At 42.5% G+C, this 576,716-nt stretch overlaps 4 protein-coding genes across 7 annotated transcripts; 1 reads left to right on the top strand and 3 right to left on the bottom strand.

Moving 5' to 3' along the window:
• Nucleotides 1-9,572: 9,572 nt before the first annotated feature.
• NKX2-1 (NK2 homeobox 1) lies at nt 9,573-11,820 on the bottom strand. The gene is made up of 2 exons (XM_006117698.4): nt 11,383-11,820; nt 9,573-10,303 (listed from the first exon to the last, which is right to left on the bottom strand). Exons 1-2 carry the CDS (start codon nt 11,747-11,749, stop codon nt 9,633-9,635), a joined length of 1,038 nt encoding a protein of 345 aa, XP_006117760.1. The 5' UTR covers nt 11,750-11,820; the 3' UTR covers nt 9,573-9,632.
• Nucleotides 11,821-78,146: 66,326 nt separating this feature from the next.
• On the bottom strand, nt 78,147-80,521 carry NKX2-8 (NK2 homeobox 8). The gene is made up of 2 exons (XM_075926922.1): nt 79,981-80,521; nt 78,147-79,070 (listed from the first exon to the last, which is right to left on the bottom strand). Exons 1-2 carry the CDS (start codon nt 80,141-80,143, stop codon nt 78,538-78,540), a joined length of 696 nt encoding a protein of 231 aa, XP_075783037.1. The 5' UTR covers nt 80,144-80,521; the 3' UTR covers nt 78,147-78,537.
• Nucleotides 80,522-158,180: 77,659 nt separating this feature from the next.
• On the top strand, nt 158,181-182,363 carry PAX9 (paired box 9). The gene is made up of 4 exons (XM_006117700.4): nt 158,181-158,425; nt 159,210-159,836; nt 162,567-162,706; nt 182,070-182,363. Exons 1-4 carry the CDS (start codon nt 158,422-158,424, stop codon nt 182,322-182,324), a joined length of 1,026 nt encoding a protein of 341 aa, XP_006117762.1. The 5' UTR covers nt 158,181-158,421; the 3' UTR covers nt 182,325-182,363.
• Nucleotides 182,364-186,949: 4,586 nt separating this feature from the next.
• SLC25A21 (solute carrier family 25 member 21) lies at nt 186,950-569,536 on the bottom strand. Of its 4 annotated transcripts, XM_006117703.4 has the most exons (11): nt 568,568-569,536; nt 420,661-420,827; nt 351,400-351,448; nt 281,729-281,812; nt 225,106-225,172; nt 214,173-214,232; nt 210,949-211,056; nt 204,788-204,952; nt 192,997-193,178; nt 192,104-192,156; nt 186,950-189,034 (listed from the first exon to the last, which is right to left on the bottom strand). In XM_006117703.4, the coding sequence occupies exons 2-11, from the start codon at nt 420,686-420,688 to the stop codon at nt 188,973-188,975; spliced, it is 858 nt and encodes a 285-aa protein (XP_006117765.2). In that variant the 5' UTR covers nt 420,689-420,827; nt 568,568-569,536; the 3' UTR covers nt 186,950-188,972. The 4 variants fall into 4 exon arrangements, with proteins under 4 accessions (XP_006117765.2, XP_006117764.2, XP_075783034.1 ...); XM_006117702.4 differs by lacking the exon at nt 420,661-420,827 and having other exon boundaries at nt 568,568-569,535; XM_075926919.1 differs by lacking the exons at nt 420,661-420,827; nt 568,568-569,536 and adding an exon at nt 526,078-526,451.
• Nucleotides 569,537-576,716: the final 7,180 nt, after the last annotated feature.

The following is a 576,716-nucleotide window of genomic DNA, read 5'->3' as shown; positions in this document are numbered from 1 at the left end:
ATAAAAACAATAATTGATGAAAATGACTCTTGAGCAAGTTTGTAAACCCGTCCATCATCAAGTGAAATGAGTGTGTAATGTTTCCAAAGTAGGTAGTAACACTATTTACTTTTTCCACACTAACCCCAGCTTTTTAGAACGTTACTTTTTCTCGGCTAATTTTTCACTTCGCAATGGTGGAAAATAAAATTGTGTGTATGCCGAAGACAGTGGGAATTTGAAGAACGCATGGGTGCTGAGTCCAGACAGTAGTACAGTATTTTTAGCTGCAATTAGCAAGTGTCTGCCATATAACTAATCGCAGGAATAGTTAAGGGTATTATCAACTCATTTCAGAGTCAAGATAGCTGACTCCGGTAGACTTTATTCAGTGCCCCTTGCCAAAAAAAAGGGTGTTACATCTGTTCAATTATGAAAGTTTAATTATCGGTTGGTTGGTTACATGGAGAAAATCCTCAACTCCCATCACCATTCCCGCCATAAATGATGATGATTATCGAAGTCCTGTATGCCTCTTATCTTCTGGCACTTGAGTAGTAGCAAAAGAAAAAAAAATCTTTACAGAATGCAGAACTGAAAATATCAGGTTTGTAAGATGGCTCTCTTAAGAAGGTTTGACGGTGGGAGGCGTATGTTCGTAGGGGCTGGAATTAATGATACCTCGAGACTTGTGTGTGGTAGGCTTTTACTTTCCGGTCGAAAGTTTTTTTGTTTGTTTGTTTTATGGAACAAAATGTATTTATTTAAACTGAGATTTTTTTTTTATTTTATAGCAAACAACTATAAGGTGTATGAGTTTGTTTTCAGAGATTTGGCATAAATGAAAAATGACTTATCTCTCGGAACACATCTCAGCTATTTCCAACGGTTGGACCTTAAAATTCACTGCAAGAACACTTAGCTATTGGCACTGTTTCGGGTGATTTTGTTACTGAAGAGAACTTCCTGTCTGTATCAATATACTTTCAGCACTATGTGTCCTTTCTACTTTTACATTTGTGTATAGTAGTTTCTATTTATAGCCCTGTGCAAATGTTCTTCATCCAGTCCTTACTTTAAAAACAAGTTAGCATTTTCCACAAAATCATTTACCCAGTGTACTCTTGATTAAATGACTGTTAACCCTAAGAGACTAGTATGACAATCAACATGCTTTTTCAATCACCATTCTTTCTTGTTTCTCTCTCTCTCTCTCCACCAGGGAGTCTCACTGTGGGTCAGAGCTTTGCTTTCTAAAGCAATTAAGTCATATTTTCAAAAGGAATATTAGATTAAAAATACATCATGATTAAAGTCTAATGTAAAAGGTCTGAAACTGGAAGAAAATATTTAGTGCTCGTCTACAGATTCTATCACCTACCATCTACTCTGAATGCATTCTGTATCTTTCAGCATGTCCGGCTCTCATGATTGCAAATAGGCCTGTTTTCAAATGGAAATAGGACTTCCAAACTGATTATGTGTATTGAATCGGAATCACTCACTAGATCCTCTTGTTTAAAATGTATTGAAAAAGGATGATGGCTGCAGCCCTCTGTAACCAGCTCCTTCTCATCTCAGGGAGGTCGATCTATTTTGCAACTTTTTGCCATTTGAGACTGTTTCAGCTAGATAATTGCGTTATTATTGTATAAAGGCGGTACGCTGACACACAAATACCCCAGCCCTCCTCCCCCACTGCCAACTCACACACCCCTTCAACTCCCCTCCTCCACCTTAACCCACACAACATCCCCACCAATCCAGCACCTCCTCTAAACTCCCCAACACTGATGCAGACTCATCACCACCCCAACACCTCCCCCCTTCAGCTACTACCCCATCTGGTACACCACACCACCGCCACTCCTAACACAAACACAAGCTGCACCCCGACGACGCGACGGCCACACAAATACGGTTTCCACCACAATAGCTCTAGAGTCCTAGTCCTCCTCCCTCCAACAAACTCGCAAAGCGCACGCGAATCTGTCATCACTTCCCCTACACTCCCCGCAAGCAGTTCGGTGTCTGGGGTTTGCTTCTCGACCTTGGCTACTCTACTTTAACGTGTGTGTGTGTGTGTGTGTGTGTGTGTGTGTGTGAGAGAGAGAGAGAGAGAGAAAGAGAGACAGACAGACAGACGTTGCTCACACACAGAATATTGACGATGGTTTCCATTCGAAGGATCTTTTCAGTGATACGCGATGGAAGCTTTCAAACAACTTTTATTTCCCCCCAAAATAACCAATTAAAACACGGACTGATTAAAAGACTGAACGTAGCTGAAATTGGCAGAAAACATTCAATTCCCATTCATCTAAATGCCTTATGCATGTGATGGACATTTTAATCTCCACACACACACACACACACACACACACACACACACACACACACACACACACACACACACACACACACACACACACACACACACACACACACGAATTCAGAGACACGATGGTTTGTATCACACACAGAAGTAACTAAACTACAAATATAAATGTATTCACATTCTGATATGAAGCGATTGAAGCCAAGCCTAGGTCCTAATTAAAAAAACAAAAACAAAAACAAACAACCTCCTTCCCCTCCGCCCCCTCCCCCCAAGCACAGTCGTTTTAAAACGTGATTTTCTTTAAAGGACAGAAATGCGCTGCAGGGCGTAAATAAGCAGTTACACTATGAGGAGGACGTTGCAAAATGCTGTTAGCAGCTTTGCGTCTCGTTAGCTGTCTGGATAGAATTAAAAATAGCTAGAAACGGGCCAGGTAGTGCTGGTTTTACTCACGCGCCTAATCCCACTGCGTTAACTTGGATTATTTCCATGAGGCAAATCAGCGGGAGTTAGGCAGCACTGCATTGTTATCAATGTACCTGAGCCCATTGTAGTCCCACGACAAAGTATTTAGTTCGAACCATTTGTCAGTGTTCAGGTTTAAGAGACAACAGTGCCGGGGTGGTTGTAACCTGCTTACATTGCTTCTTCATCAGAATTCGCGCGCGCGCGCATACATTTTGTGAGGAAACACAACTGGTGTGTTTATTCGGGTGTGCCACTGCCTTCTCTTTTTAGCACACTAGCTAGGAAAGGGAAAGTCTGTTCAGTTAATGAGCACTGGTCGTCATAAACCCTTCTCTCTGTAACTTGAGAACTATACAATTGTTAGATATGTTGGTACATGTACTTTTGATTACATTAGTTATAAGCATATTTAAATAGGACCCCATGTTTTTAACCGTAAATAATAGAAACCATCACAGGCAGAGGAATTATTAAGTAGTCTTGGAGTCTGCACTGACATTATTAGCATTTGAGTAAAACAAATTAACTGCTTGGTGTTTTTAATATTCTCTCTCTCTCTCTTTCTCTCTATCTCTTTCTCCCACGCGGGCGTGCTGCACACACACAAACACACACCCTTATAGCCATATATAAGTAAAAGAAGCTCTCCATTTATACTTTTGGATTTTCCATTGTAGTATTTACAAAAGTCCAGTCTAGAATGATTGGGCTTTTCCTTACTCCAGTTATGTTGTTTAATATTGAAATTAAACAAATAAATGAAATTAATGCGGAAAGAAATACACAAAACTCCTTTGTTATTGCCTGTAGATCACAATAAATTGAACTTCATTTAAAATTGTTACCACTCACTACTCCGGAAATTTGCCTGACCACTACATTGAATGAGCAGAGACTCTTTCATAAGTTATTTCTCACTTTAGTGAAATTAGAAATGATGATCATTTTAAACTGGTTCTGACTTCCACTGAAGTCAGTGACAAAACTCCCATGGGTTTACAAGGGACCAAAATAAGGCCCTCTATTCCATATTGAGGGGTATCTTTTAAAAACATTTAGAAAACTTTGGAAGACTATGTTTTAGCTGATCTTGAAGGCCTTTCATTTTATGTTTCTGTTGATTTTTATTTGGTAGATAAAAAGTTTACCTGTCAGGAGAAATCTAGTCACATTTTTCTATGGGCACTCTGATCAGTGTTGAGATATTTTAAGGACAAATCTTTGAAAATATAAAAATAGTATAGAAGAAGTATTTCAACAGATAGTTTTAAATAAATGGGATGTTGGGAGGAAAAGAAGAAAAGGAGGGGGTACACCTCCACATAACAATTCGGTTTTGTTTCAATGTAATTTCTTCAACTGAGCCCTATAGGTTTCTAAGTGCTCAAAATTACCTTGTCAGAGCTGTATTTGCACAGTCTGTGCCTACCATTTATATATTGTAAAATATCCGAGCTAATTACTTCTTTCTTTCTTTCTTTCTTTCTTTCTTTCTTTCTTTCTTTCTTTCTTTCTTTCTTTCTTTCTTTCTTTCTTTCTTTCTTTCTTTCTTTCTTTCTTTCTTTCTTTCTTTCTTTCTTTCTTTCTTTCTGGCTGATGAGGAAAGAGGAGAGAGCTAAGATGGGTGGCTACATTTTATTACTATCAGAATTGATAGTTTTAATAACAATAACTATCTTAAGAAGTCTGCTTGTTTGGAGTAAATGACCAAAACGAAACTGGATACAAAAGTATACTATCTATAAGTACTTCGGAGAACCAAAAAAACAAAACAAAACAAAAAGTTTGCCAAACAAAAGCACTGAGAGAAACTCCAAAAGAGCGGTGTCCTGGAGTTACATTATTAGGTCACTAACAAACTGAAATGAACTCAGCCACTTCAGATGCACCTTTAATATGAAACAGAAAAGTTTGTTCCTGCAAAGTTGCCAGGTGTGCGTACATTTCGGATGCTTTTAGTCCAGCATTATTCGAGAAAATTCACTTTCTCAATGAAAAAGATCCCTAGTAAAAGCCACCAGAACATGTGGATGTGGAGATCTTAAGCTTTGTTTCGGGTTCTGTATTGAAACTATATCGTCTTGATCTCTTATATACACATTTTCTGGATATCTAATCAATGAAGTGCTTTCCCAAGAAACACTTTAAAGAACCACTGCAATGATAAAGCAATGTATGGAAAGACATCAGCAGTTCTGATCACTATAATACAAGACAACTTTTAAATGTAGCGATAATATTCTGTAAACTAGTTTGATATGGAGATTAAAAACAACACGAATAGCCTGTGTATTTGTAAAATAAAAATATATTTAAGAAAAGTATATTAGTCAGTTTCACATCGTTACTAATGTTAGATATGGCCCTAAGTATTAAACACGGCTTAAATATTACTCATTGCATTGTAAATATTTTTTTTAAATTAAACATGCTACTTTAGAAAAGTTTATATATGGCAACTGTGGTCAAAGAAGTCACCGTTTCTCTCGTAAAGCTGCTGGTTTTCATATCTTTGCTGTTATTATAAAAATGATCGAGTTTTTTTTTTTAAACCGAACATTTAAATCTAAGTTTGAATCTCATAGCTAACTTTTTTCCATTGCAGGTTTTCGAAGCAGTTAGCAATTAAAAACGATTTTTAATTTAATTGTATGACAACACATCTTACTCATTTTTTTATTTATCCGAAATTTACCAGAAGCTTTACAGAAAAAGACATAATATATAAAGCTTTGACCTTACCTGATCCCTAATGTGCTTGCAGCCAGAGACAACCAGATCTCATTTCGTGTTAATCACCAATTTGCCATAGAAGATAATATTTCTATCTTTGCACCCATTTGATACATAAACACAATATTGCCATGCACTTGTTGGGGGGAGGGGGCAGTTTCGATGGGAGTCATAAGAGGAACAGCTGGTCAGATAGAAAGATAGTGTCAACTTTGCGCCAAACATTGCCATGAAAGGATTGAAATTCTTCAGGAGCCATTCAGTGTTTACCTCCAAAGTTCCCTTTGTAAAAGCAGTCGCCATGAGTAGTTAGAATAGAGCTCGCTCCCCAGCGAGGCCCTTTTACCTGCAGTCTGCAATAAACCGGCTAATACCCCCCCCCCCTCCCGTGGCAACTTCCCTTGGTGTCATTTTAGAACTGCCTCGGATTACATTGCTTGGGACCTGCACTTTCTGCAACCAAACTGTATTAGGACAGTGAACTGCCTTGTGAATTAAAATGCAGCATTACACATCTAGATTCGCATCCCGATTGGTTTTCTCGTGTGTCTAACAAGAATTCCTGCACTGCTTCTTATTCTGACTGCAGGGAACAGAAATATCATTTTGGCTCAGACCTCAAGACTGGAGAGCCTTCTGACTGTATTTCTTTCCGAGACTCCTAGTAGTCAAAGGACGTTCGTTTGAAACAAAAATGCGTCGATACCGAACAGCAAATATGGCGAAGCTCTGATCTTTTTCCAGCCTGCTGTGCCACTGCATCCACACTTCGTAGCACTCAAGCATGAACTCCTATTTACAGCAAGGGGAAAAATACCCTCCGCAAATCTCGTACATCTATAGGCAATGCCAGGGGGGGGAGAAGGAAGTGGAAGGAGGGAATAGCCATTCTTTATTAGATCCCTTTAACTGCAAAATGCATATATGGTGCCCGTGGTCTGGTTTCTATATGCGATCAGAGACATTTGGCAATGTATTTCTGTGCCATGATTTCAAAGATTTTGATCCCGGCTCTGGTTTCTCCCCCACCCCCGCCTTTTTAACTTCCCATTATTCCAGTTCTGCATTGATTAACAAGCGACTGAAAATCGGTGCATGAGAAGAGGCAAGGGTTTGCATAGTAGCCTATATTTTAATTTAGGAAAGCTATACGGTGGGTAAATTCCCGTGAGTCTGCTCAAGAGACATTTTCGATTAAATGTTTTCTAAGTCATTGGAATATCTTGATCTTAATGAAGGCATAACTGGCTGTACAAAGGAGTCTATGATAAAAGGCAATAATACGGTGTCATAAAAAAACGCTATAAATTTGTTAAAGAGGCAGTTTGTTTGCATTTCTCCTGATTGATATGTAAATATAGTTTGAATTGTGTTTGCCTGGTCCCTAGTGCTTTATAAAGAGATGAATTCACTTTTCTGTGGAACAAGCAAACAGACTTTAAACTAAGCCGACATCAGACAAAGTGGAAACGAGTTTATTTAATCGAAACTAAATTTAGTTTAAGAAAGATAAGCCAGTGTACATAATAATCCATTACAGTAATTACACCCACCATCAAATGTGTTTATGAGGTTGTCTGGATACAATAAAATTCATTTATTGCCCAAAGTCTATTATGTTAAGTCTCTAGCTAGTTCCACACTAAACATGCCAGTTTGATTTCTCCATTCCATGAAAATAGTTCTAGGATTTCACAGTTATTCCTAGATCTGCTGGAGTTTTAAAAATTACCTATTTTTGAAGGATTTTAAAATACATTTCAAGAGGGGAGACATGTTGATTTAAACACCGCATTTTCACACTTTAAGCGTGTATTTTAAAATTTGGAGAGAGAATGGAACAAGACCTGCTCATAAATGTATGGCATTAATCATGCACAGATCTCACGCCGATTCTCCTTGGACCAGGACGTAAGCACAGAAGTTTTACACTTAAAAGAAATTCCAGTTTCCCGATGTATTTCTATTCTAATCGACAGCACCGAGCACTCCGTTTTGGGCTCTCTGAATGCTAGTTATAAACTTTAAATTAATGTTCCTAGTAGAGGAAAAGTGACGCGAAAATAGTAACGTTAAAATATGTTCGAGCCCATTTGGTAATCTTCCTCTATCCACTTACGGAATACTATAAAAATGGACAGACTTCAAATTCTCTCTGACACGTGATGTCCTCCAGTTTAAAAGAAGGATCCGATAATCTTTTTAGTCTCTTTCCTTTTTCTTATCCGAGCTCTGAGTAATAGCTTGTCTAAATAGTATGACAGAGCTCTCCGGTGCTGCTACAAAAACTGCAGAGGTGTTTGTTTCCACTCTTGGCTACCTCCTTTCTCGCTCCGTCTCAGATAACAGGAACTGGTTCAGGATTCCTCGGCGTTTCAGAGATCTTTCCATTATGAGATTTATGCCCGCATTTTAATTAAAAAATCGGAGGGAAAATTACTACTAAAAAGGCGATTTGGAGAAAATGACCGTATGAGGTCCTTATGTTGATGGGAAAGACTAACTTTGGATTTCCAGTTTCCAAAAGGAATAATATTGGCCCAAAATCTTGCGAATGAAACTTATTTGTTGATTATTCAGTGGAATATCTACTTTGTCTATTTACCCCGAAGTTAACACTAGCTCTCTTGAACTCCCTATAATGTTTACCTCACTAATAAATGCAGCTATGTTTCTCACCTACACACATACACGCACACACACACACACTTTCTCTTGCCTATTTCTTTACAGCCTAGTCCAGCCACCGGAGCAAAGCACCCGCAGCAAAGTAGCAAGCTAGTTCCTCTGCCTGTTTTGTCAGGATGAAAGGTGCAGGACAAAAGTGATGCAAGTGCGCCTGTGTGTGCACAGATACATTGTATGAAAAAAGTTAATTCAAACTATACGCCGTACACAATAATCTATCATTTTATTTTGATTATAAATAAGGTGACTGTACTTTCCTTAAAATACAAAGTACATAAGAAAACCTGGTAGAAATTATTTTTGCACAAGTTATTAAAACTGGACACGCTTTTTAAAAGGGTTGCATTTTCTAGCCTGTCAGTGCGTTACTCCTTAGTTTGTTTCTAATAACCATACACATTTAACTTCTCTGCTTCTGGACTACTTTCCTTTCTCTGTCAATAGCCATGTGCTCCCTAGCTTGATGTCGGGCTAATGAATTCCGGGGGTCGATTCCTCCATTTGGACTAGAGTAATCTTATCTCTCTCCAAAACATGGGCCTAATCCTGCTTCCCAGTGAAACCAGTGGCCCGAACTCCTGCAAGATTTGAGCCTTTTTGCTTTTGGTGTCAATATTTATTAGCATCCCTATTTGTTTTCTGGGGTGGGGGAGAGGGAGAGATATAAGGGGAAAGCAAAGGAAAATAATAATAATAAGAATATTTGCAATGTGTATAATTTATTAGAAGCTTCTTAGGAACTATATTTAAGCCAAATATCTACATAAGTTTACAACAGAAAGAGGAGACGTGCGGAAATAACAAACTGCCAAAGGATTTACACGGATCGTTCAATGTCCATAAAAAAGGTCGGGTGTGTTTTGGTTTGATTTGGTTGATTGTATTATTTTTCTTTACAACAAAATATACAGGTTACTAAAAACTATGGGTTTAGTCCAACTTTTGACAGCATTATACAGCTACAGGTTCACATCAAAAGTAAGGGGTGGGGGAGAAATGCCAAGCTGTGACGAATCAATATCTCCATCGGCGGGCCCTGGTTGCTGGGATGGGGGGGGGGCTTTCCTTTTGTCTGGGCGACACTAATGGTGTTTTGGGGGAACGCCCACCCCTCCCTCCCGAAAATCTCTATATTTACATGCAAGTTCTATTCGCTGGCAAACTGTACATTTGAAATCCAAGCCTCCGAACCATGGTCATTCATGGTCTCCATTCTGCAACTGCGTCGTGATCTATTTTTTTTAAAAAATACCCATTTCCCAACCTACAAAGTCATTTTCTCTCTCTGCTAGGGGTTCCTCGGAGAACCGCTCGTGAAAAAGTAAAAATAAAAAATAAAATCAAACAAGCGTTTGAACAGGGTAGAGATCTGTGAGACTCGGAGCATCTGAGCTTTTTTCCAAAAAAAAAAAAAAAAATCCTTTCACCAGGTCCTACCGTAGAGCAAGGTAGAGCAGGACATGGCCGTGCCATAGTCAGAACTAGAAGAGTTTAAGTGAGACAAACTGGAGACCTGGCTCTGGAGGGAGGAAGGGCTGGCTGAGTGCTGTCCCAGGTCTGGAGACTGCCCCGCACTGTTTGTCTGGTGGCTCTGATGCTGTCCAAGGCTGTTGCCATTGGTAGCCACCGTGATGGCTGTCGCTGCCTGCTGCTGATGGCTCTGGATCGCTGCCGTTGGCGTGTTGGAGCCCGCTTGACACGGCTTGCCATCCTTTACAAGCACGGGCACCGCCACTCGCCTGGGGGACTGCTGCTGTTGGCAGGCGCTGTTGTCCTGCTGCATCTGCTGCTGCGCGGCTTTGTCTTTGGCCTGGCGTTTCATCTTGTAGCGGTGGTTCTGGAACCAGATCTTGACCTGAGTCGGCGTGAGATGGATCATGCTGGCCAAATGCTCTCGCTCCGGAGCTGAGAGGTATTTCTGCTGCTTGAAGCGTCTCTCCAGCTCGTAAACCTGGGCCTGGGAGAAAAGGACCCTGCGTTTCCTCCGTGGCGTGCTCTGGAGAGGGGCCATGCTCTTGCTAACGTCTCCAAGTGAGCTCAGGCTCCCCATGCCGCCCATGTTCATTCCAGAAGACGGCCCCATAAAGCGGGATACTAAAACCAAGAAAATCACACATTTTAAGCTACACGGTTAGAGGCCCGGCGCTGCCTGGACGAGAAACGCGTGTAGATTGTCGGCTCCCCAGCCAAGATCCTCTCCCCGATCAAACACCTGCCCATTACCAAGCTCTTTGAAACCCACCTAGCCCTCCACCGAGCCAGGCAGGGCTGTATAGACTGTGTTACTAGCATGAGGCTATTGTGATAACGATTTGCGGGGAGCAAAATCTTTGCAAATAACTGAACCCCACCGCCCATACACACACACGGGCTCTGTGGGTAGCCAAGAGCCGGACCAGGGGAACGAAACAAAAGCAGCGCCTAGGCACACACACTAGCTAGGGCAAGTTTCCATCTCCAAACCGGTATTACGCCCCTTCCGAGCCACGCTAGGTCAGGAGGAAACATCGGAAACCCCCTGGCTCCGCAGAGTTGGAGTAAGCGAATACATGTCAGTTCCCGCTTCCAGCATGCGGCGTGCCCCCCGCGTTAAGCAAGCTTGTTGGGGGAGCTGAGGCACAATTCGATGCGTCGGTTTCACTGCGAATTATTCGGGGCTTAGGGTGGAAGGGCTTGGAATGTATTGAAAGCGCCTCTTGCGCGTATGGCAATGTTTCCCGTTCGCTGTCGCGCTGTACAGCAGCAGGTTTGGGAAGAGACATCCCCCCCTCCCCAGGATACAGCCGCCCAAAGCTCGCCTCGCCTGCAGTAAAATCGCTCCGATCGCGGGGCATTTCTCCCGTCGGTTCTCCTGCGGCAAGGCAAGTGGCTCGCTAGGCTCCTACAGCGAGCCGGGGCAGATTTGGGAAGCGGGAGACAGGCGAAGAGCGGACAGAACCGGGGCTTTGGGAGCAAAACCACAAAAAATACCGATCGTGCGGCTCCTCGCTAGCCCTGCCGCTCCCACCCTTTGGGCTGACCCCATTCCGACTTCAAGCCACTCTCCCCCCTTGCCTTCCGCCCCCCCTCCCAACCCCGCACCCGACACGGCTTCTCCAAGTGGCTACACTGGGGCAGGCTTGCTCCCGGAGGTGCGCGGAAAGTTTCCCCCGCGGGTACCGGGGCTCACTTACTTGTAGAGAAGCGGGGATCAGGGTTGGCCCCATACCATCCCGTGGCTGAAGCGCTGTTCCTCATGGTCTCCTGGTAGGGTGGCAGTTCCCCCATGTTGCCTAGGTTGCCGTTGCAGTAGCCCCCCATCGTGGTATGGGAGAGTTGGGGGACGCCTGCCGCTGTCATATGGTAGGCAGCAGTCACTGTCCCGTTGTGGCCCATGGGGTGCTGCTGCATCGTTGGCTGAGAAACCTGAGTCTGCCTGTAGGCTGCCAAGGGAGCCCCCAAGTTGCTACCCTCCATGCCCACTTTCTTGTAGCTTTCCTCCAAGGGACTCAAGATGTCAGACACTGAGAAAGGAGTCGTATGCTTTGGGCTCATCGACATGATTCGGCGGCTGAAAAAAAAGGGGGAAGGGGAGGCAAATCTTTTTTGCCAAATATTCTGGTGTTGCCTTAACGCCGATCTTGTTGGATGTACACGTAACCGAGTGGACGAAGTCCGCCTTAATTGGATTGAGTGGAGGCTCAGGGCTGCCTTTCGTTTGTTTTAGCCAGACGCCAGGTTTTAGGCTGCCACCAGAGGCGGGGCATAGGCACTAAAGCAACAAGACAATAGAAGCCTACATCTTGCCCAAGATAATTAGCTTACATGCTGATGACAAGGTAAACACCTTTAAGTTTTACTTGTCAGGGTTTTAATGTCTTCTTTAAGCCGCCGTGAGCACAAGTAATTTTATTTTATTCTTCTGGGGGTTGATGGGTGGGGAATTGAATGTAATTTTACAACGCAAATTTGCTGCGTTAAAGAGAAATGATTTATAATTCTAGCCCCACTCCTAACACTATAGTCGCAGCCTTTGTGAGAGCTGGATCTATAGAGTTTAACATTATGGAACAAAGGGATTTAGTTCCCCTCTCTCCCCACTAAGTTAGATGTTAAAGAAACATTGAAGAGACAAATATCTCCTCGAATAGTTTGAGGATCCAGCTTTCGTATTTGAGCACCGTTTCCAACATGGGGCATTACACAAGGCGAAAGGGTCCTAGAGATGTCCAGCACATTGTCAGGTATGAAAGCTGGCTAGTGAACAGCACCTGCCTTGTAACCACGCTGCAAAGGAGGTTTCTCTATAGCATACATGAGAGTAACTCCTAAACTGCAACACTACAACCAGCGTCTCGTTTCTGCACATGAAACCGTAAAGATCGTGTTGCCTACTTTGCAGAGGGAAGCTTGCGAGGGTGACAGGCAGTTGAAAAATACCCTAAACCAAAGTGTCATTCTTTATTTTCTAAGAGGAGCCGTGTCAGAAGCCCCTGATAGACCCCTTAATCTGAAGATTTTTTTAAAGCTTTATTTAGGACTCAAGGAAGTTAGGGATGGAAAAGACCCATTAACTCATCTAGCCCCTCACCCTGCCAACTAAGATTTGGTTCCTTGAATTTTCTAGTATTTTGCCCAGTGTAGTTTTAAATGAATGCAGACTTCATTAATAGTTATACATGTCTATGTGGCGAATAGTTAACGTGACTCAGGTTATTATATCAGATTATTATAATGTGACTCAGGCTAAGACTTTGAAGGAATTTTCCAAATTGTACAGCAACTACAAACTACACATTTCAGTGTCTCTCCTGAACTCAACGAAAACCCTTCCATGAATTTTAACACAATGGCCCACAGGGTTGGGAGCTAATTTAATAAAGGGATTATCTGAATAGTAAGAAAATTGCAGCAATGGTGCAGTTAACCTAGTGACTTTGAAGCATCAAATCACTATTTTATAATTGCACTTGTAAATATGTTTGCACTCCGCTTGTTCCTGCTTAAAAATGCAAAAGTGCACTTGCTACCCGGGAATAACAAAATATCTTTGTCTAAAGTGGCAGCATAAATGGCCAGTCGCTTTGTGACTGTGCTTGATATTAGTACATAAGGATCATTTTACTTCAATTGGGAGACTCATTCAGTAGGCAAGAAACCGTTTAGGAGAAAGTAGGTCCCCGTATGAGAATTAACATCCTTCAAGTGTAAGCCGGAGCCTTGATTATACTGTAGAGCTCTGCAAGAGGTGAGCTTTTCTGCACAAATATAATCGGTGGAACTTTTCTGCAGTCAGCTCCTCAGTTCCTCTGCCTCAGTAGGCATCAGGTTATCTCCAGCCTTGATACCGAAATGGGTGTGTGTTGAGAATCCGTTGTGTCGCCCATCACAAATCGGAATCAAGGCAGGACAACTTTTGATTAGAAATGCATCTGGTTTGGAGACGTCCTGTTTTCGTCGCCACGTCTTTAGCTCTTTTCTAATTACGTGGAAGATTTCCTTTCATGGCTTTGCCAGAGGATAACTGAATTGATCTGTCTTTTTTATTTCACATGTATGTCAATACTTTCGTGGAGGAAGATGTTCAGTTACAAATTCGAAGCTTTTCCCCCGGGTTATCCACAAACATTTCGTGCCTATTTTATTACCTTAGAAAAGGATCAAAACATAAAAAAAAGTAGATGGACAAATGCTAGTTCTGCAAGTAAGCAGGCACTAATCATATCTTTTGAAAGGAATTTACACTAAATTATACCCGATTTCCCAAACAGCTCAGCGATGAATCTCAATGTACTCATTGCAAAAAGTTATGGTCGGTGGTAGGGGAAAGCGATGTTTTCTATTCAGAATATTACCTATACATACGGCACGTCTAAAAATCCCCTGTATTGTGCCTTTCCTACGAAATATCACTGTATCTTCTCGAGTAGTGCCTAATGGCCCGCGGGCGCCCTATCCCATGATCATTCTGCACATACACCAGACTACTGGCTTTGGGGGCATATGCGCTTTTTGAATGTGTTGAAATGATTCCCGTTTCAGAACTTTTTGTGGTTAATCATTCTTATTTGTCCCTCCCCCCCACTGAATGCACCTCGAATGGCCTCCAAATATCCCTCAGTTGGATTAAGCTGATCACTCCAGAGCTGCGCTGGATCATAGAAGGGGAAGTCAATGTGATTGCTACACCTGTCCCGAGTCCCTGATACGGACGGAGGTCAAAGGTGTTGTCACTTAGCATACACTCCTCGCCATTGATTATTTCACAGGATCATAAGACTTGCATACACTTTTCAGCAAAAAGAAGTTATCCTAGTGGAATGCTAACACAGACGCCGCTTTCCCCACGTTAATTACAGCAAGGTAGTTCATCCTCCTCTCTAACTACCGGGAAAGTTTTGTGTTTGTTTTTAAACCGCCTTTCCGACCTCCTTTTGAGAGCGCTGCCTTCAGAGCAATTGAAGTCCAGCCTGTCTGAGCTCTCAGGTCTGAGCCTACCTAACTGCCTGGCCGCAGTGTGTTCTTTTACCTGGTGCTGCTGTTTGCTAAAGCGCTTGAGTTAAAAGGAAATGCTCAGGGGGAGGAGGAGGCAGAAGAAAGCTGAAATGCATTTCGCCTGTTGGAAGCATATGCATGAGAATGCCACCGTCTTCACCCCGTGTTTGCAGAATGCTTTATTCTCCTCTCGGCGGCTACACGGACGGTTCTTCAATAGCTTCTGACCCTACACAATCCGTTTGATAACACTCGAGATGCGGAAGAATGGGGGACTTTGTCAATCAAACGGTGCCAATCCCAATGCAAACGGTGCCACCGAAACCACAGAGCCTTTCCTCATCAACTGGATTGCGGGGGTTGGGAACTCAAGGAGCAGCTTTTTAAAGTGTGCCCGGGGCTCTCCACATTTCACAATGTCTTTTTAAAATACGTGCTAGCGCGCCTCCCAAATGGGAATAAGATGAACTAGTCTAGGCAGACTCAACCTGGGGGGAGAGGGGAAGGGACAGAATTGCCCCTACATTTATTTCTCTGGATGTGGGAAGGGGAACAATTAATTTCTGTGCTTTTCGGCGTCTCGTTTAACAGATAAAGTGTCTCTCACTCTTTTGAACATTTAAGACGAAAATGGATCGCTTTGCAGTTGGTTTTCCTGCTCAAGCGGCGTCCGCGTAGAAACAGAGAAAAAACTAAGGAGCCGATTCAGCAAAGTATTCAAGTTTCAAGGGCAATCCTCGCGTGCTTAACATTAAGCATGTGCTCAAATACTTTGGTGGATCCGTCTCAAACTAGTACCACTCTTCCAACAGAAAGGGTGCACAACAATTTCCAGACAGGGTGCTTGTTTCTTCACCACGGGTTTTGAAATCAGAACTTGAGAAAGTCAGAGCTTAAGTCCAAGCTGCTGGTCCCAGCAGAGTATATTGCTGTCGGTGTGAAGGCAATCCAATTTACCCTTTGGTTTACCCCTAATCCAATTTCCCCACCTGTTAGTGAATGAGAGATGGCAGCGTTGTACCTGCCCGCCTTCTGTGAAGTTGCGTTTGCCTTTGGAAGGCGCTTTACGTTTTTCATCAAGAGCTACATTCATTGCTTAGACGTGATTAACTTTGGTAGGAGAGTCCAGAGCCAATGCATGAGCAAGTAGAACAATTTTGCTCTCATAGGTAACATTCTCTGCAGACGAATAAAAATAATTACTCCTAGAACATACATAGTAGATGGACATTTGAAACCACTGCCGATATAGCGCGGGGCGGTGTAATGGAATGTTAGCTATCTAAAGACAATTCAGCTGCAGTGTTACCTTTCACGCTAATAATTTGGTGCCATTAACAAGCCTGGTTTAGCTTCAGAGAGTTAATAAGAAAGGGAAGATCCAGAACTAGTCTTTGGGGGCAGCTTCCTGTTAATATATTGTCTATTCATTGAATTCTCCTCCCCAGCCCAAATATCTGAGCAACTTAAATATTCAGAGGGGTAGCCCCGTTAGTCTGTAACAGGAAAACTTAAAACAAAAAAACCAAAATAGTATTTGTTGTTTTTCAACTTAAATATGTACAGCAGGAAATAGAAGCAGGAATAGTTTAAACAGCATAGTTGAATCATGCTAGGATACTTCCACAGACGTATTCTTAGGTTTCAGTCAGCTACTGTTGAAAGGTAAGAGGAATGGGTGTCCCTGCAAGCAAAGGCTATTTTCCACACATACGCCTTGTAAATGCCCTCTTAAAATCTATTGCCCTGATGGGAGGAACTGTCGTTAGGGGGGGGAAAAATCTATATTCCTTCCGTAGACAGCTCCCACTCCATGGCGTACTTCAGTGAGGCAGGAGCAGGGTGGAAGTGAAGGGTTTTGAGGACTAAGGAAATGAAAAGGAAAGCCCCCCACACTTCTCCCTCTCAGGACTGGAGGCTGCTTTCTGAGCCTGGACCCTATGATGACTCTTGGGGGCAGGTTCCGGATTTCCAAAGCTACTCTGACCATGTGGAGAGTCCCCTTTGGCCCCATCCCACAGGCTGATCTTGCGCCGCGCTCCTTAGAGCGCAGTGTTGGTACAGAATTGCCTTAGCCTCCACCTCGGCTTCAGAACGCTTCTCTCGTCACCCCCGCCCAGAGCCCTGACTCTGCTCCTGCCAGGCCCACAGCCCGCTGTGAGGTGCCATTAGCTATTGCAGAGGGCAGCCTCCTCTGCTCTGGGATGGATTTGGCCTGGGTGCCGCATTGCCCCTTGGGTAGGAAATGCACCCAGGAGACATGGACAGCCCCTTGGCTGAGGGGAGATTAACCTCTGGCGAAGGGCAGATGGGGGTGGAGAGAGGGAGACATGCCAGCCCAGAATCAGGGGCTGAATGGGAGCCCTTTGCAGGCTGGCAGATCAGCCCTTCGTGCCCCAGGAAGGAAAGCTTTGGCAAGTTAGGGAGGGTGGGGAGCTAGCGTCCGTGGAGGATTTTATTACAAACAATTGTATTTGGGAACTCAGCTCAGAAAAACAAAACTATTTCCCCATACCCGATAACTGCCACTCCTACCCATTTCCACCCGCCTCATTTCAAATGCCAGCACTGGTGGGAGCCACCCAGCAGCCCTGCATCTGGAAAGCAATAGATCTGGAGCAGCGGCCCCCTCCTCCCAACACCTGACCAGTAGTGTTAATTCGATTTGTTAGCCCACTAAAGATTTTAGAGCCGCTGAGGCTTAACATTCTGGAGTACAAAACTTCCCAGACCCGCAGAGCAAAAGCTCCCAAATGGATTCTGTCTGGGCAGCTAGGTATAGGATGAAGCCGAGGGAGAAAGTTGCCAGTAGGTATATATTTGCTTTAAGATAATGGTGAATGAAAGAGAGTCGGCGTCGCATCTCGGTGTACTTGTGTAGCTGCGTGTCTGTGTTTTGGTGCCAGCTCTCCACTGCTTGTAATTAAACTTGTGGCTTTGGAGGGAAATGGGGAAGGGGAAGAGAGCTTGTCTGGTTGACTGCTTAAAACATTTTTTCAGGACTCAGTGGCTAAACTTCTTCGTCCTGCTCGGGCAAATAGTTGCATCGGGAATAATGTGAGCAGGTTTCGAGTTTGTAATTCAAAAAAGCTATTTTCTTTGCTTCACTTACCGAAAATATTTACCTTCAAATACGGAGAAGGTTTAAAGCTAGCCAATACGTTCTGCGTTTGCTGTACGGATGCTGATGTGTAAAAGCCTGCATGGAAAGTCTATTTTTTTATGAGTCTCAGACTATTTCAAACAATCCGACGACTCTTGCCACTGAGCGCTGCAGTTTCTGCTTCGCACCTTCCTCCGCTGGGACCACGCAAACGCCTTTTTATTTGCATCGCTTTTCTGTAGTGTTTGTGGCTTCCCTTCCTTTCTCCTCCCGGCTGGCGTGCGCTACAGTTACACTCTTGATCATTACAAAAACTCTGTCACTGACATTTTGTAATCCCGTAACAGGAATATTTCTATTGGTCCTGTGCTTGCAGGACTTGATTGTTTTTTTTACGCAAACTAAAGCTGAGGCCAAATTAGACCTGCCAATGATCTACCTTCAGAGCGGTTACCCGCGGATTTCTCGCACTGCGCTCATCGCTTGGTGCCAAAGAGCATTGCTGGCTAATGCAGGGATTGCATTGATCAGATCAACAATGCTACAGGTACACCTCCCCCCCCCCCCCCGGTGAAACGTGGCAACTCCGACGAAAAGAATCCTGAAGCTGATCCGCCCTCCTCCGTGTTGTCATTTCCTTCTGAACAACCTCAAGCAATAGCTCTCCAGTAATTGCCCTGAATTATTCCCTTCCATTCCTCACCCCTCCAAAAACATCTTTGGGCTGTGGTCCTCCGGGAAAGCTGAGAGGACTCCCAGTGCGCCCTTGTAGCTGAAAGAAGTTCTGCGGTAAGTACAATCGTGTTAAGGAAAGATGGGCGCTGCGTTTGTGTTCCAGAGGAGTCAATGCGATTGGAAGGACGCCGGGATTTTCCGACCTGTCCAAAGGACACGATGTAGCAGGACTATCTGCTGCCCTAGGGCGTTTCCAGTTGATGCGATCTGCGACAGCCTCTACTGGCCACCGTGAGAACCGCAGCACTCCGGAGAGGCCTTGCTTGGCCATTCCCCAAATACATTTCCTTGCATAGGTGTTGGAGCTATATGGGGTGTTGGGTTTCCATTCCCTACAAAGATTTGCGGTTTGGTTCCAGGACTCTCAACGCTCCCATTCTTCACTTTGTGCCCATGTCCCTGTTTCCTTGTAGATGATTTTTTATTTAAATCCTTCCTAAGCAAATTGTGACTGGAGATAAAAACCATGAAGCAGCTGTGACCAGCTCCAAGTCTGATTACAATAGTGGGCTCACTGGGTATTGCTCCAGATGGGTATTTCTCCTGCTCTCTAGTAAAGGGCTAGATCCTTTTACTTTGTTTCTCCTTAATTCTGCAGCTGTTTGCAGCTCTCTTTCATACATATAGCCCAATCTCCATAACAGGAGGATGTCTTTTTCCTTCCCTGAAAAGAATCTGGTCCAGACTGGCTCATGGATCAAGAGAAGGAGGAGGCTGTTAATCTATGCCCAGATTGGTAAACTCTGGTAACTGGTAAGCTTTGCTCCCAGTTTCTGCAAACCAGTAAAATATTCTCAGCACATGCTCTTGGTAAATTCAGGCAGCAAAAATATCCTGCTTAAAACCCCTCCTGCTTAGGAGAGGATTTCCTTGCATGTCCCTTTGCTCGCTGCACATGCACTGCTGTTCCCATCACACACCATGATGGAATGCATTTCCCTCTCTCTAGAGGAACCAGTAAGAGTTGAGACATGCCTGAGTCACTGTCCACTCTCACTGAGCTGGCAATGTTGGCCATTATGCAGGGGCTTATTATTACACAAGTGAGAATTAATTTTTGAAAAGGATTTTTTGTTTAGTTTTCCTCTCTAAAAATACCATGTTTGAATGCACACAATCGGAGGCAACCCTGTGTTAGGATTTGTTTCTGTCCAGCTAACAGGGAAGTAGGAGATGGTGACCCCATGGGCAAACAGGCTCCTTTCAGAGGTTGAGAATATCTTCTGGGGAGGTTTCATAGGGGTTCTTACACTTGAAGATGTCTTCTCTCCTGGAAAGATTATGCCCTTGCTCTGGCTAGAAGAACTGATGGGTACTGTTCAAAGTGAATGCAAAGTGTTTCCACAAAGGGAAGTCTTCTGCAGTGTCCAGCAAGAATGAACTTTTTTTTGGCCCTACTAGGGCCATAACCAATGCTATATATTCCTAAGAGCCATCTCTTGGCACATTTTCTGTCAGGTGACTGTTGATATAGAGAGAGACACACACAGGACACTCTGGTAACAAACAAATGCCTTTTTCCAGTAGTTCAATTGTTTGTATACATAAATGGCCCTGTTTTTAAGTCTAGTGGTCCAAGAAGCTTATATCATACAATAGATTTTCAAGGTTATTCTTCTATTGATGTGATGAGATCATATGACTAAGGGTACGTCTACACTACAGCGCTAGTTCGAACTAACTTAGTTCGAATTAGTTAATTCGAACTAAGCTAGTTCGAACTAACGCGTCTAGAACTAAAAACTAGTTCGAACTAGCGTTTTGCTAGTTCGAACTAGTAAGTCCACATTGAGTGGACTCTGAACAGGGCTTAAGGATGGCCGGAAGCAGTGCCGGCAGGGCATAAAAGGAGGACTTAGAGCATGGAGATGCTGTCTCAGGCTAGCCGAGGGCTGCGCTTAAAGGGTCCCGACCCCCACCCCGGACACACAGTTCTAAGGGGTGCCCCGCTTCCAAAGAAGTTCTGGCTTGGAGTGCCCTGAGTGCCCACACTGGGCACATCACACCACTCGGCCATCAGCCCGGCTGCACTTGCCGCAGGCTGCCATCTGGGGAGAGGGAGTAATTGGGGGGCTGCAGGAGAGCTTCCACCCCCAGAAGCCCGCAGAGCCAGCCCAGTCCTCCCCATCGGGGGCTCGTACCCCATTCCTCCCTCACCTCCTTCCACTTACCCTTCCCTAGCCCCTCTTCTTATTGATGTACAAAATAAAGATAACGTTTCTTCCAACATTGACTCTGTCTTTATTGAAAAAAACTGGGGGACACTGGGAAAAGGAGGTGGGAGAGCGGAAGAGAAAGGCTGGGAGAGGGGAGGGCAACTAACATGATCAGGGGTTGGGAACAGGTCCCAGATGAAGAAAGGCTACAGAGACTGGGACTGTTCAGCTTAGAAAAGAGGAGACGGAGCGGGGACAGGATAGAGGTCTCTAAAAGCAGGGGTTGGGTGGAGAGGGTGCATTCAGAAAAGTTCTTCCTGAGTTCCCATAAAGAAGGACTAGAGGACACCAAAGGAAAGGAATGGGTAGCAGGCTTGAAACTAGTAAGAGACAGTTGTTCTTCTTGACAAAGCAAATAGTTAACCTGTGGAACTCCTTGCTGCAGGAGGCTGTGAAGGCTACAACTAGAACAGAGTTTAAAGGGAAGTGAGATCAAGTCATGGAGGTTGGGTCCATGGAGTCCTATTAGCCAGAGGGTAGGAGTGGTGTCCCTGCCCAAAGTTTGTGGAAGGCTGGAGAGGGATGGCACGAGACAAATGGCTTGGTCATTATCTTCGGTCCATCCCCTCCAGGGTCCCTAGGGTTGGCCGCTGTTGGCAGACAGGCTACTGGGCTAGATGGACCTTTGGTCTGACCCAGTACGGCCATTGTAAGCTCAGGGCTCAGTGTCGGGGGTCTCAGTGGACCCCCTTGATTTTCATGCACACCTGGTCCTGGGTGGCCAGGCTGGCAGCTCTCCTGCCCTAGACGGCCACTTTCCTGTGCCTAGTGCGGAGATCGTGGACGAGGTCCACGATGTCCGCACTAGCCCATGAAGGTGCCCGCCTCTTGCGGTCCAGGGCAAGCTCCCGGGAGCCGCCAGCCTGGTCCCGGCAAGAGGGGGTGGGCTGGGGGGCATCGGGTGGGTGGCTCTGTGCCGTGCCAGGTGCAGGGTCTGCTAGCTGGGTGCTGGCAGGCTTGCACCTGGCACGGGCACCGTAGCCAGCCCGTGCCCCTTTAAGGGGTCCGGGGCCGGGAGGGGGGCATAGAGTTTCCCTGGTGTTGGCCAGAGTGGCCACCAGGGAAACCTGGGGAGGGCTAGCCTCCCACTAGTTCGAACTAAAGGGCTACACAGCCCTTAGTTCGAACTAGCTAGTTCGAACTAGGCGTTAGTCCTCGTAAAATGAGGTTTTCCTAGTTCGAACTAAGCGCTCCGCTAGTTCGATTCAAATTCGAACTAGCGGAGCGCTAGTGTAGCGCATAGGAAAGTTAGTTCGAACTAACGTCCGTTAGTTCGAACTAACTTTCTAGTGTAGACATACCCTCAGTGACATAATTCCTGTTCTGAAATGTGATTTGTCCTTTTCATATGTGTTCATTTTTTTAAATTGTATCCTTTGGTATATATGGTTGTGACTATTTTCTTCCACTGTTTGATCTGAGGAAGTGGGTCTGGCCCACGAAAGCTCATCATCTAATAAACCATCTTGTTAGTCTTTAAAGTGCTACATTGTCCTGCATTTTGCTTGACATAATCTAGTGAGGCCTACATGTGGTCGTCTCTGCAGGCTTATATGAGACCAGACTTTCTTAGGGTATGTCTACACAGCAAAGTTATTTCGAAATAACAGTTGTTATTTCAAAATAACTTTACTAGTGTCTACACAGCCAAACTGCTATTTCAAAATTAATTGGAAATAGCGGAGGGCTTATTTCAAAATTGGCAAGCCTCATTCTACAAGGAATAGCGCCAATTTTGAAATTGCTATTTCAAAATAAGTGCTGTGTACACACTTATTTTGAAACAGGGGGCCTCCAGCCCTTCCCAGGGTGCCCTGTTGGCCACTCTGGGCCCAACCAGGAAAACTCCTCTCCTCCCCCCACTCCCCAGAGCCCTTAAAGGGGCAGACTCCAGCCACAGTGCCTGTGCCAGCTCCAAGTCTGCCAGCCCAGAGCCAGCAGTCACTGCCCTTGACCCAGTGGCCCCAGCATGAGCCAGGCAGCCAGTGCCAGCCAGCCCTCCATCGCTCCACAGGACCAGTCTGCCAGCTCCCAGGAGCCTGACAGGGGCCAGAAAAGGCAGGTGCCTGCCTGGTCCAGTGCGGAGATCATGGACCTAATTCATTTTTAGGAGGATGCCTCCAACGTCCATGATCTCCGCACTAAATGGAGGAATGCAATCGTCTACAAGTGGATGGCTGCCAGCCTAGCCACCAAAGGCCACATGTGAACGTAGGAGCAGGTTCGCATGAAAATAAAGGAGCTGCGGCAGGCCTATGCTAGGACCACAGGGGGCAGCTCCCAAACAGGGGCAGACCCAGACCCCTACCCCTATTTTGATGCCCTGGACCACATCCTGGGGTGTGGGATGGTCTGTGCCCCTCAAGTGGTCAACAACCCTGGGGCAGAGGGCCTCGACCAGGAAACAGAGGAGGAGGAAAAGGGCCTGGAGCTGCAGGAGCCTGGAGGGAGCGTGCCACACACCCAAGACCCCTGAGCCGTCCCAGCTGGCCTGTTGCTGGTGTCGTCTGAGGCCAGGGAGGCTACAACATGTGAGTGCCATCAATGTCCCCTTATGTGGGGAGGGGACAGAGAGGGAGACCAGGGACCGCGTGTGTGGCCCTTGCTGACCAAGGATCATGCAGCAACCTGTGCATGTGTCATGCGACCCCTGTGCATGTGTCATGCCATGTGGTCTCAACTGGCTGCAACACAGGGGCCTTGGCCTGTTAGCCATACACATGTATGTATGAAGGCACATGATGTGCTCCTGACCCCAGGGTGGGACACTGCACAATGCTCTCCCTTCAGAAGCCCCCTCTACACAGAGGCAGGACACATCTCCCCCCTTCTCACTCCCACACTATATACAGCACAGGGGTATGGGTGCAGTCCTGGGCCAGCTCCCACTCCCCGGGATAGCAGGACATGCTGAACATGGTGTCTGTGCTAGCACATTGGCTCCGATGGTACAGAGATCTGCTGTCCTTGCCTTGCAGAGGGGGACTGGGCTTCACCCACTGTGTCCCCAGGGACAACTGACTACTTCACAGCCGCGGTAGTTGCGAGTGCAGGGCGCACCACACCATCCAAGACATCCTCCCACACCAGGGCCAACAGGTTGACCCGTAACCAAGAGAAGTACCAGTGGCAGTACCTGGGGATACTGCGAGGTTAGCACCACAGCCTGGACTGCTGGGTGCATGAAGACCTGAAGCTCCGGCGGGAGAGCTGGTGGGAGCTGCTTGCCCAGGGTCGTGCCGTCTACGATCACCTGCAGACCCTGGTGCAGAGATTGCTGCCTCCTGCCTCTCCAGCCCCTGCTGCCTCCCCAGCTACTGCTCCTCCTCCTCCTCCCACTCCTGCTCCCCCTTCCGCTTCTTCTTTCCCACCCTTTATCCCTGCCCCCTCGGGGACACCGAGAACCCTGCACCCACAGTGCTGGGAGACAGGTGGGCTGGCAAGACACCCAACACTGAACGTCTCCTCCCCCTTTGTCCCCTGTGCCTCCCTCTTCCAGCTCCCTCCTCCCAGGTTTACCCCTCTCCTTCCCACCCTCTCACCTCCTCTCTCCCGCCTTCCTTTCCCCCACCCCAGTTTTGTTCAATAAAGAGAGTTTGTTTTCTTCAATACACGTGTCTTTATTTTACATGGGGAAATAAATAAATATGGCTGGAGACTGCCATACCTGCATGAGCACTGGTCCAACGGTGGATCTCCTCATGTTGATCTGGTTCCCCATGGATTGGTAGCTATCCGGCATGGAGAGCTTCCAGAGGGCAATGGCTACATGCTTCTGGAGCGGAATGGCGGGTCTCATATGCGTGTCCTGTCGCTGCAAAGCAGGGGCGAGCCACTCACAGAGCTCCATGAAAGTGTCCTCCTTCATCCTAAAGTTCTAGATACATTGCTGGTCTCCCCAGCACTCCAGGATGATGTGTTCCCACCAGTAGCTGCTGGTGTCTAGATACCAGATGCGGCGGGGCATGCTGGCATCCAGGAGCTGCAGCTGGTCCTCCATGTACCCCAGGGGGCTCTGGATGATGGCCTAGGTGTTGGGCTGCAGCAGATGCTGTGAGGCAGCCTGCAGAAACTGCTTCCAGGCTTGCAGCAACACATCCAAAAGAAGCACGAGAGTGCTATGGGGCAGCTCCGGCTCCATGGTGCAGAGTGCTGTGGTGTCCCGAGTGAGGGCAACCAGAGCACGCAGAGAAAAAAATGCTTTGCTGTCCCTCAGCGAGGTAGGCAAGCAAGCAGGGAAACATGAGAACCAGCTGTCCAAGGGGGTCTCTTTAAGCACAAGCCTCAGATAGCCTCAGGCAGCAGCCACACAAAGTAACTCCTGACCTGATGTCCTGTCAGAAGTGGTTTCAGTTGCCCTTAAATGCGATTCAGCATCCAATCAGTGTGGACGTGCTATTTTGAAATAGCAAAACGCTATTTTGAAATGCATTTTGGGTGTAGACGCGTTATTTTGAAATAACTTATTTCGAATTAACTATTTTGAAATTAGATATTTTGAAATAACGCTGTAGTGTATATGTACCCAGAGGCTATACTATAAATAGCAGTGGATGAATTGTAAATATGACTCCCCAGTTCCTCTCATGGGCACATTATAATAGGGACCTACTCTATGGGCAACAGAGTGGCCACGTTTCCCTGGTATCCTGTGTATCCCAAGCACAAGCATTGATATTTATCAGCTGGCTGACATTTAGTTACCAGAGCAAATTTGTAAAGTGGTTGCACAATCCAAAGACACTGGATGTAGGGTTGCCAGGTATCCAGTATTTACCAAGACAGTCCGGTATTTTCACCTCCTGTCCAGTAAAAAAAATTCAGAGAATACCGGACACCTAAAATGTCCGGTATTTTCTGATTTTTTCCCCAGCCAGGAGGTGACAATGCCAGGCACCTGGCAACCCTACAAATACTCAGTGCCCAGCCTCCCAACATCCCCAACCCCCTGACCCCAGCCCCCATGCTTACCTGGTTCTGCAAGACTGCTGGCACAAAATGGCTGTTGCTATCCCTGCACTCACTCTTAAAGAGGACATGCTGTTTTAATGCTGTTTTATTTTATTTTATTTTTTGCTTAATAAGTCTTGGAGTCCTTTCCCCCCCCCCCCCTCAGCAACTTTGGTCTCCCCCACCCTTTTTTTCCCTTCAACAGAATTTTTCCTGGTGTTTTTTTTTGGGGGGGGATAGGGGGTGTTCAGTATTTTTGTTCAACCATCTGGCAACCCTAACTGGATGTGCCAGATTGTTATTCCTGTTTGCAAGGGGAGAAGAACATAGCCCACTGAACTGAAATGTCTCCTTTTCTCTCACTCTCCTCAATAATCTGACAAGGGATAGTCCCGGAGAGCCATAGGCTCCTTCAACCACTACTTTACTCTAGCAATTGAAGGAAGGACAAGTCTGCTCCCAGATTAGGTTATTTGTAGTATTTTTTCTTGTCATCTGTTAATCTCTCCCTTAGCAGTAACCTTTTAGCATTGCATAATCTTGGTATGGGCTCATTTCCAGGAGTTCTTCTTCACAACACCCAGTATAGGGGCATTTTATTATTAGTTTTGGATAATAGACGACTGTCCAGAAGGTCGATTTTCTGCAAAGCCACTATGTATATTTGCTGCTTGAATATCTCAAAAGTTTACCAGTACATTGAGACTATTAAGTCTATATTCTATATTGCAGAGTTTTTAGAAAGGTCGCACCTCTCTCTCCAAACACCACCTCATTTTGTTTTTTCTTTTTAAAAGAGAAAATTCATTGGAAAAAATAATATTTGCATGATTCATGCTGAATACAAATAATTGTTAAATACTGATTTAGGAATCTAGTAGGATTGAGTGTTTAAGATGAGTGTGACGCAGAAGGATGGAGTCAGGGATTCTAGAATAATGATGTTTTATTTAAAAATGTCCATGACTTTTGACATTTTTAGAGTTTCATTGTGCTATTGAGTGTGGGAACAGATAACATAGTGGAATGGATGCCAGTCTAATGAACTCTGATTAGAAATCGTGGGTAGAGTTTAAAAGATACTGTCTGCAAAGAAAACAACTCCTTCTGAGGGTTTTAGTCAAGTAAAGATGTAGAGCTACATTCACTAGTACACTCAGGTTACTCTGCGCATATCCAAAGACAGAAAACAGCCATGAACCCGACTTAACTTGCAGATAAACCTGGACGTACTGCTGCTTTGCATTGTCACAGTAATGCAAAGCAGCCAGAGTGTTTTGGAGAATCTATAGCTTCATATCTTATCTCCTGTTGTCGTTTCTATCTCAGACCACAGGGTCATCACTTCTCAGGGATGGAAAATCTGGAGAGGAAGGAGTGGAAGATGTGATCAAACTCAAGATTTGGTAGGTGGAGTCAGACTGGAGCCCAACACAATAGACCTCCAAGTTAGTATGGAGCAACTAGCTGAAAGAAAAGAAGAGGGCAATGAATGTTCATAGTTTTTGCCATACTTTCAATGACTTGTTACACTGTTACCCTGGCTCCTCTACATTATCATCATTTACCATGAAAATAGGGAGGGAGAGAGCAAAGACAATATAGGAGGAAGCGAAAACAGAAAATCCAGGCAGTAGGGACACACCAACAGAATGACAAAGAAAGTTTATTCCATGAGACACAGTGCCCCTCTTAATGGCCTCTGACAAGAAACACTGCCTCCAGGAATGAAGGCATTGGAGAATGAGAAGAGTGGTGGGAAAAGACCTAAGGTAAGGAGCAAAAATGGAATGCTGTTCTGCTCCAATGTATTTCTGAAATGAACTGTGTTCTCTTTTTCCTGTTTCTATACATGGACTGAATTAGCTAGCATCTCCTTTCCTCTTGATCTTTGGTGTCACACTAGCATTCACCCTTGTTCCTCTTTTTAGTCCCTTGTATCTGCTCACTTTGTTCATCTTTCTGTCCATTTCCCCATCGTTTATATCTCCATGTTCTTTTTTTCTTTCACCCCTCTTTTCTGTTGTCTTCTGACCTTTTTTCCCTTCCTCTTTGTCCCTTTGTGTTATTTGTGTTGTTAGTTCTATTTTGCTCCATTTTCAGTTGTTTTTCTCTCCCACAGCTTTTCTGCCTCTTCATGCCTTCTCACCTGCTCCTGCTGAATCTTCTTCCTTTCACTCTTTCTGATCACTCTCTCAGTTAGCTGGTTGCAGGCCAACAGAGTGAGAATCCAGCACGTGCAGCATTATGAAACTGGCATATATATATATTAGATTAGAGTGTTGGTGTAACATTGCACTTGGAGCCTTCATGTTTGAATGAATCAGAAACTTGGGGGTTGCAAATCCAGTGAGTTGAACTAACTAGTTCTGATTTCCTAAAACTGTGCTAGTAGGTCTAGCTACATTCCCCTCATATAGATAGGTAGGGATTAGTCATAAACAAAAATACACATGCCATTTAACTAGCTGTTGCCTTTAGTTTTTTACCAGTATCTTGTAATACTATTATATACATTATAGTCATCCACCTGGGGGCCCATCCTACAATAGCACATAATCCATAATTCATGAGCCAGTTGTGGTTATTTTGCACATCAAATCAATTTCTGCATATACAGTGTTTGTTTTTATTTCTTGGCAGTTTTTACTCTCTTGCTGTTTTAAATAAATTGACAGAAAAACAAATGAATCTATTTCCAACAAAGAAGGAAATAGAATTAGGGGAAATATGGAAATCTCATCTGCTAAATACTACTTGTTGCAATCTATAACTTTGTAAAAGAAGAAATTTGTGCTCAGGATATCCATTTGGGCTATACCAGCTGTCTTCCTAAGTTATAAATCTGCACTCATCATGGAGGTTGGAAGACCAAAAAAGTATTTTATACCTAGAGCTTACAGGTTTTCCATTAGTTAAAAATTAAAGGCCAGTGTTTTCAAATGTGGATACCTAAGGTAAATATCTACATCTGTCTTTTGGCACCTGAATTAATGTTGCCTAACTTTAAGAGGCATGAGCCACAGCTGTGCTAGAGAGAGAGAGAGAGAGAGAAAGAAAGAAAAGACCAGAAGGTAAAAGAAAGCTGTCTGTCTGTCCATCTTTGTCAGCACTTTTGCTATGCTTATCACTGTTTGAAATATAAGAAGAATGGACAGAGAAAAAAAATGAAATGGACATTTTAAAAACTATTTGACTGAAAAATATAGACTAAAGGAAAGCAGGCACTTAGAAGATGAAGAAAACATTTCAAAATATAGAGTACTATGAAGTGAAATTCCAGTGTGAACCCCATATAAATAGAAACTGGAGCAAATATTCAGGCAAATTACTCCCTAGGGAGAGAAATCATCTCATACTTTAGAAACAATGAATAGCCCTGTGGCACCTTAAGAGACTAACGGAAATATATATACAGTACCATGAACTTTCATGGGCAAAACCCACTTCCTCAGATGGGCTTGCTCATGGAACTATATATATATATATATATATATGTTTTTAAAGTTACAGACTAACATGGCTAACCCTCTGAGACTTTCTAATACTTTAGAACTCTGTTGTAAAGCCTTTTTCCTTACAGGGCCCCAAGATAAGGAGTTAGTTTATTTTTCTTAGTCAAAGTTAATTTCTATTCTGAAAAATGATTTTGTAATCTAGCATCATCATCTTACTCCATAAATCTGCTCCCCATTCAGAGACCTAGCTGCTTATTTTAATCACAAAAAATAAGGTTTAACCCTGCTATCAGTATAAAACACGGATATCATATGAAAATAGTGAGATGGGTTCTTTTCCAGTTTGAACATTACTACAGAATTATTAACCGAGTTTTAACTGTAGCTCCAATCTCTTCCAAATGATTGTCAACAAAGGTGTTCCTTAGATGTAATTGAACATAGATTAGGGCTTCCAGAATCTTTAAGGGTCTGTCTACACAAATCGTGTAGCTTATTTCGAGAGTATTTCAAAATAGCTTATTTCTTAATTTGGTGCTGTCTACACAACGCCAAATTTCAAAATAAACAGATATTCCAAAATATCCCTTAATCCTTGTGGAACGAGGTTTACAGGAATGTTGCAATAGCACACCTGTTATTTCGAAAGTTATTTCAAAATAACAAGCATCCTGTCAAGACGGGGAATAGCTATTTTGGGATACCAGAAATATCCCAAAATAATGCTGCAGTGTAGATATACCCTTATACTGGTAGTGATGAGCAAGAAAGAAAGAATATAGCTTGGATTGAGTCTGAAGGATTGGCAGTTAGAAAAAAAGCATATTTTTACTGAAAACTGAACAAATGCAAACTAGAAGTCACGGAGGGGAAATAAATATCATTCTTCCAAGTTGAATAGCACTTTATAGGAAAGTTGAAAGGAAAGTCCATTAGAATTACAACATGCCTTCATTGACAGGAATATTTTTCATACTTCCAGATCATAGTCATTATTAGCATTCCAGTCCAAAAAGCTCCATGTTGCAGGACTACCTTTTTAAATGCTTTAGATGTTGGACATAATGACATGAAAAATTTCACTCAGCTATGCCCTATAATAAATGAAAGCATGTTATACTTATTAAAAAAAAAGATAATTGTACAGTTGAGTTAATTCAGGTTACAAGTTCAGTGTAGAAATTCTTATCCTGGTGAAGGTTAGCTATCTTTATGGAATTAATTTACCACTGTAATGCTCATTAATGATTTTTTTTTACTATTGTATAATTTTTAAGATTATTTATCCTGTAATTACTGGCTTCACTACTATTTTGTGTGCCTGACTTGTTTCAAATTCCAGGAAAAGAAAGCTGCTGATGTAATACAATGAGATCATGTCCTGCACTGGAGTATGGAAGGACAAGATTGACTACCACCTACATCAGTAATTATATGTACATTGGTTTCCACAACTGGATCCAGAATAAATCATGGACAACCTTACCTTAGAATAACATTGTCTGCAGAAACAAGCACATAACTTAGGTGAACTTGTTTATGTATCATCACTGGATAAATAAAAACCTGAGCTAGCAGTGCTTATGTCTGTTGAGCCAGACTTGATCATTGTACCAGATCCCTGTGTCAAGCCAAATTATACTGGGCACAGGGCCTAAGGAGAGGAAAAGGTTTCCCTAAGTCCCTTACCTGATCTTGCAGCTGGTTCAGCCTCTGGCATAAGTTTGGGAGGGAAAAGTTGTCTGTGCCTGCTTTATGGCACCCAGTGATTTCCCTGCATGAGATGAATCCCTAGAAGTTCTTTTGGAGATTTTCAGGGGCTTTGTAAAGTAGCCAGAAGGAGGTCTCAGGATCTGGCCTGTTATGAGTTTTTACAATATATAACAATAGTACTTTGCACTCACACCTCACCTTTCATTCAAGAATCCGAAAGCACTTTACAAGTGTTAATGGACTTAGCTTCACGAGTTCCCTGTGAAGTGGGGAATTATTATTATTATCCCTATTTCAGTGCTGAGGGAGCAGGCACAGAGTAGATATATGTGACTTGCCCAAGGTTAAGTGGGAAATATTTGGACAAGGAATAGAGTAAATCCTGGTCTCCCAAATATTGCGCCTGTCTCTTAACCATGAGATCTTCTCTCCCCCCAAGCTTAGTTTGGTGAACCCCCTTTAAATGTTTGTATTAAAACCTAAGTGGGTCAGGTCTCATTTTCCTGGAGCTCCCCTCTGAGAAAAGATATTTTGGTGAAAGGATGAAGAAGTTTACATCTTTTAAAGCAAGACGTTCCCCTGCCTATGTGGTTGCATGCACTCCCTTGGTAGCAGAACCAGTGCAGTTTTGCTGCCTAAGTAAGGAAACAGGATATGACAGAGTGTATAGGGAGTGCAACTCCATGCTATATATCACATCAGGTCTCTGAGAGCCGCTTGCATGCAGTGCATAGGGGGAGATGGAAAAGGGAGAAGAGGGGGTAGGGGGAATCAAGAGATCCACATCTTTATGAATCGTTCCATCCACCTCTCCAAAGAGGCTGTTTATAGGTCTGTGAAACCTTCTTCGGTATAAGCATAATCTTCATAGAATTACTATGAAGCCACGTTTTGGCCTGCAAAGAATATTTGCCTTCCCCTGCAATCTGTTAGAACATGCACATGACAGGGCATGTGATTTTTAAAGGAAAGAGAATTTGTCACTCAGCTTCTGGTGCTTGCCCTGGAAAGAAAACACAATGTAGCAAAATTTTATGTTTTTTTAGTGCATTTTGTTTCTGTTATAATAAAATGCATATTTGTGAAATACAGTATGAATGTTCCATTCTGTTATGGACCACCACAAATGCCGCACAGAAACATCACATTGAGAAAGGTTGACAAATATTACATACACCACTCCCAAGGCTGCTTCAAAAAACCTATCCCGTAGACAACCATGAATTAGAATAGCCAGCCATTTCAGATAAGTGCAATCCAGACAAGACAAACTGGGCAAGAAAGAGCATTTGGAAGGATTTACAAGTTGGTTGCTTGAGAACTCTGACTTCTGAAGATACTGTTTAATGAACTGTGGATATAATGTGTTCTGTGATTTGTTCCTTACAAAAGTCTACACCCAGCTGACTATGCAGTCCTTTGAATTGATTTGCCTCATTTTTCCTTGTCTGAATTATTCATAGAAAACCCCATATTTATTGCAAATGGTCATAAACAATGGAATTTCCCTTTGCCTCTCTTTACTCGTGATTTCTGTATGCAGGTTGCTAATATTTCCCTATGATGTTGATTTATTTTGCTTTGCTTTATATCCAATTAGACTGTTTTCATGATGGCTCAAAGATGAAAATGGTCCTGCCTGTCTTGAATACAGTTCTGTTTCTGTTCCATTTCATTTCCCTCAGGGTCACTGATGAGTTATGATATGCAGTAATGTCCCCGATGAGGTGTTGTTTCCATTAGCTTTCCCCTTCAGAGGTGGCCAGAGGTCTGGATTCTTATATAGGATTTGTTTTCTTGGCTACATAGGAAATTATGTTCAGTTTTCAGCCCACTTCTGCACAGATAGTGAACTCACTATTTGCAAGAATTGCTTCTTTCCCTTTTAAAAAGGCTGCTGTTACTCCTGTTTTTAAAAAAGCAGTGTGATTTGGTGGATGGTTTTTTGACTTAGATGCCCATGCAATTTATCCTCCAGAGCACAAGGCATTTATAAGTATTTATACAGTAACCAAGGAAATAAGAAAAAAATCATAGGAAACTAAGAATGACTATATTCAGTGAGACCAATGGACCAATGGCTATATTCAGTGAGACCAATAGCCCGGTATCCTGTTTTCTATCAGTGGCTGATGCTGGATGCTTCAGAGGGTATGCACAGAACAGGGCAATTTATTGAGGGATTCATATCCCCTGTTACCAGTCAGAGGTTTAGGGATATCCAGAACATGGGTAAGATTCCAGGCCATCTTGGTGAATAGTCCATGATGGACCTATCCTTCTAATCGTTGGGGGACCCTTTCTTTACCTTTCTCCACTGTGAAAACTTACCAATTATTTCTACTTTTCCACCTATCTTTTAATCACTTAGGCTATGTCTACACTGCAGGCTTCTTGCACAAGAACAATTGTTCTTGCACAAAAACTTGCGACGCGTCAACACGACAAGCCCGTTCATGCGCAAGAAAGTTTATAGTAGATTGTCAGAAGAGAGGGCTTTTTGTGCAAGAGTTATTCCTCTCCCCACGAGGAATAAGCCTTTTTGCTCAAGAGCTCTTGTGCAAAAAGGCTAGTGTGGACGGGAACAGGCTAAAATGGCCATCAGAGCTTTCTTGCACAAGAGACAGTCCACACTGCCATGGACATTCTTGTGCAAAAGAACATCTCTTGCACAAAAGCACATGGCAGTGTGGATGTGCTCTTGCACAAGAACTTTTGCGCAAGAACTCTTGAGCAAAAAGTTCTTGCACAAGAAGCCTGCAGTGTAGACGTAGAGGGATGCAAAGCTCCGTGCCGAAAAAAAGCGGCAGCCATTTTTATGCTAATGAAGCAGGGGAGATCTAAATCCCCGCTTCATTAGCAATTGCAATACGTCTAATTTACATCCCTTTTACGAAAAAGGGATGTAGTCTAGACGTAGCCCAGGTCTTTACATTTCCTGGCAATGAGTTCCATAGTTCCTTTCTCCAAGCCCTGCTCCACCCTTATTCTGCCCCCAGTTATATCCTTCCCCAAGACTATGTCCTACCCCACCTCTGCCTGCTCCCCCAGCTCCTTTCCTAAGCACACCCCATCTCTGCTCCTTTCCCACCCTTTTGGAGCTTCCTGAATGCTACAAATCAGATTTTCACTCTGGAAGTGCTCTTCTATTGATACTTCAGTCTGGGACAATTGCTCAGATTTGTCACCTAAAAAGAATGGCTCAGATGTGGGAATCTCCCTCACATCCTTTGTAGTAAAGACCAATGCAAACTCATTCTGTCCTGCCTAAATATATATTTACACCTGACTTGCCAGATTTTATATTGCTTTCTAGATTCCTCACTGGGACTTGACTTCCAATTTAAAAAAAAAAAAGAATGTGTCTGTACCTACTCTGCTGTTTAGCCCAATGCATTTTTGGTTTGGTTTTGGGGGTAAATAAATAGGAGTATGTCTACACTACCCCCTAGTTCGAACTAGGGGGGGGTAATGTAGTCATACGGAGTTGCAAATGAAGCCCGGGAATTGAATTTCCCGGGCTTCATTTGCATGAAGCCGGCCGGCGCCATTTTTAAATGCCGGCTAGTTCGAACTGAGTGCCGAGCGGCTACACGCGGCACGAACTAGCTAGTTCGGATTAGGCTTCCTAATCTGAACTAGCTGTATACCTCATTTCACGAGGCGTACAGATAGTTCGGATAGGAAGCCTAATCCGAACTAGCTAGTTCATGCCGCGTGTAGCCGCGCGGCACTCAGTCCGAACTAGCCGACATTTAAAAATGGCGCCGGCCAGCTTCATGCAAATGAAGCCCAGGAAATTCAATTCCCGGGCTTCATTTGCAACTCCATATGACTACATTATCCCCCCTAGTTCGAACTGGGGGGGTAGTGTAGACATACCCTAACTTATATATGGTGTTCTAAAATGGTTCCCTGCAGCTTGCAGACATATCACACTTATAATTTCTGTTTAATGGTCCTCTTTATTTTTGGGTAGTTCCCCTTTTTGAAGTTAACTGTTTCTTTGGAGCCCCTATGTTAAATTTAATTTCATTGGGGTTGCTATTACCCAGTGTTTCAGCTCTGTTTACTTCATAGATAAGATCATGCACACCACTTAGAACTTCATCATTTACTCTCTGTGGGTTCCAGGACTAGCTGCTCCAAGAAGCAATAATTAATGGTGTCTAAAAATGTTATCTTTGCACCGTGACCTAAGGTGATCTGTGCCCCATCAAAATGGAAATAATTGAAATCCCCCATTGTTACTGAGTTTTCTATTTTTGTAGCCTCTCTACTACTCTGGAGCATTTCACATTCTCCGTCGCCATTCTGATCAGGTGATATACTTTTCACACATATACTAATATACTAATACAACTAATTAGCATTTTTCATCCATGCAACTCAAAGTACTTTCTAAAGCTTAATAAATATTATTAGCTGGACTTTACTAGAACCAAACAGGCCCAGAATAGATTATTAATGCTCAATTAATCATATCTTAAAATTAAGAATGGGTTTAATTATATATTTTCCAGTCCCATTTCAGTTTTGATAATGGTTAACAGGAGCATTTAACTAGGTGCTACAGGTTCATCTTGTTAATTTTTCTCCTTTGGCAAAATATCATATAAATGTTTTGCTTAGGCTGCTCTTTTCCTGGTATGGAGCTATTTATTTTAAATTAGCGCTTAGGTACATTCACCGAGTAAATAGTCCCTTATTTCAGGAACTGTGTGAAGTGAAGTTGCTGCCTCTCCCAGAAGGTCACTAAGTGTGTATTTGTGCTTCTAACACTTCAGGTTAATGCACTTTTTCCCTTGCAGTTTTTTCATATTGGACTAACCACTGGTTGTGTAAAACATTTCCAAATGAATACTAACACTGCCTACATTGTTTTCTTATGTTCACTCAGATGCTTGCATTGTGTTCCAGTTCCATTTTGGATAGACTTTACAATCTGACCTGCAGTGCACTTTGTAGTCGTATTGCACCTTAACTTACAGAAGTGGTTAGTGGCTAGAGTTAATGCACCTCTGATTTCTTCTGTAGGCTCTTCATACCACCTGAAGCCCATGGTGGGGCTGTGCAGTGGAAAATGCAGACGAATGCTTTGTCCACTGTAGCCATGGATCCTGAACAGGTTGTTATGTAAATGGGCTAGAGACAAGCCAGAGGTAGTGTGACAGGAGCCAGGGTCTTTAGGATGCTGCGGCCCAGAAACAATATGGAACTGGAAGGAATATGGAGAGGCTATGACTGCTATTGCAGTGCATAGAAAAGTGTCTATAAAGGGCTTAAAATTCATGCCCTCCAACCTGTGAACAGGCCAGTGTGCTGAGGTGAACTTCATTCTGAGTATATTTCTTTAAGGACATTGTTCTGTTGCTATGAGTTATGTAGCCTTTCCATAGTTTCAGTGTAGGAAAATGGGTCCTTGGCCTCCTAACTAAAGAATTGTTTGGATGTTAGAGCTGGGTGGGAATTTTCCACAAACCTTTTTGATGAGAAAAATATAGTTTTGCTGATTTTTTAAATTTTCTATGAAGAAAATCACAACTAAATATTTTGTTTTGAGTTGGTTTGGCTTGAATAATACGTTTTGGTTTGTAGAACTCAGCTGAAATGTTTTGACTCATGTCTCTTTGACATTAATCTCTGTCTGCTTGAGCTGCAGCAAAACCTCAAGGGAGTTGTGATTCAGATGTTTTATGCCTCGATCCTACTCTTTGGGCCAGGCCAAACTGCATCTCCCATGACATAATGTGGTCTCATCTCTGGTTGAACTGGCTTGGTACATCATGGGAGTCAAATGACCATAGTGCATCATTGGAGATAGAGTCCAGCGAGCTAGGGATCCCTTCTCTTAGAGGAGGCTGGGGGCATGAGGTGCTGTGTGGTTTCTCACCACATCTCTTTGAGATGGAGCAGATGGTGTAGATTTGGGAAAGGAGATGGCTGGAGAAACACCTGGAATCAGATTTTTTGTATACAGGTTCTGCGTGGGTGTGCAAAATAGCTATGAGTGAGACCATACTAGTTTTCTGACATAGATACCACAAACAGTAGTCCAGATGAAAACTTTTGGGGATAGCAGATTCTGATTAATTGCTATTGTTGCATTATATTAGAAATTCGTTCAGATCACTTATGGTGAGTTTGTTATGCTCTTTATGGATATACAGGCAGTCCCCGAGTTATGCGGATCCGACTTACATTGGATCCGCAGTTACGAATGGGGCTTTTCTCGCCCCGGAGGACGGGAGCGGCGGGATGCCCTGATGAGCCACGGTCCCACCGCCCGCGTTCCCCGGGGCGAGAAAAGCTGCTCCCCGTCTCCTTGGTCTGCTGGTCAGACCAGGGAGACGGGGAGCAAAGCCTCGGAGGACGCCCGCAGCGGGACAGCCCAGGCGCGCCGCGGCTGTCCCGCTGCAGGCGTCCTCCGCGGCTTTGCTCCCCGTCTACCTGGTCTGCTGGGGGGGGGGGGCACAGCTAGTGTCCCCTCCCCCCCAGCAGACCAGGCTTTTCTGCCCACGATGCCTGGGGTAGAGCAGCTGGGGCGCTGCTGGGTTGGTCCTGCAGCGCCGCTCCTCGGCGCTACTGGACCAACCCGGCAGCACCTCAGCTGCTCTGCCCCAGGCATCCTGATTCAGCTGCTGCTGGTCAGTTTCAGCAGCGGCTGAATCAGGACGCCTGGGGCAGAGCAGCTGGGGTGCTGCTGGGTTGCTCCAGTAGCGCCGAGGAGCGGCGCTACTGGAGCAACCCAGCAGCACCCCAGCTGCTCTGCCCCAGGTGTCCCCAAGTCAGCCGCTGCTGAAACTGACCAGCGGCTGACTACAGGAAGCCCGAGGCAGAGTTGCTCTGCCCCCGGCTTCCTGGAATCAGCTGCTGATCAGTTTCAGCAGCAGCTGACTTGGGGACGCCTGGGGTTCTTAAGTTGATTCTGTTTGCAAGTCAGAACTGGCATCCAGATTCAGCCGCTGTTGAAACTGATCAGTTTCAGCAGCGGCTGAATCTGGACGCCAGTTCCGACTTACATACAGATTCAACTTAAGAACAAACCTACAGTCCCTATCCTGTACGTAACCAGGGGACTGCCTGTAGTAGAACTGCTATAGTGAGTTGTTCTCATCAGGCTTGGTGTTTCACAGAGCCCAGGACTTCTTGGGGGATTGTGTGCCAATATCTGGGGCTGTCTTGGTTTCTGAGGAGGATGTCCATTGTCTTCTGGGTTCCCTGAAGTCCTTCATTCATGGTCATGTCCCTTCTCCATCTTGGTTACATAAAGCAATTAATGTGGCTGTTGTGTCATTCTGACAAGCTATGTCAAAAGGACAAATTCTGTTTCTTTTACATGGACACTTTGGTTCCCTTAGGGAGCTTTTCCTTGGAACCTTATCCTGATGGGTACTGGGGCCACACACTGCACAGTATTTAGAGATTATATCATGGCATTTCAGGGCCAGGCTGGAAAGTTATCATGACTTTGCAGTGTTGCACATATGGTGTGGAACTTGCTTTACTTTGACATATGCTGCATTATTCCTGCTCTTCCTGCTTGAATATAATCAAATCCATACATTTTGTTTCCCCTTCAAAGAGGTTTTTTAACCACTGCCAGCTCCATATTATTATTGCTCTCTCCCATCATTTTTTTCTACTTTTGCTGCTTGTTTTCTTTTTATTACATTTTAAAATATGCTGTTCAACACACTTAGCCCTTCAATAAGGAAAGTGGCTGCTTTAATTGTTATGGATTCTCACAGGAAACCATCATCCTGCATCTCCAAAAGAGACACAATCGGTATCTTTTTATTTTACAAACTGTGGCCCATATTGTACCATCACTTTTTAAGCAGAACTCTCCATTGGAACCTTGCATGATATAGCCTCTCATTCTCACAATGTACTGCCATACATTAAAATAAGTTTTACAGTGGCATTATAAAGCCCCTTTGCTTCTTGTTCTTAGGTCAAAAGATCCAGTGGAGTATAGGTAAGGTGTTTTTTAGCCTTGTTTTCCAACACAGTTTATGTTTTTCATCAAATTTCACAATTGACTTTATTCCTTTAGAATACTATAAAAGTCATTCTTCTTATTCTACCAACTCTGCTTTAAATCTCTCTCTGAAATAATCTTCCAAAAGAATAGGAGATAAACCTCTTCACTTGCAAATTCTACTCTCTTTGTGTGCATGCATCATTTCCACGGATATCCCTGAGAGTTGTGTACACATGAGGAGACTACAGCACCAGTGATTGTTACCATTGCAATTGGCAACAAACCCACACTTCCTTGCTTCTTTCTTTAAATTTGAATGTGTCTTGTTAAGATTTAGATGTTAAGATTTTTATATACACTGTTGACTCCTTTTGTTGTATTCATTATTTTCTGAAGCTATTTAATTGCAGCCAAGCTTACAGAATCCCCTGTTGATGCTGCAGAGGAGAGCAAAATCCATGAAAAGCAGTAGAACACTTGTGGGGAAGGGGGGAAACACAGCTAAATGGCATGGTCCTAGCTCTGCCACCTCTCTACCACTCCTCATTCTACATAGCTGTTGGCCCATATAAGAAAGAGAGTCAGGGAGCAGGGGATGAAGGTGGAGAACAGACATTTTAATAGGCTAGAATCTCCAGTTTCATAAGCAGTGCAAAGTGGCCTTAAAATAACCAGAGGGGCCAGAAGAGGTTTACCCTGTTCAGGAGAACTTTTCTGGAGAAAGAAGTGCTGCTCGAGAGACCCCTCCCCCCACAATAAGGAGAGGCGCGGGGGCATTCTATAAGCAGAAGCAGGGTGGAGAATGGAGAGGGCATGGTACAGCAAGGTTCCACCACATCCAATCCTCCACTGATGTAAGGTTCCTGTATCATAAATCTGAGTTGCTCTTTTACAACTCTATCTTTAGGCCTGGAGGCAGCTGACTCTAGATGATGGAGGTACTCTCTGTGACTCTATATCTATTCTTCATTTGAGCTCCACTAGGACACAATGGAGAATCGAGCCCTAAATGTGATGTTCTCCATCATACACATTAGTTAGTGCAGAATATAGCAACATTAACTACTCCTCTGTACTCTACTATTCCCATGAATGGAGTGCAGTCTATAGTCTAGTAGACAGATCTACAGACCAGACTACCTGGGGAAGGGAGAGACCTAGAAAACTTGTGGAAGGAAAATGCCTCTCTATGCTTGGCCAGGAACCCAGGAGTCTGGTACCAGAGGGTTTTGTAATAGAACCTTTGGATGCTGGACCCATGGAAGGCAATGGGAGATTTTCCATTGACTTCAGTGGAGCCAGGATTTCTCCTCATGTCTCTAGTGCCTTCTCTAACCCTACTTTGTTATCTGCCTGGGTTCCAAGGAATAAGAAGGAAAATGTGTCCCAACAGCAGTCCCAAAATTTCCATGTGAATTGATTAATTTGTTTCTTTCTACTCCTTTTCATGTGAGAGGGGCACACTGAGGCTTTATACAACACACACTTGGATGTATTTATATTAGGGTTGTCAGGTGTCCGGTTTTGAACCGGACAGTCCAGTATTTGAGAATTCTGTTCAGGAAACAAATTGAGAAAATATAAATGAGAAAATATGGATGTCCGATATTTTCTAAATAAGATGAAATGTAGATTGTGATGTAATGTCAAGTGTGTCTGGTATTTTTGTTGAAACCATCTGGCAGCCTTAATTTAAATAGTTACCTGTTCTTAAAATTACTTTTTTCTCTAGTTATTTCAGATTCCTTTCTTTTATTTTTAAATCACACTCTTCACATTTTTCTTCAGTAAGCTACATGTTTCCCTCACAGCTTCATCTAAGCATAGATTAGAGTTGGAGGGCTTGACTTTGAGCTCCTACAAGTATTTCACTTGTCTGTAACTCCATTGGCTTCAATAGTTATTCCTGATTTTCACTAGTGTGCCCTAGAACTGGATGAGGGCCAGAATATTTCTAAGTACTGTACAATTTAATTCTATTGTTGTTTATAAGCTTTTGGGCACAGTTTGGAAAATGTACAGAAAACTAACAATTTGAACTAGATTTTTTCCTTTTCCTTGCATTCTTCTGCCAGTTTGGTGTTCTACTAACTCTTTGGATTTCTCCTCTTCCATTGGCTATCTGGTCCTTTCCATTTCTATCTCCATCAGTTCTGGCAAAGAAGCACCTCTTTGTTTCCATTGCATTTAGTATGGTCCAGTTCTTTCAAACCCCTGGATTGGTAGCCCTACTGGTTCCCCTAGCCCTGCCTAAATTATTGAGGTATTTATAGCACAGGCACTGATATTTTTCCTCGATGGGTGCTCCTCTCCCACTTTGCTTCAGGGCCCTGCTCCTGCTCCTTCTCTTCCCCCAATGCCCTGCTCTCACTCTGCCCTCATCCTGCTCCACACCCAGATTTCACCTTCATTCCCCCTCTTCCTGCCCCAATGCTCCACCCTGCACCCATCGCTTGCTCCTCTCCATCTCTCCCAAGTACCTTCTGCCAACCACTTGACAAATTTCCTAACGATATTACATAAAACTAGAGCCAACACTGATCCACAAGGTACCTTTCTCTATTTATTATGGCTGATTATCATTACCCCTTGCAGTCCATTAGCCAATTTACAATCCATATGATAGTGCTCATATCCAAACCAATTTGAATTAGTATTGCAAGTAAGCTTCATGTAATACCATATCTTGTCTATACTTGAAAGTTAATTTGGATTAATGGAGATGCAATGGCTAGTCCTGAATAAGGATATGTTATTATTGAATTGCAGGGTTGGACCATTAGAGAGGACGTATCACTTCCCTACCCTGTGACATGACATCAGTATGTGTTCAGACCAAAATCAGATTGACCTTACTTGCTGCAATGTCATATTGAAGATATATTTCTAAACTAAACAGGAATAAGGGATTTTAATTCCAGCATAAGCATGTCCACTAATGGAGTTATTCAGGAACAGCTCTATGTAGAATCCACTTGTATTACACCTATGGCATTCCTTTCAGCCATTAATTTTGGCACGATTGATCTTTACAAATACATGCTGTTTTTCACTCAGGTTCTGTTATGCTCCCTGAACCAAATCCAAGAGTGTTTAAATATATTCAATTTTATTAGGTTTGTATGAAGCCTACATACTAGTGATGAATTTGGCTTTATATAATGGTATGTTATTTCATTCTACATTTGATATTGTTACAGACCGAGGTTTAACTTATCTAACAGTGTGTGATAAGATAAGTATGTGCTCCCCATTTCCCCTTTAAAGCACTCTGATAAATATAACCATTTAGGTGGGATTATCAAAGCTGCCTACAAGATCTAGACATCGAATTTCCATTCATTTTAATGAGCTGATTTCATTTAATGTGTTATCAGTCCCCTTTTCGTGAGCATACAAACAGTGTTAAACAAGAACTAATTCCCTCAGGCAACTTCAAAAAGCTGAGCCTTAATACCCAGCCACCTCAAGCTCTTTGTTCATTTGGTTCTCCATGGAATGACAGAAGCCAGACCCCGGAGCAGGACCAGATCACAAAAAGTTCCACGTCTCATCCCATTGTAAAATCCCCATCTGTTGAGTCAGTTACAAATGTGTAGTCATTCAGGGATGGTGCTAAACATTTAAGCTCTGATGTCTCATTTTTTGTAACAATGACTCCAATAGCACTGAATAAGCCCATTCTTGCAAGTTTTTGTTTGTTATCTGTGGTACCTAGCTCTAGTGGTGTTAGTAATGAGCATGATATGTATTTATTCTATTTCAAGGTCAAGATTTACTGAGAGAACAGAGAGGCACAAATAACCTCCATTTGATATGGTTAGGTATTCAAGAAGCTATTTATAATCACTATTATAAACAGTCTCAAAAGGCAACTTAAGGTTGATGCTTAAGGCCAGAGCAATTTGTTTCTGAACTCCTCGGTGAGAACATAAATATAAATTTTAGCTTCTTTAGCAGGAAGAAGCTTGTTTTCATCTTAGTCTGTTTTATAGGTCGTCTGCAGAAGTGGGCTGTGCTCACGAAAGCTCATGATATCATCTGCATGTTTTGTTAGTCTATAAAGTGCTACCAGACTATTTTTTTTTCTGCAACAGACTAACTTGGCTACCCCGGAAGTACCATCATGTAGGCAGCCTTGAAACCAAAAATATGTAACCATAGGGTTTTACATTTCGTTGCTTCTGTAGGCCAACCTCGTTCCACACAGATCTCCACTTCTCCCTACAAAGTCCACTCCCCTATATTTCAGGGACTCTCTGCAATGCCTCTTCCCTCATGCCAAGGGCTCTGTGTAGTCCCCGTGCCACCTGTCCAATATCAGAACCCCCCCTTTACCAAGCCATGCCAGGGGGTCTGTGTGATTCCCATTCTCTGCTCCCCCAATAACAACCTATCCCATTCTACCCCCATGAGAACATTTCTGTGCGCGCACCATTATCACTCCCCCTATACAACAGTCTTCCATTCTCTTCCTTAATGGCAGAGACTCTGGCTACCCTCTCGCCATCTCTCCCTTCTCTCCATGCCAAGGGTAGTGTGAGACCTGAATACCTTCTTCACAAGATGCAAAGGGCTGTATCCCCTTTTCCCCCTTCCCACCATACTATTATGTCCAGTTCTCTCCCCATGCCAGGAGCAGTTTTGTGTGCTCCCATTTCCCCCCACCCTCCATGCCGGAGTCCTCCTATCTCTCCCTCTGCCACCAGTGGCTCTGTGCATCTTCATTTCCCTTTTCACCTCATGCCTACCAATTTCTTCCTTCCCCTGCACATTAATTATTTTTTTTTGTTTCTGTTTGGAAGAAAAATCATTCAGGAGGTCAACAAATTACACTCAGCTGGAAGGACAGAGTAGGGTAGGGGGAATTGCTAAATAGGAATGGCTGTTATCAAGTAGATCTTTCATCTATAGATAACTGTGGCCTTGAATAAAGCTGAGGGGTCTGCTAATCAAGGAAGGAAGAATATGTGTCCCCCTTTTCTCCTTTAAAGCATTCTGATATCTCCCAGAATCAAGAGGGCTCTGCCCACTGATGCCTCGAATATTCTATGACATTTTGGAAATGATCGGATGCGACAGTCAAAAGATACCATTGTAGCATCCAAACAGAGAAGTGCCATTAAGCTGAAGGTAGGCCTTCCATTTGCTCAGCCAATTAATTCTCCTATGAAAGAAAATATTGAATTAAATATTACTTCTTGAAAGACAATGCCCAGAAATCATTTACACTTACCTCTAGCTGAAATCTGAAGCACTTTTGTTTGTGGTAACTGACTATGCCAGGGAATTAAACATAGATCCAGCCAAAAAGAGTCTACACATTGAAGAGTACTTACAATGAATTACATCAAAACTGAAAGATATTCTCCTTTTTTTCCTGAAAGATGGAGCCAAGGATTAGGTACAGATGCTGTTTCCCAGAGGTGGCCAGTAGGCATTCTGTATACCTTACCTCCTGCTACCCAGAACTATCCAGAAGATTAGTAGGAAGAAGCCTTGGTAATATTAGTGGCCCTGTTTAAGCTGAGGAGGTCCTGGTTCTCTACTCTCCACAACTTGGCTCAGTTGACCCCATTTCAAATTGGATCTGCTCTCTCAGGCACCAATTTATAACCCAGAGCCAGAGAATCTAAGATGAACTGCCTGGTCTTTGAACAGTCTTGCATAAAAAAGAAAATATTCAGGAAGCATAATCCCTGCTGTTGGCATGTATATAAGCTTCCAAAATGTTCCCTATTCTAGAACATGGTGTAAGTTCAGAGAGTGGTTCAAGAAATGTAGCTTTTCTCCTTTATTCACTCTATTGCAGATCTTGGAATTCTTACAAGAGGGTCTGATCAAGGGCTTCACAAATGAAAATATCAAGTGGCTGAACTACCAATGTATTTTCCTCCACAGGCAGGAAGTGGATCTCTTTAAACTGGAATCTCAAGCATCTCCTCACAGTCACATCTTTATTTCATCTGCCTGAGATCAATGAAGAGCTGTCATGGTTCCTCAGTTTGGGTATTCAGGCCCTGATTCACCCTTTCTTTGTGTCCCTCAGAAAGGTATCCATGTATTTCCTCTTCATCAAGGTAGCTTCTTGGTAGCTGTCACTTCTGCCCAACACTTGCTTGTATTTAAGCTCAGCCATTGCTGGATGATTGGTCACCTCTCTCGATTTCCCCCACTTCTATTTACCTTCCCCCAGCACAATTTTTTGGACCCTGATATTTTTGTCACTCCATGTCACACCTAACTTAGTCCATCCCTGCTTCTCAGCTTGTCCTAATGATTTGTAACTTTTCAGTGTTATTAATAAAAATGACTACAAGAAATAACATTTTTTCAATGAAAAATAAAAGTTAAAAAGCATCACAGCTGTTGCTGAGGATTCACCAAAAGCCGTATCAGCAGTTTCTGTTTTAAAAACATTTTTGTTCCTTTCCTTGCATTGATGCAGCTGCAGCTTTCGACATTGCTTCATCTATGGCTGATCTGCCTATTAGCGTTCATTTCTCATTTCAAAAAAAGAGAGGGGGATTTTAACACCTCCAGATTGATGTCTTTTAAACTCTGAAAGTGAAGGTTAAATGCAGCATTACATCTGATAAAGCTGTGTTAAAACCAAGGTCAATTATTTTACATTTTACGTGTGGGAAGATCTGTTTGTTCTCCTATTGAATTCCAAATGTCAGATTAAATAGTCAAAAATCACTCCGAAAACTTGAAGTAGTAACAAAATGCTTTAGCTATTTGAAGACTAATAGAATCTAATTTCATTATTTCTGGGGGCTAACCAAAGATGAGAAAAGGAATTCCAAGCAGAAGCAGCAATGGATTCCATAAAACTCTATGACAGCATTCTCTTTTGATCATTGGAAGGCAGATGACCTCAAGAGATATTCTGATCAACCGTAAGTTTTGCCATTTTCTATAAGTGCTTTCTTCTTCCTATTAAATTTACCGCAATCTGCTCTGGGCATAGCTTAAGACAACTTTCTGTCAGCAACTCCAGGTCTCATCCCATCCAGATCCCAGTTTCCTTCAAACCCTGAGGCAGTTGGACAATAGCATTATCTCCATTAGGTCTGAAAAAAATGTGGAGCTGGATGTTATCAGTATATTGATGACACTGTAATCATGGTGACACACAACCTCCGTAACTTTTGCAGGTAGGGAAGTTTGGACTCTCTTGGATTTCACATGAGAAGGCCTAAGGGGATAGGTCTCAGAGGGTGACATAGGATATCAGCAGAATGAGCCTAATGATATTGCAACATAATGACATGCTTGCATAACTGATGTAAAATTAGTGTAAATGTGAAAAACAATCAGCTCCTTGGAATCTCTAATATTGTAATCTTGGGTAGAGATGGTCCTTATTTTTTTTTTCTTTCATCCTCTTTTGTGTCTTTTTCTTGGTCATGATCATTCAAGCCTCTGAACAAACTATACAAGTCATGTGGCTAGTCATGCCAGTAGCTGTTATACTGATATATAAACAAAGAAGTAGTACATCATTGACACAAAATATATGAACTATGGGTTGATTATTTAACAGTTCTGACTCTGACATGTAACATATATATATGTAGAAATATGGCATACTGTTTACAAATACAGAAAGCTTCACTGATAATTAATGGAATGGCATATAGAGCATGTGTTTTGTACAAGTCTTATTTTAAAACATTAAAGTTATAACATTTTAAATCATCTCTATTAGAAACCAATTATTCACATTAAAAGACATAATATGATCATTGTTACATTATGCACAAAGGGATCCAATACAAAATGGCTCTTGAACTCTAAGAACATCCACAATTGAATTTTTGCTCTATTGCAGGGACGTGATTTCTCCACATGGTGGCTACATGTCATTTACATCGTCATTCCTTATGAATCTCAGAGGGTGATAGCACACAACTCTACCTCACAATCATCTTTCCAGTTCAGTCCTGTCATTCCCTCTTTTTATGTAATTGCAAGAAAGCCAGGCTGTTAGGAGCTGTCAGGAGTAATCCTCCCTCAGTGAAGCCAAAAGGTGAATCAGCATCTCTTCTTTTTTATTCACCTTTTAGAGCTTTAGAGTTTCCTTCTGAAAGTGCCTGGTACCTGTGAAAGTTCTAAAGAAACTCTGGAACATTGATATTCCATCCGGCATCTGTTAGCACTTATATGAGCAGCACACAGAATAGTATTGTTTCAATGCTACTTAAGTTTAACTTTTAAAATATGGAAATTAAAACATAATAGGGGATCTTAATTACTCAGTCCAATTTGCATATTTAATGTCTGGCGTCAAACATAAAGGTTTGATGCCTATAGCTCCCAAGATGTCTGCATTAAAATTAATCTACTTCCATTGGCTATAAGTAGCTGCTGTAGCTGCAAATATGCATGACACTTATTGGACAGTACAGATGTATGGTCTGGAATGCCATAGTGAACATAACTGACCTCTGAGGTCCTGCAAAATCTAGACCCACAGGCCACCCTTCAGAAGGGGGAGTAAAAACAATACAGGGGAAGCTCAGTTTTCCTATTAAAAAATAGCTTTCTTGTCTTTTCCTTGCAAAAGATAACTATGTATATATATATAACTGAAGCAAACCCACTACTAGGGCTGGAAACTTGTCACTGATTTTAAGGTCACAGGTTAGTCAGTACCTTATGGGCTGAATCTGGAGCCCAGAAAAAAAACAGCATAATAGGACTCTTGATTTTTTTGGGGAAGAAAATTAAGCCCACAGTGGTAGAGGTCAGTGCTGGGGTTAATGAGGATGGTATGGGGCAATCTCCCTTACCAGTCAGCTAACAGCAGCTAAGTCAGATCCTTTGCTGAGCAACTAACATGATTTTAAGATGGCCAGGAGGAGAGGCAGCTCAATATGTGAGAAACAGCATGGTCTAATAGTTGACTCAGCAAAGAATAGCGAACACCTCCTCTCCCTCTCCAACTGGATTGGCTTCTTGGCAAGTCAGTTTTCCTTTTCTACTGCATGTATAATCCCAGATTCTGAATTCAAGGGTGGGAACAGAGATGTCACAGAGTGTATGATGAAAACATTTCCAAACTGGCTTTCCATGGGCTTTGCACTGGAGTGGGGTGGAGTGGGGTGGGGGGACGAAGGTGGATCAGAATCCAACCCATAGTCCTTCTGCTGAACACTGAAGTTCAAAGCTTGTCCAGTCTCCACCACAGAAGAGTTGTTGAGCCTGCTCAGTGGACTGCATTGCAGAACAAGTCCGGGAAGGTTAAAAAATGAAAACTGCTTATAAATGCTGAGCTGTGAATCCAGGCCTCATACGGGTCCTCTACAGAGAAAAATATGAACTTTCACATCAGTCCTCACTGGATAATTTTAACTACAAGGCTGCAAAGAAAACAAAAGATAATTATAAAAGGAACATTGTCTTAATATCTAAATGAAGCGGCTTTGCTAACAGTGAGAGTCCTGAATTTTAATGACTTTTAAGAGCTCTTTGATTACATGTTTGTTAGTTGATATGATCATTTTAAATTATCTCTATGTAGTTTTACTGGTAGGAATAAATGGTAAATTTTCAGATTGGAGAGGGGTAACTAGTGGTGTCCCCCAAGGGTCAGTCCTGGGACCAATCCTTTTCAACTTATTCATAAATGATCTGGAGAAAGGGGTAAGCAGTGAGATAGTAAAGTTTGCAGATGATACAAAACTGTTTAGGATAGTCAAGACAGAAGCAGACTGTGAGGGTCTCCAAGATGATCTCACCAAACTCAGTGATTGGGCAGCAAAATGGCAAATGAAATTTAATGTGGATAAGTGTAAAGTAATGCACATCGGGAAAAATAACCCCAACTATACGTACAGTATGATGGGGGCTAATTTGGCTACGACAAATCAGGAAAGGGATCTTGGAGTTATCGTGGACAGTTCTCTGAAAACTTCCACGCAGTGTGCAGCGGCGGTCAAAAAGGCAAATAGGATGCTAGGAATTAGGAAAGGGATAGAAAATAAGACACAGAATATCTTACTGCCCCTGTATAAAACTATGGTACACCCACATCTGGAATACTGTGTACAGATGTGGTCTCCTCACCTCAAAAAAGATATTTTGGCCTTGGAAAGGGTTCAGAAAAGGGCAACTAAAATGATTAGGGGTTTGGAACGGGTCCCATATGAGGAGAGGTTAAAGCGACTGAGACTTTTCAGTTTAGAAAAAAGGAGACTGAGGGGGGATATGATAGAGGTATGTAAAATCATGAGTTGTGTGGAGAGGGTGGATAAAGAAAAGTTATTTATTAGTTCCCTAAATAGAAGAACTAGAGGTCACCAAATGAAATTAATGGGTAGCAGGTTTAAAACGAATAAAAGAAAGTTCTTCTTCACACAGCGTGTAGTCAACCTGTGGAACTCCTTGCCAGAGGAGGCTGTGAAGGCTAGGACTATAATAGAGTTTAAAAAGAAGCTAGATAATTTCATGGAGGTTAGGTCCATAAAAGGCTATTAGCTAGGGGATAAAATGGTGTCCTTGGCCTCTGTTTGTCAGAGGCTGGAGAGAGATGGCAGGAGACAAATTGCTTGATCGTTGTCTTTGGTCCACCCTCTCTGGGGCACCTGGTGCCGGTGACTGTCGGTAGACAGGATACTGGGCTAGAAGGGCCTTTGGTCTGACCCAGTACAGCCGTTCTTATGTTCTTATGTTCTTATGTACTCTAGGCTACAACCTGCATTAAGCACCGTACTCCAAACAGGCATTAATGAAGCAAGTGAGTAACACAAACATTGTTGTTAAGAAATTCACTTACAAATAAATCTAAACTAGGTCATGTAAAACCAGTCATCATATCTGACAGTTACATTGAGCGATGTAATCAATTGTGTATACACTTTTCAGATAATTCTACAAATAGTATTCCATTAAATTTATAGCTACTGTATCATTCCCACTAGTTCCTGTTTAATTTTGCAGTATATTGTGCACACAGGTTTTCTGAAAAAACAAGAAAACTTGCATCAAATCATTATATGCCGAAGAAGTTGAAAATAGAGATGAACATAATAGTTTGGAAAAATCCCCTTCCATGTCTCATCATTAGAACCAATCCTTTTTGTTTTTGTGTTTGTTTTTGTTCTGAACTATGTAGGTAAATGGTTTTTTGCTCTTCTGATTCTAATTTGGATTGGGGCAAAGAACCTGCAAAATGACTAATTATGACTGTATCCTGTGGGAGATTTCTATCTATTATTGCCTTTAACCAAGATTAGTGTTAAAGCTTGGAAGGTTATCAGTGATCCCAAGATGATTCATAATCATTAGTATTAGTTTAAAAAGCTTGCTCATGAGTTCTTACAGATAGTAAATTTGATTGTGTTTATAAATAGGGCATACTTTTGGTTTTGCTTGAGTAAGTTATAAATAGGTTTATTTTGTTATGAATGAAACTACCATTTTTGTTGCAATCACTGGAGATTAAAAATATACCAAAATAATTTGTATCTTCTTGAGCATTTGTAAGGGCAAGCAACAAACAGAATCTTATTAATAGCAACTACTATTGAAAAAATAGTAATTGCATGGTTCAGTTTAATTTATTTTAGGTCATACTGCCCTCTAGAGGATTAAGCATATAACTAGGGATTTTTTTTTGCATATGCAACTTCTCAAATTCAAGAAAAAAGGGGATACTTCCTTTGTACTGCAATAGAAATATTAACCTAATATTAATTTATAGAATTTCAGAAATAATAATTTAAAGTATTATCTACATTATTTTCCTAGAAACTATCATTTCAATTACCACGAAAATACAACTGTGCATATATATACTTCAAATGAGTAGAATGTTCACAGTTCCATATTCAAATGTTTGTCTATTCCAATGTCTTCTGATATAAACAGGAATTTTTCCATTCTATTGAGTGGGTGTTGGATCAGACTCATAAGATCATTTACATATTTAAATGTCTGAGCATCAAAATATGGAATTTAGATGATCAAGTTTTTAAAAAGTAGTTCTTATACTATGTATGCAGTCAAAAGCAAATGCAAATCACCAATGCTAATGTATTTATCTCATTTTTAAAACCATGGTAAAATAGATATAATGTGTATTTTATTGCCTTTTCAGATGTACAGTGATTCTCAGTCTACATTATAGATCTTTTATCATGTCAAAGTGTTTAAAATAGAATCAAATGTAGATTAGTCAAAATATTTACAATTTTAAATACTTTTAAAGTTGTAATAAAAAAGGTAGAATAAGAAAAGGAAGAAGAAAATTAAAAGAGAGGGAAGAAGGAAAGGGTAAGATTCATAACCACTAAATGGGCTCGTCGATGCAAATGATTTTTCTTAGAAAACTTTTGTTAAGGAGATATGTTAACATTTTCAAAATCACCTAAGTGAATTAGGAGCCTATGTCTTGTTTTCAGAAGTGATTTATGGTCAGATTGTCAATAGGCATATAAGGATTTTGATAATCCTATTTAACACTTGCCTACATCTTTATGTGCCTAAATAGCTTTTAAAAACCTGATACTTAGCTAGCTCTTCCCTCTTTTAAAAAAATACATCACAACCATCTGCCCCAGGGTCATCCTTACCCATATGCAGAATACACAGCTGCAAAGGGCACTCAAAAATCTGGGGCATCACTGGGTCTTAATGTCCACCCACCTGCCGCTTTCTATCCCTGTTCTGTGTCTATCTGCCTCTGGAGAGGATCTAGTTAACACAAAAGTGAAAAAGCCTGCCAGAGCTATTAGCAGAACATTGAACCTGTGAAAGCCATTCAAGTGATAATGAAGCCATTTAACAGGCATCTGCCAACTCCAGGTATACACTGTCAGTGTCTGAATTCACTGTTGAAGCAAAATGCAGGACAATGTAGCACTTTAAAGACTAACAAGATGGTTTATTAGATGATGAGCTTTCGTGGGCCAGACCCACTTCCTCAGATCAAATAGTGGAAGAAAGTAGTCACAACCATATATACCAAAGGATACAATTAAAAAAATGAACAAATATGAAAAGGACAAATCACATTGCAGAACAGAAGGGGGATGCGAGGGGGGGGGGGAAGGAGGAGGAAGGAAGGTAAGTGTCTGTGAATTGCTGATATTAAAGGTAGGGAGAGTGGGATGTTTGTGAGTTAATGGTATTACAGGTGATAATTGGGGAAACTGTCTTGGTAATGGGTGAGAAAGTTCAAAGTCTTGTTAAGTCCTTGTTGGCAAGTGTCGAATTTTAACATAAATGACAGTTCAGAGGATTCCCTTTCAAGTGCAGATGTAAAAGGTCTTTGTAGCAGAATGCAGGTGGCTAAGTCATTTAGAGAGTGTCCTTTCTGGTTAAAGTGGCAAGAAACTGTTTTCTCTTTGTGATCTTGTCTGATATCTGTTTTGTGGGCATTAATCCTTTGGCGAAGTGTCTGAGATGTTTGTCCAATGTACATAGCAGACGGACACTTTCGGCACATGATAGCATAGATTATATTTCTGGATGCGCAGGAATATGTGTTCTTACCTTCCTTCCTCCCCCTTCCCACCCCCCCGCATCTCCCTTCTGTTCTGCAATGTGATTTGTCCTTTTCATATTTGTTCATTTTTTTAATTGTATCCTTTGGTATATATGGTTGTGACTACTTTCTTCCACTATTTGATCTGAGGAAGTGGGTCTGGCCCACGAAAGCTCATCATCTAATAAACCATCTTGTTAGTCTTTAAAGTGCTACATTGTCCTGCATTTTGCTTCAACTACCCCAGACTAACACGGCTACATTTCTATCTGAATTCACTGTGTTAGTCAATAGGGCTTTAAATTAAAATTTGCTTTAAAAATATTGCAACAGTCTGTTGCTGAAGATTATAAAATCACATCTCTAAAAAATCATTCTCCCCCCAACTGCCATCGAGCAGAAGGACATAAGTTTAATAGAACTGTGTAGGACCCCTAAGAACTAAGAATGGCCCTCCTCTGCCTCAACTCATATCTTATATCCTAAATAAAAATAAACCAGCTAAACAATGAGAGACATGCATTTTAGTGTTTAAGTCTCATAGAAGATCAATGGGTGTTGGACTTCTCAGGGATCGTCTACTTGCCCAGAAGTTCAGACTACGGGAGTGTGAATAGCAGTGCACAACTAAGTGCTTCACTGTAACTCCCTTGTGTGGATGCTGTGTGCACAAAACAAATGAGGAACCTTGTTGTTTGTGCCCATAGTATCCACAAGGTGGGGTTACAATGCTGCTATTCATACCCCCAGAACCTGAACTGTGGGGCAAGGTAGAGGCAATCTTGGAATTCCTGGATTCTCCATTTCTGACTTGCAGAAAGAGCTTTAGCAGCACAGGCCTCATGCAAATGACATAAACGGCTGAATTGACTAAAGTTTTATTTTGAACCTCTCATGGCTTTTTGAAAGTATTTCCCCAGGGAAAATTCATTTCAGTGCAAAGGACCTACTTCACATCATGTGTGCCCTGGGGATCTCCTGTGAGTTTGGAACGAGGAATGCAGGGATAGTGGGGTGGCCTCCACATCCACTGGGAGAGTGTCACACAGCTCCAAATAATTTGGGGTAGAGTGCGCCTGTTGGGGAGTAGTCTCTAGATCAGTTTTAGCTATCATATTACGGTTATTGCCTCTTAGGGGTCCCTATGGTACATGTTAAGCTATATCTGGCCCCGCCTCCTTATGAATTATAAGATGTGCTAGTTACAAGATTTTTGCTAAATGTTTTGATCTTACTCTAAATTAAGTCAGTCAGTAGATGGAGGCGCTAGCAGCATCTTGCCCCTTCAATATGCCATCATCATCCACCACAGTCAGCAGAGGGAGAGGTAAGTAAAGTTAGCAAGGGTCTAGCCCCAGGTTTGTCAACAGAGCTAGCAGCAGCCTTCAGCAGGCAGCCTCCAAGCCTTGGTCAACAGATTTGGGCTTGGGGAACTCAAGATGCCACACTAAAAATAGCTGTGTAGATGTTGCAGCTTGGGCTAGAGCTGGGATGTGTAGATATAAGAAGGTTCCTCTCTCCACTCTGATTTTTAAGCCCTGAGATCAGAGCATGCTCGCATGCTGCCTTTTCAGAGAAGCCAGTGAGATAAATTCTGACTAAAGAAATTCTTTTGTTGGACCTTAAAGAGTCACTGAAAATGAAATCTCCTGAGGAGATGGTTCAATTTTCACAGCGTTCCAATGGAATCCCCCCAAATCCTGCCTCGTTTCCAGGTTCTTGGCAGGCTCACTCTATGGACTGCTTCAGAGTCAGGGCTTCCAGGCCCCACAACCCTGGGGCAACCCACCAGGCAGACCCCTCTAAAGCCAGAAAGTTTTTTGTTTCCTATCGGGATGAAATTCTCCACAGAATGGAATTAGAGGTACTTGTGAGTCCTGTTTGGAATACAGAATCAGGTTAGTCCCAGAATTTAGGACCAAAGCAACCCCTCTGCAAACTCCAGCCCCACCACTGAAACCGCACAAGGGGCACAACTGGTGGAAAGCTAACTAGGCTCTGATTTGACAGAGGCAGCTGGTAAAGAGGAGCCTATTACTAAGGACAGAAGTTCTGTGAGTGGGAGAGGGATGTGCTGGGGGATTTGTCAGAAAATGATACTGGCCCTTTACAAGGCATTAGGCTAGTGAACCCCGGCTGGTCAGCTGATCCCAAATAGGTTTAAAGGGGGCATGTAGACCCTAGAGAAGGGATAGAGTTGGTGACTTAAAAAGCTGCATGAAGCAGGAGTAGCTGGAAGTTCCTGAGATGTAAAGAGGGGGAAGAAATCCTGGGACCTGTAGCCTAGGGCGATGCAAGGAACTGTGTGATTTGCTTACATTTAGGAGAACAGAATTACCTGGAAAGAGCTTCTGGATATGGCAGAGAGCCTATAATCTGGTGGGTAGTGGGGAGGCAAAGGGCAGAACAGAGCTATCTAGTTTTTTTCTCTTTTTTGGAGTTGAGGCGGTGGGAATTACAATAGAGGAGCTACAGGAGAGAAGGGTGTCCAAATGTATTTACTGGGTGAAGAGTGAACACAGAAAAATATTTATTTTGGGCGGTCTGTTTAAATCTGGAAATTCTGAAATAATTTGTGAGATAGACTGAGGGTAGGTAGGAAGTAAGGTGAGGGAAAGGCAGTCTTGTATTTTGGAAACTGATCCAACTCTTTGCTTTAATGATGCCAAAGAGAGTTTAATAACTGATTTCAGTGGCTGCAGTTAGGCCAATGCTGAGTGTTTTGGAAAATCCTTCTCAAAATGCATAAGTTCAGTGGGGAGGAGGGAAATCAGCAAGAATCCCATTGGCAAATAATGGTCACTTAAATTTACAGGTTATAACCTCAGGTTTCCTCGTGCATTAGTGTGCTGCAAGCAGCATTGTGGTATCATGAGGTAGATGGCAGCACTTTCATTAGGTACATGTACAATGATAATTAATGCTCCCTTGTCCTCTCCCTCCGCCCCAACCCCATATGGGGTTGGCTTTACCTGCTAGAGATCCCTGAAGGCAAAGACTCAGGTAGTAGCAGCCACTAATCAATACAATTATATTCTTGCTGTTCTGAAATAATGTTTTTCTGTCAGGAAATGCTGATTTTGTGAAGGTCTTGAAAAGGTACAAACAAAATATTTCAGACTGTTTTGTTTTGAAAAAAAAATGAGATTCCAATTTTTTGTTCCAATGTGTTCCTATTTTTTAATTAAATCTAATTCTAATTCATCTAATTCAAGCCAGCAATAAACTCTGATACAGCAGCCACTGAAAGACTTGGGTGAATGGCAAAAATAACTGAAAAATTCAAATTTTTAAGACTATCTAGTCTGACCTCCTATATATCACTGGCCACAGAAATTCGCCCTGTAATCTTCCCAACAACTTGTTTTTCTAAATCATAAGAGGTCAGAGCAAATGTATAATTATGTACAAAAATAACTGCATTAAATAATTAAAACAATGTAAAACTTTAGAGCCTACCAGTCCTCTCTGTCCTACTTCTTTTTCAGCCAATTACTCAAACACGTTTGTCTATATTTGCAGGAGATAATGCTGCTTGCTTCTTGCATGCAGCGTCACCTGAAAGTGAGACTAAGCACTTACATGGCACTGCTGTAGCTGGTGTTGCAAGATATTTACATGCCAGATGCATTAAAGATTCATATGTCCCTTCATGTTTCAACCCACCATTCCAGAGGACATGTGTCCATGCTAATGACAGGTTCTACTCAATAATGATCCAAAGCAGTGCTGACCAACGCATATTCATTTTTATCATCTGAGTCAGATGCCACCACCAGAAGGTTGGTTTTCTTTTTAAGTGGTTTGAGTTCCATAGTTTCCTCACTGGAGTTTGCTCTGAAAGTATTCTCCACACCCCATCCCTTTCAGATTTTGTGAAGCACTTCCGATTTTTAAATCTTGGCTCAAGTGCAGTAACTATCATCAGAAAGCTCACATTGGCACCTCCTTTGTGTTTTGTCAGATCTGCAGTAAAAATGTTCTCAAAATGAACAACATGCTGGGTCATTCTTCAAGACCACTATAACATGAAATATATGGCAGAATGCAAGTAAAATACAGATCTGGAGACATACAATTCTCCCCAAAGGTGTTCAATCATAAATTTAATTAACACATTTTTATGCATGTCATCAGCATGGAAGCATGTCACCTGGAACAATGGCCAAAGAATGAATGGGCATCTGAATGTTTAGCATATCTGGCACATAAATATCTTGTAATGCCAGTTACAAAAGTAATATCTGTTTCATGAAAATATCTGTTTAATAAATTTCAGTTGGTATTCTGTTGTTTAAGAATGCAATTAAAACAGATTAATTGCAATTAATTTTTAAATCATGATTAATTTTTTTAGCTAATCATGTGGGTTAACTGCAATTAATTGACAGTCCTGCATAATAACAAATAAACTGTTTTCATGTCCATGTGGTATGATACATCATGTATCCCATTGTGGGTGAGTAGCTGTGTCTATATGTCTGTGTATAATTAGCTAATTACACTTGTGTAATTTTATTAGTGTAATTTAAAAAGATACAGACCCTAGTCCTGTAGTATTTGCTCAGGCAAAACTCCTATTTAAGTAATTACAGTTTTGGAATTTAAAAATAATTATGGAATTTATCAACATTTTCCAGAGACAGTAATGTGCATAATCACAAGATTCCTCAACAAACATAGGGCTTAATGATAGCTTTGATATGATCCCAGAGCAAAGGCTATCCATTTTGCATTGCCCCAGAAGGGAAATTGTGATTTTCGTCCATTAATGTCTCCCGCATGGTTCTCCCCCAGCTCTGGTAAATGTGCCAGCTCTATACCAGGCATAACATATACTAGCAAGTCCAGTTTTAAATGTAACCCAGGCATCTCTTTTTTACAAGAGAAAATGGTCTTATTCTGTGTAATATTCTGAGTGATTCCACTAAAACAAAGGGTGTGGCTTGTGTATAAGGTACCACTTAATATGGGCAGGGTGCTACAGTCAGATTCTGATAGTACTACTCAGCCTCCTCACTGGGGACATTGGATGCTACAGTGATATAAACAAATAATAGTGGAATATCCACACAGCAAACAAATGTAATTAGATTTTCAGTCCCCATGTGATAGTTTCACAGAACTTGGTAAAACAGGACTAATTTCTTCCCATCATTAGCCAGCGTGTCTCATTCATTGGTTTTGATAGGAAAAGATACTTTATTTAAAGGCAAGGTTTGCAATTCTTTAACCCCCAGTGGAATGATTACTATAATTTAAGAAAATGATATTCATTCCAATTAAGCTGTTTTCAGACAATTAAATTGCTTCCTGATTTTCATAATTGTCTCATTGCTAAGATCTACCTCTTTCTTGATTAGTGAGGTGGAAAAAATCCCAACCCTTTTAGGGTTGTACAATATTTAGAGGTTACAAATAAATCCCCAGCAGATATGCTGGGACAGATTCCTCCACTCCTATCCCTTCCCTGTTCTGTTGTGCTGTTTTGCCTCTGCAGAACCAGCAGAAAGTCTGCTTAACAGGAGAATTAAAGGAGAAAGAAGGATATTGTCCTCTGCTGTTCCTGGCTTGTGGATTTGGTTAGTGCACTCTATGTTGCTCTAGTTTTTACCAGGAAATAGTCCAGTTCCAAGATAGTCCAGTATCTTTAGGCCACATCAGTGGTGCAAATACTTCTCTCTTTCTCCCACCACCCTATTTATCTACTCTAGTTTTCTGAGGCTGTTCCCTCAGACTTCTGAAGAGAACATTTCAAAAACCAAAGAGACTGTCCACCAGGGATATCTCTACACATGAGTTGGAGATGTAATTTCCGGTTCAGATAGACTTGTTGTAGGGGTCAATTGCGGACATACTGGAGGAGGAGATCACCAAGTTTGAAGAACTCTGTACATGTGAAGTATAGGGGTGGTGAGGCCTGCATTCTCCCCACTTTCCCATTCCTCCCCTTTCCCTACTACTGATGAGCCAGAAGCAAGCCTCTAGGAACATACGCCATTGTAGCAAGAATGAATTGTAGATAAGGGCAGGAACATAACAATCTTGTTTACCTAAATGTACTGATCATGTAAACAAAGTCAAAGGACAAGCAGTACAGCTGAGCCATACTATAACAAGCAATGAGTAACCCCCGGATATTTCCAAATGGCCACAAACAAGTTAGAGACACAGTATTTAAAGCTGCGCCCAGAGCACAACAATTTGGACTTCACCGATGGGCTTTGGGTACCAGCGCCTTGGAAGTTGAGACAGTCTCCCACTTCATCCGCAGCCGAAATAGGTTCCCAGCTAGCCGAAGGGATGTAAGAAATGCTGCTTTTCCTATCATGTTGTTCTTTTAATTAAGGGGCACAGCTGATAGTTGTCAGGAAATAAACTGCTTGTGTTTGCCAGATACCTGTGTAGCGTTTTTTGTACTTTGAGAACCCAGTGTCGGACCTGAGACTCACTCTTGCCTGCAACATTTGGCAAGAGAACCCTGCAAGCACACTCTGACAGATTTGCAACCCCCCATCCACCACACACACTGTGGCACTCCCTTCCCCCCCTTGGTAGTGACAGAGACCAGGACCAGAGAGTCCGGGTATGTCTACACTACAAAGTTAATTCGAATGTTAGTTCGAATTAACTTTCATAGGCGCTACACTAGCGCTCAGCTAATTCGAACTAGCGGAGCGCTTAGTTCGAACTAGGTAAACCTCATTGCACGAGGATTAAGCCTAGTTCGAACTTACTAGTTCGAATTAAGGGCTATGTAGCCCCTTAATTCGAACTAGTGGGAGGCTAGCCCTCCCCAGCTTTCCCTGGTGGCCACTCTGGCCAACACCAGGGAAACTCTATTGCCCCCCTCCCGGCCCTGGAGCCCTTAAAGGGGCACGGGCTGGCTACGGTGCCCGTGCCAGGTGCAAGCCTGCCAGCACCCAGCCAGAAGACCCTGCACTTGGCATGCCATGAGCCAGCCACCCGATGCCCCGCAGCCCTCCGCCTCTTCCCAGGACCAGGCTGGCGGCTCTCGGGAGCCTGGCCAGGACCGCAAGAGACGGGCACCTGCCTGGGCTAGTGCAGACATCCTGGACCTCGTCCACGAACTCCGCATTAGGCACAGGAAAGTGACCGTCTAGGGCAGAATAGCTGCCAGCCTGACCACCCAGGAGCAGGTGTGCATGAAAATCAAGGTGGTCCACTGAGACCCCCGACCCTGAGCCCTGAGCTTAGAATGGCCATTCTGGGTCAGACCAAAGGTCCATCTAGTCCAGTAGCCTGTCTGCTGACAGCAGCCAACCCTAGGTACCCTGGAGGGGATGGACCAAAGACAGTGACCAAGCCATTTGTCTTGTGACATCCATCTCCAGCCTTCCACAAACTTTGGGCAGGGACACCATTTCTACCCCCTGGCTAATAGCACTCCATGGACCCAACCTCCATGACTTGATCTAACTTCTCTTTAAACTCTGTTCTAGTTCTAGCCTTCACAGCCTCCTGCAGCAAGGAGTTCCACAGGTTGACTCTTTGCTTTGTGAAGAAGAACTTTCTGTTACTAGTTTGAAGCCTGCTACCCATTCCTTTCCTTTGGTGTCCTCTAGTCCTTCTATTATGGGAACTAATGGAGAACTTTTCTTTATGCACCCTCTCCACACCACTCTTGCTTTTATAGAGCTCTATCATATCCCCCCTCCGTCTCCTCTTCTCTAAGCTGAAAAGTCCCAGTCTCTTTAGCCTCTCTTCATATGGGACCTGTTCCAAACCCCTGATCATTTTAGTTGCCCTCCCCTCTCCCAGCCTCTCTCTTCCCCTCTCCCACCTCTTTTTCCCAGTCTCTCCCAGTTTTGTTCAATAAAGAGAGATTCTATTTTTGAACACACGTTTTCTTTATTTTGTACATCAGGAAGGGGGGCTAGGGAAGGGTAAGTGGAAGGAGGTGAGGGAGGAATGGGGTACGCGCCCCCGATGGGGAGGACTGGGTTGGCTCTGCGGGCTTCTCGGGGTGGAAGCTCTGCTGCAGCCCCCCGATTATCCCCTCCCCCAGATGGCAGCCTGTGGCAAGTGCAGCCAGGCTGATGGCCAAGTGCTGTGATGTGCCGAGTGTGGGCACTCAGGGAACTCCAAGCTAGGACTGCTTTGCAAGCGGGGAACCCTGAGAACTGTCGGTCCGGGGTGGGGGTCGGATCCCTTTAAGCACAGCCCTCGGCTAGCCTGAGACAGTAGCTCCACGCTCTAAGTCCTCATCTGATGCCCTGCCGGCACTGCTTCTGGCCATCCTTAACCTCTGTTCAGGGTCCACTCTGTGTGGACATGCTAGTTCGAATTAGCAAAACGCTAATTCGAACTAGTTTTTAAGTCTAGCTGCGCTAATTCGAATTAGCTTAGTTCGAATTAACGCCGTAGTGTAGACATACCCTTAGGAACTGTAGCCAAGGAGCCCCTTCTCTCCCCTCAGAAAAGACGGCAGGGTCCCTCTGTCCTACAGGAGCAACCACCAACACTCCTTTCTACCACTCAGACTGGCAAAGGTGTTAGCAGGGAGCCCACCAGTATTTATTTTCAGCTACCAGGATGTTTCTCCTTGAATAGACCAAGCCTGGCTCTCTGCCCTTTCCCCCCGTTGCCACACATAGTCCTGTTGTGGCATGCGGACCAACAGACTCGCTGGGCCCCTGGGCAAGGTGAGGGTAGGACGGGCTCTTCCCTCCTTGAAGGGGTGGGGCCTTGGGTGGAAGGCACAGGGCTGGAGCAGTCAGCCCTCTGTGTTGCATCCCCCTCCCCCGTCAGCCCTCAGAGCTGCCCAGAGTGTGCCGCACTGGGCTCTGGTGGCTATTTAAGGGGCCTGGGGCTTCCACAGCCACTGCTTCAGCAGCAGCAGCAGTCAAGAGCCCTAGGCCCTTTTTAATTGCTGGACCCCAGGATAGTTGCATCCGTTACTTCCCCTCTCTGCCCCTATTGAGCCTGTCTCTTGGGTTGGTGTTGCCAGGAAGCCCCCACAGAGCAGTGTGTTTTAGTGTTAGCACCCTACTGAATACATAGTAGAAATTGAATACAATAACTAAATACAATAACAGGAAAGTGGAAATGGCAGAAGTGCGAAAAGCCTTTTCTGTTTTGTTGTCACCAAAACTATTAGAAGTCTGACATAGTAAATGACAGGGAAAATGAAGTAGAAGCAGAGGTTAAAATAGGGAAAGAACAAGTTAAAAATTAGACAAGTCAGATGTTTTCAAGTCACCAGGGTCTGACGAAATACATCCAGAATACTCACTCTCCGAAGTCATCTAAGGCCATGTCTTCACTACATGGAAGATGGATGCTGCCGCGATTAATCTTCCGGGGTTCGATTTAGCAGGTCTAGTAAAGACCCGCTAAATAAAACTCAGAGGGCACCCAATTGGTGCTGGTACTCCTGCTCTTTGAGAGGAGTAAGTGAAGCCAACAAGAGTGTTTGCTCCCATCAACCTCCCACTGTGAAGACCGCATGGAAATTCAAATTAAGGTATGTCAGATCCAGCTAAGTAATTAATGTAGCTGGAGTTGCATATCTTAATTCAACCTTCCCCTGTAGTGTAGACTTGGTCTGACTGAGGAGATATCTGAACCATTGGCAATTATCTTTAAAAACATCATGGGATACAGGAGAGATTCCAGAGGACTGGAAAAGAGCAAATGCAATGCCCATCTATGAAAAAGGAAATAAGGACAACCCAGGGAATTACAGACTAGTCAGCTTAACTTCTGTATCTGGAAAGATAATGGAGCAAATCATTAAGCAATCAGTTTATGACCACCTAGAAAATAATAAGGGGATAAGTAACGGTCAGCATGGATTTTTCAAGAACAAATCATGACAAACCAACCCAATAGCTTTCTTTGACAGGTTAGCAACCCTTTTGGATGGATGGGGGGAAGTAGCAGATGTGGTATATCTTAACTTTAGTGAGGCTTTTGATACTGTCTCATGTGACTTCTCATTAATGAACTAGGGAAACACAGCCTAGATGGAGCTATAACAGGGCGGCTGAACTGTGGCTTATGAGCCATGTGTGGCTCTTTTACTACTAAAGTGTAGCTTGTGGAGTTCCCAATCCCCACATCACCCATTCTCTACCGTCTAGACTAGGAGGCAGCCTGGGAATTTTGCAGCTGGGTAGTGCGCTAGGGGTTTCTGCCCAGCAGGGAGGTCGGTCCTGGGACAGTTATCTCCCAAGGCTCGGAGCTTCAGCAGGAGCAGGGCTGAAGCCTCAAGCCTCAGCTCCTAGCAGGTGTGCCCTGGCTCTCAAACTTCTGAAGGTTGCCTTGTCTTTGACTGTTAGATGGCTGTTACAAGGGGAAAAGAGATGGACTCTCTCAAAAGGCAACACACGGCAGAGCTGTCTAAAGGAGGAGGGAAAGGAGATGCATTGCCTGAATGGCAGGAGCTGGATATATTGACCCCATCCTCAGTAGGGATATGCTAACATTAATGGAGCTACACCAAATTGGGGCTCTGACCCATTATGCCTATGGAGGCCAGAAGGCAAGCTAATACCTCCCCAGGCATTTGAGGGGGGAACTGGCCCCAACAGTCCTTTCTACACCAGTATAATAAGTGTATTCTATGCCCGAGCACAGCCTTCTAGCTGCTTACTGTTAAAGGGTTGAGGGAAGAGGAAATAACTCCGCTCCTGCCCAGCTCAGCATTCCTCTCTCTATGATTGAATACAAATGGTCCTCTTTGTATTTGGGAAGCACTAGGTGCCAATTATGTCGTCTCTTCCCCCATACTTCACGCCCCATCCACACAGGGCACAAACACCCATCCAGCTATAATTTGGTCTGTGGAACAGAGAGCATTTTCAACACCCTAGAAATGAAAAGGTTGACAAAGTTGCCCTGTCTGAAGCCAGTCTTTGTGTCTCTACTGAGCTAACACACTTTGACTCTCTTAAATGAACTCTGCCTTAGCACAGATTCCTCATTGGTGGGACAATACTTCCCCTCCTGCACTGCTGAGCAAACATTCTTCAGGCAAGTCATTTACTATAATCAGTTCTCAAATGCATGTATTATATAAACGTTGGGTATGGAATCCATAGTTCCCTTTGAAGTGCATTCTCAATAATTGTGCTTACCAGATGCAGTGTTTCCTTTGGAACTTCAAAAAGTTTCCTGAGCCCTTTGATTATGACTTTATGGGCTAACATTCTAAAGTGTTCTCAAACAGCCTCAAACTTTGCACCCACAAGGTGTGGATTTTCTAATACAGTGTATTAATGCTGTACAGAAATAAAGCACAAAATCTGTAACACAGAGAATGTAAATGGAGTGGTTTGTGGCTGCTTCACCAATTGGAATAGAAACAAATCAGAATATAAATTAAGATTCAATTAAGAATTTCCAGAAGGTGTTGCTTTGTTATCAGTTAGCATTTCTCTTTAATTTACACACTCTTCCTCCCTCCCCCAATAATAAAGAGCTGTATCTGCCTGGGTCATACAGGGAGGCTTATCTTGTGAGGGCAGGAAGTAATGAGCCTTCTCCATGCTTGTATGACCTACATAAAGGCAGGGTGAATTCTAATCCCTCTACCCAAAGGAGTTCAGGGCTGTGCTTTTCATGCTCTCCCAGGAGAATGGGCCATACCAATGGGTGAGAGATGAGTAGTTAGGGTCCTGCTTCCACATACCCTATGTTCATGCCAGCAAAATTTGCTGCCTGTACTTTGGGAAGTATGCTGCACCCCAGGAAGGAGGGGAATAGTGTTCATGCTCCCCTTATATACTGTCCTCTACCACAAACCACATATTGGTTGGCTTGAACAAAATACTGACTAGTGTCCATTCAGGTCTAGGTTTGTATATGCTGAAGCTGGATGTACAATTTCCTGTTCAGGGAAACATATCTGCACTAGCTCTGGTTGAGCTAGCATGCCAAAAATAACAGGTATGCTGTAGCATGATGAGTAGCTGGATGGACTCGCTACTTGACTACAATCCCACATGAGAAGGGTTGCCAAGTGTTTTCGGCCAAACACCTAGTCACAGAAGGTGAAAGTGAGCCCAGTGAAAATGAGTGAGTGAGAGTGTGGGAGAGCAACAGACTGAGGGAGGGGGAATGGAATGAACAGGACAAAGGGTGTTTGGTTTTGTTTGGTCAGAAAGTTGGCTACTCTATGGGAAATCCTATGCTTAGGGTGGTTGGCTAGCCTGTCCCAGTCTCAGGCTGCCTCAGCTACACTGCTCAATCACAGTGTAGTCCAAGGTCCACTGTACTCCATCAGCAGCCCTGGAAACTACAAGTTGTGGACTACAAACTGCAGCATGTTGGGAGAACTTCCTGCTTCCTGCCAGAATGAACCCTCTGCCCCCAGCAGGGTCTCATCAGGGACTGAGCTGGAAGCAGGTAGGCTGCATGCAGAGAGGAGGCTGCTGAACGATAATCCCATTCTGTGATCTTTACAGAATAAAGCCAGTTCCTGGTGGTTTGTCTGAGTGGGTCTGGTCTGAGATGCACACACACACACACGCGCGCGCACACACACACACACACACACACACACACACACAATGCAGAGCACACAAAGGAGCCTCAGGCCTAGTCTCCCAGAATTGTGTAAAAAAGGTCACAAGACTTCCCTTATGTTGAATAACCTCATACCGGGCTAGAGATCAGGAGGGGCTACAACAACAATCATGGGTGTGTCCGCTTGAGCTGGAATCATCATGCTTCCATCTCCAGTGTAGATGTACCCTCTGCCTCCAGTCACTCCATTGCTTCCTCTATTAAATTTCTAAGTAACTTTACTTTTTTTCCCCTCTTGTCTAACTGCATTTAAATTATGTTGTGCAAAACTGGTTTGGGCATGCTCACACTGCCCTGTGCACACTAGCTAGGTAGTCACAATTCTGCTTGGCGTGTTTACTTGTCCCCTGGCATTCACAAGTGTGGTTTTGAACACACATGGGACAAATTTTGCAGGCAATAGTGCTGGGCCTCATTTTGAAATTGTGGTGTTGCCAATCCTCATGATTTTATCATTCTCGCAATATTTGGTGTTTTTTTCTGAGTGCTCCAGCTTCAGGAAGCATGTAAACACAATAGATTCTCAGCTTGCATTTTTAAAAAGGTCTCTCTCCCTTGTGGTCATGGACAATAGTGAGCTGAGTGTATCCTAATGGCTCAAGAAGCAAAGAAAAAGACCCCAGTTTAAAAAAACTAGGGGGCACAGCCCCCTACTCACTATGCTCACCAACCCCCCACACTCACTTGCCTCAGGTCGGGGACTCTGCAGTGGCCACAGAGGAGGCAGGATGGGTGCAGGGCTTGCCAGGGCCCACAGGCAGCATTGACCAGTGAGGCCGCTGGCCCAGAGCAGGCAGCTCAGCTGCTCCCCCACCCCACCGCTTCCCATCCAGCCACCTCTGGCCCCCTTCTGCTTCCAGGTTCCGGGCTCTACTGCTCCGGGCCAGAGGTGGCTGGATAGGAAGCAGCGGGGATGGGAAGCAGCAGAACATGCTGAGTGCCCTGTGGCCAACCCCCTCCAAGGCACCTCTGCTCACCGGTGGGACATAGGAGCCAGGGCAGGAGGTGGTCAGGCCATGGGAGCTGGAGCTCAGCAGCAGGTGGTGGAGTGGGGAGCTGGAGCCACTTCCCATTGGGGCCCCAGGAACCCCAGTGTGGAGAAAGAAAGCCTTTTTCGACAGATCCTGTAAACCTCCTTGCAGGAGGCATAAGAGATCTGTCAAAAAAGGCTTTCTTTCTCAACAGATCCCCCTCTAGACTGCCACGCTTTGCCGACAAAGTGCTGAGTCGGCAAAACTTGGTGGCCATTTTTATGCAAAGTAGGCACGGGATATTTAAATCCTTGTGTCATTTGCAAGGTCGACCTGCCTAATCTGCATCCCTCTGCTGACAAAGGGATGCAGTCTAGACATACCCTTTTAGTGTCAAGATTCTGCTGTTAGCTAGTTTAGTTTTTCTTGTGTCTGGAACCAGTGATACTTTCTCATACAGTGCTTTTCCAATGTTCATTTGCCACTTCATCAGCAGGGTTCATCACAGGGAAGTAATGAAGCAAATAATATTTTAGCTGTTGAAAACAAAACTGTTAAATCTGGAAAGAGAAAATTCCAAATTCCTGAATGTGTCTTTCATATTGGAAATTTATACATTCACTCTCAGACTTTTAACACTGTTTCCTATGGAATAGTGGCATAAAAACCTGAAAGAAAATAATACTGCTACTCCTCTAAATCCCTCCTTAAATTTCACTTCCTTTTGCGATGCCTACAGAACACTGCCAACTAACAGGCATGGACAAATGTGTATGCACACGTGCTGGTAGCTAGAATGGGTAGGCATGGTGTGCCTAGCCAGGGCTGGATTATCCAACAGGCAGACTAAGCACGTGCGTAGAGCACCAGCAAAGCAGGGGCACCAAAAAAAAAAAAAAAAAAAAAAGAGAGAGAGAGATTGTACATTATAGTATTGTTTTTATTTTGAATTACATATGGGGGGACACCACAATCTTTTCAGTGCTTAGGTCCTCTAAAGGCCTTAATCTGGCCCTGGCCCTAGCCTCTGCTTGTCTGGAGCTGAAAATGGATGACAGGAGAGAGATCATGTGATGATTAACTTTCTGTCTACTCCCTCTGGGACATCGGGCATTGGCCACTGTCAGAAGGCAGGATACAGGGCTAGATAGACCTTTGGTCTGACCCAGTATGGCCATTCTTATGTGCTTATTTTCACACACACACATGCACGCACACATAGCTCCACTCTCCCATCTATTTGCTTCATCCACTGATCAGTTCTTGTTACTAGTTCTTCAGGGCAAGGACTGTTTCTTTACTTCTCATGTACAGCATCTAGTACAAGGGGGCCCCTTGGCCTGACAGAACCCAGTAGTCCAGGAGTTCCCAAACTATATTTGAGCCTCTTTTGGGGTGGGAGAAACTGTGTAATGATTTTATTATTTTAGATACTGCATTTTTATAATAGGCTACTCAGATGAAGCTTTGGAAACTCTGTGGAAATCTGTTATATAAAACACTGTAATTAATTTACTTCAGGGTGTAGCCACAAGAACAAAGATACACAGAGAAGATACAGATACACATAGCCCTCACCTCCAATCATCATATAACATAAGTTTAGCTGCTGTCAGATTCTTTTTTTGGTCGCTGACATCACACTATAGCAATATCAGTATGTAACAGTGAAATATGGGCAGACAATTAAAGACAGGTGGTGTTAAAATGAAAGTGATGAGAAAGATAGACATGCACAGGCAGCTGGTAGATCTGAAAGGGGTTCATAATAAGAAAAGTTTGGGAACCTCTGCTCTAGGCACTACTATATTATAGACTCCAACCCATCTGATGAAGTGGATTTTACCTATGAAAACTCATGATATAACATATTTGTTAATCTCTAGGGTGCCTCAGGACTGCTCGTTGTTTTTATGTTATAGATAGAATTGGCTGAAAATGTTCCAATTGAGTGGTTTTCCGTTGAACAATGTTGATTCGACAGAGTTGACACATTCCATGGGAGCTTGTTGATTCAGTCTGAAGCTTTTAATGGAAACAAGACAGGCTGTCTGGCAACCTAACTTGCCTACTACCTAGCTGAGGATGAAGTCGGGCACAGTGGAGATAAAGAAGGGTACCAAAATAGACTCTTTTGTTTCACCAGAAATTCCAGTAAGGGATTAAATAAAATAAAAATAATGCAGAATTTTCCGCAAAACAGATATTCCCATTTCTGGCAAGCTATGATTATAAATAACAAAACATTTAGAAAATCAGTTACAAATTATATCCAAGAAGCTTTTCTTTTCATCTCCAAGATTCCCACAGCCTCTGAAGCATCAAGATTGAATCAATGTGTAGCTTAACTCCCAAGAGCTCTCCCCTGCTGTTGTTATCACTGACAAGGAAGGCAGTGTTGTGAGTGCAGTGCATGATGGGCAATTTGCTGTGTCTTGCACTCTAGCTGCAGGCGCGTGATTTTTCTGAAGAAATGATGACTGGATCAAATGCATTCTATCAGATGCTCTCAAAATCAGAACCCCTTTCACTCAATACATGACCATAAAAAGGCTTTGCAGACTACAATAAAAACTTATTTAATCCATGTTCAAACAGAAGCACTTGCCAATTCAATGTAACATTTTACATGATTGGCTTGTACAGTGACTATAGTGAAAAATGCAAAGTGTTGCTGTTATGAGAAGCTATTGGTATAATGCTATAGCAAGTGTAGTTTGGGAAGGCTTGGAAGGGAAATAGGGAAGGCAGCGAGAGTTAGAACCACAAATACATTCCCTCGGCCTCCTGATCATTCAGTTATTTCTACCCATTGCTGTCAGATCCTTTATCTAGATATGTATTTAGCACCCACAGCTCCTAAAAAAGTCAGTGGGCCATATCTTTGCCCTGTTTTATGAAGGAGTAGAAGGGCCTTACTAAGAAAAAAACCTACATTATCTAAGCTGTCCTGGCTATTGCACAGCAGTAGCTCTGAGGTAGGATCTCCCACAGCTTCCCCATGAATGTTGATTCTCTGTCTCTCTTGTGGAGATCTCCCCCTCTACACACACACACACACACACACACACACACACAAAGTTAGAGGGTGGCTTTAGGGATGGAGGGGACTCTGAAGCTCTCCCTTTCATGTGAGCTGCAATTGAAGAGGAGTTTCCTTTAGCCCTCAAAGGCCTCACCCTCAGGCCCCTCCACATGTGTATGTTAGAGGATACACCATTTCCACTACTCTCCTGACCTCATGTTGCCATATGACAATAGGGGCTGGTGATAGTCAGTGACGTCTCCTCTAGGGAAAAGATGGGGATAAGTAGCCAGAGAGCAGCAGCTCAGTGGCCAGTGGTGATTGGTGGCTCCACTCTCCCAGTGCTAAAAGGTTACAATGTAGCCAGCTGCATGTTGTGATTGCCCAACAATTCTCATGAAGAAGCCATTAAACTGTGGCTTGATGCCAGGCTGCTTCCAATCTGCCCTCAGTGGAGCCCAGAAGGAGTGGACGGAAGACAAACATGGCTTTCTTACCTGCGTGGCTCCCTGATTCCAGCCAGGGAGTGGCCAGATTGAATCCCGGCATAAATTAGAGCAGCCTTGGGACTGCCACAATTAGTAATGGATGATAACAGGCACTAGGAGACAGTGAGAGTATATGAACATAAACTGGTAGGTTCCCAGGCCAGAAGGGACCATTGTGATCATCCAGTTAATCTCCTGCATAATACAAGCCATGGACTGTCCTGACTTAATTCCCACTTCAAGTCCAACAACTGTGACTGAACTAGAGCATGTCTCTTAGCAAAATATCCAATCTTGATATAAAGATGTCCAGTGATGGAGCATCCAACACGTCCCCTGGTAAATGGTTAACTACCTCAAAGTTTTAAAAATTATACTGTGCTTTTAGTGCGAGTGTATCCAACTTCAACTCCCAACCCCTGGATTTGGTTATAACGTTATCTGCTAGACTGAAGAGTCCTTTATTACAATTGGTCCTTTTTATAGGTATTTAAAGGGTGTCTTGATCACAATCTATAACCTTCTCTTTGACAAGCTAAGCAAGCTGTGCTCCTCCAGTCTTTAGCCACAAAAGATGCTTTCCAATCTTTTAATCATTCTCATGGTGTTTCTCAGAACCCACTCCAATTTATCAACATCTTTCTTGAAGTGCCGACACAACAATTGGAGTCAGTATTCCAGTAAGGGCAATATACAGAAACCTAGATGGGCTATTAAATTACCAAAGGGGGAACAATGTCACTGTTAATACAGAATGTTAATGCCAACACATTTTTTTAAAATCAAGCTGTTACATTACCTTGGAACAGGAAAAAAATAAAATGTCTTCAATAGCTAAATGCTAAATAATTGTAAACGTACCAACAATTATTGTGAGAGCTATTTGTAGAAGTGCTTCTGCAGATTATTCAATAGTGAAATGAATTCCTCTTGACTGTCACCTCAGACAATAGCATAGACATTAGAGTGTTAAATCTGTTGGATTGAGATATAGAAAGGTGTAAGATCCTGCTTCAAATTAATGGGAAGAATGTAATTACTTTAATTCTCTACCTCCAACAGAAGAAAAACAGATGCCATGAAAATGTCTACAGTGAAGTAAGAGGTAGAAGAAAGTATGATATTAAAAATATTTAAATAGTAAAGTTAGCAAAAAGACCTGATGTTGTCAGAAGAGAAGTTTAAGAGACAGAAAGGGATAGCAATAGCACCAATATAATTGTATATAGTGTTGTGCCAAAGGCAGAGTATGCAGGGACACCAGAAAGGATAATATGAATGTGATCTGTGAGAAACTGATGGGAAACAGAAGAAACAAGGAAAAGATGGCAACTTATGCCAAGACAGCAGCCGCTGCAGCAAGAAATGTGATTTGGAAGAGTAACAGTAGACCACCTGTCATAGAAGGTCACTATATCCTGAAGACAGAAAAAGTGTTCAATTGACAACTCTATATGAATGTCTTTAAATAAACGCAAGAGAAAAAGACACACCTTCCAGAAGGACATATCATTAGCTGTGGACATCTTTCCGAACCAAGTAGCAACATGTTTGGGAAATTTTACTTTTGCCGGGAATGTTTGGAAAGTTAGGAGCGTGTGATGTTTCACGGGACACATGTTTGGAAGGATACATATGAAAGTCTGTCAGTAGTAGAAGTGTTTATGGTGGGGGATAATCCATGAAAGGACAAAAAGATACAGTAGATATGTTTAATAACAAAGCAATCAAAATGTATTGACTGCAATTTGGAAAGAGACAAGAAAAGTGGGGAATCTGGTCTCTACCATAATGTAAAAGTAAATAAAATAAATAAATAAATAAATAAATAAATAAGGTAATGATAAATTTCTTTTCTTCAAATATTCTATTAGTGTAAGAAAGATTTAGTCAATCTGCTATATGCAGCATGTTATGTACCAAAATAAATGTCCAAAATAGCAAAATTAAATAATGTAATCACATACATTAATATAGTTTACAGAAAGATGAATTTCTTCTCTTTGAGTTTGTATTCAAATCATGGACAGATTATTTTCTGTATTAAAAACTTGTATTGCTTATATTGATAATATTTCATTTTAATTATTTCTAGGGCTGGCATCATAAAAGTAGATACTATGCAGTATTCGGTAATCCTAATTAGGTCCAGTCTAATAATGGTTTTCTAGGGTAGTAGTGTATTTGTTTTCCCTAAATTAGCAAATTAGTGGATCCTATGCATCCATTCTAACCCTTTGTACCATATTCCCGGGTCATCTTAGTTAACAGGTTACCTGCAACAGAAGAAAAATTAAATGAGAAGAAAAGAGGAGGACTCACATATGGATAAGGCTATGATTTAGTCATGGGTATTTGTAGTAAAAATCATGGACAGATTACAAGCAATAAACAAACATGTCACAGCCCATGACCTGTCCATGACTTGTGCTAAATATACCTGTGATTAAATCTTGGGGGAAAAAGGGTGCGGGATATTGCTGCTGGGAGATATATAACGGGGGACCACTGCTGGGAGTGGGTGGGAGGAGTTGCTTTTGTGGGACTCCCCCAGCCATTGGCATCAGCTGCTCAGTTCTGCGGATCATGGCTGCTGACTGGCTGGCTGTGTACTACAGTTCAGGGCTACAAACCACAGCTGTTCTGGCTAGCCACCCTGGGACCACTGCCACAGGTGCAGGTACTGAAGTGGCTGCCCAGGTACCAAGTAGCTGGCCCCAGAACCAGCTGCTCGGTGACTGTGGGGTCAGCCACACTGGACCCTACAGAAGTCATGGAGGTTTCAGAAATTCACATAATCTGTTACTTCTGTGACAGACACAGAGCCCTATATATGGAGTCTTACATCTAGTATCACGGAATATATTTGGGATCCTATGCTAAGGCAATTGAGAAGGCCAAGAAATATTTCTTATCCTCCACTATACTGTCTGTGAAGTCCCAGTTAGTGGATATGTTCTGAATAGGGGACAGTTTGTGTATTCTGGGTCCCCTGCAGTCAAATGCAGAGTCAATATTTTCTCACTGTGAGGCACACCAGAGATAAGGACATCCCAGGACCTCCTGTTTCCATCCCCACCTATATTAGTGAGAATGATACTATTTTACTTACCTATTGCTTCCTTTCTTCTCTTTATTTTTGTTATGTTTTCTTCTAATGATTTGTCCAGTAACTGCTTGATCTTATCTGGACACACAATAGTATCTGGACAGACAATAGTACCAATGAGAAAATCATCTGACTCCTGTGAGGAGAAACCTTTCTGGTGAAATATCTAACTCAGGTTTGCTCATTGAAGCTTGTCTGTTTTATATCTTCAAACTATAGTCTGTGAGATGGATTCATTCTCCATGTTGCTAGTAAAAGAAAATAGAGGCATGGAGACTCTTGTTGGATGATATCATTATTGCCAGGTTCTGACTTCACTCAGCTGCATGCTTCCCCAACTCTTGCTCAAGAAACCATCTCTGGATACTGACAGTTTTGCCAGCTACTGTTACATATAGTGTCATACATGCAGTATATATTTTCCCCTATTTTAAAAAAGGGTTATTAAGGCTGTGGAAAAGTAATACTGGTGTCCTCTGTCTACAGTCCTCTGATTTTCTTGTCCCCTGTCAATTGAGGCATAGGTCTACATATGATAAGAAAGTTACACTGCTCCCATACACCAGAAAAACCCCTCCGTTTTTTTAATATACTTTCAGAAGGACATGATTGCAGTGTGGACGTAATTCAGGTTTTGTCGGGAAAACGGCCATTTTTCTGACAAAACTCTGTAGTGTCGCCATAACCTAACAGAGGCTCCATACATATCAGATGGAGCTAATGTTGGTGAGTCAGGAGAATCATTTAGAAGAGAAAGAAAACAGAGTATCTGGCCTCTAAGTTAAGGAATATGTCCGAGTACTGTTGAATAAAGTTCCCAGTCTGGAATTCATGAGATACTCAGCTATTCCTGGATTTTCAAGCAGCAGCAGTAGGTAGAAGTGCTTTTTCCAATGTGAGTCTGGTTATGAATTTTTACCTTACCTCTTGCATGTAGATCTCACCACTGCTATCCAAATTTCGTTACCTCCTAACCAGATTAGAGGAATGGGGTTACTCTGTAGACCACACAGGAATTTAAGATATTGCAAAATATCTTAACTTGGAGTAGTTAAGACTTGAGTTCCTCTATAGACTACAATAGTTGCCAGTTTGGTTTTGTGCACGATACAAAGCACTGCTGTCTCCCTGAGCACCATTTTAGTAATTGTGATCAGCTGGGACTCTCTAAGAGCACGTCTTCACTCCCTGGCCAGAAATTGATGCTCTGGTGTTTAATTTAGCCAGTCTAGTTTAGACTTGTAAATTGAATGCTGTGGGCAGCTCCAGCAAGTGCCTGTACACAGTTGCCACCAACCTCAGCTTACAGAAAGTGAACTCCAGCTACATATTCTGTATAACTGGAATTGCGTGCCTTAAGCTAACCTTCCAAGTCTAGTCTAGACGTGGCATAACAGTCCTCAGTTTGCAACTCTAGGGAGCAGGAGGCAGGTAAGTTAGTGAAGACCCCTCAGCTTTAGAATTTGCTTAATTCATAACAAGGCATCTTGGGAGACTAACCTAGTCATTGGAGCTTCTCTTGAATAGTGAGCTTCCTTTGTCGATTCGGAAATTCATTTTTTGAGGTGACCACTGTCATTTTTTCTCTTCTGTATTATTTTAAATATATAGTGAATGAAGACAGAGACTATTAATAGATGTACAGCTAATCAGACACATATATTATGCTATAACAAACCATCAATAAATAGGCACTAAATAATATATGTGCTCATGTACAACTATTCTACATTCTCTGAAGGTTAATTCTAATACATTGTTATTGTAATATCTCAGATACTAGTCCAGAGTCAGTAAGTTTTGCTAGTGGTTTCAATAGGAACAGGATTAGGCCCCAAGATACTTAAATAAGAATATTCAAATAAGATTTTAGCAATACCAATTATTATTTTGGTATAATAATTTAATTCCAAATGCTGTCACCTTTACTGGTTCATTTCAGTGGAATTGCAGGCTAGTATGAAAGGTCAAGCCATTTGCAGGCCCAATTTTTTAAAAGCAGAAAGCTATTAAAAGACGCAGCTAAGCGACTAGTTTTTTTCTAGATGCAAAAGTGGAATTTTAATTTTACCTGTCAGCAGAAGCTAAGTTTGGTGCAGAATAAAACTGAATTCATCATCAATTTTCTTATTAGAAAACACTGTAAAAAGGAGAAAGATTCAAATCAGATCTACCTCTATCCATCTAATTACAACTATGTAGATAAAAGATGGGCCAACCTTTGGTTAAGTTAACCATTAACACAATATAGACTTTCCTTACAGTGACTGAAATTTCTGATTTTGATTTTTTTCTGGGAAAACCCATTTGTTTTCAGTCTCCATGATGGCTTCATAGATGCCTTTAAATATGTGATAGAAATGTGGCCGTGTTAGTCTCGTGTAGCTGAAACAAAAAACAGGACTATGTAGCACTTTAAAGACTAACAAGATGGTTTATTAGGTGATGAGCTTTCGTGGGCCAGACCCACTTCCTCAGATAAAAAAAAAAATCTTGATTACATTTAAGATGTCTATTTTGTACTGCGTAATTTGTAGTGCTTTTAAATAACTGCAATAATTAAGTGCTGTTTTTATTAAAGTGTATTTTACCTTTAAAGTTCTCCCTATGCCACCATCAGCATCATGCATCCTGTTCCATCCCCTCTTAGTAATCTGGAAATTATGTTTATCCTACTAATCTGAGACTTTTAGGGATTTTAATGTTGTACGAGACCTATATGTTTTGTTATATGCAACCAGTGACTATGTAAGGCAACACATTAATTAAATAACTCCACTGCAGCCTATGTCTGGGCTGTGACACAAAGAGAGATAGAGAAATAAAGCAATCCTTCCACTTTGCCAAAAGAATTTGGTCTTAAAATAACCAATTTAGGTCTTCTAATGAATAGTGGTATCATAAAGGTCAGCAAACTTACCGGAGCTACTTTAATGTATGTGTGATGCCCATCTCAGAAGAGCATTGAACTTCACAATAAGTAAGAGGAAGGCCCTAGGCCAGAAGGGAATGGGTTCTGGGCTAGATTATTTCAGTGATGCCCTCTCTGGGTTTTTTCATGTCAAATAATTAAATAGTTTCATTTTCCCATTTGATGGTTCTGGAGACTCATGTATTTAAGAGTTAAAATGCAAAGCACCATGTGCAGTTTCAAATATACCTTTGACAAAGTCTATTGCATGAAGCCTCTGCCCCCTGTCCTCCCCCAGCAATCATTTATTATAAAGGGGTTTTATGATACAAATTTGATAATCTCCCATGCACATTGGCACGGTTCTAATTGGAGTTGTAAGCCCATAAAATTCGAGCCCTTTGTTTTCATGAAGGCCACAAGGTTTTAAAAGATACCATTGTGCAGCCTAAAACCCATAAAATTGTCACTAGGGACTGATTAAACAGTCCTGAATCGAAACAGTGCGGATTTTGTCTAGGTCCTTTTCAAGCATAACAATGCTCTTTTCAACTCCCAAGACAAAAGGAGGTTTAAGGAGCCATTCTCTGGGAGATTCTTCTAAGATAACCGCATCCATATGGAAGACAAGGTGGCCAGCAGCTGAGACAAAAAAGGGGGGGGGGAGAAGAGAAGGGGGAAAACAGGTGACGAGACAGGGCCATCCTCTTCTGCACAGCACCTCACTAGGACACGTGCTGAAATCACCACCGGCGCCTATTTCCTCCCTCCGGGCTGGGCTAGAGCTGTATCTATGAGCTTTTCTTGGGCATCTTGTCCAGCTCTGGAGATGATCAAACCGCTGACCAGCTGATTGAACTGGAGGCGTTAACGGCCCATTTCACAAAGTTGGACTCGACTGAGGTCTCTTCCAGCCCTATGATTGTATAACTGTGGTGGCTGGAGAGAATGTGTCGGGTACGGCTTGGAAATCAGAAAATAAATCTCCTGGGAGGATAATTTCTTCATCCAAAGCCTGCTACGGCTAGAAACGCATCTGGTCTGAACTCGCTCAGTCCAAGTCAATGGTCTAGCATCCCCTCCCCCCAGCCTGTAGTTGAATGAGGGCCCTATACGGTGCATCACCTGGCGCTTCTTATATATAAATGGCAGAAACACAGGCTCCGAATTTAATCCTATTTCCTAGGCGCTTTTGTTGGGAATGAACCGCTGTCCAGCGGTTCGTGCGGACAGCTGCGCTCGCCGAGCTCTCAGAGGGTATTTCGCAGGGCTCCAGGCTAGAAGTGAAATCAACAGCATTTGGGGGCATCTTGCGTTTTTAAATCAGTCAAATGAATTTCAGTGGGTTGGTTTGTTATTTCAGCGGGTATTTAGCCAAAGCGATCCTGCTCCTGTCTTCTAGTGCTCGAGGAAAAATAGAAACGGGGGAGGGGGAATGGAACGAGGGAAATAATACTGCTAGATCCCCTCCGCATGCCACTGCTTGAATAGTATTAACTGAGAAGCATCACCGATGTAAATGATGAAGCGCCCCAATAAATAGGATTTAACACAATTTGGAATCATTGGAAGAGAGATCCACGTAGGAGAAAACTGACCAATTGTGTGTGTGTGTGTGTGTGTGTGTGTGTGTGTGTGTGTGTGTGTGTGTGTGTGTGTGTTGGAGAGGGAGTTCCACATACCAATCTTCCTCTACTTGGACAAATTACATGTCACTTTCCCCCGAAACTTGTCAGTGCAGATTCTAAATTAAGATTTACCTGTTACAACTACCCGTCGGCAGAGCAACGAGGGAAGATTTTAGGGGTGAAGGGTTAGTGGAGACAAGCCGGCATTTTAACTTCTCTTTGAAGCTGCCCTCTGGCGATATTTATTCTGCAACTATCCTCAGACAACTTGGGTAGATGTGGTGTATCTTGCTCGGTCGCATATGTCTCTGTTTTCTGTGCAAGATGTAGGAGTCCCATCTTGGGCTAATTACTCAGACAAGCTCCGGATGAAGGAAAAGGGAGTTTTATCTGACTGGGGACATCAGGGCTGGGCTAATATTTCAGAAATCTTCCCCAAAATTCTTTGGGGGGCAATTGCTTGTGTTTGAAATGAATAACTCCAATGGCATTATGCCATCTGTATGCTACAATGAGATGTATTATTTCGCCTTTAAAAAGACTTTTTCAAGTCTGTGGTTAGCAAAGTAACATGAATCCCCTAGAACGCGCACTTATTTTTGCTAATTCTTTCTACTAAAAATATTACAAATACACGGTAGATATAATTCTGAAGATTTGGTTGAAATCCTGAGATGCTACAGCCTGGATCCTGTTTTGAAAAAAATTATTAACATTAGTGAAAATATGTCTGTGCAAATGAGACTGGAATGCGGTAGGTAACATATTCTGTAGCTGAAAACAGAGATTATGTAGGTAAAACCTAGTCGGGAAATAATAAAAACATGATTAGAGCAAGGTGAGACCTCATTAGGCTCAAAAAATCATAGCCCGGAGTGAATGTAAAATAGACTAATTTAAAGGGGATTTTTCGTCTGGTATAACTTCACCGGGTTTAAAGCTAGGTATTTGTAGCAAACTTTGTGTTTTACTGGAAAGTGAGGCTCAAATATAAACATGACATTCATTTAGTACATTTCAGAGACTCTTATTCTTCATCACACACAAATTAAGCTAAGGATGAGATCGAATTTTCAAAAAACCGCTTGTTCTGGAGGGTTTTATTTGCCAAAAAATCGGTTTATTAGTCACTGGAAGAATAAGCTATTTTAAAATAAACTATTTTGGGTACAAACCACTAGTTTTCTGAATGTATTTTACAAATAGCCTTTCGAACTGAAACAGGAGTCGCTTCGGATTTAAAAATATAAGTTGTTTCTCGTCCACCCTCTAAACCCGGTGCCCCCAAAGGAAAACAAAACCCATCCCTGGCTAGTCGTGCTCACAACGTGCTTTAATACAACAAAACAGCCCTAGGCTGCGTCCCAAATACCAGTCTGCATTGGCATGGATTCGCCTCCCTTGTGGATCCACGGGCAGTGGCGTCCGGGATTCTTGATGGGGCAGAGAATTCACTTGACTCTTGGTCCTTTGGGGATTTTTCCTCAGTTCAGCTCGGGAAGGTTGGACAGCATCACCAGTTCCAGGAGAGGATCGCGGGGTGTGCTAAGTGCTGGTAGGCAGGGAAGAGGCTCAGGGAGGCGGCGGAGCTGGGCTGGAAGGGTTGGTACCCTTGAATTGTGAACGCAGTTTGTGTGCTGCAGCCCAGCTTGTCCTGCACCGCTGCGGCTCCCGGGTTGGGGGTGCAGCTTTGGCACGGCTTGCCATCCCTCACCAGCACTGGCACCACCACTCTCCGGAGCAGGGGGGGCTGGCTCAGTTCCGTGCCGCAGGCCCCCTCCGTTTTAGCCCTTTTCATTTTGTACCGGTGGTTCTGGAACCAGATCTTCACTTGAGTGGGGGTGAGGCTGAGCAGATGGGCCAGCTGCTCCCGCTCCGGGGCCGAGAGGTACCTCTGCTGCCGGAACCGCCGCTCCAGCTCCAGAGTCTGGGCTTTGGAGAAGAGCACGCGTCTCTTTTTCTTCTTCTCGGCTTCCGAGCCGTGGGGCGGGTGCGCTCTTTGGGTGGAATCGGGCAAACTGGTCTCGGGACCGCTCTCATCGGAAGCTGGGGACAGCAAGAACAGTGGCAGGGTTAGAGGGGGAGCAACTAGCCGCCCCCACCAGGATCAAGTTCCTACAGCCACACAAATGGGGGAGGAGGAATGCGGGTGTGAGCCAGGTGGTCATGGACCATTCTGCCTGGAATCACTGCGGACAGTAAAAAGCCAGCGCTGCTTAAAAGCCCGAAAGAAAACAAGAGATTCTGTCTAAAAACCGGATTAGGGGACAAATTAAATCTCAACTACAAGCTTGCTTAGAGTTTCCACGTGCATTAGGTGAAAGATCGAATCTCTATCTGTGCAACATGCAAGCCCTGCAGAGGGTAATATAATATGCGTGCCGGTGTGCCCTAAGCTTATACCATCTCTCATGTGTCTTTTAATATTTTTTTGTCCCCGTATCTCTTTCCTTTTGCAGCCCCGTTACTTTACGGGGAAGCAAGTTTCGAGGTGATGCCTTAATATTTATGGAGCATGCATACACAGTGCACAGGCTATCAACGTTACCCACTACAGACATTCTTGTGAATATGCCTATTTCTATTCCCTTACGGAGCGTTTATATTGTGTACGGGGGTCTAGTCCGAATCTTAGAGCACGTGTGTTCGCTTTGGAACCCCACTCCTATTTGGTAGCTAGAATTGCTACAATAAAAGAGAAGCACAAATCTGGTCAACTTTAAAGCCCATCGAGTGTAGGGATGTGCGCGTTTACACGCAGAAAGAGGTGCACCTGTTGTCTGTAGATATCATTATCTCTATCCACCTGCATGCCCGGAAGCGCCTTGTCAGTGTCTGCCTGCTGTTTTATTGCTGCAATTCAATCAGTGGTCTCCAAGAAGCCCAGTCGGACTCCTGCGGGGTGTGGGATTGGCCGGGTTATAAAGGTGCCCTGAGCTGCTTGTTCCATACTCACACAGATAGTGGCTTCTGTCGGTCTCGAGCCACTCCCCGTACGGTGAGCTGGGGAATTTCCCCGGCGGGTGGCGAGCCGAGTCCTGCTTGATGGTGCTAGCCTCCTGCTCCGGTAAATCCAAAATGCTCCGCACGGTGAAACTGAGCCGGCCCGCGGCGGCCATGGTGGGGTCGGCGCCGTGGCAGGGACCTCTGGCAGAGCCGCACAACCGCTGCGGGCTCACGGAGATGCTCCTTCCATCCCCCCGTCGCCCAAGTACTAGTGTCGTTTACAGCGGGGCCCTGTTTATATAAACAGCCCTCCCCGCGACACACACCGCCTGCTCCAGACCGTCCCTGTCTCTGGCTGCCAAGCACCTGATTTAGTCAAGTGCTCACGCTCGAATGGGGGTAGGTGTCGCCCCGCCGAGAGAATAACCCGTCACCGCCCAGGGACAGCAGGAAACGGGCTTCATCATTGCAGATGCTGTCTGATTAGCCCCGAGTGGGGACAGATAATGGGAATTGTGAGCAGTGAATAACATCTTGGGTGGCATGTGGTGACCAACAGCCGCCCCCCTCCACCCACCACCAAAGCCACCACCGTCCCCGCGCGGCGCAAAGTGAATCCGCGCTGTAGCATCCCCAGAGCCTGGCCAGCCTCCCCCACCAGGGATTTAGCCATTTGTGTTTTATCCCTGGCCTTTCTTTGCCGCTTTCCTACCGCAGCGCAGGCATCCCCCCCCCCCCCCCCCCCGTCATTGCTGAGCTAGCGGGGGATGTTTCGCACCTCCAGCCCGCCTGTTTCCACCAGCCCAATGTGCTCTTCGTATTAGGCCCTCCCTGGAAGGGTGAGCTCTAGGAAACACCTTCCCTCGTGTAAAGGGTCCACTGGGATGTCAGCTCGTCTAAACATGGAGGGGGGGGGGGCAAACCATTTCCTGGGAAATAGCCATTTCAGAAACATTTGCGCTACTGTTAGCGGCGCGGTAGAGCGCAGTACCCCCGAGTCCCCTTCTCTCAGGCCACGCGCGCCGCCGGCCAGTGAGAGACACATGCGGGAATTACACAGCGGCTCGCTCTCTGGCGACTTGCCCCGGATGAACGCGCTGAAGCGTCCACCCCGAGTCGCGGGAGTCAATTCGAAGGCCGCGGCAGGGCGAGGCACTGCTAGGACGTCGCGGCCTCATGTGCCACATCAGCTTGAGCCTGTGCGACGTTTGGTACGCGAGGAATTTGCTTTGGCCTCCTTCCTGTAACGCTGAATTCAATGGGGGTGTTTTCAGGCGACTTCAAGGTACCGGCTTTGAAAAGGCTTCAGTGCAGCTGATGGGTGCCAGGGAGCAAATGTAACGCCAATGGGCGGTGTCTTACTTTAATAGCGACTATCTTTAAAAAAAGCCTAGTTAGCTTTTCATACATTGAATACCGGTATGATAGGCCTCAGCCTGTAGGTCCTACACTGCATGATCGAGCCATAAATCATCGACGATCACCAGTTGGGACCTATTTGTATGGTCCCCTTCTCCTCCTCCCCCCCCCCCCGCTTCTGTTTTGAATCGGATCATTTCAATGCAAACAGCCCAAACGCTGTGGGCTCCCCCCCTCCCCGTTGGAGCAGTGCCGCGGGACTGTGTCACAATCCTGCACAAGGAGAGTGTGGCTTTGCTGAAAGCAACCCCCTCAGTTGTAGCTGGTGTCGCACGAGGGACCCGCTCCCCCCCCAGAAGTAAACGTGCAAGTCTGGTAAACAGAGGCAAGCAGGCGCCCGCTATAAAAGGCGGCCCCTCCCTTCCCCAAGCAGAACTTTTCACGTGGACCGCACCAAAAGCACAAACAAAATGGGTTAAAACGTGTGTGTGTGTGGCGTGTCCTGCCGGAGGGATACACGCTGTCTTATTTACATGCTGTTTTAATCTCCCGCTTGGTCTGTTTCAAATGGGCCGGGATACACACCCCAAACAAATGCTCCAGGAGCCATTGTGCGTAGGTTATATTAACCCCCACCCCAGCCCCCTGCTCTGTGTATCGCTTCTGGGGCCAGTTACACTTGATAGGGAAAATGTAAATAGAGCAATAATGGCAATGGAACAGGCCGATTTATATCTTGACAGATTTGTGGGCTAGATGAACAGGGCCCGAGGCTCCCTTTGGCCAACTTCCTGCATATTTCTTGGCGACTGGACAGGCTCCATATAAAAGATTCCCAGGCCATGAGTATTGGAGCCACCTATCAAGCGTGCCTGGTGACAGTAGTTATCTTCCCTGTGCCGAGACCAGCCTCCCAAACGTCCTGGGTGGTCGGACTGAGGGGAACACAAATACATGCCAACTGCTAGCCTGTGAACAAAGGGGAAATGTAGCCCTATGTCCTGGACCTGTTGGAAGCATTTGTTCCAGTCAAGATTTTGCATTTGTTCAGATCTGGAATAATAGGTGATTGACGCCTCCTCACAATGTTCTTTAACTCTCCGGGATAAATCGGAGCTTGTTTCTTGTTGTCATGGTTTTCAATGGGGTTCAATGGGATTTGAACCACTATCGACTCTGCTTTACGTCTACTGCAGCCTAGTCCATACAAATTTATTAGTTATGTCTTTTTAAATGAGATTAAATGGAAATGCCTCGCTTTCCTTCATGGAACCAGTCATTCATAGTTAGGTGGCCCTGTATCGCCTCATCATTTTAATCCCAGCACCGAGCCATACACTGCACTCGGCAAGGTATGTCTCTAGTATAATGCCTATTGTGTTGTGGCGCTCCTGAGCGGTGACTGGTAGTTTGTAATGGAATCAGATCCTTCTGCAAACAAAACAACGAAAGTCTAATCAAAGCATGTTTAATATGTCGTGCCCTGGGTCATACAGAGGCAACCAATATTGCCAGGACCAATGAAGTGAGGCAATATATTGAATTGGTGTTGTAAAGGGCCCCCAAAAGAAAAGACACCGAAAAGCATTTATTAATACTTTGACCCCGAATGCAAACATATTCCTACTGCGCTGGGGGCGAAGGGGGTGGATGGGTTTCGGAGTTCACAGAGGCACAAATTCATACTGTAGTCAAGGCGCCTCTTAACTGGAGTTTGCCAAGCACCCTCTAAAGAAAGTGTAAAAAACTTCGTAAGGGAAAAAAAGTCAGGGGGAGAAAAAGAAAGTCTCTACTTCAGTGACCTCTCTTAGCCTTTTAATCTATTTAACATCCTAAGCCCACACTGGTGTGTAGAAATAAGTAAATGGTACTCTTCAAGCCTTAAGAGCTCTTCAGCATCAAATATTTACTCTTACTCTTAGAGTTTCTCTCAAATAGCACAAGAAACGGTCTCCTTATGACTTGAACTCTCTAAATATACCTACGTATTGTTATCTCTTCGGAATATCTGGTTCCAAAGGAAAATGTAATAACCTCAAGTGTATTACGGTTTGTTTTGATTGGGATCTACTGGGATACATTTTAAATGTTGCGGCTCTTTCTCTCAGCTTTAGCGTCTCCGGTCTCAGATGTTCATCTTTGAACGATCATTTAAACGAGCGAGACATATTTTATTTCGAAAGTGTTAGTATCTGCAGGTATCGGGTCCCTTAAGGGACACTCCTCATCAGTGGCAATTTGGCAAGTGGCAAGATGAAAATGTAACAGAGTTGTATCGAAGAAGCACTTTCAGAATCAGGCAGGACGTTGTTCAATAAGGAACTCGGGTTGAACAGCGCTAGTAACTCCATCATTGAGTTTAAAGCGCAAGTGACTTTTGTTTGTAGTTACTGTGAATAAAGGCAGTTCTCTTTAAGGGTACAACGACCTATTCTCGAGTCTCTGTAACTTCAACTTGCCAAAGGCTATGAAGAAAATACTGTCACATTATAATACGAAAATAGGATTTATATTTATATAGATATTTATATAGGTACGTACACACACAGTATCGTGCCTGTGCATGTATGCACCCGCCCTGTGTACGTGTACACAAACCCACATCTATTTCTTGCGGAACCGATATCTTATTCATTTCGTGGTGTCCAGGTAAAGAGCTCGATCCTGCTCTCATTAAAATCCATGGCAAATTTTACATGGACTCCAATCGGCGGAGTATCACTCCCAGAATGTAGTTTACAGTTTGAATGAATTCTTCAGCTCTTCTCCCAGGCTTCACGAAAAAGCTGTTTGCATGTTGACTTGAAGGAGAAATCATTTCACTTCAAAGCACTTGGCATCGTAAATGTTCGTGCAAATAATTCAGCGACAATGGTGTTCCCTGAGGTTATTTTTATTTGGGTGTTTTTCCTTATGATTTCCATTGTTCATTTGTTCTCATGAGTGTCTTCCTTTTCTTAAGCATGGAGCTCTTTTAAAATAATTACCGCTGGATGCAGGCTGCGCAGATTTAGGAACATGCACAGAAAAATCCATTACCAATGAGTCACAGCTAAGTGAAACTTGTGCATCTTTGTAAAGCGATTGGGATCTGTAGGAAGTTGAAGGGAATTTCCTTTAAAATGTTTGAGGGTAAACCAACGTCTTACAACTATGTTACACTCTTCCTACAGAAACAACGAGGAGTCCTGCGGCACCTTAAAATTGTTAGCCCACGGGACTCCTCGTTGATTTTACTAAAACGGACTAACACGGCTACCCCTCTCCCTACATAGGGGTTGCAAAGAGGCAACGTTTTCTGTTCCTTCTACTGAATTCGATCCAGTGCTGACAAACTGTTCAATTTTGTTTACTCAGGTTCACCGTGAAATGTCTTACGAAAAATCGATCCGAAAAATGGAAAAGATGCTTTTGTCCAGTTTTGGGAGGCGAACGATACTGATTTTGTTTTCCAAAAACGAAGCCATGTTGGCAAAGGGAAACGCCCTTTGTACTGTAAAGATTTTGTTGCGAAGAAATCGCTCCCCTCCAAGGAGTTTATGCTGCTTTCAATCAATCCCCACCGACTTTCCTAGGCGTTTGGTGTGCAAGGTGCCTCATCAATTGCTTGGGAGTGAGAAAACGTGATATTTATATACTTCTGTCTCACGCACACTTTTCTTCTCTGTTTTAGTGGCAAGTAAGTAGCCCTGGGCGTGAGCACGCAACCAACTTACAACCTTCCAAGGCCATGTTAAAAATTATTCATACCACCTGAGAAAATATGGGGAGCTTTGCTTTTTTGAATGAAGCCTTTTATTTTGCTCAGCGGAGTATTGCAAAGCAGGCTGAGTAAATCAATGCATCTGGGATGTTGAAATGACCATTTGTCTCAAGTAGTTACTTGTGTCTCCACCTCGGATCAAAAAAAACCAACAACCCCCACATGTTATTTTGGTTCTGGCTGAAATAGTCACGTTGTGAATTCGGAGTTTCTGGCGCAGACAGAAATGGGCAGGACTGGGAAAGACAAGAGACACTCTATTGGGAGATTTCCAGGCAGTTTTGCAGACCGCTGAATCTGGCACACTTTAGAGAAAGCTCGATTCTGCAGCTAGACAGAGAGAAACTGGCTTTCTGAAGTCCCTTCCCGATGGGTCACTCCCATTTTGGGGAGAGGGGGTCCCTTCTGGCTTTGGAATCGCTGAATGCAGAGCAGCATTTGGGAGCGCTACACTGGCAGACAAGGTGCCCTTACTGAGCTCAGATGATAATCCAAGCTTGCTGCCCACTTCTGATTGCTCTCCAGGAGCAGTTAAAGGGCCCGTGGCTGGTATGTTCAATGCCAGAAACTAGTACGTGGACCCCGCAGTGTCTTTATTACTACTACTACATTCATTTGTTGCCTTTATTTGTGTCATGGCAGTGTCTGTCAACACCCCTGAGGTCAGGGGCCCGTTGTTCTAGCTGTTGTGCAGATACATGTCAAGGGACAGGCTCGATCTCAAAGAACTGAACAACTAAATGGGTAAGAAAAAAGTAGGAGAAAGTATTATTGCCACAGTTGGCAGCTGGGGCATACAGAAGTTATGACTTGTTGAATATCAGGAAGAAATTCTGTAGCAGAATCAGATAATGAATCCAGATCTTTGACTCCCCTAATTGTAAACTAGCCTTAATTATAAACTGCCCTTTCTCATGCTGCAACTATTTAATGTTTAAAGCTGCACAGAAGACAGGATTGAGTGTACATTGACCACTCCCTTTGTGCACACAGTCCACTTATTACCACTGTTCTGCTCTTTCCTAAGGTGCTTTAGGAAACCTTGGGTGAAATCCTGGCCTCACTGAAGTCATTGGGAAATTTGCCATTGACCCTAATGGGGTGAGATTTCACCCCCTCAGCATGAAATGTGCTGTGTGAAACCAAATGTTATTGCACTGGATTGCCCTCATTCTGTTTCTCTCCCTCATTTCATGTAGCTTTCCCATGTCTATTATTTCTTTCTCTTAGCACCTAATTTGCTTCCTATCTTTAAATCTTACCTTAAACTCATCTGTGTCTCTGTGTCTTATGATTGACACTCTCTGTGGATGTGTTGTGATAAAGATGCCATTTTGTAGTGTGCATCATACTATGTAAGGAGAACACTTATAACCAGTGTGTATTGTGTTTGTCTCTTTTTTCCACAGAGCAATAATGGTGTTTCTTGGTAGTTTCCACCAGTTCCTAGAATCATAGAATGTTAGAAGTGGAAGGGACCTCAAGAAGTCAGGGTATGTCTACACTACCCCCCTAGTTCGAACTAGGGGGGTAGTGTAGACATACCCTCATGGAGTCCAGTCCCCTGCCCTGGAGGTTTGTCACTTTCCTTCATATATTCCTTCTTTATATTTGTTTTGCAATTTTAAAAAGATTTACACACACACACATACACAAACACACACATACCTGTTGAACTTAACACAATTTAAAAAAATCAAAACCCTAAACCTGAACACAAAGGTTTCTTTCTATAATGGTGATTTATAAAGCCTCTATATTTCTTTTACTTTTCCCTTCAGCATCTATGCCATATCCACACATTTAAGGGCCTTCTCTTGGAGCTGCTGATCACATGGGGAACACATCAGATGAAGACTATACACAGAAAGCTGGCTTGTCGCTGGGTTCTGTAACCCACAAGTTTCTCTTTTAGACCCTGATTCTGCACTGAAATCAATAGGTTTTCTCTTTCATGAGTGAAGACTGAAGAATTGGGGTTTTCATTTGTTTTCTGTTGAATCGGTGTAATTGACTAGGAGGAATGATTTTGCAAACTGAATTCAAGAAAGCAAGGAATGTAGGAAGGAACAAATCCTCCCTAGCTACCTCCCTCTGTGGGCATGAGAGTTCCTGAGCAGAACAGAACTGCGGAGTTTGTCTGCATGAGGAGAGGGAGATTGAGAAGTCTTGAGCAGGGGATGCAAAACCCCCTGTCCACTGCTCCACTGGGACCCTTTGCATCAGCATCTAGGTTGGGGTGGCTGAATCTTACACCATGTAGTCAACAGTACTCCATTGGTGAGTGGGGTGCAGGAACCATGGGGACTGTTTTAGTCCCCAGGCTGCAGTAGCAACTACAGAATAGCTCCACTACCATGGCCTGGAATAAATATTCTATCAGCATCCCCAAATCCTTTCACACACCCCTAAACTTAATCCCTTTAGTCTGTGCTCAGAGCCCGTTTGTGTGGCTGTACACACAGCTCCAGATCTCATTCTAAATGAAAAGCAAAGGCTATCAAGGGCAAGATGAGATATAAACCCCAAGCTGTTGCAACATGAGTATGCAGGAATCTCCTTCTCCCTCACAATGTTCCCAAACAAGCAGCAGCTTAATGCTTCATTAGCAATCCCTGAGTGTAAAAGTTAATGACTAGCTCTGCTGGCAGCAATGAACCCACCAAAAGGGGCATGTCATGGAAGAGGTTGGGGACATTTTTGTGGGTTCACTTCCTCCAGCAAGGGAGCGCTCAAAAGCTAAGGAATTTGAAAGAAGAAACTGGCTGACTATACCTGCTTCTGCCCCAATGACTTTAGCATCTGGCGTACAAGGGCAAAACCCAGTGCTTTCCTACTCCAACTTGAAAAGTGTTCAGAAGGTAGAGCTCTTATTTTCTGTCTGAGAAAGGACTGAGTTAAATCTGAGTGAAGACTTTAGGATTTGGCTTCTGTTGGGACAGTTTCATTAAGAGTGACTCTGTGAAAATGTAGTATTGTGTCCTGGAAAAAAGCAGTAAACCCCCAACTTTCATGAGTCATTTTGGGGTCTTTTGATGTGGAGCATTCTAAGCTTGTAGGGTTTTTCTGAGCTTTTGGGGTATACATTTTAAAGTTTTCCTTTGCAACTGTAAGTGTTGAAAATTGGGTTATGTATAAAATGAAACAAGATTCTCATGCAATCAATGCCCCAGGAGCTGGGACAATGGGAAAAACGTCAAGAAATGAAAGACTTCGTAAAATTACAGGTATTTAACGAAATCAACAAAGACTGCACAATTCAAGTAAGGCAAAAACAAACTAACCCTCTTTCTTAATTTTGTTGTGAAGGTTTTAGAAGCCAATTATTTGCTAGTGAACTGACGTTTACTCTTTTTCCTATTGCACTACAAATTATTGGAGGCCACTTACAGTGAATTTAGAAGGGACGCTCCATTTTATGCTGAAGAAAAATGACTCTCTTCTCATCATCCCTGTGACTGTTTAGCACATGCAAATTTCAGGTCATTTCTGTGATTCATTTCTGACAGGCAACCTCTGTTTGGGGTGAAGTTGTTCAAGAAAAGTAGAACTTCACTATAAAAGACCCCCTTGTGTATTTATATTTTCTTGGCTTGACACATGTTAGATTTTTTTTCTCTTCTACTTTTTATTTCACAGATTTTTTTTAACCAACACAGAATCCTGCTCTTTAGGTCTGATAATATTTTGCACATGCTGCACGCACAATGCCTGCTGCTGTGTTCTAAAGGATAAGCCAGGCTTTGATCTCAAGGTTCTCAAATTACTCAGAATTCATTTCCAGCAGGACATTCAGCCATAAGACAGGCTAAACATTCAAGAACCTTTCTATATTATAGTATAAGATCCTAGGTGCTATATGGTACTAATTGCCACTAGGATAAAAACTAAGGGAGAAGGAGTTTGGTGAGCCTAGAAAAAATTACCCCATTTGGAAGATTTAATTCTGAGATGGTAGCTGAAAAGATGTTTTCACAAACAGAGAATTTTAGAATTATGATCAGTGGCCTGCTGCAATCACCGGGCCTGATTCTGCTGTGATTTAATTAGAAGTAACACCACTGACATCAGCAAGATTCTACCAGTGCCAGTCAGCTCAAGTTGTTCTCTGAAGCTTCCAAAATAAACAACAGCATCCTTAACTGTGTAAAGGAATACCACCCAAGCTATTAATGTTTGTAGGGAGGTTAGAGGAAAACACACAGCTAAACCACAAAGCTCCCCTTTTTACTTTTGAATATAGCTGGGAGAAAGCAAAGCCCCTGCCCAAATGATCATCTACAGCTGTAGAGTTCAAAAACAGGTCTTGCCGTTTTTGTGGCTTGGACCCAACTCTATTTTGACATTCGTGTTTTGTGCTTATAAATTCAAGTGGCTGAAATGGCTGTGGAGTATTTACTTTGCTGTATTTTTATATTTAATTTTATTCTAAAACTAAGAAGTAACAAATGGCAACAACCAAATGTCAGCCTTAAATTATATATATCTGTTTGCAGTATTTTATTTAACATACTGCATAGTTTAAACGATTTTATTTTACAATAAGTGCTTTGTCTTCCTTTCCTCTTTCTGTATCTCAGGTCTCCCCACAGACACCCAGAGCTTTTGTTTTCTCTTCTTTTACCTCTACACATTTTTACTTCCATCCTCCTTCCACTCTAAAACTTATAAAATGTAAATCTTTATTTTGGCCACTTTCTTGTGGAAACATCCAGTGTTAAATACATTTTACAGCTACTAATCATGGGCCCACTGAAGTCAATCCAAAGTTGCATGGATGTAAGGAACAATCTTACAGTCCTAGTGTAAGTTTATATGTGTGTGTGTGTGTGTGTGTGTGTTATAAGTAGATCGAACAAAATTAGAGAAGATATCTTCTTTAGTGGTGTTATAATCAGAGGCTGGGTAGTCTGTCTACTATATATTTTATGAGCTAAAGCGTTACACATGTAGTTTGAGTAAGGAGAGAATATTTAGATGTGTTTATCTTAGCCATTTCAAAGCCAGTCTATTCAGCTGCTTTCTTAAATGGCAAGAATGCAAACTGTCTGAAGTTTTCATTGCTTGAATATTGAAACACAGCCTCACTGCCAAAAGGAAAACCTGCAGGATCCAGAGGTGCAGGATTGAAATGCACAGCAGACCTAAGTCACTAATTCACTGTGTAGCCTTGAACAACTCATGCTACTTCCCTGGCTCTGTTTCCCTGCCTATGAAATAGAAATAAACTAACCTTCCTACCTCCCATGGGTGCTGTGAGGACTCATTAGTTAATGTTTGTACAGTGTTCTCTATAAAATGCTGCAAAAATGCTAAATAAATATTAAAATAACATTTGAATGACAGGTGGTCCATAATGGACTCAAGGCCTGATCCTGCACCACTGGAGTCAATTTTACATTTGCCTTTGACTTGGTTGGCAGAAGGATTTGAACCTAACACCTTGGTGCATTTTTAAAGATAATTTAAATGGTCATGATTCCTAATGAAAAAAAAAAAAAAAGCTATGACTCGTGTAGTCAAAAGTTCCATATGCACTTTTAAAATTAAAGGCTTATCAGTGGTGTTAGATACCTGGGGACCCATGGATATAATGTTATGTAGCAACTTACACGTGTCCTTGCAGGAGATCATATCACTGATCCAAGAATGACTGAAGTTTCTCATACAGCTTTCTGTCAAAAACTAAAACAATTAAAAAAGGAAATAAAATGCAAAAAGTGTGTGATTTTTAGATAATGGTTTTATTAGAATTTGTGCTAGCATACAGGACATGCAAAGTCAATTTCTCTCCTATAGGCCTGACAGTTGCACTTCACTACAAGGATGTCCCCAATTGTAGAGCCCTACAGTTGCTCAGAAGTCAGATGATTAACACGTGTGAACTAATTAGTGCTTGGTTAACATTCATGCATGTACTCACTACTCAATATCTTCTGAAACATTCTCTTCATTTTTGGACTTTGGAGCACATGCTGTATTGACTCACAGCCAGGGCCGCATTATGACTTTTGTGGGCCCTAGGCACTTTTGCCTTCATGGGACCCTTTCTCCATAAAAAAAATATTAAAAATTAGTTTTGATATAACTTTAAATACTTCAACATTTTATTTTTTTTTTGTTTTAGGCAACATTTAATAGATTTTCGTGGGCCCTAAAAGTTTCATTTTTTTCTGATGTGAGAAAAAAATTAAAACATTTTCTTCGACCCTAAAAGTTCATTTTTTTCTTCTGATTTTAAAAGAAATTAAAACATTTTCGTGGGCCTCTAAAAGTATCGTGGGCCCTAGGCACTATGCCTACTGTGCCTAATGGATACGTCGGCCAGCTCACAGTTATACCATCACTTGGGCTTTGCTGGGGAGGAGCAAGTGGGCAATGCAGGCTAAAGTTTGATCTTTGGAGGTATAAAACTATCCTAGAATATAGACCTGACTCTTCTCATGCAGACACGAACATCTATTGACTTCATGATCAGTGCCAGACAAATAAACTGATTGGACAGAAAGAGGTGGGAGAAGAAAACACATGTAACAATTAAAAACAAATAAATGGATATTTATCTTCCTCCCCTCTCCACACTTTCTCTTCCTTTGCCATGCTGTGTACTTTGAACTCAGTAAATTAATGCCTTAGCACATCAGCTCTGTTCTTTAGGAATTTAGTAAGCTCTTGCCATATAGCTCTAAACTCAGCCGAGCTGTTTTTGCAGTGGCTACCTACTTAAAAAAACTTTATAATTTCATCTCCTAGTATCAATTTAACATACTTACTACTGTAATAATGCAATGTGAGAAGGTTCTCACTTATAATCCAAAAGCCAGGAAAGCCAGTTAGGCTCATTCATCCTGTCTTATTTACTGGATTAATATGAGAGCAGTTCCACAATCTTATGTATCAAAAAGCAATGGCTATACACAATGACATGAATGGGGAACATCCTGGGGTGGGGAGGGGGGCAGGGTTGGATTTCTGGTGCTAAATTAAATCTGAGGTGAAGGAGGCATTTTTTGAGAATATTTCCCAGTGAGAAAGAGAGTGTTTCCCTGTGGCAATATTATCTTATTATGACTTCTCTTTAACTTTGCATGCTTTTAATGGTGACTAACCTTTCTGCAATCATTTTTGTCCAATGGAACTTGTTTTAGCAGGAGATACTGAACCACTGTCCTGTTGTTCAATTGGATACATTACAGTAGTCTTTCTAAAAGGGAATTTTTCTGTTCTTCAGCCAGTCACTAACCAATGTGTGGCTAAACAGCTCAGGTAAGCTCCTGCAGGAAGGGAATGTGTCCTCTTCAGTACAACACCAGCACTTAATAACTAATAATAAAATAGCAACATTAGTTATTTAAAATCCTCTTTCCTCTTCTATGAATAGGCTGTTTTCTGATAGACTAAAGTTCCCCTGTATAGGGCAGACTGACAGCTATTTCAGCTGATTAAATATTGTATGTTTGATTTAAAATACAGGACAATGTAGCACTTTAAAGACTAATGGTTTTGTTTTATTGACTATACTTCTCAAAAGGCTTGCCTTATAGAGCCATCCTGGGTTCAGGTCTACAGCATTCTTACATTAGAGGAATATAGTCTATCTGCACTTGAACAATTCCAGTGTATATTCTGTGTTGCTGTATCTTTGGCTGATTGTATCTATAAACGGAAACAAAAATAAAATGACAGGCGGAAGGCTGAAACTATACTTTTTAATGCTTCACCATGTAAATGCGTTTCAAAACACTTCACAGCAATGTTTAAAATAAAAAACAAAATTCATAATTATTCAACCAACTAATGGTCAAGGAAAGCAAATGAATCTTCAGTGCAGACTTTAAACATAGGGAAGGTAGTGATGCTGCTAATGTCAATAGGAAACAAGCCCCACGTGCACAATAGCTGAAAGAGCGACCACCCAAAGTGACACATTTCGGTATTGAAGATGCACAGAAACCTGTATCAGTTGACCTCAATTGACCAGAAGAGGATAGAGAAACTCAGAAAGGTAGCTTGGGCCCGCCTGTGAATGGTTTTGTAAATCAGCATAAGCAACTCATGCAAACTTGCAACAGGGGCAGGCTGGGTGCCGGAGTTTCACATGATCAACGCTTCTTGTAGCAAATCCTAGCTGCTCTATTAATACAAGTTACTTTGCAAACCAAGTTGTCATGTCACTACATAGTGCAATAGTCACTTTACAACAATTTCCATGTGTGTGATCAGAAGCCTTGAAATACGGATACAAATAGAAGGAAAACAACATATTTATACACTGTCATCAGGAGAGTGAGCATATGCTATTTTAACAGCCAAAACTGGCTCTTAAGCTTCTTTGGAGTGTACAGGCCCTGTGTGCAGCTGGGCAATGCTCGGATGCTTTCAAAACCCCTAAACAAGTGTTCTTGGACTATGGAGAAAAAATGTTTATTCACTTAATTTATGTCACAGTTTATTGTGTTTTTTGGCCCTCAGAGGATTTTAATTTGTTTGTGTGTGGCAGCTGTATTGCAGCTGCAACCACAATATCCTCTGTCTTTCCTTTGTGCCAACAGCAGCTTTTGCTAACATGGTCTGTGCAAGGATTTGGCACTGCACTAATCTTTATGTTCTCCAAGCATTCAGGAAAAGCTTTTATTTCACTTAATTAATGTACATGCTGGAGCAGGTCAGTTCTAGTTCCAGGTGCCTGTTTTTGACCCTAGCAGTCATTTCTTACATTTTCACTTGTATGATACCATTATAGCCCATCACTTCACTTGTTCTTCTAATCTCAGTAGCCATCAAGAATTCACCTAGAATTAGCCTGTGAATTGCAGTTACATTTTAGGTGCCTCACCTAAAAAAAGGGGGGGGGCTATTTCATCACTGCTTTGGCTTTAAACTTTGTACAACATTAGTGTAAAATCATAATAACACAGCAGTGAATCAGGCCTAGGGTTTTTAGTGAATGTTATCCAATATAAGCATATACAATCATATGCCAGTAAGATCACCAATAGATCAGTAATCTATTTTCCTATAATAAGCTATTCCCATTCACAGAAGAGACATACACTGACTGAAGCAAACCCAACATTCAATATTGCCAAATAGCTGTCATTATCTCATATTCTTTTAAATAAGCTTATTGACTTCTTTTTAAAAGGACAAAGGAGTAGTAGCAGAAAATAAGAGTGATGAAAGACTTAGATAATCCTGTGAAAGAAAATGAATATTGAATGATAGGGGAGTTTTAAAGTTAAGGACAGACCCTCAACTATTGTAAGTTGGCATATATCCATTGACTTCAATGAAATACGCTGATTTACACTAGCTAAGAATTTGGCTCTACATTTTTATTCCCTTCTTTACTGCCTTCCCATGTCAAGTTTACAGAACATCCATAGAGAAAGAAGGCTTGAAGCACTTGGCAAAGATCTGAAACTTTGCAGTGCTGTGTAAGTGTTTAACTGCTTGATGAGGTTAACAATGTGTTCAGAGAGCACACATGGGGGAAACCTTAAACAAATGGATTTACAAAAATGGTCTATTGCTAACCCTTGGGCATTATGGTTCTTAACTGCATCCAATTTGGAAGATAATTGCTTCAACAATATTGCTATGAAAATAAATGTTGTATTAAACTTCTATGACCATACTCAGGCAATGTAATAAGACTGGATCACATGCTAAGAAAGTAAAGAGTTAAAGCAGAATTTCACTCCATTGTGCCTTCGTATTAGAATTCGGGCCCATAAGAAACTGTTGTAACTGAATGGAAAACCAGTTGATGTCAATGAACTAGTGGACTCGTACTAGCATAAAACTGGGATAATGCTGTGGAGAATGAGGTTTAGTAATGTGGCATGGAAAAGTGCTTGAGAAATCTGACAGTACCTTAGTAGAAGAGCTGAATTAAAATGTGTCTTCAGCCAGAACTCTGAATTTCCTTTATTTCTCTTCATAAATTAGGCTTTAACATTATCTGAAAATACTGTATGAGAATTGGCATCACAGATAGGAGTCTGTTTAGAGCTTCTATAGTCTAGTGCATAAATATGTAAGATCTGCCAATATGCATTTAGGTAAAAAAATTGCATATTATTTACCCATTCATAACCATAGCACAGAAAGAGCTAGTTTATCATGTAAATTCATCAACAAGGAATACTCTTTATCTGGTAGCGATAGTGCTAGATTGTGATTTCTGGCAATAACTCAGGAATAGCAAATTGGAGGCACTGAGCCTCATTGATGCACCTGAATCACAATTTCTTCTCTGCTCCCACCTTGCTGGTAATGATTTACTTCTAAATTAGTCATTTTCAAACTTTTTTTCCTTTACAACCCATACATTTCAAATGGCGGTGCAGATCCCTTTGGAAATCTTAGACATAGAATGTGGACACCCAGGATCCATTGAAAACCACTGCTCTAATCTAAACTATACCAGGAGCAGGTAACAAGCCCCACATCAGGAAGCAGATAGATGGACCCGGGATGCCAGTTATTCCTCATTTTATTCTTTCTCCTTCCCCCACCCCAGGAAGGCAGTAAGTGGGCAAATAGACCCATTTATGTCTATACTGGACCTCATCAAGGCCTATAGGATTTACGGGATAAGGGCTTCTACATAAGCAATGCACTGTGTGGTTTATGGATGTGGCTAGTCCTGGGAAGGTGGAACAAGGAAAGGAGGGAAGTTTCTTGAACCCCTACACAGCTACACAGGGGCTAACTACCGTCTGGTTCTTGGAAAACTATTATGGAGTCTCAGAAGATATATAGAGCTGTTCATGGAATACAGAGCTTTTTAAATGCTAGTTTACCGGTAAAAATCCAGCCCCAGATTAGCAATGACTCAAAGTCATTGCACCTAATGGCTTCTGTGGGCATCTATATGAAATGAGATGATGGTAACAGTCCATTTCCTCCTAAGTTGAAGATGACATCACAAGAGCCACCAGTATATTTGCCACTGATCTTTTACTGGAAGCCTCAGCAGAGAACTAAAAAAATCGGGCCATATAATAGTTCAGCCTCTCACTTACAGGACAAACACTTCATGTCAAGTGTGGGCACATTCCCAAGCAGTGTAGGAAAGATTGCATGGTCACTGAATTATAGTATATTTCTTTTGAGGATAAGGAGAATGCTGTATTTTCCAGGGCTCTCTAGCTGTCTTGAGCACTAAAATTAAATTCTGTACAAAATGGGAAGAAGGCAAGCAGGTGGACCTAGATAGTCCAAGACCCAGAACATATTTTTCCACCTTAATTGCATTTCTTTTTTTAATGGCTTGTGTACTGATCTTAACATTAGTTACATTGATTTTTTTGTATAAAAATCTACTGAAGTGTTTAACAGCTGTGTAAATAAAGATAATTATAAAGAAATATTATTCCAGAAAAATGTTTTATGTTTAAAGTATCTTTTTTTGTCACCATGCAGAGTCCAGCTCCAGTTTTCAGAGCTGGAAAGATCTCCTCAGTTTTCGATTTATTTTCCTTTTAAAGCCTTACAACAGTGTAACTCACTGTACAACAAAGAACTCGGCTCCTCCTAGAGTCCAATACTGTTCCTAGCCATGGTCTATAGTAGGGCTTTATTTAGAAATAACCCCCCTTACGTTGAATGAATAAGTGCAGCATCCATATGACAACGCCCATTATTTCAAAATAATGGGCTGCTTATTTCAAAATCTGTACTCCTGCTTTCCTCAGGAAATAATGCTAATTTCAAAATAGTTATTTCAGAATAGCATTAGTCTGGATGCTCTAGTGCTGCTATTTGAAAATAACGACTCCCCAGAGTAATTCAAACTAATTACTCCCCAGTGCGTCCTAGGGCTCTAAGTCGCAGTAGCGCTTCTGCATTAACACAGTGTTCTTATGACTAATTTTGAGGCTTCCTCATAGTGGGGACACACTATTTTGATTTTGTTATTTCAGGAGTTATTAAATTGATTTTAGTTATTTTGAAGTAGTTTCCTAGTGTAGGCATGCCCTGCGATGGGGTGGGCTAGGCTCTGATATCCCTGCTGGAGGCTGGAGGCCTTACTGAACCCGGCCCAGCAACAGGAGCAGAAGAGAGGTCCTCCAAGCAGAACAGAGTGGCAGCCTCTGCGGCAGCCAGTCAGGGTGCAGGGCCAGGGCCTGCCAGTTCTTTCCTGGAGCTTGACCAAGGTGAACCTCAGAGCTCACTGGGAGAACAGCAGCACTCTGGACAGCTCCAAGTGGGAACTGGACTTCAGACATGGTCAGAACCAGATCCAGTGGCTGAAGACTAGATGGTAAGTCCACAGCAACCCTTTGCAGAACCCTGGACAGGGAGGACTTGCCCACAAGGCCCAAGACAAAAGGCTGGACAGAGCAGCTTCCTGGGGAAGTGGCCCAGGGAATGTCACAGCAACTGACCTCTTTGAGACTTAGCAGGTAACTGATACTTATAGGGTCCTTGGGCCGGGACCTAGAGGGGTGGGCAGGCCTCGGTCCCCCACAACTGCCAGCAGCCACAACGGGGCAAGAAGAAGCCTGGTCCCAGGCCACATATTGGACACTTCCTCTCCTGCAGACAGCCAGGAGAGAGACTAAAAGACTCCCCTTGGCCCCTGAGGGGCCCTCTCAAAAAGGGCAGGGCCCTCTCAAAAAGGGCAGAGCCCTTTACATTGATACCAGGAGTGGGATCCCAAATCACCCCTGTATACAAGGGGTAATGAAGGAGTTGGTGAGGCTGCTGGCCCAGCAGCAGCATAGCGCTGCTGATGCACAGAAGCACTGCTGGAAGCACAGCAAGAGGCATGGGAAGCTGCCCTGCAACAGCAGAGCATACTCCTGGGGTACTTCAGCTCCAGCAGCAGAGGCTGCCACTCTATTCTGCTTGGAGGACCTCTCTTCTGCTCCTGTTGCTGGGTAGGGTGCAGAAAGCCCTCCAGCAGGGATATCAGAGCCTAGTACATCGCATCACATGCCTGTAAGGTCAGCTGGAGGAACCTCTAGGCCATGTCATGATTCCAAAGTACAGGTCTACAAATCCATCCTCTAGTTAGATTATTTCTAGTAATGGTTAAATATTGCTGCTAGTACAGGATGATTTTTTTCTCACGTTATTTTAAAAGCTCTAAATAGTGCTTAGGCTCTGTAAACTGTACTGTCTGAAAACATTGCAGGTAAACAGAGTCACTGATCACAATTTAGGAGCAGTTTTGTGAAAAGCAACTCTCTTCTGGGAGTGCAAATGTCAGCGTAACAAGCAGATTTAGGACGCAAATGGCCATAATTGGTGAACAGCAATTTATCTCATTCACTTCTGGAGTGAGGACCGCAGCATACATTAGTGAACTATCCTGACTGTTCACACTGGTGGTATTGGGCACTGAGATTAACAGGGCTACCAGGATGTAAGAACTATACCCCATCTTGTCTGCCACAAACAGAAGTGCTGAGCTGGAGCGTGCACTGCTAATGAATGAACTGTTGGACCGGATCTCTGCGCCCCTGAACCAGAGCAGCATAATTCTGACCAGCTCTGGCTATTTCTTTCTGTAAATATTAGAGCTGATTGGACCATTTCCAGTGGAACTATTTTCTGTTGGAAAAAGCTGTTTTGTCAATATAGAAAGTAAACAGGAACATTTTAATTCTGCTGAAATTGCCGGTGAAAAATTATTGAAACATTTCATTACTACAAGGTCAAAAGGCTTCTTTACTCTTTTAACATTTCAACTTGAACAGACCAGAATAGTTGAAGTGATAAAGTCAAAATGAAGGACTTTACTAAGGTTGCTTCAGTATTACTGAAATTTTTTTTTCCAGAAATTTTGTTTTAAAGGGAAATTCTGATTGTTTGGGACTGATTTAAGACACAGGGGAATTTTAAAATGTCAGAGTTTCTCATAGGATAGAAATTCCTAGTTTTTACCAGCTCTAGCAAACATACTTCTGGCCCATGAACAAATTGCTCAAACATGCACAATATGGCTTTTTCTGCCACAAACTGGTCTTGAATTTTATTACTGGATATCTCCATATAATGACATGTAAAGACAAATTCCTATAATACAGCAAAGCACCCATTCATAGGGTTCATCTCCATCTGTGAGAACATGGATGAAATGTGTATCTTTGCCTAGTCACACATGCTTGGGAAATGAAAATTTCTTTAACAGCACATTAGTATGAAGTGAAACAGCACAAGTAATATGAAGTATAAATTTGGCCCTTTTCATGGCTGTGAAAAACAAGACACGGGCCATGAAAATTAAGCCCTTCTCTGTGAAATCCAATTTCCCCATGTTTCTGAGAGCACAGAAACAGAGCCTTCTACTAGCTAGTAGTCAGGGCTGAGCTGTGGAGGGACAAGACTTGTTCTTCCCCAGCACAGCCACCCTGGATAGGGAGATCAGACCTACCTCCACAGGCAGTGCAGTGTACCACCCTCACTTCCCCATTGCAGCAGCTTCTGAGCTGGGCTTGGGGCTTCTGCCCCACATGGATCTGACTGCAGTTTGGGACACCTAGGTGCTGTGCTTCCACCTCCCGCAGCTCTTAGAGCACCCTTGCATTAATCCACCACTGGCTGAGGATGCCTGGTTGGGATGCCTACTACTACTTGAAGAAGCTCAAGGACTGCTGTCCAGCTTTGTCAGCAACTCTACAACAGCTTTGCAACCCTCCCATTATCACCTTTTGGGCTTTGAGACCCTTAGGGTTACAATATCCTGAAATTTCCACTCTACACAGCTGAAATAGTGAAACTGACCAATTAAAAAACCCTCTGGCTGTAAAATTGACCAAAATGGGCAGTGAATCGGGTAGGGCCCTAGGGCTATGTCTAGACTGCAGGCTTCTTTCGAAAGAGGCTCTTTCGAAAGCATCTTTCGAAAGAGCCTCTTTCGAAAGATCGCGTCTAGACTGCAGGCGGATCTTTCGAAAGAGCAATCCGCTTTTTCGAAAGAGAGCACCCAGCAAGTCTGGATGCTCTCTTTCGAGGAAGCCCTATTTACATTGAAGAACGCCTTCTTTCGAAAGAGGAACTTTTGAAAGAAGGCGTTCTTCCTCGTGAAACGAGGTTTACTGCCATCGAAAGAAAAGCCGCGTTCTTTCGAAATAATTTCGAAAGAACGCGGCTTGAGTCTGGACGCAGGGGAAGTTTTTTCGGGAAAACCCCTGAGTCTGGGCACAGCCTAAGTGTACACTATAAATTGATGCACAGAGCCCAGACAGTCAATACAGCATCAGAAATTGATACCAGGCACCTGAAAACTCATGCCTATTAATGGGAAGAACACAGGCAGAAAGGCAAAGGATGTTAAATGGGACAGTCACAGTAACCCTTATCAAACTACTTTACACTGCAATCAAGTCAGGAAAAACTGCCTTGCTCAGCAAAATAGTGTTTTAACCTAGGAAGTTCTCAATAACGATAAACATTATAGTCTAGTCACATGAGCGCGCTCTACCAACTTCTAGCTAAATGAAACAGGTAACTCATATCATAACAATAGGCCATAAATTATTTCAGAACCTTGGCAACAATTTGGTCTAGGCTCATTTGTTGAAAGAGGTGACAAGTTGTGCACAGCTAAGGCATGTTTACATAGCACACTTACTTCAGAATAAGCTATTTCAGAGGAAATACTCCCAAATAGCTTATTTCAAAATAGCACATCTACACAGCAAATGCCCATCAAAATAGCACTGGGGGTATGTCTACACTACCCCCCTAGTTCGAACTAGGGGGGTAATGTATGCATACCGAACTTGCTAATGAAGCCCGGGATTTGAATTTCCTGGGCTTCATTAGCATAAAGCCGGCTCCGCCATTTTTAAAAGCCGGCTAGTGCGAACCCCGTGCCGCGCGGCTACACGCGGCACGGGCTAGATAGTTCGAACTACGTAGTTATTCCGAACTATCTGTACGCCTCGTGGAACGAGGCGTACAGATAGATCGGAATAACTACGTAGTTCGAACTATCTAGCCCGTGCCGCGCGGTTCGCACTAGCCAGCTTTTAAAAATGGCGGAGCCAGCTTTATGCTAATGAAGCCCGGGAAATTCAAATCCCGGGCTTCATTAGCAAGTTCGGTATGCATACATTACCCCCCTAGTTCGAACTAGGGAGGTAGTGTAGACATACCCTGAGCTATTTCAAAATAGAGCATCCACACCCATTGGACACTGAATCGCGTGTAAGACCACCCGGAAACACTTCAGGCAGGGCATCAGGACAGCACTCACTTCCTGGAGCTGCTGCCTAAGGTTATCTGAGGCTCGAGCTTAAAGGGATCCCTGTGTACAGCCATGTCTCAGGCTTTTCTCCTTTGCCTACCTCCTTGAGGGACAGCAAAGCCTTTTCTTTGCCTGCTGTAGTTGCCCTTGCAGATACCTCAGCACTCCTGCCATAGAGGCAGACCTACCCCTGAGCAGTTAATAGATCTTATATGTCTTAGTGCACCTCCTGCTGCAGTTTCTGGGGGCTGCCTTATGGGCCCTGCAGGAATAGGCCCCCCCAGCTCTTTGTGGGGCCCCTCCTCACCTCTCTCTGGGCACTGCTCATGCAGCTTGACCCCACCTGCACTCCCCTGCACACCGTGCACTGCCACTTCTAGCCACTGGACACCAGCTTTGACTGGTGGGACTGGATCGTCCTGGAGCAGTGGGATGACCAGCGGTGGTTCCAGAATTTCTGTATGTGGAAGGACACTTTTCTGGAGCTGTGTGGGTGTCTCGCCCCTGCCCTCCAGTGATGAGACACCAATGAGACCCACCAACCCCCTCCAGAAACGGGTAGCCATTGCCACCTGGAAGCTTGCCACACCAGACAGCTACTGATCCATCGGGAACCAGTTCAGCATGGAGAGATAGATCATTGGGGCTGTGCTCATGCAGGTATGGTGCTCTTGTGCTATCGTCCGAGGAGGTTGGTGAACTGAACTGCTGGAGTGGGATTCCCTAAGAAAGAGTGGTGGTGGTGGTGGCCATGAGATTTTTCAGACCTACCTTCACAAAACCCTGAGGGCAGCTGGGGCAAGTCAGGGTTGCTTCTGGTGTCTGTGGGGTAGAGGGGGTTGGGGTTGGGGGTCTCCCAAGGACTGTGGCAACCTTGTGATTCTCTGTTTGTCTCCTTTTACAGGCGGTGAGGGCCATCAACACCATCCTGTTGCACAGAGTCATGAACCTGGGCAATGTGGACTCCATCGTCACTGGCTTAGCTGCCATGGGTTTCCCCAACAGCAGTGGCGGGGGCTATTGATGGCACCCACATCCCCGTTTGGTATCCAAATACATCAACCAGAAGGGGTACTTTTTGATGGTCCTACAGGCCTTCCTCAACCACCATGGCCAGTTCACAGACATCTACATGTCGGCTGGTCAGGGAAAGCACACAGTGTATGCGTCTGAAACTCCAGCCTCTTCAGAAGCTGCACGACGTCACTTTTTTCCTCAACCGTACCTTTCGGGTTGTGGATGTGGACATGCTGATCTGTATTGTTGGGGACACCGCCTACCCTCTGCTCTCCTGGATAATGAAACCCTACAGTGGACAGCTGGACCAAAGCAAGGGACACTTCAATGCCAGGCTCAGCAGGGCCCGTATTGTTGTTGAGGTTCCTGTCAGGCATCTCAAGGGGAGGTTCTGTTACTTCCTCACTTGGCTGGACCTCAGCAAGTAGAATGTCGTGGTGGCAGTGTGTTGTGTCCTTCACAATATTTGTAAAAGCAAGGGGGAGATATTCCTGCCAGGATGGGGGCAGAGGCCAACCAGATCAGAGGGCCTTTGAGCAGCCACGCACGGCTGCTATCCAGCAAAACCAACAGGGGGTTGTGCATATCTGTGAGGCCCGGAGGGAGTGATTCTAGTGACACTAACCCTCGAGCCTCCTCGCAAGGGACCTGTTCATTGCCCCTCTGTGCCTTTCCTTCCACACCCCTCCCTTTACCTGGCCTCCCTTCTCCCCCCCTGCAGAAACAATAAACTATACTTTTTGTTTTGAAACAAGAAACTCTGTTTTTTTTATTGGGGTGAATGTAACTGGGGAGGGACAGGGAAAAGAACCTGGGTTGGGGGAGGAGAGGCTCAGGATTGGGAGTGGCATCAGGTGGTCCCACCGCCTCTTGTTCAGGGTCCTCGGCAACTACGGAGGAGGCTAGGGGGAGAAGCCGGAGAGGCGGGAGCTGGCGCAGGAGCAGCCACCAGGTGGAAGGCTGCGCAGATGCCTCAGCCCTGCTACAGCAGCTCCCGCCAGGTGTCGCAGAACAGCTAAAAGTCCTCCTCGAGTCTCTGGACCTTCCAGTCCATGAAGCACTGCAGGGCTTGCAGGGCAGTGATATGCTTGCTGTGGAGGTCTTTGTGGACTCTCCTGCACCAGCGGGTCACAAAGGGTTGAGAGTATGGCATAGGAGGTTTTGACCGCTCCCCACTTGCAGCTGGTCCAACTGTGGAGAACAAAGAGAAGGGCAATCATCCCGGGAGACACTGTGCACGAGGCCTAACCCTCATCTCTGAGCCCAGACTGAAAGGCCACGGGTCAGATTAAGACAATATGCTTCAAGCAAAGCCATCTGTGGCCTAGAGAGCAGGCCCTTTCTTGTCCTGGGGGGAATCTCACTACCCTATGTCCTGGGGACAAGCAGACATGGGAAGGTATGGGCAAGAGAGGGGCATGGCTGGCCTTCCTTCCATGCCATGCACACACTAGGTCCAGCAGTGGCGGCATCCCACAGGGAGAGGACTTGTATCACTGGCCGCCGGAGGAGAAGAGGACAGGGTGTCTCACCACACTGCCCTCAGGAGTGGATGCTGCCTCAAGAGTGTGGGTACGCCTGTGTGCCATGTGCTGCACGCCTGAGTGTCCATGTGTATGTGTCTCCAGCCTCCTTCTTGTGGTTGGAGGGTGTCCCACCCTGGTGTCAGGAGGTGTCGGGAGTGAGGCAGGCCTCTCCAGACACCATGTGAGCCAGAGCACAAGGATCCTTTGTTGCTGCCTCCTGGGATGTGTGCCCAGGACTGGCGCTCTGCATGAACCCAGGTGCACAGGCTGCAGTCCCCAGGCCGAGAAGGCCGAGCAAGGAGGGCGCAGCTGTCCCTCACTGCCCACCACCTCCATCTGTGTGTGTCTAGGGACGGTAATGGCACGCACCTGAGGGGCCTTCCTTGGCCTCAGAAGATGCCCGAGAGGAGGGTGCTGGCTCCAGGGCAAGCTTGACCTCCTGGCTGGCAGGCATCGAGCTGGTTCTGGCCTTGTCCGGCTCCTCCTCCTCCTCATCAGCTGTGCCCTTTGGGAGGGTGACAATGGATGTCTTCAGTCCTGAGCCCACAACAAGGGGGGGGGGGGAGGAGAGACTGGCCCCCCCCCCTAGGATATGGTGGAGCTGGGTGTGGTATGGATAGGCCTGAGGTGCCACCCCGGAGCAGGAGCTGCACTCCCTGGCTTTGGCATAGGCCTGCCTTAGCTCCTTGACCTTCATGCACACCTGGGTGCACATGTGGCCCTTGGTGGCCAAGCTTTCAGCTATCCAGACATAGATGTCTGCATTCCTGGGCCTGGTGCAGAGATCCTGGAGTTCTGCCTCTTCTCTCTAGACCTCAGTGAGGTCCAGGATTTCCACACCAGACCAGGAAAGCACATGCCTCATCCATCCCCAGGCAAGGTCCTGGGAGCTGATTTCTGGCTCCCTTGTAGCCATGGAGGGCTCAGTGGGAGCAGCAGGGTCACTCATGGTGGCCAAAAACACTGGTCTGGCAGCTGCTATGTGGCTCAGGGCTGTCAGGGGCTGCCATGAACCACAAACCCTTTCCCCTGTGGCTGCAGGGTGATGAGTGTGCCCAGAGTAGCCAGCAGGGCACCTGTGGGAAGGGCTGGAGGCTTCTTATTTTGAAATAACTCCATCTGCCTGGTCTACACACACCCTATTTCAAAACAGCCTTTTCAGAATAGGCATTATTCCTTGTACAATGAGGGCTACAGATTTCAGAATAAGACACCCATTATTTCAAAATAACAGGCTAGGTGTGTGGACGCTCACAGTTATTTCATAATAATTTCCATTATTCTGAAATAACATTGCTGTGTAGACATAGGCATAGGTGGGAGAAAAAGATGGTGTCTGTTTTCTAAAGCTGGTGTCACCATTTCTAATTTCCTAGTAACTTGGTTCAACAGGTTGCAGGAAAAATGTTTTGCAGTCTTAACTGTAACTCCTAAAAGAGCCGTCACTGCTTTGAAATGAATTATCTTGTATTCACCTTTGATAGCTTGCTATTCATTTGGAAAGACTTTCCATTTTAAAGACATTTAACTGAAGGGCAAATCATTCAAAGGTGAATCTGGAAATATACAGAAGGTATTTCTATCCATTTTTTATTTTTTACTAATAATTTCCACCTTTTCTGGCAAACTTGTGCAAGTGCTTACGGCAGTCTGTCCTTATGGCCTTGTAAAGGTCACAAAAGTACGTTTAACAAAGATATTGTGAAGAATTTTGGCAACTCAGCAGCCAAAGCATTCTTTATGACCAAGACACATGTCAAAGCAAAATGAGATCCAAGGTAGCCAAGGACCTGACTTGACATCCCTAGAGGCAGTTCATGACCTTTGTCAAATGAATCAGTCCAGATGCCTGCCACAAAATGATGAATCCTTTGTGTTGCTGCTAGAAACCATTGTTACCAAATCTTACTTCTGTGTCAAAAACAACAAAATATGCTTCTCAGGCAATATAATTGTTCAGTGTGAAAGCCTGCATTAATAGAAGAGACATCCTTGTACGTTCTGTTCATGTCTCAATAACAATATTTGGAGGCCATTGGCCAGCCTTATAGTCCCAGCAGTTATTGTTCCAGTTAAGGACAGAAGGTCGCACCCTACTAGTAGAAAAAACTCAGTGAGAAGGAAAAAAGTGAATGAAGTTAGTTAACCCAGGCACCTGAAAAAAAGGACTTAAAAAAGTCCCCATCAGCTAAAGCAAAATTTGTGCCCGCTATCATAACTTGCTCTATTTAGTTTCCCCAATTAAGGGAAAGTCTCTGGTACCGCCAGGCATGTGCAGTGATCCACACAGACATAGGTGACTCATGGTAGCACTCCCTCCTCTACCTGCAGGTACCAATTGCTCCTGCACACAAAGAAAACATCACAAAGACGTGATTAGAAAACATATACAATATATTGTAAATGTGGAATGCATATTACATATCACCTGCACTGGATAGAGTCAGAGAATGAAAAGCCAGAAGGGACCACCAGATCTTCTAGTATGACCTGCTGTATATCGCAGGCCACCAGAATAGCCCAGCATCCACATACCTAAGCCGATGGCATAGGGGAGGCACCTAGCAAAAACTGGCTCAGCTGGAAATCCCAGGTGACTGAAGGTTAAGAATTGCTTTACAAGAACCTGAGCCATCACTAGCAAGATCTGCTAGCTCCTGCCTTCTCCCACCCCTGCATAGCAGCCTGGACTTCCATGCTGCTCATTCATCTCCTACGGATAGAAAGCAGAAGTGGAGAAGGCAAGGCAAACCGGTAGACACCAATGCAATCAGCATCATTTAGACACAGAATCTCTCTGTGACTGAGGGATACCATTTTCTATGGAGACTAGGTATCGCTTCAGCACTCCTCTGCCTGTTAAGACATGCCCCCCTTATTCCTTTAGATCCCAGGTCCTATAGACCACCTGTGGCAGGGTTCTGTGGAGTTGTAAACAGTCTACAGAGATCAAATGCCCTCTTCTTCACCTTTGTTACTGGTGCCATGAAATAGGAGGCAAGCATTAGACTATTTGAACCACACCTCCTGCAAAAGGAAACAAAACTTTTCCCAATTAAGTAATTGTTTACAGATCTCATACACATGTGACATCTCAGGCATGGAATGTGGTTTACTAGTTCACTGTATAAAATGAGTATCAAATCAATTCCAGGATTTGGCAGCTAGAAAAGTATTTCCCCTGCTATAGATATTGAGAGAAATGAAACAAACATAAGGAGAATTTTGTAAAAGAAGATTCAGAGGGGTAGCTGTGTTAGTCTGTAACTTTAAAACAACAAGGAGTCCTGTAGGGTATGTCTACACAGCAACATTATTTTGAAATAACTAGCATTATTTCATAATAACTTAGCCCACGTCTACACAGCAGGCAGTTATTTCGAAATAATGTTGAAATGTTGTCAAGCTGGAGGACTTCTTACTCTGACTCCTGTAACCCTGTTTGTACAAGGAGTAAGGCAAGTCAGAGAAAGAGTGTTCTATTTCGAAATAAGTGCTGTGTAGACAATCCCAATTTGGAAATAAGCTAATTTGGAAATAAGCTACACAATTGAAGTAGCTCAATTTGCATAGCTTATTTCAAGTTAAGTCCTGCTGTGTAGACGCACCCTAAGGGAAGTCAGAGAAATAATGCTCTACCTCAGACTTCCTGCTGTGTAGAAGTGCCAAAAGCCGAAATAAGCTACTTTGACTTATAAGCTATGCAACTTCAGCTATGTCAATTGCGTAGCTTTTCGGCTTTGGCCCTGCTGTGTAGACATGTCCTTAGAGACTAATAAATATATATTGTGGGTTGTGCCAACAAAAGCTCATGATACTATATATACTTGTGTTAGTCTCTAAAGTGCCACAGGACTATTCGTTTTTTAAAAAGATATTCATTTTACTTCCATAGGCAATCATTGTAGGACTAAGCAATAACTTGTCATATATACTTCAGCTTTTTTGGCTTCCATTAGTTTTGCATTGGTTCATTGTTAACAGTAATGTACCTACCTATCAGCTAATTGCACCATTGTAATAAGATAACATAAGAACATAAGAACATAAGAACGGCCGTACTGGGTCAGACCAAAGGTCCATCTAGCCCAGTATCCTGTCTGCTGACAGTGGCCAGTGCCAGGTGCCCCAGAGGGGGTGGACCGAAGACAATGATCAAGCAGTTTGTCTTCTGCCATCCTTCTCCAGCCTCTGACAAACAGAGGCCAGGGGCACCATTCCTTACCCCGTGGCTAATATTTTTTTGTCGACCTAACCTCCATGAATTTATCTAGATCTTGTTTAAACTCTGTTATAGTTCTAGACTTCACAGCCTCCTCTGGCAAAGAGTTCGACAGGTTGACTGTGCGCTCTGTGAAGAAGAACTTTCTTGTATTAGTTTTAACCCTGCTACCCATTAATTTCATTTGGTGTCCTCTAGTTTTTATGTTATGGGAACAAGTAAATAACTTTTCTTCAATCACTCTCTCCACACCACTTGTGATTTTATATACAGTACCTCTCTCATATCCCCCCTCAGTCTCCTCTTTTCTAAATTGAAAAGTCCCAGTCTTTTTAGCCTCTCCTCATATGGGACTTGTTCCAAACCCCTAATCATTTTAGTTGCCCTTTGCTGAATCTTTTCTAATGCCAAAATATATTTTTTGAAGTAAGGAGACCACATCTGTACGCAGTATTCAAGATGTGGGCGTACTATAGTTTTATATTGGGCCAGTAAGATATTCTTCGCCTTATTTTCTATCCTTTTTTAAATAATTCCTAGCATCCTATTTGCTTTTTTGACTGCCGCTGCACACTGAGTGGACATTTTCAGAGAACTATCTATGATAACTCCAGGATCTCTTTCCTGATTAGTTGTAGTTAAATTTGCCCCCATCATATTGTATTTATAGTTGGGGTTATTTTTTCCAATGTGCATTACTTTACACTTATCGACATTAAATTTCATTTGCCATTTTGTCGCCCAATCACTCAGTTTGGTGAGATCTTTTTTAAGTTCTTCACAGTCTGCTTTGGTCTTGACTAGCTTGAACAGTTTAGTATCGTCTGCAAATTTTGACTACTCACTGCTAACCCTTTTCTCCAGATCATTTATGAATAAGTTGAATAGGATTGGTCCCAGGACTGACCCTTGGGGAGCACCACTACTTACACCTCTTCATTCTGAAAATTTACCATTTATTCTTTCTTACCTTTTCTTTCCTGTCTTTTAACCAGTTCTCAGTCCATGAAAGGATCTTCCCTCTTATCCTATGACAACCTAATTTACACAAGAGCCTTTGACGAGGGACCTTATCAAAGGCTTTCTGGAAATCTAAGTATACTATATTTACTGGATCCCCCTTGTCCACGTGCTTGTTAATCCCCTCAAATAATAGATTCATAAGACATGATTTCCCTTTACAGAAACCATTTTGACTTTTGCCCAACAAATTATGTTCTTCTACGTGTCTGACAATTTCATCCTTTACTATTGTTTCAACTAGTTTGCTCAGTACTGACATTAGACTTACTGGTCAGTAATTGTCAGGGTCGCCTCTAGAGCCCTTTTTAAATATTGGCATTATGTTAGCTGTCCTCCAGTCCTTGGTTACAGAAGCTGATTTAAAGGATAGGTTACAAACTACAGTTAATAGTTCCATAATTTCATATTTGAGTTCTTTAAAAACCGTTGGGTGAATGCCATCTGGTCCCGGTGATTTGTTACTGTTAAGTTTTTCAATTTGTTCCAAAACCTCCTCTAATGACACTTCAATCTGGGATAGTTCCTCAGATTCATCACCCACAAAGGACGGTGCAGGTTTGAGAATCGCCCTAACATCCTCAGCCATGAAGACTGAAGCAAAGAAATCATTTAGTCTCTCCACAATGGCTTTATCATCCTTGATTGCTCCTTTTGTATCTTGATCATCCAGGAGTCCCACTGGTTTTTTAGGAGTCTTCCTGCTTCTAATGTACTTAAAAAATATTTTGCTATTACTTTTTGAGTTTTTGGCTAGCTGTTCCTCAAAATCTTTTTTGGCTTTTCTTATTACATTTTTACACTTAATTTGGCAGTGTTTATGTTCCTTTCTATTTACCTCTCTAGGATTGGACTTCCACTTTTTAAAAGATGCCATTTTATCTCTCACTGCTTCTTTTACATGGTGGTTAAGCCACGGTGGCTCTTTTTTTAGGTTTCTTACTATGTTTTTTAATTTGGGGTATACATTTAAGTTGGGCCTCTATTGTGGTATCTTTAAAAAGTTTCCATGCAGCTTGCAGGGATTTTACTCTAGTCACTTGTACCTTTTAATTTCTGTTTAACTAACCTCCTCATTTTTGCGTAATTCCCCTTTTTGAAATTAAATGACACAGTGTTGGACTGCTGAGGTGTTCTTCCCACCACAGGAATGTTAAATGTTATTATATTATGGTCACTATTCCCAAGCGGTCCTGTAATAGTTACCTCCTGGACCTGATCCTGCGCTCCACTCAGGACTAAATCGAGAATTGCCTCTTCCCTTGTGGGTTCCTGTACCAGCTGCTCCAAGAAGCAGTCATTTAAGGCATCAAGAAATCGTATCTCTGCATCTCGTCTTGAGGTGACATGTACCCAATCAACATGGGGATAATTGAAACCCCCATTATTATTGAGTTTTTTATTTTGATAGCCTCTTTAATCTCCCTTAGCATTTCAGTGTCACTATCACTGTTCTGATCAGGTGGTAGATAAAATATCCCTACTGCTATATTCTTATTAGAGCATGGAATTACTATCCATAGTGATTCTATGGAACATGTTGATTCATTTATGATTATTACTTCATTGGATTCTATATTATCTTTTACATATAGTGCGACTCCGCCACCCACACGACCTATTCTGTCCTTCTGATATATTTTATATCCTGGTATGATTGTGTCCCACTGATGGTCCTCATTCCACCAGGTTTCTGTGATGCCTATTATGTCAATCTCCTCCTTTAATATGAGGTACTCTAGTTCACCCATCTTATTATTTAGACTTCTAGCATTTGTGTAGAAGCACTTTAAAAAATTGTCACTGTTTATTTCTCTGCCCTTCCCTGATGTGTTAGATTCTTGTATATGTGATTGTTTCTTCTCTGATCTGGCCCATATTTTATCATCTCCCCTCCTCTCTTTCTGATTAAAACCTAGAGAATCTCCATCAATAGGCTCTCCTCTAAGAGAAGTCTCCGTCCGATCTACGTGCTTTTCCGCACCAACTGGCATTCCCCCATCTCTTAGTTTAAAAACTGCTCTATGACCTTTTTAATGTTTAGTGCCAGCAGTCTGGATCCACCTTTGTTTAGGTGGAGCCCATCCTTCCTGTATAGGTTCTCCCTCTCCCCAAAGTGTCCCCAGTTCCTAATAAATCTAAACCCCTCCTCCCTACACTATCATCTCATCCACACATTGAGACTCTGAAGTTCTGCCTGCCTACCTGGCCCTGCACGTGGAACAGGAAGCATTTCTGAGAATGCCACCATAGAGGTCTTGGATTTCAGTCTCTTGCCTAGCAGCCTAAATTTGGCCTCCAGGACATCTCTCCTACCCTTCACTACGTCATTGGTACCTACATGTACCACAACCACTGGCTCCTCCCTAGCACTACACATAAGTCTATCTAGATGCCTCAAGAGATCCGCAACCTTTGCACCAAGCAGGCAAGTTCTCCCATACAGTTTTCCCGGTCATCACAAAGCCAACTATCTATGTTTCTGACAATCGAATCACTCACTACTAACACCTGCCTCTTCCTAACAACTGACGTTCCCTCCCCTGGAGAGGTATCCTCAGTGGGAGAGGATACTATAACATCCTTTGGATGTAATGCAAGCCATAGGCCCTGCAAAGACTTAGGCACATGATTAATTTTAAACACCACATAGAGTCCCACATGAATAAGTCTTTGCAAGGTCAAGACCCAATGCTTTAGCATGAGTAACTTATTTTAAAATCAATAATATGCTATTAGATAGTATTAGCCTTTAGCTAATGACATGAAATGCATGTAAATATTACTTCTAAATAAAATAATATTTCCCAACATTTGTTAGTAGCATTTTTGCCACAAATAATTTTTCACTCCCATTAATTACAAAACAGTTTTCACAAGTTCCAGTGTTTCAAACTCTCTGTAAATTACAAGACAAAGAGCATGACGGCACGTTTCTGCTGTGAAGGAGAAGTCCTTTTCTTCATTAGTTGATAAGACTCACAAATTTAAAGAACCACAGAAAAATAAAATGCAGGCATCTTAATCTATACACTCATTTTTTATTTAAAGAAGCTGATGGTAAGTTTCTTTGTAATTTTTAAAACACTCCTACACATAACAAAAAGCTTCTTCCAAAATGACTCAGTCTGAGGGCCAAATTCATCCCTGAATTAAAATCCACTGACTTCATTAGAGATATACTAGTAGAGAATTTGGTATATCTTAGCTACCTATTTAGGAAATAAGTTGGTATTTAAACCAAATGTGGTATTCATACCAAATTTGATGACCATGCTACTTAATTCCACTACTGAAATACATTGTGGAATATGACAGCTACCTTTTCAATTTTTGTACCTATTTGAAGGCAGGGCCATGCTTTAATAATAGCTAGAGGAATGCAAAAGGGTTCTCAATTAATTTCAAAACACAGAAAATGCTATTTTTCTTAAATGCATAGCCTGTAAAGGATCACTATAATGTATTGTCATAATAAATTGTTTCTAGCTAAGCCAAATATCCTATTTATAGTGACAGCGTCAATAATTAGAATTTAAAGGAAACATGAATAATAGTAGAACAAAGGTCATCTATCCCCCTCTAGAGGTAAAAGTCTGAAGCATCCATCTCATGAACACACTTTTTTCCTCCATTTATGCTAAACAATCTGTTCCATCTTGTATGTAGCTGTGACACTGTGAGCATGTTTCCCCGACCTGAAGAAGAGCTCTGGGTAAGGCTGAAGGCTCATCTCTTGCACCAACAGAAGTTGGTTCAATGCAAGATATTATCTCACCACCTTGCCTCTCTAATATGCTGGGACCTGCACAGCTACAACAACACAGCATGAAACAACTATGATGGTTCAGTCCTTTATAGCAGCTTCAACACTAATATGAGAGCAGCATCTGTCCATATTTATTCAGTGCAGAAATAACAAGACTGATTCTCCAGTGCTTTGCCTCTTATAGAGTCATTTACACAGTGGGTATAAACTCCTATCATTCTGATCTGGTAGCATTTAATATACATGAGTGTAAAAAGCTACACAGGATGCAAAACAGTAGTGAATCAGGCCCAATCAGGAGCAATGTACATTAACTAGAAAAACATCAGGTTGTATATAAACAGTAATTGTTCATATTTCATAATAATCTTCTTTCTTTGAGTTAATCTAATATATCACTATCAGTCCCTTACAAGGAGTCATTACAAGGCTTGCTTCTTTCATTCATTAATCATATACATAGAAAATATATAGGCAGTCACTTAATGCTATGTGATAGACTTGGGTATCCCCTCAGACAGAAACCAATAAGGTGACATAGGACCATAAAACAAAACAGTGTATCTGGTGCCCCCTAGAGTTAAATCAAACAGTCTGCAGTTGTCTGGATTTCCCCATGAAACCCCGAGAGATTTGGGAATGTGTTGTGTGAGACCAAATTGCAAACCCAACTGACCTTTATAGGCTTGGAATTTTTAATGATATAAACAAATGTAAAACACTGTATTCTATAAATGTCTTCTTTAATGGCGTCAGTGAGGATGCTTGGCTTTTTTTTACAAGTACCGAAGGCTCCAAAAATTTTAGAGCAGTGAGTTAAGTGCACTGAAGCCAATGGGAATTTTGCCTTTGCAGTCTGTTGGGAATAGGCTCAGGCCTTAGGCACGTGAAAATAAATAAATAAATACATAAACTCAAATCAGAGGAGGGTCCAGGCCTGGTATTAGTTTCATGAAGACATGTAGCAAACAGCAACAGCTAGGAAGGACTGAAGGGCCTCTGAGGAAAGTGCTTTGAATGCAGAGCACCTGACTTCCTAAACTGCAAACATGGAACTGCATATGCAACAAATGTGTGCAGAGCTGCATACCTACTTTGGACAACTAAATCTGTAAGTGGTCAAGTATGGCCTCTGGATGTTCACTCGTGTTCTGAACACAGGCTCACATTTGTTTGTTTGTGTGCACAATGGACATGAGTTGGATCTTCCCTAAAGTGACCTCATGAGGAGCTCCACCTAGGGCAATGGAGTTAAGTTGGGATAAATTGGTCATCAAGATCAGAATCGGGCTAGAAAATCAGGCCTGGAAACTTTATAAAGTGCTCCCATTTTAAGGATCTGATTTGTCACAAGATGGCAGCACATAAATCCTAATCTAAAACCCACTGAAATAAATTATAAACTTTCAAGTGACTTCAGTGGACTTTAGATCAAGCCCATAATATTCCTTCATATTAAAGGAGTATGAAAAATCTGGGACCTCAAAAAACCCTTTAGAGTTTACAAAAGGCTTTATACTTTTCCCCAGTGTGCAGTGCAAAGAGGAGAAAACGCTCAGGAAAAATAAACCATAGGAGGCCTGTGATGCTACATGAACTTTGGGGGACCGGTTAGAATATTATGAATTCTTTGGAGGACCAGCTCTGTTCAATATCTTCATCAACGATTTAGATATTGGCATAGAAAAAGCGCCCTTATTAAGTTTGCAGATGATACCAAGCTGGGAGGGGTTGCGACTAATCTGGAGGATAGGGTCATAATTCAAAATGATCTGGACAAATTGGAAAAATGGTCTGAGCTAAACAGGATGAAGTTTAATAAAGACAAATGCAAAGTGCTCCACTTAGGAAGGAACAATCAGTTTCACACATAGGATATGTCTACACTAGTCCCCTAGTTCAAACTAGGGAGGCTAATGTAGGCATTCGAAGTTGCAAATGAAGCCCAGGATTTAAATATCCCAGGCTTTATTTGCATCTTCCCATCCGGGCGCCCTTTTTAAATCCCCTTAGTCTGAACTAACTGCCAGCAGCTACACGCAGCAGTCAAACGTTAACTTGAACTAAGTCTTTAGTTCGAGTTAACTGTTACACCTCATTCCACGCAACCACAGGTCTCCCAGCACCAATCGCGGCCCTGCCTCCCAGTCGCTCTCCCACCCCTGCCAGGCTTCCGTCCAGCACCCAGCCGGAAATTCAGAAAATACTGGACATTGCACATGTCCGGTATTTTCTGAATTTTTCTACCGGACAGAGGGCACAAATACCGGACTGTCCAGTAGAAAACTGGAGACCTGGCAACCTAATTACAAGGAGGGAGACAAACTGTTTTCCTTGGCCTCTGATGGCAGGAAAAGCAGCAATGGGCATAAATTGCAGCAAGGGAGGATTAGGTTAGATATTAGGAAAAGCTTCCTAACTGTCAGAGTGGTTAAACACTGGAATAAATTGCCTGGGGTGGTTGTGGAATCTCCATCACTGGAGATATTTAAGAGCAGATTGGTTAGCCATTTATTAGGGATGATCTAGACAGTGCTTGGTCCTGCCATGAGGGCAGGGGACTGGACTATGATTCTATTATTCTATTTTAAAGGAAATTAAATTAATGTTGTCAACAAAATGGAACTTGATCATGATTGTTTAGAAAGCAGTTATATTATGTACTATTTTAGCAGTGTGAAAAATAGTCTGGTTTAGTTTGATAATGTACAGAACAGTTTTGTAGTACAAAAGATCAGTATCGCATGTTCCTGTCTACAGTATGCCTGCAATATACCAGAAGTATCTGGGTCGGTTCATACATTCTTTATACACCTTCTATTGTACATCTCTTATTGAAGTCAGCGGGCCAAATTCAGCCCTAATTTATAGGAAATGTAAACATATTGGGCTAGATTCTCATCTCACACCACTTTTAAACTGCTCTAACTCCACTGACTTGAACGGAATTACTACTGGAGCTTTGCAACTGTATAAGAAGAATCACAGGCTCATTGACATCAGTGGAGGTACTGTAAGCATGCACTTCATCTATTAACTATGGCCACTCTGATTCTCCCATTGGTACAAATTCAGACATGACTTACATATAGTAAGCTGGCATAAATCCTTAGCTGGTATAGATCCGTTGGCTTTGTGGACAGATTGGACCTGCGCTGGAGGACCCCTACAACTATAGCTTGAAAATCTGCAAATGGAACACAAATTAGACATGGCATCAGCTGTTTCTAACTCACAACCCTGCCTTTTTACTTTGAAAAATAAAATGCTTGAAGTTATGAGAGGCCAAGCAGGAAGCCCCAGCTTGGTTGTGTGCGATACATTCCTAAGATACATAATGGCAAGATCTGTGCAGAAAGACACAAGTTTAATGAGTTTCAGAAGGAAGGTGGATTTATTTTAGGTGCATTAAACACTTTTATGAATAAAATACTTAGAAAACCCAAAGCAAACAATGTGTAATGCTTTTATAAATCTAGCCCATAATTGTTAACATATGAAGCACACTTATTTTACTGCTACTTGAATTGCACTCTAAGATCTTGATTCATGAAGGCATTATACAATAATTATGTGGGCTTTCTGTGAACTCAACCAATAAAAAAGTGTGGAACGGACAAGTGTGGAAATTCCACTTGTTGTTAAAAGTGCAGAACTTTGCAACACACAAGTAGTCAGAAAACATGGGGAATTGGCTACTGTCCAACTTACTTCTTTCCAGGTTTGAATAAATATTTTAAATATATATTTTCACATTATTGCATGTCACCTTGTTGCATCAGGCAATGTGGGGGAAGAGACAGAGATCATACAGCAGATTCTGTTCTGTATAACATTAAAGTCTCAAAGGGTATGTCTACACTGCCACCCTAGTTCGAACTAGGGTGGCTAATGTAGGCATTTGAACTTGCAAATGAAGCCCGGGATTTAAATATCCAGGGCTTTATTTGCATGTTCCCAGGCGCCGCCATTTTTAAATGCCCCGTAGTTTGAACTACCTGCCGCGGCTACACATGGCACAGACTAGGTAGTTTGAATTAAAGCTCCTAATTAAACCTCCTTGCAGGAGGAATAACGGTAGTTCGAATTAGGAGCTTTAATTTGAACTACCTAGTGCGTGCCGCATGTAGCTGTGGGCAGGTAGTTTGAACTACGGGACATTTAAAAATGGCGGCTCTTGGGAACATGCAAATAAAGCCCGGGATATTTAAATCCCGAGTTTCATTTGCAAGTTCAAATGCCTACATTAGCCACCCTAGTTCAAACAAGGGTGGCAGTGTAGACATACCCAAAGGCAAGACCAGTGGACTCAAATATCAGCATGTCCCCTCTTTGCCCACCTCCAAAAAGTAGGAATAGTGTATACATTTCTTTTAATACATTTGTTATTTATCTTCATGTCACATTCCTCCTTGCTATGTGGGCATGCAACACTCCTCCAGCAGTGCTAGGCTTAGGTGTGAGGCTTTTAAAAGTAACTTCAAACATTTTTCCTGAGAAATAACAAAGTCCAGATATTAGTGGAGCTACAGACCTACTAGCCAACTGGCTCTTGTGCCAAAGATCTGGTGCAATCTGACTGAGCCACACTTACAGCCTTTGCAGCTGAAGAGATAGAGAGATGACAAATGATTTTTCCATTCTCCTGAGCTGGGAGGTTTTGGGGGCTAAAAAGGCTTCAAGCATAATTTGGAGCCGTACAAAAGTACCTGTTTCCTCATGCCCCTCACAAGCCCCTTCCTGGCCCCTGGCCTGAAGATGGGGAAGCAGATGAGGAGAATTTGTGCTCCTGAAGCTACACAAAAGAGTTTTAGGCCAGGACATGAAGCTGACCCAAGTTCTCCACTGCCAAATCTAGAGCTAACTCTAGGACACTGATAAAATCAATGACAAGTAGTTACCTCTGCCCTGGTATTGAACTCTTCCATACCTATCCCAGTACTATCTCTGAAGCAAGAGACAGAAAATCTGCAACATGCTTTTACCAACAAACAGAAAAAAACCTGTCACCCTTACAGGTTTCAAGCTGCTAAATCTTGACCCAGCTTCTGATAGTTGCAAATGTGTGCGTATCTATCTATCTATCTATCTATCTATCTATCTGACAGTGGCAAATATTTAACCATAGGTAGATATAAATACTGAAATTTCTGAAATACTGAATGAGGAGCAAGGCATGTGGTACATGGTTACTTCCCAGAAGTCATGCCTTCAAAATATGAATGAAAAATGTCCTGTGGGAAGGAGAGGTAGATAGAGGGCTGAATAAGTGTGGGGCGGGAGATGGAGGGTTGTAATCAGGTGGTGTTCCCACTCTGCTCTGAGAGGAGTCTGCTCTCAGTACATTAAATAACCAGGACCAGCCACTTTGTACTCAGCACAGGACCCAGTGAACTGGAAAAGGTGTCATGAAGTATGGAGTGCAGGCTTTTTTCTCAACAGCAGATGAAATGGAGTGTACACAATTCACTTTCCTAATCATTTTGCAAATGATTAATTATTGTTGTTGGTATGTTACGTAATACAGGATCTAGTCTTCCTCTCACACACAGAGAGGTACCAGAACTATTCCCATTAACAGTAAAAAGGATTCTGTGTACCCATCTCCCATGCCTGGTTCTTCTGTTGAAAACTTGATGGATGCTCTGAATCAGTTGTTCTCAACCAAGAGTACGCAGAGGTCATCAACTCATCCACATATTTGCCTTGTTTTACAACAGACTTCATAAAAAGTACTAGCAAAATGAGAACAAACAAAAATTTCATACTGATAATGTCTGGTTTATCCTGCTGCTTATACTATATACTGAAATGTAAGTACCATAGTTATATTCCAGTTGATTTATTTTATAATTACATGAGAAAGTAAGTATGCTATGACACATCTGTATTTTGATATCTGATTTTGTAAGCAAGTAATATTTAAATAGGCAAAACTGCGGGGTATGTAGGACAAATCAGACTCCTGAATGGGGTATGGCAGTCTGTAAAAGATTGAGAACTCCTGCTCTGAGTTATTATTGTAAATATTGTTTAATTGTTAGGTACGTTATTAAAAACAATAACCCTTTCAATTTCCAAATACCTGACAATCATGAACAGCTCAATCAGTTCCAACTAGATAATTGTTGAGAGAACCTATCTGCACATATCACACCCATTAATCTTAATAGGAGTTATGAAGATACTCTGAGAAGAGAATATATACCATGATGTATGAGACTCAAGGCCAAATTTTAAGATATATTTAGGTACCTAAAAATACAGATAGGTGCCAAAGGGGATTTTTAAAAATGCCATCACCTGTTAAAAAGGGAGGTATCATTTATGGACAATTATCCCACAAGGATTTGTACAAAAATTAGTTATATAATTATTTGGCCAAACCCCAAAGGTTCCAAAATCATGAGTCATGAGACTGGCTTTAAAATTGTGAGATTGTGTAATGATGTTCTTTTTTGAATTGCCTTCTGCTTTTTGAGCCTGTAGGGTCTCTGTGTGTGGGGGGGGGGGGGGGAGTTCACATTTTGAAGCTTTTTCCAGAGCCACAAGGGTTTGAAACTTACATTTTTTCTTTAAGAATGAAGGCAGAAATCATCACATATCTACTTGACTTTGGGAGTTGGAGCTTTACAGAACACAATAATTATCATGAGACTCGTGACAAAATCATGGCAACATTATACTGCATACTATATACTGTACAACATTATATACATGTATTTTCTAGTAGACATATGGGAATGAGATCCTATAGACATAGTCTTTATTTTTAATATTACTAAAACTATAATGATGTTGACACCATGTTTATAATCTCCACTGACTTGTTCTCACCTACCTCATAGACCTTTAGCTTCACTTGTTCCTTCCCTTCCACTTTTGGGCCATCTGCTGATTTATCATTGGACTCTTCTTTGTCCCTGCACACAATTTTCCCATTATTGGTGCTAGAGTCTCCTCTCCTGAAGCTCCTGTAATCTGGAACAGCCTTTCTGTACCTCTCTGCCTCACTGACACTGTCTAGCTGCCCACAGTGAGTCAGGAGCATGAGCTCCAACCCTAGAACGGGCTTCTCAGACCCAGGGCACAAACTCCAAAGTGGTGGTGAGTTCTAGATTTACCTTTTATCAACCAATTAACAAGTGTAAACTCCCTGAGCACTATAACAGCCTAACCATGGCATCACAGACAGTCTTTTGGGTATTCCTTGTCAGGCAGGACATAATACCGTCTATCGGAGACCAGAGTGTCACACTAGCTAATGTTTCTCTCCTGTCTCATGATTACAAAGGTTTATACTGCAAGTGCCCAACTATTACCTTGTAACACAGGGTACAGATGTTATAAGTGAAATCAATGTGTGCCGTAACCCTAACCCTAAGTATTCCATAAAGTCTGAACACCAAACACATTCTTATCATTCTAACACCTATTTTAACAATATGAATGCAAGTGAGCCAGACTGATTTCAGCTGTGCCAATATTCAGTTCATGCATAGAGATGCTGCCCTGAGAAACAGATACACCATCTATAAGCTCAGCAAGCATGTTTTTCTCCTTTGTCTTCACCTCTTAATTTTGCTCTTCCTCTGTTTTTATTTATTGCTGAATGAAATGTGGCATATAACTCTGCAAAGCATTTTGGGATACCCTCCAAAGACAGTTGGGCTACCAGATAATGCTGTATTTAGGGCTTGCTGTGCTCTTGAAACTTATTTTAACCATTCAGAAATGTCAAGCACATAACACACAAATACTCTGTTAATACTGGGGCTCTGCTTATTATATTCATCTGGATTTGGAAAACTTATCTAAGGCACTTTTAATAGCCTTTTTAGTCAGACAAATGTAATGTGAACCATTTTAGAGATTCTCTTGTGTGACATACACAATGTGGCACACATTTCTACCTCATTACGTGCAAATAGCTCTTATTGATGCTGATGGAAATTACATGTGCGCACTGGTGGAGAATATTTTGTTAACTGCCTCAGAAAAACTTGCTTTATGGACCTGGATTGGAGAGATTTGAGCAGCCACATATATCAAGCAGTGTTCTTTGTTTACCACATAGTAAAGGGGAGACAGAAAGGGAGATTTGGATTTTATAACCACTCGTAAAAACAACCAGAGAGGATAAAACCAGTAGAATATTGACTAGCTTCAAAACCACTGCTCACCTCTGGTTTTGAAATCTTCAGTCCAATTACTTGCTTACTTGATAAAGTCTGATTTTAGATCGTTCTTTGCTTGTTAGTAAAGAACCAACAAGAACTACACACCAAATGTAACCATGCAGTTAGATCACTTCCAGATGATAAGTCACATTCTGATGGTGAAAACAGACTGTACCAAATGCTTTTAACGGAAAAGTTTTTAGTTAAAAGCATTTGCAGAAAAGAGCGTCTAGATTGGCACAGATGCTTTTCCGCAAAAAGTGCTTTTGCGGAAAAGCGTCCTGCCAATCTAGACGCGCTTTTCCGAAAATGCTTTTAACGGAAAACTTTTCCGTTAAAAGCATTTTCAGAAATTCATGCCAGTGTAGACGTAGCCCCTCAGTTTGGCTCCCTGGAATGTATTTGATGCAGTCTTTAATGATATATCTCATATTATTTTTACCACAGGACCTCTCCCCCTTATTTAGGTAGCAGGATGGATCCTGCTCTGAGGATAAATCAGGGCTGTGTAAAGAAGGAGATTGCTGTTCATAGGACCTCTTCATCATTTGTCATAAAAGTTGGAAGGTATTTTAATGAATGAGGCAAGTGATTGTAGGATGAGAAAGGATGGTCTCATAGATAAGGCAGTTCAATAATGCCATGGATAACTGGATTCTATGCTTGCCTCTCCAATAGTGTTTCTATATGATCAACCACTTAAACCAAACTTTTTGCAAGTGGTCACTTTCACAAGTGGTCACTAACTGTGAGTTCCTCAATTTCTGGATATTTGACTTTAGAGTATGGGATCAGATCTGCAGATATATATCAGATCTGCAGATAAAATGCTAAGTACTCTGAAATATCAGGACTCTGAGGGATCTCGAGCTGTACATACAAAATTAATGGATATTTTTGAAAAATTAATCTCTTTGTGCCTCCATGCCTACCTGTAAAATGGGGATAACAGTAAGTCCGCATTTCATAACAGTATTTTGAAAATGCTTTATGTCATATTTGTGAAGCACTTGGAAACTAGAGTGATGAGGGTCACAGAAGAGCCCATGAGGAAATAAATAATGCTGCAGTCAGAGCAGGGTTTAGGTCCATACACTGAACAATGACAAGAAAACAAAATATTGACTAGCTCTTCTATCCCCAGCTCCCCATCCCAATCTCCTTACCCAGCCCATTCCAGTCTCCTCTCCCACCCCCAACTCCTAGTCCCCACTGCCTCCAGGGTCCTTGTTCAAGTCTCTCCCCTCACACCAATTCCTGCTCTTCTCCCCTCTTCATTCAAATCAGGCTGATTCCACTTCCACACTGTCTGAGCACAACTGGGGTCAGAATGGAGGAGCATTTATATTTAGATGTGATACAAATGTGCTTCTTCTTGACTGCAGTGGGAGAAATGAAAGTGTATGTATGTATATGTACATAGGTGTATATATGACATATCTGTAGGTGTCATGAGATGGAGCCCAGACCGATGTGTGCCACTGAGGAGACGGAGGAAGCAGAAACAATGGTGTTGTGTTCAAACATAAAGAACAGATCTTGTATATGTTTTTAGCTTGAAGCCTCAGAGATGTTGAAGCTTACCCCACAGCTAAGGACCACACAAGATACAATGCCTCACTTAGACCCCATTTATGTCCATAATCAGAGCCCAACACTCAGAGTGAAGGCCTGGCCAGGTTCTGCATGAGGTATGGGACTATGTCCACTGTAAAGCAATACTGTGGCCTTCACAGAAGCAAAATGATGCTCAAGATACCAGAAGCTGTCCAGCAGAAAAGATCTTCCATTCTCCCCTGGATGCAACACCTAGTCCTACCATCTTTCTGTCTCAACTGGTCCACCCATAAAATCACAGAATCATAGAATACTAGAACTGGAAGGGACCTCAAGAGGTCATCAAGTCCAGTTTCCTGCCTTCATGGCAGGACCAAATACTGACTAGACCATCCGTGCTAGACATTTATCTAACCTGCTCTTAAATACCTCCAGAGATGGAGAGTCCACAACCTCCCTGAGCAATTTATTCCAGTGTTTGACTACCCTGACAGTTAGGAACTTTTTCCTAATGTCCGACCTAAACCTCCCTTGCTGCAGTTTAAGCCCATTGCTTCTTGTTCTATCCTCAGAGGCCAAGATGAACAAGTTTTCTCCCTTCTTATGACACCCTTTTAGATACCTGAAAACTGCTATCATGTTCCCCCTCAATCTTCTCTTTTCTAAACTAAACAAACCCAATTCTTTCAGTCTTCCCTCATAGGTCATGTTTTCTAGATATTTAATCATTTTTGTTGCTCTTCTCTAGACCTTTTCCAATTTCTCCACCTCTTTCCTGAAATGTGGTGCCCAGAACTGGACACAATATTCCAACTGAGGTCTAATCAGCGCAGAGTAAGGCAGAAGAATGACTTCTCATGTCTTGCTCGCAACACTCCTGTTAATGCCTCCCAGCATCATGTCTGCCTTTTTTGGCAACAGTGTCACATTGTTGGCTCATATTTAGCTTGTAGTCCACTATGACTCCTAGATCTCTTTCTGCAGTACTCCTTCCTAGACAGTCTCTCCCGACTTCCATGATTTTTCAAAGTTGATAACTAAAGGCTCAGATACCTCCACTATCAAGTTCTTGAGTATTCTATGATGCAGTTTTATTGGAGATAACAAAGCACAACTTTGACATATGCTAAGTTCTTACTAGGTTATCAAATGAGCTAAGTCTCACAGGCTGTTGCTGTACCTCTATGGGGCTTACTGCTCTCCATATAAGAGCAAGTAACAAAACAACAACACACCCATCATTGCCAGATGAACGCCAATTGTATAATGGAATCCTATATCCTGGAACAAGGGCTAAGCAGAAGCTAAGGCTTATGCTCGGTACAGACTTTGATGAATGCTTCAGCTTGGATCAGATCTCCTCCTTGGATGTTGCTTACAACACTAAAGCCCCCAAGAGGTGCTGAAGATGCCCCTCCATCTAGGAGGGAAATTATATCTTTCCTTGTAAACCTCCATGACTGCCTTCTATTAGCTATTGCTCCTACTCCCTCTGTTCCTCTGTACACTTTGCTAGTGACATCTCATTGTGTGAGTCTACTGACACACTTGCCCTCGAGAATGAGAAGTCTGTCACCCTTAGCTGTACGTTTCTCTTCCTGGAGGCAGTATGTCAGGCAGCCCTAACCCAACCCAGTTTGGATAATAATCTTGGCAGACCAGTTCAGATTGCTGTGTTAGAAATATTTTTCTCTGGCTGGAGAAGTGGTTTGGTCTATAGCTGCCTTAATGATGCCTGTGTTCTTGTGATTTATAGCTTTCACATGGGCTTTCAGTGGGTAAGTTCATATAGGACCAGGAAGACTCCTGCTGGGTTTATTTCTGAGCTGCTGCTGAAGAATGCAGGAAGGGGACTTACCCATTGTAAGAGCTTATTACACCTGAAATGTACAGGTAAAGGAGACAAATCGTTTTGCTATTTTTCTGGACATGTGTCTTTAATTTTACTGTTAAAATATTTCTTCATTGTGAATAACCCTTTTCATTTTTATGTAAAAATATACAAACTGGAATATAAGAAACACACACACTATCATTCAGACTTCAGATATGGACTCTTCACTGAGATCAAACTGATAGGTTATGTCTACACTGCGCCTCTTTTGCGCAAGAAATATGCAAATGAGGCTAAACATGGAATATCGCCGAGCTTCATTTGCATATTTCTTATGCAAAATGGGCGCAGTGTAGACATAGCCTTATTGATTTAAATTGGCAAGAAATTAGTGCAAGACTGGGCTCTGAAGCATTTAAGAGTAAGACCAACTCCATTTAAGTCAATGAGAATCTTTTCAATAGGAGCACAATTGCATCCTTAGTCCCACATGTTACATGTAACGGATTCTAGGAGCTCAAGAAACTATCAACACCACATACAGGACCCAGAGGTGTTTCCTCTGAGAGATGGGTTACCCTCTGAGTGTTGCTGTTACTCATAAAACCATGTGATCTCATAAATAAAAGTCAAGTATCAAGAAACACATTGACTAAGAACTACCTAATTCATCTTCCCAGCGTTCCAAACATTATCAAAAGAAGGAAAAAAATAGTGATCTCAAGTTACTTTAACCCAAGTTCAAGATCAGCCTGGCTATCTATTACAAAGTTACAATATTTCATTTTTTAAAAAAGGAGATGGAAAGTGATGAGATGTGTTGTACCTCTTTCAAAATATATTCAGAGAATAACTTAGTAGACTAAACAGGTCCTAAAGTTTTCTGCCGATTAAATATTATTGCTTTGGTTTTCCCTTTATATTTTCTATTACACCAAACACTATGAAATCTTTCCTTTAGCAAGGGAAGGGAATGAAAAGACATACTGAATAATTTATAACATCTTCAGTAGATAACATTCCCTGTAATTAAGTCTAAAATTATTAAAAAGATGCATTTAAATATTGGCATGTTTAAAATTAAAGGGTCACATTGTGCTTAGATCTTTAAGCAGAACTCCTATTGATTTCAAGGGGTATTCCACTTAAAAACTGATGGGACATTGTGGCAGTAGACGCTACATAATTAACTTCTGGGACTAATTTCAGTGGCAATTTGCCATGTGGCTCCCTAAGGTTCCTTTGAAACCCCAGCTGCAATTGATCATTGTTATCTTTGGTCAACTGTATGATTAGATCCAAAGCTGTGTTTTCTCTCTTTACACTTGCTCTTCCTCCTCCTCTTCCTCTTCTTCATTGCTAGTTTCTACAACTTTTCCTCCTTGGATTAAACATTCCCTGTCAAAATGGCAATCCATTAGTTCCAGGTGCTTAGACCCCTTCCTTCAAAGTTTGTAAATACTTCTAGTCAACATTTTCAAAAGGGATTACTTTTGGGGTGCCTCCAGATTTGGAACTTGACCTCATAATCCTCTACAGACAGAAGTAATGTGGGACCACCAACCTGCATAGTTACTGAAAGTTTGTTATTTACAACCAAAGATCAAATTGTCTGGAACATTTTTCCTTCTGCCATCAGACTGGATTTCCATGGGAAAAGTGATTTTTAAAAATACCACTGCTTAGATTATTTTTATATATTTTATATATTTGTAGCACTACATTTTCTCCTTATTGGAGAGTTTTCTCCATTAAACCTTATGTTCTGGGAAAATATTATTTAATTTGATGAAAATATTCATTTTTATTTCAGTTATTACTAAATATAAAAAATACATTGTAAGCACATGATCAGCTGGTTTGGCAGGAAAGTGCTTTAACTTCCCTGCGCCTACCTCAGAGTTAATTCAGATCATAAAAGAGCCATATAAGCATTTTAATTAAGATTTATACAGTAGTTATATTAGATGTATTGGAAGGTTTCTGCATCGAATATAGAATATACTCTAATGCAGCGATACTCAGAGCTCAGTGGTTCAGGAGTCAAATTAGCTGATCAACAGTACCCAAAAAAGCCACAATAGTGTGAATTTATTGTATCATTTACTATACGACTAGATTCATATTTAAACATCATGACAACCCCTATACTCCTACAGGCTCAAAAAGCAGAAGGCAAATAAAAAGAACATCATTACACACTAGGTATTGAGTGTGTGTGTGTATTTCACACTGCTAAGTGACTGACCAAGTATTTTATCAACCGCAATCAGTTAATACCATAGTAAAAGCATCCTGGATGATTAATAACTTAGATTGGTTAATAATTAAATCACAGTGTTTTAATGTCATGTGCTGCAAAGAGCAGAAGACACATTAAAGGGACCCTTGAGGCTCAGTCTGAGTATCACTGGGCACCATCTCTGCTAACTGGGCACCTCCCAGGCTCTCTACCATGGACGGGCAATAATTTTAAATGGAGGCAACTTCAGAAATGTTTTAAGTGGCCCCATGCCACCCCAGAAGAGGTAGGGCCTAGGGTGGAAGGAAGGGCCAGGACACTTCCGTGCTTCCCTGCCCACAGACCCTGATTGGCCTGGGAGATGGGGGAAATGTGTGAAGTCTTTGCCCCCACTCCCTGAGGATATGTCTACACTAACCCCCTAGTTCGAACTAGGGTGGCTAATGTAGTCATTCGAAGTTGCAAATGAAGCCTGGGATTTAAATATCCCAGGCTTCATTTGCATCTTCCCGGGCACCGCCATTTTTAAATCCCCCTTAGTCTGAACTCCGTGCCCATGGCTACACGCGGCACAGAGTAGGTAGTTCGAATTAGGATCTCTAATTCAAACTATCGGTACACCTCGTTCCACGAGGAGTACACCGTGGGCTCCTGGTGGGGGAGGAGACTTTGCATGCTCCCTCGTCTCCTGACCCTGACTGGCCTAGGAGCAGGGGAGCAGCAGGGTTTCCATGGGCTGGATCAACTCGCCAGCAGACTGGATCCAGCCCCTGGAGGCCCTTTTGCCCACCCCTGCCCTATAAATAATTTTGTAGTTTTTGTTCTGATCATTTTCAATGGGTATGTCTACACTGTGATGCAATGCCACCCAGAGGATTCAGGGGTCCTGGGTCAAAGCAATTTCGGGGGCCCCTTCCATAAGGGGAGCGCAAAGCCCAAACAGACTTCAGACATTCTTGTGGGAGCCCCTGCAGGGCCTGGGGCAAATTGCCCCACTTGCCCCCTCCTCTGGGAGGCCCTGCTGTGATATAAACCCAAGGTTAGTGGGACTCAAGTCAGCTGACCTGTGCTAGGGAATCCTGGGCTTGGGCATCTACATTGCATTTTAACCCTACGTTAAGAATTTTCTGACCTGTGCTCAAACTTCAGGCTCTGGAGTCCACACTTCAGAGAACTGACCCCCAGTCAAAATAACATATTTCAGAGTCACTAGCCCCGTCGTCCTGTCCCGCCTCCCCCCGCCCCCCCGCACCGCCTCTCCCGCCCTCCCCCCTGCATCTGAAATGTGGCCACTCTAGCTGTAGGAATATGATGCATGGTGGGGAAATATTACTGCTTGTCCTGAACATTTCCAGGAAGCAGTTGGCCTTGCAAGGAGGAATAACAGGTAGTTCGATTTAGGGGCTTTAATTCGAAATACCAGGTCCCTGCTGTGTGTAGATGCGCGCAGTTAGTCCGGATTTGTAAATTTCAAAAAATGGTGACCGGCCGGGAAGATGCAAATGAAGTGCGGGATATTTAAATCCCGGGCTTGATTTGCAACTTCGAATGCCTACATTAGCCTCCCTATTTCGAACTAGGGGGCTAGTGTAGACATACTCATAGAGACAAGGAAGACTAGGGAGAGAAGGGTGACTGGAACTTGTAAGAAGTGGATTACACTACATCCTGGGATGCATGTATATGTGAGTAGTAGCCATTGTTTATAGCAAAATCTCAAGTAGAATCAAAGGCTATGTCTTCACTATGGGACAAAGTCAAATTAAGCAATGAAACTTCAGCTACGTTAATTGCATAGCTGAAGTCAAAGTAGCTTATCTCGGCTTTTGGCGCTGTCCACACAGCAGAAAATTGAAGGCAGCACACTCTCCCTTCGACTCCTCATGGCAGCAGGACTACCAGCATTGACTGGAGTGCCCTCTCAGTTCGAATTAGCTGTATTAACTAGATTGCTAATTCAAACCCTGGAAGATCGACAGTGGCAGCTTCGATCTTCCTCTGTAGTGTAAATGTACCCATAGTCTCTACTGAGACCAGGGCTGGACAAGATGTGGCCTGGGGGCCAGATCCGACCTACCTAACACTTTGTTCTGGCCCACCGACTGCATCTGGCTGCTTTCTATTTATATCATGCTTCCTGTTCTGCCGAATTTCCAGGCAGTGGCTCAGGCAGCAGGATCTTATTTAAATGGCTCCTGGCTCCTGGTCACAGCACTACCCCAGCAAGGGCCAGAGCCATGAGTCTTTCAAATAGCTGCAGAAACCTCAGGCGGTTGCCAGGCAACATGGTAGCGGTGGGGCCGAGAGTTGTGAGCCCTTTAAATTGCAGCTATTTCAAGGGCTTGCAGCTGCCAGCCCCACCACTACTGTGTTACCTGGGAGTCACCCCAGGTTGCTGTGGCTATTTAAAGGACTCCCAGTCACAGTTGGAGCTGTGAGCCCTTTAAATAGCTCCAGCAATCCCAGACAGCTGCCAGGCAACACAGTAGCAGTGGGGCCAGGACTCTTGAGCCCTTTGCTCAGTTTTTACTTCAAAGCCTCTTGGCCAAAGACAACTCTGGGGGGAGGCTAGTCCCCAGACCTCACCCCTTCCACTCCAGAGCCTGCCCTTTCCAGGGATGGGGGGGGGAGAGGGAGGGCAGTGGAGCCAACCGGTGACCAGTACCAAAATTCATCAAGTGGTCCCCCTGACTTAGACCATAGTACTTCAGGTTAGGGCCATAAAATGGATGGGACATGCGAAAGGACACCATACATAGAGATATATGCCCCACATTTCTGACCGCTTTGTTGGTTTTGTGGGATTTATGAACCCATATTAGGGCTATTAATCAATTAATACAATACAGGGCACAATACAGAAAGCCAGCATATACTCATATAATCAATAAACTAGGGCTATGTCTACACTGCACGATTATTTCGGAACAAGCTATTCCAAAAGAAATACTCAGAAATAGCTTATTTTGAAAGAGCGTGTCTACACTACAGGGAAGCCTGGAAATTAGCCTGAGGCAGGCTCACCTAATGTGGATGTGCTACCTCAATTTAGAGCCCCAGGAAGCACTGGGGAATAATTACTTTGAAAGGGCTGGGGGAGAAGCTATTTCGAAATAGCAGCAGTGGAGTGTCCACACTACCGCTATTCTGAAATAGCTATTTCAAAAGAGGTGTTATTCCTCATGGAATGAGATTTACAAATACTAAAATAAACCACCCATTATTTTGAAATTATTTTGAAATAACAGGCTAGCCGTGTAGACGCTTGCATAGTTATTTCAGAATAATGGATGTTATTCCAAAATAACACGGCTGTGTAGATGGACCCTAGATGACAGAGGCAAATCTGAGGCTGCTGATTGGTGCAAAACATACCACAGGCACAACTCTCCCAGAGCCAGCTATCACATGAGTTACAGGCTATAGAGAAGGCTATTCATTGTTCCCATTGGCTTCAATGAGATCAGGATCAGGCCCAGTGATCTCTTTTTCAAAGTGCAGGATCAGGCTCTGATTTATAATGGCAAGTGGTTAAAATATGAGTTTATAGCCATCACATTGAGTGACATTACATATCATTAAGTTCCCAGTCGCATTGTTTGAGACTGTTGCTAAGGTACGGAATTGTTACTCACATTTAATTTCAGTGCCTATTATGAATGTAATCTTCAGTTGGTGAGTGGTAGCTCTGTCCCAGTTAAGGGAACCTAACCGGTTATTTTCTAGACATAAGCTGGATGGAATGTCTAAACACAGCTGCCTTGCAGTCACTGTAAACATTCTACACAAAGGGTAGTTTGCAGTGGAGGCCCCATGGAATGTGAGTTTGATACCAGGATAAACCTGGGCTGAAATGCCATTTCTACAGCAAAGGTACAGTCACCTGCAGATGTAAGCGTGGAAACCCGGGACTCGTGTCATTCAGTGCTGACTACCAGCAGCATTCAGTACCTTGCCATATGGGGGCCCCATGTGCCTGAAATGGGACAATGAGAAAACAGAAATCTGCATCCATTGCCTTCAGAACTAAGATGAATTGTGTGCAGTGTTCTTCCTTCAATTTTCTGCTGTGTAGACAAAAGCTGAGTTATTTTGATTTCAGCACACAATTGCCATCGCTGAAGTAATGTATCTTAATTCAACTTTTGCCCTGCAGTGTAGACATACGCGAGGGGCTACATCTACACTGCAGGCTTCTTGCGCAAGAAGCTTTTTGCACAAGAGTTTTCACGTAAAAACTTCTTGCACAAGAGCACATCCACAACTCAAAGCACATCTCAAAAGCAATGTGCTTTTGCACAAGACAGCGTCCACACTGCATGGATACTCTTGCACAAGAAAGCTCTGATGGCCATTCACAGACTGGCCATTAGAGCACCTCTGATTTTTTCCCATAAGGGTTTCTTGCAGAAGAAACCCCTCTGGAGGGTCCACACTTGCCTTTTTGCACAATAGTTGTAGCGCAAAAAGGAGTTATGCCTCCAAAAAGGAGGTTTACCTGCGCCAGAAAAAGCCCTCTCTTCTGCCTTCTTTACTGTTGATTTACTTGCTCAAAAGTGCATTTGAGGTGTGGAAGCTCCACAGGTTTTTGCTCAAAAACCTTGCAGTGTAGTCATAACCTGAGCCTAGCCATAACTTTAAACGTGTGCGGCTCTTGTCTCCTGTGGTCTTGCTTTAAAGTCAATAGGCCAGGCAATCGTGGCCCGCACATGGATCACACTCGCACAGATAGCCCTGTGCGGAAACAGCAGGAATTACAACCCTGGGGCCCGACCTCGCTGTAGGATCTGCCACTGGGATCTGTGACTGGAATTCACATGCAGAGGAACGCTGTCCAGAGCCCACAAGGTTTTCTGGGGCTAGAGAGCGCAGCTCTGGGATATTCGCTTCGCGAGAATTAAGCTGCTCGCTGCGTTACAATCCCGTCTCGGGCCGGATCCCGGGATGCCGCCGCTAGCTGAGTTTAATAACTAAAGACACGCACCTGCACCCGCAGATCCACTGAGCATCCCGCTCCCGTCGATGCCTGATCGAAACCCACCTGATTCCATGCCGGCTCTCGGGCGGGGGACACTTTCGGAGTAATTACACTCCATTGCCCTGTCTCTGGCCTGCGCTGCTTGGCAGGCCGCGTGGCTTTTGCCCAAAAACTGAGAGTCTGCTCGAAAGTGATCCGGGCTGAAAAGCGGCCGCGGACCTGCTTGTAGCCAGCTGCCCAGGCCGTGAGTTGCAGCCTGGCCTGGGATCGGTTGCAGATCGCAAGGCAGCGAAAGGGCCCGCGAGTCTGGAACCTTTAGGAGCGAGTCTTGTGTGCGGGGCGCTCCAGGAGCCGGTGTATAGGCAAAAAGTGAAACCGCTCCGTTTTTGTGACGGTCACAGTTTCTGTCAAACAAACATGACATTCGGTATAACTGCTCAGGAATTGCTACCTTTGCTGGCTGGTTGCAAATTCAGAGGGACTGTGTTTTTTGGTAGAAAAATCTCTCAATTTGCTACCTCCTTGCTAACGGACTCAGGGGATGCTGGTGTTTTGCCTTGGGCGGGGGCCTTTTGCTCCTGGTCCATGGGTCACAAATTCAGAGGAACTGTGTTTTTTGGCAGAAAAATCTCTCAATTTGCTACCTCCTGTCTAACGGACTCAGGGGTCACAAATTCAGAGGAACTGTGTTTTTTGGTAGAAAAATCTCTCAATTTGCTACCTCCTGTCTAACGGACTCAGGGGTCACAAATTCAGAGGAACTGTGTTTTTTGGTAGAAAAATCTCTCAATTTGCTACCTCCTGTCTAACGGACTCAGGGGTCACAAATTCAGAGGGACTGTGTTTTTTGGTAGAAAAATCTCTCAATTTGCTACCTCCTGTCTAACGGACTCAGGGGTCACAAATTCAGAGGAACTGTGTTTTTTGGCAGAAAAATCTCACAATTTGCTACCTCCTGTCTAACGGACTCAGGGGTCACAAATTCAGAGGAACTGTGTTTTTTGGTAGAAAAATCTCTCAATTTGCTACCTCCTTGCTAACGGACTCAGGGGATGCTGGTGTTTTGCCTTGGGCGGGGGCCTTTTGCTCCTGGTCCATGGGTCACAAATTCAGAGGAACTGTGTTTTTTGGCAGAAAAATCTCTCAATTTGCTACCTCCTGTCTAACGGACTCAGGGGTCACAAATTCAGAGGGACTGTGTTTTTTGGTAGAAAAATCTCTCAATTTGCTACCTCCTGTCTAATGGACTCAGGGGTCACAAATTCAGAGGAACTGTGTTTTTTGGCAGAAAAATCTCTCAATTTGCTACCTCCTGTCTAACGGACTCAGGGGTCACAAATTCAGAGGGACTGTGTTTTTTGGTAGAAAAATCTCTCAATTTGCTACCTCCTGTCTAACGGACTCAGGGGTCACAAATTCAGAGGAACTGTGTTTTTTGGTAGAAAAATCTCTCAATTTGCTACCTCCTGTCTAACGGACTCAGGGGTCACAAATTCAGAGGAACTGTGTTTTTTGGCAGAAAAATCTCACAATTTGCTACCTCCTGTCTAACGGACTCAGGGGTCACAAATTCAGAGGAACTGTGTTTTTTGGTAGAAAAATCTCTCAATTTGCTACCTCCTTGCTAACGGACTCAGGGGATGCTGGTGTTTTGCCTTGGGCGGGGGCCTTTTGCTCCTGGTCCATGGGTCACAAATTCAGAGGAACTGTGTTTTTTGGCAGAAAAATCTCTCAATTTGCTACCTCCTTGCTAACGGACTCAGGGGATGCTGGTGTTTTGCCTTGGGCGGGGGCCTTTTGCTCCTGGTCCATGGGTCACAAATTCAGAGGAACTGGGGTTTTTGGTCCTCAAAACATTTCCCTCAAAACATTTCCCTGAGAATTGTTCAAAACAGGAAATAGTTAGTGAATTTGAAAATAGGAAAATCAATCCATATAACAGTCAGTTCAATTAGAAAATATGAGATGAATATTGCATACGTATAAGCAAGGTCAAACAATATTAACATGGCCTGATTGTCAAGCCACTGACAATACAGACATACATTAAGTTAAGGACCATGCACAATTCTCCAGAATTGATGTGTGACCAAAAAAGGATGTATCCCATCAATGATGATCTAATGTTTTTTGAGAGTGCTATTACCTAGAACCTTGGTTATAGTCATTGCTTGACAAATAAGAGAAAACATGACTTGACAGACAGAAAAGGGACTGGCCACCACAAGAAAAAAATGTACTTAAAGCTAATAAATTCCGAGTAATAATAAGAACAGTATTTGCAAATACATTAGTAATAAAATATGCTCCCTGTTATCAATGCATGCATTATAATCTTCAACTTTCTGCCCTATTTTTCCATGTCTCCTCCCATTTGCTCCAGAAGCTACCCTATAAAATGCTGCCTCCTAACCCCTAAAACTCATAGTTCATAAAGCAGATGAATGAACAATAAAACAGTTCTGTATGAATATTGGACAAGTAAACGTACCTTCCATAATGATGTGTGTAGTACAGGAAAGTTTTTGCGTGTTGAAAATATATGTGGAACAGATACTGTAGAAAAAGTATTATGGATGTGAATTAAAAGAAATAAGTAGAACACTTGGGGTGTGTCTAGACTACAGGGTTTTGTCAACAAAAGTGGACTTTTGTCAACAAAACTATACCTGCGTCCACACTGCCTTTGAGTTATGTCAACATATGTAAACACCATTCTATGAGGAATAATGTCTTTTATCGACAGAGTTCTGTCGACAGAAGGCATTATTACATCTACACTGTCCTTTGCGTCCACACTGTTATGTCGACAAAGCGTCTTGCTTTGTTGACAGAACTGGATGTAGTCTAGACGCTCTTTGTCGACAGAAGCTTTGTCGACAGTATCTGTCGACAAAAATTCTGTTGACAAAACCCTGTAGTCTAGTCATACCCATACATATGACTATGACTTGATACTCAATACTGCATTTAAAGAATCAGTTAACAAAAATGTTAATTGTCAAAAATAATATATTGTAACTAGATTATAGAGAAAATTGTATATCACTGTAATGGATGTGAGGTTCTGCACAAAATTGGTCCCTGTTACAGATATAGTACTGGGGTGAGCTTAGCAATTCTATCAATTCTACACAGCCATTAATTCGAACTAATTAATTCGAACTAGGCGTTAGTCCTTGTAGAATGAGGTTTATCTAGTTCGAATAAGCGCTCCGCTAGTTCTAATTAAGTTCGACCTAGCGGATCGCGTGTGTAGCGCCTCTCTGAGTTAATTCGAATTAACGTCTCTTAGTTAGGGTACGTCTACACTACAAAGTTATTTCTAAGTCCTTCTTCACACTTAATTTTCCCAGAGAGAAGGTCAGTGTTCTTGTGCAAATACTCAAGGCCGGATAAGAAAAGGGGCAAGATTTTCTGAAAGGGGGGATGATTTGGAGCAAAATATTGCCAATCTAGACACTGCTACATTTTTTTATATTTTTATTAGAACCGTGAAAAGCTCAAAGGAAAATAAAAATGCACTAGAAGGCACACGGTGGGATATCACAGTGTATGAGGAATGCAAGGGAAGTTATTTCTGTTCATCACAAGTCACAGGCCCCATCTCAGGACCTGGCTGTAGTGCGGACATGATGTGGCTCAGACACGTGCTCTGTCACTGGAAAAATCCTCTCATGTTGCAGCTGTACTCTTGACTGGGGGAATCTCAATACACTAGGACTACTGCCCAGTGTCCCCCTGAATGAAACTGGCTCCAGATGGTTCCAGCTCCACCCCATGACTCATCTCCAGTTTCACTGTTCCTTAGAAATGATTCTAATCTGCGTCTAGTTCACATGGATGATTGTCTGGCCACCCTGGCTCTGGTTGTTGCAGCTTTGAATACAGCACAAGTCTGCTCTGTGGCCTGCTTCTGTGACTCTGCTACGAACACTGACATGCTTCCTGTGCTGATTTTGTGGCACCTGTGTCTCTGGCCCTGCTCAGATCCACAGCTCAGCTCTGAGAAATGCTCTATGTAGGGTTCCCAGGTGTACAGTTTTGAACACACAGGCAGTCAGTCCATTATTTTAACTTTCTATTTTCAAAAAAAATTTATAAAGTATTATTGATTCAATAGCACTGTCTTCAGCATGTGATCAGGACGATGGAATGTCCAGTGTGACATAATGGGAAGTGTGCACAGTATTGGTGAAAACATCTGGCAAGACTAGCTCTATGCTAAGCTGGGGCCAAATGTGTCTGAACAAGGGTAATTAAGCACACACAGAGCACAGGAAACTAAGAGCATCCTTGCTCCCTGATTAGCCTGACCACCCTGTTAATGTGGATAGCCTAGACGATTGGACTCTAACCGTTTTTCAAGGGGACTGTCAGTATCAAGGCAATGATTTCAGATTCAACCCTCTACTTTCTGTTGGTGTTGTGAAATAGCCAAGCCAAACACCACAACGGAGTTTTATTAAGGGAAATACAATGGCACTGTGGCAGCAGGCACAGTAACACAGATGGGTCTGGACCCTCGCCTGTTATCAAGGCTTGGTATTGTGGACAGTGGACTGGTGAGGTGGTGGGAAGTGAAGGGGGGATGTGCAGTGGGGGAGATAGATCTATGGGTGTCAGTGCACTGTGAAGCGTGTGGGGTCTGAGGAGCACTGCAGTTGTGCTGGTGGGAATATGGGGGGAACTGAACAGTTAATGAATATGGGCGGGGGATTATGGGAGGGCACAGGGCATAGCGATCTGTGGGAGGGCAATAGGCATAGTAATTTGTGGGGGTCTCTGGGTGCTGTGGCATTGGGTCTAGGGGGTTAGAGGGGTGCTAGGCAGGGTAGCACAGTGCGGCATGGGCCTGCCCACAATAAGAAGAAGCATGATGGCATCAGCTCAGTGCCAGGAGGGCTACTGTATGTCAGTTTGTAAGCAGTGCCCTTGTACGAGGCTGGGTGGAGCAGGGCTGGACCTGCGGTGATATAATAATAAAAATTAGCAGTAGGGGTATATTACCGACCACCTGACCAGGACAGCGATACTGACATTGAAATGCTGAGGGAGATTAGAGAGGCTACCAAAATAAAGAACTCTATAATAATGGGTGATTCTAATTACCCCCATATTGACTGGATACATGTCACCTCAGGAAGAGAAGTGGAGATCAAATTTCTCAATGGCATGAATGACTGCTTCTTGGAGCAGGTGGTGCAGGAACCCACAAGGGGAGAGGCAATTCTCGATTTAGTCCTGCGTGGTGTGCAGGATCAGGTCCAGGATATAACCGTTACAGGACCGCTTGGGAATAGTGACCATAATATAATAACATTCAACATTCCTGTGGTGGGAAGAACACCTCAGCAGTCCAGCACCCTGGCATTTAATTTCAAAAAGGGGAATTATGCAAAAATGAGGAGGTTAGTTAAACAGAAATTAAAAGGCACAGTGACTAGAGCCAAATCCCTGAAAGCTGCATGGAAACTTTTTAAAGACACCATAATAGAGGCTCAACTTAAATGTCTACCCCAAATTAAAAAACATAGTAAGAGACCTAAAAAAGAGTCACCGTGGCTTAACCACCATGTAAAAGAAGCAGTGAGGGACAAAAAGGTATCTTTTAAAAAGTGGCAGTCCAATCCCAGTGAGATAAATAGAAAGGAACAGAAACACTGTCAAATCAAGTGTAAACATGTAATAAGAAAAGCAAAAAAAGATTTTGAGGAACAGCTAGCCAAAAACTCAAAAAGAAATAACAAAATGTTTTTTAAGTACATTAGAAGCAGGAAGCCTGCTAAAAAGCCTGTGGGTCCCCTAGATGATCAAGCTATAAAAGGAGCAATCAAGGATGATAAAGCCATTGCGGAGAAACTAAATGATTTCTTTGCTTCAGTCTTCACGGCTGAGGACATTGGGGAGATTCCTGAATCTGCACCGTCCTTTGTGGGTGATGAATCTAAGGAACTGTCCCGGATTGAAGTGTTATTAGAGGAGGTTTTGGAACAAATAGAAAAACTTAATGTTAACAAATCTCCGGGACCGGATGGCATTCATCCAAGGGTTCTAAAAGAACTTAAATGGGAAATTGCTGAGCTATGATCTGTGGTTTGTAACCTATCCTTTAAATTGGCTTCCATACCTAATGACTGGAAGGTAGCCAACGTGACACCAATATTTAAAAAGGGCTCTAGAGGCAATCCTGGCAATTACAGACCGGTAAGTCTAACTTCAGTACCAGGCAAACTAGTCGAAACAATAGTAAAGAATAAAATTGTGAAGCATGCAGAAGAACATAATTTGTTGGACAAAAGTCAACATGGTTTCTGTAAAGGGAAATCCTGTCTTACTAATCTATCAGAGTTCTTTGAAGGGGTTAACAAACATGCGGACAAGGGGATCCAGTAGATATAGTATACTTGGATTATAGTATACTTGTGTAAATTACATGGCCATGGGATAAGAGGGAAGGTCCTTTCTTGGATTGAGAACTGGTTAAAAGACAGGAAACAAAGACAGGTAGGAATAAATGGTAAATTTTCAGATTGGAGAGGGGTAACTAATGGTGTATCCCAAGGGTCAGTCCTGGGACCAATCCTTTTCAATTTATTCATAAATGATCTGGAGAAAGGGGTAAGCAGTGAGGTAGTAAAGTTTGCAGATGATACCAAACTGTTTAGGATAGTCAAGTCAGAAGCAGACTGTGAGGGACTCCAAGAAGATCTCACCAAACTGAGTGACTGGGCAACAAAATGGCAAATGAAATTTAATGTGGATAAGTGTAAAGTAATGCACATCGGGAAAAATAACCCCAACTATACGTACAGTATGACGGGGGCTAATTTGGCTACGACAAATCAGGAAAGAGATCTTGGAGTTATCGTGGACAGTTCTATGACAACTTCCACAGATAGTGCAGCGGCAGTCAAAAAGGCAAATAGGCTGCTAGAAATTATTAGGAAAGGGATAGAAAATAAGACCCAGAATATCTTACTGCCCCTGTATAAAACTATGGTACGCCCACATCTTGAATACTGTGTACAGATGTGGTGGTCTCACCTAAAAAAAGATATTTTGGCCTTGGAAAGGGTTCAGAAAAGGGCAACTAAAATGATTAGGGGTTTGGAACGAGTCCCATATGAGGGGAGGCTAAAGAGACTGGGACTTTTCAGTTTAGAAAAAGAGGAGACTGAGGGGGGATATGATAGAGGTCTATAAAATCATGAGTGGTGTGGAGAGGGCCGATAAAGAAAAGTTATTTATTAGTTCCCATAATAGAAGAACTAGAGGACACCAAATGAAATTAATGGGTAGCAGGTTTAAAACTAATAAAAGGAAGTTCTTCTTCACACAGCGTGTTGTCAACCTGTGGAACTCCTTGCCAGAGGAGGCTGTGAAGGCTAGGACTATAATAGAGTTTAAAGAGAAGCTGGATAAATTCATGGAGGTTAGGTCCATAAAAGGCTATTAGCCAGGGGATAAAATGGTGTCCTTGGCCTCTGGTTGTCAGAGGCTGGAGAGGGATGGCAGGAGACAAATCGCTTGATCATTGTCTTCGGTCCACCCTCTCTGGGGCACCTGGTGCTGGCCAGTCGGTAGACAGGATACTGGGCTAGATGGACCTTTGGTCTGACCCAGTACGTCCGTTCTTATGTTCTTATGATATGACACATTGACCCTGGACAGACAGTCGCTATGAGGCAGTGGTCACCAACCAGTAGATAGGGATATACTGGTAGATCTTGTATCCTCTGTCAGGTGATCATGACTGGTGTGGGCAAGAGGATATCAAGTGCCAGCACTTAAATGCCCCTCCCCCCACTGCTGTGGATGTCCTGCACTTTGCCTTGCAGCTGATACCACGCCTGGGAGTCTGCTGCTTTGTGTGCACGGCAGGGGAGGAAAAAGAGGGGTGCTGATGTCAGGGTTCAACATATACCATTCTGTATCCTTTCAACACAGGACCAGGGATGGAGTTTTCTTGCTGCTTTAGGTAGTGTTACAGGGCAAGGCCATGGGTGAGCCTGCCTTAGGCACACTCCACCACCATCTAGGAGTCACCAGCAGTGACAAAATGGAGCATACATCACTAACTCCTACCCCTGGCATGAACCCAGTCCTGTATCCAAGCCCTTATCATTGCTCTGAGCACCCATGCATCCAAATACCCTGCCAAAGCCTGCACCTAGAACACCACAGTAAATGCATGCTCCAAGAGCTGATCAGAGCCCTTCTCACACTCCAGATCCCTTAAGCAAAGACCAGAGCATGTGCACCCAACCGTCTGTCCCAGGCTGATGAAAGAGACTGAGTATGGGCAAGAGAGGGAGGATAGAGGGTGCAGGATCTGGGACTTGGAGAAGGGGTAAGAAGGAAGCGGGAAAAGGGTATTTATATATAAGGTACATATTGGATTGCACTTTCAAAATGTTGGAGCCCCCTGCTCTGAGTTCTCTGACCCATGTCCCCATTGACTACGGGAGGAATCACTAAAATTTCACTTGGCCATGTTGGCGAGGAGTCCTGTGGCACCTTATAGACGAACTGAAGATAGTGCCACAGGACTCCTCAACGATTCTTCATATTCAGACTAACACAGCTACCCCTCCGATACTTGCCCATGTTTGGTGATGAGGATCTGGGACGGAGTTTGGGTGCATGAGGGGGTGCTTGCTAGGGGGAGTTTGGGGGACAGGTGTGGGATCTGCCATGGGTCAGGGGATTGCAGTACAGGAGAGGGTGTGGATGGGAGGGACTTTATCATATCAGCATAGTACACAAGAGAAAGGAGATGCAGTGACTTCTGATAGAGAAACAAAGAGAAAACTATTAAATACTAAAAAAGTGAGAGGCAGAGTTTGAGACAGGAACTGTATGTAGAATATTTCACACTTGTACACATACAGAGGAACGGTGGTGTCTAAGCATTGACCGTCTAGGAATTGGGAGGCCTGTGCCTTTAAGAACTCAAGCCCAGGAGCCCGCCCCCTGCTCGGGGGCTGACAGGCAGAGTCCAGGGAAAATAAAGAAAAAAAAGACTTTGCCACTGGAAAACTGATATTTACAAGGACATCAGGTGGCTTGTCCTGCTGGGTGACTGTTCCCACCTCTCCCCCTCCCTAAAAGGGGGTTTTGTTCGTGCACAGGGTCTGGCAGTGTCCCCCAGCCCGGGGTTAACCAAGGCTACCACCCCCCACCCCCCCGATTTTTCAAATTTTGCCCCTCTTCTGCAGCTAAAAAAAGAAGATTGATGCCTCCAGCCGGTAAATTTCTGCCCCATGCTCAGAACCAGACACTACCCCCCCTGCAATTTGCCCCCCTTCATCATTTTAAACCCCTCCGAAGAGGAGGAAGCAAATCTGAGGAGGCAGTGAGGGCAGAGAGAGGGCAGCGGCTACAGCGAGGGACACTGAGTTTGCTCAGTTCGGGTGCGCATGCTCAGTGCACCCAAAGTAGCAAATTCTGAGAAGTTAGTGTTTTGCTCGCTACACCGGCCAGCGAAGTGCGAGCAAGTAGTCAGGGCTCTTTCTGACCCCGGGGGATAACGGGGCAGCTCAGACCCGCCCTTTGTGTGTTTTGCCGAGAGAGGGCGCCCCAGCCCGCTGATCTGTCCTCGGGAACTCTGCAGGGAACACCAAGTGGGAATGCAGCGGCGCTTCGCTCCTTCTCCTTGCCCACCCTGGGGCCCGGATCGAAATTCCCCTTCGCGGCAGCCCAGTGCGGCTGCTGTCCGCTGTAATGCGCCCCAGGTGACCGCCGCACGCTCGGGCTGGCGGGCTGGCGAAGTCCCTGGCGCTGCCTCTCCCGACAGCTTCCTCCCTCTTATCCCCCGGCCCACGGCAAGCCCGTGTCTAGCAAAGACGGGCACCCACCGTCTCCGCTGCTTTCTGCCACCGGGTGGAGGAAGACGGAGCAGGAAAGCAAAGCCGCTACCCAAATGGGTCTGATTCTTTCCTGTCTGGAATCCCCGGGATTGCCACGACCGGGACCCCTTCCTGAGCTGCTTGTGTGTTTAGTTTCTATGCTGGGTGACCTTTTACCACCTGTGGTCATTTGTGGTCCCATAAATCTGCCTCCCCAGGCAGGGTGGACATACATCTTCCCGAGCTGGACACGCTGCGGTTTTCTCCTGGGGGCAATCCATTGTTAGGGCGACTTCTAACCAGTTAGTGCGGACAGCCGTGGAAAATGGTAATTTCTAACGCATGTCCCTCATTCTCGAGCACAGATGGCTGTGTTAGAGCCAGAGCCAACTCAGGGGGAACCTGGGTTGTTTGGTTTTGTTTTGCATAAAATTGCTAGATCGTCCTTTAGGTGAAGCCGTATTCTAAAGGGGGCGAAGGGAAGAAAGACCCTTTTCCCGAAGAAACAAAGATCAAACGCGGGAATCTAAAACCTGGGACGTTCCCGCATCCCTTTCGGGCTGGAGCCGATAGGAAGTATGAGCGGTTAATAAAGCAAACGAAAGCTGGCTCGAAGTCAGTGCATTGTCTCTACGGATACGTGGCTGAATTAATTGTAAGAAATTGCACTCGCCAGGTATTTCAGGGGGTCTAAATCTTGAGGCAAGTGAATTAAGAGCTCTCAGATTCGGGCTCCGCTCTGCAGGAGCAATAATACACCTTCTGGATGAAACGGTGTGACTCCGAATAAGCCCGTAGAGGGAATGCTGGTGTAGCCCTTAAATGGACCGGCCTTTCCCTGAACTGACAGGGAGTTTTCCTTGATTGAGGGCGGCACGATGGGTCCTTTAGCAAAACCACATTCAGCCACCGTGGGTTTCACCCTGCTTCCTCGCCTCTTGCGCCGGAGTTTCCGGGCTGCTGCAGCTGATTTCTGTCTTCCCCGTGGCGGGTGCCCTTTCTCTGGAGCACAGATTCACACGGAAAACCAGAACGTGAGCTGGCTGCGCGGGTTCGTGTACTGCCGGGCTCCAATGCTACAAAGAGCGCGGTTGTGGTTCCAAAAACACCCTAAGCGGAACCTTGCCCGGAAAACAAGGAAATGAAAACCACTGAATCCCCCTTTCAGCAGGCACCGCTGGAAAGCTTCCTGGGGGCCGCCGCTCCCCTAATTACTTCGACCCAACTCCGCTTGAAGTCGCCGCATCGCTTACTGCGCGAAGTTCTGCCAGGAGCCTTCCGCTGACCAGCGGCTGGTGGCCGGGCTGCCCGGCGCGCACCGAACGGCGGGCGCGGAGTCTTCCAGGAGACAAACGCTTCCCAAGTCCTCTTGTCACCGGCGACTGCTTTAGTCCTGGCCCGGAGGCAATGGCGATGCCTACTCGAATTAAGCACCGCAATGGCCAGTCGTTTAACTCGAGTAAGTGGGACAGGTTTGTCTGGCTATCGCTGGATGCGCGCCCTTGGTTCGAACACCCCTAGGTACAGGACTGTGCCTGCGCTCCAGGCTATGTACAAACATACAGTGTAGGATCACACAAACCCCCTGTCTTCATGGGTAACATCGCCGGGGCAGGAGCTCCCTTCTGTGGGCATTTTGGTTGTATATCAGAGAGGAGAGGAAGCAGAAATGGGGAGGGGGGGGGGAAGTTGTTCTGTGGTAACTATCCAACACTGCATTGATCAGTTTTGGGCCGCTTCTTAAGGACACCTCCTCTCTAATGTAATGTCCCTCTTCTGCCCAGGAAAGGCGGCTGCTACTACATAACATACCGCTCCTGGGATCAAACACACGGCAGTAGCACGTGGGGTTTCCTCTCCTTGGGGACTCATTGACCTCCCCTGGCTCCCAGTCACTCCAGAGGCAGGCCTCTGGGGTATCTAAGGGATACCGAGTCCCATCCTGCCCCCGCTCAACTCAATGGCGGGTTTTCCTTTTGCCTTAGCAGTACGTCGCGACAGATGCGCTCTGCAGGCTCTCTCGGGCCATGCTGACGTCGAGGTGGGGTGGGACAGCATCCGAGGTACTGCTGCGGGGCTTCTCTGCGGCTTAAAAACAAAAGCTTCTCCTCCTCCCCCACCCCCGGGCGCTGACACCTAGCGATGGGCATTTTTTAAACTGAAAGTCCCCACAAGGGGCCCGATGCTGAGCTAGCAGTGGCGAGAATTCAGCACCATTCCGGACTCCGCGGGGCAACGCCAGTGTGTGTGTTTCGGGGGGGGAGGGAGATTCGAACCCTTCGGTAATAGAATAGAAGTGACTGCCCGTCCACACGCCCAAAGGGAGAGCGGTTCATACACCGGGGCTCTCAGGCTACTATTACAGGGCCTGGGAGCTCTGAGACAAAGCAACAAGCAGGAAAATGAAGCCTTCGCTCTGTGGGAGAGTATCAGACACCCGGCCTCTCTGGGTTACCACCTGCGACTCCAAACCTGGAGACCAAATCCTACCCGGTCTAGAACTGACCCCTTCGTTTTTCAGTTCCAGTGTCCCCAGAAAACGCCCTTGCAAGCAACCCCGGCAGCAAAGCACGCTAGAGGATGGATATGCCAGGCAGCGAGGTTCTTCCCGCAAGTCACTGGGCCACCTTTGGCATCCTGTGTATTGTATAGTCCGGCCCACCAACATAATCCTGTCACCTTTTGCATTTAACGCGAACGTGGGTAATCTAGCCAACTAACCTCCCTGCTCCTTGTTTTTTGAACGTTAGCTTTTGCAACCTGAATTTCGCATGGCTGCTTGATTTTGTGTGCATGTACGGCTGGGCTTGCTGGAAATGTACAGGAAAGAAGACAAAAGGAAGCGCAATTTATTAGAGGAGAGCTTGAAAGGCCCTTTCTCTTCAGATATCTTGTTTGCCTACCTTGCAAACTATGTAGGCTGCGCCAACGACCTTGTTATTCTCTTTCACCAAAACAATTTGCTGATACAGTCAACTTCACTTGGAAATTCCCGTCTCTATCGCCTTATTTACCTTGCACATCTTAAAACTCCAATGATTTTATCAGCACAATTTGCCATCTCTTTGAGCCAAGAGAACCCGTAGCTAATTCATCTGTTTTAATGATTTACAGAAATATGGACTGCACATCTTGAGCGTAAAACTGTAATTTTCTGGTAAATCAAAACATTCTTTCTAGCCAAACAGACACGTCCTTTTAATGAGGAGTTCAGAGTCTGAATCTTCAACCTTTTAACTGAACCGCGTTCTTAGATATTTGTTTTTAAATGGGAAACTGTCCTTTTCCCACCAGTATCAAATCCAAAAACTTCTTGAAGGGACTTAGGAAAAAAAATCTCGTTTGCAATTGAAAACGCGTGGAAAAAAATCAGCCCCAAAAGTCAAAGGCTTTTAGAAAAGTTGCCAACATGTAAAAATAGGAAGATATTCCTGAAAGTGTTTTGCATACTCCACTAGAGTGGTCATTAGCAGGTGCCTAACTAAAACGTGATCAGATACTATTGACAGCACATTAATCATTGAAGGTGATGAATGCTGTTTCTGGACTGTATTGGTTTGATTCTGTTTCTTCTGAATCTTCACACACATAACCTTACAGTTGTATTGCTTCTGTATCTACACCATAAAAGGAGTAGAATTTATACTAGATTATATTTTTGACTTCAGAATTTACTTGCGAAGTCTGCCACAGGATTTTAAGCAGACAAAAATATGTCCTATTAAAATCATGTGCGAATTGACCCGGTGTATTATCCAGTGTGCATACTTTTTGGAAAATACAGTTTGTTAGATACCACACGGAAATAGCAGGATATTGTTTCGATTTTTTTAAAATAACGCCCATATATTACCTTTGATCTGTGCACACCATGTTTGCACTTGATGACAGAAGATGCTACGTGTGTCGTGGTATGATACCCAGAGAATTGTGAGCAATTTCGAGAGGATGGTGGGATTTTTGACACGATAGAAAATCAACTAATCACTATGTAGTTTATTGAAATGAATTGTACTTTAAAGCAATTGCTTGCAGGGCTGGGAAAGCTGATATGGCAGGTAGCACATGTATGGACTCGCGACACAGAGCGTTGGGTCATATCATAGCGTTACAGTCACTTCCTAGCAGCAATGAACTGTTCCTTACAGCTTGCGAGTTACTCGCCTGGCTTAGGGGTTGTGTCTTGGATCTGAAACGTTCTGAGGTTCAATGACCTTTTTGGCTACTCCTTAACCCAGAAACCAGGTTGCCTGATTTGGGGTATTATTGGCATCGAACTGCGCAGGGACCCCCCACTCCCAAAAGCCCTCCTTCCCAGCAGCCTTTGAGTAAAGTGTAGCCTTAGCTCCTGAGCCCCACAGGAGAAGTTAAAAATTGTGTCTGGAGGACTTTTATTGAACCCTCTACACCCCCTTTCGAGGAAGCTGCTGATCTAGTCCTCCACCCCTCCTCTCTGCAGGGTCAGCGAGCCCTTATGCCACTTGTGACCACGCGTGACAAAAAATGTCCACCTGCTCCCTCATCAACTCCCCCACCATCTACAGTCAATACTACAAGAATGTTTCTCCGGGGCGCAGTTCAGGATATATTCCTCCGTCCCCAGTGATGGGCCCCTAGCTGCCCTATGTCTCGGTTTGGGGCTGAGATGTTCTCCATTACACCAGGCTTTGGGGTCAGGGCATTTTTCAGCCTCTAGAGTGAAGGCAAGTTCCATGGGCAGTAGCCAGAAGGCGGCAGCACTGCAATGTCAGAGCTACTGTTAGGACCATGGTGAAGAGGGGCCTGCTCTCAATGGAAGGTTCATTGGAGGGGCCTGATCATTAGTAGTGTGGTGGCACTGAAAATCCTGCAACAGTAGGTGTCAGGCATTAGTCTCCAAGGAGGCCTTCTCCCTTGGACTGGGGTTGGGAAGTAGCCCTGTCACTGGGCGTGTTATTCGTGCTACACCCGCCAGGGATAGAATCATAGAATACTAGGACTGGAAGGGACCTCCAGAGGTCATCGAGTCCAGTCCTCATACTCCACTGGGATGAGCTGTACCCAGTGCCAGGAGCCTTAAACTGCCTTGCAGACTAAACAGAGCCCTTCCTCTCCCAGCTGAGTTGTGCTGGGACGCAGAGATAGGAGGCAGGAGGAGGAGAAGCCCCAAGAGCAGCCTGCGGGCCCTGGCTTGGGGAGTGAAAGGGGAAATGGGCGTGTACCTGTCCAAGGCCCTAGTCAAATGACAAGGCTCTTTCCTTTCTGTTAGTGCAGGGAGAATCCATCAGCTGCTGATGTAGGAGGCCTTGCAGATTGGTTCGCCCAGCATACCTACAGCTCACAAGCAGCCTATATCTGGCTTAAATGGGCTGTAACACGTGACCCACCAAAGGAAGAGCTGCGGTGATCTCGGGTTAAGGCCCCGATCCTGCCTCCCTCGAACCCCGCGTGCTTCCTTTGGCGGCTGGTGGTAGTTTTGAGTGGGCCAGGATGGCTCACCTGGCTAGGCACAGAAGGGCCCGCAAACCCTGGAAGGCAGGGGAGGGAAGATGGCGAAGCGGTGGGACAACGGTACTGCGCATCCACTGTCTACAGCTCCGGATCGGCGCTGTCTGTGGAAACCTCCAGCGGTGTGCGTGGAGATGGATGGACCGAGGCAGGGGCGGATGAGAGTTTTGGGGGGCCCACGGCGCGGGCCTATTGAAGCACGGGGCCCGGGGCAGCTGCCCCGCTCGCCTGGCCCTATATCCGCCGCTGGACCGAGGGACACCAATCCCACAACGGAGCGACCCCTTGTGTGGGGACCATTGACTTGGGGCCAGAATGGAGCGCGCCCCTTACTTTCTGCTTGAGGCTGGAGCGGAAGATTTGTGTTGACATTGCACCGAGCCGGGGAACCTTCTGGCCACCTGGAACTAGAGCTACGGGCTGTTTTAGCCTGACCCAGCTCCTCAGTTAGAAAACATCGCACCCGGCCTCACTGCTACTGTATCTCTCGGGGATCTGAGATGTTTGACGTCAAGATCTCTGGTGCTGTTTTCTACACGCAGCCCTGGCCTGGAGGAGGAGGAGGGAGGGGAAGAGAGACTGTCTCAGAGGCCGAACGTACCAAAGGACAAGGACAAAATCCCGCTTAGCGCGGCCTTTAGATCCAATCAGTTGAATCAAAGCGGCCGGACGACAACGCACCTTTTCATTGGTGTTAGTGGGGCCAAACGTCACAGAAACCCGCACACGTGATCACACCGACTTCCCAACGCTATTCACACCCCGCTGCGTGTCCCTGGCCCTAGACAGGCAAAGTGACAGGCAAAGCGCAGGGGTCATTCCGGCCCCGGATTCTTTCATTCCATCAACCCCTCCCGCGCTTGTGTACAAAGCACGTATAAAAGAGCAGCCACTAATAAAAGTCGCTGCAAATCCCAACAGCAAATAATCTCCACAGTGAACCAAAGGCGGACTGGTCCTCGCAAGGACGGAGTATTGTGCTGCCCCCCGGAGTTATATACAGCTGATGAAAAATCACTTGCTGTCATTAAAAACACGCCCGCTGTAATACACGTTTTATCGGTAAGTTTGTTGATGCGGCTAGACGGAGAGAGCTCGAAAGCCTTAGTGGACACGACGTTTCCTTCGTTTGTTAGCGAAGTAGATTGGCTCTCACACACAATACAGTTGGTTTAACTTGCTGCCCGTCTAAACTATTTTTTCTCTTCATAACGGTAACGGGACAAATGTAAGCTTAATGCAAAGATACACATTGCCCCATCACTCTAAAAGGGCTAGTTTCTTTTATCCTTCCCGAAACAGCCAATCTTCTGCAATGGAACGAACCCTGAATTCAATATTAATTATGCTGAGGAATTATATTATTATTTATTATAAAGATTCGTGCATCTGATACAGTTTAACTGGAGAAGAACGGTATTCTGTAAATGAGAATCCGGTGTGAGAATCCGCACTAAAATCTGTGTTCCCTCGTTTTGGGGCCAAATGTGTTGTTTTACACGAGGTAATTGTTTAATCGATTTCCTCTCAACTCCCTCCTCCCCATTATTTGTAATTACAAGCCATATACGCAATTAGACCCCTCATGTCTAGGCCTGAAGGCATATCTAAGCAAATTCGACATCGCTTTTTCTCAAAAATCAACCAAGCAGGTTGCAAGTTTAAATTAAACAGAATATCTGTCTGCAATGCCCTAAATAAGCGCTTCTTTCCGTCTTCCTCGCCCAAATGAAATCGGAGTACTAATATACTTTGCACTATAACTTTGGAAAACACTGTGAACCTAACTTCGGAATTGTTCAAAATACGGATCCAGGTACTTGCACTGAAAGCCATATCCAGTGATGCCTTTCCTCTTTTATCCGACAAATGAGTAAATATAGGATTAAAAAAGCAAAGGCACCCATGGAGTTCAGGTGAGTGCATTGGTGTTATGGAGCCCTCTTCCTACCACGTAAACCATGAAAGGCAAGTATGATCCCGCATAGACAGAGACAGAGGATCTTTATTTTTTTCTCAAAAGGACTTTTTTTTCTCAGAAAGAAAAAAGAATCAACACATCCCTCGAATCCGGAAAAATTGTATTCCCCCTAGTTTAAAACGCTACATTGTAGTAGTCCTATACACTGTAACATGGTTAAAAGTTCGGGACTGCCAAATTTTGCTTTTAAAATTTGCTTGCAATTCACCTTTACGTCATATGTCGTTAACATCATTTCATACAGAATAATTTTACAGTCACTACCCTGGACATAGAATAGGGGGAAGACAAAAGTAGGACAGCTTTTTGCCTTTCCTTCTACTGCAAATCTCTTATCTATTGAAGTACTCACGCCTTCTCGGACTCCTGCTTTTCTCTACAATGCCCTTCTGTACTGTATATGCTGCAGCATTATTCAGATCCACGTGTCCCCTAGTTCCCCTGTGTGTTTACATACCTCGTGCTAGCTCACTTCACACTACCCGATGTAGAGCAAAACCAGAAATGCTGAATTAAAAGATTGTCTATGATACTAATAATTGTGTTTTGAAAACGCCTCTGATCCAGAGGGACTGTACAATAAAAATCTAAATGCAATAATATATCTATAAAAACTATTACTATAAAAGATAAAGAGTTACAGGGGCTATAAAGAAAAGAAAAGAAAAGAAAAGAAAAGAAAAGAAAAGAAAAGAAAATATTGACCAACCGCGGTCACAATAAACAAACATCTCATCGGAAAATAGTTTTAAGGTGCAAAGTTCAATAGTTGGAAAGGATGAACTGAGATAAAAAAAAGTCCAGAGAGAGAAATTCTACAACATGGAAACTCATTGGGGAAAACACTGTCACTTGCTCCTGTAAAATCCCTAATTTTAGTGGTCTCAGCATACAGAGATTTTGTATATCTGGCTAAAATTCAGCTAATTCTTAGCAAATATATTGGGGTCAATGGGATCACATGGGTAAGCTAGGGCATAATTGTGTACAGTCAAGGCCTTGAAGACTTGAAAAGAACACTAGGCTTTTTCTGGATTTTTTCTGGATTCTATATATCTATAAAATAGAGAAGCCGTAAAGACCCAAAACTTCTCGCCTTCAAGTTCCCCTTTAAAGAAAAATACAGAAAAAGAGACATAGACAAATGTACACGTCTGCATCAAGGCCATTTCCCGATTTTGTTAGTCTTTGTCACAGGTGTTTAAAAGCCTGTTCTACTCCTTTAGGATTTAGAAGAGTCAGAGGTGATTGTGTATTCTTATTACTCCCCTCCCCAAACCGAGTCGCCGCATAGTTGTGCCTTCCCTTTTTGGACTACCTCGTGCACGGGACACAAATGAGGTATGGCAGACAGGCAAAGTAATTTCTTTTTGCCTTTGCCTTTAGTCAAAGGGGCAAGCGTCCCACTTGTCATGTGAGGTAGAATCGCAGAAGAAATGCTACAGAGATCAATAGCAGGCACTGCAGCAGCTGTGTTCTGAATCAGCATTGTCTGTGTGTTTGGGTGTAGAACTGAAAGATAGTCGTGTATAGGATCTTGCGCTCGTTTGAAATGTTTCCTTTTTATTTGAAAAGAAGATTGAGGAAATATGTATTCCTGCAGATGGCGCTCTTACTAGGTGTTCTGGAAGAAAATGTAGAGAGGGGAGAAAATTACCTAGACATTCCCGACTGATTTACTGTAATCTAGTACAGAACGATAGAAGGGGTTTTTTTTAAATTTAAACTAAATTAATCTAAAGTGACATATGCAAAACTGGAGTCTTTATTAGAGAAGAATATGCTTTTAATATGTCTTTTCGCAGCCTTAAAGCCGTTCGAATCGCCTATTTCCCTTTGGGGTCTTTAACAAAGACAAATTAACTCAGCCCTGAGCATTGAAGTCAAATGCGTTTCGCAAGGAAAGCCCTAATGAGGCACTGTCTGGTTTCCACGGGCCTTGCTAAGAACAAGTGGCGGCAAAGGGAATAAAAGGGCCAAAGAAAGTAACACATAATAAAGACAAAGCAGCACATCCAAATAGCCTGCGACGCCTCAGCTAGTCAGATCACCGCCGTGAGCTGGGTCAGATCCCGGATCACAGCAAGTAACCCATTAGCTCAGCCAGTAGCCTCGCCTTAAGGACCGACAGCATGATCCAAAGCGCACAGAAATCAATGGAAAAACGACCAGTGACTCCCACGGCCTTGTCTGAGATGTAGGTTACCCGCACACTTTGATTAACTACATCAAGACATTTGACAATAGACATTTGACCCCCGGTTGGGTCGCTATTGAAATCGCAGGGAGATTGTCAGTGGGTCCAGTGGAGGTAAGATTAGGGGCTCCCCCCACTTTGTTTTCCCATCTCTGTGCTCCTGGGACCCCAATCACCTTCTTCTAACGCTACCTGCTTGCGTGGAGCCGTTCACCACAAGGAGCCTTCACTTCCTTCCCCGTGTGTATAGTAGCTACAAACGCTGTCCCCGGTGAGTGATCGCACCAGAACACGGCGGGAATGAACGAGCCTCTGTCGAATCCATATGGACTGGCCATCCCGAAGGGTTTTAAAGCCTGACAGCGCCGATTCTATTCAGAGCGAAAGGACCCGGATTTCGGGCTGAGTGAGGAGCCAGGCGCTGTTCCTAAGCAAACTGTGACACGGGAATGTCGGCCTTTGCACTGGGATGGGAGGGAATTCACGTTCGGCAGCAAATCCTGCAGCCCTTTCCGCAGGCAAGCGTCCCACTCAAGTCACTGGGAGCTTTGCCTGAGCAAAAACCGTGCGATTTGGCCCCGACAGGTGACCTTCGGGAAAGCGCAGGGTTGCCCACCAACCCTAAGAAAAGCATGTAAAACAAATGTACTCTTAAAAAGGGCAACAAACACTCGGTTTTCTGTTTATAGAACAACCTCTCGAGAGTTTGCAAAGTGCGCTTCTTAGCCAAAGATCATTACACCCAGAAACTCTTCCACAAAAGGGGGAGAGACTCTTAATTTATTGGCAGTTTCTTTGCTCTCCATTGTTATCTTTAGGAGCCCCAACTCGATTTTGAACATGCTCCTCGTGCAAACCGCGTGGTAGCAGGAGGGTAGAAAGGGCAAAGGTTTTGCTCAGATCTGATCTGGTTTGTGCCTCTGGAGATTTCACTCAACAAAAGCTAACCGTGTTTCGCACTAGCCCCGAAAACAAAGCGGAGAGAGGAAGTCCTTTTTCTTCAAAAAGGATGCTTACGGGACCTGTTCAACCAAAGCCCTTTAATGGTTACTGCCCAGTGTTTGGAAATATTTGCTTACACATTTAAATTGTGTTCAGTGAGAGTATGATTCACACACACTACTTTTCTCTATGCACGTGGATAGATGGAGTGCCCATGGATTCGTTTTCAAACAAAGAAACCACGCGTGTACATATGTGTATGCCTCCGTGATACATATGCGGGGGCTCCAAAAAGAAAATGCAAAGCTTACTGCAGGATAGAGTAGAATCAAGCAGAGCGCAAGGAAAGAATGAGCTGAAACGTGCCACCGGGATCAGTTACTTTTTCCCCAGCATGAAGGAGAGAAGAATGAGAACCGATCCCAGCGCCCTATTAACCAGAGCAGCTGAACCTCGGGCTTGTCGGAATTGTGATCATCGCAATAGACGCCTAGTTTGACCGATAGACGAGCCAGGCCTGATGCGATTCCAGAGCAAACTCGAGACTGTGAAGCACCTTGTATCTGGCCGTGCGGGTTGGCAAGGCGGCATGGACTCGGCAGGTGCGCCCTCAGAATCCAGGCCCCCCCTCTAGAAACAGAGATCTCGGTATCTCCAGCGAGGTCTGGTGCCCGAGATCCTGTTACTAATTTGTGAGATATCTGATTATAACCCCCCACCCACATAGTAGCCAGTGACATTTGAAGGCCTCTTCTACACTAGTCCCTGGCGACGCAAATCTTCACAGGCGGTGAGGAGAATGGGAGGTTCTGTGACGACACTATTTAATTTAAAAGGCAAATCTTATAGTCAATATGTTTTTAATTCTCCCTACGCCCTAATCCATCACACCGTCCCATTCATTCCGGGCTCGGTTGCTTTTCTAAGAAACACTCTAAAGACAGGATGGTAACAGCTGTGTTCCTGTGTCTACCCCTGGACACTGTGGGCGTGCGTACAACACTACCCCACTGAGAAGGACAAATCGCAAAGTCGTGGCTTCCCCCCTCTGACCTGGACACAGGTTTGCCTTTCCTGTTCCCCGGCAGCACCAAACGTGTCGACAGACTCCACCACCGCTCCTCCGGGCCTTTCCCCCCGTGGCTTGTTTTCTCTCGGCTTCGCGGGGTTTGTAATAACATTGCTCCTAGGGCAGCTCTAGAAAAAATGTCGGTTTCCTGGTTTCCAAAAGGCAGGGCTGTCGGTCAGGCGATCCCAAATACACACGCACCCTTGTTAGGTTCAGCGAGCAGTGGCTGGGGGAAGTGTGCTCTTTTGATTGTGTAAATCAATCGACCTGAGTGGCATTGCACTGCAATAACCTCACTCCCGGGCATGAATATAATATCTGTGTGTGTCTATCTGCGCTCCAGGAGTCTCGGTATTAGCGGAATGACACTATATGCCACACTTTCTCTGCGGCCCCATGACACCCAGCCGTTAACACGTTCATACTGGGGGCTTTGTCCTTCCTGAAGGGCCCGGTTTAAGCATTTTATGGACAAAAGAGTACTCAGCATCCAACTACCTTTATTTCGAAGCCACCGCTATGGTTATGGAGGGTACGTTTCCTTCAAAAGTCGACCAATATATAATTAACCATTAAAAGCCACTTGAAATGGGTTGCTGGGGGAAGGGGCTAGTTGCTTTCTTTTACTTCATTTGGATTATGGGTAACAAAGTTAGAATTTACTCTGCACTTGAAATGTCCTGGTGGAGAAAAATCGCCTTTATAAAGCAACGCACGAAGATTCAGGTTGAGATCTCGACAGAATATGATAAACTGAGCGTGTGTGGAGATGTGTCTGTCACCTGCGTCCTGTTTGCCATTCAAAGCCCGGCAAGCCCTGGCCACTTAACATTAGGGATTGGGGTCATTTGGCCGGTGGTAGCCACAGGGAATTCTTCGTGCAATTCAGATGGGGGAAGAATCTCGAGTGAAAATAGAGGGGAAGTGCATTCACTCTGGGAGAGTTGCCATTGACATCATTGATTGGATCCACTCAATATAGGTGAGTGCAGGGATTGTTTCTCTGTACCAGAGACCCCGGTGAGGGGCTTTCCCAAAGGCTCTGGCCTGCATTGTCCGTCTCTCTTACAGAAAGATTAATCCAATCATGGGGACAGATCCTGCATTCCCTGCTGTCCCCGCCAAAGGCCCAATGACTCTTTTGTGCGAGGTCGGAAAGCAGAAGTTAAGGGTTTGGGGTTTGGTTTCTTTTTTGAACGGAGAGAGATCAGCCTTAAAGAGAAAAGAATCATGTTGGTAAAGTGGGCAAAATCAGATCTCTGGCTACCCTGGACCATCTCCGTACAATCGATTTCCTATCGGAAACACATTACACGAGATAGTGGGGAGGACCCCAGAGTCACTCAGTAGAGCCTCACGCAGCTGGACCAGACCCGAGCCAGCCGGGCTTCATGGTAGCGCAAGTGCTCCCAGAGCAGACCACGGAAGCCTTTGTATCTGGTGGATCTAGATGCACAGACGCTGGCCTTCCGGGGAAAACCAGCCATTTAAGCACAGGGATCCTGTCAAAAACCTGCGGGCGGGACGCAAGGAAAGTCAGTGGTCACTCCACAGTCTTCTGCACCTCGGGCCTGACCTACAGCCAGACTCCCCTGGGCTGGAAACGGGGGCTAGATCAGGCCCGGCGCAGTTAAAAAGAAACGCGTTTATTATTGCATTAACCTGCAGGCCTTTGGCCAGCCACCCCGGCCCATTTCTCCACTGGGAGGTTCCGTTGTTATTGATGCGTTTGCCAGCTGCTTTTCTCCCCCACCACCGCAATCCCTGTCCCTGTCCCCAATCAAATCCCCGGGCTCAGCTCCGCTCTGAAATCGATGCAGAGGGGGTGTCGAACAGACGCGGGTTTGCCCACCAGCTGAGCTGGGACTCTCGGACTGTACGGCCCGCTGGGAACAATTGGCTTGATCAGAGTTTTTGGCCCTAACAGCCTCCTCCCCAGTTCACACTTATCCCGCCTGGAAGCCGCCTGCGCTCTCCCTCTCCGCCTCCCCCAAGACGGATCTGATACTAGCAAGAGCCACTTGTCCTGTTTTCTTTCCCGTGTGGATCTCTTCAGGGGAACACGCTCCTCTTCTTAGCCCCATCGCCCAAATTCAGCTCGCTCTGCCGGGAAACTGCCCAAGCGAGCGCCCGGCCTGCTCGGAAGGAAGCCCCCGTCCTTTAATTATTTAATTATTCCGTACCTGAAATTAATCTTTTTGCCAGGCAGGGCGGGAGCGATCAACAGGCTGTTGTATATTATCGTGTTTCCCTGTTCCTCTCGGCTCCCCCTGCCCTCTCCCGGCTCACTGCGGCGGTGACCTTTGTTATTTCAGCCCACACTCAGCAGTGAAATGGAAACAAGTTGAGCACGTTCACTTCTGATAAACATTATCCTTAAACCACTGGAGACCCCGGCAGAGTAAACGAGCTTTTCCGACAGGACCACATCAGGAACACACATTGAGAAAGGAAAAGAAACCGAATATCCAAGGGATCAGAGGCGGGGTCAGAGGGGAGGCGGGGTGTGTGTGTGTGTATGTGTGTGTGGAGGTAGGGGGTGGACAGGTTGGAAGATACTGAGAGAAAAAGGCACAATGCGAATAAAATAATCCACACACTGGCACAGATTGATAGACACAGGCAGAGGGAGAACAATGTACGGACGCAGATCCTAAGCACGCTAATAAAAACAATGGGAGTTTTGGGGGCCCAAATGAAGGCAGGATCGGGCCCCCAATCGCAAAACTAACTGCTAGGTAAAGAAATAGTAATTCTGTGCCTGGCAAACTTAGTCTGACACTCTTCATTGTCTTTACTATTAGATTAAGAAAAGACCCCAAGAATCAATGGGTAATAATACTGTATAGAAAAAAGATCATAGATGCGAGAAAATTTTGGTACATTTAGACGTACATTGAGTAAGGCCCTAGTTCGGCCATTACTTACAGTATATTTAAAATATATTCCGTTGGTTACAATGAAAATTGTATTTGAAGAAAATTAAAGGCCAGTCTTGTAATGGATTTCCTATGTATTACATTTGGGAAGGGATTGTGTAATTAATTGAGATCGGACGTTTTCTACACGCACTCTAGTGTATTGTTAAACTACATACTTAGTTTTGATTGACACTAAGTGTACCACACATCTTTTAGGAACATAAACACAACACATCAACATACAATGGCAAAAGGATTTTCTGATTCACACCAAAGCCTCTAGAAAGATTAATTTAACATCACGCAGTAGTAACCAGAGCGATGGAAAAATGTGGGAGATATTGGTGAACTCTTACAGATTGAGGAAATGCCACAATTTACAACTACGATATTTTGAACATGCAAATCAAGCTGCTGACACAGCAATACAATGCAAAATAGGTATTATAGATGAACTGCAGAACTCAAATGTATTAATATTCGAATCTTTTCAAAAAGTCCACAAAAGGACCCTGATCGCCTTCCCTCCAGCAAGAAATAGTTTCAACATACAGTTGATTTCTGTCTTGTTTCCGGTAGTATTCTGCTCATTCCTGGGCTTAAAATAATACTTTAAAGGAAAGACCAAATATCCATGGAAAATCGATTCAGTCTTCTAACAAACCTTTCTCCTTAAAGAATTCTGGCCGTTTAGTTTTTCATTTGAAAGTGATATTTGGAAACAGTTTCAACACACTCCCTTTTTGGGTAGATCAGCTTTTTTATTTTCCGAGTTTATATTTCATTTTAATTAATTGATCTGTTTTTTTTTCTGGATTATGTAGCATTTGCATAGCCTATTCCTGGTAGATACTATTTTAAACACAAATTTGGAAACTATTAGAAAATCTTGGTTGAAATTGGAGAGTGCTTAATCAATGCATACATATGTGCGGAGTGTTTGTAGGTATGTTTACAAACATATCTAGTGATTCATACAGGCAACGATGCCAAACAAAACACGTTGGCACACATAGAAAAACATGTAAGCATGAAACGTAAGCACTCTGGCATATCTACAAACGTAAGAACTCAAACGACCATCCACTTTCTCTGGTGGTTTTCTTCTAGCTATTGATACTAGTATTAGTGTTTTTGTGAAAGTCAAAATCGGGCATTCACATCCTACAATTGAACATAGTGTAACAGAATGAAAATATAAATTGTCTTCATTTGATCGTGCTGCATGAGTTTATGCAGTTCACACACAATGATGCCCCCACCTAAACACAGTCAGTTGCATGTACTTTTCATCCACACAGCTCACAGATTAAGTTGGCTTTTGTACATACCTTTAGTTCATAACAAAAATAACTTACCTTAGCAGTCACAACAGTATAGGTCGCATGCTAAATGCTATATTCATTTGTTAAAACGCTTTTATTTTAAAATGACAGCAGGATCATGTAAAGACCCACACATCTCCATTATCTGCAGAATAAATGTTAAAGAGCTCTGCATTATTCCAGACGTCGCTATAGTCCTCTGTGAAACTCTGACTCGAGTTATTGGGTATTCATATACATCAACATACTTTTTTTTTGGATGGCCATTTAGTGTGCAGATAGCCATGGCCAGAGAAAACGCGAATGAAATAAAAGGCAGGCATATCTACAAACTTTGAACAGATTGTTTTCTCCAAAAAAGATATGATCAAAATATATTGGCACCGTTGACAGTCGCATATTAAAGACATTACCAACCCTGGAAGCATGTAAACTGGAACTAACAGATCTCATACACGCACAGAGACAGGACCAGTTGACTTTTCTACAAAACAATGCCTTATTACAGAGCTATCATTAAACTATCCCGCATATTTCCTATATTCATTTCACGCCCTGTGCAACTTACCACTACGTAGGCATTTAGTATTCGTCTCTATTGTATTAGTAATCCAGGTGCTGAGCATGCCTGCAAAAGAAAGCGGAAGAGCCATCCAGGATGATGCTGTCTGTCATCACCGAACACCAATCGGGAGGCCATTTTTCCCTGGGTCAGCCTTTCGGGGGGCGTGCCTCTGGTGACTGATAGACTGAGACGCCCGGCCCAGCTCAGCCCAGCCCACGTTGCTGTGAGATTGAAATGCAGAACTCAAGTCTCTTTCATCGGGAAACAGACTTCCTTTTAGCTTTTTTCCTTACATTCTTGCCCTCTCCTAGAGTGGGAATCAGAGGGACCCGTGGACTTTTCCAGCCGGGATTGCAGGAGGCCGGGAGACTGAAGCTGGTTGTTAAGTTCCCCTTTGGAAGCTTAGAGTAGCAGTCTCACTGGTGTCCTGCTCAGAGCAATGGGTAAGTGGTTGGAAGCTGTAGGAGGGCTGTCAAAAGCGAGAGCACCCGTGTGAGATCATGTCCCGCCACAATTTGCTTATTGACTTTGTTCGTGTTCCTACAACGTGTAGGGACCTGTTAAGGGTCAGCAGCATGGAACGGAGCAAGCTAGTGACTGGCTGGTTGATTATTAATGTTATTAGGAGAGTACTAGAGGAGAGCAGCCTAAGGGATGATTTGCGCCTGTGTGGAGTATTGTGTGTTATTGCTGACACCGAGAGCAGCAGTTAAAAATTCAACACATTTGCTTGGCAGTGAGGGTCTAGTGGTGCTGCTTGCAAAGCAGCATGACCAGGAACAAACAGCACTAGAGTTGGTCTTTTTCTTTAATTATTATTTTCAGTTTCCCTCTCTTCTCAGCTCTGGCAGAATTCAGTCAACCACTTTCTCTGGCTTCGCCCTCTCTCTCTTTCTTTTTCTTTTTTTTTTTTGCGGGGGGCGAGGCGGGGGGAGGAAGGGGAGAAGCAGACTTGTCTGCTCTCGTGATCTCTTTCTCGCCTCTGGAATGCACAATGCTGAAATACTTCTGATGGCGCAAACCAATGGGCTCTGAAAATGTGGCCACGGATTTTTAAAAGTTCGCTCGCATGAGAGTCAAACCATTAAATGAAGTGGCTGTGATGCGTTCCCTCTAAGCGGTGACATCTGCGTTTTTGATGATGAATAGTTGGGTGGGTTCAAGCGCCCCCCCCGTGAACCGTTTGCCTTGTCAAATATGTTTGTGTGTGTGTGTGTTTGCTTGCAGAACCTGCCTTTGGGGAAGTGAACCAGCTCGGAGGGGTGTTTGTGAACGGGAGACCCTTGCCCAATGCCATCAGGCTCCGGATTGTGGAATTGGCCCAACTGGGCATCAGACCCTGTGACATCAGCCGACAACTGCGGGTTTCCCATGGCTGTGTCAGCAAAATCCTGGCTCGCTACAATGAGACTGGCTCCATCTTGCCCGGGGCGATCGGAGGCAGCAAGCCTAGGGTCACCACCCCCACGGTGGTGAAACATATCCGGACCTACAAACAAAGAGACCCGGGCATTTTTGCCTGGGAGATCCGAGACCGACTGCTGGCGGACGGCGTGTGTGACAAGTACAATGTGCCTTCGGTCAGCTCCATCAGCCGGATCCTCCGGAACAAAATCGGAAACCTCTCGCAGCAGAGTCATTACGAATCTTACAAACAGCACCAACCCCCTCCCCAGCCGGCTCTGCCTTACAACCACATATACTCCTATCCCAGCCCCATCGCTGCCGCAGGAGCCAAAGTGCCGACCCCGCCAGGAGTGCCCGCAATCCCCAGCACCATGGCAATGCCTAGGACCTGGCCCTCTTCCCATTCGGTCACGGATATCCTGGGCATCAGGTCCATAACAGACCAAGGTAAGACACGTATTGGTCCCCTAGGCACACTACGTTGATAGCAAAAGAGGGGGGCTCTTAACGCCTAATGTATTTATCTCTATAGTTTGTAAACCATAGATCTATTTTCTGCAGCACACACTAAAATCGGGAACATATTTAATAATGTTTTCTATAGGCGTATGCTTTTTGGACGTGTAATATACACAATACTTGTGCAATGGTAAAGATAGAATTTAGCGATGACAATTTAGCTGAAAATGTGGTACGTCCACATTAATACTCTTTCTCTGTATTATGACTCCTTTATCTGTGTATGGCTTCCTTATTAGTCATTAATTATATAACGATCTTGCATGCTTTGTGTGTATTACATATATTTGTTACCAAATCCAGCATTCATGAGTAAAAACATCTCGAAATTACAAGGAAATTTAGTTTCTCTTGTTTTTGCAATTAGGCCAAATTTGCTCAGACAGGAAGTTCAAATGTCACCTAATTGCTTTCATTCTTATGTTTTACTTTGTTTTCCTCCGAACTGGTGGTCCAGAAAAACGAAACCTCTGATACTTAAGTTGTATCTATCCCTTTCCAAGTAACTGATTTTCTTCTACGGTCTTTCTCTTCTTTAGGCTAGAAACATTAGCTTCTCGCTGAACAAAGTCTCTGTCATTTGTAGCAAAAAAGAACATTTTAAGTGTAGTTTTTTTGTTTAGTAACAAACATTACATATCATCAAAGGAGCATATTTTAAAAAATAACCCTGGGCTGTCGCTGTCACTGTTTCCTACTCTTGGATCTGGAGTTTGGCTTTCTGTTTTCCTTGCATGCCTTCAACTACACAAGTTGTCTACACATAATATCTATATAACACACACTCCAGATCTATTGGTGGTGGAAGGGTTTTACAAGCAAAGGCAACCCTCCTCCCCTTTCCCCGCAGGTTGGACACCGATTCACAGTATAACTTCCACAAACAAAAACAAACAACCTCTCCCCAACCAAACGTATGTGCGTGTGGATCCAGATGTAGAAAATATACAGGACAGAGTGTGTTCCTTCGGCGGGGGATGGAATGTCTGAAATGAGCATTACAGGGAAAATTGAATTAGAAATCGAGAGGGTTTTAATGATTTCCTCCTTTATTAACACCACATTGGCCACAGGGCCCTGGTGCCATTGAGTGTTTAGAATTATCTCCCCCTCTATCTCAGGCTTGGGGACTTACACAAGTTACTACAATATAAATTCGCGTCTCCCCCAAGCCACGGCTGGGACTGCGGAGCCGCAGAAGCTGCACATGCGGGTTGTTGGCTCTTGATTTGTAGGATAGGTTGACCTTGCTGACATTTAAAGGAAGCCCCTATTCCTGGGAAAGTGTGAGCTCAGCAGAAAAGGGGGCTTGCAGAGAAAGCTCGGTTTCTTCACGCGAGGGCTCGATCCTCGAGGCAATGGGAAGGTTTGCTATTGATTCCCGCGGGAAGAGGCGTGGGAGCCTAGCAAGCGCACTGAGCAGCTCGGGGGCAGGTGGGTTAGGAGAACCCCTTCTCCGCTCAGTGTGCCGGCTCGCTCTCCAGCGGGAGGCCAACCCGTTTTCGTTGCCTGTAAAAGTTTCCGCGCCGCGAATCCCCAGCAGAGTCCGATGCGTGATTCCAGAGCCCTATCCGTGATTTTCAAACGGGTTCCCTCCCGGGCTGGGGCGCTTGTAATTGTGCTGCCGTGCCAGAGGTGTGCACAACACGGTTGGGGTTGCCCTCGGGACAAAGAAGGGACACTTTTCCGTTAAATCTACCTGGCAAATAATTCTGTCAAGCGCCGAGTTATTATTGAGCAATTTTCTCCTCTAAATTACCTGCTGTCAAGAAAAGCTGATGACGAATGTTTCGAAACAGCCCTGAGGCTTGTGCTAATCGGTTTATACTACCTGGGCTTTTATTATTATGTTTGTGTTTTAATTAAATACGGGAAAGAAACATTGAAAGTTTTAGTCCCTCGAATACAAGCGTGAACAATTGATCTTTTCTCCCATTGTCCGCTCTCTCTCTCTCTTTTATTTATCTGTCTTCAAGCCCTACCTCCAAAGACAAACCCAATATGTTTTCTATACAGAGAGGGTGGCAGGATGGGGGTGTGCACACAGAGAGGTGCCCCTCCACACCCAATTTCTACGTATACCGATTACATGTACGTAAAAAGATATGCAAAGAACACGCATATATGTCAATATGATCCGTAATTTACACATCGAGTATTTTTAAAAGAAAATGTTATAAGCACTTCCTGAGTTTTCTAAACAAGCACTAGAAGTCTCCTTCAAATTACCAAAACCTTTAACTCAGTTTCTGGCCGGTTGGAGAAGATGGGTCCAGACAGTCTATATTGTACAGAAATTGAACTGCTTTTCAAACGTCTTTCACTTCATGCAGCAGGAGACATGCTTACAGCATCTCAGGAACCCAAGCTGCTGTCAATATTGCAAAGGTGTCCAGGTGGTGCCAGTCAGACCTAATCGGCTATTTTTCTTGATTGCGTGGCTGGGACCAGGGAGGTTTTGTCACTCCGCTGAGACAGGAGTCCTGGCCTCCGTTTTCCTAGGGGCCTGGGTTTCAGCTAAAGTCTTGGGGAGAGGTGTGTGGTGGGAGGGGGGCAGCCTGCGAGCGCACACAGCAATTCCTGCCCCAAGTACACTGCCTTGGCTCTTCGCAGCTCATTTTCGGACTCTAACGAGCTGTGCCGCGTGTCTCCCCGCAGTGAGTGACAGCTCGGCCTATCACAGCCCCAAAGTGGAAGACTGGAGCAGCCTGAGCAGAAACAGCTTCCCCCCTTCCGCCCAGCACGCTGTGAACGGGCTCGAGAAGAGCTCCCTGGAGCAGGAGGCCAAGTACAGCCAGGTAAAGAGCCGGCGCTTGCTAACCTCGGGCGGGGGGGGGGAGGGCGGCTCGGTGGGGGGCGCTTTCCTCCTGTCGGTCTGCACTGAACTTGCCCGGCTCAGACGGGCCCGGCTCTCCACAGGCCTCTGGGCTCAGCCCGGCCACGGGGTCCAGTCCCAGCTCGCAGCACAGCGCTGCTTCTCCACTGCTGCGCTCCGCACGGGGTCGCTCCTAGGCTTGGGGCGAGCCGGGCCCCCTCGGGGCTACGCTGCATCGGTGGCTTTGGTGAAAGGGGCACCCGGCAAAGAATAAGGCTTCGGCCCTTGCGAGGCGCGAGGACCCTCCTCTTCCCTGTCAAGCCTCACCCCGCCACGGGCAGATCCCGGCCTGGAGTCCCGCTACCTCCCCGCAGCCGCTTTCCCCCGGCCGGGGTCCCAGCGCAGACGGCGCGGGCTGGCCGTGGCACAGCGCTGTCGGGGCTAGCGGCTCGCTGCAGTGCCCAGGCCCCTGCGCCCGCTCATCTTTACCCCGCTCACATGAAGCGGGAGGGGACGACGCCGGCGATGCGGGAGCCCCGGACGCGGTCCCGCTGCGGGCAGGTCTCCTGTTCCACTCCACCTGCCCTGGCTCGATCCTGGCTCCTCTGGAGCTGTCAGGAAAGCGCCGCTGCGACCAGGATCGGGCCCGAACGCGCGGAAATCCCAGGAGCCTTCCTGGGCGCTACTGACCCGACACGTCTCGGAGCAGCGGGCCAGAGAGCCTGTCCGCCCGGGCACTCGCAGGGACTGGCCGTGCAAGGAATCAATACGAAAGAGCCTTTCCGAAGCCTGCTGGGAACTTGGCAGGGCCACCTAAGGGCCCAGCCCCAGGAAAGCTGCTGGGAATGGCCAGAGGAGCCTGTGGGCATTTGTGTCTGGGCCATTGGATTCGCCAGCTGGTGGCCTGGGTGAGCTGCTGTGCGGCTGGTCAGTTACCCGAACTTCTATGCTGTCACTGCAGCGGTGCCTATAGATGACGACCCGCGACAGAGGCCGATTTCCCAGTGTCTGTCTATAAATAGATCTCGCATTTGGTTTTAACTAGAGACCTGAGCTAGATTTCTGCCCCCTGGTATTTTAAGGGTAGTTGGGTTAAAATTCGGACTCACTCCTTCCAAAAGAGAATCATTCACAAGATGCTTTTAAACATGTTGAACGTCCACACCATATTCAGCAGGTGATGGAATAGTTTGGAGTATATATTGCTTCCTTACATTGTTAAGCATTTTTTACACCTAAATATGCTATTTAATGTCTATGATTTTTCCTCACTGGACTATTTTAGAACTGCTGTCTTTTAAATTTGCTAAGGGATCAAATTGTGTCCTCAGAAATAAGCTGTAACAGATTGAAATATGACTGAGGTGTGTAGCGCATTTTTAACAACATTTTTTACAAATAGCAAAACTACAGTTCAAAACCATGTTGCCCAAACCATATTAATTCTGCTCTCTGTGCTGAGTCAGAAATTCATTTAGGGGGTAGTTCAGTTTGGGGGCAATTCATGTCCCATATTCAGATTTTGTTACTGCTTGAGGGCAGTGTTTTCAGAAATGTTGGGAAAATCTGTATGGCTTCATTTTTGGATGGCCAACTTCCAGTCACCCTTTGCCTGATTTTTGGAGCAGAGAGTCCTCCTACCTGTTGAAAATCAAACCCAAGGTGTCTAGAGTTGGGCACCACAAATCTGATGCTCACAAAAGGAACAAACACTTCTGAAAATAGATACAGAGATTTAATAGTAAATGTGGTAGGCCCCCAAATATGAGCAAACCTCTTATTTATATTTGCAAACAGTATGTACAATAGTGCTGGAACATAGGTGCTGCCTTCCCCTGGCTTGACATTGTAATAATAAACATAATTATACATGGTTTCAATCATCAGCACCCCCACTATAAAAATTGCTCCAGCACCCCTGACTCTGTAATGCTTTTCTTAAAACTGTCCTATTTTTCTATTGCAAATAGTGCTAGCAGCCCAATTAAAAGTTTCAATTAATAAAACATATATCAATGAATTCAATTTGCAAACTTCTAGTTTAAAAAAAATAAATAGTGCAGATGTAAACCAGTTATGAAAAATATCTTGTCATTATACATTTAAGAACAGGTGAGCTCTGTATACAATGTCCTAGGGTCCAATCCTTCAAACACGTATGCACATGTGATTAAATCCATTGAAGTATTTGCAGGATCAGACCTTTGCCTTGTAAACAACTGTCTCTATAATTTTTCAGTCACTTTAACAGATAAACTAAATAAACTAAAATAAAACACCACCCTATAATTGTTTTCCACCCAGAGTAGAAAATGGTATTTTACGTCTCATCCTTTTCAAAATATATGTATTTATACATGCATATAAATGTTCTTGTGGCAACACCAACCTTATTTAAAAGTTACATACAACCTAGAAAGTTGTCTACAAAAATTAGTTTTAAAATGTATCCTGTTTTAAAAAAGAGGGCAAATTCTTGTGTTCACTTAACACAAATGTATTGTCCACAAAATACGAAAGGTAGCAAAGGCAAAAATAAATAAATAAATAAATAAATAAAACAAAATAAAATTAGAAGTTGTGAAAAATGTAGTTTTCAGAGCTATGCATATTAAATAAAAAGTAGTGCTGAGTATTTGTAAAAAAAAAATCTTTTCCCCAGAATAGCTTGTGTAGATTAAATTTGTCTTTGGGAAACTGTGATTTATATTCTGGACTACTTACAAGATAGTGGCTTTGCTTGTTTACTACAATATTAATTAAAATGTATATAACTGCCTTAACTCATATGCTGGCTACTTCTCTGACCCAGAATTTCCTCGGAAGGAAATAAATGCCCCAGAAGAATGTGAAAATATGACTTTTTTTTGCAGTTTTGACAAGATTTGTGGTTTGAATAGAGGTGTTTCAATAGGATACAAAATGGAATTCACATTAAAAGCTCCATGCACATGCAATTTTCTTATCAGGTTATTCATTTGGGTTGAAATTCACCCAAGAATGTTGAGTCTGTGGTAAACATTTGGTGGTGGTTAAATATGTCAGCAAGACTGCGTGGTATCTGTATACCTCCTGGATGTTGCAAAGGGGGTACTCCCTGGGTAGACTGGCATGGGCAGAAAGAGAGATCTCTTGGGTCTGCACTTAGTGGATCCAGGGGATGGGTATTTAGAATCAATGGAGGAAGAAGTTTCAGCCAGCATTCACGCTGAACAGAGACTACAGTAAAATTTGTGCACTATCTGTGGACTGAGTGATGCCATTCCAAGGGGTTCCCTGCATGAATCCTGCTTACTGAAACTCTACGTATAGAAGGATGAATGTGGAATTTGACCCATAGAACAGAAGTGATTGGTCTAAAGTAACAGGCCGGATTCAACCCAATTCTACTCCAGTTGCATGCCAACGTATTTAAAGTCAATAAAGCTTTGCTGGCCTAGGAATCAGGCTTTTTGCCTCTTAACGAACGTTCTAATTGCAGAACAGGGGCAGATAGAATGTGTCAGTGCGTTTTGATAAAGGGTTTAGTGGGAGATGAGAATATAGTTATTGATGATGATGATGTTGATTGATTGATTTATAATTAGTTAAGCACCAAGAATGTACAAGACATAGGCTGTGGTTCCCTTTCAACCACTTGCCCCAGGGGGAATGCTGCAAACAGCTGGCCAAGTCTGATTTGGCTACCCTTACTCACTCATATGGAGTGACATTTCAGTCCACAAATAGTCCAGTGGAGACTCACTCCTCATGAGAGAGGATGGCAGAATGGAGCCCTACATAAGGTTTTCTTAATACAGTTCATCTGTGTTTACTTGTTCCATCTTTGTATAAGGAACACAGTCATGTTAAAGGGTCAGATCTTGAGGCCTTTATTCAGGCATCAGTTTTATTGACTCCTTTATCAGTTCTGGATGCAGAGGCAGTGCTCTCTTTGCAACATGTAGACTCTTTTACTGCCCTTGACTCTCTAGATGCCGCACATCAATGGGAATTTTGTCTGAGTAAGGACTAATGAATCAGGCCAAAAAATCTCATTTTTTTTTTGTTTGCTTTTAGCCTTATGCCATCACATGACACAAACTCTGCCTTTCAAACGTACACCATTTTAAGCTCCCCACATTAATAATTTTTTTGTCTTTGGAGCCCCAATCTTTCTCCTGTGTTTGAGCTTCGACAGATTGAAAGCTTTGGCTGGCACACTCTGATCATGCATCAAAAGTTGGGTAGGAAATCAGAGAGATGTCTTGTAAAGCTCATTTTTGGTTAATTGATGCCTCCAGTTTTAGACTGTATGCAAACGATTGCTTTGTATTTTCCCTGTCCATCATTTTGCATACTTCTGTAGCCAAGACAGCTTTGCAGACAGCCCAGTCTGAGTAAAGAGGAACCTGAAGAGGAAAATAGATTTTTCTGGGAACGGGATAGATTTGGTTCACAAATGCTTCACATCTTTGAATGCAGCAACCCAACCACATACATGCAGGCAAACACACTTTATCATATGTTGTGGGGGAGGGACTTGAGAGGGTAATTGCTGTGGCTATTGATATGAAAAAGATGACTATGTCGTATTTAAAGACAGTGATTTCTGTGTTAAGCAGCTTGTAAACACAGTTGTTGATAGGGAAACTAACTGAAATCCTTGGAGAGCTAAAAGAAATAGAATTCAATTTGTACATTGCATTTGAAATGAAGACATTTTATAAGGAGGAACAGTTTGTAAATTGCAATGTTCAAAGAACGATGCCTTGTGACTGGATAGACTAATTTTATGGAAGCACAAATTGAATAGTATTGAAGTTTGTGTTTGTATGTCTATAATAAAATTAATGCAAGGATCTGGGTTATGGTCATATAATTAGTGGAATGTTAGTCAGCACATGTTATCACAATACTTTTCTTAGAATTTATTGCAGTGGATGCTGCGGGAAGAAGAGGTTTTGACTAGAATGGCTGCTCTTAAGAGATCAATATTAAGAACTTGGGCATAAGGGCAGGTATCCTGCAAGCTAATTCTTGGGGATGAGGATCTGTTCTAAGACCTGATTCAAAACTCACAGGAGTTAGTGGAAAGTCTAACTTAAATGGGCTTAGGATCAGGCCCTGACTGAGGCCCCACTGTGGCAGATCAGAGACACTAATAATGTCGAACGCTGAGGATTTCACTCATCTAGAGCCAAACCTTTATCAGCTATCAAACATTCATTTTTGGATTTTTCACAAATTACTGTCCCCTCATCCCACAGACTCCAGACTCTTTTATCATTGGGGAAAGACTTTCATATCCACGCCTCCATTTATGGCAAGCAAGGGTAAAGAACTGCAGGTGCAGTTCTGTACACGCAATTATTTGCACCAACAGTTTAGGTCATATAAGATAGTTAAGATCCTGCTCTTCAGTTACAGTGGACAAGGAAATGTGGGTGCAATGGGCAAAGCAACCTCTAATTATTTTCATTCATAATTATTTGCACCCACAAAAAATGGTGACCCTAGTAAGAGTGAACTGAATATTTAGCTCTAAAAGTTTTGGCCTATTATCTAAACCTCTTACAAGGGTTACTTGCCACAAATGCCAGTAGCAAATTAGTTAGCTGGCATCTTCTACTCCTAATCAGATCCTGAACAGGTGAATTCATAAATGTAGGCCCATGATAAATAAGTTCCAGCTAATATCCTAAAAATGCATTTTCTCCAAAACATGTCCCCACTGGCTTCCCTGCCAAGGTGTCAAGTAAAATTCTTAATTGGCCAGTTAGCTGAAGGGATTATGCTGCCTGCTACACCTGATGAGGAGTAGCAGTTTAGACCAGAACAGTCTAGTTTGGGCAATGTCCAGTCCTGCTGTATTCTGTGTGGTTACTTTACACTGGTTCCCACCATGAAGACATTGTCACCAAGATGGATGATGATGAGGGTCTAGGCATCCATGTCATTGATGTTGTGGATGAGTATCCCACTGCATACACCTGATTCCTTCCCAGGTGATCTGGATCGTACCCAATTCGAATCCTATTTGTGAGACCTGCCTCTTACTGGCCACCTGCTTCTGCACCCAAAACACAATGCCCTGCCAAACAACCCACATGGCTTCAGGGCACTCCACCGGATGAAACTAATAAAGAAAGTCAGAGAGGTGAGTGAATGGTTGGTGCTCAGGTTGGCATCTGAGCACCAGCTGCTTATTGCCTAGACATCACTGTCTGGGAACTCAGGCACAGCAGGCAAGATCGCGGCACCTCTTCTGAAGGAAAGAGGAGCTTAAGTGTTAAGGGATCCCGATCAGGACCTGATCCTCAGAAACTCGGGACTTTGTTAGAAACCCATCCTACAAGCCTTCCTGCATTTGGAGTGCAGAGACAGGAATCGATACCTTGTGCTATATGGCTACTACAGCAGTTGGGTACCAGTGGGGATAGCCTGTGTTCAGTCACAATGTTAAAGACCAGTCAGTAGGCAGCAGAGTATGATGTTACACTCACCAGTGTGTCAGCACTGATTATTGCCCCATGCAGCTTGGAGCCTTGTGGACAGTGGGAGTGCTGGGTTTGGGTCTCCCCTGGGCAAGCTATTAGTAACTCTCCCACTACTGCTATGAGCCAGCAAGTCTTGAGGGATCCTCAACTCCCTTATTTTCTCCGTCCTACTGACCCCAGCTTTTTGGGTAAATATTTTCTTTAAAAATTGTGAGAACAATACACTTTTATCTATCCATGTAGAAAACCCCCTTTTGTTTCTATGTGTTAGTCTCTAATGTGCCACAGGACTACTCACTGTTCCTATATTATATAGATTGCCAGTTGCAAATCCATAGCTAAGGTTGAGTTTTTAAACTTAAAACATACAGACTTCCTTTCTACAATTGTATATAATCTTACATCACTGGGGGCCTGTAGGTTTACTAGATCCATCTTAAGCATTTGTAGAGCACTTGCCATAGATTCATAGTTTCACCATAATAACCTTGACTTATATTGTATCATGTTCTATACATTAAATTTTGAACTGAAAATGCACAGTGGAGCGAATGTACAATGCATATCACCTTGCCTTGTAAGAATGCCACTATCACGTCTTACGTTAGCAAATAATTGAGGACAGAGAATTAAAATTCAAAATGATCTTGACAAACTGGAGAAATGGTGTGAAATAAATACAATGAAATTCAATAAGGACAAATGCAAGGAAATCAAATGCACAAATACAAAATGAAAAATGACTACCCTGGATGAAGTACTTCAGAAAAAAAGCTGAGGGCTATAGGGGATCACAAACTAAATATGAGTCAACAATGTAATACTGTTGAAAAAAACAAACAAACCTAATTTGGGGATGTATTAACAGGAATGTTAGAGGAAAAACATGAGAAGTAATTCTTCCACTCTACTGAGCACTGATAATTCCTTGGTTGAAGTACTTGTCCAGTTCTGGGCACTTCAGGAAAGGTGTGGAAAGATTCAAGAAAGTCCAGAGGAGAGTAATGGAAAGATTTAAAGGTCTGAAAAACATGGCTTACAATGAAAGGTTCAACAAAAATGGGTTTGATTAGTCCAGAAAAAAGACAATAGAGGGGGAGGGAAGACATGATAAAAAGTATGGAAAAAGTTGTTAGAAAGATGAGGATGATAAATTGTTCTCCTTAACCACAGAGAACAGGACAAGAAGTAATGGGCTTAGATTGCAGCAAGGGAGGTTGAGGTTAGACATTAGGAAAAAACTTCCTAACTGTACAGAGCTAAGCACTGGAACAAATTAGCTAGGGAGGTTATGGAATCTCTGTCTCTGGAAGTTTCTCCCCCCCTCCCCCCCAAAAAAAACAGATTAGACACACATTGCTTAGGGATGGTCTAAATAATATTTGGTTCTGCCTCAGTGCACAGGACTGGACTTGATGAGCTATCAAGGTCCCTTCAGTCGTACACTTCTATGGTTCTATGATTGACATTAACTGTGGTGGATTATAGTATAGAACCTGCTCCACCATGAAACCTACATTTCTCTTCTAGAAAAAACCCAAAACATTTTGATGATACTCAATACCCTTTCTCTCCTCTCCAAAAAAAGTTTTGTTTTATTTATATGACCATTATTGGGTCTCGTATGTGTTACTCCTTTCTCCTTTCTTTCCCCGTTACTACACTGTTGTCATGGACTACTTAGGTCTGTTTTTTATGTCTTTGGCTTTCTAAGGTGTTTTTTGCTTTAATTTCTGTTGTATTTTGTTTTGATGATGTTGTGCAGTGCTCCCAGAACTCTGGGGAGCAACCTACTATAGGTTTGCAAATCAAATTTATTATTACTTTTTCTGAGAGCAGTTTTTTGCTCCCCTAAAGAGACTCAGACTTGGAATCTGATAGCCAAATATAAATATGTCTTGTTGAATATTACATCAGTAGTTACAAAATGCAATTAATTTGGTCTGACTTTGTGTTATTTGGTGCCTCTGGAACTGTCTATGAAAATAGAGAAAGAGCTTTAATGAAAAGTGCATTGAATATAGAGAGTGAAACTTGCTCATTATTTAAAGGGTGGACCACATTTTATAATGAAGTGGCATGAATGTCTGTGGCAGTTTCATTGCAACACACTGCATATTGAATTCTAGTTACCATGAGCCTATGCCGACAGTAAAGTTTGGTTAAAAAATGGTTTCACTTCAGAGAGATCCACTGTGTCTGGACAGCTAGTCAAGTAAATATTTGAACCCTAATCCTGCAAACATTTAAGTATGTGCATGATTTTATTCATCTGAATAATCCTGTTGACTTTAAACATAGAATTGTTAACCCTGCTCCTTGTCATTTATGTATAAATAGTAAGTGCATTCCAGCTCCTGAAAAGCCGTCTTCAATTTTCACAAACAGATGATTTGAAAATCAATGCAATTACATTTCCCCTGAACAATAAGTATATACCTACCATACTGTTAGAATTTTTAAATAATCTAATATATTTACTATGCTGATATTGAAGTAATATATTTGATATAATATATATATTGAGTAATATATACAGTGTTCTACCTACCACTAGATAATCCACATTCTATTCAGGCTGAAATTTTCTTTTGGATTGATTTTTTAAAAATCAATCTTATCCTGCTCCCAGTGAAATTAATGAGCATTTGTCTTTGACTTCAGTTGGAAACAGGAGCATGTCCAGTAAAGGTAACTCTTTTCTGTATGTGTATACACATAAAATATGCATAAATTTTTGGATCAAGCATAGTAATGAAAACTCAGCAAATGGTTAGGAGGTATTTCTACTCATGTATATCTGGCTACACAGGGGACTCAACTTACTGTGGCCAAAATTATTTTTCAGAAACATTCTTTTATGAAAAGTGTTAGTGTAAAAAAACCTGAGTACCACAGTTCTTACTTAGAGCTCTATAAATTCTTACTTATGCAAATAATTCTGACTCACATGAGCATCACCATTAACATCTATTTAACGGTCATGAGCATTTGTAGGATCTTGTAATTTCTCCCACTGATGCCAAGGGGCTTAGTGATGACTACAGACTTTAGCCCTAATTCTATTAACCACAATCATAACAAAAATATTATTTTATGTTATTTATTTTAAAAGGTTAGAAGAAATGTACATGTATTAATTGCATCTTTAGGTAATCCACTTTCCCAAAAGAGATTTCCATTACATACCTGCTGATGTTTTACTTGGAAAATTTGTTTACTCGTCCCTTGGGATCACATATGTTGGCTTGATTTATAAATCATATTTACCATCCAATTAAAGGGAATGATTTAGCATGTTTGCTTCCTTTATATTTACAGATTTCTTCTAGTCATATTGCTGTTACCTCTCTGACTAGTTAAATGCACATTTCTAAATAGGCTAAACATATCTGGGGCATTTACAATGATTTACTCTTACTGTCGGAAGACTAGATATATAGCCGGTCTTTCTTCTGTAGCTTTCTTTTGCTATGGAAAAATTTACTACTTCAGCAGCTACTCCGCAAATGTGTTTTCAGCACAGTGGATGTACATGTCCAGTACGCAGAAATTGCTTCAGCTTTTCATTTTGAAAAATGAGCAGTGAGAAAATGTCTTATTTGTGGAGTTACGGTAGCGTGTGTGTAATTAAGGCTGCTGGCAGCACTCCATTCTAAAGGCTAACCACTGCTTGCACTAATGCTAGTGTGATATTTTGATAGTTTGTTTAGTTTGCTTTTGGGTGATGGCTCTGCACTGGAGGATAAAGTGAATATGTGAAGTTTGCTGCTCCAAAGAGAGGTGTTACATCCACACTCATAGTACAGTTGAGAAACAGCAACACTGTTTACCAGAGGTCCATTCCTATTGATCTGACAGGCAAAACTCCAACTGATTCCAGCGAGGAAATTTGGTTTGAGGCAAGACGGCAAGCTCATTAGTGTTGATAAACTTGGTAGCTTAGGAAAGCTCTGTTTGCCCATGAAAAATGTTGTTTCTCAAGCAAGCTACAGTTTGTTTTTCACAGGTCTTTATAACACCTCTTTAGAGTGACTATTCCAATAACACTTTTGCTTAATGGAATATCATAGCAAGCACTAGAACAATGGGTTGATGAGACAGAATAATGGAGGCTATTCTGTCAAAATAATAACTACTTTCATTATCCATCCAGAACATTATGATTTACAGTAAGATTTAGTGCCATAACTTTGCACAATATTTTGCATACATTTTAAATAGACACAGTTCCTGCTCTAATAAGCTTGCAAACAAAATTCAGTGAGGAAGGCTTTGTGGAATCAAGCAATAAAGCAGACATCATAGAATATACATGTAACAGACATACAAGGGGGCAGGGGCAGAAGGGAGGATTACAGCTAGTAAAAGTAATAAGAATCATTCACTGATGGAACTCTGGATTTACACTGGAGTACCTCAGAGCAGAATTTGGCCCATGTGGTTTCTATAAGCCACGACTAGAAAAAAATGAAAACCATCCAATGGTGATGGTGGAGACTGTGAGGTAAATAGGAGGAACTGTCTGAGGAATTTTTTGTCTCCTCAGAAAACAAAAGCTAGAGGCTGAGTCTGCCTCATAGAAGTTAAAGGAGTTTTGCCATTGGCTTCAGTAGGAATAAGGTTGGTTCTTAAAGATATGTCTACACTCCTATTAGTCACCTGCAGCTGGCCCAGGCCAGCCAACTCTGGTTCTTAGAGCTTGGGCTATGGGGTTATTTAATTGCAGTGTAGATGTTTTACTCCAGCTGGAGCCTGAGGTCTGAGACCCTCCCACTTTGTTAACTAAACAGCCCTCCAGTCTGAACCCTTTGAGCCCAAGTCAGCTGACATGGGTCAGCCACAAGTTTTTTAGTTGCAATGTGGACATACCCTAAGTAGCCAATGTAAGCTACTTGAGAGTTAAGTGCCAGTCAATGGCCCACTGACATTTCCACTTCAGAGTCTTTCTCCCAGACTCCTTTTACTTAGTATATATGGAAATAAAATGATAGGGCAAATCCTCTGCGGGTAAAAATAAGTGCAGCTCCATTGATTTCAATGGAGAAATTCTGAATTGCAACAGCTGAAGAGCTATGTGACCAGCTATGTTTTTAAAATTATATAGACCTGATTCTCCTTTCACTTACAATGGTGTAAATCGGGTGTAACTCAATGGAGCTGTACCTATGTTAATTTGGTGTAAGGCTGAACAGAATTAGGGCTTGAACGTACAAGCACAGTTGAGAGAATTTGCTTTGCTAACTTTATGAGCTACTAGAAAATTATGGGTTCCATATTTTGAACATAATTCAGAACTGCTGAGGTTCTACTTCAATTTCACCCTTGCAAAACATGAGTTCTGGGCCGATGCAACATTAGAAAGCAAATGTTTTCCCTGAGTCTTCCCAGAAACAGAGCAGTAATTACCTTCCAATGAGATTCTTTATCATTTATATTGCACAGGTTTCCATTCAGTTAGAAATACATTTGTTTGTTTTTAAAATTAAATTTCCCTTGAAAAATAATGGCTTGAATTAAGAGAAAAATATTTTTGAAACCTATAAAAGTTTCACAAAACTAGGTCCTTAAAGTTCTAAAAGTCTTACAAATCCATACAAACCACAGAGTTCTTCTAGTTCTAATTATATATGTTTGGATTTTGGTATTCATTTCCTCCCATTGAAACACACAGGGTCATGGAATGTAATCCCTTCCATTTAGCTGTAAGTGAATACAGTGCTTTTAAGAAGAGTGGGATTGACAGAGAGTCAAGCGGCACTCTGGTAATCCATAAAATGCAGCATCAATGAAAGCTTCCTTTCACTGCCCCATCTATGTACCTTAAACCTAATCTGTGAGGTGATGCCTATTTCCATTATAGTTTGGACCTTTGTCTTTTTTATTGTAATTTTGGATTAGAGTACCAATTAGTGCCTACGGTTATTATGGTTTTGTGAGAGAGACTGGGTAGTTAGGAATTAAAATGATGAGTACAACTTCATTTTAAATCCCAAAACAATGTATCTGGGTAATATTAAAATTTATCAAATCATCAGAGGTGGGGTTTAAGAAAAGGGAGGGACAGATAGTTAATTTAACATTTACACAATCAAGGTGTATTTTTGTTATCTTTTATAAAAAGGAATGAATCGCAGTCAAATTTTGTTAACAAACCACCTATATAAAATATATAGTTTAATTCAATAAAGGACTGGATCCCTTCCAATAATTTAAATCCACGGCTGTCTGTTTTATTCACTGGCATGCCAGGGAAGGCCAATGCACAGATATGTAAGAGGATGAAATAAGTGTGCATTTTGGCCTAAGCATTTATCAAAAAACATGAAGTCATCTATCTTGACTAATTCCTGACAAACTTATTGTAACAACATAAGGTTATTTTAAATAGTTCCAATTCTACTTACAGTGCCAGATTTGCCTCACACAATACATAGTATTGCGTTCTGGAATGCCAGTCTAGACAAGATTCTGACTGACTTTAATCATAGTTTTGCCTAGGCAAAGCCTGTAGTACTGCACCCAGAACACCCTGGTTCTTGAAGACCAAAAGTTACATTGCTACCAAACATAATTATTTTATTGTTTAATCACTGTCATTGTAAATAAACCCATTCATTAATATGGAAATGACAAAATACTGAAGTACATCCTTGAATGACCGCTTTGCATTCTGTCCTTCTGATATATTTTGTAATCAGGTATGACTGTGTCCCATTGATTGTTCTCATTCCACCAAGTTTCTGTGATGCCTATTATATCAATATCCTCTGTTAGTAGGAGGCATTCCAATTCATCCATCTTATTTAGACTTCTAGCGTTTGTGTATAAACACTTCAAAAATTTGTGTCTGTTTATCCGTCTGCCTTTTCCTGACGTAAACTTAAAAAACAATAGATAGTCTGGTAGCACTTTAAAGACTAATAAAACATGTAGATGGTATCATGAGCTTTCGTGGGCGCAGCCCGCATCTGAAGAAGGGGGCTGTGCCTGTGCCCATGAAAGCACATGTTACCATCTACATGTTTTGTTAGTCTTTAAGAGTATGTCTACACTGCATTTCTCTTTCAAGAGAGGAATGCAAATGCAGCCGAACGAAATAGCAAATGAAGTGCAGATTTGAATTTCCCATGCTTCATTTGCATAATCATGTCCGGGCGCTATTTCAAAATATCCTATTTCGAAAAAAGAAACGCTGTCTAGACGCGGTTATTCAGAAAGAAAACCCTTCCTTCGAAATTACCCTTTCTCCTCATAAAATGAGGTTTAATGGTAATTTCAAAAGAAGGATTTTCTTTCGAAATAACCACATCTAGACAGTCTTTCTCTTTTTGAAATAGGGTATTTCGAAATAGCGCCCGGATGCAATTATGCAAATGAAGCATGGGAAATTCAAATCCGCGCTTTATTTGCAATTTTGTTCCTCTGCATTTGCATTCCTCTCTCAAAAGAGGAATGCAGTGTAGACATACCCTAAAGTGCTACCAGACTTTTTGTTGTTTTTTAAATTTATCCTGTACAGACAAACTCGGCTATCCCCTGAAGCTTTTGAACATGCAATTTCCTGATGTTTATACTCTTTTTCATTTGATTGTATCATCTGATTTGATCCATACTTTATCATCTACCATCCTCTCCTCCTAGAGAATACTAGAACATAGAGAATCTAGAGATACTAGAACATAGAGAATCTCTGTTAATAGAGCCTCCTCCTTTAAGAGATGTCTCTGTCCAATCCATGTGCTCCTCCACACCCGTCGGCTTTCCCCTAGCCCTTAGTTTTAAAACTGCTGTACAACCCTCTTAATGTTAAGTGCCAGCAGTCTGGTTCCATTTTGGTTTAGGTGGAACCCATCCTTCCTGTATAGGCTCCCCCATCTCAAAAGGTTTCTCTAGTTCCTAATAAATCTAACCTCCTCCTCTCTACACCATCATCTCATCCACACATTGAGACTCTGAAGCTCTGCCTGTCTACCTGGACCTGCATGTAGAACAGGAAGCATTTCAGAGAACACTTCCATAGAGGTTCTGGATTTCAATCTCTTTCCTGGCAGCTTAAATTTGGCCCCCAGAACCTCTCTCCTACTCTTCCCTATCTTGTTGGTACCTACATGTATCATGACCACAGGTTCCACCCCAGCACTACACATAAGTCTATTTAGATGTCTCAAGAGATCCACAACCTTTGCACTAGGTAGACAAGTCACCATACAGTTCTCCCACAGTCAACCTATGGAACTCCTTGCCAGAGGATGTTGTGAAGACTAGAACATTAACAGGGTTTTAAAAAAAAAAGAGCTAGATAAATTCATAGAGGTTAGGTTCATCAATGACTATTAGCTAGGATGGGTAGGAATGGTGTCCCTACCCTCTGTTTGTCTGGAAATGGATGACAGGAAAGGGATCATGTGGTGACTACCTGTTGTATTCACTCCTTCTGGGGCATCTGGCATTGGCCACTGTCCACAGACAGGGTACTGGACAAGATGGACCTTTGGTCTGATCCAGTGTGGCCATTCTTATGCATTGTAATCACCTCGCCCCACTTCCCTCCCATCAAAAGAATTCATAGGAAACTCCATGAAGGCCAATTCCCAGAGCTCTTCTTCCCCCTAGGTTCCTGTCAGACACGATTTCCTTCCCCCCCATTTTATACTCCCATCATGTACCTTTGTGTTTCAGACCTTTATAGAATGCATCTAATGCAGGGCGGGGCAATACTTTTTGACTGGGTGCCACTTCTGAAATTTTTAAAGTGGCCACGGACCACCCTGGAAGTGGAAGGGTCTCAGGTGGAAGGGGCGGGACTAGGACACTTCTGTCCTTCCCTGCCCACAGACCCTGATTAGTCTGGGGGCAGGGAGCGTGTGAAGGCTTTGCCCCTGCCCTTCCCCCAAAAAAGAACCACCAGCTGCTCTGAACAGCTGGCGATTCCCTCTAGGCGTCCGCGCCCCTGGTGGTAGGAGGAGACTTTCCGTGCTCCTCCTCCTGCCCCAAGTCAATCAGAGCCTGGGGGCAGGGGGAACACATGAAGTCTGCCCCCACCCTGCAAGGGAGTGCTGCACTTACAGTCACCCACCTGCTGAGCAGCAACTGGCAGTTGACTCTAAGTGCTGAGCCCCTTGCAGAATGGGAGGAGACTTTGCACACTCTCCCCAGCCCTAGGCCTATCAGGGCTTGGGGGGAGGGGACTGTGTGAAGTCTCCTCTGGCCCTGCCCCTGTCCTGCAAGGAGCAGGGTGAGAGGAGACTTTGTGCAGCTGGGGGTCGGGTTAGTGCCAAGTATCTTGCTCCCTGCCCTCTTGCACACAGCACTTAACCACCAGGGTTGACTCATAGCATTTCACGCTCCCCCGTCGCTAGGCCCTGATTGGCCAGGAGGTGGTAGAATGGCAGGACCTCTGCAGGCCAGATCAACCTGCTTGGCAGGCTGGATCCGGCCAGCAGAGGCCCTTTTGCCCACCCCTGATCTAACAGCTCCCCTGAATGTGTCATTCTGGCATTGTAAAGTGCTGTTACTTTTACAAAAAGCTCAGGAACTTCCCATGATGAAGAGCACTTTATAATATCAGAGCAGCCATGGGAGCCCTCACATAACAGCATTTTACTAAGATTTTTAACACCTTGTGATTGTACCTACAAGTAGAGTCAGTGAAATCAGCTTTCTTGTGATTTAAGAAATACTCCAACGTACAGTGCATTCATTATTTGTTATTGATGAAAATACTGAAATTCAAAGTTCAGGTTAGACTATAAGTCTGAGACCCACCAGAGAACATGTAATTGGGGCTGAATTTCAAGATCAAAATATGGATTTGGGGGAAAATGGCAATTTCCATTTCCATTAAACATTTATAAATTTGAAAAACTGTAAGTTATTCCTACAGCTGTATAATTTGGGTGGGTCTAGACTACATCCCTCTTTCGACAGTGGGATGTAAATTAGACAATTTGAAATTGCAAATGAAGCTGGGCTTTGAATTTCTTGCACTTCATTAGCATAATCATGTCATGGTGCTCTTTCGAAAAAGCTCTATTTCGAAATTGAAACTGCAGTCTAGATGTGGTTCTTTCAAAAATAGAAGCCTTTTTCGAAAGATCCTGTAAACCTGAAGATCTAATTTCAAAAGGCTTCTATTTTTGAAAGAACCACATCTAGACTACGGTTTCAATTTCAAAATAGCGCTTTTTCGAAAGAGCGCCATGACGTGATTATGCAAATGAAGCGTGGGAAATTCAAATCCTGGCTTCATTTGCAATTTCAAAATGTCTAATTTACATCCTTCTGTCGAAGAGGGATATAGTCTGGACACACCCTTTGTGTTGATATGTGTTATAAGACAAAAGACTGAATTCTTCCCTCTCATGTGCTAGTTTCACTGCTGTGAAACTGTGACTTGACTTCAGTGGATTAACTCCTGAATCTGATTAGTGTAAATTATAGAAATATCAGTCCTAATGGAATGCCCTGATGCAAAATATATATGTGGGAGATAAGAACGGCCATACGGGGTCAGACCAAAGGTCCATCCAGCCCAGTAGCCTGTCTGCCAACAGTGGCCAATGCCAGGTACCCCAGAGGGAATGATCCGAACAGTTAATGATGAAGCCATCGCTGTCCTGCCATCCATCTCCACCCTCTAACAAACAGAGGCTAGGGATACCATTACTACCCATCCTGGCTAATAGCCATTGATGGACTTAACCTGTACAATTTAGAAATATCTAAAATGTGGATATAAATCTGAAATTTAGCCAGATGAATCCAGGTAAGCAGGGCCAGATTAATGCAGCTCAGGGCCTCAGGCAAATCTCTGCACTGTGGGCCAGACATAGGTCCCTGAGGCTTGGCTTCCCTCCCTTCCATGGAGCTGGAGCTACAAGCACCAACTCACTAGTATGTGCCTGCAGCCCCTAGGTAAAAGGCATTCAGGGAATCTGTGTGTTGCATCTTCCCCCAGAACCAGTTCCACAACTCCCATTGGCCAGGAGCTGCAGCCAATGAGAGCTGTAGGGGTGGTGCTTGTGGGCATGGGCAGTATAGCACTGCATAGAACAGCCTGGCCCCTCCACTTAGGGGTGAGCCATGTTGGCTACCTCAGGAAGCAGAGCAGTGCAGAGCCAGGGCAGGCAGGGAACCTGCCTTAGTCCTGCTGTACCACTGACCAGCAGTGGAACAGCATTGAGGTACCAAGGTAAGTGCCTCCCAGCTGGAGCCTGCACCCACACTCCCTCCCAAACCATACACCCTCACCTGCTTCCTAATCCCCTGTCCCAGCCCTGAGCCCCCTCCCACATCCAAACTCTCTCCCAGAGCCTGCACTCTGAACCGCCTGCTGCACCCAATATCAGAGCCCACCCCTCCAGCTGGAGCTGCACCCCTTCCCAAACCCCAGCCTTGAGCCCCTAGGGTTTCCAAAAAAAAAAAAAAAAAAAAAAAATCTAATAGCCTCAAGCCCAAAGGAGAGTTAATCTAGCCCCACAGACCAGAATACAATTGGCAAAGTAAAACATTTTAAAAGTCTGTCCTCTTTCTTACATCTCTATATCACACAGTTTGGCCATAGTTCTACAAAGCACTGAAGCACTTGTTTAACTTTCTTTAAGGATATGCTTAAATCTAATTGCAGTGAATGGAAAAACAACACATGCTAATGTGCATTGAGGAATAAGGACCCCAAACTGCAGTGCCATTATTTGAATAGAAAACTTCCTTCCATGTAAAAGAAAACTACATGAATCAAAACCTGAGCAAGATAAATGACCTTGCTTTGCATGTACTCTGATGAAGAGGCACCTGCTTTACTTTTTACCACAGTAAAGCAGTGACTTTTTTTTAAATTAAAAAAGGTTGGCAATCCTCATGACTGAATGTTTCTCCTTTTTATTTTAAATAGAAATTCTTACCATCAGCCCTAAGTATTGGAACAAAGGGGGTAGGTGGAGCTACTCCATCATATACAGAGTTTATGGCAGGGGGCTCAAATTTGGGCCCATGGGTCATTCCTGGCTGGAGCGATTGTGCAGTCTGACCCAGGACTTCTGGTGGACAGGGATGGACCTGTTTGTTACCGTCCCCCAAGCTCCACTCCTTTCTGCCATCTCCCAACCTTCTCCCTCCCATAGCATCCCATGCCTGAGGGCTCAGCTTCGGGGATCACCTGAGGGGCCTGCTGCCCATCCCCCGGCATGCTGGTAATCCTGCTCCAGATTGCAAAATCACTCCAGTAGGTGATGGCCCCCCAGGCCATGAGTTATGAGATCCCTGGTTTACAGTTTGGTTCAATGGCTTTCAGCACTTCCACTATAAAAATTGTTCTGCACCCCTGCCATTAGCCTACATAAACCCCAGGAAAAAATAATAAGGTTCTTGCAGTTGATTCTCCTCACAAACGTCTCATTGAAATTAATGGGAGTTGTGAGTAAAGATGGCTTGCAAGAGCAGATCCCAAAGATGAAGAAACAGGTTTAAAATGGATAATACTATTGGGCATGCAGATAATCACTTTTCAGCTGTACACACAAACATGCTATGCAAAAGCAGGTAAGTGTAATTATTCCCCATGTTCCAGATGGGGAAACCAAAGCACAAAGGGTGAAATTCTGGCACTGGTGAATTCAATGGGAGCTTTGCTATTGACTTGAATGGGACTAGGAGTTCTCCCAAAGCAAGCTGAATTGTCTAAGGTCACACTGCAAGTCAGTTGTAGAACCAAGTAGGTATAAAACCCAAATCTTATTCTCAGTCCAGTGCCCTGCCCACTGGTGAGATAGATATGTGACACATTCATGATTATTAGGAGTTGATTCTTTTTGAAGCAGAAAAAAATCTTTATTTTACAAACTTTTTTTCCTCTTTTATTTTCAGGCGCCAAATGGTCTTCCAGCGGTCAGTGGTTTTGTCTCAGCACCAACGATGGCCCCTTACCCTACAGCAGCTCAGGTGTCACCTTATATGACATACAGTGCAGCCCCTTCTGGTTATGTAACAGGCCATGGTTGGCAGCATGCTGGAGGGACTCCGCTCTCCCCTCACAACTGTGATATTCCTGCATCGCTGGCATTCAAGGGCATGCAGACAGCCCGAGAAGGTAGTCACTCTGTCACAGCCTCTGCTCTCTGATATAAAAATCATCCTAGAAAAAAACTCAACCTTTTTCATCCCCTCCTTGGCTCAGAGACTGAACTTTTGTGTTGGTGACATTTACAGATTTCTCCCCCTGACCTTTCTCCCACAAAATCTTTGGACTGAACTAGTGAAAACAACAAAAGAAGTTGATCCATGGGTTTTTGCCCATGCACTGTTTGAACTAAAGAAGATGATGCATCCCTCAAAGGGCTGATGGAACTGTAGTCTGACTATTCATTGGTAAAACCACCCGTATTTATTCTTAATCAACAAGAACTCTTTAAACGTGCAATTGTCATTGAGATTGTATAAAATCAATAAAGAACAATCAATAGGGAAAGTTATGCTATGCTTCTAATCAACAAAAGTGGCCAAACAGAGGTTATTTGCTAATGATCTGTCTCTAGAGAACAAATCCTTTATCGACAAGGTTAAGTGATCCACTGTTATTGCTAAGATATTGCTTTTTTTGCTTGTTTATGAAATATAGAGCCAAGACAATATGCGGCTCTCACACTCTTCCTGTATTTCATCCTGTTACAAAACCAGTAACATGTTTGTATTTTCTATCTGTTTGTAAATATAAGCTTTAGACAGCATTTGTGTTTCCATGCCACAGTACATTTCTGCGTCTTTTTGGACGTTAAAAGTGACTTTGTAGGTCATTTCTGTTTTTTGGTTAGTGGTGGCAAAAGTCTCAGGTGACTGAGGATTAGGCAGTTCTTTTGTCATGTTTTGTGCATACAGTGGAGGCTTCTACATCTTAAAGATATTTTGTTTCTTCAGTTGAGGACTCAAAGGCAAATGACCAAATAAATTCTCCCAGGTCAAACCCATCTCCCAGAGTCATGACACAACCACACATATGCCCAGGGTACAAAAGAGATGTAGGTGGAAAATAGCTGAACAAATATAAGAACTGTAGAGGAAAGTGATTTAGAAGCCTAAGTGTAATGTGAAACTTGTGCAGAGACACTTAAAAAGTCAAATTAAGTTAACAAAACCACTGTGAAACCAAACTGTACTGTCATTGTTGGCTTACCTGTGTTCAGCAATTTCAGCTCCAGGATTATGTTGTAATTTTTTGAAAAGAAAAATTGGTCTTAAAATGTCTGGTTTAATGAATGTAAAAATGGCTCCCGTTAAAGTTTACATTGTTGTGTATAAACATGCTTCACTCATAGGTTTGCTGGTGGCGGGGTGACAAATACATGTTTATTTAATGTTAAACTCCCTTTTGGCATTTTTGTAGCTACTGGCAAGCATTCTGTCCCAGTCATTTTGCTTTAAACTTTTCAACTTGACATTAATTCCCCCAAAGTTAATTGTTTTGGCCTTTTCAAACTTACCTGCTTTCCAAGGGCAATAATAAAGTTCTGAATATTACTCCAAAAACGTCTTCCACATGCTTCCAGACATGTGTGGAACACATGCATGAAAGATTTGAAAATTGGTGTGACATTCCATATCATTAATATAATATTAATATATTGTGTACATTTATAATTCTTGTGCAATACCTTAAAAGAACATCATTAGATATACTTTAAAAGACTGCATGAATTACATCATCTTGATTTCTTCTTAGCTATATTAGACGTTGCTTCAATGGCGTGATAAAATCCAGTACCTACTATGGGAATTTCATGCTTTTATTTATAACTCAGATGGCCATAGGCAGATTTCCATGGCACTGTAAAGGAAATAATGAGTAAACAGCTACATATGTCTTATGATCTGCAGTTCTACACAGAGGTACATAATATGACGAGTTCATTAACTTCAGTGGGATTGTTCATGGTCTGTCAGTCTTTGCAGGATTGGCACTTAACCAGCAGCTTGCAACTTAATGGGAAGCTTTTAAAAAAATGTATTTCTATGGTAACCATTTGTAATTTCATAAACAGAATAAAGACTCCAGATCAGGAATAATCAGCCAGTCAGATGGACTCTAAGGACTGTATTTACCTTTGATCTTTTTATAAAATATCAACTGAATCATCAGGACTTGTACACAGAGAACAGAGTTATAGCTTAGTGTGAACGAAACAAAGATTCTAGAATTCAGCAAAATGCCCACTGACCTAGGCCTCAATTCAGCAAAGGATTTCCATAGTTGTTTAACAATGTGCATCAATCCATCTCTATTCAGTAAAGCATTTGACCTCACATTTCATTTTAAGTACATAATTAAGGCCCACTAAAGGCAATGGGATTTAAGCATGTTCTTAAGTACTTTGTTGAGTTGAAGGACTTGATTCTGCTCTTTTACGTTAGTAAAAGTCTAGTGGCTTCAATGGAGTCAGTCCATATTTATGCCATTGTAGCTCAGATCAGAATGTGGTTCAGAGATCCTTAATTCCATGCTAAAGATAATGATGAACTAATTCCAGGCAAACTCCCTATTAAAAACTACAAGGGAGAAGGAAAAAATAGGGGGAAATGATGAATAAATGATTCTGTTGGCAACATGTGATATTTTCCAAGTTTATTTTTAACTTTTAAACTAATTCTTAGACAAGATACTATAAACTTTGGATTTTAAGAAGCCCATCTCTAATCCGCAACATACGATCACAAATCTAAGCCTTCCAGAACTACAGCTTTTCTATCGCAAAGCACTAACCTGTCTATGATAAAAATGCCCATTTCAAAAGGTTGGTTCTCTTCCTTTTCCAGTCCACAGATGCTGGCACAATTGAAATAAGAGTCTGCTTTCCTGTGGCTCCCATGAGGCATGAATGTGTCTTTAAATTATATTTAAAGGGTCAGATGTTCAACTGCTTGAGGATATGGCCTAAAATAATTAATCTGTGTATAGAAATGTAACTTAATGCCAAACTTTGTTTCCTTTATCTGCATGCCTTTGTTTAGGGCCAACTCTCAGTACATTTACTCACAGTGACTAATACCTTCCTCCATGAGTGGTAAGTCAGTAGGATAGGTGTGGAGTGAGACGAAACTCACTAAGATGAGCAAAGGTATCTCACGTTGATTCTTACTGAGCTATTTATAACTGCTTCTTGGGAGGGGCTGGAGGTTAACATTGGTTTTTAGTGTAAAATTACCATGCAGAATTTTCTGTCGTCCAAAGACTTTTCTAACAGAATATACATTTGGGTTAAACTGAAAGACTGTATATGTTAGCTTAATGACCTAACACATTTAAATTACTTTATTTTAAGGGTAAATGTGTCAGCGTCTGTTCTCAGTTGCATAGATGTAAATCTAGAGTAATCCCAGTGAAATCAGTGGAGATAATTTGGATTTACATCAGCATAAATGACTATCTCTAATAGTCAACAATGTTTTTTCACACTGTGCAAATGGGCTCAATCCTGCATTCTAAAAGTACCCAAAGCTTTAAAAGTCAATGAGATTTGATACTCATTTATATTATGCTTCCAGAGTGAGGATGTAAAATGTCCTTAGTGTAAATAAGAATTAAGCTTGGACCACCAAGAATAGTGAGGGCTTGAAGAAGTAAAAAGACACATTTAAAAAAAAAAGATTCCACATTTTCTGCTAATGGTCCTCATTTTATCTAAAGATCAGGCTAAACTATAATTAAAACTAATAAATCATATTGGAAAGGATATACAACAGAAGGCTGTTTATGTATATACTGAATGTTAAAAGCCTTTTATTTTTATATTTTGAATGCTCTTAAGTTAATAAAAGAATAATTATAAGGTATTTTGTTTTTCTTTTTTCAAAATGTTTCAAACACTTATCTCTTACACTTCATAAGGGTTGATAGTAAAATGATCAATTGAGGAATGCTTGCCCGGGAGTTATGTTCCATTTTGTAATTTTAATAGATCTAATTTTGTGGGGTTTAGCTCCTGAAAAGACACAGCTTTGATATATCAGTGTAGTCAAACCAAGACAAAGAGACATTTTCTGTGTGTATGTCAGTACAAGAATGCTTTAAATCAGAGCTACTCAACTTTGGAAGCCTTGGGGGGCCACAGTGATAATTTCAGCACATGCCAAGGGCTGCAACTTAAGTGTGGTTGCATATACAGTACATGCAAATATATATGCAAATAGCTTTTCACACTGACAGGCATGAATACAAAGATTAAGGCAAGACTACACAACACACAGACCCCATTTAAGTTAATTCTGCTGAAATTAATACAACGCAATATTTACCAGATTTCCACCCATATGACAGCACTTTTAATGAGCAATGACAGTCCAGGAATTTAACTACTAAAATGCATCACAACAGAAGACTATTACATGGACTACTTTTTTGTTTTGGCTCCCACCTGCGGGCTGCAAGCAAATGGGCTGCAGGCCGCATGTGGCCCATGCACCGTGTATTGAGTAGCCCTGCTTTAAATGCTGAGAATGCATTTCTAGTCTAACTTTTTTCTTTTAAGAATGCATTAAAAAAAGCATTGCAGACACCAGACTTCACACCTGATTTGTCATTTAAAAATAATCTGGAAAGATATTTTTCTAGGACTGCAGAAGGAAAAAAAAATCCTCTCTAGTAAGTATCTAGGAGGAAGCACATCTAATGTTATCCAGTATAAATAAAGTATATAGTGATAAAATAAATATTTCAACCACTTCAAAATACATAGGTAATAGCCAGCAAAACTGGACTAGATAAAGGTAACTGTTTATTGTGAAAGAAATACAGCTCTTCTAGCATTTTAAAAAAGACAGGACTTGAACATCAACAGATTGGTGTACAGTACATGAAATTAAATTTGTTTTCAATAAGCATGATAGAAATTTAGTACATCCTATTTCAAATGGCAATTCAAAACAGAAAATTAAGATAACATATCTGAAATATGAGCTAAGGTTATACTGAATATCTGTGAAAGCAAACATGTTTCATTTAATAACAACATGAAGTATTTATTTTTCAGAAAGGCTTATGGTTATCTAATTAAGATTGCATATGGGATATCAGTATAGAACAGTGTTTCTTAACCCCAAGAGGGTCAAAATAGGCAATCAGGGTGGTCCTGAGGTGATGAAAATTTTATTATAATCTAAAGAAAATCTTGCTCCCTCACTCCTGACCCTCCTTTCTCTTCAAGGTCAAGTATTCTCTGTCAAGTTCTTGAAACACACATATGCATACAGACATTCACACAAACTAGGAAGGTTTCTTGATATATTTTTATTTTCACATTTACGGCCAATGAAAGTGTGTTCCTGGTCATTTTTGTCTTGTATCTTTTTATTTGATTTTTAAAATCTGGAAATAAAACCAAAGGCAAAATGTTGGCCCCATTGAAATCAATGGGAATTTTGTCACTGACTTCAGTGGAACTAAGACTTCACCTCTGAAAATTTTTGTGCAGTTTTCAAATGTTTACAGTTGGGCAGGACTCAATGGGACTGCTTGTGTGAGTAACTGCTCACAAAGTGAGTTCACATTCTGCCTGTGTATGTCCAAAATGAATTAAATTGTCTGGTGGTTTATGTATTTGTCTACTTCTGTGATGTCTACGGTGGATGTACACTTTTATGTGAGGACAGAATTTTGGTCAATTGAATTATGTTCATAATTTTTCTGTGACCTGTTAGAAGTAAGGATACTATTCAATGGCTACATCTAGACTGGCATGGTTTTCCGCAAATGCTTTTAATGGAAAAGTTTTCAGTTAAAAGCATTTGCAGAAAAGAGCGTCTAGATTGGCACGGATGCTTTTCCGCAAAAGCACGTTTTGCGGAAAAGTGTCTGTGCCAATCTAGACGAGGTTTTGCACAAGAAAGCCCCAATCGCCATTTTCGCGATCGGGGCTTTTTTGCGCAAAACAATACCGCATTGTCTACACTGGCCCTCTTGCACAAAAGCATTTGCGCAAGAGGGCTTTTGCCCGAATGGGAGCAGCATAGCATTTCCGCAAGAACACTGACAATCTTACATGAGATCGTCAGTGTTCTTGCGGAAATTCAAGTGGCCATTGTAGACAGCTGGCAAGTTTTTCTGCAAAAGCATGTGCTTTTGCGGAAAAACTTGCCAGTCTAGACACAGCCCCCAATGTGTAACTGAATGTTTGACAGGAGGATATTATTTGATGTATGGAGGCAATCTTGGTATCCCTTTCCAAGCATCACTCCCGTACTGTGTTAGAACTGTATGACAAGACCCAGGATTTACTTTGGATTTGTAAAGCATCCTCATTCTGAAAGTCAATGGAGCCATGACAATTTACACCAGTGTAAGAGCTGGTCCTGCATGATTAAGGCACTTCTCTTGCTGAAGAAATGTCACCTGACATTTTAACAATCACTAGTTACATAACTGATGTATTGACTAAGTGACATAATTAATTGCTCACTACACTGAGTTTTGTTCTTGACAAATTAACTTATTCCTGTGTTACCTTTATATTTTTTCTTGATCTTTAGAGTCCTGATCCAGCAATGTAAATAAGCATATTGGTGTTTAAAGCTAAGCCAGTGCCTACGTTCAATGCTGGATCAGGGCCATAGTGCCCAATCCTGCAAACTGATGCATATCTTCAATTCCCATTCATATAAAAAGATCTGTAGCATGAGCGCCCCTCATATTTTACTTTACTTATTTATGTCCTTCACATCACAACACACTTAATCAGGCTCATCATTTGAAACAGTATATTCTTTTAGAAGCAGTACTTCCGATTACCAGTTCTCCTGAAGCCACGCATAAGCATATTCATAAACTAAAAGCATCACTGCACCACCTAGAAAAGAGGACATTATCTTAAATATTAAATTAGATCCTTTTTGCATCACAAAGAATCATTTCTCCTATATTGAAATTGTAAACTGAAATATAATGAAACTGCATTAGCAAAAACTCTCTGGATTCTACCAAACCATCAGTTCTTAAACTATACAAACTTTACCCGTGCATTAGGAGAGAAAATTAATGTGAAATGCTTGTAAATTGAATCAAGAGCACCTTTACTTTTAAATGCAACTTTATTACATATTTTTCATATTTTGTTCTAAATACTTCAGCACTTTAAAATATTTTTAGTCATAGTATCAACAAAAATATTGATCTGTGAAAAATACATATTTGGATATGAAAAGAATTAAATTGGCACAATTCCTCACCAGAACTGTGTAAATCCTTGCCAGATTTCATTCAAAAGGCTAATCAAATGTTTGAAATTTGAGTTGGATGGTTTCACAGGCCCTGAAGTTTGGAAATCATGATTTTAGAATTGAATATAGTCTTCCCACAGTTATAGCTCATTGTGAATCCACAGGCAAAATTTGAAGTTGATGGATTGATACTGGTAGAATCAAAAGTGTGACTAAGCCTCAGCTCTAGTACAACAAGGGAACTCTGATCTAAGAGAAACTAGAGTACCAGTCTAAGCCTAAGATATAATTAGTATGCACGTTAAATAAATAGAACCAACACCTTTTCTAACAAGGGCAATTTTCAGAAGGTATATATAGGCCTCTGCCTAGAATATGAAGAGGCTTATACATTGGGGGAAATTATGAAGATACTTGAGAGATTCTTTCCAGTACAAGTAAATGTAGCACAATCTCTATGATAATAGTGGAGTAGGGCACACATGCTTTTCATTTTCCCCTAATTTTGGATCAGATTGCTCAGTTAGAATGCTGCAAAACAAATAAAAACATCTTTTCCTGGACAGAGCTGACCTGTCTGTTCTTATTGGATAGGCTTAGACATTCAACCCTGGTCTACAGTAAGGCGTTATTTCAAAATAACTCCTCTTATTTTGAAATAACAAGTGGGGCATCCACACTACCAAGCCCGTTATTTTGAAATAAAGGGCTGGTTATTTCAGGATAATAACTTCTGCTTTCCAGGAGGATTAACATTTATTTCAAAATAGTTATTTTGAAACAGCGGCAGTGTGGACACAGCGCTGCTGTTATTTAGAAATAGCTACTCTCCAGAGTCATTCAGAGAAATTATTCCCCAGTGGTTCCTGGGGGCTAAGTCGAGGTAGCGTGTCCACATTAAGGGAGCCCGCCTTGTATTAATTTCGAGGCTTCCCTGTAGTTGTGCACATGCTATTTTGAAATAATCATTTTGAGAGTTATTGTTTCAAAATAAGTTATTTGGAAATATTTTCCTAGTGTAGACATGCCCTCAGGGACACAGAAATATCATGTGCCTTGTCACTCGTGACTTATCCCAGAAAACCATGCTCAGACTTGAAATATACTACAAATAGCAGCTTAATAAAATTCACAGATAGCCAGACAGAGGGGAAAAATGAAGAATCATGAAAGGTTTTCACAGACAGTCTGGCAAGGCCTTTGCAGACAGACTTAACCTCACACCAGGGTTGATTTCAAGTCCTTAGATAGTGTGAGTTTTTTGAATAGCTCTTATTCAGACTCTTTATGTTGTAGACGGACTTACCTTTTCATCCACAATTAAAATTGTTTTCTTACTCAGGCAGCAAAATCAAACATAATAGTCAATGGGACTATTCATGGGTTGGAAGTTAAGCACATATTCACTTATTTTGCTGGATCTGGGACAGAGTGCCCAGCACCTTTTGGGGCCAAGTCCTTGCTTATACATTTTGACATGCTGGCTGGGACAAGGAAAGTGGGGATCATCCTTCTCCCTGCTGCCTGATGGGGCATTAGGAAGGAGAAGTCTGTGTGTTCTTTGGATTGTGTTTGGATTCCCTATGCTCCATTCTTCTCTGAAACTGCACAAAGGCCAGGCACAGTCTAGCTCTTGGCCGGGGAAAATCATTTACAGGAACACACAATCATTTACAAGAAAACTGCATACTTTTTCTATAATGAAAACACTAAATGTAGGAAGAACAGATACTGTTAACAGGCGCAATTGGCTTTTAAATCCATGGAGCCTTGCCTGCTAAACCACCTACTCCAATGGGAGACACTTATTTACTTGGAAATAAGATTCTGATCTGTTTCGGGTACCTGCTCTCTCAACCATGCAGTGGCCACTTGGAATGACAAAACTCAAAAGGCCCTACCTAAGTCTTTTCTTTCATATGCTCTGTTTCCCATTGTCCCTTAAGGGCACTTGAAGCAGAAAATAACCAGAGTATGGTGCACATTGGTTCTGACCTGATATGCTTCTGATTCACCCCCCATGCTGGCCTGGTGTAGAGTCATTATGCCAATAGTCAGAGGCTCCCAACACAAAGACTGTTCTCAGGAGGCTATTAACACCCACTTTAAGGCACCTTTAAACTGCTAAAGAACTTAAGTGGGCTCCATGTAACAGAATCAGGTCCAAATGGTGAGGGACTAACTGACTGTTCCTTGAAGTATACGCTTAAAACGGCTTAAAAAGTGTGCCTGAAAAACATGTGGACACATCGATTCACATGTACAATCCCTCCTTGCCTCATGATTTGTTCACAGATCATGCATCTGCATGACCAGTAGGTAGATGGGTGCACAGTATTCCAATTTAGACATGCAAATTCACAGGCAAATTTAGCTCAACAAATTCAAAATATTTGTTTTCAAAATAAATACACAAATTTAAGATTAAGGAACAGATTTATATATAGTCTTTCATTTATTTGTCATCTGAGGAAGAGGGGTGTGCCCACAAAAGTTCATGACACCATCTACATGTTTTCTTAATCTTTAAGGTGCTACTAGACTATTTGTTGTTTTTTAAGTTTTTCCTGTTACAGACTAAATCGGCTACCCTTCTGATTAATTTATTTTATCGGATTTATTGGGTCTTAAATGTAAATGTCATCAAGAAATAGAAACCAAGAATAAAGGAAAGCCAAAGATAATGGAGGCAACATTACCTGGGCCAAGTCTCATGATCTTGGGAACCAACCCTTTGTACAAAGCCAGAAAACTGTAGCAGAAAGAAAACAAGTTTCAAGCAACATTATTTTTCTACAAAGAGAATGGATTTTTACCTTATGTTTGCTAAGATGCTGGCATAGCACTTACAAGCAATTATTTGGAATTACACATTTTCAATAGCAGACAGTATCTGGATTTTAACATTTTACAGAGGCAGATGAGATGAAGAGAAAAAAAATTAATCAATGTTAAGTTACAAAAGCTATGCTGTGATCCCAGCCAATCAAAAACATGACTTTAATCAGTGAGCTGGTTTTTACTCTCAGGACAAGTCTGTTAACAACAGCTGCATTACATGGATAAAATGACTGCTATAATTGAATATCAAAGCTACAACTCATTGCTCACTTGAGAAATATTTAAAAAGTTGGAGAAAGTTATTGCCAAAAGGTTCTGTCCTCTATTCACTCATTTCAGCAATCTTTCAACAAACAGCTGTATGCATACACTGCAAGTAGAGATTCTAACCATAAAACAGTTTGTTGTTCTATTGCTATTTTGCATCTGCAAGGTGAAGAGTCTGTTTTATTGTTACCAAGCAAAAATGCTCTGCTTGAAATGTATTGGGAATTTATTTGTGGGGCATACATTTTAACAATATAACAATAAATTTTGCAACTATTAAAAACAAAAAGCCTCCTGCTGAAGTTGGCAAACATTTCTTTGTAAATTTAAAATACATCTCTAAAATATTACATTGCACTCCTTTGACACACAAGTACAGGGTGGTTTCATCTCATCTAATTTGGGTTATTACAACATAGTTTATGGACCCAAATGAACTAAAACACAGAGGCCTGGACATTTTAATGAAATAAGAATGTTTTACCCTTCTTCTTTATAGACCGTAGCCATAGTTTTAAAACAGGTTCTATACTTGATCTCTCCAGGAACTGGCTGTGGCCCTTGAATCCGACTTTTTGCAACATCAAAAGGGATATTAATAATTGAGGCTATTGTCCCTGAGACTAGCCCAATTCCAAATTTTCTCAGAAACTCCAAAGTTGGATCCTAAGAAGAAAGAAAAAAAGAATGAATGGAAAAGGAAACGGAAGCGCCTAAATAGGTTAAACACTACAAAGTAATATGCATTTAATCAGAAAACTTGCACAACACGACACACTCATGTTATTCTAGCGGAACACATTAGGATTTCCTAGGCTGGAACTTGTTTTCTTGACAATCCTATTGGCTATGTTTTTACACATGGTCTAAATTGCTGAAGTACACATTTCCTCACACAGGATTTATAAACACAGTTCATAAAGAAAGACTGGTATGGCATATGGGGATGATTTGTATAATTGGGCTTCACAATGTACTTAGTATTACTGTATCAAAACAGGAGAAATCCAAGCACACTATTAGCTAATTGGCCAGAATATTTTACAAATGACAGCAACTTCCACCATGAAGCCTACTAAAATGCTCATTTGTGTGTTGGACCCCCAAATGTTAAATTAAATAAAGGCTAATCTCAGTCTGCTGCCATTCCCCTCCAGGTTTTTTACATTTATTTTCACGTGTAGCTGATCCACTGTACTGAGAAGTGCTAGCTTCCTGTTATTAACAATCCAACGTGGTGCAACTGCAAAACAGCCTTCAACATTCTGTGCATTATAAACAGTAGTAACTCACCAAACTAATTGGCTGAAGAATTTACAACTCATTGTTTCTAAACTTTGCTATTCTTTCATGGTAAAAGATAGAAACAGATTATAAAGTAGATCTTAAAACATTTTGTTCATTTGCTGTTTGAATCTAGATCACCCAATTTTCCTTGGATTCCCTTAGAAAACCTTTCTATGTTGGCATGCTCTACGACATCAAAGTACTCAGTTAATTTGTGAGTAAAATTTTCTTTAACAAAGTCTAATCCCTTTTCTGTGGACAGCGTTAGTCACAGTGAACTCTGTCATAATGAATTTCCTAGCCTATCCGTATAACTTTTAATGCCCCCTTCTCCTTTTCTATGCCAACAGAGCAAAAATCCATTTAGATCATACCTTGCACTGCATTCATGCACCATCCATGTCTTGCAAGAAGGTACTCAAAGTACAGCACATCAACAATAAAACAATGTAGGATCATGGCACATCTTACATTCAGTTCAATATTAAAAATGAAATAGTAATGTTACATGATAAGCCATACACATTCCTGAGGTAAAGAATTCTAAAGGAGGCACAGAGTGGCCTTACATTTGTTACTGAGCAGAGGAATAGTCAAAAGGGTTTCCTTTTCCAGATGGGTGGGTAGGAAAATTAGTTAAAATGTCATAATATTCATCAAACTTCCATGCAGGAATGTTACAAATTTAAAGAGAGATTTTTAAATCAACAGGGTGCTTGTGTTAGTTACAGGAAAAGTAATGCTATAATTTCACAAGAGGGTATTTACTTGGATAATCCCTTTAAAACTAAGGGCTCATCTAGACTACGTGGAAGATTCGAAAGTGGATATGCAAATTCCATGGGAATTTGTATATCATCTTCCGATCTCACTTTTGAAAGTGGAGCTTTCAAAAGTGAAAGTCGTCAAAATGCATTTTTTTTGGCAACTCCTCCCCCCTTTTCGAAAAGCCACATATACCTCATTTATGAGGAAAATCAGCTTTTCAAAAAAGGGAGGGATTGCCCAAAAAACCGCATCTTGACTACTTTCACTTTTGAAAGCGGAATCCTGCAGAATTTGCATATCCTCTTTTGAATCTTCCATGTAGTCTAGATGAGCCCAAGAGTCAAATACCTTTTGTTATTATTAAACATTACAAAAAGTTCTCACCAAAATGCTCAGCAGCAAATTATTGTCGAGACTACTTGTACAAATCCAAGCTGTGTGTATGTGTAGACAATTACAATTAAGGCGGGGGGGACCCTGCAACATTTCAGGTTTTACAAAACTTCTAAAACCAACCATAACCAGGAGGTGATAGGTGGCACATTGTTTTACAACCTGGCATGACAACTTGAAACTGCCTTTGAGAAAGTAAGATCAGTGAGGTTCTGTCATTCACTATCTTTATGCACAGGATCTAGCATAGCGGATTGCTATTCTAGGTGCTACTGTAATACAAATGTTAAGCAATAATTATTACGTGCTAAATGTTGAACCAGTGGCCAACTGCTTTTCTGTTGTGTTCTGGCAGGTCAGTTCTATGTGAAATGTTGAGCTTTCTCATGTGTATTGGGGTGCTTTAAATTTCAGGGTTATATGCTTTGGGATTAATAGAGCCATATGTGCCATGATGCACCACAGTGTAAAAACAACACAAATTTTATCGAAACATAACTTTTTTTTCCAAAATAAGAGAGTTCATTGACTGAGATGGTCCAAAATATTGAGGGAGAGATCTAATTCAAAATGCAGCACTTCTGGATGTACCAATGGAGTAGCTGAAAAATCAAGCCAGACTATATTTGCCCATCTTACACTGAATGCCGCGTATATAATGGTGCCCAGAAATCTGTGTGGGAACCTGAACATCATGGTCATGCAGGAGTATTGAATTCAGAGACTCGGACTTTGCATCCTTTGCTCACACTGACACGTTGGGGGCAAACGGGGAAGAATCTGTGCTAAAGAATCTTCAGATCAAATCCTGTTTCTAGGCAAAGGATATGGACTTTGCTGTAACTGTAGGAAGTGTTATTTTACTATCCCCGGGCTCACTGCAGCCAATATTTTTAAAATTTCACTGATTTTGTGATTCAGTTTTAGGGTGTTCCTCTTGAAATACTTCGCTGATTTTCTGAGGTGCTGAGGATAAATAGCTTAGAATAAATAATACCTTTCACTTGTACAGCACCTTACATGCAAGGATGTCAATGTGCTTTTCAAGCCTTAACAATTTTTAACACCTCTTGGTTAAACAGTGTGTGGAAGAATGGGTCTTCTGATGTAAAGAGCTTTGTACATTTATGACAATATACATGATGAATAAATAATAAAAAATGCATATTACAGTCTGATGTTTCAAAGGATCCTAAAGGAATAGTACACCCAAACCACTGATTTTCAATAGGATTTTGGCATCTATTAGACTCCTTTGGAAATTTCAGTCATAATACTCATGAGTTAAGTAATGCACAAAAGGGTTAAGTGATTTGAAATACATTATAAGAAATGAATACATCAACTAAATACATTTTTCCCAGGTCCAAGAGAGGGTCCATGGAGAAACCAGAAATAACATTTAGAGGCCAATTCTCTGCTCTATTCTCTCTCTTTCTCTCTCTCTGCACATTTGTGAATTGGTGCTATGGCTTCACTAGCGACCAGGATGAGTCCATCAAATTAATTTTCACTCATTACCTGATTGGGATTTGAAGCAGAGTTTCTAGAAGTGACTATCAGTACCCTGATCCATCTAGCCACTGTTACTGGACAACTGGAGAAACATTTCAAATTGAACCCACCACTTATGGAAGCTGTAAAAGAAGGAATAACGTTCTGCTTTTTACTGCAAACTCCCAGTGAAATACACTGCTCCTTTCTTTTTAATCCAGATTCAGTATGAATTCAATTTATTATTTATATTGCTCTAGAACCTGAGACTCTTAGTTATGGACCAACAACGGATGGGGTGGGGGAAAGGAAGAGAGAACCTGCCCCAGAGCCAGTGATTCAAAAGGGCCTGGGGCTCCTGGTGGCCACCACTGTTACTGCAGCAACAGTGGCAGCCAGAGCCTGGGCCCTTTAAATCACCTCCAAAGTCTCTTGTGGTGTTCTCCGGGCAGCGCTGAAGGGCTAGCATGGGGAAAGCTAGCCCTAACCCTGCCCCTTTTTCCAGAGGCCCCGCCTCTTGCAGGAGAAAGGAGGCCTCCCCCACACCTGGTTCAAGGCCTGGCATTTCTGTCAGTCCTCTGGTGGACCAAGGACCCCATTGTGTTATGTGCTGTAGAAACAGATTAAAAAAATGTCCCTGTCCCTAAAGGGTTTACAATCTAGGGGTAACATGAGACAAGAAATGGATACTGTCAGAGAGGTGAGGCAGTGCAAGGAAACAATACTGGTCAGCATGGGAGGCAGCGCCAGCAGCATGACCATTGTCCAGTTTTTTGCAGGAAGGAATGAAAAGGAAAATTAGAAGGGTGTGTAGGAAACATGAAAAGCAGGTGTAAACCCACCTTGTGCACCGGTCCCTGGGTCCATCAAAACCAACCTCTCTGAGTTCCCCCCACTAGGACAGATGCACTGCTTTTTCACCTAGTCACTCACATTCTGGGTATGACTACACTAGCCCCCTAGTTCGAACAAGGGAGGCTAATGTAGGCATTCAAACTTGCAAATGAAGCCTGGAATTTAAATATCCTGGGCTTTATTTGCATGTTCCCATCCGGTCGCCATTTAAATGCCACTAGTCCAGACTAACTGCCCGCGGCTACACGCGGCAGTTAAACGGTAATTCGAACTAAATCCTTAGGTAATTTGAACTAAGTCCTGTTAGGTAATTCAAACTAAGGACTTAGTTCGAATTACCGTTTAACTGCTGCAGCAGTTAGTCCGGACTAGTGGCATTTAAAAATGATGACTGGACGGGAACATGCAAATAAAGCCCGGGATATTTAAATCTCGGGCTTCATTTGCAAGTTCGAATGCCTACATTAGCCTCCCTATTTCGAACTAGGGGGCTAGTGTAGACATACCCTCTGTGTCCCCGTCTGTGACCTCTGTTTCCAATATCCCTCTTCTGCAGCTGGTCAGAAAACAGACATTTTTAAGGATTTGGTTTACATTACATTTTTATTTTGTCAAAATGTCTCTCGCCTTCTCTCTCTGCTTTGTCCCGTCCTTCCCCCACCTGGCTGTGGGCCTGATTCTCCTGCTTTGCCATCATGATCCTTGCCCTAGTAACTCTGTACTAGGGCAGTGGAGCAACTGAGGTAGAAGCACTCACTAGCCAGACTCCTTTCCCTGTCAATCTAGCACCTCCTGGTGGGAGGAGGAAAGGACATGTTTGCAGACTTAAAGCAGTACAGGGTGCAGCCATCACAACTCACAAGACACCCAGGAAGGGACTGTCCTAGACAATGGGGATGGTTGGCAACTGTATTTCAGGCACACCATTGTCTTCGTCCTGCCAATTTACTTCTCATGTTGAAATTTCAGGTTGGGCTGGTGCTTTGAGAAATCTCATTCCTTTCCAGTCTTCTCCATTGTGCCTCATAATTGTCTGCCTTCATTTTTTAAAAGCACTTTGCACCAATAAGAATCCCTCCCCCCACATATTGCTTATCTGTTTCTTTAAATGTCCTAGTCAATGTACAACTAAAATAGAACTTCTCAAACTTTTTGGCATGTAGCCTACCACACTCACTACAGACCTTTCTGTGGACCACCAGCTAACCACCCACGTTGACAAAATGGGTTCAGGAAGGGGTGAGGGGACAGGGTTTGGCTGGGAGGTAGGGTGCAGGAGTGGGCTGGGGGGGGGGGTCTGAGTGGGAGGTAGGGCACGGGAGCGGGCTGAGAGGGTGGGTATTGGATTTGGGCACGAGGAGGACGGGGGGTACTTAACTGGCTCTGTGCCACTGCTCCCAGGTACCGCCCCCGCCAATGGGAGCAGCGCGATAAGCCTCCAGGTGAGGGGTTTCCTGCGCTGCCATTCTCCCAGCCTGGAGGAAGGGGAGCGGCAGCATATGGAGACACTTCCTTCCTCTATAAGCTGGATCTGGCCCATGAGGGTCCCCCCTGCTGTGGGGAACTAGCACAGGTGCTCCAACCTCATGCGGGGGCAAGGATGCAGAGCTAGAGCACCAGTTTGGGCTCCCTCCAGGGACCACACTTTGAGAACCACTCTGCACTCAGATTCTTGGATGACTTTTTTTGCTTTTCAGATTTAGTACTCAGGTTTTGCTGCCTCTTTCTTCTCTGCTGGCTGAAACTGAAGCTGAACCTGAGCAAGACAGAGCTGATACTGGTGCGCAGAAGAATGCATTTTGCAGAGCTTGTGGCTACATTGTAGGCTCTCTTGATTGATGATACACACCCTCAAGTGGTCAGTTCAGTGAACAGACTAGGAATATTCTTGGATTTTTTGCTAGCACTGCATTTTCATATAGCAGCACTCACAAGTACTGTTATTTATTATCTTCTTCACTTGACTAGCAGACTGTCCTGTCCTATCCTGGGGCTCTGTGATGGAGTTCAACTAATCACTGTGCTTCCCTCTGCTGGCTGTCCTGAGGATTAGATCTGTCCATCAGTGCACCCTTTTCTGGGGGTGCCTTCTTGCCATCACTTCTGCTTCTGGACTCATGGCACTCCGAGGACCACGGTGACCTTTTCAGGACTCAGCCTTCCAGCTGTGCCTCCTCTGTGCTCCCCCATTTTGGGGAACCTGCAGTCTGCTGTCAGACATTTCTTTCAGTGGTGGTGGTGGGGTGATCCAGGCCTGCCCTCTACTCCAGGACTGGCCCAGGTACCTACAGGCAGCCTCTGCTTGTGGTGTCTCATCCAATTCCTCGGTATATTTTCCTGGGCCACTTCCCTGCCACCCCAGTACCCTTTTTGCCCTTGCTGCAGGACCTCAGCCTGCAAATCCCTGCAGCCTGCCAGGAGTTGCCTTTAGTTCCCCAAATCTCTGTCTGAAACTCTGTGGTGTCCAGGGTGCTTGCTACCTTCAGCCTGAAAAGCAGTCAGTCCTTCTTCCTCCTCCTCCCGAGAGTAACTGAAGCTGCTCTGTTCTGCAGCCCTTCTGAAATGGGCCCAGCCCTGACTGGCTGTCTCCTTCACAGTCTTCCTAAGGGTCTATAACCCCTTAGAGCCCAATGTGGATCAGGCATCACACCATAGGGACAAAGATGTGGTCTCAGTCATTCATCCCTTGGTTACTTCTCAGCTCGATTATAGCAAAGCAATATATCATAAAGCCTCAGCCTTTGGGAAACTCCAACTAACATCAAGAGCTTCAGAGTGCCTTCCCAGCAACACAGGCTACTGTGAGTACACAAGACCTGCCCTCTGCTCTCTATATTGGCCTACTGTAAATTCAAGGTCTCAGTCCTAATCTTCAAAGTGCTCTGGGGAATCTAAAAGATCCGTGATGAAGACCATGATCAACAACTGTGCTCCTCAAGCACAAGGGAATTCTTGACATTAAGAGTAATGGTTGTGCAGAAGAAAGAACATTCTCCTGGGGTGGTCTGAGCCTGTGGAATGAACTTGCTCAAAACTACAGCTCATCATAAACTTCACCACTTTCTGCTTCAAGTGCAAAGCATATTTGTTTGACCTTGCCTTCTCTAATACAAACACACTGCAAGCAACAGGCATATTTACATTACAAAAAACACCCCTACACTATCAAAACAAGACACTCCCCTTCACACACTTCTGCCTCTGGGAAGATGAGGAGGGAACAAATGCCACGTGAAAGATGTGCAATCACGTGGCTTACTGCACAACTGGAAGGTGCTCAGGCACCACAGTGACGAGCACGGTATAAGAACATATATAGAACAGAATAGATATGGGAGCCATTTCTGTGACATAGCAACTGATGCATCAATTCTCACATTTGGTGCAAACACCCCGGTTAGCAGGTGGCACAGCATAAATCTGCAGCAGATAGATAGACGTATGTGTGCCCAGAAATGATTTTTTTGATGGCCACTTTCTAGGACTTACTATGAGAGAATCAGGAATGGGATGTTAAGATGGGTGACTGCCTCTTAGAGATGGTAGTGAGCAAACATAAAGGTTGAACCTCTCTAGTCTGGAATTCTCTGGTCTGGCAACATCCGTGGTCCAACATGATTTTAGCTGGCTGGGTGTTCGTTTTATCACGGGTGTGGCCAAGTTTCCTGTGATCCCATAAAGTTTATTTTCAGCCACCAGTCCTGACACACAGTGTTCTGTGCTGTTATTTAGCGCTAATTGACCCCTAAATGTTTTCTAAGTGCCCAGTAAGCAGTGGAAGTGTTGGTAATGCTGCTAGACAGTATTGACCTCCCATGGTTTGACAAATTCTTTGTTTTGGAACAAGTCAGGTCCCAAGTGTGCCTGACTAGAGAGGCTCAACCAGTACTTGTTATTCTGAAATAAACATTTACCAAAAAACTCTAACTATGATAAAAATAGCAAAGAGAAAGCTATTGGAAATGTATGAAATGTGGAGCATAAACAAATTGCTATAAAATCAAGGTGAAATAAATTATAGACCAATTTGATTGCTAGTGCAGATGCATAGAAGCTAATACTGTGTTGTTTACACGTTAGTGGTGAACAGAACAAGTCTAAGTCATTCTATGTTTAGTAAACAGAGAGGTAGGTTGATTGTAAATGGTGTATTTGGCAAAATAGACTGAACATATGAAAAATTATTCATTTTGAAGTCTTATAAGCCACACATGTCATTTATATCATTCAGGCATTCAACCCAAATGGTTTATTGTTTTTGGCGAAATAAGCTGCAAACATCCTTAATTGGGATGCAAATTTAAAGCATAATTTAACACTGTTGACAGCTAAAAGGCTCATATGGACATTTTGATACATTTTTCCACTTATGTTACAGATGGTAAGCAGCAGATATATAACAAAGAGCCAGAGCTATTTAAAAAGTGTACCACTTTTATTTCACAGTTTTTATATGCTTGTCAGCATTACAAGACTTGGAGTTTTTTCTTCTTGGGAAGCATATTAAATGAAAAGATTGGTTTTTGCAATGCAGTACTTGAGAATAATTGAAAAGCTGAAACAGTCTAATCTTTTCAGCTCCAACTCAGAAACAGCTTATTCTATCAAGCCCAAGTCAGACATTTGATAATTGTTGGCATCTATATTGCTTTCCCACTGATGAAAAAAGATTAGATGACAGATTACAAAGAATTATTTTTTCTGTTCTCCGAATGCTGAAGTGGGGTTTTATGTTCATGAATACATGAGACATAATGCTTGCATATTAGACAGGTAGCTGGCATTTTAGGCCTGATCCAACACACATTAAAATCAGTGGAAAGATTCTCATTGACTTCAACGAGAGTTGTATCAGACCTGTTGTGGTCAGGTCCTGTGCAAACTTCTCTGCACAACTGCAGTTAATGCAACCTAATCCTTTAACTGGCTACTCCCTTGAAGGACTCTGTCTTTGGATTGTGATGTACATGTACACTGAAGACGAGTAGGTGGATTCTGGCCCTTACATCTTATATATGATTTTAAATCTATGTCTTCAAATCAGAATAATCCATTGCATTATACAAGATTCATATAACTCTAAACTCTCCTCTCCCTCATAATACAGTAACAGCTTCTCGTGACATTATGTTTTCCTTTATAAAGTTGGTAAATGGTTGTTACGCCAAAGTCTATCACTATTCCGTGATTACCAGGCAGGAACTCTTCATTATTTTCCTAGAAGGAATGCCTGACTCTCCATGTTCTTAAGAGAAACCTGCATGTCAGTTGCTATTGAACAATTCAATTTATGATAAGAATTTGCAAATAAGTAAATTGATCTTTTTCTCATTTATATTAGGTTGCCAGCAAAATACCAGGTGACTAAAAAATGCTGAAAAAAATGCAGTGTTGCTTTATATAAGAATTGAAATAGCTACCTTTTGATGTACAGTTTCTTATAGGAATATCACCTGATGTTATACCTGTGGTTGTTTAAATTGTCACCATAGTTTTGTTTTACATTAGTGAAAACACAGTTCATTAAGTACAATTCTGAATCTATTAATAAACCATTAATTGTTGCTCTCACAATCTTGAGTAAGTTGCTAGTACAATCATTCTTAGCCTAAGTGAATCTTCCCTCGATATACAAAACAGAAGCCTATAAACCTGTTGTAATAAAATTGTTTTATATGCAGTTCCAGCTACAAAGGCTTCCAATTCAATTTATTCATCATGATGAAATTCACCCTGGATGCTGATAACACAAATCACTTAAAGTCTCATTTAAATATAATTGTGAGTCTGGCCTCCTCTACTCATGTAAATTTATCTTTTTATCCTTGAGCACCAGGCTGATTTGTCTTTAGAATAAGTAGGTCCAGTGTAGACCTAGCACAACACAATCTTCTGCAGCTTCCGCTTCACAGAGAGATGAGCTCCCCTCAACACGGCAAACACTGTGAATTCCAAAATACTTAATTTGCTCAATGGACTTTTATTTCAAATGATCATTCTGGCAGCTTAACAGCTCCCTCCAAATGATCCCAATTAAATCCAGCACAGCATGTTACTACTTAGTTACATGACTCTCTAGTTTAGTTTTTTCTTAATACAGGTTGGACCTCCCTGGTCCGGCACCCTTGGGATCTGACTGGTCCCGGATGTGGGATTTTGCCGGATCAAGGGAGGTCATTTCTGGCCCCCAGCTGCCAGCTTCACTCCCTGTCTTGCTGCCCTACCGGCATTCCCAACTCCTTCAGGCAGCCCAGCTGGGTTGTGCTCGAGCTCCCCAGCTCCCCGCAACCCAGCTGAGCCGTGTGCTGGGCTTCTGCCCCCTCTCTTCTGGCAGCACAGCAGCTTCCCACCTCCTGGCCCCCACATCAGGCCAGGCTCCTGGATCTCCCCAGCTCCTGCACCACACCGGGATTCTCTGATCCTGGAATATCCATAGTCCTGTCAGATCACAGATGTTGCCAGACCAGAAAATCCCGGTTTAGAGAGGTGCAACCTATAGTTTGTTTCATTCTGCTTCTCATACTGAAAGTAAATGTTCTATATAATTTAATCTTTACCCTTTAGACTACCACAAACAAGCACTTAGGACAAAATTTTCAAGGTAAGGTGCCTAATGTAATTAGAAATGTAATTTACTTCCATTTCCTTGCCTCTTTATGCTGCCAGAAAGGCGCAAAATAACCTTAGGATTTGTCTACTCTGCAGGGTTTTTGCACAAGAAGCTTTTTGCAAAAGAGATCTTCTGCAAAAACTTCTTGCACAAAAGCGTGTCCACACCTCAAAAGCGCATCGCAAACACTTGGACTGCATGGACACTCTTGCGCAAGAAAGTTCTGATGATCATTCACAGAATTGCCATCAGAATACCTATGCTTTTTCTTATAGGCTCTTTTTGCGCAAGAAACCCCTGTGGAGAGTCCACACACACCTTTTCATAGAATCATAGAATCATAGAATACTAGGACTGGAAGGGACTTCGAGAGGTCATCAAGTCCAGTCCCCTGCCCTCATGGCAGGACCAAATACTGTCTAGACCATCCCTGATAGACATTTATCTAACCTAAGAACTCTTGCCCAAAAAGGAGTTATTCCTCGTAGAAAGAGGTATACCTACACCGCAAAAAGCCCTCTGTTCTGCTGTTTTACTGAAAATTTTCTTGCGCAAAAATGCACTTGAGGTGTAGCCGCTCCACAGGTTTTTGCGCAAAACCGGCTGATTTTGTGCAAAACCCCTGTAGTGTAAACATAGCCTTAGTGTAAATAAGAATCTAGGCCACACATTTACAGAATTGCTTGTAGCTTGTTTTGCCACAGAAAACAATCTTGCTAATAAACTTTTGCAGAACTTCCAAAAATAAACAAATAGTGTCATATGTGTCTCTGAGAAGACCACAGCTTTGCAAAAAAAAAGAAAAAAAAAGGTAGAATGTCCATTAAATTGCCATCTTTTTGTCTTTTACACTGTACAACGCACTTACCTCATTGACTGGAATAATATTTTTGACGTTGAAGTAGAATCCAAAGTAAATCATATTAAAAACACCATGGCGGCCCAACGTTGCAGTGAGGCCTTTGTTGAGCCCACGGAATCCCAAGCCATCTCTTGCAATGATTCGCCGTGCTTGGACAAAGGTTGATGGTTGCTACACGTATAAAACAAAAGAAAGAAGGGCACAGCTGTACAAATAGCAAGTGTAGTAAATTATCCACAGAGCCTCATTTCAAACCAGACAACTTCCACTGTGTTACCAACTCTTGTGATTTTATCATGAGTCTCAAAATATTCACTGGGTTTTCCTAAAGCCTCAGCCCCTGGAATCTTGAAGTTATGGGAGAATCTTTCAACTTACAAGGAAAAGTTTGAAATCATGACCTAAATGTGTCCTAAGGGCCCCGAAACCAGAAGGGGAAGGAAAAGACCCACAAAATATGTATGTTTTAAAATTTGAAGATTCTTATATGAATCTCATGACTTTTTGTTGCCCAACTCATAATTTTTGATTGTGTTGGGGTTGGATGATGATATCAGCAGAGACACTGTGTTGCTAAGGTTGCAACAGATTAAAAACTACATACAAAGTATATTTAAAAATGCCTCAATGTGGATTTAAGAGCCTAGCTTCAGGTGTGCTGTTTTGAAAATCTTGATCTACATTTATTATAAGTATAATGAAATTAGTGTTTACAGAGATCTAGTCAAAATTGTTCTCCATTTGCCTGTTTACATGTCCTAATGGAAATCATGGTTTGCCTCTCTAATAAAATATTTTACTTTAAAAGGAGCTGTTAAATTTTAAAAATCAGAGCACTTATAATGTGGATTTAGGAACCTCACTTAAGATATCCTAGAAATCCTGACCACAAGGGGTATAAACCCTCTTACTTCAAGGCATAAAACCTCCACTATCTAATGGACACTAAGAAGAAATTTCCCCTCTGTGCAGGTTATTACCAAATATTCTTGCACCTTCTTTTGAGGCATCTGGTATTGGCTGCTGCTTGACAGAAGGCCATCAGAACAGATGCACATTTAATGCCTTTGTTTCTAAATGTATTGTACTAGATTTGGTACAGTGAATTATTATCACAGGCCAACATTAACATTTTTTCTTTTGAAGTCATAAGCACAAACAAGGTAATTTAAAAAAGACTGTTTGCTGACTTGTTCTTAGTGTTCACTAACCCATAATGCCACCTTTGTATAATCAAATATTTAATTAGAAAGGCAAAACTTTACTTCCAGTAGAATGCTTAAACAGGAAAATGTAGAACAATTTTGACTAGAACTCTGTAATCACTGCCAATTTCAATATACTTATTTGTTTAATAGGCTTCCATTTGAAAATATCACCGTGGCAGATCAACATCACCAGTCAAATGATCCCAATTATATCAAACACAACAAGTTACTACTTATTTAGGTTACAGATAAGTTTGCTTTCTTTTACTATTTAGTTTTATTTGTCTGTTGTGTATTTAGTAACTAATATTGACCTGCTGATGCTCTGCTATCTCTGTAATAATAAAAAACAAAACCAACCCTATTTTATCATAAAGATTTTCTTTTGTAGTTACAAGCAAAGATTTCAAAGCTGTTTACTCTAGATGCATATCTATATACTGAATGCAGATATTCAAAGTGGAATTTGGCCAGGACACAACAGTAATAGCTTTGCTCTTGGAAAAATTAAGATTGGCTCATTAAAGATAACCAGCGCTCACGAACCCAGTTTCAAGTTTCTGCTAAAGAAGGCAGCTTCCATAATGCAGTGCCCACTGGTATTAACAGGATTATTGATTTACTAATGACTCAGAGGGAGAAGGTGATGGGAATGTGGAAGGGAGCTCAGAGTTAAGGAGGATGAAAGCTGTGGTTTGGGATACAGGATCTGGGATGGTGCTGGGAGGAAAGAGTTTTGAGGACAGGCTGTCTCAGAAGAGAGGGCTACTCTCAGTCCTCTCTCACTGCAGCAGCTCTGGCCAGGTGAGACGCATGCCTCTGCCGGGTATGGAAGCTCTGGTGAGTCTGGGTTGGGCTGGAGGAAAGGCGTCTTTCTCTTGGTTACAGGGGATGACCGGAGAACTTTGAGAAAACACCTCTCTCCCAGTTGTGGCAGCTCCCGGCTGGGGTCAGTGGAGTGCACCTCTCCCCCCACCCCAGAAGGGAGCTTCTGTGGCGAGGGGAGAGAGACCTCTTGCATGGATGTGACAGCTTCATGTGCAGCAAGCTTGAGCCCGTGTGGGGCTTATTAAACAGCTGAATGGCAGCACATCTTAGAGGGAACCCCAATCCAGCTACTGAATACCTCATGCACCTTTCAGCAGCAGATTATTTTCCTTGGCAAGACACAGACCTGACCTTGGTTAGCTTTTGAAATCTGAAAAGATCCAAAGAGGTACACCTCCTAGAATTTGGCATTTGATAAATGTTGTTATCAGGGGGATTCCATGATGTCACAGTGCCCGTGTACCAAATCTGGGGGGCTTCCTCTTTAAACCAGTGAGCCCTAGAAAGATGCTCAGATACCAGTCCAATGGTCAGCACTCTATTGGTGTGTGTTCTCTGTCGTTCCTTGAAACAGGATATATTTCTTATTTAGATGTAACAGTCAACATATTATGTAAATTGTATTAAGTTTTACCATATGGCATGAACTACATAATGGATAAGGACAGGCTCTGCTTATCCCTTTTAGGAAAACACTTCATTGTTACAGAGTAAGTACAGGTAGGACCTCTCTGGTTCGGCAATGCCAGACCACCGATGTTGCTGGTTCAGAGAAGGAGTGGAGGATGGTGGAAATCACGGGGGGGGGGGGGGGGAGGGGGGCGGGGGGCGGGGGCTGGAGCTGGCAACAGGGCCAGATCATAGCTGAGGCTGGGCTGGATCAGGGGAGGTCAATCCTGGCCCCTTGCTGCTGGCTTCCACGCCTCCTGGGCGATTACCAGCCTCCCAGCTGCCGGGCTCCTCTCCCAGCTGCATGCCCAGCCCTGACTCCAGCCACACTCTTTGATCCAAGGGGTTGGGGCAAAGGATAAGTGGCTGCAGCACTGAGAAACAGCCAGTGGTAGGGCCAGGGACAACAGCCGGGATTGTGGAAAAATGGCCAGCAGCCAAGGCCAGCCTTAGGGCCAGGAGAGCAGCCGGGCCTTGGGCTGGAGCCAGCAGTAAGGCCAGGAGAGTGGCCAGGGCTGGGGTGGGGGAATATAGCCAGCAGCTGGGGCTGGGACTAGTGGCGGCATAGGAAATGCAGATGGACTGGGGCTGGGGAACGTGGCCAGCAGCTGAGGCCAGGGCTGGTGCTGGTGCCAGGGCCAGGGCTGGGCATGCAGCTGGGAGAGGAGCCCTGCACTGGGAGACTAGCAGTCCCCCAGGAGAGCATGAAGTCAGCAGCAAGAGGTCAGGGTTGACCTCCCTGATCCAGCAAACTCCTTCATTTGGGACTCCTTTGGGCCCGAGGGTACCAGACCAGGGAGGTACAACCTACACAGCATCTTACAGTAGAGTGGATCTCAAACTTCAGCAACTTGAAGATACCCCCGTTTTGATTTAAAATTATTCATAGACTCCCAAATTCCTCCCTATCCCAGGCCCCATCCTCACTCTATCCACTTTCCTAAGGTCCCACCCCTGCTCATCTTCTTCCTGCTCCCTTCACCCTGCCCCTCTTCTCATACCCAGTGTCCACTTCTCTCCCTCCCTCCTTGTGGCTCCTCCTTGCCATTGAATAGCTATGTTCCTAAGTTTGCTGACTTTCTGATAGAACAAAACCAAACACCCTCTTGCCCCATCCCTTCCCTGAGGACCTGCTCGTTCCCCTGCCCTGCCTCTTCCCCGAGGACCCATTTGCCACTCGCTCCATCCCACCCTCTCTGTCACTCACTCTCCCCTACTCTCGCTCCCTTTCATCAGGCTGGGGCAGAGGGTTAGGGTGTAGGGGTTGAGGGCACAGGCTCCAGGTGCGGGCTCGGGGGTGCAGGGTTGCCAACCACTGAAAATGATTTTTATGGACAGTTTAGCAAAGAATTACAGACAACCAAACTTTTGTACCGACACATTCTTATGTAATATAAAGATGCCTCAAAAGGACAAAAGTGAATATTCAATTCACTTTCAAACCTCGCAGCACTAATGTTATTATGCTAGTTTAGCCTACATGTTGACCACATTAGCACAACCATTCATATGCACCCTTTCACATGCTGGTATCCCCTCCTGTTGCTTTTCAAGAACAGCTAAGCCCATGAAGCAGGTAGCAGGCTGGCAGAGGGGGAAGGGGAGAGCCTACAACACAGTCAGCTGGACCTGTAGCACATTGGTCAGCTATAAGGACACAATCCTGTTCCTATTACTCTCTCTCCACCCCCATCCCAAATCATTCCCCCTCTGGGCCTGCCTCCCACCCAGAGAGAGGATGTCCAAGACCTGCTTGCTTGGCTGGGACTAGGGGCTGCCACTAGTGACTGCCGCACTGTGACTTACTGGCAAGAAGCTCCATGTGCTGCCTCCACACCCACAAGTGTCACCCCTGCAGCTCTCATTGGTTGTAGATCCTGACCAATGGGAGCTGTGAAGCCAGGACGTGGGGTAGGGGGCAATGCAAAAAACCCCCCTATGCCTAGGCTGTAGGGACCTGGCAGGGGGAGAAGTTAATCAGTGAAGCCAAGACCTCCATTTGAGAAATGCTGTATTAGTAGATAGTAACAAGCACATGCTACTCATGAGGAAGTAGCTTTGGGTTTTAGTAAGTTAAGATTTTGTAAAAGAAAAAATATAATATCTTCTGTTTCTGACATCTCCTTTAGCTTAGAATATTCTTTAGCAAATTCAATCAGGAATGGGACAGATCCTCAGCTTGTAGAAATCAGCTTAATTCTATTGAAGGCAACAGAGTTCAGCCAATTTACACCAGTGGAATATCTGGTATAATATTGTTTAGTTGCATAAAATGCCAGTAAGATTTACAAAAAGTGTTCAAGTGACTCAATCCCACTGACTTTTTTTTCCCAACAGGATAAATAAAAGCTCATTTAACTTGCAATGGGAATTAGGTCCCAAGGTGCTCAATTAGGTCTCACCGCAGGTGCTTTTGAAAATTTTACACAAATGACTATGATAGAACCATAGTACCACATTTGGGGCATTGTTAGCATTTTCATTAAGCAGAAGTGCATTTTCATTCCTTTTTTAAAACTGATTTCAAAAACTGAAGCTTTGATTTTCTGGAACAATTGCAACATGGGACATGAATTTTTAAAAGATCGTTGAGGAGAAAAGTGTAGAGGATATAGGTTTCATTTGGGCGATAATTATAACTCACCACAAAGAAAAGCAGTGAGGTGGATTAAAAACTTTGTGAAGGAGGATAAAGCCTCTGGAATTTATGTGTGGCTAGGATGTTGTATTCCCCAGTTAGTGCTGCTGGAACTAGTTTGCTCACAATATGGTATTAATACATTTATACTCAAAAGGAAAAGTTTGTATTGAGGCAGACCAATTGTATCTGCAGAGGTATAAAGCAGGTCCAATTATCTGTTCACAGAATTGGCAGAGTAATACTGGTTCACAATTTTTTTATATTATAGACAATCACATAGGAGTGAATGAGAGAGTGAAAAATCTTCTCATGGATCATCTTTCTAGCTTCCCAATCACTTTACCCTCCCTACAGTATTCTCTGTAGTGCTGCTGAGCATGGAGAAAGGAGGGCCCAGTGGTTAGGGTATTAGCCAAGGAGACAGGTGCAAGTGCCTGTTCTGTCACACTTTCTGTGTGACCTTAAGCAAATTACTTAACCTCTTTCTATGCCCCAGATCCCCATCTGTAAAATGGGGGTAACAGTATTTTTACATCTCATATGGGTGTTGTAAGAGAACCACAGAGAGGAGTAAAGCATCTGGCTCCTAATGTGCAACTATGTACTTTCCCTATTTTTTTTTGTCAGCACAGTTTCCTATTCCACCATTAACCTGTCAATGTTAAAACAGCATTGTGTAGGGGGAATTCCATTATTTCATCCAAACAGCCTCAGAGAGTTTTCTGTAATAAGCACAGAGATTCTAATTTAATATAATTAAAATTAACTGTAAAGTATTTCTTATATTTAACAAAGTATTGAAAAAAGAATAGTTGCCGTACCTCAGAAAAAGCATTCCGATTTGCCTGTAAGCTAACCTTCACTACTTCAAATGGGTTAACCACAACCGCTTCTGTTAATCCAGATCCCAAGCCAGCAACTGCAAATGTCTAGGGAAATTAAATCAATCAATACTTAAAAATCAAGTTTTCATGTGCACTGTGGTAAAATGTGCCATACATCACATGATGAAGTTGAATGATATGATGAAAACAGAGAGACCTACACTAATGCAGCAGTATACCATTACTAAACAGCTTTTGCCCTTGATTAGATGTTGACAGTTCATGAAGAAGAAATTATAAAAACCAAAACCACATTCCAAAAATTCAAAATAAAACGTCAAAGTCCTATCAACAATGAATTCTCTTGAACTGGAAGGAAAGCTGTGTTACTGATTTAAGATGCATACATGGAAAAACAATTTCCCCATGTTATATTTGGAGTTTGAATGCAATGAATAATAATTTTTGGTTTTTAAAAATATAGCTGGGCTGGTAATAGCAAAAATAATGAATATTCTAGGTTAAATGGTGAAGCACTTACTCAAGCAAAATGCCCCCTGGGTAAATTTCAATCCTGATGAGAGGGCTTAAGTTGGATTTAAGTGGTGTAGAAGGCTGGTGCTGGCCCTCTTCACAGGGGTGAATCCATCTCCTTTAATCAAAATAAACTGATAGCGCAGTTTGGCCCTGAGTAAGGCCTATGTTTTGCACTCAGTAGAAGAGGCCATATTTAGAAAAGATGGTTTACTTAATTCTTACTAGATAAACAACAGATACATATCAGAATTGCTCAGAAAATTCAAAATAGTTAATCTAAAGTTGTTTGTTTCTTTGTTTAATCTCCAGTGCCAGCCACTTACAAGGACCCTTCTGCTGCTCTATCATCTTATGCCGACAACACAGTATACTGGAGTATACCGGCTGAAATAAGAAAAGAACCACCACGGGAGGAAAGCAATAGTCAGGAAAACATTCCATTCAGCTCACAGGGGGCCAGAGGGCAGCAGGAGCCTTTAACCCTTTGTTCACTTATTACAGGGACAATCTCAGTCCCAGCCATTCTGCACCCAGAACACTGGTCGTGCTGCCAGTGAGGCTTTACTCCTCACATGGGATGGGAATATGTCTCCACCCTTTCATTATCAGTTGTCAGTCTGAAGCCAAGGGAAAGTGGGTAAAAACACTTACTCTCCCTTTCAAAGGGACTTGCTTCCTTGACACGAGCTCCAGCAGAGGCCTTGGTGATATTCCATCTGCTTCAGCATGAAGGTACATAAGAAACCTTGTCCTTCATCCCCCCCACCATGGCTATGGCATTAAAGACACAACAGAGCCCTAAGTAGAACTGAAAATGATAGCAATGTAATGAAAGGGGCATTATTCATTAAAAAAATTATTGGGATTTTTGTTGTCCAGTCTAACTGCTACACAAATCAAAGCTGTTCTTGGTTAAGAGCATATGCTGAATGTGTACTAGTTGGTCTTGGAAAAGGGTGACAATACACCACAAACCAGAAACCTGATCTTTCCACTTGCCAGGAATGCAAATGGCAGTTCTCCATTGTATATTAAGAAGGAGGGTGTCTGCTGACAACATGAAAGGACTATAAAGGACCATAGCACTACTGGAGTGCTTGAGAGGAGGAAACTTCATGTGAAGAAATCCTGCATGAAAAGGACAGCAGAATGTTATGTAACACATGAAGTACTTGAGATAATGATACACTAAGGGTTTCCTCTCACTTTTTTGCACCCTTTAACTGGCACAGTATAGTCTAACATACGGCACTTATTCTTACAAGAGAAGCAATCATATGTTTTCTTTGTCTATCTCAAACTTCCATCCCAGGAGCTAAAAATGTACAAAGAATTCTAATCCCAAACTCACCTGACCACAAAATCTATAATCCAGATGTTCAGGGGTTTATTATTTATTGCATGCCCTTTTCAAATATTTCACATATTTTAGCCTGGCTCTAAGCTCAGATACATGGGTTATTATAAACAGAGCACAGGTGTTTCTACAAAGTGTGAGGTGTTTTATGCAATCCAAATTTTAAATAAAGGGAGTAGACATGAGGCAAGAGATTAAAAGTAGAAATACTGAAATGAGATCTGGCTGAAAAAATTCAGACAAAACCTTTTCTCTTAAAAATAGTCTTCTGTAAAAAAGCCATGAAAATTGTTGACATTCTTCATTTTCCTCAGAAAACAGCATTGTGCCCTTTTGTACACTTTTATTGAAAATATTATAGAAAATGATACCAAATTGTTATTGACAATCTATCTATCTATCTATCTATCTATCTATCTATCTATCTATCTATCTATCTATCTATCTATCTATCTATCTATCTATCTATCTATCTATCTATCTAAGAACTTTACTTACTATAAAATCACTTACACAGGAACCTATCCCTGTAACAATCCCCATTGCCAACTCTATCCACACGCTCAATGGATTTAAAAGTAGACATAGTTCTACAAAAAAAAAAAAAAATTCAAAACCAGATTGAAAGAGAAACAGCAAGTACTGCAATGTATTTGTAAACTGAATACAATCCAGTTAGGATGGACTAAGAATGTAGATTGGTTATCTCACTACAAAGGCAATTTCCCCTCTGGATATTCACAGCTTCTCATCAACTACTGTGAGTAAGCCACCTCCACCCTAGCTGAATTGGCCTCATTAACATTGGCCCTACACTTGAGAAGTAACTTCCTTCTTTTCATATATATATATATATCTGCCTCTATAATTTCCACTCCAATTCATCTGATCAAGTGGTGAAAGCTTATGCCCTAATAAATCTACTAGTCTCTAAAGTGCCACAATAGTGTCTTTGATAAATATATTTCCAGAAATACCTAACAACAAACAATATTTTGACCACTTTAAAATAAAAACAACTTTGAAACTTTGAAAATCTTTTACAAAACTATTTTTTCCCTTATTTTAACTTGCAACACCTGAAGTTTATTTACTACAGTAACTTACTGATGTTTCCATGATATCACACATTGTACATTAGCTTTTGGACTCTTCCCGTGTATTCTCTTGCCACACCTTCACTTCTGCTATCTGCAGCTCAGCTAGCTGGCACTGTTTTTCTGTTGTATTTCTCGCTGGCATCACACGAAAGTATCTTGATCTGTTTACTTTTGGGAAGGGGGACACCTTAAATGAATGAAAATCCTAATTATATATTTACACTTACCAGTCCTGGTGACAGTGAAGCAAGCCCTAGTAACTTCTTATATTGTTCAAAGGTGAAAAACTGTAAAATAAAAACAATTACTGTTAAAGCTCAGCAATGTTTAGAAAATTTTATTATAAGTTATCCAATTTAGAAAAAAGAGACAATACAGGCCTGCTTCTCTGTTGTCCTGTATCCTCTGTAGTCATGTGGAAAGGGAGTGCAAAATACTACCATTGCACCCACTTTGAACAAGTGAGAATGACTATATAAGCCAGTGGTTCCCAACCTGTAGTCTGCGGATCCCTGATGGTCCATGACGGTACTACAGGGGGTCCATGAAAAGTTTAAAAATAAGGATCCTTACTTTTCCTTTCTTTTCTTTTCCTTTTCTTTTTTTTCTCCCTCAGGAAGGGTGGTCCATGAAATTTTAATAGATTGAAAAGGGGTCTGTATGCTCGAAAAGGTTGGGAAACACTGATATAAGCTACAAGGCAGTGGAGAATCAGGTCCTTCAAATGATTTCATTAGTAAATACAGGCAGTCCCCGGGTTACGTACAAGATAGGGACTGTAGGTTTGTTCTTAAGTTGAATTTGTATGTAAGTCGGAACTGGTACATATTGTAGGGGAAACTCTAGCCAAACATTTCTCCAGAGAGCTCAGTTTTATTCTCCCACACCTCACTTCCCTCAGTCCTTTATTCTCAAGCTGAGGTGTCTGCTGAGAAAAGCCGCTCCGCGTCTCCCTGGTCTGCTGGGGGGGAGGGGGGGGGTTGCCTCACCCCGTTTGTAAGTAGGGATCTGATGTAAGTCGGATCCATGTAACCCGGGGACTGCCTGTAGTGCATAATGTTAACACGAATAGAATTAAAGACAATGAGTTACTGTATTCAAGATTAGCAATATACAGTTCTTGTTTTCAGTTTATTAATATTTGCTCTAACAGCTCATTTTCAGATGTTTTTATGCAAGTTACAGAATTATATTAGATTTTTTTTTGAAAAAAATTAACCACGCTATTTCTGGTTTTTTGTCTGATATTAATAGACTTCTCCTCGGAGAAATGCATACTGATAGAATTTGCAGAATGGAAGTTCATGTGTCTTTCTGTAGCCTTCCATTATGAACAGATATTTTTTTACAAATTTCTATCCTCATTTACAAATAAGCCTTGCACAGAACAGTCTACTTTTGCTTAAGGGTCTGGTCCTCAGAAGTACAGAGGATCTGCAACTTCTCTGAGAGTCAGTTTCACAACGAATGCTCTTTTGTATTGCAACTTGAGGGGAAAGATGGAAAATTTAATTTTTCCTGCACCTCCACATAAGGAGCCAGCAAGGAATGAGTGGTACCCATTGCCACCTAAAACGCCCTTTGGATGTTTCACTACACATCAATTGTCCGGTGTTCTCACATTCAAAGACATGTAAGCAGGGGCTGAACTGCTGCTTGCTATCAGCCAGCTAAAAGGAGGGGTGGGTGTGCCCACTACAGTTGTTTAGCTCTACAAGGTAATTAACTGTTAACTGTTGACATGTAAATACTGCTCAGGAGAGAATCCAAGGTGTGGCTATGTAAATCCCATTCAGCCAGGGCTGATGGAGGGTCAGTGTTGGAATGGAATGTGGAAAATTGTATATAATTTGGGACTGTTGTGGGGGTAACTAATCATGCTACCCCTAAATGTGGGAACTGTAAAACATGCCACTAGTGCTTGCAGGAGAGACACCACCATCATGGTAAGAGATCTCGGAAGAACACCACCATCATGGTAAGAGGTCTCGGAAGAACAAGCCTCCCCCTTTCCAGAGTTGAGTGAACAGAGCTGGGGGAAAGGGTTAATGGACTTGAGTCAGCCTGCTTCACACCTGCCAGGTGTGAGCTATAAGACTGGCCCAGCCTGCACCTTTCCCCCTTTGTTTTAAGGACAGACCTAAAGCAGACTCCCTGAGGAGTCTTTTTGTTTGCTAGTCCAGTGAAAGCTGGATTCATTTGGCTAAAGAGTTGAAATCACTGAGAGCTGAAATCACTGGTTTGGCTGAGTTGAAATCACTGAGCTGAAATCACTGGTTTGGCTGAGAGCCAGATCTATTGCAGCCAGTGAAGTGGCGGCGACCAGTGGTGTGGCGTGGAGTGGCGTCAGGCGAGGAGCAGCCATCAGCGGCATGGCGCGGTGTCAGGCGAGGAGCGGCCATCAGCGGTGTGGCGTGGAGCGGCGGCAGGTGAGGAGCGGCCATCAGCAGCGTGGCGTGGAGCGGCGGCAGGCGAGGAGCGGCAACCAGCAGCGTGCCGTGGAGCAGCGGCAGGCGAGAAGTGGCGACCAGTGGCGGCAGCAGACGAGGAGCGGCGACAGGTGCCCAGCGGAGCATCCAGAGGTGTAGGACGAGATAGCTGGTGAAGCGTGGTGGAGTTTCGTATAAGGTGCCCCCTATCTATTCCCCCCCACCCCCATTTCTACCCAGGTTGGGAGGTGAAACCCTGTGGGTGAACTTTGGGACTCTGGGTGGCACGGACCAGGGACAGAGACTTTTGGGGAGTTGGACTCTGTGGACTTCGGGCAATTCTTGGCTGGGGTGGGGGCTTGGCTCATGTTTGGGTTATGAACTCTGTTTGTGGTGTTTTCCCCAAGCTAATGCTGTATGAATTCTCTCTCTGTTTCATTAAATGTTCTTTTCCTACACTCAGACTCAGTGCTTGCAAGTGGGGAAGCACTGCCTCTCAGAGGCGCCCAGGGGTGCGTGAATTTCCCAGATCACTGGGTGGGGGCTCGAGCCAGTTCTTTGTGAGATTGACCCCAAGATATTGAACCCAGCCCTGGTTACTGCCAGGCCTCCCCGGCAGAAGGGTTACGGACAGAACAAGTGAAGGGCCTTTTTCTAAAAAGAATATACAGGGTAAAACAGTGATTCCACTGAAGTCAGTGACATAGTTCCTACTGTCTCTAATGGAGACAGGATTGGAGTGACAGATGCCAACTTCTTTGGTGTAGATTCAGAAGGTTCCAAATCATCTATATTTTCCCATATTATTAGATTTGCAACTGTACTGCTGAAATTAATGAAATAGTGTGCCTTGTTGATGCCATCCAAAGTAACTACTTTAAGAATGATATTCTACTGACAGAATGATGTGCTATGACAGAAGAGAACTTTCAGGGATAGAGAGGATAGCAGGAACATAAAAATATTGTAAGTAATAGTCCATATAAGTTTCATGCGTTTATATTTGTGAGAGGGAAGGTAATATGAAAGGCCCAGAAGGACTACCAGACCTGAGACTCTCATAATTATGAGACAAGGGTCCAATACTTCTCCATCAAAGGATGGTGATTTTGACATGTGGCTTTCAGTACTGGGGAAGAATAAAGAAATGAAAAATTAAGGTTCTTAGGGCTTTACCACAGATGTATTCTGGGGATCCTTGAACATTTTTCTGGCTATACCAAAAGAAGAAGAGGAGGAGGAATTTGATATAGGTTGAATCAAGCCACAACTTTATTATTAGATGTCTGAAACTACCTGGCAGCAAAACATGTGCAATGAAGGTAACCCTCCTTTATTTTCTCCCATAATTAATCAGGGGGAGTGCCTTTACTATTTCCCCCTCCACTTTTCTACCCAAGGGTATGTCTACACTACAACGTTAATTCGAACTAACTTTGTTCGAATTAGTTAATTCGAACTAAGCTAATTCGAACTAACGGATCCAGACTAAAAAACAAGTTTGAATTAGCGTTTTGCTAATTCGAACTAGCATGTCCACATTAAGTGGACCCTGAACTGGGGTTAAGGATGGCCGGAAGCAGTGCCGGCAGGGCATCAGAGGAGGACTTAGAGCGTGCAGATGCTGTCTCAGGCTAGCCGAGGGCTGTGCTTAAAGGGTCCCGCCCCCACCCAGGACAGACAGTTCTCAGGGGTGCCCCTCTTGCAAAGCAGTCCTGGCTTGGAGTGCCCGGAGTACCCACACTGGGCACATCACAGCACTCGGCCATCAGCCCGGATGCACTTGCCGCAGGCTGCCATCTGGGGAGAGGGGGCAATTGGGGGGCTGCAGGAGAGCCAGCCCCGTCCTCCCCATCGGGGGCTCGTGCCCCATTCCTCCCTCACTTCCTTCCACTTACCCTTCCCTAGCCCTTCTTCTTGATGTACAAAATAAAGATAACGTGTCTTCCAAAATGGAATCTGTCTTTATTGAACAAAACTGGGGGAGACTGGGAAAAGGAGGTGGGAGAGGGGAAGAGAGAGGCTGGAAGAGGGGAGGGCAACTAAAATGATCAGGGGTTGGGAACAGGTCCCATATGAAGAGAGGCTAAAGAGGCTGGGACTTTTCAGCTTAGAAACGAGGAGACGGAGGGGGGACAGGATAGAGGTCTCTAAAAGCATGAGTGGGGTGCAGAGGGTGCACACAGAAAAGGTCTTCATTAGTTCCCATAAAGAAGGACTAGAGGACACCAAAGGAAAGGAATGGGTAGCAGGCTTCAAACTAGTAACAGAAAGTTGTTCTTCACAAAGCAAAGAGTCAACCTATGGAACTCCTTGCTGCAGGAGGCTGTGAAGGCTAGAACTAGAACAGAGTTTAAAGGGAAGTAAGATCAAGTCATGGAGGTTGGGTCCATGGAGTGGTATTAGCCAGGGGGCAGGAGTGGTATCCCTGCCCAAGGTTCGTGGAAGGCTGGAGATGGATGGCACGAGACAAATGGCTTGGTCACTGTCTTCGGTCCATCCCCTCCAGGGTCCCTAGGGTTGGCCGCTGTCGGCAGACAGGCTACTGGGCTAGATGGATCTTTGGCCTGACCCAGGACAGCCATTGTAAGCTCAGGGCTCAGGATCGGGGGTCTCAGTGGACCCCCTTGATTCTCTTGCACACCTGCTCTTGCACACCTGCTCTTGCACACCTGCTCCTGGGTGGCCAGGCTGGCAGCTCTCCTGCCCTAGCCGGCCACTTTCCTGTGCCTAGTGCAGAGATCGTGGACGAGGTCCACAATGTCTGCACTAGCCCAGGCGGGTGCCCACCTCTTGCGGTCCCGGGCAAGCTCCCGGGAGCCGCCAGCCTGGTCCTGGGAAGAGGGGGAGGGCTGGGGGGCATCGGGTGGGTGGCTCGATCCGTGCCAGGTGCAGGGTCTGCTGGCTGGGTGCTGGCAGGCTTGCACCTGGCACGGGCACCGTAGCCAGCCCGTGCCCCTTTAAGGGGTCTGGGGCCGGGAGGAGGGCAGAAGAGTTTCCCTGGTGTTGGCCAAAGTGGCCACCAGGGAAACCTGGGGAGGGCTAGCCTCCCACTAGTTCGAATTAAGGGGCAACACACCCCTTAATTAGAACTAGCTAGTTCGAACTAGGATTTATCCTCGTAAAATGAGGTTTTCCTAGTTCGAACTAAGCGCTCCGTTAGTTCGAATTAAATTCGAACTAACGGAGCGCTAGTGTAGCGCCTATGAAAGTTAGTTCGAACTAACGTCCGTTAGTTCGAACTAACTTTGTAGTGTAGACATACCCCAAGTTCCTCCAGCAGTTCCATTGCCGAGACTTACAATTATTGGGGGGAGGGACTTCAACCAACTTTCCCCTTTTTATCCAGATCCCTCCCTCAAATCTATTGCCAGGACCTTACCAACTACCCTCCATCATAGGAGGGGTAAGGTAGACTACAAAGACAGGGAGTTGGCTCCATGCCGTAACAATCATAGGAGTTCTCAACTACCCCAGCTCACTCAGTTACTAAGCTGAAGTCTCTTTCCAATTTATCCCTTACCCTATGCCTTCTTTTATGGAGAACCTGCACTGTACATCCGCTATACACTTAAATAATGAGGTGTGACATATGGCCTACCACCTGTCATACACTTTATGAACAGAGCTCACCTGAACCTGTTGTGAGAAAGATGAAAAACCCCAACTGTTCCCGGCCAATATGGTGCAAAAGGAAACATTCCTTCCCAGCCCCACCTCAACAGAGTGGCTAGCATAATGACCACAGCAGATATAGCCAATAACCAGGTATATTTACCACCAAAATAATGAGGGAGGGAGAGTCAGTAAGGGAGGCTCCTGGTATGGCTGTCCTTTTAAAACACCTCTTTCCTGGGTGATGAGTCTGCCACCACGCTGACTCCTTCTCCAGCAGTTTTTCATCTTCCCCATAAGCCATCAGGACTTGCTCTCTTCTTCTGGTCAGCTCGACAAACAACCCCCCCAGCTTAAGATGTAGGGTGGTGATGATCAGAAACACAGGGCAACAGCTACCACCTCTCAAAAATGAATAACCAACAGCCTCTTATCTTCCTGACTGCTGCCCAATCTTCCTGCTGTAGTGCTGAATGTGCCCTAGCATTCCATTATTTTTATGAAGATAACTCAAGCCAATGTGGCACCCCTTGGACATCTATTCAATTGGATTCCAACTATGAGGGCCAGAGTCTGTATGGAATCTTCTTCCACCTTCTCACTGGCAACCAAACTGTTGTGCCATGTCAAAGGAAGCAATGAAAAATGTGTCCAGGACTGATATATGTTTCTTGAGAGATACATGGAGTGGAATTTTCCTGTTAAACTTTGGGACATGATGTAATGGTACTCAGCCAAAGGGAGCGTATCCCATTTGCACAGAGCTCTGCATATAAAACAGCTCCTACTCCACAATATACGTTACTGGAGCACAAGCAGTAAATACCATACTGGCATTTCAACTCGTTCCTGGTGAGGTGGGGACTTCCATGACTCAGGAAGTTTGGCAGTGTTTATGAACCAGTTCTGTTTTCTATGGAAAGTTAATAGAACAACACTGGTATAACACAGAACTAGAAATGAATGGGTTAATGTAAAGATGCTAAAGGTAAAGTTGGAAGAAAATGCATATTACATCCGAATGATGCAAAGACTGTTGAAATGGAGAAATGTTAAGAGTCTGATACTTCGGCCACAGGCTACAAATAGCTTCCTCTCTTTTCAACAGGAATTACTTGCATCTCCCAGCAGGAGAATTCAGCTCCTAGAATTTAATTGCTTTCCAGACACTGTATTGACTTAACAGCAATCTACAGCACATAGTTAGTGCAAATATGTTTAAGATCAATGCACTAGGTCTGTCAATAATCAAACAAGATAAAGGTGTTAGGCATAAACCTATAACTATCTTTATTGCTAAATTAAATAACCATGAAATACACTTCTCTTATACAGTATGCCATAATTTCCAGAGTCAATTTTACCTGTATGATAAAAGAAAATCTCTGGAAAAATGTCAAGTACAGCAGAGTCCATTATAATACTAAATTAATTTCATTTTTTATTGTTGTAGAGTTGCTTTATTCTCTCTAATTTCTTTCCACTGAGTGTTTTCCTTCCCACCTTTCATGGAATTTCTGCTATTCCTTAATGTTTTCCATAGTCTCCTAGATCAATAGAATAGCCATAAAAAAGACAAAAATATACTATCTAGAAATGCTTTGGTATTACAAATATTACCTTAAACTACTGATAGCTTCCTAAAGTCCTAAATAAAAGCACTATTTAATAGAAACTCTGTTTTGTATTATGTGACTAGAGGTTTTTTTAAAAGAACAATAGTAAATACCAAGAAAACGCAATGTAAACATTTAGTTGGACATATCAAAATGATTCTGTGTGCAAATAATTTTGTCAAAAGGCTCAGTCTAGCTAGACAGACTTCCACAGTCCCAGTCACTGAAGAGGATGACGATTCAAAGAGCATTTAATAATACAGAGCAAAGTAATTTATTTTACTATACAATATTAATAAGTTAAGAGCTATCCTCACAAAATCCAAAGATGCATATATTTAAAATATATGCATTCATATATCTAAGAACCAATACTGCCCATATGGCAAAGATACACTTACATCTATGTTACACAGGAAAAAAGCCAAAGTACTTACCATGTGTCTCAATAACTTTAAGGTAAAAATATGCTTGAAACAAGATGTTTGGGAACAGATGCACAAAATACATTTGCCCCAAAAGTTCATCTGTTAACCATTGTACTGGCACCACTCACTTCTGTGCTCCAAGCCCTCGCTAACTCAGGGTTATAAAGTTTATAAAGTTTTTACCTTTCAGAAATACCAGCTTTCTTTTTAAAAAGGAAAAAAAAAAAACAGAAATGGAGAGAAAAAGACACAAAGACAGACTGACAAAGGATCTAGTCTCTTCAAAAGTGAGCCTGGGTCTCTGAAGTGAGCTTTAAAGAAAAATATTGCCTCAGAATACTTTGGTTTTAATGGCTTTATTTTTACATGCAAATAAATTTATCCACCTAATACATTGTTCCACGAGGACAATGCTACATTTCCTCTCAGCAGGGGCTCTGTCTTGTTTGGTTATCTCAGTGATCTTTGATCAGTGAAGTCATTTCATAATTCAATTCACCCTTTTTGTACAATTGAAGCTGTGAAAAATATTCACCACCAAACCAGAAACCTGTAAAAGGCCCTTTCCCTGTTGAGACGCCTTTACAGACGGTGAACAGGGAGTTTCCCTAGTTACTGCTCAAGCCTCCAAGTTTTTGCATGGATGTGGTGGTCCAGATCACCAACAGTCTCAGAACCCAGCACACCTAAATGTGCAGGATATAACCTGTGCCTTTTAGAGTGAATCAAGGCTGCTGAGGAAAGGAAGGAGAGAAATTAATCTAAAAACCCAGCAATCTTCCTTGATGTTCCATGTCCAGATTCAAGAAAAGCTAATGGAATTTTGAATCTACTTAGATTCTTATTAGTTCAATGTCTCTTGGTTTCACAGAGCTCTAAGCTGGATGCTATAGCTTGTGCTGGCTCATGACAGCTTGCAAGAAGCTGCTCCATCAGCCAGGATCTGTGGAACATATTGCACTCCAATCCTCCTAACCCCTCCTTGCACTGAAATTCCCCCTCTTGAATACTGTTGCTGCATTAAGACAGCTTTAGGGCCTCTTTGTGCCCTCAGGAGCTGTGCAAAGGATCTTAAGAGGAGCCAAGGATCTCAGCATTTACAAATCTGACAATTTTAATGGGAGTTCTTGTGACATTTGATGTTTTTCTTAAAGCTTGGCACCATGAATCATGTTACTGTTTCAGAGCCTCAGCCTTCTGTTAACAAAACCAAAACCAAATAAGTTTTAGCTCTCATGATTAGGAAAAGTATGTAGAAAATGTGAATCCTAACAGCTGAAAAACAAGAAAGCAGAAAGATCCCTGTATTTATTATTCTTTAACAGCTAATGATTTTTAAGCCAATCTCATCATTTGGGGATGCCCTGATGCATGACTTTTGAATGATGGGGGCTGGCAATACTGTAATTGAGCCCAATGCCTCAATCCACCCACTTACTAAGTATAAACCAACATTCAGAAGCAACCATCAAACTGATGTCATCACCTTTTACCAAATTAATGAGAAGAAAAAAAAGCACATGATCCATCAATAAGTTTTCAAAATTTTGACCTTACAGTCTGTACTACAGCCCCAAATTAAGCATGGCCTTAGTTTTTCCTTCTCAGTCAATAATTTTAGGAGACAGTGATTGCCTCACTTGCATACACAAGAGGCTACGTCTAGACTGGCATGATTTTCCGCAAATGCTTTTAACGGAAAAGTTTTTAGTTAAAAGCATTTGCAGAAAAGAGCGTCTAGATTGGCACAGATGCTTTTCCACAAAAGCACTTTTTGCGGAAAAGCGTCTGTGCCAATCTAGACGCGCTTTTGCACAAAACAAATCTGAGCTGTCTACACTGGCCCTTTTGCGCAAAAGCTTTGCGCAAAAGGGACTTTTGCCTGAACGGGAGCAGCATAGTATTTCTGCAAGAAGCACTGACTTCAGACAGTAGGAAGTCAGTGTTCTTGCGGAAATTCAAGCAGCCAGTGTAGACAGCTGGCAAGTTTTGCTTTTGTGGAAAAACTTGCCAGTCTAGATACAGCCAATGATGATAACAGAAGGAGACCAACAATAGATCATTGTTAGGCTTACTTGATGAGCCCTGTAAATCAGTGGATATTGGCTTCATATCCATGACTCACTTTTGTGGATGCAGATGTGGCTGTGGATACAAATTTTGTATCTGCGCAAGGTTCGATTTATAAAGCTACATTATATCATTTGATACAAATATCTACATAAGTGAATGGAACATTGTGTCATGCCCGATGCCAGGCTAAGGCCCAGATTGATTGAGGCTTTTTGGGGAAAGTAAATAAATGAGACACAAAATGAACATTATATACAAGAAGTCCTCCCATGTACACACTTTCAACTGAAAACAAAACAAAAAAAATTAAGGTAGAAATCTCCACAATTATGTGATGAAAGGTTTTTAATCACCCTAATAATGGAAAGTTGTAAAAATCAATATAGGCAAAGAGAAGGAAATCAGAACAAACAGTTATTTAATAATAAAGGCAAATTATAGACCAGTATTCATTTATTTCCAGTAACTAAGTTGCAGAGCATAATAGCTAGTTGCAGAGATGGGAATTGTAATCTCATTAATAGATACATGAGGGTACATTTTTAGTTTTTTGAGCAATTGTTCTCAAAGTATAGGACAACAGCAGGAATTGGGCTCTTGAACTGCACTGGCATAACACTTAATAAGTGTTCATTTCCTTTAAGTTTGCATTTATACACAAACATTTTCCTAGGACTAGTTCATTTGCACGTTGCTGAGCATTCATAATGAAATAATACTTCTACAAAAAGAAAACATATTAGGGTAAAATATTATGTTGCAGTCATAATTTTTTCTTCAGTAAAGTTATGCATCTTGCTTAACTATACACGTAATAATTAAAAGCTTTATGCTTCAATTCTTAATCAGGCAAGTTTCCATTATGTTATCATTAGTAGTTTTTTTCTAAGTAAAGACCAGAGCTTAATTAGCAGAAGATTCTAATATCACTCAGCATATTTCTTTGATGAAGGACAAATTGGATGTTTTACTGTTATGATGTTAGTTACAGTGCTTTACCTTTACTGCCCTTTTGGGTGTTTCAGCCATGATAGGAGGCAGTATGCCTTTGTAGAAACCAAGCAATCTGTTGAAGAAACATACAAAGGATTTTTTGTACACGTGTATGAAAGAGGCTAGCCAACAGGCAATTCTATTTTCATTTCAGAATAAAGCAGGTAATCTTAGAGCATTCCCAATTATTCAGAACAGCTCTCACTGTCAATAGTGCATCTCTGTTTTTTTCTTTTTTTCTTATTATGTAAATAAAGTACTCCACTGTACACTGGTGGAATGAAAAGCAGCAGTGAGTAAACAATAATATGATCTGTGCAGACTGCACAGATTAGAACCTATTAAAAGAAAAGAAAAACGTGTTGATAATGAAAAACAATCACATAAGTTTAATCATTCTTTCTGAACTTCTTAGTTACTGCTTCTTCACACAGTAATGGTGAAACTAGAAAAGTGAGCTCTCAAAATGTGAGTATTAGGAAAAAAAATGTATTCAGAAAGTTGTACACATAAAATTGCAGGCACCTGTTTAAAGGCTGGATTAAGGCTTCTTAAGTTTTAGTTCTAAATATTCGTTGAAATGTATTAAGGACATTTTGACAACTTAATTTTAAATGTAAAATTTGTATCTACTTTAAAAATAGCCAAGTTATTTAGTCACATTGAATTGACTGAAAATTTTTCATCTTGAAAACTGATTTGGGTGATTTAATGTAACTCTCTTATTGTGACTCATGGTGGCTTGTCCCCATAAGAGGTTAATGAGTCATACTCCGTTTAAGTGACAGAGGTGTCTGCTTTTTATGCCAAATTAGCAGGATTTTATGCCAAATTAGCAGGCTCATGTGCATACTTTCGAGCATGTCATTAGTCCTATTTTTTTTCCACTGAATTGCTCACAGGCTTAAAATTAAGCACATGCTTATGCGCCTTGCCAAACTGTGTACTTCATGGAGAAGGTCACAGGTTCAAACCCCATTTGTAAACCCAGTGGACTCAATTACAACAAAATTATCACTACGGTCATTACTGGGTTTAATACATAAGTTTTCAGTATATACTAAAGTATTTTAAATACGGTTATATTTAACCTTTATTCACCCACTCAGAATAGATGCTTTTCCAATGTAGTAGGAAGATGCAGAGCTAAAGGAGAGCTATTGCTCCATAGATCCACTCCCAGAGCTGCCTTCACCATTCAGAAGGGAGGAGCGTCATCTCTGTTACAGACCCTTATTGTTAAGAGCTGAGTAATCAGGTAGCCATTTGCAATGGACAACAACTACTTTATTGGTCTTACACATTCTGACATGCCAGTAGATGGTGCTTCTTCCATGAACTGCTATCATATAATGACATATATACAGTCGGGCCTTTTTATAGATAAACCCCATCACAGTCCCCTGCTTTTTGTAGGCCTAGGGATAATTGTGTGTGTGTGTTGGGGGGGGGGGGGGGAAATGTGAGTGTAGAAAACATGGCAGGAAGCAGAGCTGGAGGGAAGCACATTTGTCTCCTTAGCAACAGTCAGAACTTTCACAGGAAAACAAAACTCTGAGGACATTCCATTGGAGCTGCAGTGCCAGAGATCCAGGGGAAGCTGCAGAGCACCCAGATCTGCCCTAGACTTGTGATTCCTCTCAAAGGTTCCACAGCCAGATTCAGTGCTTTGCCCCTTGTTTTTTCCATAAGAGTAAATCTCACTGACACTGTCACATGTTCATCTTCCCCTCCCCTTCCTCACACATTTCATTTGAAAAGTGGTTGGCAATTTAGTAGGATGCACATGGAATGATAGGATTGAAAAACCTGCAAAATGTGATGCTATACATGTCCCATGAGGCATTGCAAACCCTTACCAAAGCACCCTGTGGCCAATTGGATGGGGGACTGCTACCCACAGTGCACTGTAGCTCTTGCATCAACACAGAAAGAATAGTGTATATAACATGCAATAGTGGTTTAATTAAAGTGGCATAACTTTTGTCGACAAAACTCTGTGGTATAGACAAAGCATTAGATGCAGGCCTTCATCAGAAAACTGGTATTCAGAAAAATTACAGAGCAGCAGCAACAATCATTGCAACATGTAGCAGAAGAGACAGAACATGACATCAGATCCCAACTCTGGGAAAATTGGAAAGAATTAACAAGTAAATGTCTAACAGAAACACGACTACAGTGTTTTATTTTGTTTCAGCATTAAGGATCTAAATGAACACCACCATTCAATTGTATTCTGGGCAACAGCCCAAACTCATCTTTGGAATAGTTGATTTTGAAACATTACAGTCAATCATATCGTCTCAATTTGTTCTTCTTTCAGGCTTTAGGCATCCTTCTGGTTTCCATTTCTTGTTTGGAAGTCTTGAGTCATCTATCCTGGCAACATGACCAACCTAAATCAGTTTTTTTCCTCCAAATTATATTGAAATAGGGATCTTGCTTCATTTGTTGTTTTCTTCCCGTCTTTCACATAATTTTCCTTTTAAGGATCTAATACAAAGTTGATTGAAGGCATGTATACAATATCCTCTTTTTTCTGTTGCTGTTAAATCCAAGTCTTTTACCCACATAGTTCTATAATTGAAACAATGACACAAAATACCTTTAGGATATGTCTACACCACAGGATAAGGTCAAATTAAGATACACAACTTCAGCTACATTAATTGTGTAGCTGAAGTTGAAGTACCTTAATCTGACTTTTGGCGCTGTCCACACTGCAGGAAATCAAAGGGGAAACACTCTCCCTTCGACTTCCCTTACTCCTCGTGGAAGCAGGACTACCGGCATCAACCCAAGTGCCCCTCTCAGTTCGAATTAGTTGTCTTAACAAGGCCTGCTAATTCAAACCCTGGAAGATCTACAGCGGCAGCTTTAATCATCTCTATAGTGTAGACATACCCTTAAAATCCTATTCTGCCTTCACTTACTCTGTACCAATCCCAGAATTTAAATGAAAGAGCTGGATTTCAAGGCTTTGTCAGGTAAAATGGCAGGATCTGGCATGTGATTTCATAAAATTGCAGGCATCTTGAGAAAGTGGCCATTTAGGCAGGATGCAGATGGATCTGGATGTACTTCGACAAAGAAAGGAAACTTTTCCAAATGTAGAGAAAATTGCCTGAGTCTTTGCTAGGAAAAAAAGGTGTGTTCTTATCTTGTGTTAGCTAACACACTGTAAATTTGCAACTAACACAAAGTAAAATTCTGCCGATGACAAGGCAGTTATATTTTTAACATGTGTTAGCAGGTTGAGGTAAGTTGTAAGCTCCCTCTCCTCCAGTCTCTACCTCAACTTGCAAACATGTATGAAAATTGCATGCTATAAGTTACCATGTTAGCCTCTTAAGAGAGTAAATTACATAGATTATCCCATTGAAACTATTTAATCTAGGGGATATCAGTTAAAGCTTTCATTGACACATGGAGCCCAGTTAGTTCCTTTAGTCCTAGCTCATAATTCCACAATCAAGACATCCACAGTTTTAGATGCCTGTAAACAATATGGCAAGTTAAGTCATATTTTTCATTCTTATGTACTTTCATTTACATTGCATTTACTTGCCTTTATGACATCTTGGCTGTGTCTACACTCCACCCCTTTTCCAGAAAAGGGATGCAGATTAGACCAGTCGGAATTGCAAATCCGCGGGGGATTTAAATATCCCCCGCGGCATTTGCATTTACATGGCTGCCGCTTTTTTCCGGCTTGTGGATAAGCCGGAGAAAAGCGCCAGGCTAGACATCATTCTCTGGAAAATAAGCCCTTTTCCGGAGGATCTCTTATTCCTACTTGAATATCCCCGAGGATTTAAATATCCCCCGCGGATTTGCAATTGCGATGTGTCTCATTAGCATCCCTTTTCAAGAAAGGGATGCCAATGTAGACACAGACCTTTAGTTTACTATACAAGTGTTCTCAACCTTTACAGACAACTGTACCCTTTTTAGGAGTCTAATTTGTGGTGCTACCCCTAAGTTTCACCTCACTTAAAAACTATTTGCATATGAAATCAGACAGAAAATTACAAATGTGTCACCTTGCTGACAAATTGCTTCATTTCTCATTTTTATCATATAATTATAAAATAAATCAATGAGACTATTAATATTGTACTTACATTTCAGAGTATAAAGTACTAGCACATCTGCCCAGCATTGCTCAGATCCTTAACTCAGGAAGTGTTTTTTTTTAAATAAAAGGAAAATGCACATGCTTTATTTAAATTATTGTATTTTTCAAAAACAGAGACTGAGAGCAAAGTGTACAGCTCATTTGCCTCCCTGAACTCCCCGGCCAGAGTGGGGAATACAACAATCTGTGCACTTTCCTCTTGCTCACTGATGAAGAGGAACAGCCAGCAGTGTCCCCATATGCAGTAGTACTGATTTTGTGTTATATGTCCACCACAACTAAAAAAATACGTGACATAAAAAGCAAGGCAATTAATGGAAAAAGCCAATAAGAAAGAAATAGGGTCAATGCACTGTATGAAACAAGGAACCATAGAAGGAGGGTATGTCTACACTACCACCCTAGTTCGAACTAGGGTGGTTAATGTAGTCAACTGAAATTGCAAATGAAGCCCGGGATTTAAATATCCTGGGCTTCATTTGCATCTGCCGGGCGCCACCATTTTTAAATCCCCGGTAGTTCGGACTCCGGGCCCGCGGCTACACGTGGCACAGAGTAGGTAGTTCGAATTAGGCTTTCTAATTCGAACTACTGTTACATCTCGTTCCACGAGGAGTAATGGTAGTTCGAATTAGAAAGCCTAATTTGAACTACCTACTCCGTGCCACGTGTAGCCGCGGGCACGAAGTCCGAACTACCGGGGATTTAAAAATGGCGGCGCCAGGCAAGATGCAAATGAAGCCCGGGATGTTTAAATCCCGGGCTTCATTTGCAACTTCGGTTGACTACATTAACCACCCTAGTTCGAACTAGGGTGGTAGTGTAGACATACCCGGAGAGAATATCAGTGAAATATATTTGTAAAGCACTGCAGGAAAATACAAGAACATTGGAGGAAGTGGCTCAGAAACCATTGGATTGTCCAGCAAACAGATTAATGATCAGCATAATCTATTTAATTCATTCAAAATGAGAATAATGACTGTTTAGATTATACAAAAAACAGGACTATGTAGCACTTTAAAGACTAACAAGATGGTTTATTAGGTGATGAGGTTTTGTGGGCCAGACTCACTTCCTCAGATCAAATAGTGGAAGAAAATTGGCATGATCATATATACCAAAGGATACAATTAAAAAAATGAACACATACGAAAAGGACAAATCAAATTTTAGAACAGAAGGGAGATGGGGAGGGGAGGTAAATGTCTGTGAGCTAATGATATTAGAGGTGATAATTGGGGAAGCTATCTTTGTAATGGGTAAGATAATTAAAGTCTTTATTCAAACTTAGGTGTAGAGTGTCGAATTTAAGCATGAATGACAGTTCATTCCCACATCCCCCACAAACTGGATACAATTTTGTGGTGACCTTGAGGCTTTTTTTCGCCGTCTCCGCCTCCGAGAATATTTCCAAACCACCAATGAACATCAATCTGCTCTACCAGATCCTCCCTATCAACACCAAAGGAAAAATAATTCTATATGGACTCCCCCTGACGGTCAGAATTACAATCTGGATTTCTATACACAAAGCTTCCGCAACAAAGCACAGACTGACATTATTCGCAAATGACAACAAGCGACATACAATCTGAGCCACGCTGAACACCATGCCATCCAGAGTCTCAAAAACAACCTGGACATTATAATCACACCAGCTGACAAAGGGGGTGCTGTGGTCATTATGAATAAGACCAATTTATAACCAGGAGGCAACCAGACAACTCTCCAACACCACATTTTACAAACCTCTCTCCTCTGATCGCACCTCGGAATACCAAAAGAAACTACACTGCCTCCTTAAAAGCCTCCCTACAGCTACTTGGGAACAAATCCACACAGAAACACATTCTAACCCCCGACCAGGATTGTTCTATCTGCTTCCCAAAATCCATAAACCTGGACACCCCGGACGCCCCATCATCTCTGGTATCGGCACGCTCACTACTGGTTTATCCAGCTATGTAAACTCTCTTCTCAAACCCTACGCAACCAACACCCCCAGATATCTCCGAGATACTACCGACTTCCTAAGGAAACTACAAAACATCGATAACCTCCCCGATAACACCATCCTTGCCACCATGGTTGTAGAAGCTCTATACACCAACATCCCACATGAAGACGGATTACAAGCAATTAGAAACACTATCCCAGAGGACACCACTGCCAATCTGATAGCAGACCTATGTAACTTTGTTCTCACCCACAATCATTTCCAGTTTGTTCTCACCCACAATCATTTCCAACTTATACCTCCAGATCATCGGCACAGCCATGGGTACACGCATGGCCCCACAGTATGCTAATATCTTTATGGCTGACCTAGAACAAGGTTTCCTCAACTCCTGTCCCCTTTTACCCCTTCTCTACTTACGGTACATCGTTGACATCTTTATGATCTGGACGCATGGCCAAGAAACACTGGAGACATACCACAGAGATTTTAACAACCTACACCCCACCATCAATCTCAGCCTGGACCATTCTACACGAGAGATCCATTTCCTGGACACCACAGTACAAATCAGCAGTGGAAAATTAGACACCACTCTCTACAGAAAGCCCACTGACTCATACAGTTACGTACATGCTTCCAGCTCCCATCCAGAACATACCATATGATCCATCATCTATAGCCAAGCCCTTCGATACAACCGCATCCGCTCTAATCCCACTGACAGAGACCAGAAACTTCAGGATCTCTACCAAGCATTTATAAACCTCAACTACCCACCTGGAGAAATAAAAAAGCAAACTGAAAAAGCCAGACGAATACCTAGAAACCATCTACTTCAAGACAGACCCAAGAAAACCAACAATAGAACACCACTTGTCATCACCTACAGCCCCCAACTTAAACCTGTCCAACACATTATCAATAAACTACAGCCTATACTGGAACGGGAAACTAAACTCCAAGAGGCTCTGGGAGGCAGACCCATAGTCTCCTATAGACAACCACCTAACCTCAAGATGATTCTTACCAACAACCACAGGACATACCACACTAATACCAACCCTGCTACCTTCCCTTGCAACAAACCCCGTTGCCAGCTTTGTCCACATATTCATTCTGCTGATACCATTATTGGATCTAACCAAGTGAGTTATAAGATCAAGAACACATATTCCTGCGCATCCAGAAATATAATTTATGCTATCATGTGCTGAAAGTGTCCGTCTGCTATGTACATTGGACAAATGTCTCAGACACTTCGCCAAAGGATCAATACCCACAAAACAGATATTAGACAGGATCACAAAGAAAAAAACAGTTTCTTGCCATTTCAACCAGAAAGGACATTGTCTCAACGACTTGATTACCTGCATCCTTCTTCACAGGCCTTTTAAGACTACACTCAAAAGAGAATCCTCTGAACTGTCATTCATGCTTAAATTTGACACTTTACACCTAAGTTTGAATAAAGACTTTAATTTTCTTATCCATTACAAAGATAGCTTCCCCAATTATCACCTCTAATATCATTAGCTCACAGACATTTACCTCCTCCTCCCCATTCCCCTTCTGTTCTGAAATTTGATTTGTCCTTTTCATATGTGTTCATTTTTTTAATTGTATCCTTTGGTATATATGGTTGTGACCATTTTCTTCCACTATTTGATCTGAGGAAGAGGGTCTGACCCACGAAAGCTCATCACCTAATAAACCATCTTGTTAGTCTTTAAAGTGCTACATAGTCCTGTTTTTTGTTTCAGCTACACCAGACTAACACGGCTACATTTCTATCACTGTTTAGATTATGAAATTGTTGAGGGCCTCCATCGGTGTGACTTTTTTATTTTTGAAGAGAAATAAGTCCTTTCTCCATGAATTTTAATCACTGCTCAGTATTCAGTTCAAAAGCTATGTTAAGAGGTAGATGACTCACCCATACATAAACCCCCAAAGATACGGAAAGATGAGTAACCTGTCCCTTCATCTCTTATATCTAGTACAACAGAAAGTGAGACAGGGTAAGGGAGATCTATGTGAAAATCTGGGCAATGTTCATATTAAAGTCAGTTCTTTTCACTCATATGTTTCCCATGTTTTGCCATAATTGAATGCTTATAAAAAAATCCGGGGGGGGGGGGAAGAGGAGGAGTCTTCTGTACCTCACAACATACCCAGGACATTGACTAGGAATCAAAATGTTTATCTTATCATGGCTTTTTGTTTCTAGGTTACTTATATTTTTCCTTAAAAATTAACTAAGCAATACAGTAGCATACATTGTTAAAGTAGAAGTTTCCATGTATTTCAAATGTAGTTTATTAATTGAGATAAATGGCTATCACAGGCAGACAATTTTTCTAATAAACAGGTCAAAAAAACTCATGACCTTTCATGGCTACTAAGGTTTGGCAAGGCTGGATGCCAGCTTTTCAGGTGGCATAAATCAGCATAGCTTCATTTCCTTCAATTGCACTACACCCATTTACACTATCTGTGGTTCTGGTCCTAGGGCTTACGGCAGCTCCCTCTGAAATCAATAGTAATCTTTCCATTCATTTCACTGGAAGTTTTTCCGAATCCTTACAGATTTCTGTTTGCATAAAAGCACAAACTAGGCTGTAGACTGGGCTGAACAGTTTAACTTCTTTTAATGTACAGAGTTTTGTTCCCACAATAGATATTTCTCTAGCTGCCCTTCTGTTTGCAGTAGGAACAAGTTATAGACATGCCAAAACAATTTTGCCTAAAGCTTCTAAAACAGAAAAATGCTTCTTTACTGTTCAGTTTGTCAAAACTGACAACATTTCATTTGTTCACTATGACTTTTAGCTGTTCAAACACTGGAAGAGAACTTAAATTATTTTCTTTCACCCTTCTGCTAACAGCACTGCTTTTTGCATAACAGGTACAACAGGAAACAAACACTGTTACAAAGCTGCACCACACCTTGGTCTATTTAAGCCAAAGAATGTACAAAAATACTTTCATTATTATTTGTTACCAAAGAAAATGTACGTACTAATGGTTGCTTTTATACCTGTGTATCTATGTCATTAACAGCAAAATAACTTAATATTGAGGCAAGCTGCAGATTTGCTTTCCAAATGTTTAAAGTTAAGGAAAGAAAGTTCTACAGTTATCTACAAAATTATTTTTGTTTAGCACTTTCCATGAAGATTGATTACAAATAAATGTACACAATTATGAAGAGTCAGGCTGTCTTCATTGCTGATCTCTGAAATTTTGCATTTATGCACATAAGAAACTGACATTTTGTCTCTCCCAATCTATAATGTCATCCTCTATAAAAGGTAGTTCCTATTTGCACAATTCTCTATTTGCATTAGCAGTGCCACCTGTTCTAACCAACAGTGAGATAATAAAAATACAACATTAAGCTGCTTTAAATCATTAGAAAAAGTGTGGGTCAGGAAGGAAAACTGTGATTGCAAGTTAATTCTAATCTTCACTGAAATAATTCACATTCTTCTGTATCCACATGCGTAATCACTAGGGAGTTCTCTGGCTACATGTATTCTTTCCCATCTGCCAGCTAAATCAAAGATCTAAAAGGCACTGAGGGTCATTATATGGATTTGTGACACTCCCAGGAGGATACTGGCTCCATAATGCAGTGAATAATTTACTATGAGATATAAAGCAGGATTTTCAGACATCAGCCTCCATTTTGTGGGCACAGTTTTGCACCTGCAATTATTCCTGAATGTAATTTAGGTTACTTAGATATCTCTAATGTGCAGGTGTACTCATTGACATAGATGTCCAAATAACCTGAATTGCAGGCAAATAGAACTGCAGGTGCAAAATTGTGCTTGTAGTTATTTGCACTTTCAGACACACAGACCTGGCTGAGTTCAGAATAAAAATTGGACTTATAGTATTTGCATCTATAACAGAAATTAGCTTGCTTCAATATTTTTCATGTTATATCAAGAAAAACGTACCTCTTTGCTTCACTTTGAATTTCAAAAGAAAGACGTGTCTTTCAGTTTAAACAAACTAAATATGCATAAACTAATTTGGTGCCATGTTTTCAAACTTTGTACTTTTGGGTACTGTTTTAATTTTTGACCAGCCTCTTTAGCAGTAAATTACGAGATTCATGATTTTGTACTAGTATTACCCTCAACATCTGTGTTCAGTCAATGTGTCTCAGATAGTGCAGCTCTTCATAAGGAAAATGATTAATGTATTTTCAGATCAGAAAATTACTACAGAGAGTGTTATGTGCCCTAAGGAAAGAACATGACTCTTTGAATAAACAAAAAGTTCTTACGATGAAGTCCTAGGTATAGAGTTAGTAGCATCACTTCTTTTCCACCACTGTCAGAATCACAACATGTAATAATGACATGGCTCATAGAAGCACTGCTTCAAGATTTAGTTTAGTAGCCTCACTCACCTGATTTTGTTCAGAGTTAAAAAGTTTAACAATCACTTGACAAGAGTCACTTGACAAGAGTTTAGTGGATACTAATACTATACACATTACAAAAAAGACAAAAAATGGAGCACACATTGCTAATAATTTTGCTCAATTCTAGTTAAACCTAAGGTGCAGACTGACAGTTATTAGAATTACACTCATTTTAACTTTTTAATCATGGCATGTTTCTAGTCAAGCAGCCTCATTTTCAGGCCATAGCCCAAAATGCTTCTTATTGACTACTAGAACTTTCGAGTTTTGAATTCTTTCCACTTCCAATCCCTTCCACGTTTTGGTTACACTTCTCTTTCGTTTCCTTCTCCTTTGTAAAGTAAATCACAGACCCCATAACATGGCTTTCCCTGGACTTTTTAGTAATCTTTTGGACTGAATTTCTTAAAGGGAGCAAAAACAGCCCAAGCAAATTTAGATAACACAGTGATAATAAAAGCTTTGTGTCCTCTCTACATTAGTGTCTCCCACCTGGTGGTGAGGGAGAGGAGAAACTGGACAAGAGGTGCCTCTGAAAAATAGATGTCCCATAGTGCTCTTCACGCAATCTTTGACTAACCCTAATCTTGACCTGCAATTAATTCAGTGTTTACAGAAGAATGCCAACCAAAGTTGTCTGTTGACCTGATAGAAGAGGAACTTAACCATGCTATCATATTTTCAATGCAAAATAGACTATTAACCTATGTTCATTACTCTAGATATTAGCTTAGCATTGAGTATATGATTCTGCAGCACACATCTGCAAATGTGGGCATATTAATCAGCTGAGATACAAGTTTGTGAAAGAAAAAAATCTGTCGAAGTTCGGTGGTCCTCATTAAAAGATCTACTGACATTTGTGGCGTAAGCCTTCCCCCTTCCAATAATCCTTTCAAATTGAAAAGCACAAAACTTCCCTTTGCATATGTCTTTCAGAAAGTAATATAGTTTGTATCTTAATGATAAGACTTTGTACCATGCAATGTGGCAGTCCCTAATGAATTATTTATTTTTTTAAAATCCCCGCAGTGTTTTTGTTGAGCAGCAAACTTGAACATCCCTTTTGAAATGTTTTCTTTTCTTCCTGAATATGCTTTTTGGATCAGGCATCCTTCAAATCAATCTCTTTTGTGGAAAAGAAATTTTGCCACCTCAGCGTGTAATAAAACTACTTAAAATTATTCTTAAGTGAACATACAGGACGTTAGTCAACAAACAACTGAAAATGATTCTCATACCAAAGCATGTAAAACTCAACACAAGCTCTTCTGAAGTGTGCATCATGCATTTGTATTCAAGTATTTTTTATATTTTTAATATCCAAATTAATAACACACTTTAAAAAGCAAGACTATTTCAAACTCAAGTCTATCTGAGTCAAATCTATTTTTTCTAAGTGTGTGAAGGAACAATTTTTCTATTCCTTAGTATCAGTTATCCTGACATTTCACAAACATCTGACTATACTTGCTTAGTAATCAAAAATCAGTAATTTATAGCAAAGCTAGGTTAGCAGCCGATTATTTTTCTAACCAACATATGAAATGATCTCACAGGCGGCAAGTGTAACTGCCTTTGGTAACCACAATGCTGTTTCCTTATTTGGCATCATCACAGACCATTACAAAGCCAACATGAATAGTATTTCACTAGGCATGACTAAATGATTACCTGTTATTTTACAATGTTGATTTAGAGACACGCAAAAAGTTTCTCCGCAGACAATAAAACCAGAGATGCTACAAGAACACTTTTGCCTCGCTTCACAAAAGTAATAAGTACTGATAGCTGCAATTTCCTTGCAAGCCCAGGCCTTTCAAAACTAGTGGAGTGAAAACAAACACAGGCTCTAAACAGCCTTGTATGCCAAGGGTGTGTCCGTAGTTCCAAATGCCATGTTTTGCCATACTTAAAATTGATCTTGAAGGACAAGGTTTACAAGCAACTTGAGACTACACACTAGGCTAGGGGCTTCCATTGGGCCTTCCCAAGGAAACGTGTCAAATGTTCACTGAAACACACCATGAAGGACTCATTTAAGTTTTGTTACAAGCTTGAAACAGCTTATATCTGTTGAAAGGTCTGCAAATGTTTGTGGGCCTTCACAACACCCATGCTTAGTTTCAGAAGAATCTGAATCACTTTTGATTTTATATTGAAACCATGTGAAACTTGCAGTTTCATATGGCTTGGAGACAAAGCCAGGTGAAACTCAATAGTTTTGACAGAGTTTCACACTGTGTTTTGGGTTTAGGAAACTCAGAGGATGATGTCAACTCACATGGATTTAAACTGACCTAAATACTCACATTGACTGTCTGAACTATAATTACAAAATTGACCGCAGTTCTGATCTTTAGTCCCTGGGTAACACATTACATAGCTCATCAACTTGCCTAGCTAATGATTGTAGTATGAAAGGAATTATAATTCTTGGGCAGCAATACTTCTTACTTCTTCATATGTTAAAATGAATAATCAATAATTGAGATTCAGCCTTTTATGGAATGATTCACCACACACTAATGTCAAGGGCTTCTGATCAGACCCTTAGGAAGAAGTTTAAACTTTTAGGCTATGTCTACACTGGTATGATTTTCCGGAAATGCTTAAAACGGGGAGAGTTTTCCGTTATAAGTATTTCTGGAAAAAGAACGTCTACATTGGCAGGATGCTTTTCTGGAAAAGTCCTTTTTCCGGAAAAGCGTCCGTGGCCAATGTAGACGCACTTTTCCGGAAAAAAGCCCCGATTGCCATTTTCACGATCGGGGCTTTTTTGCGGAAAAGACTACTGTGCTGTCTACACTGGCTCTTTTCCAGAACAGTTTTCCGGAAAAAGGACTTTTGCCCGAGCGGGAGCAGCATAGTTATTCCGGAAAAGCAGCTGATTTCTTACAGTAGATCGTCAGTGCTTTTCTGGAAATTCAAGGGGCCAGTGTAGACAGCTCGCAGCTTATTCCGGAAAAGCGGCTGATTTTCCGGAATAAGTGGCCCAGTGTAGACACAGCCTTAGAGAAAGCCTGAAATGAGTTTTAGGTAAAAGTTTAAAACCCCCTTCTTTTTCCTGGCCACATGATCTTTTAGCAGTAAAGGATTCTCTAGGTTGTCCAAGTTGATTCCAGTTGCTTGTACATCATTTCTTCTTATTTCTATTCAGCTTCTTGAGAAACCTTGTGACCTCAATTCTAGGCAAATATGTCCAGAAATAGAAACAAGACTTTTCTGATGCCCACACTTACCCAATTACACAACAAAGAGCAGAATAGGCTAGTGCAATCAAGCACTAAACAAAATGTACCATACTTCTGTGAGTTGACGTGAAATTCTAATAATGAATATGTAAAACTTGGACATGGTTCTGTAAAAAGCTGTATGCAACCAAACAGTGCTGGGAAATGTGATCCTTTCCATTGTACGTGGGTTTACCCCTGCAGTTGGAGCTCAAAGTATAAAGAATGTTCCGCAATATAATGTGCTTTATACAACAGACACACTTACTCTACACAGAGAAAAAACATAGCAGCTTGTGGAACTCTAGCACTTCAGTCAGAATCCTCTACCATTTGAAATAGAGAAGAACTCCATTACCCAATAGGAATAGCAGTTCCTTTCCTCTCCCTATGGACAAACCACTCAAAGGCAACACCACACACTTGGACATAATGCCAGCAAAATTATTGTAGTCTGAAACCCAGATAAAGAGGAAGTTGGGAAAAAAATGCAACCGTCACTGCACATTTAGTCTACATTTCCATCTGATTACTCATCTTCATACAAAACTTCACACCCAAATGGTATTACGGCACAGCAAACCAAGCGCATACAATATGCTTGTAGATGATTAATAATTAATTGAACTTGAGAATTTGTCACCTCTTGTTGTCTCTTTATATTTGTTTGCGATGCTATGGTAAAAAACAACAACAGAAGAATCATACACACGAACCAGAAAACCGCCCATAAACACAAACCAAACAACAAACATGCTTTAGCTCTCAATGTTAACATTTTTATTGCCATCTGGTGCTTGCTGTTTAAAGTTTCATTATTATCAGGGTCATTGTAATACTATAACATATCTGGGACAAATTCTGTAGCAGAGTTTAGTGAATTTTGTATCAGTAGAAACACCTGCAGCTATGCATAGTTCCATATAGAGAGAGAATCTTTAGGTAGATTTCACAATATTATTAGGCTTTTTACATTTCAGGGGCTACACAATAACTCGCAGATAATGGAAAATCTTTAAGTACATTTTCATCTTTGCGCAATGGCAGTATGGAAAAACCCAAGATAAGGCCTAAATCAGGAAATTCAAATAGCTAAAATTGCATTTTTATCATAGTTGTCAAAGAAATAATAGATTCCACAAGCCTTTTTTTAAAATATGGAATTTGGGGATTTTTTGCACATGGGTGGATTGCTGCAGCAGTTGATAAACAATTGCCCATTTTCACTGATAATCATGATTGTTGCCAAATTAATCCCGGGACATCATGAAAATCTTTAACAATAACTCACAAATATACTACATCAGTACTGGACAAAACCAGTGATATTTAATTCTTCTCTGGGTAGGGACATTTCTCTTTCCTCCAAGGTAAAAATAACTTTAAAAAATGAAGTTAATTTGTATTTGCAAAAGTTGGTTCTTCATTTGCAACTTCTGTGTTAACATTGGATCAGTAGTATCAACACACAAGCTGAGTTTTAGTTGTTTGCATTAAAATGGTAACATAAAATGCATCTTGACACATCTCACCAACTCCTGCAGACACAGAGGATCTACAGATGAAGTAGTCATAGATTCTGCAGTATTTGTGCCATGCGATTAAGATGAAATCATTGATGTTTCGCCAATTTACATTAGGCTGGATTTGGTCCAACCCTTTGCTGTGCTCAAGGCCAATCCTAGACCTGGCTTTCTTTTTCAGGAGTGTGACATGCCATTGACTGAGCTATGTCAATGAACTATCCCAACGTATTTGCTGAGTCACTAATTTTATGTTTTATGTGCCAGGATGGGCAAACTGACTGAGCCGGAGTGAGAACTCTTCCTTCACCTTACTGTTCTTCCTCCGCTTCTCTGTCTGACCCTCTTGCCCACGTGCGCTCCCAGTACTGTACCTCCAAGTCACTTCTTTTTCATTTATAAACCTGCAAACTCCAGCAGTTTTGGCAGCCTCTCTCAATTCAGATGTCACACATGTGGGGATTTCCTTATCTGGGTTAATCCAAAGCAAGCTGGATGTCTGATGCGCATTCACCATGACACCCCCAACACAAAGATCGTCACATCTAGTGAATTCCAAATCTTCACTGATTTTCATTGTCCAGGTGCAGTAAGTGAACAAAGGGGCATAAAGAGTGGCAAAATGCCTTCATTTTTAATAATCCAAGACAGGGGTTATCAAACTTTTTCATAATCTGAATCATACCTTGATAAAAAGATCGTAATATAGCCCACTTTCTCACCATTTCATGGTGACATGAACCACTTCCTTTCCAATGATGAACAAATAAGGCTTTGTCTACACTACTAATCGAACAACAAAACTTTTACCATTCGCCGATGCTTAAAAATGCCACCCCCAAAGACAAAAGTTTTGCCATAGCTAGCGGCAATGTGAACAACTCATTGTCAGTAGGAGTGCTATCCTGTTGACAACGTGAACCTCACTCATAAGAGGTAGAAATATTTTGTCGGCAAAAGTGCCAACAAACAGCCTTTACACTGCCAGACTTTTAGCGACACAGCCATGGTGATGTGGCCATGCCACTAAGAGCAGCATAGTGTAGACAAAGCCTAAATTCTTGTAGTGACCACAGCATTCTAAACGCTTAAAGGGACACATAACATTAGGAATAAGCTTTTAGTTGTTTGACATGCAAGGTAGCTGCTGAAAGTGAACTGAAAAGCCAGAGCCATGAGATCAGCCAGCTCTTTGCAGATCATCGAGTTCTCTGGGGACCACTGGGGATCCATAGTTAATGGTTTGAGAACAACTCAGCTAAGAGATTACTACTAATAAAAAATAAATAAAATGGATTCTTTACAACATACAGACTTTAACTTTATTATTTCTACTGTTCTATTCTTTGGCATATTTTCTATCCATTTTCAAAATGCAATTTTTCCATTTTGCATTATATTTCAAGCTATACTTAGTTAGACATAGGTCAATATAGGACTTCTGATGACTTCCTTCTTCAGTTGATTTTCAGATATTCTGTTCACTTCTTGCTGTATATTGTATATTCATTTAAGTGTGCCTTAACAATATTTTTACTGCACATCTAGTGGGAATTTTGAATGAAAAACTCTTCTAGGGAATTCTTCTAAAGTACAACATACATACCTCCTCCTGAATGTGAAAACTGATATGTCAACATTCCACAGTGATAAACAGGTGAAGATGTGGTCTTTCAAGGATAATCTCTTGCCAGTTAATACTTCATTATTTGACAGATTATCTGATCCCAAATCTGACAATGTTATGTTTTTGAAGATTCCCTGAGTACAGGAAACCTTCATTTTCCTATTCTCAACTATTGCCTAACATTTTTATTAATCTGTAAATCACAGAAGTTAAAAATGGCAAGTAGTCCTGTGACACCTTAGAGACTAACAAAAATATGAGGTATCATGAGCTTTCATCGGTAAAATCCACTTCATCAGATGATGAACACTTCATCTGATGAAGTGGGTTTTGCCCACGAAAGCTCATGATACTATATATTTTTGTTAGTCTCTCAGGTACGACAGGACAACTCGTTTTTAAAGTTGCAGACTAAAACAGCTACATCTCTGAGATGTTAAAAAGCAAGTCTTGTATAAACTGTAGCAAGCATATACTTGTCACTGTCATTTTTGTATGCGAGCCAAACAATAGATTTTTCAATGTTTCCTGCGAACTCAAAGTACAGCATGCTCTATTGTTATCAGAACAAAGATAACTGACTTTGAATGGTTCAAGATACGTAAACACAGCTGACATCAATGACTCAATGGGTAATGCAACATATTGCTATGCAGGAAACACTGGTTAAGGTGTGACCTCAGGCCTCTTGCCACTCCAGGTACTGTAGTCCTAATCCACTGATGAGGAATCTCTCCTTGCTGGAACTGCAACAGAGAACCTTTGCCTTGTAAATGAGAATCTGTATTGGATATTAATTTCCTCCTGGTCTCCAGCCACTTAAGTACTAACCCTCACAAACTGGTGAAGTTTAGACCTCTTCAAGCACTTCCTCATAACAACTATTTTTATAGACTAAAACATACAGACTTCTCCCAATGGGACGAATATCATAGTATCATGACACTGATATTGATAAGGTCACAATATCAACAAATATCAACCCAATGAACTAAAAGGAAACGAAATGAAAAAAATGAATATGAGCTGAGCTCATTTTTCACGTTTTCACATTCACAATTATCTCTCATGAAGCTCTAAAACATGACAAAGGTCAAAATACAGGTTGAACCTCTGAAATCCGGGACTGTCTGGTCTGGCATCATCCATGGTCTGGTATGTTACTGGATCTGAGAGCTCCAGAGCCCGGGAATGCAAACCAGTTGGGAGCCCCATCCCACTGCTGCCATGGCCAGAGGGGCAGCAGTGGCACCAGTGAGCCCCGATCCTGGGGAGCCCCAGCCAGGTGGAGCAGCAATGGGGCAGGCAATGGCAAAAGCAGGGAAGCCAGCAAGCCCTGTCCCAGGGATCCCCGGCAGAACCAGCAGAAGCGGGGTCAGCAAGCCCCATCCCCGGGACGCAACTAGGGTTGCCAGATGGTTGAAACAAAAATACTGACCCACCGCTCCCCCCCCCCCCCCCCGAAAATAAAACACCAGGAAAAAATTCTGTTGAAGAAAAAAAAAAAGGGGAGGGGAGACCAAAGTTGTTGAGCAAAAAAGACTCCAAGACTTATTAAGCAAAACAAATTAAGCGCTGCTTCCCCTTGGTCTTTTTGCCGGCAGCCATTTTGTGCTGGCAGCCTTGCAGAACCAAGTAAGCATGGGGTCTGGGATCGGGGGGGCTGGAGGTTTTGGGGGCCAGGGGAGGGTCCGTGGGGGGGGGGGGGGGGGGAGGCCGGGCACTGGGTGTTTTTAGGGTTGCCAGGTGCCTGGCATTTTCGCCTCCTGGCCGGGGAAAAAAATCAGAAAATACCGGACAGTGCAAGTGTCCAGTATTCTCTGAATTTTTTTACCGGACAAGAGGCGAAAATACCAGACTGTCCAGGTGAATACCGGACACCTGGCAACCCTAGACACAACAGAAGTGGGGCAGCAGGCAAGCCCCATGCACGGGGATTCCCAGTCGGGCGGGGGAGAAGCAGGGCCACAGTGGCTGGGGAGCTTTGTCCCCGGGGAGACTCAGTAGGTCGGAACCCAAATTCAAGCCCTGCAGGCTGGAGCCCAGAGGCAGTGGGGCCAGACTGGAGTCAGCCACAGGGAGGGGGAGCATCCTGGGAGGATGGTGGTAGGAAATCTCTTCATATCCAGCAAATTCCCTCATTTGGGATGGGTCAGGTTCCAAGGGGGGCCAGATAAGGGAGGTCCAACAAATTAGACTTTCAGTAGCTAACAATAGGGGAACTGGCAGGTATAACATGCCTATGAAACTTGCAGCATGAGAAAAGGCTGCTTGTGGGGGAAATACAACACTGATGTGGAGGAAAGTCAAAAGCAATACTGAGAAAATGAGGTATGGGTAAAAAGCCTAGGGACTTGTATTCAGCTGGCTATTATCTATAGTCACTGTACACAGAAAATGGTCTGGATATGGTGGATACTATTTCAAAATAAGAGAAATAATGGGCTTGGAAGTGTGGACGTTTCACTTGTTATTTTGAAATAAAGGGAGTTATTTCAAAATAACTCACTAGTGTAGACTGGGGATTAGCTAGCACTATTAAATGTTGCCAAGCATGCATCTAAACTGTTCCCTTTTTCAGTGCCTTCTTCTGTCAGTTTTGTGCTTCTCATTTGTTTGATTGATAAGAAACTAACCCAGGTCCCAGCCTCACAAAGACTTAAGCCCTTGCTTAACTTTAAACATTTGAATAATTCCAGTAACTACAATGGGATTAATCTCTTCGGTAAAGTTAAGCACACATGTAGCACCAACAGACAGAACCCAACCTGGGATCTCTGGAGCTTAGTGCATGAGCTGCTATGGCTTGAGCTATGAAAGCAGCTGACTTTCAGTGGCTGCTATAGAGCAACCTCATTCTCTCTGGGTACGTCTACACAAGCCCCCTAGTTCGACTTAGGGAGGCTAATGAGGGCGACCGAAATTGCCAATGAAGCACGGGATTTAAATATCTTGCGCTTGATTAGCATATTCCCGGCCAGTCACCATTTTGGAAACTGACTAGCCCGAAGTAACTGCCCGCATCTACACGCAGCAGAGAAGCACGATTCCGAGATAAACCCCTTAGGTAGAATGAGGTTTAACTGTTAATTCAAACTAAGGGGTTTATCTCGGAATCGCACTTCTCTGCTGCATGTAGACACGGGCAGTTACTTCAGGCTAGTCAGTTTCCAAAATGGCGACTGGCTGGGAATATGCTAATCAAGGGTGGGATATTTAAATCCCGTGCTTCATTAACAATTTCTGTCACCCTCATTAGTCTCCCTAGTTCGAACTAGGAGACTAGTGTAGACGTACTCTCTCTCTCTCTCTAAATGGTCTAAGTACCTCTACATGAACTACATCCAGTAGGTCTGTGGGTTACATAAGCATAACTATTTGCAGAACCAGGGTCATTGATTGTGAACAACTGAAGTAGAAACATGCTGTTTTAGTGAAGTGGGCAGAAGGACAGTCTTTTTACAAATATTAGGAATTGCCTCTAGTGAACACTTACTTTTAATTAAAATATTTCCTCTGCTAAGGCTTGATCCTGGAAGATACTGAGTGCTCTCAACAGCCATTGAAATTATTAGCTGCCAAGAGGTGAACATCATCTGTCAGGATTGGGCCTGGTCAGTTTGATCTTTAGTGTTTTGAGAAAGAAAGCTTAAAACAGGCATCAGCACTGGCTACTTTTGCCTGGTGGTCAGTCTTACAAAACTTCATGGATACTTCAGTAACTGCATTAGTCATGTGACTGATGCTACAGTTATTTATTTAAAAAACAGTTCAAAAGTTCAGTATAAATCTAGATACCCAGGGATATTCTCCAGCTAAGTAAATATAAAACTCATAGATAAAATACTTTTGAGCAAAAACGCTGCCCAAAATAAGGAAAATGCATCAATAACCAATTAACAGGAATGTTCTAAATCCCCATGTTCATCTTTTTCCATTAATGCAATGGTTTTTTTCCTGAGAATATCCAAAGCGGTAAATATCAAATTCTGCTCTCCAATGATTGTTTGTGGCAACTTTTTCTTCTTCCTTTTTCCAATAATATGGCATCATATCAAGGAAAACAAAAATATAAATATCAGCGAGTTATTGGACAAGCGCAACAAAACTGTTCTGAATAAAGCTTTAACAATTAGATTAGATTAATGAGAATCATTTCTTGCTTAAATTTTGTATTAATTGCTCTGTATAGGTCAAGTCATACATGACAAAACAGGAAACAGAAGTTAACTAGAAAAATATGGTTTTCTTTTGCATATTATTATTCAGAGTCTAAAGGATCCCATTGAATTTGAGCCTGGTTTTCATAAGAAATAAATATGATTCCACTATTTCTGGAACATTCTAATAAATAATAGACTAAGAAATTTTGCTGGATACTTCATGTGATTGTAGGTAATAAGTGGGCCATCAAGTACTCAATTTTGTCTGAGCTAAATAGTGGGAAAGAATGTGGTACACTGCTACAGCTGCACTGCCTAAAGAGACCTTGATAAAAGAACCCTTTGCTACTTCTACAGCCAGTGCTGCTCCCCACAGCGCAACCCTACTTTCATTGTGATATCAGGTCCAGGTCCCATACAGAAACTCCCACCCTGAGGCTTCAAATGCTGCCAGGATTACAGTGGTCTCCAGTTCCAGCTCCTTGAAGCCCAGGCATGATTGCACCTTTAGTGGAGTCCTTGGAGGGACAAATTGCTCCTTGCACTCTCTCCCCCCATCAGTTCACTTGCACTGGAGCAACCATCATTGGCCCAAAGACTCTGCTGTTCAAAGCTTTATGCACTGTGCTAGAATTCAGCATATACTGTCTCTAGGGGTATGTCTACACTACCCTCCTAGTTCGAACTAGGAGGGTAATGTAGGCACACCGCACTTGCAAATGAAGCCCAGGATTTGAATTTCCCAGGCTTCATTTGCATAAGCGGGGAGCCGCCATTTTTAAAACCCCGCTGGTTTGAACCCCGTGCAGCGCGGTTACACGGGGCTCGAACTAGGTAGTTCGGACTAGGATTCCTATTCCGAACTACCTAGTTCGAGCCCCGTGTAGCCGCCCTGCACGGGGTTCGAACCAGCGGGGTTTTAAAAATGGCGGCTCCCCGCTTATGCAAATGAAGCCTGGGAAATTCAAATCCCGGGCTTCATTTGCAAGTGCGGTGTGCCTACATTACCCCGCTAGTTCGAACTAGCGGGGTAGTGTAGACATACCCTAGGTGATTCATTATTTAAGACACATCTTCAGCACAATGGATTCAGCACCTATGTGCACATTAATGGTAAAAGCAGGCTGGAGGTACTGGGGACAGAAAAGACTTGGTAGAAGCAGCTGAGTGTCTTCTTACAGTAGTGAAAGTGCTTGCTACTTCAAAGGCTGAAGTGCAAGGTATAGCACTGTACAATGTCTAATTGGGTATTCTGTGATTGCTAAAGAAGGTATTAGAGAGACAAGGTGGGTGAGGTAATATCTTTTATTGAACTCACCTCTGTTTGTAAAACAAAAAAAGGTTACCTTACGTAAGTTGCCTAATATTCTGGAAAAAGCACAGCTGCCACTACACTGCTTATTAAGAAGGTACTGTAAACCACACCTGTTCAGTATGGTGCTCTTTCTCCTTTTGCCTATGACAGGCTGATATAGACCTGGTCTATTCTAAAAATGCATAGCTGGATTGGGCTTACTTTAAGATGAGCCACCACAGTGTCCACACTGTGGGAGGCTGATGAGAGCATACACATCCCCCAGCTTCCCTTATTCCTTGCAGAATGAGGAGTACCGGATGCCAGCAGGGCCTGCCCTTAGCATTCAACTTATGTGTCTACATTAGGCCCACTAAATCGAATGCTAGAAGATTAACCTTCAGAAGGTCAATCTTTTCTGTAGTGAAGATATGCCCATTGAGTGGTTGATGTTGCTGCTACAACCTTGGTTAATAGACCTGGTTTTGTCGACAAAACTATACCTGTGTCTACACTACTGCTGAGTTCTGTTGACATAACGTCGACAGAACTCAGCAGTTTTGTCAACGCCGGTAAACCTCATTTTACGAGGCATAATGCCTTCTGTCGACAGAGTTCTGTCGACAGAAGGTGTTATTGCATGTAGGGTTGTGTCTAGACTACAGGGTTTTGTCGACAAAGCAGCTTGCTTTGTCGACAGAACTGAATGTAGTCTAGACGCTCTTTGTCAACAGAAGCTTTGTCGACAGTATCTGTTGACAAAACTTCTGTCGACAAAACCCTGTAGTCTAGACGTACCCTAGGAGACTATGGGGCTGTCTCCCAGAGCTTCTTGGAGTTTAGAATCCTGTTCCAGTATAGGCTGTAGTTTATTGATAATGTGTTGGACAGGTTTAAGTTGGGGGTTGTAGGTGATGACAAGTGGTGTTCTATTGTTGGTTTTCTTGGGTCTGTCTTGTAATAGATGGTTCTAGGTTAAACTAACTGGTCTGTAGTTTTCTGGGTTGTTTTTGTTTCCCTTTTTATAGATGGGCACTATATTTGCCCTTTTCCAGTCTTCTGGAATCTCTCCTGTCTTTCCAAACATGATAGCTAGAGGATCAGATATCTCCTCTATCAGCTCCTTGAGTATTCTAGGATGCATTTCATCAGTCCCTGGTGACTTGCAGGCATCTAACTTTTCTAGGTGATTTTTAACTTGTTCTTTTTTTATTTGATCTTCTAAACCTACCCCCTTCCCACTAACATACACTATGGTAGGCATTCCTTCAGACTTCTCGGTGAAGACTGAAACAAAGAAGTCATTAAGCATCTCTGCCATTTCCAAGTTTCCTGTTACTGTTTCACCCTCCTCGCTGAGCAGTGGGCCTACGCTGTCCTTGGTCTTCCTCTTGCTTCTAATGTATTTATAAAAAGTCTTCTTGTTTCCCTTTATTCCCGTAGCTAGTTTTGTGCCTTTGCCTTTCTAATCTTGCTCTTGCATTCCTGTGTTGTTTGCCTATATTCATCCTTTGTAATTTGTCCTAGTTCCCATTTTTTATATGACTCCTTTTTTATTTTTAGATCATGCAAGATCTCGTGGTTAAGCCAAGGTGGAATTTTGCCATATTTTCTATCTTTCCTTCACAGCGGAATAGCTTGCTTTTGAGCTCTTAATAATGTCCCTTTGAAAAACTGCCAATTCTCCTCAGTTGTTTTCCCCCTCAGTCTTGATTCCCAGGGGACCTTACCTATCGACTCTCTGAGCTTACCAAAATCCGCCTTCCTGAAATCCATTGTCTCTATTTTGCTGGTCTCCCTTCTACCCTTCCTTAGAATTGTGACTCTGTGATTTCATGATCACCATGTGATTTCACCCAAGCTGCCTTCCACTTTCAAATTCTCACCAGTTTCTCCCTATTTGTTAAAATCATATCTAGAACAGCTTCCCCTTTGGTAGCTTTTTCAACCTTCTGAAATAAAAAGTTGTCTCCAATGCAGTCCAAGAACATATTGGATAGTCTGTGCCCTGCTGTGTTATTTTCCCAGCATATATCTGGACAGTTGAAATGATTAGCAGGCACACATTACAAAGTCAGTAGCAAACTTTATGGGTTAATAGAACTCTCAGTTCAGCTGGTATTCAGCTAATAGTGAAGCCAGTGTCATTTAAGTATATATATTACCCCAACAAAAATATATCTGTCTAAGTGTTTTATAATTAACTTTTTCCTGAGAGAGATTTCCTATTCACAGGTGTTTATAAAGTTGTCTCAGATGAATCACTGAAGCAGAAGCTCTGGTCATGCATCAGTTAAAATAGGAAATGTAGCCATACAAGGTTAATTGGAATTCTACTAGGCATGCTCACTTCTCATAATTGTTGAAAATATTTGAGATAGCAGTCACACTGGAACTCTTATTAATATATAGGCAGGCTGATATCTTTTGATGAGAAATAGGAATTAAAGGGTTTTTCAAGAAATGATCATGTAAGATAGAAAATAAAAAATTATGATTATTTCAAATGTTTCAGTTGGATTCAATGTGGTTTTCTTTAGACACAGACTTGTATTTTACATCTGTCATGGTTCCCTGGATGAAACCCAGACTAGTGAGGAGTTGTGTCACAACTTACCCTGCAACCTTGGGGTTCCTTACAATGCTTTGATGCTGTAGCTCCCAGCCTGGGCTGCTCACAGCCAATCTATAAATATGCAAGTCACACTCTCAGGGGCTGCATACTAGATACAACAGGTTCAGCAGCTTTGACCCACTGTCCCATTCTGGCTTCCATTAGCCTTGATTTCAACCATCAAGGTGACCCCAACACACTCTCAGCCTTGAATTTTTCCAGAGCCATGTTCTCTGAACTGTCTAGTCCTCTCCTGGACAACTCAAAGAAATAATATCTGTTGCTCCTTTGATGAAACAAAAGCACATTACAGCTTAACCACTTATTAACTGGAGTAAATTCTCCTCCCTTCAAACACAGCACTGAGCTGGTTTATAGTAAAAAATAAAATGAATTATTAACAATAAGACAGATTGAGAGATGTCAAGTAAAAGGATTAAAGTTAGAAAGGGGTACAATCAATTTAAAGTGAAGACATTTATCTAAAAGTCTAAAATTTAATCTAGCAAAGTACAGGCTTTATTCAAGATGATTCTTCTCACCAGTCTTCCATCTTCCCATCCATGACTGACTTTCTCCCCAGGACCTCCACAGAAGCACAAAGTGCTGGCTTCCCTTGTCTTCCTAAGTGAAAGATCTTTGCCTAACAAGGTTCCTCATCTATATTCAGTTCCCAGAGTCTTCAACTCCTCTTCCCCCTTGGTTGAAGGAACTATTTTTCTCAGTTTGCAAGAGTTATGTTCCCTTGTGTATTTCTAGTGAAGGATGCCAAAGATTTCTTCTCTCTTTGCTCTAAGTGACGTTGTTTCAAGAGGTAGGATGACCTCATACTATTTTTCCCTTCCCATGGGCTTCCAATATCCCTGTGTGTAAGCAGGGCTTCCTTTGTTTTGATTCCATCATGTTTAATTTCTAGGAGACAGATAAATAGCTGGGAGAGACCTATTGTCTGGGAGAGGCCTATTTCTCCCTTTGTCTGGGAGAGACCTATTTCTCTCTTTGTTTGGATCCAAACCGTAAAGACTAATATCAGTAAGCATCTGTCATTCCTTAAATATTGTTAATACACTGGTGAGTAATATTGTAAAACAGAGGTTCCCAAACTTTTTGACACGGGGACCAGTAAATCCATTCACAAGCTTTTGGAGGACCGGTAACATTCATTTGCATATTTGCATATTAATTAAGAATATTCAGATAAGTTGTTTCTGGTCCTCCCAAAGCCCCCAGTGCTAGTGTTAGCAAAGCTATTGATACAGTCACCCACAATATTCTTGCCAGCAAGTTAAGGGAATATGGATTGGATAAATGGACTGTAAGATGGATAGAAAGCTGGCTAGATAAGGGTTTCCCAAACTTTTTTATTTTAGCTGGAACCCGTTTTTTTCAGTACTGTTTTTTGCAGCCCAAAAATATAAATGCATATAAAAAAGAATGAAAAATGAATAAATTTTCAGTGTTTCACCTGGCTGCATCCTCCGCCCAGCCTGGGCCAGGGCTTGGGGAACCTGGCACCGCATGGGCACTCCAGGAGGTGGGAGCAGGAGCAGACTGGGGGTAGGATATGCAGGTAGGAGGGAGGGTGCAAGGAAGGGTAGGTTTCCCAGGTATCCGGTTATTTACCGGACAGTCCGATATTTCAGGTTTTTGGCCGGGAAACAAATTGAGAAATTACCAGACACATAAAATATCTGGTATTTTCTAATTAAGTAAGTTTTATTATAATTAGGTGTATCAGTACTGGCTGGGAACTGCCTGGCTGGTAGATATGCTCACGCTGCCTGAGTGTGTCTACCTGCCAGGCAGTTCGCAACTACTCCAAGGAGGGAATGTGGGGGGCAGGTGGGGGGAATGGAATCCTTGGCTGGATTCACTCATTTGCCAGGGTCTGCAGGTGCCCAGGTCAGTCCCGCTCCCCCCCTCTTCTCCTCCCGATCTCCCCAGTCCAGCCCCGCTGCCCCATCCAGGCCTGCTTCCGGCAGCCTGTTCCTCCCCACCGCCCACCAATCTCCCCAGATCAGCTCCACTCCCCCGTCAACCCGCCCGACCAGCCCCGCTGCCCCCATCCAGCCCTGCTTCCAGCAACTGGTTCTCACGTCCTCCTCCTCCTGATCTCCCCCAGCCAGCCTCCCCGCCCCCTGGCCAGCCCTGGTTCCGCCGCCTGCCCTCCCCGATCTCCCCCAGACAGCCCTGCTGTCCCCAACCCTGCTTCCACCGCCCGCCCGGATCTCTGCTGGACAGCCCGACTGCTCCCAACCCTGCTTCCGCCGCCCGCCCAGATCTCTGCGGGACAGCCCCGTTGCCTCCAATCCTGCTTCTGCCGGCCGCCCACCCCTCTCATCTCCATGGGACAGCCCCGCTGCCCCCAAACCTGCTTGCACCGCCTGCCCGGATTTCCTCGGACAGCCCAGCTACCTCTAACCCTGCTTCCGCCGGCCACCCGCCCAGATCTTCGCGGGACAGTCCCGCTACCCCAACCCTGTTTCCGCAGGCCTCCCGCCTCCCCCCATCTCTGCGGGACAGCCCTGCTGCCCCCAACCCTGCTTCCCAGTGGCCATTTCCCCTCCCCCCACACACACACCTCCTCCCAGCCCTCCACACTCTGATCCCCTCCTGGCAGCCACGCTGAGGCCCGGTATTTTTTTCCCGCGGCCTGGTACTGGGCCACGGCCCATAGTTTGGGAAACGCTGTTGTAAAATGTATGTCACAGGAGTTCATAAAACACCTCACTTGATAAATGTTTATAATACATTAATACTTTATATAATTAGCTGTTTCTATTGTTTATCACTTGAGATTCAGACTGCTATCTTTATAGCCCTTACAATTTCTCTTCCTGGCTTGAAGTTGTCTCCTCTCCCACTTAATAAATTGATAACTTTGTTTACATAATATGTAAATGGATTTTCATTGTCTCTGCCTGAAAACTGTGCTGGTCAGAGAAGCAAATACACATTCATTTGTCTAGGCCAAGGGTCAGCAACCTTTTCAAACCAAAGAGGCAAACTATATCAAAATTCAGAACAAGTGGTCAACAAAGAGCCATATATGAATGCCCATTTGCATGACTGAAAATATGCAACTTAATATTATTAATAATTGACATATTAATTTATTAATAATAACATAAATGAAACATTGTGCTCACAGACTATTTAATGGGACTTGTGAAAAAAGCTGCAGAAGCAGATTTCTTTGAAGTTTACATCATAACTGGTCAAATCCAGCTTCATGCACGTATTCAGGTTGCCTTCTGTCAATCTTATGGCAGGGGACTGGTAATGTGGGGGTGCAGGAGTCTGGCTTGGAGTGTATGAGGGGCTCCAGGCAGTGAATTTGGGTGTATGATGGACTCAGGGCACAAGGGTGGGGTGGGTGGGGTGCAGCAGTGTTATGCAATGGGACTGGGACTGTGGGGATGCATGAAGCTGGGCATGTGGGGGTATAATGGGCTCAGCGTTGGTTTGTAGGGGTGGGTGCAGGAGTGTTATGATGCTGTGACCAGATGGCGGCTTGCTGGCCAGGCTTCATTTTAAAATAAAGTAAAATATTATGTCCAAGACAAAAGGTTTCAACATTGTCTTTAGTTATGGCAGGCGTGGGGGGACCCTTTTTGGGTCAGGGGCCACTGACCCACAGAAAAATCAGAAGTTGGGGACCATACAAATGAGAAGCAAAAAACCAACAACAACAACAACAACAAAACCCTCCAAAACCCCCAACCCTTACTGATGAGGCCCCCAACTGAAACACCTCCCTCCCCTGGTGCTCCAGCCCCATGGTGGGGGAAGGGATAGGGAGGACTAAGGTTCAAGGCCTCAGCCCAGGATTAGTAGATTTTGTGGCCTCTTGACGCTCTGGGGTGGGGTCAACAATGAGGGGTTAAGTGTGCGGGACAGGGCTGTCAATGAATGGGATAGGGATAGGGACAGGATCTGGGTGGGAGATGGAGTGTACGAGGGGGTGAGGGTGCAAAATCTGGGTGCAGGAGCAGGCTGGGGGTAGGGTGTCTGCCTAGGTGGGAGGGGACAGAAGCAAGGGAAGGGGCAGGAGTGGGCTGGGGCAGGCTGTCTGACCAGGGGGCAAGGTGTCTGGCAAGGGGGCAGGAGCAGGCTGGGGGCATGCTGTCTGGCCAGTGGAGTGGGAGCAAGAGCAGGCTGGGGGCAGGTTGTCTGTCCATGGGGTAAGAGTGGGACTTGGGGGTCTCGGTATGAGAGGTTGAGAGAGGCTCTTACTTGTTTCCATGCCACATTGCAGGCACTATGTAACACAGCCTCCTGCTGCTCTTATTCGCTGGAAGGAAGCCTCCAGGAAGGATTCGCAGGGGAAGCCTCCAGGAAGTGTGTCCCGGGAGAAGTAAAACAGTATTGTGCACAGAGCCATTTTTGGTTCTGATTGCTCCCCACATGCCAGGGGAAGAAAAAGGGCAGTATATAGAACTATTTTTTGCCCCACTTGTTCCCTGCATACCAAATACAGCGGGGAGGCTCCGGGCATTCTCCCCTCAGACCACCCTTCCCCCCACAGGAAGTCAGCACTGGCGCTCCAATGTTGCAGGGAGCTGTAAGGCCATAGTGCCAGTGCTGGCTCCCTGCTGCAGAGGAAGTAATGGGAGGCCAAGTTGGGGCTCCAGAAGAGCCATATCTGGCTCCCTACTGAGCCAGGTTTGGCTCACAAACCATAGGTTACCAAAGCATAGGTCCCTTCTGACCTTAAAGTCTATAAGTCTATGAACCTCTGGTCTAGGCTCATCTATTTACCAACTCCCCATGACATGCTGGTTTAAACACATTTCAGTCACCATTCTAGCATATATCTATAACTCTGAATACAAACTGCACACACACATCACACAAGAATATTAATGATTAGCGAGTTAATGAGTTTTCCAATGACATAATACATGGCACTTTTTAGATACAGATTATATCCACAGTGAGTTGGAGTACACCGAATTAGTCAGGCCAGCCAAAACTTGTTACCAGTAAGACCCTTGTTCTGTAGCATTGGGATCTCTTAGGGTCACACCTCCTCTCTAAAAGCTGCACCCACTGGCTAACCTTGAGCCTTCTTTCTGGACAAAGCATCTGCCTCTGTATTCTTCCCCCCTTTAGATAGAGGAAACCTGTTTTGTCACTTTTGTCTGTTCAATTTCCACAACTAAGTATCAGAGGGTATCAATAATTGTATCTACAGAGTTGCTATAAAAATTCACAGTGATGTTAATGATTGTTTTGTTTTTACATCTCAAACAATATATTACATGTCATCTTGCAAATAAATATAATTACACCAATCTGTGAGCAATCTGCAGTGAGAAAGTCAGGTCAGGCAAAATGCTGTCACACAGACTCATGAACCACCAATGAGCCTCTGTGCCATACCATCATCTGCAGAACAAAGCTGCACATTAAACAGACTTTACACACACACACACACACACACACACACACACACACACACGCACGCTCATGGAGGAGAACTGAGTATGTCTAAATTCTGCTTTCCATTATATCATTGTAAATCCAGAGTAACTCCACCAAAGTCGAGACATCTGCTATATAAAGTCTTCTTAAACAAAGATTTAGATAATATGCCATAAAAAGCTATAAAAGAGTAGTTCAGAGGATTTTAGCAAATATGTATTTTTCCACATCATTAGTGAATGCAGAAAATCAATACCATCTAAAAAGAGTGCTGAAGTAGCCCACCACACCAGACATCACAATGCTAATTGAAAAAATAATTGGAAAACATTACCAGAACCTAAGCAGCTGAATATAAAATTTTTCACATCTTGAGTATATACTGCATTAACTGTTTTTCTCTGGTGAAAAACATCTGATAATTCTGTTTCCATGATTCATAAAGAATTCTGAATCACAGCTTTGCTCCAGCACACATATCTGTTCACCTTTCCTCCTATTCCCAAGTTCTTGCATTCCTTTCAAGTCCACTTCTGGGAAATCTTATTTTTATCCTCCAGCTCTTAGTTTCATGCCATCTTCCATGCTATTCCTCATGCCTGGAATTCTGTCTCCTCTTAAGTGTCAATCATTAGCTCTCTTCTCAGTCATCAATGTCTCCACAAAACTTCTTCCACGAGGTCTGACCATTAATGCATCAAACTATCCAAATTGTATGTGCATCCCCCCTGCCCAAAACATCATATTGTCTAGGTTCGATTTAAATGTTAGCTCTTTGTTGATAGTCTCTGGTTAAGATTAAAAGGGTAATGTCATGGTAGAGGTCTATTACTGACCACCTAACCAGGAAGAAGAAGTGGATGAGGCTTTTTTTAAACAACTGACAAAATCATCCAAAGCACAGAACGTGGTGGCGATGGGGGTCTTCAACTACCTGGACATCTGTTGGATGTAACAGAGTAGGAAACAAATTATTCAACAAGTTCTTGGAATGTATTGGAGACAATATTTTATTTCGGAAGGTGGAGAAAACTACTCGGGAATGGCTGTTCTAGATTTGATTTTAACGAATAGGGAAGAACTGGTTGAGACTTTGAAAGTGGAAGGCAGCTTGGGTGAAAGTGATCATGAAGCGATAGAGTTCATAATTCTAAGGAAAAACAATTGAAGACAGTTGGCAGTTTTCCAAAGGGACATTATTAAGGGAGCAAGAGAACACTACTCTATTGCATAGAAAATATAGGAAGTATGTTTAAACTAGGAGATCTTGAATGACCTAAAAATCAAAGAGAATTCCTACAAAAATGGAAACTAGCTAAAAGTACAAAGGATGATGTAAGCCAACTGGCTCAGTCCTGGGGATCAGGCCTATGCTTGGGCCGGCACCCACCCCATTCCCAGTCTATATAAGCCCAGTCCCTGGGGCTGGACCAGGCAAATAAACAATCACCCCATGGTCCCCTTTAAGCCCAGGCCCTTAGTACAGGGTGGGGCAGGCAAACAAACTCAGTCCAAGCACTAGGCCCAAGCCCTGGGGCAGGGCTGGGCCAACACAGAAATGCAGGTGATAGCAGTTTAAGCTCTGGTCCTAGCACAGGGTGGGGCAGACAAATAAAGGCAGTTCTAGGTAAGCCCAAGGCCTAGCAGAGGGTGAGGCATATAGTCTGGAATCTCTTGGTGAGCCCAGGCCCTAGTGCAGGACAGGGCAGACAAGGGGGTAACTGCTGCAGGGATTGCGGTGGAGGGAGGGGAAAATGCAGGTCCTCCCTACTCCACTGCATCCTAGCCCAAGGCCCTGGCAGGGCTGGCTACCACTAAGGTCAGTAGGGATTTGGCCCACAACACATCGATTCACTACAGAACAATTATCTCAGCCTGACTCTTGTTGGCTGTCCCAGGTCACTTCCAGACCCCCATTTGGAGTGTATTTGGCTCCACAGCAGATCAACTAGGTCACCAAGGTCTGAACTCTCAGGTAAGGTCAGGAGGTCTTCCTCGTTGGTTTGGGGGCTCAGCAGTCTGGGCTAGTCCTTAGCATCTACCAGGTCTTCAGCGGCCTCCCAGCTGGGGAATACGGTTGCCAGGTGTCCAGTATTCACCCGGACAGTCTGGTATTTTCACTTCCTGGCCGGTAAAAAAAATTCAGAGAATACTGGACACCTGAGATGTCCGGTATTTTCTGAAATTTTCCCCGGCCAAGAGGTGAAAATGCAGGGCACCTGGCAACCCTATAAGCACTCAGTGCCCGGCTTCCCCCCAACCCCCAACACCCCCAGCCCCCATGCTTACCTGGTTCCACAAGGCTGCCAGCACAAAATGGCTGCTGACCAAAAGACCTTAAGGAAGCAATGCTTCCCCTGGGTCTTAGTGCTCAACCGCTCCCCTGTTCCTATCCCTGCACTCACTCTTAAAGGAGACATGCTGTTTTATTTTAAGGGTTTTTTTGGCTCAATAAGTCCTTCTAGTCCTTTTTCCCTCCCCCCCTTTTTTTCCCTTCAACAAAGATTTTTCCCAGTTTAGTGGGGTGTTCGGTATTTTTGTTTCAACCATCTGGCAATCCTACTGGGGAATGTAGGGCAGGCCTCTGCCTTTTCCAGCGACTGGAAAAGGGGGAAGAGGCAGGGCTTAGCTAAAAGGTGTTATAAGGAGGAGGGAGAAAAACTGTTCTCCTTGGCCTCTGAAAATATGACAAGAAGCAATGGGCATAAATTGCAGGATAGGAAGTTTAGATTGGACATTAGGAAAAGCATCCTTGTCTGTCATGGTGGATAAGCGCTGGAATAAATTGCCTAGGGAGGGTGTGGAATCTCCATCAATGAAGATATTTAAGAGCACATTAGAAATATATCTGTCAGGTATGGTCTTGGGTCCTGCTGTGAGGGCTGGGGACTGGACTTGATGACCTCTAGAGGTCTCTTCCAATTCTAGTATTCCATGATCCTATGATTCCTTGGAGAAGGGTCTCTGGTTTGCTCTGGTTCAGCTCGGTTGTAGCACAGAGCACAGGCCTGGCATTTGATAAATAACTAGAAATGAATAAATCCTTAAATAATACCACTATCAGTTTTACCCAAAGCACTGGGACTATCTGCCAATTACTAGTTCAATTTATGAGAACAAGTTACTTGTCAATTAAAAAATAAAATTGTAAATTTAGACTGTATATATTGTTGGCTGAGTTATATTAAAATGATATACAGCATCCCAGATGTATGATATGTATTATAGCTCTTGAAGCAGGAGCTGTTATGGCAAACATAGCAACTACTAAACTAAACAGTTGTACAAAACTTTTATGGATGTGGCCAGAGTGAATAGCAGATCAGTCACTATGTAGCTTACATTTATTGTGTACAAAAGCCTAGTAAAAATGTCTAATACTTGCATAGTTTGCACTTTAAAATAGATCCTAATATTCCTAACACACTAACTTTTTATCTTGCTTATGTCATAAGACATGAGGAGGAGTTAATCATCTGTGTTTGTCAGGGAAGGATTTTAATGAGTTATAAATGTTTTTGGTAAAACCACTCTTTGCATCATAGATCAGCAAATGGTACTGCATGAAAATCAATGCAGGTTTGTTGGGAAAACACTTGTATCTAAAAACAGAGAGATGGATGGACCCTAAAATTCTTTCTTAGTATTATTCTGTCTTCAATTCAGGAAAATACCCATTAACTTCAACATATCAATATGAACAAGCAAGTGATGACTAAAAACAGATTAAGAACCTGAGAATTTGGTTCAGGAATAATTGGGATTGAGAAAAAAATTACTCTGAGGAATAATATATCACATTTTTAATATTTAAATGGCCTCTTTCAGTTCTTTCATGGATGAAAATTCAAGTTCTGTGATCAATTCCCTGCAAGTCTCCCTGTTTTAATCAAAGCAGTTGTGAAAAGCATGAGAAGGATTTAAAATAAAACAACTATGCCTTAGGCATAGTAGTTTGTAAAGATTATTAATAGGTATAAACTATGTGCATAGTGAGATAGGAGAAAATGTATTTAATTGTATACTAGGGTTCTCTTTCTCAAAAGAGAGGAAAATAAGGGCTTGATCCACGGCCCATTACATTCAATGGAGGATGTTCCATTAACTTTAGTGGCCTTTGTATCAGGCCCTAAAAATAAACTCTCTCAGTAGTGCTAAATTTATTGCACTTCTTTATTTTCTTAAAGCATAGCAGCAGCCATTCATCACACTGGAGTAACAAAGCTGTAACCTGATATATGACAAATATTACAAGCTTAATGGCTGATGTCCATTATTGATGGGACCTGCTTGCTATTTAGAAAAGATTGGCATTGAAGGATTACTGAACAAACACAGCACCTGAAAAAACTTGCAAGCAGGAGTCTGTCATCAGGTGTGTGATCGAGGGCATTACCTGAGAACGCTGGCTCTTATCTTAAGTTGGAAACTTCTGCAATTGCCAACAATTCTCAACAAAGAGCTTCTGTCATGGAAGGTTGATACACCGAGTCAGTCTGATGGTGGTTTACCTTCCCAAAGCTTCATTCCTCTTTATGGATCACCTGAGACCAAGCAGCACACCAATCTTAAATAGCTTCAATAGCAGGACAACCTAACAAAATGATGGCAATCAAGAGAAAACTGATCTCATGAGGTAGAAAGCTAAAATAGCAAACATTCTCTTATGATAAGTATGAAAGATCTACCACTGAAATGGCATTTTCCCCAATCATTTAACATCCTATTGATGATAAATCTTCTAACATACCACAACTTGGAATTTCACAAAAGGTGTTGCATTCTGCCAATATTAAAATGCTTTAGTTTTCCATGAAGAGGTTTTGAGCTCTTCTTACTTAGAATTAAGTTTCATCATTATCTGTCATGAAAAGTAAGTCACCTTTACCATAAATTCCCTAATGCAACACTAAAAAACCCCCTAATAATTTCTGTGGTATTTCTGAGGAAACCAGAGAAACATGGCATTTTTATAAATATGTACTGGTATTTTTACTGCCCCCTTATGCAGCAGCATATAAAATTATTATTACAGCTATAAAATAACATTTTATTGTTTATAGTTTATTAACCTATGTTGTGAGCAGAGTTGGTGGAGAAAAATTTTTTGTTTCTGTGAAAATATTTCACAATAAGGCAAATTTTACATATCCTGCAATGTTTTTCTTTGAACACTTGTTAATATTACAATTTTTTTAGTTTATGAGTTTTCAGGGTTAGTTTTTGTTTTTATGAAAACCCCCAAAATTTGGATGAACATTTACTTTTTGGCTAAATACATCTATTTAATCAAAAGGCCATCTTTTGTTGAAAAAGTTCTGATGAATTTTATTTTAAACCAGCTTTAGCTGTGAGTCAATAAATGTACAAATATGAGTGAGTAATGCATGCTTTAAAACTTTTAGATATAGATATAATGTAGAACTCTTCTAGAAAGGAAAATCCCTACTCACTGGTCTATACCTTTATCTATAATCTTGGTTCATCATTTTAAATTAAATGCTACCAGGTTGAGAGAGCTGATCAAATTTTCTTCAAACATTTTTTTCTTATTGTTGTTAGAAATATTTTTATGAAAAACTGTTGACATTATAAAATGTTTTTCACAAAAAAATTTTTGAATTGATATTTTTATGGAACACATCATCAAAATTTATTGTCCATGAAAAGCCTAGATTTTGATTAATGAAAAAATTTAGTTTATTGAAAAATGGCTTTTGGAAAATGAAAATGTTAGACGATCATTTTAATGCCTTTTTATAATGTTTTTTATTAAAATTAATACTATTGAGAGGTTTTTTACACTTGAAAATAGAGCAACGTCAATATCTTTTTCTGAAGCATTTCTTGTCCAGCTATATTACTTTCTGACTAGTTCCCTCATCTATTCGCAGGATCAGGCCCTATGAATGGATCAAGAGGCATCAGGAATATACAGGTATTTCTCTGTGTCACAGCGCGTTAATACTGGAAAGTCGTATTAAGTATTTTTATTTTGACTACCAAATTCCTACTATGCAGAAGAAGCTGGTTATTACTCAAAAGTCCATTTATCATACAAAATATTCTTAACAAAAAATAGCACACTGCACTGCACATCCAACAGCACATCAGTCAGCAATACATAGGCAAGTTCAGGCAAAAACAAAGTATGCAAACATGAATAAGGTAGAAGACAGACATTAAAGAACACCCCTTTTTGCCCATATGGGAACAGATCTCATGTGCGTAGCCAGAGTCTGAGATTGTCTGTAACAGTTTCTGCCTCGCATGATACATAAGAACTTTAAAAAGTGATATGGAAATACAGTATGTCCTGACTTTTAGTGAAAGAGAATTTTCAAAAAAAAGATTAGTGACAGAAGTAGTACTTGTGAGAAGATGCAGTGAGTTTCACGTAAACTATGTTTCAGAAAATATTATAATATAAATAATAATAATAACAAAAAGAAAAAGAAACCGCTTCAGAAGAACAGAATTATATAAAAACAGCAAAATGGAGGCTGATTAATAATATTTCTAATAATAATTTGAATGTTAATGTATTTCAGTTATTTCAAATAGGCTTATTTTTCACAATTTGACTCTAATTATTTTTAGAATGCATAATCCCCATGTGCTGTGGAGAATGAGTTAATTGTACAGGGAAGAGAAGTGTTTCTATAAATAGCAAAACAAAAACAAAAACAAAAACAAAAAGTCTGCATGAAATGTGAACTCACCATTTTATGCCTTTTTGTTTAGAGTAAATTCAATTGAAAACCTATGTGATTGTCATGGATTTATTACTAATTGGACCCACATTGTCTTCTGATTTAGATTAATAGTACTACTGCAGTCGTGAAGTATGGATTTTTTTGAGCGTCTAGTTCACTAAGATTTTTACAGCACCTGAGTGCTGAGATATAAAAAGTCTTCAAATGCTGCCCACTTTGTTTAAAGAAAATTACAAACAGAATAGCATTTTGGTAATCCGGTCAAGGATGAAATATTAGCACACTTTTAATACTCATTGCTAAAGTGACTGCTCTACCTCTCAAAGGAAAATATCTAACTGGCAATAATTCTTTCCTTTCAAACATTTTTTAAACTTTTTTTAATATATAGATTAATCTCTAAACTTGAATACAACAACCAGCCCATGTATTAGAACAAAGCAATATAATACATATATTTTCATTGTATAATCCATTCATTTGCATAATCCGAAGGCAACAGTTCATTCATAAAGATATTTTCCTCCTTCTGAAAAACTGAAAAATGAAGCATTCCAAGAATGTGTATTGATAGATGCTAGTCTAAATTTCAGTATTCTTAAATTCTTTACTTCAGAGAGGGAGGGTTTTTTAATAAAATGTAAACCTCAAGAACATCTGTAATGTGAAATGTCATAAATAAATACAATACTATGTTTTGTATAGGATCACTCATATAAATTTCATCCCAAAATGCATCACAAAGTTAGATAAACAATAACTATAGAGAATTAAAGGTTTGTTTTCAGATAAGTTACCAAAGAAACTGAGATTTGATGAGGTAGAGACACAGAGACTGATTAGAGGGAGTTGTAATCAATTTGTTACAAATAAATACAGGCAGTCCCCGGGTTACGTACAAGATAGGGACTGTAGGTTTGTTCTTAAGTTGAATCTGTATGTAAGTCGGAACTGGAGTCCAGATTCAGACACTGCTGAAACTGACCGCCAGTTCTGACTTACATACAGAATCAACTTAAGAACCCCAGGCATCCCCAAGTCAGCTGCTGCTGAAACTGATCAGCAGCTGATTCCAGGAAGCCCGGGGCAGAGCAACTCTGCCTGGGGCTTCCTTTAGTCAGCGCTGGTCAGATTCAGCAGAAGCTGACTTGGGGACGCCTGGGGCAGAGCAGCTGGGGTGCTGCTGGGTTGCTCCAGTAGCGCCGCTCCTCAGCGCTACTGGAGCAACCCAGCAGCACCCCATCTGCTCTGCCCCAGGTGTCCTGATTCAGCCGCTGCTGAAACTGACCAGCAGCGGCTGAATCAGGACCTGGGGCAGAGCAGCTGGGGTGCTGCCGGGTTGGTCCAGTAGTGCCCAGAGCGGGCGCTGCAGGACCAATCAGCAGCGCCCCAGATGCTCTGCCCCAGAGTCCAAAACAAAAGCCTGGTCTGCTTGGGGGGGGGGGGGGGGAGCACACTAGCTGCGCTCACCCCCCCCCCCAGCAGACCAGGGACACGGGGAGCAGAGCCGCAGCGGCAGCGGTGTGCCGCGCCTCTGAGGCTTTGCTCTGGCAAAGCCTCAGAGGCGAGGGACCCCGCCGCGGCTGCGGCTTCAGTCCGGGAGCCTGTGGTCTGCTGGGGACCGTCCCCAGCAGACCACAGGCTCCCGGACTGAAGCCGCAGCCGCGAGGGGGTCCCGCGCCTCTGAGGCTTTGCTCTGGCAAAGCCTCAGAGGCGAGGGACCCCGCCGCGGCTGCGGCTTCAGTCCGGGAGCCTGTGGTCTGCTGGGGACCGTCCCCAGCAGACCACAGGCTCCCGGACTGAAGCCGCAGCCGCGAGGGGGTCCCGCGCCTCTGAGGCTTTGCCAGAGCAAAGCCTCAGAGGCGCGGGGAACCGCCGCTGCTGCGGCTTCAGTCCGGGAGCCTGTGGTCTGCTGGGGACGGTCCCCAGCAGACCACAGGCACCCAGATTGAAGCGGCAGCAGCGGCGGTTCCCCGCGCCTCTGAGTCTTTGCTCTGGCAAAGCCTCAGAAGCGCGGGAACCCGCCCGGTGCCCCTGGTCTGCTGGAGACGGTCTCCAGCAGACCAGGGGCACCGGAGCAGCTTACGAACGGGGCTTTCTCGCCCCGACTTCCGGGGTGAGAGAGCCCCGTTCGTAAGTGCGGATCCGACATAAGTCGGATCCGCGTATGTCGGGGACTGCCTGTATGCTTCAAGTCTAAAAATGAAAGGAACATGTTCAAAATATATCTTCTGATCAATTTGATCAGAATATATATAAAAAAATTGATCAGCAAGTAATTTCCTCCAAAAAAAGGTTGGTACTCAGCATCCTTTTACAAAAACATATATTCAGTTTTATTTGAATATCACAAAACATTGCCAAACATTCCTATGAAAGTTAAGAGAAAGCCTCTTCACCTAAAAGCAATGATTATTGCTCATCGTTACTTATATATTTCCTGTAAGCTAAATAAAAGTGCTTTACTTTGTGTTCAAAGTACATTCTATACTGTCTGCCAGGTATTTCCTGTGTACATCCCACCTAAATTCTCCTGGCCCTAGTAACCTATGTCTGTGAAGAAAATTCTGGCATAATTATAGTTCTAAGCTTCACAAGCTGCTATTTTAAACAGAAAATTGGCTTAGTTGTGTTGACAATCACATTTAAACTGATTCTTTCCAGATGAAAAGATACTTTTCTGAACAATGTAATAAAAATGCAAAGTCAGCTGTTTTAAAAGACATAAAAGCGATTTAGAATACATGTTCTGTGAGTACTGATTCCCCCTCCCCCCTCCACCCCGACATAATGGAAGATGTCTTTTAAAGGAAACTCTAATTATTAAGAGCTACCAAAATCTCCAATTACAGAGGAATATATAGCATTGCTTTAAAAAAAACCATAACACACTTGGAAACAAATATTGCTTTTCATTTATGTATTCCTATTTCAATTGTGTTTGGAAAATAGTAAGCATTAAGTTCTAATTTTACACTGGTGTAATTACATTGAGATAATTAAGAATATGGACAATAGCAACATCATTAGGTTTCAGAATTGCCATCCCAGTAAAAGGAAAGGGGACCCAGTTTTCAGAACTATTGTTTCAGCAGTCTGCAGACTACTTGTTCTTATTGGTTCAAATAACAGCAGTTATTTCGAATTAACTTTAATAGCATCTACACAGGTAAACCGCTATTTTGAAATAAATTCGAAACAGTGGAGCCCTTATTTCAAATTTGGTAAACCTCATTCTACGAGGAGTAACACCAAATTCGAAATAGCTATTTCGAATTAATTGCTGTGTAGACATTTAATTCAAAATAGGGGGCCTCCAGCTCTTCCCAGGGAGCTCTGGTGGCTACTCGGGGCACAACCAGGAAAACTTACTCTCCTCTCTCCCAGTCCCGGAGACATTAAAGGGGTAGACTCTGGCTACAGTGCCTGTGCCTGTGCCAGCGCCAAGCCTGGCAGCCCAGAGCCAGCAGTGGCCACAGGGGCCCCTGACCCAGTTGCCCCAAAACATGAACCAGCAAGCCACTGGCAGCCAGCCCTCCACCACTCCCCAGGAGCAGTCTGCCAGCTCACAGGAGCCTGACAGGGGACAGAGAAGGCGGGTGCCTTCCTGGTCCAGGGTGGAGATCATGGACCTTATTCAGGTATGGCGGGGATGCCCCCAACTTCCATGATCTCAGCCCTAGACGGAGGAACGCAGCCGTCTATGGTAGGATAGCTGCCAGCTGTGACACCAAAGGCCACATGCGAACCCAGGAGCAGATCTGCATGAAAGTCAGGTTGGTCCAGTGAGACTCCCAACCCTGAGCATCTCCTCCCCCTTCTTCCCCTTGCTTCCCCCTTCCAGCTTCCTCCTCCCAGGTTTCTCCCTCCCCTCTCCCACCTCCTTTCCCCAGTCTCCCCAGAGGGTCATCCCCCCCCCCCCAGTTTTGTTCAATAAACCCAGTTTCTATTTTTGAACATACGTGTTTTTATTTGACATCATGAAGGGGGGCTAGGGACGGGTAAGTGGAAGGATGTGAGGGAAGAATGTGGCACGAGCCCCCGGTGGCGAGGACTGGGGAGGCTCCTCAGGCTCCTCGGGGTGAATGCTCTCCCTCAGGGCCTCCTGGATCCTGACAGCCCCCCGATGGACCCCCAGATGGCAGGCTGCAGCAAGTGCAGCCGGTCTGATGGCAATGACCCCATGAGATGCACCGGCGTGCCCAGGGGCAGCTCTGGCTCCATGTGGCCGAGTGCTGTGGTGTCCCGAGTGTGGGCACTCAGGGCACTCCAAGATAGGACTGCTTTGCTATCCCTCATTGAGGTAGACAAGCAAGCGGGGAACCCTGAAAACTGTCTGTCTGGGGTGGGGGTAGGGTCCCTTTAAGCACGGAGCTCAGTTAGCCTCAGGCAGCTGCCCCACACACTAAGTCCTAAACTGATGCCCTACCGGCACTGGTTCTGGCCAGCCTTAACTTTAGTGCAGGGTCTACTCAGTGTGGACGCGCTATTTCGAAATAGCAAAATGCTATTTCGAATTAGACTTGGTGTCTATATGCGTAATTTCGAATTAGCTTAATTCGAATTAACTAATTCAAAATAAGTTAATTCGAAATAGTGCTGTAGTGTAGACATACCCTTAGAGACTAACAAAACACATCAATGGTATCATGAGCTTTCGTGAGCACAACCCACTTCTGGGGAGTTTAGGATTGACAGATGTGCCCTTGTTCTGAGGAGAGCCTCTGTACAGGTGTATAAAGGTTCACAAATCAGCAGACTCAGTCAAGCCTTAGGGACTGGCTTCAGTTTCATGCCACAGAGTCAATAAATTCATGCTCATTGAAAATACAGAAACACTTGTCTAATCCTGCACTACTTCATTAACAGGTGTGCTGTGAGCAAGGCACAAGAAGTCATTCTTCCGCTCTACTCTGCACTGATTAGGTCTCAGTTGGAGTATTGTGTCCAGTTCTGGGTACCACATTTCAAGAAAAATGTGGAGAAACTGGAGAAAGTCAAGGGAAGAGCAACAAGAATGATTAAAGGTCTAGAGAATATGACCTATGCAGGAAGACTGAAAGAATTGGGCTTGTTTAGTTTGGAAAAGAGAAGATTGAGGGGGGACATGATAGAGGTTTTCAAGTATCTAAAAGGGTGTCACAAAGAGGAGGGAGAAAATTTGTTCTTCCTGGCCTCTGAGGCTAGAACAAGAAGCAATGGGCTTAAACTGCAGCAAGGGAGGTTTAGGTTGGACATTAGAAAAAAGTTCCTAACTGTCAGGGTGGTTAAACACCAGAATATATTGCCTAGGGAGGTTGTAGAATCTCCATCTCTGGAGATATTTAAGAATAGGTTAGATAAATGTCTGTCGGGGCTGGTCTAGACAGTACTGGCTCCTGCCATGAGGGCAGGGGACTGGACTCAATGACCTCTCGAGATCCCTTCCAGTCTTTAAAAAACGGCGAGGAGTCCTGTGGCATCTTATAGACTAACCGAAGTGTTGGAACATAAGCTTTCGTGGGCAAATCTGATGAAGTGGATCTTTGCCCACGATAGCTTATGCTCCAACACTTCGGTTAGTCTATAAGGTGCCACAGGACTCTTCGCCACTTTTGCAGATTCAGACTAACATGGCTACCCCTCTGATACTTCCAGTCCTAGTATTCTATGATTATATGATTCTTTAAAAACATGCACAAAGTTTTGAAAGTTTAGCCCTAGGAGTTAAAGTTAAATTCACAGAAGCACAGGGTTCATAGCAAAAGCTGACATGGAAACCTTTACACTTCCTGTTATATTTACTTACCTTACAGAAGTGTTACAAGGTTTAATTAGCTGTTTGCAAAGCACCAGGAGATTTTCAGGTGATAATATTTTACACATGAATATAGTTGCTATATTTCCAATATGTCAGATCGCACACTTTTCAATTAAGTTTGTGATTTCTGCAGTAGACACAACTGAGTAGCAGAAGGATACATGTGCAGGCTGCACAGTGGGCAACTTAAGCACAAGAAGGTTAACCAATATGCCAGGGAAAAGGTAAGGGAAAATTAGCCATTTGGAGAGGATACAATGAGTTTGGGTGGATGAGGAGCCCAGAAAAATTATTCCTATGCCTCCTCAGCACCATACCACCCAGTTCTGGGTCTGTCCCTCTCCCACCAGCTGGGGATAAATTACTAGCCCAAGTGGCAAGGTGTGAAGTGTGCCAGCAGGAGGTTGGGAAGGATGGATCTCAGTTTGGTCTCTGGATTTCAGGTTTTGATCTCTTCTGCTCCCATTCAGTGGAAGTGAACCCTCACTTTGCAACAGCCACTGAGGGAAGGCAATTTTGAGGCATGGTTTTGTCATGTCCTCCTGCTTGGCAGCTCCATTTAGGACTTCATGCAGCACACGGCAGCCAAGTGTCATGCATCTGGTGTGATATTCATTTGGCAGCTGGGTCTTGCATTCCCACAATCCATCTGAGATGTCACACATCCAGCTGGGCTGCAGGAATGGGCAGTAATTACTGCTGCAGCCGCTAGCCGACTGGCAATCACTCTGTCTTTCCCCTCTCTCTCCTCTCTTACTGGAGTACAATGAGGAAGAAGATGAGAGAAACAGTCACAGCCAGTGGGGAGAGCCACACATTCAACCCCTATAACCACCTACCTTCCAGACCCACAAGCTCAGTTTACTCCACACCAGTCCTTAGTTTAAACCCAAACCCCCAAGACAACCCTGACCTTCATTTTAAACCCACACTTATCTTACCTCAATGACAGCCCTCCCAACTTCCACCTGACCAGTTCCCACTCACAGCATCCTGTTTCCCCTTACAGAGACACACCCAACTTACCATCCAGCTACCCCAACACCTCACATGCATCTAACCCAATAGTGCAGATAATCTCCAGCAGTTCCAGCTATCCTCCAACACCCACCAATCTACTCAGAAGCCCACTCTACCTCAGCCACAGCTGCCAAGATTTGTGCACAATGTGTGGTCCTGTGGCATATTACAAACTCTCTAAAATGCCACAGGATTACTTGTTTTTAAGGTTACAGACTAACTTAAAGGATACCCCTCTAAGATTTGTGCACTTCTATGATCTACCTCTGCCACTGCTTGAGTCAGTTTATGGTCATATGCAAACTGCCATGAAGAGCAGTCTGGTTTGATGGAGTAAAGAACAAGGCAGAAGTTGTTCTAAGGATACCAAATTCTGCAGACATGAAGGCAAGTCTCATCAGAATAGGCTTGAATATCTTCTGAGCCATATACCTGTTGTTTACTAAAACTGTTAGCACTGTGCAGACCCAAAATATTGTAAGTAGCTCTTCAAGATGAAGCTGGATTGTTTTCTGCCTAAGGGTATCATAAAAATAATTGAGATATAAATTCTGGCTCCAGAGTCTTTATTGCTTTACTGATGTCCAAAGAGCATATATAACACAGAAAATACACACTTCAATTTTCAGATAAACAGACTTGGCACACTCACCAAGTGACAAAAAAAAAGAGTTGGAAGGGACTTTTTTTGTCTTGCAGACTATGAAAATTTGGTCTGAAAGTCTTGCTACTAAATAAATATATAATTCTAAAATGTCCTAGTTTTTTAACATCACTTTAATTTTTGGCTTAACTTAAAAATAATGTAAAGATTTTAGCATCTAACTTCAGCATCCAAAACAAGGAAAAGTAATACTCATGTCTTCATTTTTTATGGTAGTGCATTGTTTTAAATAATTTTCTTTATTGAGATCTCAATGGAAGTCTATAGGAAACCATAAGACAAAATGACATTTCCACTGAGATCCAAGTATAGTACAGTGCAATAAAACATTATGAAAAAACAGTTGTTGCTAAAGCTCAGTAGTTTTAAAAGGTATTTAATTTAAAATGTTTAGATTGTTTATTTTAACCTCTTACAATATAGGGAAATTATCAGGGTTATACAAGAGGAATGCAATGCTATCATTAAGGACAATTATAGTGAGTCAGCATAATTCATCTCCATTGTAGTGCTCAATCTTGTAATTTTTTCTCCTTGAAGTTGCTAGTCCTGGAAACAAAATCAGAACTATGTTCCCAGGTCTAAACTAGGAGCCCTTTGCCAATACAGATGCATTAGTATACTAAACTGGAAAAGTACTCCTACTGCAGCTAATACCAACCAATATAATTGTCAGTACACCTATAGCAGTCATCTTTTCACAACCATGACTAATTATGCCAGCAAAAGTTTGTCATGTATACACGTCCATCTGTGTATAATGTAAGCAAAATTTATCTCATTTAACACACTACATATAAATATACTTCTAAAATGTACTACCAAATACACAAACATGTAATGTCAACTTTGCAAGAAGCATCTTTTACAAGAGTAACACAACTGAAGTTATTCATTGGTTTTTGTAAAAAGGCAAACAACTGAACCCTATGCAAACTTTATTTCTATTCACTCTCAAAGCCAATTAAAAAAAAGGCTAAACTTAGCTCTATTGCAATTCTATTGAAGTCAGCGGAGCGGGACCAGCAACAATCTGGCTTAAAGACTAATGGAACTAAAAACAGATTCAGAAAGTGTTCCTTAACCAAATAGATTCAACATTTAATGTATCCACTAGGTAATAGAGTCTTAAATAGACTAGGAGAAACAATTTTATTTTGTACTCTCCAAAGATGATCCAGATTCAAGAAAGACTAATTGCATGTAGAATATTAATTTTTTACATTCAACTTTTTACTAAATTAGGAATCAATAAAATTCTACTTTGCACTCTTCAGACAAATCAAGTAAACACAGTAACAGACTCCTTAGTTGAGAGCCTTCCAGTCCAGAATAATATTCACTAATAAAAGTCACAAGCCCATGAAAATCTAAGTTTATTAAAATGTGGCTCACAGACCTTAAAAAATAGCATCTATCACTTACAAAATAGTATAATTTCCAATTTTTAATATAATCCCATGTGTATTTAAAATAAACATAACATATATATTCTAATAGACTGTTGGTTTATTCTTACATTTCATATTTAAACCTAAGTCCCTCAGTAGCATAGATGAATGTATACATACGGAGTTTTTGAGGATGACAGTGACAAAAAAAATCATATAATTTGATCTAACCTTCTATCTTGAGTCTGACATGGAGGAAATTTTTTCTCTGCTCAGTAGTTTCAGTTAATCCTCTGTCCGAACATTTGCCCCAATAAACATCAGATTATTTTTATGTTGGCTATAAACCTGTCAGTCCTCAATAAACAGATATACTCATGGTCGTTTTACTTCTGCTGTCAAAGAACTGTCAATATACAAACCAACTCTGAAACTAACCCAAACTGAGAAATGCAAATGTAAAACTATTAATTAGAGTAAACAGAAAGTTGTTCACTGCAGGATTGGATTCAAGAAGTTGTGGTCCCCTGTGCAACAGGCAGTGATTGGAAGATTCCAACAGAAGTTAGCAAAAGCCCTGAAGTTAATACTCTAACTTCTCTTTAATAGAAAGCTATGTGACCTTTAATGCTCTGTCAGACGGAGCCTTACTTTAGTAAATCTCAATTAAATTTTATGTTTTGTGGCTCCCATTTTCTTGTAAGACAAGAAAAAAAGTTCAAGGGATGGATCCTACTTTGAAGATTTTAATTCCCTGTGGTGACAATTTATTTCCTCCTACAGGGCCTTTCAAAGATTTTTTTTCCCGCTTCTGCCGTTGTCAGACTATTTTGTGTTTGAAAAGATCCTCAAAAGTCTTTGAAAATGACAATATTCAGCAAATGACTAAATTCAAAATGCTTTTTCTGCTGTTCTGACCTCTTCTTTCTATTTGTGAAGAAAAGCGGAAGGATGAAAAGTGAATGGTTAGAGAGACCATAGAGAATGTTTTTGATGAGGCCATGTTCTGTGCAAATATGACATTTCAATTTGTTACTACAGCAGCATAGAGGAGTAACTTTTCATTAAACTGGCCTTGCAGTAGTTAAAGATGTAGATATACAAGTAAATATTCACAATGTTGAACATCATTTTAGGAGACTGATCCTGAAAACACAAACTGTTGCAAAGGGTAGATCACATAGCCTTTGAATCTGTCCTGAGTGGGGGATGGTGTACAGCTGCATACTGCCTCAGGAGTAGATCACGCAGTTACTCCTGTTCCAAGCCAATGGGGAAGGAAGGAAGTTATTTTATCCCTTTTTCATGGCACAGCTTATTTTGCCCCTCTGGGCACTGTCCAGAAAGTGGTGATTGGTGGAGTTAGGGATGAGGGGAGTGTTGGGTGAGTAGCCCCTGCTCTCCTTACCATTCCCAGTGTCACAATCTGAGCACAGCCAAGTGAGGAGGGCAATACAAGGAGCTTGCTCTCTCAATCCTCTGCAAAGGCAAGTAACAGCTGTGCCACGTTAGCTCACGGTGATAATTACAGTGTGCCATTCCACGGGTTTAAATGAGTACTGACGATAGCAAGCATTGTGGCCAGAAGTAAGCATTTGTAGAGGCAGATCATTAGTAACAGCCTTTATTTTACTCTGTTATTCCCTGCTCCACATTTGGTTTATCCACTATACCTACCTTACATGTAGTTATATTGTCAAAATGTATTGGAATGAAGCGCCTTCCCAAATACAAGCAAAACTGAACAGCAGCAATTGGTGGTGCAAGTAGATTTTAATTCTTACAAGTAGTACAGTATTGCAACCCCAAACTAGCCCTCCCTCACAAAAAATATTCTGAGACCAGAGCCTGGTGACCAGATCGCAAGTAGGGTTGCCAGATGGTTTAACCAAAAATACCGAACACTCCCCCCCTCCCCCCCCCAAAAAAAAACCACCAGGGAAAAAATTCTGTTGAGAAAAAAAAGGAGGGAGACTAAAGTTATTGAGAAAAAAAAGACCCCGAGAGTTATTAAGCAAAAAAAATTTTTTTAAACCAGCATGGTCCCTTTAAGAACAGGCTGGGCTCTGCCTCTCCTAACAGGCTGCCAGTGGCCATCTTGTCTTCCTGCTCCAGGCCAGACAGCTCCCCTGCAGAACCAGGTAAGCGGGGGGAGGGTGTTTCCTGGTTGCTGAGTGTGTGTAGGGTTTCCAGGTCTCTGCTATTGACCCAGGCAGTCCAGTATTTTTGCCTCCTGGCCAGGAAAAAAAATTCAGAAAATATTGGACATTGCAGGTGTCTGGTATTTTCTGAATTTTTTTACCGGACAGGACACGAAAATACCGGACCGTCCGGGTCAATACCAGACACCTGGCAACTCTAATTGCAAGTGTAAAATATTGGGATACATGTGGGAAGAGGGTCAGAGGGACAACCACAGATTCACAGCTCCTATCAAAGCCAGGGCTGGATTAAGATCTTTGCAGGCCCTACGCACTCTCATAATTGTAGGCCTTTAAATTAGATTATATATAAATATATAAGGGTATGTCTACACTAGCCCCCTAGTTTGAACTAGGGAGGCTAATGAGGGCGACCAAAATTGCTAATGAAGCACGGGATTTAAATATCCCGAGCTTGATTAGCATTTTCCCGGCCGGTCGCCATTTTGGAAACTGACTAGCCCGAAGTAACTGCCCGCATCTACACGCAGCAGAGAAGAACGATTCCGAGATAAACCCTTTAGTTCGAATTAACAGTTCCATGAGGTTTTACTGTTAATTTGAACTAAGGGGTTTATCTCGGAATCGCGCTTCTCTGCCGCATGTAGACGCAGGTGTTACTTCGGGCTAGTCAGTTTCCAAAATGGTGACTGGCTGGGAATATGCTAATCAAGCGCAGAATATTTAAATCCCGCGCTTCTTTAGTAATTTCGGTCGTCCTCATTAGTCTCCCTAGTTCGAACTAGGGGGCTAATGTAGACATACCCTAAGAGAGAAATGCCCTATTGCCTATACACCTAATATCAACTACTTTAATTTTCATTCTTGAAAGTGATGCACCATGTGAACAATTCATGGTATTTCATTCTAAAATAACACCCATTTTGATATATACTACAATTATAGTTAGGATGCACCTGACTGTTAATTGGCAGATAAGGGGAAGTAAGTGGGTGTTGCCACTACGACTAACATTTGATTTAGCAGTTTTCTTTACTTATTTTTGAGTTCATTGTGACTTTTTTAGGCCCTAAACTCTTTGTAGGCTCTGTGCCTATTGTCCCCCTGACTGAAGCCATGGGGAAGGATACACAGTGCTATGAAGCTGCAAGGAAAATGCATTGCTCCAGCTCCAGTGCAAGTCATGGTGGGGGATGCATGGCCCTGGTTCTGGCTGCTGCTACAGACCCTCTGAAAGGTGTAGGTTGGAGAACCTGGCCGGAATTCCAGTGTGGACTGCAAATGGAGGAGGGGGGGCTCTAGGCTGGGGCAAGACTTTAAGGTGTGGGAAGGAGATGCAGCCTCTGGACAGTGCTTACCTCAGGCAGCTTTTCAGAAGCAGCACCATCTCCCTCTGGGTCAGGCAGAGGTGCACCCAGGCAGATGGCTTCGCACACTGCTGCTGCTTCCACCACAGTGTCACCCCTGGCCAATGGGAACTGCAGAGCCAGCAGTCATGGTGGGGGACAGAACCTAGAGCCGTCCCCCCCGCCTAGCATAGGATCCTAAGGGAGATGTTCTGGGAGCGGCAGCCCAACATCGTCCTCCTTTCCTGCTGCTGCTGTTCCCAGGAGAACCTTGTGGTTCTGAAAATGAGTCTTTTGGGTACAGCATGCCAGAAATTAATGTCTTACCGTACAGCATACCTGACCATACTAGTTTACTTGCACCACTGATAGTAGTAAGCAGTGACAAGGACAGTAGTTGGAGTACAGACAACGAAAAGATTTGGGTAGAGTGACTCTCAGGTTTTGTCTTTCACATTTGCCTTTTAAAAAGTCATTGAGTTTGGTAAAAGGTGTGCAGGATGAGCAGTTGAAGAAACTGCACCCAAAAATTGAAAGGTCAGATCAGTACTAGATGCAATAAATACAATGAAAAGAACTGACTAGCCAAGATATGGGATTTTTGAATGGGTAGCTCGTATTGCGTAAATTGAGCTAATACCTTGCACTGTTTGAAGTCCCAATTAATTCTTATTTCAGGAAAAATATCTCATGTATCTTAATTACAAAACTTTGGACTTTATACATTTTAGAAGACTATAAAAAATGTAGTACATGCCTTTAAAGGTCAGCCAGTTACAAACATTCATTTGCATGAGTTTTTAATTATTTATTGGTTAATAGAAGTAAAAACATTGCCTAATTTAAAAAATATGGCAGTATTTATTATTATTTTGGAAACAAAAAGTAATGTAATTTAGTATATGAAACAATTAAAATGACATTTAAACAAAATAAAACCAGACAACAAAATACTTTTAAAACTTTATGGTATTTTAATTATTTAGACTTACAGAGAAATGTGCAATGAGCTAAGAAATCTCACATAGACCCCAAAACACTAGTTTGGGGGGGGCTTTCTGCATTTAAAAAAATATTTTTTCAGGCCCAAATTCTCAGTTGAATAGCCCCAATTTACACAAGCAGAGAATTCTAGCCCTCTATTTGCTGTTTGATCCTACCAACCCACAAAACAAATCTGTACTGAAACCAAAAAACCCTTAAAGAGTGTGCAAACTAGTAATTTATATTTTATTTATGTACACAGCTTCTTTTTTACGAGATGGGCCAGATGGAGAATACTGTCAACATGGTATTTATTAGCCAGGGGAGAAAAAAAATCAGCTGCATGTTACTGGCATCTGGTCAAGATTTTGTGACCACGTATTTTAACATATATTTCAATTATATATGGCAGGGTACCATTTTCTCTAAAATCTCAGCTCAATGTGCAATAGCCAGTGTAGAGAAGTTCTTTTGAATATTCAGTCTGTTTGAAAATCTCCAGAATAGCCATATATGGCAAGACTATAAGGCCAGGAGATCACATGGTCTAAAGATTAGAACAAAAAAACTGGGAAGTTCAGATCAGGGTAGCTAAACCTGGGTGAAATTTGCTCCCATGCAAAGGGCCAGCATAAGCACCATGCACCTTATAAGTCCCACTTAAATCTTCAGAATAGGTTCTATATGGGATTTAAGCAGTGCATTAGCTTTTTGTTGGCCTACTTCACAGAAGTTAATTTCACCCTGGACGAACTCAAATATTTTACTCTGGAATGAATCATTCTCTGTCTCCTCTTGATTTCTGTCCCTCATGCTGAGCAAGCACTCTCATAATTTCTCTTTGGGCAGTTGCCTCCAGACTTGGTACTGACACAATGGCTCCTATTTCATAGATTTTTCTGGCTTATTTGATTATATCTCTTTATTTTAAGCCACATTTGTTGACTCTGTCTATCAAACTGTCTTTTTACACCTTCTTCTCTCACTCTTTTCCCTCTGTAAGGTGGTGCTTATGGATAGATCTCTGTCACAATGTGTCCTTTTCTTGCCTCCCTCCATGCCACTGGAATAACAGATGCTATGTCTAGACTGCTGAGAACAGTTGGAAAAAGATACACAAATTGTGAACCTCAAGTTGCGTATCTTTTTCTGCTTTTTTTCTGAAAGAGGCTTTTCCAAAATTTGGCCCTGTCTACACGGGGCCAAATTTCAGAAAAAAAGTCCTCTTTTGGAACATCCCATCGAAACTGTTCCAAAAAAGCAGATATTTCTTGGACACGGCATAGCTTTTCTGGGATACCTCCAGAAAAATTCTCCAGTCCAGATATAGCCTGAGTAATTACTTTACAGGCATTTCATTAGTCTAAGAAGTCTGTCAACCAGCAGTACATTTATTTTGTTCATGCTGCTGCTTCAGTTACTATTTTGTACTTTATAATTAATTTGCTCCCTCTGTATCCTCTTTCATACATCAGTGTCATAGAATAGCTGATAGTATTCATTACCATCCTTCACAAATAACTTCTTTTCTGGGCACTTAAATCATCATTCTTATAATCTGCCAACATTAGAGAGTTTTGCACTTATGTAGACCAATGTGGCATAGTGTAGGTTTAGGTCACTGTGTAGTATTCACTGTGCAAATACCTGATTTTTTTGTGATTTGTTGGCAACCTACCAATTACTGTACTACCCTTCCCTCTGCCCTCTCTCTCTCTCTCTCTCTCTCTCTCTCTCTCTCTCTCTCTCTCTCTCTCTCTCTCTCTCTCACACACACACACACACACACACACACACACACACACCCAAAAATCATTTTGGTTTGACTCAACAGGAAAACATTTCAACATTTACAACAAATCAAAATGACAAGAACATTTTTGTTTCAGATCAAATGAAATGTTTTGTTTGATCTTTTGAGTGTGAGTTTTAACTTAAAAACCCCTGACAGAAATTAAGAAACAAAAAATTATCATTGCTTTGATTTTTTTTATAATCTTATTTTACCATTTAAAATGTTTTTAACTGAAGCAATTCAGTTAAATCAACATGAATTCATGAAATCTTTCAGTCAACCTAGGTCTGATTTTTTCACCAAAAAAAGTTTCATCTGAACAATTTCACTCTGTTCTGACAGGATAAAATCCTGACTTCACTGAAGTCAGCGGTAAAATCCCCTGTTTTTCCAATCATGTACAATGTACTGAGGAGCAGGCTTTAAGTTTTTGTGTCTTCACTGCCAATTTAAGGGCCTGTTTACATCAGAGACATTTGTACTTGAGCTACAGTGATGCAAGAAAATGCTTAGTAGCCAAAGGCAATAGTAACAGAATTAGGGATGGAAGTCTTGTGATAAGTTATCTGTAATGTTGGAGAAAGACTAAAGCCAGATTCATTTAGAAGGTTATTGTTCTTTTATTTCATATGAAGAATTAGAGATTTTGTAAAGTTTTTTTTTAAGGAAAACTGCATCACAGGTAGGGCTCGTCTACATTGGCCTCTTTTCCGGAAGGGGCATGCTAATTTTTCAGATCGTAATAGGGAAATCCGCGGGGGATTTAAATATCCCCCGCGGCATTTAAATAAAAATGTCCGCCGCTTTTTTCCGGCTTTTAGAAAAGCTGGAAAAGAGCGTCTACACTGGCCCCGATCCGGCCCGATCCTCCGGAAAAAAGCCCTTTTCCGGAGGATCTCTTATTCCTACTTTGAAGTAGGAATAAGAGATCCTTCAAAGTAGGAATAAGAGATCCTCCGGAAAAGGGCTTTTTTCCGGAGGATCGGGCCGGATCGGGGCCAGTGTAGATGCTCTTTTCCGGCTTTTCTAAAAGCCGGAAAAAAGCGGCGGACATTTTTATTTAAATGCCGCGGGGGATATTTAAATCCCCCGCGGATTTCCCTATTACGATCTGAAAAATTAGCATGCCCCTTCCGGAAAAGGGGCCAATGTAGACGAGCCCGTATAGTATATAATCTGACTAAGGTAATTTACCACACATTTTGTTGCAAGTGACAACAATAGCAACGTTAACTAAGTCATATTAATGGGATAAGTAGTTTATTTCTTTGAGAAATAATTAAAAAGTACAATATTTATGTGATAAATCTTCTCCGACAACAAATATGTCTGAGGCCTGCTGTTGAACAGAAACTCTACAAAGATATAGATAAAAAATAAACTAATTCTAAAGAATTATAAATCTGAGGAAGAAAGTCTACCTTTATATGTAACTTAATTGAAATGCTTATTATTTGTTCCCTTTCCTAATAAGGATAGAACAGGACAAAGGGTTTTTATCCTCCAAGAGTATATTCAAGTTCATGTTGTCTTTTACTTTAATATATGGAGAGATACCTATCTCATAGAACTGGAAGGGACCTTGAAAGGCCATTGAGTCCAATTCCCTGCCTTCACAAGAGGACCAAGAACCATCCCTGACATATTTATCACAGATCCCTAACTAGCCCCCTCAAGGATTGAACTCATAATCCTGGGTTTAGCAGGCTAATGTGAGCATTTTGCTATCCCTCCCCCCTTAATACCATTGAGCCAGAGAAAATTACTCAGTTTTTAAATAGGCCCTAAAATTGGCTAAATAGGAAATATTCTATTCACTTAGGGCAGTGGTCCCCAATGCAGTGCCCGCGGGCGCCATGGCGCCTGCCGGGGCATTTGTGTGCGCCCGCCGACAACCTGGGCCGGCCCTGCCCCCGGTGCGCAGCGCACTGGAGGCACCGGCCCCGGGGCACATGCGGGCGCGCGGCGCCGGTGCCGGCCCCAGACACGCGGCTCGAGCAGCCCCGGCCCCGGCCCTGGGGCACATGCCGGCGCCGGGTGCAAGGGCATCCCCGCCCCTGGCGTGCCCCAGGACGTGCGGCCCCGCCTCCGGGCGCCCGGTGCATGAGTGGCCCCATCCCTCGGGCGCCCGGCGCGTGAGTGGCCCCGCCCCCGGGCACCCGGCACGTGAGAGGCCTCGCCCCCGGGCGCCCGGGAGCCTCTAAAGGTTGGGGACCACTGACTTAGGGTTAATCTAAACTGTACTCTTATCTCGGAATAAACTACACAATTTGCACTATGCAAATTGTGTAGCTTATTTTGAATGTGTTTCAAAATAGCTTATTTTGTATTTTGGCACTGTCTACACAATGCCAAATTTGAAAATAACACACTATTTCAAGACATCACTTAACCCTAGTGGAACAAGAGTTACAGGGATGCCTAATTAGAGTGCCTGTTATTTCGAAAAAATGGGCGCGTTTAAAAGATGCAGGAGGTTTCCCGAACTAGCCCACTGTCTAGACCCTTTGTCCTTCAGCCTACAGAGACTCAAACACATGCTTAATTTCATACTGAATTGTCCCACTCCAGTCAAGAAAGACTTTTATTGACTTCAGTAGTCTTTGGATCAGACCCAAAAGACATCAAGCCTCCAGTCCTGCATTCACATCACACCCAAATGCCCACTGAATTCAAAATGCTGAATTACTGGGGATTTATACCAGATTCATACTTTTAAAAAACAACTAGATAAAGGGATTATACATTATTAGATTTCCTTTTAGAAGAGATAAAGAACAAACACCCACACATATTAGCACTGGGGTGGGACTGGGGATGAAGGGTTCAGTATGCAGGCTTCTCTGGGGAGACAAGACTATCCCAGACCTCTGTAACCATAGCAGCCTGGGTCCAGGGGAGAAAGCACCTTTCCATGGCTGCTGCAGTTCTAACGGGCACAGGTGGGGGAGGGGCACATGTCTCCTGGCTGGGGCAGTTCCAGGTTCATCTGCTCCATGTGCTCCCCAGACAGAGTGAGGAATGCAGCAAATTGTGCATTTTCCCCTCATTCCCTAATGAAGGGGGTACAGCTAGCAATGTTCCTGTATGAATCGGGAAGGATTGGGGGAAAGCTTCAGCCTCTCCATTTCCTTCCTAAAGAGTGCCTGAGGGGTGGGAGGATCAGGACTGGGGCAGTCCCGGAGATCAGGGGGAGGGGGAGAAGGGATGCCCCCAGCCTGCCCCTATCACCTGTCTGGTGATTCTCTCTCATGTGTATGTTTTTATGAGAAGCAATCCCATTCTGGGCACATCCCATTTTCCTAGCACACCCAAACCTGACCTTGCTTTAAGTTATGATAACAGGAAGCTATACACCAAATTAGGTGATTCTAGCTCTTGCCATTTATGGGGGAGTTCTTGAACAGATAGACAGACAAACTCTCACAGTAGTTAGATAGCCGTGGTGCACAGATAGCCATGATGCAAAGTAGTTCTTCACCGGGAATCAAAAGGTAACTGAAAGCAGCATAGTCACTGCTGTGGGATTTGTAGTCTTCCATCTCATAAGCTTAATGAAAATGTTTGTAAAGATTTCTCAGTAACTGAAAATGATTAGCTCTGCCACTCTATATTTACATAAAAGCACAATTTCATTTAAATCATGATAAAGTCAATGCATGCACTGTAAAATCATGTTTCGACTGCATTTTTAAATTTCTTGAAGTAAGCCTGCAAGCTGTATACAACTGAGGTTTGGCTAATTTGAGTCCACTCTATTATAAGCAAACATCAATCATGCAACAGTCCTGTGGCTAATGTGCTTAACTTTAAATTTAGGCATAATCCCACTGAACTCACTAGCATCATGAGACTGCTCATGTATTTAAAGTTAAGCACAAGCTTAAGTGATCTGTTGGAACGTGGGATAGAACCCCTAGAGACAATCTTAGATATCCCACAGAACTGAAAAGCTGCTCCGGTGGAGCATTAGGGCAACTGCTGGGAACCTAATCCACCCTGGTGAAGTTGGAATGCCAGTTATAGTTTAGAAACAGAGTGGATTTTAATGGCATACAAGATTCTGGGCCCAATCTGTCACACCTCTATTACACTACTGAATTCAACGAATACATACACACTGGTGTAGCAAAGAGCATACTTAATCATCCTGCAACTACATGATGTGTAACAGATTTCAGATTGTGTTTATTATGTCAAATAAAATGTTTGCCAAATTCTGACCACAGGAGAAAGGGTTAATTTAAAAGCAGTGTTCCAATGTCTGGAAAGCTGAGTGATTAGAAACAGTCACATAAAATTGACAAATATAACATATGTATTCTTACCCTTCGGTCCGGAAAATAGTCCTAAAACTGTCCCCCAAGCTCTTGTAACTCGTTGGATCAGTTTTCCCTCTTTGAATTTGGAACCTAAAACATACAATTTATAACAGCATGAGAAGTTAAAGATTTTAAAAGCCACTTTCAGCTTTCCAATTTCTATATAAAAAGGGATTTTAAGGTTTATTGATATATCTTATTCATTATTATAGACTGCCCCTCATATTTATTCTTATTAACACTACTTTCATAGGAGTTATTAAACAAAAGAGAAATACAGCTTGAAAAGTAACTTTCTTGTAGTTCATAGTACTCACACTTTTTTGTAGTTCATAATACTCACATATAGTGCACTCTTTTACAATTTTCTTGTTGTGTAAAAAAATAAACTGCTAATTATGGGCTTGATCCAAAGTCCATGGAAGTTCATAGGAGTCTTTCAATGGCCTTTGAACCAGACCCTGTTTTCAGAAATCTGAATTAGAATTTTGTAACACATTCCACCACTGTGAAATAAAGCTACCATACAATTTATTTTTAGAGTCTGATACAGTTAAAATAATCATGAGGCTCTACTGGAAGTTAGATCGGGCTCTTGATAGTCACTTTTGAACATTTAACACAAGAGACAAACATAAAATGCAGCTATCAATGTTTTAATGAAGTCACCTTTCCTCTGCTCATATTTTGACACACAATGAAGAGCTTTCAGCAGCCAGCTGACAATGCTTGTAGCACATAAGCCTTAAGAAGAATAACAAGATTATGATTTATGACTGCAAACATTCCAGTTTTTAAAAGCTCTGGATAAAGGTGGTGAGCATAACTCACAGTGTTAATCTATTGAGTGCTTTAAATGGGTTTACGCACACTTCTCAATGCTGCCAGTACAGAAAAGGTGATGGAGCATACATTCCGCTCCCTCACCCCAGCCGAAACACCTCCCCCCCTTTTTTAAAGTGTGTATGAAGGATGGGGGAGATCATAAATGATGCCTTTTTCCAGTGGGAGCATTGGATACACTGTGCTTTTATTCACAGTTTGATTATACTTAGAAGTCTTTGGCTACATCCTACACAGTAAAGGATGTTTGTAGAGAAAGTTCTCAAAGCACCATGTGCAATCTTTCATATCTCATTTTTAAAACTGTAGAGCTGCAAAGATGGCCACCTGAGTGACTTGTCGCCTAGACAAGTTCCACATCAAGGACATTTCAAAAAGAGTTGGGAAGAATATAATTTCTTGTTTGATTTTTTAATTACTATCCAACATCCAAAACAACACAAATGTTAATACTTTCAGTTCAGAATAGCATTTTGTGAGGCAGTCTGCAGACTGCCATTGTAACTCATATAACATCAGCCCTGTGCATTAAACAACACCTGCTATGAGGAATCATCCAATTATTATAATCAAATACTGTGGGCAACCCAAAACAAACATTTTTACCTTTTCATTTATGTTCTTCACACATCATATACATTAGTGCTTTAGATGAGTACCAAAACTGCAGAGCTACTTCAACATAAAAATACAGCTTCTTATTCTGATTAGATGCAATCAGATTAAAATAATGTAACAAACTAGTACAGTTTTAGTTAAATGATATTAAAGAGAAATTTTCTCTTCCATTTCAATTGGTTTCAGCAGGATCCAAAAAAGTTTTCATATTTTAGCGAAACATTTTGCTTCTCGACGTTTCCTAAATGCTTTAACAAATCTTAGCATTTTTCTTCACTCTTGGAAACCAATTTCCAGTGATGTAATATCATTCTTTGGGCAATTATGAGGGCAAACCCACACCTCTTCTGAATGCATTTAGAAGGAAACGCAGGATCACTCCAAACTCCTACGAAAAGCAGCTCAGGCACATGTGGGATCTCCATCTGAAGTAACCTCTTTTATTAGTGAGAAAACTTGCTGCCAAGTTGGCAACGTAGACACTGCTGTTCTAGAGGTTTATGCTCATATGAGACCCAATGCATAACATTTTGTCTGAAAAGAGCCCCAGGGAAGGTTAATAGCTGAAAAAGCCTCAATGGCATTGCACGAAGTCCAACAGTAATAACAGCAAAGGAATGTTGTAAGTTGTTACATTACACTAGCTAAGAAATCAAGACAGAAAATAAAATCTTAGCACACACAAATGTGCAGGATTTATACTAATATTAGTATCATTTGCCTTGGTCATTTATAACTCAAAATTTAAATTTAAAAGTGATAGATTCCAGTTGTTTTAAAAAGAAATCTTTTAAAAATTCACTAGTAATTGAAATAAATTGTAGACTGGTATTTACATAGAAAAACTGTCCTAAGCCACGAAAGTTTTCCCTAAAGTTTTAAAATTTTCATCCTAACCACAAATCTATCTATATATTTTAGAAATGTGTGGGTGTCAGTCTGTCTGTCCATGAGACTGTTTGTTTAAAAAAAATCCTCCTAAACAGTAAGAGCTAGGACTACCAAATTTGGTACGCAGCTTCCTCTTATTCTAACTTAAAGAAAGGTCAGGGTTTAGTTGTGCCAGGAAAATGGGAAGTGCCGGGGTGGGACTGTTTTCCATAACAAGGAAAGGGATGGAGCTGATTGGAGGACAGCTATACTGCTGAGTGACCACTGCGGGCAGCTGCACCAGTAAGACAGTGGCCAGTTGGGGCCAGGGCTCATCACCTTACCAGCCATAGAAACAGGTAAGTGGCCCTTTGCCCCTAACTCCTCCCCCAGCCCTCAGCCACAGTGCCGCATTGTGGGCAGTTCCGCTGGCAACCAGTCCTGCTGCATAAAAATCCTCCGCCTGAGCTATTACTTGATTTTACACATGCATTTTCTGGAAATACACTAAACTGTAAGGGCCTGACAACACGTGACTTAGAAACTGACAAAAACCTCCTGCTGATTGCATTGTGAGGTGCGGGGGGAACAACTGTCTTCTAAGTCACTTCATTACTGTTGATTTGTAAACGATTCTCTGAAGCTTTGTAACTGCATTAATTTTTAAACTCTGCAACTCATTGTAATCTTTGTAAAACCTTGCAACGTTGTAACTGTCAGCAACATTGCTTTATAAGTTCAGAAACTTACTGAGTGTAAGCTGCAACTTTGTAATCTTTGTAACTCTCAGCCCCTTTGCTTGTAACTTGCTCTAAACTGCATTCTTCCCAGAGGGTATGTCTACACTACAGCGCTAATTCGAACTAAGCTAATTCGAACTAGCGCATTTAGAACTAAAAACTAGTTCGAATTAGCATTTTCCTAATTCGAACTAGCACGTCCACACTGATTGGACGCAGGGGCGCATTTAAGGGCAGCTGAAACCGGTTCCGGCAGGGCATCAGGTCAGTAGTTGCTTTGTGTGGCTGCTGTCTGAGGCTATCTGAGGCTCGTGCTTAAAGGGATCCCTCTGGACAGCCGGTTCTCAGTTTTTCCGCTTGCTTGCCTACCTCGCCGAGGGACAGCAAAGCGTTTTTCTCTGCGCCCATCTGTGTCGGTGCTTCCCTTTGGGGATGCCGCCGCAGGTGGCAACATGGAGCCAGAGCTCGCCCTGCACTTTCTGGTGCAGTTTATGGACTTGCTGCTGCAAGCCTGCCAGCAATGGCTGGAGGCTGCCTTGTTCCACCTGGTGCACGTCAGCCCCCTGCCTCTCCACCTGGCCACCCTGGGGCTCATGGAGCAGCTGCAGTGGCGCCCGGGTGCCTGCGTGCCCCGCCGCATCTGGCGTCTGGACACCAGCAGCGACTGGTGGGACCGCATCGTCCTGGAGCGCTGGGAAGACCAACAGTGGACCCAGAACTTCAGGATGAAGAGGGACACCTTCCTGTAGCTCTGCGAGTGGCTCGCCCCTGCTCTGCGCAGAAGGGACACTCGCATGAGGCTCGCCATCCCCCTCCAGAAGCGAGTGGCCATCACCCTCTGGAAGCTCTCGACGCTGGACAGCTACCGATCCATCGGGAACCAGTTCGGCGTGGGAAGATCCACCGTCGGAGCGGTGCTCATGCAGGTACGGCACTCGCCGGCCACTGGGCCGGGGACGAGGGGGGCTGCAAGGAGGGGATGGGCCGCCCCAGGGAAAATGGGGGGTCGGTGAGGGTGAGGAGGCAAAAGTGCCCCACACCGGAGGGGCCGGTCTCTCCTGGCAGTACTACACGCTGCCCGGGGGGTTTGCTCCTGGGAGTGGGGTGTGGGGCACTGCCAGGACACGAGCACTCCCAGCCACCCGGGCTCCCCACTGATTCGCGGTTTGCTGTGTCTCTCCACAGGTGGTCAAGGCTATCAACCGGGTGCTGCTCCACAGGGTGGCCCGCCTCGCCGACCCGGACGCCGTCATCCGGGGATTCGGCACCCTCGGCTTCCTCAACTGCGGGGGGGCCATTGACGGGATGCACATCCCCTTCCGTGCCCCCGAACACCAGGCCTCCCAATATGTGAACCACAAGGGGTACTTCTCCATCCTCCTGCAGGCTGTGTGTGACCACCAGGGACAGTTCACGGACATTGATGTGGGCTGGTCCGGCAAGGCACAAGACACTAGGGGTATGTCTACACTACCCTCCTAGTTCGAACTAGGAGGGTAATGTATGCATACCGCACTTGCTAATGAAGCCCGGGATTTGAATTTCCCGGGCTTCATTAGCATAAGCGGGGAGCCGCCATTTTAAAATCCCCGCTGCTTTGAACCCCGTGCAGCGCGGCTACCCGGGGCTTGAACTAGGTAGTTCGGACTAGGGTGCCTATTCCGAACTACCGGTACACCTCGTTTCACGAGGAGTAACGGTAGTTCGGAATAGGAACCTAGTCCGAACTACCTAGTTCGAGCCCCGTGTAGCCGCGCTGCACGGGGTTCGAACCAGCGGGGATTTAAAAATGGCGGCTCCCCGCTTATGCTAATGAAGCCCGGGAAATTCAAATCCCGGGCTTCATTAGCAAGTGCGGTATGCATACATTACCCCGCTAGTTCGAACTAGCGGGGTAGTGTAGACATACCCTAGGGTGTACCGGAACTCCTCCGTGTGCCAGAGACTGCACACCGGGACCTTCTTCCCCGACCGCCACATCAGGGTCGGGGACGTGGACATGCCCGTCTGCCTGGTGGGGGATGCGGCCTACCCCCTACAGCCCTGGCTCATGAAGCCCTACACGGGGCATGGAGGCCTTCTGCCAGGCCTTCAATGCGAGGCTGACCAGGGCCTGCATCATCATTGAGGGGGCCTTCAGGCGACTGAAAGCCCAATTTAGGTGCCTCCTAACCCGCCTCGACTTCGCCGAGCACAACATCCCTCCCATGGTGGTAGCATGTTCTGTGCTGCACAATTTGTGCGAGAGGTAGGGGGAGGCTTTCCTGCCAGCCTAGATGGCTGAGGCTGACCGCATGGCTGGCCAGTACGCTCAGCCCCACACCGCCGCCATCCGGGAAGCCCAGCGGGGGGCCGTCCGGATCCGGGAAGCCCTGCGGGAGAGCTTCCAGGTGGAGGAGGAGGACTGAACTCTCCCTGCATGCCCCACTGGGGCCTTCTTCCACCCTCCCCGCTTCCCCTTTCCCCTCCCTAACCTCCCTTCCTAATGTCAAATAAAGACACCTGTTTTGGCAAAAAAACCTCTCTTTATTTTACATAACTGGGGTGGGGGAGGGAGGAGTGAGGGTGGGAGAGGGGAGGGGGAAACCTGGGAGGAGGGAGCTGGAAGGGGGTGGAAGGGGAGGAAGGGAAGGGAAAGCTCAGGCTTGGGGGTCCGGCTGGCTCTCCCGTCTCGCAACACAGCAGGTGCGGGGACCTCGGAGGGGAGCGGGTGTGGAGAGTGGGGCAGGAAGGACGGGGGGTGCGGAGGAAGCCGGAGAGGGAGCTGGGGCAGCAGAGGGAGCAGGGGCAGCAAGGGTGGGAGGAGGAGCGAGAGCTGCGGCAGCCGCAGGAGCTGGAGCAGGAGGAGGCAGGAACCGGTCCACCAGGGTCTGGAGGTGGCCTCTGAGGCCACGGCCCTGCTCCTCCAGTGCATCCACACTCCGCTGGTGCAGCCGAAGGTCCTCCCGGACCCAGTGCTCCTGGTTGCGGAGCAGCTGCTCCATGAACCGGAGGTGCCGCCGCTGGTAGTCCTCCTGGTTTCTGGCACGACGGCTGGCCCGGGCGCGGGTGGCTGTTGCAGGCGGGGTGGTGTGCCCTGCAGTCCCAGGTGCTGCGGCTGTGGTGAAACAAGAGCAGCGGTCAGTTCTCCCTGGGGACAAGGTGGGTGAAACCCAGCCCCCCTCTGCAAGGCCAAGGCCCCTGCATGACACCCAGCTGCTGCTCCATGGTGGGCAAGGCCCAGGCGCACGGTCCCTGGGCTCCCTTTCCCCCCCACCCCCTCGTACATATAAGGGGAGCATGATGGTACTCACAGGTGGAGGCCTCCCCGGCCTCGGACGACACAGGAGATGTTGTCTGTGGGGTTCCTCAGGGGTCCTGGGTCCTGGGCAGGCTCCTGGCAGGCTCCTGGCTCGCGGCATCTTCCGGCTCCTCCTCCTCGGTGTCCAGGACCGGTCCCTCTGCCCCGGGGTCGATGACCACCCGGGGGGCATGGACGGCGTGAGCCCCCAGGATGCGGTCCAGGGCCTGAAAGTGGGGGCAGGCCTCTGGGTTGGCCCCTGGCAGGCAGGCCCGGGAGTAGGACTGCCGCAGGTCCTTTATTTTGCAGCAGACCTGCTCCCGGGTCCGCTGGTGGCCTCTGGCGGCCAGGCTGTCAGCCATGCGGCCGTAGACAGCCGCGTTCCTGTGGCTAGTGCGGAGATCGTGGACATTGGAGGCTTCCCCCCAAACCTCGATGAGGTCCACGATCTCCGCACTAGACCAAGCGGGCACCCGCCTCTTGCAGCCCCGGGCAGGCTCCTGGGAGCCGCCAGGCTCATCCCGGGAAGAGAGGGAGGGCTGGGTGGCATCGGGTGGCTGGCTCATGGCGTGGCAGGTGCAGGGTCTGCTGGCTGGGTGCTGGCAGCCTTGCAACTGGCACAAACTGTTTAGCCAGCCCGTGGCCCTTTAAGGGTTCCGGGGCCGGGAGCGGGGCAGACAAGTTTCCCTGGTGTTGGCCAGAGTGGCCACCAGGGCAAGCTGGGAAGGGTTAACCTCCCACTAGTTCGAATTAAGTGGCTACACAGCCCTTAATTCGAACTAGATAATTCGAACTAGGCGTTAGTCCTCATAGAATGAGGTTTACCTAGTTCGAATTAAGCGCTCCGCTAGTTTGAATTAAGTTCGAACTAACGGAGCGCTAGTGTAGCGCCTATCAAAGTTCATTCGAACTAACGTCTGTTAGTTCGAATTAACTTTGTAGTGTAGACATACCCTGAGGGTATGTCTACACTACCCCGCTAGTTCGAACTAGCGGCGTAATGTAGGCATGCCGCACTTGCAAATGAAGCCTGGGATTTGAATTTCCCAGGCTTCATTTGCATAAACTGGGCGCCGCCATTTTTAAATCCCTGCTCGTTCGAACTCCGTGCCGCGCGGCTATACGCGGCACGAACTAGGTAGTTCGGACTAGGCTTCCTAGTCCGAACTACCGTTACTCCTCATTCCACGAGGAGTGGTTTTTGCCCTTAAAGGGCTAGTGTGGGCACGTACCCTGTCACACCCACCCTCATGAGTAGAGGCCAGGAGGGATCTGGGAACCTTCTACAAGTACAGTCCAAGGGACTGGAAACTGCAGACCATTCGTGGCCCTTGCCTCTCTGTGAATACAAACTGGTGGTGCTGGGAAATGCGGCCCTGTTCCTACCCCCGTGAATACAGGATGGGGGAGGGAGGTAGAAACTGCAGCTCAGCCCCAACTGCTGCTCCCCCACCCTACTTCCTGTGCACACCTCTGCCTTGAACCCCCCCCACCTTCCACCCCCTGCCCTGCCCCCCCCCCCCCCCGCACCCTGAGTCCCATGTCCTGAGTCCCACACTCCCTGTCCTGAGTTCTGAATCTCCTTAGGCCCGGCCTTAGGGCAAGGCAAAGTAGTTGCTTTCCGTTCCACGCCTTCAGGGTCTTGTGCTGCCCAACAACCACTGGCCAGCTATTTATTATGGGCTGGCCTTACCATGAGGCGAACTGAGGTGGCCGCCTCAGGTGCCAGACTGTGTGTGTGTGTGGGGGGGGGGGGGGGGGAAGGGCACCACTAGGACCCAGAGTGGAGAAAACTGTGTCTGCTGCTGGTGCATATGTATTCTCTCTGCTCTAGTTGCACTAAGATGGTGGAGTGCTGTGCTGGAGGAAGGGGGGCACAAGAGACTTAACAGGCAGGCAGGAGAAAAGGTGGCATGGGGGCGTCATTTGAGCTCTCCGCCTCAGGTGACAAAATGTTGTGGGCCACCCCTGCACTTGTTGCCATGGCTGCGAGCCACCTGGCTCCATGGAGCAGCCAACCACAGTGTGCTGCCTTGGGCCCCGCAAACTCTTTGACTGAGTCTGTACCTTCTAGCTCCCTGCCCTGACTACTGTACCTCCTGTCCCCTACTCTGAGCCCCTCAAGGGCCTGGGAAAGGCTGGGTAAATCCTCTAATTTAGAATAAAGGCAATTGCTGCTAAAATACTCTTGGAAAAACTTAGGCCCCTCTCCTTCAAAACAGTGATTCTCAAACTTTTTGGCCCATGGCTCACCTGGCTCAATGCAAACCTTTCCATGGACCACCAGTTGCTAATGGAAACTTGCCATTAATTACATAATTATGCAGGGAGTGGCAGGGAGCTCCTTGGGAATGAGGCCATAGCACACTGGCTGCTGGCCCCACCCCTGGGGACTAGAGAATAGTTGAGTAATTGATAAGAATTCACGATGTTAATCGACTACTCAATCAACCAATATTTAACATCCATAATCCCATAGTTCTTAATACTTAATATTTCTGCTCATAAAAATAGACAGAATAAGCGCTTTAATAAAATAATTGTTAATCAATTTGTATCAGTTAATGGGGTAAAAGGATAAAGTCTTACAAAAATGGCAAATAATATTTATTAAATGTATTTCAATTTATTTTTTAAAGGGAGATAAAATCTTAATATTAAGAGAGTCCATTTGTAACACTGACACAAATGACATATTCCTTCCTTTAGGGTTTTTGGATCCATTCCTTCCCTAGTAAATCTTTTTAAGAGCTTTAACAGCAATCTTAAAATACATGCCAATTATGTACTCTAATCTACATCTCTGAACTGTGTTCTTTGATTTGGAATTGCTTGCCTCAATAAAATAAGGTGTAATTTTTAATGTACTAGCTAACCCATCACCAGTACTTGTTATAAGAAGCTAGAGGAAGAGCTGACAGGATGTTTATTTGTTTTTCTGGGGCGGAGGGGGAAGAGAGGCAGCCACAGCAGCACCCTGAAGTAGCACTAATAATAATAAAGAAGGCTGAAAGCATTCACTTCAAAAACAGCCTGGCCTGGTTGAAATTACTGCCTAGAGGATTGAGCACAACCTGGAGACACACAATGATTTTTTTTCCTGCTACAAATTTAGTCCTCTCTGAAAATGGTACTAACCAAATGCTCACATTCTAATGAATTTCTTGCATTTTTTTAAAGCCGGATGATTCTGCCTTATACATTGTTGGTCCTGTTAGAGTTACCAAAGCTAACCCCCTGGACTAAGTAAAAAGGAGCACACATTTCTGGTCTGGTTAAGATTCTGATGTCTAAAAAGCAAAATCTTCAACTAAATGTTTTTCAGAGATAGAACAAAACAAGGCTAACAAGATAAGGCCACTGTCCTCTTCAAGGTCTCCATATGGGAACCTGATTCTGCCCACGCAGAGCCCTCTAAAGCACCAGTGCATTAACAAAATTGCCACACAACAAAAATCAATAGACCATGGGTACTGCAACAAGCTGCAAGTTTATAGAACATATCACTAGAAAAAGATTCAAACATCTGATCTTTTTTCTTAGCTGTAACCTCTTCTCTGGCTTTATTGATTCTACAGTCTCTTCAAAATGCTGCAGCAGCAATATTACTTAAAATCTCCTCTCCCCTTGCAATTTCCACTAAAGTTTCCTGATGTTTTAAGAGAAAACAGGAGCCACTGTTCTCAATTCACCCCAGATTATATAAACAGAGGGATTCCTAAATTAGTGGAGGACAAGAGCCTGAAAAGGGAGAGGAAAGGATGGGGACAGGAAGGGTTGTGGCCTCAGGTGGAAACCATGTAAAAATGGCTATTTTAAATATATATATATATATATATTTAGATTTTTGCTGTTTATTCAAAACCTAAACTCACAGGCTACGTCTACATTGTGCAAAACCTTTCCACCTGTCTACACTGGCCACGATTACTTGCGCAAGAACACTGATATTCTAATTTATAAAATCAGTGCTTCTTGCACAAATACTCTGACGCTCCCACTCAGGGATAAGCCCTCTTGCGCAACTGTTCTTGCGCAAGAGACCAGTGTAGACAGGCAACATCAATTTCTTGCGCAAGAAAGCCTGATGTTTAAAATGGCCATCGGAGCTTTCTTGCGCAAGTAATCGTGGCCAGTGTAGACAGGTGGAAAGGTTTTGCACAATGTAGACGTAGCCTGTGAGTTTAGGTTTTGAATAAACAGCAAAAATCTAAATATATATATATATAAAAAGCACATCTTTTGCGCAAAGGCACATGCCAGTATAGACGCTCTCTTACTCAAATACTCTAACACAAAAACTCTTGCGGTGGTTAAATTCAAATCCCGGGCTTCATTTGCAACTCCAGTTGCGTACATTAACCACCCTAGTTCGAACTAGGGTGGTAGTGTAGACATACCCCCTGATACTTCCCAGTGACCCCAGGACTGTAAAAGTCCTTCAGACAGTCTTATCCTGCATACAGTAGAATCCGTAAGATGCTGGGAAAAAGAGAGGCTGAGATGTTACTTGACTGAGAAAAAGAGCTACTTCTTATTCTCTCCCTCCCATAGCTGTCAATACAACTAACTCCCACCAAGATAATCTTCTGGATTCCTGACACCACAGGTGTCTGAGGTATTTTTGCTTTTAAAGTCTGTTCACCCAGCCCTTACCAACTCTCCTTCATCTGATGCTACATTTTATGTAAGGCTTTCTCATAGGTTCATGGACTTTAAATCAAGAAAGGACCATCATGATCATCTAGTCTGACCTTCTTGCACATTTCAGGCCACAGAAACTCACCCACCTCCTCCTGTAATAGATTATAACCTCAGACTTTGTTACTGAAGTCCTCAAATTGTGATGTAAAGACTTCAAGTTGTAGAGAAGACATTATGTACACCAGTTGAAACTTGCAAGTGTCCCAGGCCATGCCCTGTGCTGCAAAGGAAGGCAACCCTTCCCACCACACCTCTCTGTCAATTTGCTCCTGGAGAAAATTCCTTCCTGAGCATGTAGGCAAGACCTACCAGACAGACCTGGAAAAAGAATTATTTGTAGAAACTCACCCCCATTCCATCTAGTGTCCAATGTTCCCCCTAATCTTTGTGTGTGGAGTAATATGGTATGTGGACCAATGCATGTGCAAATGTGCCCACCTGTGGAAACATAAAGCCTAGCGGGGGCCCTCAGCTAATCAACTGGGCAGCACTTGAATCTCTCCTGAGCTGCACAAGTACACAACTCACAGGGAACATTGCTTGTGTCCCATCTCTGTCTGTTGCAGATATTTGCCACAAGCTTTTCAACTCATCTTAAAATTACTACAATTTCCTTATAGTCAAAAGAAGTAAATCAGTATTTGATATCTGCAGTGAAATATACTGTCAGCAACCAAACCTCATCCGCATAGCACAGACTCATGGGGTGAATCCTGGCTCCATTAAACTCAATAGAAGTTTTGCCCATTGTTTTCAATGGGGCCAGGATTTCACCCATGAATTCCTGAGATTCTTGATGCTCAATACTCAGTTGACAAGACATCAGTTGTCTTGTTGATGGGATCATATATGCTCTCTGTCTCTCAAAAAAAATCTGCATTTGGACCATATTCATGATCTTTATAAATAAGTGAAAAACTTCTGTCTCTTCTTTGACTTTTTTACCCTTGTTACGTCTAGCTGAGATGACAGCTGCATAGTGCAGTTTTAAGATGTGAATCAAATCCTTGATATTTCTGTCCATGACTGCAAAGTATGAAGTAGTGAAAGCATTTATATGCATAATGTAAATATATAACTTTGGGTACTCACTCAATTTATATGATATTACTGATAGTTGAAAAATTGTTTGGCAGAGTAACAAAAGCAAATTAAATCTTCTGTGCAATGTCAACTCTAAAAAAGCTATTTAACATTTATAGCTTTCTGAACTGCAAAGTCAACAACTAAAGCTTATGCTTTAATTAATTTCCTGTGATTCCAGACATACCTAATTGCAGTTGCTCCTATAAGCATAACTAGATTTGAAAATTGATAGTGTAAAGCTACATTTTTAGCAGTTTAGATGCTTTTATTAAAATATAACTGGATCACAATTTAAACAGCTATCAAATTTAACTTAAACATTTACCCTGGTGTAATTTGTTAGTGCTGTATATGGATTCAGACAAGCCCACCGACAGGAGGAGAGGGGACAAAGGGGCAACTGCCCTGGGACATAGTGATTCAAAGGAGCTTGGGGCTCTGGTTGCCACTACTGATGCTGTGGCAGCAGCAGCGCCCAGAGCACTGAGCCTTTTAAATTGCCACCAGAGCACCACATAGTGCTCTCTGGGCAGCTGTTAGGGTTGTCTAGGAACAAGAAGAAATGGTTTCAAGTTGCAGTGGGGGAGGTCTAGTTTGGTTATTAGGAAAAATGATTTCACCAAGGCTATGTCTTCACTGTGGAGCTATTTTGGGATACCAAAAGTATGCAAATAGCTATTCCTTGTCTTTTGAGTAAGCCTGTTATTTTGAAATATAATAAACATGCTATTCTGACTTCCCTGTAAACCTTGTTCCACAAGGATTAAGGGATGTTTTGTAATAGCACTCTATTTCAAAAGTCGGTGCTGTGTAGACAGCATCAAATTTTAAAATAAGCCATTTCAAAATTAACTTGAAATACGCTACTCAATTTGCGTAGCTCAAATTGCGTAGCTTATTTTGAGATAAGGGTGCAGTGTAGATACACCCTAAGAGGGTGGAGAAACACTGGAATGGTTGTCTAGAGAGGTAGTAGAATCTACATCCTTAGAGGTTTTTAAGATTCAGCTTGACAAAGCTCTGGCTAGGATGATTTAGTTGGGGTTGGTTCTGCTTCAAGAAATGTGTTGGAGTAAATGACTCCTTGTGACGTAGTGGGGGTACCTGGCTGGTTTCTATGCTGCTGGCTCTGGGGTAACCCCCACTGGCTGCCGTGGGTACCACGACCCAGCAAAACAGGATGAGTCACTATGCAAACCAGTATGGCCAGACACCCCCCATGGAGAGGAACAAAGGAAGGTGCAATGCTGCCCTGGCTGGGGGGCAGGGCTGGAAGAGAGTGAGTTTAGTTGCTGGCTGGAAGCATGGAGGAGACAGCCTAGGGAAAGGGGCTGGAGTTTAGGGGCCCAGTCTCTCCCATCTCAAGGGGGCCTGAGGCAGCCTAGCCCAGCTCTGTGACCAGACTACATCTGTGCTGTGCTGTAACCTGGAGAGGCAATAAACTTCCTCTATTCCACCGGCTGGTGCAGTCTGTTTGTGCCATTTCGGGGTGCAGGAGACGGAGGACCCCCAACGCGCCGTCACACTCCTGAAGTCTCTTCCAACACTAACTTTCTATGATTCTATGCTGTATACAGCATTACTGAGTGCCTAAATTTCATGTGAAATGCAATCTTATAAAATAGACCATGATAAGGTGATTTATTCAACTATTTGGCACAAGTTCTTCAGGTTGTTTATACTGCTTATGGGATAATAACTAAATTGGGAGTATAATTCTTCAGTTTATTTTAACAGTAAATCCTTCAATTCACACAAGCTGTTGAACAAATGAACATTACATTTCAGAACAAAACCCTAATTATTTTAAGCTATAGATATAAATTACAGAAATATATGGGGTTATATTTTAAGTATTATAGTACGGCAATGATGATATTTTAAGTATAAGGCAATAAAGAAACCTAGCAGAAAGTAACTTTATAGAAACAGGCAAGGGGCAGAATTTTGTATTGAATCATATTGCATATTAGATCTAGGTTTATTTTTGACTCTCTACAGAGCTGTTATTTAAAGTTTTCTCTACTGTAAATTACTTGCTTTACAAATGATAAATCATAAGTACAAATAGATAAATACTGCAAAAAAGTGTATTTCAACATTTATTTGAATAAAAATTACATTCACTGTGATGGGATTCATTATTCCTCTTATTTACTTTGTGACATTTGGAGGAGTAAATATTTGTGGAAAGGCAAAATTGTTCAGTTACGTATATAAATATGTAACTGTACAAGTATTCACAATAGACATACTTGTATAAATGTCTTGAAATTATCTACTTTGAAAGATGAATGCTATGCAAATTATGTGACCAATCACAGAGCATGAATAATTCACCCAGTTCCAGTCATGAAAATGAGTTTATATGTAATTTTTTATGTTAAACAGGTTGATCCCTTTTCATTGTGACCTTTTTGCACTATTGTATTTCTTGGAGCTCTTGTCACACATCAATTGCTCAGTAGCTTGAGTAGTATTGCATGGTGGCTATCACCAATTGATGTGCATTTTTGTTTGTTTTTCTGGGTAGGGAGGAGGACTGGCTGTGAAGATATGGGACCAATGGGATGAAGGAAGAGGAACAGTCATATTCCTGGGTAATGGGCATTGTAAAGGTAAGGAGAATTACAAATAGCTTAAAAGGGAGGCCTGCCCCATATGGTGTTGGGGGTTGAGGGGAGGATAGAAGAGTTTAGGCTGAAGATGCTTTGGGGCTTGTTTCCCTTTGCTTTTAACAGACAGCTAAGATTGGTAGCAACTGTATTACATGACAAAAAATGTAAGTCACAATCCCCAAGCCTCAGTTCAGTTCTTCTCATATTCAATAAAAAGTGGACAGTGATAGGTGGCATAAATCTGACAAAATTTTAGATGGTAAAAATGGAGGCAGGGAAAGGAAGATTGCCTCAGACCCAGCAGGAGTAGAAGAATTCTTCCTGGAAAACAGAAAGGAGGATCTAATTAAAGCCCAGGACTAGGACTCAAGAGGTTCTATTCCTGACTCCGCCATGGACTTCCTGTGTAGCCTTAGGCAAGCCAATCAATGTGTCTTGATTTCCCTATTCGCAAAGCACACAGAAAGCTTACTTTCCACACAGGAGAGTGCTATGGCCTGATAAGTACTCAGAGACCCATATGGAAGGTATTAGAGACATGTAAAGTATAAATGCAAGCAATACAAGAAAGCATTTGTCATTATTATAGTCTGTTGTTGGGACGTGAGTAAAATGCACAGTGGTCAGTCCCAACACAGGAAACAAGTCAAGAGGCCAAGGAAGGATGTTGCAGAAGAACTTTAGTAAGGTGTTTGATATGATCTCGCATGATATTCTTATCAATAAACTAGGGAAATACAATTTAGATGGGGCTACTATAAGGTGGGTGCATAACTGTCTGGATAACCATTCTCAGAGAGTAGTTATTAATGGTTCACAATCCTGCTGGAAAGGCATAACAAGTGGGGTTCCGCAGGTGTCTGTTTTGGGACCGTCTCTGTTCAATATCTTCATCAACGATTAGATATTGGTATAGAAAGTATGCTTATTAACTTTGCAGATTATACCAAGCTGGGAGGGATTGCGACTAATCTGGAGGACAGGGTCATAATTCAAAATGACCTGGACAAATTGGAGAAACAGTCTAAGTTAAATAGGATGAAGTTTAATAAAGACAAATGCAAAGTGCTCCACGTAGGAAGGAACAATTAGTTTCACACATACAGAATGGGAAGTGACGGTCTGGGAAGGAGTACGGCAGAAAGGGATCTAGGGGTTATAGTGGACCACAAGTTAAATATGAGTCAGCAGTGTGATGCTGTTGCAAAGAAAGCAAACATGATTTTGGGATGTATTAACAGATGTATTGTGAGCAAGACACGAGAAGTCATTCTTCCGCTCTACTCTGCACTGGTTAGGCCTCAATTGGAGTATTCTGTTCAGTTCTGGGCACTGCATTTCAAGAAAGATGTGGAAAAATTGGAGAGGGTCCAGAGAAGAGCAACAAGAATGATTAAAGGACTAGAGAACATGACCTATGAGGGAAGACTGAAGGAATTGGGTTTGTTTAGTTTAAAAAAAGAGAAGATTGAGGGGGAACATGATAGCAGTTTTCAGATATCTAAAAGGGTGTCATAAGGAGGAGGGAGAAAACTTGTTCATCTTGGCCTCTGAGGATAGAACAAGAAGCAATGGGCTTAAACTGCAGCAAGGGAGGTTTAGGTTGGACATTAGGAAAAAGTTCCTAACTGTCACGGTGGTCAAACACTGGAATAAATTGCCCAGGGAGGTTGTGGAATCCCCATCTCTGGAGATATTTAAGAGTAGGTTAGATAAATGTTTATCAGGGATGGTCTAGACAGTATTTGGTCCTGCCATGAGGGCAGGGGACTGGATTCGATGACCTCTGAAGGTCCCTTCCAGTCCTAGTATTCTATGATTCTATGATAAGAAGAAGACCCAGATCCTGTAAAGTAGCACAAATTTAACAATATCTCAGGATAAAACCAAGCACAATTAGGTCTCCTCCAAAGTCATAAAATAAGGTTTAGAACTTGTATTCTATTTCTAGAGCAGGCTGTACCAACCTCTTTTACTTTTAAATTATAGGAGAACTGTGAAATCAATGCCCAACAGTCATTTGGCATTGTGTTCATCAATTAAGGAGGCAGTTTACTGTGTGGTTGTATACTGCATAGGAATTTTTAGCTTTCTGACTTAATGGGAGTGCTCTATCAGTAAACTACTCACGAGGCGGACAGGTGAACTAATTCAAAGGCAACAGGAGAACAAGGCCAAACATTTCCCTGTCCTACATCTACATTTCATGGTTATGCAGATCACCTCCAACCCATAATTCAGTTATCCCCCAAAACCCATGTCTCATTCCAGTCCCAATCCATTGCTGTTCTTTCTCCACACATTTATGTGATAGCCTCACTGGTCGGACTGCACTGAATTTAGTGCTCTCCAGCTGTTTGCACCTTACCTCTGATAGAAAGTCTCATAAGTTGTTAGGGTAGACTAGGAGTAAGGCAGGGAGAGAAACAGATCACCCAATGAATGAGAAAACAAGAGGGGGAGACATTTCTACAACTGAATGAACAACTTTTTTAAAACACAAACTACTAGCCCTCCAAACTTTTTGTAATTTGCCCTTTACTAGTGAGGAATACAAAGCAAATAAAACAAATAGTGATTTTTCTTTGCATTGTCTGAAATATGTCAATGCAAGAAAAAAATGCAGGTGACACCAGACAAACTCATACCTGACATGGGAGAAAAATGCACGTGTGCTTAACACCCTGAAAGAAATATTCAAGGACACCTTATTGATTGGTAAAGACTATTACAAAGATTGAGTACAGCTTAAGTTATTAGAGCGTCTGGTGTCTGGCTCTAACTTGTGCATACAATTTAAAAAATATATTTTGTCTAGGAGAAATTCATCCTTTTGCAGAGAAGCAGAAAGGCCTTTATAACACCAAACCCCTCTCATGAAGTTTTAAGTCGTTTAGTGGTACTTTGAGCTGGCTCTCTGCATAGGGGTTAATTTTACCCTTTGTAATTAGTTACAGTAATCTTATTCAGGATGGTTTCTCATCCTTTTCATGATACTCATTCCTTTACAAAATTATCTTTATTCTTTATGTCCCAGCTGAGAAGTCTACCTATCAGTTAAAAAAATCCACATGGAAGAAAGAAACCACCACTAACATTTCTTGTCCAAATTATGATAAATCAGATTAATTACTCTTACTTTGCTTTTTTCCCTTCCCAATTGAAGGGTCTTGAGGAAACACCTGTTACAAACACATCTTCTAACAACCTGAGATAGCTGAAGAGCAGAATCCATTATGAAGTTTTCTTGGCAAACATCATGGGAAATTAATTTTCTGTATTTAGGGCTCCAGTAACACATGGTTATCGGCACTAAAAATACCTCAGATACAGAGACAAATTTACAAATACAAACCTTCTCCTAGATGTAACCTTCTCATAACCCTGATTCATTAAACACAAAACAGCACCAATAAGAGATCACCAAGAGCCAAAAAAGTGCAGCGATCTATTGTTAGGAGTAAAGCTCTGAGGAATCAGTAATTTTTTTTCTATATACACTATTGTGGCTTCTTTATGTTACACAATCCAAAACAAAACATACAGCAGATAAAAAGGTAAAACTTGCTGTTTTACAAGCACATTTTTAATTTTGAGCCATAAAATGAGAACATTGCTCAGTACTTAGCGTTGGTTATACAGCAAAAAAGTTACCATACTACAGTTCTGAACTTGCATGCATTTAAGTCGAAGCAAATGAACCTACTGACTTTGATGAAGAACAGAACTACTGCTCTTTTCTAAGTTTAATATTACACACAAACAAAAGCCAACCTCTTCTGTTAATTTCCTTCTTTGCAAAGACAAACATTTAAAGTAATGAACAGAGCTGGTGTCAGCACTATGAAAATGAAGGGTAGAGATCGAGCATTTGATAAATTAATTTGCAGTCTTGGGGTCCTCTTTGGCCTTTTGTTGCTCCTGGTTTCCCTGATATCAGCAAGGGCTTCTGCAGCCAAATCTGTCTAAGAAACATCAGCCATTACTTTCATGTATAAACTTGAAAACTAGCCACAACTTGATTACTCTTTATAAACTATTATAATGTTCTTACTTGTGGCTACTCCTACAGCGCGCTCAGATGCTCTAGCCAATGGAGACAGGGTTGGATTTAGGGTCAGACAGCCCAGGTGACTGTCCGGGGTGCTGGGCTTGGAGGGTGCTGAACTCACAGATTTACAGGTCCCACCATGCATGGTCACAAAATCTGTCTGGAATTCTATACTGGCGTCCAGTATGCTTCAGGATGCAATTTAAGATGCTGGGGATGATCTTTAATGTCTTGAATGATCTGAGACATGGCTACTTCAGACACTGCAGGCAGAGGTTTGGGTTCTAGTTCACAAATGGGTGAAGCTCTGTGTCCTGCAGCGTTCAGGAGGTCAGACTAGATGATCAGGATGGTTCCTTCAAGCCTTAAAGTTTCTGCATCAATGAATCATGGCAGGTAAGATAATTTGGGAAGGACCTGTTGTAAGACCATATTGGTTGTGGGATATGAGAGAAACAAGGTGACTAACATAATTTCATTGGACCAACTTCTGTTGGCCAAAGACAAACTTTCAAGTGCCACAGTGTTTAGGTCTATTATTAACCTAAAGATCATGTTGAGAATTTTGGTTGCCTTGTGAAACAAGCAATCAAGCAACAAACAAACAAATATCAAAGCTATTGTCAATTATTTTGAAAAGCCTGCTGCCAACAAAGGCTGGGCTACTTTTAGCTATCTAAAATAAAACATGCATTTGATGAAGCACTTGAATACTGAGAAGTTATTCTAGAATTCATACTATTAATTATTTGTTAGTACGCTGAAGCCAAAGATTCACTATGAAATTATCTATAATATTAGATCGTTCAAAATATTAATATAAATTATCTATCTCTAGTAAATCTTAATTAAGTGTTATACCCAACAAAGAAACGTTTCAGGATTTTTTTAATGCTAGTAAAAGGGATCATGTATTTTTGAATCTTTTTCTTCATGAGGTTTCGATTTCCCTTCTGGTAATGACATAGCACCTTTCCATCTGACCCGGAGGACACGGAAATGGCTGCTACTCTATGGTTTTCTGGCAAGAGATTTTTTAAACTGCTGTTGAATGAGAAATTAAGATCCCCTTTTCAGTTTTCATTAGCATTCTGAGTTCTTTTGTGAGTTCAACCCCACTCCCCCTGGTGCATTATTATATTTTTTCATATTGTAATAAATTGGCAAAGAAAAAGTTGCACACCACAACAAAGCACACATTAAATTCACTCCCTACTGCCAATGTGGTTTAGTCACCTGAAGATTTTATTTTGCCTGCAAGAGAAGGGAAATAAATCAAGACATTTTAAAATATGAAGACCCCAATGCATTTTAAGTGGAAAATTGCCAATAGCAAGCTGTAGTAAGGAAGGGACTGTAAATAATGGTAGTTTGAGTATTCATCCCACTTTCAACAGCTGTACTGAAAAACGTATTTCAAAAGAGGGGGCAGCTACATTAAAGTGCTGAGGTGGAGATTTTCAAAGTAGCAGAGGGGATTTAGCCACACATTGAAATGTGTAGCTAAATCCCAAGCACAGCTTTGCAAATCTTAACCTGTGTGTCTATTGTTAGCAAGAGACAAACCATTTTAAGTGATACAATATTTTACATAGCTCGTTTGCTACCTAAAGTAATCATTTTTATATGATGCTATTCGCTCACTCCATAGAAAATTACCTGTTTTTCATTATTAGCTGTAGATAATTGAACACCGAAAGCACAAAATAACATTACAACTCAAATGAATCCCTGGAAATACACCATTAAAGCCTGAAACTCTATTCTTATCCACTCGGCTGTGCCCCAATATTACAGTTTATATGGTATTCATTATCAGTTTGTGCTCTTACAATTTGTACTATATAGTAAGGCATAACAAGACAAGTTAAGGGCGAAGTTTCAGGTGAAAATCTATTACTTTCTTTACTTTGATGAATATAAGACAAATGACTAACAATGTCCAAGGAGTTTTAATGGTTCTCTTTTATATAATTCTACTCCATCTTAAAAAAACTCTAAAGGAATTTTACTAGAGCTGAAATAATAGATCGTCTGCCCCGTTTAGAATAAATATATGTGTAACCACATTTTATGCGAATTTTTGATGCAACAGATTCCATTTTCTCCTACAACATTATTAAACAAACCTCAGATATCATACCTAGAAATCTTACATTAACCCACGGCATGAAGGCATTACAATGCTAACCTAGATGTATACTAATAAATACAAATGGGAAGAGATACTGTGCAAGAGCAGTGGTCAGCTACTTTTAGACTTCAGTAGCTCTGTTTGTACTGAGCTTCTTCAAACTCCCCCTTCTCTGTCCTCCCCTACTCCCCAAAATGCTCAAGATAATCCAGTCCAGGTTGCACACTAATGGCCAGAAAATTTCAGTTTTAGTACCAAAACCTGTTTGAGTCATAGTTGCTAAAAAGGTGTCAGGATATTATTTTTTACACACACGGAACTTAAAAAAATCTCACTTAAATGGAATTTTTTGTTATTTGTAAATACATTTTGAAAACTACCGAAGTTCAGCCTTAACTGTTTTTTATGGCCAAGTTATAAACTCCTGAAAACAGGTCTTAGTACCATAATGGAAACATTAATAGACCCCTGACAACAGCAGTGCTAGCCTGCACCTCTAAACCAACACTTTCCCAGCTGAACAAACTAGTCAGTTACGCAGGACAGTGTTGAAAAAGGAGCCCTGTTATTTCAGGAGAGACAGTTACTTGAGAATTGGCACAAAATGGTGAAAATTAAAAAGGAAGGGTTTTTTTTTAAGTCAACCTAACTACTCTATAAAGTAATGCACAAATCATTCATTATAATGAGTCATAACAATGATTTGTGATCTTCCAAGTTTTCATTTTATGCCCCTCTGTTTTTCCTTAAAGACAGGAGGAAAGACAAAGACTGGAAAGTTTGGGTCATATGGATCACGGCACCACTGCTATGTCTGGAATTTTCTTATAAATATCCTATTGCTCTGAGGTTCATAGGCCTGACTGAAACAGCAGGGACAATCTCATTTGTACTTTTATAGTTGTAGAGGGATTTGCAAGAGTTAACGCAATTTTCCATAATATTTCTTACTGACTTCAGAAATAAAAGGAGAGTTCCCTTTGTAATCAGTATCTGAAACACTGTTAAACCTGAAAGAAAAAAAAAGGACTTCTTTTAGGTTTAACAAGATTTTTCAAAGTGCTGATAATTTTAAAGGTACAAAGCAAGATAATTTTTGAAAAAGGGAAAGGATTATAACCAAATGTTTTTGGGAAGCAGCTACTGCAGTTTTCTGAGGGGCATACTTTGCAACAGGTTTTACTGCCTCTTTGCAACTTTATGTCTTTTTAAGATTTTTTTTTAAACACTGTTAAGTGACTGTTTCTAACCTAATGAAAATCTTCACATCAAAGCTACATCTTAAGTCTCCATTCACAATGGTTTTATACCCCTTTCACCCTCCGAAAAGAAAATGTGTTACTTTAGCTATCAGCTGGATAGCTAAAGTAACAATCTCCCTCTTTTTCAGATTCACAGAAGTATTTTAAAACCACTTTGTTCATATTCTTCTTCAGTCCTCTTTCAGTGGGTAGCTCACACACAAGTATGATTCACTCTTGTCAATTGTTTAGTCCCATCCGTGAACTCTATATATACACAGAGCTCACTGAGATGCTGTCATGCAATACAGGCAGTCCCCGGGTTACGTACAAGATAGGGACTGTAGGTTTGTTCTTAAGTTGAATCTGTATGTAAGTCGGAACTGACATCCAGATTCAGCCGCTGCTGAAACTGATCAGTTTCAACAGCGGCTGAATCTGGACACCAGTTCCCACTTACATACAGATTCAACTTAAGAACCCCAGGCGTCCCCAAGTCAGCTGCTGCTGAAACTGATCAGCAGCTGATTCCAGGAAGCCCGGGGCAGAGCAACTCTGCCTGGGGCTTCCTGTAGTCAGCCGCTGGTCAGTTTCAGCAGCGGCTGACTTGGGGACGCCTGGGGCAGAGCAGCTCGGGTGCTGCTGGGTTGGTCCAGTAGCGCGGCCGCTCCTCGGCGCTACTGGACCAACCCAGCAGCACCCCAGCTGCTCTGCCCCAGGCGTCCTGATTCAGCCGCTGCTAAAACTGATCAGCAGCGGCTGAATCAGGACTCCTGGGGCAGAGCAGCTGGGGTGCTGCCGGGTTGGTCCAGTAGCGCCAAGGAGCGGTGCTGCAGGACCAACTGGCTGCGCCCCCCCCCCCCCACCCGCTCTACCACAGATCAGCTTCCAGATCAGCGCCGTGGGTCCGGCCCGGGTCCTCCGCCGCTTTGCTCCCCGTCTCCCTGGTCTGCTGGCTCCCCCAGCAGACCAGGGAGACGGGGAGCAGCTTTTCTCGCCCCGGAGGAGGCGGGCGGCGGGACCAGGCGTCCCGCCGCTCCAGTCCTCTGGGGCGAGAAAATCCCCGTTCGTAACTGCGGATCCGACATAAGTCGGATCCGCGTAACTCGGGGACTGCCTGTATATGTGATGGACCAATGCTTTATCCCTGTGTTGGTTCCACATCAGAATCAATACTTGTACCATCAGTCCAGTGGACTATACCCTGTGGGTCAAGAGGAACAAACTATTGAAAACAGAAAATCCACAAATAAAGCTGTGGTGATAGTAACTGCTTATATTTAAAAGATACATAAAAGATACATACTTATTTTAAAAGAGAGATTTGAAAACTAAATATTTCTTCTTGTTCATACACGATTAATAGGTATTGCTCCTATAGGAAGCTTGATTTTGCCTTCCACTTGTTCATTACCATCCTGTGTTGCATAATACTGAAGGGAGCAAGTGGTGACAAAATATGGTTGAGGAGTGTACAAGTAGGAGTTTTTTGTCACATTACTCCGTGTTCCTATACTCACACCCATACCCTTGTGATAGAAGTGACTGCAGTCAGAAACTGGGAAGTGTTCTTAATCCCATACAAGGGGCCTTGTAACCTATGTGAACAATTGCTCTTTGAAATAATGCCTCTTACTTCCTCTCTGTGGCTCTTCATTTTTTGCTGAGAGAGAGGCAGTATGCAGCCATGGTGGGAATCCAGTGGAACCACATCTTCAAATTCACTCTGCTTCCCCAATGAATGGTGGTAAGAACTAGGTATGGCAGGGACTGATGCTACAGATAAATGTTGCAAAGAATATTGGGCAAAGGAAAAATCAGTTGAGCTCCATTTCTGCAGCTGTGAAATCCAAAGATCCCCTGCCAAATGCCACCCTTTGGAAATGAATCAGTTAATTTTGCAGTGTATTACAAAGAACAGTTGCTCTAACCTTTCCCCCACATCTTCAGGCTGGCCCTGTTTATAGTGGGATGATAACCATGGACAGGAATTGAGAGAGCCAAACCATCATCACCTTTTTTTTTAAAGGCCTGCACAAAAATGTTCTGCTTCTTTAAACTTTTTGGACTTTTCTGGTGCTAGGACTGAATTGGCTGCTGTTCACTTGAGGCTGGACTGGTCTCTAAGCAAGTTGACAAGGGCATGGGAATGCAAGGAGTCTGTTTCCCTTGCGTGTCCACACAAAAAACAAATGAGAAGATAGGGGAGGCTACACCCTACTTCCCCCTGCTCCTTTTATTATGTCTATTCCTAGGAGAGATACCTACCATTGCTGCAGCAGCTCCTTTAAGAACAAATTTCTCCCCTGCATCCTTCATACCCACAGGGAATGCACCATGCAGAATCTCTCTTCCCCCAACACACTCCAAAAGTGGCTGCAGCTGTACTGATCTGCAGTTCAGCAGTAGCTGCCATTGCCATTATCTCTCTCTTTGCCTGCTCAGCTCCACTCAGAAGTTTGAAGAGCTAGTCCCAGGGAGGAGCCTGGAACACTATTACTCTCACTCTATGCCATCAACCAGGGGAAATTAGCTATTTCTCTTACCTCCCCACTGGGGATTCCATGCCACCCTGAGGAGATTCTTCTAAGTCCTCATCAATTGGGTTACCAGGTGGCTTCAAAAAAAAATACCGGACACACCTGATCTCAGATGGGGGTGGGGGACACTGGCCAGAAGGGGAGCAAGGCTGGCTGGGAGGATGTGTGTGTGCGTGCGGGGGGGAACCAGCTGACAGGAAGCAGGGCTGGCTTTGAAGAGGTCGGGGGAGCAGAGCTGGCTGGGGGAGATTGGAGAGGAGCAGGGCTGGTTGGGAGATAGTCAGGGGGAGCAGGGCTGGCCAGGGAGGAAGCGGGGGGAGAGAATCGGCCTGCGGGGAGTGGGACTGACCCAGGCGCACGCAGATCCCAGGACGCTGCCTGTCCTGTGCATGGTCCCGGCGAAGCATAAGCAAGTCCGGCCTCGGGGATTCCCTTCCGCCCCGACCCCACCCACCCCACGTAGTTGCGTATTGCCTGGCTGATAGACACACTCATGCAGCTAGGTACTGATACTCCTAATAATAAAACTCACCTAATTAGAAAATACCGGTCATTTTTATATGTCTGGTATTTTCTTAATTTTTTTCCCAGACAGAACCCTCAAATACCCGACTGTCCAGTTCAAAACCGGACACCTGGCAATCCTACAACACACCATACTCCAGTTATGGGTGACTGTCAATCATCAACCCCACGAACTTAAATGATCTCTCAGCCTCACTAACAAAGAGGATCCCCTCCCCATTTGACCAACCACCTGAATCCCCTCCCCATTTGACCAACCATGAACTTGGTGGACTGAAGGGGGGGAGAGGAAGAGTATTTTTGAAGTTGGAGGGAAAAGAGCAGTTTCCCCATGAACCCTGCTATGTGTTGCTATGAAGCAAAACTTTGTAGGAGGCACTTTTCAAAATGTAAGCACCATGTCACTGCCTCTGCTCCCATGCCATCACTAATCACTAACGCATAAGGAAGAAAAATGTTCTACTGTAATTTTGAAAGTAAATTTTCCTCTGTACCACACTGTTGCCTGAAGGGGATGATATGGCCCTATATGACATCTGGATTAATATACTTTTTATTGGTGTATTATATTGCATCCAACATAGTCATAGACCTTCTATGTCATTACTGCCTATACAGGCAGTCCCCGAGTTACGCGGATCCGACTTACGTCGGATCTGCAGTTACGAACGGGGCACTTCCTCTCCCTGGTCTCGAGCAGACCAGGGAGAGGAAGCAAAGCGGCGGCGGAACGCGCGGCCAGCTGACAGCCCAGACGCGTCTGGGCTGTCAGCTGGCCGCGCGTTCCGCCGCTCTGCTCTACTCTGCTCCCCCTCCCCCTGGTCTGCAGACCTGGGGGACGGGGAGCAGAGCAGAGCAAAGCCACGGAGCCCGAGGGCAGCAGGATAGCCACGGCGCGTCTGGGCTGTCCCGCTGCCCCCGTGCTCCGCGGCTTTGCACCGGACGCCTGTGGTACAGCAGCTGGGGCGCTGCCGGTTGGTCCCGTAGCGCCGCTCTGGGTGCCACTGGACCAACCCAGCAGCACCCCAGCTGCTCTGCCCCAGGTGTCCCCTAGTCAGCAGCTGCTGAAAATAACCAGTGGCTGACTACAGGAAGCCCCTGCCCCGGGCTTCCTGGAATCAGCCGCTGATCAGTTTCAGCAGCAGCTGACTTGGGGATGCCTGGGGTTCTTAAGTTGAATCTGTATGTAAGTCAGAACTGGCGTCCAGATTCAGCCACTGTTGAAACTGATCCGTTTCAGCAGCGGCTGAATCTGGACGCCAGTTCCGACTTACATACAGATTCAACTTAAGAACAAACCTACAGTCCCTATCTTGTACGTAACCCGGGGACTGCCTGTATTACAATGCTCAAAGCCATCAGTTCCCAGCAGGTAAACTCTATTATACATGTATATTCTAATTTCATATGCATTATTTTAGTGTGATTCCTTATACTGAACAATAAAGAATAAATTAAAGCATACAACTGTAGTTTCACAAGCTGTCTAGATCTACTGTACATCTCTGAACTTTACACAACAACAAACATTAAACATTTAAACATTAAGCAGAAGCTTTAGTATATCTTAAATTATTCTTTGGGGTCAAAATCACATCTTTTTCTTATCAGCCTCTTTAACATTCTCCCCATCCCACTTTTCCCTTCCTACTACTCTGACACAAAAGGTCTTTTTAACGGTTCTAACTTAGTCTTTTTTTAAAGACGAATGTCAAATGAGGATGTTTACTATGAATTCTTTGCAGGATTTGCAATTGGCCTACATGGCACTTTCACACAAGGAGGAAAACCTCCAAGTTCCTGATGCATTTTCTTTGCACTCTCTTTTTGGGTGACAGAGGTTAGAGAGTCTGCAGATCTAGAAGGCCACACCCTCTCTCAAATTACAGATCTCTGAGTTCAGGGTTAGGAACCCTCCTCTAGGTGGGGACAGCCAGTAGGGTTTGCTCCTGCTGCTTCACTGGTCCCCAGTCAGCATAGCTCCTGCAGAATATGCATCCCAGTCTTGTCCAGTAGTAACACATGCAGAAGGCTGTAACATTGAAATTGTATTGTAAAGCAGAAGATGCTGTCTTCTAGAGCAGCACCTTTGCGGTTCCATCTATCCTCACTTTGCTCCCCACCCCTTAAAGAGGTATTTCTGTGTGGAGTTTCAGTGGAAGGTGTTTCTGCAGGAGAGAGGGATGTTGTAGCAGAGGCAGGCCTTACTCTCTTTCAAATGGATAGGTCTTCATTATGAGCTTTCTGGCCATGTACAAGGGCCAACCAAATCTGGCATCCTGCTTCTGTGGACAATTTCCTTAGAGGGTGGGAAAAAACCCATAGTGCCTCTAGCCAATTGAACAACACTGGGTATAGGAGAAAAATCCTAAACTTCTACCCTATGGTTAGTTTCCTGACCACACTAGCATGCTTGTTTTAGCATGATAGCAATGATATACATCTTGTTAATCTTACAATTATTCGTCCCTATAAAAAACATCAGCTACAATATTACTTTCAATAGTCTGTAGCAGCACTTAACTGCACGAATGCTGTAGGTTTTGCTATGAGTGAAGAAGTATACCCTGAAAACTGCATAGAATGGGCAGAACCTTCAAGCCATTAATATCGTCAGCTCCCCACATTCACATCTCACCATTTCAAAACTTTTTCATGCTAGATATCAGAAAGTAGTGCAAAATACAGTATAATCTATAGACCACTAATTGTGTCAAAAATAAAGGCAGGGAACCCCAACAGGTTCAAAGATGCTGATTGTCTTAGTACATTTTACTTTCCTTCCTCCCTAAATCACAATAAGCTCAGTGCTAAGATGTACCGGAAAATAAGTGCTTTTTAGGTGTTTTAGGGATTTGGATGAGGAAAGGATGGTGGCTTGGTGAACATGCTACCATGTTAATAGGACTATTCAAATCTCCAGCCTCTTTGTTCTGGTCACTATTCTCTTACTTATTAATGTTACTCAACATGGAATAAATCAATAGATTGACATGTGCCACAGAACTTAGATACCAATGTAACACCTCTGCATACATTTAAAGAGGAAAATAATAAAATCAGTTAGAATGTATTATTTCTAGAATGAGCAGACACAAGTCTTTGAGGATTAATTTCATGCTGTGGGTTAAATTTCACTCTCACGATAGGCCAACTGTTGCCTGGGGCTCTACAGATAATGAACCTGCCAAGGGATTAGCAAGGAAACACTTGTGTTATTATAAAGCACATACACTTCCCTTTCTAACCAAGTTCATCCTACATAGCATTAACAAATTACTCTTTCTGTGTCCACGTTTCAGTATAATGTGAGCCTGTGAATGACCCTGAACCAATAGGACATCAGATAAGATCTTCTCAATGCATAAATAGCTATTAAATTTGTCTGAAAGCCCAAGACCTCCTGTAGTGAAAACATGAGACATTTTATCTTTTCGGAACTCTCTAAGAGCCACAGAACTATTTTACATATAGACATATGTCTACAGTTTGTTAGCTGGCACAATCTAAAATGCATTAAAAATAAATGTATGCAAACGAATTAGCTGTAACATTGAAACAGTAGAAATTTTTTGGAAGAATTAACCTACCCTAAACAGTCTAAAAGTTAATCTAACCAAGGAAGTTAAGGACTTGGCATAATATATATATAATTCTTAACTTCTTCCATATACATGCATACATTAGTGAGCAGTTCTTGCTAGCTGGGGGCACACACACAGCTACTCTTGGGAACATGGAATATGTTGCCCACTTTCAGCCATGCGGAGTAATCTGGCTCTGTGCCAGATTACTCAGCCTCACCATATTGCTGGTATCCTCCATTCTGATTTTCAGAGGTGGGTGTTGAACAGTTTCTGAAAATCAGGCAAGCCCTTCAAGTTGGTTATCCCAGAGCTGCAATGTCTCTAGCCACTTTTGAAAATTTTGACCAGAATTTGGCCCTAAATGCGGCTAGAAGGCAATATATATTAGTGGTTAACAAAAGCATAGTTAAGAGTTACTTCAAGCAAAATGCATTATTTCCCTGTTAGCATTATTACATATTATTAATTAATTAATGAGCAATTGAATATTGTGTCCAGTTCTGGGCACCACATTTCAAGAAAGATGGGGAGAAATTGGAGAAGGTCCAGAGAAGAGCAACAAGAATGTTTAAAGATCTAGAAAACATGACCTATGAAAGAAGATTGAAAGAACTGGGCTTGTTTAGTTTGGAAAGGAGAAGACTGAGAGGGGACATGATAGAGGTTTTCAAGTATCTAAAAGGGTGTCAGAAGGAGGAGGGAGAAAAATTGTTCTCCTTGGCCTCTGAGGATAGAACAAGAAGCAATGGGCTTAAACTGCAGCAAGCGAGGTTTAGGTTGGACATTAGGAAAAACTTCCTAACTGTCAGGGTAGTTAAACACTGGAATAAATTGCCTAGGGAGGTTGTGGAATCTCCATCTCTGGAGATATTTAAGAGCAGGTCAGATAGGCATGAAACAGGGATGGTTTAGACAGTATCTGGTCCTGCCATGAGGGCAGGGGACTGGACTCCATGACCTCTTGAGGTCCGTTCCTTTTCTAGTGTTATATGATTCTATGATTGATATGAAAAAGCATTTTACTTTTCACAGCTTTAAAGTAATTAAACATGCAACCCTCTTAATTCTAATATTAATCTTTCAGATCAAATTAATTTTACCATGTCCAGAAGCAATTATATTTCACTGAAGCCAAAGTGATTGTTTCGTACATAGCTTAAATATAACATCTGTCCTCCACTGCACTTGTCTGCCCCACCCCAGTCCTGTCAATATGACATCTTTGCATTTTAAAGCACTGTATTTTCTAGAGTAGATTCATAGGAAAATGCTACTTTTCAAGGATCTATCTATTTAATATTGTAAGACTGCATAATTATCACACACACTAATGCAAAACAGCTCTAATTCTTTCTGTTTAGTATTTTAATGCAATACAAGATACTGACGAACCACAAATGAATATGGAATCAGTTGACATGACCCCTGAAGAGGAAAAGAATGTAAAAACCACTAAAAAGACACATGGTCTCCAGCAGGCTGGAACAAATAAGATTTCCTTTTTTTCCTTTCACAGAACTAACATGGTTGGAATTAATTTTTCCCAAAGTCTAACCAAAGTATCATCATCATCTCTATCTTCATTTCTTCATATATTGATTAAAGACTAGAGATTACAAACAAGCAGTTTTCTTCTGGTTTTGATGCGGGGAATTCACTTTTCTGGAAAGAGATGATACAATGTTGTATGCACCATCTAACCTCTGAGTTACACTAACCTCTGTATTTCATAGGGGCTGCGTCTAGACTGGCAAGTTTTTCCGCAAAAGCAGCTGCTTTTGTGGAAAACTTGCCAGCTGTCTATACTGGCCACTTGAATTTCCGCAAGAACACTGACGATCTCATGTAAGATTGTCAGTGTTCTTGCGGAAATACTATGCTGCTCCCGTTCGGGCAAAAGCCCTCTTGCGCAAATACTTTTGCGCAAGAGGGCCAGTGTAGACAAGGTGATATTGTTTTGCGCAAAAAAGCCCCAATCATGAAAATGGCGATCGGGGCTTTCTTGCGCAAAACCGCGTCTAGATTGGCACAGACACTTTTCCGTGAAATGTGCTTTTGCGGAAAAGCGTCCGTACCAATCTAGACGCTCTTTTCCGCAAATGCTTTTAACGGAAAAACTTTTCCGTTAAAAGCATTTGCGGAAAATCATGCCAGTCTAGACGTAGGTAGGGTGTCATGCAGGCCCTGTGCACTATGATATCTTCATGCTAATGAGTTAGGAAATGTACACTTCCGGCCTGCCCTCCCCAAATAAATTTATTCTTCAAATTTACTTTTTGGAGCAACATCTTTTTCAGGTTACTAAAAATGTATATTACAATCAAAACTCTACCTCCACTCACTTGTGGTGCCATTCACATGGAACTAATTCCTTAGGTAGGGACTCTCTTTTTGTTCTGTGTTTGTACAATACATAGCACAATGCAGTCCTGGTGCATGTATGGAAATCCTAGGTGTTACGATAATATATGCTTATGGACATATACACTTATAAAAATCTCTATGGCCTGTTCTCTTGAGCTCATCTTTCTCCACAACCCTGTCTTCCGTATCAACCTCTGACTGAATGGATATTAGCTTATTATGCATGGATACTATTTTTGTTAATGTATCTGCATTGCTAATGAAAACCTTAACAAGAACTTAATATTGAAACAGATACAAATAACATTGTACTGATGAAAATGTTTATTTCAGTGATCTATTAAGCTACATTTATATCACCTGCGGATCAATTTCATGACAAAGCTTAATCAAACATAGGCCAATTGTAGTTCTATTTACTTAGAGGCAGAGCTGATACTGCTGCCTAATTAAGGTTGTCTAGTACTTTCTATTATAAGACACTGTTTTCAGTTTCAGAGAGAGAAAGAGCGAGAAGAAAGAGAGAGATTCAGCTAGGACAGTTCAGCCATTTCTGTGAATGAGATTAAGGAAAAATACACTCTTCTTCCCACATTAAAAATATTCTTATAACTGTTTGATAAGAAGCTACAGTGTCTCTAGGCTCTGGAGCAGAGACTTAAAAATTGGCAGGAGAGAGGCTTTTGTGTAATTTACGTACCTTTTGCTGTTCCCTTGAAAATGTGTTCAAATTTGGCCAAGTTTTAAGTCTCTGAAAAATCTCAGTTTGCACATGCTCAGTGGAGACTTCTTTGGCAGCTAACATTTCCAAAGATTCCATCTGGGCAGGCTCCAGGCCAAGGCTGCAGTGGCCAAGCAGGACTCTCCCTCTAATTGCTCCTCCCTATAGCCAGGGTCATGGGAACTGGGACTGTCCCTCCTGTGCTCTCAGTGCTCCTCCTACTTGCACATAGACAGACAGTCATAAAAGTGGGGAGCAACCTGAAATGAAGAGGGGTGATAGAAGAGAGGATTGTAAGAACCAGAGAGTGGGGAAAGCATGAGGGTGGGGGCAGGGTTGCCAGACAGTTGAAACAAAAATACCGAACACTCCCCCCACCCAAAAAAAAAAAAACACCGGGAAAAAATTCTGTTGAAGGGAAAAAAACAGGGGGAGACCAAAGTTGTTGAGGGAAAAAAAAGGACTCCAAGGACTTATTAAGCCAAAAATAAAATAAAATAAAACAGCTTTAAAACAGGATGTCTCCTTTAAGAGTGAGTGCAGGGATAGGAGTGCAGGGGAGAAGATGAGCACTAAGACCCAGGGGAAGCATTGCTTCCCCTAGGTCTTTTGGCCAGCAGCCATTTTGTGCCGGCAGCCCTGGGGAACCAGGAAAGCATGGGGGCTGGGGTTGGGGGGCTGGGGTGTTGGAGGCCATGGGAGGCTCGGGGGTGGGGGAGGCCAGGTGCTGAGTGTTTGTAGGTTTGCCGGGGAAAAACTCAGAAAATACCAGACCTCTCAGGTGTCTAGTAGTCTCTGAATTTTTTACCGGACAGGAGGTGAAAATACTAGACTGTCCGGGTGAATACCAGACACCTGGCAACCCTAGGTGGGGACAGGGTGGATTGGAGCAGAGGGAAAGGGAGGTGGGAGGTATATTGGTGCAAAAGTAAAGGGGCCAGAATCCAGGCAGAGGTTGGCAGGAGTTGGGGAGGGGGGGGGGGTGGATAGGAACAGAGAAGGAAGCAGGCAGGAACTGGGAGTGCATTGGAGAAGACTGCATGGGAAGCAGGAACTGGGATGAGAAGAGGATACTGAGGCCAGGGGAGACAGAAACAAGATGTGGGGTTAGGTAGAGAGAGTTAGGCTGGGAACACAAGGGTATATAACCACTATGCAACCATAACTCACGTCTTTGTATGTACTGCATCTGTCACAATACAGACTTTAATTATATGACCATACACTATTAGAGCTGGCTGAGAATGCCTGCATTTTGTGACACCTTGTAAGGTTTCAAAATTTGTTTTGATTTAGAATTGAGACAACCTTTTTCAAATTGTTCAAGAAATTGAATTATGTCCATAAGGTCGGTTTTTCAATCTTTCTTGCTAGTGCTCTCATTCTGGTTGCAATCAGTGAGTCCATACTGGACTTTAGTAACCTTCCCATAAGAAAAAATTGTCAGAATTGATACATATTTGTGAAATGTTTTGGTTTTGATAATGCAGCATTTTTGGATGAAAAAAGTTGAAAATATTTTACCAGTTGTAAATCCAATTTTAATAATACAATCCCTGCCTCATTCTGTGCACAGGGTGAAGAGTGCTTGGTAAATGAATCTGGGCTGTCTCATGAACAAGATTATACAAGGCCCACATAAAGACCAGAAGACAGGTTTCATGTGCTCACAAGAGCCTAAGTTGTTGTGACTCAGTGTTGAATTTTGTTCTAGTTGACATCTCCTGAGGGATGATGGCTTTGTATTTAGGTATACTGTACTGCTGTAATTCAGCTAGGAGGTGACAACTGTGTGTACTGTTGAGTCCAGGTCATTATTAGGATATCAAATTCTACTCCAGTATCAAAAGAATAAACATGTATTTCATATTGAACCATTACTTCTTCAGCCCTCATTAGAAGCGTTGTTGCCCTTAGCTCAGACAGTTGTAGATTGAAAAAAAAGTCAAATTAATGCTTTTTCCTACCAGGAAATAGAATAAGGGAATCAGGAGAAATAGCCACTTGCTAACCATCGCTCAATAACACTGACTTTTTTTTGTCGAAAGGAAAGCCATACTCAGGTGAGCTGTGAGATAAAAGAATGGCATTTCTAGGAAGAAATCTCTGATGGGTTGTGCCAGTTGATTGCCATCTGACCAATTTGAAAAACCACTTTTGATATTTATAGACCATGAACTTTGTATCAGGGTAGCCATGTACAGAAAATGTTTTGCAACGGACAAGAAAGTGACTAAGAATCTTATTAGGAGGATTTTTTAGCGGGTTTTATGTCCCTCTGGGGTCTCATATTTTAAATTTGTATTTATATTTGTATTGTGTTTAAACATTTTTTTGTAAGCCGCCTCAAATATTTTAAATAGAAAGGCGGGGTAAAAATATTTAAATAAATTAAATAAATAAGAGTCTGATCTCCAGGTTAATGGCCACTATAGCCCTTCAATACATTACATTTAAAACAATATTTACAGTGCCACATAAACACTGGAAACAGTAACTGAACAGAAGCAAAATAGACTCAATTAAAAGTTATCAACATAAATTACTTAATTAACTGTGTCAAGTACAAATAACTTCTCCAGCAACCTGTTTTTTTGTGTCAGATGTTTTCAACAGTATAGCCATCCTAAACTTAGAAAGTAAAGAGCTAAGCATTACTTGACAAGCTGAATTAATGCCTCTTTGAGCATTAAGCCCATGTGGCATAGTGACATCTCTCCAGTAGGTAAACTGCCTCTGAGACTAATGTGTCTTCACTTATTACTTTACTCCTCCTTGCCTAAGCTCTGACATGTCAAAGGGATATAAATGATCTTGTCTTCAAAATAATTTAAAGCTTGCTTCAGTGTAAAATAGAAAACAGAGTGTGCAAGGTCTTGTCAAAATGCAAAATCAACAGCATGTACCAGGAGGCAGAGCTAGCTCTCTGTAATCTGATCCTTCCACACACCATAATCTCCATTTTATTTTGCCTAATGAGGCAGGAGTTGAAACAGTTGTCTTGATCAAATTCAGATGGCAGCCCTAGAGGAGTGAGCCCCCTGCTATATTCTTGTCCCGACACCCTTTGTTACCTCCAAGTGAGCTGAGACCAGGCTGTGAACCATGTAAATAGGAGGTTTCCAGGTTAATGAAAAGCTGCAACACCATTTAAAAACCTGGACGGAAGGTTATTCCTTCCTAATCCAAAGAAACTTTCATGCACCTCAGTAATAAAGTTTAATGAATGCTGGTCATTTTGAATCCTGGAACTAGAGGCTGACCAAAGGCTAATAGTTTCCTTATAAAATCTCTTTATCTTGTAAGCAGTGCTCAGCATTACATTAAAAAGTATTAATTCATTATCTGATACCAAAATCAAATATATTAGTTAAAAAGTAAGTCTTTGAAAAGGATAGTTAATGTTTCTTATGAACTGATGTTTTTATTAGGTGATGGCATGTTTTGTGTTTCATTTCATTAGTTATCTCCTACGGACCTGCTTTCAACAGCAAATCAGAACCTACATGGTACAATCATGTAACATAGCCAAGGTAGTTCTACTTGTAGCTTTCAGGCACTACAAGTGCTCAGAAATATGAATGCAACTAACTTATTTTCAGCTATAGAAGAACAAAAAGCATTAATTGTTAGCAAAACAAATTTGGGAACAGATTCTCAGTTACTGTAAACTGTCACAGCTGCACTGAAGTCCAGTGGAGGATCTGCTCCTTGATTTGTAATGAAATAATAACAGTTAATATGAAATTATCTATGCTTTTGACACTAATATTTAATCATGAGAAGAATATAAACACTGTATAGATCATCTTCCAGTGTGCTTTACAAATTAAGAGACTTTTGCACAAATGACACAGAAATTGAATTCATCGGTTTTCATCCTGACAGTATAAGACAGGATCCCACAGGATGGTTGGAACCTTCAACTCAGTTCCTCATCTTCGTCAACTCCAAAGTGAGTAGAAAATGCATGACAATATCACAAAGTTTCTGTGAGGATTAATGAATATATGAAAAGCACTCTGTGTGACTCTATGGATGTTTATACCATGCTTCAAACATATAAAGAACTAAGTGCCATGAACATTATCCTGTATAAAACATAAAACCATATAGTAATGTTCTCGTGCCTATGTTCCAGGAAAATTTTTCAAGGTTTACCCTGGATTCGTGCGTGTATCAAATTATTTTCTACATTGGAAATATATTAATTTGATTAACTTAAGGAAAAGTGGTGCAGGCTTGTGTAGTCTCAACATTTCCCTTTTTGGTGGTTAAATGTTAATGCTTTGGGGGTTCCCATTTCAATGGGCTATATTTGAAAAAAAAAAACCCACCTCTCTAGTCTTTTCTCCAAAAAAACACTAATGATACTACTTCCCATAAATTCAAACGATCAATTCTGAAATCATTCATCAGGATTTTAGAAGCCAGTCTTGAAAAATGAGATACATGTGTTCAATGTAAATGAAAATTTTGTGATTTATGATGTAGGTCATTCTGAAAGCCCATGAGCTCTTCTCCAGTGACTTGCCAGAAATCATAACTCTTACTACAGGGCCATGATCTGTTTATTATACAGTTTATGGGTGGTGTGCAATGTCTAATTCATTTTTAATGTGTTACATTTTTTCTGGTCTAATATTGGGAAAAAAAGATTTATAACTCTTCAGAGCTTGACAAGAATAGTAGATTAATCGTTACACTAACATATTTCTAAATCAGTTGACTAACTATCAGCCTGCTTGCATTCAACATTCCAACTGGGAGGGCGGTATTGTTTTATTTGTAACCACAGCATTCAGTATTTCTATAAATCATGCGTTCCCAATGCCACCCCTTTCATCCTGGAACATGGGAGAAGACTTTCAGGGAGGAAGGCACTTCCAGGAGTCCTGGTCAGTCTGCAGAGGGAAAGGGGTGCCTGTCCCTCAGGTTGGCACAGATAAGCAGATGGGATGGAACTGAGGCAGAGTGGCGCGCTTTCCCCATCCCCCTTAGTCAGATCCTGGGGTAAGCCTGAGCATAGGACCTAAGAGGCATCTCACAAGGTTGATATTCACAGAGTAGAAGGGAAGTCTTCTAGGTCTAGAATAGACTTAGGCACCCCTCCTCTCTACCCTCATCCCCAGACCATTCTTTTTCCTGTATGAGTCTGCAGAACCATTCATCCTGGTATTAATTCAATTTAATAAAAGGTGCAGTGTGCTACTTCGATCACATTCTCCATGTGAGATGTCTTCGTTTATGTGTGTATCTGGCTCTTATTTTTTTCATCACAATTTGCATGTACAGTAACTCCTGAGAAAGTAATTCCCCAAACTGTAATTATACCTATTGCACAGAGACATAAACTATGTAAGTGGCATTCGTACTAAAGCGAATATCTTCATCCTTCATAGAAATGGGCTAGAGAGCAGACACTAAACAAACAAATGTGAAGTGCTATTGGAGCAACCTAGGACAATAAGTTTTAACTTATTCTGTGATGATCACTTTTGTATATGAGCACCTTGTAACTCCCCTCTCCCATGTCCATGGATCCATCTTACTTCCCCCTCTTCTAAGAGTCATTCAAAACAAAGTTTAAAAGGATGACAGGATACATAATAAAATGAAAGATCCAAATAATTCCTCAGCCACCACAGCACCTTGCTATGACTTATGTATGCAAATGATTTTAGCATCTTAGGCAAAGAGAAATTGTGCTGTGAAGAGACTGCATGTGAAGAGAACCCCACTGCCTGACCCTGGAGATGGCTCAAGGCCACTCAGCACCCTGCCTTGCTTTGAGGAGGAACCAAGGGGACCAGAGCCCAAACCATGCCCTGGAGCCTGGCCTGCATCGCCAGGACCAGGGAGAGACCCCGACCCCGAGCCCATGGACACCCTGCCAGCACCAGCGCTTCTGGAGAACCCCCAAAAACAGCAGTCACGTCTGGTAGGCCCACAGGGGGAATTAGGAAACAGCCCAGGGAAAGCCGACCCTATGCCGGCCAATGAGATGGAGGTCGGGTGGGCAGTGCGTTGCGGCCTGGCACCCCCCTGACCCACAGACCCAGTCAGTGCATTGCAGCCTGGATCCCCGGCCGACCGAGTGGCCACCAGTGCTGCCACTGCTAGGGCCCTGGGCTGAGACGCATTGGAGTGGGCAGGCCTGCGTCCCCCTCTGCTGCTTCTTTACTTGGGGGTGGCAGATTCCCCCTGTAAGGGAAACCCCCCTGTGCTTGTTGGCTCTCCGTCAAAGCTAGGAGAGCTGACCCTCAATTCAGCCTGCAGACAGGCCTGAGCCTCAAACTGTGATAGACTGCTTTGTTCGTTTGTTGCCCTGCCCTGAATCAAGGCTATGGCAAGTGAACTGCTATAGACTGATTTGTCTACTTGCTGCCCCACCCTGACCCAGGGCCGTGGCATTGACACTCTGTAACCGCCTGTTTGTCACTCATCCTAACCCACGGGAGAGTCCTAGTATACCTAGCCGTGTAGTGAGTCAGGAGGGATGCCCGCTGACCCGGACTGGTATACGGCCGTTATTCTGAAATAACTTTGCTGTGTAGACACACCCTAAGAGTCCTCCAGCCACTGTCCCACAATGGCTCTGTCTCTGCTATATTGACTACTCTGCTCACAATTTTAAAATCCTCTGCTCAGGAATCTCAGACACCAGAAGCTGGGTCCTCCTTTAAAAACTGGACATATTTTTTAAATGCCTTTTTACCTGGTTGCCCACCTTCATGAACATGCCTACCTTCTCCCTTTAATTTGTGGCCGGGTGACCTTGCTGGCCACACAGATACTACATGTATTTCTGCTTGGAGCAGGCAAGAAGTTGCATCTCTTTCTTGGGCCTGCAGGCAGAAGAGGCTATGCAAGCACAGCTATGGAGACATAGACATCTAAGGGCAGAGTGCACAGGGGCTGCTGGCAAAGGCAACTATCAGGGAATAGGAGCAGTGTCAAGAGAAAGTGAAGGAACTTCACCAGGAATACCATCAGGCAAGGGATGGCAATAAGAAAACTGGTGCTACCCCACAGACCTGCCCCTTTTACAAACTGCACGCCATAGTCAGTGGTGACTGCACCAGAACTCTGCAGACCATTGTGGATACCTTGGAGGGTCCCAGACAAAGACCTTTGCCTTGAATAGTGAAACATAGGATGTAGGAGACACTGGGAAGGACTCCAACCGTGCAGTGAACTAAGACTTCTTTGAAAGCCAGCAGAAGGCTAGTCAGTTCCACTATTTGAACCTGGTGATCAGCTGATGAAGGGAAAGGGGCTTGGGTAAGTGTTAGAGTGCATTTCTCCTTACAATGTTTTATTTGCTTTTATTTTAGTATGATTCTGGGGTGCATTAACGGGAGTGTTTTATGCAAGACACGAGAAGTCATTCTTCCGCTCTACCCTGATTAGGCCTCAGCCGGAGTATTGTGTCCAGTTCTGGGCACCACATTTCAAGAAGGATGTGGAGAAACTGGAGGAGGTCCAGAGAAGAGCAACAAGAATGATTAACACTCTAGAGAACATGAGCTATGAAGAAAGACTGAAAGAATTGGGCTTGTTTAGTTTAGAAAGAAGAGTGAGGGGGGACATAATAGCGGTTTTCAGGTATCAAAAAGGGTATCAGAAGGGTTTTCAGGTATCAAAAAGGGTATCAGAAGGAGGGAGAAAAATTGTTCTCCTGGGCCTTTGAAGATAAGACAAGAAGCAATGGACTTACACTGCAGAAAAGGAGGTTTAGGTTGGACATTAGGAAAAACTTCCTAACTGTCAGGCTGGTTAAACACTGGAATAAATTGCTTAGGGAGGTTGTGGAATCTCCATCTCTGGAGATATTTAAGAGCAGGTTATACAGTCATATATCAGGGCTGGTCTAGACAGTATTTGGTCCTGCCATGAGGGCAGGGGACTGGTCTCCATGACCTCTTGATGTCCCTTCTAGTTCTAGTGTTCTATGATTCTATGATTTTCTTTCTTTGCCCTTGCCACAACCATATAAAGATGGTGCGTGTCCTGTCCCCCAAAACAAAGGTATTGACTTTTCATTGATATTAGGAGAAAACAAAAACTTAGGAAGTAAATTCAAAATAAATTCTATAGCATTGTTATGACAGTCTGATTACATGATTCATATTGATTCTGTGTACTGTGCTCAGGTAAAAACGCAACAAACAGAGGTAGAATTTGCATCTGATTTTCATACCTTTGTGTCTCTTTTTATCAACAGCCTTTGGGATGGCAGCCTTGAGGAATGCCCTCTCTACCCTCACAGAACATCCAGCTCTGATAAGGGGGCAAAGAAAGGACATATCCTGTGAGATCCTACAAGCCAGTGCTCCATTGCATTGTGAACAAAGATCCTGAAGAGCCAATATGATCAAGAGCATGGAGGAAATCAGGAATGAAAGACAGAAGACCTGAGAGTCCCAGCAGGCCAAGGAATGGGAAATGTCTACACTGCATTGTAAATGAGGGGTCACACTTACGTATGAGCTAAACCCTCCTTCTGTCCGCACACAAATCTATCTGACTTGGATCAGCAGCACTCAGGACCTAAGTCCTAAGAGCCACTTTGGGGGAGTCCCCCTGAGACTCGGATTCAAGCTCTGTCATTTTGCAGTGTGGACACAGCTCAACCTGAAGACCTGAGTCAGAAGGTCTGCGTAGTGCAGTGTGCACATGTTGACATCATTGTGACACCCAGGTCCAGCAACTGTAAAGTCAGATTTACAAAGGAGTAGACACTCACGTGCAGACTTGGAAACACAGAGTACACACGTACAGGTCCCACAAAGCAGTGTAGACATACCTAGTGGGTAATTCAGAAAGTGAATTCAAATGCCGAAGACCCGGCGTGACTTATAGATTCCAAGATCCCAGATGCAGCTCTTGCATTTACTGTAGATCTCCATGGTCACTGCTCCTTACCTTTGCTTCCCACAAATACTGCTTCATGCTGGGAGAAAGCCAAGAAAAAACACAGCTTTCCATATGCTGGCCTATGAAAACCACAAACTAGTGTATGCATAGCCACAACAAATGACAGAAAACTACCTTTTTGTTTACACAAGTTGACATAATATTGTTTCCTTTTCAATGGGAATTTTAAAAGCGTCACCCTGTTAAGTTATGGTAGATGTTTTTTACATGTTTGTTGGCATTTCGATTTTGTGCACTGAATTTTTGTACTCAATGAAGTTCTATTTTTGGAGAATCAAAGTGTCTTGCTTAGCTCACAATAAATGGTACAGAATGCACAGGAAATCAAATCATATTTATAAAAGCACACCCAGAATGCCGGTCCTCAGAAAAACAGCCAGCCTTGTTTATAAATGTAAAGCAAGCACCACCCTGTTCATAGGAGCAGGCAACATCCCAGACCAAGCAGTATTTATAATTTACAGTTGGTACAACAGAAGAGATACCAGCAGCAAAACTAAAATATACATAAACTACACAAGACAGCCATTATCTCAAGACAGAACACTACTGCACACTGTTGAAAATCACAGTCCTGTGTAGCAAGAGATGATGAGCAGCCCTACATATTCGCATAATTGCAGCCTCCACTGGAATCCCAAAATGATTTCCAAGTGACAGGTAGCAATCCACCATAACAAGCTTCCAAAGCAGGATCACCACTTGCTTTTCTCAGCTGTCAATGAAGCTTTTGCTTTGGTGTCCCTGTGCAGGAGGACAGGGTCAAGCTTGGCACGTAGATCCAATAATGTGGGCAGTCAACATTTCTGTAGCCACTGCTCATTGGCCACACCTGCAGTAAGTTGCGATCTGGCCAGTCCATGTTCATTTTTCAAGTGGTGCTCCACTGTCTGAACCTACTCCGTGAATGTCCCCAGTACAGTAATTTTCCCCTCATATGTCCATCAACAAACTCTCCTGCTGGATATCTTCAGTTTCCTTGCTGTCATCGTAGCTGTTGTGGAACTTCCTGAAGATCTGCAAGTGTAGGAGAATCATGTGTTGTGTATTTGCAGCCTTCCTGGGATAGTGCTGAGCTCTGTGGACTCCATGCTTTTTGATAGAGATGTCAGAGACTGAAAAGCGTCTTGTGGGATTGTGAGATTTTCTAAATTGGTGTAAAAATTACATGATATGGACTGTACAATGGGGTGCCTATAGGAAAATTGACCCCTAACTCCCAGAAATCCCTACACAAATCATTATGATCCCACAAAACACTGTGGGTATGTCTACACTACCCCGCTAGTTCGAACTAGCGGGGTAATGTATGCATACCAAACTTGCTAATGAAGCCCAGGATTTGAATTTCCCGAACTTCATTAGCATAAAGCCGGCACCGCCATTTTTAAAAGCCGGCTAGTGCGAACCCCGTGCCGCGCGGCTACACGCGGCACGGACTAGATAGTTCGGATTAGGCTTCCTAATCCGAACTATCTGTACACCTCGTATCTGTACACCACGAGGTGGAACGAGGTGTACAGATAGTTCGGATTAGGAAGCCTAATCCGAACTATCTAGTCCGTGCCGCGTGTAGCCGCGCGGCACGGGGTTCGCACTAGCCGGCTTTTAAAAATGGCGGCGCCGGCTTTATGCTAATGAAGTCCGGGAAATTCAAATCCCGGGCTTCATTAGCAAGTTCGGTATGCATACATTACCCCCCTAGTTTGAACTAGGGGGGTAGTGTAGACATACCCTGTGAAAGTGTCCCAGAAGGCATTGCTCTGGACAGTAGTGCATGGCACAGTGGACTACTGATTCATGGCGCAATGCACTCTACATTGACGTAAGCACTTCTTGTGAATACACGAAGCACTAATATGCTCAGACACATATGCCTGAGCAACATGTAAACTTTGATGTCTGTAAGACCACATGACACATATTGACTGCAGTTTGGCACGTAGATATGGCCTTAGCTTTATCTCTGGAGGTCCCTTGTTTAATTCTGGTGAAGCCAAAATAGCTCCTATGACAGATATTGCAATTGCATGCAGTCTCTTTGGGGGCCATTGTATCACATTTATGAATGATTTATTTTTGTTGTGTTCTACTATCCAGAGGACGTGTGATGGATCGGGCTGGGTCTGGGCACTGCTGAGGGCATCAGCTCAGGGTGAACTGCTCAAAACCAGGACTACTTACAGCCCTCAACTGGAGACCTTTCCCAAATAGGCCACAAACCAGTCACACCGAGCGCTTCAGCTGCCAACCTGGCCAGCAGCAAGCCTCACAAGCAAAACCTCTCAGACACTCCAGCTCTCCCTGTGCCACAATCAATCCCGGGCCTTACACACAGGCCTTACACACAGGGTTATAAAACCCAATCCCACCAACTCTGAACAGATCCTCCCAGTCCCAAAGAACCAGCCACACTCCCAGGCCAATTTACACTTTAGATCTTACCCACAAGAGCACACTGGGCAAATCCTTTAGAATCTAAAATAAAAGGTTTTATTAATAAAAGAAAGAAAAAGCTGAGAGTAAGCTTGTTAAGGAGACTACATCACATACATCAATTACCAAGTTCTTGATGCAGACTCTTAGCAGAGATGTTACAAACTACTAGATTAAAAGTCTCTGCTGTACATTCTGTATTAGGATGGGTCAGCAATCCTTCCCAGCTCTCTGTCCTTAGCAAGGATGCATCTGGAATCAGTAGCAAGATTGAAGACAAGTTGGAGATGTCCCCATGGGATTTTTATATTCCTGGTATGTCTACACTACAGAGCTAATTCGAACTAACTTAGTTCGAATTAGTTAATTCAGACTAAAAAACTAGTTCGAATTAGCATTTTGCTAATTTGAACTAGCATGTCTACACAGAGTGGACCCTGAACCGGGGTTAAGGATGGCCGGAAGCAGTGCCGGCAGGGCATCAGATGAGGACTTAGAGTGTGGAGCTGCTGTCTCAGGCTAGCCGAGGGCTGTGCTTAAAGGGATCTGACCCCCACCCCGGACAGACAGTTCTCAGGGGTGCCCCGCTTGCAAAGCAGTCCTAGCTTGGATTGCCCGGAGTACCCACACTGGGCACATCACAGCACTCGGCCATCAGACCGGCTGCACTTGCCGCAGGCTGCCATCTGGGGAGAGGGGGCAATTGGGAGACTGCAGGAGAGCTTCCACCCCCAGAAGCCCGCAGAGCCAGCCCAGTCCTCTCCATCGGGGGCTCGTACCCCATTCCTCCCTCACCTCCTTCCACTTACCCCTCCCTACCCTTCCTTCCTGATGTACAAAATAAAGGACAATTGCGTTCAAAAATAGAATCTCTCTTTATTGAACAAAACTGGGGGAGACTGGAAAAAGGAGGTGGGAGAGGGGAAGAGAGAGGCTGGGAGAGGAGAGGGCAACTACAATGATGAGGGGTTTGGAACAGGTCCCATATGAAGAGAGGCTAAAGAGACTGGGACTTTTCAGCTTAGAAAAGAGGAGATGGAGGGGGGATATGATAGAAGTCTATAAAAACATGAATGGGGTGGAGAGGGTGCATAAAGAAAAGTTCTTCATTAGTTCCCATAATAGAAGGACTAGAGGACACCAAAGGAAAGGAATGGGTAGCAGGCTTCAAACTAATAACGGAAAGTTCTTCTTCACAAAGCAAATAGTCAACCTGTGGAACTCCTTGCTGCAGGAGGCTGTGAAGGCTAGAACTAGAACAGAGTTTAAAGAGAAGTGAGATCAAGTCATGGAGGTTGGGTCCATGGAGTGGTATTAGCCAGGGGGTAGGAATGGTGTCCCTGCCCAAAGTTTGTGGAAGGCTGGAGAGGGATGGCACGAGACAAATGGCTTGGTCATTGTCTTCGGTCCATCCCCTCCAGGGTACCTAGTGTTGTCCACTGTCGGCAGATAGGCTACTGGGCTAGATGGACCTTTGATCTGACCCAGTACAGCCATTCTAAGCTCAGGGCTCAGGGTCGGGGGTCTCAGTGGACCACCTTGATTTTCATGCAAACCTGCTCCTGGGTGGCCAGGCTGGCAGCTCTCCTGCCCTAGACGGCCGCTTTCTTGTGCCTAGTGCGGAGGTTGTGGACGAGATCCACGATGTCTGCACTGGACCAGGCGGGTGCCCGCCTCTTGCGGTCCTGGGCAAGCTCCCGGGAGCCGCCAGCCTGGTCCCGGGAAGAGGGGGAGGGCTGGGGGGCATCAGGTGGCTGGCTCAAGCCATGCCAGGTGCAGGGTCTGCTGGCTGGGTGCTGGCAGGTTTGCACCTGGCATGGGCACCGTAGCCAGCCTGTGCCCCTTTAAGGGGTCCGGGGCCAGGAAGGGGGCAATAGAGTTTCCCTGGTGTTGGCCAGAGTGGCCACCAGGGAAACCTGGGGAGGGCTAGCCTCCCACTAGTTCGAATAAAGGGGCTACACAGCCCTTAATTCGAACTAGTAAGTTTGAACTAGGCTTAGTCCTTGTAAAATGAGGTTTACCTAGTTAGAACTAAGCGCTCCGCTAGTTCGAATTAAGTTCGAACTAGCAGAGCACTAGTGTAGCGCCTATCAAAGTTTATTCGAACTAACGTCTGTTAGTTCGAATTAACTTTGTAGTGTAGACATATCCTGTGTGTTCCCAGGCCAGTGGCCATGCGGCACTGGCTGGTCTGCAGGCTTCCAGATGCATTCCTCGGGTGGTATCGGCCACTCCGAGAGCCTTTGTCCACGGAGCAGTGCTAGTTAGCACAGCTATTCACCGAACAATCCTTCCTCACTGTCAGGAGGCGCTCCTCTGACTGCCTCCCCCCCACCGTGCCTCAGTGCCCCTAATCGACTGTCTCCACTCGGTCAAATGCTGTAAGCGTACAGTCTATCTCGGGTGCTCATCACCGGCATTACCATTACTCTTCCCTGCTTCGGCCTTGCCCTTCTGGTCCCCGCTTATGGCTCTGCCACGGCGCCCGCAATATGGTGACAAGGGGTGCCACGAAAGGGAGAAGGGGGGGCCTGGACCCGCCCTCGCTCATGGGCCCCAGCCCAGGGCCCTAAGGACCCAGATCCGAGAAAGATCCGGTCCGGTCAGTGGGGCGAGCCGCCTAAACGCACTGACCCGCCAACCACACCGGGTCCCACCCTGGGCCACTTCCCTTCCCCCGAAAAGCCCCTCCGCCGCAGCGCCCACCTTCTGCTTTGTGGACAGCATTGCTGGTGGAAGCGCAACGGTTCCTGGCGATGAAGGGCTGTTTGCTCTCTGTTTTGGGGCTTCCGCTCCAGCTCGGGCTTTCTTCCCAGGCTCGGTCCTTCTCTGGTCTGGGCCGGTGTGCCTTTTTAAATGGCCGCCACCGCCCGGATCATCCTATCACGGGCGGAGGCGGGATCGACGGCTTGCCCCAGCCCCGCCGAACGCCAGCCCCGCGTCCCATCCTGGGACGGGGAGCACCCCGCCTCCTTCCTCGGGGGCGGGGCCATTACTCGCTCCCTCCACTCGCTCCGGTGTTCCCTGATGTCGCCCCTCCTGACATCACCCGGAGCAACAGCTGAGCGGCGTGGGAGCAGGCGACGCACGGGCGAGCCTCCCCGCCGCAGCGGCTGCCCAGTGCTTCCCCCGCCGCGGAAAAGGGACGGGGTGATGACGCCCCGTCACACTCACAATAGGCAGTCCTGGCCCATTGCTCCCTCCCAGACATAGAATATTTTCAGTACAAGTACAGAGCCTATATTCATAACTTCACATACAAGAATCATACAAATACATATCATACATAGAATCAGCAGAGCATAAGCTTCCATTTGACACCTCACTTTGTACAGAATTTGGGGAAAATGCCACCAGTGGGTGGCAGATAGTGATCTGTCTGCTCACTTTAAAATACAACAACATGACAGGAGGGTTACCGCAACTCCTCCAGGAACCAAAAATATATGTGTGTGTGTGCATGCGTGCGTGTTTGTGCGTGCACGGAGGGGGTGATTAAAGTGAATCACAAGATGGTTTGCAAATACTTTTTCGAGCTGGGCTTCCCAGGAACTAGGAAACAATGGAAGTGCTTTTGGTATAGAAGGATGAATTTGCACTGACTTGTGCCTTCATTTTGATCAATTAATGTATGACTCTCTCCAATGGGAGGCCCTAGCCTTTGCTGAAAGGTTGGAAGGGATACTGGCCTGTCTGACTTTCCATATGGAAAACTGGTGATTTCTGGCATGTTTAGTATAGAGTTTAAAATCTATTTTTAAAATATGCTGTCTCCATAATGCTTTTGCCTTATAAAAATGTGCTTGCCAGGAAGATCTGGGTGATCACTGTCTTCTGAAAGAAAGAGGCTGCCTTGTAGCCATGTTAGTCTGTATCTGCAAAAATAATGAGGAGAGTCCTGTGGCATCTTAGGGTACGTCTACACAGTGTGTTATTTCAGAATAACTGACATTATTCTGAAATAACATAGTGCATGTCTACACTATCAGCCTTTATTTTGAAATATTGTTGAGTTGGAGAACTTACTTTGACTCCTGAAACCCTCATTTCACAAGGAGTAAGGCAAGTTGAAAGACGAGTGTTCTTCCTTCCACTTCTGGCAGTGTAAACTGTGCCAAAAAACGAGTTAAGCTATTTTGCTTTAAGCTATGCAATTGATGTAGTTGACGTTACATAGCTTAATTTGACTTTAGCCAGGCTATATAGATGTACCATTACAGAATAACACATTTATTAGGGCATTAGTTTCATGGGTAAAACCTATATCATCAGATGAATTGGACTGGAAGTTATAAAAGCAGAGGGGAGGTAACTCCAACTCTCCCCGCAAGCCACCAGGGAGTAGGGTTACCAGATGATTTCAAAAAAATACTGGACACGCTTGACCTCAGATGGGGAGAAGGCTGGCCGGGAGGGGAATGAGTCTGGGCGGGAGGAGTCAGAGGGAGCAGGGCTGGCCAGGAGAAATTGGAGGAATGGCTGGTGGGAAGGGAATTGTGGGGGAGTGGGGCTGGCCAGGGGAGAACCGGCTGGCGGGGAATAGGGATGGCCAGGAAGGAATCGGGGGGAACGGGCATGGCTGGCAGAGATTGGGGGAAGGAACCGGCCGGCAGGAAGCAGGGCTGGCTGGGAGGAGGTTGGGGGGAGCGGGGCTGGTCGGAGGAGATCGGGGGTGGGGGGAACCAGCTGGTGGGAAGCAGGGCTGGCCAGGAGGGTGTTGGGAGGAGCGGGGCTGGCTGGGGGGGAACCAGCCGGCAAGAAGCAGGTCTGGCCAGGAGGGGAGTGGGGGGACGAGAGAGGGGCGAAGAACCAGCTGGTGGGGAGCGGGGCTGGCCAGGAGGAGGTTGGAGACCCCGGGGTGCTGCCCGTCCTGAGCACGGTCCTGGCAGGGCGCACGGGCAAGTCCGGTCCTGGGGATTCCATTCCATCCCGCCCCAACTCTGCCTCCACCCCCTCTTCTCTACTGTGTAGTTGCATACTGCCTAGCTGGTAGACATGCTCACGCAGTGTGAGCGTGTCTACCAGCCAGGCAGTACGCAACTATGTTCTGATACTCATGATAATAATAAAACTTACTTAATTGGAAAATTCCAGGCATTTATGTGTCCAGTATTTTCTCAATTTGTTTCCTGGACAGAAAGCTCAAATACTGGACTGTCCAGTTCAAAACTGGACACCTGGCAACCCTACCAGGGAGGGTCAGTTTGCAGCTGTGGCAGCCTGGGCAGCTTCTCCTCTCCCACCCCCACTAGCCCAGGCCCTTTCTTTCCCTCTGATCTACCCCTCCCACTGTCTCAGCCTAACCCTAGCCCCCCCCCCCCTCTGCTGGATGAGGACATGGTAGTCCTGTCCCTCCTCCCCCGCCAGTCACCATGGGGGTTGGGCTGGGTCAAAACCATGGCATGGCCAGGCCCTCTCCCTGCTGGTGACCCAGGTCAAAACTGTGTCATGGCCAGGCATGGCCCTCTCCACTCCAGCTGTCAGAGAGGAGGGCTGTTGTGAGGCCTTGCCAGGACCCACACTACACTACTGGCCAGAGCAGCTTCTGCTCCCTCAAGCACAGGGGAGAAGGGAGGGGAGGGGCCGTGTGGCTCGTGGCTTCTACCACTCTGAGCACCGGGGAGGGGAAGGACTTCACGGTTCCTGGCACTGCGCAGCTTCCATCCCGCCACCGAAGCACCAGGACGTTGATGGGCTGCATGGCTCATGACTTCTGACACCCCCCCGGGGCACTGAGGAGGAGGAAGGGGAGGTACCGTGCAGCTCGTGGCTCCCGGTGCCACGTGGCTTCCACCTCCCCCAGTAACAGGGAGGGGAGGTGCCATGCAGCTTCTGCCCCTGAGTACCGGTGAGGGGAGTGACTGTGCAGATTTCACCCACTCCTCCTAGCACCTTCCCAGACCCTGTGCTCTGCTACAGGCACCGGGGAAGGGGGAGAAGGGAGGCGCAGCCAAGGACTGGGAAAAGGGAGGGAAAGGAAGGAGTCAGGCAGAATGCAGAGTGACATGATGATGTCACTCTATCATCCCGGAGGAAAAAATTTTATATCTATTGTCATGGAGTGAGGGGGAGTCACCGTGCCCTGCACCCCCATCCACAGCCAGACGTGACTCTTGGTTTATTCACTGACAGGGACACAGCGTAGCACAGACTAGTTAACACAGGAACCAGGAGCAGCCAGTACAATACAACTTGGGGAGAAGAGGCCCAGAGCCAGCATCCTGGGCCCCCTCCCAGTATGCTCTGCCAGCAGAGAGAGCTCACACACCCAGCAACTGGGCCCAGCCCTGCAGGTAGCCCTACTCCCTCCTTTGTTCAGATTCCTGTGCAAGGTGTCACCTGGTTGCTCCCCCCCAGCTAGGCTCACATTACAGGACAGCCTGAGCTATTGTTGTGTATGTGCAGCAGCCTGGGGCATCTTTCCCTCAGTGAAAGCCACACCCAACGTTCTCATCCCCAGCTGGGCACCAGTGCAGTGCCCAGGGAAACTGAAGCACACACACAGGGTTACAACAGACCAGTACAGGACTGTAGGAATTACATGCAGCATAACAAAGCAAACAGAGTAAACACAATCCCCACTACATATAGATATAAATGACATAACCCTAGTCACAAGGAAAGAGGATGTGGGTCTCTGCCCAAGAGACGTGAAAATTAGAAGTTTGAAACCTAGAGTTAGTGCCCTTAAGGGATTCCCTGGAGGGGGGATACAGGTGAGATTACACTGAAATTGTGACATCTACCACAGGCCATAAGGATGAGGACCAGGCCAAAGGAGCAAAAGCAAACATGCTGCTACCTTTTGCATGAGGTGAAAGTCTTGGTTTCCTGACCGTCCAGAGCAGAGGGTTTTAAAATAGAAAAGCAGTGAAATAACTATCAGTATTTAGATTGTTATCCAAAAGGTCTTTAATAACAATGTTAATTACTTGGATTTAAGAAAGCCAGGAGAATTAAAAGGAGTCAAACGGATGCTATTGGACAAACATTTATGATGGGGCATTAGCTCTCACATACATTGAGTTCCATTCCAGTTCTTTTTCTGAGTAAAATAGCAGCCCCACATTTACACAGCACCTGTAATGTGTGCATGGATTGGGGGGGGGGGGGGGGAGGAGAGAAACTCTGAGCAACAGGAGGATGCCAGAATCGTCTTATCCAAATTTCTTCTTTATGAGAACACCAGTCAGCTATGCAAATGCAAGGAAACATTATCCAGCTTATGTAGGAGCCTTTCCTATGACTTGGTTGGTTGCTGTTTAAGCTACTTATTCCTTTGGCTTGAGTTAAATTTTTTTGGCTGTACAAGGAAGAATGACTCAAAACTTTGATATCTGAGTCACTAGCAGCACAGTACATGGAAACCCCAGGAAAGGACATTTACCAAAATCTCTTGTGAGCCACGTCTATTCTGCATTGCTGATCTTGGGCCTTCTACAGTATCTTTTACCCCCAAAGATTCTAAAAATGCTTTGCAAAATAGTTGTTTAAAAATGCACAACAACATTAATTAAAGGGTTTAGAACAGGAAGAGAAGATAAATGACTTGGACAGGCTTTATATTATGGTTACATTTACTAATAATTTATAAATAGTTAACAAATGATTAACAGTTATAACCATATTACAGACCAGAGTAGTATGAGTTACAAAGGGTTATAGACACGTCTCTCAAAGGCAGTATGACTGATAATAAGCCATTATTATAGCTGATTATAAACTATAATTCAAATCTTATTGACTTTTTGGATTCTATAACAACTTAACCTTAATTCAAAGTGTGACCAATAGCTTATACTGCTGAAATTTCAGGGGGGAATATGAGAACACAGAATAGAATTAGCTACCCAAATTAAAAATGTGACCGGAGCAATGAGTAAAACACTCCTATTTTTGTGAAAAGTACCATGGGATCTTAATGACCACATGGAGCCACGTGGGTTTTTATGTCTCAACTGAAAGATGTTGCAGTACTGCCATCAATACAACATTTGTCTTCATTCCTTCCTGACAGCATCATGTTAGGCATTGACAAACATGACTGAAAGCCTTCAGTGACTGAACCAATACCCTAGCATAGTTCTGAAGGATTTGGAGAGCACTTTTCACAAGTATAGAGGTATGCTACTAACCACAGGATTCTGTTATATTTTCTAGATCAGTGTACTAAAGCGTGAACACCAGCTCTTTTGATACCTAGGACCCACCACAAAACACCCATCACTGGTTCATGTAATGGCATCAGGGAAATCTTCCTCTGTCTATTTTGGGAGAAGTTTCCTTTGTAATTCCTTTGTAGTAAGGAAATGTAAGTAAATATTTTCCATGTCAGAAATGACATTTCAAAGGAAGGCTCAAAGTAGACAAAAGCCAGGAGAAAGGAAGCAATATTATCCCTGTTTTATAGATGGGAAACTGAAAGGGTAAGTTATTTGTCCAAGGCTACCTAGCAAATCTGTAGAAGAGGTAGAAAGTGAATCTAGATCTATTCAGTCCCATACCAGTACCTTAACTATGAAACCATCTATATTTCCTTAATTTTTACTAGCTATCAAATAGCAAACATTGGATTGGTAGACAAGCAGCACATGACTGCTTGTGGGCTAATCATGCTTTACTTGAGTGACCATTGGGAAGAAGGACAAATAGGGCAAACCATGGTTAGCTTTTGTTTGACGAAAGGCTGGAAACCGACACAATAGATCTGTAGCAATAGATCAGTATTCCTTTACCTTAGCGACAGCTTAATTAATAAATTGACTTTCATAATTTTCTGCAGTCAGCCTAAATGTATTTGAGAAAGTAGTGAAACATTTAATCTGGAAGTGTTAACTAAATCTTGAGCATATAACCCTGAATGATATGTTACTTATTTTTCCCCCATTTGGCACAGAGACAAACTAAGGGTATGTCTACACTACCACCCTAGTTCGAACTAGGGTGGTAATGTAGTCAACCGGAGTTGCAAATGAAGCCCAGGATTTGAATTTCCCGGGCTTCATTTGCATGTTGCCGGGCGCCGCCATTTTTAAAAGTCCGCTAGTTCGGACTCCGTGCCCCGCGGCTACACGCGGCATGAACTAAGTAGTTCGGACTAGTTCGTTCCACGAGGAGTAACGGTAGTTCGGAATAGGAAGCCTAGTCCGAACTACCTAGTTCGTGCTGCGTGTAGCCGCGGGGCACGGAGTCCGAACTAGCAGACATTTAAAAATGGCAGCGCCCGGCAACATGCAAATGAAGCCCAGGAAATTCAAATCCCGGGCTTCATTTGCAACTCCGGTTGACTACATTACCACCCTAGTTCGAACTAGGGTGGTAGTGTAGACATACCCTAAGTGTTTTATAATCAAACCTTACTAACTGAACTCACTTAATAACAGGTAAAACACATTCATTATTTATTTCTATGCAATAGGGTTAAAGTTTTATAATTTTCATTACACACTTTTCATAATGCTTTTTCATTTTAAAGTATATGATGTAAAAGCTTTTTTTAGATATCAGAAATAAATTCACTATGCATTTGAAAGAACTCTATGTATTTTGAAGCTTGTTTTCTTGTCTAGGTTTTCTTTATAAATACTGCTTATACAACAATTGGCCTCCCCCCACCCTTGATGAATCTATTTCTTTTAAGAGGCTTTTTCAAATGCCATGCAAACAAGACATTCTGGAACCTTCCCAAACACATTAAATATTTGGAAGATTTAATGAAAACTGTTATAACACATTTTTAATGAAGCTGATGTGCCTTTCTTTCACCCTTTACCCGATTATTTTTGCAGTAATAGACTGTCAAAATCTGAAAGTAATAGAAACATGGTATTCACTACATAAATGAATATACTAAATTCTTTTTTCTAGAAGCCCATGGTGCAAATCCTCCTAAGGGACAAAATATAACAAGAAAAAGATGGAGTCTGAATTCAAAGCAAACATAAAAGCCTTACTTACAAAAAATTCAATTACACAGCCCAATTTGTTTTTACCAGCAGGCAAAGGAAAACCTGGTTAGCATGTTGTGGTATCCAAACACCTTCCCTGGATCTACATGTTTCATCAAACATTACATGATGGCTGTTCTAAAGAAACAAACTAACAATTAGATACACCTGTTTGAAGTGCCTGTGCTCTGTTCACACTTCATGTGGTATCTTAAAGTGACAGCATATTAAAATGTCAATGCAATTCTTTTGCATTACTTTATTATTTTTAACAGAAAGTGCAATTAAATTCACCGCTACTAAATACCTCTACTCAACTCATTCAGCATGCAAGTGTTATAAGTGTCGACATGAAATAAATATATTGAAAATAAATATACACAAAATCAAACACACTATAAATTAATATTTTAAATTTAGCATGTGTATAATTCAGTGTCTAAATTTAAAAATACATAATCTTTTATCCCATTAATTAGAATTTTATCTGTCAAGATACTAACAATTATAATGCAATGACTGCCCATACATCTATAATATTTCCAATGAAATGAAATATAATTACAGTGAAATATGTATTCTAAATTAGACCTCTAAGGATCCACCTACATAGAAAAGAAACACATGCAGCACAAGTCTCAAACCCCCCTGTCAACTGACTCAGACTGGAGGTATGGGGCTACACATAGCAGTGGGCACATTTCCACTCCAGCTGATGACCTAATTCTGAGACCCTCTAACCTCAAAAGTTTCAGAGCCAGGGGTTCCAGTCTCAGCCCAAATACCTGCATTAAAAATATAATAAGACCCATAGCCCAAGCTCCATGAGCCTGAGTCAAAGGCAGACCAGATGGCTGTGGGGTCCGGGACCAACGGGGGGCATCCCATCCCTTTTGCTGGCAGTCCCTCCTGGCCCCTCCCAGTGCTCTTGCTAGGGAGTGAGATTGGGGTAGGCCCTTGCCCCACTCTCCAGCAATAGTGCCAGCTGCCAGACAGGTAGAGTAGGCCAAGCCACCGCACCTGACCCTGGTCCCTGGCAGGAGTGCCAGGTGAGTGGGTGGAATGGGGCAAGACACTGTGCCCTGACCCTGTTCTCTTGCAGGAGCACCAAGCAGTTGGAGTGGAGCTGGGCATGCCCATTTTTTTGGGGGGGGGGCCCTCAGGTAGATGCTCTGTTGACCCAGTGGGGGGAGGGATAGCTCAGTGGCTTGAGCATTGGTCTTCTAAACCCAGGGGTGTGAGTTTAATCCTTGAGGGGACTATTTAGGGATCTGGGGCAAATCTGTCAGGGATGGTACATGGTCCTGCCACAAGGGCAGGGAACTGGACTAGATGACCTTTCAAGGTCCCTTCCAGTTCTATGAGATAGGTATATCTCCATATATTATTATTATCTATGCTGGGTGCCCAGTGGCTAATCTGTTGGCCCAGTGGCTAATCTTTGCCATGTATATGTATCCTAAACAGACCACAGGACATTAGCTATACAATTTGTATGTGTTTGAATTGTACCTTGATACCCACTACCAAACTGGGAGCCCAGGGTTTTGTGTGTGGAAGGTGGCTATGTTTGGGGCAACATCCAGATAGAAGCCCACATTAACTCAGCAGGAAAGGCATACTCACAAGCATTATTAGTGGAACAGTCTCAATGAGACAGTGAAACTTTGTTTGTAACAAAGCAAAATGAAAGCTCTAGATTGCAAACTTCTGTCTGAAGTTTTTCTAACAAAACAACAGCTCCATTATAAAAGGAAGGTTGCACTGAATATAAACAGCTGCATTTATTAAAAAATAAATTTCTCAGGAAATCTGGCTTAAAAATCACATGCAATGATATTTACCTGTGTGTAGAGGGTTAGCATAAGACCGATGATATATTAAAATCCCACTTAATCCCATTTAGAATGGAAATTAAGGGAGATTTAAGTGTTGCTGCATAGTATTTTGCTAGTTCTCTGAACAAGGGTGAATTTAGCCCAAAGTCTTTCAAAAAGGTTATCTATTTCAAACTATTGTCCAATATATATGTCTATATGTCCAATATGGTTTTTAAGATGATCCATCTATTAAAGTTGATCTCTCAGTACTGCAAGGGAGGCTATCTGGTCTGCAAGACCAGCCATCAGTATATTGTGGCTCATGGTGGAAAAATACATCAAGCTGTATCCTGTGCAGCCAAGAATATTGATCTGGACATATGAGCTCAAGATTAAAACAACTCCATTCCTGGCTCTGCCACTGCCAAGCTGTGGGCAAACAACATTGTCATATTGCATCATTTTTCCCATTTGTTAATGGGGGATAACAACATTTACTGCTTTTGTGTGAGTGTTCCCAAGATTGTTTGTGCAGCCCCCTGAATATCTAAAGTACTAAATAAATGTTACGTATCATTCTTTCCTCTTGTTGGCAGTGCCAGTGGAGCTGTGTGAGTTCTGAGATGTGAAGTAATATCTTTATTGGATCCAATGAGGTTGATGAAAGAGACAAGTTTTCAAGCTCCACAAAGCTTTCTCTCACCAACAGAAGTGGATCCATTAAAAGATATGATCTCACCCATTTGTCTCTTCCATTATTACCATAATTTTATGTACACTTCCCAAATAGTAGTGTTATTGTTTTTAAACCCATGAACATTATTATGGAAGTTTCAGTAGCTGGTGTCCAAATAAATAAATTAATAAACGTTTCACTGTAGTAGACTACTGTCCCTGTTTACTTCAAGTCTGGGTCATCAAAATGCTTGTTAATCAAAACCCATTTAAATCCCTCTGGTTTGTATTGTACCCTGGATAAGAACACTAGTCTATTTTTCAGATAAGGCAGCTTTCAAGAGGCACCAAGAAATGCTTGACTGAAGGCATCTGACCTCTACTGGGATCATTGCATAAATGTGACTGCACTTGATGATTCTGCATGTAGCCAGGCCATAGTTAGTGTGGGTATGACAGATGCAGGAAAAGGTACTTTTAAGTTACTATGGGAATTCGGCATTCTTGGGCTGGCCAGAAGTCTTGCTTGAAGCCAAGCAAAAGTTAATTGACCCTGAGCCTGCTCTAATTTACACTGACTTGCCTAATGGGAAGAGCCCCATGGTCTGGGGGTAGGGTAGCCCTGCCCCTTCCTGTTTAGGCCCCACTCCTTCCCGTTTAGGTCCCACTGCTTCCTGTGTGGCCCAGGGCTACTTCAAAAATTATTGCCCGCCTCTCCTCTAGACACTGCATGCCCCTTGCAGGGCAGAAGGAGACTTTGTGTGCTCCCTCCACCGCCAGGCCAATCAGTACCTGCAGGCGTGGGAGCATGTGAAGTCTCTCACCCCCTGGACCCACCCTGCAAAAGGCATGCAGCACCTAGAGCAGCATTTCTTAAAGTGTGTTCTGTGACACATCGGTGTGCCGCGAGGCAGTTGGAGGTGTGCTGCGGAGAGACCAGAATTCAAAATGGCCACCCTTAAAGGGGCAAGAATCCTTTTTTTTTTTTTTTTTTTTTGCTCAACAGCTTTTCCCTGGGGGCTTTTTGTTCCTCGATAAAAAAATGCCTGGTGTTCCCCATAAAAAAATTGTTTGGTGTTCCTCGGTCTTACAAAGTTTAAGAAACATTGATCTAGAATGTGGCCTACTGGCGGAAGGAGACTTCGCATGCTCCCCCATCCCCTGGTCTCAACTGGCCTGGGAACAGGAGAGTATCAGGGTGGCCACTGGCCAGATCAACCCACTCGGCTGGCTGTATCCATCCCATAGAGGCTCTCTTGCCCACCCCTGCTCTAAACAAAGGTGAATGTCTCAACAAAACCCTGTCTAGTCTTTCACTAATGGTTACTAGTATCTTCCAATAGTATCTGATCATTCAACAAATGACTTAGAGCTCTTGCAAAATATTTTTTTTTTTTGAGCCATGCTTTTGCTCTGCCAGGCTAGGTGAACTTACTCCGTTTACCACACTGCACTCTAACAACGGTTTGCACCTGTATACAGCTTTTACTTCTGTGTTCCTTTCCCTGTGCACGCTGTCATTATATTTCTAAGGTTATCCACATTGCAACACTGCCTTTTGCATCATCATTCTTACTACAATCACTTTCATGAAGATTTTTCACCTATATTTTCCCCTTCTTACTACTAGGAACTTGTTTTTTATATTTAGGCCCATACTTCTCTGTGTCCATTTGTACTTTCTGGGCATTACTGGCAGATTGCCTGGATATTGTTTATTTTTCTGATAAGCGGCTATATGTTTCACAGCTAAATCAATGGACCCTTGCAGCATGTGATAATTTCACATGATACGATCAAGAAGCATTTACTCTAACATGGTGCAATTCTGTTTATTTTCTTGGCAAGTAACTCAAGAGAGTGGTTTTGTCTTTCATGTTCCTGTTCAGGAAAGTTTTTAAGCATATGCGTTAAAGTTTACATGTAATTTAAGCAAGTGCTCAAGTTCCTTGTTGAATAGGGTGTATTTACTCTGTAGTTTACATGCTTCTCTAAATCAGGGTCTGTATCTAGCTACATTACAATACTGTAATATACCTAGAACCCATGAGATACATGCCACATATGGTCCTCTACATTACAGGCTGCCATTATGAGTAGAACTAAGACACTGTAAGCTGCTCTAGGTTTTAGATGTGATGGCAAACAGTTTAGACACTAAAACAGTGTGGAATGAGGGAGGGGGGAGGGAGAAAATACACTATGCCATTTTGGTACTCCTTTAGGAGACATTGCACCTTCCCATGACTGAGCTAAGAAAGCAACCCAGCACAACTGATATTCTGGAATTATTTGTTACTCATCTTTAAGGAATGGGGGAGGAACTCAAACTATGTCCTTAGGAAAGAACACTTTTGTCCAAGTGAATAACTTCTATGTTTTCAAGATGTGATTTAATCACAGCAGGTGTAATGTTGTGAAATACTGGTAATCAGGCAGGATACAGAAATTGGTGTCTATGTAAACTAGAGTCCTTGTTTAATCAACTCAGAGGTGGAGTGAGGTATGTGCAAAACAAGAATTTTCGGGCATTGTGTTGTGTGCTATGGACCTACAAAGGGAAAAGAAAAATATATTTTGCACTTTTTGGCTTATGATGTATATGAAAGAATTTAAAAGTGCATTTTCAACATTTTTTCCCTCCATACTAGTTTTTTCTTTTTAATTTAGTAATCTCAGGAATGTCTAGTCTGGTCTTTCTTGCTTCAGCTAGCAGGTTCACTGAGCTTCTCAGAGATATAACTTGCCATCTTTTTCAGTTGCTGACTAAAGGAAGGGAACTGTTGAATCTTCAATATAGTGATCTTTTCTCCCCAAGTGTTCCTCGGGATTTTTTATCAATGCCAATGTAACGTAAACCAATCAAAAGGGGAAAGTTTTAAACAGCCTGGATATAATTTAATTTCTAACTCAGTTAATCAGTTTTCACTTCCTGAATAGCTGAGATGACAATCTTGCCACTTCTCTACAGGTCCATATTGCTTTCAATGCTGAAAAGACCAACACTGCTAATGGAAGAAACACTGAAAATATAAAATTTCATTTTTCAGAGAAATAATTTCTACTGTCTACATTCAATATAGATAAGTAAAGAAGAGGTACAATCCCCTTTTGTCCTTTGCAGATTAGGTCCAAATAGATAATTGGTCAAATTGCCAGTGTCAAAGGATGGTTTCTTGAGTATATACATTTCTTTAAGAATGCTTGACACTCTGCCCACCAAGGTAAAATAAAATAAGAAATGTTTTACACAGGAAGCCCTTGAATCTCCTGAGAGAAAGCATCTTGGATTAAGCCACTACATGGAATAAGATTTGTGTAGATGCCAGATGGTTATTACAAGTGGTAACAATGTAAAAGGATTCTCACCCTTCTCTGACACAAATATTGGGTCAGATTGTGACCCAGCATATGTGGCTGAGCAAGGGCCTAGTGTGGAGTAAGACACCTCGCACCGTCTGCATCACTTCCACTGCAGGGTACAGCAGAAAGTCTGCAGAGGATATTCATCTATTATTTCTCCCCTAGCCCATATGTACAAGTAATAGGCTAATAAGGGTGAAGAATAACTGGGCCTGCACTACTGCAAGTAATTTGATTCAGATATGGACCAGCTGTTCATTATCAAAGGAAGAATTGTACCACAGAGAGGCATAATTCCCTGAACAGAATGCTCTTGGGGTAGAACAGTTACCGTATATTCCGGCGTACAAGACGACCTCTGATGTTAAAAAACATCCCCCCAAAATCGGGGGTCGTCTTGTACGCCGGATGCACCGCCGCCGGAGCCCCTCCGCGGCTTTGAAAGCCTCGGGGGAAGCCGGCGGGGGGGCATCCCAGGCGCGCATGGGCTGCCCCCCCGCCGGAGCCCCTCCGCGGCTTTGAAAGCCTCGGGGGAAGCCGGCGGCGGGGCATCCCAGGCGCGCATGGGCTGCCCCCCCGCCGGAGCCCCTCCGCGGCTTTGAAAGCCTCGGGGGAAGCCGGCGGGGGGGCATCCCAGGCGCGCATGGGCTGCCCCCCCGCCGGAGCCCCTCCGCGCCGCCGCGGAGGGGCTCCGGCGGGGGGGCAGCCCATGCGCGCCTGGGATGCCCCGCCGCCGGCTTCCCCCGAGGCTTTCAAAGCCTCGGAGGGGCTCCGGCGGGGGGGGGGGGGGGGGGAGCCCAGGCGCTCCTGGCGGCTTTGCTCCCGGTGCCTCTGGTCTGCTGGGGACCATCTCCAGCAGACCAGGGACACCGGGAGCAAAGGAGGCGGAGGGGCGCTGGGGTATAAGATGAAACCCTATCTTTTAATTAAAAAGATAGGGGGTCGTCTTATACACCCAGTCGCCCTATACGCCGGAAAATACGGTATGTATTGCCCTTTGGTCAGCATAGGGTGTTATAAGTATAATTTAGTCTATTGTGCTTTTAGCCAGGGAGACATCAGCTTACTACTACATATTACAGAGGTTAAAAGCTTGCAGATATTTCTTTAGACATTTTTTGCAACCTCTTGAGAAATAAATAAAAAACAGAACTCTATCTTGCCAAGATTATTTTGGATATGGTATTTTTATTTCCACAAAGACTCTTGTTTCTCAAAAACCCCTCTAGACCTAGAATATACACTGATACATCTGCTAGTAAAACATATAAAGCATAGTTCCTCAAGAAAGATATTATCTCTATTTATTTATAGATTTATTTGGCACCCATTGGCCAAATGTAGTTATTTTTAGGGACATGCAGTATTTAAACACAATATTAATAGCCAACTACTTGGAAAGAACTATTGGCCTCACTCTGGCTATATTGTGCTTCCACCACCTTATTCTTTTGGATCAGTAGCTTTTAAGAGCCAGTTAACTAATAAGTTAAAAGCAATACTTGCCCTTCTGTTTATTGTGCATGAAATTGTTAGGAAGTAGTATTCTATCCTTAAATTATATCAGTAGTATTGCCATGTGACCAAGCAACAATAAAGTGGTTTTTGTTATTTTTTAAAAATAGAGTGGTTCCTTGCTTGCTTTATTTCAGGCATGACAGTGGTCTGACCCTCATTTTTTGTCCCTGAGTTAGAAATCAGGCATGACCATGGTCTACCCAACATGATCTTAATTTTTTATACCACTGCCAAATCATTAACATCTGTTAATATCGAACCAAACTGCACTGTTAAGATGTTTTTTAAAATCATATGTACAGCTTAGCTGTCTCTAAGCCATGGCCCATATAACCTTTCCCAGCTGCTAAATCCTCATTTTAAGTATTCGTCTAAAAAAGATACATTTTAAAAAATATTCCCTGTTCCTTTGCCTCCAGCCCACTGTTCTGTCTTCATAAACATCTTCTCACTTCCACACCCAAGCTCCCATTTTAAATGCTTATTTTAAACTTATATTTTCTAGTTAATATAAGCCCACTTCCTTAGCTTCCTGCCTTCCTTTCATTCCCCTGTGGTTTCCTTTTAAATACTTACATTTTAAATAAAAGATTTAAATGCAGAGAGGATTTTTTAGATTGCCTGTCTGATCAGCTCACCTTCACATGGACTTGGGTGAAAGAAAATGATTCATGTGAATAGTCTACAAATATCTGGAGGATGTCAACACAAAGTGGGGAAGAGAATGATGTAGCATAGTAAAAAAGGAATAACTGGCAGTAATGAGATGAAATTATGTTGTGGAAAGTTCAGGCCAAATATTAGGCAAAGCTTTCTGGCAGGAATGTATCAGACTGTATAATAGCCTCCTGATGGACGTGATGGAAGATCTGTCACTTGGCACATTTAAAACTAGGCTGGACAAAACACTAGTAGTTATACAACTGAAAACAACCAGCCAGGTGGATGGATATGACAATCTAATAGACATCTCCCAATTCTAGAATCTATGGGTCCAATTCAGAAACGATATGCAAGATGGTCTACATTGTACTCCATTACATTCAGGCTCCCTCAGACCAAATAACACCCACTCTGCCATGGTAAACGGGGGCCTAACTAGATGTAATTTATACAACAAGGACTTGACGATGGTATGAATTAAATAAATTGACACTACTTCTACCTACACCTTCTTCCAGTTCCTCGGTGTGTACGTTACAGTAGTTTGGACCCCGTTATACAATGGTAGAGTGGATGTCATTAGATCTGAAGGTGTCTAAATGAGTCAAATGAGACATAATTTATACAATATCACTTTCGAATTTGAGCCTGTGATTTGATCCAGATGTTCAATCTTATTCTCTCTGACCGGACTCCCATTCCTCTCTTTTTCTCTAGGATCACATTTTCTATCATAGGACAAAATCTTGTATCTTCCTTGGCAGCATCACTCCCAGATCATCTCTGCTTGCAGCTGAACTGAAACCTGCTTCAGAGATTCAACTGCATGTTACTCTTGTAACTTGTGGGCAGATTTCTAACTGGAAATGCCATTTTCCAGAAAAGCGTGTTTTGGAGAACATCTACTTTGGCTCCTTCCCTTTTCTGCAGCTGCCCTCTCAGAGCCGCCTACCATATGAAGGGATTTTGTCATGTCTGGCCTCTCCCCTACCACCACAATGTTGGGCCATTTTTATCACAGTCTTACATGTTGGAGGATACTGTGTAGCCCTATGTTATGAAAGGGAATATTTTCATGAAATTAAATTACAAAAAGAAAAGAAGTTTTTGGATGTGTACCAGGAGTACACAATGTGCAGCTCATGGAATCATAAAATGCAATCCATGGGCCGCCCTCTCTTTGTAACTGCAAGGACAGAGCTAATCAACTGCAGGTTTTTTTGCCATGAGTGAACTCAATCATCAAGCAATTTCCCCTTCTGAATTAAGATAGATACTCACCAGCACAAGCAAACATGCCTGTGTGCTTTCATTTGACAGGAGCTTGAGGGTTTCCCTTCTAAAATCGGCATACATATTCCAGAATCTAGGATTATGGAATTTTGATTATTTTATGGCATCCCCCTGATATCCCTAGAAACATGGCAAGAATCCTTTAAAGTGGAAATGGAGATTATTTTTCTATTTGGAGCATGTCACATATGTGCAGAGAGTGAGCAGGTGTCAGATACTTGCTGACCACTGTAATATGCAGATTATAGAAGGAAAACCCTAAAGCTCCTGTCAAATTACTAATGCTGGCCTTGTAGTTACCAGGAAATGTTTATACAAAAGGGGTACCCAATGTTTGGGGGAACACAGATATAGAAAGAGAATTGTGCTATTGCACTAGATTTAAAGCAAAACTTGCTTTAAAGGGAAATGATGTGGATTTCTCTCGCTGTATTATCCAAACTGAGTGAAATGCAAAATAAAAAGAGCATAAACCTCTGAAAAGCAAATTTAATATTTAAAATGTTCCCAGGGTCCATAAGTGAAAGTCATTAATGGTAAGACAGGTCAAGAGTTTTTTAAAAAACTAACTTGTCTTGAAAAAATGTCCTTTTAGCAAACTTCCATTTTATTCCCAAATAATAATCAGTGACATTCTTTCAGATATGGGCCAAGTGTACAAAACCCGGCACTTGTGGTATTTTAAATCCAGGGGAAAGGGTGGCAGATAGACCTAAACAAGTGCTCCAAATCCAAATGTGACAAGGTTTGATTGAAGAACACTACATCACCATTGCCTTTGGATTCAACCAGATTCCAAAACAGCAGGGGATCCTCTCTGCACCTGGATCTGTGTTGGTATCTTGCCTCTAGTCCCAGAACCTGCTCAGGAATCCCCCTCCTCATGCCATGTGAGAGACTTTTAATTGGCTTCCCTTCCTCTCAAAAAGCTCACCTCACTGCCTGCTAATGCTTCTCTCCTCATTTCTCCCAATGGGGTGCCGTGACTTCCTCGTTACACTCAGCAGCCTCCCTTCTTGCCAGTGCAAGAGGACTAATCACCTGCATACTTCTAACATCCAAATGCCTAGTGAGAATGCTGCAATTTTGATTATTTTATGGTATTCCCCGGATATCCCTGAGTGGGTGTACCCAAATTCACTGATAAATCAAGTCAGATACTAGTGAAAAATCTTGAAGTTTGGCAGAAATAAGTTTATTAAGAACCTAATCAGAGCTGTTTGGTTAAATAACCTGAATTAAACCTAAGTCAGTTTGAACCAAGTAAATTATATTCATGCAGAGACAGTATCATTGGGTAAGCACAATGTACTCAGGTATGTTAGAAAGAAATGGAAGTCAGATGACAATTGTTATCAATCCTTTACTCTAAGCCAAGGATTTTCAGAGCAGGCTCCACTACTGCTCACTTGAATGAAAAAGACCAGAAATCAAAGAGGAATTAATGATATAAAAGGAAGGAGCTCTTGCAAAACAACAGATGGAATGAGATCGGAAACACATGTAGTAAGCTGAACTGTTCTAATAACAGCAAAAACGACAGAAATTGGAACAAGAGGCATGGAGAGAGGCTCACGGTAGAAAAGTTTTTGACTGGGGCTGTATTGCAGAGTTCCTATCTGGACTCAGATCATCTCTTAACTATTTCAAAGTTCAGGGGGTGTTTAATCCAGGGTGTTCATTTAGTTTGTGACAAAGATAACAGCCAGCCATGACCTCTAAATCACAAAATAGATCAAAACTTTTCCAACATTTGTCAAGATGAGGTTTTTGGCATGGACCTGTGTCTTGACCACGTAAAAGACAGAAGGATAGTTTTTAATTTACAGGGGTGACTAACATGCTGCCCTGTATTCCTGTCCTCTGATGCCAAAGAACCCCCAAAGTGGCAATTTTGTGTGAGTTTCTTTATATTCCCAACACCAACCCCAGTATGGCCTTGTGCAGCAAAGAATTTAAAATTATTCTTATTCTTTAGCTCTTCCTGCAGGGCCAGGGAAGAACAGAAGTCTCCCTTTCTCAAGATCTCCGAACATACTGGATTCAGCTAGCTCAGATCCTTTCCCCTCATTTTTTTCCTGTACTTTATTTTGTGCCACCAGCTAATTACTCACTAATTACTCAGCTCACCCAGACTGATCAGCTAATTAGCGGCATATCCTCAGTATGCCTTAACTAGGGAAGCTGATTGGTGCTTAAGAGATCAGAGCACCAAACAGCTTCCAGCCCCTGGTTCTCTCTCACACAGCTCACCCAATTGTCCAACGCTGCGGTTCCTTTTCCCTTGTGCATTCCTTTCTTTAGAGGATGCAACAGATGCCTGCTTCCTGCACTTGGTCATCTTCTCTACACCCAAAGAACTCATATTTTATAGGGGACAAATTTCCCCTTAATTCAGTTTCAGCCCACTGGTCTTGGTACCAGGTGTAATTTGAAGATCTAATCTCTTCCCATTCACCCATTTCATTTTGGGTCAGCGTGGATCCTTTTATATTCTTTCACTGTGGTTTCTCATTTTCCCAGTCCTACCAATATATCTCATGGTTCCTTCTCTCAAGGACATAGAAGCAAATATTTGATACACAGTCCATCCTCCTCTGATACTTTTGGGCTCCCCCCTTCTCACCTCCAGTGGCTAGGCTACTCGGCCAATTCTTTTCTTTTTCCATTTTTTCCTCAGGAACATTCATTTTCCTCTTTCATCACCAGTATGTATCCTGTCATCCAGGGTTCTTCTGTTCTCTTAACTTTGAGCCATTTCTTCATCTTCTTTGGTGGCTCAGTTCCCTTCTGCTGTACACCACAGACAGCTACTGTTTCAGTTCCAGTTCATCCCTAACGCCAACAGTTGGGGAAACCTATCCACAACTCCAAGCTGTTTCCATCTCACCTTAACCTGGACCTTTAGGGATATTGTGCCCATTGGGTTGAGTCATCTCTCCCCATTGATGCCCTCCAGACTCAGCCTTTCCCTTGTAGGATCCAGAGTGGCTTCACCACATCTTTCCTAGCAAACAAACACCCAGCCTCTCTCTCTTCTCCTCCTCATCTTTACTAAGATGATTGTCTTTTTTCTTTGGCACTCCCCCAATGGTATTGCTTGAATTAACACATATACCAATCAGGCCCAAACTACAGCATTCTAGTTGGAAAAAACATTTTACTATATTTAGCTCAAAAACAATGAGTATTACAAAGCCATTTCTTTGACATTTCAGTTTGTCACATCTTGTGTCACAGATTGGTAAATCTGATGGGTGACCATAGGATACTGCCCTTCAATCCAGGATAAACAGAAGGAAAAGCAAAAGTGATTATTCATTTAGGGTACTTCTACACAGCAGGGCTAAACTTGAAATAAGCTACGCAACTTGAGCTATGCTCATTGCGTAGTTTAAGTTGAAATAGCTTATTTCTAATTTGGGCATGAGTACACAGCACTTACTGTGAAATAGAGCACTCTTCCTCTGACTTCCCTTAATCCTTGTAAAATGAGGGTTACAGGAGTCAGAATAAGAAGCAGGGCCAGACTAGGGGTGGGCTAGCCGGGCAGCTGCCCAGGGTGTCAACTTACGGGGGGCGCCCGGCTCCCGGCGGGCTGCAGCAGCTGTCCAGGGTGGGGGCCGTGTTAACCCCCGCAGCATCAACCAGCAGCGTCCTTCCCCCCGCGGCCACAGGGCCCTGCACGGCCAGGTGCAGCCCGCCCTGGACAGCTCTGGGCTGTGCGCCATCAGAGGTGGCCAGGCCGACTGGGCAGCGCATGCACCATGCATCCACTCACGCACCCTCGGGGCGGGCCTGCGCATGCGTCGTGTGCCCGGAGGCGGTGCCGTGCGCCCCAGGGGCAGCGCCATGCACCTGGGGCCCAGGGTGCCAAAATAGCTCGGGCTGGCCCTGATAAGGAGCTCTCTGGCTGGACATTATTTCAACATCATGACGAAATAACTACTTGTGTGTAGACGTGTACTTTGTTATTTTGAAATAATGTCAGTTATTCCAGAATAACGGTGCTGTGTAGATGTACCCTCAGACGAGAATACCCATCAGCTCACCAGTCATCCATTTAAGTGATATCATTAAAGGTTTAAAAAAAACCCTGACCTTCTGTAGATTGACAGCATCTTTATCTGCAAGTTCTTAGCTACTGAATCCGTTTCATATGTTTCCTCGCTCCCCAACTACCCAGGAGATACAAGCAACTTTTATTGATGTTAATGAAAGTTTGTTGTAGCCTTTAGGGAGACTATAGGGATCTAGTACTTTATTTATTTTACTGACTGCTGCACCTTCCCTAAGGATAATCTGACTAAGAAAAAATAAGATAAAAGATTTGCTGTGATATAAACAAATGCAACATGAGCTGTATAAGCCTTCTTGTATCAGAAAGTACAGCAAGGCTACGTCTACACTGGCCCCTCTTCCGGAAGGGGCATGTAAATTTCACGAGTCGTCGTAGGGAAATCCGCGGGGGATTTAAATATCCCCCGCGGCATTTAAATAAAAATGTCCGCCGCTTTTTTCCGGCTTTTAAAAAAGCCGGAAAAGAGCGTCTAGACTGGCCCCGATCCTCCGGAAAAAGTGCCCTTTTCCGGAGGCTCTTATTCTTACTTCTTTGAAGTAAGAATAAGAGCCTCCGGAAAAGGGCACTTTTTCCGGAGGATCGGGGCCAGTCTAGACGCTCTTTTCCGGCTTTTTTAAAAGCCGGAAAAAAGCGGCGGACATTTTTATTTAAATGCCGCGGGGGATATTTAAATCCCCCGCGGATTTCCCTACGACGACTCGTGAAATTTACATGCCCCTTCCGGAAGAGGGGCCAGTGTAGACGTAGCCCAATAGTTTTCCATAGTCTTCTGGCTGGGTACAGCATTTCATTTGGAAGAGGAAGTAGGTTGCATTGGGCTAAAATAATAGAGAGAGAGTTTTCTGTTTTTTTCTGTGTATAAGTAACTTGGATTAATCTGTCAGATTTGAAATCTTCTTTGGTGTCCTAATGCAGAATGAAACAAAATTATTTTCAAATGTATAAATGTACATTTAGCAGGAAATAGCTCCACTGGGCATGCTGTTTGTTTATAGTTTACAAGAACATATTTTTATATATCAGCCCTTCTCCAAGACCTGCCATGGATAAATGATTATATTATTATTGTAGAATAGTATAAAATTATTAAATACAGCAAATGTATGGCAAAATATTATCACAGAAAATCCAAACCATTATTGTGTTTCCTGAGGTTCAAAATAATCTCAGGCAGGAATTTCCTTTTCCAACATATTTATTAAAAACATATTCAAGCAAACACAAAACACATAACAATCAAGCAAGGATGCACAGCCACAATCCACAGGATGTGGGCATCTGGCATTGTCTTGATGTTCCTCTGGAGCAGGAATGGGCAATAATTTTTGAAGGGGGGCCACTTGGTGAATTTCAGAAGTGGTCGTGGACTGCCCCGGAAGGGGCAGGGCCTCAGGCGGAAGGAGTGGGGCCAGGATACATCAAGTGCTTCTCCACCCACAGACCCTGATTGGCCTGCAGGAAGTCTCCTCCCCCTGCCAGGGACACGCAGTTCCTTTTGGGGCCATGTACCTCTCATGGGGAGAGGAGAGTTCACACACTCCCACACCCTGCTCTTCCAGGGGCACGCAATTCCCTCCTGGCAGGACGGGGTGGGCAGCAAGAGACTTTGTGTACCCCTCCACCCCCAGGCCCTGATTGGCCTGAGGGTAGTGGGAGCGTGTGAAGTCTCCTTCCCCCACCAGGGATTTGTGGTTCCCTCTGGTGCCACGTGCCCCTGACGGAAAAAGGAGACTTCATATGCTTCCCCATCCCCAGGTCTCAATTGATTTGGGACCGGGGGGCGGCAGGGCGGCCGCGGGCTGGATTAATCCACTTAGTGGGCTGGATCCAGCCCGCAGAGACCCCTTTGCCTACCCCTGTAGTAAATGTTAGTGTCTATGTTGCTGAAGAGATCAAGAATTGTGTAATGGGGGGGAAACAACTTTAAATTGCCACTGGAGTGCCATGCGTCATGTGCTCTGAGAGCTTTGGGAGGGAGAGTGCCGCGGTCCAGGCAGTGCTGAGGGCTGGCTCCCAGCTTGGCCCCTTCTGCCTGAGTCCCCACCCCTTCAAATAATGCAGCAACCACACCCCTCTCCCATACACACCTTGCCCAGGGGCCTGGCAAGGTTGTTGGCTCCCCTGATTGTGGATACTGAGCTGAGGAAAAATCAGAGAAAATTCCTAATATAGAATTACTTCCTTCTCCATAGTCCTTAGCATAATTATAAAAACAAGCAGAGAATGCCTTTACAAACATTCAATACAACTTTTAAGCATCCCAGAGAACTGCTGTCTCTTTTTCCTACTTCAGGCACGTCCTCCAGTTCTTACCTTTCAACTGGCCATACTAGAACTTTGCTAAGGTTAGTTTCACAAGTAGTTAACACTAGTAATGTCTGCATTTGTTACATTATGAATTTAGATGTCAAGCTCCAAAAGACAGAAATCCAATACCATAAGGTTTTTTTCTTTTTCTAAATGAACAATATGATATAGAAATTTTGGGACAAAATTTTCAAAATTGGTTCACCATATGTACTCACAAAGACACAGATTAGTATGGCTAAACAGGAAAATGGAGACAAAGTATAGTTGGCTTGAATTAACCCAACTTACATGTGCTAATTTGGGGAACATTCTTTCATTCTAACTTTTTAAAATGTGACCCATTGCAGCAGGTCTCAAAAATATTTTAAGGCACTATGGCACTTCAGTTTCACATTAAAACATTACTTGAGATGATGGATATGGTAAGCATATTTAAATATTCAACTTTTATTTAATTCTTTCTTTTAGCTATTATATGAAGACTGTACTTCATAAAAAGTATTTAACACCTTTAGATGACCTCTAACCAGAAATGCATCATGCTATTCAAATTCTGTCTATCAAGTGCTGTAAAAAGCAGTAAGTAAACATAAATGCCATTAAAGAGAGAAGTTGTCTTCCTTGGACAAGTTCTAGCAATTTATTTTCTGACAGCTCCCAATTTGGATATTTTCCAGTGTCAATAAAACTTGTTCAAGCAGAACCTTACCTGGTTTTCACTACATCAAGAGGGTGCATCAGGCAAATTTCTACAAGACCTGTAAGATGATAAAGAAGAGAGGCCTAATCAACATTTGTAAAGACAACAGTCTCTGTTGCACTCACTGACCCCAATGGTTTTCTAAGTGTGAATGTTAAAACAGAAAGCTGAGTACAATGAAGGAAACTGAGCTAAAAGCTGAAGGAAAAGTATAAAAACACGTATTACATAGTAAAGATGCTCTTCTGAAATATATTCTGCACAGACTTTTTAAAAAGATTTATGGAAAAGTGAGCTCATTCCTCTCAAACAACCAAATAGACTGTCAATGACCACTGAACAACAAGACATAAATAAACACAGAGGCTGATTATTACTATTAGGCTGTGTCCAGACTCGGGTTTTTTCGAAAAAAGTAGCCTTTTTTCGAAAAAACTTCACCTGCGTCTAGACTACAGCCGCGTTCTTTCGAATTTAAATCGAAAGAACGCGGCTTTTCTTTCGACGGCGGTAAACCTCATTTCACGAGGAAGAACGCCTTTTTTCGCAAGTGCTCTTTCGAAAAAAGGCGTTCTTGAATGCCAACAGGGCTTTTTAGAAAGAAAGCATCCAGACTCACTCGCTGCTTTCTTTCGAAAAAGTGGCTTGCTTTTTCGAAAGTTCCGCTTGCAGTCTAGACGCTCTTTTTCGAAAGAGGCTTTTTCAAAAGTATCTTTCGAAAAAGCCTCTTTCAAAAGAGGCTTGCAGTCTAGACATAGCCTTAGTGTTAAAAACTCAGCATATTGAACCTGGGGTTGCCAGATGGTTTCAACAAAAATACCAGACACACTTGACATTACATCACAATCTACATTACATCTTATTTAGAAAATACCACTAGCTGCCCTGCTGCTGCCCCGCCCAGCCAGGGTTTCCCGGCGTGCCTGTACACTGTGGGGTGGGGGTGCAAAGGGTGTGAAAGCCCCCCCAATGGTTCCCCAAGGAAGCATGCTCTGGCTGGGGGAAGGCTGGGACTGATTTCCCTGCTTACTTGGGAGATCACGGAGGGTGCATTCACACCCTTGCAGTCACATTTACAAAAAAAGCACCCCCCATAGAAATTCCTGCATAAGGGCCTGCTGGGGACAGGGCTCGCCAGGGCAGCAGGGAGACAGGGCTCCCAGCTGGTTCTCACTTCCCAGCTCTAGGGCTCTCTGATCCATCAACATCCGTGGTCCGTTGCTGAACCAGAGTCCCAGATTTCAGAGGTTCAACCTGTAGTACGTTGTGGTGATGAGCTCTTCAGGGTAATAGTAGGAAAGTGGGTGGAGGTGGGGGTGGGGAGCGGGGATACTAACTGTATGCTCCATTGTAATTCCTATTGTTCACCATTCTATAACTGGGACACCAGAAAAAAATCCCTTGGCATCATGGACCAATAGAATTCAATGAATTCTCATTTTTTCTTGGACAGAAAATTAATTTCCTCTAAAGGAAAATACCAGGCTTAAGCACAACTCTTATCTACAAGTTGTTACACACTCTATACTTCTAGCGTACATTACAGCTCCCTGACATCTGCTTCCCATTCTTCTATGTTCATCTACTCCATGCCCATCCATAGGTCTCTATTTGAAGCAACAACATACGGGAAACCATTGTCCTGATTGGGCCACAGCAAAAGTGCATTGTTGGGATTTGAAATAGATTTTGTCTAGGCTGATACTAAACTACTACATTCACTTTAAAAGCGCTTTTAAAATATGAAAAAACCCCAGAAAGATAAAGAAGTGTGTTCACATGCATGATATGTGGGGATTACATGACCTGTCTAACTGAGTCTATTTTTGATAGATTTCAGAATTGGCTGTGATTGGCCAAAGATAACAAGATGTCAAAAGTGACTCACAGTAGCACTCAGGAGGTGACTCCGCCAAAAGTTGGAGATGCTTCCGGTGCCTCTGCTAAAATTTTAATTGCTAAATGGGTGTCCCTTCATGCCTCCTCCCTGTCCCTCTCGGTGGCCCTCAATACAGCCCCTTTCCCCACAGGCACCAGTAACCTATGCTAGATATTATGTTTTAAAGTTTAAAAAAAGAGAGAGAGGATTTTCAGGACTATTAATTTTTAGCTTTGAATTTCTCTGTTTTATCTATTTGCTACTTTAATGACAAGCTGCTTGCAATCAATTTGTAATGCAGTATACAGCAGACAGCAGGAAGCTGAATATGAAACCATTAGTGTAAGGTTATAGTTGAAAAGGTAAGCATACAAGAGTCAGGAAATTCAGTGCTAAGTGTTCTACAACAGCCATTTTGTGTGTTACACTATTCATGAAGTTCAGACTGCTTACATTTAACAAGTAGCCACTGAATATATTCAGGAAATCAGAAATTAAAAACACTGAGTTGAAATCCTGGTCTCCTTGAAGTCAGCCAGGTTGTTAGGTGTCCGTTTTTCAACTGGGCGGCGCACACCTCAGATGCCTTCTGGGAAGTGATGACATGTCCCTATGACTTCTAGGCATACAGGTGGTGAGGGAGACCCCATGTGCTGCACACTGGCTCCACCCCTGCAGCTTCCATTGGCTGCAGTAACAAGCAAATAGAAACTGTGGAGCCGGTGCCCAGGACTCCATGCCCTCCCTGTAGCTTCCTCTGGCCACTCTTCCAGGCAAATGGGGGTTGCAGAGTCAGAACCCACTATTTCATCCTCTCCCTCTGATTCTGTCCCCACAGCTCCCATTGATTTCCACTGACCAATGGAAGTTGTGGAGCTAGCACTTGGTGACACTGTGCACAACCTCCCTGGCCTAGGGAGCCACCTAGGAGCAACAGGGACATATCACTGCTTCCTGGGGAGGTGCCTGAGGTGAGCACCATCTGGAGATTGCACTCTGCACCCTCTCCTGCACCTCAACCCACTGCCCCTGCCCTGAGCCCATCCTCCATCCCAAATCTCTGCATCCCTGGCCCCATCCTAGAACCTGCATCTCCAGCCAGAGCCCTCACACCTTGCACTCCAATCTCCTGCCCCAGCCCAAAGCCCCCTCCCACACCTTCAACTCTTTATTTATGGCCCCATGCTTGAGCCCACACCCCCAGTCCAGAGACCTCAACCTCTCTCAGTCTCCATCTCCCTGCCCCATACCTAAGCCCTCTCATACACTCCCAACTCCTTGTCCTCGCTTGATGAAAATGTGTGAGTGAAGTTGTGACACAGTGAGCAACAGAGGGAAGGGGATGGAGAGAATGGGAGGCAGGGCTTAGAGAAGGGGCAGGGGGCAGGGCAAGAGTATATGGTTTTATGCAAATAGAAAATTGGCAACTGTAGCCAATTCCAGTCACTATGATTCCAGTCACTATGTCTGTGCTACAAACTTTGCTAATATTAATCTAAATGCTTTACTCTTTGAATTTCTCAACCTTAAAATTGCATTAAAACTTGGCTTTTCATTTAATTTTTCCTCGTATTGTTCTTGTTTAAGCCTAAGTTGTTCACACAGAGTGTCTTTCACTGATGCATCTTTAACACCTTCACAACCTTCCTTTAGGTCCTGCTTCATTCAGGAAGGCATATAATCATGTGCTTAATTCCCATGTAATTCAATGGAATACTTAAATGCTTTCCAGAATCAGACCTAGACACCATAAGTTCTAAGGCCCAGATACTGCTACCATGGATTTCATCGGCACAGGACCTGGTCCCAATTAAGTTGTCCTTAAACAGTTAATGGCCTCTGAAACCTAAAGCAATTCATTATGTGTGAAACATTCTCAACCACTTTTGCTTTCCTAAAAATACAAAGAGAAACTGTTCTAATGCCTACGAGTGAAAATTTAATTTTTCACTGTTCACAGCTCAAAGTATTGAACCAATTTAATGCAGCATTGGGGTCTGACGGTACAGCAGACATAGTGTAGCTGGACCCGTCAGCAGAGCTATGTGCCGGTGCAGGGGTCTGCCTGCATGAAGTCTACTGTATGACCAGGGGCTTAAGTTATCCCCCCCCCCACCAACATTGACTATAAACCAAGCTTATTTCAATGTTTTTAATGTCAACCACTTCTGAGATAATAAAATACAAACTTTGAAGTAAAACAAATCAGAAATTTGTACTTTCTTCACACTTAAGTTACTAAAAGTGAATTAAAACTCCAAAGATTTTTCTCAAGCTTCCCATAAAATCTATGCATAGCAGTTCCTACAGAGCCTCACAAAATATGATATGTAACTGAGGAAAACATTCAAACTGTTAAACAAATATAGCATGAAGGAAATTCTCTCCATATTAATTCTTTTATCAGCTGCTTCAACATGATGTCCTAATTTCATTGTGGTTAATATAGAAATATAGAGAAATGTATATCAATCTTATGGTACCTGACATACCTATTATATTAAAGGGTTTCTTTTATCACGCACTTGATCAACAATTCTACCCTCCATTTCAGCTCTGCCTTCGTTTTCTGCTGGCATACGTACCTCAAAATATGAGAGATCTTTTATTTACATATAGCTAATAATTTAGGCTCCAATACTGCAATGATTTAAGTATGTACTTAATCATAAGCAGAGGAGTCAGTTGCAGCCATAAATTTGAAGTAAAGAAAGCTAAAATGTTCTATCAGACATAGTCATAGATTAGCACGAACACACCTGTACGCCCTCATATCGTGATTAGAGCTTCCAACCTCATACAGTATGGCTGCGTCTAGACTGGCATGATTTTGCGGAAATACTTTTAATGGAAAAGTTTTTCCGTTAAAAGTATTTCCACAAAAGCGCATCTAGATTGGCATGTACTTTTGCGCAAAAGCATCCGTGGCCAGTCTAGACGCGATTTTGCGCAAGAAAGCCCTGATTGCCATTTTAGCCATCGGGGCTTTTTTGCGCGAAACAGTTCTTCCCTGTCTACACTCGACCTCTTGCACAAGTATTCTTGCGCAAGAGGGCTTTTTCCCGAGCAGGAGCATGAAAGTATTTGCGCAAGAAGCACTGATTTTGTACATTACAAAGTCAGTGTTCTTGCGCAAATTCAAGCGGCCAGTGTAGATAGCTGGCAAGTTTTTGAGCAAAAGCGGCCACTTTTGCGCAAAATCTTGCCAGTCTAGATGCACCCTTATGTGTTTCACAATCACATCCAAAGGCCCCTTCTAGCTCACAGCTCCCTTATGTTCGTGCTGTACAAATTAAGACCTTAATCCTGCCCATATTTCTGTAGATATTCAAAGTTATTATGAACATAAATGGTTGCAGAATTTGGCCCTAATTAAAGAAGAGCTGAGACAATTGGGTGAAATAAAAAACAGAAGGCATGCAAGAAATTAAGATGAGGATAAGAGTAACAGGAACATGTGGTTAAAAGACTAATTTAAATTTGACATTGCACTAATGCTAAACTATATTTTGAGGGCTTGTTTTATTACATAGATTTATTTTCAAAAATTGCACACACTTTATTTATATACAGGTTGAAACTCTTTTAACTGAGATTCTCTGATCCAGCAACAACCATGATCCGGATGGTGCAGAGCCAGACAGTCCTGGTGGAGGGCCAGTGGCAAGGATCCCTGCAGAGCTGGCAGGGCAGTGGGCTGCCTGCAGCAAGTCCGCTGTCAGTGCTTGGCCGCAGGCCTGCCCAGAGGAGTTGGGAAACTGCGTGCTGCGTGCATGGCTGCCCGGCGGGGCTGGGAGCTGAGGTAGGTCGGTGGGACAGGGATCCACGCCATGCAGCTCCCTGGCTGGTCCTGGATCCCAAGCATGGTGTGCGCTGCTGTCCCGTGGGACCCAGAGTCCCAGCATGGCATGCATGGCTGCCCTGTGGGACCTGGAGCCAGAGTGTGGCATGTGTGGCTGCCCTACAGATCCCAGAGCCAGGGCAGCAATGGCTGCCCAGCAGGGTCAGCAGGGCTGTGGGACCAGCAGGTGAGGAGCCAGCCAGAAGGACAGCAGGCTGGGCGCAGGGTGAGAAGGGCAGCAGCAGGGGGTCCAGAAATGACCTCCCGTGGTCCAGCAAAATCCCTCATCCAGGACCAGTCAGGTCCTGAGGGTGCTGGACCAGGGAGGTCCAACCTGTATTATTATTTCAAAAGAGGGATTATTCTGTATTTGGAGATTCAAAAGTATTTGTTATACTTCCATTAAATTTTGGTCAAAGTACTGAGCAAAACATCTCAGAGCAGCTGTTTTATATACTGATGTTGGTAGGCAAGTCTGTACATCTACACCAATTTTTGAAAATGTTGACAAAGTAATAAGATCTCCTCACTTCTCAAATATAGTTCTACAAGAAGATTTACCCGGCATTGCTCCAGTCCTTAACTCAAATAAGTTTTGTGTTACTTAGTTTAAATCAATGCTCTGGGGTGGGCCTGGATACCAGGGGATTCAGTATGCAGCCTGTCCTGATGAAAGAGGACAACCCCAGCCCTCTGTCACCACAATAGTTTGGGGTCCAGGTCAGAAGCGTCTGTCCATGGCTGCTGCAGCAGGCACAGCCAGGGGACGAAGAAGGAGAAACAGATATACAAACAGACAAACTCTCTGAAATATATAGTAGATATTTGTCCCTTTTTCCACCCCGGAATCCTGCCAGCCTAATGGGGTTATAGCTGTTCTGATCCCCATCTCTGTCCTCTCACTGTCCCCCTGTGGTCATTCTTCAATATAATTGTCCCTCCTATCAGATCCCTCCCTTCCTATTTAATGAGGAAAAAACAAATTGCAGGCACATCCAATTCTCCTGGCACAACCATAGCCTTATCTTGCTTTAAATTATGATAAGAAGAAGCTGCATACCAAATGAGGTAGTCCTACCTCTTACCATTTAGGAGTTCTTGAAGAAAGAGACTCACATAGACAGACACACACACACACATTTCTAAAATATATAGTACAGGTTGAACCTCTGTGGTCCGAGACTCTCTGGTCTGGCAACATCTACAGTCCACAAAGGCTGCCGGAGCTCGCGGGTTCGTGGAGGGCTGTTGCGGCCAGAGGACTGAGGGCATTGATGCTAAGTAGCTGGGGAGAGGAGCCCAGAGGTGAGGCTGGTGCCCCCTTCCCTATCAGACCTTTGCTGGTCTGGAAAACTCCCTTGTCCAGGGCTGGTCAGGCCCCAAGGGAGCCGGACTAGGGAGTCCAACCTGTACTAGAAGACTTACCTGGCGTTGCCCAGATCCTGCCTGAAGATGGAAACGGGGATGGGCAAAGGGAGATGGCCATGGAGGCCTCCTGCTGTCACTCTCCAGGTCTGGCCCAGGGGAAGGGGCGGGCCACACAGGCTTCCCACTAATGTTCTTTGAGCTTGGCCCAGGAGTGGGAGAGGGACAGGTCTGTGAAGGCTAGCTGGGCGCAGCTGCACTAGACAGCTCAACGGTGCTGGGAGGGGCAGCCTGTGGCTCCTGCAGTGGGGGCTGGGGCTGCCCAGTCCCAGTGATGCTGGGGAGGGGGGCATGGCAGTGGGGTCATTGGGGTTTCCTGGCCCCCTGGTCCAGCACTGAGGCTGATGGCCGAGGGAGGAAGGGGTTTGGGACAGAAGCCAGCTGGCCACTTCCTGGTGTGGCTGCCCCAGTGGTCACTCTGCAGTATAGCTGTTCCCTGTGCTTGCTGCCCCCAGTGGTGACTGTGAGTAGTGTCCCTCTGCTCAGTCCCCTCTCTTTCCATGTTCTGGAAAACAATTGAATTCCAAGCACATCCTGTTTTCCTGGCACAACTAAACCCTGAACTTGCTTTAAGTTAGCATAAGAGGAAACTATATACTAAATTTGGTGGTCCTAACTTTTAACGTGTAGGAGCAGTTCTTGAACAAATGGACTCAGACAGACACACGCACAAATCTCTAAAATATATATAAAGAAAGAAGATAGGAAGTTGTATGTTAGCTGTTTTTGCCTCTGCCATTACCACTACGTCTGACTGACTATTCACAATATTCATTTATTGGTTTTTTCATAATTTCTTTTCCCCTCTCCATCATCCTCACATAAAATTTTATTTTTCAAAATATATTAAAGGGAGGAAATACAAGTAGTACATGTCCTAGACTATTAATATACACTGGCAGGGACATGAAGTAAGGGCGACAGCAGTTCAACATTGTTTTTAATTATATTTTTCTGGAAAGCAAGCATTGCAATGTTATGCCTAGATCAGTGAGGTTGCTTTCCCCCTCCCCCCCCCACACGCACGCTCCTCACTTACTGTAATCCTCATTGCTCATGCATAGCCTGTATTGAACTAAACTAAGAACCAAATCATATGTCAGATGGGGGAACCTGGAGCCTGTTTCTTTGTCCTTGCTCTATCCCCAGAACTGAACATAAACTGCTCCACAGCTGCCAACAGGTGCTTTACAAGTGATGCTGCAGAGGAAGGTTTCAGCAGTGATAGGAGGAGCATGGCCTATGACTTTTCTTTCCCTCCTACTTTTCCCCAATTTTTGATCTTCCATCTTGCACTGGCAGGAATGAGTGGTAGTAGGGAATCAACCAGGGAACCATGGCTTTGCTCACCCTATCCTGTGTTTATTCATTAATGCCCATTTTGAGTGAAAACTGCAGTGCCAGAGTTTGGCTCTAATGTCTTGGTCTTCGGAAGTCAATTTTTAATTCAAGCATTTTTCCAGCAATCGAATCACATGAATTCCAGGTTCTTTGGCAAGAAATATGTTGGGTAACTTCAAGATCATATTAACTATCTGCCTTTCTCTGCCTTTTCTTTGTTCTCATCTTTTCACTAGCCCCTAAGTTTTCGACAGTGTATAGGTGGTTCATTTCACCAAGCAGCAGCCTGCAAAATAGCTAAAAATTGTTACATAGTTTTCTAAGAAGCACTAAAAAGAGAGCAAACTGCAAGACTCCAGTGGAACAGCTACAAACACAAGCTACATTTTTCCATTTACTGTACTAGTCATGCAAATCATTACAACATCCCACTTGATAGACTGCCCAGAAATTGTGGTGACCCTACTAAATTACAAGCAACCTGAGATGTGTATAGGAATAAAATATATTGCACTTTCTCCCACTAAAGTGCATTAGTTTTGTGACAAAGTCTGATAGTGCTATACATATCTACTTTGCTGAATATGCAGTTGTATGGTGCAATGTAATCTAGCTATTCATACCTGACAGCTGCTGTTTACCAATTCTGATTCTATGATAAGATGCTTCAGTGGGGTAGCTGAGTTAGTCTGTAACTAGAACACCTTAAAAAACAACAAATAGTCTAGTAGCACTTTAAAGGCTAACAAAACATGTAGATGGTATCATGAGCTTTCGTGGGCACAACACACTCTTCTAAGCAAATGGGGGTTGCAGAGTCAGAGCCCACGATTTCATACCCTTCCCCTGATTCTGTCCCCACAACTCCCATTGACTGCAATTCCCAACCATTGGGAGTTGTGGAGCTAGCACTTGGTGACACTGTGCACAACTTCCCTGGCCTAGGGAGCCACCTAGGAGCAACAGGGACACGTCACTGCTTCCTGGGGAGGCGCATGGAGATTAAACCCTGCACTCTATCCTGCACCACAACCCATTGCCACTACCCTACATGTTTTGTTTGATTTTAAGGATATGTCTACACTACAAAGTTAATTCGAACTAACAGCCGTTAGTTCGAATTAACTTTCATAGGCGCTACACATACAAACCGCTAGTTCAAACTTAGCGGAGCACTTAATTCAAACTAGGTAAACCTCATTCTACGAGGACTAACGCCTAGTTCGAATTAAGTAGTTCATTTCATTTGGTGTCCTCTAGTCCTTCTATTATGGGAACTAATGAAGAATTTTTCTTTATGCACCCTCTCCACACCACTCATAATTTTATAGACCTCTATCATATCCCCCCTCAGTCTCCTCTTTTCTAAGCTGAAAAGTCCCAGTCTCTTTAACCTCTCTTCGTATGGGACCTGTTCCAAACCCCTAATCATTGTATTTGCCCTTTTCTGAACCCTTTCCAAGGCCAAAACATCTCTTTTGAGGTGAGGAGACCACATCTGTACACAGTACTGAAGATATGGCGTACCATAGTTTTATACTTCCCCTCCTCCTTCTTCCCCTGGCTTCCCTCTTCCAGCTCCCTCCTCCCAGGATTCCCCCTCCCCTCTCTCACCCTCTCTCTTCCCCCTCCCACCTCCTTTTCCCCGTCTCCCCAGAGGTTAATCCCCCCCTCTCCCCAGTTTTGTTAAATAAAGAGTTTCTATTTTTGAACACACATGTCCTTTATTTTTTACATCAGGAAGGGGGGCTAGGGAAGGGTAAGTGGAAGGAGGCGAGGGAGGAATGGAGCACGAGCCCCCGATGGGGAGGACTGGAGTGGCTCTGCGGGCTCCTCGGGGTGGAAGCTCTCCTGCAGGGTCTCCTGGATCCTGACAGCCCCCGATTGACCCCCCCGGATGGCAGCCTGTGGCAAGTGCAGGTGGGCTGATGGCCGAGTGCTGTGATGTGCCGAGTGTGAGCACTCAGGGCACTCCAAGACAGGACTGTTTTGCTTTCCCTCATCGAGGTAGACAAGCAAGCGGGGAACCTTTAACTTCGGTTCAGGGTCCACTCAATGTGGACATGCTAGTTTGAATTAGCAAAATGCTAATTCGAATTAGTTTTTAGGTCTAGATGCACTAGTTCGAATTAACTAATTCGAATTAAGTTAGTTCGAATTAGTGCTGTAGTGTAGACATACCCTAAGGTACTACAAGACTATTCATAGTTTTTTAAGTTTTTCTGTAAGATGGTATTTTAATGCTGCAAGGAACATGGATAGTCCAAAGCTATTTTCTGATTGACCTGTGGGAATAGTTTAGTAATGTCATCTGCATCAATTAACAGTGATGCACAAATGAAATGGAATCAATAGCAACCAAAGGGAATCCACAACGCTATTGTGTTAAAATTATTTTAAATTCGGAGAGAGTTGTACGAAGATGTGGTTCCACCCCAATTCTAACACAACACATGCCTCTTCCCTACTAGGAATTGTTTTCATTCTGGAAGGATACATACCCTTTTCAAATTGGCTGTTAAGAAGTTTTGTAAGTTATATTTAAAATTATCAAGCTGCAGTCTCCAACAGCAGTATGTCACTTTATGGTACAGATGTGAATGGTTAATCCATTAAACCTCATGGGTGAGGCTTAGCAGCTCTGGTTAACCGGCAGGTGCTAGAGCAGCTCCCTGCCAGCTGTGGAGACACTGAGTGCATGGGGCACTCCAACCCTGCCGGAGCAACCCCTGGCCATGGCGGAGCAGGGCGTGGGGGGTAGCTCCAACCTGTATCTGAGGAGAGGAGCAATTCCACCTCTCTTTAATTGGTTAACCGGTTAGACATTATGTTTAACCGATTAACCAATTAAATGAGATTTACATCCTTACTTCATGGCGTGCATTATTTATTGATTATTGTACGTCCTGAATGGTTGATTTCCCTTGGCCTTTATCTTTCTGCTTTGCAGAGCACCTGAAGCTAGCACCCATAAAATGCACTGCCTGGAGTGGTGTACTGCTGTATTAAAGTGGCTGGAAACACTGTGACTATCTGACTGGATGGTTTTGTCTTTTGGATGATGTCACACTTACCTATGATGCCAGTTCCCACTGCCACTCAGTTAAGACCTCATCAGTGTAGAACTATCACAACAAAATGCTATTACATTAATTATATTCACTGAATAGGAAAATATCCAAACTAATAAGTAAGAAATAGAGATAACAGAAGAAGCTGGTTTGTACATGTTTCAAAAGTGGAATTCTTTATACTTTTGATCCTTCTCTTGGGACAAACTCTGGCTCTGAGCTCCACATACACCCCAAAAGCTTTGGCCAGGAGCAAAGTGTAAGGTACAATTGATACACCTTAAAATTTGTTCTTCAGACACTGTAGTTGAACCTTCCTGGGGCTTTCTGTGTATATTACTTTTTAAGGGGTGCTCTAATGTAGATCTGAGTGATCAGGGACCACGATCCATGTGGTTTAGTCCAGACACCCTGTTTAGTGCAGAAGTCATTAGACACCCTCCTTACCGTGTGTTATTCATTTTCCTGGAATAACATAGTCACCAAGGAAACACAACAGAATGGAGATTGCTCATAGAGAATGTAGTAATAAACACGCCAGGCACTGTATAGTTGGAACACTACATATTTATCTTGGCCTTCATAGAGATACAGTTACGATATAAGAAATGATAATAAATATTTGTGTGTACCTTACATTTCTTTGTAAGAAATATGTCAGACTTAAAAATAAATAATTAACCTTAAGGAAATGTGATTTGTATTGATCTTTCTTTTCTTAGAAAAAAGAAAAAAAAAAGCAAAAAATCCAAACACAAAAAACTGTTACATATTTCCTTCTTAAAATTAGCTTACTAGTTGGCTGATGCAAGTTATCTGACAAGACAAATACTTCCAGCAGTATGCAGCCTCTAACTGACTGTAAAATGCATTGTTTGGAGAAAAATCAATGTCTGAAACACAAGGATCCTAACAGTCAATCTTCCATTATGAGTTCTATCCAGACTACATTTTTTTCATGGCTGCTGGCCCACTACATCTGTGCAGACACATAAAGCTTTAACCTGTTCTCTTGCAGAAGCAGCCATAAAATGCCATTTTCAGCTTTATAGATATGGCTGTCAAAGACCATTCCTTCCACATATTATGTCCTTCCCAAATGTAATACGTGTTAATTAGGCTCAAAAGGAAAGTGTGCAGGGATGCTCTGAGTATGCTGGAAAAGATTTAAATGACATTCACATTCATTTTAAAAAATGACATTTACTTTAACTCTTTCCCATTATTCTGGTTATTGCTGTGGCCTGGGATTAGCTAAAGGGACCCTAGAGCTTTTAGCAAACATTAATTAATCTTTTAGGTAACAAGCAAAAACTAATCCTTTCCTTAGAAAAATGTGTAGAAGTGGAAAGTTATTTTTAAAAATGCACTGTAATGGCAGTTAGCATTCAAGTAGAATGCTATCCTCAGAGGCCTTGAATATACTGAGATAATGCATCATGCTAGAAAACATGTCAGTTAAGAAGATATTGAACCCAATTTGCCCTTGGCATGGAGGAGAATGTGCAAGTCCCAGCAGGTCTAAAACCTAGTCCTACTGTGCTGCCATGTAGCAAACAGCTACCTGCTGCCATCCAATAGCAGCTGTAACCAGCTTGTGCTCCTCTACTCCTGGCCCACTGTAGACATGGCCCATGGGAAGTCACACCTCAGGAGGTCGGACAAACAGCATCCCTGTGGCTCCTCACTGGGTTTATATAGGGCAGTGAACTAATTGGCCTTCCAGGAAGTGTCCAGGTACCAGTGCGGATTCCCTGTAGTTGCCATGACCATTCCTTTTCCTGAATTCCTAGCTTCAACCTCAGCTTGATTTGGACTTTATTCCTGGCCCAAAGCCTGAAGCCTGACTCAAATCTGACCCTTGAAATCAACCCTGGCCTGGAATCTGACTACATACTTGTTCACAGTTTGGGTACATATTCAGACTTAGTCTTCCTCTCTGAATTTTTTTAATGAGGACCACCATAAATTGAGGGAGTGCCTACTGTTTCTACTCCACCTTCAGTCCTACCCCAGTGACCAAGCAAAAACTGGGATTCATTATTCACCTCCTGGTGGGACATGGGATGGAGCCTCATCACTACTCAAATCATTGAACCAGATGGTATTAGACTGGATGCCTTCCTCTAGGTCAGGGATGGGCAACCACAAATAGTGGGTGGGCTACATGTGTGGCCCCCCTTCACCTCAGTGGGCCACAGCATCCCGCTGCCCACAGGATTCTAGCTGCAGCCCCCCATTTCTGTCCCTCCTGCCCCACACGCCTCTCATGCACTGAGGCACTGGAGCGTCCCAGTTACCTGCTCCTCCATCTTCCTCCCAGCACTTTGAGAGTGTGCTGATTTGGGCTCTGTCCCAACCCTTATCCCTCCCTCGCAGAGCTGAAATATCACAATTCGGCTGTTCACAACAGTTTAAGTTCTGGGAGGGTGGGGGAGAAGTGGGGATGGAGCACGAATCAGGTGATTCGTGGCACCTCCAAAAGTGCTGAGAGACAGGGAAAAGGTGTAGGAAGTGTGGGGCTCCAGCACCCAAGTGCACGAGAAGGGTGTGGGGGAGGGGGCAGCCAAGGGTGTCGTGAGCCACAAGTTGCCCACCATCTGCTCTAGGCATTTTCTGTCTTACTTGATAGTCCCCATTGTACCCACTTGGCAGAGGCAGCCCTGCACAAACTCCAGCAGGGGCAAGGACAAGCTTCTTCCTACACTGCTCACTTTTGGTGATTGGTTTCTGACACCAAGTAGAACAAAGCAACCCAGCTCTACCAGTTCCACTGGCGAACTACACAAGGAGAGTAAGGATGCGTTAGCTCATGTGGAGGGCCTGACCAACCTAGATGCCCACCTTGCCATACACATCAACAATAGGGCTCAGTGAGCAACATGAGGAAAGGGAGCCATCTGTGTTACTCAGTGCTACAAGCAAATAAAAGTATTTTGCTGGTATCGGAGGGACGGGACCACATGATCTCCCTATGTGCCCCTCCCACATGACTCCACCCTCCCCGCAGCCTTAGACCCCCATGCTTTACCCCTCCCTCACTCCTCCCCTCTCCATGTTACCTGCAGGGGAGGAGGAGTTCGGGGCAGGACAGTAGATGGAGGGAAAAGGAGCCAGCAGGGACAGGAGCAGAACCCCCAGCTTTTGCCTGGAGCTGCTGTGTCTATGTACAGGGCTTGGGGTCGAAGTTCTGCTCCTTTCCTTGCAGGGAGAGGCAGCAAGGAAAGGATGAGAACTCTCAGCCCCATCCTCAGTGACAGAGATCTATGGAGAGGCTGGGGAAGGGGCTGCGAGTTCTGCTCCTTTCCCTGCTGCCTTCTCCCAGCAGGGAAAGGATGGAGCAATGTTTCTAATCCCTCCCCCTGCCCTTTTACAGAGCAGCCCCCTCTATAAGGGTTGGGGGCAGAGCTGGCAGTTCTCCTCCTTTCCCTGCTGGGAGGTACAGCCCACTAGAAGGGCAGGGAGGCATACATCTAGGCCAGAAAGTCTGAGAGGAGATGTGAGGGCAGCAGCTGGTTCCTCCTATTTTATTCTGGCACAGCATACCAGAGTATACCATCTTACTTGTTGTAATGGCTTTACTATGTGACTCGTGCCCCTTTGTAGCTGTCTCCAAATCAGACCCAAACCCATGCAGCTGAAGAGGGTCCATCATCATGTGATCCCTGAGGAAACAGAGTGCTGCCATGAGCTGTGTTTCCACTGGGGAGGACCTGGCCATTCTCTTGACAACTTCCCACCGTGAACTCTAGCAAGATGGACTTCACAAAGCTATCACACCCAGGGCTGGCAGAAAGAGTTGGTCAGGACAAGCCCTGAGTTAATGTCTCCCTACTCTTCACTAGACACTCCCAGTTCATGGTGAGCTCTCCCCACACCTCAAAGTCCAGGTCTGGGCTCCACAGGAAGCTTACCAAATCCCAGCAGAGTGGGCACTGGTGGACTCCAGGGCAGAGAACAACTTCATAGATGCTGATATGGCCCAGTGTGGATTCCCTGTAGTTGCCATGACTATTCCTTTTCCTGAATTCCTAGCTTCAACCTCAGCTTGATTTGGACTTTATTCCTGGCCCAAAGCCTGAAGCCTGACTCAGATCTGACCCTTGATCAACCCTGTCCTAGAACCTGACTACATACTTGTTCACAGGTTGGCTACATATCAGGCAGGTAATCAAGTTGGAGACCATGAAGCTTCAGTTACTCAGCTCCCTCAAAATACACCTAGGTGTTTCACATACCCTTGCTAAAACCATTGACAACACCTTCATTCACCAGGATCACTCAGTGGCCCTCTTGTGAATCTAAGAACTAGGAGATACTGGACTAAAAAATCAGGCAGCTCACTTTGGTACATTCTAGGCTGGAAGGATATGGCTCAGAAGAGTGCAACTCCATCTCCCCGTAGTCCATGCCCTTAATCTCATGGAAGCCTTCCATGCATCCCACCCAGACAATCCAGGCTGGTGGAAGTATGGGTTATGTAAGACCCAGTCAGTCTGCAACTTGAGCCTGTAGAGTTTCCAGGCAGCAGACATTTCCATGCGTTACTCAGGGGGCAGCTGCAATCAGCTTGTGCTCCACTACTCGTGTCCTGTTGTTGCCACAGCTAGCTAATACAGATGTTAATACCAATGTGATACACTTTACCAATGTCGATACAACTATAGAAAGTAAAGAATCATAGAACCATAGAGCTGGAAGAGACCTCCGAAGGTCATCAAGTCCAGCCCCCTGCTCTAGGCAGGACCATGCCAACTAAATCAACCCGGCCAGGGCTTTGTCAAGCTGAGACTTAAGCACCTCTAGGGATGGAGACTCCACTACTTCCCTAGGTAACCCATTCCAGTGCTTCACTACCCTCCTAGTGAAATAGTTTTTCCTAATATCCAACCTGGACCTCTCCCACCTCAACTTGAGACCATTGCTCCTTGTTCTGCCATCTGTCACTACTGTGAACAGCCTTTCTCCAGCCTCTTTGGAACCTCCCTTCAAGAAGTTGAAGGCTGCTATCAAATCCCCCCTCACTCTTCACTTCTGCGGACTAAACAGACCCAACTCCCTCAGCCTCTCCTCATAGGTCATGTGCTCCAACCCCCTAATCATTTTGGTTGCCCTCCGCTAGACCCTCTTCAATGCGTCCACATCCTTTTTGTAGTGGGGTGGCCCAGAACTGGACACAATACTCCAGATGTGGCCTCACCAGAGCCGAATAAAAGGGAATAATGACATCTCTGGATCTGCTGGCAATGCTCCTCTTAATGCTACCTAATATGCCATTAGCCTTCTTGGCTACAAGGGCACACTGTTGACTCATATCCAGCTTCACATCCACTGTAACCCCCAGGTCCTTTTCTGCAGAACTACTACTTAACTGGTTGGTTCCCAGCCTGTAAAAAAGAAGAGTGAGTAGTTGCTGCATGAAAAGTGATGATAGCCTGGCCTCCTAACTACACAGAGCCCAATGATCAGTAGGAAATACTGGCCTCAAATCATTAGCAGCTGGGCCATTCACACTGTATGCCAGTCCCTTTGCACAATTATAGCTCCTCTCACTTGAGTGGCAGGACAGAGAACTTAGAGGTTGTGTTGCTCACTGGTCTTTGACTGTACAGGGGGTTAAAACTTAGACTGGAAATCAGGGTGTCACAAGCTTCTGAGGAATTTTACAGCAGACATTCCAAATGAGAGAACTCACAGGAATGCCTGAAAACTGGAAAAATATCTTTGGGCAGCATGTCATCCAGTGTGGTTGTTCCTTCGATCTGACATTCCCATAGCAGCAGCAGCAGCAGCAGCAAATTGCAGAAATATAGAACAGAATGTGGATCCTCCAGTACACCTAAGGCAGTGGTCCCCAACCTTTTGGGGCTGCCGGGCGCCCGGGGGTGGGGCCTCACATGCGCCATGCACCTGGGGGCAGCATCACGCATGCACCACGCGCCCGGGGCAGGGGCTGTGCATGTGCCAGGTGCCCAGGGTCCGGGGTGCAAGAATGGCTCGGGCCGGCCCTGGTCAATAGGCGGGCGCACAAAAATGCCCCGTGGGCACCACGTTAGGGTCCACTTGACCTAACGCATGATTACAAAGCACCCTGCACTTAGGTTGGCATTGCAACCTGCACATGGACATGGAAATGTCACACTTACAATTGGGTCTTCAGAATGGGAACATTTGGCTTGTAAAATTAGCTGGGTGGTATTAGTGGAGTAACCCAGTATTTATATTGCTAAGCCTGAGGGTATGTCTACACTACAACGTTAATTCAAACTAACTTAGTTCGAATTAGTTAATTCGAACTAAGCTAATTCGAACTAACGGATCCAGACTAAAAAACTAGTTTGAATTAGCGTTTTGCTAATTCGAACTAGCATGTCCACACAGAGTGGACCCTGAACCAGGCTTAAGGATGGCCGGAAGCAGTGCCGGCAGGGCATCAGATGAGGACTTAGAGCGTGGAGATGCTGTCACAGGCTAGCAGAGGGCTGTGCTTAAAGGGTCCCGACCACCACCCCGGACAGACAGTTCTCAGGGGTGCCCCGCTTGCAAAGCAGTCCTGGCTTGGATTGCCTGGACTACCCACACTGGGCACATCACAGCACTCGGCCATCAGCCCGGCTGCACTTGCCACAGGCTGCCATCTGGGGAGAGGGGACAATTGGGGGGCTGCAGGAGAGGTTCCACCCCCAGAAGCCCGCAGAGCCAGCCCAGTCCTCTCCATCGGGGGCTCATGCCCCATTCCTCCCTCACCTCCTTCCACTTACCCTTCCCTAGCCCCTCTTCTTGATGTACAAAATAAAGATAACGTGTCTTCCAAAATGGAATCTGTTTTTATTGAACAAAACTGGGGGAGACTGGGAAAAGGAGGTGGGAGAGGAGAAGAGAGAGGCTGGGAGAGGGGAGGGCAACTAAAATGTTCAGGGGTTGGGAACAGGTCCCATATGAAGAGAGGCTAAAGAGACTGGGACTTTTCAGCTTAGAAAAGAGGAGACGGAGGGGGGACAGGATAAAGGTCTCTAAAAGCAGGAGTTGGGTGGAGAGGGTGCATACAGAAAAGTTCTTCATTAGTTCCCATAAAGAAGGACTAGAGGACACCAAAGGAAAGGAATGGGTAGCAGGCTTCAAACTAGTAACAGAAAGTTGTTCTTCAGAAAGCAGAGAGTCAACCTGTGGAACTCCTTGCTGCAGGAGGCTGTGAAGGCTAGAACTAGAACAGAGTTTAAAGGGAAGTGAGATCAAGTCATGGAGGTTGGGTCCATGGAGTGGTATTAGCCAGGGGGTAGGAGTGGTGTCCCTGCCCAAGGTTTGTGGAAGGCTGGAGAGGGATGGCACGAGACAAATGGCTTGGTCACTGTCTTCGGTCCATCCCCTCCAGGATCCCTAGGGTTGGTCGCTGTCGGCAGACAGGCTACTGGGCTAGATGGACCTTTGGTCTGACCCAGGACGGCCATTGTAAGCTCAGGGCTCAGGGTCGGGGGTCTCAGTGGACCACCTTGATTCTCTTGCACACCTGCTCCTGGGTGGCCAGGCTGGCAACTCTGTTGCCCTAGACGGCCATTTTCCTGTGCCTAGTTCGGAGATCGTGGACGAGGTCCACGATGTCTGCACTAGCCCAGGCGGGTGCCCGCCTCTTACGGTCCCGGGCAAGGTCCCGGGAGCCGCCAGCCTGGTCCCGGAAAGAGGGAGAGGGTTGGGGGGCATCTGGTGGGTGGCTCGATCCGAGCCAGGTGCAGGGTCTGCTGGCTGGGTGCTGGCAGGCTTGCACCTGGCATGGGCACCGTAGCCAGCCCGTGCCCCTTTAAGGAGTCCGGGGCCAGGAGGGGGGCAGACGAGTTTCCCTGGTGTTGGCCAGAGTGGCCACCAGGGAAACCTGGGGAGGGCTAGCCTCCCACTAGTTCGAATTAAGGGGCTACACACCCCTTAATTCGAACTAGCTATTTCGAACTAGGCTTAGTCCTCGTAAAATGAGGTTTTCCTAGTTCGAACTAAGCGCTCCGCTAGTTCGATTTAAATTCAAACTAGCGGAGCTCTAGTGTAGCGCCTATTAAAGTTAATTCGAACTAACATTCGTTAGTTCGAATTAACTTTGTAGTGTAGACATACCCTGAGTTATTAAAATATGACTAAGGTCTTTACAACACATTTGTTCTTAAATGTACATCAGACTTGGTTTGAAAGCAATAGGAAGAAAATACCCCAGACAAGCTCTTAAATGATGTAAGCTTAGTGCTGCATTTTACCCTAGAATTTGGTATCATATTGTATTTTACCAGTTGAATTCCTTTGTTGCCCATTTTCCAGATTTGGCTTATTTTGTTGTGAGTGCTTAAAAACTGAAGAGAATGTTCTTACTGGACCACTACGACTTCCCCCTATATTACGTCTACTGATTATAGGTAATTTGCATTGTTTTAGCTATTTCATGATAAAGCTAACATATGAAGATGACAGGTGTGAGCATGCTATTCATAATCACTTGGCATTATTGCAACAACAATATTATTGTAATCACCTAATTAGCAGTGCTTTATAGTAATTTATTAACAAACATTCCAACTTTTATACAAATGACCTGAAATAATATTTAAAGAATATAAATTCAAGCTATTCCTAAATGATAAGTTTAGAATTCTTTGACCTTCACAGTGCTTTTGGCACCTCAAGCCGCATCAGTATAACATGCCAGTGCAATTAGTAAGAAGCAGGTTTCATGTGGGTTTTTTTGTTGCTCAAAATACAATTTAGAGTATCCTTTGAAGAGTTCTCCAGTTTTATTTGTAAATTAATGTGCACTCTTTATATCCATTCACTATGCTCAATGCTCATTTATGGTTTAAGTTTACTATACCATTTTAAAAACAAATAAAAGCCATTTTCCAGGGTAGTTTTGGAATCCCTATTTATTATTCACTTTAACAGTGAATATTAAGGCCCAGATTCTGCAGAGACTTGCACACATAGATTAACTTTACACATCTGAAAGCTTCCACTGAAGGCAACAGGGCTGCTCACATGCCCAATGTTAAACTCAAGCATAGTTCTTTGCAGGATCAAAGTCTGAGTTAAACTCTAACTCATATGCAGTTATGTACACTTACCGTAAAAATACAAAAAAAGACAACCCTTCCAGGTAAAACTGTGGGGCTACGTCTAGACTGGCCCCTTCTCCGGAAGAGGCATGCAAAGCAGGCAAGTCAGAATAGGGAAATCCGCAGGGGATTTAAATATCCCCCGCGGGATTTAAATAAACATGGGGAAAAGCCGGAAAAGAGCATCTAGACTGGCGCGATCCTCCGGAATAAAGCCCTTTTCCAGAGAATCTCTTATTCCTACTTGCATGTTTATTTAAATCCCGTGGGGGATAGTTAAATCCCTCACGGATTTCCCTATTCTGACTTGCCTGCTTTGCATGCCTCTTCCAGAGAAGGGGCCAGTCTAGACGTAGCCTGGATGCTCACAAAGAGTCTCTTTATTTTCATTCATTTTAGTGAAATGACTTTCCAGGCTCCAGTAGCTGACTTGAGGCAGATAATAAGGGTTATGATTCTTCAAGTTATCTCATAAATAATTTCAATACACGACTGATAGTGCTGCTTTGTGGCAGAATAGCCTGTACAATGTCCTTTGTGCAATTTGTATAGTCAAAAGAAAGCAAAACCCATAGCCATATTTGAAATTCTTGCCTCTTCATACCTTTTCTTAAACCCACCCATTGATCCTAAGGATCCAAACATTCAGTACATTTACAAGATAAAATACCATGGAGAGAGTGCACAAGTAAGTAATTGCACCAAAGATTATGGAGAAAACAACTTACCAAAAACTAACAATAGGTCAGAACCTCAGCCAATGCAAATTGGTGTAGCTCTGCTAAGGTCAACTGAGCCACACTAACTAATACCAGATGAGATGATCTGGTCCTAAGAATCTTTAAGTTCAGATGTATTTGACTACATCTCAAGAGTGCCTTAACTTTCTACTGAATGTTGTTATGACATGACATTATATGCTCTTCCGTGGCAGGACAAGGTGACAGACACAGAAGTCCTTTTTAGAGCAGGCCTGCCGTCAGTTCACACCCTGCTGATGAAAGCCCAGACACGCTGGGCTGGCCATGTTGCAAGGATGCCAGACCATCGCATCCCTAAACAGCTCTTCTATGTTGAGCTGTCTCAAGGAAAGCGATCGCCCGGGGGACAAAAGAAGCGATACAAAGACATGCTTAAAGCCTCTCTCAAGTCCCTGGATATCGACACCACCTCATGGGAGACCCTGGCACAAGATCGATTGACATGGCGCATGCTGATCCACCAAGGCTGTCAAACATCTGAAGCCAGAAGGACAACCATAGCACAAGAGAAGCGAGCACTCCGTAAAGCCAAAGTTGCAAACGCTGCAACAGTGGTACCTACACATGTCTGCCCGACATGTGGCAGAACATTTCGTGCCTGCATTGGCCTTATCAGCCATCTGCGGACACACCGTGGACAGCCCACAACTCGTTAGATGTCAAGGTCCTCTTCGAACACGATGGACGAACCTCATATGCTCTTCCGTAAGTCTTTCCTTAACATGCCATCTAAAATTTGTTTGGTCTTATATTCAATGCTAAATCTGAGATATAAAATGAAAACTACTGGCCAATGCATATCCGGAAAACATCTCCGAACAATCATGCACCACACTCAGCTGACAGTGGACCACTTTATATGCAAAAATCATGCTTCCTAACATGATTAGCAATAGTGGTAAACAAAACACTTATCTGTCAAATCAATTTTTTTCTCCAGTAATTAGACTGTATTTTAGAAACTAACAGTATTGCCCTTAAATATTTGACTTACAAAATAAATATATGCATTTTAATGCATGTAAGTACCTGAATTGCTGCACACTAGGGAACTGCAATTTATCAGGCAACATTCTCCATACATTTTTCAGCAAGCATTCCATGCTGCTACGTTGCTCACAGATGACATATTCTTTCTATCATGTGTGACTGAGAAGGAAGTTTTTTAAAATATGATTGAAGGGATCAGTGAGGTCAACACAGGGTTACACTGTATTTGTGCCATGATAGTTTTCACTGTTTCAATACATATTGAACCAATATCCTTGCAATGAAAATGTGCAAGCTATATTTTCTTTGCCATTATAGTAAAATGTTTCTCAAGAAACGTGTTTTCACAAGAAGTTTGCCCACTCATGTGTCCCAGAGCTGTTGTAATCTTCTTTGCTCAGGCTGATCTAAGAGTATGGACATTATTCTAGTTCTTGACATGTTTAAAGTTCTCTAATGAATAAAGGTAACAGCTTATGACTGCTTGGACTGTCACTCGATTGCCCCTGAGGTCTTTAAGGTCTTTAAAACAGGCCTCCTAGTTTGTGTTTAACTACCTTGTTCACAGAGGTCTGAAGAGTAGAGCAGATCAAAGATGTGCTGGGAACATAAAGAGCAGCTGTCCTTCATTTACCGTTAATTAACTACATCTGACCTGATTCTTTATGACCTCCTTGTCACACATTCAACAAGCTATAAGCCTTTTGACCTGCCCCTAAGTACTGTACCACTGCACGAGTTCCAAGGAAATATAACTCTAGAAATATTAAATGTGAGACAGGAAAGAAATCTTTGGTCTCACACCATGGGGTTGCTGTTTGAGGAACTACAAGGCTTGACTCCAGATTAATCTGCAACTATCACAGGCTGCTCAGTTGTTTGGGGACTCAAAATATTCTTTTAAAACTGGATGATTCTGGAATTTAGAGTCTACGTTTTATCTATTTTATTTTATAGGACTTGGTATGATATCTACCACTGAAGGATATGAGTAAAATGACACAACAGGGATGCCTAAAGCAGACTTTAGGTCAAAGGCCGTATCTGGAAGTATTAGCCAGGATTCTGTCCTGAGAAGGGTTGCCAGGTGTCCGATTTTCACCTGGACTATCCGTTATTCGGGTCCCCCATCCGGTAAAAAAAACAGAAAATACCGGACATGTGAAATGTCCGGTATTTCCTGTTTCCCTCGGACGGAAGCCTGGTGGGGACAATTTTCCATGGCAGGGGCGGAGGAGTGACTCGCGCAGGGCCATTTAAAGGCGCAGCACCTTTTTTTTGTTTGTTTGTTTTGCTTTAACAACTTTGGTCCCCCCCCCTTTTTTTTCTCATCAGATTTTTTTCCTGGTGTTGTTTTGGGGGGAGGAGTATTTTTGGATAAACCATCTGGCAACCCTAGATGCTGAAGCAGGAAATAGGTCCAAAGGTGGCTATGCTCTTCAGAGTCTTGATGTCTGTGGTAGCCAGTGCAGCCCCAATGTCAGCTAAAGCCCCTAGAAGCTGCTCTACTTTATGAGGTCCTTCCATATAGAGCTACTTATGCCCACCACAGCTGAAAATCTCCCTCCAATCATAACATGACTCCTTCTGTAATCACTCCTTTCACTGGGGCTTGTGACGAGGTCTGTGCAGGACTTCCAATGGCTATCATACACATTGCTGCGGTTGGGTAAATTGTCTCCTGGCACAATAAGGAATTTTTATGGTCCCTATACTCCACTTCAGTGGCAAATAAGGGCCTAAGCAGATCCTTCCTAATGTCTCAGGAGGCACTGTTTTAGGAAATGGTGATTCACTATAATGATGCAGGTAGACTGAAATAGGTCATAAAAAGCACACAGAGATTGGGAGTTACATATTTCATAACATTAAATAGATGAGAGTAACATGTTTCTATTTACCATGCCTGAAACTATTATTGGAATCTTTGTTTCAAGATTGTCCTCACTGGTTCTATGGTTAAAATCAAAATGCCCTTTAAACATCCAAGAAGTAAGTCCACCACAACATTGGCTTGGTTTGACATCTTGCTGCTATGAAATGGAATTTACAAATACAAACAAAGCAATTGTTAGGTAGATGAATGTTCTGAGCATGATGGATGTATGCATGATAGCAAAAGAGGAAGTTCTAGACCATCTGCACCTGTAGCTTGCTTTTGGAAAATAGAGTGATGGTAATAATTTGTTAGTATGGCTGGCCATGCTACAAGTATAACCCGTCTCTAGCCCCAGCTAACCAGAAAAGTGTGCAAGGGCCTATTCTAAGGAAGATTATTTAAAATTAATATGGGATCAGTTCCTGCAGCCCTTATGCAGGCACAAATCACACAGATACTTACAGAAGGTTTGAGAGACTAGGCACTTTGTGAAAGATTCATATCTCTGCTCCTCCATTCACTTTTTTAAAATATAGTTCTCCAAAAATGCAGTGGTCTGTCAGGTATCTTTTCTGATGGCAGTTTGTGCAGATAATCTAATGTGCATTTGAGAGACTTTTGTGCATGTGTCTGTGTGTCCGTCCATCCATGAGCCTGTTTGTTCAAGAACTCCTCCTCAATGGTAAAAGCTGAGATCACCAAATTTGGTATACAGCTTCCTCTTATCATAACTTAAAATAAAGTCAGGGTTTGGTTGTGCCAGACAATGGGACCTGTGTGGAGTGTGATTGTTTCCAATCACATGGAAAGGGAAGGCTGTGAGAAAAGGGACAGTTATACTCCCAAAAGACCACAGAGGGTCAGCAATTGCCCTAGCCCCTGGGAGCAGCCTCCAGCTGACCATCGCTGTCCCCACCACCGCAGGCTGCAGCTGTTGCCTGGAGAGCAGCCTCTGCCAACGGCAGGTCTGGGCATCTTCAGGCAGGGACTGCTCCGACTGGGACACCAGAGCAGCTCCTGTCTGGGGGATGCCCTGGCCTATTGCAGGCAGGGGCTGCTCTGGCTTCCCCCTGCCTGTGCCATGTGTGTGTACATTCCAGCACAGCAGTAGGCGGGGGTGGGAGCACTCCAATTAGAATGGAGCAGCCCCTCGCTCGCCCCTCTTTTATTAGTTAACTGGTTAACAATATGTTTACTTGGCTAGACAATTAAATGGGATTTTAAATCCTTAAGAGTAACTAGCAAAGGGTTGTGACTAATGCCCAGTAATCAATGTGTATAGCTAACCTTCTTCCTTACTAAGAGCCAGGAAGCATTTGTACCATACAAACTTTATTTTTCAAAAATCAATCTGCCTTTCTAAAAAGATAAGAAATAGTTGTACCAAACTGTAAAGCTTTGATTATCCTTCAGTTATTTCAAGCTGAATATATCCTTTCCACTTCAGTTCAAAAGGCTTTTGTCTAAGAAAAGAAAGAAACTGTAATACCATTCACAGTTAAGAGGCAAATTATGGGTAGGTAAATCTACATCCAAGAACCATAAAAATATAGTAGTATTATAAAACAGCATTCCATACTTTTTATCTTTCTTTAAATTTTAGCAAACATTACAGAAACCATGTAGACATTTATTCTTTTAACTACATTTTGAACATTCAACATAATGTTATAATAAAAAAATCTGGAATAGAGAACATGCTCACTCATGTAAGCAGTAGATCTTTTTATCCAGAGACCAGTTCCAGAGAAGGCCTCTCTCACTAGGATCAGATGGATACAGTCAAGATTACAGCAGGGATTGGGGACCAAAACTGAGGAAACAGGCACAACGTAGGCAGGGCCTGATTTCTATCTTATGCACCTCTAGGTACAGCTAAGGGCACCATTTATGGGTGGCTAAGGAGGGCAGTAACCCCCACTATTTGAAATTGGAACCCCTGGTTTCACACTTGAGATCTTCTTAAAGTCCATGCACTTACTCCAGAGACAGGTCTTAAATGAACAGAGTTTGAGCTGCTTCCAGATTTGTCTTTGGGGCAGGGAGTGTGTTATAAAAAGAGGGAGGCAGGGTGCCTAAGAATAACAAAAGGTTGGGCATTCAAGTAATTGAAGGATCATTAGATCATTATGAAAACATTGCCGGGAACTCCACTTAAAAGAGGGGAGTGGAAGAGTAGGACTGAGTATTGTGTTGCTGAGATTTGCATTTGGATCAATGAGTGAAACTTATAAATGTTCTTGAAACTATAAATACAGAATACCTGTTACCACTCAAGAAAGAGATCTTGGAATCACTGTGGATAGTTCTCTGAAAACATCTGTTCAATGTGCAGTGGCAGTCTAAAAACTAAAAAGCTAACAGAATATTGGGCATCATTAGGAAAGGAATAGATAAGAAGACAAAATACCATAATGCCGCTTCATAAAGTCAGAATACTATATGAAGACCTGGTCACCTCATGTAAAAAAAGATGTACTGTGTTTGGAAAAGGTACAGAAAGGGCAACAGAAATGATTAGAGCTAAGGAACAGTTTCCATATGAGGAGAGATTAACCAGACTGGGACTTTTCAGCTTGGAAAAGAAATGGCTAAAGAGTGGGGGATATGTTAAATGTCAAGAAAATCATGAATGGGATGGAAAAATAGAGTAAGGAAAGGTTATTTATTCCTTCACTAATATAACACAAGAAGCTGACCTAATTAATTTTACAGGCAGCAGATTTAAAACAAACCAAATAAATATTTTTTTTTCCACAATCAACCTCTTTACCAGGAGATGATGGAAAGGCCCAAACTATAACAGGGTTCCAATAAGAATAAAATAAGTTCATGGAAGATTGGTCTATCAATGGCTACTAACCAGAATGGGCAGGTTGGCATCCCTAATTTCTGTTTGCCAGAAGTTAGGAATGGGTGATAGGGGATGAATCACAATGATTGCCTCTTCTGTTTATTTCTTCTGAAGCAACTGGCATTGGCCACTGTTGGAAGACAGGATACTGGGCTAGAAGGAAATTTGCTCTGACCCAGTCTGACGATTCTCATGTTCTTATAGATGTAACCCCCTTTTTCCTCCCTGGGTTACTCGGGAGCAGGTCACACTCACGGGTGTGCCTGGGCACCTGATGGTCTTGACATAAAAGGAGATCCCGAGTACCCCAGTGGTGATGTTGTTTGGTTGGGGAAAACCTATTCACCCCCTTGCTGCACTCCCTTGCTCATAAAGAATGTACAATGGTGGAGCCTCCACCTGGCTGGCCCTGTACACACTTACAGGTATGCCTTGGGAACCTCCAGGAGTAAACTTATTCCAGCAATAAACTGTATCTAATTCCAGAACAACAATTACAAATCATGAATAATATACATCTAATAGATTGCATTAGAATGAATAATCTTTACTTAATTTAAAGAAACAGGATTTAACAAATTAACAGTGAATAACATCAATTACCAAAGTACATAGAAGTAAAAGGAACTTATCTGGCTGCCATTTGCACTGCCAATATTTATCCCACCCCAGAGTGTGCACACCCCTGGACTCAGAGTCCCAGATTCTTGCTTGCGAGGGCGTGCTTGAAGAACTGAAGCTGTAATGGAGATTCTCTGTAGGTAGTGTGTATGTGGGTCCAAGCTATGCAGCAGCTCTGATTCACTGGGTTGGCCTCTCTGCCTCTCTTTGAACCCATAGTCAGTATCTCTGAGGTCTGTCCCAGGCATCATTTCCCCAAAGATGCCCAGTTACTCACAGTCTCCCCTTCTGTGTGCTGGATGCAGAGTAGCTTCTAGCCACAAGTACAGCCAAAGGGCCTCCCTTGTAGGACAATCAGAAGCAGCCTGCTAGATCCCAGTTCCAAAGGCTCGCTGTCCCAGTCTGTAACTGCACCATAACAGCTCCCGAGCTGGATCAAACTCCTCCTCTGCAGCCTGGTTCCCTTTCTGCTCCAAAAACAGAGGGAAGAGTCCACACACTGCTGAGTCTTCCTCCACACACATGGAGAGACTCTCATCTCCCTCACAAAAGTCACTTCCTTCTTGGTTTTCTCCAGGGCTCATGGGAATTGTAGTCTCTGGGGCTAGAATGCAGCACACAGAATCTTCCTAGAGACTAAGCAGAGGCACCTTTAGTAAGGGTACTACATAGGTTATGTCTTCACTATAGCCTCTTGCAAAAAAAAATATGCAAAAGAGGTGAAGCGTGAATATTGCCGTGCCTCATTTGCATAATTAATTAGGCTCTGGGTTTTTTTTGCAAGAGGTTCCTTTTTGCGCAAAAACCCCCTTGTGCGCAAGAGCCATTCTTCTGCATTTTTTCAAGATGGTTCCTTTTTGCCTAAAAGCCTCTTGTGCAAAAACGGAGCCACATTAATTATGCAAATGATGTGTGGCGATAGTCCACGCTTTGCCTCATTTGCATATTTTTTGCAAAAAACGGGGGCAGTATAGACATAGTCATATAGAGCTGAAATGTATCTGCTCCCTTGCTGTAACCCACTAGACCGCACTCCCCTTCCAGTGCCTAAGAGTCCTGACGTCTTCTGTCTCTCTCCAGAGTTAGCCACAAAGTAAGAATATACATTCAAATTTTAAGGCTAATCAGTGTCTCTTCAGTGACATAAGATATCAGAATATGTTAGTGTTAGAGCTGAGTGGGTTTAATACTTATTTAATTTTCTTTCTTTTATATAGGAATTAGATACAGTGCTCCTGTCAGCTAACTGCTAAGTTGTCTACCAAAAAAACATTTTGGGCTTGCTCTTAAAAACAACAACAATGGAAGAATACTGTTTACCAAAAAGAAATGAAACATCAGAAAGATTCCAATTTCACCCGAGAACTCAAATGAAGGCAAACACTTTTGTATAATTTTAAACAGACCTCAAGATAAGAAAGCAGACATGTAATGTCCAAAATCTGACTCAATAATAAGTAAGGCTACAATTTAGTCCTGGGTATTTTTAGTAAAAGTCATGGACAGGTCACAAGAAATAAAGATAAATTCCAGTTCCATGGAATCCTGTCCATAACTTATACAATAAATAAATCTGACTAAATCTTGAAGAGGGTGCTCAGGGTTGGAGGGGTGGGTGGGAAAAAACGGGTGAGCATGAACTGTTGGGGACCACCTTGGGACCACTGCTCAGAGGAGCTGGGAGGTGGCTACTCAACCAGGGCAGTAAGTGGGCAGTAAGGGGTGCCAGGGCAAGTGGCACCAGTTGCTGGGGGCCACCCTAGGCCTGCTGCTGGGAGCCACTGAGCAGCAGTTGCTCCAGCTGCCCATGGAACACCTGTTCAGGCTGTCCCTCGAGTGAGCCACACTGCCCACTCCTGGAGCAGACCAAGGCCAGCTGCATGGGCTGCTGCTTAGGCAGTCCTCTGGGCCAGCTGCCCATGGCCACTCAAGCAGCAGCTGGTGTAGTTGGCCCTAGGGCCTCTCCAGCAGCAGCCAGTGTATCTGGCTGCAGGGCTGACCAGGCAGCTGGCTGCAGAGCTGCTCGAGCAACAGCTGGTATAACTGTTCCCAGGGCCACCTGAGCAGCTGTCCCCAGAGCCAACTGCTTGGGTGGCTGTGGGGTTAGCCACACTGGCTGCTGTAGGTCACGGAGGATGCAGAAAGTCATGGAATCTGTGACTTCCTCAACCTCTATGACAGCACAGAGCCTTAATAATAAGAATTGAAATTGTGATGAGTATAAAAGATGTCAGTATGAAAAAAGATTGTTTGAAGAGCCAGATTTAAATCTGGAATATCAGTGAGAATTTACCAAATTACTTAACTTAATCAACATCGACTGCACATTTTAGGAGGAAAACATATGGAGGACACTACAGATTTAATAAGTATAAAAAACGTTTTAGAGGAAAACAGAAGAAAAATAATGAAGTTAAAATGTACGAGCAACTGAAAGGTTGTTCTAAATGTGGAAGATGGCACCAACCTAAATAATGTCCAGTATATGATCATACCTGTCGCATCTGTAAAAAACAGAATAATTTGGAAAGTTTGTAAACAGAGAAGTCAGAAAAAACATAAGACATATACATTGAGTACAAAATCCAAACATCTCAGAGATATTGAATAGGGAATGCAGAGACGATATTACAGATGGAGAAAATTTGTTTCTGGGAATTCTGAAACAGAGTCATGTTGCAGACTACAAGGAAGACTGGACGGTTATGAAATAAATGTTCCATTAGCAGATGGTGTATGTAATACATATGGGTACAGAAAATAATGTAATTTCAGAAGAAATTCTAAAATGTCTAAAAGTAAAACCTATGGCAAGAGATCAAATGCATGTTAATTTATAATTATAAAGTGGTGAAAAAAATCCTGTGGTAGACATTTGTAAGTTATAGGTCATAGCTGAAGATAGTTTAGAAAAGGATTTATAGTAGTTAAGGAACAAGCAATGGGGTCGACAGCCACTATGGGTCCTGGGGCAAAGTGTGTGTGGGGGCTGGCTCCATGACCTTGATTAAAGGGATTGAGCTGGTGCAGCACACCCGCCCTCCAAAACCCTCAGGGTACGTCTAGACTACATGGCTCCATTGACAGAGCCATGTAAAGTAGTTTACTCGGCATAGTCAATGAAGCGGGGATTTCAATAATCCCTGCTTCATTAAAATAAAAACGGCCGTCGTGCTGTGCCGTCGATCAGCTGATCTGGCGCAGCGCGGCAGTCTAGACGCAGCATGGTCGACAAGGGAAGCCTCATGAAACGAGGTTTACTGGAGCGGTCGACAAAGGCTTCCCTTGTCGACCGCGCTGCATCTAGACTGCCGCACTGCGCCAGATCAGCTGATCGTCAGCACAGCATGGTTGATGGAGCCATGTATTCTAGATGCACCCTCAGAGCAGCACTCCAGCAGTACTTCAAAAGGGGTTAGGGCTCCATCTGTTGTTGCTGCTGCAGCAGTGGCAGTGGTGGCTGGGCATCCTCTTAGAATCACTTGGCTCCCTTTCCCTCCTCTGTTGGCGGGCTTAGGGACAAGCTCTTTATTTGAGGTTTACCCACATTTAGCACTAAATATAATTGGTAGAATTCAGAATATTCAGAGTTCTGAACATCCATTTACAGAATTATTCACTGGAATTAGTAAGTTGGTGTGACGGGGCGGCCCTGCCCCGCACTCAAGCCCAGGGAAACCACCTGGGGCCGGGGGTGGAGAAGGCCCCACCCACACAGCCCTACTGGGCATGCTCCAAAGGGAGCAGAGGTACAAAAGGCTGCTGGCCTGCTCAGAAGGGGCAGACTGCGATCCGAGCAGGAGCTGGCAACCACTGGCCAGAGAGGGAGTCGCCGAGGGAGCTGAGCGTGCTGCTGCCGGACCTCCGCCGGGCTCGGCCCCAACGCCGGAGCCGCCGACCGACCCCCCCGTGACCCGAGCACCGGACCGGACTCCGCCAACTCTGCGGCTGCCAGGAGGAGGACCACTACAGCCCGCCGACCGACGCTGACAGGTGGGACCGCGGCAGGCTGCGAGCAGGGGGTAGGAAGCGACCCAGGGCAGGGAGCTGTAGAAGCCCCTGAGGGCTCGGGGCGTTGCGGGGAGGAGCCCCTGCCGAGCCAGTGGTGGGAACCACCCGAAACTACTAGGGCCCTGGGTCGGGGTCCGGTGGAGAGGGAGGGCCCGGACCCCCCTACCCCTGCTGCCCGAGACCCAGGCAAGTGGGGACCGGGGTAACAAACCCTAAACTGTGGACTAGGCCTCCGGGCCTGCGTATTGAGGACTAGGCCTCCGGGCCTGCAAACTGAGGACTAGGCCGGGAGGCCGTATTTCCCCTAGCACAGGGGCATTGTACTTTGGAACTAGGCCAGTGGGCCGTATTTCCCCTAAGAGAGGGGCAGTGCTCTTTGAGGGCTAGACCCAGACGGGCCGAATTAAGCCCCGAATGGGGGTGGCAACCCCCAGACAGGGGCGAGCCCCCCGACACATGGTGGAGAATGTGGGTAAGCGACCCCGCCCCTGGGCAGAGGGGCTGGCAAAGGGGGTTGGTAGACCAGGGCAGAGAGGGCCCCGGAGACAGAGGAGGTGGTTGCTGACCTGGCAACAGCAGTAAAAAGGGGACCTGACCGAACTGCGGAGGCAGTTGGAGGGGTTACAAGAGCGACAAGACCGCTGGGAGCGGGAGGTCGCAGGCCAGTTGAGGGCCCAGGGAAGGACGGGCCCCCACGGGATCTGCCCCTTTGGGCAAGCGCGGACTGCAGAGCCTGGCAGGGGGCTAACGGACCTTGTTAAAATGACGGTGAGACTTAGGGTAGAAGGGAACCCCACGGTGGCACTGGTGGACTCAGGGTGCAGCCAGACCCTAGTTAGGGCCGACCTAATATCTGAGCCAGAGCCAGCAGGGGCCCCCATCCGGTTGTTGTGTGTACACGGGGACGTACGGGCGTACCCGACAGCTTGGGTGCAGCTAGATGATGGCCAGGAGGTGGGGGTCTACAGCGTGGGGTTGGTCCCAACGCTAGCCTACCCCATGATCTTGGGCCGTGATTGGAGAGGCCTAGGACGGGTGTTGCGGGAGTGGGGTCAGCAGTCAGTGCCCGGGCCGGGAAACCCCCCACCTGACCTGGAGGAGGCCGCCCAAGGCAAGAGTCTAGGGAGGGAGGAGAGGCCGAACCCAGGACCAGCAACGGGCCTGCCACCGAACCGGGGAGACCACCCTGCCTGGGAGGACGAAGTCGAGACCCTGGAAGTAGAGGGCGACTTTATGAGAGAACAAAGGGAAGACCAGACCCTGAGTCGAGCTTGGGAGCAGGTACAGGACCCAGGGGAGGGGACCAGCCAAGATCCCCATAAGCCCCAAGGCCCACGGTTCTGTGTGAAGGCAGATCGGCTATATACGGTGGTCTGGGAACCCCAGACGGGGGAAGACATCTGGCAGCTCCTGGTCCCCCACAGGTTTAGGAACGCCGTACTCCGGCTGGCGCACCGGCTGTCTTGGGCTGGCCATCTCGGACGAGAAAAGACCCTGCAACGGATAGGGATGAGGTTTTTTTGGCCGGGCATACACCACGCCGTGAGGGCCTTCTGTGAATCCTGCCCCGAGTGCCAACTCACCAGTAGAAAGGGGGTGCCGAAAGCCCCCCTGGTGGCCCTGCCCGTGATAGGGGTCCCCTTTGAAAGGATCGGGTTGGACCTGGTGGGACCCCTAGAAAAGGCCAGTTCAGGCTGTCAGTACATTATGGTGGTGGTGGACTACGCCACCCGTTACCCAGAAGCGGTTCCCCTACGTAATACCACCGCCCGCACTCTTGCCGAGGAACTTTTTAAACTGTTCGCACGAGTAGGGATACCGAAGGAGGTCCTGACCGACCAGGGGACCAATGTTTCATCCCGACTGATGGCAGAACTATAGCGGCTACTGAACATCCACCCTCTGAGGACGACGGTTTACCATCCCCAGACAGACGGCCTGGTGGAGCGTTTTAACCAAACGCTAAAGACGATGCTGCGTAAGTTCATGGCTGAGGACCCTCGACACTGGGACAAGCTCCTACCAGCCTTGTTATTTGCCATTCGGGAGGTCCCCCAGGCGTCAACGGGTTTCTCCCCATTCAAGCTCCTGTATGGGCGACAGCCGAGAGGAATACTCGACCTTATACGAGAAAGTTGGGAAGAACAAGAATCGCGCGTCCAAGGGACAGTACCCTATATCTTACAGCTGCGGGAACGCCAGCGGAAGGTAGGGGAATTTGCCAAGGCTGACCTCCTACAGGCGCAGGAAGTCCAAGTCCGATATTACAACCGAGGGGCCAAACTCCGCTCCTTTGAACCCGGGGACCACGTCCTCGTCCTGCTGCCATCCCGGGAGTCCAAGCTACTGGCCCGATGGCAAGGCCCGTTCGAGGTGGTCCGGCGAATAGGGACGGTGGACTACGAAGTGAGGCTGCCGGGTAGGAGGAAGGAGGTACGACTATATCACATCAACCTCCTGAAGGAGTGGAAGACCGCCGAAGGACTACTGGTTACCCTGTGTTCCCCGGAGCCAGAGCTCGGGCCAGCCGTAGAGGACCTCCAGGGGGAGGCTCAGGTAATGATGGGCCCGGAGTTAAATCTGATACAGCGGGGAGAATTACAGCGAGTGGCCCAGAGGTTCGCGCCATTTTTCTCCACTCAACCCGGCCGCGTTCGCACCACGCATCACCACATCGCTACCCGGCCAGGCCATAAGGTGCGAGACCAACACAGGCCCCTCCCTAGGAAGATGTGGGAAACAGTCCAGCGGGAACTCCAGACCATGCTAGAGATGGGAGTGGTGGAGGAATCTCATAGTGAGTGGAAGAGTCCCATAGTTCTAGTCCCGAAACCAGACGGCACGACGCGATTTTGCATCGATTTTCGAAAAGTGAATGCCATCTCGCGGTTTGATGCCTACCCGATGCCTCGAACCGAGGAGCTCTTGGAACGGCTCGGCCAAGCGGAGTACTTCTCCATCCTGGACATGACGAAAGGGTATTGGCAGATCCCCCTGACACCCGCCTCTAAGGAGAAGACGGCCTTCCCTACACCCTGGGGCCTGTTTCAATTCGTGACCATGCCATTTGGACTGCATGGGGCAGCGGCCACATTCCAACGATTAATGGACCGATTGTTACAGCCCCATCACGCCTACGCAGCCGCATATATAGATGACGTAGTGATCTATAGCCCAACATGGACGGCCCATCTGCAGCATTTAGAAGCAGTATTGAAATCCCTGCAGGAGGCCGGCCTCACAGCCAACCCGCGAAAATGCCAGCTGGGACGCCGGGAAGTAACCTACTAGGGGTACACGGTCGGGCAAGGGACAGTACGACCGCTGGTGGACAAAGTGAAAGCCGTGCAGGAGTGCAAGACACCCGCAACCAAAAAACAGGTACGCCAGTTCTTGGGGCTGGCGGGGTACTATCGCCGGTTTATCCCCGGTTTTGCGGACATTGCAGCCCCTCTATCTGACCTCACGAAAAGTACCCAGCCGAACAAGGTACAATGGTCAGCAGACTGTGAGGTGGCTTTCAGGACACTGAAGGACCAGCTTACTAAAGCCCCTGTCCTGTTCCACCCAGATTTTTCAAAGCCCTTCCTACTGCAAACGGATGCATCAGAAAGAGGCTTGGGGGCAGTGCTGTCCCAACAGGCAGAGGGAGGGGAGCACCCGATAGTATATTTGAGGCGCAAGCTCTTCCCACGAGAACAGAACTATGCTACCATAGAAAAGGAGGCACTGGCAATAAAGTGGGCTATAGACGCCCTAAGATACTATTTATTGGGCAACACGTTTCAGGTGGTGACAGACCATGCCCCCTTGAAATAGTTAAATAGCACGAAAGAGACGAACCCCCGTTTAATGCGGTGGTATCTATCTTTACAGCCGTACAATTTCAGTATAACCCATCGCCCAGGGAAGGCGCACACGAATGCTGATTTCCTTTCCAGGGTGGGGGAAGAAGAGACGGGAACGAGTGAGGGGATAGGTACCCACTTAAGGGGGGGGGGGCGTGACGGGGCGGCCCTGCCCCGCACTCAAGCCCAGGGAAACCACCTGGGGCCGGGGGTGGAGAAGGCCCCACCCACACAGCCCTACTGGGCATGCTCCAAAGGGAGCAGAGGTACAAAAGGCTGCTGGCCTGCTCAGAAGGGGCAGACTGCGACCCGAGCAGGAGCTGGCAACCACTGGCCAGAGAGGGAGTCGCCGAGGGAGCTGAGCGTGCTGCTGCCGGACCTCCGCCGGGCTTGGCCCCAACGCCGGAGCCGCCGACCGACCCCCCGTGACCCGAGCACCAGACCGGACTCCGCCAACTCTGCGGCTGCCAGGAGGAGGACCACTACAGCCCGTCGACCGACGCCGACAGGTGGGACCGCGGCAGGCTGCGAGCAGGGGGTAGGAAGCGACCCAGGGCAGGGAGCTGTAGAAGCCCCTGAGGGCTCGGGGCGTTGCAGGGAGGAGCCTCCGCCGAGCCAGTGGTGGGAACCACCCGAAACTACTAGGGCCCTGGGTCGGGGTCCGGTGGAGAGGGAGGGCCCGGACCCCCCTACCCCTGCTGCCCGAGACCCGGGTAAGTGGGGACCAGGGTAACAAACCCTAAACTGTGGACTAGGCCTCCGGGCCTGCAAACTGAGGACTAGGCCGGGAGGCCGTATTTCCCCTAGCACAGGGGCACTGCACTTTGGAACTAGGCCAGTGGGCCGTATTTCCCCTAAGAGAGGGGCAGTGCTCTTTGAGGGCTAGACCCAGACGGGCCGAATTAAGCCCCGAATGGGGGTGGCAACCCCCAGACAGGGGCGAGCCCCCCGACAGTTGGATACAATATATTAAATAGAGTTATGTGAAACAAAGATGCATGCAGCTAGAAAAAATACTTTAGCTTTAAGAAAGAGGGCATAAAAGGATTTGGAAAGGTTAATTTAGCTATAAGACTGGAGAGCCAACTGAGATGGTGAATTCATTAGTAATAGTAGAAAAGAAAGCTGGATCCTTATGTTTATGTTTAGCTCCAAAAGATTTAAATGAGTATGTTTAAAAGGAACATTTTAAAATACCTACAAGCAAAGAAATATTTGGATAAATGTCAGAAGCAACATATATTTTTTTCTTTCAAATATATTTCGGCGTATACCATTGGAGCAAGACAATTAATTGCTATGTAGATTTAACAAAGCATTTGGACATTGTTATTTTTAAAAATTAGCTTTTGGATTATGTTCAGCTTCAGAAGTATTTCAGATAGCAATACAAAAGATTTTTGAAAATATAGATGGCACACAATAACACATATATGATACAATAATATGGGGAAGAATTTTAGAAGATCACGATAAAAAAATAACTAACCGTAATACCTAGACCAAAAGAAACAGTCTTGAAATTTAACAAAAATACATGTAAATTTAGAGTATACACATTAATGTGTCCAGGAGGAAAACCGACCAGTCAGGGATTACTGTTTAATCCACCATGAATATAAACCACAGATAATATTGTTTAACTAAGAGATAAGGAGTCATTACAGAAATTACAAATCAGCCACTGATTTATGACTGTGAAATCACGAAAAAGGTATTTTCAGAATATGCTCAGTCTCAGTGTGATTGAGGAAAGCAATTATAAAGGAGGGTAACAAATGCTGCCATGTCATGTAAGTGTCACCAAAGTGTGGGGAGTGACCAGGCCTTGCACCCCCTCCACAGTCAGATGCAACTCTCAGCCAGCAGGTAGAACAGAAGGTTGATTAGTTGACAGGGATACAGCATAGAACAGATTTGTCAACACAGTAACCAGAATCAGTCAGTACCATCCATCTTGGAGAGAGGGGGCTCAAAGTCAAGGGCCCTGCCCCCCATCTCTGCACCCAAACCAGTGAGATTCACTCACACACACAGCAGCCTGTATCCCACTGGGCCAACCCTGCCGCCAGCCTATGTCCAGTTTCCTGGGCAAAAGGTGTCACCTGCTCAGGTTATAGAAAGCATCAGCCATTATAAATGTGAGGGAGACACACCAAAATTCCCATCAACATCTAAGTATTGGTGTAGTGCCTAAGGAAACTGAGGCACACACATGGGGTTACTGTAGGAAAGTAGAAATCACATGCAACATAACAAAGCAAACAGAGCGAATACAATCCCCACTTTGTCACGGTAGACCATGGGAATTCTTTGTACAATTCTAGGATAGGGTTTTACCAAATTAATGTGTTCTTGCTTTGGCGCATCTCAAAGGGCCCAGGAATTTTCATATTAGTATAACTCATGGAGTAACAATATACAAAATAAAAACAAAAAACCTCAAGAAAAACATGCTGTCCAAAGCCAAGATTAACATACAGAGTTTATAGAGTTTAGTGCACTGGAAACCCCAAAGATAGACTTAACTCTCTTCTGTTGTATGAACACAAACTGTTCTTATGACAGAAAAATTCCAATGAATAGACTATTAAACATTTAATAATACAGAATATTGCCAACAATAAAGCAACTAGGCAAGCCTTGAAAAGATTTTTTCCCTATTGTAACGGAGAAATGTAAAGCGCTGATACATCACAGTATGTGGTATGGCTAAGGAACAGGGTTTAGAAAACAAGTAAAAAACAATACTACAATTGCTCTCAACATTATGCAAAATGTTGAAAGATGGTAACACTGTTGGCTGAATCGTAATTGCCCTTCTGGGTCACACACATAAATGTTAAGTATTTTGCAGCTCCATGTGTGGGTATGTCTAGACTACATGGCTCCGTCGACAGAGCCATGTAAACTAGTTTACCCAACATAGTCAGTGAAGCGGGGATTTAAATAATCCCCACTTCATTAAAATAAAAATGGCCACCACGCTGTGCCAACAATCAGCTGATCCGGCACAGCACAGTAGTCTAGACGTGGATCGGTCAACAAGGGAAGCCTTTGTCGACCACTCCTGTAAACCTTGTTTCACGAGGCATAAGGAAGCAATCAACAAAGGCTTCCCTTGTTGACCAATCTGCGTCTAGACTGCCGCGCTGTGCCGGATCAGCTGATTGTTGGCACGGCGCAGTGGCCATTTTTATTTTAATGAAGTGGGGATTATTTAAATGCCTGCTTCATTGACTATGTCGGGTGCACTAGTTTACATGGCTCCGTCGACAGAGCCATGTAGTCTAGACATACTCTGTGCGATTATGTGCAAATAAAGCACATTAAATAATTGGCTTATTTACAAATAATTTTGAATACCCATAAACTAAAATGTGAAGTCACTATACTCTGTTCCAAGGGTGGTTGGAACAGAACATGGAGCTGTACAAAAATTGGCAGCTGTGGCAGATGAATGGATGTCTGAGGAATAGGTGAGTGTTGGATGAGAGCTACTTGGGACAGCAGTGAGGAAGAAGCCTGAAAGCTAAGAGTTGTCAGGGGAGTTGTGTAAATGGCAGGGGAAAGTAAGGATAGGTAAAAGAAGCTGTTTTTGTGGGGAAGTGTGCATGGACCATAAGGAAGCTCGGGGTTGTTAGAGGCACTTGTTGTGTGAGCGTGTCCAGGGAGGTAGTTAAAGGAAGCAGGGTTTCTGGGGGCATGTCTACACTACAGAGTTTTGTCAGAAAAACGGCCATTTTTCCGACAAAACTTGAGTTACATCCACACGGCAATCATGTTATTTCAAAAGTAAATAGAAAGAACCGAGGGGTTTTTCTGACAGCAGTACTCCTTCTTCTACGAGCCTCCCTACAAGCCACTCCGAGCACCTCTCCCCATCCAGGTTATGAGCCCCTCTCCCCGTCCCCAACGTTTTTTAAATGAAAGATCAATACACAGTTTGCTTTATTCGTTTCTTTATTGAGAGGTCAGGGAAGGGGTGAAGGGAGGGGTTATGGTGGGAAAGTTATGGGGCAGCAAGCCAGGGGCCCCTATTGGGGAGGCCCTGGGGAGAGTTACTGGGTTCCTTGACAGAACCTCTCCCTCAGGGTCTCCTAGGTGCGCACACCAGCCTGATGAGCCTGGCAGATGGCAGCTGTCCATGGCTGCTCAAAGGGTCGCCCCTCACGGCCGACATCTGCTCCCCACCCTGGGAGAAAGGCCTCCCCCTTCCTTTCCAAATGTTATGGAGAACAGAACATGCTACAACCACCTTGGGTATGTTGTGCTCCCCCACATCCAAGTGGGTCAGCAGGCATCTGAAAAGCGCCTTGAGGTGGCTGAAGCGGCACACTTGAGCTGAATCCTGGCCCGGTTCAGGCGGGCATTGAATTGGTCCCTGCTGGGGTCCAGGTGTCTGGTATAAGGCTTCATTAGGCACAGCATTGGGGGTAGGCCACATCGCCCACAGCGTACAATGGTATCGGCACGTCCCCAACTGCAAAGTCCCAGTGGGGGAAGAATGTGCCCGCCTCTAGCTTCCCGTACAGGCTAGAGTTCCGAAACACACGAGCATCATGTGCCCTACCTGACCACCTGACAAAAATGTCTGTGAAATGTCTACAGTGGTCGACCAGAGCCTGAAACACCATCGAGAAGTAGCCCTTCCTATTAATATACTGGACTGCTTGATGCTCTGGTGTGTGGATCGGTATGTGGGTCTCATTTATGGCTCCAGAACAGTTCAGGAACCGCAAGGCAGCAAATCCAGCCACGATCGGGTCCACGTCTCCCAGGTGCATGACGCTCTGTAGCAGGATGGAATTGACGGCCTTCACAACTTGCAGAAGGAGACAAACAAACACACAAAACAGAGAATGAGAGAGGGAGTGCCTGAGCCCTTGGGAAGTGCCTGACCTCCTCCTCTCCTGCCTCAAACACTGCAGGAGCCTCCCTTATGAGGCCATCCCCCCCAGAAGCAGGGCTATGTGAGGGCAGGACAGCACAACCCCCCAGGGATGGGGCTTACCCCCCCAAACCCACTCAACCCCCCACCGCCCCAACCCCCCTTTCCCAAGGGTCCCCATTTTCCTGGACTCCCCCTCCCCATGCAGGGACTGCAGCCCGAGAGTGCCTTACCTCCATGAGGAAGGCATCGAGTAGCTGTCGGGGATGGTGGTAGCTGTCGGGGATGGCGAGCTTCCATACAGCGATTGTGACCCGCTTCTCCAAGGGGCCGCAGATGGGTGTTGCATCTCCGGAGGGCAGGGGCGAGCCAGTTCTGGTCGTCCCACTGGTCCATGACCAGCCAGTCCTACCAGTCGGAACTGGTGTCAAGCCTCCATAAATGGCTCTCTACTGTGGGGTGCAGTTGCCAGAGTGTAACTCCTACACGTAGGGAGAGGGCCCCAAGAATGAGCTCGAGGTCGAGCTCGGTCAGGATCAGGAAGGCAGCTGGCACAAAGTGCTGCAGAAACTGCAGCATTGCCACGAGGGGCCATCACATGCCCAGGAGCAGCTCTGGCTCCACAGTACAAAGGAAAAAACTATGGCAGCCAAAAAAGCAGGGCAACCACAGCACACACTGCAAGAGCTTTGCTGTCCCTCAAAGAGGTAGGCAAGCAGGCAGTCGAAACAGAGAAACAGCTGTCCAGGGGGGCCCCTTTAAGTGCGTGTCTCTGCAAGGCTCCATCACCAGCACTCGAAAGCAACTGGTGACCTAAAGCCCTGGCTGAAGTGGTTCCCGGTGGCGTTTTATGCGAGAGAGCGTCCAATCAGTCTGAACGCTCTCTTTCGAAAAAGCAGATCTCTTAAAAAAAAACTTCTTTAGAAAGAAACCTGCAGTCTAGACGTAGCCTGAGACATTGAGAGTAGCTATATGGCTAGGGTGGGGGAAGAAACTGGGGCAGCTGGGTTTACAGTCATGTTTGAATCATGCCAGAACACTCCAGAATGGTGTTCTGGAACTTTTTCTAGGAACTCGGAAATGTTCCAGTACTCCTGGGTAGGCTGCCCACTCGGAATGAAAGATGGTGGCTCAGCTGCTATTTTTCCTTTCTAGCATACTTGGAAGTGGAAGAAGTGAAAGTAGCAACTCCTTACTTCACCTCAGTTTCAGCATACCTTAAAAACACCAACTGCTTTGGCTCAGGTTCTGATCTCAGTTATACTGATGTAAATTCAGGTTGACTCCTGATTTCAACTGAATTATTTTGGATTTAACCCAGTACAACACAGATCAAAATCTGACCCTTTAACTCTTAAATTCACAGTAGATATTGGGTATGTGTGTCCATATTTGAGTGTGCATGCTATGTTTTTGGGAAGCAATGAGGTCTGTTCCACTAAGTTAATTAAAATAATAAATACATTAACTTCCTGGTTTATAGATGCATCTTAATACAAATTAGTGAACATAAAATTACATAATTTTATATATTCACTGTACTGATTTGAAACATGACATGACATTACATGTAGCTCTGTTCATACATTTTTAGAATTTGTGAAAATTAAAAGAGGAGCGAAAACCTGTACCATTTTTCTAAGCTCCCTATCCTCAGATTGCCACCACCAAAAACAATAACTTTGGGAAACTGGTTATAAAATGACATCTGGTTCTGAATAATCCCCATATCACAGTATGTCAAATCACTGTCCAGTCAAGTTCTGCAAAATCAAAACCATCTGCCATTTTGTCCCATATGTTTTTTTGAATGGAACAAACTATTTAGAAATAAACACAGAACAAACCAAGAGAGATGAAACAAAATTTTCAAGCTCTTCCACGCATCCATTGAAACATAAGGTGACCCATGGATTTGCCCCCCCCCCCCCAATTTTGGATCTGCTTTGCAAAACAAAAACGGCTGACAAGGTTTCAAAAAAGCTAAACTAAAACTAAGCCTACCTCTGGTTTATCCTCTTGAGGGAAAACATATTACAATCTAAAGATATAAAACATTGGTAAGATATTTTAGTACAAGTGCAATATATTTCCAGATGCATACTACAAGATTTGATCCTTAGTACAAACAGCCTCTTTCTGCTCTTTAACAGTGAACATTACATAAGGGGGGGGGGGAGGGGGTCGGTGGAACACTTTTCTCCCAGTCCAATTGCAATATCACAAGACTACGATTTTATTTTCTTCATTCCATTTGACGTTTCATATTAAACACTGAATTTGTTTGGGGGAGGCAGAGAGTTCCTGCAAAATCACAAGGTGACAAGAAATCAGAGATAATTGCACCAAAATTTACTTACACATAAAAAAATCCATCTTTTATAAAAAAACAAATTCTAGTGTGTTCAAAATGTGATGCTTTGCAGCAAACATTTTGCTCTATCAAAAAATAGAAAGGCTCAAACTACAAGAGTTTGGATTGTGATCCAGAGTTTGAAGGTACTGAAGTTTGGAGATGCTCAGACAGAGGGTTTTGGTTTCACCCTGATCGTTAGTTACTATAATGCCCTGTCATGAAAAGATTTATTAGGACCAACATTAGGTTAATACAGTGTTGTTTATAGGTATGGATATTTTAAGGGGACACTTTGGGTCAGATTTTGTATGCAACTCCCACTGATTTCACAGCTTGTTGCATATAAACAGTATAGGACCCAGAGGCTATTACAGAGTGATTGCTTTTGCAGAAAAAAAGACCTGAACCTAGAATCATAGAAATGTAAGGCTGGAAGGGATCTCAAGATACCATCTAATCAACACTCTCCTCCCCCTCCCCCACATACACACTGAGGTAGGAGGTAGGATTAAGACCAAGGCCATCCCTGACAGATGTTTGTCTAACCTGTTCTTAAAGGCCTTCAATTACATGAATTCTACAACCTCTTTTGCATTCCTTGCACACCTAAAATCCCACTGAAGCCAGTGGGGGTTTCATTGCCACAGATTGCAAAATCATATCCCAAATTACTGACCTATGAAAGAAAAAAAATGAACTGCTACTGTGAAAGAAGACACAATGGTGTAAACATTAAAAATGCAGAAGCACAATCCAGCAAATAGATCTGCATACACAGTTTTTTATTCCCATCCAATGTCCCAAGGATGTTAATGACACCAACCGTGGGCATAAAGTTCGTACATGTGATCCCCTTGCAGGATAGTCTCAAATCAATGGCTTAAGGGTGGGGAAAGATACTATGGGCCAAATTCTGCTTGTGTAAATGGGCACAGGTGCATCGCTTTGTTCATTTATACCACCAGAGAGTTTGACCTTATGTGTTAAGGTCACAAAAACATATTTTCCAACTACTGCACATTTGTGGATTGAATACAAAATGGTAAAATATCTTCCCCAATGATGACCTGCACACACAATGCTGTCAAACAGGCAATGGTCTTCTCACTGCATGTGTTTTTTGCTTAAGTCTGTGTTGTGGCAACAGGTGATGACAGCACTACTACTTAGTGTTATTTTAGCAGTCACTAGTCTTCCTAGTATTTTTCACCACTCCCATTTGCTGGCAGTATATCACGGCAGAGTTTCAACAGAAATCTACTAGGAGCTATGAGTTAACTGGGAAATGTCAACATGCAAAGCCATGTCTAGAACTAACTTGTCTTTAATATTAGTAGGTTCCCACACCCGTCTCATTTCTGAAACTTCCATCAGTGTCACACAACATTGGGGAGAGGGAGGAGGAGAACAGTGTTTTATATAACACAATCATAAAGCATCAGCAGGGTAGCCGAGTTAGTCTGTACAGGATAATCTTAAAAAACAACAAATAGTATGGTAGTACTTTAAAGACTAACAAAACATGTAAAGCAGTAATCCTTCATTAATCATGAACTTTAAAGCAGAGAAAGGGACTAGCAATAAGGCCCTTGCCAAGGAGCTAACTTCTTCAAAGAATAGCAAAATCACCATTGCCCTGAAACTCAGAGCATTTAATACATTACAGACAGGAGTGACGGATGTGCTAGCTTCTTCTGACTCTTGCTGACGGGGCACCAACTGTTCCTGCTGTGCCATGCTGAAAGCAATGTCAACTTCTCAAGCATCTTTCTTATCTGAGACTCTTCCCTTCTGTTTTATGGAAAAAGATCAACTTCCAGGCCAAAATGAGGCTGTATAGCGAGGTTCCTCCTGGCACCTCCACGTAAGTTTGTGATACAAGTTCCCAGCTACGAGAGGAATGATCAACACTGCCTTACAAGACCATATCCCCTATAACTGGGCCATGTAATTTGATCAGCTACTCAGATGTATTTTGCAGACTCAAATTCAAGATTTCTTTCCCATTTCAAAAAAATGGCTACTCTGAAATACATCACCATCTCACAGTTCATGATACTTCATCACAGTACCTCGCTACATTTCACAAGTCTTTGGGACACTCTGTGTCTGCTTCTAACACTAACAGACATGGGTCTTCAGAAACTGTTCCTTCCTTACTCCCCCAAAGTAGAAACCAGGAAGAGCCAAGGCCCTTACTCCCAGAGCCTTGCAAAACTATTTGCTTAATATCTGCAGGTGTCCACACCCACAAATGTGGATGTGGATATCCGTGTCTCATTTTTGTGGATACATATTCTTTTGTCTACAAAGACCTAACAAGGAAGATCATCACAGTGACTGCAAAAAGCAACAGCAAGTGTATTCTGCATTCACACAAAGGAACTCAGCATAGCACCATTAAATGCAGGATTGTACCTAAGTAGATCATAGAGCTCCCTATTTCTTTTCTTGCTGCTTTGTATGATCTTCAGCTTAACTTATCTTTATATTTCACAGAGTCAGATATACTGCCCATTGAAAAGTTTGTAGAGCCTCTAAAGCCTTTTCTGTGTAACTTGAGAGTAAAAGAAAATAGGGAAACTCAACTAGGGTATGTCTACACTACAGCGCTAATTCGAACTAACTTAGTTCGAATTAGTTAATTCGAACTAAGCTAATTCGAACTAACGCATCTAGAACTAAAAACTAGTTCGAATTAGCGTTTTGCTAATTTGAACTAGCACGTCCACATTAAGTGGACCCTGAAGCGGGGTTAAGGATGGCCGGAAGCAGTGCCGGCAGGGCATCAGAGGAGGACTTAGAGTGTGGAGATGCTGTCTCAGGCTAGCCGAGGGCTGTGCTTAAAGGGTCCCGACCCCCACCCCGGACAGACAGTTCTCAGGGTGCCCCGCTTGCAAAGCAGTCCTGGCTTGGAGTGCCCTGAATGCCCACAGTGGGCACATCATAGCACTCGGCCATCAGCCCGGCTGCACTTGCCGCAGGCTGCCATCTGGGGAGAGGGGGCAATTGGGGGGCTGCAGGAGAGCTTCCACCCCCAGAAGCCCGCAGAGCCAGCCCAGTCCTCCCCATCGGGGGCTCATGCCCCATTCCTCCCTCACCTCCTTCCACTTACCCTTCCCTAGCCCCTCTTCTTGATGTACAAAATAAAGGACAATTGTGTTCAAAAATGGAATCTGTCTTTATTGAACAAAACTGGGGGAGACTGGGAAAAGGAGGTGGGAGAGGGGAAGAGAGAGGGTGGGAGAGGGGAGGGCAACTAAAATGAACAGGGGGTGGGAACAGGTCCCATATGAAGAGAGGCTAAAGAGACTGGGACTTTTCAGCTTAGAAAAGAGGAAACGGAGGGGGGACAGGATAGAGGTCTCTAAAAGTAGGAGTTGGGTGGAGAGGGTGCATACAGAAAAGTTCTTCATTAGTTCCCATAAAGAAGGACTAGAGGACACCAAAGGAAAGGAATGGGTAGCAGGCTTCAAACTAGTAACAGAAAGTTGTTCTTCAGAAAGCAAATAGTCAACCTGTGGAACTCCTTGCTGCAGGAGGCTGTGAAGGCTAGAACTAGAACAGAGTTTAAAGGGAAGTGAGATCAAGTCATGGAGGTTGGGTCCATGGAGTGGTATTAGCCAGGAGGTAGGAATGGAGTCCCTGCCCAAGGTTTGTGGAAGGCTGGAGAGGGATGGCACAAGACAAATGGCTTGGTCACTATCTTCGGTCCATCCCCTCCAGGGTCCCTAGGGTTGGTCGCTGTCAGCAGACAGGCTACTGGGCTAGATGGACCTTTGGTCTGACCCAGGACGGCCATTGTAAGCTCAGGGCTCAGGGTCGGGGGTCTCCGTGGACCCCCTTAATTCTCTTGCACACCTGCTCTATCCTGCCCAAGCTGGCCACTTTCCTGTGCCTAGTGCGTAAATCGTGGACAAGGTCCACCGCCCTAGCCCAGGTGGATGCCCGCCTCTTGCGGTCCCGGGCAAGCTCCTGGGAGCCGCCAGCCTGGTCCCGGGAAGAGGGGGAGGGCTGGGGAGCATCGGGTGGGTGGCTCAATCCGTGCCAGGTGCAGGGTCTGCTGACTGGGTGCTGGCAGGCTTGCACCTGGCACGGGCACCGTAGCCAGCCCATGCCCCTTTAAGAGGTCCAGGGCCGGGAGGGGGGCAGTAGAGTTTCCCTGGTGTTGGCCAGAGTGGCCACCAGGGAAACCTGGGGAGGGCTATCCTCCCACTAGTTCGAATTAAGGGGCTAAATACCCCTTAATTCGAACTAGCTATTTCGAACTAGGCTTAATCCTCATGGAATGAGGATTACCTAGTTCGAACTAAGCGCTCCGTTAGTTCAAATTTAATTCGAACTAATGGAGTGCTAGTGTAGCGCCTATGAAAGTTAGTTCGAACTAACGGACGTTAGTTCGAACTAACTTTGTAGTGTAGACATACCCCTAGAGAGCTAGAATGAGAACTTGAGGGGACTGAGAGCTGATCAAAAATCAGGAAGTGTTATTTGATGTGCATTCAGAGCTTATAAAGTATCCAGAGCTCTGGAAAGGAAAGCTTTATCAGTTGTAGGGTTTTAGGCACAGGCCATTTGAGAATGTGAGATCTATAAAGAGAACTCAACAAATACCTCTAACTCTCTCCCTACCCCCTACCACAGGTGCTGTGTTTTGGCCTGGTTTGGAATCATGGACTCAGAAACTAGAGCTGGGCTAAAGATGTGTATGTTAATTATATGTTAATTAATATCTTCTAAAGTGGAGAGATTATTAAACTTGCACAAAATCTGGGGTATTCCAATCTAAAATAAATATTAATATGAAAATAAATAAAATATAATTTCCACTCGGTTTTAAGTATCAAAGGGGTAGCCATGTTAGTCTTGATCTGCAAAAGCGGCAAGAAGCCCTGTAGCACCATTGTGTACGGCGACACTAGCTCGTTAGTTTGAGCGAGGTAGGGTAATGAGGGCAAGCGGAGTTGCAAATGAAGTCCGGGAGTTAAATATCCCGGGCTTCATTTGCATGTTCCCGGGCGCCGCCATTTTTAAATCCCGCTTAGTCCGAACTCTGTGACCACGGCTACACGGGGCACGGACTAGGTAGTTCGAATTAAAGATCCTAATTTGAACTACCATTACTCCTCGTGGAATGAGGAATAATGGTAGTTCGAATTAGGATCTTTAATTCGAACTACCTAGTCCATGCCGCGTGTAGCTGCGGGCACAGAATTCGGACTAAGCGGGATTTAAAAATGGCGGCGCTCAGGAACATGCAAATGAAGCCAGGGATATTTAACTCCCGGACTTCATTTGCAACTCCGCTTGCCCTCATTACCCTACCTCGCTAGAACTAACGAGCTAGTGTAGCCGTACCCTCATAGACTAACAGATGTATTGGAGCATAAGCATAAGCATCTGACGAAGTGGGTCTTTGCCCATGAAAGCTTATGCTCCAGTACATCTGTTAGTTTAGAAGGTGCTACAGGACTCCTTGTCACTTGGTTTTAGAACTACGGATGCCATAGGTTCACATCTCTCTGAGTATAACTTAGCAATAATGAAAGATTGAGAGACTGATGACAGACAGGGTAGACAAGGCCTTAGTTCTGGATCAGGAAATTATCTAATGAAGATTAGCTCAACCTGACATTTTATTTTGGAGATTACAATGGCTGATTATGATGTTTTATAGTGATATTATGCTGAAAATCATCTAAGGCCATAAGTAACATTGTAATATTCATGGAAACTGCAACAAAATCTTATATTCTTATTATTCAGCAAACATTTTAGAAGAACAGATACATAAACTGTGAAAACAAACTGACAGCTCATGCAACTTTACTGCTTTGATGAAAAAAACAACATTTTGCAATAGCTATTCTATAGATCTTCTAAGTTCTGTCTTTTAAGTGTAAAACATATATATATACATACAACTCTCCTTCTTTGACATAAGGTTTTATTTTCAACAGCAGTATGGTAACTAAGCCTGGTGAATTTTGGGGGCCCTGCCAGGATCTAAGGCTGCTGATTTTATCCCTGTCCCTTCACCGTGGTCCCACCCTTATCCCAAGGACCTGCCCCCCACTTACTACATTCCAGGCTCCTCAATGGCTCGCTCTCCCCCACCCTCACTCACATTCACAGGACTATGGTACGGATTGGGGTGCAATATGCGGTGAGGACTCTAACTGGCAGTATGGGCTCCTGGATAGGGCCAGAAATGAGGTAGTCAAGGTATAGGAAGTGGTTCCAGATGTGGGCAGAGGGTTGGGGTGCAGGAGAGGGTGAGGTCTGCACATGAGGGCATGAGATCGGAGGTGGGATCAGGGATGAGGGGTTTGGCATGCAACAGGGGGCTCTAGACTGGGGGATGGGGCAGAGGGATTTGGAATGTGGGAGAGCAGTTGGTGTGGGTTCTGAGGTGGGACTGGGAATAAAGCGTTTGGAGGGCAGGAGGATGCTCCAGGTTTGGGCGGGCTCAGGACTACAGCAGGGCTTGGAGATCATGAGCCTTCTGCATGACTAGAGTCTCACTCTCTACAACTGTCTTGGCCCACACTTTCACTCCATCACCACCACAACCAGCATGGGAAGATGGAAATGGTGATAGTCACCTTCAGCTCTCTCAACAATTCTTACTCTGCTTACAAACCTAAACAAGCTGGATGTTTCTGCATCAGATATTGATGTTCCCAGAGTCAATGTCCCATTAAGGAGAAGGGTTGCATCTCTGATAGGCTGAACCCCATGTAAATAAATAATATTTTCTGGAGGAGCTAAGAGGCTGTGAAGGAAAATCCACTCCTGGAACTGGAGTGGATCTCTACTACTTCACGGAGAAGTCTGGAAGTGTGCCTAATGTAGTGAATACAAGCAGAGAGAGGGTAAGTTTAGAAGATAGGATACACAAAGAACAAGTTAAAAATCACTTAGGAAAGTTAGATGTCAGCAAGTCACCAGGTCCTGATGAAATGCATCCCAGGATACTCAAGGAGCTGATAGAGGAGGTATCTGAGCCTTTAGCTATGATTTTTGAAAAATCATGGCAGACAGGGGAGATTCCAGAAGACTGGAAAAGGGCAAATATTGTGCCCATCTATAAAAAGGGGAATAAGAACAACCCAGGAAACTACAGACTGGTCAGTTTAACGTCTGTCCCAGGGAAGATAATGGAGCAGGTAATTAAGGAAATCATATGCAAACACTTGGAAGGTAATAAAGTGATAGGGAATAGCCAGCATGGGTTTGTGAAGAACAAGTCATGCCAAACTAATCTGATAGCTTTCTTTGATAGGATAACGAGCCTTGTGGATAAGGGAGAAGTGGTGGATGTCATATACCTAGACTTTAGTAAGGCATTTGATACGGTCTCGCATGATATTCTTATTGATAAACTAGGCAAATATAACTTAAATAGGGCCACGATAAGGTGGGTGCATAATTGGCTGGATAACCGTAGTCAGAGAGTTGTTGTTAACGGTGCTAAATCCTGCTGGAAAGGGATAACAAGAGGAGTTCCGCAAGGGTCTGTTTTGGGACCTGTACTGTTCAATATCTTCATCAATGATGTAAATATTGGGATAGAGAGTACGCGTATTAAGTTTGCAGATGATACCAAACTGGGTGGGGTTGCAACTTCTTTGGAGGATAGGGACATAATTCAAAATGACCTTAGCAAGTTAGAGAAATGGTTAGAGGTAAACAGGATGAAGTTTAATAAAGAGAAATGCAAAGTGCTCCACTTAGGAAGGAACAATCAGTTCCATACATACAAGATGGGAAGCGACTGTCTAGGAAGGAGCATGGCGGAAAGGGATCTAGGGGTCATAGTGGACCACAAGTTGAATATGAGTCAACAGTGTGATGCTGTTGCAAAAAAAGCAAATATGATTCTAGGTTGTATCAACAGGTGTGTTGTAAGCAAAACTCGTGAAGTCATTCTGCCGCTCTACTCTGCACTAGTTAGACCTCAGCTGGAGTACTGTGTCCAGTTCTGGGCGCCACATTTCAAGAAAGATGTGGAGAAATTGGAAAGGGTACAGAGAAGAGCGACAAGAATGATTAAAGGTTTAGAGAACATGACCTATGAAGCCAGGCTTCATGAACTGGGCTTGTTTAGTTTGGAAAAAAGAAGATTAAGGGGGGACATGATAGCGGTTTTCAAATATCTAAAAGGATGTCACAAGGAGGAAGGTTCCTCTTGGTTACTGAGGACAGGACAAGGAGTAATGGGCTTAAAGTGCAGCAGGGGAGGTTTAGATTGGCCATTAGGAAAAAATTCCTAACTGTCAGGGTGGTCAAATATTGGAATAAATTGCCAAGGGAGGTGGTGGACTCTCCCTCTCTGGAGATATTTAAGAACAGGTTAGATAGACATCTGTCAGGTATGGTGTAGACGGAGCTTGGTCCTGCCTTGAGGGCGGGGGGCTGGACTCGATGACCTCTCGAGGTCCCTTCCAGTCCTATTATTCTATGATTCTATGATACGTCTACAACTGCTTCAGCGGTAATGGACTCCTTGGAATCCTTTGTATAATTTAAATTGAAGCTTCACGTAGCAGTGGATCTATGAGCTAGTCATGTGCCCTACTTCCATCACGCCAAAATCCTCCATGTAGTGTCCCTCTAAACCTGTTTTCCCTGACCCCAGGCCCAGCACAGCAGAACCATCATACTTCTCCAATAACCTTCATTTTGATCCCAGTTACCTATGTTCTTCACAAATGTGGTACTTCTAACTTTTATTGTAGAACATTATTTCCCTCAGAAATAATCATTTAATATAGATTATAGAAATAATATTAATATAGGTTATAGAAAGAATTACTTACACTAAGGAAAGGAATCCCACAGCATATTACATTTCATGTATGAATAATTTTTGGCTCTTCGTCACAAATTGTGTTCAATATCTGTGCCTTGCCATATTGGGAGGTATGGGAATGTGCCTGTTTTCTTGTATTGGGTCTTCAATTCCAGTCAGCATTTAGGCTTTCGACTTTTGTTTTGATCAGGCTGTAAGCCCAGCACTGCCTTGGTTCACATCCAGAACATCCCCCCTCTGTGATGCCTCAGTATCCAGGTCACTTTTCTCAGTGGCTATTGAGAAGTTGAGTGGGATCTAATCTGGGCCCCAACCAAGGGATCCTGTGGATAAGCTGTCTGCTATGTCCGTTCCACTGCTGCTCTAATTCTCTAGGCCACTTCCCCACAGCCCTGCACCATCTTTACCCTTCCCCCAAGGCTCTATCCTGTGTGCCATGAGCTCTCCACACTGAGCTGTCCATGGAACTGCAACACTTCCAGCCAGCCAGTCACCTACTCTTCACTACTTGAACTCCTCGTGCTACTCTTCACAACTCGTGCTCTGTTTTGCAGCTCCTTTTATATGGCTTTTCTAGCAGTCACTCTAGTCTGCTTGGAGGACCTCTCTACTACCTTTTTTTTCTGGGGCAGGTTCTAGTAGGCACACAAGACCTCCAGCAGGAGATCCCAGGATCTACTCCACCCTGAGACACATGCATATTCTAGATTCCTCAAGATTCCTAATTTGGAGTCTATAACATTGTGCCACTAATTAGATTACTACAGGCCCTTATGTTACCACAGACTGTACCTACCCTGGTACACTGCCAAACCTTGATTATAGTTAAGCAATGTTCAACTTTAGAAGGACACCCCTTTCTCCTTCCCCCTTAATTAATATGAAAACCATTCTGAAGAGCAGCTTCCTTACCTGGTATGGTAAATTGTGGACATTCTATGTGAACATTGATGCTATTCTCTCTATATTTAGCACTGAAAATGAAACTATTTTTTCAGGTGCAATAAAATCCACATGAAAGCCCCCTAATGCGTAGAGGCTCTGTAATATTATTATTTATGGAACAAGTCCATTAAAGTTATCTGGGAGTGTTAAAAATAAAAGCCTGGCAAACAGGCTTTGTTAATTGAACCTAGTGTTTATCACTGAATAAAAACTCACGCATTGGCTAGTATGCCAAATACCATGTGGCACATTTCTCTTTCTGAGTATTACTTCAGTTGTTTGCAATGTCATTGTATCACTGTTGGCAGTTTCATGATTTAATTCAATGTTTTCCTTTTGCACATTTACTTTGACAAAAATGTGACATAAACTGATGTTTTTACAAGTATCTGTAATTTGGTCCTTAGGAAGTATCCTTGCATGAAAGATACTTCCTAAGGGCCAAATTACAGAATGCCCTCAGGTGAGTGCATGTGGCCACCATTTAAGTCAAGGGCAAATATTTGGCCCTAATTGCCTGTGGGACACAAAGTCTTTTCTTTTTATTTATGCATATGCTAAAAAGAGCTGGGAACTAGTACAAAGGGTCAAGTACTTTGTACTCACTGAACCCCAGCTGCTTTCCCCCAATAGAAATATATGCATTACAGGCTCCATTAGAACAAGTTGGGGGTGGCCACCTATGTAGGGAATCGTAGAGTTTTGTAACTTCGTTGCTAAAAAAATATATCTGTATTTCCTAGGTGATTTTCATTCTTTCTTTACAAGAACTATACATTTTAGTGCATGTATTTATCTCTCTCTACCATAGGTGCCAACTCCATGTGTGCTTTGGAGCTCCCCTTTGTCTGAGCAACTAAGTTCTCCTTTCTCCCCACCCCACCCCTCTCTGCCTCTCACCCACTGGTGACCCCACTGACCAACTCCTCTTCCACCCTCCCAATGATTCTGGAGTGCTGCAAACAGCTGATTCGCAGAGTTCAGGAAGCCCCAGAAGGGAGGGGGAGGAGCCAGGATGAGGCATGTAGAGAGGGAAGGGGAGAAGAGGCAGGATGGAGGGGTGGGTGTTTGACAGGAAGGGATGGAGCAGGGGTAGGACCTGGGGTTGAGGGTGGGATAGTTCTTCCAATACAAAGGACTTGAGCAGCTCTCCACTACATTTTTTAGGATGTTTGGAAGTTCAGCACAATAGAATAACGTTGATTTAAATAAGTTTAAAGCAAGGATTCTCAACCTTTTTTCTGAGTCTACCCACCCCCTAACATACTACAAAAACTCCACAGCCTACCTGTGCCACAATAACTGGGGGTATGTCTACACTACCCCCCTAGTTCGAACTAGGGGGGGTAATGTAGTCATACGGAGTTGCAAATGAAGTCCAGGATTTGAATTTCCCGGGCTTCATTTGCATAAATCCGGCCGGTGCCATTTTTAAATGCCGGCTAGGTCGGACCCCGTGCCGCGTGTACTAGCTAGTTCAGAGGCGTACAGCTAGTTCGGATAGGAAGCCTAATCCGAACTAGCTAGTCCGTGCCGCATGTAGCCGCGCGGCACAGGGTCCGACCTAGCCGACATTTAAAAATGGCGCCGGCCGGTTTTATGCAAATGAAGCCCGGGAAATTCAATTCCCGGGCTTCATTTTCAACTCTGTATGACTACATTACCCCCCCTAGTTCGAACTAGGGGGGTAGTGTAGACATACCCTGGTTTTCTGCATATAAAAGCCAGGGCCAGAGTTAGGGGTTAGGGATATTAAATTTCAAGTTATTGACTAATTGAATAGTCAATGTAATTTGCATCCACTATTTGATTAGTCGATAGGGCTCCTCTGCCTCTGCTCTAGGGTTGTTGCTACATTTCAAAGGTAAAAGTGCTGTGGGGAACACGGAGCCAGCTCCTCACTGCATTTCAAAGTGGCAGCACCGCCTGGAGTCAGCTGGGGACTCTCCTGCTGACCCTGGGCTCCGTGCGGGGCTGCAACTTTGAAACGCCACAAGCAGCCTGACTCTGGGTTTCCCCACAACATTTCAAAGCAACATCATCACATGGAGCTAGGAGTCAGTGGGGGAGTCCCCAGCTGATCCTGGGCTCCATGCAGTGCTGCCGCTTTGAAACACCGTGTGCATCCTGGGGATGCCACAGCTGGTCCCAGGCTGCATGCAGTGTTTCAAAGCAGCAGCGCCGCATGGAGTCGGGGGTATGGCCCCAGGCTAAAGGCGGCACTGCTGCTTTAAAGTATCCTGTTATTTCTTCCCCTCCCCCCTTGCTGCCTCTTTCTGATAGAGGCAGCAAGAGGTGGGGGAAGCGATTATTCTACTAGCCTGTGGACTATCTGATAAGCATTTGCTTATCAGATAGTCAACTAGTTATTCACATCCCTATTAGGCCGTAGAAAACAGGGCAACTGCCTGGGGCACCATGCCTCAGGGGCCCCCACAAAACTAAATTGCTCAGGCTTTGGATTAAGCTCGGGGTGGCAGGACTCAAGGCTCCAGAGTTCAGCCCAGTGTGCTGGAACTTCAGCTTTGTGCCATGGGCCCCAGCAAATTTAATTGCTGGCCTGGCTGGTAGCCCCTCTGTGAAATCTGTTCATGGCCCCCAGAGGGCCCAGGACCCTTGGATGAAACCCGTTGAATTGAAGTATTTTAAACATTATGAAGTAAGATATTTTAATCTGAAGTCATCAAATGTTCATTACTATCAGTTTATTCCAAAGAAACATTCCAGGATTCCTTCGGCTTCTGGTATTACTTTTTTATCTGCTACAGTCTCAGCAGTATCAATTACTAAGTGTTTCCCATCTTCTCAATTCACAAGCAATGAATCACCTAAGATAAAGACCAGATAGACACATCAATGGGAACCAATTCTAGTGTGGCACTAAACACCAGAAGTAAATCCCTATCTGCCTTTACCAAGCTGAAGCACAAATAGTCCCCACCCACTACAATCCTTCTTCAAATAATTTCTTCATTTACCTGAGATGCACTTCCTGAAAATAACAAACAGTTTTGACTGGAGTTATTATCTCATTAGGACTTGTGAAGGAACTAAATGGATTGGAATGCTTTTCAATAAGACCCTTCTTTCCATCTCCCATGAACTATTATTACCTAGGCTTGTCCTGATGTTTGCCTTCTCATACTGATTTCAAGGCCTTTAAACAGATAGGCTTTTTAAGCAACTACCTGAACCCTGTAGTAGCTTCCCAAGTGCAATTTGGAAATATATTTCCTAATGGTGTAAAATAAGAAGCTAGGATGAGATTTTCAGACAAGTTCAGAACCCAGCAATACCTAAATAAGCACCTAAAAAACAAGTCTATATTTCCCACAGTTTTCTTTCGTGGGTGCTGAACTCTTGAAAATCTATCCTAATTGTGGGTGCTAAGCATGTTTAGAACTCTGGCCCCTGAGTCTATATGCATATTAGTAAACAAATAGTATGTTTCAGGTGAAAACCTAAGTGATCAGTATACATTATCATGCAAGATACTGTAAACAATAACTTAAACATAAAAAGATATTTTAAACTAAGATATGTGAATTTGTAGTTCTACTGGACAAATTTTAGAATATATTTTCCTTCCCATTAATTTCATGTTTAATTCTGATTCATTCTATACTTTAAAATGAATGACTGTATAAACAGGAAAAAACTGGCTCTCTCATCATATTAATATGCCTTTAGGTAGAACTCTTTCTTTCACTCAATAAGGGTAGATAAATACCATCTGAAGAAGAAAATAAGGCAATAACATTTAAAAATAGCTTTTCCTATTTTATGGCACTCATTATGGGCTTCACTAACAATGCATCTGAGTTGTATGATGGAGTAGTCCCAGCCATCCATGACTTTGTAGAATTTTTTAATGAGCTGTAATTAATTCTGATACACAAGTAGCTTATGGGCCAAATTCAAATAGGAATGTCAAAGAATCTGCAAATTTTTCAGCCACATTTTTGCTTTCAAATTCATTTCTATCCACAAGAGAAAAGTGGATGTAGAAGCAGCATTTGGGATGCAATTCACTGTAACTATTTTAGTTAATATGCCATCGAGTCTTTGTTTTAGAGAAGAAATTATAGTGCAAGCAAAACTGCAGGTAAAAATTTTAGAGACTGTTTTTCAGCATGTGGTCATGCCTCCTAAACTTCCTGAAAACTAAAAAGCTTATGGTATTAGACATTGATGTATTATACTACAAAAGAGAACTGTGAACAGAGAACACCTTACAGACACTTTTCTCTTTTAACCCTGAAATTAGAATTTGCTCCCTCAACTGTTTTCCCTTTTCAGTACTTCCTCTCTTTCCTTTTCCTTCCTTCCATTTCTGTATTTAGGTACATTACATTTCTTGTTTGACCACTGACTAGTATAGCTGAAGGATGGAATAAAAACTTAGATGTAAAAATACCAATGTGCAGGAGATGCTAATGCATAGAACACTCAACTGGGACACTGTAGTATAGCATCTCCATCTATGAAAAAGCAAATAATTTAAAAGTGGGTTCCATCCCTACAGCTATTGTGGCTGGGGCCCAATCTTCCATTACAAAACCAGTCATAGAAGGATTGGACTCTTATACAGAACAGCTTCTGGCATTATGCCATAGGAAATTGAAAGAAAAGCAATAGCCTCTTCTGAAGGCTCAAATCACTATTGAGAGAACAATAAACCTGAAATGAAGGAGATTTAAACATTTTTACATAGTAGCCTAAGTATTTCCCCATGTTTGTACCCACAACTTTGCAATTTGTGCATTCAGAAAATCTGCATTTTCATGTGCAACTGGCACTTGTGCAGGAGGGGAAAAGAGCAAATACCTTTTATTTAGGGAGGGGACTCCAAAACCTACACACAACATCTACATGGAAATGATTACAGTCTCAGTCTTGAAAGGCTTCAAGTCCTGAAAATTTGTCATAATGTGGTTAATTCATCTGACCAAAATTCATATAACCTGAACACTAAAAAAATCAACTCTGGGAGTGACAGAAAAGAATTTCTGCAGCCAGTGAATAAAGAGACCTTAGATTCAAAAGCTATCAAGTGAAACCCTGTTGAGGCAGCATTGCTGTGAGTGCTGTATATTGACAACATTTTTATTTAATTTTATTTATTTATTTATTTATTATGGTGTACAGAAAGCCTGAGGCTGTTTCATTGTGTGCCTCATGAAATGCTGTGGTTGTTTTTGGACTCACAGTTAATATTTTCGTTCTCTGGCTTCTGGGCTTATATTGCACCTGGACACAAATCGTTTTTTTCACCTGTAAATGAAGTGTGCTTTTATATCACAGCTGAGCTGTTGGGGGACCTTCCTTGCCTAGTCATTCTTGGATTGATGGATCTGAACAACAATTTATTGCCTTTGCTTTTTAGTTAAAGGTGGTGCACATATTACAATGCAAAACAGATTCACGCACAAGAGACCCCAATTATAAAATAACAGGTATATAGTACTAAGTCTAATGACCAATGAAGTAACTCCAAAAAAGATACATAGTGGAAGTACCATTAATTTAATTCTTATGGCTGTGAGGATGTACATGGCATTTATTTGCTAATGGAACCCTCCTGATGGCCAAAAGTCACAAAGCTGAGCCTTGAGATCATTTCAATTTTTAAAAAATATAAAAGCAGCAGGGATAAATGTCACAGGATTCTTGGGATAATTCCTGGAATATACATATAGATCTAATCTTTTAAATATTCCCCCCTGGGAAGTTAAACACTTTCTCATTTGCTATCATGTCACTGGAATTTGTTTTCAGCATTTTGACTCCAGCCACCATTAGTAGTAACAGTATAGAAGTCAGTTTTATACAGCTATAGTCTTTTAATTATAAGCTTTCTTCCTTTTCTTTTTGTAGCAAGTATAGCTATAATGTAGCTGAATATGACTTCTTAAAGAGCACATGAGTTCCTAAGACAATATTTTCAGATGGCTATTTTAAAATTAATATATTAAAATAAATAAATACTTTTTCTGCCCCATAGTCTTGTACTTCTTCCACATTTCATGCTAGTGCTTTGAACTGGGGGGAAAAAGCTCTGGTTTGTCACAAAAAGAGATGTTATAGCACACCTCCTCATTTTTTTCCTTTTCCTTTGGCAGGAATAATAAGCAGAGTAATGAGGAGGACAAAGATGGTCCAGTATCTAGGACTCTAGTTTATAACTTTAGAGTCTCTGCTGTAACAGACTTTCTGGAATGGCTGCATGACCAGTCACTTAGCCTCCCTGATCATTGCACTTCCCTACCTCCCTGAAGTGCTGGGAGGATACATTCCTTAAAGATTCTCAAAAACTGCAGTAATAGGAGCCCTTTATGCATCTCAGATGAATGGGGTTGCTATAACTACCCCACACAAATTGAGTATAGTATTACGCTTAATAGTTCATGTGACACATTTCACTTTTTCTGTCAGCACAAGAGTGTTTTCTTCTGTAAATATCAAAGTATATCTAGCTATGTTTTTAGCAAAGAAGAAATAACAATTATAAAAAACAATTAGATCTATTTAAAAAAAATAACATTTTATAGAAAACTATGCATGCTGATTCAACTGCATGAAAGTGCAACCTACTATACAAATACAAGTTCAGAAAATAAACAAAATAATACAACATTACCCAGAATCAGGACATAATCCAACAATTACTTAAGTACTTGGCAAATTTCCCCTATGTGAAGCTAATGGGACTGCTTGCATGTGTAAGTATTTACAAGATCACAATCTAGGGCCTAATTCAACACTCATTTAAATTGATGAAATTATTCCTATTGAATTCATACACAATTTGCTCCACTCATCTGAATAGGTGGGTTATGCCCACAAAAGCTCAAAATACTGTATGTGTGTGTGTGCGTGTGTGTGTGCGTGCATGCGTGTGTGTACTGCTACAGGACCACTCTTTTTTGCAGTTTGTGATGTGGAACATAAGCTGAAGGGCTGCTATTGAAAACAGAGATACTCTAATTTCTGTTGACAGGCATATGCACAGTTGATCTGATACTATTCTCAAAGTGGTATAAAAAGGAATTTCACTAAAGTAAATGAAGTTACATTGGTGAAAAACCAGTAAGATATGCATTGGCTCCAAAGTGCATCAATCTATGAGGAGCCATGTTGTACCATCAGTTTTTAAAAAGAACTCCCTACTGATGTCAGTGAAATTCAGCTTAGAAACCGATGGCACAATATCTCACAGAATTTTGCTTCACAAGAAAATTACTGCTAAAGCAATGATTGTTTTCTCAATAAGCATACTGAATAGTTATTTGCCATCAGTAATTGCAAAGAATTAATGGCTTCTAAAATGTCATTTTACAATATCAGACTATTGTAGGTGGACAAAAACGAGTGTGAAACCACTAACTTTTGGGTTTGTTTTCTCATAACTTGAAAAAGCAGAGCTATTTTTTCCAAATGTGCACTAAAAATTCACTGCCAGATAAAGTCCTCACACCCTTGCTTATTTTTAAAATTGCTAAGTTGAATTATAAACATCTCAAAATAGAGATTTATAGTGGAAATGACAAAATTTTAAATATAAAGGTTATGTCAGTATATTGAAGCCTAAATCAATCTCAGAAAAATGAAATTGGTTAACAGTGCAATCATTTTTTTCTTTAAAAAAATATAGGGAAATTATAGACATCATGGTTACAACGGCTTACATTTTAATGAATAAAAAACAAAGTAATTACTTTGTGGTTTGGGCTAAATTCAATATTGACATCTTTGTATTTTGTTTAGCTTTTGAACAGATAAATATTAAAGAAAAGTGTCTAAGGTAGGTAGAATTTTTATGATAACACGTGGTGCATACAATGGATGCAGTATTTTGGCACATGCCTACAATAAATTGAAAAAAAAATAAGGCAAGCACTTAGGTATTATATTTTATAAAGTAGTGTATTTCATCTTTGCTATGTACTGAGACTAAAGAGAAAACTGCTGAAGATTAAGGATTTTATTTTTTCTTTCACATTACATGTCAAAATGGGCCACAAATAACAGAATTATAAAGTATGTTGTAAATGTATATAGAAGTTGATGTCTCAAAAATGAACCGCAACCATTTTTCTAGAAGTGTTGAAATGCAACAGCATTTAATGTGTCTAGAATTCCTAGCTCAAAGAACAAAGTGAACCTTTGTTATGCTCTATCATAAATTTAAATCTGTAACTGTTTCACAGTCTTCAATCAGTAAACATAATGGGCCAAATTCTGTCCTACCTTGTACCCTAATTGGAGATTATACAGTGTGTAAATCATAGGAGAATTTAGCCTAGCAAGAGCTTTTATAAATCACACCAATGAAATGTTCTTTTTCTTTTAAGAATTATGTTTTCTGAGTTATATAGATTTGTGATTATAATTTGGGATTATTTTTTGATAAAATGTTTAAAAGAGATTTTATATGGTACACTTTGGAGGTATTCTGTAAAAATGTGTGATGCTATCTTTTACTACTGTAAAATGTTCCCTTTGTTTATTATATTTTATCATTTTTGAGGATTAGATAGAATTTTTTTTAAATACCTTAAATGGCTTTTGTTTTTTTATTATAGAGACATTTATTTCCATAATTCAATATTATCATAATAAAATAGGTCTGTTATGAGAATGGTTTTGTTCTTTTCTTTACTAGAAATCAGAGATCTGGCAGTATTTACAAAGAATATTCCTAGTGGTTTCAGCATTGCATTATATATTAAAATAGCCTCTGCAAACCCATATCATTTTGAAACTCACTCTAAAATCTCATTGTAATTACTAACACAAGTGTTAGTTCTTGGGATTTAATACTTTACAGGGCTCTAAGAAATATCTTAAATTTTATTTTAACTATTAAATCATAAGTTTATATAATCATATAACCACACAATACAAGTAGCATCTAATTTTTTAGGGTATGTTTTATAATGTACATGGCAGTGGTTAAAGGACAGATCCTGTAAACATTTAGCCATGAAACTTTACCTATGTGATTAGTGTCAATAAAATGTATGTTGGAAGAATCAGCTCTCTCACAACATACAATATCACACTCCCAAAATATTTCTGTATACATTTTTCTTTTATCCTAGCTCCAGCATTTGTCCAGGTAAAAATGCCTTGGAAGTATGCAAATCAAGTTTTATTTTGCTCAAATTTAACAGCCATGTAGCAGAGTACAATGGAAATGCTGAAAATTAGAAATTTATTTTTTATTTTTTTAAAAACAGTTTAAATAATTCATCTAATTCATAGTGTAACTGTTTATTAAAATGATTAATTATACTGGACATATTATTTTATTTAACAAGTAGCTTTAAAAATTCACCTTTCTTCTTGGAGATCGTTGATAAGATTCAGAGTTTATTTGGAATATTTTACCTTGAGCTATTGACAATGAGCTCTGTTCAGGAACTTCCAGTATTTATGTTTTCTATAGCTATTTATCAGTCTATAATTAAGATACAATGTAAGGGGTCTCTCAGTTAAAAACAAACAATTATAATAAAAAAATACCCACAATTATAAATAAACAATTCACACAACATTGTTATTAATTTTCAACTGACAAAAATATATTTTCAGAAGTTGTTTAATTAGTTTTTTTGTTTTTTGCTTCAATCACTTATGGATAATAAAGAAAAAGGTAAAAGAGTTGTACTGTCACCTAGTGGATAAAGGTAGTAGAAGAATCCCCTGCAGCTACTTTCAGTGTTCAAGAAAAATAAAATACATACAGTTACATATTAATTTCCTAGAGGAAACAATTTACCATCAGGATCAAACATCAAGGGTTATGCTCTGCTGGCATAACTTGACTTGACTGCACTGGAGTTACAACGGCAGAGAATTTGGACTCCAATGTACATTTTAATGATCCTTTGTTGACTATGAAATATTTAGTATTGTTAATGTAATATTTTCATTTTTCAAGGGCCTACATTTGTAGGGAAGAAGTTAAATAATAGTGAAATTGAGAAAGTGACACTAGAAATAGGAATAAAGTAGGAGATGTAGTCCTACTTTTTTTCAGACCATGAAGCTAAAGTGTGATATTTCTCAGATGCAAAGAAGCATCTACATTAACAGAAACTAAAGCCATCAAACTTAAGTTATCTAATTTAGAAATACACCCACATCTCCACTGACAAAAACTGGGATTATATGCTTCCATCATTTTCTGAATTTTGAATTTTCAACCAAAGAAGTTTGCTACATGTCATGGACCTCCTGCTTTAGTCACAGATGAATAAAGTTCCATCCTATTGAAACTTTTTAAATTTTCTTACATTAAGACATCAACTTTGGGACCAAGGACGAAATTCATTTAGGATTGCTGGAGCCCTCCCATGCAATAGAACCATAGTGAAAAGCTCCTACAGAGCCCAGTATGTGAGGAGGAAGTCAGGTGGTTTTAGGGACAGTCCAATGGTGGGGATGACTGTTGGTTCCATGATAAGTGGGGCTAGTTTAAAAAAAAGACAAAGCATTTTTACAGAATGTTTAATAAAATGTATCACTGTATGATAATTACACACAAAAGTACATAACAGCAGCAGTGGAGGGGCTTGCAAAGTTCTTGCTGCAACACGCAGTGAAACATACATTCTTTTTGTAACAATTATTATAATTCTGTGGGAACTCAGATTGGACCACGTTACCACAAGTCATAAGAAACAATGGCATATGCACAGGAACGTTCTCAGAGACACCTCCTTGGTGTTGTATTACCTGCCATTAAAATATTTCAACCAGTTTGCCTTAAGTGAAGCAAACAAACTTTTTAAAAAGTGCTTTTGTCTGAGTATTTATTTGTTCATTCTTTTAACAAAGAATCAAGTTTGGAATAAATGACAATAACTCACTTTTTGGAAGCCTAAGCTTGAAATCTATAGCCTTCTATTGACAAAGAAACTGAAAAACACCAACTGCAACAATTATAAAAAAATAGGTTTCTCTTTATGCATAAGATCTCTATGTGTTCTAAACATTAAAAAAGGAACCTTAAAACTGAGCTGGAATGGAAATTTGCATTAGACCTGAACTACAAATTTTGGACTCAGTCCCAATTCAGATATCTAGTATATATTTTGAAGCGTTTGTCTGTGGATTTGTTTGTGAAATATAAAGTCACAGTTTGTGATTAACTACAGATACCAAATTTTCATAAATGATCCTGCCACTTAAATTAGCTAAAAGCACTACTTTTTACACTGGAATGTGTTGGGTAAAAAATTTAAATAATTATTTTTCTTTTTCACTGGAAAAAAGTCATGACTGTATGATTAGAGTTCATAAAAATATTTGCCAACAAAATTAAAATTGAGTCACCTGTTCAACTGTCATTTTAGTGGAAAGAACATTTTTATTGTTACAAATCACAAAATAATTCAAAGTAGTTATGAAAAAAGTAATGGAAGCTTTAAGAGTTTCTGATTCAAATTTACTATGTATGGTAATTATTCAATAAAATGAATAATGCTTGAAATTGAAATCCTACAATTTTAAAACTGTTCTTTTACTTCCCTTTTGCAAACACATTAATACAAAATTCTATTAAATGACATTTAATTTCTTGAACTTTCCTATAAGTGTAATCTACACAAAATGACTTTGCCAAGTCAACAACAGGCCTCACTTGCTAGTATTCTTAATTCAGAGGGTTTTGCACTCTGTTTTGGTAGAGGCTAATCTCTGAAAAGAAAAGTGAGTTTTCAATGTAGATATAAATCAATTTATTAAAACAGCATTTCTCATACTTCATAGGAAGATTTTCACAAATATGTGACATAACATAATCATATCAGCTCCATCAGAATGCTTTTAATCGTATACATGTATCTCCTATTCTATGGGCATCTCCTACATTTTAGGATATGCACTTAGTTTAATGACATTGTTTCCACAGAAAAGCCAAAATATGCAGCTCAGAATAGCAATGAACAGACTACCAGCAGCAAACAGATTAATCACTGAATTTCAATATTTTTCTTGTTAATCAACTAATTATTTATGAATACAAAGTGTTTCCTATTAAATTGGTCATTGTTCAGAATTATTTAACAAATGCTTTTAAAATGTTTTATACAAACTTATTTCAGCCAATGGATTATACAATTGGTTTGTGCATGTATTTGTATTAGCAATTGGAAAAGTGTGCTATTTTTGCTTGCTGTATAAGTCATATTGTGTATTTCTTTGCATTTATTGGATGAGAATTTCTGCTATATCAGGTGTTTAGCAAAAGAGTTTGTGATTACAAATTCATAAACTACTTTCTCCAATAGTGAGTGTATATCCTTACAATTTGTTCTTTCAATGAATATTCCTACGAGTGAACATTCATGGACAGTAAACATCAAAGAGACACGATCAGCCAAAGCAAATTTGTTGAAAAGTTTGAAAGAGTACTCACACATTCTCTTTTACAGCATTAACCCAGCTAATTCTGTAGTCTTCTGAAACTATACTCAAATACAGAGAGGTAGCTTGCATGAATAGATAATTCATATGCCTAAAAAGTTTTATGTATTATCTTGCAGCTAAATGTAATCATTATTGGTGATAATACAGATAAATGGAACACTTTAGATCTGTATTGTTCAAAGTAAACAAAATTATATTTTTAGTTTCTGCTTCTTGCCCACAAAAAGATAAAAAGAGCAATAAATGTCAAAAGTCATTCTCAACTAATAATTCCCCACACCCAAAAAAGGAGAAAAAATGTAAATGCTAACACAAGATAATTCAATAGAGCTGGACATCCTTGGAGTAAGTGGGCTTGGAAATAAATGTATGGAAGGAAAATAAAGTTTGATCTGCTAGTGAAATTGAGTAAGTTGGATTATTAAGGTTAATGAGACCTGGACTGATCCAGTAAGTAAATGCTAATGCAGCAAGGAAAACTGCAGTAACTGCTGTGGATGGAACTTCTTCAACAGGTTTTTTTTAAATGTATAGAAAATATAGAAACTTTATTTCTGAATCTGGGATTGGGGGATGTTACTTTTTTCAATATATGTGAACCACACTTCACTTAGGCCTAAATCCTGCACCCACGGAAGCATATATGCTAAGACTAGAAATGGCATAAAAGCTACAGGTCTGCTGTGTAGAAGGGCCAAAGTAGTGGGGAAGATTAGGTGTGAGACCCATTTCCATGGTTCTCTATAAAGAGAACACACATATGTACCCAGTGTGTTCTGTACTGCATGTAGCTAGTTACAGTCAACTGGCTATGTGCACAGTTGTCCACAGTTCCTCTCAGCAAGTTGGAATGGTTGTGACTGGATTCTGGAGGCACCTAGGCGCAGATTCCTTAAACTCATTTCAATCCCTGCCCTGTTTCTGTGAGAAAAAAAGTTTTTACTCAGACTTTGCTCAGGGGATCAAGATTTTAGATCCCTTGCTTCTTTTCTCTCATACCTGATTAAAGAGCCTAGGGTTGAGAAATTGGGCTGAAAATCTCATAAGAAAAGACTTTCCTGTGAGATTTCCTGTCAGTGCTGATTTCACTAAGGCTGAAGAGATTACAGGAGCAATTTTTGCATGGTATTTCCACCTACTGTCCCAGCCAAACCAAGAAGTGTAGAGGCATGCAGAAAAGAAACTTAAAAGAAAAAGGACATTTAGTAATTTTTAGGAAAGAAAAACAAATGCACCTTCCACTCCAGAAATAACAACCACCACACACTCACCAGTTTCTCTGAATTTTGGATGAAGATTTAGGATTCTTATTTTATTCAGACCGACTCATCCATCTGTAAGGAGGAGCAGACCCTGAGGTATTTTGCCTATACCTCCAAAGTGATGGCAGAGGACAAGCAGAGTCAGGTGGCAGAGACTAGTGAATAATCAACCCCAAAACTTTATTAGAAGTTATAGTTATTTGCAAAGAAACCTATCCTGACAAAAGCTCCATTGAAGACAAAAAGGATCCAAAGGATTGATTTATTGACATAAACAGCACATAGAGCACCACCCTGGGACTCATGTAGGGTTGCCAGGTGCCCGGTTTTGAACCAGACAGTCCAGTATTTGAGCTTTCTGTTTGGGAAACAAATTGAGAAAATATAAATGTCCAGTGTTTTCTAAATAAGATGTAATGTAAATTGTGATGTAATGTCAAGGGTGTCCGGTATTTTTGTTGAAAACATCTGGCAACTCTAGACTCAAGAAATCTAAGTTCAGTTCCCAGATCAACCAGAAACATCCTGTTTCACTTGTATAAGTCAGAGCAGCTATCCCTTATTGCAGTTCCTTGCCTAAATAATAGGGATGGAATTCATTAATGATTGTGAGGTGCTCAGATACTCTGATGAAGGCCGTCATATGAGCAGGCATACACCTAAGGACAGTAGGAAAGGTGCAGCAGTGTTTAATAAGGCTCAGAATGAAAATCAGGACTTCCAGAGATGGGGGTATTTAGGAATTGCAGACTCTTTAAAATCTCCCATCTTTAGTACAATAAATAAATAAAATTAACTAACAACTTGTTAACAAGCTGACAATTATATAAACTTCTAACACAGAGGCCAAGAAAGTTGTAAATGCAAAATTACTTTTTGGAACTGTGTTAAGTCTGGACTTAGCCTATAACAATTTTAACAATAAACTAAGTGTCATTTATTCAGATGTGCTTGCCTTTTTATAAGTTCTGTCCCTGACACAAATGTGATAAAAGACTGGTGTTAAGAGCTTTTAAAACAGAATTAGATCTAATAAACTGCTGATGCCTGCGAGGCTTCCTTCCCCTTCCTAAAAAACACTTGCATTAGCCTGTGTAAAGAACTATCATCATTTTAGAGGATGACATTTTCAAACACCGCTCAACAGCAAATAAGATATAAAGTCAGCTGCCTATATACAAATCAACCATTTGATTAGTGACAAAACCTTTAAAGAAGCAAAACATTTTAACGATTATTTAAATGTATTTAAACTCAAACAAGCAGTTGCAATCTCATTTTTCTGTATTGTTCTTGCCCATATTTTAATTCATATTAATGAAAGGAACACCACAAGGATGAAATTTAAAGGTGTATCTTCAATACTGGGATTCATTAGAAATTACCACAAGTGTTTGGGAAAAACAAAGGGGGAATCAATTAGTAGCAGACTAGGTTCTAGCCCTAACCAACAGACAGCTTATCTAGAAATACATTTACACTTCATATCAGTGCAACAGGTCAGTGGAAGAGGGCTGCACTTCAGTAATCTGACTATATACCTAACATGCAGCCAGAATATTGCAATTTGGGCACTGGCTCTGTTAGATAGATGTTCTTAGCATATTGTTGACACAGGCTGACTTGCCCCATCAAGCCTTTAATATTTCATGTATGTTATGTTTCATTACATAACAACTTTTTTATTCATCTCTCCTCTGATGGCACTATCATTAAGGAATCTATTTCCTCAGTGAGAGAAACCTGTAAGGCTGTCTTGAGTCAAAGGTCAAACACAGTCAATTTATTCTCAAAATAAGAAAAGTCTCTCAGCTGCAAGTGACTGAAAGTTAGTCACTACTTTACTCCAAGGAGTCTTATATTTTTCCTTGTCCTTTGAAACAACCCGTAAGTGATAATGAAATGCTTGAAGCAATAAGAAAGGGAATCAGATTTCATCTACCTGGACAGTCTGGCAGCATACTGTGTAACAATAAACAAGTGTTCTTAAGTCACAGCATTGGACTGGAAATGAGGCAGAACTTGTGTATTTTAACAGCTTTTTACAACTAGTAACCACTAGTGAATTTATTTTACTTTCTCGGGGAAGACCAGTGAATGTCCCTAATTTAAACTAAAGGGCCTTTCAGCCTTCAAGACAAAAAGCACTTCTGCTTAGCACCTGAGTAATAACATGGAATATGTACAGGTGAATCAAGAAGACTGGAATCAAAGATAGTTTGTCTTTGGCTAGTCTGAAAAGTCTGACTCATTTCCAGGCTTGTGATCATTTATTATCCAGAAAAGAAAGGCTGGCTTTTTGCTCTGCAAACACAGTGGTGGTCTTCAGCTCATGATGAATAGATTTACCATGTCCGCTCTGAAATGCATGACATAGAGTTTTCCAAAAGTGTCCAACACCCCACCCCACACACAAACCTGATGATGTTTTTAATGTATGCTTTAAATTCTGCAGTATAGAAAGAGGTTGATATCTACCTATATGTATTTTCCCCCTCAAATTATTACATACAACATAGATTTTGTAATGTGACCAAATAGCAAGGATAGGGGAGGGGGTAATGGATGTCTATATAACAAAAAGCCCTGCATATCGGGTCTGTCCCTATAAAATGGGGAAATCTGGTCACCCTACATTTTTTCTGAGATATTATTCAAAAGAACATTTCTTAGAACAGTGTCATATTTTGCACAAATAATTTTACTGGATCATCATTGGCCAAATATAATATTTTCCCCTTCAGCCAGGAACTACTTTTAAATTAGTTTGGGTATCTATTGAAAATATTATTCTTTATAAAAGAAGAAATTAGAACTTCCAACAAGCAAAATGCTAATCTTAGAAGTACTGTATATTCAGGCAGCATAAAAACTTGTGCTGTCACTATTTTAAAGGTATAACCATGGCATAAAGCATTATTAGAAATAAATAATTATAATAATAAAACTCCCTTACTTTTTAGTGCCAGAATCTGGTCTCTCATATCCAGGGCATTTCACAGTTCATCTTTTAAAATAATTTTTCTCCCATGGATCCACTCAGTTATTGACTTCACAACATATACTTCAAAATAAAGAATATGTTGTGTGTAATTTATTATCTCCACAGGTGTGGGTGGCATTCTGAAGACAAATTAAACAAGATGAGGTCAGTCTTTGGCCTGAAGATTTCATAATACATCATGGCTGTGTCTAGACTGGCAAGTTTTTCTGCAAAAGTAGCTGCTTTTGCGGAAAAACTTGCCATCTGTCTACACTGGCCGCTTGAATTTCCGCAAGAACACGGACGATCTCATGTAAGAAATCAGTGCTTCTTGCGGAAATACTATGCTGCTCCTGTTCAGGCAAAAGTCCTTTTGCGCAAAAGCTTTTGTGCAAAAGGGCCAGTTTAGACAGCTTAGATTTGTTTTGTGCAAAAAAGCCCCGATCGTGAAAATGGCAACCAGGGCTTTTTTGTGCAAAAGCGCGTCTAGATTGGCAAGGACGCTTTTCCGCAAAAAGTGCTTTTGCGGAAAAGCATCCGTGCCAATCTAGACGTGCTTTTCTGCAAACACTTTGAACGGAAAACTTTTCCATTAAAAGCATTTGTGGAAAATCATGCCAGTCTAGACGTAGCCCATGTGTTTGAGACCAAAATCTTGGACCTTAATGGGCTTTGGATAAGGCTGTAAAGCTACAACCGTATTATAGCTACAGTGCCCCTATTATCAAAATTAAAAAAAAAAAAAACCTAGACACCTGCCACTCCTTACCAGAGAGAAGCCTACAGTATTCTCTACATTCACACCGTCTCCTGACCTCCTGGGTTGGGGCTGTCATTGGCTGGGCACCACACCTGCCCCACTCCCTCTGGTGAGTCTGCTACTGTTCTGTGTCTGCTGTAGCTCTTCCTGGGGGTAGGGCTGGGGCTGGGAAGAACACTCCCCAGTGCTCACAGCAGCACCAGCTGAGCATAAAGAGGACAGACAGGTGTCCTGTTTTCAGGCTTCCAATTTCCAGAACTGACCACTGAAAAACTGGACATTTGGCTCCTTTTTAAACATTGCAGGACCAGACTGCATGCATCCATGCTTGCTTAGGGCTCCCGAACACCTCAATGGATATGAATAAGTTGGTGGTATGTGTATCTAACCTGAGTGAATGCCCTTTTGAAAATTTGGCCCAGTTCTCCTTTTAAAATGTAGTCAGTGTTTTGTGGCACTCTGTAACAACTTCCAAACATCATGAAAATCTGGTGTTAGTCTTAAGGGTCAACTCTACTGTTTTCAAATTATACACTATACAAACTCTGCACAAAAAAGTAAGATATAGTAGTGAGTCTCTTGTCCAAGGATCAGCAACAATAGCTGTTTTCTCTATAATAATTATATTAATAGTTGCAAGGAGAGCAGAGAGTTATTCCTGAGCTTGCCAGGATATGCCAAATATAGTTTTGCAAAGGACCAACTGCTAATTAAAATCAGAGTTTTCCCCACAGGCAGAATATCACAGAACTAAGAAACTTAACTGGCAACCGTTTACAGTTGTCAACATGATAGTTTAACTGTTCTTTGCAGTTAGAATAATTTTCATCAGTGAATTGGAAGATTACAGTACCTTTTAATTTTAAATACTTTTGTAATGTTTGTGTTTTATGCTGTTGTATATCATACATAACCCAGGATGGACATAGGGTGCTAGAAAAAAAAACAGAAAAAAATTGGTGGTGTACTACCAGTGACCTGAATATTTCTCTAAAAATCCTACCTTTGTAAAGGCAAAAACTCACTATCCATATATTCTATAGGTAGCTTTTATCCCCTTTCAGAAAATACTTCTTATAGGTAAACCATTCCAAAGTTTTGACACGGATTCAAGTTGAGTATTACTGACATCATGCTCTCCATCCCTTACTCCAAACCACATAACTTAATAGTTTACCTCCCAAATTCTCCCTTGTTTTTTCTCCGCCTCCACAAACCTCTCCAACCTCTCCAGCTCACTATTGTACAAGGAGGAGGATGCATTTTGGGCTTACAGGGAATTATTTTTTTTTTACTGTCCGTGCAAAGCTGTAATCTGTATCCCCATTTAGCAGCCATTCTATCACCTCCTAGGGCTGTTAGATAACAATACAGAGGCAGAAAGAAGCCAGACAATGACAGAGAATGAGGCTTGAGAATTCCAGAGGATTATTTTCTAAGATCATGGCTGTAGATATATTTTGGGAGCTTAAGAGGGACAATGGTTTTCTGGTTAAGAAATCAATGTGATACTATTGGGAGGAGAAAAGTGAAAAATAGGTATGGAGAATCAGTTTCTGCTTGTGGAAGATAAGATAAGCAGCTTTCAGAACTAGGGTAGCAAGCTCTGCTATTGCGTGAACTGAATGAAAATCATCAGAACATGATGGACATCTGGATGGCATTCAGTAGGTTCAAAGGAAATCTGAGTATACAACTTTCAGAATTAAATTAAGACTTGGGTGGGAGGGTATAGACTAGATAGAAGATCACGTGAAAGAATCTAATTCCCAAAGGGTGAGACCAAACTGGAAATCCATTAGTGGAACGTTAACAGTAAGTAAGCTAAGAGCTGAAGTGGGCACACACACACAGCTGGCCATTATAAACCACATCTGCAATAAATCTAAGACTGGTAAGGAAAGAAGTCTTACATGCTGAAGTCTCTGGAACCTACTCTAGGCAGAGATAGTCACCCAAACACCAGCAAAAAGAAATTCCCTTCATGTGAGAATAAAGCATGATGGAGAGGACAGAATCTTAGATCACCAGTATTTTCTAAAAGCTCTTCATAAAACAAGATTTTAGCATGAATAAGGCCTGGGATGAAGAATGGGACTTTTATACAGGATGTCTCTTTTTCCTAAGAGCTGAATGCTCTGGACAAAAAAGAAGCCCACAGGCCATTAATTTCTTGCACATTCTGGGGCTATTAGCATCTCTTTAGTTTACAGGGTCTTTCCAGGTCAGGGGAAGCAGAAGGAAAGTAAATAATACCTTCTGCCCCATAAACCAAGATGATATTTTGGATCTATACTTTTACGGTTTACAATATAACTTAATCATTATCTGGGAGGGAGTTAGATGCAAAGTGAAAACTCAATGCTCTTTGTGTATTAGTACTTACCCATTTGAATACTTCCTTATGTAGCCAAACAATCTCCTGAGTATTTTTGGACTCTTCTGAACTAATCTACTTACTATGGTTATTCTGGATTCCAGATTTTGGTGGACCATCGGAACAAAGTGGAGAATACTATAAGAAGTGACTAGCACAGATCTGATAGGTCAAATATGTAGGCACTGCTGAGTTGTTTGTCTCGATGACAATATGTTGGTGGCCAAGAAAAAAATTCAAAAAGAAGGTCCAGGCATATTGCCCTATACCTCCAAAATGTTGAACAGCTTTCTCTTACTGGACAAATAATTCTATTAGTTTGCCTTGCTTGAGGAATGAACTCTGGAATAGCCCAGGGAGAGGCATGTGTTATGATATAAATACAGGACCCCACAAGTCTCAGGGAAGACAGAGTCAGAATTGATTGCAATTGACCATAAGGACAAGGTTGGCATTAGGAGCTTGTGGGTTGTGATAGATTTTCAGATTATACAATGTACCTAGTATCTTCCGGAGAAGGAGGTAATAGTGGGAGCCTTGAAAAATCATTATCCAGATTGATATAAGGAATGTGTTTTTCTTTGCAGAGACCTTTTTCATGGCTAATGTAAAAAGTTTTGGCCTGTTATCCAGGGTCTTTGAACAACTTAAGTCAAATCGAAATGAATAACAGAACTTAAAATAGCTTCACATTTCCATTACCCTCCTTCCATTCCTTTTTACCTAGATTTAAGTTTTTGATGTCATTTGTCCATTGTTGTAATCAAATATGCCTTTTTACTATATTATCACCATCAAGTAATATATTAAAACTACCACAGACTAAATTATGATCCCAATGCATGCATAGGATTTATGCTGACTTCGTAATTCCCTGCCCATGCATCGAAGGACAGAGTTTATTCCTCAAATTACCAAGACAACTTATTCTTGTACGCAGAGGAATCAGCTAGTGCATGAAATGTTAAAAGGAAATGAAGACATTTCATCAGGTCCATTCAAGAAGACACACAAAAGACACAAAACTATTTTCATTATTATGCATTGTCACCCGCTTCCCAAGTCTTCCATTTGAGATAACTAAGTGATATACATTCTCATCATTTTCCTTAAGTATATTTCAAAAGAAAAAAAATCCTCCACAAAGAAAGTACTAACAACTGACATTTTTGCTTGCATTATAAATGAACATCACTTCAGATAAACAAATCAAGTTCTGCGACAACTTACATAAAGGTCAATCTTAGCATGCATTCTATAAATATTACTTGTTTTGAACTATATGTTTAACATTGTCAACTTTGGTAAATACTTTTCCTCTAAAGGGAAAAACAAATAAGGAATGATAGAAATAAAATACTCCAATGTTACTGGTGATCAGAAGGGGGGAAAAGAAAGGAAGGAAATGATTCCAAAAGAAGAAGGCTGTACAAAGTCCCAGTTTGGTCATACATTTTGGTATTGGTTAGTAAACCAGACCACCATATATAAGCAAAACATTCCATTCAATATTACGTCAACCTTTTACAAAAAGGTCATCATTGTAAATTAATGTTCTATGCACCTGTAAAATCTGATGTGCATTCTTTCAAGTTTTTATTTCAACACTTTGTCTGTCTGAATTACCTCCCACAAGAAACACATAAATTAATATTAGAAGTTTTCCAAATGTCAAAAATGAATTAGTATCACACTGAGCCTAAGAGTGAAAGAGACACCATGTGCATTCATGTGTTCTCGCTACTATAATTCTGACACATTTATATCATGTTCCAGGACTGGCACACATAAGTAGTACGTATAGTTTAGTGTCTTAGAATACAGTGACAAAAATAAAATGTTATTTGCATAAAGTTTGTTGAAAATGTTCTGGCAAAAAAAACCCTAAAATAATTTTAAAAAACACTAGCCATAGTAAATCTAACAAAAGCTGTTGAGGGGGAAAAAAGTGTACACACTGTGCTCTACACTGTGGTTCTAACCTAAGTAAAAAAGTTGGTTATGTGGTTTTAACAAAAAATATAGGCCAGCTAAAGTCAAAGAAGTTCTGTGCCTATATTAAATATTAACCTGTTAAATATATGTATACATTTTTACTCTACACATACATCCACTGTATTTGATAACAACATGATGTGCAATCTAGCAGACAAAGTTATAACAAAAATCAATGTTTAGAAGCTGAATCTGGACAAATTCATATTAGAAATGAAGCATAAATCTTTAACAAGGGGGTTGTGAAACAATGAAATGTAACAAGGGTTGCAGTGGATTCTGCACTGGAAATTCTTAAATCAACACTGAATATTTTTCTAAAAGATATGCTCTAGCTCAAACATTAATTAATTTGAGGGAAGTCCTGTGGTCTGTGTTAGGCATGCATAATGATCACAATGGTCCTTTCTGGGCCTTATCATCTATGAATTTATATTGATTTTATGATTTGGGATCTTATGGTTTGTAGGATTTTTTTAAATTAAAGATTTGAAGCTCAAATTTGATAAAGTATAAATTTCACTCTGTGAATCTAGTATAGTTACAGGTGACATGCAGATATGTAAGAATAATAATCTAAATATATATATTTAGAGAGTTGGTGCATCTGTCTGTCTGTCCATGAGTCCATTTGTACTCCTATACGGTAAGAGCTAGGACCACCAAATTTGATATACAGCTTCCTCTTATCCTAACTTAAAGCAAAGTAAGGGTTCAGTTGTGAAAATAGGATGTGCCTGGAATGGGATTGTTTCCCATAACATGGAAAGAGAGGAAACTGATATGAGGGACAGTTATATTGCAGAGTGACTACAGAGGGGCGGCCACACCAGGAAGAGAGTGGCTAGCTGGGGCCAGAGCTGTCTTTGTCACTGGCCACTGCCCAGCTAAGCAGGCCTTTCCTCCAAACTCCTCTCCCCAGCCTTTGGCTGCAGCACAGGATGGGGGGGCGCTGCCAGCCAGCACCCTCACCAGCCAGCAGCCCAGTTTGATTGAAAGAATCAGTAAAATACCAAAAGGGTCCTAACACTCTTACTCAATTTTATTCAGGCAGTCTTCCAAATCCCATTGACTCCAATGAGAGTTTTCCTGAGGACTTCAGGATTTGGCCTGAAATTAAAAATGGTCACTTACTCAGTAACAAAGAAACAGATAATAAATAGATACATTGCAGGTATATTAAAAACAGAAAACAAAGCCTCTGAAAGCAAACTTTATGACTTGTCTGGTTTAGGAATTCTTTGCTGGATATTGGAATTGTTTCACTTGGCCTATGTGTTAGATTTCTCTCCACAGCTATGTGAATCCTGCCAGGCTCAGTTAACAAAATGAACTCCTGCAGCTTGATTCACAAAGACTGGAAGGGAACCAACTCTTCTTTGTTCACTTAGAGACTCAAGCTCTTGCTTTCTTAGCAAATGCTTGTTACAAGATTCACTCCCAGAATTCTTAGTGTGTGAATGCAAGGCAAACCCCAAGCATTTCCCAGATGCATTTATAAGGATGAGAATTCATAGGGCTTCACAGCCCTTGAGCTTCTTAAGGAGCAGACTAGAAGCAGGAGGAATAGGATGAACATCTTGTTCAACCAAGTGACCTCCAGACTTAAGTACTGTAATGTGCTCTGTGTGAGACTGCCTTTGAAAACTACCTGTAGACTGGAATTTTTGCTGTATAGAAATACAAGTGTATGGAGGCCTTTTTTCCATCAAACTCACTGATGCCGGCACTTCATAAACTTCACTAGCTGCCTTTTATTAGAATGGCAAGCTATGAGAAACTGAAGTCTTAAATTATTTAAGATCAGGGGCTTAAGGGGCTGCCTATTCCATCAAAGGGGCTGCCTATTCCATCAAAGCAACAAATCTATGAACTTCAGCTACACAGGACAGTTATTTTGAAATAACTGACATTATTTTGAAATAATGCAAGCGTCTACACAGCAATTCCGTTATTTCAAAATAATTTAAAAATAACAGATGGATTATTTCAAAATCTGTAAACCTCATTCCACGAGGAATAATGCTTATTTCAAAAAGGCTATTTTGGAATAGCAGTAGTGTGGACCACTGCTGCTATTTCAAAATAGCTCCTCCCAGGGCAATTCAAAATAATTACTCGGCAGTGCCTTCTGGGGCTCTAATTTGAGGTAGCACATCCATATTAGGGAAGCCTGTCTCTGACCAATTTTGAGTCTTTCATGTAGTGTAGACGTGCTATTTCAAAATAATCTATTTTGGAAAAAAAATTCCGAAATAGCTTATTTCGAAATAAGGGTGCTGTGTAGACATACTCAGGAAGAGGGACAAAGCCATTTCTGTTGAAGATCCACAGTCTCAGAAATCTCTATTGCTAAGATTCACTTACTGCCTTGTCAGAATAAAGGGTTTTTGTATATGTGTTGGAACTGTAATGGCTTTGTGTACTCCCATTCTTAGAGTTATGTGGGATTATTATACTGTGTGTGTAGTATTTAATATTAAATTAATGTATGTTAAGGTGGGCCACTGGGCATTAGATACAGTGATAACAGCTGGCCCACAGATGGGGGCAGTGGAAAAGGAGCAATTGCCCGAGGGCCTGGTGATTTTAAAGGATCTGGGGCTCTGGCCACTGCTGCTGCTGCAATAATAGCAGTGGCAGCTGGAGCCCTGGTCCCTTTAAATTACCACTAAAGCACTCTGCAGAGTGCTCCGGGCAGCTCTTAGAGCTGTCTGGGGAGGCAAGGGTGTCACGCCAAGCACTCTGTGTGGCTCTGAGAGCTGGGGGGGGGGAGGGGGTAGCAGTGCGGTCTCAGCAGTGCTAAGGGCTGGGCTCTCCTGACTCTGCCCCTTCCACCTGAGGACCTGCCCATTCCAGGAGCATGGAGTCTCCCCCCCCCCCCACACACACACCTTGCCCAGGAGCCTGTGGAAGCTGCCAGCCCTCCTAGATAACAGTAAAAAATAAATGTTAATAAATAAGTCCACCTCTCTTCAACATAAAAAATGGGAATTATTCTGAATCTTGGTTTTCATGTCAAAATTCCCCTCGTTGTGTAATCTATCTGAAAGAGGTGACACAGTTAAGGAAAGAAAACATCTAAAATAAAAATCACGAGTTATACTGCTAGATAAAAATCTGCAAGCAGATACTGTACGAGAAGTTGCTTTCCTAACATGATAGGAATGTTGGTATTAAATCAGCTTATTTTGACACAGTTTCTGGAAGTCTATGTGTTACAGTTTTATTTTTAATATTTTTTTCACTGGAAACTGGTTGTTGCCCTTGCCATATGTGGATATGTGATACGAAGCATTTAGGAGGCAAACCGCAGCCAATGGGAGCCGTGAGGCTCCTTAGCTATGGACACTTAGGCTATGTTTACACTGGGGGAGAGGTATAGGAGAGAGTGCAAGGTCTAGGAGGGAGTTGTGACCTGGTGCAGTGAGGTACAGGGAGTTTGGATGGTGACCTGGAGGAGGGAGTTAGGATGCAAGCTAGGGTGTCAGAGACAGGCTCTGGTTGGGAGGTACTTACGTAAGCCAGCACCCCTGCAGCACTTCAAGGCAGGCTGGGCTGCCTGCCTGCTGCAGACCCGCTTGAAACTGCAGGCTTATTCCCTCCACTTGACTCTCAGATCTGGGAGGGGAAAGAGATTTGTGCTGCTTCCATCCCCCCAGGCCAATCTCTCAGCTCCTATTGGCTGGTTGTTTCCAGCCAATAGGAGCGGAGAGATTGGCTGGGGTCATTTCCTATTGGCCAGTTGTTTCTGGCCAATAGGAGCTGAGGATTGGGCTGGGAGGTGGGAGAGATTTCACAAAGCTTCCCCCAACCTTCATAGCAGAGAGACGCATGGACTGTGCTTAAAAGCATGCAGCTGTGTGCCTGAAGGTCCCAGCAGGGTCGTCCATGGGCCGGATCTGGTGATTTGGTGGGCCGGCCCCTGGCCTCCGGGCTGTAGTTTGCTCAGCCTTGCTGTAGATAGTTCTCTGAAAACATGTAATCAATATGCAGTGGCAGTCAAAAAAGCTAACAATGTTAGGAACTATTAGGAAAGGGATAGCTAATCAGACAGAAAATAACATGTCATTATATAAATCTATGGTATGCCCATGCTTTGAATACCATGTGCCATTTTGTTCATCCCAATTCTAAAAAAACTAGAATTAGAAAAGATACAGGGAAGGGCACAACAATGAATAGATGTATGGAATGACTCCCATAGGAGGAGAGATTAAAAAGACTGGGGCTTTTCAGCTTGGAAAAGAGACGATTAAAAGGGAATATCATAGTGATCTATACAATTCTGAATGTTGCAGAGAAAGTGAATAAAGACGTGTTATATAACACAAGAATCAGGAATCGCCCAATGAAATTAATGGGCAGCAGGTATAAAACAAACACAAGGAAATGTTTCTTCACACTACTCACCGACCACCCATGGAATTCACTGTGGGGATGTTGTGAATGGCCGAAGTATAACATAAATTCATGCAGGATATAGGTCCATCAATAGCTATTGGTGGGATGGTCAGGGAATGCAACCCCATGCTCTGGGTGTCCTAAACCTCTGCCAGAAACTGGGAGGGGATGACAGGGGATGGATCATTTGATTGGAGTCATGCTCCATTATATAAAAATGTAAGAACATAAGAATGACCGTAATGGGTCAGACCAAAAGTCCATCTAGTCCAATATCCTGTCTTGCAACAGTGACCGGGGCTGCTGATGGGGGTGGTGGGGAGGCAAAGTGGCAGTTGCCCCAGGTTCTGGTGATTTATAAGGGCTGCAGAGTCTGAGCTCTTGAAATTGCTGCCAGAGCCCCTACACAGTGAAGTCCAGGTGGCACTAAGGACTTTATAGGAAAAGACATGGTGCAGCCTAAGTGGTGGTAGTGCGGGCTGCCTCTAGTCCCATCCCTTGAACTCAAGCCACGCCCCCATTGCCCAGGGCCTTCTCACCAGCCCTGACAGTGGTCAATGCCAGGTGCTTCAGAGGGAATGAATGGATGAGGTAATCATAGAATATTAACATTGGAAGGGACCTCGAGAGGTCATCGAGTCCAGTCCCCTGCCCTCACGGCAGGATCCAGTATTGTCTAGACCATACCTGATAGACATTTATCTAACCTACTCTTAAATATCTCCAGAGATGGAAACTCCACAACCACCCTAGGCAATTTATTCCAGTGTTTAACCACCCTGACAATTAGGAACTTTTTCCTAATGTCCATCCTAAACCTCCCTTGCTGCAGTATAAGCCCATTGCTTCTTGTTCTATCCTCAGAGGCCAGGAAGAACAAGTTTTCTCCCTCCTCCTTGTGACACCCTTTTAGATACCTGAAAACTGCTATCATGTCCCCCCTCAATCTTCTCTTTTCCAAACTAAACAAGCCCCGTTCTTTCAGTCTTCCTTAATAGGTCATGTTCTCTAGACCTTTAATCATTCTTGTTGCTCTTCTCTGGACCTTCTCCAATTTCTCCACATCCTTCTTGAAATGTGGTGCCCAGAACTGGACACAATACTCCAACTGAGGCCTAATCAGCGCAGAGTAGAGCGGAATAATGACTTTTCATGTCTTGCTCACAATACACCTGTTAATGCATCCTAGAATCATGTTGGCTTTTTTTGCATCATCAAGTAATTAATCCCCTGTTACTAATTCCCAGTTTCTGGCAACCAGACGCTAGGGACAGCATCTCTGCCCATCCTAGCTAGTTTATTGCCTCTGAAACATCTGGCACTGGTAATTGTCAGAAGACAGGATACTGGCCTAGATGGTCCTCTTGGTCAGACCCAGTATGGCTGTTCTTGTGTTTTTAATTCTTACAGGAAATATGGAAAAAAATGTAATGTATCCTTTATAATTAGTTCAATAGAATTAGGAATTACAAACGTATCATGCACTAATCATGAATCTTATCTTATTACGGGGTGGGCAAAAGGGCCTCCGTGGGCTGGATTCAACCCACCAAGTGGGTGGATCCAGCCTGCGGAGGCCCTGCCACTCTGAGGCCAATCAGGGTGTGGGGGCAGGGGAAGCGCACCAAGTTTCCTCCGCCCTGCCAGGAGCATGTAGCACTTTGAAGTGCCACGCATTCCTGGCAGGGCTGTAAGAGACTTCATGTGCTCCCCTGCTCCCAAGCTCTGATTGGCCTGGGGGAGGTGAAGCATACAAAGCCTCCTCCCCCCCGTGAGGAGCGCATGGCACTTCAAAGTGCCACGCATTCCTCATAGGTCGGGGTAGGATGGAGGAAATTTTGCACACTCCTCCTGCCCCCAGGCCAATCAGGGCTGGGGGCAGGGGAGCACGTGAAGTCTCCTCCCGCCTTGCCTGGACAGCACAGCACTTCAAAGTACTACATGTTCCTGGCATGGCGGAGGAAACTTTGTGTGCTTCCACCCACCCCCTGGCCCTAATTGGCCTGGGGTTGGGGAGCATGCAAAGCCCCTTCCCAGCTGCCAGGGGCATGAGTACTTAGTGTAAAGGGGGGGGCAAAGGGGCTCTCCTCCCCCCAGGCCAATCATGATCTGTGGGTGGGGAAGCCTGGAAGGATCCTGGTCCTGCCTCTTCCGGGGCAGCTGGAAGTGGCCCCCAGCCAAAAATTATTGCTCACCCCTGCCTTAGTATGTTTGAATTTCTTTTAAGTTTAACCTTAGTATTCAGTTTCTGAGGGATGTATCATTTATTTTTGGGATAACTGCAATACACCTCTGGGCTACATCTACACTGGCCCCTTCTTCGGAAGGGGCATGCTAATTTTGAACTTGGGAATAGGGAAATCCGCTTTTTTTCCGGCTTGGGGATCTCTTATTCCTACTTCAAAGATGCTTTTTTCCAGCTTTTCCCCAAGCCGGAAAAAAAGCGGCGGCCATGTTTATTTAAATCCTGCGGGGGATATTTAAATCCTCCGCAGATTTCCCTATTCCCAAGTTCAAAATTAGCATGCCCCTTCCGAAGAAGGGGCCAGTGTAGACGTAGCCCTGATGTTTTTACTCTGAAGGTATTGAATTATACTCAACTTTTAACTCCAGTTTACCATTGCTTTGTTTTACACTTAAAAGTTGGTCAATAGACCTAAACGCCTATAACTATATCAAACCTACCGACCGCTATACTTACCTGCATGCCTCTAGTTTCCATCCTGGACACACCACACGATCCATTGTTTACAGCCAAGCACTGAGGTACAACCGCATATGCTCCAACCCCTCAGACAGAGACCTACACCTACAAGATCTTCAACAAGCATTCTGTAAACTGCGATACCCACACGAGGAAGTGAGGAGACAGATTGACAGAGCCAGACGTGTACCCAGAAGCCTCCTGCTACGGGACAAGCCCAAGAAAGAAACCAACAGAACACCACTGGCCATCACCTACAGTCCCCAGCTAAAACCTCTCCAACACATCATTAGTGATCTACAACCCATCCTGGACAATGATCCCTCACTTTCACAGGCCTTTGGAGGTAGGCCGGTCCTTGCCCACAGTCAACCCGCCAACCTGAAGCATATTCTCACCAGCAACTACACATTGCACCATAATAACTCGAACTCAGGAACCAATCCTTGCAACAAACCTCGGTGCCAACTCTGCCCACATATATACACCAGCAACACCATCGCAGGACCTAACCAGATCAGCCATACTGTCACTGGTACATTCTCCTGCACATCTACCAACGTAATATATGCCATCATGAGCCAACAATGCCCCACTGCTATATACATCGGCCAAACTGGACAGTCCCTACGTAAAAGAATCAATGGACACAAATCAGATATTAGGAATGGCAACATACAAAAACCTGTAGGGGAACACTTCAATCTTCCTGGACACACAATTGCAGATCTAAAAGTAGCCATCCTGCAGCAAAAAAACTTCAGGACCAGACTTCAAAGAGAAACTGCTGAGCTACAGTTCATCTTTAAATTTGACACAATCAACTCTGGATTAAACAAAGACTGTGAATGGTTTGCTAACTACAAAAGCAGCTTCTGCTCTCTTGGAATTCACACCTCCTGATCAGCTGCTAGAAGTGGGCCTCATCCTCCTTGATTGGATCCACCTCGTCATCTCCAGCCTGATCCTGGCCTGCATATTTATACCTGCTTCTGGAAATTTCCACTACATGCATCTGACGAAGTGGGTCTTTGCCCACGAAAACTTATGCTCCTACACTTCAGTTAGTCTATAAGGTGCCACAGGACTCCTCGTCGCTTTTGAAGATTCAGACTAACACGGCTACCCCTCTGATACTTAACTATATCAGCAAAACTCTCTAAGTATAGACATAGCTTATACTGGCAAAATTGCTTTATTAGTATAGTATAGTAGAGGTTTGAGGAGAGAAATAACTGTACTGGCAAAAACAGTTTTATGCTATTATAACTGCATCTACACTAAGGATTTCCCTGGTATTGACATTTTGAAAAATATTATACACCTGACAGAGAGATACCAGGAAAAATTTCTTGCATAGACCTGGCCACAGTTTTTATCTGGAGTATTATTAATTGTGGGGCAATCAGTGAGGTTCTTAAAAGAAAGTTTTGTATTAGCTTCACATATTTGAGATGTAATTGACAAGAATCCTGTGAAAAGGCATGTTTTAAAATTAGTTTAATTTAGTGATATCTTTTCAATAGCTTCCTTTGACATTTGTGAACTAAAGATCCAGAATGTGCATTGCAATCATCTCTACTCAAATGCCAGCATTTATAATACAATTTATGAATTTTCCATTTTATATATACAGTAATTATGCCTTTAACACGTGCCTGCTAAACATGTTTTCGCAATAGCACGACTTTTTTTAGGCAACATTTTTCTAATAACATGACCGACCCCGAAATAACACAAAAATAATCAAGTGGAGGACTACTTCACACGGCAGTATAAGTTGATGAAAACAATGGTAATACGCATGAGTGGATGAATACATATGGTCACAGTGCTCCTCTGCTCACTCACGTGTTTATCTTTGTGTTTTAATAAACCACGATGACTTGTGTTACTAGATATCTTGTGTTGCTAGATATCTAAAGTTGACATTGATGACCCAGCACCAACAAAAAAATTGACTTTGCCACCACCACCTGAAACACAACCCCCACCTTTTCTATTATTTTTAATGGGAAAATTGGCCCCGCATAGCATGTTTTTGCTTAGCACGAACATTTTCAGAAATGCATCTATAGTGTTAAATGAGGAATTACTGTAAATTAAAAATGGAGGTATCTTTGGGTAATTGTTATTAAATTCTGATGTTTTAATGGGAGATCATTATCATATATTACTACAGAAGTCCTTAAGAATACATTCTATTTGGAGAACTGTATTTCTGAAATATATTTCAGACATACATACAATATATAACAGAATATAATGCTATGGCTGATAAACAAACAAAAAATCAACCACTCAAACAAAAAAAAATCCCAAAACATTTTTATATACAGGAATTACAGCAAATTTAAAGCATTTTATAGTGTTTGCTCATGTTATAAAGATCTGGTTTTTTATTTTTAAAATTTTTCCACTGAATATTTTAAACACTTTTTGTTTTCAAAATAATTTTTTTAAAAAAGTTTCAATTTTAAAATGACCCATCAGATGACCAATAAACATTGGCAACATTAAAAATATCCTAAGTAGAAACAATAACTGGAAAATATTTTTCAGGGAAATCAATAGACAAAATATTCTCATTTAACTTTTCCATCAGAACTTTGTGAAGAACCCAAATTAAAAAAAAAAAGAAAAATACTTCTTCATAAATAAGATATCAACTAACACAATGCTTTAATTAAAGAGAGAATTAACATACATGAGAGATAACAGGAGCTCTGAACTTAGTGGGAATTTTAATCTTTTTAAAAAGTACTTGCATACCTTAGAACATTGTCTAATATTAAAAGCAAGGAGTAAAACTTTGTATAATAGGTTTAAAATAGATATGGGCCCAGATTCAAACACTGACTAGAAACTCGTGAAACACAGATCTGGATCTACTCTTTGCTGCTGTATCCTTTACCATTTTAATAAGCCAAATTTAAAATTCTGGATCTACACTCACTAAAACTTTAGAAAAGTTCAATAGAGATCTTAACTTTTCATCATGGACCAGTTTCTAGTGAAAAGTAATTGTTGTTTTTGAATTGTAAATGGATTATTTAGAATACTATTAGGAGAAGCCATAAATTATGGATTTAACGTTCCTATCATAAAACAAAATGAAAATCACAAATTGTCTTGTTATAATAAAATCTGAAGCCATTTCTTTTGTTTCTAATTCTGAATATTAATCAAGCAAAGGGTAATCCGTATTTTCAAACCAAACTGGGTAGAGAAGAACTCTCAGCATAACATAAGGAAAACCTCCCTGGCACAGGAAGTCCTTTCACTTTTCAGAATGTCATCCATCATGCTGGGAAAACTGCAGGAAAGTAACCTACTACTTCTTAATAGGCTAGTGCACAGAGAGTTGCTTTGAAGCCACAGCTGCCCATAGTAAATTTCACTGACCCTTAGAGCCTTCTCCAAGTTCTCCAACTGTTTGTCTCCCAAGCTACAACTCAGTGTTAGGTCCAAGTCAGAGCACCTGACAAAACGAAGGAGCCCCAACAATATGAGAATTTAAAGCTTTCAGTGATGTTGTCTTTTCCATACAGCACCAACAGAGAGACCTGATGCCATTACATCTACCTACAGACTGAATTCACTGTCTGGAGACAGAGTTCAACAGGGACTTTCCTTTAAAGGATGGTGTTCCATTGTACTCATTTTCACTGTTAGAAAATTTAAAACACATAAAGTACTATAGGAATCAATAATCAGTGACAATACCCGGTGTTCAGTTCCATCTCATTTATCATAAAAGTTAACACAGAATTGAAATCAAACAGCTTGCAAGAAACTGAAGAAATAAAAACTGTGGTTTAATAATACTTCAAGAACTTCATATGCAAGCACCATAACATTGCTTTTAAACATCAATTAAGCCTCAGATATCACAATACTAATTCATTAATTCTTTCTTCCTGGTCAAGGAGCACTCCTGTACTTTTCATTCTTTCCTGACTTTTTTGCCCTCATTTCTAGCCACCTATTCACTCCCTTTGACTTGCTCCTTATGTCCCTTCCCCTATCTCATGTGAATAAGATTGACAAGATCCAATGTAACTACAACATTCTATCATAGATGCTGATGTTTCTTGTCTCCTTTCCTCTTTCAACTCTTCACCTGTCTCAGTGACCTGATCCTCATCCCACATCCTGATCCCCTGCCATTCATATGGGCTTCCTTGCCTTCCTCCTTCCCCTTCTTAGCATAGCCTTGCTATGACTAAACCTGACAAATCTTACTATATAATTTAAAAATGTGCTTATGGCTGTCTATCAGTCCACCTGTGAATTCGTTTGTTCAAGAACTCCTCCTAAACGGTAAGAGCTAGGACCACCATATTGGTATGCCTTCCTCTTATCATAACTTAAAGCAATGTAAGGATTTGGTTGTGCCAGGATAAAGGGATGTGGCCGTGAGCTGATTGTTTTTCATAAAATAGAGAGGGAAGGGTCTATTAGAAGGGACAGTTATTCTGTGGAATGACCACAGGGGGCAGCAAGAGGCCAGACATGGAGATCAGGACAGCTATAATCTCATTGAGTCAGCAGTGGGCAGGAGTGGAGAAAGTGACAGCTCTCTACTATATATTTCAGAGAGTTTGTCTGTCTGCGCCCCAGCTGGGGGACAAGGATCCCTCTCCCAGCTGTGCCTGGTGCAGCAGCCATGGTCAGACACTTCTCACCTGGCCCCAACCTCCTACAGTGAGAGAGGGCTGGGGTTGTCCTTTCTCCCCACGGCAGGCTGCATAGTGACCCTACATCCCCAGTCTCATCCCAGAACAGTGATTTAAACGAAGCAAAACAAAACTTATTTGAGATAAGGACCCAAGCAATGCCAGGTAAATCTTCTAGTGCCCTATACATCACAACACAAAACATAGCTTCCTCCTAATACAAACAAACCTATGCATGCTTGTCATTTGCTATCAATCATTAATTGTGAGTAAATAGGAGGTTCTCAGGACTGAATTCTTAATGCAATGTAAGATTTGGGGATTTTTAGAAATATATGCATTTGTTTCAACCAGGGCAAAGATGTGGAAACAAACTGTAACTTGAAATCATAGTTCACTGCCTTGTCCATTCCTGAAACAACACATGTGCATCTGTCTGTGATTCTGTTTGTTCAAGAACTGCTCCTAAACGGTAACAGCTAGGGCCACCAAATTTGATATATAGCTTCCTCTTATTGTAACTTAAAGCAAGATCAGGGTTTGGTTGTGCCAGGACAATGGGATGTGCTTGGAATGTTATTGTTTCTCATCAAACAGAAAGGGAGGGCTATGATAGCAGGGACAGCTATACTCCAGAATGACCAAAGGGAGGCAGCAAGCAAGCATGCCCCGTTGCCCTGAAAACCCTGGAGAGCTGCAGAGCAGCTGCCAGCTGGTCAGCGCAGCCACCACCATGCCAACCCGGCCCAGGGCAGCAGCTGCTGGCTGGGCAGCACAGCCTCCACAATCTTGGGGAGCAGCAACTGGCTGGGCAGCATAGGTTCCACAGTCCTGGACTAGTCCCAGTGAGCATCCAGCAGCTGGGCTGTGCAGCCGCCACTTCCCTGGGCTGCCCTCCAGCCCAGAACACAGGGTAAATCTTCTAGTTCTAAATAAGTAAAATGTGAAATTTTCTACATCCATCTTCTCTTCTGAAAGAGGTTTGAATGAACTGAAGGGATTAAAAGCACAGGGGAAAAAAAGAATTGGATATATTTACAAAGGGTAGATTTATGCCCCATAATGTTTCTTTATTCCAGCATAAAAAAGCACATATTTTGTCAATTTCTCTGAAAACCTGGCAATGCAAAACTGCCCATTAAACTTTGAAAAGATGATTTTACAAGATTTTTCAAAGAAAAGCATAATTTTGCAGCTTTATAAGAATTTATATAAAAGGCAAGTGGAAAAACCCTGTAGATACACAATGTTTTGGGAAAGCAGTGGGTTGACCCAAAACAGAGTAGTAATATCTTCAATATGCGCTAAAGTTAAGGAAAATTCTTATAAAAATAAGTATCATTGGTAACTGACCCAGATAAATTACACACGTTATTCTAGGATGAATCAAAGTCAGTGACCTTGTGCAGGAAACCTATGCAAGTACTAGACAAAATGACTTGGCAAATGCTGAAGGTAGAGTGTAAAGATGAGGGAAAGTAGCAGTAGTATTACCTCTGGAAATCTGCAGGATCTCTTTTCAGAGTACGCATGTACTCTGTGGATGAAAGGTGGCATGAATGTCAAGGGATCACAGGCAAGGCGGAAGTTTCTCAGCAGCAACATCTGCCTCTGAGTTGTCTGTAGTTTACCACGTAAAATAACAGTCTTATCTTATCTTGGATAATGTTTTGCAGCAAGGAGTCTGATATATTTAAAGAGTAAACAATTTGGCACAGGGACTACGCCTTCTCGTGTGTTTGAACAAAGTGGAACTATGATCCTGATTGGATCCTCTGGATACTAATTTAAATTAAATAATAATTATAGCAACTTATGGCAGAAACTACACGGCTAGCAGGACTACTCTACTTTCAGCACTCTGGAGGTAGAATTGGCAACACCTCCTCTCTTAGCACATTCTGAAGGCCATGCCCTTCAGTAAGCACAGTAACCACATCATCTTTCCTCATGAAGAAAAAACAAAGACTTTTCAGATCAGGCTGAAAAATGATTGAAAGGATCATTTTGTTCCTGACGCACTACATCAGTCTACTTTTGAGGAACTTGTACGTCAGTATCTACTATATGTTTTAGAGAGTTGTCTATCTGTCTGTTTGATGAAGAACTCTTCCTAAATGGAAAGAGCTAGGACCAGCAATACAGATTCCTCTTGTCATAACTTAAAGCAATGTTAGAGTATGGATGCTTGTGCCAGGAAAATGTAGTGCCTGGAGTGGGATTGTGTCTCATAAAACCAAACAGAAAAGAGACAAAATCATCAAATCAAGTACAGTCATCAAAACTGACATAACTGGGCGAATGTTGAAAGCGAATGAACCAATATGATCCAGAAAAATAGGATGAACCTGGAATAGGCTTGCTTCTCTATAAACTTTATTCTGTTTTGGCACTTCTGGGCAATGCCAGCTAAACCTGCTAGCTTTCTTATAAACTGGGAAGGACATCAGATGCAAGAACTATGAAGGAAATCTGAGAACAGGTTATAAAGAAAATTTAAAATGACCCTTAAATCTATTAATTTTATTTATATCAGCCTAGTTCAAATAGCAGAAAACTCATGTATTTAGCTAATTCAGCATCCCCATTTAGAGAAATCCCCTTAAGCCTTTATTTTGTAGACAAATCAGAAATTCCCTTTTAATACCCAGTGTTGATTTTCCAACAATTTTAGGCCAAACAAAAAATGGCATCTTTGATGCCATTGTTTATTTTTCACCCCTGTTTAGTAATACAGGCAGTCCCCGGGTTACGTGCAAGATAGGGACTGTAGGTTTGTTCTTAAGTTGAATTTGTATGTAAGTCGGAACTGGCGTCCAGATTCAGCCGCTGCTGAAACTGACCAGCGGCTGACTACAGGAAGCCCAAGGCAGAGTTGCTCTGCCCTGGGCTTCCTGGAATCAGCCGCTGATCAGTTACAACAGCGGCTGAATTTGGACGCCTGCGACAGAGCAGCTGGGGCGCTGCCGGGTAGGTCCCCGCAGCGCCGCACCTCAGCGCTGCAGGGACCAACCCGGCAGCACCCCAGCTGCTCTACCCCAGGCGTTTCGGCGAGAAAAGCCTGGTCTGCTTGAGGGGGGCACACTAGCTGCGCCCCCTCCCCCAGCAGACCAAGGAGACGCGGGTGGCGGGACCACCGAGACGCGCCACGGTCCCGCCCACAACCTCCGCGGCTTTGCTCCGTGTCTCCCTGGTCTGCTGGGGGGGGGGGCTCCCCCCAGCAGACCAGGGAGATGCGGAGCAAAGCCGCGGAGGACGCGGGCAGTGGGACAGCCCAGATGCGCCGCGGCTGTCCCGCTGCCCGCATGCTCCGCGGCTTTGCTCCATGTCTCCCTGGTCTGCTGGGGGGGGGCTTCCCCCCCCAGCAGACCAGGGAGACGCGGAGCAGCTTTTCTCACCCCGAAGAACACGGGCGGTGGGACCGCGGTGCATCTGGGCGTCCCACCGCTCATGTCCTCTGGGGGGAGAAAAGCCCCGTTCATAACTGCGGATCCGACATAAGTCGGATCTGCATAACTCGGGGATTGCCTGTATATTAGATACAACACAAATGATGGCTATCTATCGCATGTATATCTATAACTACCACAATACAAAATAACTTCAATCAACCAATCTAAAAGCTGACAATTCAGGGAGAATAGAAAAGCACTTAAATCATTTGCAATTGTGGGCAGAAACCAGACAAGCTTTTGCTTTATTAATCTCTATCAGAAGACTAAACTTGGTTTCAATTATGATGTCAAGTTAATGTCAAACCACAGAAAAAACACAGAAGTTCAAGGTCAGTGTGTTATCCATTTTGCCAGTCACATAAATGAATGTAGCATTATAAATACTTTTGTATAAAAACTGGTTTAACCCAGTGATTCAAGGAATAAAAATTAAATTCTATATTTTAAAAATTACCACTAAAGTTACAGAACATTACAAAAAAAGCAACAACCTAGTCTTTTTACATCAGCATTGAAATTGGCAATTAGTGTAACATGATCGCATGACTACATAAAGAAAATGCATAGGAAGAAAAAAATTATGGACAAAATCTTTATTCACAAAAGTGAATTTCTACACTTTCTAAAAAATGAATCCAAGACTATATAAAGATAAAGCAATCACATATATGCCCCATCAACAGCAGGAAGAGGTGGAGGCTCCAGGGAGAGGCACACCTACGATTGGTGAAAGTAGGGAAAAAGAAAATAGATCTCTTTAAAATTGCATCAGAATGTTCAGTCTGTGACTTTTCCTGTTTCTATGCTGGCCACTAAATGACTAAAGTACGACACGGTTAATTAGAATGGCAAATTAGAAACATGATCAAATGGCCTGTACTCTACACTCTGTTACAACCGTGGAAACCTAATGGGGCTGAATGCTCACAAGCTTGGGATTGTTAATGGGCATGATATTGTGCAGAGAACATGTGGCCTGCAAGACAGTTCCTCTTTCTGTTATTGTCTTACCCATCTCACATGGAAATTTTACTGTAGTTTCCTCATGCTAGAATCCTATCTTATTCTTATAGGAAATTACAGAGAGTACTTGTGTATAGAAATTCAATTTAGCACAATAATAGTACCCCACAAATAAGCCCTATGTACAACAAGGTTCTACTAAGAGGAATTTAAGAGATCATGACAAATTATTCCATGTTTGAGTCAGTAAAAATCCAGTGCTGCATAATGGATGAAAATTAAATTTCTGGTACAGAAAATATGACAAAAAACAGAGGAGGGGGTATGTATATTTAGGTAAGCAAGCAAATTTCACATATATTTTAGTACTGAGATCTGAATGTGAAAGTTTAAATAACTATGCAAAATTTTACTTAAATTAGAAATAAATTAGTTGTGCTAATAAAAAGAACATTTTCTCTTTGATAGAGGACAAGTAAGAAAACATTTCAGTTTGTTATGTACTCAGCATGTGAACCATAAGAATGGTGGATGTCCAAACCAGGCAAAATCGCACCTATCTCATTACCAATACACATCAACACCGAAGAGAGAAAATTAGTGAATCTGATGGGATGATATGGCATTTGTTACAAAATCCCATGAGGGAGAGACTTAGAAGAAAGCAAAGTTCAAGGCACCCAGTAGGGGTATGTCTACACTACCCCGCTAGTTCGAACTAGCGGGGTAATGTAGGCATACCGCACTTGCAAAGGAAGCCCGGGATTTGAATTTCCCGGGCTTCATTTGCATAAACTGGGTGCCGCCATTTTTAAATCCCTGCTCGTTCGAAACCCGTGCCGCGCAGCTACACGCGGCACGAACTAGGTAGTTCGGACTAGGCTTCCTAGTCCGAACTACCGTTACTCCTCATTCCACGAGGAGTAATGGTAGTTCGGACTAGGAAGCCTAGTCCGAACTACCTAGTTCGTGTCGTGTGTAGCCGCGCGGCACGGGGTTCGAACGAGCAGGGATTTAAAAATGGTGGCACCCAGTTTATACAAATGAAGCCCGGGAAATTCAAATCCCGGGCTTCATTTGCAAGTGCGGTATGCCTACATTACCCTCCTAGTTCGAACTAGGAGGGTAGTGTAGACATACCCTAGGAGTGAGCATTGCAGAGGGAAACTGTCTAAACAAGAAAGTCACAATGCAAAAATCTGCATTTTCTGCTACTGTTGAGGGAAGAGAGGGCAATGCACACCATTGCCAAGCAGTCTGAAATTTAAACCAATACCACTGGTATTGGATTTTTCTTTCTAGATCAAAAGAATAGCAGCAATGCCATCTGCAGTTTGCTTAGAAAAATTGTTAGAGCAGATGTTCCAATGTGTGGACCCTCTATTCTCTTACAGGGAAGTCACTTGACAAATAACCATGAAATAGCATGGGAGAAATATCTGCACCCTGTAAAGCAGACCACTAATAGAGCAACAAAGGAGAGCCAAGAGGGAAGGAGAGAAAAGACATCTAAGTCTAGTTTAGGCTTCTCACTGAGCAGCATAACCTCCAAAAACAACAAGGAGTCCAATGGCACTTTAAAGACTAACAAATGTATTAGGTTATTAGGGCATAAACTTTTGTGAGCTACAACTCACTTCCTCAGACAAAAAAAGAGACAAAAAATGGAAAAAAGGATACAGAGATGGGAATGTGACAACAGTGCTAAATCAGAGTGGATGTGGCTCATGGGCTCATGTGGCTCATGGGCTAAACTGGACAGTCTCCACGAAAAAAGATAAATGGACACAAATCAGACATCAGAAATGGTAGCAAAGAAATCTGTAGGGGAACATTTTACCCTGCCCGGTCACTTAGTCATGGATTTAAAAGTAGCTGTTCTTCTACTAAGGAATTTCACCAGCTAATTACAGGGACAGAGTGAGGAGTTAGTATTCATCTACAAATTTGACACAGTTTCCCTGGGCTTGACCAATGACGCTAGCTGGATGCCCCATTATAAAGCCAGTCTTTCCCTCTTCTAACAACTGCATCTTTACACCAAAAGCTAAGAATTGGACATTTCCAACCCACTAGCACCAGTTCTGCAGTTGACAGGTACTTTGCTCCCTCCCCACTTTGTTATAAATATCTTGATATAATATATATATCTTGATATAAATATCTTGGTTCTGTTATTTCCACTCCAGCTGAAGTGGAGTTTACCCACGAAAGCTATTGATACTATATATTTTTGTTAGTCTCTAAGGAGTCACAAGACTACAAGTGGTGAGAAGGATAGAGTACTTGAATGAGAAATTACCTCTTGCAATGCAAATGAAATAGATACATGGAGTGCTTCTTGCATTACAATAGGTAATTTTCCATTCAAATACTTTCATCTTCTCACCACTGTTGGAGATGAACCACATCCACACTGATTTAATTAGCACTGATGTCACACTCCCATCTCTGTGTCTCTACCCCCGCCCTCCCCCCCGTTTTTTCTCTCTTTTCTCTTCATTATCTGAGGGAGCGAGTTGTAGCTCAGGAAAGCTTATGTCCTAATACCCTAATACATTTGTTAGTCTTTGAAGTGCCACCGGACTCCTTGTTGTTTTTGCTGAAACAGATTAAAATGTCTACCTCTTGAAACCCATAATCTTTAAATGTATTGCTACTCACTGATTGTCTTTTCCTTTCATTACGCAGCAGGACGAAGCCAGATTTCTCACCCATCCACCTACGGTAGGCAGCAATCACTCTGCATGTACTGTTTAGAAAACTCCGAATGCCACAGGAGTGTGGCAGGACCTGTGTGACAAGGCCTTAGAGTGATTTATTCATTGCTCTCTCTTTCTACCTGGATTCATTGCCTCTGGCACAATAAAACATGGTACTGTTTTTTTGTAGACATGGAATTGATTTGTTCACTACATTTTAAAAACTGCTTTCATTTAACAATCTGTGAAATCATAAGCAGATAAAATAAAGCAGAAAATTGCCTTCTCAGTGCATTCAAGCATAAGTCACTTCATTCCTTCACAGATGAATGATACTTCAGCAGCAGGTTGGCTCATATAGTACCTTCTATAGCCCTATATAATTCTTTGGAGTTCAATAATTGTGTGCACCTAGGCATTATGATGATTCACATCCTATAAACATCATAGATGGATGGACGCCTTTGCAGTGCTACTGAAAGAGGATAAGAAGGTCACTCTGTATTCAATTGTTTTGTGGGATCTATGGAAAGTATGTTCATTCTTCTCATTGGACCTGTTAAGGTTATCTCAATAATTAATAAATCATGAGGAGTCTGGCTCCAGATTTACATACGACAAAAAAGACATGCTGGACATGCTTGAGACTACATAGATAGAATGATTGTCTATTAGCTTCATTTAAAACAGTGCACGCAAGAACATTTTGAAGATCATGTGAAGGGACAGCAAATATTTCTACTAAAGAGTACACACACACAGCGATGAAATGTAGTAAGAAAGATTTTTAAATGTTAGTGAATTGGTAATTAGTGGCACACATGAAAGTGTATTTGTCCGCATTTTTTTTTCAAAACATAAAAAGATAAGTAATAAATTGGTGTGGAGACATCAGAGTAGACTAACCACTACGACCTTACAACATTTTAAAATAATGAATTAAAACATATTTCACAATAATCCATCTAGCAATACATCTCTTCCTCATACTTGCCATAAGCCATATTGTGGTCTGACTTGCATGACAACACAAAAGAATAGAGAACATATGACTCTCCCTTATTTCCTTGTGCTACGTAATGGTATGGCAGGGAAAGCAAGCTTTGCAGAGCTGCTATGTCTCTTGCTGTTATCTTGGCTTCATCTTTTAATGTACCTGACAATGTAGCTAAGCCAGGTGTAGATTTGGGATGGTGTACTCTCTTCCTGGAGCAGCAGAGAGACCAGGAAGGAGACTAAGACATCCTGAGACACAATCTCCCTTCTGGGCTGCAGCAGAGACAGCACAAAAACATGCTTCTCTTTATTCTAGACATACTGTTAAATCATAGTCTAGCCCAGGGATGGGCAAAATGGCCTCAGTGGGCTGGATCTGGCCAGCCAAACAGGTTGATCCAGCCAATGGAGGCCCTGCCACTCCCTGACCCCTAGGTCAATTAGGGCCTGAGGCAGGGGGAAGCGCACAAAGTTTCCTCCACCCTGCAAACTCCCTGCAAGAAGCAGCCAGCCGAACACTCCTGGCAGGGAAGAAGGAGACTTCGCGTTCTCCTCCACCCCCAAGCCCTGATCTGCCTGGGGGCAGAAGGGGGAAATGTGCTAAGTCTCCTCCCACTGCCAGAGGCAGGGGAACCTCTGGGGAGGGGCAAAGACTTCATGCGGTCCCCCACCCTCAGACCAATCGGGGTTTGTGAGTGGGGAATCAGGAAAGTATCTTGGCCCCGCCCCTTCCACTTGAGGCCCCGCCCCTTCCGGTGCAGCTCAGGGCCACTTCAAAAATTTCTAAAGTGGCCCCTGGCAAAAAATTATTGCCCACCCTTGGTCTAGCCCAATGTAATTTGCCTACATCTTGTTCCTATACTGCAAAAATGATGACCTTTAGATACTGGGAAAGGGGGAAAGCCCCCAAATTGAAAACCACTGGAAATGGGAGAATAAAGATATTTCAGTTTCAACATAATCATTTCCATACTGTTAGGATACCATCTATAACTCTGAAAAGAAAGTGTATTCTAACTTTCTCTTTAGGGATTTTGATTGCTAGCTCTATTTGTGCATAGGGCACACAAGTGTGAATAATGTGCAGTATTTCCTTAAACAATAGAATATCATGCACTAATTACAGAAAGTGCAAAGTTGACTCTCTGAAATTCAGGGAGGGATTTGACCTCTTATTTGTCAGAGGAGCATCGCTCATGAATGGCTCAAGAAGCAAATATGGATGATACATGACTCAGTTCTTCATGTAACAATAGAGGGCAGAGCACCACATATATATACGACCACACAGAAGGAAATACAAACCAAAGAAAATACAATCAATGTAAAAGAAAACATTGATGTATGGCATGGTACTCTATTCTACCATATCCAGCTTTCTTCTCTGTATAATTCCCTTGTCTACACTTCCCTCCTCCTTTTTCTATTAACTGTTTTTCCTTCCTTATTATCCTTCCTGGGGGATTCTGTCTTTCTTTGTAGTGGCACAAGGGAGATCAAAACAAGCTTCACACTGCACCATAGTAACTGCTTTAATACTGAAGAGCTATCACTTTCTGTACTTCCCCGACCCCCTAACTTCTACCCTTTCATCCCACTACTTTACTGCCATAACTGGAAGTTTCTACTACCAGTTGAGCTAAAATAATTGAATACTGATGTCTAAGATGCGCCATCTCATAGACAACAACTTGTTCACACACATTTAGGGCCAGTTTTTCAAGAGTTCAGAACAAAATACTCAGTACCCAAACCGGGGCCAGATTCTCAACTGAACTAAGCATAGACCAATATCCATTGTGATGTCAACTTGATGAGCACTGTCATTTTTCCAATACCTAATTAAAGAGGGGAGAAAAGAAAACTTTAAAATTGAAGTTGGATACAACTTTAATTGACCTCTAAATAATATGAATTGTAACTTTGGTATTTTATTATGTAATTATGGGGAAAAGAGAATAAACCCTGGCAAATGCATACAATAATTTTACTAGTTTACTGAACGCAGAGCATTTTTACATATTTTAAAAATATGTTTAATATTTCCATAGGTTTCCAGACATTTAAAAATAAGTATTATTTCCTTATAAAATATTTTAGCTGTAACTGATTATCATAAACAAAATAACTAGATATAATATTATATATGTATATTGCATTTATATTGCCATCAATGCCATAAAAGCAAGTGACTGGCGTATCAAGTTCCAATGCCCATACTCTTAGCTCCAGAAAATATGCCTTTCCACCTAAGGTTGCAATCTGTTCAATAACAAGGAATTTTGCCAGTTCAAGAGGGAATATGTGACAAAAATTGACACCTTTTGTGCCAGAAGATCCTCTTGCTTGTATAGAATTCCAAAAGAACAAAACTCCATTTCAAAGAATCACATCAGTAGTCAATTATTACTGGTACACTATCAATTGTCGTTTTGTCCTTGATATGCATCTTTGAGCATGTGATTCTGGAAATCGAGATGCAGAGATATGTGTATTTTGTTAAGAATAGATGGGCAAAAAGAAATGATTTCAACAAATTCACTTTGTCTTTCTTTAAGAGTCTCATTAAGCTTAAGCAACAAAAGTTTCTCAGTGTATGAAAAAAGGCAAGCAATAAAAATTAAGTTTAGTATCACTTTGGTATTATGAAGTGAGATTTTCATATTATGAAATGGAACTCTGCTTTTACTCATTCAACAGATTTCTAAAGCTCTCTCTTTTTCTATTTATTACCTTGATCCTGAGTTCTCCTTTTTCCTCTCCAAACAGCTCCTAATAGATTAGGGAAAGACCATTTTCTGTTTCTCTGGCTTTTAGCACAATATGTAGTGCTAATGCTTCCTGTTCACGTTGCTAATATGGCTTTTCTTAGTCACAAGGGAATATACTGGAAGAGCATGGAAAAATATTATAAACAAGTAGTTCTAATGCTCGGGTTACAGTCTGACTCTAATACTGATGTTATACCATTTGGAATCAGTCTGAACATACAATCCCCTCCTCAAAATATCTTACAATATCTAAACCCTCCTTTCCCATCTCCCTCCAGTTGTCTGAAGCTATACTGCAGCAAGGGGACAGGTAGCCAAAAGATCAGGCAGAGCAGTGACAGCTGGCAGTATCATGGGCAAGTGAATTATATTACCACCTAAATTCACACATATTCTGATGGACAAACTTTGCTAATATTTGCAGCATGTGGCAAACTGTATATTTGCTCATCTCTACCATCTACAAGAAATGCTGGTACACGTCCTTGATCTTCCCAGTGGCCATTAATCTGAAGGGCCTCAGCTGGGGATTTCAAACTGTGAAGCAGATGTCATTGATCCTTCCAAAGGGAATGAAAACTAGCCAGGATGAACACTGGTGCCATTGTTTGCTCAGCTTCCTGAGCAACAATGTTCTTGTCAGCCCTAGAACTACTGAGTTAAAGTTGGAAGCACTATCTGTTGAATATATACAGTACACAAAGTAAAGTTAGTCCACTAGAATGGGTCAAAAACTTTCAATGAGAAATTACCATTTTTAGAAAACCAAAATTTTTTGTAGAACTACTTTAATTTTGATTAATTTGTTTTGAAAATTTCCACTTTTCAGCAGGTTGAAAACCAGAAACCAACTATTTTCAGTTTTCAAAACCACCAAAACGAGGAAAAATATTTTTTTGTTTAAAAATACAGAAAATTTTAGAAAAAAAAGACAATAACACTTCTGTATTTCAAACAATTACAAACAAAATACTTAACATTCTCCAATTAGTTTTAATCTCTATTACCCAACCATTCACATGAAAGGAAAATATTGGTTGCATGGGGACTGCAATAAGTGATTATGCCACTGTAATGGCATTAGAATGAAGAATTATCCATTTTTACACTTGCATACAGATGCCAAAAGATCATTTAAGTTATCGATTACACATATTACTGACCACAATTACTGCTTTCCAATAATAATTTAGCAAAATATTTATGCAATAACAAACACTACAATACAATACCATAATTTCAATTCAATTTAAACTGGCCAAAGACTATTGTGTTTGTTTGTTTGTTCCTTCGTTCGTTCTTGGGAGCCACAAAAAGGGGTAGAAAGAACTGGACCATACCCAGAACCTTATGTTCTGAAAAATTTATGGTTTCAAGAACAGCATGAGTCTAAGGCCTATAAGCAAATGAGAGATGATGAAAGCAGAATAAAAAGCCAATGCTATAAGATCATATGAGGAATGTGTCTAGCCATGTAAAGAGTCCCATCTGGTTCAACAACCCTTCTGCCCTCCAAGGCTGGAAACTAAAGAATAGCATGTATCCTTGACACTAATTTTGATTACAGAGTTTACACAGGAAGTAGCAGCTTTCTTGTAGCACTTGAAAATGTATTCCCACAACCAATTGATTAAGGATACCATAATAGAATGAAAACTAACAGGTAGCTCTGATAAGTGGCTGAACTAACAATATAGAATAAAATTTAATTAAATACTATATTGTATGTTAATTAATATGGTTGAAAATTCAATGTTCAGACATCTGAGTATGTTATGAAATGAAAGTTTTAATTTGAAAGTTCAAGTTGTTCAAAAAATCATCAGATACAAAAAAGGATAATCATTAGACCAGGTTCTGACAAAGAAGAATAGTCTGCTATCATTAAGAAAGTTATTATAAAATCATTACAAACCCATCGTTGGTATGTATGCCAGAATGTTCATATATTTAACCTATTACTATTAAGTGATGTAACTGTCCAATTTTAGAAGAAATTAAATAAATTGTTGTTCCCAGTGTATAAAATGGCAGCAAGACTTGTATTAATATTTCAAATCAATAGTTGTGCAGAACTTGAAAATAGCAGTTACTTACAATTTCTAACATGCATGAAATAAGAATCAGTAAGGTACTCCTGTATAGCACTCCTTTCAGTCAGTGGGAAAACTTCAGAGCTCTCTTTGTTCTTTGAGCATGCACAAAAGGAACCTTAATGCATTCCCGGAAGTGAAACAAATTATACCTATGATCAGCTTCTCTAGTCCCAACATCAGGTAGTTGTTATGTTATATAATGTTAACAATAAATTCACCAAGGGTGCATCTACACTGCACCCTTCTCGAAATAGCATAGCTTACTTCAAGTTATTTTCAAAATAGCTTATTTCAAAATTTGGCGCTACAGTGCTTTTCCGAAACATCCCTTAATCCTCATGGAAGGAGGTTTATAGGAACATCAGAATAGCATGCCCATTAAGATGTGGGAAACAATATTTTGGGATACTGGAAATATCCTGAAATAGCACCAGTGTCTAGATGCTATTCCCAAATCTGTACCGTCCTTTGTGGGTGATGAATCTGAGGAGCTGTCCTGGATTGAAGTGTCATTAGGGAGGTTTTGGAACAAACAGAAAAACTTAACGTTAACAAATCACTGGGACCGGATGGCATTCATCCAAGAGTTCTAAAAGAACTCAAATGGGAAATTGCTGAACTATTATCTGTGGTTTGTAACCTAACTTTAAAACAGCTTTCATACCTAATGACTGGAAGGTAGCTAACTGACACCAATATTTAAAAAGGGCTCTAGAGGTGATCCTGGCAATTACAGACCGGTAAGTCTAACTTCAGTACCGGGCAAATTAGTCGACACAATAGTAAAGAATAAAATTGTCAGGCATGTAGAAGAACATAATTTGTTGGACAAAAGTCAACATGGTTTCTGTAAAGGGAAATCCTGTCTTACTAATCTATTAGAGTTCTTTGAAGGGGTTAACAAACATGCAGACAAGGGGGATCCAGTGGATACAGTATACTTAGATTTTCAGAAAGCCTTTGACAAGGTCCCTCCCCAAAGGCTCTTGTGTAAATTACATTGTCATGGGATAAGAGGAAAGGTCCTTTAATGGATTGAGAACTGGTTAAAAGACAGGAAACAAAGGGTAGGAATAAATGGTAAATTTTCAAAATGGAGAGGGGTAGCTAGTGGTGTCCCCCAAGGGTCAGTCCTGGGACCAATCCTGTTCAACTTATTCATAAATGATCTGGAGAAAGGGGTAAGCAGCGAGGTGGTAAAGTTTGCAGATGACACTAAACTGTTTAAGATAGTCAAGACAGAAGCAGACTGTGAAGAACTTCAAAAAGATCTCACCAAACTGAGTGATTAGGCAACAAAATGGCAAATGAAATTTAATGTGAATAAGTGTAAAGTAATGCACGTTGGAAAAAATAACCCCAACTATACGTATAGTATAATGGGGGCTAATTTGGCTATGACAAATCAGTAAAGAGATCTTGGAGTTATCATGGATAGTTCTCTGAAAACTTCCACACAGTGTGCAGCGGCGGTCCAAAAGGCAAATAGGATGTTAGGAATTATTAAGAAAGGGATAGAAAATAAGACACAGAATATCTTACTGCCCTTGTATAAAACTATGGTACGCCCACATCTTGAAAACTGTGTACAGATGTGGCCTCCTCACCTCAAAAAAGATATTTGGGCCTTGGAAAGGGTTCAGAAAAGGGCAACTAAAATGATTAGGGGTTTGGAACGGGTCCCATATGAAGAGAGTTTAAAACGACTGGGACTTTTCAGTTTAGAAAAGAGGAGACTCAGGGGGGATATGATATAGGTATATAAAATCATGAGTGGTATAGAAAGGGGGAATAAAGAAAAGTTATTTATTAGTTCCCATAATAGAAGAACTAGAGGACACCAAATGAAATTAATGGGTAGCAGGTTTAAAACTAATAAAAGAAAGTTCTTCTTCACACAGCGCGTACTCAACCTGTGGAACTCCTTGCCAGAGAAGGCTGTGAAGGCTAAGACTATAACAGAGTTTAAAGAGAAGGTAGATAATTTTATGGAAGTTAGGTCCATAAAAGGCTATTAGCCAGGGGATAGAAATGGTGTCCCTGGCCTCTGTTTGTCAGAGGCAGGAGAAGGTTGGCAAGAGACAAATCACTTGATCATTGTCTTCAGTCCACCCTCCTGGGGCACCTGGTGCTGGCCACTGTCGGCAGACAGGATACTGGGCTGGATGGACCTGTGGTCTGACCCAGTACGGCCATTCTTATATTCTTATGTTCTTATGCACCCCAAGAGGTGCTCATGCAGACTTACCTGGAAAATACCTTTACATACTGCTCCAGTTGCTATCTAGCAAAGCAATGATTGTACTCACACATGAGAACTGCTAGCCTAGAAGCTGAGTGTCAGTGATTTTATCATTGGAGAGCATGCTAATGTTGGGCAGTCAGACACTATCTTCTTCCATCTCTCTTCTAAAACAAAGATTGTCTTGGGCAATAACTTAGACGCTGAGGTTCTATGTCAGCTATAATCAATTGAAATCACTCAAGAATGGTTTAACTTAACAGAAAAGGAGCTGGGAGAATTGTGTATGTGACAAACCTTTTCCATTTTTTTCCTCCATGGATATTATATATCAAAAGTAAATAATCTATTTTAATAAAATGAACTATTCTCTTACAAGTCCTCTCCCATTAAGCCTCATTTAGAGTATCTAGTTTGAAAGATATAGAAATTATAACTGAGATCCCACATTTCATCGGATAGTACATTGATTCATAAACTGGCCTGCAATGATTGCATCTTTACAAACTAAGTTCTTACAAGAAGAGTACATGTGCCACCCAAAGGGAAGAAAACTTTTTCCCGCCAGTCCATAAATCAACTGTTTTTTCACTGAGGCAAAATATAACAAGTGGAAATTATCTAGTATTATTCTTAAAGGAAAGGTTTTAGCATGTATTGGTACCTTAGACTGAAAAAGACAAAGCAACCGAAAAGTTAGAGGCCACACTCCTCTTACATGGGGATTCAGTTGGTCTTCTGGCAACTCATAGTTAATATGAGCAGAGTATTACAAATTGCAAGATCCTAATAAAAGGAAAAATGGACTTGTCTTTGCAATACTCTGTGAAATGAGAACAGAAGACTAGAACACTGGCATGCAACTAAGTCTGAAACCTACAGACCTAATTGATAATTATCGGTTATTGACTAGTAGTAAATAGTAATGCAAATTGAAACAAAGTAAGTGACTTGACTTAGTCTTAAAATTGATCGAAAGCCTATTCTGAATGTCATAGTTACTGCAAAGTTGGTATGTTCAGGAAGTACTAACTTGACCAGTAACCAAGGTCTGATGAATGACCAGGCAAGTATTGATGCTTCAGTTGAATAATCAGACAAAAGTATATTGGCGGTTATGTTCACATATTTTTAAAATTTATACCAAAATATAAAAATATGTTTCAAAAGGGGGAATGCCCAAGAACAGATGTTTGACAAATACATGAGTCAATCATATTAACCATAATAAAAACAAAATTATTTAGTATATATGGTTGGTCTACCAAGTGATGGAAGGTCAGAATATACCTTGATCTTCAATTAGTAAAATTTTGATTTTGCTTCAAAACATTAAGCGGAATCAGCTAGATTCCTGCCAGCACAACATACCCCATCCAATGTTCCTTCTAATCTTTTCCATCCATGTGCAGACTTTTTTCATCCATGTGTGGAATAAATCTTGTTATGTGCACTGAGGCATGTGTGAACGGGCACCACCAGTAGAAACAAAAAATCTTGCTGTGGGCACTCTGGTATTCAGCTGGGCAGCATTGGCATCTCTCCTGAGTACCCACACAAGTGCACAGCTTACAGGGAACACTGATCCCTCTCCATCTAAAATCTCCAATTTGTTTTTAAATTGTAGCTGCTGCTTATCTTTAAGAAGAGGAAAATGTGCTACATTCTAACCTGACACTGGATGCTATAAAACCCTGAGCCAATTAGTAACACCAACACTTTGAATAGTAGTCCTAATATGTTAGAAAGTGACACAGATGGTTTTATCCTTCTTTTGGAACATTTTCAATTTTAATTTACAAGTGTGGATCAAGAGGGCTGACAGATTCACCAGGCCCCTGAACAAGGTGTGGGGGAGGCCAGCTCTGTGCTCTCCAAAGGGGCAGGGCAACAGATGGAAGGGGGCAGGGCGAGGGGCAGCCAGCCCTTAGCACTGCCCAGACCCACACCACATACACCCAGCCCTCTGCATCATCTGGCATGTGTTGCCTGGGTCTCTAGATTGCACCGTGCAGCGCTCCATCAGTGATTTAAAGGTGTCCAGGAGTTCCAGGCCCCTTTCAATTACTGGGCCTGAAGGCAATTGACCCCATTGCCCACCTTGTTGGGGGGCCTGGTGTGGATGATAAAGGGAACAAAAATATGAGTATATTTCAATAAAGTAAATCTATGGTTCTGAAAAAGTCCCTCTGTAGTTTCAAAGCATCTTGTTTATCATTAATAATAGCTATCTATAATGGGGCACCACTCACCTCTTGCGAGTGCCCCCATCAGGCCAAGTGAACGTGCCTGCACTATCTCTGTTTATCAGCCTTTTCTTTTGGCTAGTCAGCTCTCTGGCCAAGTCATTCTTGTGACTTGGCACATGTTTACCAGGTCCCATCTCGGTGCCTTCTGTTTGGTGTCAGTTTATTCCCCACTCAGATGGAGAGTAGTGCCTCTAGAGCTTCCCTTCCCAGAAACAGTGTCCTCGCTCTTACTTCAGGACTATATCACAGTTTGTCATAGTCCATAATAGGTCCTTACATGGAGCTCTCCTAGGGACTCCCTCCGCCAGCCAGTCACTTGTGGCCTTCTCTCCTTGAGTTCTGCAGTGGCGCTGAGCTGATTCTGGTGCTGCATCTCCTTTTATGGAGTCTTCCTGGCCCCTTATTGGCCATTTCCTCCTACAGACACTCTAGCCTCTTTGGAGGACTTCTCTAGGGTTTGCTGGGATGGAGTGTTGCAATGCCACAAGCCTCCAGCAGGAGGCTTTGGAGCCTCCTTTACCCTATTACATCATCTTATAATATGATCACAGATCCTGGAGACAGTCAATTTCCTTTCCATTGCCAATACCCTACACACTGCAAGTTTAGTTCACCTGATGTTCCTGAGACCTCTTTTTCACAATCGTGAAATCCCATGTACCCGGAATAGCCTCCTTGTGCCTGTGCATCTGCAATCTCAATCCTAGCACATTTCAGAAATTTTTCACAATCGTGAAATCCCATGTACCCGGAATAGCCTCCTTGTTCCTGTACATCTGCAATCTCAATCCTAGCACATTTCAGAAATCATTGTTACATCTCTGTACCTAGCTCTTAATTTCTAACACAGTCCCTACATTTTTTAGTTTAAATAACAAGATATAAATATTGTTCCATATACATCTCATCATCTTTCACTACTAAAACTCTCATCCTTCCAAGTTATTTCACCGACTTACACAAAACTGTCGACCTTGCTGTCATACCTTTATTTATACTAAAAAGGACAGTACTCAGTATGAACTTCTCATGTAAAGTGCTTGGCATTCCTATGGTACTATCTGTAATATGGTGCGATCATGGAAGACCCCTTGGCATTTTTCCCCGGTGTGCTGATTATGCCACTGACACCAACCTTCTTGTTCTATGGGGCTTCCCACCATCCTGTACTGCTGGGCCAGATTCTCTGGTCTCCCCCAGACAAGGCACAGAGTTGGAGTAACCACCCCCTAGAAAAGCAATGCAGACACTGAACCACTTTAGCTTCGGGAGGATGCAGTTATAGGGCACAGCAGTGCAGAAACCAACCATCAAAAGGGATCAAAACCTCAAATCTATCTTTCTGTAAATAAATGTTTTACACAAAGAAAGCTCATAAGGATGTTCACTCTCTTTCTCAATGAAAGAGAGATATGCACGCTGGTCGTCTACTCATATAACAATTTTTTACATTGGGCGTACCAGTAAACAGAAGTGTTTTTATTAAGCACAAACAGTAGGATTAAAGTGGTTGCTGGAGCGCCTTCCCAGCCCCAGTCCCCTTTAATCAGTTAATGTGTTAATCTGTTCAACCAGTTAAACAATTAAACAGGATTTTACATCTCTAGCACAGAGTACAGCTATGAGTCAGTAAATGCTTAGATTTACAGAGAGATGAGACTTTTCTCTTTACTCCCACAGCCAGTCTGTGTGAGTTCATTCATGCCTGAATTTGCCTACTCTTTTAGGATACATCTACACTGCACCCTTAGCTCAAAAAAGCTATGCAATTTGCACTATGCAAATTGTGTAGCTTATTTTGATTGTATTTCGAAAAAGCTTATTTTGTAACTTGGAACTGTGTAAACAGCACCAAACTTAGAAATAATGCGCTATTCCAAAATTCCCCTTAACCCTTGTGGAACAAGGGTTACTGGGACATCAGAATAAGCTTCCCATTATTTCGAAATAGACGCAGAATGGCTATTTTAGGATACTTCTGGTATTCTGAAATAACTTTGCAGTGTAGACATACTCTCAGTGTTATGTGTAGAAAGATTCTGCTGATCTGTGTTCAGCCTGTTTGACCTGAAGAAGAAGGGGAATCATCTCTATAGCACCAGCAAGCCTTCACCATTTTTTACAGCTCATGAATGTGGCCTGAATCCATTTAATTGTGCAACCTCACATAATGGGTTAACAAAAACATTAACTGGATGTTGTAATATAAAGCCAGTCTCTCCTGCCTTTAACAACTACATTTTTACATCAAAAACTAAGAATGGGACACTCCTGGCCTAATTAGTCTCATTAACAGCAGTCCTAAAATGGACAGGGTTGTTGGGGGATTTTTTTGCGCAGTAATATAGATCTTGGTATCTGTTCTTTCCACTCTGGCTCATCTGATGAAGTGGGTTTTACCCATGGAAGCTCATGATATTATATATTTTTGTTAGTCTGTAAGAGTATGTCTACACTACAGCACTAATTCGAACTAACTTAATTCGAATTAGTTAATTTGAACTAAGCTAATTCGAACTAGTGCATCTAGACCTAAAAACTAGTTCAAATTAGCATTTTGCTAATTCGAACTAGCATGTCCACATTGAGTGGACCCTGAACCGAGGTTAAGGATGGCCGGAAGCAGTGCCGGCAGGGCATCAGATTAGGACTTACAGCGTGGAGCTGCTGTCTCAGGCTAGCTGAGGGCTGTGCTTAAAGGGACCCGACCCCCACCCCGGACAGACAGTTCTCAGGGGTTCCCCGCTTGCAAAGCAGTCCTGGCTTGGAGTGCCCTGAGTGCCTACACTCGGCACATCACAGCACTCGGCCATCAGTCCGGCTGCACTTGCCACAGGCTGCCATCCGGGGGGGGGCGGTTGTCAATCGGGGGGCTGCAGGAGCCCACAGAGCCACCCCAGTCCTCCCCATCGGGGGCTTGTACCCCATTCCTTCCTCACTTCCTTCCACTTACCCCTCCCTGGCCCCCCTTCCTGATGTACAAAATAAAGGACACGTGTGTTCAAAAATAGAAACTCTCTTTATTGAACAAAACTCGGGGAGACTGGGAAAAGGAGGTGCATGAGGGAAAGAGGGAGGGTGGGAGAGGAGAGGGCAACTAAAATGATAAGGGGTTTAGAACTGGTCCCATATGAAGAGAGGCTAAAGAGACTGGGACTTTTCATCTTAGAAAAGAGGAGACTGAGGGGGGATATGATAGAGGTCTATAAAATTATGAGTGATGTGGAGAGGGTGCATAAAGAAAAGTTCTTCATTAGTTCCCATAACAGAAGGACTAGAGGACACCAAATGAAATGAATGGGTAGCAGGCTTCAAACTAATAACAGAAAGTTCTTCTTCAAAAAGGAAATGGTCAACCTGTGGAACTCCTTGCTGCAGGAGGCTGTAAAGGCTAGAACTATAACAGAGTTTAAAGAGAAGTTAGATAAATTCATGGAGGTTGGGTCCATGGAGTGGTATTAGCCAGGGGATAGAAATGGTGTCCCTGGCCTCTGTTTGTGGAAGGCTGGAGATGGATGGCATGAGAGAAATGGCTTGGTCATTGTCTTCGGTCCATCCCCTCCGTGGTAGCTGGTGTTGGACGCTGTCGGCAGACAAGCTACTGGGCTAGATTGACCTCTGGTCTCACCCAATACGGCCATTCTTATGTTTTTATTTTCTAAGCTCAAGGCTCAGGGTCGGGGGTCTCACTGGACCACCTTGATTTTCATGCAGACCTGCTCCTGGGTAGCCAGGCTGGCAGCTATCCTGCCCTAGACGGCCACTTTCCTGTGCCTAGTGCGGAGGTCGTGGACGTTGGAGGCTTCCCCCCAAACCTCGATGAGGTCCACGATCTCCGCACTAGACCAGGCGGGCGCCCGCCTCTTGTGGCCCCGGGCAGGCTCCTGGGAGCTGCCAGCCTGGTCCCGGGAAGAGGCGGAGGGCTGGGTGGCAGTGGGTGGCTGGCTCATGCTGTGCCAGGTGCAGGGTCTGCTGGCTGGGTGCTGGCAGGCTTGCACCTGGCACAGGCACCGTAGCGAGACCGTGCCCCTTTAAGGGCTCCGGGGCCTGGAGGGGGGCAGAAGAGTTTCCCTGGTGGTGCCCAGAGTGGCCACCAGGGAAAGCTGGGGAGGGCTAGCCTCCCACTAGTTCGAATTAAGTGGCTACACAGCCCTTAATTCGAACTACTTAATTCGAACTAGGCGTTAGGCCTCGTAGAATGAGGTTTACCTAGTGCGAATTAGGCACTCCGCTAGTTCGAATTAAGTTCGAACTAGCGGTTTGTATGTGTAGTGCCTATTAAAGTTAATTCGAACTAACGTCTGTTAGTTCGAATTAACTTTGTAGTGTAGACATACCCTAAGGTGGCACAGAACTACTCGTTGTTATGAAGCTACAGACTAATACACCTACCCCTCTGAGGGTAATGGGGACACAGCGGTAAGTGTTGGCATGTTTATTTGTATAACCTCATATATACATGCCAGTCTTTATTTCTAGGAATTCCAAAACAAAATCCAGAAAATAGACCACTTCTGTAAATACAGAATTTAATGCCATTTATGTGCACCATTGTTGATGTATTCTTATTCCTTGATTTTTTAAAATGTGGCTCCAAAGGTTAGATGTATTTGGCCCTATAAACACAAGTTGCATTCTATGTGCCTATATGTGAAGGGGCAGATTTTTCTAAATAAGATAATATTCTATTCTCATGATTCACATAAAAGAGCTCATACCATTGTGGACATTTAAAAGGTCATCCAGGAAAATACCTAATGATGCAAAAATGTCTGCTTAATGTATTGATTCATTTTGAGCCATCCTGGGAAACACAGGACCTAAAAATATCTTACCCGTAGGCTTCATGTTCACATTTCACATGCACTGAGAGTGAGTGAGTGTACTAGAGGCCCTTGGTACCTGCGGCTGCAGTTTCTTTACTCAGTATTTTTCTTGGATTGGATTTGCAGCCAACTGGTTGTAATTGACCCTCTATTGGGACAAGTTAGGATATGAACATATGCCTTTCCTTAAAAAAAGAGAGAAGAGAGAGAGAGAAATACCATCAGTATTTATTTTAAGTTGCCTCCATTTCCAACTTTTCTGGCAGAAAATCAAGCTTCTGTCATAATGCAGAATTCCATCTAAAAGCTGCTCCTGGAAAAAAAAGACTACACATGCACCATGCACTTCAAACCAAACTAAAATACAAAATATAAAGGAGCAGCGGAGTAATTTTGGCCCTTTAGGGTAGACAGCACACCTGAGTATTGCCATAAAATTGCTGCCTATGAAATGCCAGTTTGGCATTTCTCTTTAGGGCGCTCATTAGTCAATTTGTCATACATCATGCAAACACAAATTACTAAATTATAACTGCAGATGTGCAAACCTCCAATGATTCTTTACCTCAGGCCAAGTATTTCCAGGCTAAACAAACTCAACACCAGGCTTAAACTGCAACAGGAACAATCCCACAATGATTTCAATAGGAGTTAACTGCTAGACTCTGTGAAAATATGCAAATTCTACCTACTTTTCAATGTAGGCCAAACTTAACTTTTCTTTGGTTCAAATTTAACACTTAAAAACATAAAACCAGATCAATATTTTCCTCTGTTTACATTAATAAATCTCTGTTCCCCGGCATGTACAGTAAGCTTTAATCAATGCATGTAACTGAAAATGGCTATTGTCTTGTCTCAGTTGGTGAGGTCACACCAACACTTCATTCTGATTTTAAGCAGGTAATGTAAGCTTTCCCCAGAGTTTTGCAATTTCATGCTCAATGGACTGAGTGGCCTCTGTAACTCCCAGAATCCAAATACCAAATGGCAGGAGTCATTCTAGTAGACAGCTTATAGGTTTTCCTTGAAGTTGGTGTCAAAATGTTAAATGATTCTGAAGTGCATTTTAAAATGATTTTCTTAATATAAAAATAATTCTTTTAGCACCTTTACTGTGAGGCTGTCAGAATGTTTCTCAGCGTCTCTCTTGATCCGATACTCAGGAGGGCAGACTACAAACAGCAATTCTTGCAGCACCCAGGTGTCCCTTAAAAGTAACTAATCACAGTATTAACCCAGCATGATCCTTAGAATATTTCTGCTACACGAAAGGGAATATCTGTCATAACTTATCGGTAACATTGTACAGAACTTGGGTAGTCTAACAATGTGGTAGTGAACAGAGACAACCATTTTTGCTCATTTCGGGATCTATCCAGCTGGAAATATTTTCTATTTTCTAGGCTGCAAATGGCTGTTCAGCAGCCGATTTAACCAGGGGAAAGTTCAGCCCATTGCAGAAGGCTAATAAAAGGAAAAGAACCTTATTTCCACAGCAGGCAGTTATGGAGCAAAGCCCACGTACTGTAAATGAGCTTCTTACCTCCTGCACAACTGCAACTCCCTGTTCTGCAGTCATATGTCTGTCTCAGTCTTTCCAGTCTCCCACCCTCTCCACTACTAAAGCTATGCAACCTGCAGGAGTTATGACAGAACTACAACTAATATAACCCTGTAGGTGACCCCATCATGGGGGGTGAGGGCAAAGGGAAACAGACAGACAACATCTGGTCAATTTTGTTTTAATGTACCAGTCAGTCATGGAAGTATTTGCTCCCCTAATTGTTGTTGGGAGGTTAAAGATGACCTCAGCGTTGACAAAATTCCTGTGAATTGCCATAAACGGAGTCTGCGACTCCACGTTGTAAGAACATACAATACCAGTTTAGGTATTACGCATCTGCTACTGACGGAGAAACAACTTCCTGAAGGTAAAGGAATCGCCACAATCTCAGCCTTTCACCAAGACTGTTTTAATCTGGTGCATGTCCTACATGGACATTTTAACCTTTGATACACTAGAAAAACACCCACTAAATAAACTCCTCCCATATGGCTGTTCTGATTACTTTTTACAGCGTAGGTAGCTTGGGACACACAGAAGATTGTTGGATGATGGAGAATGAGAAATGTTGCCTTGTTTTAAAGCAGAAACTTAAGCTCCTTGCCTGTAACAAATTATGGCCTTAAATCCATGGAAGAGGTTAAAAGAGCTATGTTATCAAAGCTGGAATCATCAAGAAATTATATTAGAAGACACAGTGTTTAAGTATAAGTCTAATTACTGCAATCATTTCTTTTTTTGCTTCCTTTGCATAGATCCACTTAATCCCATTTCTTAGTGTGGGCAAAAGCTGACAGTTGCATGACAAGGAACGTTTCCCTTTATAAAGCCTACTTCCTCTCAATGTAGTTTTAGCCTAATTGAAATGTTTCCTATTAAGCTCAATCAAGGCAGCAACTATCTAATTACTCACTTATGCTTTTCCAGCCAGAAATTGCCCAAACAAGCATATTAGATTGGCTGGATACATATTTATTATTGTTTTTACATATGTCCGTCTGGCTTTATGCAACAATCAAACAGTTTTTGCAGTTCTTTTTTGCGTTGTTCCTTATTCAGTTTGCTGTTATTTTCTACCAAAAAAAAAAGTGCAGGTCACAATATAAATAGTATATGGATGTGTCTAGAAACTGTAAAGTAGCTAGTGGAGCCTTTAAATTATGCTATTTCAACAAAAGATAAAATATAGCAAATAAATTACAAACGCCACCCAGATCTAGCAAACTCTTACTAATACGAGTAGTTCTTGCATAAGTAAGGGTTTTTAAGATTAGACCCATATGGGAACCCAGATAGGAAACCTTTAGATCTTTGTAAATTCATTACATTTTCTGAGCGAAAAAAATTAGGGAAACGATTGGGTTTAACTTGGAGAGTTATTTTACAGGATCTTTTTAAAAAAAATACATATCCCACATTTTCTGATGTGGTCTTTAAACAAATCCCGCGAATCAAGAGGATCAACACTACAGGTGGTCTGTATTGTGTGTTTATATAAATTAGTGGCATCTCTCACTAAAAGAGAATGTTAGAGTAACTGAACCTGAGATCACTCATGATTAACTTTATTTTAATAGGTGCAACAATAGACAATACAATATATATAAAACGCTGATAAACTATTCTTTAGAAGGCCAAAAATGTCTTGCTTTTAATGCTTTGTTTAGAAAGCATAATAATTTTATTTTGTTTCAAAGTGTTCGGTTGCTCTTACATTAACAATAGTGACAATTCTATTAATCTCTGTTTTCATTGACTATAAAATACAATACGTAATCCCTAAAATTAAGATGTATTAATGCAGCCTAAATTTTCAGAAGTGACTAGTGATTTTGGATGCCTTTTTTTTCAGCTGCCCAACCTGAGTTGCTTTAAAGTATTTAGATTTTCAGAACTGGTGAAAACTTGTGCTCAGAAACTGAGGTACCCCAAATAACTGATCACTTTGGAAAATGTACGCCAGGATATTTTATAAGCATGACGTAGGAGACTAATTGTAGTGATACAATGTGCTAGAATATGACTGATTGGGCCACTTGGGAGATGTCTTTCCCACGATCTATTCCTCTACAAAATCCAGTATTATATCACCCATCTGATCTTCATATCCATCATTTCTGTAAAACTTATCCATATAACTGCTATATAAAAGACAGATACAGGGAGAGACGCATAAATCCTGTATGATAGGACACTGCTAGACAAGATGGGCAAAGAGGGCATAAAGAACTTCTTTTCCTCTCTTAAGGCCTGATCAAAAAATGCATTGAAGATAACTGAAAAACCAGAAAAACTGACATCAATGGCTTTGGAAAGCCAGCATCCATCCTTCCTCCCTCTCTTAATGGGAGCAAACATCAGGATAGATTTGGACCTATGCTAAGTGCTGGGCATTATGCTAGACGCTCCTTTTTTTAAGGGGAGCTAGGAAGGAATTTTTTCTGCACAACCAGATTGGCTTTAGTGGAATATAGGGATTTGAACATGTAGCTGAGTACACAGTTAACCAATGAGCTTAGGCTCATTGGTTATCCCTCTCAGTTACACATAGCCTGCTCCCTCCCTCAAGAGTAGGAAAAAGAAAGCGCCTAAAGCATGGGCCTGGTACTTGAACCAAAGTAAGCAAGAGTTATACTATAAGTAATAGACAGACCCTGTCAAAAGCAGATGTTTGCTTGCAAATAAGTGTGTCTCAGCACTAGAACTTCTAGAATTGATAAAAGCACATAAAATATGTAAATACATTCCATCGTGACAGTACAGGGGCACCCAGCTGAGTACATGAAACAGTTTGAAACAACAAGAGTGAACACATAACAGGTAGTGAATGCTTTGGAGGAAAGTACAAGAGGAGGTACCAAATGTGTCATGAATATGTAAGATGATATGTATGGTGTATATCATAGATTGTTCTTTTCTGTCTATAAACATTGGGGTACCTCACTTAATTCTTTAGCTGGCCTATGGGACAATAGTGAAATCCATACTATTGACTGAACCGTGTCCACTGTCCTGGGTACAAATACGTAGACGTTCGGAGGCCATCTGGCTACTGACCACTATTAATGTACTTCGTACAAAATAAACCTGACACGGATTCCTTTGTATCTTATTTGAGTCTGTGGTCTATTGTGAAGTCTATTATGCTAGCTACCTGTGCAGAGCTGGCATGATATACTGAGGGAGCATACGAAAACACATGCAGCTGAATGTTTATCATCACAGACGGAGCAGGAGACCTGTCAGGATGCCATACCTGTGAATCCTGAATTTACTGTATTGCAATCCAAACTACTACAGGTGGAAGCCGGTGCATGTAGGAAGCCAGCTTCCTGCACATACCAGCTCCCACTGAGCCAACTGCATACTCCTTCTATGCTGCTCCCTCTGTATCAGAAGCAGCAGTGCAGGGGGAACAGGAGCCAGCTTTCAAGGTGGCTCCCACTGAGTAATGCCGCCTGCCATCCCTCCCTTCCACAACGTATAAACATGTATCCACTGAATTTTTCAGTGGATACATGTTTAAACAAACACATTTTCATATCCCTAGTGGAGTGAGGTTTTTCTCACCTTCCTCACAGCAAGGGTCAGGAAGAACCTTTTCGGATAAGAAGAAAAGTTGGTAGGCCATATCTCGCAACTTATTACATAAGGTCGGGTTGAGGTTCAGTGCAGGAAGTTAAGAGAAGACATCCAATGACCAGATAAATGGTATGGCTTAAAAGGAGGTACTGAAAAAAGGAACAGAATGGGGTATGGGGTTTGGAGGGTTCCTCTGATTGGTACAACAGGGAGCCAATCCTCCCCCTTCCCCTGTTCTCATTGCCCATCTTAACCTTCCTACAAAGATGGTGGAATCCAAACCATGGGTTGGCTAGGGCACCTGGATGGAAATAAAAAGGTACTGGTGGAGCCCTGGGTCATGATTTAAAGTAACATAGATTGACCACACTGTACATTTTATCTGCCAGGTAGTCCTAAACATCTGTATAAATAAAATTTCAGCCTGATTAAAACCCATATGAAGCAAACATGATTCTGGAATGCCTTAACAGGTGTGTTGTGAGCAAGACACGAGAAGTCATTCTTCTGCTCTAATCTGCGCTGGTTAGGCCTCAGTTGGAGTATTGTGTCCAGTTCTGGACACTGCATTTCAAGAAAGATGTGGAGAAATTGGAGCGGGTCCAGAGAAGAGCAACAAGAATGATTAAAGGTCTAGAAAACATGACCTATGAAGGAAGGCTGAAAGAACTAGGTTTGTTTAGTTTAGAAAAGAGAAGATTGAGAGGGGACATGATAGCAGTTTTCAGGTATCTAAAAGGGTGTCATAAGGAGGAGTGAGAAAACTTGTTTATCTTGGCCTCTGAGGATAGAACAAGAAGCAATGGGGCTTAAACTGCAGCAAGGAAGGTTTAGGTTGGACATTAGAAAAAAGTTCCTAACTGTCAGGGTGGTTAAACACTGGAATAAATTGTCCAGGGAGGTTGTGGAATCCCCATCTCTGGAAATATTTAAGAATAGATTAGATAAATGTCTATCAGGATGGTCTAGACAGTACTTGGTCCTGCCATGGGGGCAGGGGACTGGACTCAATGATCTCTCAAGATCCCTTCCAGTTCTAGTATTCTATGATTCATATAAAATGTCTCCTGTTCTTTTGGTGTACCCATACAATGAGTTCTGCAACATGTCTTCCCCAATCTGCTCAGAAGAATCTTGCTCTGGCCTGTAGGATTTCTCTAATAGAAGGGTAACTGGAGAGAATCTTTACTGCCTCTCACTGAACTGGCCAGGTTTAGATTAAGCCCACTGTACAAATAAAATTTTCCCATATTTTTTTAAAGGCACATTATGCATGTTAGCAACAAAGGCTGTTTCAGAGCTATTGGGGTTTCAGATTAATTGTTTTAAACAGGAGGAGTAAAAGGAGTATGATGAATGAACATTCAGAAAAACAAAACTAGAAAAAGTCCCCCAAATGAAGCATATACATCAGCCTGCAATAACTAACTTTTTCAACTTGCAGGTCATGCTGCTAGAATTATGATCACACTAGCCCCCATGTAGGAATGCATGCACACGTACATGTACAATGGTTTTAAAGCGCACACATACACGAATAGGCTGGGAAAGCTTAACAGTAGTGCTCTTCGCTGGCACACAGAAGACCCAGCTTTATTTCCTGGTCCCAGAACAGCTGGGACAATTATACAGTTGATCTTGATTAATAAAAAGATTGTTGTTAAAATGCTGTGAACATTCTTCTGTTTTTTACTATTAAAGTGAGGAAAAACTTAGTAGGAAAAAGCTTATTTTACAAATCATGTCAGAACTACGTTGTCATAGTTTGGATGTAACTGGATGCCTGTACAATATTTCAATAATTCATTAAATGTTCTATTTTCCTCTAAACCTAACTGGTTGTAGTGCTTTTTCATGCAATACATCTGTCTGGGGTTTTTACAGGCTATATAGATGTAGCACAGGCTCACACTCCATATATATAGAGGTGGTATCCATGTGAAAAATTGAAGAGGAATGTGATATTCATGACTGCATCACCTGCCCACTAATCTATCTCCCTGGGATTCTATCATTCCAGCCCTCCTGAGTAATTTCAAACACCTGCCATTAATAAATATTAAACTAACAGAGATATGTTTCGTCCTTGCTCCCCCATCTCCAAGCATAGTGTTTTTTCCTCTAAAAATGTCACCCGTGCCAAAATCCCAAGATGAGTTATCCTGCCAGCCAACTGTTATTATAAGAAGTTCTTAACCTTAAAAAGCATTGGGAGATTCTGAGTTCCCATTATAAAAAAAAATAGAAAAGAATATAACCACACAAGGTGCACAGGGGAGTATGCTGACCATTAAAGACCGGTCATTTAAACACTGAACAAACAGGCACTTCAACTAAAGATCGCACTTCGGAGACCTTACCTAGATTTTAAAATAAATGTGTTCTTGTGTGCTGGCCACAAAAAGCCTACCTTGACCAACGAAAGCAAGGCTTCCATTGCAGTAATTGTGAGATTGGAAGGTCACGTATCAGAATCAAGCTCACTATGTAGACCCCAAACTTCAGAGAGTATTACTTGGACATTGTGCATAACTCATTGTGTGAGTTAGTAGACAGGGCACTGGATTTGGCATTAGAAGATATGGATTTTATTCCTGTCTGTGTGTTACTTCATTCCTTAATCCCTCAGTTTTTCCTCCCGCCATTAGTCTGTTTTACCTATTAATTTATAAGCTCTTCAGGAAGGGGATTGTTTCTTCCTGTGTCTTGGTGTAGAACTCATCACAATGTGTTTTGGTTTGGGCCTCTGGTTATTATTATAATTCAATTAAAATAGCAATAGGAGCCTAAAATAGGACACAAACAACCTTACTTACTCTTAGCTTGAGCAATGTAAGACATCTTGCTATTTTGTTTGTTCCTCTATTTTCTTTTAAGAATCCGTATCTTCCATGGCAGTGAAACAGATACTGAATGTGGAAAATCATCCTATCTTATTAATATTTAAAACTTTCTAGATTATAAAATTCAATGTGAAAGCCATTAATAAGGCTAATATTTATTAAAAGATAAAAAATATATGAAATTATTAAATAAATGTCAGTCCTTTCCCAAAATTATACTTGGAAAATTGTCTGGTTTAAACTTGTAAAAGGTTTAGAAGAAAAAATAATGGAACCTAGATACAACCCAAAACATAACATTATATTGATGCATTTTATGTTAATGTACCCATTATTAAGGGACTACTAAAATAGTGAAATCAGAATCCTGTCTTCATGGCACACATTAATATTTAAGAGATTTTAATGAACTTAATGAGGTCCAATAGCTACAGTAATATACAAATTAACATTAATTAATCCTGTAAAAACCACTGCACTGTAGAACACATGTTCAAAAAAATTACAATTTTTAGCATAAGTAGCATAAGAAGTAGCTTCATTTTTCTTGACATACCATTGAAATCAATAGCAGAAATTAAAACAGTTTAGAGGAAAAGACCTAAAAAATTAAATTCTTAAAATCTTTAAGTCATTATAAAGTCAGGAAGTCCAGTGGGGATTGAGAGCATTAAAAAAGAACAGTGAAAAAGCCAAACTGTACATACAAAATTAAAAAAATAATACAGCATATATAAAACCGATATGTTTTTGCATCCAGGGAGCACTGTTGCAACTATTGCTCTGCTGTCTGATTAGCAAATTGCTCACTAGTAAGAACAGTAAAGGGCTGGAAAGTATGATTTGTGCAATTTATCACACTGACTTTCAAGAAAAACATGATGTCAGAACTTGACTGTAGGTGGTCTTTGAAGGCAATATGTCGATTTCATATAACACAGATTCAATTTAAACTGTATGTAGAAACAGATAATACATATGCAAAGCACAAACCACAACACATTACTGCTGTACATAGAACAAATTCCTCAAAATTAAAGGTTAAATTGCTCCCAGAGGAAGCGTTGTCTAGCCAGTCCCATGATCACATAATCTCATGACAGACTGAAAGGCAGTTCAAAGCTATCAAGAGACCAGCCTGTGGGATCCACCAAGAAGCTAGATGTTACTGCTAGTAGCCCACTTCCCCCCAAAAAACCGAATCTGTTCCCTTAAAAAAATTCCTATTGGTGCCAAAAGTTAAGTGGAAAGATGAGTTGGTATATCATCGTAGACAGAGCTGCTGACATATATAAAGGTCTGGCTCCTTTATCAGGTAGGTTTACGCTGGGGGATACATTCAAATTAAGATATGTAACTCCAGCTATGTTAATAGCGTAGCTTGAGTTGAAGTATCTTAACTCAAATTTTAGTACCATCCACAATGCAGAAAGTTGAAGGGAGCACTCTCTCCCTTTGACTTCTCTTACTCTTTGCAGGAGCAGGACTATTGGTGTCAATGGGAGCGCACTCAATTTGAATTAGTGTGTCTTCTCTAGACCCACTAATTTGAACCCCAGAAGATCAACTGGGGCAGCTTCAATCTTCTCTGTAATGAAGACATGACCTCAATGAGGGATTGTTTCCTATTGTCCTAATATTTCATCTTGTCGGATTTTATTACACTTTGTTGATCTAATTAGGTGAAAGATTCTTAATTCTCAGTTCTTGTATTCTCTTTATTAATTTAATCTCATCACTGTACTCATAGCTTTCTTGAACATGCTTCACCCTCACTTCCTAGGAACTTTAGTTACAACTAACCACACTGCACAACCTAAAAACAGCATTTAATTTCATATGTATTCTAACTGGCAGATAAAATGTGTGTGCGGGGAGAAAGCCTGCTCACCTTACTGAGGGTATGTTTACATGCAGAGGGTTTTTTTTTTCCAGAAAAATGGTTGTTTTTCTGAAAACCCTTTACTTATGTCCACACTGCAATCGCATTTTTTTGACAAAAAGTGAAAAGAACGGAGGGGTTTTTCCAATACTGATAAACCTCTTTTTACAAGGAAGAACGCCTTTTCCCGAGAGAGCATGTGTGGACAGGGAATAGGGTTTTCTTTTGAAAGAAGAGGCTTCCAGGAAAAAGCACAGGTGCCCCGGTGGCCACTCCGTCCAAAGTAATCAGAACTCTATAAAGTTCCTGTCTCCCAGCACCTCTTAAAGCTGCAGACACCCTGGACAAGCCTTGCGGCAGGAAGCCAGCCCTGGAGCAGCACCTAACCGTGAGGCTTTCCCTGCCACAGGTATAGCCAGCTATGGCCGAGCCACAAGCTCCCCGAGATCCTCCTGGCCTTCTCAGGGAGCACCACCAGGGATCCCAGGACCCATCAAGGGGTACCAAGTGGCGGGCACCCTCCCGGTCTGGAGCGTATAAACTGTCCCTCCTCAAGTTGTGGGGGGAGGAGGAGACCCTACAGGATTTCCACTCCAGATGCCGCAATGCTGACATCTATGGGCGCATGGCCGAGGCCCTGGCAGAGCAGGGACACCAACCCCAGACCTTAGAACAGGTCTGGAGTAAAGTGAAGGAGCTCCGCCAGGGCTATACAAGGATCAGGGAGCTCAGCTCACGTTCCAGAGCAGGACTCCACTCCTGCCTGTATTATGAAGAGCTGCACCAAATCCTGGCGGGTGGGGAAACCCTTTCCCCATCTGTGGTGGTTGACTCCCACCTTGAGATGCCCGTCATTGCCCAGCCAGAGGTCATGGAGGAGAAGGACGAGGGACAACAGGGGAAGGGGCAGGAGGAGGAGGATACAGCGACTACAATCATGCTGACCCTGGAGCCGGTACCCCTAAGCCTGGACGTGTCTCAGGCATTGTCTAATGGTGGGGAGGGATCGTCAGGTGAGTGCTCTAAGTTTTTCAGCCACATGCAGGGCAGGGGAGGTGGGTGCAGAGGGGAAGAAGTTGCGATCATCACTCAGCTTGCTCATCATGCTGCAGTCCATGCATGTGGAACCACGTATAGCGTCATTGTGCGCCACGCAGCCTCAGGAGGCAGCCCCTGACAATACCCGGGATCCTGTTCACAGGCTCAGGGGAACCCACACACACGTCTGGCCCTGGGGAGGAATGCCCAACCACCACCAACCACAGCTGGAAGCAGGCTGGCCACAAGGGCTCATGCACGACCCCATACATACTGAGGAGCCATGCCTGCCCGCGCAAAGCACCACCTGCTCCAGCAGACAATGCTGCCAGGCGCAAGTGAGTCTGTGGGCCCCAGGGAGGTGCAGGCTGCTCCAGGCCCCTCTCCTGCACATGGGATCCCACTGTGGCTGGACATTTCTCTTGGCTGCTTGTCCCAGGGGAGGGGGGGGGGAAGTGGGCATCATGGTGCCCATAGCTCAGGGGACACCACACACACATGTCTGGCCCCAGGGGGGAATGCCCAACCACCACCAGCCACTGCTGGAAGCACGCTGACCCCAAGGGTTCAGGCACGACCCCATAGATACCAGGGCCCCTATGAGGCAGGACCTGCTGTACAGCCCACACATGGCCTTGTTCCCAGGACATCCCTGTCCTCTGGCCCAAGGATTGTTGCTCGCTGCTCACAGAGGAGGGCACGGCCTCAGGGACACTGTCTGCATGGTTGACTGACCACCTCTCCCTCTCTATTCACCACGGCCGGACCAACCGTCATTGAGGGGCGAGCCACACAATCTGAGCCAGCCGCCCAACCCTGGGGGAGTCACAAGCGCTGGAGGGTCCATGAAGACCTGATGAGGGAGCAGGTGGCCATACTGCGCCACATGCAACGGACCCTAGCCCCAAAGGTCTGGGATGATGCCGAGTGGCAGAACCGTATGTGGGACTAGCTTGTGCAGCAGGGGGAAAACATTTGTGCCACCATCTGGAAGTGATGGCACACTTGGTTCCTGTTCCCACTCCAGCTCTCTGCACTCCAGCTCCACTTGCCATGCCTATCCTCCTCCCCCAATCGCCCCTGTCATCCCAGGAGTCATAAGGATCTTGCGCAAAAAGGATTTTTTGTGGAAAAAGGATATGCCCACACTGCCTGTTTTTGTGCAAAAATCCCTTGCGCAAAAATGGACCGGAAGAGATTATGCAAATGAAGTGTGAGAAAATGCTAATCCGCGCTTCATTTGCATTGCCTCTTTCAGCAGAATTCATAGTGAGGACAAAGCCTTAGCTGGCCACACATTCTATGCACCAATCTCTCCATTTCATGTGACTTCTTAAAACACTCATTCCTCTCATAAGAAGGAGTCATTACTGGGATTAATTATAAAGCCATATTTTCTTAAGAAATGTATATTTGTCTGCTTATACAGTAAATGCCAAGGGATATTAAAATGGGATAACTGAAACTGCAAACACACCAATGAAGTAATTGATGAGGTAAAGTAGTGAGTAATGTATCCCCTTTCTAAGCATTTATTACAACATAATCCCTATATTACATACTTGTATGTAATCTCAGTTCCGTCTAGAAAAAAAATGTCAGCTGACAAATATGATTTAACAGGTACTTTCATAAAGGGAAGAAGACTCTTACTTTCTAGTAACTTTAATTACAGCTAAGTGCACTGAGTCCTTCTATTCTTCTAGCTATTTAGGTAGTTACAATGCACTCCTCCCTGGGTGTGGCTGAATGCTAGCAAACTTATATAAAGAACAAGCAGTGCCTGTGTGAAGCAGGTAAGTACACATTCTGCTCATTGGAAAGGTAGAGTATGAGATGTATTTTCCCACAGAAGAAATTAGTGTCTGAGCTAAGTTTAAAATGTAGGATCTTTAGCTCCTACTTGTGTATCCACACCACCATAATCAGTTCTTGTTGACTTTATGAGTATTTTTACAAGTCATTGAAGTGCCATTCTTCAGTAATATTTCTGAGAGTTCATCCAATAATTATTGTTCATTACATTTATTGAATATTTAAGCATAAAAAAATCTGATCGGCATGAAAAAATATTGCCAATATTAGTCGTACTTTTCCAAAGAAATAATCAAGGTTAAGCTGTCTTTTCATCTTTAATTTATCTCCCTGGGCCCTGAGCCTGCAAAGAGATATGCCTGTGCTTAACTTGAGTAGGCCTATTGATGTGAATGGGCCTATTCACATACGTAAGTTTCTGCCAAATTAGGTATGTGGTGCTTACACATAGCACAACCTAAAAACAATATGTAATTTTATCTTTATTAAAACTGCTAGATAAAATGTGCGTGCACACTGGGGGGAGAGGAGGGAGCGATTTAAAGGAAACTAATAAAACAATTATTTAATATTTTGATTAAAAAGCAGACACATATAAAGTCTACATTTCATTAAAAAAGGACAATAAGATATATTAATGCAGACAAATACACACAGCAATATATTTATTTTTACTTTTGTTATTTATAATATATGTCCATCCACTATTCTGGGAGCATGTGACACTTGTTAAAACAACAATATTACAACAAAAGCAAAACTGGCACCTTTATACTTCTGTGATGGGGCGGAGGTGCCCCGCACTCCAGTCCCGCCAGCGGCCACTTATCTGCCGGCTCTCGGGGCAGGTGGCAGGGTAGCGGCGTCGGGCGCACCGCATGACACGGGCCGAGTGGCGCAGGGGCCGGCCTACCGGCTGTGCGGCAGCTGTTCCCGGGCGGCTGCCCCGACAGGACGCCCACGCACCACCTGCAGGCCAGGCGCCGACGTGGGGGGAGTAACATCGGACCACGGCCCTGCCAACGGAACGGAAGCGGGGCCACGCCAGAAGGGGCGGGATCCCACGGTCCGGAAGACAGCACGGGGATTTAAACCCCTGGAGATGCCACAGAGAGGAGAGGTCTGAGGAAGCCTCCTCTCACCAAGGCCCAGCAGCGGATGGAACCCAAGGCAAAGAGGTGAGCCCGGAGGCAAGGGGATATCTGACTCCGGAGAGAGGAAGTAGCCCAGGGCAGGCAAAGGGAGCCTGTGGGCTGGCGCGTTACGGCTGATGCCCCGCCAGCCGGACCGGACAGTAGAAGCGTCCGTGTCCTTAGGGCCCTGGGCTGGGGTCTGTGAGAGGGGGCGGGCCCGGACCCCCCTCTCCCCGCGGCCGGTGCAAGACTGGTCCCTGCTTAGGGGTCAGCAAAATCCCAGGCAAGTGAGGGACCGGCGAGCCTTGGACAAAACAGACTCGAATGCTGAAGGAAACACGGGGAAAGGGAAGGGGTACCAGGTGAAAACGGGGCGCACGGCCCCACACGTTTACAACTTCCCTCCAAAAATAACTCTAACAAAACGATACAACTGGTGGGATTTTATCCACGAAAGTATAGAATATTAAAACTAGACGTTACTTTGAGAGGTCATCAAGTCCAGCCCCTTTCCCTTCTGGCTGGACCAAGCACAGCCCTGACAGATATCTGTCTAACCTGCTGTTAAATATCTCCACTGATGGAGATTTCACAAATTCCATTGGCAACTAAGTGCTGAACAACCTAAACTTTCCTTGCTTCTTGTCCTATCATCAGAGGTTAAGGAGCAGGGGCGGATATAGGGCAGGGCGAACGGGGCGGCCGCCCGGGCCCCGCACTTAAAAAAGCCCCACGCATGCGCCGTGGCGCCACGGCACATGTGCCGTGGCAAAGGGGGGGTCCCGGGGAGTTACGCTGCCCGGAACCCCGCAAAACAGTCATCTGCCCCTGTTAAGGAGAATAATTTTTCTTCTTCCCCCTTGTAAAAACCTTTAAGGTACTTGAAAGCTATCATGTGCCCTCTTAGTCTTCTCTTTTCCAAACTAAAAAAACCCAATTCTTTCAGTCTTCCCTGATAGGTCATGTTTTCTATACCTTTAATAAATTTGTTGCGCTTCTATGGACTTTCTCCAATTTCTCCACATCTTTCCTGAAATGTAGTGCCCAGACTGGACACGATATTCCAGTTGAGGCCTAATTAGTGCAGAGTAGAGGGGAAGAATTACTGTTCACTCATAGTTATCTTGTGATCCACTATGAACCCTAGATTCCTTTCTGAGGTACTGCTTTCTGGACAGTCATTTTCCATTCTATATGGGCTTATCTAGACTACGCAGAGCAGTCGAAAGAGGGTATGCAAATTCCACGGGAATTTGAATATCTACTTCCGGTCGCACTTTCGAAAGCAGAGCAGAGCTTTCGAAAGTGAAAGTAGTTTAGACGCAGCTTTTGCAGCAACCTCCCCACCCCCTTTTTCGAAAAGCTGAGTTAACCTCATTTTTTGAGGTTTATGTGGCTTTTCAACAAAGGGGGAGGGGATTCACTGAAAAAGCCGCGTATAAACTACTTTCACTTCCGAATACTCTGCTTTCGAAAGTGCAATCTGCGGGAATTTGCATATCCTCTTTCGCCTGTTCCACGTAGTCTAGATAAGCCCCGAGTGTGAAACTGATTGTTCCTCCCTAATTGGAGTACTTTGCGTTTGTCCTTATTGAACTTCATCCTTTTTACATAATTTTGAATTATTTATATTTCTATATATTGCTAAACCCTCAGCCAGCATGCACACAAACACAAAGTATATACTTTCACTTAAGGCTGCTCTAGGATGCTTTGAGCACACTGCAAACCAGTTCATCTTTGAAGCTCAGGAACATTAATCTTTAATAATGTAACTCATAAAATATCAGTGCAACAGTACATAATAGGAATATTATTAAATGCACTTTTATTAGGATTTTTAACTTTTTTCCCCCAGACACTGAAAAATTGTTACCATATAACAATGAAAAACATCTTCCACTGAGCACTGCAGCATCTAACTTTTAGGCACCTTGCCATCCAGTGGATTTCACAAACCCGAGCTGGAAGCATAAGCTCCGTATACTAAAGAGCCTGCCTGTGAAACAGTGAGTCTCCTATGCCCCCCAGTAGGAAGTGCTGAAGAGAGGGATTTAGGCCCAGGAATGTGCTTACCCCTGCTTATGATTCTTAGTTGTGAACCCTCACCTGGAATTTCATATATAATCACACATGTGAAGTATTTCTTATAATGAAACTTCAGTGGATATGGTGGTGACCCCTTAAATCTTTTAAATCTATGCATTAGATTAGATTCCCCCATTCCACTATCTGGGTTGTGCATAGGTTAAGCATATTTTGGGGGATGCCACACCTGTTGCCAGCTCCAGGGAAGATAGGTACTTTTGTGTGAAGGCTTTGACGAAATTAAAGTTTGTTGAAGGTTTGGGGTTTTTAAAATAATGTGGTCTTATTCATCTGGCTAGCCTGATGCTAGAATATTATTAGTTAAAAGAAAGAGGGAAAGTATTTACGTTTGTTATCTTAGAACTAAAAATGGCTGAACTACTTGCTATACAGAGTCAAAACAAATATTCCGAGGTGAGAACTATAACTCCAGATTTTAGCCTGCTGTGATGTGATATATGGCAGAGTTGTAAATCCTTGCCTATGTTTGGTTGCTGTCCAAGTGGAAACTGATCTCATGTCTTGTTGTTTTTTCTTTTTCTTTTTAATAGGGTGGGGGGAAGCAGTGGGGGGGGGGGGGGGGATAATCCCAGTGTCCTGGCCAACATTTTCCCTCTCAATAAAAAAGGAACTAAATATGTCCAAAGTTGTGTGAGAGCCTATTCCTGAGCTCAAGCTGGATGCCTCATTTGCCTACCCACTGCACTATCAATAGACAGCACTTTGGGATCCCTGAGATTTGAAAAATATTATATAAAACCAAATATCATGTAAACAAATCTATACAATGGATTTTGAACATTTGCAGATTAGTTTTCATAGGGCCCCTGACATATAAACTGTAAAAATAAAAGTTAAACTTATGTTCACGTTCCCAGTTCTTTACAGAAGTGGATTGCTAATGCTGCTTCAAACAGTTTGTCAGTGTCACTATAATGGCTAAAAATAAATGGTGAATATTATGAAACAATGAGCAACATTTCAAGTAGTCTACCAAATCCTGGGTAGGGATTTTAGTCCTCCTGTTCTGTATTTGTGTGCAAACAGCTGTGTTTCATTTTTCAGCTTTTTTTCCTCAAAAGCTTTTTTTTAAAACTTGTCAGATAAAATACAATTGTTATCATGGCCAACACACTAGCAAAATTAAAAAAAAAAAGTCCTTTAGCTGAGATTTTATTTTTAAAAAATCTATACAAAATAACAACAGTGGAAACAAACTGCTTTTGAAAATTGTTGCTAAACACAGGCTACTGAAAATTGCTCTAGTCAATACTGAATAATACACTATTACTGGTACCTAGATAGGCTGTAATATACAATGACAAATACACACAGACAGACTTAATATCTTGAAAAAAAAGTTCCCAGCTAAGCTTCCTAGTTTTGACAGCACTTCATTACTTCCATGGGGAAAAGTTTGGATTTTTTTTAAATACAGCAGAGTTGGGAAACAATGAACACTGGAAGAACTCCGATTACTTTACCTGTACTTCTTAAAACTAAAAATAAAGACACATATTATATTTCTTTAAAGGTTTATTTCCCCTTTTGAGATTTATCTTAAAGTTTATTACCCTATAAAGATCTGGATAGCATTTAATCCATAAAACAGATTAAGGACTGGCTGAAAAATGGTATTTCTGTTTCATGAAAAGTTCTGAGATTTGGAATTTGTTTTCATTCCAGCGTAGAACAAAACAGCTTCATTTGAAATCTTTCACAAAAGTAAGATAGAGATACCACAGAACAACCTAGTAAATCTCTCTTCTGGAGTTGTTCTGCTGTCCAGCTATACTGAAAGAAGGATAAGAGATATAGATTTAATCAGGCTGCAATTTTATTATTAGATGCCTGGGACTACCTGGCAGATAACAGCATACAGTGCAGCTAACCCCATATTTATTCCCTAATTACCTCAGGGGCTTCCACCAGCTCCTCCTCTTTCCATGAAGGTTCCTTCAGTCAATCCACTGCTGGGAATTTACCATCTACCTCCCCCATTGCAAAAGGATAAAGATGGGCTATAAGAAGGGGAGTTTGGCTCCCTGTCATAATAATTATAGAAGCCCCAAATCACACTCATTCTGTTCCTTTAACAAACAACTTTTTAAATCCATTTCTAATCTATCTTTCTGGTCACTCTATACCTTCCCTTTGGAGTACCCTGAACTGGACATCCTCCAGATACTTACATAATGAGTTGCAACAGACAGACTACCACACTTCATGACATGCATGAACAGAGCCTTTCCTGAGCCTGGTGTGAGGAAGGTAAAAAAAGTCAAACTTCACCTAGGCCTGGTGAAGGGAAAAATTCCTTCCCACTCCTTCTGAAAATGGGCAGCTAGCACAATGCTCACAACACATCTTGATCAAACCTTGTATTTCACCACCTAAAGGAGAGGAAGGGTAAGTGCTGCCTCAGCTTGCTCCATGTGGCTTCATGCACAGTGCTGCCCCTTTTAAAACTTTGTGCCCATCCAGTTCCCTAGTTGACCAGGCTGGTGCCTAGACTACTTTTGCAGCAGCTTTCCCTCCTACCCCCCCCCAACATAAATAAATAAATAAATAAATAAATAAATAAATGAAATTCCTTCATTCAGCTAGCCAGCCAAATCCCCCTCCTCCTGTCTCCATATAAAGGTGCAGTGCAGTCATTTTGCAGAAACAATTAAATATTCATTGGTCATAGAGAACTCTAGACCTAATTACTGGGCTACCGGCTACTTTGGGTCAAGTTTTTCTCTTGCCAGACATTCCACTATGACCCCAGGAATTCTTCCTGACAAAAGATTATTAAAAAAAAAATCATTTCACAAAAAGCTTTGGTTTTGAAGAATCAACATTTTTAATAAAAAAGTTTCATAAAAAATTCCCAACCAGCTGTTCCAGAAAGTCTAAATATAGTTTGAACTCCAAATTAAAATATGTTTGTTGTTCTCTATTCAGTCCTCATGGGACAAAATTTAATTTCAGAAGATTACGGAACATAGGGCATGATCCTGTCAGTACTCAACATACAGGTACACTCATTTGCAGGTGCTCTGCATGTGGAACACTTGCTGTAGCAAACCTATGCTTTACTAATACTGGCAATTCTATTCTGTATAGGTGCAAGGAATGGATGCTTGGAAAATTTAGATACTTCATACTCCCAAGGGGGTTCTGATAGGTCAGAGAACTGGGAGAGCAGTGTGGGAGGTTCATACTACAACATCCGCACACGGATATATCTGCCATCTGCATTTCTTCTTGAAGTACTTCAGTTCCCATTACTGAAGAATATGTTTTGAAGACAAGAAAAAAAATTAAAACACTATTGGCCAAATTCAGAATTGAAATGCAGGTACATGTATCTCCCACTGATTTTAATAGGAAACACATCCATAAGCAGAACTAGAACATAAGTTTTCAGCATGAAGCTTCATTAGATCATAATTTTTATTAGAGAAAACCCACTTTAAAAAAGGATTTCCCCTCCCAAATCTCAGATGTGGCCCAAGCTGACCCTTGAATTCCATTGGGCATTTTGTTACAGAAATATAAAATGTATTGGTCCAAAATTGTTTATGTACTATGTAAAATTGATTTTTTTCTCTAATACTGAAATTTGGTCCATCTGTTGAAAAACATAAAATATTCTGAATATATACAAAGAATGGAACTGCTTTATTCTGCTAGCTATACCCTGTGGTGGATGCATTTTTCATCAGTATGTTTGTCTTGCAGACAAAATGAATATCAGATGGTGGTTTTGAAAGAGGGCAGACCTAAGATGAGGTGATTAGTTTCAAAAACAGATTTTTATTCTTGATAAATTATTACCAAATACAATCATCTGTTGATTGTGGATATAAAACAGATTGGTCATACTATAACCCACAGGTTAAACGAAAAACGGAAATAATAAGTTTACTTAACATGGTCTTGCATTAAGTTCCCAGCAATGCAACTCTAAGGCAAATAATTAGATTTTCAATTTAAAGATATACATTTGTTAAACCAGACATTTCTTGAAGTCATCTATTTCTCTATTGGCCACTATAACTGCATTAATATAGAAAAGCTATTTCCATTTAGAAATAATGATTAATAAGCCTTGTGTGATATAATTATCAGCTAGAATTGCCATTGCTGTTCTATTCAATTATAGTCTGTTTTCTGTTACATGTGCTGATTATTTGTGAAGGCTGTTGATGAAACTTCTAGCCCTACAAAGAAATTATAGTAAAGTATCACAGACTAAAAGAAAGCCGTTGCTACTAATATAGCAACGACAGAAGGAAAGGAAAACTTTGATTTATTAAAAGACGCTCCTAATAACAATTACACATCTAGTCTCCTGTACTGACGCGATGGCATAATTGATACAGCCTTCTTATTATGAAATTATTTGTACTACTAACAATTGACTTCCTTTGTCTTCAAAACAGCTAAAAGTCTTCTTACATAACTTGAAGTTAGAAGTAAGAAGAAAGAAATGGTAAGATCCCTTGGTCTTTACCTGAGAAAAACTTGCATGGACTTAAATAGGAATTTTGCTCAGGGTAGAAGCCAGAAAGACTTGCAATTGTTTGCTATGATCAATAGCTATTTTCTTTTTTTCTAGTAAGTGTATTTTGTCATTTTCATTATAGTCTATAATATAGAATTACCCACATAAAACCTCTGGCACACAGATGCTTTTTACCATTGCAAATTCTTCTGTGGAGATCACAGCTCTGTATGTAAACATTCAGAGTTTAGTAACAGATTTTCTTAAAATGTTATTTTGCAGTCTTTAGGCAGATACAAGAAAAAATCATCATGAAAGTCCAATTTCATTACAGAACAGTGGCAAGTTTTTGGAACCAAAGCTAATAAGAGTTTAGAAGTTTAATATACATCCATTCTATTAATAGAGAACAAAGGCTACAGGCTGTAAAAACTTGATTGCAAATACAAATTTCTCAGGTCTTCGCTTTTCTAGTCTTATTTTGTCTCGCAATTTAGAAATGGTAGCCTGATCTATCAGAAAAACTGTTTACTCCTATTTCAGATAATTTTTGAGAGTTTCCATTACAAGAAAACACCACACCTTTCTGATCTCATGTTGTTATCACCAGGATCTCTCTTCTCTTAAAATTCTGCAGAGCACATATTAAGGCTATTGGACAATGAAAAGATACTTCTATATTCCAGTGACTAGGCCTCTAACTTGGAAATCCAAAAGTACTCTCAATCAATCCTTTCACTTTTCTTATGTCCAGAATGAGGTTTATATCTTATGCTTTGTAACACTACTCCAAATATCGATGAAATGTTAGATTTATTCCAAACCCTCCAGCTATCACTCAGACACATCTTCATAGATTACCATTAAATTGAAGAGTATCAGGTCCAGTGAAATTGTTACTTACAAGGCTCTCTCTCTCTCTCTTTAATGAAAAAAACAAAAACAAACAACTTGTAACTCCTCTAAAACTTTGTCAGTTATTTCAATTGGAGTTAGAAGTAATGTGAAATAAAACATAAATTTTGGGAAAAGGATCATTTTTACTGATATTATCATCAATGATATTATTAATTTGTCCTATTATATTAATTCATTCTACTTTATTCAATAGAGATATATATAACACAAATTGCACAATTTTTCCAGATGGGAGAGAATATGGACACACATAATTTTTATCAAGGTTTTTGCCTAGTGGAATATAAATTTTTCTTGCATTGACTTTAGATACGTATCTTGGTTTATTCCAAGTGCTATTACTTGGGATTTGATGTAATTGAATCTAAAGCCTGAGATTTTTCTGAATGCCATCATTTGTTTCATAAGATGTGAGGCTCTGAGGTAAGGCAATCTGCAATCATCATTAGAACATTGTACATATATAGTTCAATTTCCCCCAAAAACCATCTGTAGTGATTCCCAAGGTAGTGCTATTTTTTTCTGATCTTTTTGTGGAAAAAGGTTCTATCGTCATAGAAAAGAAGAGGGGAGGATGGAAATATTTCTGCCAAATGTTTACCTGAAGGACAGTTGAAGAAAGCGCACAAAAAGTGAGATCCATTTGCCTGAAGGGTTCTTATCTGGGTATATCATGATGGCCATTTGGGGTTCCATTAAGCACTAAATTTTTTCTTCCCCGATTTAAGATTGAGACAGAAACACTGAAAGGAGATATCTTGATTTGGTGAAAGCAGAAAATGATTATTACTAAAACTGGGAGAGGTGCTAGGAATCATCTAATAGTGCTGGATGACCAAATATGAAGGACTATAGTACAGCAAGAAGAAAGCACACATAAATGTGGCTGGGGTGGTTGCTACCTGGAAATTACCTTCACAGTAATGTATTGCAAAGCTACCAAGCAGAAAGTCTGGAAGAGTGGTCCACATAGCCTAAGAAGGACTGGGTTCAGCCTCCTAGAGGCAGTGGGGAGTTCACTATACAATGGAGAAAAGCGCCTTGAGAAAATATGACAACAGGGGAAGATTTCACTCTTCCTTCATCTCCTGGACACTTAGCACAGAGGGAGTTGAAGCAAGAGTGGGGAACCTAAGGCCTAGGAGCCAGATGCAGTACTCAACTGTCCTAGATCCAGCCCCCAAGCTTGGGACTTCCCCTCCCCAGCATCAAGGAGTCAGAGTTGGTGCTCCAGCCCTGCACTCCACCCATCCTGCTCAGGTCTACTATCCCCATTTTGCATCTGCACCCTACCTCCTGGGCAGGTCCCTCACCCTTAAGCGGCTCCTGCACACACCTTCCCACCCAGGTCCCACATCTCCCACTCCTCTGCTCCTGTATCCTACCACCCACCCAGACTTACCAATCCCCAACACACTACTGTACCCTCCCTCTTGCCTAGATCCCACACCCCAAGCCTGATTCCCAGCAGTCCCCTCCCACATTTTGGCCCACAGCTTGAACCCCTCATTTTGGCCTCACCCAAGAGCCTAGAAAACCTCAGAAAATCTGGTAGTCCAGGGACCCCAGGCACTTGACTGCAAAAATGTGGGAAGTGTGTTTTCTGCTTCCCAGTCAGGGACCACATCAGTGAGGTATTGGTTTTTGTTTTTATTTTTTTGCTTCTAACATTTGTGTGTGAACTGATCACCAACTGATTTTTCTGTGGGTCAGAGGCCCCTGATGCAAAATAATTCCCCACCCCTAAGCTAACGGAGTGTTTAGCTCCAAATACCAGCTATTTCCTGTTAAGCGTTTCTGTCAGTTAGCTGGAAAACTGACTTGAATCGTATGGGAAAAATCACATGCTATGAACAGAAAGAACAGAAAAAAGAGGGAGCTTTTGAGAGCATGAAACTTCTTCACTATGATTGATTATCATTCTGTCAGAATGAGTGAGCTGTTGCAGACTGAGCCACAGAATAAAAATAATATAGGTAGAAGGCCAGCAGTAGTGTAGGGGCAATCTAATTTATTGCACTGAATGCAGAATGTATAACTACCTGCCTTGTGGACAGTTGTGAATAGGTGTGCATCTGGTATGAGCAGCTCATGGCCACCAGAGACTGAGTACGGCTTTTGAGACCAGAGTGGATGAACTGGAGGAGCTTAGAGAGACAGAGGTGTACACAGACAAGACTTTCTGACATACGGTAGAGTAACTTCTCCCCAAGTCTTGGGGAAGGCAAACACCAAACTGTAGTTCAGAGAAACGATCCCATAGTTGGGATCCTCCTTTCTGATGATATCATGGTATCCGCTCACACAGAGAATACTCTCCCAGGGAAGGAGAACCCAGTTATTAGGAAGAGCAGCGGCGGATATAGAGCAGGGCGAGTGGGGCAGCTGCCCCGGGCCCCGCGCTTCAATAGGCCCCGCGCCAGCCTCGCTAGCCCTGCCGTGTATCTGCTGCTGCTGCCATCACCCCCCGGAGCCACCTCCACCGCTGCCCTTTGCTGCGTGTCCACGAGCAGCTCTGCTAGCCAGTGGCATGCACGCGGCGGTGGCTCGTTGACATGGAGGCGAAGGGCGATGCCTGGCCATGGTGCCCAGGTATCCCACTGCTCCACCCTCCTGCCCCACCCAGAGAGAGGCTGGGGGTGGCGCGGTCTCTCCCCCGGGGGAGCCCAGATCCCTTTCCCGCCGCGCCTGGGGGTAGAGCGACCTGCCTGCTAGGGAAACCCCTTCTCCTCCCGCCAGTCCCCACCTCCTCCCACTCGTGGACGCAGCGCAACCCAGCTCCACAGACAGTGTTCCCTCCCCCAACACACATGTCCCTAGGAGCAGGGGGAGTTGTCAGCTGCCCCCACCCAGCCAGGAGCTGTTCGAGAGGCTGAAATGGTAATTTTGGCCTGTCTGATGAGTCAGACACCCTTGCCCGCTGGTCCTCCCTATCGCACATCTGGGCACCATCCTCTATGTAGCCACACCCTGCCTGCCCCCCAACCCAAGTACCCACACGCTGCCAGCCCTCGCAAGTCCCAACACCCACACACTGCCTGTCCCCCCCAAAGCCCAACACCTAATGCTGCCTGGCCCCCCAAGTCCCAACAGCCACATGCTGCCTCCCCCCAACACTCAATGATGCCTGCCCCCCCAATCCCCAACACCCACACGCCCCCTGCCCCCTCCAAGTTTCAATACCCACACTCCACCTGGCCCCCGCAAGTCCCAATGCTGCCTGTCTGCCGAATACTCAACGCTGCCTGGCAAATACCAGCCATAGGCAGCCAAAGAGAATCTACTGTGAGCTGGGAGCGTTTTATAGGTCTTTCGATTTTATAGATTGAAAACGAAGTGTGTAAAGAAATGGACTTTACTGACATGATTGAAGAATGTGCTGCCAAAAGAGCTAGACAGCTAGACTAGACTTAAATACAAATTAAAATGTTTAATTATTAATGCAGAATTGTGTTTAAGAATGAATTACAATTAAAATAAAAATTATCCAACTAAATTAAGTTTCTATCAAATTTACCCACTTCACATTTAATATGAAAAATAGCCTTCAATGTGTGCATTTGATGCCGTTTTTCTATTTTCTCTCCAAAGGGGAGCCCTGGGAAATTGTGCTGCCCTGGACCCCGCAAAACTCTCATCCGCCCCTGAGGAAGAGACAGATAATAGTAATGAGGGACTTGATTATTATACATTTAGATAGTTGGGCATGTGATGAACAGGAGACACACATAGTGAATTCCCTGTCAGGTGAGAAGGTTGAGGACCTCTTGAGACATTTATATAGACTTATGGGCAGGATTGTGGGGGAGCCAGTGGTACATGTAAGTATCACTGACATAAGGAAAGTTAGGAAATGGGTGACAGGAGAGGGATCATGTGAGGATTACCTGTTGTGTTCCCTCTCTCTGGGGCATCTGGCATTGGCCACTGTTGGCAGACAGGATACTGAGCTAGATGGACCATTGGTCTGACCCAGTATGGCCATTCTTATGTTCTTATGGATGCCAAATTTAGGCTTCTAGAAAAGACATTGAAGTCCAGAAGATGCACGGTACCATTCTCTGAAATACTTCCATTTCTATGTGTAGTGCCAGTCTTAGACAAACATAATTGCAGGTGTCAATCTGTGGATGAAATGATGGTGCTCAGTGGATTTAAGTTTATTAAGAACTGGGGAACTTTTTGGAAAAGGAAAAGCCTATACAGGAAGCATGGACTCCATCTATACCAAAACAGAACCAGACTGCTGGCTTGTAAAATTAAAAAAGTCATAGAGGAGTTTTTAAACTAAGGGCTGGGGGAAAGTCAACAGATGCTGAGGAACATACAGTTTAGACAGAGACTCCCTTAGGGGAAGATTTATTAAAAGTGATATTGATTGTCTAATAAAGTGAAGAGGACAGAAGTTGATAAACTACAGGTTGGAACTGAAGAGAAACCATAAAAAAAGAAAAAAAGTCCCGTTCAATTGCATCACACAAAGGCAGACAACTATATATTGACAAATTTTTTAAGTGCTTCTGTTAAAACGCAAGAAGTCTAAGTACCAAAATGGGTGAACTTGAATGCCTGATACTTAATGAGGATATTGATATAGGAGGCATCACAGAAACTTGGTGCAATGATGATAATCCACTGGACATGATAATACCAGAATACAAACTATATAGGAACAATAGAGTGGAACTATATAGGAACTGGCAGAGGAGTAACATTACATATGAAAGGAAGCATAAATACAATACAATTAATTCATTTAAGATTAAAACAGCACCAAATAAACTACGGGTAGAAATTCCATGCTTGAATAGTAAGAGGCTAGCAGTACTGAGCACCAAACCAGAATGATGAGGGTGATTGTGAAATGCTCCAGGAGGTTAAAGAGACTACACAAACTGAAAAACCAATAATAATGGTGGATTACAACTATCCTATACTGACTGTTAACATGTCACCTCAAAACAGGGTGAAGAGATCATATTTCTAGATATTATTAATAACTGCTTGTTGGAGCAGCTAGTCCTGGAACCCATAAAGTGAGAGGCAACTCTTCATTTAGGCTATGTCTAGACTACATTCCTCTTTCGACAGAGGAATGTAAATTAATGAAGGACTTCGAAATTGCAAATGAAGCATTGATTTACAAATTTCGCGTTTCAGTTGCAAAATGGATTCTGATCGCTTTTTTGAAAAAGGATTTTTTGAAGAAAAAAAACACGTCAAGATGTGGTATTTAAAAAAAATACCTTTTTTGAAAGAACCCTAATGCCTAACGAAAAAATGAGGTTTATAGGTTCTTTCAAAAAAGGGTTTTTTCCCCAAAAGAAAAGTGTCTAGACCGCGGGCTTTTTTTAAAAAAAATCCTTTCTCAAAAAAGCAATCAGAATCCATTATGCAAATGAAGCGCAAAAATTGTAAATCAGCACTTCATTTGCAATTTTGAAGTCCTTCATTTACATTCCTCTGTCAAAAGAGGAATGTAGTCTAGATGTAGCCTTAGTGCTAAGTGGTGCACAGGATCTGGTCAAAAAGGTGTCTATAGCTGAACCACTCCATAACAGCAACCCTAATGTACTTAAATTTAATCCCCAAAGTTAGGAAAATACCAAAGAAAACCACCATATCAGAATTTAACTTAAAAAAGGGGAACTACAAAAAAAGGTGAAGCTAATTAAATGGAAATTAAAAGGAACAGCAGCAAGAGTGAAATATCTGTAAGCTTCATGGAAACTTTTCAAAAACAAATAGAGGCTCAAACTATATGTAAACACCAAATTTAAAAAGTGGTGAAAGGACAAAAAAAATAGCCACCATTGCTAAACAGAGTAAAAGTGGTGTTTAGAGACAAACAGACATCTTTCAAAAATTTGAAGTCAAATCTTTCTGAGGAAAATAAAACGGAACATAAATTAGCAAGTCAAATGTAAAAGTATAATTAGGCAGGCCAAAAGGGGATTTGAAGAACTATTAATAAAAGACACAAAAACTAACAGCAAAACATTATTAAGTACATCAGAAGCAGGAAACCTGTCAAACCCTCAGCGGGTGACTGGACAAGCAAGTGTTAAAGGAGCACTCAAGGAAGACAAGGCTGTTGCAAAGAAGCTAAATTAATTCTTTGCATCTGTCCTCACTGTCAGCCCACACCTGGGCTATTCCTTAGTTTTAGGTGACAAACATGAAGAACAATCCTGGACTGCAGTATTGATAGAGGAAGTTTTGGAACAAAATGATAAATTAAACAGTAATAATTCACCAGCACTAAGGATGTAAAAGAGTAGTCAATTAGTTGACTACCCGAAAAGCCTAGGCTTATAGTGTAGTCGAGTCACCTACTCGCATTCCCCCTCTCTCCCCCTCCTCTGCTGCCTCTATAGCAGAGGCAGCAATGTGGGGCAGGAGCCAATGCTGCAGGGAGCCCGCTTAAAAGCCAGTTCCCCCCAGCTGAATGAACTCAGATATGAAACTGCAGAAGTCCAAAGTCCAAAGTAGACTGAAGAATTATAAAGGGATCTTACAAAACTGGGCAGTAGGAAACAAAATGACATGAAATTCAATGATGATAAATGTCAAGTAATGCACATAATCTTAACTATATGTACAAACTGACGAGTTCTAATTTAGGTGTTACCGCTCAAGAAAGGGATCTTGGAGTAATTGTGGATAATTCTCTGAAAACATCTGCTCAATGTTCAGGAGCAGTCAAAAAGAGTTAACAGAATGTTGGAAACCATTAGAAAAAAAGAGAGACAATAAGACAAAATATCACGTCACTATATAAACCATGGTATGTCCATGCCTTGAATACTGTGTACAGTTCTGGTAACCCCATTTCAAAAAAAGATATACTAGAATGGAAGCAATATAGAGGAAGAATGTTTAAAACAAATAGAAAGAAGTACTATGTCACACAATACGTAGTCAACTTGAGGAATTTGTTGGCAGGCGATATTGTGAAGGCCAAAGTCATAACTGGGTTAAAAAAAGAATTAGATAATTTTATGGAGAATAAATCCATCAATTGCAAGATGAGACTAAACCCCAGGCTCTAGGTGTCACTAAACATCTACTAAAGCTGGGACTGGACAGGGAATGAGCTTGGCTTGTGAATGCATGGGGCCAGAGACTGTTCTGCCCTGGGGCCTGGAATTGCTGTTGATCATCCTGTGAAGTTGGTCCAATAAAACAGAGTGTCTCAACCTTTTTCTTTCTGAAGCCTCCTCTAACATGCTATACTGTATAAAATTCCATGACCCACCTGTGTCACTGCAATTGTTTTTCTGCATTGGGAGTAACAAGTAGGGCAACTGCCCATGATCCCACCTCACAGAGGGCACCATGAAGCTAAATTGTTCAGGCTTTAGCTTCAGCCCCATTTTATGGGGCTTCAGCCTTCTACCCTGGGCCCCACTAAATCTAATGCCTGCCCTCCTTGGTGGACCTCCAGCACCTTTGGACTCATGATTGAGAACTGCTGTGATAAAAGATATTACCGCTTTACCCACCTTGTCTCTCTAATATCCTGGGTCAGACACTGCTGCAACACTGCATATAACAAATGTTAAGATTTTTTTCTGAGGCCGCATTAATCTTTTTGAAAACTGCTGTTCTGCTTTTGCAGGCAGTTAGCTTCCTTTTAAAAAATCTGTAAGTGTCCTAGCATGCTTCCAATGGTGTTAACAGGCATTTGCACAGCTTAGTTGGTTTCATTAGCTGGCATAAATGTTACATAATACACATGATAGTTTTTGAAAATTAAGTATGCCTGTAAGGCCAAAGGGATGATGAAAACTTATCCTTCCAGGTGAAATCCTAGCCCCACTGAAGTCAAAGGCAAAATTCACCCTCTGTCTTATTTTCTTGCCCCCAACTTATTCTGGCTCCTCTCTCCTGTGTGGAGAATGGCAGTGGGTGTTTTATCCACAAACCGCAACATGCCCCACTCTTTCACCCCAGCGATATGCTGTCCTAGTAATTATGCCCATGAGGACACAATCCAGAAAGATGTAGAACTCCTTTGCAGGCACTTTTCGAAAAGTTCTGATGCAGAGAAGTTGGTAATTTTTATGTCAATACCTGGTATTTTCATATCAATAGGTCTTACAGATGTATTATAGGGGCTGTAATTACATTTGGATGATTTGGGGCTAATGCTTATGTACCTCACTAGGGCATTACAACATTTAATTAATTAATGCTTGGAAAAGAACTGTGAAGATGAGAAGTGTTATGTAAGTTCTTCAGTATTGATAATTAGTGCTCAACAGCTGCACAGACAAGCAGCCAAAAGAGTGATCACAAGTTAAAATGCTCCTCTTCCTCAAGAGGTGCTGATTTCACCCAGCAACCTGGAACACAAATAAGGGCGTAAACAGAGTACAGTCTTGCTGTGTGCACTCCATAAGAAACACATGCAATCCACATTTACCAAATTAGAAAAGTGAAATGCAAAAACAAGGAAATATTATTTTCAAGCTTTTAGGAGTATTATAAACAAGGAAGTGTAAAACCAAATTAAAAAAAAAACTATTTGAAGAGATGTACTTGGCAATTTCCTTTTACTAGGTTTGCCTTCCTAGTAGATGCACTTAGAATATTATAACAGAAAGCATATTAAAACAACAGAAGCACTATCTTATCAGAAGTCATCTTGACTCTGCAGACTGAAACATGAGCTTCAGAAACAAAGTAAAATGCCAGAATTTATTTTACATTCAAACCTGCAAACTAGAATTCTTTTTACTTCTTAGAATGTCCAGGTTTTTTTCCATATTAGGAGCTAGGATGTTTACTGAACTTCCATCTGAAACATGGTGGGAGGATGCAGTGAGGTGTGTAGCTAAGTGGTAGATATATATCCTAGGCAATTTCTTGCCTTTGTTGTGTGGTGACCCCCTGTGCATTCAAAGCTCAATTCAGGAGTTTCACTAGAGTGGTCACCCACCACACCGGGCAGGGTATGCATCACTGCCTCACCACACTGGGCAGCATTTGCTTGTAACTGAGACCCCATGTCAGGGGGCTCCTTGGGGACCCTAGGATTGCATAGGTTGTAGGTCCCTAAAGCTATTGTTTGCTTTGGTGAAAGGGGATAGAATACATTATACTAACCTATGGCCCATGGGCTGTACATTGCCCACTGGAGTATTTAATTAGGCCATGGCCTACTTCAACACAATATATAACAGCTGATTTGTTAGCATTGTATAGTCAAGTTTACAGCATTTTAATTTAGACACGTGAATAAACAGACAAATTGTACTTACATTATATCTATCTAAGTATATACAAAACAAGCTGAATTTAAAATATAACTCAATACAGGTGAGTTTAAATCTTATTAAAATATGTAGAATCCATTTACCCCCACAATGTTGTGCTTAGGTTTAGGTGGCCCTTCTGTGTAATAAGGTTAAATGTCATTGCATTACACTATAAGTACAGTGACACTGATCTGGAGGAGTGTGGGGCAACCTGTGGCCTGTGGGTTGCAAGCAGTCCATCAGGATTCTGTGTGTGGCCCATGAGACATTTTGTTTACCAATACCCAGGCACAGGATAGCCAGATTCCACTGGTTTCCATTCATGTAGGTTTTATGCTATTGGTTTTACTAAGGTGAGGTGCGTTGACTGTGAAAGCCGAACACTCCCTCTGCATCCAATCAAAACAGTGCTACAGTTCAATGGACTCACCTGTAAATTCTAGGCACACATGTTCTGTTAGCAAACCAACCCTAGCATGGTAGACCATCTTGGTTACGACACTCTTGCAGCCCACTAATAGGGTTGCCAGATGGTTTAACCAAAAATACCGAACAGCACCGCCCCCCCCCCCCCCAAAAAAAAAACACAAGGGAAAGAATTCTGTTGAGGGGGGGAAAAAGCAGGGGAGACCAAAGTTGTTGAGCAAAATACATAAATAAACAAATAATCAAACAAATAAATAAATAAAACAGCATGGCCCTTTCAGTGCATGCAGAGTCAGAATAGGGATAGGAACGGGGGAGAAGTTGAGCACTAAGACCCAGGAAAGGCGTTGCTTTCCCTTGGTCTTTAGGCTTTTTGCTGGTGGCCATTTTGTTTTCTTGATTAAGCCAGAACGCAGCTTCCCTGTGAACCAGGTAAGCAGCAGGTCCGGGAGGGATATCGTGGTCTGGGGGGGGGGAGGGGAGGCCAGGGGCTGGGTCCAGTTGCCAAGTGTGTCATAGGGTTGCCAGGACAAAAATCAGAAAATACCAGACATTTTAGGTGTCATTTTTTTACTGGAAGGAGGCGAAAATACCGGACTGTCTGGGTCAATAATGGACACCAGGCAACCCTACCCACTAAGATGGAGGGCCACTCGTGTCGCCCACTCACTAGCCCTGGTTTCCCATCACTGATCTAGAGATTCTGGTTATCATTACATATAATCTTGGACTCCATAAATCAGAAATAATGTCCATGCAACACAAAGTAAAAACAATAACAGAATGTTTTATTTCTTTGTATTCTCTTACCAATAATACTTAATTCAAATAAGGGATGCCATAGTGCAGTGCTTGTTTGGATTGTGGAAGATTATCAAAAGACAAAAAAGACTATATTTGTGCCCCAATCTTGTTTAGGTTAAAGTCTGGATTATAGGCTGAATAAAGGTCAGTGTTCAGGGTACTATTTGACAACACCAAATTCTTGTGAAATTTCAGCTGAAAATGGTGGAAAGCTGTTGATTTTGTAGGGTGATTTGCAGTGCTTGCCAAGCGGCGGCAAGCCCCACTCGCCAGTCGCACGGTTCTGCGAGCTGCGCATGAGCAGATCGCGCTGCGCATGTGCAGATCACATGGCGCCAGCTGTGCCGGCTTGTAATCTACTTGCCACAGGAGTGTAGATTACATGATTTGTAGAGCTCTGGTGATTTGTAAGATTTTATCTGCATCCAAAGTGAAGTCAGAATGTAAACCCATTATTGTTTTGGGTTGAAAACCACAAGAGTAGGTTCAAATCTGATCCACTAAATTCAGACACTCCTGTGATCAACTGGCAGAGAGCATGAAGGGTACATGAGGGTTTCAATAGCCCCCATAGCTTTGAACTTGCATTCTGATTCACCAAAGAATAACATATGAGGTGTCTAATAAAATTCTGTGTCACATTGGTTACCAGTGCCACTGCAAAATGCATATATGGATGTTGTATAATAAGTTATGTATATATACAAAAAATTATGTTCTTAGGGTCTGTATGTAGAGTTTGGTCATCCGCAAAGGTGAAAAGTGTGCTTTCTTTCACACAAGAAATTATTATCTGTCCTTGTACATGTTAATTAAGTATTGTATGGTTCACAGTGAGCCTCCTTTCACAAGTGTGAGCCAAATGCTAATTAAAGATTGTGAAATCTTCAAAGATAGGAAATTAACAGGAAGAGGTGAACAGCAGCAGTTATCTTTGTTTAGGGGTAAACAATGAAATGAAATTTGGAACTATATTTCACCAAGAAATTTGATGATGAAGGAATGCCTAACATAGTGAATGCTGTTAGAAATATGGTAGGCTTAAAAGTGAAAATAAAAAAAGAACAAGTGAAAAATTATTTATGGATGAAATGCTTCCTAGAATACTCAGGGAGCTGATAGCTAAGGCTCAGATACCTCCTCTATCATCTTTGAAAAATAGAAGTCGGGAGAGATTCCAGAAGAAAAGGGCAAATATAGTGCCAATCTATAAAAAGAGAAATAAGAACAACCCAGGAAACTACAGAGAAGTCAGTTTAACTTCTGTGCTAGGAAAGATAATGGAGCAGGCAATTAAGGAATTAATCTGCAAACATCTGGAAGAAAATAAGGCGATAAATAAAGAACAAATCATGCCAAACCAATCTGATAGCTTTCTTTGATAGGATAACAAGTCTTGTGGATAAGGGAGAAGCGGTGGACATGGTATACCTAAACTTTAGTAAGGCATTGCATGACCTTCTTATCAATAAACTAGGCAAATACAACTTAGTTGGAGCTACTATAAAGTGGGTGAATAACTGGCTGGATAACCGTTCTCAGAGAGTAGTTATTAATGGTTCACAGTCATGCTGGAAGGGAATTACAAGTGAGGTTCCACAGGGGTCTGTTTTGGAACCAGTTCTGTTCAATATTTTCATCAACAATTTAGATGATGGCGTAGAAAGGATGCCTATTAAGTTTGCAGATGATATCAAGCTGGAAAGGGTAGCAACTGCTTTTGGAGGATAGGGTCATAATTCAAAATGATCTGGACAAACGGGAGAAAAGGTCTGAGGTAAACAATGAAGTTTAATAAGGACAAAAGCAAAGTGCTCCACTTAGGAAGGAACAAACCATTTCACACATACAGAATGGGAAGTGACTGTCTAGGAAGGAGTACGGCAGAAAGGATCTCGGAGTCATAGGGGATCACAAGCTAAATATGTGTCAACAGTGTGACAATGTTGCAACAAAAGAAACATGATTCTCAGATGCATTAACAGGAGTGTTGTGAGCAAGACATGAGAGGTCATTCTTCCACTCTACTCTGCACTGATTAGGCCTCAATTGGAGTACTGTGTCCAGTTCTGGGTGCCACATTTCAAGAAAGATGTGGAGAAATTGGAAAAGGTCCAGAGAAGAGCAACAAAATGATTAAAGATCTAGAAAACATGAGCTATGAGGCAAGGATGAAGGAGTTGGGCTTGTTTAGTTTCAAAAAGAGAGGAATAAGAAGGGACATGATAGCAGTTTTCAAGTACCTAAAAGGGTGTTACAAGGAGGAGGGAGAAAAATTGTTCTCTTTGGCCTCTGATGATAGGACAAGAAACAATGGGCTTAAACTGCAGCAAGGGAGGTTTAGGTTGGACATTTGGAAAAACTTCCTAACTGTCACGGTGGTTAAACACTGGAATAAATTGCCTAAGGAGGTTGTGGAATCTCCATCACTGGGGATATTTAAGAGCAAGTTATACAGACATCTAGCAGGGATTATATAGACAGTGCTTGGTCCTGCCATCGGGGGGCGGGGGGACTGCACTTGATGATCTCTCAAGGTCCCTTCCAGTTCTAGTAGTCTATGATTCTATGAACCTGTAGATACGTCTTGAATGTGTGACCTTTGTATAAGCCTTCTTGGTAGAAATAGCAAAAATGCCTAGTTAATTAAGTTTAGTCATGTAACCATTTCTTTCCAACATTCTTTATCACCACCATTTTGATTTCTTCTTCCGTGGTAATGAACATAGTCTTCTTTTCACAATAAATATATCTAAGTGTTATCTTTTTAGCAGAGCTGTGTTCTCAGGTGTAACTAGTACCCTGCAGTACATGTTTCCTGGGGCCTGGAATGTAGCTGCCAGAGGCTGGTGGTTTCAGGAAGCATAACCACAGCAGGCAATGGCAGCTTCACACTAAAGGCAGTTGATGATGATGAGATGGCTGTCTTTGAGGACCCTGGGGAAGTGGCACAACCTCAAAATTTAAAGTGCTTTGGATTCAGGGTTCCAGTTTTGTCACATCCATTCAGTAAATATATTCACAACAGTGCCCTTATAACTGCCACCATGCATGTTTGAACCTAGGAACCTTGATTTAATGTAGAAGTCTACAGCTTGAGATATAAAGCCAGCTGGCTCCGGCTGTGGAGCTCACTCGTTTTTAATCTCTCACTGTAAGTGGCCTAAGCTACACGGGACAGTGAAGTGAGTTAAACCCTGTCAACATCAGCTGAAGAAGAATCTTTCAAAGTGCATGAAATATGCAAACTGATTTTTATTTTCTTTTTCTTAGTTGTCAGAGGGAGAGGGAAAAGGAGGATGTAGAAATGGGTTTGGGATTTCATTCTACCTGTTGGTATTTGAATCTTCTACCTCTCATGAAATCATCTTTGACATAAAACTCAGCAGTAGCTCCCTAGCATGCTGAGTGACTGTGACAGTTCAAGCATACAATTTTATAGCAGGCAGCAAATAAGACTGAGAATTCAGGGTTAAAAAATCAAGTAAAATTTTGTACTCTACAGTAATGAAAGTTGACCAAGAGAGTAAATCAAATGTATCTCCTAACAAACTGAAAACAGCTGTTTGGCTCAGTTTGTCTCTGATTTAGGTTAGGTAATTATTGCCTTAGTGTGGTTCAAGGTTGTTCTGTATTAGTGAAATATGATATCATATGAAAATCATCCAACTTCTTTATTTACTGTAGCATCAGAAATTCCACTTCTTAAAAAAATTTAAGAAACGCAAACCTTCTAAAAATGTACCTAAGTTAAACTTTTAAAATGCCATTTTCTTTAGTCTTCCAACACATAATTACTGTAGCTTATTACAGCAATGTGATAAAGTGTTATGTATCTATATTGTGGAAATTATATTTTAATTCTAAACTGCTAAGCCATTCAATTTAGTTTTTAAGGAATATGGATAAACAATTACATTTAAAAAAATATAAACTATGATACACTATCTGAGCTTAATCTCCTAGTAATCCAATAGCAATATACTTTCAACCTTAATTTTGAAGAAAAATAATGCTATCATTCTTATATCATTTATACACTAGAAATTTTCTCTTATAGGTTTTGCATGCCAATAGTAACAAAAAATAAAGAAGTATTAAACTTAAATGTTCAAAATTAGAGAACAATTCTTCAAAGAAAATAAGTTAAATGTTGGAGCGATTTAAAGTAAATTAAGTAATTCAAATAATTCCAAACTCTATTTTTGTTTCAGGAGATTACTGCTGTAAAATTAGCTGCTTTAGCACCTTTATTACCTACTATCAATATTCTGGCTGTGCTGGTAATTAAAATACTATTTTACTTTAACTATTTTATTGACTTGCCTGTTGGACACCATGTGTGTTCTAAATGCATTGAACTACCATTTCAATTCTGGAAAGTCAACAAAAAAAATTGGCTTCTACTCTCATATTGGCTGTAAGTTCTGAGTCTGTACCAATTACTGTACTTTGCTAGACCAAATCTTTAATTTAAAGCACAAGAAAATAACACCAAGAAATATGTAATAACTATAATACAATCCCAATAAAGTGCCACAAATTGAAGTGCTTATCTTTCTCAGGCTTCAGTTTAAGTCCAACCAAAAGTTTCAAATAAAATTATTTGGGTGATTTCAGGTCAGCTCCTAGCAAATAGTGAATTCACATCAGTAAATTATTATACAGAAATCTAACTTGGAGGCTGAAACGGTCAGGGGACTCATTATGGATGCACATATAAAGAGGTTTGCTTACTACACCCAGTGTATAATGCTATTTAATACTCAGTACTGCATATTTTCTTAACTTTGATAAATGCTAATAATCCTTCTCAAACCAAACACAATAGAAAGAAAGTACAATTTTCAAATATAAATGTTGCAGTCTAATAATTCTGGTAATTAGTAGGTACCTGCAGGCAACAAAAGAAAAATCTTTCATACATTGTAGATATTCAGTTGCCCCATATTGTTCCATGCAACAGAATCGAAAAGGATTAGACACAAACTCAAGCTAAAATAGCATCAAAGTTGCCCATTATCTTGCTTTTTAAAATATACAGGGCTTCATTGTACTCATTTCGACTATCCAAGCACAAGAAGGAAAATGGAAATCATTCTCATTGTCAGCAACATTCCCAGATACAGGCTGTTTATATATATACAGGATGAGGGCCAAAAAGGTGCCCGAAGTATAAACTATAATGGATAGGAACTCCCAGCCAAAAATCCCCTGAATAGATATAGACAAAGGCACTGGGAGCACATGAAGTTCCAAACCTGCTTTGGACAGAGGGCCTCATTTTTGATGCAGCTCAGGCACAGAGGAAGGGAAAGATAAAAACATGAGTGCAACCTATCTTTCCTATATCAGGATCCTGAAAATGACACCAGGCAACCTAAGAGACATCTCTACCAGCTGAGAATCAGCCAGAGTACAGTGAGCTCCAACCCTGTCCCTAACATGTCCACAGCCCGCCCCCTAGCAGTTAAAGGCAGAGGACATACCCTTGGTTCTTTCAGTTTCATGTGGCTGAAGAGATTCCCCTCCATCAGATACATTCTCGGCTACCCCTCCAAAGCAGCTTTCCAGCTGCTTCATACACTGAACATAATCTAGACTGCTATTTTTATAGCTAAACCTTATTAGTCATTCCAAGAACAACAAAACAAACTTTACCTTAAGGTTTCTTTCCAAGCTCCATGGCCCCAGGATCTTTGCTGCAGGTCTTTCTATTCTATCACCTAGTCCCCTATGCCAAAAGAAACACTCCATGCCCCTCAAATCAAGATACCTCAAGAGATATGTTGTAGGACTGCTGCAATAATTGAGGCAATCATATCCAAAGAAAGGCAAAAATGGCTATAAATCGGACGTGCTACTTTGACAACAGGCCCATAAGAACTACCCAGATAGATGGGCCACATCCTGTCTCATTTCAATCTGCTTTGCATCCCAAAACAGCCAGAACTTGTCTAAGTTGACAGATAAGGATTCTCCTGCATAGAAGAATATTCTAGTTATTAAGTGTTGACTCAGCCACCCTGCTGCTATTCATCTCGTAGCCAAGAATAATGGGGCATGGCTGGAGTACTGTTGTGCTCTGGCAATACCCAGTTCTTTGAATTACCCTTTGAAAGCATGGTACCTGAATGTAATTCAGAAGAGCCTTCAAGATACTCTACATTGTGCTGGGGGTCAAATTGACCTCAGAATAAGCAGGAAGGACATATAAAAGGTGGCTTATAGACATTTTTGCCCCCTTATGCTCCAGGGCCACGTATCTAGTACAGCTCCTTGGACAAGAAACTGTATGTGAAAATATCTAAAATCTAATTTGTACAGTAATGTTGTAAAAGCTATTTAATGAACAGCTCGTAGAGAAAACAGGTAGCAGAGTCTGCAGTAAGCAGGCTCCTTTATATACTATTTTACACAGACTCATCTCTGTTGTTTTGAAAAACACTACTTTTGAGTTACACCTTAATAAATAAATGTTGTTCACCTCTGCTTACAAATTGATTGGCGGTGTACATAATATCAGTCAAAACAATTTTGACTCATGCTGCCACTAATAAAAATAAATAAATAAAGTGGTCGTGTTAATTCTTTACAAGTATCTTTTGTCAAGAAAACTAATGTAGTGCCAACCTAATTCAGAGGAAGTCATGCCACTGTTATGTCCCTAGGTATTTCTGCTTCCTTTATAAGATTAGGACATTAAAATTTGAGGTGAATAGAAACACATACTAAAAAGCATGAATAATTGTTTTAACTACTAATAATGTATAGTATTTTTGTTCTGTTTATGTGGTGACTTTCACCTGAAAGGATCACAGTGGGAATTTTTTACTTTGTTTGCTAGGTTCTGTCTTTAGAAACCCTACTATACAAAATTATATACCTAATTTGTCAATGTCAGTCATGATTTCTACGGTCACTAAAATATTCCAAAGTCTACCATAGAACAATACCTGGATGAAGAGCAGCTGGTTCAGACTCAGGCAATGCAAAAGCAATGGCTAGTCAGGAGCGGGAAATACCTCAGAGTGATATAATTTCTCAAGTTCTTGGGGATTCCACAGTGAACCCTGGAAAAGTAGACAGTGCAACTCCCAAATATGCCTTCTTCTACCTTCAATTACTTGCCCTTTTATCTCACATGAGAAGCTGACCGCACTGATCCACATGTTCATCCACACTAGACTGGTAACTGTAATTCACCATATCTGGGGCAGAAGTAAGGCAAAGGCTCCACCCTGGGTAAATTTCAGCAGCTCGTCACCTCAAGGATCATTTGAGCATTGTAATGAGTATGGGACAGCAACATGGCCTCCCTCTGACCCAGAAGAGGAAGGGCCCTCTAAGACTCCTTGGTGGGCAGATCCACCCTCACCTACCCTTGCCCACAGGAAGCCAGAAGGCAGGACTAGGAGTATAAGAGCTGAGAGCTCAGTCAGAGCCCAGCAGCCGAACAGGCTAGATGCTCAGCCCCAGCTCCTGCAACGAAGGGTTCAGCCATGCTGCACCTGATGGGAGGACTGGTTTGGGCCTCCAGGATCCCAGCAGGCCTCATATGACCAGCTTGGGGCTGCTGAGATTGCAGCCATGGCTTGAAGATATGCGGAGACCACAGCCCCCCCCCCCGCCGGACCCCAATGACTGGACGGGTCCACCTGGCTCCCTCCCTGAGCTGGAACCCATGGCTATCCTGCCAGCACCTCCATCCCCAGCGGACCCCGAGGAGCAGTGCCTGAGCCAGGTTGGCCCCCAGGGGGAACTGGGAAACAGCCCAGGGACAGCAGACCCCAGGGTAGCTGCGGAAATGGCGATGGGGTAGGCAGTGTGTTGTGGCTTAGATCCCCGCTGACCCAGTGGCTGCCTCTGTCAGGGCCCTGGACTGGGATGCCATGGAGCTGGTGGGCCTGCATCCCCTATGCCACTGCTTCCCTTGGGTGGGAGGCTCACCCTACGGGGCAAAACCCCTGCGCTTTTCGGCTCTCTGCCAGTGAGGAAGCCCGATCCCTGCCTGGCTGGGATCCAGCCGGAACTTTAAACTGTTGAACTGCTTGTGATAAACATTTGTCTATCCGCCCCGCCTTGACCCAGGTCTAGGCCTTAATACACTGTTGCTCAGCCTTCGGCTAGACCGAGGCATGCTGAGCAACTTTTTGGTGGCTGCGGCACTGCGATTGCCCTCTTTCAGAGCACTCTAGGGAGTCAGCACGGCCTCTCACTGACCTTGGACCCTTTACAAGCACCTACAGAGATAGATCACCAATTGGACGTAGCCTTAATCCTAATTTTCAACACCATCAGTAAAATCAGGACCGAGAGAGACCTCAGGCCATGACATGCTAATACAGATCTGTTCCTGTTGGACAATATATCTACAAGACCAGAACGAATAATAAAAGGGCTGAACACAAGGGTTCTCAGCTGAAGAGGTTCAGCTCTGGAATGAGTTAGCGAAGGTGATACTAACTCCAAACTGACCACTCATACACAGTGTAAGAACCTCTTTAATACAAATATTTTGTATATTTATTGTTTTAAAATATGATAAACATACTTCAAGCAGAGCTTCTTGGAATCTGGGAAGGGTGAAAACAGAAAACTCGCTGTGCAAATCTAATTTACTTTTGCAGTGCTCAGATAATATAGAGATAGGTTCTTCTCTGAGCCTCATGATAGACCTCAGTGTTTCATCTGACTTGAAGGAGGGTACTTCCAGTAACATAACACCCTTTAACACCACAGTGAGCATTGGGCCATTCAGTATAACCACAAGGGAAGCTTGCTAATTACCAAATCAGAATCACTTCCTGAACCAAATGGTATTTACTTGCAGATCTCCAATTTGACTAGCCTAATCCTGCATAGAGTGTGATAGCTGGCAGAATGATACAGAATGCAGAGATCGCATGACAGTGGCTGCATACCACACTACTGAACTAACTCATTATTACACATATGGGATGCAAACAGGAGTTATGCCCATTATGACAGAACAAGAGCCATTGTACTTTTATTTAAGTCTGACATATGATTTAAATTTTTCAGGTGTGAAAATACAAATCTTATAAGCATAAAAAACAAGTAATAAAATTGTCAATGAAGCAAGAGTATATATAAACTTCAGCTAATAATGGAATCATTATATCTGTATTTGCAGCTTAAAACATTTTCTTTTAGAACAATGGCTTTTTTTTCTGTCAAACAAACTTACACAGAAAAAAGACAAACTCTCAAGGGTTACAGAAAAACCTACTAATAAAATAATAAATTGCAACTTCCACAAGTCACCTGAACAGCTCTTCACACTTAGTTTACAACCTTGCATTCACCCATTTCAAAATATATTGAATTACGGTCAATTTTTCCTTCTTCAGGTTTTTCCTGTTACCTACAAAGATTCTGTTATCATTATACACTAATTTGTCTCCAGGTAACTCTTTGCTTCCAAAGCATGTATCATTATATTCTGGCCAAGAACCTCAGCTGGTATAAAATGATTTCTGTGGAGTCACACTAATTTACATCAGATCTGACCATCCACTGTTTTCATATTTCAAATGAAATGAGGCCATGTGTGAGTAGCTTGATATATAGTTTAAAAGTACAATAGTGCTTTGGACAAAAAATTTTAAAGTGTGCTGGCTGACTGTACAGATATGAACCTTGATATTGCATTTACTTATGCTTGTGAATAACTTTACACAAACAGTCCCAATGCATTTAAAGGAAAAATTTGTGTGCAAGAGTCAAGTATGAAAGTGTTTGTAAACAGTACTGGGCCTGTAAATAAAACTCTCATACATACATACATACACACACACATATCTATAACTACATACAACTCTATCTATGTATGTAGTTATATAGTTATTTATTTGTGCACTTAGAATATAATACCATGATATTTAGCTGTTATATCTATCAATCTGAAAAGGAAACAATTTACTTCCTTTAAACCAAACATAGGAGGGTATGTTAAAGAATGGAAATGGTAAGGTTTCTTGTCACTGGAGGGGGTCCATGGGTCAGACCCATCAGGAGTACAAGTAACGAGTTCTTTAGGAAGTGTCCAGCTATTGCTGACTATCTTGGGTCTGATTCTCCTTTCACTTTCACCAAATAACTTCATTGACTTCAGAGAAAGACAAATAGACCCATTAGCTCCAAGTGTCAGGGGAAAGGTTGGCCCAGCCAGTCATAATTTGTTCAAACTCCAAAAAATCCTGAGCTAACGAGATACAAAAATTCTTAATTCCAAATAATGTACTCTAGTATAATGATGCACTAGAACTTTAAAACACATAGTGCATGAATTATAGAAGGACCTAAATTCAAATCCAAATACAGTTGTATAAAAAGTTCAGGATGGAAGGTTTTAGTTTGGACTCAGTCCTAATGAAGCATGCATATTCATTAAGATTCAGACTCTTCCCCCCTATTAGAAACATTCATTTTAGGTGGCAACTGAGCATAAGAAGGGTCCTTTTGAAATTCTGTAACTGTCACTCAGACTGACTTGCAATTATATCAGCAGTGCTGCTGAAGAAAATGTGGGCAGGGTTGTCCAGACGTATCTCCCATAGGCAAACAGTTACTTGCAAAAGTAATCCTAGTGACTCAAGTGAGTAATTGGTCTCTAGTGGTAATAAAGCAGTTTACAATCTGGCCCTAATTAAGCAAATATATAAAAAAATTAAAGAATGTGTAATTAAATTTGCTACATTTGTTTTTTTCCTGTATTGTTTCTATACTTGAAAGAAAACTAAGGTTTGTGCCTTTTTTCTAAAATTAACACCCCCACAATAATACCAATATCTTAAAAAAAACCCAATTTTGATTCACATATAAAAGCAAGTGTAACTGCTACTGAAGGTTTCATAATGAGACATGCACCATTATTACACTAATGGTTTCTCTAGTGGATTGTTCTTTGTTCTATTAGTATTTTATTCAGTGTTTCATGTTTACTCTTCTAAAATAGATTCTCTAAAATAATGCATCTGAATACAGTCAAATGTATTCTGAAGAGATCTGAATTATTGCAGATTCCAGTACTTTGGAAAAGCAATTTTAACTTTTCATTTTTACTTTTCATGTTAAAATTAAGGAGAGGTTGAGGTCCAGCTGATAGTGTTTACTATAGAAAACTTGGTCAAGCTGGTGTTTGACCTTTGACAAAAGGCTGCCCTCAGTCCGGCTATTCCCAACAAACCAGGCCCGAGACAATAAGGTGCTTTATAGCTATTAGCTAGGCCGGTGTGTTTCTCCAGGAAGACCTCAAGCTGAAAAGCCAACATGCCTGACAACCACAGCCAAGGTACCAAGGGTCCAAGCACTAGACATTGGAAAACAAATGGAAAAAGCACACATGGCTACATCTGGAATCCTAATGGGCCACCAATGGTTCCCAGCTAAAGGAAGAATTACCAGTGTTATTTTATCATCCCTTGTGCTAACTTAGCTGTTTAGGTACAGCAATAAATGATTTTTTAAAAACATATTTGGGTCATTATGTCATATACCACCAGCAAGTAGGGTTGTTTTATTGTGCTTGGAGTCAAAATACATTGCTATACCCAGATGTGAGGGAAGTTCAAAACCTCTAGTCCTTCTGTATTCATTCCTGTTGGACAAATGGATTAAGTTTTTAAAAAGGAAACTGAGAATTTTTATGGCCTATAATCCCATCTCACCAGTAAAATTTGCACCAACGTTTTTCTAGATAAGTTTGCCTTGCCAATGACAACACTACATATTAACATAGTAAGCAAAGCAAAATGTCAACCAACAGGAAATGCCAGATATCCTTGTCAAGACATCTCTCAATTCACTTTGCCATGGCCACATTATGCAACACTCAAGAAACAACTTCTGGGTGAAAAAAAGTTTGCCTTGTAGCAGAGCATGATTTGAAATTCGGGGGAGAGGAGGAGAGGGAATTACTTATTGCGGTAAAAAGATTTTAGAATGTCTAGCCTATTCACATGCCAAAGCATTAAAGTAGTACTCCTCAGAAGTGGCCCTAAATTTAGATCTTGTAAAAAACCAAGCTCTTCCAAAACCAAAGAGCAACATATTATACATTTTTAAAAATGCACTATAAAAGCAGTTTACAAAAATATGCCTCCTGTAGTGTTTCTAACCCAGGCATTCCAGCACTGAGAACCTGAAAATGAAATAGATTATAAAGACCAGTGAAACCAAATTCATTGGCATTCACTTCTGAAGTTGAGAAATATCAAAAAATGAACAAGCAGTATAAATAGCAATTTATACTGGAATTTAATTTTTTAAAGTTGTAATTAGCTAATGGATTACCAGCAAGGATGTTTATTTAAAGTAAGATTTTTGATTTAACATATCCACACAATTTGATCCAACTTCAGTCAGTAAATATATTCTGCCATTACCTTCCATTTCACTCTCCTTCATTAATAGAGAGCTGTTTCAAGGTAAATAAAATTTAGGAAGCAAGTGCAGTGTCCAACTCTAGCAAAAGTCAACGAAAAGATTCACACAGATTTCAGTGGAAGTTTGATCTTGCCCTAAGGTAAGTAAATAATAAATTTCTCAGTCCCACCTGTTTTTAATTGTATTTCTTTCTATTTGTTCCACTTTGTTTCTTTTTCTCCTTTCATTGTTATTCTCTGTTTTCTTTTCTAATCATTCCCGTTTTTCCCCGTTTTTCAAATGAAACAAGTTATGTCTGATGAGATTCACAAACAGAAAAAAGCCACAAACTAGATGACTATATGTAGGAACAGGGCTAATCTTGCTTTTTCAGCACATGATCTGCAAAATGGCCTTGAAAGCAGATTTAAAGAATAACATTTTGCATGTCCCATAGACACAAAATAATTTCATGCTCTGCATAATACATTACAATAACAAAAGGCTAGGGTCAATAGCTCACAGTAAAGTTAAATTCACTTTAGCAGTAGGTTTCCAAGTCAGATAGGAAGCCATCACTAAACTTTTCATTTTTGTAAATACATCAACAGTAAGAGGAGGTGTGATTAAAAAATAATCATGACAACTTCAATGCTAAAGTAACTGCTTTTCAAAACAGTTCTTCCTCCCTGTTTTCCTTTTCAAAATACACTGAGTAACCCTTATTTGCCATGGAAAAACAGACATGTGAATTTGATACTCTGTACTTGTTGATGTATTTTTAAAGCTTACTAGCAAAATGCAGAATGTAAAATGTCCTTGCTTCTGGTGCCACATGACAGATTAAAAATACAATTAAGTAAATAGCTAAATGTTGCTTCTGATTCTCAAGTACAGCAGAAGTATTAGATTATGCTGAAAGAAAAAGAAGAAAGCCAACTCAACAAATTACTCTTGATATTATTAAAAAAACCTGTTTAAAATACATATTTGTATGGAGGAACAAAATACATCTGTAAATGTAGTAGTGTCATGAACTGCCAGTTTTCAATATAATGGAACAATTTAACATATATAAACCTCCCAAAATTGTCAAGTAGAAAACAACTAAGTAGGCTACTTTAAGTGTCAGAATATCTTTTCCTTGCCACTCCCCCAGATGTTTTCTTACTTAAGGAAAGGAGCAGAGCAAGGATTAGAGAAGTTTTTAAAAGAAACACAAAACACCTTGACACATACTGGAAAAAAAATAAGAAGGCTTCACTTTGTTTATGAAAACTATTTTCTATACATGTTACTTACACTCTGGTTTTATCAGCATTAAGAAAATCCTGTTGTAGAGGGGGAAAAATCTAATGATATCAACTCATTATGGAGAAATGATACACTTTACCCAAGCAAGAAAGAGTGCAGAAAAAAAATGTAGTAAACAGTCTAAATAAGAGGAAATATTTTATGGTACAGTTTTTCCTCAGTATTTAAAATCAATTTCCCTTCTACTCCCACACTCAAAGCCATCTCAAAACAGAGAAGATAAGCAGGATGGAACATTTTTCTTGTGACCATGCTAATTAAAGCTAAAGTTTATGAACTAATACAAGTGATTTTAAATGGCATGTCTGGTCATGAAATCGTGAGTGCAAAGGACCTTCTCTTACTGATCCAGGTCCCTGTGCATGGACCTGTGCATCTATTAAGTACTGTCTATCACACTAAGAATTTATATCTGTGTTTCTCAATGACCTTTCAATGGACTCATTCCAGTTCCTGAGATCTCCCTTACACCTTAGGATGGCAGCAAGCTGGTCCTGGATATAAAAAACGCTGAGAAACATTGGTTTAAATAATAGGAAAGGCCTGATGCAAGATTTGTTTACTAGCAAGAATTTCACCATTGGTTGATAACTTTTAAGAAAACTTAAGATTCTCCAGTGATGCTATAGTCTCTCTGATGCAGCCCATTTGTATTTTACAAGCTTTCTGCATCACAATAGCACAAACTAACTGACAATGAACAAACTGACAACAAACCAGGGCTATCCTTACCCATATGCAGAATATGTAGCTCCATAAGGCACCTGAAAATTGGGGCACCTCTGTGTCTTAATGTACACCCACCTGACTCTTCCTATCTCTGTACTGTGTCTCTGCTTCCTCTGGAGAGGATCTAGTTAACTTAAAAAGTGAAAGCCTGCCATACCTATTAGCAGAACATTTAACCTGAGAGAGAGCCATTAAAGTCGTAATGAAGCTATTTTACAGCCATTTGCCAACCCCAGGTATATACTAAATGTACTGTGTTAGACAGGACCTTAGTTTAAATTTTATTTTTAAAATATTTCATTACTGTGTTGCTGAAGATTATAAAATCACATCTCTATAAAGTTACCTTTTTTCTCCCCCTTCCCCCTTCCCCGCCCTCAGGCTGCCATGGGGCATAGGAGTATCAGTTTAAAAGTACTGTGTAGAACCCCATAAATTCTAAGGATGACCCTGCAAACAACTAAAACTAGCAGCAACTTGTTTAAAACCATGATATACAACAAACAGACGCAGTTTTCTTTGCAAGCTGAGATCACCAGGAACTCTGACTCTGGCCATGCTGACAGTAAGAGAGAACCGCAGCAGTGTTGACTCTCATGGCTCCTTAAAGCTGTGGACAAGCCATGCGGCCAACACAAGAACGTGTCAATGGACACTAATATGAACAGATCCAGCACATAAAATGCACGTGCTTTTGGAATTCACACAGGGACCATCACTCAAAAAAGGAACTACTCTTAGGGTATGTCTACACTACCCTCCTAATTCGAAATAGGAGGGTAATGTAGGCATACCGCAATTGCAAATGAAGCCCGGGATTTGAATTTCCCGGGCTTCATTTGCATAAAGCCGGTCGGCGCCATTTTTAAATGCCGGCAGTTCGAACCCCGTGCCGCGCGGCTACACGCGGCACGGAGTAGCTAGTTCGGATTAGGCTTCCTAATCTGAACTAGCTGTACTCCTCATTCCACGAGGAGTACAGCTAGTTCGGATTAGAAGCCTAATTAGAACCGTGCGGCACGGGGTTCGAACTGCCGGCATTTAAAAATGGCGCCGGCCGGCTTTATGCAAATGAAGCCCGGGAAATTCAAATCCCGGGCTTCATTTGCAATTGCGGTATGCCTACATTACCCTCCTATTTCGAATTAGGAGGGTAGTGTAGACATACCCTTACTCTCTACACTGTGTTAGCTCAATAAGTGGAGAACTTCAATTTCCAATTCACTTTTCACACTAACTCCATTTCTCAGTGGAAAATGTCCTGTTCTTCTAAGTGTGACCATTTGGTACTAAACTGCTGCAAAAATTGCTCCATTTTGTTTACTGGTCTTTATGTCCCCGGATCCCTAATAAAGCTAGAAGGAATGTAAATGGCTGAAGAGATGTATTTACGAGTGTGAAGCAGCACAGCAGGAAGGTCTCACCTATGAGGAGGTGGGCTGGTTATTTTTTGTGAAAATAATTATTTAGAAGTCAAGTACACTCCCTACTAGATAAACCTCTTTAAGGTAAAAGCATGTCTACGTATATACATTTTAAAAGCATATTTAATGATACTTTGCAAATATATCATTAAATATGTTTATATGCAATCATATTTTCACAGTAATGGTGACTACTGAACATTATATCACATTAATTTTTACTGTCAAATTAGATACTGGAGCCAAAAATACTGTAGACTGTAAAATAAAGCCTGTTGTAGCATACTCCTTTGCCAATTCTTCATACAGCGGATATCCATCTGTCTTCCCAAAGCACTGCACATATTTGCTGGGGCTCTTACATTTTCATGTTACTAGTCCTGTACTTAGCACATTTCCTCAGAAGCAATAAGCAAACAATTCATAAAGTCAGTTTTCAAATGTAGCAGCAAACATCCAATTTTGCTTCATGCTCCCCTTAAAACCACCCTTCTACCATACCAGGGGCTAGGCAAGACAATTATCTCTGGCATAGATGGTCCGTATCTTATGCTGAAAACTTGCTCAAAAGCCAGTGGGATCCTAAGGAGCTTGATTTAGCAAGGCACTCAAGCACATTCCTAACATCAAGTTTAAACATAAGCATGTGCTTAACTACTTTGCTGAACTGAGGCTTGAGTGCACCATCCATTAATACCTGGTAAGTTTGTCTTACTGAAAATGAATTACATTTTAGTCTTCCAGAGATTTAATAATTATTGTTTCTAAAAATCAGTCTTTGGATAATATTTCATAATAGCAAAAATTTCTGATGTATTGAAGCAACAAGAATGAATCTACAAGTCAGTCTACAAAAGGACAAGAGTGAGCACTGCAGGTTAAGGTGCTGCCTAATTTAGAGTTTAGAACAAGCTATTGCTAAAAGATGAGATTTTCCAAAGTGCTCTGTGTTCTCCTAACACTGTTCTCATTCACATTAATGGCAACACAGGTGAGCATAGGGGAGACAGAGGGTGTGTCTACGCTGCACCATAGTTTGAAATAAGATATACAATTTGAGCTTCACAAATTGCATATCTTATTTCGGTCTTCATTCAAAATAGCTTATCTACACAGCGCCAAATTTCCAAATAATCTGCTATACTAAAACATCCCTTTCTCCTCGTGGAAGGAGGTTTACAGAGATGTTGGAATAGTGAGCCCGTTATATTTTGAAATAACAGGCTTGCTGTGAAGACACGGGATAGCTATTTTGGGATACTCTGGTATCTCAAAGTAGCGTTGCAGTGAAGATGTAGCCAGAATGTTCATATGTGCACATACGCACATGGTGTTGTAGAGTCACTGATATCAAGGTTTTCTTGCAATTAGTTTTAGATGACCTGCATAATTCACTCATGGCTTCACAATTCATGTTTAATGCATCACTCTTTCGTGCCAATAAAACATGTATTGTCTGTGTGGGATTTTCAGGTAGGCTCAGTGTTGGCTTAACTCTTCTCCCATTGAAGTCAATTCCACCTCCTGTAAACACTGGCTCCTCTAGTATCATAAATGCCACATAAAAAGGTGAAATTTTTGCAAGTGACCTAAAATGAATTGTTTTGTACTTACAAATGTTATAGTTTTGAAATCTAATATCTCAAGAACTCCCAGAGCTAAAAGCAATTGTGAGTGCAGCTGGAAAACTCTTTCCAAAATATGTAACATTCCTATTTCTAGAACTAGTGAATTTGCAAGGTATGAGACTGTGCCATTGGTGGAGAGCTGGATATTGCCCATTATAGAGCCCAAGCCAGTATACGTTTTGAAACAGGGGTAATTCTTTGCTGGAAGACGAAACAGACATTTTTCTCTGACAGGTTGATTTTTTTTTAAATAGCAGATGTTTGAGGCTGCTCCAAGGTTTGGAATGTTGAAATAAATCCCAGTGGAAATGGATTAGTGGACAGAGAGCAGGTGAGGCGGTCAAAGGTGGATGTAAATATCATTTATCAGATGATTCTGCAATTTGTCACATTGGTATCACCTACCCACCTACCCATATGTGGCATATATGCAGTTCTTTCCAGGAAAGACCTAACATAGTTTCTATGGCTAGTGTGCTCAAGGATAAATTACACTGTAAATGAGTGATGTGCTCCAAGAATTTTAAACAAGGAACACCAAGAAAAAATCATTCTTAGCTTAGGATAAGTTTGTGTCCCAGAGCATATATCCTTGCAGAGAGAAGAATAAGGGGAAGGGAAATCTACTTATTTGTTTTCCCATTTAAACAAAAACAGTCTCTCCTAACCATGGAGCTTGGCAAACAAACTTAGGTGAAGTTTACTTTTTTTGGAAACTACTTATACTTCCTAAAAATATATATAGATCCTGTACAGTACCAAAGCACTCAGCGATGAGACCTATGTTGGCAGCATTTAGGGATATCCTCCTGTGATAGGGTGTATAAAATCAACACAGACCTATGAAGGGTTAAGTGAAGTCTGAGAGTCCAATTAACTCACCTTATTCCACTTAGAGGCAGTGTCAAGATCAATATAGGAACAGGCCTCGATGGGAATAAGTTGGGTAGTTACCATAAAAGGTGTTCAGAGCAATATTAAGACAATACTCAGGGTAGGAAGGTCCTGGGTCCTCTTTTGAGAAGACCTGAGGAAGAGACAGGGTGAAATCCTCTCCTGGGGAAGAGAGAAATAAGGTGCAGAAGTCAGGATCAGCTTCTGCAGTGGGCCCCTAGAAAGGGGGAGGGACCCAAGGGAAACAGCCCTGCAAGTCAATGTCCTGACAACAAGACAGAAGAAAAAGGAGAATCAGAAGTGGCACTGAAGTCCCAAAGTCACAGGAAGTTGGCCTTATTTTAATGTCAGTTGTTGAAGTTAAGAGAAATGAAGACCCAAGGTGAGACAGTCTTTGTGGTTTGCTAATTGTGTTTTAAATATTAGTGAAGGACATAATGTAAGACATTAATGCCCTTAAAGGGCAGGACTGTATAGGAACCTTGCCTCACTGACACAAAACACTCACAAAACAGTGTCCTCAAACAAAGCTTTTTACCATCTTCAGATGGCTTGGAAATACTATCCCACTTTTACAGTAATGATCCAATCTGGCCTCATTCATACACTCCTCAGCAAACATGTCATCACAAACACATCAATCTATCCTCTGCTCCCTACATTGGCTTCCCACAGAATATTGACCTAAATTCTTATTTTCAAGGTGCTGAATTGCCATGAGCCCAGGATACCTAAAAGGTTGTCTAAAGTTCTGGGACAAGAGCTCTAGTCAATATTCCAGCTCTTCAGGGACATTGGAACTGCTCATGTCTGTCTATATGACAGAAAAATCCTTGTTGGTGGAAGGCATACAAATATGGAAGGAATTCTGACAGAAAATAAGAATCTCTCAATATTATTATCTCCTATTCCAAATATAAGATCCCCATCTTTAACCTTACCGTCTCAATGTAAACACTCATTATGCTGTATTTGTATGATACCCCCCAAACAGAATACCACACTACTCATATAATTTTCCCTTTGTGGTGAACATGAACTGAATTTGGTGGTGAAATTTTAACAAGGAAATCCTGGCAATCTCCACAAACCCCCATCCAGTATGTCACTGGTTGTAAGCTATTTTACAAATCAGTCTAAACTTCCTGATTGTGGAGTAACATGGTTATAGCAAGGTTTATTCCACCTACACATACAAAATCATATTGTATTGTAAGACAACAACATCATGACAGAACAATTTTGTTAACGTGGCTGATCCCAGTAGGTTTTGCTATATTGGCCATGTCAACCATGTTAGTACCTCAAGTTCAAGGATGTCCAAACTATGAGCAGTGTATTCTTAGAAAGAGCCTTGTGGGCCTTTGAAATACACTCTGTATTTTGGTCTGAAATAGCTCAAATTTAATGTACTTTATGACATCTTTTAAAGCTCATCTTTTTTTCTAAGGGGAATTGTTAGAGAGGAAGAGGAAATTGAGTTTTTAAATTGCTTGGCTTATTAGCAGCTGTTTATTTTAATTGTACTGATAAACTTAGGGCAGAGGTTCTCAAACTTTCTGATATCGAGACCGCCCGCTAAGTTGCTTGCGACCCACCCTCAGGGGGTCAGGACCCACAGTTTGAGAAACGCGGACTTAGGGTATTATTTGTGATGTATTTATAAGCGATGTTAAGGAACTATAGTTCATATAGATGGGAGTCTTACTTGTAGCATTTGTATAAGTCTAAATATATTACACAAAAGACATATACACTTTAAAGAGTGGAAATTGCACATTGAAGAAAATAAATTGTACTTTCACTTAGCAGTTTGTTTTCATCATAATGTACGAAGGTTCTCCTCCCCGCTCCATCTCTGAAGCAAATAACCGTGTCTTTACACTTTTTGGTATTCTTTTCCCACTCACCATCTTGTTAGGCACTGTTTCACCTCTCAAAAACAAGTTACTATAATAATTGCAGGCCATAAGTGCATCTTGTCATCACTTATTTTTTTAATGGAAATCTCCCACTGACAAATGGGACTTCTGTTTGTCAAATGGCAGGACAGTGCCCAGTATTGCATAACTATATCTGGCGAACAAAAACACACCACGAGAATATGAGTAAGAAGGAAAAACATTAAACAAGGGAAGAGAAGAAAACCAGGAATTAAGAACTAAAATTTTAAACTAGCAGCAGTAATTAATCTCTTCACTGCTAAAAGTGACAGAAACGTGAAAGAAAAAAGCATAAGAGCAGAGATAGTTACTGTATGTTCTTAATTAATTTACTTTATCATTTGAGGGATACATTTTTGGTAATGAAAAACACATAATAGAATATAAACATACTTCTAGCAAAAAGTCCTTTGCCTTTCAGAAATCATGGTTTAGTTTTCCTTATGGGAAACTCTCCAATGACAGCATTTCAAGTTCTTGAAATGCCCTTCTGAGGTGTCCTTTTCTAAAGCAGACTGGAAATATCATCATATACAAAAAGGTTGTGTTAGAGTGGCAAATATTTCTGTGAGAAAATGGTCAGCAGTAACTTGGCCCTAATACAAAAAAGGCTGATTCATTGACTTGCTTTATATGGTAGTACCAGTGAATTATGGGGTGAGCTGTGTGAAGAAACTTAGGATGCTGACAACAAGAAACATACATACACACTGTGACTGATGCAAGTTAAAAAGTAGAAGACATGTTTGCTAATTTCAATGTCTGCATAAAACATTAAGAAAGTTACTGTCTATATCACAAACATGAAAAGGAAACTTGACTGTATAATCATGATCAAAGTTATTAGGAAAAGGAGAAAGCTATGTTATGCCTCTGTGATACCATAACTAATTAAAATACAGTAGCAACAGTATTCAGACTAGGCTTTTTATGCACTCCCTTTACAGAAATTAATGATGCTCTAAAACAGAGGACATTTCATTATTTTCATAAAAATATTAAAAAGTATTTGTTTTTCCTGTAGATTTTCATTCTGATGCATCTTGTAAAATCACATGAGAAAAAGGAAATTATATCATTTATTTGTGGAGACAAAAGGTGAAAAAAAGTCCCATATGTATAGTAACACTATTGCTTTTTAAAAAGTCTAAATAAGTCTCAGACTTATTTTTTATTAAAAGAAATAACTAAGTTATGGAAGAAACTAAATAGAGACAACTAATGCTAATAACTCTATTCATTAAAATATTATACAACAGATTTTACCACATTTCCCGTTTTAAAAAATTCAGAGATGAAGGAGGTTTCTCAAGAATATTTGCAAATGATCTGGTTTACAATAATTTTTTTTTAAAATAAGTTTTTTAACAATTGTGTCTAAGCCCTGTTCTACACTAGAGATATATTTTAAAATAACAGCCCTTATTTCAAAATAATAAGCAGAGCTTCCACTCTCCTAAGCCCGTTACTTTGAAATAACGAGCTGGTTATCTCAAAATCTGTACTCCTGCTTTCCTTGGGGACTAATGCTTATTTCAAAATAGTTATTTCAAAATAATTGTTCTGCTGCTGCTATTTTGAAATAATTACTCCCCAGAGTAATTCAAAGTAATTACTCCCCACTGTTTCCTGGGGTTCTAAGTTGGGGTAGCGCATCCACATTAATGGAGCCTCCCTCGGACTTACTTTGAGGCTCCTTTGTGGTAGGGACACGCTATTTCAATTTTGTTGTTTCAGGAGTTATTTCAAATGTAATTATTTTGAAATAAATTTCCTAGTGTAGACATGCCCTTAGACAACATTTTATTTTTCAGACAAACTCAAAAACACTGTCCCAAAATTCATTACCAGTGGATGGCTCAGACATGGCCTATGTGATACAAATTGGGCATCTCTATTCACTGTCTATTGGACTAACATCCATGTCACAAATTTATGAAGGTCACAATAAGAGATAAAACAAAAAACAGGACTGTGTAGCACTTTAAAGACCAACAAGGTGGTTTAATAGGTGATGAGCTTTCGTGGGCCAGACCCACTTCCTCAGATCAAATAGTGGAAGAAAATTGTCACAACCACATATACCAAAGGACACAATTTAAAAAAATGAACACATATGAAAAGGACAAATCAAATTTCAGAACAGAAGGGAGATGCGGGGGAGGGAGGGACGGAGGTAAATGTCTGTGAGCTAAAGATATTAGAGGTGATAATTGGGGAAGCTATCTTTGTAATGGGTAAGATAATTAGCGTCTTTATTCAAATTTGCATGTAGAGCATTGAATTTAAGCATGAATGACAGTTCAGAGGATTCTCTTTGAAGTGCAGTCTTAAAAGGTCTTTGAAGCAGGATGCAGGTAATCAAGTCATTGAGACAATGTCCTTTCTGGTTGAAGTGGCAAGAAACTGTTTTTTCTTTGTGATCCTGTCTGATATCTGTTTTGTGGGCATTGATCCTTTGGCGAAGTATCTGAGATGTTTGTCCAATGTACATAGCGGACGGACACTTTCGGCACATGATTGCATACATTATATTTCTGGATGCACAGGAATATGTGTTCTTGATCTTTTAACTCACTTGGTTGGGTCCAATAATGGTATCAGCAGAGTGAATATGTGCACAAAGCTGGCAATGGGGTTTGTTGCAAGGGAAGGTATCAGGGTTGGTATTAGTGTGGTATGTCCTCTGGTTGTTGGTAAGAACCATCTTGAGGTTAGGTGGTTGTCTATAGGAGACTTTGAGTCTGTCTCCCAGAGCCTCTCGGAGTTTAGTATCCTGTTCCAGTATAGGCTGTAGTTTATTGATAATGTGTTGGACAGGTTTAAATTGGGGGCTGTAGGTGATGACAAGTGGTGTTCTATTGTTGGTTTTCTTGGGTCTGTCTTGAAGTAGTTGGTTTCTAGGTATTCGTTTGGCTCTTTCAATTTGCTTTTTTATTTCTCTGGGTGGGTAGTTGAGGTTTATAAATGCTTGGTAGAGATTCTGAAGTTTCTGGTCTCTGTCAGTGGGATTAGAGCAGATGCGGTTGTATCGAAGGGCTTGGCTATAGATGATGGATCCTATGGTGTGTTCTGGATGGGAGCTGGATCAGAGATCAGAGCCCCATGGGGCTAGACACTTAAAACTTACCATATGCTAGACTATGAAGGCACTTTCATTAAAGAGACCCAGGACTGAATGGACATAGAGATTTGAGAAGGGACAACTAGCTGGAGATCAGATAATATTTTTATTTAGAAAGCCTATTTATTTGTATGTTTGAGAATATCTGACTTCAAAAAAATAGAGATACAAATAATAAGAGTAAAATGTGAACAATTCTGGGTAGAGCAACAAAATCAGCAGGCAAATCACAAGAGTTATCCTGAGGAGAGCGAGAAATTGAGATTTTAAATATATACTATGGTTTTCTGTTTCTTTCCTGAGAGAATCATGGTGACAGCAAAAGAGAAACAGGCAAATATAAAAGGACAGTAAGAGGAGCAGCAGAATAAAAAAAACAGATCAAGAATCTAGGTTTTTTTTCTTTTAATGATCCAAGCATTATGCTGTCAGTTATGTGACCAGACATAATGCAACGTCCATCCCAAAGATATATATTAAAACACGATCAGTTATGCAAAATATAATGCACAGCTGCACTGGCTCACAGAGAACTAAGTAATCTCAGATATTGGAGCCTAACATTATAATGTGTCTGCCACGTGTCATTCTGCTGGGGGGCTCGGTTATGACAGATTTTTATTTTCTGAAACATTTTATTAACTCTGTAGGCCTCAATTCTTCAATTTCTTACATAAGAACTGGGAATTACAAGATGATGAGTACAGGAAAGTGGAACTTGCACAAGTTACTGTATGGAGGGCAAGTTTTCAAACTGCGCATTCTATGCATCATAAACTTGTGCATGCACCTATGTGTGAATACAAAATTGACTTCTGCACTTATAGTAATTAAGTGTGCAAATGCACCAGTTGTGCATGCAAAAACAGTAACAGGTCTGCAGATTAAAAGGCAGAAGAATCTTTTCTTATAATTAAAGACATATGACCCTGTGGACAAACCCTTTTAAAAATAAAAGAGTCCTTTTCTGCAACTTCAGGGTCTAAAGCAATATATTGTAAACTAAGCCAAGTAGACTAATAGAGCGGCTGAGCTTCAACCAACTCTCACATAAGCAACCACCAAGACCTGCAGAGCAAGATGCCGAGATTTTGGCATGTAGGTGTAGAGCTGTGAAATTTTTCTCTCTCTCCCTATTGCTAACACTACTCACCAGTGAACTAGCATTATAGACAGCTGCAGAGACTGAGAAAACGCCTATTTCCTTAAATCCTCATTCTGTGCTATACAAATAAACAAATCAACTCAAGTGTATTGTGAAGGAGGAGGAATATTATAAAACAAAACGGAGGTGGAAGTTTGAGGAACAGTGAGGCTCTTCTTCTACTTCCACCTTCCAGACCTACCAGCATTCAAAATAGAGTTGCCAGGTAGTTTCACAAAAAATACCAAACATGGCAGGGAAAGAATTGGTTGAGCAAAAAAAACAAAAAACAAAAAAACAAACCCACCCCAAAAACCGGGGGCTGTTGAGCAAAAAAAATAAAAAAACCCACAAACCCCTGCACACAAAAAAGAGAGTCACTACACCTTTAAATTGCCATGCTGCTGCCCTCCACCCCCAACAGATGCAGCAGGGAAAGAATGTCCCTAGCAGCCTTCTATCTAAGAAAAACAGAAAACAACAGATTTTTTACATGCCCGGTATTTTCTGTTGTTTTTTTTTAACCAGACAGAAGCCGCGAATACCGGACTGTCCAAGCCAATACTGAACACCTTGCAACCCTAAGACAAAATGGGTAAGTAATGACTGGAAAAATGGCTGTTCTAGATGATGAAACAATCTACATATAGCTACTAATTGGACAGAACATACTTGAATGCAAGACTTGAAAGTCTCTATTTAGCCTTTATTGCTACTTGAATGAACATACTCCCAAATATCTGCCTGCTACTTGGAAAAACTTGGCTCACCAAACAGGTATAATTCTTGCCATCTGACAAATTTATTATTCAGTTGGTCCCTTCCTCATAGAATCAAATAAACAGTGTTAGAATATCAGTTTTTGGACTGTCATTTCATAAGGATTTAGGTCATGTACCACCTTTTCATGAATGCGCTTGAGAACTTCTCACATATAGATCAACATCAGTTTATATATTTATTAAGGACCTAAAATGTTTGTCGAAAGTAAAGTATGATACTAGAAAAGATTATCAAGGCCATAAAAAAAATCTCTAAAAGTCCTTAGAAAACCAACATTTAGAATAATTATTTACAGGTTTAAAATTACTTTTCTGGAGCAATACAAAGTCACATTATTTTGAGGAAATATAAAAATATAGCTCTAATTTTACATTCTGAAAACATACAATATATTTAAGCTGTTTAAAAATAATCTCAAAAGATCTAATGAGACTGGTTTTTGAAGGGTTCAGACACTGTATGTATTTCAGCATTGTATTTGCAAAGAGATGCAGTGGGTTATTTAACTACATTAAGATATTCAGTCTACAACTTAAATAAACAAGCATTGATAAAGTTTTTTAGAAAAAGATGCTATCAATAAAACAAACAGGGTATTTTGTATTACTTCAAAGCTTATTTATAATGTATTTAGGAAAATTCAATGGAAACAGGAAAATAATGTCTTGATTTTCTAAACTATACAACATCTGCTTTTACTTACTTGAAGCATTATAAAGTTCCCTGAATTTTGAATGGATAACTTTTTTCTTTTGTCTACTCCTGTATTTGAATATCTTCACATTATATTAATCACAGGATAGTGTGTATGGAACCACAGGAAAATCTCTAGTGCTTTTTAACAATGGTGAGCAGTGGGTAGCATAAATATTTTAAGCAAGAATACTAGAAACAAGTTATTTTCCTCAGAAGGCTAAAATTACTAAATCCTTATATTTTCCTCATGCACATATGTTACATTAGCTCAGATATTTTTAAACCAAATATTGGACTGTTTACACATATTCCCTCTCTCAAATGTGTGTAACCCACATCAGTTTCTATTAGAAGACACATCCTTTCCTACAAACGGACTTCTTTTTAGTGATTGCCATTACCCACGTCAAGCCAAAGTTCCAAAGCCATAAATTTCTTCCTGTAAGGTTTTTCCTTTCCATAGTCATTTCCAGGTTGCTGCATAATTAGACAGCCCATAATCATCTTCTATTTTTGATTACAAACACTAGAAACTTAAATTCTGTGTAATATTAAGAAGTTAACATAAATAGAAAGCAACAAATTCAGGTGTGCATCACTACTCAAGTATTCAAACTGTTCATTGTAACCTAAGTATAAACATATTGTATTTCAGAGAACAACATATTTTTACGCTGAAGTTTAACTGTGTGTATCCAAAGAGATTTTAAAACAGAGCAACAAAATAAGAGATCAGGTCCAAAATCTTTAATTACAATTTGATGAATACATTGTAACATCATATGTTTTTTCCCTCTCTACAAGTTTAGATGCTGGCATTCAAGAGTATCAGTATCTATTGTTGCTGTATATGTCTGATGGACCAAGACAGTGAAGGAGCATAGTTTCTTGTGGAGCTCTTGAATATGCAAAATAATATTTATACTCAATCTCTTAAATAAATGTACAAATGAACAGCCTGATGTATATGAATAAAAAATCAAAGGCAGGGAGATACATATTTACATAATTGTAAATATTTAGTTTTAACTGCAAAGTTCCTCTTAATATTCTTCACAGGTATGTGTAGAATAGATAGTAAAGTGTATTTTTATATGGTTTTCAGAAACGCAGATAGATATAACTGGAGGATATGGCTTAGGTGTTGAAAGTAGAAATGAGGTGGAACCAAACTTCTGGACCCCTTCACCACGAATTTGTGTGAGAAGGTGGATTTTTCAAAAGTTCTCACTTCAGGACATCACTTTAATTGTAGGTGAAGCAACATACTGGGTCCATGCCCCCGAAAATATTGAAAAAGTTTGGGCCTCCTCTGACTCATGGCTACATAAAAATGAAAAGGTTTTTGTTTGTTTTGAATGACTTTGTGTAATTCAGTTCATAGAATGACAGGTTCTTGATATCTGTAACTTGGAGGATTGCATTAAGAAGACTTTGGAATCACTTAACATGAATTTTCACACATTTAGATGTTTGAGAGAATGTTTAATATTCTTGGCATATAGTTTGCAATGATTAGGTTACTTGCAAACCAGAAGTTTAAGTTAAGTGTCAGGGAATTTCCTATTTTTGTTAATGAATTATTGTTATGGAGCAGGGCCAATAGTTAAAGTTGTACTGGTAGTTGCACTGCAGTCGGAGGTACTGGCACTTCTACAGTGGATCACAAATATATGTTGGAGAAAATCAAACATGGAGTTGAGGCTCAAATCCTCAAAGGTATTTAGGCTTCTAACTTCTATTTATTTCACAGCAAATTCAGAGCTGAAGTACAGTTGATGATCTGGGCCTAAATGTTTTATTTTTTGAAAGCAGTAATACTTCCATAGGAGTTGACAGTGTCTGTGTCTACACAACAAAGATAAATCGGAAAAGTAACACATATTTTTCATATTTACTTCTGAAAGAGGCTTTTCCGAAATTTGGCCCACTTATACAGTGCCAAACTTTGGAAAAAACCCTCTTTCAGAACATCCCTTCTTCCTCATAAAATGAGGCATACAGGGATGCTGACAAAACTCATCCACTTTTCCAACTTTTTTTTGGAAAAGCAGACGCATTCCTTGGATGCGGCAGAGCTTTTCCGGGATACTACAGTATCTATTATTTGAAAGAGAAAGAATAGAACATGCTGGAATTCGGCATCTAATTTCAACTGCTGTGGAAAACATGCAACAGGGGTCTATTTTGTGGAGTGTGGAGGTAGGGGCTCCTCTGATACTCCACTGTATACCTAACACCTTCTAATGAATTCCCCCTCCCCTTGTTCTTCAAACAAGGGTCTGACTGCATTGCTGTGCTCCTGTATATGATGGGGAGGGACAGTTCCATGCTCCCAGAAGCACGAGGTCTTAGGTAGAAGTGGCAGGGCTGAGGGTTAGCCACCTACTGCGAGCCCATTAGTGCCACTCAGAATGCACTGCCCAGGGCTCTGATGGTGATTTAAAGGGCTCTTTGCCCTCCCCATCCCCGTCAACAGGCCTGCTCTTAAATGACTGACAGGCTCTATGTCCAAAGCATGAATTCCCACTTTCCTCTGTCATGGGAAGTGGATTGTATTGGGAGATTGGACCTGGATGGAATGGAATTCTGCAGTAGTTTGGGTTTGTGGGGACATAAGCCAGAAAGTTTTAATGTCTCTATATAGACTGGAGTTAGGACAGCCCAGATCTGGTATGCCAAGGCTTCAGTACTTCAAGGACTAGTGCCATGCACAGTCCAGCTGCAGCCTCCACAAAGATCTCTGGATTTCTTATCTCAACCATGCCACTATCCACAGAGCCCAGTTCCCTCTCATTCCAGATCCCCACTTAACTGTCAGAACCAGTTTACAACGCCTGCTTCATGAGGATGAAGGCAGAAGGAATGAGGGTTCAGGGATGAGAATGCTAAGGAAAGCTGAGGCAGGAACTATGAGCCAACAGCACATAAGGGGGACAAAAGGAAAAGAGAAGCGATATGGAAAGAAGGGGATAAGAGGGGCTTGAACAAGTAAGGCAGATGAAGTATAAGAAGTGGAGTTCCAATGATCTCTGCTCTGATGAACAGTGATGGTTCATAAAATAACAGAGAATAGACGTACCCACAAAAAGATAATCAGTGTGAAACATTTCCCTGACTCATCAATCCTTAGATCCCCTCTGTGCCTTGAAAGATTTATTTGAGTGGAAATAAACTGTTAGCCAGCTTTTTTAACTCCAAGAGCCTCCAATAAGCTTCACCTCTTCAGCATCTCTTCTAAAACCCACCATACTACTGGCTCTCCATGCACTCCAGATGCCACAGAGAAAGGCAGTAGCAAAGCTGGGAATAGAATGTAGAATTCCTGACTTCCAGTCCTGTGCTTTGACCACTAGATGGGTCTCCCACTCCAAATAAACAAATTCAACTTTATAAACTTAAAAGAAAGGAAACAAACAGAACTGAGTTCTTTCATACATGCCCAATGGAGCAGAAGCCCAGAGAAGCCAAACTAGCTCAGTTTACAACTTCCAACTGTACAATGTTCCAACATCATAAACAATGTCATCAGACATATCCACCTCCTGTAGAGCAGAATTTGTTACTTAACTGTTTGTGGCTGAGTGGAAAAACAATTCACATATTTGTTTTCTTTCTCTCGCACAGAAATAGTGTCTATTTAAAAAAAACCACACAATTTCTCAAGTATGGTGGCAATTCAAAATAAATAAAAACAAATATTTTAAAAACAAAAGGCTCTTAACCAGAATGGATTTTTTTTCCACTTCCAGGACAAGGTACAAAATGGACAAAAACTGAGTACTGATAGTATTAGCACACTATAGTTACTGCACCGCACATCAAGTGTGGCCAGTGGTATTTGGTTGGTTGGTTGGTTGGTTGGTTGAATGAGGGGAATTGGCCACTATCAGCCGACAGGATACTGGGCTAGATGGACCTTTGGTCTGACCCAGTATGGCCGTTCTTACATTCTTAACTATGCTTTTTGGCTTGGAGGAGGAAGAGTGAAGCAAGGAGAAGAGGAAAACTTCTGCAAAAAGGTCAGCACAGTAGCTGACTCATCCCATCTACACCTTCTGTGGGCATTATGCTAGCTACCCCGTTTTTAGGGAGACTGTAAAGAGATTTTTCCTTTACCACTTGATTAGCCCAGGTAAAGTTGTTGTTTTTTCACCTTCCCCACAGCAATTTCAGGAAGGTCTTTGTTCATGCATGGTATGATGGGCAGTAGGCTATATATTACAACTCATTATTTAAGTATAGGGCAGATGTCCAGTGCAAGTACAGACTCCATAAGATAGGTCTACAGTGAGTGGATAAATGGCTTCAAAAAGGACTTAAAAAGAAATATTGGTTAAAGGAACAAATGGGGGAGATTGGCGACTCCTATGATTGGTATGGCAGGGAGCCAACCCACCTCCCTCCATTCTTACAGCCCACCTTAACCTCCTAGAAGGGATGCTGGATGGTCCTGGCAATTGATTTGCTGGAGGGATCTGAATGGAAAAAGAAGGGAGAGGGGGCTAGAAAAAGCCCTTCCCCAGATAATTGCAGACTAAACACTGGGTTACCTGCCCTGTATACATTTTTTCTGCCAGGTAGTCCCAATAATGCTGCAGACAGATTAAACTGACATCAAATGTCTCCTGTCCTCCCTTTGGTACACAGCATGACAATACATTATCTAATCCTATTATTTCATTATTCATGCACTTGGCAGGAAGGAAAGAGATTGTACAGAAATGCCAAAGCACAAGGATTGCAGCCTATTATATGCCCCCCAAATCTCCACTATTTCCCACTAAAGTACTGCTGTCCCCATGTTACCACACTACTTAAAGCTGGTCAGATTTTGGGCACTAACCATTTGATAGCACCTCTTTGGAATAGAACATGCTGACTGAACAAAAAGGACTTTGGGTTCTGGATTCTCACAGTTTATTTTATTGTATAACACTACTGAAAACTTTAACCTAACAGGACGTATGGCATAAATAACCTGCAGTTTACATTCTCCTGAAAAAAAGTTAGACAGTATGAATTTACAAAAATATCGTTGTCAAAGTTAAAATCAGGAACAAAAGATCCTTAACATTAGAACATATGGATAAACTCACTCCAGCCAAACCTATTTTCCCTACCCACTACTTCTGTGCAACAATCACAGACAGTTTACTCTTACATTAACTGAATCAAACTATTAGAGCTGGTTAGAGTCATTTTCTACACCTTTTAATACTATTTATAAGCATTCACGTGAACATTTATGTTTAGAGATATGGCTGTTCTTCACGTAAATACCAATATTTACACACAAAAAGTTTGTCACCATACTCTTCAGGAGCAGAAACGTCCAAGTAGAACCAGAAACAATACCACATGCCTGAAATGACCAGTCACACAGTAGGAATATTGAAGAATCAAAGTAATCATCTCAAGCAATCCAAAAGCTGAAAATTATTACCAAATTGTGTAAACAATTACAAACAGAAAACACTTTAATGTAAAAATCAGTCTGTTTGTAAACATTCCATTGACAAAAATGTTGTATTTGTCAGAATTTTATTTTTATTTAATTTGGCAGATAAATTATAATTGATCGGCACTACTCACAAATAGACATCATATGGAATCAGCTAGCTAACATACGAGCAACAAATTCTATGACCCTGCAAACTCTTATGCACATGCTTAACTTTGTTCTATTGACTTCAGTAAAGTTACTCAAATGATTAAAGCTAAGCACTTTAAGCATTTGCAAGATTGGGGCCAAAATAATGTGTTCTTTGTGATGGCTCGAAACAGAAACTTCATATCTAAGTAAGTCTTCCAGAATTATAGAGATCGTAGATCCACATTTTGTGATTGTGCCTCTTAGAACCTCTCTGTGCAAATTGCTGAGTAACACCCCAAATTTAAACAATTATGGTCCTATTTTGAATTTGTAGTTGTTTCTACAGTTGTGTTTTGTGTGTCTTATAAAAAGCATCTTGTAACACATATCAGGCCTTTGACTGCAATGCACTATGCAAAAACACAACATTCAAATATTGGCAGAATAATTTGATCCACATATATGTTCAATATTCAGAACCATTAATTAATACAAGAAAACAAACCAGAATGCAGATCATGTAAAACTAATAATAGCATCTTCTTCAAAACAGCAATTTTTCTTGCTCCAATTGATTGTCATAAAGCATATATAAATGTAACTCTACAAAAAGCATTGAACATGCTGAGTTTTCCAATTATTTTTCATATTAAAAATTGTTTTGTGTAACAGAGGAGCCGTGGATTGATCCATTGTTACTCCCAAGAGCATATCTTATTTATTTTTGAAAAATCCATTTATAATTTCAAGTATCTGTTTTTGCATTACAGTTATGCACCGCAGCCTGACATTGTTAATGAAGAAATCTTCTATTTTTATATGCTTTTCTGTGTGTATAAAACCAAAAACACTCATGGGACTATAAAGGTTGTTAGCCAGAAAACATTTAAAATCCATATAATTTTGTTTTAACCATTTTACAATAATGTTGTAGTTAATTATCCCAACAGTACTGTATTCCAAACATATTGCAAGAGAGGCTACTAAATCAGCACTGAAGAAACCACTAATGTGCCTCAAACATACAAATTAGGATTTGTTCAATGCTCATTTATATCAACCTGCTGTGAAAATATTACTATACCTGCTGATTTTATGAGGTTTTGTTTAGTTTTTTTTAAAGGAAGTTCAGGTACAAGGAAGTTAATGCTATAATTTTAAGATATTTAGCAAGTGGCTTAACATTTCAAAGGCAACAAATTAAGCTGGCATCTAATTAAGGTCATATTATAGTTTATAATTTTAAAACTTTTGGGTTCACAGTTCAACTATTTTTTTCAAGCTTTTCTTTCCTTCAAAATTAGAAATACCAGTACTTGACTAAAACTCTGCTAAGTCTCTTGAAACCTATGGTTCAAAAGTCTTAATTATCAGGAGGTAAATAAAGAGCATGTTGAAGCAGACCAGAGTTCTAATGACTTAATGTAAAAAAAAAAAAAAAAAAAAAAAAAAAAAATTCCAAAACCCTCATGCAAAAGCAATCCGCATCAAAGCTAGCAGGCTATACCCTGACAGTCATCCATCAAACCAAAAGTCTCCTTAATAAATGCCAATTATAGGGCAAATATGCACAAACGTGGATAGCATAAGCCATGGGATCATTTCCTTCCGAGAAAATTAGTGACCAGCAAAACACCCATGTAGTGTAAACTACCAGACTGCCCTACAGCAAGGCTCACTCCTGATCTGAATACTAACTATTATTATTTCACTCCTTTCTATTTTACTTTATTTTGTTCTGTTGTGAGAGTTCAGAACCACACAGAATTTTGTTTGGGGGTTATACAAATTCTTTCACAATTTGTATAAAAGTCTAACATAACTTTTTAAAAGCCATGACATGCCTATAATGTATACAGAGTCTCTGACTTCCGCCGTAAGCGAGCCTTTTTCCTAACTTAATCATACTCAAATTTCACCCCTTTTAAAGATCCTGATTCAAAAATGTTCACTCATTCTCCACAGTCCACAAATTTATACCATCTCTTCCTGTGATATTATATGTGCATAAATTAAAAAAGAATGGTATTGAAAAAAAGCTTAAAAACTTGCCATTGGAAAGCTTTTCTAAATTTAGATTTAGTTTATTAAGTAAAGTGCTCAATTATATGTTCTTATAAAATTATCTGTTTATGTATGTAAAGGATGTTTTGCATTTGAGCTAAAAAAGTTATGATCTCCAAATCTAAAACAAAGGGTAAGAAACAGTACAGTATGTATAAAATAAACACCTTGAACAGTATTAAACAGCACTTCATTATTAAACATCCAGACCCTTTTGCAAACTATTATTAAATATCCAGGTCCTTTTTCAAACATCTTCTGCAAATCACACTTGACTGTAGCATGTCAAAGCTTTAGTTTCCCCAACAGCAGATTTGTCAGCTTTATTGTAACTGATAAACAGTATACTGAAAAGTAGCAAGATGTCTCCTATAGAATGTTACAGGTCCAAATCATGGAGTTATAGTTAAGCCCCAAACCAAAGAAACATCATATTAATAAGGAAAAAAACCAGCTGTTCAAGTAGTACTATTATATACTACTGTAATGACAGAGAGAATAAATTTCTTAGAAGAAAACGCTCATGTTTGCTATATTTATACAAAATGGTTTAGAAAATGTTGCATCAGTCCCAGGTTGATGTCTTACCTAATTGACCTCTAAAGTGACATCTTCCATCACACAGGCTGGCCCGTGCTATATTCATTTATTTCCATCTTGCCTGAAATTATGATGAATGGTCTGAGCTCCATTCAATTATTGAAAATGTGCAAAGAAACAGAAACAATGAAACTGGCAAAGTTCTCTGCATTCTTAGGAACAATTTAGGCTAATTAGCATCAACTTCTCTCCCATTCATCATACCCCTTTAGAAATATAAACAAACTGTCAGCTCTAACCTAACAAACAGATCACTGAGCTACTTAACACAAATTATTCTTACATGAAAAGCTCCTTCTCAGGCAATATTCTCCTCTAGGGCATCTGGGAAGCTGAGCTATTAAAATTGAAGACATATGTTTTAGTCAAACTTAACTCCCAGATTGTAGTGATCACTGTTGTGACAGTTTTCAGTCAGCATACCGGCTGCTGGCAATGTACTGCACATTTAAATGAAATGATGCAAAAATAGAGCTAAATGATGCATGTTCATTTTCTGTAGTATTGATACTGAATAATTAAGATTCTGCAGCTACAAGTGTGACTTTTTTTTTGGTAGAGCTCAAATCTTGGACTTTTTTGGCTTATAAATTTCATGTTCTTTTCTGCTTAATATAATTTTGTCATTAATTTCACAACTGTGAAAGACACTAGCTTGTCAATTTGGATCAGGCAGAAACAGAGGCTATGCTCTGAAGGGGCCAGACTAGGGAACCGCTTTGGCTCTCCTGCATTCTGGCTAGATTTCTCGTATGTGCTACAGATAAAATTATAGCTTTTCAGGAGGAAGAGCAAAAGAGGAATCTAACATTTACAGTTCTTCCTAACTCTTGAAAAAAATACCAGTGCTACCTCCAATCTCAAAAGGATAAAAAAAATATTTTTAAATGTATTCAAAGTTCCTGAGTCATTAAATTAAGATTCTTCCTCCATCTGACTACAAGCCTTTATATTCAATCCTATAACTAAAAAATTCTTCATTATTTTGGTAAAGAAAATGGTTCCAAATCCTGCAGAAGGAAGAATGAAATGACCTCTCATCTACTTCAGATTGCTAGGATTGTGTGTAAAGGAAGTGTAATAGTTCTTTTCAAATCCAGTAAAAGTTTATGCTCAGAGAGGCTTTACTAGTAGCAGTGTTATCTCTTGCATGCATGAGAGGAAACATAGAAAGGGAACTTCCAATATTACCTTAAATATGTAGTGGATGTAGGTGCTATTTTCAACAGGACTGTTTTTGTGTGTTTGTTAGTTTATTTGTTTGTTGTTTTAATATTTTTCCTACTGGAAGCCTTTTCTTCTACTGTATCCTCTTCCCTGGGGTGGTTATATGTGCAATTGGAAAATTGGGAGTTAAAAGGAGAGACTCTTTCATCACTTCTTTGAACTTTCTGCTTTGTTACTTCTTCATGGGACTAACTCTGTTTTGTTCTGAACTGCTCCAATTATTTGCAGGACAGTTTGCTTTAGTAGGAGTGTCCTGAAGGAAAATGCTTTAGTGGCTAGAAGTCACTGTGGAATAAATTTGAATTAGCCCCTCATAAGCCTAGCATCCTGGACTGGAAAGCATATAATATGTGGAAATACACTAGGATTACAATCACTGGACTCAACGTGGACTGAAAAAGCCCTCCAGGTATCCTCCAGTGGCAGCATGTGTTGCTGCATGCAACCCAATAGTTACACTAGATACTACAGTATCTATAATGTGACTATTAGCTGGATCATAATTCTGGGGGCTGAATCCCAAAAGTCTCTAATGAATAGCCCACCCTAGGTGATATTATTTGATAACCTGTACAGGAGATTTTTCAATCTTGAGTTGAATATTGCATGCGGATGTGTATACTGTTTCTTTCGGGACAGCAGACCAGATATTTGTGTGTGTAGCCAGTGACAAGGGCTGGATATCATGGGGAATAGTTTAAAGGGGCTCAAAGATTGGGGTGCAACCTCTTGTTATCCTTCAAGCAGTAAATGTGGGTCTTTTAGGCCTGCCTAGAAAGGCTGCAAGGAAGCGGCCAATCAAGGCCCTATAGGCTCAGTTAAAAGGAGCTGCAGGGCTTGAACAGGTCAGTTGCTGGCTGGGATCTGATGGGTGAAGGAGGACTAAAAGTCTCAAATTCCACAAGAGACTGAGAAGAACCCTGCTTAAGCAGGGAATGGGAAGCTCTCCAGGCAAAGAGGCCTGGGGAAAAGATCTTGAGAAATCAGGACCGAGAAGCTATCCAGGCAAGAAGGCCCCAGAGAGATCCTGCTCAAACAGGAAACAGACAGACAAACAAGGTGACGGGACAGAGTGGGAAGCATCCAGGACATGCAGCAGTAATTAAAGAAAGTTACATTTGGTAACCCTATTTTAGGGTTATAGGGTTAAGACCTGGAGTAGTGGGCAGGTCTGGGTATCCAAAGCCCTGAGAAGGAGTGTTGTTTAGAACAATTCTAAGAAAGGGGCTAGAATTTTAAGGGGCTCAAAGATGGGGCTGATGACCATGTTGAGGGCAAACCATCTGTTGAACTTAGTTACCCCCAGAAGCAAACTGAACTTGGAGTGACCTGGCTGGAGAGCAAGGACAGTAAGTATTGACAAAGGCAAGGAATCCCCAGGGAGAAAGCCCTGAGGACAACTGCTCTGTACCAGGGCAGGCATGAACTTAAAGCTAGTTCAGAAAAGGCTGAGGGATGAGCCCAGAGACATGGCTAAAAACATTACCAAGGGCACAGGGATAGGACCTGTTGCACTTTTTACCCCAGAAAGGGGTTGTTCATGCATTTAACTATGTGACTTAGCTGAAAGGCTGTGCCACTGAAGGGCAACAGTCGGCAGGATCGCACCTGGCCACCAGGGAGCACTCTCATGCAATTTTGGCCATCAGTTTCTGTGGGTGCATCTGGCTTTGAAAACAGTGGTGTGGTTTATGCTCCACGGACACAATCAATTGACCAACAAGAACATGTTTCAGGATTTACTTGTTATTTATTTCATAGTGTGTTGATGCATGTGAACCGCACGCTGGAACTGAAGGTGTTCAAAGGAGAAACTCTGGGGTAAGGCCCACCCATCTATCTACACCTGCAAAGCATACTCCAGAAGGAGGTCAAGCTTAAAGGAGACTTGCTTGGGTGGGGGGGAGAGAGAGACCTAAGAGCGATATCTACACTGAGTGCCTGCCTGGTTCAAGTATTCTTTTTCTTTAAGACTTTGTGTCAAACTGTAAGACTTCAGCAGGAGAGTGGGTAGTAGAAAGTGGCCCAGGGAAGCAGCCTTCAGACATTCCTGGGCGCTGAACATTGTAGGCAAATATTTGAGGAACGGATCTTCTATATATCACTCCTCCTGAGAGTTTGGACCCAATGGTCTAACTGCCTATCCCTAGGACCAGTTTTAACCCAACAGACTTCTCCGTAACTTAAACACACCTCTCCCAGAACTTCAGTCATGTAGACACCCTTGGTTTGCTCTATCTCTTCAGGACCACATGACAAAATAGACTTTTACAGGATTTCAAAACACCATTACTCTTACTTAGTTAACATAAGAGATACACAGATCTAACCCACATCCATATGTGTTTTCCTGCCTTAGTTTCCTCACCAATCTGGAGGTTCCTAAGGCTTGGGCAGAGCCCAATGGTGTTTCCTCAATCCTTTCCCTGAAGCTCATAATTTCTCAAAATTATGGAGCCTTTTCTAGGTCTGTTAGTTTTCTCTGATCTTAAACTGAACCACATTACTTCTGCTCTATTCTGCGCTAATTAGGCCTCAATTGGAGTATGGTGTCCAGTTCTGGGCACCACATTTCAAGAAAGATGTGGAGAAATTTGAGAAGGTCCAGAGAAGAGCAACAAAAAAGATTAAAGGTCTAGAGAACACAAGCATGAGGGAAGACTGAAAGAAATGGGCTTGTTTAGTTTGGAAAGGAAAAGACTGAGAGGGGACATGATAATGGTTTTCAAGTATCTAAAAGGGTGTCTCAAGGAGGAGGAAGAAAAATAGTTCTCCTTGGCCTCTGAGGATAGGACAAGAAGCAATGGGCTTAAACTGCAGCAAAGGAGGTTTAGGTTGGACATGAGGAAAAACTTCCTAATTGACAGGGTGGTTAAACACAGGAATAAATTGCCTAGGGAGGTTGTAGAATCTCCATCTCTGGAGATATTTAACAGCAGGTTAGATAGATCTCTATCAGGGATGATATACACCGTGCTTGGTCCTGCCATGAGGGTGGGGGACTGGACTTGATGATCTCTCAAGGTCCCTTCCAGTTCTAGTAGTCTATGATTCTATGAACCTATAGATACCTCTTGAATGTGTGACATTTGTGTAAGCTTTCTTGGAGGAAACAGCAAAAATGCCTAGTTAATTAAGTTTAGTCATGTAACCATTTCTTTCCAATATTCTTTATCAAAATTATTTGGATTTCTGTTCTCCTTCTCTCCCCCCTTGAAAACAGTAGCAAACAATCATTTCTCATTCTCACCCCCATCAGTTACCCAAGCAGGCACCGTAGCCTGGCAAGCATGGACCCCGCTCACCTTCATGCTGTTGTGGCAAGCACTTCGCACATTATCCTGTGTGTTGTCAAGAGCCTAGCCAGGACTGCCTGCATAAGGAAGAATGTGAGGAGACCACACACACAAACGTGCAGGAACCCCTTGTATGGAGCAATTGACATATGCTGGCAGCAGTGAGGCATGTTGACACAGTGGAATGGCAATTCTGGTCCCAGAATAGAAGCATAGACAGGTGGGAGAGCATAGTTATGCAGCTATGGGATGATGACCAGTGGCTGCAAAACTTTTGCATGAGTTAGGCCACTTTCATGGAACTTTGCAAATTGCTTACCCCCACCCTGAATTGCAGCAATACCAAATGAGACCCATTCTGACAGCTGAGAAGTGAATAGCAAAGCTTGCAATGCCACACTCCTACCAGTCAGTCAGTCAGTCAGTGCAATGCCACACTCCTACCACACTCCTACCAGTCAGTCAGTCGGTGCAATGCCACACTCCTACCACACTCCTACCAGTCAGGAATCAATTCTGCGCTGTGCAACAAGTAGCCAGGGCCATTAATACCCTTCTGTCTCTGGGAAACGTGTAGGACATAAAAGATGTCTTTGCCACAGTGGGGTTCCATAACTACGGTGGGGTGATAGTTGGAATGCACATCCCTGTTTTGGCACCAGACAGTCTCACCAAAGATTACATAAACTGCAAGGGGTACTTCTTAGTGGTATTGCAAGTGCTGGTGGATCACAAGGGCTGTTTCACAAGGGCTGTTTCACCGACATCAATGGTACACAGCATGTGCATCTCCAGTCTCTTCAGAAAACTGCAAGACAGAATTGTCTTCCCAGCCTGGAAATTATCATTGGTGACACTGAAATGCCAATTGATATCGTTATCCATGGAGACCTACCTTACCCCTTCCTCCCATGCCTCACAAAGCCATACACAGGTAGGCTGGAAAGCAATAAGGAGTATTTCAATAGGCTGAGCAAGTGCACAATGTGCCTTTGGCCATTTAAAGGAGTGCTGGCACAGTATACTGTCTAGGTAATACCTCAATGAAAGCAATATTCCCATTCTTGTTGCTGCTTGCTGAGTTCTGAATAATATCTGTGAAAGTGAGGAGGGAAAAGATTCTGAGGGGACAGTGGATTGAGGCAGACTGCCTCATGCCCAATTATGAGCAGCCAGACACTAGGACAATCAAAAGAGCACATTGAGGTGTACTGCACATCGGAGCAGATTTGAAAACTAGTTTTATGAATGACCAGACAGTTTTGTGTCTGGCTGGGCAGCAGAACTCAGTTTCCAGGGTGGAATGGTAGGCAACATATTGGGATGGTCTTTTGCTTCTGCGTTGAAAACATGTGAGAGAGGATGCATGCAAACTATAGCCCATAGTGTTCAGGATTGCCTAAGTGATATCAATTACAAAACTTCCTCTATTTCACCCTGGTCACTATGCATGATATTAGTCTTCTCCAAATCAGAGAGCATGATAGGGACTGGACACTGAATGAATGTGGCTAGAGGTCTAGAGCTAATGCTACTCTACTTTGTGCTGCAATGGTGCCAGAAGACTTACTGCTGGGTGGCCATGGTAAAGTGTCCTACCATGGATCACAGAATAAGGCAGCCCTCCCCAGAAACCTTCTGAGAAGGATTGCAGAGTACCTTGATGAGAACTTTGTAGAGATGCACAGGGAGGATTCTCACTCCGTCTTCAGGCATATTAATGAACTTTTCCAGGGACCACCTTTTGTGTAGGTGGCCGCCCCTGTATAACCACTGTTCAAGGCAGATCAGAGATTAAATCCAATTACATTTAACCACAGTAGCATGATTACAAAAGTACACACATCAGCGGTGCCCTCCCTATGATCAGGGTCCAGCAACAATAGGCCCAAGGAGGGTATTGGCTTCAATGTTAGGAAAAAGTCCTGGCTGTCAGTGAGAATGAATCCTCCACAAGCCTGTTGAGCATTCTCCTCCTCCTCTACAATGTTGTCTTGGTTGTTACACAAGGATGCCCTAAAAGTTGTTTGGGAGGTATTCACAGACTATTTTGGGATAGTGGTCAGGTCCTGCCAGAATCCCATGCAGCTGCTCATAGAAGTGTCTTGTCTGTGGCTTTGACTGGGAGCAACTGTTTGCCTCCTTTGTCTTCTAGTACACTTCCTGAGCTCCTTTATTTTCATGTGGAAGCTGGCATCCCCTGAGCACCAGTGTCACGGAGCTGCCTCCCCCCACCTATGCTGCTGCCTCTGATAGAGAGACAGCAGTAGGGGGAGGGAAGGAAGCAGGCCAGGTGCTGGTATAGCCCCTGTCCATGGGGAGCTCACCTTCCCCACCCCCACAGACAGGGGTTGCTGTCACAGGGCATGGTTAATAATTAAATCAGTGTTTTAATATCATGTGCTCCAAAGAGCCGCAGGAGCCAGTTGTGGCTCCCGAGCCTCAGTCTGAGTATTAGTCTTCTAGAGTCTCCCTTAGAAAGCAAAATAAAGCAAAAGACTCCATGAGTGGTTCTAAATTACAGTTTTAATTGTCTTGTCCAAATATTGGTCAGAGAAGGTTTGGAGTTCTTAGTTTTGGACTTAATTTTCCTCTGACTTTTCTTAATGTTTAAGGAGATGCAGTTACTACTTCCCCAGCCTCCATGGGATAGCTTTAATTCTCCCCCCTCCAAAACTCTAGAACTATTGTTAATTTAATTTTGTTACAAGAGTATTTCCATATTTATGTTAAAATGTATTTTAAATTAAGCCATTTTGTAGATGTGCATCTTCCAAATCCAGGCAGGTAAGTGTTAAAGGCAATGGGGGAAAAAATCAAAGGTTGTACAACTATGTGATGCAATAATAATACTTAGCATGTCCTGACACTCCAATTTATTCCCCCTCAGACATCTAATTGTTTGCTTTTCCTCCTACATACAATAAGGAAATGAACTACAATCAAAGTGTGATGACAAATGGTCCCAGGGTTTGCATTCTTCTGAATATACTGGCATTGTAAACTGAAAAAAAAAAAAAAAAAAAGATGTAATCAACCACCCTCATACAAAAGTAGATCTGGGGGAATATTCTGGCAAAATCTTCAAACCACATTAAGTACTAATTTGAAACTGTGTTTGAAAAGAAGAAAGCACTGCATCTAATACCAGTTTATTTGTCTAACAACAAGTAAAATCTGAACTTGCTAGACGTATTTGGAGAGATGGAAACAATTAAAACACATTAGTGATCTAAACATGCACACTATTTTAAAAGGAAAAGAACTTTAAACAATCAAGGTTATGCATACCACATTATGTTGGTTAATCCCCCACCTTTTCTTGATCTGCTAATAACTCAGTACTTTACTAAGATCATATGGAAATGTTGCATCTTTGTTTACAACACAAAACCATTCAAACAAGAATTAATAAAAATGTCATCGCACCACTCAAAGCCTGAAATATCTGTAGGATCAGAAGCAGCTAGAAGCATGGTGGAGACAGCTCTTTTTTGTTTAGACTATTACCAGGATCAATCATCATTGACTATTGTGGTCTATTACCATCCATTTTTTAAAGTTTTAAGTGACTTAACAAGTTACAAACATGCAGAGTACTGCTCAGGTAAGGCAGGTCACCAAAGGTAACTCAACCAATCAACACCCTTACTCCACAAGTAATTTACATGCAACCATTTCATTGGTTGTAAGAGAGAGAGAAAGAACAAGTGCTGGATTGCGTGACCCAACTGCTACACCATGATCCTCATTGCCATCCACACTAATCAACACAACCAGCACAACCCCTCAGATAACTATGCACACAATAACCTGAAACACATAGCCCCATAACACAGAACACACCTCACACAAATCAACAACTCTCCCATCACAACATGTACATTTGTCCACAATCACTCTTATTGTCTGTGACATCCAAAAGAAATGTTGGAGTCCAAAGGCTCAGTGGCAGTCAGCGTGTCCACCCCCTTGGCAGAGGCAGGACCAAGTCAATTTGGACCATATCTGACTACATTAACCTGTTTTACAGGGGGGAAAAGCCCCCTGGTGATGGGGATTTACTGCCTTCTTAAGAAGCCTATTCCAGTGCTTACTTATCTTCATAGTTACAGAGTTTTTCCTAATATGAAACCTAAATCTCCTTTGCTGCAGATCAAGTCCTTTATTTCTTCTTCTTCCCTCAGTGAAGATGAATAATTGAGTGTCATGCTCTTTAGAACAGCCCTTAACATATTTGAATAGTGTTATCAGGTCTCCTTCAGTTTCCCTTTCTTAAGACTAAACATCCTTATACTTTATCATGCTTTCCTCAGAGAGCAGGTTTTCTAAACCATTCCTCATTTTTGTTGTACTCCTCTTGACTGTCTCTAGTTTATTCACATCTTTCCTAAAGAATGATGATGCCCAAAGTTGGAAATAGTAACCAAGGTGAGGCCTTTCCAGTTCCTAAAAGAGTGGGACAAATGCCTCCCATATCTGACATATGACACTACTATTAATGTGCCTCAGAACTTTAAAAGCCTTTTGTGCAACTATATCACATTGACTCATTCAATTTGTGATCCATTATAAACCGCAGTTCCTTTTCAGAAGCACTACTGCCTAATTAGTTATTCTCCACTTTGCTGTAGTACATTTGATTTTTTTTTCTTCTTAAGTATGGTACTTTGCACCTGTCTTTATTGAATTTCATCTTGTTAGTTTCAGATGCTAGATACAACTTTCCAGTTTGACAGAGAATCATTGATAACATACCCCCTGGGTATGATCTTTCAACCAAATAGTAATTTCATCTAGACCAGGGGTAAGCAATAATTTTTGATAGGGGGCCACTCCAAGTTTTTGGAAAGTGGTCAAGGGCCACACTCTTCCATGATATTAATGGAGGAGATGCAGGGTCTGGGATGGAGGTTGGGTGCAGAAGAGAACTTGGGGTAAGGGACTGGGGTGCAGGAGGGAGACTGGCGTCTGGGAAGGAGTTGGGATAAAGCAGGCAGTTGTGACCTAGGGCAGAGGACTGGAGTGCGGGGCTTTGGGATGTGACCTAGGGTAGGAGGGGATTATGATCTGGGACAGGAGATTGGGGTGCCAGATCTGGGAGGGGGCATGGACGTAAGAGGGGGAACAGTGGGTTTGGGTATGTTGAGTGTGGGTGAGGGGGCAGAGAGTTGGGGCAGGAAAGGGCTGGGGTGCAAGAAACAGGCTATGGCCAAGAGACTTATTTGTCAGCTGCCAAACTAGCCTGCCTACCTGCAGAGCTTAAAATGTTTCCCAGCCAGCCTGCCTGCTTGCCGGGCCATGTGCTTCATGAATAACTGAGCCAAGGAGAGGGGGCATGATTCTTCTAAGGTACCCGTTATTCTGCCAGAAACCAGCCAATGGGAATGTGCTGGGGGTGGGGCGACTCCTAAAATTTCCTCCCTCCCCTCCAGTTTTAAAACAGAAATGGAGCCCTGCAGTTGCATTTTGGAACGGCACGCAGGGCAAGCTGCGGAGCCTGCCAGGGATTCCCCACTGCCTCCACAGGCCAGATCCAGTGGCTGGCGGGCCAAATCCGGCCTGTGGGCCATATTTTGCCCAGGCCTGATCTAGAGCATATTTCCCTACTTTTGCTTATAGGAATGTGTGATGAGGAGTCTGAGCCCGCACTCCCGCAGCCCTGACCCCTGCAGCCCTGACCCTGGAGACGGGGTTCGTGGCAACCAATTTGCGCCACTTGCTCCGAGGTGGTGGAGCAGCTGGGAGGTGGCGTGGCGTAGTCCATGGTGGGGGCGGGGCCTGGAGTGTCACCCGTGGGATGCACAGTATTGGGGCGGAGCCTTGGGTCAGGGATACGTCGCCCGGTGCCAGAGGGTGGGGCCCGGGGCATGCCCACTGGGCATGGGGAGGCAGTCATAGGCAAGTGGTGGGAGGTTTAAAATGCCACCGGGGAGAGGGAGAAGGAGGGCTGGTACAGAGAGGACAGTCTCCCAAAGGGAGGGAAGCTGCTTCATCCCTACGAGGAAGGACTACTCCCATAGGACGGTCCCGAGTAGAAACCAGCAGTGATGGCTGGGTTCGAAAGGTGGGAACCATAGAGGTAGGAAGTGGTCCAGGGTGGGGCTTTTTTGCAATGCCCGCGGGCTGGTAAGTTTCAGGAGGAGTCCCCACCAGCTGGACAGGAATTTAATCGACCCTGTTTTTAGGTCCCTCTCTTTCCTTAGTTGATGGACTTCGATCTACTCCAGCATTAGGGATAGGAAGAAGGTTCCTCACGGCTTACCGAAAAGCCCTAGGTTGTGGACAGTAGCCAGGCAGGTCATATTACTGCCTAGAGAAAAGCCCTGGACTGTGGACATTGGCCGGGCAAGCCATACTGCTGCTTATAGCAGGACCTAATTGTGATCTTTGGGGCAATCGGGCTGTGTCTGCACCCCTCAAGGATCCGAACAGGGGAACTTCGGGAAAGGGGGCCATAACTGTGTTTATTTTCTTATAGTAATAAAAGAGGCCACTTCCCTGTCCCTGGGGTCACGGCCTGCCAGAATGTCAGGTGGGACTGTGTCAACGGCTTTACTGAAACCAAGATATTTCATATCTACAGCTTCTCCCCTATCCAAGCTACCTTGTCAATAAAGGAAATTAGGTTGGTTTGGCATGATTTGTTCTTGAAAGTTCCACATTTGCAATTCCTTATAACCCTATTATCTTCTAGGTGCTTACAAATTGATTGTTTAATCATTTGTTCCTTTATGACAGTTAATCAGAGATGGTGAGAGTAATTCCTCTATTGGCTAACAGTTAGGTTGTTGTGCCTCCAACAAAGGGGCTGCTTTGTTCATTAACTCTGAGAAAAACATAGTTTTAAATTCTCAGACATTTTGATTTTACATTATTGCTATGTTGCATACAGCTGCAGTTATCTTGTATCTATCCAGTTTCCAGAGCCATAAGAACAGCCGTGCTGGATCAGACCAAAAGTTGATCTAGTCCAGCATCCTGTCTTTTGACAGTGGCCAATGCCAGGTGCCCCAAAGGGAGTGAACAGAACAGGTAATCATCAAGCAATCCCTCTCCTGTCATCCATTTCCAGCCTCTGACAAACAGAGGTTAGGGACACCATTACTACCCATCCTGGCTAATAACCAGGGCTCGACAATTAACGTAATCTACTCGCCAGTAGTGAGCAGGTTTTAGCCTGGTGCAGCCGCGCAGCATGCGGTAGTGCGTGGCTGGTGAGCGAGACTCGCTGCTGCTTGGAGAGCACTGCTAATAACCATTGATGGACCTATCCTCCTTGTATTTATCTAGTTCTTTTTTAAATCCTGGTACAGTCCTGGTCTTCACAACATCTGGCAGGGAGTTCTATGGATTGACAATGCATTATGTGAAGAAATACCTCCTTTTGTTTGTTTTAAACCTGCTCTCTATTCATTTCATTTCGTGACTCCTAGTTCTTATGTTATGTGAAGGAGTAAATAACTTCCTTATTTCTCCACACCAGTCATGATTTTATAGATCTCTGTCATATCCCTGTGATGTGTGGTCATAGAAGGCCCCTTGGGGCTGCTTCCTCATGTACTGGCAAAACAACCGACACTCACCACCCGCTCTCTGGGACTTCTCACCACCCTGTCCTGCTGGACCAGATCTCCAGGTTTCCCCCAGACAAGGCGCAGAGCTGAGATCACACCCCCTCACCCTCCAAAGAGTAATACAGATACTGAACCTCTTCAGGTCTGAGGAGAATGCAGTTTTGTGCCCACCATCCAGGAAACCCACTCCCAAAATGGAACCAGAACCCCAACTAAATTGTTCTGGTAAGCTCCCTTTAACAATGAATTGAGGGTGTACATATAGATTTCTCAGTTAACAACTATTTACACTAGACTTGACAATAAATAAAAATAATGTTATTAAGTACACACAGTAGGATTGAAGGGGTTGCAAGTGAAAGCAGGAAGAGCAAAGTCAATTACAAATTTAAAATATCAGAAAATGGATAGCTGGTTTTAACATCCCAAAACTCCTAAACCTATTGCAAACTTATCATAAAAGTAACTGTTCTTATGTCAGCTGAGCCTCCAAGCCAGTGGTTCCCATCCTTTTCCAGATGAGGACCCATTATGACAATTCAGGAAGACTTGGTGACCCAGGGCAATTCAAAAAAATGTGTGAATGGCTCCTTAAGAGCCACCTGGGGAGACACCTGGCGACCCTTTTGAAATGTAATGGCGACCCATATTTGGGTCCCGACCCATAGTTGGGAAACCCGGCTCCAAACCAAGGAAGATCTTTTTTCCCCTGGGTCTCTGGTTATCCTCTTGGGTGTGTCCTCACAGCCAAAGACCAAGTATCTGAAAACTCTGCATGATAAATAGCCTTCCTTTTGGGCGGGAATTCTTCCCCCTCCCCCCTATAGTCTCCCCTTCCATGGAAAATTACCTGGTTCTTCTCTACTAGTTGGGGTGGCATATTTCCTCCTAAGACCAACCTCTGCTAAGACTTAAAGGACAAAGGAGGGTGATTACAGGTGATCACTCAGACATTGAGGGAAACACCCCTGATGGCTTTCATTTGCACATTTAAAACCATAAACCATTCCATCCTCCATATCTCTAACTTTACATACAAGAGTGATACATAAACCAAAATAAGATATATAGATCCAGCATATTGTGACATTAAAACTAATAGATTATATGAGGTATTTTGTCCAAAGCATTTTCAAGTTATGAATATTTGTGTCCATAAGTCAATTTCATATAGCATGGGGGCAAGACCATCACAACCCCCCACTTAGCATCTCTTTTCCAAGATGAAAAGTTCTAGTTTTATTAATCTCTTCTCGTATGCAGCTGTTCTATAGACCTAATCATTTTTGTTGCCCTTTTCTGAACCTTTTCCAATTCCATTATGCCTCTGCACTCAGTATTCAAGCTATGGGCATATAATTGATTTATATAGAGGCAATATGATATTCTTGGTCTTATTCTCTATCCCTTTCTTAATGATTTCCAACATTTTGTTTCCTTTTTTGACTGCTGCTGCACATTGAGTAAATGTTTTCAAATATCCACAATGACTCCAAGATCTCTCTCTTGAGTATATGTATAGTTAGGATTATGTTTTCTAATGTACATTACTTTAAACTTATCAACATTGCTTGTAATTCCTAGCAAGACCATTGTGATATTAGAGATAACTGAACAAATCACAACTCTTACTCTACCATTAATGTGTGTGCAGTAATTCCATTGGTTGAATGAGGGAAACTGCATTACAGATTGTACATTACTTTGCCCAGCTGACACAGCCATGCAACTGTGTATTTACTAAAGATGGACCTCTCACACTGGTTACAGTATACCAAATCAGCCAAAGAGTATCATTTATTCTTAACAGTCAGTGATAAAAATATTAACCCTGGTATTCCAAAAATACACACACTGTTCGAAATGCTGCGTCATGGCCATCCTACATATATCATCAACCCAACTGCTAAATATTGTATCAAGCCTGCTACCAAACCAAAACAGGCAATGTGTGCTGTAGGGATAAGCTGGTCTCATACAAATTTTTGAATTTTTCTCTTCCTTGGTAACATCCTAACCAGGAGACTCAAAATATGTAAGGAATTGTGAGGCTAGAAAAACTGTGCTGCTAAAGGATCCCATGATACATGGTTTAAGGGTGGGTGTTCTTTCTTTTGGTCTTCCTCCTCCTCCTAGTTACTGCAGTGCTACAGAGAAGTCTGGCAATGCATATTGAAAGAAAAAAGGTCAAGCAAAAATCAGTAGAGAGCACAGTTAATGACTGCTTAAGTCCCAGGCACAGGAAAGGCAGGAAGGGAAGAAAGCTAGATAATTTTTACCTCATAACAGCTCCTCAAGGATAAAATTATTGGCTGTGTGTAGATGAGTCAATGGAGATGCACCTGCTGACATTAGGTCAGAGATTTATCCAATATCCATAAGAAATTGAAATGTTCCTTTATAAAGTAATCATGAAGTGTTTCCCAAACTTGTGAATCCATTTGAAGACAAAACTAGTCACACCATCTGAAAAGCCCAGCATAGATTGTTAAAGGCCTAACTATCTTATTTTACAAATCCTTCCACCCCCACAACCCCTATAGCAAGTCTCTTAAAACAACCCTCGCCCATGGTCCTTCAGACCTGACACACACTAGGAAATGCGAGTAATCCATATGATCCTTCCCCTCCTTTTTACATGATTTGAAGAACAGCAAAACTGTTAACAAAACATTAAGATGTAATGTATTATCATTGACGTAGGAGTTAGCACTTACTGAAATGAATGGGTAGTTCACAACTCAGAACAAGTTTCCATTTCTCTGCAAAATCAGGGAGACATCACTGCATTGACTATAATAAATAGTGTCAGATTTTGAAAGATTTCTTTGCATCCATAACAGCTAGGGTGCATCTACACTGAAACCATAGGTCAAAAGATATGCAATTTGAGCTTTGAAAATTGCATATCTTATTTCGATCTAATTTCGAAATAGCTTATTTCAAAATTTGGCAATGTCATCACAGTACCAAATTTCGAAATAAACCACTATTCTGAAATGACCCTTAACTCTCATGAAGCAAGGGTTACAGGGATGTTTGAATAGCAAACCTGTTATTTTGAAATCTATTTCGAAATAATGGGCTGGTTCAAAAGACACAGAATAGCTATTCCGGATACATTCAGTATCCCAAAATAGCGCCACAGTCTAGATGTGCCCATAGAGATTGACTTTTTTTTTCTTTAAGAAGAAAGAAAAGTTGAGGTTTGTCCATATCTCCCTGGTTAGTCCTTTGGCCCCTACACTTTAGGAACCCCCCTGTTCTGATACATTAGATGTGAAGGAGAACATATTCTGGCAGTTTCAGCATCAAGATGATATAAAGGCCATGTTTTAAAATGTATGTATTTTACCCATAAGAATCTGTTGCAACTTTAATAGCATGAAGAAAATTAGTAATTCTGGTTTTAAAAGTAATATATTCTTTGCAACCAACATATATGGTTTTCAAAAAGCAGGCCTAATATAGCTGTTACAGTAAAATAATTTGAATTTAAGAAAATCAAAACCCAAAATGAAACTGTCAGTTACTTCTCTTATAATAGAAAGCTATAGTAATTGTTAAAATCTTAAAATGCTGTTAACATCAGATATAGTCAAAGGGGGTTGAAATAAGTATAATGAGGGTATGCTTTAATCTGAAAGAAAAGCAAACAGTCTCATTGGAACATTTCACATTATTTATGTTTTGAAAATAGTGCTACAACTTGTTTTCTAATTGGCTGGAGCCAGTTTTCACAAAATTCCTGCTTCCGCTGAAGAGAAAGGAAAAAAAGAAGAACAGAGCTTGGATAAGTTACAAAGAATCAGAACCAGAAAATCTGAATGATATCACCCCCTTAAATAACAATCTAATTTATTAAGGTATATAAACTGCAGACAGACCAGCAGTTGTAAATACAGTTACAGCCATTAGAGAAAGTAATAGTACATACAGAACATAAATGTATCAGACTTAAGCCTTTGCAACATTTTTTACGTATTTCTGGTTCTTCAAAAGCCTAAGTGTAAAAGACCTCACTTGCAAGGTAAAATAGGTCTGTTCTGGCAGTACTACATACTCTATAGGTATATATTAAGGTTTACATTCTTGCAACTATCATTTATGTCAATGGCAGATTCAGGAGGAATAGATACCTCTAGAAATGCATGCACCACAACTGATATATGATACAATTAATCTTACATAGTGTATACATATCATACCACTTGTACAATATTTGATGTTGGTATGTTACTCATACTCTAACATGACTTTCAAAACACTTAAAACACAACAAATAGTCTTGCAGCACCTCAGAGACTAACAAAATGTGTAGATTGTATCATGTTTTATTAGTCTCTAAGGTGCTGCAAGATTATTTGTTGTTTAAATTTTTCCAATTACAAACTAACTCAGCTAATCCTCTGATGACTTTCAAAGTCATGCACTTGTTATTGAAGTCTTAACTGATAGCTTTCAAAGTCACTAGACTATATCCCTTTGATAATAATTATAAACAAACCCACAAAGTTAAAAGATTAATACCTACAATGAAAGAATCCAGATGAGAATAAACTTACTTTTGGGTTAAAAAAATCATTAAATGTATTCCAGAAGCAACTTGAAATGAAGATGTAATCGCCAGTACCATATCAGAGAACTCAAATGGTATCAACTACACGTTAGTTGATAAAGGTTGGTACTCAGAAGTTACTCCCTCATGGCTCCACAGCTTAAGTGTAGTAAGAGCTGGGTGCACAGGCAGCCCGGCTCCTACTATATTTAAACTGCAGAGCTGCAGCGGGGGTAGCTCCTGGACTCAATATGAACTGGGACTGAGCCAGGCTTGCTTAGTCCTGGTTTCCACTGGGTCCAGGAGCCCCATCCATGGCGTCCCAGCCACAAGCTGGTACCCCTCCCACCCCTGCGGACAAGGGCTGCTGCAGAGCAGCTTCTGTACACAGCAGCCAGGATCCAGCATCCCCTGTCTGCAGGGGGTTCCAGCAGGGAGTCGGGACCTCCCATGGACAGGGGCTGGTTCACCGCAGCAACTCTTGTCTGCTGGGGGTCCCAACTCCCTGCTGAGACACTCCCTCTCCGCGGACAGGGGCTGTTGCCAGAGCAGCCTCTCCTGGCCTCCCCCACACTGGGGTAGGTTGGGTGGGAGGGGAGGCTTTTAAGCCAGCTCCCCCAGCATTGTCTCCTGCTACTCCCCATACTTTGCTGCTTTTGATATAGAGGCAGCAAGTGTGTGTGTGGGAGGGGAGTGTGAGTAGTCAACTGAATACCTGATAAACCTAGGCTTATCAGGTAGGCAACTACTCTTTTACATCCCTACTAGTAGATATTCAAGGGTTTTTTTTGTACTGATCAACCACATCAATCATAAGGAAAATCTTAAAAAAATATATATTACTATAACAGAAACTTTAGGTTACTAGACTATGAACACTTTGAAACCCATAGCTTTCCTGTATGTTCAGATCTACCAAAAGGATAAGGTATACAAAATAAAATTAGTACTATGTTTTATTTAAATATTTTAAATTATTATAAATATAATATAAACGACTTTCCAAACAGGTCTCAAAAGATTTTTATAAAGAAAAGTTAATCTTTCCTGGCAAATCCTTACAGAAACTATGTCAAGTAATTAATTATTCTCCTACACCCACTAAGTGGTGTTAACTTTTAAAGAAATATTTTCACATTTTGTAATAATTTGAAATGTATTGACAGAAAATTAAATTATACTCATACATTTTTTAGTATAGGCTATCTATAGACTATCCAAGTGTTGTAGTCTGTTTGCATGCATGAGTTCAGCACCAAGAGTTAAGACTGACCTTTAGCCAGCTGGCATGTTACTTGCCTTGATGTCTCAGAAAAACAAAGTTAATGAACAGACAACACTGCCATCTCCATTTTAAATGCTGAAGTACAAGTATCATAGGGTATGTCTACACTACAAAGTTAATTTGAACTAACAGCGGTTAGTTTGAATTAATTTTCATAGGCGCTACACATACAAACTTAATTCGAACTAGCAGAGCACTTAATTCGAACGAGGTAAACCTCATTCTATGAGGACTAACGCCTAGTTCGAATTAAGTAGTTTGAATAATTCGAACTAGTTGGAGGCTAGCCCTTCCCAGCTTGCCCTGGTGGCCACTCTGAGCACAACCAGGGAAACTCTTCTGCCCCCCTCCCGGCTCCGGAGCCCTTAAGGGGCCACAGTCTGGCTATGGTGCTTGTGCCAGTTCCAAGCCTGCCAGCACCCAGCCAGCAGACCCTGCACCTGGCACGGGATGAGCCAGCCACACGCTGCCACCCAGCCATCCGCCTCTTCCCAGCACCAGGCTGGCGGCTCCTAGGAGCCTGCCCAGGACCGTAAGAGGCGGGCTTCCTCCTGGTCTAGTGCGGAGAAGCCTGTCCGCCTGGGGGAAGCTTCCAATGTCCATGATCTCCACACTAGCCACAGGAACGCGGCCGTCTACAGCCACATGGCTGACAGCCTGGCCACCAGAGGACACATGCGGACCCGGGAGCAGGTCCGCTGCAAGATCAAAGACCTGCGGCAGTCCTACTCCAGGGCCTCCCAGCCAGGGGCCGACCCGGAGGCCTGCCCCCACTTTGAGGCCCTGGACCGCATCCTGGGGGCTCATGCCGTCCATGCCCCCCATGTGGTGATTGACCCCGGGGCAGAGGGACCCATCCTGGACACAGAGGAGGAGGATGCCAAGAGCCAGGAGCCTGCAGGGAGCCTGACCCAGACCCAGGACCCCCGAGGCACCCCACAGAGCACATTGGCTGTGTTGTCCGAGGCTGGGGAAGGCTCCACATGTGAGTGCCATCATGCTCCCCTTATGTGTATGGAAGGCGTGGGGGGAGAGGGAGCCCAGGGACTGTGAACCTGGGCCTTGCCCAGCATGGAGCAGCAGCTGGGTATCATGCAGGAGCCCTGGACCGTTCCCCACATGCCGACCCACCTTGCAGAGAGGGGCTGGGTTTCAGCCACCGTGTCCCCAGGGAGAACTGACCACTGCTCTTGTTTCACCACAGCCGCAGCACCTAGGACTGCAGGGTGCACCACCCCATCTGCAACAGCCACTCGCACCCGGGCCAGCAGGCACACCAGGAACCTGAAGTAATACCAGCAGCAGCATCTGTGGCTACTGGAGCACCAGATCCACATCCAAGAGCACTGGGTCCAGGAGGACCTGCAGCTGTGGCAGCGGAGCTTGGAGATGCTGGAGGAGCAGAGCTGTGCCCTCAGAGGTCACCTCCAGACCCTGGTGGACAGGTTCCTGCCTCCTCCTGCTCCAGCCCCTGCGGCCGCCCCAGCTCTTGCTCCTCCTCCCACCCCTGCTCCCCCTCCCGCTTCCTCCGCACCCCCTGTCCCTTCTGCCCCACCCTCCACACCCACTCCCCTTCGACACCCCCACAACCGCAGTGCTGTGAGACGGGAGAGCCAGCAGGACCCCCAACCTTGAGCTTTCCCTTCCCTTCCTCCCCTTCCACCCCCTTCCAGCTCCCTCCTCCCAGGTTTCCCCCTCTCACCCCAGTTATGTAAAATAAAAAAAAAGAGAATTTTGTTGGCACAGGGAGATGGCCACACGCTTCTGGAGGGGGATGGCGGGCCTCATGCGAGTGTCCCATCACTGCAGAGCAGGGGCGAGCCACTCACAGAGCTCCAGAAAGGTGTCCTTCATCCTGAAGTTCTGGGTTCACTGTCTGTCTCCTCAGCGGCTCCAGGACGATGCAGATGCGGCGGGGCACCCTGGCATCCGGGAGCTGCTGCCGCTCCTCCACAACCCCCAGGGAGGCCAGGGGGAGAGGCAGGGGGCTGATGTGCACTAGGTGGTGCAAGGCAGCCTCCACCCGTTGCTGGCAGGCTTGCAGCAGCAAGTCCAAAAACTGGAGAAGCATGCCCAGGGTGAGCTCTGGCTCCATGTTGCCAACTGCAGCGGCGTCCCCAATGGGAAGCACCGACACAGGCTGGTGGAGAGAAAAATGCTTTGCTGTCCCTCTGCAAGGTAGGCAAGCAAGCGGAAAAGCTGAGAACCAGCTGTCCGGGGGGGGGGAGTGGGGTCCCTTTAAGCACGAGCCTCAGATAGCCTCAAACAGCCCCACAGCAACTATTGACCTGATGCCCTGCTGGAACCAGTTTCAGCTGCCCTTAAATGTGACCCAGCGTCCAGTCAGTGTGGACGCGCTAGTTCGAATTAGCAAAACGCTAATTTGAATTAGTTTTTAAATCTAGATGCGCTAATTCGAATTAGCTTAGTTCGAATTAACTAATTCAAATTGAGTTAGTTTAAATTAGTGCTGTAGTGTATACATACCCATAGACCAGGCATGTCCAAAGTCCGGCCCGCGGGCCAATTGCGGCCCGTGTTCCGGTTTAATACGGCCCCACGGGTAATTTGGCAATATCTATCTTTTATGGCCCCCAACGAATCCATATGTATTGAGATGAATACGTTGTAAAATCTCAGTTAATGTCAGTTGGTCTAAATCAGTTATAAATATATTTGGACACAACATGTATACTTGGTGTTATGTTCCTGTTCATATTTTTTGAACTTAAAAGTTGGCAGACAACCTTTATTACCAATAATATGTAATGTACTTTACAATGTTCCTGACATATATTTCAGCGTCCTGGATTTTTTTTTCATCTGGCCTTCAGATATGAAAGGCAGAGTGATTTAACACCTGTTTAGATTTGTCATCATGTGACGAAATGAAAAGTATGCCGTTTGCAATAAACTTTGTATAAAATAGTTAATTTGCATTTAATTTTAATGGTTCAAAGAATGTCAGGCAAAATGGTCGGCCCTCACGCATGTTCACTTCATCAAATCTGGCCCTCTTTGAAAAAAGTTTGGACACCCCTGCCATAGACACAAAAGAACAGTAAATATTTTAAGTTGAAATGTTCTGGCAACACAATGTACTGTCAGAATGCTAAACATTTCTGTCTGAATTATTTAAAAGAAATGATGACAGGGTTAAAATAGTTGAATCAAAATTATTCTTGAAAGAATTTGAATGTAATGCTCTTGACAAATGCCAGATTAACAGATCAGATGATTGGGGTTAACAGATCAAGTTCAACACAGGCTACTCAAACCTCTTCAGACTCTCAGCTGCCCTGGAGGAACTGGGGTCAGTGAGGAAGAAGAGGAATTTTCAGTCTCAGTGTGCTTTTATTACTTGGCTTCTCTGTGGAGATTAGTGCTGGCTGTGATGATGGCTTTTGTGGTACAGATGCTTACGCATTGTGAAGCAACATAAGACCACCAATATATTCCACATTGTTAGGAACTAGATAGCAAATGATTTTTAAATATTTTCCGTTTCCCACCCCATTACATAAATTAATGAGCCAACCTGTACTTTGCTGCTGTCTGTGTTAAGCTTCATTGAAGTTCAGAATCTGGTGAAGTACTCCCTACCACTGAGACCGTTATATGGGGTTACCTGACTGGAAAGGGATTGCTGACCTTTGGCATTTTCTTTTGCTCTAATTTATGCTTGTATAAAATTAAAGAATTAGCTTCAAACACTAGGTCAAGTGCTGTTTTGTTCTATTTCTGAACAAGGATCATCTTTAGATTTTAAAAAGCCAGCATAATTCTAAATCTGAAATTTCAGCAGGAGGCCCTGGGCTGGGATAAGGAGTTGGAGTACATGAGGGGGAAGAGCTCTGGGGTAGGGCCAGGAATATGAGATTTGTCATTTCCTATATTGGATAATCCATAAAAAATAAAAGCAGAAATGCCCCAATAAATGCTATGCCGACGCCACGCTAATACGGCAGTAAACATGAAATCAACATCAACTGAAATGGCAGAGATACCTAGAATGCTTTAAAATATTTAAAAACAATAAATAATATGAAATTTACATCTTACTTGTCGTATGAAATAGTTTGTAGTTAATTAATTGATGACATTTATAAAAATAAGTTATAAACATGGACACCAGATGTGAAGTTGAATTTTATTCCTATAGACTAGCAATCATATAGACTTTCAAAAAAGAAAGTAAATCAATAGTTCAAACACGCAAATATGGTAATAGTCAGTTTCATTGAGAAAAATTGATCTTCTACTCATCTTCAAAGCCCTCAAATTACTAAAATCAACTGAATTTAAAGGTAATAGAGTATTGAAACGCCACGTCGTATAGTCGTACGCTCACGTGCACTCAACCAGCAATACAAAAAGGCAGGAAATATGACACGCCAGCATACCATAGACTTGCAATCGAATAGACTATATTTAACGATGCCTTTGTATCTTTGATGATGGATATCATAAAATATATGTACAATGGGCAAAGTCGGGGTGCACATTATATATACGAGTACAGATTTATTCATATGATAAAATTCAAAAGTCAGGGTGCGCATTATACATCGGTGCACATTATATTAGAGATTTTGCGGTAACCAGAAGAGAAAACTTAAGAATAAGGCAGAACACAACAAGAGTTTTCAAAGGCTAATTTTATTTATGTTTTTCTTATCCTTTCTGTCCTTTGCTGTTGAGCCCAGTCAGGAAACAGGCCACCACTACCTCCCAGCCATGACCTGTCAGGCAGAAGCATCTCCATTCTGCTCCCCACTCCAGCTGGCAGAGAAAGCAGCAGAAAGAAGTGCATATGGGGGAGAAGAAGGGGAGAATTAGAGAGAAGGACAGAGCTCCCTTCACCACCCAAAGTTACATGTGACCAACATCAAGTGAGCAATGTAATACATTGTCTACATTGTATAACCTGGGCTAGCAACTGAGGTTGGTTATTCATCACTTGATACTTCCCACTGCACCATTCCACATTTGGGCTAATGTGGAGGGAAACCACAGAAGTTGTGATGGTGTGTGTAGGAGGATCTGAGTAAGTATCTCGTTCACAGACATGGGCTCCCTACATTCAGCTAGGATGCCTACCACATAATGAATTTGGGGAGAGGTGTAGAAGTAAGCCATGGGTATTCACCTGGGCCTGTGCTTGGGAGAGAAATGGGAATTTCTTCCTCCTTTCTCAGCCACTATTGAGATATCAGTCTAGAACTTTCAAATTTAGGGATCTAAACATAGACATTTAAATCTATTTATATAAAACCTCCCTATTTTCAGAAATGTCAGGCACCTGCAACTTATATGGATTTCAATAAGGGTTTTAGGTGAAAAAAAATCAAGCCTCAAACTTAAATACTTAAATATAGCTTTAGGGGCTTAACTTTAAATCCCAAATTTGAAAGTTTTGACTTAGTCAGTTCATCTTATATTACAAGTTTAAATACTGAAATATTTACAAAAGCAATTAGCAAATAAATAAATAGTATATTTTCAAATTATACAAATATTTCCAAATAGTTCCAAACAAGTAAACAAAATCCAATCCAATAAACAAAAATGATTTGTTATTTTGTCTGAATTTAGTTTCCTAATCTAATAATCTGTAGACAAAGTATAGACAAAGCAAGCCTGTAAACACTAGCCATCTGTGCTGAAGAAAATTTTGCAAAGTGGAGAAATACATTTACATAAACTTTTTTCTATAAATGTAGCCATACAAATTTGTAGAATGTTAAAGAGTAGTCAAATACTATAGTGAGGTGAGGTTCAGTAAGTTTTATTTATGTTCCCAAATTATTCTTATGGCAACTTTATGCAAGTCTACTATGTCCAGTATTGGACTGAGTTCTTCCAGATATAATCCTTCTGCCAGATGTTGTCACCAACAAAGGAAGCCAGGTTCAATTTCCTAGGAGTTCCTCCTAAAAACTTAACACAAATTTGAACACCCACCCAGTGACCTGGAAAACTATAATAGCATAGTCACATTTGATAAAAAATGCTTCTCTATGTGCAGTACTATGTCCAAATTTTTAAAACATAGAGAACTTACTTGAGGAGAAATAAAGAAGGAGAAATAAAGAAGGAAAAGAGAAAACAGAATGCACTTGGGAAAGCCAATTACTAATAAATTAGGATTATCTATTAGGTAAAACTCCTCTCCCCCCCATCAGCTTACCAATAGTAGACCCAAACTCAATGCATGGACCTCCTCTTGCAGTTGTGAGCGGCTTATGTGTTCTAGGCATTTCCTACCAATACCACTTGAGGTCCCCACTCAATCTGTCATTCAGGGTTCTTGTAGTCCATCTCCTGCCCCTATGGGAGTGCTACCTGGGCTGCTCCAGGAGCCTCAGAAGCTGACCCAACTGAAGTAATTTCAGCTTTGATTTCTGGATAGAGGCCCATCTTGTAGGCTACTGCTCTCCATAGTTTCAGTCCAAGCCACTCAGGACCACATCTGTGTTGTCTGCTATCTCACAGCCAGCTGAGCCCACTGCCTTGTTATTTCAAAGCTACCTCAGCTCTGCCTGCTGCTGTAAATGCCTTGCAGGAGTTTGAAACTGCTGCTATGCTGGCTCTTTATAAAAGGAGTCCTTACAGCATCATTACCAGCAGCAGTTCACTCCCAGAAGACAGTGCAAAGCCTTTTCCTTTCCCTTCTTTGGCATTGTTACCCAAACTATGCCAGACTGTTGTTTTGACCAGGGTGAACCCTCGCACCAGATACATTTGGAATGGTTCTCTTGCGCTATCATTTCTCAACAGGAACAAGAGCATCTGATTACTCCCAAACTCATATCTGCTCCAAAAGTCGAAATGCAAATGGTCCTGTCAGTCACCAACAAGTGCTGGCATGGGGAAATGACTAAATGAGTCATTTGCAGAGCAGGGAACTGAACTTGATGACCTCTTGAAGCCCATTCTAGGGATGTTAATGGTTAACCAGTTAACTGGTAAGCTTACTAGTTACAGTTAACTGGTGGGGGCTGGAGCAGCACTCCACCCATGGTTAGGGTTGCCAGATGGTTTAACAAAAGTACCCAACCTTATCCCCCCCCCCCAAAAAAAATCTGTTGAGAAAAAAAAAGGGGGGAGCTATTGAGAAAAAAAAAAGAGACTCTGACAGCAGTTATTAAGCAAAAACAAAATTAAAAATCAGTATGGCCCCTTTAAGAAAAGGCTTTTTTGCCGGTGGCCATTTTGTTTTTCTGTTCCAACAAGACGAGCCCTGCAGAACCAGGTAAGTGGGGAGAGGTCTGGGGGGGCCTGGCAGGAGGTCCGGGGGCTGGGCCCAGTTGCTGAGTGTGTTGTTGGGGTTGCCAGGTTCCTGGCAGGAAAAAAAAAAAAATCAGAAAATACCGAATATTTTAGGTGTCCAGTATTTTCTGAATTTTTTTTTAATCGTACAAGAGGCAAAAAAACCAACTATCCAGGTCAATACCAGACACCTGGCAACCCTACTTGTGGTGAGCAGGAGGTTGTTCCAGTCCTGTGGGCCCCACCCCAGGTGTAGGGTCCTTCAGACCTGCTGTGGTGGGTGACAGGGTCTGCTCAAACTCAGCTGGGCTGAAGCTTCCCCCCCCCCCATCCCATTTTATCAGTTAAGTGGCTAAGCATAACTTTAATTGGTTAACTAATTCAACAGGATTTTACATCTCTGGTCCCTTCCCATTCTAGTATTCTATGGTTCTATGGGTCTCCTTCTCCTATGGAGTCTCTGTCCCTGTCTCAAACAACTCTGGGCTGCACTTTCCACTATTCACCAATTGGTGCCAAGAGTGACTTCCCTGATATCCAGAGTTTCAGGCTACAGGCCTTATATGGATATTAAAAACAAACTACAATACCATAACAATGAAATGTTTTTTTCTTGTTTCCTAGTAGGATGCACAGCTCTTATAGTTGAGAAGTGTGTGACATTGTGGTTCAAAAGCTCACCACACCCTCTTAAAATAATCTTATTTTCAAAGGACAGTAAATTTTATGAGTTGGAAAGTAATCTAGTCAGACTCTGAAGTAAATTGCCAAATGCAGTTCCATAAGAAGTACAAAGCCACAGAGGAAGTCAAGCCTGGGCAACCGGTCAAAGCTCTTTACAGGGAAATTAAGCATTACAGTATTTAAGAAGTCCCAAATTTGTGGAAACAATGCAGAGCATCTAAAGGATATATCTTTTGTTCAGTTTCACTGTACACAGAGCCCGCTTAGTAAGTTTTTCCTTTCCAATTTAAAAGCAAAATAAAACAACCTTGAAAGTTCCTAGCTCTGGAAGAGCTTAAGTTTATAGTCTTCAAAGTGAATTTCATATGATCACGGATGTGTCTGACCCTTAAATTGGAAGAAGGTGGTTCTTAGTGTAAAGACATTAATAGTTTACATTACAGAGGCAGAAAGGTGCTTTAGCGGAACAGCAATTTCCAGTGAAACGGGAATATGCAGAGTAAATGAAATAACTGGATTATGTCACACAATCAGAAGGGATGGTAAGAAATTTCAAGTTATACTGAGGTGGCCTTATTTGCTTCTGTGACGGGGGGACTCACCCCCGCACTCTCGGCCCCCGGAGCCGAGGCCCCGCACCCCGCGCGGACGATCAGCTGGCGCCGGGAGTCCAGCGCGGCGCGGCGGCAGAGGGGCCGGAGGAAACCGGCGCACCCGACGCGCACGCGCAGGGCGGCTGGGGCGATAGCCAGCCGGCGCTAGGACCCCGGGGCGGCAGAGCGGCCGACGGAGGGGCGGACCGGACGCCGAGCGGGGGATTCAAAAGGGGGAGGACTGGAGAGAACAGGAGGGTTCCCGCTCTCAGCCTCCTCCACAGGGCCTGTTGGAGACTCGGCAGGAGGCGGCACGGTGCACGGAGCCCAGATCCCAACACCCAAGGCGGGCGGCCGGACCAGGGAGCAGTGGGACGGGACGGCGCGGGCCCACGCCGGCAGCAGGCGCCGGGCAGATGGTCGGAGGCCGGGAGAATGGTGATCCTAGAGACGGCAGGAGCAGCGAGCTCGGTGTGAGCTGACCAAAAGGAGAGGACCATGGAAGCGGTGAGATAGAGGCCGGGAGCAGGGGCAGACCAGGACCCAGCGGGGCCTGGGCTTGTGAACTGGGGGCACCCCCGGAACCCTGAACAATGGACCCGGTTACAGATTCAAAGAAGGGAATTTAATGTAGAATGTTTTTATTTTAATTACATTGCTTTTGAAATATAGCTTCACGCCATGGATAATATAGTCAATTGTAAATTATTTTGTCCCTCCATTGCAGCAGCAGACAGAGAAATTTACATGTTCAGAGTAGGGAGGGAAATGGAAGCTGAGAAAATGGAAACAGGGAGAAAAAGGGACAGAAGCATCTGTATTTATTAGTGCATACTCCCGTCCAGAATTTGGATCAGAATCCAGGAATAATAGAATCTCAACATTCCTCTGCTGTCCAGCTGTGAAACCCACTAGCAGAGTATGGATCTCTTTCCCCTACAGTGGTTGGTCTGTTATTGCAGCTAAGTTTCCCCATTATCTGGGTAGGTATGGAGTTGTTCCAACCATGATAATGAGCTAAGAAGAGGGGAGCAGGGGGAGGATGAACAGGAAGAGGGAGGAAAAGAAAATCAGTAATTTTCAATCTCTTTTTTAAAAAATTCAACATTTTAGAAAAAGCAGAGGGGTAGACTCAGAACAGAGTAACCCATAGCCTCAGATCAGAACGTTCATAGTTATGAGAGCACTCACCTGAAAGGATTTGAACAAGAGTCTTACACACATCTTTCTCCCCATCTGGGAGCAGTGGGAAATTGAACCTTGATCTCTCCCAGCCAAAGAGAGTGTTTTAACCACTAAGCTAAAAATTAAGGGAGCTCAGGTTAATACTCTCCTGACAGATCTTGAAAGGGACATGATCTGCTAAACAGCCTATGAGAATTTCTATTGGATTAGCCCCTCTAGGGCTATGTCTACACTACCAGGTTATTTTGAAATAATAACTCCTCAAATAACTATTTTGAAATAAGCTTATGCCTCTTCACAAGCAGAAGTTATTATTTAGAAATAATAAGTCCCTTATTTATAAATAACAGGCTTGGTAGTGTGGATACTCTGCTTGTTATTTTGAAATAAGGGGAGTTAGACATGTATTATGTGAGATATACACTCCCCTGCCTAACTCCCCCTAGTCTGTTGAGTGAATTTAGGCACCCACATTTAGTCACTGTTATTTAGTCAATGTGGGTGCATCTAAAGAGCATCCTTACCTCAAAATACCTTGTTTTGACATTATAAAGCCTATTTCAAAACATCCCTGGAGGTTTGGCAACCCTAAGCACAATAGAAAAGTACACACAAAAGTTAATGATCTTTGTTCATTGTGGGGTTTTAATGGTATGCAGTAAAGATGATACAGGGCTAAATAATCAATGAATGACTAGAATAAGACCATGTCTATACTAGGAGATTATTTCACATATACTAAATTCGACTTCTGAACTCCCAATTTTATAAATTCAGAGTTGAATGTCCTCACTACAGGGAAGAATCAAACGTAGTCCAAAGCAGGCTCCATTAATGAGGATGTGCTACCTCAGGAAGCACTCTGGGGAGCTGTGGGAAGCCACCCAGAGGCCAATTAGTTTGAATTAATGGCTCCAGAGCATCCACTAACTTTATTTTGGATTTACAAGTTTGGAGTTAGCATTATTCCTGATGAAAAGCAGGAGTACAGAATTAGAATTCCACAGCACCTTATTCTGGGATAACAGGCTTGGTAGGGTATATCTACACTACAGAAAAGACCCAAGCTGCTGCTGTCAATCTTCCAGTGTTTGAATTAGCAGGTGTACTTAAGACAGCTAATTGGAACTGAGAGGGGCACTCCGGTCAATGCCAGTAGTCCTGCTTTCATGAGGAGTAAGGGAAGTCAAAGGGAAAGTGTTCTTCCTTTAACTTCCTGCAATGTGGACAGCGCCAAAAGTCAAATTAAGGTACTTCGACTTCAGCTACACAATTAACATAGTTGAAGTTGCATGTCCTAATTCGACCTTATCCTGTAGTGTAGACATACCTGTAGTGTAGATGCACCACTTACAAATTCGAACGTGGGGGCATTATTTCAGACTAAGGTTCTAGTGTAGACCAGGAACAAAAGAATTAATGACTAGGTAGCCATTTAGTCAGCATGGTCCAGCCTGTGCACCAAAGTGTTCTGTGGAAGGACGAGACTGTGAAGATGTAATTAAAGACTGTATCATAATACATATGTTCAAGAGGGTAGAATTAAAGAGAGAACATCTTCAATTCGGCATTTGCTAACTTCTGAATGCTTGACTTGACACCACAATTTTAGTGCAGTGTTCTAGGTTGGGGTTCCCTCTCTCTCTCTCTCTCTCTCTCCCCCAGTAATAAATAGTTTTCACAACCCCTGAAAAAAAGTTGAGTGGGGAAAAAAACAATTTCATCCATTAACATCAACAACTTTTGATAAACTACAGCAAAACAATGAGCAGTCTAATGTAAAAAGTCATAGCAAATTATCAATATTTTTCTATACTGTTACATTCAGAAATGATCTAAATCTGACAGCATCTGGATGTTACTATTTAGAGACTGATTCTCCAAATTTGGTTGTCAATGTTATCTAATTTCTCTGTATTGAAGGTTATTCACCATGGTAACAATAATTCTTAAAGTGACATGTAAATTATTTTTATTGTATATTTTTGAAAGCTTGGCTGTTACTTAAAGTTATGAATGTTTTTCTGAAGACTTTGGAAGATAATTAAAAAGTATGTTTCAGCAGAATTATTTTAACTTTGTCATTTTACTTCTGATATATTTCCATAAAAATAAAACAGTAAATTTTGTGTAGCGTTTGTGTGCTCCTGATATTTATTCCTCACCTGAAATTATATTTGTATAGTTATATCTTCTAGTTTCTAGAAAATAGATGTCAGCAAAAATTATGGAACTAATTCAGAGGAGACTCTAAATTGGTATTATTTATACCTTTTTTAAAATCAAGATGTGCACCTTAAACTATCTTATATTTACTAATATGAGATTCAAATTTACACATTCTTTGGATCTGGCTCTATGCTTTTTGTGAGAAAAGCAGGAACAGATGAATCCTTAGGACACTATGAATCCTGATTTCCATGCAAAGTTATAAATAAGAAATTAGGGTAAATCTTAGTAAACTTTTATACAAACAGAATGTTTGCCAATGTTTTTCAGCAAGCATCAGCATCTAAAGACACAATTCTTGATTCCCACAGGACAAGCTTGAGCAAAACCTCTTTGCTCACAGGAACTATAGTAGGTACACAAGTGGATCCATGCAGTCTGGAGGAACCTACTGGCCATATTTGATACACCTATATTTCATACACCTGGAGCCACAGAAACATGATGTATATAGGGTGAAACTTCCATCTGCTCTGGATGTTTGATTTTTTGTCCTTTGTGCAACAGCTTTTATGCTGGTTTAAACCTTAATATGCCTTTAAGTGAAAGAAGGATTTAGGCCCAACAATTGTAAACATGACTAATGTTTTAGGGTAATCTTTTATTTTAGCTTCAAGAGAAAAAAACAGAATGGTTTTATTATTCCAGTAAAATATTAATGACATTTTACAGTTAGTAGTGACAGGGAAAGCTATATAGCTATCACTACAGGACTTTAGTTACAACTACAAATGGCTGAATACCATTTATTGAATAACTTCTGGTTATCTAACAAAACACATTAAAGGTAAAGTATTGCCTAATGCAAGCAGTTTGTCACTTCAATCTTTTGAAGATTACTATTTTATCTGTCAATTATACACATCCATACATTTCAAAAGGTCAATTTTGATAAGTATTTCAACAAAAAGTAATTAAGATTTTATTATGGGCCACTGAACTGCCTCCCATGTAGATCATGCTAACCTACCATTATCTCGATGGTAGCCAGACAGATATTGTTCAAGGAGAGCAAATGATAAAATATTTGTTCCCATTAAAATTTACAAAGCAGTCTTCAAGTGATATTATACTTTAAATCCTGTTTCAAGCTTTTACTAGTTTTTTAGGGAAAGTATAAATGACATGGTAAATTTGCATTTAAATTCATGGAACTTTAAAAATCTGTTTCCCATTTGGCCCTTCAGCCAGAAACAATATTTTCATTTGTAAACAAGTTGTTTCATAATCAGACCTTCTGTAGTATATAGATGTCTGTGTGGGTGGGTGGAGGTGAGGGGTAGGGGGAGAGGGGAATACCACCTCCCTTTTAAATATAGTAGTATCTTTCCAATATAAAATTATTGATCGCTTTTTGCATCCCAACACACTAAACATATAAGGAAAGATTTGAAGCTAAATTTATTCTGCTGTACAAATACATTACTTTTAAACATGAGGTAATCTAAACATCTGTCTCCAATATATCCCTAGGGATTTAAATCAAACGTCTGCTAAACATGTACAATCATTCTGAAAATAAATAACAGAACAAATTTAGTCTTGATTATGATTATCGTGCATTTTAAAGAGGAAACATTTATTCTAATAAGAAAAATCTGAACTAATTTAAACATATTGATGTTATGGTAAAATCGTTTCATACCCTAAAGACAGTTCTTTCCATTTACTCTGATCTTTAGCAATATTCAATGTTTAATATTTGGGAAAAACAGACTTTTTGCCTGCCTCCTCACAAATACCACTGTTTTCTTCTCCTTTATAGATATATTGTGAAAAACTACTCAAAGAGACAATTTAATGTTTCTCAAATTTATCACAAATACTCCATACTGGCCCAGCTACCCACTTTCCACTGAATTTTCCTTCCCTTTGGGCAACTGCTACTGCATGAAGGAAATATATATCTCCTTTGTCAACACTATGAAGAGCTCTAATAAATTATTTTTATTAGGAATTACTGAGAAATGAAGATATGAAATTTAAGTATGTATGCTAAACTGCTAGTTATCCTGCTCCATTTTCTTCCTATGAAAGAAATATGAAGATGCAGGTGCAGTTTGGTGTGGGAGAGAGATGAGAATGTACGTTATCCTAACTATTCACAAACAAAATATTGTGCAGGTTGTCTCAATGAAGCACCATCTTATATCCCCATTTACATCCCAACTTAGAGAAATTATCATTTTAAAAACAGGTACGAGTTGAAGTTGCCATTTGTTCTTCGCTCACTAGCAGCCCTGCTCCTGCCCATGAGCAAGGATAAGGGGGAGGGGATGATCACCTCTTCAGCATATTCCCCAATCCCACAAAGCTCCCATCACCCAATTGGGGGATGGAGTGGGGAAGAGGAATTAGAACAATGAAAAGTAGCTAGGTTCCTCTAGTAATCCTTTTAAAACCCATCTCTGTACAAATTAACACCCTGCCACGGCTACTTTAACTTGCACTATTTCCCTCCCCTGTCTTTGTGTCACCTCTTTGGTTGGGGATTGTATCAAATGGCAGATGTAATCAGGGTACCTAGCATAGCTTTTAGAGGACCTTGTAGTACCCAAAGCATGCTATCAGAGACTAAATTATACCAACACTAACTCATATCTACCCAGTTGAAGTTTTGTGTATTTTACATATTCTCATTTCCACATGTAATAAATTAGTAATTAGCACTATTAACAAAATTATATATATTTATGTATACACACATTAATAAAATACACATTCTGTTTTTCACATTTTTGTGTCAGTATTTGTCAGATTTCATAGTGAAGTAGTACCTTATGTACCAGACACTTGGGAAAAGTTTCAGTAAGCAGTAGGATGGGTATTTCACAAGGGCTCCATGAGACAGTTATTTCCTTTATAGTACAATAGAGGATTTACCTGGCATGGTTTGGGTCCTTAAATGAAATAACTTTTGTTTTTCTTAATTTAAATTCATTGTTCTGGGGCGGGGCTGGAGACATGGGATTCAATATGCAGGCTGCCCCATGGAGTGAGGACAACCCCAGCCCTCTGTCACCACAGCAGCCTGGGGCCAGGTGAGAAGCACTTGTCCATTGCTGATGCCATTGCAGATGGCACTGCCGGGGAAGGGGTGCATGTCTCCCAACTGGGGGACAAACAGACACTCAAACTCTTTCAAGTATATAGTAAATTGGAGTCCCTTTTTCTACTCCTTCCCCTTGCTGCTTCAACAGGGTTATTTCTGTCCTGGATGCCAACTCTGGCCTCTTGATGCCCCCCTGTGGTCATTGTACTATATAACTGGCCCTGCTAGTAGATCCCCTCCCTTTCTGTTTTATGAGAAACAATTTCATTCTAGGCACATCCCATTGTTCTGGCATAACTAAACCTTCCCTTGCTTTAAATTATGATAAGAGGAAGCTATATGTCAAATCGATGGTCCTATTTCTTAGTGTTTAGAAGTTCTTGAACTCATAGATGGAAAGACAGACACACAAACACTCTCAAATATATTGTAGATCGGTGTTTTCACTAGCTCCAAAATGGTATTCCAAGCTTTGCCTGTAGATTAGTAGCGGCTATGAAAATATAATAAAGGCCACTAATGTATTACCAACCCAACCCAAGCATTATTGAGACACCAACACACCAGGATCAAAGTGACTTAATTATGAGATTTAATAAGTTTAGGGTACATACTTTCAAGCTTTTGTTCACAACCATGAGGATTAGAAATTTATTTTAAAAAAGAAAAAAGCTAAGATTCATACATAATAATGAATCTAGAAGTTGAGGAAAACACCAAATATCTTGAAACTTGAGACAAAAAAAACCCCCACCAAATCTGGCAACACTGTCACTATGCCCGATAATGTGGTAGTAGAACCAGAACAAGTACAATAATCATTAGGAGTAAATCAAAGCTAAAAGCAGAACAGAACACTGAGAGCCAGGACTGGTGGCTGTAAACAAACTTTATTGGACAGTGGGAAAGTTGGCCACAGCCATGATATATGGGCATCCAGCTAACTAAAATCATGCTCGACCATGCATGTTTCCGGACTAGAGTAGGGATGCTAACTACCATTTATTTGTGTAAACATGTAAAAGCCAGATCCCCCAAACTGCTTGGGGAGGCAGCAGAGGTGGGGGCAGGCAGTTCTGCAGGAGCTGGCATACAAAGGGAGCCAGCTTACAAACCGCTCCTCATGGGCACCGACTCCTAGCTGATACAGAGGCAGCAAGGAGGGTGGCTTGCATGTAGTCATTATGATCAATCAATAAGCCCAGGCTTATTGGTTAATTGTGTAACTGACTACTCACTAACATCCCTACAGGAGAGGTTCAACCTATACTATGTTATGTGATCTTTACTCGGGATTTGCATAAAAAAAGAAAAAAAATTGATGTCACTTTTATCTTCAACTTTGGGTGGGAAAACATACTGCCATTTCTTAGACTTCAGAATTCCTAATAAAACAGAATGTTTAACTTTATTAAATTATGTATATATACACACACAGATTATATAGTGTGTGTGTGTTTTCAGGCCCTATTGATTATATATATGAACTTTTCCTTCATCTGTCTTTACATTAATTTTTCAAACATTTTTCTTCTAGATTGACATATTGAAATTTTCTCTCTCATCTGGAAGGGCTAAGTATATAACCTAATTTTTGTTCCTTCTATAACTAAGTATGTTTGTTTTAACACCATATGGCAGTTTTATACTGCCATCTTGTGGAGAACACAGAAAATGAATGATAAAAATAAAGTTTGTTTTAAAATATACATTAACCCTTTAACGTCAAGATTTTTTTTTTTTTTTGCTAAATACCCAACCTTATTGTCTATGTTTTCTAAAAGAACAATTAACTTAAATATAATTAGAGACCTTATTTATGAAGAAACCCCAACCCACCTGGGAGAATCATAGTACTTTCTCTGATGTTTTAACATGGATGTTGGATTACAGATATAAATTTTTAGGGACATAGGCTCCCTTCTGTCCTCATGAAGGAGCCTGAACCCACAGATCCTGGCCAAGGAGATGCCCCAAGAAGTATGTGCATCATTAGCTGACTTTGTTGCTTTGTGCTCAACTAGTTACTCTGTTTTCCCTGGGACACCTTTTCCCCGTCAAGGTGTGATTAGTCATTTCTGGCTTCAGTTTGTTGTATTCTTCCTTCCTCTGTCCCCTGCACCTCTTCAGAGCCATGTGAGGAAACAGCACAAGGCAATACAGGCAGTCCCCGGGTTACGTACAAGATAGGGACTGTAGGTTTGTTCTTAAGTTGAATCTGTATGTAAGTCGGAACTGGCGTCCAGATTCAGCCGCTGCTGAAACTGATCAGTTTCAACAGCGGCTGATTCTGGACGCCAGTTCCGACTTACATACAGATTCAACTTAAGAACCCCAGGCATCCCCAAGTCAGCTGCTGCTGAAACTGATCAGCGGCTGATTCCAGGAAGCCCGGGGTAGGGGCTAAAGGGCACATAGAGGGTGTCATCCCTGTCACATGACTGATAATTCTATCTATTTTCTGTATGGGTTTTATGAAAAACAATCCCATTCCAGGCACATCCCATTTTTCCTGGAACAACCAAACCCTTATCTTGCTTTAAGTTATGATAGGAGGAAGTTGTATATCAAATTTGGTGATCCTAGTTCTTACCATTTAGGAGGAAGCTTCAGAAGGTAGCCGAGTTAGTCTGTACAGAAAAAAACAACAAATGGTCTGGTGGCACTTTATAAACATGTAGATGGCATCATGAGCCTTCATGGGCACAGCCCGCTTCTTCAGATGACTGGAGATTTGAGTTTAGGATGTGCCGACCCAAAATAAATAGGAGAGAAAAGGAGGGAGGGAAGGAAAAAAAGAAGGGAGGTGGGAGACAGGGAGCAGAGGGTATAGAAAATCAGAGAAGTAGAGGGAATCAATAAGTATCTGAAGATTGGGTAGTTAAAATGAAACAGATAAGAATCAAACTCAATTGATAGTATCCTTCCTGACATAGGAATCTACACAAAGAGCTGTGGCATGGTTACTGGAAAGAATTCGTTTCAGACTGGGGAGTTGTCTGTAAGCGAGAATAGGCTTTTCTCCCAAGGCCTCTGAGAGTGAAGGATCATTTTCCAAGATGGGTTGTAGATCGTATATAATGTGCTGGAGGAGTCAGAAGCATCCAGGAATCCAGCCCTGCAACCAAACGTGATGTCAACTCTGCCCACATATCTACACTGACGAATTCATTACTGGAGCCAACAACATAAGCTACCAAATCAAAAGGTCATTTGACTGCACATCCATTAATTTGATCTATGCCATCAAATGCCAGCAATGCCCCACTGCTACATATATTGGACAAACTGGACAGTCTCTGTGGGAAAGAATCAATGGACACAAATCAGATACACGTAAAGGGAACATACAGAAACCTGTTGGGGAACACTTTAATCTTCCTAATCACTGTTTAAAAGATCTTCAAGTAGTTGTCTTGTCACAAACCAATTCTACTAGCCAGATACACAGAGAAGCATTGGAATTAGAGTTCATCTGCAAATTCAATTCTTATGCTAATGGACTCAATCGTGATGAAGGATGGTTGGGATGCTACCAACCTAACATTCAATGAAGGTGCAAACAGCTCTTTGTGTAGATGCCTATGTCAGGAAGGATACAGTAAAACTCCAATTGTCTGGCATCCAGTGGTCCGGCACTCTTGATAGTCTGGCACGAACTGGAACCCGGAAGTGCTCCAGCCAATTGGAGCGCCTGTGAGCCCCACGCACACTCACGGTCCGGGAAAGGAAAGGGGAAGGGGATTATACCCCTGTGACGGGTCTTCCGGGACCCACACTGTGGCCAGCCGGGGGGCAGGAGCAGCAGGGAATGGCGCAGCAAGGGGCGAACCCTCCACCGTTTTGCAGGGAGGTGGGGGAAAGCCTCGCGCAGCCATCTGCTACAAGCCAGCTGGAGCTGCAAGCAGCGGTGGAGGAGAGGAGGTGAGGCAAGAAGTGGTGCTGTGGAACCAACCCGGCAAGCACCCCAGCTGCTCTGCCCCGCTGCTTCCCCAAGTCCGCCGCTCGTCAGTTTCAGCAGTGGCGGACTTGGGGAAGTGGTGGGGCAGAGCAGTTGGGGTGCTGTCGTGTTGGTCCCACAGCGCTGCTTAGGTGAGAGGTGACACTGCGGGACAAACCCAGCGGCACCTCAGCTGCTCTGCCCCGCCACTTCCTCAGGGCCGCTGCTGCTGCTTGCAGCCCCAGCTGGACTGTCACCGGTGGCTGAGCGGGGCTTCCCCCGCCTCCCTGCAAAACAGCGGAGGGTTCGCCCCTCGCTGCGCCATTCCCCGCCAACCCCCTTCCCTCGGCAGACCTATCACAGCCCCCCCACCGGAGTACCTCCTGATACTCTGGCATATCTGATAATCCTGCACCCCCTGGGTCCCAAAGGTGCCGGATTATGAGAAGTCTACTGTACTATCAATTGACTTTGATTCTTATCTGCTTCGTTGTAACTACTCATTCTTCAGATACTTACTGATTCCCTCTGCCTTCCTGATTTTCTATACTCTCTACAGTCAGACAGACAAACTCTCTTAAATATACAGTAGATTGGACTATTCAAATAATTATCTCCAGTCAGCAACCCTTATATGCATGATGGATGTACTGATGATAGCCCCACAGATGAAGGTGCATTAGGATTTTCTTTTAATGAAATCCTTGTAATTTTCTAGTTATGTTCTATTTAATATTAAAGAAAACTCATCTGTTTCCCTGTTAAATCCAGACATAATATTTCATGCCATGATTCACTGTTTAGCTATTACAGTATGGGGGGGAGGGGAGGAGGAGTACTTCAAGTCACTGTATTTAAAAAAAAAAAAAATCTACCAATTCATGTAATGATCCAACTACAGCCATCCAATTTAAACTCCTGCTCATTATTATAACCGACAGTTTTAGGCAATGACCTAAAATTATACATTTTTTAATTCTTTCATTTCATTAACCCCCTGTCAGCAATTAGCCAGGCTGCTCTCCCTTCCTCTCTACTGGCCATCCTCAACAAGCATTGCAGTCCCCTTATTCCACTAATAAGCCTATACACCAGATTTTTTCCTAAATGTAAACTGTTTCCACTCTTCATCTGCTCTAGTAACAAATGCCAAGTCCTGATTTCCCTTCGTTGTAAAACCTGCACACAATCCCTCAGCTTTTAACAATAATTCCTAGTCTCTCTCCTGTTTTTACTCCACGCACTACATACAAAAGTCACACCTTCCATTTCAGATAGACTTCCCTCACAGTATAGACCTGCACCCACATGTGCCCATCTAACCAAAGTGCTCCAGTGCCTACTTGCCAAACCCTCCTGTTTTCCTTCTCATTACTTGGCTCCTTCCCAGGATATGAATTCTTGGACAACATAATCCAATCATATGGTATGACAGAACAAAGCTGGCTTTTTAAAAGGGGATCAAGTTCCAGCTCAGTCTTATTCCAAGTTTACCCAGAACACAGATGTTGTGAGGAACAGTTATTCTCACTGTACTTGGGAACCAAATGCTTAATATCAAAGCAATCTAGGAAGAGAAATAGCATCTTTCATACATAGAGAGAAGGACTTATTGCAGTGCTATGCAAAATACAGCCAGGGGGCTGGATCCAGCCTGCAGATGCAACAGGGAGCCCCAGACAGATTTCCTGCTTGCCTCGTGCCCCTCCCTGATATCCCCACATACCGCTCAGAAAAGCGGCAGTGGCGAACCTGGGGGCGAGGAGAGTGGTGCTTTGTACCCTGCTCCTGCCCCCAACCCAATCTCATTGGCATGAATCACCATGCCCCCTTCCCTGAGGATCTTGTTCACCAATGCACCTGGCCTCTGCAGCCTCTTCAGGGGCAGAGCAGGCAGGGAAGCTGCCTGAGAAACATGCTGGGCTGCTAGCCGGGAGTCACTCAAGTAAGTCTTCTGGCCAGAGACTGCTTATGGCACCCCAGCCTCTCTCCCCTAACCCACTGCCACCCTACACAGCCCAAACCCTCTGTCCCCCTCCTGAACCCATATCCCTCCCAAAACTTGCATCCCAGTATCCTGATCCAGGTTACAACCACCTCTATCACCCAAACTCCCTCCCAGACCCCAAACCTTCTCCTGCCCTCCAATCCCTTATCCCAAGCTCCCTTCTGCACCCAACCTCCATCCCAGACTGAGTACTTCCTCCATTAATATCATGGAAGAGTATAAACAAAAAACAGGACTATGAAGCACTTTAAAGACTAACAAGATGGTTTATTAGGTGATGAGCTTTCATGGGCCACCTAATAAACCATCTTGTTAGTCTTTAAAGTGCTGCATAGTCTGGTCTTTTGTTTCAGCTACACCAGACTAACACGGCTGCATCTCTCTCACTATGGAAGAGTGTGGCCCTTCACCACTTCCCAAAATCTTGGAGTGACCTTCCCATCAAAAATTATTGTCCACCCCTGACTTCTTGTGATACTTACTCTCTTACTAGAGAATAGGCAGAAGAAGAAAGTGTTCCTGTGGACAACAACCAGGAAAGCTAAAGTGATCTGAAATGGGCAAAGAACTCTGGAAATGAGGGAAGCATTTGGTGGCTCTGAGGAATCTTAGGGAAAGGTATCTTGAACTAGTCATTAAAGGAGCTTTTGCTGTTTGTTGTTTGTTGTTATCTAACATGCCTATTTTTCACAATGCAAATATTTGCAATAAAAAATAGTAAGTACTGTACACATCATATTCTACGTGGTAATTGAAATAAAATTATTTCAAAACATAGAAAACATCAGAAATATTTAAATAAATGTTTATATTATTAAAATATGATTAATTATACAATCACAATTACTTTTTTAAAATCATACAATTAATTATTAATTTTTAAATTGCTTGACAAAGCTACAAAATAAAGCATGAAGAAAAGAAAAATCTCTTAGATTCGGGTAATGATCTGTGAGGCAAAATCTGCTATACCAAACTAATTGATGTTTGTTGTGTGTATGTGGTTTTATTTTATACTGTTTGCTTTATTTATTTGTCATGTTTATTCTGGAATTTGAAATTAAACACGTTTACATTCTATACTGTAGCAGGGCCTAATAGACTTATAGTACCTCAATCATATACTTAAAATACTTAAAACTGAGTCATAGGAAATACTGTCTACAAGTTTAGGTCTAGTAAAATATTTTACACAAACTTTATTTAAATCATATAAGTATTTTAATTATCTAGCTAAAAAATAATATTTTCTTTAGATGTGAGCACACACTAAACCAGTGGTTCTCAACCAGTGGTACGAGTACCTTTAGGGGTACTTGAGAGAAGTCTGGGGGGTACATCAACACAACTGAAATTTGGAGAAAACTGATTTTTTTTAAGTTTTACAGAGCTTTATTATTTTTGTACTTTTTACATCCAAAAATTTCATCACCCGCCTAGCTATGATGATTAAGTTGTTTAAACAAATATGATGCAATGGTAGAAAAATTTGTGTGTGTCTGAAAACTGTAGGTACTGGGGGTACTTATAATTTTTTAAGGGGTACCTTATAAAAAAAGGGGTACCTTATAAAAAACACTGCACTAAACTATTTGCTGTCTAAACACTTAAAATATTCTGCTACATAAAAATCACAAACTACAAATACTGTCATTGTTGAAAATGAATTAAATGCAAAAACTGAATATAATAAACTTGTGATTTTAAAGTTTATAGTTTTAATAACCTCATGAATTAGTGATAGCTACACTTTTAAAACAATGTAATTGATTATTATGTTTATTTTGTTACTTTAATAATATATTGATTTCAGAAAAATGTAAGATTTTATTTTAGTTTCTTCTTGGAGATGAAACAGTATATCTCATTGTAAAGATACAAGATATTCAAAGTACAAAGAGCAGTGTAGTGTGCTTCCATTTGAAACACAGCAGCTACAGTTTCAACACTCTGCCATTTTTACTATTAATGTAGCAGTACATCAAGTACTATTAACAATGTGACATAATATTGTAGATCAGCAGTTTTCAACCACCGGTCTCTGGCCCCCTATGAGGCTTTGAACAGGTTTCAGGGAACCTGCCAAAATAAACCAGAGATCAGGGGCTTGGTGGGGGTCAGGGCAGAAAGCCAAATCCCAAATCCCACTGCCTGGGGATGAAGCCAAAGCCAGAGCAACCTAGCTTCATGGGGCTCTCTGTGGCATGAGGCCCTGAGCAGTTGTGCTACCTAATGCCAGCCCTGGCTTTTAAACAGCTATTTTTCAGAAGATATGGCACAGGTGAGTCATGGAATTTTTATAGCATGAGGAGGGGTAGGGCTCAGAAAGAAAAAGGTTGAGAATCTCAGTCTAGATCAGCATCTAATTTATCTCTGTCTGTCTCTGTCTCTCTCTCTCTCTCTCTCTCTATATATATATATATTTATAAAAATGCAGGAGATGACAGAAGTTCCTGCCAGGTGACAGAATGACATCATCACACTGAACAGTATCATCATGGTCTCTGGCAGATAGGAGAGTGCAGCCCCACAGTAACATCATAATATCAAACAAAATGTTATATAAAATAAGTTTCTGAAGTTAAATACTGCTTTCTGCATGGCATGACCACTACAATAAAGATTTAGAGAGGATCACAGTATACAAATATGGAAAAGGTATCAAATTAAGTCTATGCTTCTGCCAGGAAAGGATACAGCAGTCACTTCTAAGAAGAGACTACAGTGGACCATTAGCACCATTATAGACAAACAGTTCTAAATCTTTACAACCTTATAAAATATTCAATCTACACGACATGTGATCTTAGTCCAAAGTACAGCAGAGTCCCCATATCCTGTGTGCCAGAAATTGGGACTGGAGAACAGGGGCCGGATCACTCCAATTGCCCTGTGTTGTTCATTCCCTCAGAAGCAGCAGTAGTCACTGGGGGAAGCTGAGATAGTGAACTGGAAGGACCATTGATCTGATAGACGCAGGGTGGTGCTATTTCAATTTGTCACCATTATTACTGTTGTATCACTAAGAACGGTAGCTTTGGGGGCCTCAGAGAGAACGCTATCGTGTTTTATCAGCAACCTACAGACCCTTGCTGTAGACTGTAACAGTCCCTGAGAGTAGAACTACACAGGGTAAGGTCTACACCAGTCTGTTAAGTTTGTAAAATCAAATGAGGGGACACCCAGTAGGTGCTGGATTAGGAGCCCTGGATCCCAACGCCAAGGAGGCTGGTCTGAAGTGCCGAGACGGGAACTGTTGAAGCAGGGAACGAAAGAGCAGGCTGTCACCTCGTCTCCTTTAGGTAGTGCACACGCACAGAGAGTGGGAGGAGCAGCCAACAAAAAGCCAGGACGGGAGACGAGACTGCACATTTAACTAGATCAAGGCTTTCGTACCCAGAACGCATGGGGTGGGTGGGTCGCAATGTGGCTTTTCACGTGCCCAGGGCCAGCGTGGCAGAGCACCCCCGGGCCGGCTGAGCCCCCGCCTAGCCAAAGTCTGGAAATGCGGGCGAGCTGAATCCCAGCATCCTCTAGTCGGGAGTGAGCGTGGAGCAAAATGTCTGACTTACCCGCTGAGCCGCCGGCCGCGATCTGGTGAGACGCCTCCTGCAAAAAGCCGCCCATCCTGGACATCGTCCCCTGCGCTGAGAACGCGACAGAGCGGCCGGGGCCGAAGTCTCCGGCGGCTGCCGCAGCTTGGGGGCAGAGGCAGCGGCAGCCCGGGTGCGGGGAAAGAGGCCGAGGCGGTGGGGGTGTGGGAGTGTCGGAGACCAGCCCCTGGCAGCGGGTGGCAGAGGGAAGCGCAAGGGCCCCTCGGCTCTGGGACTGGGCTCGGCGGGAGGAGGAAGAGGCAGAGGGCGTGAGAGCGAAGGCGCCCAGCTGCACGTGCAAGGACCTGCCTGTTGCGTGCGCTCCCTTCACTGTCAGCAACCTTTATACCGGGGGAGGGGCAGGCAGGCTATGGGCCTAGAGCCGCTGTGCTGCCCCAAAGGGCAGGTCGCCTCTTGCTTTGCCCGAGAGGAAGCAAGTTGGGAGGGTGGAAAGGGAGAACCTCTGAGGCAAGAGGCATAGGCAGGAGCCCCAAGAGTGGTAGTAGGAGCATCCTAGTAGTGAGTGGGAGAAAGAACAGAAGGTGCCTAGGCTGCATTCAACCCCTCAAACCTCATCAACTCAGCCAGTACCCCTGCTCTTCCTCCCTATTCCCTGGCCCACCACCACTATGCCCACAACCCCCTTACTGGCCTCAGCAGTACCCTCAGATCCCTGACTCCCTGGCTGCCCCCAGTCTACTAGCACAACACTCTGCTCTCCTAGACCCTCATCTGGCTACCCCATCTCCTTTCTCCTCCAGCTGACTCCTAGAGTTGCCAGTTTTGGTTGGCCATATTTCTGGAGGTTTTGTCACACCACTAATCTTTAATGAAAGATTTATTTTAAATTCCTGGAGACTCCAGGACAATCCTGGAGGTTGGGCAACTCTATTATAACCCTCCCTCCAGCAGTTCCAACATTCTTATTACGCTTCTATAGCTAGCCAATTAGCCCGTCATAAGACGGGATTTTCAAGTCTTCTCTCCTGAGCACTCTTCCTCTCTCTCTCTTCTACTGCCTACCCCCCTCTCTCTTAGCTCTCCTCCGCCTCCTGCCTCTCTCTCCGTCTCTCTCTTTCTCTTCTACCCCTCCTGCCTCTCACTCTCCCTTTCTCTTCTCCTCCTCCTGCCTCTCTCTCCCCTCTGTCTTTCCCCTTCCCCTTCCCTCCCACCATGGCTCTTGGCTGAGTGCTGCCTGTTCAGCTGGGCTGCTGCGGGCGGGGGGGGGGGGGGGCGGTGACGTACATGGCCAGGAGGTGGGGCCATGTACGTCACCGCCCTTCCTTCCCCTCCCACCGCAGGGGAGCCCAAACGGCCCTTTGCGCAGCTGGCTCCCCCGGAGGCCCGGCTGAGGGGCGCACCACCACTCAGCTGAGTGCCACAGTGGGAGGGGAAGGGGGGCGGTGACATACACGGCCCCACCCCCTGGCCGTGTACGTCACTGCTCCGCCCCCTTCCTCTCCCTCCATGGTGGCTAGGCTGAGTGTTGCATGCCAGCCAGGCCGCCGCAGGGGAGGAGGGGCGGGGCGGTGACGTACATGGCCAGGGGGCAGGGCTGTCTATGTCACCAATCCTCTCTCCCCTCTCCCATGGCGGCCTGGCTGAGGGGCGCACCACTCAGCACCACGGTGGGAGGAGGAAGGGGGGGCGGTGATGTACATGGCCCCGCCCCCTGGCTATGTACATTACCGCCCTGCTCCCCTTCCTGTCCCACCAGGCCCACCTGAGCGGCGCTCAGCTGGGCCCCGGCAGGGGAGCAAGCTGCGGCAAGCAGCCCTTTGGGGTCCAGCTGCGGCCAGTGATTGCACCCCCACCAGGTCTGCTTCCCAACCCCCTCCTCCCATCCAGCCCCACGGCCCCCGATTCCCCCCCAGCTCTGCTTCCCACCCCCTCTTCCTGCTGGCCGGCCCCACAGCCCCCTGGACACCCCCCCGCCAGCACTGCTTCCCTCCCCCTTCCTCCGGCCCCCCATCCTCCTCTACAGCCCCCAATTCCCCCCCCAAGCTCTGCTTCCCACCCCACTTCTGGCCAACTCCGCCCCCTGTGTGGTGTTCCGCCCCCCCTTCCTTCACTCTCCCCCCCCTCCGTGGCACGCTGCGCCTCTCCCAGCTGAGAGGCGCCAGGTAGGGAGGGGAAGGGGGCGGGGCTGGCCAGAAACGGGGTGGGAAGCAGAGATGGGGGTGATTGGGGGCTGTGGGGCTGGAGGGGAGGATGGGGGGGCCGGAGAAGGGGGGAGGGAAGCAGCGGTGGCGGGAGGGTGTCCAGGGGGCCCTGCGGCCGCTTGCCGCCATGGAGTGCGGGGATGGGGGGGTGGGGCGCTGATGTACATGGCCAGGTGGCGTGGCCGTGAACGTCAGCGTTACAGACGCACAAACATTGGGCTACTATATATATGATTCTGTTACCGTACCCACATCCCATAGCTCCCTTCTCATGGGCTCTCCCTTCAGGCATCACCGGAACAAAGCCACAAGCTAACCCAAAAGCCAGACAACACCCATTTCCTCCCCGGATGACCCATGAGCCAATTTCATAAATTCCTATGAATCATCAGAGGGAAGAGGCAGTAGTTTTAGTTTTCTGGAGTTGTCTGTCTAGCCTTCCATCTCCTGCCTTCAGCTAGGTGATTCCAAACCTCTTGTTTTCTGTCCTCTCAGGAATCAGGTCTGGCAGAACTTGCATCTTGTACTTGTTTTAGATATACAGGTTGTATCTTTAGTTAATTATAAATGAAAGTCAGTCACTTCACCATACAAGAGTCTGCGAAATTCAAACTGTGTATATCCAGTCAATTTCTTCAAAAAACAGAACAATACCTAAATGTATGATTATCCTTGCAGACAATATTCTCTTTTGCCACATGGCAATTGAACTGACTATCCACCATGATAGGCTGCAACCCTCTGTCCTTTTTTGGAATCAGAAGTACATAGTCATATACTTGAAGATTTTCTTTTCCAGGAGGGACTTGATATCCTGACATTTCTTACTGAGCCTGTTGATCTCAAAGGCACTCTTGAACAGAGCTGTGAGGGTGAATTTAATGAAAATTCTCTTAACTAAATTCCCTTAGTAGGATGAGGGACCATTAATCCAATGTGACAAAGGACCATCTGAGATAAAAAAGCTTCCTACTTTTCTTCCCTGAGGAACACCCTGCAAATTGGATACTAACTGCCTACTTATTCTTTGCCCTTTAAATAGCTAGAAGTTTTTATTTCTTTGAATTATAGGATTTAGGAGGGGGCCCTTTTGGTTTATCTGAACACGAGTATCCTGAATCCAGTGGTCTAAGTTGGCTGGCGGCCTCTGGTGAAAGGACTAGCTGACAGGGAATGAAGGATGGCTTTTGCCTCCTTCACTTTGAAGCTTTTAACTTCTCCTTAAAAAAGATGCTTTCCATCTTAACAATAGGAATCTTAGCTTCTGCTAAGCCTCTTGAGGACAGCAAATATGTGCAGCCATGTGGGTCTGCATGCTCTTGCATCCTGTTCACCAAAGACAATCTGAAACTTAGTACCAAGTCATCTCCAAGCCAAACCAGATCATATTTTTAAATTCTGCCTGCTATTTCTGGGTAAATTCAGTGAATTTTTTAGCAGCTTTCCACATTCTGAACTGATACTTAACCTGGTATGACTCAATAGATTGGTGTCAGAAATGGTTGGTACTAATACAGTATTTCATTTAGCTCCTGGGGCATCTGGACTTTAAGGCCTTACAAACCAACTTCTTGTCATAATTATGAGACACACTAATAAAAGGGCTAGAGCACCTTCAGGTGCTTGCTTAGAGACCTGCCAGGCCAATGACTTATGGGGTACAATTTTGGGTGAAGCCAATGGGAGTTTTGCCAACAATTTCAGTAAATCTAGGCTTTCAAAGCATTTAGGTCCTGCCACTGCAGCCTCCTTGGGTACAAGGAGCCAGGCTTTTGGCCTGCAGTGAATATCACCAACACGGAGGAGTGGTTAAAGTCAATGTGATATTTCTTCTCTTTTTAGCATGATTTTAGAAGACAAGTTTAAGAGGAAACTAGATTTTTTAAGAGAAACAGTTACATTAGAAGACAAAGGCACCAAAGCTTAATTGAGTAATTGTGAATAAAAAAGTGTATAATAGTGAACATTGTAGTCACCCAATAGAAAGAAAAGAACTGATGACTGGAGATACTTGGGCTATGTCTACACTGCCCAGTCTTGCGCAAGAACTTGTGCAAGAGCGTGTCCACACTGCCATGTGCTTTTGCGGAAGAGTTGTGCTTTTGTGCAGGAGCATCCATGGCAGTGTGGACGCTGTCTTGTGCAAGAAAGCTCTGATGGCCATTTTAGCCATAGGGCTGTTTTGTGCAAGAAACCCCTGTTGACCGACCACATTGCCTTCTTGCGCAACAGCTCTTTTTTTTATTTGGAGTGATTCTTTGGATGTATAATTTAATAAATATATTTAAAGTAAAAAGTATAATATTTAATAAAAAATTAGCTGTGTCATATGGTGGGGAGATGAAGACTTTAAATTTTGTGAGGTGCCGTGAAACTGGAAAATGCTTTACAGAATTAATGCCTTCATAGAGTTAAAGAATTAGTAACTAAAGAAAAAAATTCAGAGTTACTAGAAATAAAAATATATTTTGCGTTAGAATTAAAGTGTTTCCACCTGCAAACCACGGATTCCCTGTGTGCCTCTCACACACTGGGGCACTGGAGTTCTGCACTTCCCGCTCCTTCCTCTCCCCCTCCCTCCCAGCACTTTCAGAGCACTGCTGTTCAAGCTCTGGGAGGGATGGAGGAGGAGCAGGGTCGGAGCGCAAGTCAGCAGATTCATGGCATTCCAAAAGTGCTGGGAGTGCAGTGGTAGGAGCAGGTAAGTGCAGAGCTGCAGTGCACAAGAGGGACATGGAGGAAGGGGACAGAGTGGGATGTTCACTGACATGGAGGGCCATTCATGCAGCCCACTTACTAATCGTGGTTGCCCATTGCTAGTCTACACTAAAAGTGGCCACAGCACGAGCGCTGAGAGAAATCAGCCCAGGCTCGTATGTAAATCACCTCCACGATGCTCCCAGTGCTATATTCTGGTTCACACTGGCTCTTCACAGTGCTGTAACTTGCTGTGCTTGGAGGTATTTTTTCACACCCCTGAGCCAGAAAATTACAGCACTGTAAAGTGCAATGTAGACTTAGCCTTGGATTTACAAAGGGAACATGAAGAGAAATCAAGTTGGACTATTAAAGTTATCAGAAACCACAATTCATCTAATTTTACCATTTCAGTCTGTTTCTGAGACAAAAAAGCAGGCTCTTTCTAAGCAAAAAAGCAATAATTTTAGACAAGTGACATTTTAAAGAAGATACTTTAGTTGACTGCAAGTAATTATTGTCTGAATTTCTTAGATAAAGAATTTTTCCTCCAGTTGCAGGTCTTTCTGAGAATTTGCCACATCACTCCCAGATGTGTTTTGTTACTTGGAAAATGAGTAGCCAATGCATTATTACTCGGAAGCATAGACCTCAAAACATTTTGTTGTTAGATATTTTCACCAAGCTACAGTACAATTCTGATAAGTTCTTTTGCTGAGCCTCTCTTGTGATAAAGTATTATCAACAAGTTCTGCTGACTGAGAAGATATTCCAGCGCTGTAAGAAAATTTAGCTGTTAATTGCTTACGGCAAAGAATGCAAAACCTGTGATGGTCACTGCACAGTGTATGAACATGTAGAGTATTAATTAAATGTAAAAAAAATGAATTGCTATATGTTGAGATTGTAATTGTACCAAAAAAATCAGGAAATTCAAAATTATTGTTCCACAGCAAACACAGCTTGTTCCCCTTGCACATATCAGGAAACAAATAGTAACTTGAATTGTTTAATATATGTATGTAAAAACTATGAGTAATCATTGTGGTGGGAATCTAGAGTAAATTCCCCTAAGACAATAAACTCTGAATGTGCTGACCTTCAAGTAATTAAAATCTCAACATTGTTTCATTAACATTTACATTAGTTCCCTTGGTTTTGCTCAGTAAGAACATTGCTTGATAAATACCATAAGATCATCAAGCCACCAGTTTTTTAGGTTGTCAAAAACTACTTGAGCATCATTGGTTCTCCATAGATGGAGAATCAGCTATTCAGTATCCCCTTTGATAGCAATGCATACATTGACCAGACATCCTGTTTTTAAAGGTGCAATCCCATATTTAAGTCCTGCAAGTGTCCCAACTTTTTCTTAAAAATGGACACATTATCCTGTATTTTCAGTATCCCACCACCAACAATACTGGCAGCTCCTGCTACTGGCTGGATCCCTGCTTGCCAGCTGCCTGACCATCAGTGAAGTCCAGTGCCTAAGATGGGAGTGGGTGTGCAAGGCAGTGTGGGATAAAGATGCAGCATGGCTGCTCCCCCTGCTGGTCCATCAGCATAGTTCACGCAGAATGTCAGATGTCTGCCAGCAGGGCTCTGTCCCACTTCCTGTCCCATTTCCAGCTGGTACTGGTGGTGAGCTGCTGTGGTTGTGTGCAAGCAGGTACCAGGCAGCAGCTGGTTATGTGTTGCTGCTGCTGCCCACCAACTGGCCTTTTCCAAGTTTCCCCTTTCACTGTTCTCTGCTTTGCCTGCTTTCTCCTGATACTCTTCCATATCTGCAACAGGCGCCATTGCAACAAAACAGGAATTTGTGTATGTCTAAAGAATAAAGTTAAGCTTTAAAATAGCCAAGATGTACATAATTAACACTGAAATGTGTCTGTTGTGGATGCATGTCATCATACCATTCTCTTATGTAAAACATTACTGCTTTAGGAAACCATAAAGTTGATCTACAATTTTAAAATAAAAACAAATCACTGTCACTTTATTACTAGGTAACATGTACCCCAAACACCAATGGTTAAACACTCCTTCAGGTTATTTTCTTTTATAGCATATAGCTTTTCTCGTTTAGCATCTCAAAATACTTCTAAAATGTGTGTGTGTGTGTGTGTGTATACACATATACACACACACACACACATTTATATAATGTATATTTTTATTTATAAACATTTATATAATAAATATAAATAAATAATACTGATCTTCTCAAAATACTAATGGCTGCACCCCCCTAGGCAGATTTCCCAAAGCATTACAAGATTTTATCCTGTGTTCTCATGAACCTTTTCCTCTACTGCTCTTCCTAACACTACATATCTGTTCACCTGGATCTCAGAAGCCTCTTTAAAAGAACTAGCTCAGTAATATTCACATATAGTTTATTTGATCATTTTCTCTGTGAGGGGTTTAGAGTGACCATATTTCTCAAAGTGAAAATGGGATACCACATGGGGCTGATCCACGTCATTTGCCTAAGCCTCTCCTGCCACCATGTGAGGCTGGCCTAAGCTCAAATCCCTTCTCTCCCCACACCTGCCCTTTCTGCTGCCAGAGTGACTTGCCTAAGCCAACTGGTGTGACTGCTAACATGAGCCCATTGTACATGGCTAGTGTCTTCCCTTGCTCTGAATTAGGAGAAGCCTACTCCAATTTTTTGGCAGAACTCAGCATCTGTCCTGTTTGACCTTGCCAACTTATGAGCTGGCAAGATTAAACTGAACAAACGGGGGCCAACAGACATGCTGAGGCCTGGGGCAAGGTGGGGGTGCAGCTCCATGCCCCCAGAAGGGATGTGGCCTCAGGTGCAAGGGACAGGGCTGGGAGCAGCTGGCCTTCAACATAGCCTATGGATCTAGTGCAGTGCACTCCACGCTATGTCTACACTGGCGGGTTGTTCCGCAAGAACATTTTGTGAAGACTTCCTGTGCAAGAAATCTTGAGAAGAACACGTCCACACGGCCATGTGCTTTTGCGCAAGAGATTTGCTTTTGCGCAAGAGCATCCATAGCTGTGTGGACGGTTTCTTGTGCAAGAAAGCTCTGATGGCCATTTTAGCCACATTGCCTTCCTGCACAAGACCTCCTGCGCAAGAAGGCTTACGCCTGTCAGAAAAGAGCGTAGCTGTTATGCAAGAAGCCCTCTCTAACCATGCTGTACTGTAAATCTTGCGAAAGAGCTGGCGGGCAGTGTGGATGCTCTGCGGAAGAACAGCCGTTCTTGCGCACAAGAATCCACCAGTGTAGAAATAG

Source organism: Pelodiscus sinensis, chromosome 4 (assembly GCF_049634645.1).
Source record: "Pelodiscus sinensis isolate JC-2024 chromosome 4, ASM4963464v1, whole genome shotgun sequence".
Taxonomy (NCBI): Eukaryota; Metazoa; Chordata; order Testudines; family Trionychidae; genus Pelodiscus; species Pelodiscus sinensis.
The sequence above is the reverse complement of the archived record's forward strand: the minus strand, read 5'-3'. Positions and strand labels throughout refer to the sequence as shown.

What these genes read in the sequence shown, in the direction of transcription:
- PAX9 (XM_006117700.4), top strand. An exon ending in CAGGTCCATAACAGACCAAG is followed by an intron (nt 159,837 to 162,566) that starts GTAAGACACGTA and finishes GTCTCCCCGCAG; the next exon opens with TGAGTGACAGCTCGGCCTAT. An exon ending in AGGAGGCCAAGTACAGCCAG is followed by an intron (nt 162,707 to 182,069) that starts GTAAAGAGCCGG and finishes TTTTATTTTCAG; the next exon opens with GCGCCAAATGGTCTTCCAGC.
- NKX2-8 (XM_075926922.1), bottom strand. Translation starts at nt 80,143, where the DNA reads ATGGCCGCCGCGGGCCGGCTCAGTTTCACCGTGCGGAGCATTTTGGAT. An exon ending in CGACAGAAGCCACTATCTGT is followed by an intron (nt 79,071 to 79,980) that starts GTGAGTATGGAA and finishes TGCTGTCCCCAG; the next exon opens with CTTCCGATGAGAGCGGTCCC.
- NKX2-1 (XM_006117698.4), bottom strand. Translation starts at nt 11,749, where the DNA reads ATGTCGATGAGCCCAAAGCATACGACTCCTTTCTCAGTGTCTGACATC. An exon ending in TGATCCCCGCTTCTCTACAA is followed by an intron (nt 10,304 to 11,382) that starts GTAAGTGAGCCC and finishes TCTTGGTTTTAG; the next exon opens with TATCCCGCTTTATGGGGCCG.
- SLC25A21 (XM_006117702.4), bottom strand. Translation starts at nt 568,631, where the DNA reads ATGTCCAGGATGGGCGGCTTTTTGCAGGAGGCGTCTCACCAGATCGCG. An exon ending in ATATTATTCCAGTCAATGAG is followed by an intron (nt 193,179 to 204,787) that starts GTAAGTGCGTTG and finishes CTTTCTTCTTAG; the next exon opens with GATCCAACTTTGGAGTTTCT. An exon ending in ACGGTCTATAAAGAAGAAGG is followed by an intron (nt 192,157 to 192,996) that starts GTAAAACATTCT and finishes TTTCTGCTACAG; the next exon opens with TTTTCTGGCTTTGTACAAAG.